This window comes from Dermacentor andersoni, chromosome 8 (genome assembly GCF_023375885.2).
Source record: "Dermacentor andersoni chromosome 8, qqDerAnde1_hic_scaffold, whole genome shotgun sequence".
Taxonomy (NCBI): domain Eukaryota; kingdom Metazoa; phylum Arthropoda; class Arachnida; order Ixodida; family Ixodidae; genus Dermacentor; species Dermacentor andersoni.
The window spans coordinates 27,340,558-27,889,100 of NC_092821.1; the positions used below are offsets into that span (position 1 = coordinate 27,340,558).

Below are 548,543 nucleotides of genomic sequence, written 5' to 3' on the forward strand. Positions count from 1 at the left end.
TTGAAGCAATTTAGTTTCGAAGGATCGCAAGTGGCAGTGGCACGCAGATCCTGCTAACCACGCGGCCGAGGAAACTCCAGACATCGAACGCAAGCGACCACGGCGGACTGCGGACATAGCGTCCCTGACGTCGTTCTATCCGTCACAGCCGAACGTGTGTTTCACTTCATTAAGAAACACAAAGACGTAACGAATAATTGAGAAAGGCTCCAATTAACCGTGGAGATTAACCCACTCATAAATATTGGGGCCGCACGTTTAAACTTCACTGGTTAACCATCTGTACGGAGTGCCTGCGCTGTTATTTAAAACTCTTACAAAATGCTTAAACATCGTATGTTGCAGATGACATAATCCTTCAGCTAGATTCATCAGAGAGGCGGACATTACTTGCACGAGTAATCGACACAATGTAGAACCAATTAACGAAATATTACTAACTAACCAGAATATAATACACCTCTCTACATGGTTTTCATGGATTATGGAAGGCATTCGATTCAGTGGAAATAAAAGGAGTCACGGAGGCATTACGTAATCAACTAATACAGGAAGAATACCTGAATTTCCTGGGAAATATCTACAAAGATTCCGCAGCTATCTTGATCCTCCACCATAAAAGTAGAATGTTCTGTGTCATGAAATGGGTCGGGCAAGAATACACAATCTCAGCAATGCTATTGACTGTATGCTTGGAAAAAGTATTCATGCTATTAAGCTGGGAAGGCTTAGGAGTCAGGATAAACGGCGAAGGTCTCAGCAACGTTTGGTTTGCAGATGTCACTGTCCTGTTAAGCAACGCAAGAGACGAGTAACAACAAACGATTGAGGACCTTAAAAGAGACAGTGTAAGAGTGCGACTGAAGATTAATATGCAGAAGACAAAGATACTGATGAATTGAAGGGAAAGAGAACAAGAGTTCAGAATTGCCAGTCAGCCTATAGAGTCTGTGAAAGAGTACGTTTATCTAGGACACCCACAGGGAACCCTAATCATCAAAAGGAAATTTACAGAAGAAAAGTGGGTTGGAGAGCACACAGAAGACCCTGTCAGCTCCTGACTGGAAGCTTACCATTATCATTGCGAAGAAAGTTGTGCAATCACTGCATTCTAGTGGTGCTAACACATGGGGCACACACCTGGAGGTTGACAAAGAAGTTCGAAAACAAGTAGAACAAAAGGTGATGGAATGAAAAATGCTAGGCGTAACGTTAAGAGACCTGAAGAGCGCGGCGTGGATGAGAGCGGTGTGGATCATCGCTAGTTATACGAGGAATTTCTGTATCCTCTTCATTACTGCTTCGAATGGAGGTATCTTGACTCCTCTGGGTACTGTACAGGTCAGTATATAATTATCTAGCGGCTGTTAATATACTTTCGATATTGCTGATAATATTACCCTGCTTATCTTTCAGTGCATACATCTTGTTTTGTGCCATGCAAGTTTTCTTCTCACTGATTTCAGGATGCGTCAATTTTTTTACGGCTTCTTCAGTCTTTCTCCCTTTATAATTACGAATATCGCTTGTTTTCGCCTTGTTCACCAGTTTCGACAGTTCCGATAAATCTATCTTATCTCTTGAGGTGGACACTTTCATTCTTTGTCGTTTTTTTATTAGGTCCTTTGTTACTTGGCAAATCTGGCCTACTGGTTGCATTGGTGCCTTGCTTCCCACTTCTAGTGCTGCCTCTGAAGCCAGCCTAGTTACGGTTTCATTACCCCTATGTCATCTTCATCTCTCTCTTCTAAGGCAGTTAAGAGGTGGGGGGATCGCCTTGATGAAATCGCATACTCCAATGACGTGTTGGAGCGTGCCTAACTGAGTTTTACAGAAGTTACAATCCTTGTCGTACCTTTCCGGGTACATCTTGTTTTGAAGGTAAGGGTGCGGGAATGATCCTGCCTGGAATGATCCGCCCTGGAAGACCAGCTCGTCCTGATCTCCAGGGGCCAGGCGGCTAGGGAAGCATATGGGTCCCGTGAAGAGGGAACCACTTCCATCGACGGCGTCTAAGAAGATGTCGAGCTCGGCTCAATGAAGTTGTTTCTCTCTCTCTCTCTCTCTCTCTTCTAAGGCTGCAGATTTGTTTGTAAGTACCAGCCTGAATTTGCCTGCTTTTACCCTTACAATCTCTAGGTTGACCTGTTTCTTCTACACCAATTTTACTCTTTCTTTCTTCAAATTGAGGCGAATCCTAGCCTTCACTAACATATTATCATTGCACTTTACCCTACCTATCACTTCTAGATCCTGCACTATGCTGGGATCGGCAGAAAGTATGAAATCAATTTTATTTCTTTTTTTCACCATTATGGTCTTTTCCAGGTCCACTTTCTGCTGCTACGCTTCCTGAAAGAGGTGCTCACTATTCGCAGTGTATTCCTTTCTACGAAGTCTCCCAGCATGTCTCCTCTAGCATAAGCGGAGAGGTTTCATTTTCCAGGGGGGTGGGGGGGAGGCCGAGGGGCTGAGGCCCTACCAGCTTCGGGGCCCGAGCCCCTCGTGCACCGCACCGTGCTGTTATTGCTTGTGATTCCGGTTTCCGATTGTGTTTGGCGCCTTCTATCCAACAGAATTGGTATTTCGTGGTCTTAAGGGCAACTGTGCGTCCGATATGAGACGGCCAAATTCCATTTTGTTTGGAACCTCGGAATGGTAGCAATATAGTGCGCGGCGTTGAGTTTTCTTCTTATAGTTTTCTATTTCGCGAATGGATACCACAGATACGTTGCATAACTCGCGAGTGTATACTGCATATGTGAGTCGTGAATCCCTTTGGCGTAAAGTATCATGTTACTTCAGGTACTCACGATTATTTCCAATTTGAAAATGGTGTCGGCCTCGCACCTGCGCGCCCTTGGCGGCATTTATTGGGCTGCCTGCCAAGTTCGGGGATGTTCGATGTGTACGCATGGAGTGAGGCAAGTGCTCGAGCGTTCTTTCTTTTTTCGATTTGTTCACTGTTTCGATTTGTGTACTTCATGTAACAGTGCATGACTCGCATTTTGTTCCTTGTGCAACAACTTTTCCTACCGTACGTCAGACGGGTGAACCTTTATTTATGAACCTCTGTCAGTGCACTTGGCTGAAGGGAGGAAATACATAAAATTTGCTGCTAGAGTGCATGGGATACGGGTTATTTACACAGCCATTTTAGCCATGCCAGTGCAGAATTGATTCGTGCATGACTAATTGCATATATTGGTCCCTGCGTAGAGGTTTAAATAGATGTGATTACTAGCATTGTCTCTTGAATGGCGGTCAGCAGTTGACAGGTGTAACGAAACGTGATTAAGCCCATAGTAGTTTTAATTATTCATGCTCCCTTGCAATGTGCCAATCAATCGTTCTCATTGAGTCCACTGCTGGCATCAACACAGTGACCCTTAGCGAAAAGGCGGGACAACATGTGAACACACACCGCGGCACCTTCCCTCATCCGCCTTAACGAAAATTCTCAAAATTGTTTAAGGAATGCAAACAATGAGGTTGCTAGCACAGGAAGGCGAGCGAACGTAGTTTACACTGTCATTACATAAGATCTCGCTGTTTTCCCTTTCAGTATTTTCAGTTTTTAGCAGGCTGGTGAACAAGCAATTGACAACTACGGCGATAGAGATTCTTATAGAATTCGCCGAAAGAAAAAAGCTGCGAATAATGAACACCTCCTTCAGGAAGCGTAGCAGCAGAAAGTGGACCTGTAAAAGCTCTAATGGTGAAACAAGAAATGAAATTGATTTCATACTTTCTGCCGATGCCACCATAGTGCAACATATACAAGTTTAGGTAGGGTGAAGTGCAGTGATCATAGCTTAGTGAGGGCTCGAATTCACCTCAATTTGAAGAGAGAAAGAGCAAAAGTGGTCAAGAAGAAACATGCAAACCCAGATGCAGTGAGGTACAAGCAGACCAATTCAGGCTGGTACATGCAAACAAATATGCAGCCATGGAACAGAGAGACGAAGATGACATAGACGTAATGAATGAAACCATAGCTAGGCTAGTTTCAGAGGCAGCAATGGAAGTGGAAGGCAAGGCACCAAGGCAACCAGCAGGCAAGCTCTCCCAAGTAACGCGCTGTGTGTGTCAGATGTGCCTTTCTGTTGTCCTTGTCAAGCTCGCGCTATAACAAAACAAGATATGCTGTACCAACAAGCCCCTATAGCTATCCTTATGACAAAATATGATCTCCCAAGTAACAAAGGACCTAATACAGAAACGACAAAGAACGAAAGTGTCCAACTCAAGAACTAAGATAGAATTCGCGGAACTTTTGAAACTGATCAACACGGCGAAAATAAGGAATATTCGAAACTATAAAGGGAGAAAGACTGAGGAAGCCGTGAAAAATGGACGCAACCTGAGATCAGCGAGAAGAAAACTTGGCATATGAGAAACCAAAATGTATACACTGAAAGACATGCAGGGTAATATCATCAGCAATTTCGAATGTATGGTAAAAGCAGCGGAATAATTCTATGCTGAGCTGTACAGTACCCAAGGAGCCGCGATATCTCCATTCGAAGCAGTAAGGAACAGGTTGCAAAGACTCCTCCTATACCTAGCGATGAGGTGAGAAAGGCCTTGCACGACATGAGCGAGGAAAAATGGTAGGAGACGATAGAATAACAGTCGATTTAATCAAAGATGGAGGAGACAGAATGATTGAAAAACTGACGCCTCTCTATAGGAAGTGTCTATCGACTTCAAGGTTCCTAAAAAATTGGAAGAATGCAAGCATTATATATAGAGAGAAGCTTTATTTAGTCGCTTGCAGAACGACACTATGACTAAATGGCGCCGCGACGCGGGCCCTGACGTCTCCTCAGCGGGTGGCCTCTACTCAACTCTAGCGCGTCTTACTACCGTGGTCGGTCGCCCTGAGGGGCGACCGACCACGGGTACAGATGATTCATTGACACTGGGGTGGATAAGGAACTGTGGTATCCTGTGTTGGATTCCGGTTTCTGTTTTGGGTCGTTTACGCCAGGACGCCACTCAGAGCCGAACGCTGTAAGTTGCCTGGCGTGTTTTCCCCCCGGGGATAAAATTCATTCTTGGTCTGGTCTCCGACTGAAGCAGTCGGATTTTCTTGCGGCGCGGCGTGCCCCGGCCGTTTAGGCCTCATGCCATAGATCCTCCGTCCGGCCGCCCCGTCGAAGCTACAACAGGAACCAGTTTGTAATTGTCTGAACAGCACCGCCTCCGCTCGGCTCAGCCCCGCGTGCGGGGGTGGGAAAGTCCTTCGAGCCAGGCGGTGGAACTTTGTAAGTTCGTTAAACGTCATCATGCGGTCCTTGGCACTGCACCGCGTTGGACGGTCGGTTGCAGCGGCGCGGTTGGTTAGCGATCGCGTCACTGCGTGTGCCGTCTCGTTGTGGTTATCGTGCTTCTCCGACGCATCGTTGCCCGCGTGCGCCGGGAACCACTTGATTTTAACATACCAATTCTCTCGTTGAAGGCCAGCCGAGCACAAAACGCGCCCAGCTTAACCACACACTTTGCCCTTGGCATAATTCCGCACTGCACTTCGCGAATCACACAACACCGTCTGGCACCCGGGGTCGGCAATGGCCACCTCCTCCGCCTGACACGCCTCTCGGACCCGTAAGCTCGCCGCTGCCCTCTTCGCGCCGGAGGACGCCTCGATGACGGTAGCTACCAACGCCTCGCTGTCTTCCTGGTATTCTGCCGCATCCACAAACCTTGCGTGCTCGTCCTTGGCGTGGAAATCGATGAGGGCCTTGGCCGTCGCCGCTCTTCTCTCCTTGTTAAACTCGGGGTTCATATTTCTCGGGATGAGGTCTATCCGAATGCGGGGCCGGGTGCCGTACGGGATAGGAACGTCGCTACTCGCCTTTTTCGCCCCGGGCGTGAACCCAAGTATTGAAGTATGCGCCTGCCGGCTTTGATCATAGAAAGCCACTCCAGCTGGACGGTCCGTTGCATTTCCACTATTTCCTCGAGGGTATTAACGCGACAGCGTTAAGGAGCTCGTGTCGCAGAAAAGCCGCTGTCGTCGGTGTCGGCGTCCGCGGCGTTGGCCGTGAGCGAAAAATCCCGGCAGGCAATTCCTAAATAAAAACAACTTTCAACATGGGCTGCGTGGGAATGGAACCAGGGTCTCCGGAGTGTGAGGTGGAGACGCTACCACTCAGCCACGAGTTCGATGCTTCAAAGCGGTACAAAAGCGCCTCTAGTGAATGCGGTGTTGTCTTAGAAACGTGCCGTAGGAAGTTATACTGCGGTGTATATCGGTAATTATGAGCATGTAACTTACAGAAGTAGCGGTTACACGAGTAGCGAAGTACGTTTCCGCTACATTTCTTCTGCGCTTTCCGCACACGCAGAGCCATCTTGCGGCAAACACAGAAGACCCCCTCCTCTACATGTACGGCGCTGCCCTGACAGATGGCGCGCCACGCGCGCATTGGGGCTGTGCGGAGACCGGTGCGAGGCGCGTCGCGGCCCCGACTCCCTCTCCACTGACAACGCTTCGCCGTGCTCACACACGGGTTGCAGAATCAAGCGTCCTTCCTTTATTTAGATCACTATCTATATATCTCTCTGCCCGTGCCGATCACGACGTTTGGCTGGCGTAGATCGTTTCTCCCTCCGAGACACCGAGTTCTTTGGTTCGTTCCGCTTGCTCAAGCACACGTTTCGTTGACGCGCCGAACGCTGCGTTGCTCGACGCTCACCGCGTGATTGGTGGGTGCAAAATCCGATGCGGGGCGCCTCGTAAGTGATCGCTGTGCCGTAGCCCATTGTCTTACACCCCTTGGCGGGTCGACGGGAACGCTGTCGCGTTTCACTCTTGAAGGCGAAGCTTAAGCGTCCTCCAATTTTTATGTGCCCCCATGCTCAGGAGCTTGTTGGTGTTGTTCGTACACTCGAATAGTCCGAGCGCCGCTTTGTAAGCTCGGCGTATCAGGGCGTTGATCTTATTCTTTTCCCACTGCATCCAGTTGTGGAAGGCTGCAACGTAGGTGGCGTGGCTGATTACGAAGGAGTGCACAAGCCAATCAATCAATCAATCAATATTTTTTTCGGACATAAATATAATGTGCTAGGTATCCACGAGGCGTGGCAAAAGGAAACACGCATGTTTCCGAATCAAGCTTTCCTCCTTCATCCCAGCCTTGCTGTTGGCGACCCGTCTGATGAGACGTATTGCGTTGGTAATCTTGGCTGTAAGGCGGGAAATGGTCTCGCCGTTGCCCCGTCGCTTGTCTATAATCTTGCCGAGTACCCGGATTTTGTCGACCTCTGGCATCACTTGGCCGTTCCTCGTCACGATCTTGATGGCCTCGTAGTCCTTCGGTTCGCTCTTGTTACGTCTGACGTACAGTCGCGGACAGAATATTACGGACCATGAAATCTAAGAAAAAGCTGAATATCTCCGCAACCTCACAACGCAATCTGGTATTTGCATTTTGGACCTCGACTAGAATATGCTAACAATGTTGTCGTGGGCAGTTTTACTGGTTACTGCTACAGGCTGCTCGGGAATTGAACGTTTTCGGAGATCCCGTCGTCCATTTTATTCTGTCCGCGACTGCACTTCGGTGGTAATGTAGTGTCGTAGGGCGACACTAGGTGCCCTTAGTTGCGTAACTAACAAAGCCCATAAAGAGATGGCACCACTGTTGCCCGGATATATATATCAGTGCGCGCATGAATAAAGGGTCTTGCGTCCGGTGTGATATGGGTTAACATCTGTGTCGTTCTTCTGCGGATGGCACTGCTGGCCAACGCTACAATTTGGCGACGAGAATGGGATCCATTTCACTTTCGCCGCCGCCGCTATTCCTCGCCACCCCGGGCACTCCAGCCATTCCATGGCCCCGCTGGATACGCCTCTTCGAGAATTTTCTTCTCGCGTCGGGAGCTGCCGACCTGCCTGCGCCCCGCCGCCGAGCTCTTTTGCTACCCTGCTTGGGGCCGGAAGGACAACGCACTTTCGATGCAATCCCATCGCCAACGGCGCCGAACGAAGCTGCTTCAGCCGCTGATCGAGCGGACGCCGCGCTCTCCGAGCAAGACGCCACAGCGACGAGTTCCCCAGACGCATACGACGTGGCCCGCGAGACGCTGGCTCGACATTTCGCCGACACGTGCAACGTTCGGCTGGAACGCAACCACTTCCGCGAACGCCGTCAGCTACACGGTGAGTCCATCTCTGACTTCGCCCTCGCGCTTCGAGAACTGGCTGCCTCTTGCAATTTCGACGAGCAAGCAAACGAAAACGTGCGAGCAGTTCATCACTGGCGTTGCACTCCGCAGTTACGTTCACGGTTGTTATTGGATGGAGACGCACTGACTTTCGACCGTGCCGTCGAAATTGCGCTACTTCGTGAGTGAGCTCAGCTTGAGTCTGAAGCCTTTGCTAACCCCATTCAGCGCATCATACAACAGCCACGCCAACATGACGCTTTTGGAATGACCAGACAAGATAACCGGTGTTTCAAGCGACAATGACACCAGCGTCCCTAGTCAAGCCCGCGTTCGCCATGCTCTCCCGCCAACTTCAGACACGGCCACCGCCGTTGTTCCGTACAGCGGAATTTCAGATGTCTGCGGTAATTGCGGCACAGCAGGTTGCGAGCCATCTGTGTCATATATCAGTGCTCGCATGAATAAAGGGTCTTGCGTCTGGTGTGGTATGGGTTAACATCTCTGTCGTTCTTCTCCGGATCGCACTGCTGGCCAACACTACAGGTAACACCAGCATTTCTGACTTGCTCGGTGAGCAGATCGAACCGGAGCCATTTAGGTGGTCTTCAATCGCGTCGACGGCTTCTTGCAGCGTACTCTCAATGTGACCATAGCTGCCTCGCGGAACCCACAGCGTGATGTCATCGGTGTATATGGTGTGCCGGACTCCCACTACTCGAGAGAGCCGCTAGGCCACCCCGATCATAACGAGGTTGAATAACAACGGCGAGAAGACCGAGCCCTGGGGAGTCCCGACACTGCCGAGCCTCTTGGAGCCGTAGCTTGCCGGCAGAGAGCTCGGTAGTCCGCCCCGTCAGAAAGTTTTTGATATAATTGTACGTTCTTGCGCCTATGTTGAGTCTGGACACCCGGGCTAGGATCGCAGAGTGCTTCCCTTTGTCGAAGGTGTTCTACAGGTCCAACCCGAGGATGGCATTGTTGTCTTTCGTTAGGGTGTCAGCGTCAATGATATCTTTCTTCAACAGCATCATCACGTCTTGGGTGCCGAGGGAACGCCGAAGCCCGATGATCGTGGTGGGGTAAAGCCCCGACTCCTCCAGGTAGTCCTGCCACCTACACATGAGGACGTGCTCCAACACCTTGCCCACGCAGGACGTGAGCGAGGTGGGCCGGAGGTTGTCCGTGTTCGGTGGCTTGCCTGGTTTGGGGATAAGGATGGTCTTGGCAGTCTTACACTGCTGCGGCAGTGACCCCGCCCTCCAGCACCTGTTGCAATCACCGGTGAGGTTCTCGATGGCCGCATCGCTGAGGTTCTTAAACTCTCTATTCTAGATGTGATCCGGGCCGGCCGGCGACTTGCTGTTTAGTTCGTGCAGGGCCGCTCGCGCCTCCTCGCCGCTGATGTCGCGATCGAGCTTCTCGTTGGCTCGACCGCCGTACTCGGGATGCCTTTTCGTGGGTGTAACGGGGAGGTACTTGCTGTCTATGCGTCTGATTACTTCGGGTTCCCCGTTTTCCTTGATTGCACTGTGAATGATCTTTGCGAGGCGGTCGCGTTGGTGGGCTGTTGTTTTTAGTCTCGTCGAGCAGATGCCGCATCAAGTTCCAGGTCTTGCCGCAATGGATCTGCCCGTCCGCAGCGCTACACATTTCGTTCCACTGTTGCACGCGGAGCACCCGACAATGGACTTCCATGGCGTGATTTAGCTCCACCACCTCCTTCCCTAGGCGCCGATTTAGTCGTTGCTTCTTCCACCTGTTTAGGATAGATTGCTTTGCTTCGATTAAGTGCGCCAGGCGGCTGTCAACCTTGTCGACCTGCTCATCTGTTTCTATGATCTTGGTCACTTCCTTGATCTTGCCCGCGATGTGGGCTGACCATTCTTCTATGTTCTCGATTTCCGACAATAGCAGGCTACGGAAGGCATCCCAATCCGTAAAATTATGCTTTCTGGTGTCCTCCGAGGCCTTGACCTCCTCTGGTATGATGACCCCTATGATGTAGTGGTCGCTGCTGAGCTCAGACCCCATGTTGCGCCACGAGATATTTCCCTTCTCGTCGTTCTTCACGAACGTGAGGCGGCGTGGTGTCCCTGGACACAAAGTTCCCTATCCTCGTAGGATCAGTCGGGTATGTGATGAGGGTGAAGCCCAGGTCTACTGTGTCTTGGAACAGGTCTCACCCCTTGGCCAATTTCTTGTTATATCTCCATGCCGAGTGCGTCGTGTTGAAGTCACCGCAGGCGACGAGCCTGTGATTCCCCGCCACTGTGCTTGCTCTGTGAAGTAGCGTCTTGAATTTTTGCTTCCAATGTGAAGGGCTACTGTAGACGTTAAGCAAAAAGGTGCTGTTCTTTTCTTGCCCGTAACGACCTCGACGAGAGTGTATTCAGTTTTGCTGTTGTGCAACTCGTGCTCAATGAAGGTGAGTCCCTTGCGAACCAATGTGCATATGCGTCTGCCGCCGCTGACCTTCGGAGACTTCGCGTATAACCGATAAAGGCCGATCCACATGACGGACCAAGCCTGCGGGCTGATCTGTCACGTGATGCGACGTCTCGGCCCGCCGCGGTCCGGTCCGGCGCAGAGCACATCCACACGGCGGACCGCCATAGCAGACGGCAGAGCAGACCAACCAGCTACACTCTCGGCCAGAGCGTTATCATTGTTATCATTCCGGCTCGAGTCCCACAAAGCTGGGAACTGCTCAACGAGGGATACAAAATACAAAACCTCCTCGTCACTCCAAGAGGACATGGTGTTTAAAAAATATATCTGCTGCACGCACGTGTAGGCGGAACAGCGGACACGAAACGACTGGTTTGACTGGCTTTTGCTGAGCCAAAAACTAGATTTGATTTGGCTGAAGACGCTGTTGCCGGACAACATTCTTTGGCCACGCCGAAATCGCTGCGGTTTGCGTGGCCAACTGAAGCGGGAAAAGCCTCGGCGATTTGTTGGACCGCGAGGGCCGCGGTCTTGCGCGGGCCAATGGCGATACGCACGAACTGGTGACGTCCTATCACGTGATGCGCGGACCGCGGTCCAAAAGAGCAATTTGGTCCGTCGTGTGGATCGGCCTTAAAGGCCGATCCACACGACGGACCAAGTCTGCGGGCCGATTGGTCACGTGATGCGACGTCACGGCCCGCCGCGGTCTGGTCCGGCGCAGAGCACATCCACATGGCGGACCACCATAGCAGACGGCAGAGCAGACCAACCAGCTACACTCTCGGCCAGAGTGTTATCATTGTTATCAGTCCGGCTCGAGTCCCACAAAGCCGGGAACTGCTCAACGAGGAATGCAAAATAAAAAAAAAACTCCTGGTCACTCCAAGAGGACATGGTGCTTAAGAATATATCTGCTGCACGCACGTGTAGGCGGAACGGCGGACATGAAACGACTGGCTTTTGCTAAGCCGAAAACTAAATTGGATTTGGCTGAAGACACTCTGTTGCCGGACAACGTTTGTTGACTAAGCCGAAATCGCTGCGGTTTGCATGCGGTCCGCCGCCAAAACGGAAGCGGGAAAAGCCTCGGCGATTTGTTGGACCGCGAGGGCCGCGGTCTTGCGCGGGCCAACGGCGGTACGCACGAACTGGTGACGTCCTATCACGTGATGCGAGGACCGCGGTCCAAAAGAGCAATTTGGTCCGTCGTGTGGATCGGCCTTAACCGGGTAGCGATAACGCATCAGTGCGAGTCTCTTGTATCATGGTTATATCGGGCTTGCGGGCTAGTTGTGTTATGTGTGGCTGCAAGACAGCCCTCTTGCTAACGAAGCGGTTACAGTTGCAGTGTCAGGTCACGAGACCCTTCACTGCTGTAGTTGCTGTTGCTGGAGCGGCCATGATTGTTGCTCATTGTACTGCTGCGCTATTTGCCGTGTTGCGTTCGTTAACTGCTGACACGTCCGCTCGATAGCGGCTAACCTGTCGTTAATAATCTTGGTGAAGGTTGTCTTAATTATTCTTCGAGCCCGTCGAGGTGTTCCTCGATTTGGTCAACCTTGTCTTTCAGGTTGTCCACCGGGTGGTTGAGCTTGCGCTCTTTCAGGTTCCCGATCGCTCATCTGTTGGGTGCCGGTCCCTTCTCTGCGGATGTTGGTGGTACAGCACTGCTGATGCTGGGTGTGGGTTCACATGATACCGCTTGCGGCGTTTCGTTATGCGTAAAACAGGTCGTCAAAAGCTTCTTCATTTCCGCGATCTTGTTTGCGATCTTGCTAATAGTGGCCTTGTGCCTACTGAGTTTCGTCTCGAGCTCGTTGCTTTTGTGCCGGAGTGCCTCGTTGGCTTCCTTCAACGTCCTCATCGCCTCGTCTTCCCTCGTCTTGCTGTTGTTGTTGCCGTCGACGTTCTTGGTGGCGCTAATGGTCTTGGTGGTTGCGGTGGTATTGGTGGTGGTGGTGGTGGTGGTGGTGGTACCCCCCTGTGCTTTTTTGGCATCGTGCCTTGCTGCATCGACCGAGCTCACGCGGTCACTTGACTGTGATCGCTTACGGCTAAGGCTACGCTGTCTACGCTCGGTGGCCCTGCGCTTCGAGACGGAACGCGACGCGCGGCGACCAGCTGGGCCGGCAGGTGTTGTGGTTGTTGACATCAGCGATGGAAATTCCTCAGCTCTGAGAGACACTCATTGTTGCTGCTGCGCTTGTTCGGCCATCTTGCGCTCCCATTGCCTCACTGTAACTACGTGTAGGATCTTGTACCTATCCTTGCAAGCCTTGTCACCGGTCAGATGTGGCCCTCCGCACAAATTGCAAGTAGGGGTGCATCTATGGTCTTCCTTGGGGTCAACGGTCCCCAGGCAAAACCAGCCTTCACGTGAGAGTTTGGACAAACGTCGTGGCGGTGGCCCACTTTTCCGCACTGCTTACATGCATCGAATTGTGTTCGATATAGGTGAGAACGGGACCATAGCACACGTAAATCGGCACCTTCAGACCCTTGAAAACCACGATGACTGTGCTCGAGCTACCAATCCTCTTCGCACCAAGTGCCAAGGTATTTCTTGAGTTAACAATGTTCCGGTCGATTCCATTCGAGTCCTCTATTGGGATACCTCTAATAACGCCTTTAACGGTGCCATGTGGCGCGGTTTGATATGTTAAACCGCGCGGCTCCTTGTCACCAATGCAGACCTATTTTATCTCGGCGTAACGTGAAGCACGTATATCTTCGGGGGTACTCACCACCATGATGTTTTGTTGCAAGTTGGGGCAGAAGGTGTCAGCTGCCCCGTCCTCTCTTGATACGTTCACCACCGTCATGATGGCCGATGCCACGGTGGCGGTCTGAGTCCTTGCGATGTTAAGGCCTCCCCGTGGGCGCACTATCACCTTGGTCTCCTCCCTCAGTAGAGCTTCCGGCATCCTTGCTGCCCTCGTCACCGAAGCTTTCACGTTCTTGGCAAAGTTCTTCGTCGTAGGTCTTGACTGGCGAGTGGCAGTCCCCTCGCCAGCCAAGGTCTTTGTACGCAGGCCTACGTGCGACCAGTCTGCACTGTCGTTGAATTCCTCGGAAGAAATTTATGCCCCTTGAACTTCAACACACATTTGTCTAACGCCGGAATTCGCCGGGTCCCGAACAATGGACGTCTCCATCTCGGTCGACATGTTTGTACAGCCGCCGCCCGAAGACTACGGCCTTCCCTCGCTGAGGTTAGGCCTGGCTATGGGCAGTTCCAAGCTGTTCGATTAGGGTTAGCGGAACGGCGCCGGCCTCCAAAGAAATGTGTCGGGAAATTGGCGAACAATTGTACCTTCTGGTAGCCACCGGTGCCAGTTGATGACCTGCACCTTCACGGACACAGTGGTAATAGTTATACCGCGGTAAGATATAATTCGCACTGCAAAATTGGTCATAAAAGCCGGAGCCGATATGAGCACGTCAGCTCATACCATGGCTCATACCTCTACCTCGTAAACGTTATACGAATCCATAAAAAGGGATACGTTAAAGAATTGAAAAATTACAGGCCTGTTAGCTTATTCAAAGTATTATATAAAATATTCACGAAGACAATTTGCAATAGAATAAAAGCAACACTAGACTTTAGTCAACCAAGAGAGCAGAGTGGGTTCACGAAAGGACACTCTACAATAGATCATATCCGTATCATTAATCAGGTAATCGAGAAATCCGCAGAGTGCAATCAGCCTCTCTATATGGTTTTCATAGATTACGATAAGGCATTTGATTCACTAGAGATACCGGCAGTCAGGGAGGCTTTGCCTAATCAACGAGCACACGCCGCTACGTACAAATATTAGAATATGTCTACAGGGATTCAACAGCTACCTTAATTCTACATAGAAAAGTAAGAAGACACCAATAAAGAAAGGGGTCAGACAAGGAGACACAATCTCTCCAATGCTGTTCACTGCGTGCTTGGAAGAACTATTCAGGCTAATAAACTGGGAAGGCTGAAGAGTAAGAATTCACGAGGAATATCTCAGCAACCTTCGGTTTGCAGATGACATTGTTCTGTTCAGCAACACTGGAGACGAGTTACAGCAAATGACTAAGGAGCTTAACAGACAGATTGCAAAAGTAGGACTGAAGATTATTATGCAGAAGACAAAGATAATCATGAATAGCCGCGCAAGGGAAGAAGCGTTCATGATCGCCAGTCAGCCTCTAGTGTCTGTGCAGGAGTACGTTTACCTAGGTCAATTAATCACAGGGAACCCTGATCATGACAAGGAAATTCATAGAAAAATAAAAATGGGTTCGATCGACATATGGCAGACATTGTCAGCTCTGCACTGGAAGCTTACCATTGTCATTTAAAAGGAAGGTGTACCATCAATGCATTTTACCGGTGCTGAAAATAGGGCAGAGACTTGTAGACCGACAAAGAAGCTTGAGAACAAGTTAAGGACCGCGCAAAGAGTGATGGAACGAAAATGCTAGTCATAACGTTAAGAGACAGAAAGAGAGCCGTTTGGATCAGAGAGCAAACGCGTGTTGCCGATATTTTAATTAGCATGAAGAGAAAAAATCAAGCTGGGCCGGTCATGTAATGCGCAGGTCAGATAAGTGCTGCACACTTAGGGTTACAGAATGGGTGCGACGAGAAGGGAAGCGCAGTCGGGGACGGCAGAAGACGAGGTAAAGCGATGAAATTAGGAAATTCGTGGGCGCTAGTTCGAATCGCTTGGCGTAGGACAGGGTTATTGGAGATCGCGGGGAGAGGCCTTCGTCCTGCAGTGGACATCGAATGGGCTGATGATGATGATTCTTAGTTTAAAAGCTTGGTATAAAACACATCTTCAGGAATGGAGCACGAAAGGTTCTTGCTGCTTTGCTCAGAAGCAATTCTGCAGAGGGTGAAAAGCGATGAAATCGTGGTCGTAGGAATATTTCCCGGGCGGACACACTGGGTTCTGTCTGGAAGCAGCCAAATCAAAGCTCGTGAAAAATGCAACGTGCGCAAACTTGTCATAGTAGAAGTGGTCTAAATGGCGTCCTAAACAGGAGAGGGACAGGACTAGCCGAGCGCTTGGCAAAAGGGGTAGACGACTTGCGCGAGCTTTCCCCTCAGGTGCAGATCGTGGTGTGCATGGTGCCGGAGGTGCCTGTACGTGACAGTCACGTACAAAGAGCCGTAGTGGCTGCTAATGAGGCGTATGGAAAATGAGCAGAGAGAAACTTTTCAGGTTATCGGAGTAAACGGGGAAGTGAGAAGGTGTCCACGGTATCCACTTCAATTACAGGCTTGTACGAGAAGTGGGCTGGCGACCTGCTGGTCGCGCTGTTGCTTTTTTAGGGGGCCCACGGGCACTCAGGAGGTCAGAGTAGGTAGTAATGAAGAAGGTCCCCTAAGAGAACCTCAGAATAGCATCGCCGTCAATAACAGAAAAAGGAGGAAAGCAAGAGAGAGAGAGCTCGCCGTGCAATAGGCGACATAAATATTCAGGGCGGCAGAAGAAAGGAAAAGTGGGCAGAGATTGAGGAGCAGTTAAATAGAGAACAAATAGGAGTGTATGCGTTTACAGAAACGCACCTTAGAGACTCAGAAGAGCCGCCAGTTATTGAGAATTATGTTTGGGAAGGGTGCAACAGAACTATGTCGGAAAGAAAGGGAGGGGGAGTCGGGACGCTCATTCATCAGGGAGCCAAATGGATAATAGAGAATTCTAAATGTCAAGAGCATCTTTGGTTATCAGGTACAATGAGTGGGAAAAACCCTTGACTCGGCGTAACGCATTTGTGGACCGGAAATATTTGCACAGAGAAGCATCAAGAGTTAGTGGAATGCATAAGGGCTGATATTACAGGTTTCGGGAATCATGTCGAAATTATCCTATTACGTGATGTGAATGCCCACATACAGGATCTGGATGGCTATGCCGACAACAACGGGAAGTCAATGCTAGATCTTTGTGAGCAACATAACCTTCTTATCTTGAATACAGGGCCTAAGTTTGAAGAGCGGATCACGTGGGAAGTGGGAAACCGGCAATTGACCATTGATTACTGCCTCATGGCGGAATGAATTCAAGATCAGTTGAGAGAAATGCTCATTGACGAGGAAGGGTATAGCAGCATAGGAAGTGATTATAAACGCATCATTTTCGAAATATGATATTTTGTTGGAAAAGAGAGCAAGGAGTGCAAAATGGCCAGTCGAAGTTTGAACGTTGAAGAAATAACAAATATAGTCACAAGAGTCAATGAAGAACTGTGCAAATGGCCAAATAAAGAGCACAAATATAGTGACCTTCTAAGTGTAATAACGACTGAAATACGGAAAGAGAAACAACATGCTCGTTGGAAAGGATAAAAGAAACCGAAAAGCTGGTGGAACGGGGAGATACGAGAAGCGATCGCCGGACGACAGAAAGCATGCCGAAAGCACAGGCAGGCCAAGAAGGCGCAGTTGGCGCAGAATGAAGTAGCCAGTAAATGGGAAATATACCGGGAGAAAAAGTATATGGTTCAAATATTGGTGCAATCAAAGATATCAGGTGAAAGTGAACGTTGATTGTTAGAAATACGTGAGAAAAAGAAGGCCGCACCTAGAATATTTTGCAACCACATAAATTTATTAGGCGGAAAGTCAACAACAATGCAACAATATATCCTAGACGAAGATGATAACAAGCTGGAAGGGGAAGCGGCATTAAGTTACACCCGACAAGTAACAGCCGAATCTTTCCAAGGCAATGACGAGGTTGTACTTGAAGAAAAAACAGCACGAAAGAGCACCAGATGGAAAAGGAGTTGGTGCTGACAAATTTCAACTGAAAGAAAGCCGAAGAGAAAATTCCTAAGCACACAGCCGCAGGGCTGGACGAGGTGCCTGTTAGGCTGATTAATGAACTAGAACCAAAAAGTAAGGAAACTCTGGTGAAAGCAATGGAAAATACATTAAAAGTTAGGCGAATACCACACAGTCGGTGACAAGGTAGAAGGAGTTTAATTTATGAAGGTAAGGGGGGAGAAAGAATTCACTCGTATAGACCGTTGACCATAACATCGGTAATATACAGGTTAGCAATGCAGGCAATCAAATTAGAGCTGCAAGCATGGGCAGAGAATAATGGCATTTTGGGAGAACTTCAGAACGGCTTCAGAATAGGTATATAAACACGCAAGAAAGTGCATGGGGAAACGGCGCGCGGCAGCTCAATCGGTAGAGCATCGCACGCGAAACGCAAGGGTTGTAGGATCGTTCCCCACCTGCGGCAAGTTGTTTTTTCATCCGCTTTCATTTCCATAAATTTACCATTGTTTATATCAGTTATTAAGCACAAGTAATTTCCCCTACGTTGTCCTTGGTGTCAGTGTTTTTTGGCTTCTTATGATATTACTAATAACGATCGGGCCCCTCGGTTAACTTTTTTCTTCTTGTTCAGAATAGGTAGGCCTTTGGATGAAAACTTATTTGTACTTACTCAGTGTATTGAAGTATCAAAAGTAGAAAGCAGACCGCTATATGTGGACTTTTTAGACATTACAGGAGCGTATGATAACGTATACTGCAACGTTTTGTGGGATATTCTGGAAGGGGAAGACTTAGGCGACGATTCTCTAAAGCTTTTGAGAGCGATTTACTTAGAAAATACGCTTTGCTTTGAATGGGAAGCAATGAGGAGCGAGGAGAAAGTTGATATAAACAAGGGACAAAGACGGGGGTGCCCTTTATGCCCACTGCTGTTTATGGTGTACATGGTGAGGATGGAGAGGGTGCTAGAATGATGTAATACCGGGTTTAATCTCATACAAACAGGCGGGTACAGTAGAAGAGCAGCAGCTTCTAGGCTTGTTTTATGCGGACGGTATTGTTTTGCTAGCTAACAAGCAATGTGAATTGCAACCTCTGCATAATATCTGTGGACAGGAAGGCGAGAATTTAGGTTTGAAATAGAGCGTTAGAAATTCAGGTGTTATAGTATTCAATGAAAACAGTGAACGGACAGTGTCAACACAGGGCCAGGAAATACCTCGGGTAAAAGAATATAGATATCTTGGTATATGGATAAACGAACACAATAGATTTATGGAAACATAGAAAAAACAATAGCAGTAAAGGGGAAGAGAAATGCAGCCATGATGAAGCACAGAGCGCTATGGGGATACAATAGGTACGAGGTGCTCCGGGGTATATGGAAAAGTGTAATGGTTCCAGGACTTACTTTTGGAAATGCGGTTGTTTGCTTGAAATCCGGGGTACAACCAGGACTCGATGGGTACCAAAGGTCAGTGGAACGCTTCGCATTGGGGGCTCACGGGAAGACTACAATTGCAGCTGCGCAAAGTGATATGGGGCCCCACAACGTAAAATTATTCCCATATGTTTTTATTCCGAACTGCTGATGTCAAATTTGCGAAACCGTCGACGCAAGCATAGGGTGGCGACCAGCATGGTTGTCTGAACCGACCAATCAAAGACTCTCCTCGTTTATAGGAGGTATTTTGTTTGCTTTGAAAACGAATAACATTGCCTACACTGAGCGGCTTGTCTTATCTAACTGGCTGACAAGAAGCGAGCAGTAGACTCCATTGAAGAGGGATTCGATGGGGCCGAGCCTTTGCACTGAAAATCGGTAACCGGACGAAGAGGGTGGTGCCGGCGTCTGCGATTGGTCCGCTTTTTCTTACTTGGCTTGAGGTGGCTGGTAGAAAATCGCGGTGGCATCAACGGAATGTAAAGAATGCCGCTAAAACGGATGCTCAGCAAAGAAGAGTTGGCAGAGAGAGGTCGTAAACATGCCGAAAGTGCTTGAAAACTTTACATGGCGACGCTAAGAGGTTTATTGTACGCAAATAAACCCATGCTCTCTGACAGGTGCGAGTTGCCAGTGCCTGAGTGATCGGAGGCGGCCATCTTTTATTCCATTCGGAACGGGGCAGGCTGCTGCTATTCAGAAAAAAATTTCGTTTTGTTCGGCGTAATAATGCATCTTTAACGCGTACACGTCACTTTGACTTGTGAGTTTTCGCGGCTTTGTGACATCTCGTGACAGGCATGTGAAGTGGACGCAGCCCGAAAGCTTTTGAACAATAGCTGAGGGTTAATGGCTAAAAGGCGTCGAATCAGAAATAACTGTTTTTTGTTCGGTCCAATGACGCATAATCAGTGTGTGCGCGTCATATTAGATGGGGAGCTATCGCGGATTTCGTGACGTCGCATGACAGAACAGTGAAGTGCGGTGGTTCAAAAAACTTTTTGACCAATCGTAGAGGGCTGATTGCAGAATTGGAATAAAAAGGTTTGGAATAGCTTTACGTTACAGCGCCCATGGGCTGGACAAGTTTTGAAGTGAGCTCACAGTAAAATTGATTATGAAGAACGACTGAGGCATATGGAAGAAAGTGAATGAGCTGGTAGAGTGTTGAGGTATTTGTGCAGAAATAACATTGATTCACAATAGAGGAAAAGAACTAGGAAGGTTACTAGCAAGTATGGGGCCTGTAGGGTGAGCGACACAGCAACAAAGAACGTCAACTGGAAAGTCAGAGAAGCTGAAATAATCTCATAGGTGGCGGCAATGCAAAAAAAGGTGCCATGAGTAACTACTTAAGAGGAATAAACGAAATCAGGAAAGAAACAATTTATGATCGCTCCAAGGGACGCTCATTGCTTTTCGAAGCGAGATCAGGATGCCTTTGCACACGCACCTATAAAGCCAGATATAAGAAGGATGAAGAAGCATGTGCTTGGCTACGCGAAAGCTAGGGAAACGATGGAGCATGTTTTATTAGAATGTGAACATATCAGCCTGGCGGTCGATTTAGGCACTAACGGACTCTTTGAAGCCCTTGGGTTCAGCGAGAGCAGGGGGAGAGTAGACATGTCCGCAATAAAGATTAGTAAGAGGTGATTAGAAAATTGGTGTAAATAGGAAAATGACAAAAAACGGACACGTACAAAAACTAGGTTAACAATAGGGGGTCAGAAAATTTGGTTATGGGAATTCATCGTGCATTCCTTTTCCTTTTCTTTTTTTTTCTTTTTTTACCTAGGTAGCACATTACGCTGTATAATAGCAAGAGCTTGGTGGCGCAACCCACCGCCCTGTTCCACAGGGGTCGCTCATAACATCCATCCATCCATCCATCGGAAACCCATTCAATCCTTTATCATAGAAGCACTACTACGATAGAAATACCATAGGTGTGCCTTGCGTATAAAACATCAAAGACCATATTTGACGTCTGCTATCGACCGCCTGACAGCCAAGATACATTCGTCACTAACTTGCATGATTTTCGCACCACTTCGGCGACTTCAACTACCCCGACATTGGCTAGCTTAACTTGCGTTGCCGAAGCTGCCGCGATTTTATTCGCCTCACAGTTAATTTTTCCTCGCTTCAGCTGGTGGTCACGCCCACTCGAGATTTTAACACATTACATTTATATCTTTTCCTGTGGTTGTCTTTTTTGAAGGCGCCACTTGGTTCTTCAAAACCATCTTGATTACCTCGCCGCCTCGAATTGCGCTCTCGCACGCAGATCTGCTGGCAGCCGTAGCCCCCATCGCGGCAACGCTAGGCCTAGCTGCTATTCGCTATTCGCTATTAAGCTTCTTGCCGTTTTGTGCCATGTTTTTCATTCAAAGAATCCGCCGCTGTCAGCAATGGCACTGACTCCGCCTTTGTGGTTCTTGCGAAGCGATTCGAAGCTCGCAAAGCACGGCGCGTTGTACAATTCCGGTTCCAGAAAGTCAGCTTGGTCTCAGTACATAACTGTTAGACGGTAAAGCATACGCAAAAGTATTGCGGTGAAGCATAACAAGCGTGTGAAGAGGCAATTGTCAGGGGAAGCAGCACGTATTCCTTAATTACAAACGCGTGCACCTGCCATCTCCTGTCACAGTACGAACACTAGTTTGCCTAATAAGTGTACTGGCAGGCCTTGAGAGCTTATTCGGATGTGCCTGTGGTGATTCGAGCCCTCAAGGGCAGTACATTGCACGTATTCATTTTTTTCGAATTGCCCAATTTTTCTAACGTTATCGCGACCCCTAGGGAATGCGATAAATCGGACGCTGACTGTGCAACTGGCCGAGAGGATGCTTCAAGTGGTCTGTGGGGCGAACGCGCGGATGAAGGAGGATGAGAACAGAAACGACCTATGCACTGAGGAATGAGCGGGAAAGGAAGTGTCCCGCCGATTCTTTGAAGGAGTTTTAGCTCAAAAAAAAACAAAGTGTTGTTTGACGCCGAGATGCAGGTGTCTCTAATACAAAGCAAAATAAAATTTTTAAAGCAGTAAAGCGCAGCACTGAGGCGTTGTGCGCTGGGTGTGAGAGTATGTCAGGATAGTTGAGGTTGCGAGCTGTTGAGAGAGAACCTCACTTGTGACAAAGTTCGAGCACCAATGAGCTTCCTATCAGTTCATAGCAATAGCTCATCTTCGAATATATTTGCTGCTGCATGGAGCTCCTTTTTGTTTGTATTTGGGGAATGTTCAAAAATTGGTTTGACTTCTTAATAATTTTTTTTGCTGTGTGTTTTATTAACCCCTCCCTTCTGTTTTCTAATTGAATAAAATAAGCATAAACTATTACTATTCAAACTGTATTAGGTAATTTATTTTATTTTTAACACGCTTACCAGAGAGTGACACCACCAGGTGACATGTTGTCAGCCCGTCTTGACATAAAACCAAAGTTCTGTGTGACTCATGAAATTTTGCAAAGACACTCAAGAAAAATCTGCAGGACTCAGGGAATTCGGAAATGTCAACTTGATAGACACCCAGGGCATTGAATCATACCAACCTTATGGCGGATCAATGCGAGAGGAAATGTAGGTAGAAGATGATATAAGATCATCGCGCAGGTTGGAAGTGTGGCAACAGTTTGTGAAATAAAGCAAGCCGAAAGCACTTACGTCGTAATGAGAGAGAGCAAGAAGCAAAAAGCTGTTGATGTGATGTGCGGCTGTAATTGCGATGAATGAAACGCGCGACCTCGTTTTGGATTAGTTCGAGTGACTGAAAAGTGCTTTTGTGAAAACCATGTGCTTTTGTGAAAAATGAAATATTGTCTCAGTGCTTTACTAAATCTGATTGCAAAATATGTTCAAGAACTTTGCAACGAATGCTGGTGAGGGAAATGGGGTGGTAGTTGAATGAATTTTTGCTACCGGACTTGTGGAGTGGGAGCACCTCCCCGACCTTCCAATCTGCAGGTAGTGATCATCATCATCATCATCATCATCATCATCAGCCTGGTTACGCCCACTGCAGGGCAGAGGCCTCTCCGATACTTCTCCAACTACTCCGGTCATGTACTAATTGTGGCCATGTCGTCCCTGCAAACTTCTTAATCTCATCCGCCCTCCTTTCTGCCGCCCCCTGCTACGCTTCCCTTCCCTTGGAATCCAGTTCGTAACCCTTAATGACCATCGGTTATCTTCCCTCCTGATTACATGTCCTGCCCATTCCCATTTCTTTTTCTTGATTTCAACTAAGATGTCATTAACTCGAGTTTGTTCCCTCACCCAATCTGCTCTTTTCTTATCCCTTAACGTTACACCTATCACTTTTCTTTCCATAGCTCGTTGCGTCGTCCTCAACTTAAGTAGAACCCTTTCCGTAAGCCTCCAGGTTTCTGCCCCGCACGTGAGTACTGTTAAGACACAGCTTTTATACACTTTTCTCTTGAGGGTAATGGCAACCTGCTGTTCATGATCTGAGAATGCCTGCCGAACGCACCCCAGCCCATTCTGCAGGTAGTAATGGGTATCTAAAGTTTGCTGCTCCATGACGATCAAAAACATTATTTATCCCTCTTTAAAGGGAAGGGGGCAACGGAATAGAGGGTGGGGGGAGGAACTACTTGAAGTAGGCCTCCTCTATCCTCTCAGCCCACTCCAGGATGGCCTCCTGAAGATCGGGCCTCGAGCGGCGCAAGGCAGCCTGAAAGATTCTTGAAAACAGAACAGATGAATAAACAACAGTATTTTTCAGAAATTTTGCGTTAACGAAATCAGCAGCAGGACTTGATGACAACTTCAGATCTTTAATTACATTTTCGACCCCAAGAGGTTCAGTGATAAGTGCACAGGTGGATAATTGCAACACTCAAGAGTTGGAAGCACAGGGTCAGTACAAAGGACAATGTTGTAAGAGAACACAGCATTAAGCACATGGAGACATACATCATCGGGTACCGGTGAACCACTGGAATCAATCAGCGTGAACGAATTATCTTTCGAAGGAATAATAACACGCCAGAACTTTTTAGGGTCATTCGCAAAGATTGTGGGCAAAGTATGTACTAGGAATGTTTTTTTGGCAAGTTTTATAGCCTCTGTGTAATTATTGCTCGCCTCCATGTAAGAATCCCATTTTGATGCCAGAGCACTTTTATTCTCTATTCAATACAGTCGCGTTGTTGTTGTTGTTGTTGTTGTTGTTGTTGTTGTAAAGCCTTTTTAACTTGGAGTTGATCCTGGCCTTAAAATTGTAGGATATTACACTTGATGGAATAAACTTGTCGGTGGGCTCATGTATCTTATTTTTGAAAACGATCCAATTCTCATCAGCCATGCGATCATCAATTTGGCTTAGGAAAGGATCAAGAAAAATAGCTAGCTCTATATTAATAGCGTCGAATATTGTCCTATCATAGTGGTAAATTATTTTTTTAACAACTGTTTTAACACAGGAGATATGTTGAACGAAAGACCCAGGCGAACGCTTAAGCCCGGTAAGCATGAAACATTGGTAACTACGTCAGGATGAGACGACGAGATTACGTGAATGAGGTTAGCAGCACTGTCTGAGATCCTAGTAACTTCTAATACTAATTGTGCTTAGAAAAAAAGGAGCAGAGATCAAGAAAGTCGTTACTTTGTGAAAAAAATGGACAACAGGTCGGAGGATCAGTAGTCCAGCATATGTTGGGGATGTTGAAATCCCCGATAATATAATGGGGATCGAAGGATGCCGCCAAGTAAGGGCGTTAAACACATCACGAAGCTCAGCGGTGAAAGTGGATTGGTAGGATTGAGCGCAGTAGCAAAGAACGATCGTAATTTTACGCTAACCGTTATCGACGCACGCGCACACAACTTCCAGGTTACAGTGAATGAGGACTTCGTGACATTGCAGGGACTTTGACATAGCGAGTAGTACGCCACCGCCTTTGCGAGCAGTGCGATCGGAACGGAAGATACGAAATTGAGACAAAACCTTGCGCATGAAGTTGTAGCCACGTTTCCGCTAATGCAATAATACCAGCATCACGGCTATCGATGAGCGAGTCAAGTTCCTCACGTTTACGAAACACACTTCTAGCGTTAGCAATAAGCACGGAGGCTTGCGGTGTTAAAGACCCGCCGTGGTTGCTCAGTGGCTATGGTGTTGGGCTGCTGAGCGCGAGGTCGCGGGATCGAATCCCGGCCACGGCGGCCGCATTTCGATAGGGGCGAAATGCGCAAAACACCCGTGTACTGAGATTTAGGTGCACGTTAAAGAACCCCAAGTGGTCAAAATTTCCGGGACCCTCCACTACGGCGTGCCTCATAATCAGAAAGTGGTTTTGGCACGTAAAACCCCGTAAGTTTCTTGTGGTGTTAAAAATACGCCGTCGCACCTCTCGCATTGCTATGTAGTAGTGTGATGAAGCAGATTGTCAGGTGCACTTGCGTGACCTGAAAAGCTCTTTTAACTCGCTTAACGCTGTCACTTGTTTGATCATGCATGAAACATTGATTACCAATGAAAAGCTTATTAAAGAGTAGTTTAAATGAGGGAGAACTAAGCTGGATTTTACTACATTCGTGAAGCTCGTCTAGCGAGCCTTGTCGCAGGCGATAAGTCCACAGATACTTAAATGTTACTACATTTAAGATGGCTGTGCGACGAAAGAATGCTCTTCTTAATTCTAAAGTTTTATTGTTTCCTTATAACCGGACGACACTTCGTATTTGAAGGAGTCCCAATTCGACACGGCCGTTCAACTGAGTTTGATGGCAAGGCATTTCCCATCGCTGACGAGAGGGCGTCCAGTTTTTTCTGTTCACTTTGTAGTCATGACTCACGGGAATCGGGTATGCCGTGAAAAACCAAGTGATTACGCCTAGATCAAATTCATTTTAAGGTTATTCAAGAAGGCAGAAAATATCAGCTAGCTTTCAATTGCGCTTTCGCTAGTTTTGAGATCCTTCATATCTGATTTCAACTCTGACTCGCCTTTAGTAACCTCGACTGGCGTCTTCTTTATGTCTCTAAGGATTAATAAGACGGTGCTCATCTGATTAGACTGGGATTCGGGAACACTACTCGAGGCAGAGTCGTCTTGAGCGGACTTTTGCACCCTTGGGGTCCCCGGGTTATCACCGCATTGTAACAACAGCGCCACGTCGAGACAATCACACACAGCAGCATATAAGCAAGTGGGTATGGGTTGAGCAAAAGTGAGCAATTATCACTTGTTCGTGCTGCACGACGGCATCCTCTACCGCCACAACATCAACCTTGACGGCCCCGAGTTGCTCCCTGTCCTTCCTAGTCATCTGCGATCTGTCGCTCTCGAACAACTTCACGATGCACCGACGGCGAGACACCTTGGAGTTTTGCGCACATACGACCGCGTATGACGCCGGTTCTTCTGGCCGGGTCTCTACTACTCTGTGCGTCGTTATGTCGCAACTAGCTAACTGTGTCAGCGCCTGAAGAAACCTCCCCTGCCACCTGTCGGACGACTCCATCCAATTGAAGCTCCCTCTGAATCGTTCCTTCGCGTAGGCCTTGACCTACTTCGCCCTTTTCCGACGACGACTAGAGGTATTAAGTGGATCGCCGTCGCTACTGATTACGCGACACGCTACGCGGTAATAAAGGCGTGGCCGACTAGTTGTGCAACAGACGTCGCCGATTTTCTCCTTCATGACGTCATTCTCCACCACGGTGCACCTCGACAGTACTTACAGACCGCGGCCGCTCATTCTTGGCTCGAGTTGTCGACGACGTCCTCCGCTCTTGTGCCACTGAGCCCAAGCGGTCCACCGCCTACCACCCACAAACGAAGGGTCTTACGGAAAGTCTCAACCGAACGATCGCAGAGATGCTGTAGATGTACGTCTCCAACGATCACCGCGACTACGACGCTTGCGTACAACTCGTCCCAACGTGACACCGTAGGATATTCACCTTATCTTTTGTATGGTCAGGACCCCACATTGCCGTTCGACACCGTCCTCCCTTCTGTGCCACGTGTTGTACCTGAGTACGCTTGTGAAGTCATCGATCGCGCTCACATGGCACGTCAAGTCGCCTGATCTCGTTTATTAGCCTCGCAGCATATACAAAAACAGCGTTATGACCGGTGCTATCGCGGTGTTAAAGGGACACTAAAGTGAAACATGATTTCTTCTGCATCAGTAAATTACCGTTCTACACCACCAAAAACACCACTTTTACAACGATAAGAGGTTCGGTAAGCCAGAAAAAGCGCAAGGACGAAATACGGGTGGCGACGCCTACTTAAGTTCCCGCACCTGGGGGCTGTGACGTCTTGAATTTTGATGGCATCTTCTAGGGCCTACTAATTATATATGGCGGTACAGATGGACTACATTGTGTTGTAAAGGAACCAAATATTAAACATGGCAAGTTTCGGGAACCTTTATTCAGCCACCATGGCCCAAATGCCAAAACACGCTTTGGAATCCCTGACGTCACGCTGACGTACCGGCGCTAGGTCTCGGCGCGAAATTCAAATACTCATACTTGCACCTTCATTTTCTCATCTAATAATCAAACTATTTTTTTAAATGACTTCCTGCGGGGTTCTGAAACAATGCTTCATTAGTCTAAACTGATTTATTGTTTCGCATTGGTGTCCCTTTAAGTTCGCGCCTGGTGCTTGGTTGCTCCTTTGGTCGCCATGTGGTCGGGTTGGCCTCTCCCAGAAGCTTCTCTCTCTCGCTACACAGGGCCTTATGAAGTCCTACTTCAAGTTAACGACTTAAAATACGAGATTCCGCCGCTACAGTTTGATGCATCCTCAAGTCTGACGCCTGTTGACGTCGTCCCTGTTTCGCGACTGAAGCCATACTTCGCTCGCAATTCTTCCCCTCCCATGCGCCGAGACGGCGCTTCACCACCCAGGGATCCTGTTACGGAAGGATGAACAAAGGGAGGAAGGACAACATCACGGTGCGCTGGCTGCTGCGTGTTGTTCGCGGCCAGTCATCTTAACTGCTCTGACTCATTTTGTATGTATTATAGGGATATTACTCAAGTTCGCGCGTGCGCACCTGACCCTGCTCTGGATCGCACAGCGCCGGCGGAGCGGCAGTCGCTCGCTAGCACTTTCGCAGCAGCCGTAACAGTCAGAGCTGTGACCCCTAACCCGCGGTTCGCAGTAAGTTGCGACCACGGCGGGTTCAGGCCAGGTGGGACAGGGTGAATCACGACCTAAGGCGTTTATTCACCTTAGAGTACAAGTATACAAACTGACAACAACAGCAACCACACATACAAATACAACACAAAACAAAACCACAGCAGCGGAGCGTTCCGCACGTCAGGGGTGAAATACCGCACAATGTGGGAACCACAAAAGAGGCTGATAAGAGTTCAGCTCACCCAGAATGGATCCGCGCTCGGGCCCTGGGGCGGTCAGTCGCTCACAAAGGCCGAGCGCAACAGGGGGACGGCGTGCGGCGGTCTCAGCAGCTGAATTGAGATGCGGCCAGTCGCAAGCTCCCCAGCCGAAAGACAACGGTCCATCGGGGGAATAGCGCTTCTCCCCGAGCGGCGGAGATGGAGTCTCCCCGAGCGGCGGAGATGGAGTCTCCCCGGTTCCAAGAAAGGGAAAGGAGGGAACACCCCGGGGTGCCTTGGGCTGCGGCGTCGCGGCCAGGTGCGAAGAGCAGCGGGAGCGGCGAAGGTGCCCTCTCCCCGCTACCCTCCGCGAGCGAGCACGTGATTATCGCGTGATAACCGCGTGGCCGATCCGGAGATATTGGGATGCGCGTGCGATCCCCACATCCCCCCTCCTTCATATAACCCTTTAGCCGCTAAGAGGCCGCCGTTACCTGACGCTTTTCTAAGAGGGACATGCTACTCCGACAGCAACACGGTTTGAGTCCCTGTTGGTCAGGGAGCAGCTCTAGCTGCAGACCGCCGTTGTCGCCGTGTAGGTAGTCGCGAGCCAGGCCGGAACGTTGAAGTATGTCACGGAGCACCTTGACAGTAACGGGATGTAGTAGGAGGCAAGAAGGCTGCTGGGTCCGGGTCACCTTGCTCCTCGGCGGCGTGCCGTGTCCGTGGTGGCGAAAGGGCCCCTGGATTTCTCTTGGCTGTTTCGATTATGCTGACGCGATCCCCGAACCAGCCTCGATATGGCGCAGGACAGCTGTCTTTTGATGTTGCCGGAGGTCGTTGCCCTCTGGTATGGTCGAAGGCGTTTCTTTCTGTTCGTCCCGACACAGCTATCTCTCTGTCGTTGCGCACCCTCGCGGGTTTCGGCACGCAAGATCGGCAAAGGCGCGCCTACCCACCCCTGACGATGGCTGGCACCTCGCTGCGCAGCAGGGGCCCACTCTGTCCTTGCGGGGGAAGTCTTTTGCTTGACCTTGAGCCTGGGCGCTTCCGGAAGTCGCTCGCGTGCGCTTCTCACCTCGTTGTTGGCCGCCGCAGGATCCTCTTTTCTCGCCGCCTGCTGCATGAACTGCGTTGCTGAATGCTTACGGCCTGCTCGTTCGTACCCGCAGCGGAGACGGTCTTTTCTTCTTGCGTGAATGTTGTTGCACGGCTCCCGGCGGGCGGTCTGCTGCTGCGACAATTTGGTCGGCCCCTCTCACTTCGTCTTCTAAAGAGAAAGTGCGTGCTCGCTCTGGAAGCCTGCATGCTAGACATCGGAGGAGCATTCCGCCCGATATCGCGCACAATAAAATAGCCTCAGCGAACCGGACAGAGTTAGTTCTGCCGAGATCGCAACTTATAACGCCGCACTGGGCTCGAACGTCGAGCTGTGCCACTCGATGCCGCTGCCTGCGGGCGCGGGAGAGCGTTCTCCTCGGGCCACTCGTTCCCTCTGTCGTAGTAGGCTTTGAGATCACAGACATGCACCGGTCGGCTGATCGGTCTTAACTTCAAGTCCGCCAGCCTGTACACGAGCGAAGAGACAGTCTCTCGCACCCGGTATACGGTCCTGTCCATTTCGGCGCCAGAGAAGCTGAGAATTTCTTACTGGCGTCGCTCAGGACGTGATTCCGTCTCAACACCAAGTCGCCCACTTTGTAGTGAACTTCCCGATGAGAGCGGTTGTACTGCGCTTTCTGCTCGGCACGTGCAGTGCTCAGGTTCCGTCGCGCTTTTCGTAAAGCCTGCGTTACCTTTGCGCGCAGCCCAGTCGCATAATCGGTGCGTCCCGACGAAACAACCAGTTCCGTGCTGCATCGTTCCTGTAGAGTAAGTTCTACCGGACTCAACAGCTCCCTCCCAAGGTTGAGGGTGGCGGGTGTATACCCAGTCGATCGATTCACTGTCGACCTGATCGCAAATCCAATTTCAGGAAGACAAGCGTCCCACTCATTGTGCGTCCCCGCAAATGCAACTAGCATGTGCTTGATGTTGCGGTTCACACGCTCAGTGGGATTCGCCTGGGCATGGTACGTGGTTGTTCTCCTGTGCTTAATGCCGAGAGCTGCACAAGAGTCCACGAAGAGTTTGGCAGTGAAGTAGGACGCATTGTCCGTTATCAACTGCTTAGGATAGCCGAATCGTGTAAACACCGCGATCAGCTTTCCCATGATTACGCGTGCCGTCAGCTTCCGTAGGGGGAACAGTTCCACCCACTTGCTGAAATGGTCTGTGACTACGAGAGGGAATCGGTTCCCGCTCGGTGTCCTGGGGTAAGGTCTCATGACGTCACATGCCGCAATTTGCCACGGCGTTCGGCTTTTGATCGGTGGCATGAGCCCGGGTGGTCGTCCACCACGCGGCTTCACGCGTTGGCACACGTTGCAAGAGCGGGCGTAGCGCATCACATCCCGCTTCATTCTGGGCCAGGTAGCAAAGCGGCATAACTTCAGATAAGTCTTAGGGCCACTTGCATGCCCAGCCAGGCACGTATCGTGAAAGTAGCGTAAAAGTGCTCCTCTCAGCGTGCGTGGAATCACCGCTTTGAAGGACTGATGTGTACCCTTCTCCGCGGGAATGTATCTCAGCAGGACGCCGTCAGAGTCTAGCAGGTAGCAATCGAACGTGCTCACAGCAATACCAGCTGTTTCGGAGCGCCGCGCACCCACAGCAATACCAGCTGCGTCCATGTGCGCCGCGGCCGCGCCGCCGGGCTCCCGGAGCCCCTCAAACACTTTCTTACAAAACGGATCCTCCCGCTGTGCCTCTAACAGCTCCTTTCTGCCGAACACGCTCCCCACTGAACTGACGCAGTCCAAGTGGTTCACGCTTTCGTCCGGAGAAGGGGGTTCGTCCGCCCTTCCTTCGGGACCAGCGCCGTCGAGCATTGTAACAGTTACTCTGCTCTTAGGCTGAGTCACTGAGGAGTCACGATGGGTATTAATGTTACCCCTCCTGACAACCTCGATCGTCGCAGCGGTTAGTCCGCTCTCAAGCTCAGTTTCGGGCGAGGTGAGTTGAGTAGTAATGTTACTCTTCTCACAGTCAACGGGCGCGCGTGAAAGTGCGCCCGCCACAACGTTGTTCTTTCCTCTCCTGTAGCGAACGGTAAAGTCGTATCGCTGCAGGAGAAGTGCCCATCGCGCAAGCCGGCCGCTCGGCTCTCCTAAGCGCCTAAGCCAAGTTAGTGCCATATGATCGGTCTCAATTATGAATGGGACTCCATCAATATAGTAGTCAAACTTTTTAAGAGCGAAAATGATCGCCAGACATTCCTTTTCGGTCACGGAGTAATTTTTCTCTGCGGGAGTCAAAGAGCGGCTGGCAAAAGCTACCGGGCGCAAGCTACCTTCGTGCTGTTGGAGCAAAACCACTCCTAGGCCAAGGTCACTGGCGTCCGTTTGCATGACACATTCTTTGTTCAAGTCTGGTAGCCTTAACTCGGTGGTTTCCACGAGCGCGTTTACGAGGTTGCGCAGTGCCTCCTCTTGCTCGGGACCCCACCTCCACTGCTCACCTTTCCTCAACAGCATAGTCAAGGGGGCTTGTAGTGCAGCGCAGTTTGGGATGAACTGTCGATAGAAGTTCGCCAGCCCCAAAAAGCGTCTCAGTCGGCCTATGTCTGCCGGTGACGGATAGTTCAATAATGCCTGAACCTTGTCATCACACGGCAGAAGACGTCCGTTGTCAAGTTTAAACCCCAGTAGCGTTACTCGGGTTGCTGCGATCTCGGTCTTGGTCGGATTTAGCGTTATCCCCGCAGACCGCAGACGCTCCAACACGTCCCTGAGGTGGCGTAAGTGCCCATCAAAGGTACGCGAGAATACCACTACATCGTCCAGATAAGCAAGAGCATGGTGCCGCCTTGCGCCACCCAAGACACGGTCCATCAGGCGCTGGTAAGTCGCAGGCGCACCGACAAGTCCGAAGGGCATACGGGTAAACTGGAAAAGTCCCCTGTGACAAGTGAAGGCAGTCTTCTCTCGGTTACAGGGATCTACCTCCACCTGAAAGTATCCTCTGCTTGCATCGAGCGTAGTGAAGTACTTCGCTCTGCCAACGTTGGATACGATCGAGGGAATGCTAGGAAGCGGATATGCGTCCTTGCGTGTCACCTCGTTCAGGCGGCGATAGTCAACACAAAGGCGGGGCGTCCCATCCTTTTTAGGAACCAACACCACAGGAAAACCCCATGGTCTGTCCAACCTTTCAAGAACGCCTGTATTGAGCAGTTCGTCCAGAGTGCTGTCTAGTGCTTTCCTCTTAGCCAAACTTACCGGCCGAGGATTACACTTCCACGGAGAGGCGTCACCTGTCTCAATTTCGTGCCTGTGTAGCGTAGTGCAACCAGGCCGCTCTGTGAATACGGCGTCATATTCAGTCAGAAGCGATGAGAGGCGAGCCTTTTCTTCCCCCGACAAACTGCTTGAGTCGTTCAGCAGCGGGTGGTATCGTTCGCCCCTCACTGCGGTACAGTGTGCCACCGCAGCGGGGGTTATGGGCTGTGCGGGAGGGGAGCAGTTCCCCTCCGCGCCTCTTTTCTCAGCGCGGTTGGCCGGACGGCATGTTGACCCGGCCGCAACCGTTCTGAGGGACCTTTTCGGGCAACCGTTGGGTCGGTCTGCGTGCGAAGCATCATCGAACGGCATTGTCTCTTGACGCTTTTGAAAATGGAACGAAAGGTTTCAGGGTGCCACATGCTCGCTCCCTATATCATCCATTGCAGACGTCAATAACAATGCCCGTCTTGGCGAGGAAGTCTCTACCAAGGATTATAGGAACCGACAGGCCGGGAAGGTGAGCGAGGCGTTGTCGCCTCACCCGTTTCTCCCACCGCACCACAAGCCTAGCAGCACAGCTCACATGCGCCGTGCCGCTGGCGAGTCGGAAGGTCACATTACTCTCTCTCAGTCGGATAGCGTTCCGACGGAGATGTTCACACACCTCGTCGCCAAATAGTGAAGCGCTTGCTCCTGTGTCTAACAGCGCAAAAAACCTGCGCCGGGCGACTGTAACCTCTATGAGCGGCACTGGCGTGTCGTTGGGTAGTCCGAAACGACAAGCCAGCGGGGCAAGGAGTTCATGTGTCTCACTTGGCGCCGCTGTAACCGCCGCCGGCCTTGCAGCGTTGCTCACCGGCGGCCCCGCTCGTTTCCCGAAAGCGCGTGCTCCGGTTCGCAGGCTGTCTGCAATCCCGGGCGAAGTGCCCCGGCTGGTTGCACCGATAACTGAGGAGAGCCGGCCTTTGTCGGGCTTGGCGTCCAGTGCCTCGCGCCGTTTGACCGTTGTTCATCGACTGCTCCCTTGCAGGCACGCTCTGCTCTGGCATCCTCGGGCCGGCATGTCGACCACGATTATGCATACCTCGGCCATCGGCAGCGCGTGCTGCACGCATGGCATAAGTGTACGGGTCGAGAGCCCGGTCAGATAAGTCCCAACAGTTTCTCAGTTGTCCGTCACTGAAAGCAACCGCACCATCTCCACCGGAACGAGTGCGAAAAGTGTCCCCGTTCCACGCGTATCGCGGCTCAGGTGCTCTCGACGCTGGGGGTGGAGGTCGGTATGAGCGCGAGGCATGTCCGCCTGTATGCGCTTTGCCTCCGAGGCCAGCTCATCCAAATCCCTGAACTTGCTGCCTCTTAGGTACGCTGCGAAGGTGGGATGAGCTTGTCGCGTGACTCTCTCCACCTTATCGCAGTTCGGAGCAGAAGGGTCAGCGGCACGATAAAGTTCGTCCATGGCCCTTACGTACTCGAGCAAGGATTCGTCCGGATACTGAATACGTAGCTCCAACTCGCGCCGCAGACGACGCTCGTAATCTGCGGGCAGGAATTCCTCGCGTAAGGTCGCTCGGAACTCGGTCAGCGTACTAGACCGGTAGCCAGTAAGCCGGAACCAGCGGGCAGCGTGATCAGTCAACGACACTGGTACGACGCGTTCCAGTATCTCGCCATCGGACAGCCCCGTTGAGCGCTGGTAAGTCAGCACGCGATCGAGGTATTCGTTGACGCTAACTGAATCATGATACCCGCTGTAGGTGGGTAAGTCCACCCTCACTCTCGGTGTAGCAGCGGCGGCAGATGTCAGCAGAGTGTTCTGGACGGCACCTGTCAACAGTGCCTGCTGAGGCTCGCTCTGGCCAGTAATGTCTGGCACAGGAGCGGGACGCGTCGAGCAAGTGTGCCGCTGTGGCTCCGTGTTCTCCGCAAACTCTGGCGAAGGGTTCGGCGTAATGTGCCTCACGCCTTCAAGGGTACGTCCTGCCGGAGAGAGCGCCTCATGTGTAGCGCTACCCTTTTCGAAGCTTATCACATTCCCAGGGCTAATGTTCGCCGCAGGGTATGACTGAGCGGTAGCAGTTACCGCCGCTTCGAATTGTTGCCTGTTGGTAGCAACCTGCGCCAGCGTATACAACGGCTGTAAGTCAGCCCCGTATGCTGCCATGGTTCGTTCGTGTAGTGGCAGTCACTCACACAAAAAGACTCAACCTGTCACACCTCTGGCCCCACGTTAAGCGCCAAATATATGGGGTATTACTCAAGTTCGCGCGTGCGCACCTGACCCTTCTCTGGATCGCACAGCGCTGGCGGAGCGGCAGTCGCTCGCTAGCACTTTCACAGCAGACCTAACAGTCAGAGCTGTAACCCCTAACCCGCGGTTCGCAGTGAGTTGCGACCACGGCGGGTTCAGGCCAGGGGGGACAGGGTGTTTATTCACCTTAGAGTACAAGTATACCAACTGACAACAACAGCAAGCACACATACAAATACAACACAAAACCACAGCGGCGGAGCGTTCCGCACGTCTGGGGTGAAATACCGCACAATGTGGGAACCACAAATGAGGCTGATAAGAGTTCAGCTCACCGAGAGTGGTTCCGCGCTCGGGCCCTGGGGCGGTCAGTCGCTGACAAAGGCCGAGCGCAACAGGGGGACGGCGTGCAGCGGTCTCAGCGGCTGAATTGAGATGCGGCCAGTCGCAAGCTCCTCAGCCGAAAGACAACGGTCCATCGGGGGAATAGCGCTTCTACCCGAGCGGTGGAGAGGGAGTCTCCCCGGTTCCAAGAAAGGGAAAGGAGGGAACAACCCGGGGTGCCTTGGGCTGCGGCGTCGCGGCCAGGCGCGAAGAGCAGCGGGAGCGGCGAAGGTGCCCTCTCCCCGCTACCCTCCGCGAGCGAGCACGTGATTATCGCGTGATAACCGCGTGGCCGCTCCGGAGATATCGGGATGAGCGTGCGATCCCCACAGTATATTGCAAATACACTCTTTCTATACTCCCAACGTAACCGTAACAATATCACTAATAAAAATCGGCTCCCTCGGGTAACCCCTTTCTTCTCGTTTATTACATAACGAGGGTCTCGAATCCGGCATCACTGATGCCTTCGGGTAGCATGTGTGGGTTTATTGTCCGGTTGCCTTCACCTAACGAGATCACGTTCTCGTGCCGCCTGTGGCAGAAAGGATGTTCCACATCCGCAGCAAGGTTTGCGAGTGGTGGCGCTGGCTAACATTCGTTCCAGGATTCTACTGGGAAACAGATACACAAGAATGTAAATGGAGAAACGGCGCCGCGGTAGCTGAATTGGTAGAGCAACGCACGCGTAATGCGAAAGTTGTGGGTAGTTCCTCACCTGCGGCGTTTCTTTTTTCATCCACTTTCATTTCCATTAATTTATTCTTTTATTTCATTTATTAAGCACAAGTAATTTCACCCTATGTTGTCCTTCGTGTCAGTGTTTGTTCGCTTGTTATCGATGAGGGCGGACACTCACTGCCAAAAAGGGACCACTACACATTTTTCATCAACTGCGGCATTTTCTTTTTCTAAGGAAATCGTATGGGTTTCCTATAGTGCTTGACAATATATTTTTTTACATTTCAAAAGCAAAGGGCTCAGGTGAAGCTGCAAGTTTAACTGTGGTTCACTTGTCGTTTGTGATCAACAACTCAATTCCTTAACGCGTACTAGTTTCGCTGAAAAGTAACGACGTCGGAGATTTTTCTAGACACAGCACGAACCCAGAATCCATTTATGCCAGAGGAACTTTCACTAATGTTACATATAAGTTTATGTTGCATTGGCTCCTCGATGCTAGAGCGCCTCAATATACTTTGAAACTGTGTGGTTAATAAAGCGGAACGGGAAAGGTTTACTTATTTATTTTATTCTCCAAAGATGGCGGCAGCAAAAACAGAAAAAAATATTAAAACGCCTAGTTGCACAAGCCCCTTCAATTATGCCACTGTAAATTCTCCCTATTCATGCTTACACAACATCCCCTATGAATAAAGAAAATATTTATGGAGTTGTAGAAACGGGAGAGCCTCGTTCAGAATAGCAGAAAAAAAAGTAAAAGAGAAGAAAGACAGAAGTAACTCGATGCAACAACAAACCAGAAGAGAGCTGAAAGCTATCTGTTCCTTTCTATCGAAAGCCACAGAATTATTGCAACGGTGCTACGCCGGAGCAGCCGCTGTGTCCGTCGGTGACTGCAGCACCGCCGTCGTGCGCACAGTAGTAGCGCTGCTGAGCGGCCCCGAGCTTCCATCCCGAAGCCCGGAACTCGATCAGCTCGAGCAGCGCCTGGCGAACATCCGCTGAGCGACTGCTGTCCATGAACGAGTCCCGGAGACACTTGGCCAGCGCCGCCGACAGCTGGGCATCAGCTCGCTGGACGCTCTTGCCGGCCGTCATGAAGACAGATCGGAGGCACTGGATCTGCGGAAGAAGTTGTTATAAGTGCTGGCGCTTGGCATCCCGTGGCAGCGCCTGAAGTAAGGGGACACCTTTGTCGGCGCCTGCGTTTAATCTTAACCTGCACTCGGGTTAACTGGAATAATGCCAGTGCACAGATTATTTTCCGTTCAAGCTCCACCGAACTGTAGCTGACGCGATCCGTAATAGAATGCGTGTACAAGAGTGGTTATTGTCATCTGGAGTTCGCATGAAGGACGGAAGCAAGGTCTAAGAACACGAGCGGTACGTTAAATGGGACATAAAGAGAGAAAGGCATAGCCCTTATGTCGCATTTTGCGCCATATTTCCGTGGTAAATACTATGTACCAACTAAGCCTAACAAGGCACTTCTACAAATTCATGATCTACCGCGTGAAAGGTTTTTCCAAACAGAGTTTATTCTGAATCATGCAGCGAAATCCTTCAAAGATGCACATCGCCCTAGCCTTAGGTCGCTAGTGCGAGTTTTATGTTTGTCAAGCCGTTAGGATCGTCTGTATCGCTCCTCCGGCAAACGCAATACAGCGAACTTCCACGCCAAGCCGCGGCTTCGTTGACCGAAGCTTGCCGTGAAAGTTCGCTCCATCTAGTCAGGTGTTTAGGGCTATAGGAACAACCTCGCTGCTGGCTTTTGCGTACCTATGCTTTCTCGGGCACTTAATAGGTACTTTCATTAGTACTGAAGCTATACAATGCACCTGAAATGAACGCAGCGCAATTAATGGTCGCTGAATCACATTCCCATGGAGCCTAATCGGGCAACTACTGCTGAACGTGCTTCCTACAGAACTTTCGTCTCTCACCTAGGTATATACGTGGATACTTGCATTCGTGTGCGTGCGTGCATAGTGCGTGCGTGCGTACATGCGTGCATGCGTGCGTGCCTGCGTGCTGTACACAAATGCCGCGGCAGCATTCACGAAAGTCTGATATGATGACGTATATGTGACGTAGATGAAACTCCGTCACTTCGTCTTCGAAAAGCTGGGTTCGACGGTTCAACGGACGGATGTACAGCGCGAGAGTTAAGACGAAGAAAGAGAGCGGCACTAAAATGACAAAATTTTTAAATGTTCTACTGTTTTACGTGCCAAAACTATGCTAAGATTATGAAGCACGCCGTAGTACGAGACTCAAGAATAATTGTGGCCACCTGAGGTTCTTTCACGTGCACTTAAACCTAATTATGATAGAGTTTATATTAAATTCATGCCCCATTGAAGTCAGCGGTACAAGACATGCATGCGCATTGGGGCAAATGTATTGCGTTTTACGGTAACACATAAGTGTCGCGCAAAGCGATAAGCTGCACCTGTACCTAAGTACACGATCACTTTTGCACTTCGCTCCCCCGTCGAAATGCAGCATCACGGCAGGAGTCGAACCTGCAACCTCGATCTCAGCTGCGGAATGCCATAGCCACTGGGCAACCGCGGCGGGTACACAGGTGGAGGGAGGAAGACTGCACAGAGCTAAGAACTTTGAGTTTCGTCTGGTATCTCTTACAGAAGGCCAATTACTACCAACTCTAATATGTAAATCACTAGAAAAACGTCTTCATAAACATCTTCTAAATAACATCACGTTGTGTTACCCGGGCGTACCCTCTCCTCCCGGTTGCCTGCTTGCTTGAGGCCATATACAGTGGCCTGCCGTTTCATTCCAACAATTTTCCTTAATGATATTGCGTTACCGATACTTCATTGTCGGTCAAGCTTCTCAGTAAGTAGCACTTTTTCGGAGCATCGTTCACCGATAAACATGGCATCGTTAATTGGCTGGTTCGATCGAAAAAAAAATTTAGGCCATTGCTTAGCGCTAACTTTCTGACATACATAGAATGCGATAATTGTGAACGCATGGAGATCTGTACGCGTGCGTTACGGGCAGCCTTGCAAACATTCATGAATGTGACGTTTCTGTGCCTCGTCCTGTCTTACAAACTTGCGATTTCGAGTACACCGTGACGCGCTCGCTTACGCTCAACGCACCTCTAGCTCCCTCGTAGATCCTTACAAGGTAGCTCAATTTTTAATGCTCTGATGTAATGCCTAGTCGATGGTCAGATCACAAATATAGGTCTACCAGCACAGCAGCTCAATGCTTGTAACATTAGGCTATAATCACACGCATTCTTGTCTCGCGAAAAAAAAAACGCTCTTTCGAAAGCCTGGCGCATGTGCCAAGTGCCAGTTTCTCGCATTCCTCGCTCGTGAAAGTTAGCGCATTGCGACTACACTGCCTCAGGGATCGACCCATGTTTTTGCTATGACCGATACATATAAAGTAGGTGAGGTCCGCTTATAATGCTATCGCATTAAAAAAAAAGGAAAAAAGTTACCGTCATACGCCCATTTGCCCATTCTAGAATTGAGCTGCTGCTGATGAACGGGCTACCTTTGTCATCTATTGACAATTAAAGCTGCACATGAGTTACACATGCAACGACGCCAAGTGTTTACTGAGGGATGCGGACAACAAAAAGACGTCTTTATTTCTAAATTATAGGAAAAACAAAGTAGTGGCAAACGAGGCATCTGTTCGTAATATCGCTAGCACAAAATGTCAGCTACGATAACGTACTTTTTCGGAAGTTTGCCAGCTCGCTAAACCCTCAAAACCGCAACCATAGGTGTGTTTCTTTTTCAGTCATCTTCAGTAGACGATTGAATGGAAATGTTCGGACTAGCGCTTAATGTTTTCTTTTTTTCTTATCGAAATATCCAATGTCGAGGACAAATCGAGTGGAAGAAAAATAAAATAAACGGACAACGCACGGTCATTGCAACTGCTGACATATCAGGCAAATTATTAAGCTAACAAGGATACGAGACACTTCAAACGTGACTGAATTCACACGCATCACAAAAAAAGATTACAGCGTCAATCAAAATCAAGCAGGAAAACAATAGAGGCGTACAAATATTCATGTCAAGTATTAACCCAAAAGTATCCTATTCGATTTCTTATTGCTTAAAGAAATCGCTTTTCGTAGTTGTCAAATATTCCTTGCTATTCGAAAACAGTAATGGAAAATGCAGATGTCTTGACTATATGCCGGGAGAAGCACCAACGGAAGTACCAACGCTTTCGAATGATTCTTCAGCGGGCCAGATGGCGTTGTTCTGCAGAGGCTCCTGTGACATAACAAGCGCGTGCAGAAGAAAACTTCTGCTCAGTATGTTGTAGTAATTTATTAGGCGTAAGCCTGCCCTTTAGACAACCTCCAAAACGGTTATATATTGGTACGGAGCGGTTCATACATGGATGAACGCGAGGTATGGCAGATCGATGAATACGACCATGACGCCGCTTTCACGTGGGCTGGATCAAACGTCTTCTCGTGCCCAAGCTTTCTCTGTGAATATTCTGTAAATATATCGTTCGCCTACATCTTCACTCCGTCGCACTTTGGTGGAGGTGCCGGCTGCGTCACGCCTCGCAACATAATTGCGCAGCAGCCGTCGTGTTGCGTACCTGTCTCCCATGGCGGAAGACGCGGCACCTACATCAGCGCCCGCCGCTTCAACGGAAATGCTGGCGCAGCACCGGGATCCGGGCGCGTACTGCGCTTCCGGTGAAGTGGACGTTGAAGACTAGCTCACGGAGAAAGAACGCGTGAGTGCTAACAACCGATGGGACCCTACCCTGATGTTATATATTATTATTAAATAGTATTATTATTATCATATTATAATATTAATAATTATTAAGCATTAACTGCTGCTTCAAAGGCACAGCAAAGGTATGGTTCGATAACCACGAAGCTGAGATCGGAACGTCAGACAACTGCTAAGAAAAGCTACGCGACTTGTTTGGGAAGCCTGCTAGCCACAAGATCGCCGCGAAAAAGGTACTCGCATCACGTGCGCAGACGTGTACAGAATCTTACGTATCGTACATTGAAGACGTGTTATCGCTGTGTCTAAAGTGCGATGTCCAAATGCCTGAGGACGAAAAGGTTGGGCATATGTTGAAAGGGATCGCCGACGACTCCTTCAACCTCGTAGTGTGCAAAAATTTCTTTACAGTGGTCGGTATTACAAAAGAGTGCCGGCGCTTTGAGCCAGCTAAAAGCCGGCCCATTGGCCATGCATTTGCCCGTCTTCCCACCACGGCGGCAACGTCTTCTTGCGAAGACCTGACGGGACCACAGCCGCCAGTTCCACCAGGCTAGGGACACGGACTGTACGCCCCGAACTTGAGGCCATGATACCCTGCTCCAGTTCACGCCTGTGACTCGAGCTTGACTACGAAACCATTCGTCCAAGCCATTGCCCGATATGAGCTCGCCAACATGGGCATTCACTCTGTGCCCACCGTGGCCAACGTAACAAAAACTTCACGGCATCCACGCCTATGCTATAAAGAGCAACGATTTGCTACGCGATCTCGTGACCCTGCTGCGTGAAAAACCCCTGAGGATCTCGGCCACTCGCTGGCTCTCGCCGCCTCGCAAGCCGTCTACCTCTTACCGCCGTCCAGACAGCAACTACTTCCCGCCTTCCACCCACTTTTATTTCCCCATCGCCAATGCTCCCACAAGAATAAATAGAAGCTCCCCGTCACCGCGTCGTCACCTGTCACGCTCGCCACCAAGCCGTCGCCCATCGTCTCGCTCACCGCAGAGTCGCTACCCGTCATTCCCCTTTAGCCCTGCACGTGCCTATCAGGAAAACTATGCAGTTAAGCTTCCCGAGGTGACGCTGCATTGACAACACCCACCATAAATCCTCTCCTGATGCTGCCGACGAGACGAAGCTTGTTAAACGTTGATGTTGATGGCGCCAGTATCTCTGCGCTCGTCGACACTGGGTCACATATCTCTGACGAATGCAGATCCTTGTCGTCGCCTTCATAAAGTGCTCACACCTGCTGCCTCACGCATCGTGCCGTTCTTCGAGAGCGCACCGCCCGCGTCTGCATTGCTGGTCATCCCACTTCAGTCCAATTAGCCGTCATTAAGAAGTGTCCCCATGACGTAATCCTCGGCTCAGATTTTTGTCCAGTCGTTCTGTCCTAATTGAGTGTGCGACCGGTGCTCTTCAGCTTGAACTGTCCCATCTTCCCCATATTCCAGCCGACATAACACCAAGCTTATGCTCTCGTCATCACGTTGGCGCGCCAACTCAAGCTGCTACATACGTTTATTTGACGTCTTCACACGACATTCCCAATGGCGACTACGTCTTGTTTCTGATTATCGACGTTCTGTTACCCCGTAATGTCACCCTTGCTCACATCATTTTTTCTATTGCTGACAATGGAGTGGTCGTTTTCATTCTCAACTTCAACCTGTTTACGAAGGTTATCCCGCAAGCATGTCACTGAGATCTTTCCTTTTGTCGGTCTCCCTCTAGGCCAAACGTCAGTCGTGACTCATCGAATCAACAATGGTGACGCTAACCCTATACTTAGCATCCATATCGCGGATCCCATCATGAAGTGAAGTCATCCAGAACGAGGTCGACAAAATGATTACAAAAGATGTAATCAACCTTCGTTTAGCCCGTGGGCCTCCCCTGTCGTTCTCGTGAAAAGGAAGGACGGCAACTGGCATTTCTGGGTTGATTATCGGACTTTTAACAAGGTAACTCATGAAGACATCTACGCTTTGCCTGATATCGACGACGCCCTCGACTGCCTTCATGGAGCCCAATATTTCTCGACAATCGGCCTTCGGTCTGGTTATTGGCAGATTTAAGTCGACGCTATGGACAGCCGAAACGCCGCATTTATTATGCCAGATGACCTGTACCAATTCAAGGTCATGCCGTTCGGACAGTGTAATGCCCCAGCAACTTTCGAACGTATGATGAGCTTTTTGCTGCGAGACATAAGTGGCCCATCTGTCTATGCTGTTTAGATGATGTCACTGCCTACTCGCCTACGTTTCACAGCCACCTCTTCCGTTTATTGGCCGTTCTTGCCGTCTTCCGTCGAGCCAATCTTCAGCGTAACTGGGCCAAGTGCCGTTTCGGGTGAAGCCAAATAACTATGCTCGGTCACTTGTCAGTTCTGCCGGTGTTCAGAAACCGATAAGGTGCGAGTAGGGCAGCAGTTTCCCATGCCATGCTAAGCCAAGGACGCCTGGAGTTTCGTACGATTATGTTCGCACTTTCCTCGCTTTGTCCAGAACTTTGCGGAATTGCCCTCCCCTTCACTGAACTCCTGAAGAAGGAAGTTCTTTCGTGTGGGGACCCGAACAGGCAGCTTCGTCTTTTGCTCTCATCCGTCTACTGACTATGCCACCAATACTTGCCCATTTCGACCCCTCATCGCCTTGGCACCGATGCCAGTGGTCATTGAATTGGCGATGTCCTTGGCTAAAAACAGCACGACAAGGAACGTGTCATCGCCTAAGCCAGTCGCTTTCTTTCATCGTCCGAACGAAACTTTTCCATCACTGAACGCGGATGTCTGGCTTTAGTGTGGGCTGTGGCCAAATTTAGGTCTCACTTGTTTGGCCGAACTTTTCCTGTGATTACAGACCATCATGCCCTCTGCTGGCTTTCGTACAGAACATTGTCGCTACACGACCACGTTCTGTATCTTCGTAATCACAGCTCAGATGGATGGTAATCATAGCTCAGCTTCTGCTTGTTCTACCTCGCATTCTGCGATCCAGCGTTCTTCGCCAGCTTCACGACGTACCATCTGCCAGTCACCTAGGTGTCTCGCGTACATACGCCTGCATCCGGCGCGGTTTTTCTGGCCGGGCATGTACCGTTTTGTGCCCCGCTACGTTGCTGCTTATGAACGCTGCCAACGCTGCAACCGCCCTTCAGCGTTGTCTGCAGGCCAGCTACAACAGATTGATATCCCTGCCGAACCATTCTTCCGCGGCGGATTTGACCTTCTAGGCCCTTTCCCTACGTCCATCTCGAGAAATAAGTGGGCTGCGGTCGCAATAAATTACGACACGCGCTTCGCAATCCCTCGGGCATTGCCGACAAGCTCGTTCCACAGACCTCGCTACGGAATTCTACATCATGGTGCCCCTCGGCAGCTCTTCACCGATCGCAGGAGGTATTTCCTCTCACGAGTGATCGAAGATCTTCTTCTTCTCCGCTGAACATAAACTCACCACCGCTTATGATCCACAGACGAATGGACTTACCGAGAATCTGAACCGAACGCAAACTTTGATGCTAGTATGTATGTTTCACCTGATCACCGTGACTGCGACAGCACATTGCCATTTGTTACCTTCGCGTACAAAACGTGCCGGCATGACGCCGCTGGATATTCCCCGTGTTTTTTATTCTTTGGTCGACATCCTGCATTGCCATTCGAGACTCTCTTTCCGTCGGCTACGCACTAGCTTACTGAATACGCCAGTGACGTCGTTGGTTGAGCTCGTGCAGCTCGTCAACTTGCCGACGGCCGACCCTGTGCTTTCACAGCCCTCCCCAAAGTCCCATTACGACCGCCAACAGAGAGGTGTGCACTTCATGCCTGGCTCTCTGGTCCTCCTATGGTAGCCATGCCGCCGCGTTAGCCTATCGGAGAAGCTCCTCCTACGTTACACCGGGTCCAACAAGGTGCTGCGTGAACTCGGTGGCGTCAATTACAAGATTAGGGCCCTGGGCTCTGCTTCTTCGACTTAGCTACCTTCACGTTCCCCGGCTGAAGCCCTATTGCCCTTCTAGCTCCTCACCTTCGTAGCAAGCGCCAGGACGGCGCTTCCGCTACCGAAGGGTGATGTTACGGAGCGATGGATACATGGATGAACAGGAGTTTTGGCAGAGCGATGGAGACGACGATGAGATCACTTGCACGTGGGCCGGATCAGATATCTTCTCTTACCTTAGTTTTCTTTGTAAATACTTTGTAAATATATCATTCGCCTACTTCTCGCAAGTCGAATGCTGAAGGCACCAGCTGACACTAGAACAAAGCGGCCGAAGCGCCCCAGCAACAACACTTCCTCATCGTCTCTTGTTTGCACATCCAGCTCTGCATCACGACACTACGCCGCGGGGGTTGGAGTGCCGACCCGGCGCAAGTGATTATCGCCCGGCAAAGGGACGCGCGTAAGGCTTTGAACGGGAGACAGAAGCCGCATCGGTTTCTGGCTTTACGGACGACGAGCCTGGCTCTTTGGGAGCAATCTCGTACGTCACAACGGGCAGCTGTCGCAGTATTCGGTAGGCACCTGACTATCGCAACAGAAGTTTTCCTGATGGGACGTTGGGCGCAGGAACACGAGGGAGCCAGGCAAATACTGCACGTGCCAATGGTGCGTATCGTAAAGGGACTCCCGGGATGCCTGTGTATCAGTGAGGCGAGCGCGGGCAATTTGACGGGCCTGTGCTACCATAAAAATTGCATCAGGGGCATAAAGAGTATGTGACTGTGTCACTTGTGGAAGTACAGTGTCCAGGGCCAAAGCGGGATCAGGGGCAAAGCGGGATCAGGGGCAAAGCGGGATCAGGGGCAAAGCGGGGTCACAGACAAACAGTAGATAAAACGGTGAGAAACCTGCAGTGTCATGGCGGGACTTGTATGCGACGGTGAGATATGGCGGAGCGAAGTCCCAGTCCCGGTGGTCTGGAGAAACGTACATGGCTAGCATGTCAGGAAGCGTTCTGTACAGTGGCTCTGCAAGACCGCTAGTTTGTGGTCAGTAGAGCATAGGCGAAGGATATCACCAATGATCTGTGACAAGAAGTAACGTCCGCGACCCTTGAGGAGCTCTCGTGTAGCTCGTGGTGCAGGATGACATTGTGTAGGAGGAAATCCGCGACGTCAGTGGCACAGCTTGCAGGCAGAGCTCCCGTAATGGCGAAGCGCCTGGCGTAATCGGTTGCAACCGCAACCCATTTGTTTCCCTTAGTTGAAAAAGAGAAAGGGCCAAGAGGGTCGAGTCGCAGGCGAAAAAAAACGCTCTATGGGAATATTGATGAGTTGTAAAAGACCAGCTGGAGCCATGGAAGTGGGCTTCCGGCGTTGGCACAGGTCGCAAGCAGCGGCATACCACGCACAGATTGGTAGAGGTCGAGCCAGAAGAAACGGCGCCGGACTCGGTTTAAGGAGCGAATAACACCGAGATGCCTAGTAGTGGGCGCGTCGTGAAGTTGTTGAAGCACGGTGGTTTGAAGGGGCCCTGGTACGGCCAGCAGTAGGTCAGCACCATAAGTTGTTTCTACAGGACTCCGCCGGAAGTACAAAAGAAACGCAGAGAAGGATCACGCGTTGGCGAGCTTAACCGATCTATGATGGTTCACAGAAAGGGATCACGGCGCTGTTCATCGCGAATGCTGAGAAGTCTGAGATGGACATAACGCAGGTGTCAGATTTGAGGTTTGTGGCTTCTGGTGGGTCAACAGGGTGGCAGGTCAAGCAGTAGGCCTCCTGACGTAAAGGGCCGCATTTGTAGACTACAGAGAAAGTGTACTCATGCAAGCGCAATGCACAACAACCAAGACGCCCTGTAGGGTCCATCAACGAGGAGATCCAGCAGAGTGCGTGATGTTCTGCAGTTACGCGGAAATGGCGACAAAATGGGCATGCGCGAAACTTCACTACCGCCTAAACCAGCGCTAGGCACTCTCGCTCCGTGATAGAATAGTTGCGCTCTGCCGTGGACAGAAGACGGCTTGCGTAGGCGATAACGCACTCTTGACCACGCTGACTCTGGGCAAGAACAGCGCCAATGCCGTGACCGCTAGCATCTGTGCGTATTTCAGTAGCTGCTGTAGGATCAAAATGGGCTAAAATTCGGGAGCGCGTCAAGAGTGTGAGGACTGTTGTGAAGGCTTCGTCCTGCCGCTGTCCCCACGAAACCAACGTCATTCCTTAAAAGCTTGGTGAGAGCGCGCGCAATGTCAGCAAAATTTTGGACAAAGCGACGAAAGTACGAGCATAAGCCTATGAAGCTGCGAACGTCCTTAACTGATCATGGCACAGGACAGTCTTGCACGGCTGGAACTTTGGCCGGATCATGTTGAATACGATTGGCGTTTACAAGGTGCCCGAGAACGTTTATTTAGCAACGACCGAAGTGACACTTCGACGAGTTGAGCTTAGGGTTCGCAGCTCAAAACACAGCAAGCACAGTCGCGGGACGCTCGATGTGGGTTTCAAAAGTTGGTGCGAAAATGATTACGTCGTCGGGATAACAGACAGATGGTGCACTTCAAGCCTAGGGCAAGGGTGTCCATCATTTCCTCGAACGTCGCTGGGGCACTGCAAAGCGCAAAGGGCATGACTGTAAATTGAAAAAGTCCATCAGGTGTAATAAAGGCTGTCTTCTCGCGATCCTTCTCATCAACAGCAATCTGAAAGTAGCGCGAGCGGAGATCTAACGATGAAAAATATTTCACCCTACGTAGACAGTCAATTGTATCATCGATAGAAATGGATACACGTCCTTCTTGGTGATCTTGTTCACATGGCGATAATCAACACAATATCCCCAGGTGTTGTGTTGTCTTCTTGACCAGGGCTAGTGGTGAAGCCCACGGGCTAGTGGAAGGCTCGATGATGTTGTTCAGCATCTTCGCGGCTTCGCTTTGAATGATGCTGCGCTTTGCAGCAGACACGCCGTAGAAGGGGCGATGAACGGGACTTGAGTCGCCGGTGTGAATCCGATGAATGACTATGGCTCTTTCGCCGAGCAGGTGGTCATAGAAATCGAAAATATTGCGGTAATTAAACAGAATGAGCCTAAGGTCCTCAGTTTGAGCTGGAGAGAGCTCTGTAGCGATCATTTTATTGACGTCGGGAACATGCGATGATAGGGCTGGCAGAGGCAGAAATAGTGGGGAATAACACGTGCAATAGACATAAAGTAGAGAACGGGAAGCCAAGTAGAATTATCGACAACCGGGCGAATTCGGCAGAACACAGGGACGGATGATGTGCATCAGAAACAAAGTAGCTGTCAGAAGGAAGGTCCAAATGCACGACACCTGTAGGGCAGTCTATTAAGGCAAAATGGGCCGAAAGAAATTCCAGCCCCAAAATCAGGTCATGTGGACAGCGCGTTAACACAATAAAAAGACGGTAGTTGATGGCTGGCAATCGTTACTCCTTCTGTACAAATGCCGAGAATGGGTAGTGTACTGCCGTCGGCAACGCTTACTGTGCATGGTGCGTACAGCAGGCGCGAGGACCTTTCTGAGTCTTTTGCGAAGCGTCGCACTCGTAACAGACATCTGCGCACCGGTGTCGACGAGGCACTTGACTGGGACTCCATTCACCTCAACGTCTAATATACTTCCAAGGGTTGTCAATGTGATGAGTGGTCTTGCATGGTTGGGTCGTTGATGCAGCGTCACCTCCGGGAGCTGCACCTGGGGCACAGACGCGGGGGAAGAAGAGCGACAGGCCTGCGGCGAACGAGACCGACGACTTAGGGGCGATGGTGACCGGCTGGTTCGGCAGGTCGTAGGTACGTTGTCGGTATTCATAGATGAAGGACGCACAGAGAAACTGGGAGCACCTTGATCTGGACGGTCGGACGGGAAGCTCCACTTAGGGGAGCGATCACCAATGACTTAGGCAGTGACGAGCGATATGTCTAACACGCGAGCAATTAAAACAAATCGAACTATCGTCCGGTGTTCTCCAGTGGGCCTGGTAACGACGGCTAGTTGGAGCCGCTGAAAACGGAGAAACAGTAGTTGGGCGGGGCCGGTTCTGACTGACAGCGCCATTTTCTATTCCAGACAGAGGAGGCCCACGTGGCTATTCCTGACACGAAGACGTCGAAGCTGTATTTGGTAGCCTGTTGAACTGCTGCGCAATGCAGCGACTCCTAATCAGTTCAACATTGCGGCATTCTTTGATTATTGCGTCCACCGAGTCATAGTTCTTGCAGACAAGCAGGTTGAATGCGCCATCTGCTATGCCCTTGAGTCTGTGGCCACTCTTGTCGGCCTCGCTTACGTTTTTGTCAACTTTACGACAGAACGTGAGGGCATCTTGAATATGTGCCAGGTAAGTTTCTGTTGACGTTTGAGCACGCGTTGATAGCTCCAGCCAGCTGGCCCCCAAAGGCTTCCCAAAGAGGTCTAGAAGGTTCTGGTTGCAGACGTCCCAACTCGTTATGTCGTGTTCGTTGGTCCCGTACCATGCTAGCGCTGTGTCTCGGAGGTAGAATATCACATTGGCTAGCATAAGCGTTGGGTGGCAGCGGTTATTTTCGCTTACACGCTCATACCAGGAAATCCAGTCTTCGACGTCCGTACTATCGATGCCATTGAAGGTCCCTGGGTCTCGCGACTTGGACACCACGACTGAGGTAGAGTCTGCGGCACCGGAGGTGGGCAGTCAGTCATTGTGGCGCTTTGGTTGTTGATCATCGTGTCAGGGCTCACGCGTCGACCGCTGCGGAGCTACGTGTTGGTGCCGCACGTCCACCAAAATGTTGCGAGGCAGAGACAAGCCCGAATGTTGCTTATGCAAGTCGAATACTGAAGGCACCAGCAGACACTAGAACATGGCAGCCGAGGTGCCCCAGCAACACTTATTCGTCATCGCCTCTGTCTGCACATCCTGTTCTGCATCGCAGCAGTGCGTGCGTGCGTGCGTGCGTGCGCGTATTTGTGTGTGTGAGTGTGCGTGCGTGCGTGTGTGTGTGTGTGTGTGTGTGTGCGTGTGCGTGTGTGTGTGTGTGTGTGTGTGTGTGTGTGTGTGTGTGTGTGTGTGTGTGTGTGTGTGTGTGTGTGTGTGCGCGCGTGCGGGCATGCGTGCGTGTGTGTGTGTGTGTCGGAAGTTTGTGAACCGCACGAGGACGTTGCGATGCAATAGTGGTGAATGAGGAAGGCGAAGATTAAAGGCAGTGCTCGGGCGACCATGTTTGTCTCCGTCCGGAATATCCTGCTCGCGTGACATACGCCGACAGGATAATGACTTAGCAGCCACCTCATCAGCCGCACATCAACATGAAAGTATTCGGCTACGTTCACACTTCGTCTTGGAGCAGGCGGAAGCGGCAAAGAAGTAACAAAATCCGCCCGCCTAGGCGGAAAACAGGCGGGAAAATAGACGGAAAACCAGGCGGAAGACCAGGCGGCGAAAAAATCGGTCTCGGACCAATTTGTTCGCCTCGGCGAAGCGGAAAGCCGTTCCGCTTCACTGGAAGCTGCACTAGCATGTAAACATATGGTCGTAAAATTTAACATTTTTCGTTGTTCATTGTCTATATTTAGGAAACGCAACTAGCTAAAACTATGGGAACTACGTCTTGTTTATCTTCCATGGTAGACGAAAGTTAAAGACGACACGCGCAGTTGCGAGAAATGATGGCTTTTAGAAACGGATGGGTCAATCAATGAACGTATGTCTTGAAATAGTGGGCTGAACAGCGCCACCACGTGCACAAACGTACGCAAACAAGATGGATGTGAGCGAAAGCGGCAGTGGTTTCCGCTGCAGTGGCGAAACAAATGTGAACATCTTGTACATGCGTGGAAAAGATTTTCCGGCCGCTTTGGCTTTTCCGCCCGCTTGCCGTCTCCCAAGTGTGAACGTAGCCTTCCACGCCACGCCGTGAAACCCGGAGGTCCTGAATAAAACTTATAGGTAGTAAATTTCCTCCTCGCCCGGCCTCTCCTTCTCATGGACTTCTCGCAGTTTGGCTGTTGGCTCGGAAGTCCCCCATAGAGTTACACGAAGTGAGACATTCAAAATGGTTGTTGGGTGTTTGCGCATGAATTTTTACCGTATTTAATGCTTGATTATTGTGTGCTTTGCTTGGACCGATGATGGAATGCTATCAAACTGGCAGAAGCAGATGTTGTGTTTTTTCGGCGCGTAACTGCACGCTCGTTTTGTGGCTTTGGGTTGGCTGCCGGCTTCCAGTTAGAAGAAGGCTTTTGAGGCTAGTTTGGTGGACAAATTCCTTTAGTGTCGAGTACCAGCCAAAAAATCAGAATTCTTTGTCTCGCCAATAATGTATACGTAATGTACACGATGTTTGTATAGATAACAGAACGTTGTTAGAGTGTGATGTCGTCCACGGCCATGCATTGTGCTCGTAGTCAAAACACTCGTGGCTTCCACAGATCAACCCGCTTTGCGAGTTATTTCTTTTGCATTGATCAGCTTCTTTATTTGGCTTTCTAAAGACACTTAACCGGCGTGAAGGGGCTGCGACGAAGGTTTCGCCGGTACACGCCAAAGGCGCCGCGCTTGCGAGTGTGCATCACTATGTAGCTGCCGATTCAACGACTGTCAAAAGCGCTTGTCTGTGGTATTTGCTTTCTTTGTGTCCTCGTCTTTTTCGCGCTGTTTCACCTCAGTTCTAAGTATGAACCAACTAGCCCTCATCAAGATCTTGCTAACAACAACTCGGATTCGTTTGCGCTGTTCCAAGTGCGTACATGTATACTTGTATGTATTCAATCGACTGATGCCTGTCCAGCTGGTGCAGCTGCGTAGTTTAGCTATCTTATATCATGATGACCAAACGCAAGGCGCGTGACATATTCGACTGAATAACGCGAGCGTCATGTAGACACGTGCGTGATCAACGGGGAGCATCTCAGTTTTTCTCGTCGTTTCGTCATGACGCTGGCATCATTTAATGCAGTGAAACGGGTCCTGCGCTTTTATGACAAACTGGAGCCGTTGGTTCTCAAGCCCACATATCACAGTTGAATCTGTACTTCATTTGTGAACAATGCGCATGCAAGGGCGAAAGTTACACATAAAAAGGGTTTCCATCAATGAGCGCTTGCCCCCTTTGCGCAGTTCCAAGTAAATATGAGCCAACAAACTCGTGCAGCACTTTATCTTGCCGAGACGACGAAGCGGAGAAAGCCTACTCCCAATAGTCTAAATCACTTGCACTGGTAGTGAAAAGCTTGTCCTCGCAAAATATATTTGCAGCGCCTAAGAAAAACATAGACGGACAAAGCTACGCATTCTCAGGGCTACAACAATAACACGTGTTACGTTTCTAGCACGATATATAAAAGAACACAGCCTGCACGCTCCACAGCTTCATACACCTGTTGACGATAGCGCGATCAGAAAAACAAATCTGAACGAGCACCGAGAATAGCACCAGTGCATAAGCTTCACCATGCCTGAGCTCCGCACCCCGTCAACAAAGAAAGCAGCTCCGTTCGTACACGTTTGCACCGCCAGTACTGTTAAAATCAATCCCTAACAAAAAAAAAGAAAACTGGGTTCTTCAATGACGTGGTTAGCAAGGAAACTTAGCCAAAGCAGGCGAAATCCCTTGCGAAAGATTCGCCGCGGAAACTCGACGGCCAACTGCCATGGTGGCGAGTGCAAAGAGACGCGGAAAAGAAAAAAAATGAGGAAAGTGCACAAAAAATACCAGCTGACGGGGCTCAACCGATTTGGAAAGGGAGACCTTCTCTCCTGCCTCCTCGCATGCTCCTCGCAGCAGCGCCAAGATAAAGGTATGTCGCTACGTTTCCGTTCTATTCAGGGACCTTATGAAACCCGAGCGCACAGCTCCACCACCTGCATCGATGAGCATCATGACCGCATCACCGCAAGCCTTGGAAATACGCAAGTACACCGGATCAGCGGACGATGGACTCGTGCATGACTAGTTTCGCCTCTACGAGGTCCACGCATGCGTTGATCATTGTCGGAAAGGGATGTGGAAAGGGATCGCCATCTTCTACGGTTACGTCGCAGGTGAGGCATTTCCTTTCTACCTAACACACATATTTGATAACGATGAATCGTCGGAGAAAATCACGGAAGAGATGATCAGTCGATTTAAAGCATACGCTGCAGACCCCCTCATTACCCAACAGCTGGAGACATTGCAGGTAGGTCGCAGCAGTCATCCACAGTCTCCACGCAGCGATCATCATCAGTTCTGCCCAAAGCCACGTTATTACCAGACAGTCAACAACTTTCCCATGTAGTGATGCTTCAGAGGACGCAGATACGCACGCCTTGCAAGATGATGACGACCGCGGAACCTTCTTCACCATCTATCGTTTCGAGGGGGACGGACGTGATTACTGAAAGCAGTAATAGCAGAAAAAGAGTTGTGGCAATTCCGTACATTCATTCAGTGTCGCACAGGCTTAAAAAAGTTGCAAGTATATATGATGTCAATGTTGCTTTCACTGCTCCCAATAAGCTAGGCAAGATATGCGCTGCCATACAGAGGAAAAAGGAGCAGGTAAAAGGCAAAAAAGGAACAGATATTTGTCCAGTGTAGCACAATAAATACAACAGGTTTACTGTTTGTCCTATGGGTGGGGTTTTTAAAATTCCCCTTAGCTGTGGCCAGTTCTACGTAGGGCAAACGGGGCGGTGTATCAATCAGAGGCTAATGGAACATAAAAGGACGTTAACTGGTAGATCGCCTTCTAATCTTTCCCTACATTGCCGAGATTGTAACTGCACGCCAGGGTTAGATGAATGTGCGATATTGTACAGGCATAAGAATGAAGATACGCGTCTTATGGTAAAGGCATGGCATATCTGTAATGGTGGAAGTGCGTGCGTGAGTCAGCCTTCGATTACTTTACACAAGGAAAAGATTAAGTGCCTTAACAGTTATCTCTCACGTAGACCGGCACGTGTACCCGACTGACACGTAGTGATACCATTCCTGAGCTTGCGCAGATGAATTTTGTGCCTTCTTTCTTTTTTCGCCTCAGTGCTTGCTTCGGTTGATAGTCGGCGTTCGTGTTGTCCACTTCTCTACTCTTATGTCCTTGTATGCACGCCTCACGTCTTTTTTGCATGATGAATCCTTACCAACGAACTCAGCTTCCTGTCATTCTAACCTTTTTCTGCGTGCCACACCGTCAGAGAAGCCACACGAAAGCACGCAGTGTGACGGTTGTGAGAAATATGCCAAACAGATACTAGGCTTATTCCTGAATCAGTGCTACAGCATCAGCTGTCGCAGCAGGATCAGAAAGATCCAAACCAGTCACTCCAAGATCAACCTCTACTTCCTCGACAACTTCGGCACGGACGACGTCGAAGGGCGTCGCCTAAAACACAGTTGCACCAAGGAAAACGTCAGTGCGCAGGCCAATTAAACCCAAAGCGAATTCAACGAATACGACGTTTTGCAAGAAACAACGCCGCCGAACACACCTTCAGCACCACATATCATGACTGCTCCCACCCCAAGGATTCCTGCAACAACGCTGTCCTAAATGACCAAAAAGACCCAGGAATTTTCCCGCCGTACCGGTCCAACAAAGACTTCACCTCAATGACCCAGTCCACCGAAGGTTCGATCAGGAGACACCGCGTGTCTACAAGTCCCTACGAAACCCGAGTTTCCACAGCTACCATGCGTCCAAACCTTCCTTCCCCGGGGCATGCATATTTCGTCCGGAGTGCAACAGCCAGCCTCGGTCACCAGAGCTCTGCTAGACGTCACCGGACTGCCAGACTGACATCGTTCACGTGAGCACATTAAGACGACGACTGTCTCGACGGGAGGGGGAAGCGTGTGACGAACCGAACAAGGACGGTACGATGCAATAGGGGTGAAGGAGGAAGACGAAGATTAAAGGGACACTAAAGCGAAACAATAAATGAGTTTAGTCTAATGAAGCATTGTTTGAGAACCCTGCAGGCAGTCATTTCAAAAGAATAGTTTGATTATTAGATGAGAAAATGAAGGTTCAAGTATCAGTATTTGAATTTCGCGCCGAAACCTCATTGCCGGTACGTCCGCGTGACGTCAGGGATTCGAAAGTATGTTTTCGCACTTGGGCCGCGTTGGCTGAATGAAGGTTCCCGAAACATGCCATGTTTATTATTCGGTTCCTTTAGAACATAATGTAGTCAATCTGTACCGCTATATATAATTAGTAGGGCCTAGAACATGCCATGAAAATCCATGACGTCACAGCCCCCAGGTGCGGGAACTTAAGTAGGCGTCGCCACCCGTATTTCGTTCTTGCGCTTATTTCTGGCTTACCAAACGTCTTATCGTTGTAAGAGTGGTGTTCTTGGTGTTCTATAACTAATTTACTGATGCAGAAGAAATCATTTTTCACTTTAGTGTCCCTTTAAAGAAAGCACTGTTCGGGCGACCGCGTTTGTCTCCGTCCGCACCCTCCTGTTCGCGTTTATGTTATATATATATATATATATATATATATATATATAATCATTGACTAATTATCTGTAGGTTTTATATGGTCAATAAATAGATATGCGTTGATATATTGACGTAGTACTACAAATAAGTTGAACAGTTTGCGTTCAACTGCTACCGCATATTTTGTTAATTTTGCAACCGTCCCTCTCATGGCGGGGGGGAGGGATGCACAGTCAGCCGCTTATAGCTACTAGCTCCTCAGTTGAGTGGACAATGAACAGCATTGCACGTGTCCAAAAATGATGCAAATGAGCATATTTGCCGACGCGCGCTCCACGCGGCCCGTACGCGTCACGTTGTTTAGAACTGCATGCGGCCTTCAATTCGATAATTGGAGGCTAATTTTCTAGAATATCCTTATTCGTACAAATTCCGAAACTTCGCCATTCGAGCACTCCGATTTATGCAAGCAGGTGACCATTTGATGCTTCAGCGTCACTACAATGCGACAGTGTAACATGGTGCCACCCACAAAACTGACCTCTGCGGTGGCGTCCTGCGCTGGCGAGCGGAGCATGATGTGGCAACATTCGCACAGCAGCGCCGCCAGGGAGAAGATGCGCCCGGAGTTCTCGGCCGACGATTGCGCTCCACTCGCGGCCGCCAGCAGCTCGGCCAGGAAGGCAACGTAGGCCGTCCAGCTGCGGCCGCTGCCTCCGGGATTTGGCGCTGGCGTACGTGCAGTGCACCGCGGCAGCAGCAGCTCGCGCCGCTTGAACCACTCGCTGCACGTCTCGACAAGCGCGTCAAGGAACGCACTGGTGCGCCCCCTCTGCGGTCGCAGGACACAAAACAACACTAAAGATCGGGAGTCTCGCCCGGAACGCGAAGCACTGACTACCGACGCCATCGCAAGCCCTAACGAAAATGAGCGATACGATTGGGGTATCGGCAGCAGTTAAGGTTATTTAGGGCACACAGTGCTATACTTATCGGTGAAATGTGCAGTTGCGCCTTTATTGAGCGTTAGGAGTGCTGCCTCAATCCAACCTGTTCCTTCTGCTGCTGTAATTTATTGTTCTCACTTCTCGTGGTATCGCAGAAATGTAAATGCTCCGTCTTTAAAAAACATGCATTTGGTTTTATACTTCCTAAAGCACTCTCACAACTTTATTATTATTATTATTATTATTATTATTATTATTATTATTATTATTATTATTATTATTATTATTATTATTTGTGCCGATGGTGGCGACGATGATTCCAAATTTTTAGGCTAATTTAAACTCTCGTTGACGTCTATCAAAAATTCCTGTTCCAGCACGGATTTCGTAATTATACGATTGATCTACCCGATCCACCGCCCCAACTCCCCAAGAAGGCATCGACTTTCGTCGACTTCAAGCAAACGTTGCGTGGCCTTCTAACTTTTTAAACAATTTTATTATCCTGGTCCTGTTAGCTTTCCGTAATAATATGTTGCCGCATATTTATCTGTGCCAAACCAAGCTGACAACAAATACGAAAAGTGCGGGCGTCTGAGCAGTTTCAAGTAAAGAAAAAAGACCGAAATTACAATGGACCTTCGGTTTGGAAAACGCAACAGTTCTTTTAATTCAAGCGATCTCTGTCCGCTCCGTGGTGCACTTGGCATGATGCCCTCTGCAATACTACCATACAAACGGCGCAAGCAGCCTGCAGTAGTTCTATTTCTTGCAGCGTGAAACGACGCACGATTTACAGAGAAGCATGAAAGTTACAAGCATCTTTCATCGTCCAGATTTTTGTCCAAATCTCGATACTTTTCACACAGGTATGATTCAACTTGTGGCAACACAGCGAGAGGTGCGAAGGAGCCCCCCTTGGGTCCTGGGGCGAGGGGGGGTTATTATGTGATTATTCACCTAGTGCATATGTCCATGTCTGCTGCTAAAGTGCTCATCGGCTGGGCTGAGGTACCACCGACTACGAAACAAGCGGGCAGAGCCAGTTCTTCCTCACTAGCAAGGGCCCTGTCCATCAACCGCAGCCACAAAGGACACTCTACTATGCGGACACTTGCAGAATACTGGCCTGGAGACAAATATTTGCACTACCATGCGTTGGCACAAGAGGTTTAATTTCTGTAACTACGATTTTGATTTTGCATTTCCTGATTACGAGAACATATTTAACGTACTTCAGAAGAATAGACTTTTGGTCCAGTTGGTGATGCATATTTGAGTGCGCTTAAGCGCGATAGACGGGACAACTTAAAGCGAGACAGACGGGGCAAGCGATACTAACGACTGTGAGAGTTTACTGGGAATCGACACGACAATGTTACCGCATGCGCCCAAAACACGCCGAAACCGGCAACAAATAGGAGCAAGTGCAATAAAGAAGGCGATACGCAAAAAAAGATCATGCAACGCATGCACTATCTCTTCATGAAAGGTGTTATTTGGGGAGAATGGGTACGCTGTACACTGCGCTCAACTATCACAAGCGGCTGAGAAGAAAAAATCAACGGAAGGGAGCGAACCAGCTTAGTTGTAGCTACCCATGAATCACGCTTCTTCTTTTTTTAAGTGTCGCCAAACCTACGCTAATGCGCATATCACATGCAGAATTTGTTATTAACACCGGTTCCAAAAGCTTACATTCTAATTTTGCTTTTTCCCGGCCTACAACTTGCGCCTTCTTCAACCGCGGATAGAAACCGCAACTTTTGCCGTGTAAGGCAAGATCGGCCCTTCTCCGGATTTCCAACACCTTAAGTTCTTTCGCGGCCTGTCGTTCAGGCACTGGCAAGTCTCCCACGTAAACGCGACCACAGCTCAAAGGATTTCTGTGCACGACACAAGTAGCGCATGGGACATACTTATACTCGTGTTCCGTCGTACATCATTTTCCTTACTTGACTTCTCCTGACGCGTCTCTAGAGTTATGCCAAGTTGCATGGCGCAGAAAACACGAGATCCGCCCTACGGTTCCCTGCGACTTCCCTTAAGTTGTGCGAAACCTTGTGCGCATTGGCACAACCTAGAACAAAGACCTCTTCTGCGGGGTACCCACAACGTCTACCGCAGTTTCGTTGCACAGTTGATTAATCAGCGTTTCTGCAACAGCTTAAAGGAGCGGACGCGGGCAACCCGCCTGCTGCAAACGTGCTACTTGGTGATTGAATCTTTTCGGTATCGTATGGGGGGTGTAGAACTTCGAAAGAACTGACCTGAAACATGATTTAGTGATTGCTCTTTTAATCAGTTTCCAATATAAGAGCAGAATGATTTTCTCGGATCTTGGCATGCCAGCTCAGCAGATGTGGTCACTTTCATGACAAAGTATGCGAAGGTCTAATAACTCAATGAAACTAGCCTGCTGCAGCTCAAACACGACGTTCGGCGAGGAATAGCACTGGCTAAAAACTTCTACCACCGACACAGCCACCAATGTTAAGCGTGTCGGTGCTTCCAATTTTAAAATGACGAAGAAATTGTCGGAGTATAAAGATAGCTTTAGTATGCCTAGTACGGTAGCCTCGAACGGATGTTTGAGGTGACGGTCGAAGCTGGCTAGAAAAATTTAACAGAGGACAGGAGCTACGAAATAGCCTATACAGATGCCCTGCTTCTGAATGTACGAGTTTTCTACGAAATAAACTAAGGTAGCGTCAAGATAACATCTCAGCAGATCCAGCAACTGCTCCTTGGAAACGTCGCATTCGTTTTGAAAGGCAACCATGCGGGAACAGTCAGTTCTCTCACAGCTGGAAACAACTCGCCGTGTGGGACAGAGTAAAATAGTTCCTCGATGTCGATGTACATAACGAGGTTTGCTTCTCTGATGTCTTGTGGCAGAGCATCTGTCACATTTTCGTAGCTCCTGACCTCGAAGCGATCCCCTGATGAAAACTTCTTTAAATGCGCGAGCAGGGAACTGCTCAGGACACTCTGCCAGCTCCCCTTCTCGGAGACAATTATGCTCAAGGGGCACATGTCCTTGTTTGTTTTTAGGCAACAATACTTCGGAGGAAAGTACTTTCAGAGCACCCGAATTGACGTCCTTGACTTGCTTGTGCAACACATGCAGGTTCATCAGCGCAGTCGATTTAGCCTTGGCTGACTCCAACTTCGTGACTTCACGATCTTGTGTTTTCTGCACCATGCAAGTTGGCACAACTGTGCGAACGCGTCACGGCCAGTCAAATAAGGAAATACTGTACCAAGTAACATGATCTTCAGTATGTCCCGTGCGCTACTTGTGTCGCGTACAGAATTCCTTTAAGGTGCGGTCGTGTTTACTTGCATGGTACAAACTGGCCAGTGCCTGAACGACAGGCCGCGACGGCGCTTTACGTGTTTGAGATCAGGAGAAGGCTCGATCTTGCTTTACACTGCAAAAGTTGCAGTTGCTACCCGCGGTTGAAGAAGGCGCAAGTTGTAGGACGTGAAGAAAAACTAAATTAGAATTTGAGCTTCTGGAAGCGGTGTTAATAAGTAATACTGTGTCTGATATGCGCATTAGCGTGGTTTTGGCAACACTATGTAAAGAAAGAAGCGCGATTCATGAGTAGCTACCACTAAGCGGGCTCATTCCCTTCTGTTAATTTTTTTTTTATGCCACTTGTGCCAGTTGCACGCAGTTTACAGCGTATACATTCTTCCCACTTGACGCGTTTCATGTAAGCGATAGTGCACGTGCTGTATGAATTTTTGCGTATAGCCTTCTTTTCGCGCTTGCTCCTATTTGTTACCGGTTTCAGCGTGTTTTGGGCGCATGCGGTAATATTGTGCTGCTGCAGCGAAAATTTTCAGTAAACATTCAGCGTTGTTTGTAGAGCTTGTCCCGTCTGTCTCGCCTTAGTTTGTCCCGGCTATCGCGTTTAACCATACTCAAACTCTTTAATGTGTTTGATCTTTTTCGAACGTTCTGCTTCCAGAGAATGTACGACAAAAGATGCGATGGCACTTAAGCACTTAAGATTTGTGAATGCGAAAGAATTATAGTCCAATTGGACGCCGCTGAGCGGTCCACAAGTTAACTCCTCGGAGCAAGCGAGCGCGTTGAGGCGCCTGGCCAACGCCTCCTGGATGACACAAGACAGGTGCACTTCGATCCGTGACGTGATCCCGACTTCCATAAAAGAAACAAAAATATTGCTCAGTGGCTATGGTGTTAGGCTGCTGAGTACGAGGCGCGGGATCGAATCCCGGCCACGGCGGTCGCATTTCAATGGGGGCGAAATGCGAGAACACCCGTGTACTTAGATTTAGGTGCACGTTAAAGAACCGCGGGTGGTCAAAATTTCCGGAGTCCACTACGGCGTGCCTCATAATCAGAAAAGTGGTTTTGGCACGTAAAACCCCATAATTTAATTAATTACTTCCATAAAATCTAATAGAGACGCTCCTGAGTAAGCCGCAGTCATTTTAACGTCACCGCTTTCGTCACGCCGGGCTTTGCAAGGAAATTTTTGGTCCAAGTAACATGACGTCGTAAAGCAGAGTACCCAGGCCTGCTATCTAGGAGGCATTGGCTTGGCCTCGTTATGATTTGGCTTTACGGAGGCGCGCTTAGCACGCAGCCCAGAGCTTGCGCGAACAAGCAACGCGCGGATAACCCAGGCTTCCGAGAGCGAGGGTGACGTGGGGTCACGGTCATGCCCTTTCTTCTCACGCAACACGTGACATGGTATCGCGGCCGCCAGGTGTCCCCTCTCGCCTGCTCTGCTCTATTGAGGCGCTGTCGTGACGTGGCGTTGCAGCCAACAGACGACAGACGCCGTCTTTTTCGCTCGATGGGCCATTTGATGCTTTCGCATCAAAAAATATGTACGCATTTAAAGAGTGATGCGAAACGAAGGTTACCTGACTTCTGCTGTCAAAGCAACGTGTGTGGAAGCTGCGCCAACCTTACGCTGACGCAAGTATTCTCACTAATCAACTCGGTCTTTAATACGATATGTACATAAAAATTTCTCCTCAATATTTATTTATTTATTTGTTTATTTATTTATTAATTATTAATACCTCAAAGGCCCCGGTGTGGGGTATTACATGAGGGATGGGTGATCAGTGAAATGCGGATTTAGTGGCAGCCTCGAAATGATGTGGATTGGAATGGTGCACGGCGTCGGCGAAAATGTCATTCCAGTCCCGGGCAGTCTTCGCAAAGAAAAAAAAAAGGAGAAGAATGAAGGTGCGCAGTGGTTCGGGCACAAGTACACAGATTTTTCGTGACGTAATCGGCAAGACTGGCAATGCGCTGGAATGATGGCTGAAGTACTACGAGCAGAATGATAAAACTTGTGGAAAGACAGTCTAAAAACATCACGCCTTATACCTAGATTGGAAATTCCTGCTTTTCATTTTAGTTGAGAGACACTAGTGTGCTATGAATAATCAGAATAAATAAAACGAGCTGCACGATTCTGAACTGCTTATAGATTGTTAGAAATGGCCGTTTGGTGTGGGTCCCAAACAGAGCATGCGTGTTCTAGTTTAGGTCTGACAAAAGTTACATAAGTTAGTATATTAAGGATGGGGGTACGACGAAACGCAAGTTGCGGCGTGGAAGTAATCAAGCGTGCAACTGGCTTTTTTAGTGATGTTCGCAATATGAGAAGACCACGAAAGGTTACTTCAAAGTGTAAGACGAAGGTACTTGCATGACTCCACAGATGATATTTCAGAGTTGCAGAGAGCGTCCTTCAGAGTATGGTGATGCTTCCGCCGATAAAAAAGGCACTAGTAAAGTCTTCGTAGCGTGCAGTGACATTAGCCACTCGTTGCGCCTAGTGGTAACTTTGGCAAGATCATCTTGCAATGTGCGGTTGTCGGAACAAGTAAGCATTGGGCGATATATGATACAATCGTCAGCAAAAAGGCGAATACTGGAAGAAAGTTTAGCGGGTAAATCATTAACATATATAAGGAACAGAAGCGGTCCAAGGACTGTGCCTTGGGGTACTCCGGAAAGAACGGGCTTTTAGAGGAGGAGTGGTTGTTAGCATACACAAAGTGTCGTCTGTTAGTTAAGAAATTACATGTTCAGCCTAAAACAAGAGCATTAAGATGCAAGCGAGAAAGATTTAGGAGAAGCCGTCGATGCGGAGCTTTGTCAAACGCCTTTTCGAGATGTAAAAAGAGGGCATCAACTGGGATGCTTGGTCAAGGTTAGAGCATACATCATTTATTGGCTATCACAAGATAGACATTTGCGGAAGCCATGTTGGTTAGGGTGGAAGAAATTGACAGACCTTAGGAATGTAGGGATGTGAGAGTAAAGACGCTGCTTGGAGAAATTGGGCGGTAACTACTACATAATGATGACGGACATTTTTTGGGGGGGACTGATAAAACCTTAACCACTTTCCAGTCATGCGGCACCATTTCTGTTGACAAAGACTGCTTAAAATTGACCTAAGATTTCGCTGTTTATATATTTAGTATTTTTGAAGACTTTGGAATTAATACCATCGATACCAGGTGAGGATTACAGCTTCAAGGAATCAATACATTTCCTGATGCCATCAAAACTAAAGGTGATTGCGGGCATGATATGCTAATTTGAGTATGGTTTTCAGGAAGTTCACCAGGAAGTTCACTTTTGGGTTCATTAGTAAACACGGAGGAAAATACGTGATTAAGTACTTCGGCCGTTTCATGATCAGGAATAGGCCTATTTTGCTCGTCACACAGTGCAAGTGGTTGCGAACGTTTTGGATTTACAATATTACAGAAATGTTCAGATTTATTTTGCAGAGTGTTTGGTAAGGCAGTCGAAAAAAAGTTTCCTTTTTTTTTTTACTGGCAAGCGATAGGTAAGTTTTTTCAGCGGTGTAGTATTCATGCCATGCACACTCAGCGTCAGAACGCCTAGCTGCGCGGTAAAGCCTTTTCTTTTTATTGTTGAGTCGGTTTAGTGCCGTGTTGAACCTCGGTGATGAGTTCTTTTGTGTTATAGTGATAGTAGGCATGCAAGTTTTTATCAGGTCATTTACTCTACTTTTGAAAATGAACCAGTTAGTTTCAACGGAACGTTCTGAGAAACCGGTAGAGAACGAGCTGGCAAATTCTGCAAGTTTACTATTCATATCAGTGCAGTTGCCTTTGACGTAAAGCGCAATAATTTTTCTAGATTTAATGAAGGCTGGCATGCCACATTGGGATGAGGTATGTAGAACTGAACGATAGCTAAGGCCGGGTAAATCCGTTAGTGGCGAAACATTATCGGAGTGCGTATGATAAGATCTAGTGTGTTATAAGACTTTTCATTTCGCCGCGTGGGGTTATTGACGATTTGTGTTGGGCCAAACGTGAGACATGTATTAATGAAATCACCTTCAACGGTGTTTTTCGAGGCTGTTTCAGCTATGTTGGACCAATTGATGGTGGGGAAGTTGAAATCGCCGAATAGCGTGATAGGAGGTTGGGGATAAAGCGCTGTTTCCGATTGAAGTAAGTCATGAAAGTCAGCTACGAAAGAGCGGTCTGCATCGGGTGGACGATAGCATGCACCGATAACAACAGCTGGGGGGAAGCGTTACTTATCACAAAGACCTTTTCTAAGACTGTTGTTAGAGTTATTTCAGCCCGCTGAAGATTTCGTTGCTCCGCCGCTCCTTTTATGGCCTCTGTCGCGTTGAAATATAAAAAAAAAATTGGGAAATGTGAAAGAATTTCCGAATTTTTAATGGATGGCTTAAGCCAAGCTTTAGTAACAATGGTGATGTTCGATGGCGTTGTACTGAGTAGGCTTTGTAGGGCCTCAAGTTTGGGAAGAATACTGCGGATAATGGTGTAAAGAAATGAAAGGTAGTCGTTGGGACGGTTATTCCGACTGGTATTGGGACGGCCGAATGCTAGGAACCCGGCGATCGAGCCACCACCTTATCAGAACTATGGTCGCATGCGCAAGATGTACTTCCGATTAGTAATTTGTTGTGGCGCAGTTTGAAGGGTCTCTGTAGTGCTTTGGCAAACTGAACTAGGTGCCTTCTAGCAGTTAGGGTGCTAGGAGAATAGCCTTCCGAGATTCTGTATTAAACTTATTTAAGTTTTTTCAGTGCCCGACAGCACGCGCTCTTTTGCTGCAAAATGGGCGAATTAAACAACTACAGGCCTATTTCTGTTACTATTAAAGCGACCTAATCTGTGGGCTCTTTCTATGTCTAAATGTTCAATGGGGCTGTTCAGTTGTGTACTGCACTGCTGAATCACTACGGTTTCGAGCGCAGCCCACGTTCCGTTTTCAGTGTCTCTCAAGCCAAAGACAAGATTTGATGTTCGCTCCGTATCTTCGGAATCGTCAAGTTTAGCCTCAATTGACACAATCTTATTTGCGCTCTGTTCGGCGAGCATACTGAGCTGGTCGACATCATTTTGTTTCCTCGACAAGCGCTCAGCAGTCTTCTTCTACGTTAGTTATCCGTTTTCTTCTGTCATCAAAAGATTTGTCGCTCTGAGATAATTTTTGCTTGATCGACTTCATCTCATTTAGTAATGATGCTTGGCCAGTAGTGATTTTTGTTAAGTGTTTCCATTATATCATTTGGTGCTTCGATGTCACCGGATAAAATTAGTATTTATCGAAGAACACGAAAACAGTCGCAAAAAATTGCGTAACAGCTTAGGTATGGCAGCACCAGTAATATTGACACGTGTACTTAACTTTATCGGGCGACCACGTTTCGCCGCCTAACAAATGTTATCGCACAGCGCAGGACGCGCCTGCATGTAAAAGAAGTTTCTGGAATGTCGTCGATGTTTCCGTCCACTGTCTTTCACCGCAACTTGTGTAATCTGATTGCATCTATCCGCGACACGAATAGTGTAGAACTTTGTGGAAGACACGCGGGTCCCAGCGGTTAATCTGGAACATTCGACCACCGATCTATAAAAGCCGACGCGCTTGACCCGCTGATCAGATTTTTGACGATCGCCGACCGTCTTCGCCACTATCGTTGTGCTATATGTGTAGCCTCTTTTGTGGGCACAGGTTCGCCCAATAAAAGTTAATTTTGTCGTTCACAGTATTGCTACTGTGTTCTTCAACGTCACCACCACGTGACAATATGGTGCTGCCAAGCATAGCGAGTACGTCGAGGCGTGAATAAGGAACAGCAGTAGTTTACCTGCGTGACAAACAAGCGTCGTAGGTGAGAGTTTCTAGCCATAGCTGTGGTGCTGCCAAACCCATGAAAGGCCGCGCGGGATCCGATGGGTTTTATAAAGAATTAATTCGTGAATCCTCTCGATGAAGCTTGCGCATGTGCCATTAGGAAAGTCGATAGTACTATGCTGCCATGGGGCAGGAAGAAATGGACTACGCCGAACAGGTTTGCGTACTGCTATAATTGTTGATTTCTCCACGCAAGAACGAAAGAGGAACGAAATCGGAGCGAACTGAACCACAACCCGAACCAAACCGGTATTTGTTTCGGTTCGCCACCCTGCTTTGTTGCAGGCGCTCGCTTTCAGAGGCTGTTGAATTTCTCTCAGAATCACGCGCTAATCTGCAGTAACTTCTCTGCCTACATTTTCGAGCAGCAAAAATAAAGGCGTCAATTTTCACGGATTAAAATGCGTATTTGCAGTGCTTGGCTGCCGGTGCTTCTTGCGCCATTATTGGAAGCTGGGGGCACCGAGCTGACGCGTTCTGGCACGCGATGAGAACTTGAGCCTATATGACGCATTGTGACGTCACGAGTCACCCCTCACCCTCCATCGATCAACCAGCGCTCGTCGGTGCTGCGAAATGTGACGGAAGCCATGCGCTCAGAGTATCGCGTTTCACTCGCTTAGCACTGCACCTTGTTGCAATGGGCTCACCCGTTTGCCATCTGTGCGGTTCTTCAAGGAGTAGAAAGCATCAAAACCACAGTTTCGCAATGTCGGGTGAGCTTTATCACGATATATTTTATTCTATTAGTTTGATTGAATGGGATAATAATATATGCGACGTGAAAAATTAAGCTTCCATATTATTTTTGATACCTTAGAAAAATGCATTAGAAAGCGAATATGTGCAGTGCCAAATCAAGGGCCTAATATAGTATGTGTAGTTTCGCCGTTTTTTTAAGCAGTAAAAAAAGCCAGTCTCCGCCATGTCTCACCTTGATGAGCGATGTGCAGAATGCAGCCGCGGACGCCGCGTTGTTGGAGTCTTTGGTGACTCCATCGCAGATGCTGAACACCAGCCACTGCATTTGAAGAGCGTTCAGGCTGTCCGGGTCTACGGGAAAGGATACGTGCCCAAATTATGCGTTCGCGCAAAAACTAAACACTGCAGAAGCAAACACAGCATGCAAAATTAAAAAATTATGCATACATTGCTGAACTGAAAACAAGGAGCCACCGACTACATCACCGGCAGTAACAGCATTCAGTTACCGTATTTTCGCGATTCTAAGCACCCCCCGATTCTAAGCACCCCCCCCCCCCTCTATTTTCGCGAGAAAATTGGGAAAAAAGTTTGTATGGAAATCTAAGCACCCCCCCTATTTGTTAGGAAGAGCGTGTAGCCAAGGCCGTCAAGTGCGCTTGCTCACTATGTCATCGAGCCGGAGCCGTCGGAGTCCCGAGGTGGCACGGCGTTCGCAGCGCGAGTACGCCGTAGAGCCGGACTGTTCGGCGAAAGCTGCAGAAAGCGTCCCCATCAACCATGGCAAAGTGGATTTCGGACGCGTGGAAACGGGTCCAAGTGGACGCTGTGGTCAAATCTTTTAAGAAACGCTCGATCCCAAGCCACTTCGACGGAACGGAAGACGACTTGCTGTGGAATACCGAGAGCGGCGGTTCAAGCGGTGCGACGAACTCGAGTGGCAGTGATAGCGACTGAACATCCTACGCAAGCGGTGGGTTCACTGTCTGCACCAATTTTTCTTTTGAATGTTTGCAAAATAAAATGTTATTTCTCGCACCCATCTCGTCGTGATGCCGCAGCGAAATGAGGGAGGGGGGAGGGTCATTCTAGATTTTTCGAATCTAAACCCCCCACCTCACTTTGGGCATCGCGATCGTGAAAAAAAGGGGGTTCTTAGAATCGAGTAAATACGGTATGTTGTCGCCTCCGGTTCGTATCGAAGGGTACTTTTGACCCATTTGTTATTATACTGAAGCTGTCGATGAGTTGCGCCAAAGAACAATGTCTGTACTATAACACGGACCTTTAACAATACAACTGCATCTAACGTAGCACAGCCAAGGGACATGCGGCGGCCACGTTCCTCGTGCACAATTTAGGTCCTTTGCCGAGCGCTACTTTCCAGAAATTGCATGTGTTTTCGCACTGGCACATCGCCTCTTCCTCCTTGCTGCTATTTCGTTAGCTTGATACTCATTAACGTGTATTACGGCCCAGTGAACATTGTAATACCAGAAAAAACCACTGCGTCTAATGCTCGGATCACAGGCTACAATTTTACGATGCATTTTCGACGCGGACATTATAACCCGCAACGTCGCTATGTTGCCCTTAAAAACAGTTTCGGCCAACGGTTTGCGCTCGCCGAGCGCCGAAGCCTGCCTGTGCCTGACGCCAGAGCCCACCCTGGCCGGGACTTGAGAAGCAAGGCAGACTCCGAGAAGAGGCGACGAGCAGGCATCATCGCGGTGACCACAGACCAAACTGGCTAAAATAAGAATGAGCTGTCTTTAAAAAGCTCTTATACATTTCGAAAGCGCGTTTGCGGCAAGCAAACTATATATCAAATCTGCAGGCAACATTTGAAAAGCCAATGTCTGACCAAGTTGGCGGCACGCCGTAACAGAGCGAATGTCGAGGTCGAAACGTGAATGAAATTCATGTGGCGTTAACGCCGGGTGACGCGGATAGGTCCCCACGCGAAAATTTTGTCTTTTTTTTTTTTGCTTTTCGAACATCTGCGCTTAAGGGGGAATGGGGGGTTTAATGGGTCACATCGGTTTTAGAATTCTCCTGTAAAAATTATTTGCTATCTTATGTCAAATTTACCGTGCTGAATGGGGATGCCCTCTACCTTAACATTAAACAGCTTTTTCGACTCAGAACCTCTAATATTTTCTGTATTTCTCTATGAAGATAGAGATTTAGGCGTAAATGTAATTATTGATAGGATGACAATTTAAATTGGCCAGCACTCAAATAGAATACTCTGTTCGAACGGAACTTTAAAATTTTGGTTTTTACAGGCGTCCTTACGGGAAAATATTCTTTGTTTTTATCGTTACTTATAAAAGCACTCCGAGTTTCCATTTGTTTTCTTTATATTGTCACCCAGCTATGACAACTAAAACAGTTTAGCACCGACAGATTGAGAAAAAACGTCTGCCTTTAGCGATGGCTGGTCCTCGGAGAGCACGCGCGCAACCACGAACTTCGTCGTTCTCGCCTTAAGGGTCCCGTGTGAACACGTGCAAACCTATTTCGCGTCATTGCTTCCCTTTCAAAAGCGACCGGCCCGGTCGCTTCAAGGGCAGCGGGCGCGCACTATGGGCAAGAGTGCCAACATGAAAAGACAAAAAAAAACATACAGGAATGTACACAATGCTGAAGCGGTTTGTGGGGGTTGCTTAGCCCTGGCGTCGTAGTACGGCTTCATCCGTACTACGTGGACGACTTCAGCACGGGGACGGCGTCGGTTCGAGCCAGGATCAGAGGTTTGAGGCACCACCTCGTAGTTCACATCACTGAGGCTGCGTACAACTTCGTAGGGGCCGAAGTAGCGGCGCAACAATTTCTCTGAGAGCCCGCGGTGTCGGATAGGTGTCCACACCCACACGCGGTCGCCTGGTAAGTACTGGACATTCCGTCGGGTCCGGTTGTAACGGTAGGCGTCGGTATTCTGCTGGGTGCGGATGCGATTCCGAGCAAGCTGGCGAGCTTCCTCGGCTTTCTCGACGAAATCTTCAGTGTTGTCATTCCTTGTAGTTCCGTGGTCTACCGGGAGCATGGCGTCTAAGGGGGTTATAACGCGACGTCCGTAAACAAGCTCGAATGGTGTAAACTCGGTGGTCTCCTGCACAGCGGTATTGTAAGCAAACGTGACGTATGGCAAAATTTCATCCCATGTTTTGTGTTCCACATCAATGTACATGGAGAGCATGTCGGCTCATGTTCTGTTTAGGCGCTCTGTTAAGCCGTTAGTTTGGGGATGATAGGCTGTGGTCTTTCGGTGGTCGGTGTGCGTCAGTGTGACGACTTGTTGCAATAACTCCGCTGTAAACGCCGCACCGCGGTCAGTAATGAGTACACCGGGTGCACCGTGGCGAAGCACGATGTTGTGGACGAAGAAGCTGGCGACTTCAGCAGCAGTACCCCGCGGCACAGCTTTCGTCTCCGCATAGCGAGTTAAATAGTGAGTTGCCACGATTATCCACTTATTTTGCAAGGAGGACGTGGGGAACGGCCCGATAAGGTCCATTCCCACTTGCTGGAACGGCGCCGGAGGCGGATCCAAAGGCTGAAGGAGGCCGGCAGGCTTGACGGGTGGAACTTTACGCCTCTGACAGTAACGGCATGTTCGCACATAGCGCTGAACCAACGAAAATAGGTGTGGCCAACAGTATTTCTTGCCGTATGCGCGCTAATGTCCTCGCGAAGCCTAAGTGGCCGGCACAGGGATCGTCGTGACACGCCTCTAAAACTTCCTCGCGCAGTGCCGCCGGAACGACCAGAAGGAACGTTTCCTGGCTGTTCTCGAAATTTTTCTTGTACAGGACATCGTTTCGCAGGCAGTACGACGTCAATCCTCGTGAAAGTGGGCGTGGGACAACAACGTCAGCTCCCTCGAGATATCGGAAGGCTGGAAGCAGCTCAGAGTCTGCACGTTGATAGTCAGCCATGCGCACCACGTCGACGACACCAAGAAACGGCAAATCTAGCTCTAAGTCGGAGGATGTCAAAGGAATAGGAGAACGTGACAAGCAGTCAGCGTCGCTATGCTTATGACCGGATCTGTAGACAACAGTTATGTCGTATTCCTGGAGGCGGAGGCTCCAACGAGCGAGCCGACCTGACGGGTCTCGTAGATTGGCAAGCCAGCAGAGAGAGTGGTGATCGCTGATCGCTCGAAATGGCCGGCCGTATAAGTAGGGTCGGAACTTGCTGATGGCCCACACGACTGCTAAGCATTGTTTTTCGGTCGTTGAATAATTAGCTTCTGCTTTTGTCAGACTACGACTCGCGTACGCAATTACACGTTCTGCGGTATCTTGCCATTGAACCAGAATGGCCCTGAGTCCTGCGTTACTGGCGTCGGTGTGTATTTCAGTTGCCGCGGTGTCATCAAATTGCACCTGCACTGGAGCGGATTGAAGGCATTTACGCAATTCGGTGAAGGCCTGCTCTTGGTCTTCCGTCCACGCAAAGGCCACATCTTGTCGCGTCAGTCTCGTGAGCGGTTCAGCAATCCTTGCGAAGCCTTAAACGAAACGACGGTAGTAAGCGCAGAGGCCCAGGAACCGCTGAACAGACTTTTTGTCTTTAGGACGAGGAAACTCGGCAACGGCAGCGAGTTTTTCTGGGTCTGGTCGTACTCCTTGGGAGCTGACCATGTAGCCTAGAAACTTGAGTTCCTGGAAGCCAAAGTAACATTTTTCAGGCTTGATGGTGAGGTTGGCCTTGCTTATTGCGGTAAGAACACTTCGTAGCCGGGTGAGATGTTCATCGAACGTGCTGGAAAACACAACATAAGTCGTCTAGGTACACTAGACACGTCTGCCACTTTAGTCCAACGAGTACAGTGTCCATCATTCGTTGGAACGTAGCAGGAGCGGAACAGAGACCGAAAGGCAGCACTTTAAATTCGTAAAGCCCATCGGGAGTCACGAAGGCGGTTTTTTCACGGTCACGCTCGTCCACTTCGATTTGCCAGTAGCCTGACTTTAGGTCTAACGAAGTAAAGAACTGAGCATGACGCAGACGGTCTAAAGCGTCATCGATCCGTGGCAGGGGATAAACGTCGCGTTTGGTGACTCGGTTAAGCCGTCTGTAGTCAACGCAGAAGCGGAGTGTGTTGTCTTTCTTTTTTACTAGTACGACAGGCGATGCCCACGGACTTGTCGACGGCTGGATGACGTCATCCTTTAGCATTTCTTGAACTTGACGCTTAATCGCCTCCCGCTCCATAGGTGACACGCGATACGGATGCTGACGAACAGGCCGCGCCGACTCCTCTGTAACTATCCGGTGTTGAGTAGCCGAAGTGCGCTGGACTTTGGATTCCGTGGAAAAACAGCCGGAGAATTCTGTCAGTAGGCCCAGCAGCTGATTCTTCTGGACATCTGCTAAGTCAACATTAATGTGGACGCGGGTATTCAGGCTGGCGTGAGTTGTTGCGTCCGGTAAAGTCACTTGTAACGTGCCGATATCGGAGAAGTCAGCAATTTCGTTCAGGAATGCCACAGCTGTACCTTGAGGGACGTGCTGATACTCATGGCTGAAGTTTGTCAACAAAACTTGCGAGCACTTATGCTGCATTCGAACAAGGCCCCGGGCGATGCAGATGTGTTTTTCAAGCAGCAGCGGGATATTTGCCTCGGCAATACCCTCATGGCCGTCGAATGCGTCGCAGGTGACGAGGGTCAATACGCTGCTCCTTGGCGGCACCGTGATGTTCTCGTCAACAATCCTCAAGGCGTTGACATACGTGTCGTCAGTGCTGCTCCCTGCTAAGGCCTGCGCCGTCGAAAACGTTACCCGCGACTTTTGTAAGTTGATCACAGCTCCATTAGCCTCCAGAAAGTCCCTTCCCAGAATTAGGTCCCTCGAGCAGCTTGGGAGGATAACAAAATCTCCGAGGTACGTAAACCCACGAATGCTCACTCGCGCTGTGCATCTCCCTACCGGGGTTAGCAGATGGCCTCCTGCAGTTCGAATCTGCGACCCTGTCCACTCGGTAGAAACTTTCTTCAGCTTGCAGGCAAGGTCCATGCTCATAACTGAGGTGTCCGCTCCAGTGTCGATTAACGCCGTTATTTCTTCGTCGTCTATGGTGACGGGAATGTTCGACGTTACTACCTCTCGTAGGGTGTTCGCCTCCGTCTGTACGTCTGCGTCGTTCTGTTTTCGTCGTTGTCGTCGTAGTGGAGGATATTGTGTATGGTCGTCGTCAGCGGCCTCACCTCCGGAGGTCGCTGAACTCAGTTTTCGCGACCCGCCGGGCTAGGCGAGCGGCGTCTCAGAGCGCCGCGAGTAAAAGCTTGGCTTGGTGATGGGGACCTGTAACGAGCAGGAGACGACGAACGGGGCTCCTGCCATCGCTGATCAAGATTGCGACGATTTGTGACGAAACTCTCTATTTCCGGCGGCCGCTCACCAGGTCGTGGACGAGGTGCATTCGGCGAGAATCCACGAAGCCCCAGATGACGATAAGGACACATTCTGTAGATGTGCCCGGCTTCGCCACGATGAAAACAAAGGGGTTTGTAGTCTGTGGTGCGCCAGACGTCGCTCTTCCTAGTCCTTGCTTCGGCGATGTGCGGTGGGCTGCGAGGCGGCCTGAGGCTTACGTCCATTTGTTGAGTGGGGTATACCATGCTGCACGCACCTGAGGGTGGCGGACGGCGTACTGCTTCAGCGTAACTCATTTCGGCGTGCGGTACCTGCTGTGGTGCCTCGTACTGTCCAGGAACATAGACGGCCTGTCGGACCTCGGCGCGCACCATTTCCGCAATGGAAAGTTGTCCCACAGGGGCAGTGGTCGTCTGCATCTTCTGCAGTTCCTCCTTGACGACATCCCTGATGAGTTCTCGCAAGGCGCCAACGTCGTTACCGAGGGTAACGGCAGAGAGCTCCCTTGAAATCACGGCGTCGCGGTTGTTTTGCCTGGCCCGCTGTTGAAGGGCCTTTTCCATAGTACTGGCTTCGTCATGGAACTCTGCAAGTGTCGTCGGCGGATTTCGAATTAGGCCAGCAAAAATTTCCTCTTTGACGCCGCGCATGAGATGGCGCACCTTCTTTGTTTCAGTCATCAAAGGGTCCGCACGTCTGAAAAGCCGATTCATGTCTTCTACGTACGCAGTCACTCGCTCATTCGGGCCTTGAATTCTTGCGTCCAACGCTAACTCCGCTCTCTTCTTCCTGTCCGCCCTGGCGAAGGCATTGAGGAACTGCCTACGAAATTCTTCCCATGACGTGAGTGTCGCCTCGTGGTTCTCAAACCATGTTTTCGCGGAATCCTCAAGAGCGAAGTACACGTAACGTAGCTTACGCTCGTGGTTCCAGTCGTTGAGGTTGGCAACCCGGTCAAAATGGTCAAGCCAGTCATCGGCGTCCTCTGAAGCACTTCCGTGGAACAGATTCGGCGTCCGGATGTGATTGACGACAACGTGCGATGCTGCAGGAGTGGCAGGAGGTGGTTGGGTCGTCATTCTAGTTCGTTCAGGTAGCAGACCGTGCTGTGGCTGGAGTCCCTGGAGGCGTCGGCTGGCGCGTACATGCACAGGGGTAAGCTCGGTTGAACTACTCGCCGGGCTTAGGTCTGGGGTATGCTCCGGAGATCTTAACATCGACCGTACCCAGCACGGACACCAGAAATGTCACCCAGCTATGACAACTAAAACCGTTTAGCACCGACAGATTGAGAAAAAACGTCTGCCTTTAGCGATGGCTGGTCCTCGGAGAGCATGCGCGCAACCACGAACTTCGTCGTTCTCGCCTTAAGGGTCCCGTGTCAACACGTGCAAACCTATTTCGCGTCAATATTGCATTAAGGATGTCTTAATATTTTAAGTTCTGCTTCTTGACAATACGTTTAACGATGAGTTATAAACGACTGGCTATAATCTGATGAATAGGTTTCCAGAAAAGATGCATCATAAATCTTAAAAACCGAAAAATGTCATTTTGAGAAAACATAAGGTTTAGTTTCCACGTTAACCACAAGAGCTAGAACGTTCCACCAGAATGAACACAGGTTTTCGCTTTCTTTCCATCAACCCCCCGAGCCTTAGGGATCAGGATTAGTTTCTTTCTGCGCCATTCATTGGCAAGCGTAGAGCTGCAGCCCTCTCTTTGCCAAGTTAGAGAGATATCGCAGAATACAGGTTGTGTGATGCCACGTGCACTCACTCAGAACTTTAGGCTGCATATTGATCACTGTCCCTTGCTTATGTGCTTCCGGCGTTTTTGGGACAGAGCGTAGAGAATTGCGCGCGGGTGAAATGCGATAAACATCAGCAAAGCAGTCCGTGACGGCGACGCAATACACTACAGCAGCCCATTCACTATGAACATTTGCAGTGCCAGGTAAAAAACGCGCCGTAAAGGAAATGTATTTCTCATATGAAGTCGCAATAAATTAAGCTTGAAAAGAAGCTGTTGAACGCGGCTAAGACGACATGAACACAGAAGCAGCGTGTTTTCAAATACATTAATCTGCGGATTTGGCATCATTTTTAGGTGGCTTGGATTGGTCATCCACGCTCGCCGTTATTCTACCATGTTCCTCAGGATTCGCATGCTTTTCTGACACTAAAACGTAAAATTCAACTTTTTTGCTCTGTCTATCCTGCCATCCCCTATTGACACCGTGTCTGTTCTTATTTCTAACATGCTGACACTAGCGCTGTGACACATTTTTTTGTGTTTTTAGTGTTTGCACGGGCTCCTTCACTACTCTTCCCGGTAGAATTATGCTAAGCATCATGTGCTGGGTTTCATGCAATGAGATTTTATGTCTGCACCGCTTTTTATGCAGTTACATCGTGTGAAAGGGGCACGTAATCGTTCAGGCGGCGTGTCGGAAAGACGGCTGCATATGCAGTTGCAGCCTGTCAGGAACCTGCAGGAAGCTTGTTGGGGAGGTATGTCGTCGGGATGACCTGAAGAGACAATGGTCAGGGGCCCACTTCACAAAGCTGTTCTTTCATAAGTGCTCTTTGCCACTACCCGACGGCCTTGGCTAACAACTTAGCAAGCATCCGAATTAGCAGGCACTTGCTCTTGCAAATGATTCTAGCCAAAGAGGTTTATGCGAGTATGGACCCTGATGGTTTATGTATGTACACGTAAGCTTTGCGCTCCAACCTAATCAGCTCAACCTTGGCATCATAGCGTACAGTGCATGACTTTGGCCTGTTTCAACTTTTGGATATTTAACTCCCTTGCTTTTCAATAGCGTTCGAGCCCGCCCCTCCCTGGTCGAGTGCGTTCAGGGTAAGTGTGTTCCCCTTGTGCACCCATGCGTGCGATCATGCCACGTAGTGCCGGGTCACGTGATAGGCGCAGTTAGCGGTACTACGTGTCGAGTGTCGAGTGTGCGCCACTTCTAGGAGGCATACTTGCGCGAGCGACAAATGCTCCGCTTCAACGACTTGCTGTGGAGTCGAAGCTAGGGGTGGCACCGTGGCAAGCGGAGTCGCCCATTTATATAGTTTAGTTATTCGACACCGCCTATGCTGCATACTTCTTGTGGCGTAAGTAAACTGCGTAAAGATGTTCCAAAGCTTTGTTACGCGCTAAATATCAATACAAAAAAATACTTTAGTGGAAAAACTACTGCCGCGTTTCCTCCAAGGAGTGTCATCATCATGGACATTGCAATGTATCAAAATCGGCCGAGAATGGCTTCTCTAAAAAGGCAATCGTGACTGGCTCTCCTGCTAACAGTAGAGGTTCCAGCGGGCGTCGAAAGTCTCGTCGTCTGCTACCACCAGCAGACAGCGCGGCCTCAGGTTCTGCTACAGATGCTTGTAGTGCACGTCAATGGGTGGCGCTGGGAACAGCGTGCGTCTGTTGCTGCACGTAAGCCCCACCCTTCTACAATGCACAAACAGTGTTGTTAGCACTGATTCACCATCATGTCTGTCACAGTGAATGAGAGGGTGGGAAGTGTAGGGGGTTGGGTAACGGCTAGGTCTCACCTCCCCTTCTTCGATAGATTCGCCCAGCACAGCTTTGCACGAAGACAACAGATAAAGGAGCGAGAACAGCCCTTTCCTCTCCTGGATTTACCCGTGCTTAGGAAGGCAGTGAACGCCACCAAATAGACAACTTTCTCATCAGGATGAACGGTTTCCCATAAATCGTGGCCCGCGACTCCCGGTGAAGTTGATCTGCACCCTTACTGATATGTGCAGCCCCTTATTTATTTATTTATTTATTTATTTATTTATTTATTTATTTATTTATTTATTTATTTATACATACTGCAGCCTCAATGAGGCTATTGCAGGAGTGGGATGAACATACAAACATATATAAACAAGCTTGCGTGAATTGTTTCAGTGGTAGTGAACGGATGTTGCACTGTAAGGTATTCCAGACTTCAATTGTTGATGGAAAACAGCTGGTGTTTAAAGAAATCAGTGCGGGCAGAAAAGGTTGAGATATTCAGAGAATGGTGACCCTCGTACATTATTGTTTCGAAAAAGTCAAATAGATATCTAGAGAGGAGAGGCGAGGAGAATTGATTAACATGTGAAGGAATTTTACGCATTCAAGTCTGTGACGCTCCGCAAGAGCAGTGAGACCAAGTAGGGGAAGAGAGTTAGACTGCGAAATTTCCTTGTCATATCTCCTACAAACAAAACGCACCACCTTTTTTTGCACTGATTCTAGTTTCTTGACGTCACAGTGTTTGTATGGATTCCATACAATGCAGCCATATTCGAGGATGGTGCGAATGAGAGTCTTATAAGTAAGAAGTTTAGTTTCTTGAGGAGTGAGACGCAGCGTACGGTGTAAGTAACCTAGTCATTCAAGGGCCTTGTTACCGGTTATATCAATGTGTTTCCATCATGACAAATCGTGTGTTAGTAGGATACCTAAATATTTGAATTCGAAGACCCTAGTTAAAGTAATATTGTTAAAGGCATAGCCAAAGAAGGAATGGGATGAGCGTCACGTAAAGGACATGGAGACAGTTTTGGAAAAGTTGATATTCATTCGCCATGCTTTGGACCAGTTACAGAAGTCAGCAAAATAGTTGTTAAAGACAATATGACCAGTAGGAAATTTAATGGTATGATATAAAACGCAATCATCTGAAGAAAGGCGTATTTTAACTGAGGTGTGTCCGGGGAGATCATTAATATAAAGCAGGAGTGAAAGAGCACTCAGTACTGAGCCTTGGGAAACCCCCTGATGAAACAGGCATCAAGGGTGAGTTAGTATAGTTGAAACATACATATTGCGAACGCTGGGAAAGAAAGTCAGATATCCAGCCAACCAAGGATGCATATTTTTTAAGTATAGCGAACAGCTTGTGCATAAGTTTAGGGTGTGACACAGTGTCGAAGGCCTTTGAAAAGTCTATAAAATAGTATCAATCTGGTCACCTATGTGTAACGAGCAGCTTATGTCGTGAACGAATTCTGTCAGTTGAGTTATAGTGCTAAGGCTGTGGCTTGTTTTCAAAAACATTGTTCGTGACTGCATTCAGCGTTTTGTACCAGTGATATGCAAGAAGTCGGACAATCACAATCCCTGGATTACGCGAGAAACTTTGCAATTGCAGCGCAAGCTCAAGCGATTAAAGAAAAGAATAAAAAAATCAAGCTCAGCCTATTTAGAAGCAAAAATTCATTAAGTTTTAGAGAAATTAAAACAGTGCATTCTGAAAGATAAAGAAAGATACTACAATAAACAACTTCTGGATTTTATAAAAACTGCACCTGAAAAGTTTTGGCGGTCAATTGCACGAGTTTCTCGTTCTACCGATGCATTTATTATAAATGGACAACATGTAAGTGACAATGTCCAGGTTTCAGCAGCATTTAATAACACCTTTAAGAAAGTTTTCACGAAAGATGACGGGCGTCTCTCACCCTTTAGCATGTCCCTTCCTTCCATGCCTGATGTTATAATTTCTGAAGAGGGTGTTTTTAATCTATTATGAAAACTGGATATTAAGAAATCACCTGGACCAGATGATATTTCGAATGCCTTCCTTAAACAGTATGCAGAGTGGTGTTCAAAGTATTTGTGCGTCCTATTCACTCGATCATTGAAAGAAGGTGTTCTACCGTGTGATTGGAAAACTGCTAGAATTAAGCCTTTGCATAAAAGTGGAGAGAAGTCGTGTATTGAAAATTATCGCCCTATTTTATTAACTTCGACAACGTGCAAATTATTGGAACACATCATTCATAAGCATCTAACTAATTTCCTCGACGAGCATAATGTACTGGCAGCTGTTAAACACGGGTTCAGACGAGGGTATTCCACATGCACTCAACTGGTCGAAACAATCCATGATTTTGCGACAGCAATCAACGAAGGAAAACAAACCGATGTTATCTTTATGGACTTTCGAAAAGCTTTCGATAACGTTTCGCACAATAAACTACTTCACAAACTCAGTTTCATTATAAATAACAAACAGATATTAACATGGATACAATCTTACCTATCTGATCGCCGTCAGTTTGTCGAACTGCATAGAACTTGCTCCAATTACGTTCCTGTCGATTCTGGTGTTCCCCAGGGATCCGTCCTCGGCCCCCTACTGTTTTTAATGTTTATTAATGATATTGTTAAAAACCTGTCCGTACGTGTTAAGTTATATGCAGACGACTGCGTACTGTATGAGAAAGTAAGTTCGGCTGATGATCAAATTAGGCTGAATAATGATTTTGCAAGAATAGTTTCTTGGTGTGAGAAGTGGCAAATTTCAATTAACTCTTAAAAAACCGTATTTATGAGAATAACACTTAAAAAGATCCCTCTTCTATATTACTACACTGCTAATAATAATTTTCTTCATGAAGTCACAGAATATAAGTATCTAGGTCTATGGGTCTCTGATAACCTTTCTTGGACCAGGCATGTCGACTATGTTTCAGCAAACGCTCTCCGAAAGCTTTTTTTCTTACGACGCTCGCTTAAGCTATCAAACCCTGGTACACGCCTCCTTGCCTACAACACTATTATTAGACCAATCTTAGAATATGCAGTAATTATCTGGGACCCTTTTACAAAGGTAAACATAAATAAACTTGAAAGAATCCAAAAGAAAACAGTAAGGTTTATATATAACACTTACGGGCGAGCATCAGTCAGTGACCTCCTCAAAAAAAGCGGTTTACCCTCTATTCCTAACAGAAATCGCATATGTCGCTTAAAGTTTTTCTATCAATTAATTAATAATAATCTCAAAGTTGACACCTCCAATATCCTTACCTATTCCTCGGGGTACCAAACTAGAAATTGCCATTCTCTTTCCATAACGCCATTAAATCCGCGAGTTAATTGTTTTAAATATTCCTTTTTTCCAAGGACCGTCACTGTCAGACAGACATCATTACATTCATTTCAAGAGCATTTGAATTGATTGTTGTTACTTGACCTTGTCGCTGTATTCTCTTGTTGAATTTCTATGTGGAATTTTGTTTTCTTTGTGTCTGTAATTCTGTATCTTAACACAATGTTTCCCACCTGCTATGATCTTGTGTACAAGATCGCAGTATTCATTAAAAAAAAAGGCCGCGTCTAAAACCATGCTGGAAAGTGCATAAAATTTTGTTAGTTTCAAGAAATTCCAGAATATATTTAATGATAATGTGTTCGAGTAATTTACATGAGTATGCTGTTAGCGAGAGTGGCCTATCGTTAGATAACTGAACGTTACCCCACTTCAATAAGCGCAGAATCGAAGCAAGTTACCATGAGGGAGGAAGGGTGGCGGTTAAGAGAGATTTTTTAAGGATAATTGTTAGATATCTGCTGCACCAAAGAGAGTATCGAACGAGAAAAACAGTCGGGATACCGCCAGTACCACGCGACTTCTTGGTGTCTAGGTTGAGGATTAAGTTAAGTACACCCTCAGGAGTCAGTGATATATCGTCGTTTGGAGGGTATGGTTCGGAATCAAAAACAGGCGTTAAAGAGTTGCCAGTCGTAAAGACAGAGTGGAAGTAGGTGTTAAAAGAAGAAGCTATTCTCTGCGAATCAGAAGCTGCAACATCGTTCATTTTTAACGTGTCCGAAGATGACCCAGGTGGTAGGATAGCTTTCCAAAATTTTCGGGGATTAGCCATCATTAATTTAGGCAAGGTTACCTTGTAAGGAAATTCTTTTGCAGCAACCATTTTAGAACAGAGTTCCTTTATGCGCTATGGAATTGCATGTGTTTTGTTGAGTCATCAGAACTTTTCGATCGACGTAATCTGGCCACACGACGTGATAAATGCAAAAGGTCCCTAGTCATCCAAGGAATTTCAGTGTTTGCTTTCTTTGTTTTTAAAGGAATAAAAAGGTTGATACACTTAATGACAAGATTTTCGAAGAAACCTGTCGAGGTATTAGTATCGCTAGCGATTACTTAGTTCAAACTCATTAAAAGAATCACATGGGGCATCTGTTATTGCCAAATCATCGGCGCGGTCAAAGTCAGGAAATGTGCCGCAGATATAGCGGGATTTAGGTACGATGCCTGGAACTGAAATTAACACAGCATTATGGTCAGATATTCCATCAATAACATCGCATTCACAACGGGCATTAAAAAGAGATGTAGTAACAAAGACAAGATCAAGGACTGAAGTTTGTTGAGTGAAATCCTGAACGATCTGGTGCAGGCCACAGGACAATGAAATAGCATTATGGTCAGATATTCCATCAATAACATCGCATTCATAACGGGCATTAAAAAGAGATGTAGTAACAAAGACAAGATCAAGGACTGAAGTTTGTTGAGTGAAATCCTGAATGATCTGGTGCAGGCCACAGGACAATGAAATAGCATTATGGTCAGATATTCCATCAATAACATCGCATTCATTTGGCGCTCTTTGGCCACACTTGGCCCTTGCGCCAATAAACACTACATATCATCAACATCGCATTCATAACGGGCATTAAAAAGAGATGTAGTAACAAAGACAAGATCAAGGACTGAAGTTTGTTGAGTGAAATCCTGAACGATCTGGTGCAGGCCACAGGACAATGAAATAGCATTATGGTCAGATATTCCATCATAACATCGCATTCATAACGGGCATTAAAAAGAGATGTAGTAACAAAGACAAGATCAAGGACTGAAGTTTGTTGAGTGAAATCCTGAACGATCTGTTGCAGGCCACAGGACAATGAAATAGCATTATGGTCAGATATTCCATCAATAACATCGCATTCATAACGGGCATTAAAAAGAGATGTAGTAACAAAGACAAGATCAAGGACTGAAGTTTGTTGAGTGAAATCCTGAACAATCTGGTGCAGGCCACAGGACAATGAAATGTGGACCAAGTCCCGCCCGATAGTTACTTCGTGTCCGCTTGCTTTCATGGAAAACCAATGAACACCAGGACCATTAAGATCGCCCATGCAGATAAAGTTGGATGAATAATTATGACTATCCAAAAATTCACATAGATTGTGTAAATGCTCAATATTAGAACCAGTGACGGTAAGCGAAATTTGTAATCAGACATATATTCAAGTTGAGCTTTGCACCACAAAGACTCAGTATCAGGTGGGGCAAGGCATAGAGTTTCCTACAAAAATTACTAGAGGGAACTCTGGCGCTGCAGTCGTTGTCCTACCATGGGAATGATGGGAAGTACATGGATTTGTCTGATCTTCGTGCTTGTGGATCCAGACGTTCTTGTGGCTTTGTATATTACGCTATATAAATCTTATTGTCGTATATTTCAGCGCAATATATACTCTTCGAAGTGCAGAAGATGCTGTGAACGCGTACAATTGCTATGAATTGCAACGATTGAGCTTGTCCAGGTGGCCAAATTGAAACGCGCCAAGCGTCTCAAGGCACTGGCATGCCCGCAATAAATTCATAAGGGCGTTTCATTCGCTTGTCGATACATGCGTCCGTGGCTTAATGGTTTCAATATCAGGCTTACTTGCTAGAGTCCCTGTGTTCGAATCCTGCCGTCGGGCAATTTTAATGATGTTTATTTAATTATTTATTACGCAATACACTGTTGAAAATGACGAGTTTACAAAGTCACAAAGTCGTTTGAAGCCAAAAGGACGAAGTTTAGGCAAATCCATGTACTTCCCATAATTCCCATGCTGGGACAACCACTCCCATTGCAGCTCCCGTAGACACTAGCGCCAGAGTTCCCTCTAGTAATTTTTGTAGGAAACTCTATGGGGCAAGGAGTACAGAAAAGTGAAGGTGAGATTGAAGAAATAGAGCAAATCCGCCTCCTCTCCCAAGTTTTCTGTCACGCCGAACCATTTAGAGTTTGAAAAGGTTACTGATGCCCGGAGGATATTTCGTTTTTTTCTAATGTGGTTCCTCTATCTCACCACACAATAAAAGTTATGTTGTTAAACTAGTTGTTAAACTAGTATTTAATTTGAAGCTCATTTGACCACTGGGTTCATTGGGAGGGGAAAAAGAAAGCTGCTGTGCTAGCTGCTTTGACGCAGGCAGTTATCACCAAAAAGATTTGCACAAAGAATATAAAAACATGAAGATCAATAGTGTATTGGAATACCATCAATAACGTCATAACATCATAACATAAATAGTGTAGTAGGAATACAGCAGTTTATGTCCTGTAAAAAAAACAATAGAACGCAGAAAAAAAATAACGTCTTTATCCCACAGTAGACATTCTTGCACCCTTCAGGCTGCCCTTGTGTCTGAGCTAGCCTCAGGCTATGAAAGCAGCCCCGGAGCGCGGACCTCTAGCTGAAAGGACCAGGAAATGCACGACAGGACTTACAATGGCAGCGAATAATAACTTTGCAATAATAGCACGTGCAATTCTTTAACGGGCACCTCAAGCACGGTACGCGAGCGTTCTTGCATTTCCTCCCCAACTAAAATACAGCTCGGCAGCGAGTCGAACCTGCGACCTCGTGTTTCGCAGCGCTACGCCGTGAGCCACTTGGCCCATTGCGGCGAGTCCTACAACGTCTGTCCTGCCTGAAAATTGCATTGTGGTAGAACCGAATATCAGGAGCAAATTATAGCACTAAAATAGCTTTGGATTCGGTTGCAGTAATTCCTAAGTCGTAATGACATCCATACTTCATAAAGTGTTAAATGGTACACGCCTTCAGAAAAATAGCGAAATTTGAAAAAAAAAATTGAAATGTTGCAATGCCATCAGCTTAAGAATGGGTTTTATTCTCGGGGGTCACAGAGATGATCATTTTTATATACCCTATAGGAGCGCTAACATGGCTGCCTCGAGGAACGCCAGCAGTTACGCGTTGAATAAAGGATTCGTGATCACTCACGCATAGGTGCGAAACCGAGGGAAAGTATTAGAACAACGCGTCTTATATTGCATTCTAGGGACACCGGTCGACCAAAGTCTTCCTTCACCTATATTCTTTGCAACTTCCTGCAGCGTTGACTCAATGGCTATGGCTTAGATATCAGCAGTTCAGTATATAGCTGAGGAACCCAATGTCTTGCGTTAGGCTCCTGACTCCGTAAGCCCTAATCGTATCCAGGCGAATGCAAGAAAAGTCTGTTTCACATGATGCGATTTTCGTCGCACCGGAAGTGCGATTTCCGTCGTTTGCGATGAAAATCGCAGTCGCAGTGCCGACCCCCCGATTTTCGGCTGCAACCAACCGGTTGGTCGCACAGTCGCACCGTCGCACCGATCGCTGCGATTTTCCGTCGAAATTGCGCGGACAGCTGTCAACGGAGCTATTTCGCCGGTTTGTTTTGGAAAATTGCGTCTCGCACGACAAGTGCAATGCGCGGAGACGTGGATCATCGAATTCCGTACGTACGCGAAGGAAGAATAAAAAACTTGTACCGCATATTCGATTCTCCCATTTATGTACGTTTGTTGACACGTTACGCAGCAACTAAAGTACATTTTCACGTTTGCTGCGTACGCCTTTGCGAGTTGTCAGTGCTAGGAGGTGTTCGATCCCCAGCAGACGACGAGGTCGTCACAATTTTCTTTTGTTGAGTATCATGCAAACATCGCGCTTACGGAGCAGCTTGAATTATTTCAAACTCGGCAAGGGCAAATGACAAGACAGCAAAGTACCCGAAGTTTCAACGTTGCGCTGAACGCGGTACCGTTCAGTTGCCTTTTCTTGTCGGTTTTCAAGCGTGAGTTACCCGATGCATCTTGAAAGCTTATCTTACCTCTTATTTAATTTGACAGAGTAAAAGTGTAGGCTATCGTAATGAATTTGCTACGATAGCATTAAATCCGTGGCTTGAATAAAATATTACATGCACGTTAAGTTCTCTTCTCTGGAGATTTTTTTTTCTTGCACAGAAACCAATAAACATTGACTATGTTGCGGACTTTGTATCCTTACTGCATCTTTATTAACACTTGCTTTGAAAGGTAATTAACTCCAGAGCTAGTAGATTAAGTAAATTGCTTGCTATAGTGGCACAGTGACAAAGTACCCTCCTGCACAATCATGTAGAACTCGTGCAACATTGCGAAAAGCAGGCAAACGGCCTGTTCTTGTGGGGATAAAACAGTATAAAACGACACGCTGAAGAAAAGTAAATCAAAACTGTGCAGTGAAGTCAGCCAGTACAAGCAGGTCTTGCACGTTCACAGCTGATCAAGTGTGCAGAAACATTCATGCCGTACATGTTTCTAATAAGTTTCTAATAAGTTTGTGATCACATATATTAGTGTGTAAACCCATATAACGATATCCACTGCGATTACTATCTTTATAAGTAATGAAATGTCATGCTACTTGCAATAACATATATCACCCGAGGATTTTAGAACAAATTTCTGCATTTCAACTATACACAATATGTGGATTATTCAATAAAGGACTGCAAACTGGGCTTTTTTGCAATGACACACGTATTCCATATTTTACTTACATACAGGCAAGAAAAAAAATCTATAGACAAAAATATTGTTCCTCACTTTATTCACCTGCCACTGTGGCTATAGCATTCTGCTGCTAACACAAGGTGAGGGGTTAATTTGCCAGCCATGGAAGTTGCATTTCGATGGGAGTCATGGGTAAAAAAAAAGCTCTTGCACTTAGATTTAGTTCATCACCTTTTATTGAACCCTTAAACTTCAAAATACTATTGCATAGGGGGGCATACTTATGCAAAATCTAACACCAATAGAAAGCAAATGGCAGAATTGTAAAACAACCATCTTTCGTGCTAATTTGAGCGTGTAAATATCCATTGCATCAATATGTATTGTTCAACAGCACTGCACAAATAAGCATGATCAGGTATAGCAAGGACTCGGTCAGGAAGCTGGTTCTACAGGTATATAAATGTCAAGGCATGAAAGCTCACACTACGTCGCACACATAGCACAAAGAAAACCTTTTTCAAGAGTTGTCCCTTCTAGCAGATATGAGTGGGCCATAAGCAGCAGAAACTTTATTGCAGGACATTGTGTAATACCGCTTATGAAAGAATGAAGAGAGTGAAGAGCCTTTTAACAGCAGTACCTCATGCTACTCTAATAAAAGGAACGATGAGCAAAAACATTTCTGGTAGAGCACTTACACAGTAACTTTCTGAAAGACAGAAAATTCCAGGTGAGAGTTGGAGGTACATTTGGCCCACCCACATCAACAACACAGGCATACTACAAGAAACACTACAGCCTATGGTGTATTACAGTCTGTGGGAAAGCTATCTTCTACAGAAATCAAGAATGATGCAACAAGCCCTCGACAAAACTGCAGACTTTCTTGGCCAATCTGGGCTCTCGCTTTCTGATAAGTCAGCTCATATCGACGTCGGAAAAAAAAAGAAAGACTAGAATCAAGCACTACCCTAGATTGCACATTGTGATCCACATAGCTGGACAAATATGCCCGCAAGTCAACATCCACAAATCCTCAGGTAGTGTAAGCCCATGACAGCAGAGCCATCACGTGGGTGAAACAATTATGCAATGCCTGGACGCTACTTCCACACCTGGTGAAAGAATAATCTCGAAATCATGGAGGTGGATGAGTGGATACTATGGAAAATCGCAGATGCTGTGCTTGTGTCCAAGGTATGGTACGGTATGAATTACCACCAGCACACAAAGAAGACAACTCATCGAATACAGGCATCGGGTAGTAATAACAGGTCTTTCCAACTTTACCATGCTTGAAGATCTCTATGAGAAAGAGCAAACAAGCAAGCACCTAGACAGAGTAGAGTTGCAGCCTGCAGCACAAATTCTTTGTCTCAAGAGCAAAGAACCTCGTCCCAAGATACTATGCCAGCTAGCATATGAGATGCAAAGACGACTACCCCTCCCTATAGAAACACAACCTCAGGAGTACCTGAACTTGAAACACAACAGGCCCATACCGTGAAATATGGGGGCCAACAATTAGACCAGGAGACTGTATGCAACTGCCAAACACACAGAGGAGGTTGCTAATCATGAAGGTGCAAGCAAACATAAGGCACATATAGTACACTGATCTGGCAATAGCAGTGTAACAGTAGTATGACACTATATAAAACTAAACCCCATATGAGTGAGTACCATTCCAGGTCATCCTACACCTAGAAAAGCTGAACTGAAAGCAATCAAAGCAGCACTTGTAGTGCAGATTACACCCTGCACAACACCCTGCTTAGATTCACCAGAAACTGTCTGGGCCTGCACATCACACAAAATTGTCAGGAAAATCAGGACACGCGACTTGTGAGCACATGGCCAGAAATTAAATTACAGGATACATAGCCATGCAGATATTCCAAGACACAAGCGGGCTTATAAGCCCGACATAATAACTGAAAACTAGATGAGTTTGTGTGTATTCATTATTAACTGAAGTGCAACAGATAGACAACAGACAAGAACGAAGTGCTCTGTGTGTTCACTTCGTTCTTGTCCATCGTATTTCTGTTGCAATATAGTTAATGAATTCACGAGGCTGCACAGGAGAAGAATGATACCTCTGCCCAAGGGCCCGATTTCACATCCCAATCCACGCGTGTGCGCGCGCGCACACACACACACACACACACACACGCTCACACGCACACACACACAGGCACAAATGTTGCAAGAGTGCATAGCATGAAGCAGTATCAACAGGATGGCACTAGATAAGGATGAGGACTAACTTTCAACTGAGGTACATTTGTAAAAATGTGGCGAGTTATACAAATTACCAGAAGAAAAAAGGATGTTGAGCAAAACGAGAACAAGGTGAAAGCAGGAGCCAACGTTTCGACAAGTGGACTTGTCTTCTTCAAGGTCCACGTGTGGGAACGTTGGCTCCTACTTTCACCTTGTTCTCATGTTGCTCATCGTCTTGAATTTCCATCTCCCACCTTCCCCGAGTTTTCCCCAGAAAAAGAAAGACATCTTTGCATGATAGATAAAAATTGGTGCTTGATGCAGCCAAACAGAAATAAAAATGCTACAGAAAGAAAATACAGAAAAATTCCAAGTGCAGAAAAAAATCATTACAATTGCCAATCCTGCATGCCAGCACCTTTCAAGAAACACTGTTGTTATTCCAATAGACAGACTGACAGCTTGCTTATGCAAGCACATTCTTCCAGTTCCATGCCATTAGGAAAAAAATGAGTTTCCTGGAAGGTAGCCACATGCACACTTGGTGATCACAATGTTTCTTGCCCTGGACTTGTATATATATATATATATATATATATATATATATATATATATATATATATATATATATATATTCTCCCTTTCCTGCTTTTATGTTTGGTTTCATCAAGCACTAGTCTTTATCAGGTATTATTGCTGTACTACTTTATGGTAACCTTTATAAATCACTGCATTTTCACAAGAAATCTTTGAATTAAAAGTTAGCGTACCCTGTTCTTACTGCTTCACACTATACATTCTTGCTACATTGGCCAAATAAAAGATTTTATAAGGTACACAGAAGCATCATAAGGGCTATTAAAGTGACTTGTTGCAGTCTAAAAAAATGAATAGCCTGGCTGCAAATGGCACCAGAGAACACATAGGACAAACAAGAAAACCGAGATGATCTAACTACCAAAAGTTTAATGTACACACCGAGTAAATGCTCGTTGACAAGCAATAGACTGAACATACACAAAAAGGAGAAGCAAAAATTCATGTGCGTTTCCTGACAGGAAATGCAACCATTTCTAACGGAGGCCGTGCTGACAAGATTAACCCAGCATTTTTAGATCTACAGCTTCCGTAATTTCCCTAGGCAGCCGATCTGCACAGAATGCTAGCTTCTTCCTCGACATGTACGCTCAGATGTGGAGAGTGCATTGTAGAGGAAGCTAGCATTCTGTGGAGATCGGCTGCCTAGAGAAATTATGGAATCTGTAGATGCAAAGACACTGGGAGAATCTTGTGTCAGCATGGCCTCTGTTACACTTTCAGAGATGGATGCGTTTCTTGTTGGGATCTGTATGGACACACATCAGATCTTGCTTCTGCTTTTTGTGTAAATTTGATTTATTGCTTGTCGACCAGCATTTACTCGGCATGTTCAATAAACTTTCATTTGTTGATACACTTCATGATTGTCCCGGTCTCTAGCAGAAAGGTGTTCATTCTTTTTACAATGAAGCTGTATATGCCTAGGCAAAACACTCGTGGTCCGATCACAAAAACCCTAGTGTGGCGGTGTGAGCCATTCTTTAAGGGGGTGTGAGCCATTGCATTCGTCTTGCATGATGGACGGAGAAATTTTTTGTTGGGTAGACATAGAAATGCTTATGCATTTCAAACATGCATTTATCTACATATTATTGCAGGGAAGGGACACAGAGGGGGACGGGGTTAACACAAGATCATGATGTCATTATTATCTCGCAGCAAAGGTGTGGTGGGCCATTCACTAGACCGATAGTGACGTCGTTTCTCTCTAGCAGCAGAGCGCGCATGCAGCAGTCTCTCTCCGACTTCCGAATAGGTTCAAAAATGTGTCCCTGTATTTAATTAAATGAAATGTGCAGCACCGGTGTGTCACTTGGTAACTACAGTGCATAACTGAGTCATAAACATTATGATTAACGCATTACAAAACACAAGTGCGTAACATAATTCAGAAAGACTTTGATGGACCCGCTGGATTAACACAATGAACCACTGATTGCACTTTCCATGATGGTGATGTTGCAAAGTGCGATGTGTGGCATTCCAAATAAACAATGTGATAAACACAATGAACCACTGATTGTACTTTCCATGATGGTGATCTTGCAAAGTGCGATGTGCGGCATTCCAAATAAACAATGTGATAAACCCAAGCCAACCATGTGCATAACCTCATTAAGAAACATAGACATAACCAATAATATAGAATGACGTGAATAAACCATTGGAATTAACCCAGTGATAAACACCGGGGCCGCACATTACAGCTTCACTGGTTTACCGTCTGTACAGGGTGCATGGGCAGTAACTTTTTCTGTTATTGTTTGTTAAGTATTGTATAATGTTGTGTCAGTAAAACACGTTGGGCTAGTTGGTGCAATGTATTGGTACTGCTCTTTTTGCTGGTTTCTTTCTTAATGTTGTGCCCTTCTTCCTTTTGTAACAACTTTTTTATTCCCTCTTGCATAACACTCCAACCTTGCAGCCTGCGAGGTATGTAAATAAATAAGTACATAAGCACGTCATTCATTCATCTGCATACACCTCGCACCATTCCTTGCTCAACAAACGTCACTGTGTTTATGTCTCGCAGCGTGCATCTATATTAACTGCCATTTGCGTTTCGGTACGGTTTGTGAACAGTGTAATGCATAAAGATTACATGACATTAAGGTTGTGACCTATGCGGTGCATAAGCAAACCTTGCAAAAGATAACATGCTGGATTGTTGAAAATAAGACAAATTGTATATATCGCAGTTACTTTAAAAGATTTATTTGACCACTTGACAAAAACTTCACTTCGCATAGATTTCAACACGTACACTGAATCTGCAGTTTTTTTTTTTTTTTTGCTTATTAATGTAGTCGTTACTGCATGGCCACATAGTAGATTTGAAAACAAAGTTAAATAAATTTGTTTGTTGCAATATAACAATATGTGTAGATAACTGCGATTGTACACCAGAATTGATACAAACATGCACAGTATAGGATGCAGACAAATGCTCAGGACAAACTCCAAATGTTTGCATCCTGATACTTATGAAAGTGAACGGTTTCATTCCATGGCTGTCAATGAGAGGGAGAGAGAAAACTTAATTGCGTTCGTGGATCAAAAACGCATTGATAAGCTTAGACATATAGTTATTGCTTAACACTTTCGAAATGAATAATTATAGCTTGCTATTGACATTGAAGCAGCCTTTCGACAGCAAGAAAAGGAATCAGTTTTTCCAGCTCTGAACATTGAACTGCAGGAAATGCTAGCAGGCATAAAATTCTGCCAATATAATCTGTTTAGGAATACCAAATTGGAATAAACATTGAGACTTGCATTTGTACTTTCTCTTGCTGAGCAATTTAGTTTGAAATGACTCCCATAAGCATGTTGTAACAATGTGGATATAATACAGGTTAAATGCGTGACTAGCTTAAGAAATCTGGATGATTGCTATAAATTACAGTGAAGAAACTATAATATCTAATAACATTAATAATAAAATATTAATATTTATTTCCACAAAACAGGCTAACCGTGAGGGGCATGCGAGGCTGAGCAGAAAGCTTAAAAATTCTACGGCAAGTGCGCCTGCCGCGGGCCTACGATCCTGCATTATGAATAGCGCGTATTGATATGGTCTTTTTGTTAGAAGTTCCGAGTATACTACCAGCTCGAGACACGGGACAACAAAGTGGACGAGAAGCGTGTCTTTTAGAATGCTATGTTACAACGTACAGGTTTCTACAAAAGTGACGGTAACTGCTCGAAAAATTTGATGCGTCGGCTTCTGCGCCTTTAGAAATATTTAGAGAGGACCCCCATATATATATTCGCAGCGCAAGCACGGCGATGGACGAACCAGGCTAGCGCTAAGGTTGAATTTCACAACACAATTTTCATTCCACGTCGTAATCACACATCGTTTGAGGCTTCGTTCAGTGGCACACGCGGGCGTTCGGGTTGGTGCTTCTTGTTGCGTTTGGCGTAAGAATATGGCTAGGAGCAGGTACCACATATGCGCAATTACGGGCAATATACACGCATAATTTCTCCAGAAGCTGACGCCGAGCACGGGTAGCGCGAGGATCTTGTTGGGCTGACACGACAACTTCGTGGCAGCCCAATTCCGAATACTGCATACGCGGTGAGGGTAGCTATATGAACTTGTCGATAGGTCATCTTGTAGATTGTTGTAGCGCAGGCAGAACGAAACGGTCATAGAAGGTAGATAAGACAACACACAGCGCTGAACCATAGAATAAAGAGCCGCTGAACCACCTGCGAACAGCTGTTTACGTGCGCGATGTCGCACTGAACTACAGAAACCGCCGTCGCGCACTCCAAGACAAATCTTAACTAACGTATTTAAATTAGTACACGTACAAATTATTTGCTTCTAATCAAGAGAAGTTAATAATATTATAGTCTAAACATTTTATTCATTACAATAAAAGAATTATGCAGCGTGTGCTATGAAACCTGGCAGTAAGCAACTCTGGGCGTCGCACCAGTCGCATTGTTGAAATCGCAATCATGTGAAATGAGCCCTCTAAAAATCGCATTGCGACGCGTGCGACAGCACCGATTTTCGTCGTTTCACATTGCAGTCGCAGCATGTGAAACAGCCTAAAGGCACCGCTGCCTTGACTTATCTGCGCGCAATGGAAATTAGCGACACGAGGGAGAAACATGCGGAATAAATAACGTGCAAAGCGAACCATCTGGGCTGTGGCACCAATGAAGCTGATAACACTTTGTGCACAATTATTCTCTAAGAAACTGGGCCTGCAGCTTTGCAGGTCGGCTATTTCACACCACATCGCGCACACAGCCGCTGCCATCTCATTTTAATCTGTTCGGACAAAACGTGCCACGTCACGGCCTGCAACCGCGGAAGGCGTACCTGTCAAAGCTTTCCCGATGATGCTAAGTCTATCACTGGTCGTTGACACAGGATCCCTTTTTTCTTGACTGGAGCGAGAGTTAGGTTGCTCTGCAGCCGTGATATCATTTACTGCTTGCTGTCGTTGCTGCGTAATCGCAGTCTCAGCCGGAACACTCGAAGGCAACGGGGAACGCTGCATGAGAAAAGACCCGAGGTTAGGCGAGTTTCAGGGCTTCGCTAGAACATCCTCATTTGTGTGACAGAGAATTATCCGCAAAGCGCATTACCGGGTCCTTTTACACCGTGCAACGGCCACTCGTCTGCATTCTACGTGTACTGCAAAAAAGCGTGCCAAATAGTGACATTGCGTCGAAAAGAGTCCTTTGTTCAGGCCGAATGAACAAATTGGGCCTGAATAAGGACAAAGTGAGACTTTATGAAGACATTATATGATAAAAATGTAATGCTCCTATTTGGCACGCATTCTTTGCAGTACGCGTACTCCAGCCAATCTTAGAGCAACGCGGTCACCCGGTTGGAAAATAGCGTCGGCCTCTACTGCAATACATGTTGACATACATGTCCACAATGGTCTACTACGTGCGAAAATGAGGCAGCAGCGTTTAATGGATAAATATCTTCATTCTGCGCACTGAAGGCATGCATTTCGGTACTACTACACAGTACAATAGAGCCCCGCTTAGCGAGAGAGAATCTTGGTTCGAGCTAGTTGTTATGTTATACGTCAGAGAATAAGCGGCGCAAAACGCACCAATGACAGGGGGTAGCGCGTTTTTGTAAACTTATTGCATTGAGACATCTACAGCTGGCAGAGTTGATACATATATTGAGCGCGCTTTGAGCTAACCTCATCGGTTTCATCGGTATACGATCATCATGAGCCCAGACCGTCACGGCTGGTGCTATCTGCGGCCTCGCCTAATACAGGCGTTGGGTCTGGTTCCGTCTTTTTAAATGGTGAAGCACTATATATATATATATATATATATATATATATATATATATATATATATATATGCTGCTGCTCTGAACTACAGCAACAATTTAAGTGCCGAATTTTTGCAAAGCTGCTAAGTATTACAATAGTAACGTTTTCCCGTAAGTCGCAAAAGTGATACGACATTTGTTTGATTCACATTTATAACATGTGCACTTTCGAGAACTGAGATGGTGCAGAGATATGGATTTGTAAAATTTCGGCTTGACTTTATTTATATACTAACATTTGCTAGATGTAACAGAATTAGAACTCTAACTGAAAAACCTGTTTCCCAAGTTCGTAGAATTAACATTTCTCGCTTAAGTACAACATTTCATCGAATGAATGAAGCGGTTGCATAATGAGAGCATTTCTGCGTAGCCTTATCCTAGGGCGAGCCCTTTCAGGAATATTGCTTCATGTTTTTTTTTTCACTTATACTTTCACCCCCAATCGCGCTGAATAAACGAAGCTGTCTTGCGTTTGCGCCTTCGTCCAACGTCCATAAGGAATGAGATGTAAGGTACCCAGTAGGAATTGTTCACCTGGACTTCAGGAGTTTCTTCTAAATATATTGACGATGTACAGCCATTGTACGATGTTTGGAAATAAGGTCGCAAATAACAAGATGTGTCGCCAAGCGCTGCGGCAGAGCTGCGGTATAGCACGTGTGATGCTGCGATGCTCATTCGAGCTGGCCAGCCCAAGTCATCTCAAAAAGTAACGGCAGAACCAATCTCACGATGACTTACAACGTTGACGCAATTTTGTTTCGGGCAATGTAACAGCGCACCGCATTGTTCAGTACAAGCTTATTCAGAACTTACAGCTGTCATTCCCAGATTTCCATTGCTTCGGATACGTGCGACGTACACTGTCTGCCGGATTGGCTCACTTTGCTACGCCGCTCGCTCGAGCGGGTCGGCCACGACCGCGACCGCGAGGGCACGACCGCGAGGGCATGACGACGCGCACTGACGACGACAGAATAAGGAAAGACGTCGATGGAATGATGAAGACGGTATGACGACGACGGCATCACGACAGTGGCATGACGATTCTGAAATAATCGTCATGCTATCACGCCGACAGCGTGACGGTGACCGTATGAGAGGACAATGGGACGATGACAAGCATATGATGACGACGCTATGACGACAGTTGGATGGCGATAGCGTGGCGACGTTATGACGAGAATCTCATGACAAAGCTGGAACGATGACCACGGAACGAACACGACGACACCTTGACGAAAGTACGAAACTACGACAACAAATCCCCGAAGAAATGACGACAACGCCTCAACGATGTCGTGACAACGGCGGCATAATCACCGTTCAATGACGATAGCATTATTACGGTGGAATGGCAAAGAAGGAATGACGGCGAGGGAAAGCCGTAGGCGGTATGACGACGATGGCAGGATGATAACTGGATGACGTTTCTGAAGCGATCACAATTGTCTGATGACAGCGTGACGACGACGACTGTGCGAGAACGACGGCTTGACGACGATACAGGACGAGTGGAGGGTGACGAAGCTGACGTGATAACGATGGAACGACCCCGATGGCTTCACGATCGAGAGCACTAACTTACAGTTCGCAATATATACTATATAACTATATATACACTATATAACTTATAGTTCGCAACCTATATTTGCAATAATAAATTCGACTGGCCGCTACCGCACTCCGTGTCGGTTTGTAACGATGCGGAAAACTCTCTGGATCGTAGACACTGAAAGCCCGCCCAAGCTGAACGTTCAGTGGTTCCCAGAACAATCGTAACAGACACGTGACCAGAATTCTGTCAGATCTCGGTCGCCCTCCCGGCCGCCCCAAGATGAGAGCGATGACAGCGCGGCGTTTTGAATGAACCAGGCCCCGAATGTTCTGAGTGGTTGATTTCTCCTAGCCAAATGAAAACTGCAAAGTCAGGGTGCACTAGTGTGCTTGTAAGGGATGAGGCAAATCGCCATTAGTGCCAAAAGCTTTCGAGCTACGAAGCTTCATCCATTCCGCGGTCGAATGACAAGCTGGATTAATCACGCAAGGGCTTTGAAAGTTTTTTGTACGGACAGTGCAGTAGGTTTTAATTGTTGCTTTGACGTCAGTCATTTACGAGTGGGCTTTGAACATCACAGTGTATTACCACAATAGGAATATGTGGGCTTCATTCGGTGCGGTACGTAGCTGAAAGAATCGCTCTCTGCAACTAACTGGTTTTTGCTTTACATCAGCAGACACTTGGCAGATGGACGACAGTGATCGACAAGTGTGATGTGTCAGGATAAATTGTAGTGCAGAAATCGTCTTGCTGTTGACAGAAGGCAATTACTAAAAAAAGTGAACCATATACAGCCCACTCCAATGTTGGCAATCGCATACGGCCAACACAACAACAATAGAACTCCCTGTGCACATTATACTAAGCCAGCTCACCATGAAGCACCCCGTCATGTCCGTTAACGACGCCTTGCTGAATGCAGCATTCCAGGAGGAACTGTTGGAAACGCCTCCTCCTCCGTTAGCTGTCGCCGATGTCATGGGTGCTGGGCAAAATTAAAGTAATAAATAACAAAGTTTAATAAAAGCTGATTCACTGTATGGAAATGGTGATAGCGCGTGAAAAATACCATTGCTAGTTTCTACTAGTGAAGTTTTCTTTCTGCGAAACAAAGATACCCGCTTGACTCAAAATTTGAAAATCTAGAGTGGCATCCTGCCAACAAGAATCCGTCAAAGGAGCCGAGACATCCTTCGTTCATTTTCTTGAGTGTTTGGCACAAGGCTGCGTCACGGAAATGTCTAGCCACGTCGATGTACCATGGGTAGTAATAAAACGAGTGAACTGGACACACAGGGAAACGCTACTTGGAACAGTCTCTTCTTGCGACCCTGTGCTACCTTGTGCACTACTAGCGACAGCGTAATCTAAGCATATCAGCGCGCTGTACCAGAAAAGCGGAAACACTCGACAACCTATCAAATTGAGTCAACTCCGTGCTGGCACTGCAAGGAACTCATTTTCTTTCAATTTTAGCGAGAAAAGTAGCATTCTCACACACATTTGACTAGAGAGCCTGCATGCCACTCACGTATAGCACTTGAATTTAGTATCCGCACATTTCACTAAGTCTTTCTATCTCTACCGCTTTAATAATAACCCTAGCTGACTCTTGCGGTTGAAAATTCTGCCTGTATCAAACAACAGATAACAGCAACAAGCCTTCCAGTGCATCGCAAGTAAAAAGAAAGAAAATCTTGCAGGTGGCTGTCTTGCAGTACACTGTACAACGCCTGAAGGAGAGTAGATATGCGCTCACCCGATGTCATCAGGTCGGATGTACCAACATTCATCCGAGCTTCTGCGGCCCGGACGACTGGAAAAATGTACAATGGCGTGTTGTTAAAAACCAAATGCGAAACAACGCAACTAAGTGTTCATAAAAATAACAAAGATTACTCGCACTATCGGAATTGATACTATGGAAAGTATTTTTCCGGTTTTTGACGATTCTACCCCTCTGCGAGTCTTCGAAGAGTTATCAGATGAGCAAGTGTGTTTGCGTAAGTCAAGCAGTTCTGTTTGAGAGGAGGCTGTCTGCGACGAGAGAAGCAAGACGACCATAATGATGTGTGGCGCGACGGCGTCACGACGGCTCGAGCTGTTTTTTCTTGTTTTTTAAGTCTAGAGCGTTAGATCTCTATGTTGCAAGGTCGCGTTGTGAGGTACGGAAAATATTGACACGTGGACTTGTTTATTTTTTACGGGTAAGCGCTTTTCACCGCCTAACAAATGTTATCGCTCAGCGCGGCACGCGCCCGCATGTATCAGAAGTTTCTCGAATGTTATCGATTGTTCTGTTGTCACCGAAGTTTGTATAATCTGATTTCAACTGCGACGCGAATTGCGTAGAACTGTCTGGAAGACACGCAGGCTCCACCGATTACAATGGGACCTTCGATTACTCCTGTATAAAGCCGACGCGCTTGACCGGCAGATCAGATTTCGACGATCGCCGACAGTGTTCGCCGCGATTGCTGTGCTTTGAGTGTAACTTGCTTTTGCGGGCACAAGTTCGCCTAATAAAAAGTTCGTTTTCTCATTCACAGTTTTTACAGCTGTATCATTCACCATCACTACTACGTGACATCTATTGGAGGTGCCAGTGCGTTCATGTACCGAACGCGCCTCAAAGCCGTGAGCCAAGCCCTAGCCGCGAAGACAACACCAACGTCAACACCAACACCAGGTTGCATGGGCTGCCCCCGGAGCACGGATTTTGCCTGAGGAGACCAGTAAGTGCACGGCCACGACAGCAGCTACAATGGCAGCCCCAGTGTCGCCAACACCAATCGTGCTGCAGCCACCACCGACGTTCTGCGGTTCAACATTCAAGGACCCGAAAAGCTGGCTGGAGACGTATGGGAGGGTCGCTACGTTTTAACAGCTGGAACAGGGACGACAAGCTGCGACATGTCTATTTCGCATTGGAAGACGCCGCCGGGACGCGGTTAGAGAATCGACAAGCCACCTAAACGACGTGGCACCTGTTCCGAAGCGGCTTCCTGCAGACATTCACAAGCGTCGCGCGGAAAGAGCACGCCCAAGCTCTACTACAAACCCGAGTACAGCTGCCCAATGAGACCAATGTGATCTTCACGGAGGAGATGGCCTGTCTTTTCCGGCACGCTGACTCGGAAATGGCGGAGGAGAAAAAAGTCCGTTTCCTGATGCGGGGCGTCAAGCATAAACTTTTCGCCGGACTGATCCGCCACCCGCCCAACACCGTAGCTGAGTTTTATACAGAGGCATCGACGACTGAGTTGGAAATGCGCACTAGGCAATATAACCGCCAAGTGCTCACGCCGCAGTGTGCCATCCAAGCACTCCGTTCCGACAACCTTCAAGAGACCATCAGGGCCATTGTGCACGAACAAACTGCGCAAGATCTTCCCTTCGTCGCAACCCCAGGTGGCCTCGGTGACTGGCATTGTCAAGGGTGAACTACATCGATCTCTTGGAGTTCCTCAGGGGCAGCCCCAATTACCGCAACCCCAGCCATAAGCGATGACGTAGGCCGCCGTTGCCCGCCGACACTGTCCACCTCCGCGTCACGCCGGGGCCCCGCAACGCCGCAATTCCGTCGTCCACCGCCGCCGCTGCCAGCACGCCCGACCGTTGCCCAGCGCAGCGTTCCAAGGAATACCTACGTTTAGCGCACCCCCGACCATCATCCGCTGTGTTATCACTGCGGAAAAGCGAGCCACATCTACCGCCGGTGCACATACAGCGAAATGGGACTGTGAGGATTCGCCGCGAACGCTCCGCGCCTGAAGGAAGTTAAACGCCCTCGCGGTATTGCCGACTAGTCCGCCGCCACGTAGCGGAGCCCTCGACGACCATCAAGTTCGCCGTCACCAGGCCGCTACCTGTCGCCGCAGCGCCGTCCATACACTGGCCCAGCCCGGGGCCGCTCTGCGAGCCCATATACGGAAAACTACAAGCAGCAACCGATGGAGGTGCGGTTGCTGTTCGTCGAACTGACGAATATCCTCCGTTGACGACGAACACGCCGAAGACACTATCTCGGCAACATAACAACGACACGCCGCCATCCCGACGAATCTTGCAAGCAAAGAATGCACCGACCAAATACCAGACGACGCGGCGTGCCAGCCACACGTAAACGTGATGCAGCCGTGATCTGACGCCAAGACCTAACTGCAACGTAAAACAACCACAGACCTCGACGTGCTTCTCGACGGCCACGCAGTCACCGCCTTAGTGAATACAGGAGCCGACTACTCCGTGATGAGTAGACCCATCGCCACCCAGTTGAAGAGAGTCAAGACTGCATGGAAAGGCCCTGAAATGTGAACAACTGGAAAACACCTAACAACGCCAACTGGAATATGCACGGCAAGAATTACCGCTCAGTATCGGACCCTGCCACCTTCGTTATCCTCTAACAGTATTCACGAGACGTCATTCTCGGCATGGACTTCCTGAACCAACATGGCGCAGTCATCGACATGAAGTCAAAGTCGATAACGCTGTTGGAAGATCGAGCAATACAACCGCAGACCTGTCGTAGTCCCCACGCCTTGCTCAAAGATCAAGTGGGTATCACGCCTCGCTCCAGCATTGTTTTTTGCGTCGGCACCAAAACACCTGGAGACCTAGAAAGCGTCATCGAGGGTGATCAATGTCTACTGCTCGATCGTGAAATTTGCGCCGCAATAGGGACCTCTCGATTGCACGTAGGAAAAACGGAAGCGATGGTGACAAACTTCAGCCAGGAGTTCAAGCATATGAACACGGGCACGACGATCTCGTACATCGAGGAAATTGAAGAAACCAGCAATACGTTTGTCCTCTCAGATTCCGCCACATTTACCCCGACGACCATAGTTCCCTAACCAGACTTCGACATAAATCCAAGTCTCCCCGTAAGTAAGCATCAACAGCTGAGTAATCTTTTTCGACGATACAAAGACTGCTTTTCGACGTCATCGAGGATTCGACAAACAGCAGTTGCAAAGCATCGCATACTAACCGAAGAGTGCGCTCGACCACTCCACCAGAGTCCTAACCGAGGTTCGACTCGAGAAGTCGACGAAATGCTGCTCGACGACATCATCCAGCCGTAAAAAAGCCCATGGGAATCTCCTGTGGTCTTGGTGAAGAAAAAGGACGGAACCCTCTGTTTCTCCATAGATTATCGTCGACTGAACAAGATCCCGAAGAAGGACGTATACTCCTTCCAACGGACAGACGACGCATTGGATCGACTCTGTAACTATAAATACTTCTCGTCAATGGATCTCAAGACTGCTTACTGGCCTGAAGTTGATGAGAGGGATCGCGAAAAGACCGCCTTCATGACGCTAGACGACCTCTATAAGTTCAAGGTCATACCATTCGGACTGTGCTCGACGCCTGCAACATTCCAGCGCGTCATGGAGACGGTGTTAGCGGCATTGAAGCGGCAGACCTGTCTTGTTTACTTGGATGACGTCGTGATCTTCGATGAAAATTTCGACGATCACCTTAGGCGGCTTGCGACAGTATTAGAGGCCATCAAGTCATCAGGGCTCTCTCTGAAGCCGGAAAAGGGCCACTTCGCTTAATAAGAGCTGTTGTTCTTGGGCCATCTGGAGTCCGCCCCGACCCGCAGAAGACAGCTGCAATCGCAATGTTCCCGCAGCCTATCGACAAGAAGACAGTGCGCAAATTCCTTGGCATGTGTGCCTACTACAGGCGCTTTGTTAAGGTCTTTTCACGCATCACTGGGCCACTGACACATATAAGAAAACGTGACGTCGAGTTCAAGCGGGAAACCTCGCAGGCCGACAAATTTCAAGAACTCAAAGGGCATGCAGTTGCCGCCGGTACTTGCGCACTTCGACGAGGACGCTGATACCGAAATCCACACTGACGACAGTAGCCTAGGCGTCTTTGCCGTCCTAGTACAGAAGAAAGAGAGACTTGCACAGGTGATAGCTTACGCTAGCCGGTCGCTGTCAAACGTGGAAGGAAATTATTCTATGACCGAGAAAGAATGCCACGCCATCATTTGAGCTACAGCAAAACTCCGTCCTTACTTAAAAGGCAGCTGTTCAAAGTCGTCAGCGACGATCACGCGTTGTGTTGGCTAGCAAGCTTAAATGACCCTTCAGGACGCCTGGCGCGGTGGAGCCTCAGACTCCAAGAATATGACATCACAGGTAATCTACAAGTCCGGACAAAAACACTCTGACGGTGATTGCCTATCACGCGCCCCCATTGACCAACTGCCACAAGATGACGATGGTGACGACGCCTTTCTTGGAAGCCTTCGCTGGACAGTAACGAGTGGACCTGGAGCTAAAAAGCCTCGTCGAGTATTTGGAAGGAAACATCGACGTTGTCTTCAGGGCATTTCAGCGAGGATTGTCTTTGTTCTCGCTTCAAAGCTACCTACTCGTAAAGAAGAACTTCTCAGCAGTCCGCATCAACTGTCTTCTTTTTCCCTCAGCGCTGAATCTCTAAGTACTGCATGCCCTGGATGACGATCCGACCACTGGGCACATCGGATTCTCCCGGACGTTGTCGAGGATACAGGAAAGGTACTGCTGGCAACGTCTGACCACCGACGTTGCCCGTTAACTCATGGCATGCTGAGACTACCAGTGACGCAAGACACCACCGACAACACCAGCGGGCTTACTACAGCCGGTCGAGCCTCCTTGCCGACCATTTCAGTAGACCGGGATGACTTGTTGGGACCCTTTCCGACGTCAACGTCCGGAGTGGATCGTCGTAGCGACGGACTACCTCACCCACTTCGCTGAAACGAAAGCTCTGCCAAAAGGCAGCGCAGCGGAAGTGGCGAAATTCTTCGTCGAGAACATTCTGCTGCGACACGGCGCCCCAGAAGTCCTCATCAATCACCGGCAGAGGAACGGCCTTTACAGCAGAGCTCACCCAAGCCATTATGCAATACAGCCAGACAAGCCCCAAGAGGACAACTGCATACCACCCACAGACAAATGGTCTTACGTAGCGCCTCAGTAACACCCTCGCCGACATACTAGCAATGTACGTCGATGTCGAACACAATACCTGAGATGCCGTCCTGTCACACGTAACCTTCGCTTACAACACAGCGGTGCAAGAAATAACACAGATCACGCCGTTCAAGCTGGTTTACGGCAGGAACCCGATGACGACTCTCGACGCCATGCTGCTGCACGTCACCGACGAAGAAATCTTGACGTCGCCACGCATCTCCAGCGTGCCGACGAAGCCCGACAGCTCGCCCGCCTGTGGATCAAGAGCCAGCAGAGTACCGACAGCCGACACTACACCCTTCGACGACGCTACGTCGACTACCAGCTCGGCAACCGTGTTTGGGTTTGGACCCCAATACGCCTACGAGGGCTCGATGAGAAACTATTACTCCGCTATTTCAGACCCTACAAGATCATCCGGCGGACTGTCGCACTCGACTATGAGGTCGTGCCAGATGGCATTTCACTCACAGCGGCGCCGTTCACGACCTAAAATAGTTCATGTTGCGCGGCTTAAGCCGTTCTACCAGCGCTAACGAACTTTGGGACTTTACATAGCTTAACTTTGGGCAGTTTTTGGACTGTGTTACTTTGGAATTTGCTTCTTTGTTTTGTTGGTTTTGTTTAATAAGTGCCCTTTTTGGTTTTGGGTCTCCTGTTTGGTTTGCAGCATCGGGGCTATGCTTTTCGAGAGGGAGGCATTGACACGTGTACTTGTTTGTCTTTATTAGTTGACCGCTTTTCACCATCTAACAAATGTTATCGCTCAGCGCGGGACACACCCACACGTATAGGAAGTTTTTCGAATGTTTTCGATGGCTCTTTTTGCTGTCTGTTGTCTAAATCTTCGGGATGGTCTTAACTGGAACGCTGAAACATGTTTAGCAAATTTTCGTGGCTATCCTGGAAGTTGTGCTGGTCCTAAGGCATCTCCTAAGCAAAGATTACGTCACTAATGTAACGTCATGTCGCCTTATATAGTTGAGGTTGGGACAGTTTAAAAAAAGTTAGTGCCATTGCACTCTGTGAAGGTGGATAACCAGCGAAGCTGGGTTTGTGGTCCCCTGAATGGCGTACAGCCCATTGCTGTGCGTAAAACGCCGTATCCGCATAAATGGAAGGCGAGGCCCGACTAGTCGCTCCTGCGCAGTGTTCAGCCTCGGAATATGATGAGGCACCTGGGGGCACGAATACCCATGCGTCGTTGCAAAACGCCGCACACACCTTTTACTAACGAATCCCGGCATGTAGAAGAGCCGTACACTTCACCAACTCCGAGGGCACACACGGCCTCACCGCAGCCAAGGCGATCGTGCGTTGGTCGACGTCCCGCAGTGCAGTAATGGTTGTGAGGTCACTCGAAAACCAGAAGCGCTCGCATACAACACAGGCCGCACAAAATTGGTGCCCTACAAACTCCCTCTGAAACCGGGCCGTTGTTCCGTGAAACGTTCCAAGTTTGCGGGAACATGGATGGTTCGCATTTCCTTCCGCGTCGTGGTCCTGGCGGGCAGCACACTTACGGGACTGCCACCACGGGAGAGGAGAGGGAAAGGGAAGGAGATACGCAAGCGCTTAGAGCGCCGACAAAGAGGGGTCGGTGTGAACATAGACATGGCCGATGCGTGTAAGCGTAGTATCTGTTCTTATCAACTTAATATCTGATACGGGCTGTGTTGGGACCTAAGTTATCAAACTTGTTTTTGCATGTTGGTGGACTGCTTAAAGGGCAACTTCGGCGATTTCTCGATGTCCATCGATCTTAATAAAATTCTGAATGCATGTTCTCTTTTGCACTCTGATTATGCCAGACTGTGCCAGACTATACGGCTGCGAGTAATTTAGTTTCCCTGAAAATGCAATTTTAAAGATTGATTGCGTTCCCGTCTCATGACTTTCTACTGGTCACCCTGTGTGTGTGACGTCAGAGACTACACCGCCACTGCCGCTGAAATCGTCGCCTAAATCTCCGATGTCTAGTTCGGAAACTCCGTAAAAGATCCCTGTGGCGTCAGGAGACATCACCAGCATCGCTTCTTCGGCGTTAACGCCAAGTGTACTGCGTGTTTAGCACGCGTTCTGCGTCTTTGCATTATGGTAGTGTAGGATCTGACGTCATTGACTCATAGTGCCGTCGCACGAATCAGCTACCCGTTTCGGTTTCTGTATCCTGTTTATTAGTCATTTAATCTTGTTGGTGAATGTCTAAGCGAATTCAATCAACCTACCGATGACAGGACTGTAAATGCCATTTAAAATGACAATATCCTAATGTGGTTAAAAAAAACGCCGGAGTTGCCCTTTAAAGCCTGCTTCACGTACGCCACGGGTGGCCGAGGATTGACCTATCTTCTGGATCGGCCCACGTATGAGGTGAAATTCTCGATCTACACGGTTCGATAGACGTGCGCAATTTTCTCCAGAACTTAGCCGTATAGTGCTTCGACTTAGACAGAATGTTTTCCGTAGAAGGAAAAAAAAAAACACCTGGTGTATAAAAAGAGAAAGTTCCACATTTCAAACACGCATGACAGCTAATGATGTTATAAAGGTAACGGCCAATGTCAAACATGCGTTGTAAGAGAAGGCCAATCCGGCCCCTCCGCAATTGAAACCGCGCCGCGTTGTAAACTGCGCTTTTATTGACTGTTGCTAGCCGTATGGCTTTCCTGCACGCCTTCCGCCAACGGCGACATCTCAGTTGCTATATGGCATTTGGCGCAAAGTACGAGGCCGTGAAAGCGATTCCCGGCCGAGCCGGCTAAATGTTTGTGGCAGCAACGCGCGATAAAGTTAAAAGAAACAAGATGAAAAGACTTCGTATACTTCAATTTAGGCCCACGTTAAACATCTCCAGGTGGTCAAAATTAATTCGTGGCCACCATCCAGGGCATCTCTCTACGATGTCCCAATGTTGCTTGGATACGTTAAACCCGGTGAATCCATCAACGCAGCATTTCTCGGCTCATACAGCCTCCAGCCCGCTTGTCGACAAGCGTGATCACGAGCAAGCGCACAGACACACATACAGGACGGTCATTCTCAAATCTTATGGAATTCTGAAAAAAAAGCCTGTTGCAGATAAAACAATTCTAGTCCTTGAGCTGGATTATTCAGGAAGGCGGTCATTACCTGCACGAGAAATCGAAACACACATTCCACTAATTAACAAAATCGACTAATTCTCTTTTGAATTATATACTTTACGGGTGAGAGTGCAGTCTACGAATTGTAGCCGGTGAGTTTAGAAGGCGTATCCACTTGGAATAAATTTTCAGAATGACGCCAGTCCGTACATATGCGCCATCAAACTAGCCGTAAGAATTCACTGTTGTTCCATTTACTGTTTTTAACACAACGCTCTTTTATGCATTGAAGCACAAAAGTAACTGGAACGCTTATGTATTTCGTTCCACCACTTTCGGAAATATCTCTAAACTGCTGTCATCCTCTAAATTAATTTCAAGGCAATAGGTCTTGAAAGCTCACCATCTCCAGTTCGTGAATTAAAATACCCTAAATTATATGTGAGTGATGTGTGCCGCGTACGCCAGCGGGAGAGGGCCACCCTGACGCACATCCTGTGGGATCGCACCAAGTTCCCCAATGAGGCTACGACAAGTACAACGATTCCGCCGCGACTCGCGGCTGCGGCGGAATGCTACGACCACGAAAGCCAAACCTGGGCCGTCCAGCAGGTCTCGGCGGCTCTTGAAAGACAAAGGCCGAGCGAAACCGACGGAACGTTGCCCCTCAGGGCGACCGACCGCGGGAGTAACACGCGCTGGAGTTGAGCAGAGACCACCCGCTGAGAAGACGTCAGGGCCCGCGTCACGGCGCCATTCAGTCATGGTGTCGTTCTGCAGGCGACTACATGAAGTTCTCTCTCTCTCTCTCTCTCTCTCTCTCTCTCACGAAGTAATAAAATAAGAAGTTGATTAGTGAATTTTTGTTAATTCGTTCGATATGTCTTTCCATTTCTCGTGCTAGAAATGACCACCTCTTCGAATTACCCAGCTCAAGGACATGAAATATGCTATCTGCCACAGCTTATCTTTAAGAATTCAAACAAAAAACTTTAAAATGACCACCTTGTATATCTACACACAATCAACGAACGATGGCCAGCCCCGTTCAGTGCATAAATCAAGCTAGAAGACGTGGCTGACTGAGCTCACCTTGTGGCCTGTATATCTGTAGGGCTGGTTTAGAAATGCCCACTCGGCGGGCGGACACACTGGTATTGACGCTCTCGAGAGATTCTTCCTCGAGCTGCGAAAAGGGTTGCCGCTAGAAAATGTAGCGGCAGTACGAATGCAAAACAAAAGTATATATATATATATATATATATATATATATATATAACAGCGCGTCAAGTGGACATCAATAAATGAATCGCTTTTTTTCAGCTTGCTGTGAAATTAAAATATGTATCTTTATTTCACCCTCTGTAACTTTTCTTTCTGTCTTTCCTTTTTTTTTCATTCTTTTCTTTTTCCTTTCCCCATTCCCTTTGTTTGGTGCAATTCCGGCGTAATATTCGCAATCATACAGTTACGGTTCGGCCAGCAAGACTTGCTTCTCGTTTCATATTTCAGGTAACATTTTGCTACTGCTAGCATACATTTGTGGCTTACGATAATAAACAAACACTCTGTTCAACAATATGCAAAAAAAGTAATTTAAGAAAGCCGCACTTTCGCCCGAAACGCGAAGCATCGATTGCGATAGCAAATTAGTGGACAGCTATACGAAGTAACGACAGCAGTTTTATCGGCCGTGTACACTTGCTAACATAGGCATACTGACGAGACGTTCATTTGAGGGATCGCCAGTCGTTTGTGCGCCGGCGCGAGTAAGAGCGGGCGCGAGACAGAAAATCTGGGGGATGTTGCTCCTTGAACATATGGCTCTGCCGAGGTACTACGGAGGAAGTTTCTTAGCGCGTGTTGTAGGCGCTTGTCCATAGGTGTGCCGGCATCCCTCCGACGCTGGCTGCAGGCGCGGTGAAGTAGGTGAAGCAGCGGGCTCAGTCAGTCGTGGGGTATCGTAGCTTTCTCGCTCATTACGGCGATGTACCGTGTAAATAACATTACAGATGTTTCTATGGTAGCACTAGCAACCGTAGTAGAGCCCGGCCCGCGTATATTGAAACTCTGGAAGGCAGAGCGCCTTAGCAACCGCGGTTGAAGCGCAAGTGGCTGAAAGGCCGCCGGTGACGATGACTGACCCGGCACCAGCGCCGCAGGCGCGAGTAAGTCGGTCCGACGTGCCGACGTACCTTCATAGGCAAAGTTCTCACTGCAGGGTGTTGCAGAAGTCGCGGGCCGCGGTAATGCTGAACTTAGCGTTACAAGTTGGTGGCTGGACATAATTATATTTATTAAAAAGTATTTTTTACTAATTGTAACAACGTGTCATTATTTCGCTTTATTGGCGGCGCCTTGAGGACACCAAAGCGGCAACGGGGGCCCCAAAGCTAGAACCCGGACTGGTCCGTGGGTCGCCAATTTTTTATCCGAAAACCCCTTGGCACGCTTCGGCCTCAGCGGCCCCAATCCACGGCTGCCAGCTTTGATCCCCCCGCTACCCCTTGGGTGCCCTGGAGATCCTGCGCCGCCTGCTTTACTATACGTTTGCTGTTACATATGTGCCCTCCTGGAGCAGTACTTGTGAAAAATCCAATCTATCGTCGCGACGAAAAAAGTGAGCCGCGACTTATACAACACCAGTCATAATCTTGCCTCTTCAGACACAGTGATCACAAAATGGGGCGCCCGTGCCCACTGCCTCACCGCGCGGGCAGCCAGCGGCAGAGCGTAAAGAAACTCTACCGCACTCCGCAATGCAGGCATGTCTAGGGGACAAACGCATACAACACGCGCTAAGAAACCTCCTCCGTAGTGCCTAGGCAGAGTCTTATAATAAAGGAGCAAAAGCCCCTAGATTTTCTCTCTCGCGCCCCCTCTTACTCGCGCCTGCGCACAAACGACTGGCCATCGCTCAAGTGAACGTGTCGTGGCATACTGTACTCGCGAACAACTTTCTGTGTGAAGGGAAAGCTACGGGCGCGTGGCTGCTGCACATTGTTACCGCGCCAAGTAGTTCTGCGGCGTTTGACACTGCTTTTGATTGCTCGAAACAGAAGCTGAACCGACGCAGCTTCCACGTGCGCCGGTTTCGCGTTTCCCCAGACGCGGAAGCGAAAAGCCACAAAATAATTCAGTATACTCTGTGGTGTCTTCTGCGTTATTTAACTGTTGCAAATAAGGTGTTTACGTTTTCTCTTCCTCAGCCTAAACTAACGTGAAATAAAACGCGCGACTCTTTTCAGAAGCGCCCTCACTTGTATGCGCTTTGCCTCCGTAGCTTTCGATTCGTAGGCACAGAATGCTGTCCGCGAGTGTAATTAACAAGCATGATGTCACCCGCGCAGAAACCAACATGAACATGTCTCACTCGATGACCGCAAAAACTCGCTGTCAAAACGCTGCAGCGAGGCAACGCGGCAGCATCAGCAAGCGAATTGACCTGCGTGCAGCCGCTCGCACCAACGCCTTGAAAACGTAGCGTAGCGCGGTCTCTGTGCCCTTCGCCTTTCAAGATACAGCCGCCCAGAGGAGAACGCGCCCACCCTCCCTGCCCTTTCCCGGCGCCCGACGGAAGGCGGCGCGCTTCCTTTTCGCTTTCCGCCGTTGCGTACGCGACAGCGATCGCCGGACGCGTTCCCACGCTTTCACTCGCACATGTACAGTAACACTGCGCCCATATAGCGTACGGCACGCGGTGACGATTTTGTCACCCGCGCACTGTATACGGAACTTCACTGCGACGCCGACAGTAGAAATGCGCCTGGAGTGTACATTTAATTCGTATTGCAATAAAAAAAGCGAGCGATGAGGTTTTGCATCGTAAAAGTGCTGTTTCTTGGTCGAGTTGGAGTTGCAAATTGGTATGGGCTGCGCTTTCGACCGCACCTTACTGTGTCCTAGTCTTCGAAAGTGAAATCCATACCAGTCTGAATCATAACGCCGCCATTTTATCACGACAACTTTGGACACAAAGGAGATGAATGCGGAGCAGCTGAGCAAGGGACGCTTCCTCACAGAACTAAGCTGGCAGGTGACGAAGTAAGGCTTCACCGTGAGGCACTTGATGTGTCGATGGCCACACTCCAACTGCGTTTCAGGCGTTACTCGAAGAAAAACACACACGCGCATAAGAAAGTGATAAACATGTAGTCCAGGAAATGCAACATTACCTTTGAGAACACATGCTTTGTTGTGCGTCTTTTGTTTCTAAATTATGCCGTTGATAGACACTCGGGCAACAGCCATTGTAGAAGTTATCGGGGTAACAGCGGACGTTTGCCATGTATTTATTTATTTATTTATTTATTTATTTATTTATTTATTTATTTATTTATTTATTTCAACGCCTTCAATGTCATGTGGGGCGCTAGACAGAGGACTTGGATTCGGTACAAAACGTAATGATCGCGGTTTTCAGTGATAATGTTGCTGGCAAAGGAGGCGGGGAGGCGTTTCCACGTGGACGCTGTCTTTGGCATGAACGAGTTAGCGTGCACGTTTTTACACCAAATAGGGACGTTGACTTTGAAGTTGTCATCAGTATGGGCACAAACGTAATGACCACCAGTATTCTGTGCGCTCTTAAGGTGACCATTGGTATAGTACACCTTGAATCATTATATGGCACATGAAGCGAAAAATCCGGCGTTGGCATGACCGAACGATGGTCCAAAAAGTCTACGAACCCTAGACCTAGTCGAACCCACGACCTTCGGTGTGAATGAAGGTGAAGTCAATCAAGGCACTGCTAATTAAACTAGATTTAATGCACTCGAACCCACAGCCTATGGTGGGAGTGGAACCCACAATTAACCTTTGGTGTTCATTAAGGTTAAGGTAATTAAGGCGCAGTTACGTAAGATATAGGGAATGAATGCACTCAAACCCACGACCTTTGGTGTTAATTAGGGTGAAATTAATTAAGGCGCAGTTACTTAAAATATAGGGAATTAATGCACTCGAACCCATGACCTTTGGTGGGAGTCGAACCCACGACCTTTGGTGTTAAGGTGAATTTAATTAAGGCGCAGTTACTTAAGACATAGGGAATTAATGCACTCAAACCAACGACCTTTGGTGGGAGTCGAACCCATGACCTTCGGTTTTAATAAAAATGCACTTAAGACGACTGAAACAGCATAGGAATCACGCGCTGGTCGCAATGCTTTCGCATTCATAGAGTTAGTTAACGTAGTTTCGTAGAGTTAACTTAGTGCCCTTACAATTTCTTCTTACTTAAAGGTCAGAAAGGTCGAGGTGCGTTTTCATTGCAGTTACCCTAGTGGCACGAGAGTAATTACAAAGAATGAGTACGTAATTAGAAAGGAATTCAGCACTAGCACGTTGGCATGGCGTGATGGATGTTCTTCAACCAATACGACTAACCGAATATAAGCGTGTTTGTGAGCATGTCTGTGAATAGAAGCGGCTTAAGTCTAAAGCGTGGCAAAAAAAGTTCACCAAATATTACAATACTCCTTAATGAGAAATTTCAGCGCAGCTCTATGCGAGTTTTCATTTCGCGATATGTTGACTGGCGCGGACATTCTGTCAACGGAGCGAAGAGGGGCGCGACTGCCTCGCTACCGGGAGATCGCGAGAGGCAGCGCGTGGGTGACGCGTGGGCGCGATTCGCAGCAGCTACCGCAGATAGACCTCCGCTCATGCAGCGCTTCCTTTCCGCATATGGTATCGGTAGACGCACTCGCCGCATACCATTGCTGAACAAACGACGGCGCACTATTCAGGCGCCATCTCGTAGCGGTCATCGCCGCAGAGCCCGTCCTGCGGATCACTGCGCTTTTATTCTCACGCTTTCGCCATACCCTCTTCCACCGCTTTCCTCCTCGCGCTCTCTTCACTGTTGCAGTCTTTCATCCCCCGTTGCGCTCCGCGTTCGCTCTTTCATCCGTCGCTGTGCTGGTTCGCTCGGTTACGCTGACGCCCACGTTCATCGCAGGGACGGGCGCTAAGAGCTGCGCTCTATAGGTTCATCGACAAATACAATAATCCCTAATGCGAATTTTGAGCGCTGCTGCTTAAGAGTTTTGAATTCGCGACATATTGCGGCAAACAATTTTAGTCTGAACAATAGAGTCCTCTTGGAGGCGGCGCTGAGCCTCTGCTCTGGAAGCTCGTTTAGCAGCTGCGGCAGACGCAGCATTCCCACTGGTTTCGTCGTTCATTCTTCAGAAAGAACTTACTGACACTATTTTGCATTAGGACTGTATTGTCACTTGGTAGCGACAACAAAGAACGACACAGCGTCGGAAATGTGAGTTGGAAATTTAACTCTTTGTTGGGCGAACTTGTGGCAAAACAACACTCAAGAACAACAATAGCACCGAGCAGAGTGGGCAATTGTCGAAAATCCCATCTACGGCTCAAGCGCGACAGCTTTTATACATGGCTCGTTGAAGGTTTCAGTGTAATTGCTGGAGTCCGCATGGCTTCCAGAAAGTATCACACAATTCGCGTCACTCATACAATCATAATACAAATACAATGGCGCCATCTCGCAGTCTTGTGCTGCACTCTGCTTTCCTCATCACCCTATCGCCATACTCTCCTCCTCCGCTTTCAATGTAGCCTCCTCCGCCGCTTTCCTCCTCGCGCTCTTTTCGCTAACGGCGCCTTTCAACCACCGTGGTACTCCGCGTTCGCTCGGTTGCGAGGCACGCCAACGCTCAACGCAGTAAGGGCGCTCAATCTCGCAAGCTGGTTGCAGCACTGCCGAAGATACGAGGCGTACACAGGCAATATCCTTGCGCAGCGGTATAGAGTTCCGGGTGCAACTGGCTGATTATTGACTACACTTGGGAGTTTTCTTATTGCTCGCTACATTATACGATACAGCGATACGTGGCAAATTAGGCCCTTTGCGCATGCACGTCATATACCGAGAATAACTGTAGCAGTTACCGCCGGTAACCGTAATGGCCACCCTAACCATGGCAACATGACAGCGCCCATAGAGCGCCGACCACCCACTTCGATCCGAGTTCGCGCTTGTTACCGGCTCTCCGCTCTGTCAGCAAGAAACAAACGGCAAAATCAGCCTCACCTCAAGCTGACGGCAAAATATATGCTTTGTTGTAATTATTGAGATCGGCTGTTTGTTTTCATGCTGCTAGGAATACAGACACGGCACCGAGCTGTAAAATTGGTTTGATTTCTAGTTAGCAGATGGCGCCACGACATTAGAATTGGTGATCCGTTGACGATGCGGAGCGGTATAGAAGCCTACATATTCACTGAATCATTACCTTGCTACCTCGCTCTAGCATGGCACGTGATGACGGCAGCGAGCAAACACGAAGTAGACGCCGAGCAGACGCTGTGACGCAAGCGAGCATTTGCAAGGGCATTCGCCCGTACAACTTTTTAAGGGGGCTGCAAGGAAAGCGTGCAGATCAAGCCAAGTCCTCCGGTCGCAAGCATGCAAACGCAGCTTGTAGTTAGGGCGTCAAGGCATTTTTTGCTTCAATCCATCAACCATTGAGAATGTAACAGGATGGCATGCAAGCAGACTCCGCGAAGACGACGCGGCGCGGATGAGCGAATCTCGAGGGGCACTCGGCCATCCTACTGGCTAAGAATTCGTGTGGCTTGCACAGTGCTGCAACCAGCTTGTGAGATGGCCATGTCTACATAGCGGAAAAGACGAAGACAGAAAATAGGGCCCAACACAGTGCCTCTATTGTGTGCTATCTTCTGTACTCGTTTTCTTGCGCTGTGCAGACATGTCGATTTGAATCAACTCGCCCAAGCTTCGACATTATCAAGTTGTGAGATGGAGTATAAGAGCTGCACTCTCATAAAGAAAAAATCCGCCTCCATTCCACCCTGTGAAAGTGGATGTACAGCGAAGGTACAGACGACATGTTGCGTCTGTGACCGCGTTCGCACCCTTTGCGTTGGTGCTTCGACGCTGCACTGGTCACTGTGCATGTTCGCGGCGGCTCTTTTTTGCACGTGTTGCAATATGCGCTTTCCCAGCGGTCCACCAGGCGTTGCGCCGTTGACAATATTGTAGCTTATATATCACAGTCGTGTACATGCGTCTGCAGCTGGCGGACCTGATCGACTGACCTGAAGCTAATTAAGCCATCAGTGAAGAAAACTACTTCTGTGGTTCAGTTTTGCCCATACGGATTTGAAATAAACCATTCCACATTTCGTACAGCGCACACACAGAAAGCAAGACGCGACGACATGCAGCAGTATCGACATCGGTGCGTTGCCGTTTTTGACGGAAAGCTGCCCGCCGCACTCACCGGCACTTCCCTAAATTAAATGCGACTACGAAGAAGGATGAATTTTCACTTATTGTCATGCCGACTCATTACTTAGCTTCCGAGGTGCACTGCTTGCCTCGTATCCCAAATGGGCAGCGAGCGTATAGGCCCCTTCGATACAGCAGCGTAAACAACCGCCTCGTTCAGCTGCCAATCGGCGTTTTTTGCGAGAAATCTACGCCTTCTCTAAATGAACTATCACAAGCGCAAAGTCTTCATCTATGTCCACTTTACGGAACATATTGTGTGCGTGAAGAAAATACGGTGAATGATAAGTAGGCAGCATAACGCTCCCGTACTAGTCTCCCGCTCGCTGTTTTCGAAGGTGTGCGGTCGCTCATATCAGCGCGATTCAGAGAGATGCAACAGTGCTTACACGCACAAAATCTTCCTGTTCTAATATGTTCTAACGTTATTTGATGTCAACGATGCGCGGCTATAGCGTTATACCTCAAGCGAACGACGAGTGGTCGCTGCACCTGCCGATCGACGCAAACAAATGCACCGTTGGGTGCTTTGGACAGTCAGCGGCGTTTTTGCGAAATACAAACGCGGAAAGTCTTGCTCGACATCTTACAGTGAGCGTGCGAAGCGCTTCCCTCAGAAGAGGTATACACCTAATGTAGCAAGCAGGACGTAAAACATCAGTGGTTTGGGCTACCCTTGGTCTTCATGTTGCAGCATCATGTGTAGCACATGGGCGCTGACTCTCACGAAGGCGGGTTGAATGCGAACGGTGATTCGTGGCTATCAAATTCGTGAGAATAATGCCAGTCAATATTTGACACATCCGAAGAGCTGTCTGTCACAACTCAGCCGAGCGCCTGCTCTTCGCTGCCAGCGGGTGAGACCGGCATGCCTTGCGCGCCTTCCCCGGTGTATACACCCTTGACGTCACACGAAGAGGTTCGATCGGCTGCTTAGTCAGGTTTCGCTTACGTTTTTGCTCTTTTTTGCTCATTTAAAATTATTTTCTGAAACAATTCTATCAGACGTGTGACCGGGGGTTTCTCGGGAACCTAAATATTCTATTACCTTGACATGGTCAAAAATCGCCGGCGTTGCACTTTAAAAAGATAAGAGGGAGCATATCCCACAGCGATTGAAGCCAAACCTGTCGGCCCAACATGTGATCACACGTCAAAGCGCGCGGTTGGTTTTCGTGTTCCCGCTCTGCAGGCAGAGCTACGGCAGGGCAGCCGAACAAACTCTCACCTAATAAAAACTACTGGCATAGCTACTGGGAACCAAACGCCTCAGCAAATCTCGATTCTCGCTCCGTGATCTAGATGCAAGTGGTCACGTGTTGGGCCACCAATGCGGTTCGCTTGCCATGGCCGGCTGCGTGACGCAATGCTCCCTCTTATATTTTTCATTCCTCCATTATTGTAGCGTCCGCGACCGCGTTCGCACCGTCGCCGTTTGTATCTTCGACGCCGCGGTGCATGCTTGCGGCGTCCATACGCTTGCGCCAAACCCGCGTTCACAAAATGAATCGTCTCTGTGACTTTCTGAACAGTGTTTGCTGTGATGTCGATTACGGTTGTTGCACACGCTACGCAGCAGATGCAACGAGCGCTGGAGCGCCCGCGCATCAGACGCACGTTGGTCGCGCCTGCGCGCACGTGAGCGGAACTGCGCCGCATTTTAGTAGGTCTTCTAGTAGAGCGCAAGTGCGTCATTGAACTGTCAATTTGTCAAAGTAAAATGTGGCACAAAATTTGTAAAGTACCACTTACACGCAACCTGCACACATGACGGCATCGGATTGTAATTCGATATACGAGAAAACATAATTCTGTTACGCTGAAACTCAAAAGCCTTCCACCTGCCGTTTCTTTTTGTCTGAGTGAAACTTGGGACGCGGACACAAAAAGCCCAACTAGAGGCTAACAGCTTAGCTGTAAAAGAGCAGCAACTGCGAAAACACAACTGCGACGTTATAAGCGAATGTGCGTTTGTCACGCACTGCATATAGGCCAAGCTGGCACGCTGTGAGTGGAAACATAACTAGAGGATTCGGGCCTCGGCCTGACCTTTTGCATCTGGGAGTCTCGTTGTGCTTCGCTGTGCTGTAGCCAATAGCACCCAGCGTCGAGTTGCGGAAGCGCGTTCGAGGGTGGTCCGCAGCCCCGTGACACCGGGGTCGTCGCTGCTGGTTTTTGCTGCTGCGGCACAGTGCAGGACGATCCCAGGATGGGCGCCTGGGCGTTGAGCTGGACTCTGCCTCTTCCTCGACCCGAGCTCTCCTTGACGACTTCGAAGGGCTGTGCTGCATCGCCGCCACCGAAAATGTTCATGGCTGCAGGGAACACGCGTTCGTTCTGCGTCGCCCTTGGAGAGAGTGCTGCTGTTGCTGATGATGATCACAGACGAGGGCGCGTGCCGGCTACACGGTCTTGGACAAGAATCGGGCGGTAGGAGGAAAAAGAGAAATGTAACTAATGAAGTCGTTAACCTAAATGTGACCATAAACTAACAATCTCGGGAATGAGTCAACTTAAGCAGTCTTGGAAAAAGAAAGCAACCATGAAATGGGGCATCTCTGTTTTCTGCGCCCCGCGAGTGTTGTCAGGGGTGGTGCCGTTATTCGGACAGTAATTACGCTCGAGGCGTAAGGACGTCGTCGTTGCCGCCGCCGTTGTCGTGCGTTCCCGCGTGACGGCAAACGCGGGGCACTCGCGCGGAGGTTTAGAGGGCCTCCAAGGAGGCTGCGCACGTGTTCCGCTGCAACAACAACGAGGCGAAGTGGGTGCACCGTCCACGCTACGCTCAAGTGGCGAGCTGTCGGTGCCGAGGCAGCGTTCTGCCTTCCGCTGCCGGCACAAGCGACGTCAGCTCGCCACTGCACTGGCCTCGAGCGCGACCGATGGCGACGATGTAAGCAGGGAGTATCGGCGCACTCGTCTGCTACGCTCCGGCCGAATCGCTGCATTTCCATTTGTTTGCCGCCGCCCTCACTCCGTGCTCGCGTAGCATGGCGCTCTCTGGTTACTGTCTATAGTCTTTATTTATAAACATTTATACTTTTAGACCAACAAACGTTATATAATTTATGCGCCTTCTATGAAACCGCAGCCGTCACGGTCACGTACGTGATCTCGTGACTAAGTTCAATACAGCGGCCTAATGGAGTGGCGCGGCTTTGCAGCCTAAGCGTGATCATAAGGCCTCATAGCGAAACAGCGGGTCGACTAAACCGCAATATAGTTGATCGCAAATTTTACGTTCAGCTCATAATCTCTCTCATTTCGTGCAACATGCTTGAAGTTATCGTTGACATAAACATCTCATGCTTTTACTGACAAACAGTTACTTTCGAACACTAGTTGCGCTATGTTGTATCTTGTTTATAGCAGCACTAGGGGCGGCGCATTGGAAGAAAGCGTGCATGTAGCCACCAGCCATCCCAACTGGACCATGCTTTGCACATGCCGGATGTTATCTCCAAGGTATAGCGCGGGCTTTGTATACGCGCTCATCCGCGCGCACAGCCATGCGCAGGTACTGCCAGGCAGTGCGTAGCCAGAAATTTCGTTCGAGGGGGGGGGGGGGGGGCTCATGTTGCAGCTCGGCCTCCTCCTTAAGAGGAAGCTTTAGCTCCGGTGCTCCTATCTAAATACATGTAAAAATGTAATTCGTTTTTCTCAGCAACCACTGCACCAAATTTGATGAAGTTTGTTGCATATAAAAGAAAAACTTAAAATATAGTAACTGTTGGTTTCGAATGTTTTAGTTAAGTCGTCAATTTTTTATTAACAATTGGCAAAAATCAAACATTTTCAGAAAACGAAACTATCAAGTTTACAACTCCGTAACTCAACAAGGAAAAATGATATTGCAAATCAGTGAATCTCACCTAATACTACATCTAAGGCGAACAAAATTGATATGTTACACATGAATATAAAAAAATTTAGTAATATGTAAATGCCGCTTTTGCAGAACCCTTGTGAACAACGTAATAAGTTCACGTAAGATGTAAAATGACATTTCGAATTTGTCAGCTTTGAATGATCTAATGGATGCCGTTTACAGAACCGCGATATCTTTTCTTGATGCAAAGCTATTAATTTGTAAACGTCGTGCTTCTATGTATTTCAGACTGTCGAATGTTCTAAAATCTTTTTAACAAAATTTTTTAACAAACTGCTGAAACCGCAGTGCGTTCGTACTTGCTCAATTGCTGCATCTACCTCGACGACCGTAATTCCCGAATTAGAATTCATAAGTAAGCCCATAAGTAAGCAGCAACAGCTCAGAAGTCTTCTCCGACTATAAGAAGACTCCTTTTCCGTGTCATCGAGGGTTCGACAAACACAGTTGCAAAGCATCGCATAATAACCGAAGAGTGCGCTAGATCACTCTTCCAGAGCCCTTACTTGTGGTCTTGGTGAAGAACGGAACTTGGACGGAACCCTACGTTTCTGCGTCGATTATCGTCGACTGAACAAGATCACTAAGAAGGACGCATACCCCCTATTACGCATACACGACGGATTGCATCGGCTCTCCAACGCTAAATGATTCGCGTCGATGGATCTCAAGACTGGCTACAGGCAAATGGAAGTCGACGAGAGTAATCGCAAGAAAGAGCGTATTCATCCCGCCGGACGGCCTCTATGAGTTCAAGGTCATACCATTCGGACTGTGCTCTGCGCCTGCAACGTTCCAGCGCGTAATGGACACTGTGTTAGCAGGGTTGAAATGACAGACCTGTCCCGTCTACTTAGACGATGTCGTCGTTTTCGCCGGGAATATTTACGATCACCTTAGGCGGCTTGGGGCATTACTACAGGCCATGAAGTCATCAGGACTTACTACGAAACCAGAAAAGTGCCGCTTCGCTTACGACGAGCTTCTGTTGTTGGTCAACATCATCGTCCGCCCTGATCCCAGAAGACATCTGCCAGCATTAACTTTCCACAGCCCACCGACAGTGTGCAGATTCCTTCACTTGTGTGCTTATTACATACGCTTCATCAAGAATTTGTCGCGCGTCGCCGAGCCATTAACCTTTCTCACACATCACAATCACTCACTTCCTTACGATCGAGTGTCGATTTCAAGTGGCAAGCGCAACAAGAAAAAGCCTTCCAAAAGCTTAAAACCCTGTCCGTCGTTGTCGAAAGCGGAAGCCAATTATTGTACGACAGAAAAAGAATGCCTTGTTAACGTTTCGGCTACCACGAAATTCCACCCATGCATATATACGGCCGGCACTTCAATGTCGTAAGCGACCACAATGCCTTATGTTGACTGGAAATTTAAAGGAGCCTTCAGGACGCTTCGCATGATGGAGTCGAATACTGCAGGAATTTGACATCCCCGTCGTAAACAAGTTCGGGCGGAAGCACTCTGATGCCGACTGCCTATAACGCGCGCCACATTGACCCGCCGCCGAAAGACGACGAGGATGACGACACCTTCCTAGAACGTTTACTTTTAAGCTCACACGCCCAAATTGTTAACTCCCTTGTTTCATTATTATTTTTAGGCACTTAATTAAACCGCCCGATTCTTGGCCAATCCCCCACTGTGGGTATGTGCCACGACCACATAGGACAACAACAACAACAACAACAATGAGCGCAGAAGACTTAGCTGAGACACGGTGCTAAAAAGCCTCGCCGAGTAGTTGGAATAAAACTTAAACTGACTGACTGAAACTGACTGAAACTGAAACTGACTCTGCCGACATGCCTCGCGCTGACATTATAGTGAGAGCACCCCCCCCCCCCCCCCGCAAAATAATTGTAGCGCTAAAAGAAGAGAAAGAGAAATGAGAAGGTTTGGAGTAGCACGCAAACAATAAGAAAAAAATAACGCAACGACAATAGTTGGAAAGTTCACATACAGATTGTCATCAAGTAAAAAAAAAATCGAAGTTGGCGTCCAGTTATTTCTTCTACATTTGCACTTATATTCGTTTTCGCGGGTTTCCAATTGTACTCCTGTAGATCACGACGTGTATATGCATCTGTGAAAGGTCGTCGGTACGCGTGTAGAGTTTGCCTAGCCGAGTTCACGGCCGTCTGCGCACGTGCGATTCCGGAACTACGAGGCCATAACCATTTTTAAATCGTTCTATATTGAGTTACGCGTCGCGATCAGGAAAGCACATCTATCGGGGAGAAATCAAATAAGTGCTTAGCCACGTAGGGCCCTCTGGGATGCACTTGTCGGCGATAGGGTAGCCTCGCCGCCTACAGGATTATCTGACAGCTATGTGGAATGCTGGGTTGCCATAGTAGGAAGTTCGAATCATTGTATAAGTTCTTTTTTTTTATTTGACGATGGTGAGCTTGAAATTCACCTCTTCCAGTGCACTACATCTGCAGTCTTGGAGTGACGCCTGACACTGGCAAAAGATGCCGAGAGCGAGTGGGGCTATACTAATCCAGGTACAACCAAATTAGGAAGGTCCAATAAGCTTCAACAAAGACGATCCCTCACCAGAACAAGAATTGGCCTCCCTGGTGCAATATTCGGCCACTACCTCCCTAATGATTCCTTCAATAAACCCATGGCCCTCAATCCCCAGCAGCTGCAGAGCATCTGACCAAGTCGGCGGTCAGACCTATAACGCAGCAGAGGTTGCTAAAAGAATATCTGGGTCCGGACAGGCCGCCAATGGAAACTGACCCTGTCAACCTTTAATTGCCGAACTCTGTCGAGTGAGGCTAGTTTAGCAGGACTCTTTGAGGAACTATCAGACATAGTCTGGGATATCATCGGCCTTAGTGAGATTATCAGGTCAGGTCAGTTTATTTCCTTAAAGGCCCCTTTATCAGGGGTGTTACATAAGGGGTGGGGTACATCTTGTAACAAAAATTCCAACATGATAACAAACGAAACATTTGAAAAGTGGTAGATACTTTGTATAAACAAGTGCATACTCGTGTCAAATTGTCAATTAGAATAAAAAAGCAACAGTTAATTTGGCCGAAGAGAAGAAACAGTGGCAGTGGACAATTCATTTCAGTAACTAGTAGAACATTTGAAAAAAGGTAGATACATTGCACACAATCAAAAACGTGCGGTAGATGATGAATTTGTACAAAAAAGTAATTAATTTGACAAAATAGAAGCAACCTCAGCAATGAACACATGGTGATTATTTGTATATACAACATGGTGGGGAAGGGCATTTCAATCAGTTGCTGTTCGCGAAAAAAAAAAGAAGCAGAGAAGGTAGTTGTGTGTGAGCGTGGTTTTAAAACTTGGAGTGGATGACGAGCGCGTTGCGATATTCTTGCGGGTGGAATGATGTATGGCACACGATTAAGGGAACTGTAGAAAAAGTTATGAAAGAGACCAATGCTGGCTATCTTACGGCGGTGCGAGAGAGACTCTAACTCTGATTTCTCTTTTAAAGATGATATGCTTACGTCATATGAGTAGGATGAATGAATGTATCTTACCGCACGATTTTGGAAGCGCTCAAGTGCGTTAACGAGATATTTTTGATATGGGTTCCAGATTGGTGACGCATATTCGACTTTAGGCCTGTGGGCTATCCGTGGGCATATCCGTGGGCTTGGCGACTTTGCCACTGCGCAGGCCACTAATCCTTTCGTCTTCGTAATGCAGGTTGGTGAACGTTTCAGCCTCTTTGCCAAAAAGTCTAACAACTACTTCTTAGTACAGCTGCCAAGCCCACAGTGCCGTAACGCTGTTCTTGCTGATTGTTTTCATGTCGTTTTTTCGCTGTTACTCCTACTTCCCGGTGGTATAGAAACTAACCCCGGTCCGGATACTGCAGCTATCCTCGCAGAGCTAAAGAAGATATCTACTGGCCAGTCCAAGCTTATTTCTGAAGTTCGAGATCTAAAATCTCAGTTATTAGCGACAGACAGAAATGTATCTGACCTAGGCAAACGTATGACCGAACTTGAGAGCCATTACGAAAGCCTTGTAACACTTAAAACAGACACAGAAGTTCTCCGCGCCGACGCAACTAAAGCTACTCGCTTAATTTCAAAACTAGAGGCACGTTTTGATGATGCGGAAAACCGAACGCGACGGAACAACTTGGTATTCTACGGACTCCCTGAAACTACACCTGAATCGTACGCACAATCAGAACAACTTATCATTAAACATTGCCGCGAGCATTTAGATATACACATCGACACAAAAGAGATAGAGCGCGCCCATCGTCTCGGACGTCATTCGAACGACAAACCCCGTCCAATAATAACAAAATTCACATTTTTCAAAACAAAAGAAACTGTCCTGTCGAGCGCCCGGAAACTAAAAGGTACCAATTATAGTATCGGCGAAGATTTTTCTCGTGCAGTTCGAATTGCTCGCAGCCAGCTCGTTGCATTTGCCAGAAAGCAATCTGCCCCATTTAATCTGCGCTACAAAACCCTGCACATCGGACCGAAGCGCTACGTGTTTGATAGCGTATCTGAAACTGTAAGAGAAGTGTTATAGCAATCGCCCGCCCGGAAAAATGTGATTACCCGCCCCCAAACCATGCCAAGAAATAATATTTCATTGTCTGTCATATTCACAAATATTCGCAGTTTCCTACCTAAGCGTGAACTCGTGTCTAACATCATGATTTCTTCAAACAGCAGCATACTTATACTAACCGAAACGTGGCTTACCCCTGATGTCACTGATACAGAAGTACTTGCCGACTTGGCAGGTTTCCAAGTTTTCAGAAATGACCGCAGATGCACTCGAGGGGGCGGTGTCTTGATTGCTGTGGGCCCTAATTTATCGTGCACACCATTAGACATCGTGTCTGATTTAGAAATGTTATGGTTAATTTTTCGCTCATCGGCGCAATCCGTTTTGCTTGGTGTTTGCTACAGGGCTCCGCATACTTCACCTAACTTTGCAAGTGAGCTGAACAATATTCTGATTGATCTCGGTACTGCACATCCAAATTCACATATATTGCTATTCGGTGATTTCAATTATCCCGGTGTCGACTGGCAGAAACTAGCTCCCTCAGGTGCGAACCACAGAAAATTAAAGGATTTTATAGAAGTATGTCTGAATGCCAATCTCACTCAGTTGGTAAGGGAACCAACGCGTGTTGCTGGCGTCAGTGCTAATATCTTGGATCTTATACTAACTACGAATCCAGAGAGCTTATCACATTAACTTACCTGCAAGAAATTAGTGATCACAAAGTTATCCACGCCGAGTTTTCGTTCTGCCTTGAACGGCGCGAAAAACGTAAGAATACAATCCTTCTCTTTGAAAAAGGTAACTATGACGCAATTAACAACGAGCTTAGAAATTTTTTCCCTTTATTTGAAGCCCAATTTTACAGCATGCCTCTCCAGAAGAGCTGGGAGGTATTCAAATACAAAATACAGGACTTGGCCAACAAATTCATTCCTAAAATTACTTTCCGTGAAAATCGCCAAAAGCCATGGTACACTAAGACACTTAAAACATTAGAAGGCAGAAAAAAAGCGCTTCTTTCGTGCTGCTAAGATAAGAGCCTCGTCTAATGCGTGGCAGCGGTACTATACTGCCGAGAATGCCTACCTGATTGCTGTGAGAAATGCTAAGTTCAAATTTTTCAACAGCGATTTGACAAAATTGTTAAATGATAACGCGCGAAAATTTTGGAAGTTCATCAACCCTATCGAATCGCGCGCTATCACTCTGACCAACGACTTGGGAGAAACCGTCGGAGACCTCGAATGCGCTAACACCTTCAACATTGCTTTTAGCACAGTTTTCACAAAAGAACCCAGTACACCTCTGCTTTCGACACCAGCTAAAACTTTGTCTACTATGCCTGCTATCACAATAACTCATGATGGAATTTTATCATTGTTAGATAACATTAAGCTTTCTTCATAGACAGGCGTCGACGAAATCAATTCCAAGCTGTTAAAGAACACCAGACATACCATTACTGCGTATCTGTGTATTTTGTTTTCTCATTCACTATCTGTAGGTCACTTGCCAAATGATTGGAAAGTGGGGAAGGTTGTTCCTGTCTACAAATCTGGTAAAAAAGATTCCCCACTAAATTACCGCCCCATATCATTAACAAGCGTCCCGTGCAAAATCACGGAGCATGTCATTTATTCTAATATCATGGCATTTCTCGATAAAAATAACTTTTTTCATCCATCTCAGCATGGCTTCCGAAAGGGCTTCTCACGCGAGACTCAACTGGCCATTTTCATTCATGACTTGCATGTTAACCTCGACACCAACATGATAACTGATGCCATTTTCTTAGATTACGCAAAAGCGTTTGATAAAGTGCCGCATCAACGATTACTTTTGAAACTAAACCAGTTAAACCTGGACCGCAACGTTCTGATTTGGATCAAAGAATTCTTGTCTAACCGGTCCCAACACGTCCTTGTTAATAATCATACCTCTGACCCTATTCCTGTAACATCCGGTGTACCCCAAGGCTCTGTTCTCGGTCCTCTCCTATTTCTAATATATATTAACGACTTGCCTCAACACTTATCTTGCCAAATCCGAATGTTCGCTGACGACTGTGTAATTTACCGATCAGTTTCTAATCATTGCGACGCAGCAAAACTTCAGCATGATCTAGACCGTGTCCAGGAATGGTGCGACCGCTGGCTAATGACCCTTAATCGGACTAAATGTAAACTTCTTTCCATTACTCGCCAAAAGCACCCCGTTACATTCCCGTACATAATTGATAACGAACCTATACAAGCAATAACATCATTTAAATACTTAGGCGTTACTTTGTCCAATGATCTCTCAAGGCATGCACATACTACAAACATCATATCATCGGCAAATAGAACTCTCGGTTTTCTGAAACGTCACCTTCGTAACGCCCCCCAACACGTTAAATTACTAGCCTATAAGTCACTTATCCGTTAAAAACTAGAGTATGTGTAATGCATATGGTCCCCACATCAAGCATGCGTCGTAGATGACCTTGAAGCGGTACAAAATCGTGCCGCCAGATTCATTCACTCATCTTATTGTCACGAAATCAGTGTTACCGCCCTCAAAGCGGAATCTGGGCTGCAAGCTTTATCCCTCCGCCGACGCATAGCAACACTTTGCCTATTCTATAAGCTTTACCATTCATCACTTAACAGTGCCCCTTACATAACACCACCCGCATACATATCTCCTCGCACTGGTCACCAACTGCAAGTTTCCCGTACACGTACGAGAACTGTTAATTTTTCAGCATCTTTTTTTCCTCGTGCAGCCAAAGACTGCAACGGCCTTTCTCGCAATATCATCGTTCTCACCTGTCCATCATCTTTTTCTACCAATGTGACTGAGTACCTGTTGTCACAAATTTGAGTGTTATATTTTTTATGTACACCCACCCCTTATGTAATACCCCCTAGTGGGGTCTTTAAGGTAAATAAATGAAATGAAATGAAATGAGATAAGTGATTTGTACGCCACAAGTCTGACATGCTGAGGCGCATGACGCAAGTGGCGCCTCATAAAGCCGAGTGTTTTGTTCGCCGATGCTGTTGATATGCGTGCCCCAGTTAAGATCACAGGAAATTATGACGCCTAGGTACTTGAATGATTTTACTGCTTCAATCCGATTGTTGGCTATTGTGTAAGAAGGCAAGAAGGGTGTACGACTACGAGTAAATGACATATGTTTACATTTTTTGGGATTAAGAGTCATTAGCCAATGGGCACACCAAGACTGTACATGGCTGAGATTTTGTTGCAAATTGTCTCCATCAGTGTCATTGTTAATGGTATGATAAAGCACGCAGTCATCAGCGAACATCCGAATTTTGCAACTTACATGAAGGGGTAAGTCATTGATCCATGTCCAAATTCAAGAAAGAAAGTTTATGTAATAAGTGGCGGTGAGGGACTTTGTCAAAAGCTTTTGCATAGTCGAGGAAGATAGCATCAGTTTATTTATTACAGTCAAGATTCGCATGAAGGTCGTGAAGGAAAAGGGCTAGTTGGGTCTCGCAAGAAAAGCCCTTACGAAATCCATGCTGAGCAGGATGAAAAAAATTGTTGGCGTCTAAATGGTCCGTGATGAGTGAGTAAATGATGTGCTCCATTATGTTACATGGAAGACTTGTTAAGGAGATGGGGCGATAATTTAGTGGGTTATTCCTGTTGCCTCCCTTGTAGATAGGAATGACCTTTTCTACTTTCCACTCATAAGGGATGTAACCTGCTAAAAGTGACTGAGAAGATAAGAGACACAAAAATGCAGCTGAGATATGCTTAGTATTTTTTAACAGTTTCGAGTTAATACCATCGACACCGGTGGATGAAGATAGTTTGAGGTTATCAATTACTTTGGAGATACCATCTACGGAGAACGCGATGGCCGGCATTACAGATACTATGTTACTAGACATTAATGGTAGGGGAGAGCTAGTATCTTTAGTAAAAACTGAGGCGAAGGCATCGTTGAACGAAATGGCGCAGTCGGTATCAGTCATGATATCTCCAGAAGCGTCAGCGAGAGTTATGGCGCGAGTTTCAGGGGGGTTTATTACTTCCCAGAATCTCTTGGGGTTGTCTCTGAGTATTTTCGGTAGATCGATGTTAAAAAAGGTATGCTTGGCGCTGCGAACAGCAGATAAGTACATTTTTTCGGCAGAATAATACTTTTCCCATGTGTTAGCATTTGTACTTTGCTTGGCAGATCGAAAAATTATTTTTTTCTTATTTTCTAGTCGTTTTGCATGGTTAGTGAACCATGGGTTCCGACGGTTTGGACTGAAGGTAATTTTCGGTATATGTTTGTCAGCTAATTCAGTAATTTTAGTTTTAAACAGCGTCCAATTTGTACGAGTGGTTCGCTCGTAAAATCTAGATTGAAAGTGTGGTAGAAAGGGAGTCAGTTCGTCATTAATGGCTTCGAAGTTTCCTTTATCGTATAGGCTGATAGTTTTGCGATATGTTGCACGTGGTGGTGCGGAAAAGAAAAAAGGTAGCGGGAAGAACTTTGTGGTCGCTGATAGCAGGAAGGAAGGTTAATTATGATAACTGGAGAGGCGTATACATTGATGAATAACGGCCATGTCCTCTGCTATAGAGGTCTGCCAGATAAGAAGCAATACGGGATAGGATTCCTAATCCATAAGGATATAGCGGACAGCATTGACGAATTCTACAGCATTATAGAGAGGGTAGATGTAGTAATAATAAAACTTGATAAGAGGTATCGATTAAAGGTAATACAACAAGCCTGCGCTCCAACATCCAGTCAAGATGGTGAAGAAGTAGATCAGATTTATGAAGATGTTGAATTAGCGATGAGAAAAGCGCAAACTCAGTGTACTGTAGTAATGGGCGACATCAATGCAAAAGTGGGGGGCAAAGCAGGCTGGTGAACCAGCAATAGGCAACTAAGGTGTGGATTCTAGGAACGCTGGAGGAGAGATCCCGGTAGAATTCGCAGAAAGGAATAATCTTCGAATAATGAACACTATTTTCAGGAAGCGTAGCGACAGAAAGTGGACCTGGAAACGCCATAATGGTGAAACAGGAAATGAAATTGACTTCATACTTTCTGCTGATCCCTGCATAGTGCAGGATGTAGAAGTAATAGGTAAGGTAAACTGCAGTGATCATAGGTTAGTGAGGGCTAGGATTCACTTCAATTTGAGTAGAGAAAGAGTAAAATTTGTCGAGAAGAAACAGGTCAACTTGGAGGCTGTAAGGGTAAAAGCAGACAAATTCAGGCTGGTACTTGCAAACAAATATGCAGCCTTAGAACAGAGAAATGAAGATGAGATAGAGATAATGAATGAAACCGTAACTAGGCTGGCTTCAGAGGCAGAAATTGAAGTGGGAGGCAAGGCACTAAGGCAACTAGTAGGCAAGCTCTCCCAAGTAAAAAAGGACCTAATAAAGAAGCGACAAAGAATGAAAGTGTCCAACTCAAGAGATAATATAGAATTCGCGGAACTGTCAAAACTGATCAACAAGGCGAAAATAAGTGATATTCGAAACTATAACGTGAGTAAGACTGAAGAAGCCGTAAAATAAGGGCGCAGCCTCAAATCAGTGAGAAACTTGGCATAGGATAAACCAAGATGTACGCAGTAAAATATAAGCTGGGTAATATCATCAGTAATTTCGAAGATATAGTAAAAGAAGCTGAAGAATTCTGTACTGACCGGTACAGTACGCAGAGGAGCCAGGATACCTCCATTAGAAACAGTAATGAACAGGATACAGACACTTCTCCTATAACTAGCGATGAGGTCAGAAGGGCCTGGAAAGATATAAAATGAGGCAGAGCAGCAAGAGAAGACGGAGTAACAGTCGATGTAATCAAAGATGGAGGAGACATAATGCTTGGAAAACTGGCGGCACTTTATACGAAGTGTCTATCGACTGCAAGGGTCCCAGAAAACTGGAAGGCTGCAAACATTATACTAATCCACAAAAAGGGAGACGTTCAAGAATTGAAAAGTTATAGGCCTATTAGCTTACTAGCTTAATAGTATTATTATTAGCTTAATAGTATTATATTGTTACGCATGAAGAAAACGAAGACCAGTGAACGTGCTGGCGGTCCCGCGTGGGGGAAGGAAGAAGAGGACGACGCTCAGTTGATCAACCAGCGGGCCGCTCTTGCGCTCACCTTCGCTACCTAAAGTAAACGGTCCCCTTCATCCGTAAGGGTTATAACGGTCTCCTTCGCGCGTAACAATATTAAATATTTACCAAAATAATCTCCAATAGAATAAGGGCAACAATGAACTTTAGTCAACCAAGGGAACAGGCTGGCTTCAGGAAGGGATACTCTACGATGGATCCCAAACATGTCATTAATCAGGTTATCGAGAAATCCGCAGTGTACCATAAGCCTCTCTATATGGCTTTGATAGATTACGAAAAGGCATTTGATTCAGTAGAGGTACCAGCCGTCATAGAAACATCACGTAATCAAGGAGTACAGAATGCTTACGTAAATACCTAGGAAAATATCTACAGAAGTTCCACAGCTACCTGAATTCTACACAAAAAAGCAGGAAGATACGTATAAAGAAATGGGTCAGACAGGGAAACTCAATCTCTCCAATGCTATTCACAGCGTGCTTGGAAGAAGTATTCAAGCTATTAACTGGGAAGGCTTAGGAGTAAGGATCGACGGCGAATATCTCAGCAACCTTCGGTTTGCCGATGACATTGTTCTACTCAGCAACAATGCAGACGAGTTACAACAAATGATTGAGGACCTTAACAGTGAGAGTTTAATAAGAGTGGGGTTGAAGATTAATGTGCAGAAGAACAAGGGTAATGATGAATAGCCGGGCAAAGGAACAAGAGTTCTGGATCGGCACCCATTGGACCACGAATAACCTCTGGACATCCCGATTAAATCCGAACGTCCAAGTCCCGGTCAGTACGCCCAGTGGATAACATGCGGACATTAATTCCGGGATGTCCTATTTAAGACATCCTTCAGACATCCACACGATTGAACTTCTGCGATCTAAACAAAATCCCAAAACTTTAATCCTATGAATGTCCGAAGGATGTTTTCAACGGGATGTCCCATACCGGCCATATGTGGGACCAACACACCCAGTCCAACACGTACTACGTGATCATATCGCGGAATATTAAATCTCTACCACAGCTGCCTTCGGCGCACGCTCTTCCGAAAAGACGTGTCAGCCAGCAATGTGAAGTCGCGGCACTCATAATCAAACTTCCAATGCAGACGATAAATGGAGAAGTTAAAATGAACGACCGAAACTGCACAAGCATATTGGGAGAAAACGTCACAAAGAGACAGGCAGAACGCTGGAACAGCTGCGCATTACCACCTACCGCAAGACGTAACCGAATCAATCGTGTCCTATGCTCCTACTCTCTTCGAGCATGTCGAGAGAGAAGAGTACGGCAACCTCTGCAATGCCTGCAACTCCTGCCGTTGTACAGAGCTGTGACTGCCTTTGCCCATTCGAACCACCACTGTCTGTTGCATGCACACGCACACTTTGCGCTTACTTGCGCGTAGTCGGTCATATGACTTAACGACGCCGTCTTATTGGATCTCTTAGCCCTTCTGTGTAAGCTCGGAATGCCTGAAGGCCTGAAGGTTGCTGGGTTGATGTAAAACCCCTTAAACTTCGTAAAGTACTGCCACGCTTTGAAGAATGCCGCCTCCTCCTCGCGCGCTCTGGCCGAGGCCAACGCCGCGTCGTTATTGGCCTAATAGCATCACGTGGGCCCTCGCGCCGTGCATCAGCGCCATTTTTGCTCTAGAAGTGTCTACGGAGTGGCGAGGAGCGCATGTTGGCGCCGTTGCTACGCTCGAGCAGTGTAGGCGACGCCACGGTCGAGGAGGGAGCGTGAAAGGGAGGAGAAACGAGGAGGAGTGAAGGCAGAGGAGGAGAGTGTCACTATTTTACGAAGTTTAAGGGGTTTTAGATTGATGTGCTCCGCGCTCTCACACGCTCATTTCGCGCGCTTTCTCTGAACGTGGTGGTTTTATCGTGCCATGTGCTCATGAGTTTCAGGGTGAGCGTTGGTCAGCTCCATGTGAACGTTTTTGTCATGCGCTTTGGAGCTCCATTTCTGCGGCGCCTGTACATCTTACGCCTATCAAGAGGTAAGTGACAGTTCATGAAGTCAATGTTTTTCTATTAGCAGCCCTGCAAGTGTCGTGTCTGCGCATAATCGAATGACGCGCATTGTAGTACATCCCCATCTTTTGCCGCGACGGTAACATCAATCGGCGATTGACCGTGCTTTATGTTGCGTTCGGTCACATCGTACTACTTTTCTGCATACTTCCGAGCTTACTCTGTCCTATATTTCTGCGCAGCGCTGATGTCCGCAAAAAAAAATTCTGAATTCGAAACTTTAGAACCGTTAACTGCCATGTAGCCCACAGGATGAGTCCGCGAGAGTTATCGTTGCCTTTACTGAACAGTGGCGAATAATAAGAAAATGAATATTAATTATAATAGCTTCCCGACACACACTGTCCAGAATAGCCTTGCTTCAGCTTCGTTTGCGTTTTCTTTGCGTAACTGCGATTGCGAGAGCAATCAATCGTACAACTGCGTAAGTTGAAATAGGTGAAATTTTGTACGCGTTTCTATCGCGGTCGGGGCACTTGCTGCACTTTATGTCCGGCAACGCTGCTGAATTTTTATACGCCTGTCTTTAGGGCTGCTATATTCTTACTAACAGTGCGTGCGCATTTCTTGGAATAACTAAACTTTAGGGCGACTTGTTAGACTTCAAGACAAGTTTACTCCTCGGCTCCCTGTGACGAACGAAACGTTTGCGCCTATTTAATTGCCCGTTCGCACGTGGTCGTATTTTTTAGTACGTAACATGAAACTTTTTCTCACTTGACTGATTCTTTCGCGTGCTCGTACTGATAACCGTGTCGCTTAAACTTCGCTACGTGTGCTGTTGGCGTTTTGTTTGCGTAACAGCGATTGCCAAAGTAATCGTAAAACTGCGTACGTTCGGAATAATAGAACTTTGTTGGCGTTTGTATCGCGATTTGAGAATTTGCTACCCGTGATAACCGGTCGCATTGCTGAATTTAACAGCTCGTGTATTTACGGCTGGTATTGTTTGTGGCAAACAGTGTCGTGCACGCTGTCGTAATAACGAGACATCTGGGCGACTCGTTAGGTTTCTGCTTATTTACACGAGAACGGATGCATGCTAGTATGGTGTTAAGGTCAAATTCACGTCTCAGCTCTGTAACGACGAAACGTGCGCGCTGATGAGCTCGTTCGCACGTGGTAGCAATTTTTTTATTATAAGAGTTTGTGAGGGTTGACTCCATCACACGCTCGTAGTGAGTAACCGTGTCGCTTAAGCTTCGTCTGCCATTGCTGTTTTGTTTGCTTAACGATCGCGATAGCAATCGTAAAAACTGCGTAAGGATGGATTAACATAATTTACTTATTTCAATACTCTTAATGTCACGCAGGGCGTTACAAAGAGGGGTGGGATTCTATACAATATGTGGAAATCGGGGTTTTGAAGTATGATGGGACAGCTTGTCGCTGACCTTAGAAGAAGGAATAACCGTGCACGCTTGTACGTGAACTTGGGACATGGAATACAGATGTAGGCATCTGTATCACAATCGGAGCACTTGCTGCGCGTGATGGCTAATTGGGCGGCCGTACTGCTGAACTTTACCGCGCTTGTCTTTACGGCTGGTATACCAGCCGTAAAGACAAGCGTGGTAAAGTTCAGCAGTCCGGCCGGCCACTTAACCATTACGTACAGCATACATATATGTGCCAAACAGTGACATGCACATTTTTTCGAAATAACGAAACTTTTGGACGACTTGTTAGGCTGCTGCCTATTTGCATGTGGTCGGATGCATGCTATTATGAGGGTAATAAGAGCAAGCTTAGGCCGCAACTACCTGTAACGATCGACATATTTACGCTACTTATACTATAGCTCGTTCGCACGTGGTTGTATTGTTTCGTTTTAATAATGGGGAACGTTTGTTGATCTTCGCTGACTGCTAAATTTGCGTCACGCGCCCACCCTCTCTGTTTAACCGTGTCGCCAATTGAGCTTCGTCTGCCGTTTGAGTTTTCTTTGCGTAACCGCGACAGCGAGAGCGATCGTAAAATGGCATGCGGTTAAAATAACATTTGTGAGCATTTGTACCGCGATCGCAGCACTTGTTGCACGTGATGGTTGGCCTGCCACGCTGCTGAATTTTCCCACGCGTTTCGGTCATACACGTCATTCCCTACACGTTCGTTTCTGGGAATAACGAAATTTTGGGCGACATCTTGTGAACTGCTGCTTATTTACACGTTCTCAGGTGCATGCTTGTATGTTGGTGAGGTCAAGCTTACGTCTCAGATGTCTGTAACGATCGAATCGTTTACGCCTATTAGACTATCGCTCCGAATTCGCACGTTGTCGTATTATTTAGTAATGGAGTCCCGGCCACGGCGCCCGCATTTTGATGAGGGCGATACGCGAAAACACCCGTGTACACCCGTGTATTTCCAAATTTCCGGAGTCCTCCACTACGGCGTGCCTCATAATCACAAAGGGGTTTTGGCACGTAAAAACCCCATAATTTAAATTGAGTGTTGATTAAATTTCTGTCGGGTGCGCGTTTTATCGCGTTTTGGTGGACCTAACAAAAGTTTATTCACTCACTCACTGAGTCTGTCAGGTAACCTACCGTGTCGCCCAAGTTTTGCCTACCGTTTGAGTTTTCTTTGCATAATCGCGTTTGCAAGAGCAATACAACCGCGGAAGTTCCAAATAATGGAACTATATTGTACGAAACTATGCTATGCTGACGTAGTGACTAGGAGAATTCCTTTTATCTTTGTACAGAGTTGAAATCATTACTTCTTTTCTGATAACTGTTCGCTCAACGAGTTTGTTTTAAGCCACAAAGAAGCAAAGTTGCTGTCAGTACCTGCAGATTGCTGTTAAATGTGCAGGTTGTTAAGATAGCAATTTTTGTAAACATTTCTAACACGTTTTTTATTGCATACTTTACAGTCATGCTGTGTTCCTGCCATCAACCTGGTGTCACTTTGGGTCGGCATCATTCTTTGTCGAGGATCAGCACAGAAACAAGCCTTAGATTTAAGTGCATTTTAAGAACCCCAGGTGGTCCAAATTATTCCGGAGTCCCCCAATATGGCGTGCTTCATAATCAGATCGTGGTTTTGGCACATAAAACCCAATAATTTATTTTTTTAGTAATGGCAAACGTTTGTCTCTTTTAACTGTTAATTACCCGCCGCGGTAGCTCAGTGGCTATTGTGTTGTCTATTGTGGCTATTGTGCTGAGCACGAGGTCGCGGGATCGAAACCCGGCCACGGCGGTCATATTTCGATGTGGGCGAAATGCTAAAACACCCGTGTACTTAGATTTAGGTGCGGGTTAAAGAACCCCAGGTGGTCGAAATTTCCGGAGTCCTCCACTACGGCGTGCCTCATAATCACAAAGGGGTTTTGGCACGTAAAAACCCCATAATTTAAATTGAGTGTTGATTAAATTTCTGTCGGGTGCGCGTTTTATCGCGTTTTGGTGGACCTAACAAAAGTTTATTCACTCACTCACTGAGTCTGTCAGGTAACCTACCGTGTCGCCCAAGTTTTGCCTACCGTTTGAGTTTTCTTTGCATAATCGCGTTTGCAAGAGCAATACAACCGCGGAAGTTCCAAATAATGGAACTATATTGTAGGCATTTGTATTTCAATGGCAGCACACCTCGCACGCAGGGCGGTTGACCAACCGTGCTGCTTCAGTTTTCTCGCATTTGCTGTCATTTGGGCCAGCGTATGTGCGGACATGTGTGCGCGACGCGCTGGACAAGATTACGAGACTGTTGCATCCCCATATTGTCATTGTATATTTACTGGAGTTATGTAGTCGACAATCGCCTAATTTCTGTATTATTATTGCGATAGAAATTGTACGGACACTCCTGATGAAATTCCGTTGACGCGGACGTGCGCCGCGGTGGGTAGTGGCTTCGTGGGCGCTGTTCCTGCGCAGCTTAGCGTCGAAGTTCGCGTAAATTTGGCTCTGGAAAGGCGTTGTGGCTGGAAGCAGCAAGAAGCGATCGCGTGTCGCTGCTGCCCCGCTTCACGCCAGCGTTCATACAGCGTGTTTGCCGTCAGGCAGATGTGTTCATGTTTGGCTTTGCACACGACACTTTTTGTTAATTTAACAAGGAAGCGAAGGTTTACTGTAATTTAAAGTGGCGATAAGACGTACAGCTGTTTAAATATAGCCGTTTGGTAATTTGCTTTTCGGACGAAACTATGCTATGCTGACGTAGTGACTAGGAGAATTCCTTTTATCTTTGTACAGAGTTGAAATCATTACTTCTTTTCTGATAACTGTTCGCTCAACGAGTTTGTTTTAAGCCACAAAGAAGCAAAGTTGCTGTCAGTACCTGCAGATTGCTGTTAAATGTGCAGGTTGTTAAGATAGCAATTTTTGTAAACATTTCTAACACGTTTTTTATTGCATACTTTACAGTCATGCTGTGTTCCTGCCATCAACCTGGTGTCACTTTGGGTCGGCATCATTCTTTGTCGAGGATCAGCACAGAAACAAGCCCACGGAAATCTGCTTTCTTAGTACCTCTGATCTCAATACTGTATTTTCGTGTCTGCGCCTGCAGGAACCGATCCTTCAGGATGACTAGTAAACTGTGTAGCGTACCCGTGATCTCTTCTCTTCTGCATCTGGAACTATGGACGAACACTCCTCACCCAGCGGCTTCACCCAGCGTGTGGCGACTTCCTTATGGGCTGATGTACCTGTGAACTCTGGCTTAATTTTTGTCTCTGTGACTGTTCAAGCAAGTCCACAGGAATGCCCCACTAAATTTCTTAGTACACGTGAGCTGCAATGTAGTCGTCTTCGACCGCTGAGTCAGCCTGCAGTGAGCCTTAGTGAAATGTTTAGTCGCCAAGATACCTGTGATCTTTTCAGAAGTATTTGTAACTGCTGCCATTGAAGAACAGTCATGCTCTGTCTCTGGTAACTTCCATCGAAGCTGTCTGATACCCGTGAATTTTTGGGATGAAATTGTGTTTATGTGTGGCCGCTGAAGCAAGCCCACATGAATCCTCTATTAGCTTTTCATATGGGTGAACTCATATAATGCATTTTTCTGTCTATGACTGCTGAAGCGAGCATGCTGTAAGCTTTTAGTTATTTGTGTAGTCGCCAAGGTACCTGTGACAGCTCACCAATATTTGGCTGTGACCACGGAAAGGTCGCATTCAGTTTCTGTTTACTTGCTTAGAGGCCTTCAAGCCTAAGACCACTTATGGTGAATTTGTGTTTGTGACCACTCAAGTGCAGCAAGTGTCTTGTAACCCTAGTACCTGTGAAATCAGTTTGGTATTGTGTTGTAGCAAGTGTCTCGTAACTGCTTTTGTATCTGTGAACTCTCCAGTAATGTCCGTGTTTGCGACTGCTTAAGTGATCCTTTAATTTTTTTTTTAATGCCCAGTGTGTCTATAAAATATTTAGTACCTTTACTGTGTGCAACCACTGACGGAGGCCTGCAGAAAGTGGAGTAGCTTCCGTCATGGCTAAGACACCTCTGAACTTTCCAGCAAATATTGCATTTATGTGCCCGCGACCGTTGAAGTGAGCCAGCACACAGTAGCCCTCCAACCAACTTCCTTTGTACCCCCCCCCCCCCCCCCCCACACACACACACTTTTGCATAGGGCTTTTAAGCTTCTTTTACTGGCCGAGGTGCATCTGCGAATTATTAGCTAAACTGAAATGGTCTTGTCACCACACACGAAAGTGTCAATGTTTGCTCTGGTGACCTTTGCCAGAACTTGTTATGGATGCACAGCGCATTTGCTCTACATTCTATGAACAGTTGCACCCTTTGGGTTGTAAATTTGCCACAGAACAATAATCGTCATCTGTCTTGCTTGCATTTCTTTTCTTGAAAACCCTGCGCTCGTTACTTTCCGTCGAGAATGCTCTGCCATGCTGATAATGAGCATGCCGTTCGTGACATGGAAGTACCGGGCTTGCAGCGTTAAAGGAAATGCGGGCAAGACAGATGATTATTGTTCTGTTGCAAATATGCACCCCAAAGATGCAATTGTTTTTAGAGTGTAAATGGATGATCATACAGCCGCTGTTTGTCTGTATATGACCACTGAAATAGTCTCGAGTAATTTTGTTAGTGCCTAATGTAGTTGTGACATCTTAATTTAGCATAACTCGTGTCCGTGTATGTAACTACTGAATATGGCCTAGGGAAAGGCTCTGGCAGCTTAAAGTGGCTAACATATCTAAACATTTCAGGAAATTTTGCATTGATGTGCCTGCGACCACGGAAGTTAGCCCACAGCAAGCCTCATGATAAGTTCCATAGTGGCCCCACTGCGAATTCTTAAATTTTCTTGCTACCCAAAGTGCATTTGTAAAGAGTTAGATTAATGTGCACTTTTACTAACCATGGTGCGGTATAAATAACTCCTAATAGCTGAGCTTGTATGATGAAATCATTGAGTTTTATTTGTTTGCATTGATGGGTTTTACTGAAAACAGTTGAGTGCATTCTACAGTTCAACGAGTGATCTTCCTGCAAGTGTTTTATTGAAATAAATGCTGTATTTTTAATGAGATTGTCAAATGATTCAGCAGCCTGCAGAACTTAGTTCTGTAGCTTCTTCCCTGTTAGCACAAAAAAGTACAGATTGCATGTCTATATGTTTTGAATTAATGCATTTTTATCAAGTTGTATGTAATGTATTTGCTTAGCGTAGCAGGGAACCATGCGCACAATGCTTAGTTGCTCTGCAGCCTTCATTTAACGTGCTTTGAGATGCGGTGGGCTGCATTCCTGGCTTGTCTCCTGGTACTTCAGCTTTTGCATGAGAAAAATATTTGGTCGCGTTATTGGACCCCTGGGATGGGTCTTCAAGAGCCATGCAGTGCCTTTTCATCATTCCCCACAAGCCATCACAAAACCAGGCCTAGCTTTGTTAATGGTATGTAAATTGCAGCAGGCTTGCTGCGCTGTAGGGCCCATTCCGAGGAACGTCCCGATTATGGTAATTTATAATCAATATGGACACCCTGTGGATATCCTAAATCCCCAACCAAATGTCCCACAAACGTCCTTTGGACTATTGGTAAAATGTTCCAGAAGCGTCCTACATCCTGACAAAAATGTCCTTAGGATGTACTTGGGGTTATGCAATAAGAATAATCCGTATTTAAACATCTCTTGGACGTCCGAATATCCCATTAAGACATTCGGGGGACGTTTCTATGAACGTCAATCCTAGGGATGTCCGAATGTTCCGTTTTCGATCTCTGCTGGGCATCTGTAGGACGCTGGTGCTCCAATGGGATTATCTTCAAAGGTCCTACGGACGTCCGAATATTTGATTTTGATGTACGATAGACGTTCGTTGGATGTGCAATTCTCTTTAGTCGGACGATCCTATGGACATCCGTAGTACATCATCGGGACTTCTAGGAATGTCCGACGGACAGCAAAATATCCTTTGTAGGACGTCCTTTGCACATTCACTGGAGATGTGTGGTCCAATGGGCAGTGAGCCTCTAGAGTGTGACGGAGTACGCTTACTTAGGTCAATTATTCTCAGGGAACCCTGATCATGAGAACGAAATTCATAGAAGAATAAAAATGGATTGGATCGTATCCCAACCCGTCTCGAGTGACTCAGGACCGTGTGGCAGTCTGCGATGGCTACCCTCCTAGGCTTGTTCCGCTCCGGCGCTTCTTACGCTCGCTGCCGTCCTCGTGGCGCCGGTTGACGCCTCTATGACGACCGCTGCGAAGGCGTTCCGTTGGTATTCGGCCGCGTCCACTTACCGCGCGTGTTCGTCGTTGGCATGCTGGTCGATGAGAGCCTTGGCCCTCGCCGCTCTTCTTCCCTTGTTGAACTCAGGATTCATGTTCTTCCGTATCGGGTCGATTCTGATGCTTTTTAAGAGATGGGTATTGGCACGTGTACTTATTTATCCTTTTTCGGGGGCTGCATTTCACCCGCTAACGATTTAAAATTGTCGTCTTGACAGCTGTAGTTATCCGTAACACCCCGCAAGCGCTTGCCTTTCTACCAACGTGCAAGTCAAGAGGGAAGCTAGATAGAATGGGAGAGGATGGGGGAGAGGAGGCAGAGAATGGGTAAAACCGACGCAGTGGCGGAACGAGTGAACAACCTTGCCGCTCTTCGTTCGCACTCCCCATACAAATACAAGAAGGGGAAATAGGAAAGATGTGACGTGAGAAGGCAAGGAAACGCTGGACAAACTTAAGTTCAAGGTACGGTACGATGCGTTTCTGCTATTGCAGAAAAATAGAACCATGCAAATATGTCCAGCGCACAACTTGCACTGGGCGTGCAGAAGTAGAGCCGCATTAATTAAAGCGCACCGCAGGGTCCAGGAGGCACAAGGGAAGCGGTCGCATGTCCAATCAACACTTCTTCTGTGCCCGCCGCGATAGCTTTGCGGCAAAGACACTGCTCAAGGTCGCGCATTTGACCGAGACAACCGCATTTCGACGGTTGCGAAGTGAAAGACGCTCGCGCAATTTGATTTAGGAACACGTTAAAGGACACCAAGGCGCCAAAATTAATGCGGAGTGCGCCACTACGGCCTGCCTCATAATTCGATTGTGGTTTTAGCACGTACAGCCCCATAATCCAATGCAAGTTTAATGCTTCTGCTACGATGCGATGTGCCATGTGAGGCAGTGACAATGTTCAGCTCTCTCAGAGCTCATGAAATATGAAGCACAACAACACCTCAAGCAAACACCTCTCCCTTTGTGTTTTGTGTACTACGCAGACAAACAGCAGTGGTGCACGGATGGTAACGTTTAACATCAACTCGCCGCTCTCGTATTGAACTAAACGTTAAAGAAATTAAACCTTCGCCGTCAACATCACTGCTAATTATCGCCAATCAAAGCAAACAGCACAGAAAGCTTCGCTTACATATACAGTCCCACAGTGCATGGGAACTGCATATTTTCTTTTCCTTTTATTCAGCGGCCATGGCAATACAGAACCTGTGAGCCAAGTCCTCCTCAATGAGGCCTAAACCACGGTGGCCTAGACACAGCCTCTCTAAAACTATAAACAACTCGTTTTCAAGTCAGTTTCTTTTACGTCCCTTGATATGCTTGTAGTAATGTCACTTTCAACACGAAGGACGTTGCTGTCATGATCATCTAGCTCTAGAAAGGCCATCAAATCAATAAAATCTTCATAGCTTGGTAATCAAGTGTAGGACATTAGATGTTGATCATTTTTCGTTTCTTTCTTTATGCTAAAACTGGACGTTCTCTCTCTCCTCATCGAGCTCACTGACAAGATTGTCTTTCTCTATTCTTAGATCTCTGGCAGCCTTTCTTGCTGTTTTCAGGTCTTCAGTGAGTTTAACTCATTGGCTTTGCAGCTTTCGTATTTCTTTGTTTTTCTGCCCTACTGTTGCTTGAAGACGTTGTAAATTTTATTTACAGCAGTATGTTCTGCTGCAGATTGTGCTGTATCCCCTTCATACAACCTATGACTACTACCTTCAACTGTAAGCTTCACAGCAGTGCTGCTACAGGTTGGCACGTCATCAGGACCACATACATCAGCTGGTTCTGCTGTCAGCTCTGCCTGAACAGCTTGCTTCAAAGATATCGTGTTGAGTGGTGACGTACGCTGCTTGGGCGTCTTACAAGTTTTACACACTTTACGGAATCTGAACGCAGATAGGACTGGAGTGCCTCGCAGAACATTTGACCACTTGCCACGCCAGGGGTGAAGTCACATGGTTGGAAATGTCTCGAGCGCACTTTTGTGAATTTGGTTACTTGGAAATTGGAACCTCGGTTCCTCTTAGTTGCGAGAATCCATTTCTCGTAGAGCACGCTGTTCTTCGGAAAGCGGTGAAATGATACCTTTGAAAGGCATAAACACTGGAGTAAAGATTTCACATTCTGTAGACAGCCCTAGTATAACAAAAACAACCATTAGACATCTTGTTTAAGGGAAGCTAGTGTAGAAAACAAACCAGTGCGAAAACATAACTGCGAGTCGGCCTAGTTGTAACAGATCCATTATTTAAAAACATTTTCTGCGCACACAAACAGGGACAAATAAGAGGAGCAACACAAGCACGAGCGCGAAAAGTGCGAAAAAGACAAAGAAAATTGCTTTTAAGAAGTGTTGAATAGCAGAAGACCGCCCATTGATAATATGCCACTTGGAGCTCGCACACAGTACCAAAAATTTGCATCAAAATGCAAACTGTGCAGAAAAAAATTATGAAGATCCCACGCGCCGTGGAAATCGATGTAAGCGAAGCTTTCTGTGGTGTAACGCGAGCTCTCGCCATTGAGGGCAGTCAAGAGCTCTCGACGTTTCACTTAGTCTGCTCTCGTTCTTCTGCATTTGGGAAGAAATAGCACTGCTGCTCAAGCTGCAGAGAAGTTATTTTTCAGTCTGACATCGCTGTAGACGGTGCCATCTCCGATCTATTCTGCCATGCAAGTACGCTGTCAATTTGCCGTAATAAAAAGGCTGACCACTAAATAATACGTTCTGTGCGATGATCCGCGCGAGTATGAACCAGCTAGTCATACCAGCGATCTTGAGCGGTCCAAGTGTTTCTGCTATCGGCAGGAAAAGAAAATTGGTCACGGAAGTGGACGCAAAGCATTATTCCTTAAAACCAGACACATGGCCATTGAGTTACGCAGTTGGCTACGCTAAGCTTCGTTGGTGATGCTTTCGGCTCTCGTCATTTGATCAATTCGGTGTTAAGTTGAGCGGCCGTACCATTTAGATTCGCTGTCATAGTTCGTTTGCTTAATGTGCCTGTTGTACGCTCTTACAGTCTCTTCAGCCGCTATGATTTTCGCGGAATGACCTTGCCGAGCTTAACGACAATAATAATTGTGAAATATAAGTATGCCTTTTCGATCTTTTAGCACACGCTAACTGAGGAGGAGCAGATGTGTTTTCTGTGAAACGTGTTTGTTCAGCCTGTGCTTGCATCTCGAAAGAATCTAATCTGCCAGTACTAGAAAAACTACCTTGAGCAGATATACATAATATGAGTACTATCCTTTCGGAGACACATTGACATCGTTTTGTGATACAGTCCCCTGTTTTTGTTTTTGCAGGTCTGTGCGCTGCAAGAAGGAGTTCTATAGAGATTTAGACAGTACCAGTGGCACCAACGACGATAATGGAAGAGAAAATAGTCTAGAGGAATTCGAAATCCCACAGGTAACACCGGAAGAAGTAAAGAAAGCCTTGGGAGCTATGCAAAGGGGGGAGGCAGCTGGGGAGGATCAGGTAACAGCAGATTTGTTGAAGGATGGTGGGCAGATTCTTCTAGAGAAACTGGCCACCCTGTATGCGCAATGTCTCATGACCTCGAGCGTACCGGAATCTTGGAAGAACGCTAACATAATCATAATCCATAAGAAAGGGGGCGCCACAGACTTGAAAAATTATAGACCGATCAGCTTGCTGTCAGTTGCCTACAAACTATTTACTAAGGTAATCGCAAATATAATCGTGAACACCTTAGACTTCTGTCAAGCAAAGGGGCCAGGCAGGATTACTTAAAGGCTACTCAACAATAGACCATATTCATACTATCAATCAGGTGATAGAGAAATGTGCGGAATATAACCAACCCTTATATATAGCTTTCATTGATTACGAGAAAGCATTTGATTCTGTCGAAACCTCGGCAGTCATGGAGCATTACGGAATCAGGGTGTAGACGAGCCGTATGTAAAAATACTGAAATACATCTATAGCGGCTCCACAGCAACCGTAGTCCTCCATAAAAAAAAGCTACAAAATCCCAATAAAGAAAAGCGTCAGGCAGGGAGATACGATCTCTCCGATGCTATTCACAGCGTGTTTACAGGAGGTATTCAGAGACCTGGATTGGGAAGAATTGGGGATAAGAGTTAATTGACAATACCTTAGTAACTTGCGATTCACTGATGATATTGCCTTGCTTAGTAACTCAGGGGACCAACTGCAATGCATGCTCACTGACCTGGAGAGGCAAAGCCGAAGGGTGGGTCCAAAAATTAATCTGCAGAAAACTAAAGTAATGTTTAACAGTCTCGGAAGGGAACAGCAGTTTACAATAGGTAGTGAGGCACTGGAAGTGGTAAGGGAATACATATACTTAGGACAGGTAGTGACTGGGGATCCGGATCATGAGACTGAAATAATCAGAAGAATAAGAATGGGCTGGGGTGCGTTTGGCAGGCATTCTCAGATCATGAGCAGCAGGTTGCCATTATCCCTCAAGAGAAAAGTCTATAACAGCTGTGTCTTACCAGTACTCACTTACGGGGCGGAAACCTGGAGGCTTACGAAAAGGGTTCTACTTAAATTGAGGACGACGCAACGAGCTATGGAAAGCTATTGGTATAACGTTAAGGGATAAGAAAAGAGCAGATTGGGTGAGGGAACAAACGCGTGTTAATGATATCTTAGTTGAAATCAAGAAAAAGAAATGGGCATGGGCAGGACACGTAATGAGGAGGGAAGATAACCGATGGTCGTTAAGAGTTACGGAGTGGATTCGAAGGGAAGGAAAGCGTAGCAGAGGGCGGCAGGAAGTTAGGTGGGCGGATGAGATTAAGAAGTTTTCAAGGACATCATGGCCACAATTAGTACATGACCGGGGTAGTTGGAGAAGTATGGGAGAGGCCTTTGCCCTGCAGTGGGCGTAACCAGGCTGATGATGATGATGATGATTATGTGCGCTGCACCTCCATGATAGCTTTATTCTAAAGAAGTCTGTCTATGATGACTAAAGGACTGGAAAGGTTATCGACATCACTTTGTCGGTACCACGACTGGGCCCTATTGCTGTGCCTTCAATATTCAAGGACTGCCCATCATACTTGTCCACACCACAGTGGTCAAAAACAAGAGAGGAGCCACAAGATCGACTGCAGCGACTGGAGTCCTCCCACCTTGCAAAGGCATTGGCGGATTCATTGTTGTCATATAGGGCGGAAGTTAGCAGGTATCAATTCCAGACATTAACAGAGCTGAAGTCATGTCTGCAGGGACCCTCGTTGCCAGAGAAGTGGTTAGTAATACATACTTCGTCCAGTGTAATGCTCCAGTTGCCAACCGGAAGCACCATGCCAAGCATTGAAGCTTCTGTTGTGATCAGTGACAGTATGGACATAACTGTATGCCATCAAAAGATCAAACTTACCAAAGTAAATTACTATCCGGTCCCCAGCAAAGTTCAGGATATTAGATGCATCCAAGAAATTATAGAGAATTTGTCTAATTTTGAAACACAATCTATTATTCCTGAGGATGTGGTAAAAGCTATCGACACCCTCCTCCAGGTTTTGAAACAGCAGCTACCAGTGGAAACTCGAAGTGTCCTTAAAGCGCTGAAAGAACAGCTGAAAGTAGTCCCAATGAAAATGCCCAGATATTCACCACATTTGATGGTTATTCCTAGTTTTCTCTTTACAATATCGCCCCACGCTTACAAATTCCTGCGACACGCAGGTGTTATTACACTTCCTCACCCTGCAACCATCAGAAAGCTTCGTGCATCAGGGGACGTACTGCCACCGTAAACATAGGCGATATTGAAAGCAAAACCATAGAGCTCGGCACTAGAGGTACACCACAGGGAGCAGTACTTTCTCCTTTCCTCTTTAATACCACCATGAGTGGCTTATCCCGACAGCTCAAAGAGATTCCTCATATCAGGCACGCCATCTACGCCGAAGATGTAACGATCTGGACGTGCACTGGGTCGGATGGAGAAATTTCAGAATCACTGCAGGCAGCGGCTGACGCAGTGCAGAAACATGCTCGCAACAATGGCCTCAGCTGTTCGCCGAAAAAATCGGAACTGCTTATAGCCCGGAACAAAAATCCCGCAAATCCGGCTGCCAATATTCCCGCACACATTCAGGTGCAGGTAGCTGGACAACCGGTCCCACCCGTTCCTAAAATCAGAGTATTGTATTGGGTTTTATGGCGCATAAGCAACTCAGGCTATCATGCGCCAATAAAATCAGAGTGTTAGGATTGTGGATCCAGCAAAAGACGCACAACCAAGAAGCCGTAGCACGACTCCAAACTACAGCTGGGCAATTACAGAACCTTCTCAGGAGGGTCTCCAACCGACGGCACGGAGTTAAGGAGAAAGACGCCTGCAGACTAATCCAGGCTTTTTTTTTCTGAGCCCAGTGGCGTATGTCTGCCCTTATTTGCATCTCAGGAAGAGGGACTTGGAACGGATTAACGGCCTAATCCGAACGTCATTCAAGCAGGCTCTTGGGCTACCAAAATGGACTAATACGGAGGCACTCTTGAGTCTAGGGGTGCATAATAACGTTGAGGAAATCATAGAGGCGCACAAATGGGCTCAAACAGTTCGATTATCCGGCACAGACGCGGTACAGTGGATCCTCGACATCTTAGGGTATCGCCCAGCCTTAGACATCCCGCAACGACAGCGGATACCTAACACTATCCGGCCCAAGATCATTATCCCCCCGCTTCGAAAAACATGAGCACTGAAAACAGTGGTAGAAGCAAAGCTAGGGCGGCGGCACTCTGGCAATGCTACAAAAACGAACCCACCATATACGTGGATGCTGCTCGCACCAGTGATGGTCGACACACCATAGCCGTCACTACTGGCGACGGACACACCATCAGCTGTGCGACGGTAAACACATCTTCCATTGTGGAGGCGGAAGAGGCCGCCATCGCCATGGGCACCTCCATTCCGGGAACCAAGATTATTATATCCGACTCGAAAACAGCGATTCGTAACTACACCTCAGGTTTCATTTCCCCTCGAGCATTCAGAATCATCAACAAAAACCTCAATCAATTGAAGTTCGTGTGGGTACCCGATCATGCGGGCAACCCTGGCAATGAGGCTGCCCACCTAGCCGCCCGAGCATCTAGTAACCGGGTGGTGGGCTTGCCTGACGGGGTTGACCGACATGAAGGTATCCACACCTTTAACGAAATGACCGTTTATTACCGCGAATCCAGGCGAATATATCCATCCCCGCACAAGACACTGAAAAGAATACAGGCCACTAACCTCAGGAGAGTACAGACTAGATCTGTACTTACCGTGTTTACTCGATTCTAAGAACCCCCTTTTTTTCACGATCGCGATGCCCAAAGTGAGGGGGGGTGCTTAGATTCGAAAAATCTAGAATGACCCTCCCCCCTCCCTCATTTCGCTGCGACATCACGACGAGATGGGTGCGAGAAATACCATTTTATTTTGCAAACATTCAAAAGAAAAATCGGTGCAGACAGTGAACCCACCGCTTGTGTAGGATGCTCAGTCGCTATCACTGCCACTCGAGTTCGTCGCACAGCTTGAACCACTGCTCTCGGTATCCCACAGCAGGTCGTCTTCCGTTCCGTCGAAGTTGTTTGTGATCGAGCACTTCTTAAATGATTTGACCACAACGTCCACTTGGACCCTCTTCCACGCGTCCGAAATCCACTTTGCGATGGTTGATGGGGACACTTTTTGCAGCTTTCCCGTCGGCGTCTTCTTCCGGTCAGGGTTTCGCACCCACTCTTCGTATACTCCTGTCGCAGATTCGCTTTGAAGGGCTTGTTGACTGAAACGTCGAGGGGTTACAGCACTGATTTCATGCCACCCGGAATCACAACCAAGTCGCTATTGATGTTCCGAAGCTTTGTCTTTACATCCGGAGTCAGATGGCCGCGAAACGCGTCCAACAGAAGCATCGACCGCGTGCCTGCAGGTCCGCCGAGCAATGATTCCAGAGTGAGCAAGCGCGTTTGGCGGCCTTGGCTACGCGCTCTTCCTAACAAATAGGAGGGTGCTTCGATTCGCATGCAAACTTTTTTCCTAATTTTTTTGCGAAAATATAGGGGGGTGCTTAGAATCGGGGGGTGCTTAGAATCGCGAAAATACGGTAGTCCAAAAAGGCTAGCTGCAATCACTGGTGGTGAATGTCCACCAAACTGCAAACATTGTAACTGCCCCCTGGCGGACCAAGATCACATATTGTGGCGATGCCAAAAGAACTCTCCCCCGAGAGAACTCTTTAGGCAAGCTCCTTCACACGAAGTGTGGGAGATGAAGACGAAAACTTCCAATCCGCAAGACCAGATACGGTGGCGGAATGGGCTGGTAGCGTCGCGGCGAAGCAGACGCCACGTTAGCCCATGCGAACAAAACTCCACTCAAATATGACAATAAATGTTTTCTCTCTCTCTCTCTATCTCTCTCTCTCTCTGCATCATGTGAGCTGTCACCGCAAGGAGAGAAGGATGAAAATTTTTTTGTCTTAGATGAAGAAGTGTGTGAAGTGTCACCAGCCTCATGAGCGCATACTGGCTTTGATGCTTGATGAAATCCACTTGAAACCATTCTTCGATTACAAGGGTGGCCATGTTTGTGGAGCTGCCTTGAACTAGTCTAACACTGCCACGACGGCCCATGTTATTATGGTAGAAAGTTTGGCTTCTTCATTTAAAGAGGTCGCTCACATTCTTCCTGTTAAAACCATTAACGCTACTATCTTGCATAACTACACCCTAAAAGTCGTGAGAGGAAAGACGACGAAGTGTCTTCTTGGCAGAACACTTGTTTCTGTGCTCTGTGAATTTTTGGTGAAATCTTCGCCTTTCGGGGTGCCTCGCCTCCCCGTCTTGCGACCATGGACGCGGAGCATGCCAGAGGCCCGCCTGGCCAGAAGTCATCACGGCCGTGTTAAGAACGGCCTGTTGAGGTGCAAGTTTTGCCAGCCAGGTCCGAGAGCGGCGTCGACTTTTCCTGGAAAGCCGCCGTCACCCTCTAGCCAAACGGTGTCACTAAGTCTACTGCTTGCGGATGACAATACGCCGCGTCCTCGACTCTCCGTCGCGGGATTGCCGAGATGAGGTCGACGAACCAGGCTTTGTGACTGAACACGCCATCGCCGACCCGGTCTGCCGTGAGCAAGGGAGTTCCCGAGGGAACGTATTTGGAGGCCCCGTCCCACGCACCGTTCCCGACGTAAGCCCCGAGTTCTGCGAAGACCGTTTGACCTCGGTGGGGTCCGTGAAACCGGTGCGGAAGTGTGTGTGTGTGTGTGTGTGTGTGTGTGTGTGTGTGTGTGTGTGTGTGTGTGTGTGTGTGTGTGTGTGTGTGTGTGTGTGTGTGTGTGTGTGTGTGTGTGTGTGTGTGTGTGTGTGTGTGTGTGTGTGTGTGTGTGTGTGTGTGTGTGTGCCCTCCCGCTCAAAGGCGGCTCGTCTACGATGACTGGTCGAACGGTTCTCTCACCTAGGGATCGAGGGAGCACAGAGTGTTTATAAACCACTGTTGTGCGGCTGCTCAGTGTACTTTCTCTCGTAGTCATGTTAGACTGATGAACTGCAACGTCCTTATGTACATACTGTAAATAAACCCATATTCCTCGTTCTCGATGAGAAGCAATATCCTTCCCTTCAACAACGTCGTCGGCGTGGATAAGTTGGACGACGGCATGGGCCAGCTACCATCTAATTCATGCCCGACTCCAATCTTGACAACGGGTTACGAGCGGTGGGATTGACCTCCCAATCCTTACAACTGCCTGGCAACGGTGAGATGGACTTTCCGACGTGGTGCTGTGTCTGCGGTGAGTGCTTGGTTCTTGCTTTGACTCTCTAGGCTTCATTTTGTGGTTGTTCTGTTTAGAACAGTAGGGAAGCTACATTGTTGATTGTTAGCTAGGTTGTGTTTTCCTAGGTAGGTTTAGTGAGCAGGACCAAGGCAGTAAAGCAGCAATTATGGAGTTAAGGACATTGCTGAGAGACGAATTGTTGATTGTTGGTGAGGAACTGGGCCTAGATGTACGCAAGGAAATTCTAAAATCGTAATTATTGCAGCTAATTTCCGAACAGGCAGGGAGGAACAAATTGAAATGGGGTTGGAACTTCTGAAAAAAAGATCAAAACGGGACAGAGAGAGAGAAGATCGCGAGTTAAGAAAAATGCAACTTGAACTTAAAAGCAAACGTTTGGAGCTGTCTCAAGGAAGTGAAGGGGCTCTGGGACGATCAAGTGAAGCAGAATCATACCGCATAGACAGGCTATTAAAGCCATTTGAGGTCGGGACCGACATAGGCTTGTTCCTAAGCAAGTTTGAAAGGACTTGCGAGCAGATAAACTTCGGTCCGAGTACATGGCCACAGCGGTAGCTGTCTATGTTGCCGTGTGAGGCGGCGGAAGTAATCGCCAGACTCAGTGCACAGGATGCATATGATTATGCGGAAGTTAAGGCTAGCCTCCTGAAAAAATACCGCCTTTCAGCCGAAGCTTTTTGGCAAAGGTTTAGGAGCACAGGCAAGAAAGATAGCGAGGGGTATCCGGAGTTTGCATACAGCTTAAAGGCAAACCTAGTCGAGTGGCTGAAAAGCGCGGAAGCGTACGAGAGCAGAGACCAGATCATTGAATGCATGTGTCTGGAGCAGTTTTACAAAAGCATCCCACCATCTGTGAAGCTATGGGTGCAAGACAGAGGAAATGTAAACACTGTGGAAAGGGCGGCTGAATTAGCTGAAGAGTACGTAACGCGTAGAAAGCTGAACGCCGAGGATGGTAATTGGGACGGTCTAAATGTACCGCGGAAACCATTTCCGTTCAAAAGGGGTTCGCAGACCAGAAGACCGGAGCCTGTAGACGTGAAGGGAAAGCCCGCAGAAAAGAGTGAGGGGAAACCTAACGGGGAAACCATATAAAAAGAGCACAAAAGAAAATTCGAATCTTTTAGACCGATCCGCTGCTATAAGTGCCACAAACTGGGACATATCGCTGTGAACTGCGGAAAGCCTAGCGTAGTTTTTTCCTACGTAGATGAAAAAGACGAGAATATGGAACTTTTAAGTCCATATCTTCACGACCTGCAAGTTAATGGGAAACCATGCCGAGTGCTAAGAGACAGTGCCGCACCGATGGACATTGTCCATCCGTCTTACGTGATGGTAGATGACTTCACTGGAGAAGTAGCGTGCATCAAACAGGTTGTAGAAGAACACAGCGTGTGTCTGCCCATGGCCAAAGTCAAAATCTATGGACCATTCGGGGAGCTAGTGACCGAGGCTGCAGTTTCCAAATTTTTGTCACTGCAGTACCCTTACATTTTTTCGAATCGTTTGAATCGGTCACTGCGTGAAAAAGAGCTTAAACTGGGAGAGGACGTAGTACAGGCATTGACGCGAGGCCAAGCTCGTAAAATCGCGTCGCTTTCGGCTGAGAATGCGCAAGCTACTCCAGCAGAAGCAGCAAACGCGATAACTTCAATAACCGAATCCGAGCTAGGCTCGAGGGATGAAAAAATGGTCGAGAAAAGCCCGCCAGCAGACCAGCTCAATGAGAGCGGATTGCTAGAGTGTCAAAATTCACCCCTGCAGAAAGAGCCCGCTGATGCACTCGCAAGCGAGACAGGGTCGTTACTAAACTGGCCTCAAAGAACTTTGACCAGCTTTTACGTGTAGACAGAGAGTCACTGGCAGCCGAGCGAAAGAATGATGACAGCTTAGATAAATTGCACCACACAGCTAAAGAAGGCATTGCTAGGCGTAACGTGGCGATACATGAGAGAGGAGGATTGTTGTATCGGCACTACAGAGATCGAAAGGGTAGGATTTGTAATCAGTTAGTCGTGCCTACTAAGTATAGGGAGGACCTTTTGAGTCTCTGTCATGGAAATGGGTGCACCGGCCACCTAGGCATAAGCAAATCAAAGGAAAGGTTGCTTATGGAATGCTACTGACCTGGCTATTTCAAAGACGTAGAAAACTTTGTAAGATCATGCGACGCCTGCCAGCGCTCGGGTAAACCAGGAGAAACACGGAGAGCTCCACTAAAGGTAGTGCCCTTAATAACAGAACCTTTCAGACGACTTTTGATAGACACGGTAGGACCTCTACCAAAAACAAAATTGGGTTACAGGTACATGTTTACCATGCTGTGTCCGGCTACAAAATTTCCAGAAGCAATCCCTCTAAAAGAGCTCAGCTCCACCGAAGTAGTAGACGCGCTTTTGACACTATTTGCACGAGTTGGGTTTCCAGCCGAAATTCAGGCGGATCAAGGGTCAGTGTTCACCAGCGCACTGACTTCCACGTTCTTGCAAAAGTCCGGGGTAAAGTTGATACACAGTTCCGTCTATCACCCTCAGTCAAACAGTGTAGAGGGGTGGCATTCAGTGCTTAAGCGAGTTTTCTGGCGCTCTGTTACGAGCACAAGGAGGACTGGGAGAATTGACTGCCAGCAACTTTGTTTGCTTTGCGAACGGTTCCACATGAGGCTACAGGGTTCTCGCCAGCAAAACTAGTGTATGGGAGGACACTCCGTTCTCAACTGAGAATGTTAAGAGAGATATGGGAGAAAAGAGGAGAGAGTCCAACAGTGGTTGAATACGTGCTAAATCTGCTGAAACGGCTAAGCACAACCCAAGAACCAGTCGAAAAGAACATGGGAGTAGCTCAAAAGAACGCCAAATGCTATTACGACAAGAATGCGAGGCTTCGTACGTTTAACCCCGGAGACCAGGTGATGATCCTCAAACCTTCAAAAAAGAACAAGCTTGAAGTTCACTGGGACGGGCCCGTTAAAGTGGTGCACAAACTTTCAGATACTAACTATGCTCTGAAAATGCCCGGTCGCAGGAAGGAGGTGAGGATATATTACTGCAATTTGATGAAGCCGTATGTAGAGCGGAGCGGAGTCGTTAACTATACCATCAAAGAGCAGGATGGCACTAGTACCATGTTTAAGGAGTATAAGGCGACCTCCAATTCTGAAATCGGCCTAGAAGAAGAAGTAAAACATTCGGTAAGCTCGCACGCTCTTAGACCCGAGCAGCTAAACGAGCTAAAAGGAGTGTTAGGGTAATATCTCGACAGATTCAGCGATCGGCCAGGTAGAACAGAACTAATAACGCATGAAATAGAGCAGACATCAACCGAACCCGTAAGCTGAAAGCCTTACAGGGTGTCTCCAAAACAGAGAGAAATTATGGAGGAAGAAATACAGCGCATGCTAGAGTTGGGAGTTATTGAGCCCGCTGAGAGTGACTACACGTCACCGCTAATACTGGTAGAAACCCATAACAAGGACCCTCGTCCATGTGTTGACTACAGGAAGTTAAATGTCATCACTAGGGATCAGCTGTACTCGATACGCAACATTGAGGAACGAATTGAAAGAGTTAGCGCTGCTAAATACATTTCAACTATAGATCTCGTGCAGGGGTACTGGCAAGTTCCCCTTTCAGAAAGTGCCAGCCGCTATGCCGCATTCATCTCACCTGTAGGCCCTTTTCGCCCTCTCGCACTCAGCTTCGGCTGAAGAACGCGGCGTTTAGCTTCTCTAAGTTAATGGATATTGTCCTAAATGACTTGCAGGAGTTCGCCTTGCCGTATCTTGATGATGTAGCAATTTTTTCGTACAGCTGGGAACAACACGTATCGCACGTCAAACAGGCGCTCTCACGGTTGAGGGAAGCCGGCTTAACGATGAAAGCGAAAAAGTGTAGATTTGGTTGTTCACAGGCTACTTATCTGGGCCATGTTGTCGGCCAGGGCATGAGACGGCCGGCCGAGCTGAAAATAGCTACGATTGGAGAATTTTCTCAGCCGCGCACGAAAACAGACCTTCGTTCATTTTTGGGACTTGTGGGGTACTATCAACGGTACATTCCGAATTACTCGCAAAATGCAAGTCCATTAACAGACGCCCTCCGAAAGGGAGCACCGAGTAACGTACACTGGGATAAGGACAAAGAGAACGCTTTCCAAAGTTTGAAAACGCTATTGGTTTCTCGTCCTGTGCTTCGCGCGCCACACTACACAAAGGAATTCATAGTTCAATGCGACGCAAGCGACAGAGGTATGGGCGTGGTACTTAGTCAGGTCGGCGACGATAACGAGGAGCATCCTATACTCTATGCCAGCCGTAAACAAACTGTAAGAGAGGAAGCATACAGCGCTTCAGAGAAGGAATGCGCTTGTTTAGTTTGGGTCGCCCAGAAGTTGTCGCGTTACCTGTAAGGAGCGAAGTTCATCTTCGAGACCGACCACTGTCCTCTGACGTGGCTCAATCAAATGTCACACAAAAATGGCCGCTTGCTCCGATAGAGTCTCACTCTCCAAGAGTACAACTTCTCTGTTAGATATAAGAAGGGAAAGTTGCATAGCAATGCGGATGGTTTTAACAGGTTAATTTGAATTCTGCGTTTAAGGGTCCCGCCTAAATTTTAAGGTTACTATTGTTAATTTTGTTAAGCCAAGAAGATCCCCTCTCATTTAGCAGGGTTCCCTCCATGATTGCTGAATTTGTCAGCACAATATTGCTTCAAAAATTGGCATAGCGAAATGCAGCATTTTTTTGTTTCTGCACTTATGTTTCTTTTTTTTCTTTTTTTTGAGGCCTAGCGGGTCTAATGTGAGATCCAAGGTACGTCATCTCGGCGCAGAGCCGTGTTGTGGGATTCGTTTTGCAGTTGCCTGTCCTTGTTGGATGTTTTGGGGCGGTGACATCATTACACAAGTGGTCGCTGCGAGCCAAGGCATCACCCTTGGCCACCAGCCGTTCTCTTCCTGCCCAGCGGTTGTCAGCGCTGGACAGTCGAGATTTTTCGGGCCATGGAGGCGCTGTTAAGAAAGGCCAGCTGCGGTGCAAGTTTTGCCAGCCAGGTCCGAGAGCGGCGTCGACTTTTCCTGGAAAGCCACCGCCACCCTCCAGCCAAACGGTGTCACTAAGTCTACTGCTTGCGGAGGACAATACGCCGCGTCCTCGACTCTCCGTCGCGGGATTGCCGAGAAGAATTCGACGAACTAGGCTTTGTGACTGAACATGCCACCGCCGATCCGGTCTGCCGTGAGCAAGGGAGTTCCCGAGGGAACGTATTTGGAGGCCCCGTCCCACGCACCGTTCCCGACGTAAGCCCCGAGTTCTGCGAAGACCGTTTGACCTCGGTGGGGTCCGTGAAACCGGTGCGGAAGTGTGTGTGTGTGTGTGTGTGTGTGTGTGTGTGTGTGTGTGTGTGTGTGTGTGTGTGTGTGTGTGTGTGTGTGTGTGTGTGCCCTCCCGCTCAAAGGCGGCTCGTCTACGATGACTGGTCGAACGGTTCTCTCACCTAGGGATCGAGGGAGCACAGAGTGTTTATAAACCACTGTTGTGCGGCTGCTCAGTGTACTTTCTCTCGTAGTCATGTTAGACTGATGAACTGCAACGTCCTTATGTACATACTGTAAATAAACCCATATTCCTCGTTCTCGATGAGAAGCAATATCCTTCCCTTCAACAACGTCGTCGGCGTGGATAAGTTGGACGACGGCATGGGCCAGCTACCATCTAATTCATGCCCGACTCCAATCTTGACAACGGGTTACGAGCGGTGGGATTGACCTCCCAATCCTTACAACTGCCTGGCAACGGTGAGATGGACTTTCCGACGTGGTGCTGTGTCTGCGGTGAGTGCTTGGTTCTTGCTTTGACTCTCTAGGCTTCATTTTGTGGTTGTTCTGTTTAGAACAGTAGGGAAGCTACATTGTTGATTGTTAGCTATGTTGTGTTTTCCTAGGTAGGTTTAGTGAGCAGGACCAAGGCAGTAAAGCAGCAATTATGGAGTTAAGGACATTGCTGAGAGACGAATTGTTGATTGTTGGTGAGGAACTGGGCCTAGATGTACGCAAGGAAATTCTAAAATCGTAATTATTGCAGCTAATTTCCGAACAGGCAGGGAGGAACAAATTGAAATGGGGTTGGAACTTCTGAAAAAAAGATCAAAACGGGACAGAGAGAGAGAAGATCGCGAGTTAAGAAAAATGCAACTTGAACTTAAAAGCAAACGTTTGGAGCTGTCTCAAGGAAGTGAAGGGGCTCTGGGACGATCAAGTGAAGCAGAATCATACCGCATAGACAGGCTATTAAAGCCATTTGAGGTCGGGACCGACATAGGCTTGTTCCTAAGCAAGTTTGAAAGGACTTGCGAGCAGATAAACTTCGGTCCGAGTACATGGCCACAGCGGTAGCTGTCTATGTTGCCGTGTGAGGCGGCGGAAGTAATCGCCAGACTCAGTGCACAGGATGCATATGATTATGCGGAAGTTAAGGCTAGCCTCCTGAAAAAATACCGCCTTTCAGCCGAAGCTTTTTGGCAAAGGTTTAGGAGCACAGGCAAGAAAGATAGCGAGGGGTATCCGGAGGCGGCTCGTCTACGATGACTGGTCGAACGGTTCTCTCACCTAGGGATCGAGGGAGCACAGAGTGTTTATAAACCACTGTTGTGCGGCTGCTCAGTGTACTTTCTCTCGTAGTCATGTTAGACTGATGAACTGCAACGTCCTTATGTACATACTGTAAATAAACCCATATTCCTCGTTCTCGATGAGAAGCAATATCCTTCCCTTCAACAACGTCATCGGCGTGGATAAGTTGGACGACGGCATGGGTCAGCTACCATCTAATTCATGCCCGACTCCTATTTGACAACGGGTGGGATTGACCTCTCAATCCTTACAGCCGTCAACCGCAAGGAAGCGAGTTGGCTCCCCCAGTGACACCGAAGACACCGAGCTGTACTCTATGTCGGAAGACGACTCATCTGACGACGGCTTCATACCCGTCCGGAGTAAGAGGGCGAAGAGGAAGTGCGCCAAGACAGCCCCGTCAACTCCTGCGAGTACAACGACTATGAAGTCAAGGCCTGCGCGCTGCGCACACGTCATCATCTTTATCCTGGAAGAACCGTCAAGCAACCTACGGTTGCTGAACAGGCAAGCCCTATCCATTTTTCTGGAATGTGCGGTGCCGGATCAAATTAAAGACATCAGAATAAATCCACGCAAGAATATACTCGCCATAGACGTGTACAACGCGAATGCGCTTAGAAAACTTCAAGAAATCACGGAGCTACGCGGAATCAAAATGCGCACCTTCATCCCGATCAACGACACATCCATAGCCGGTGTAATTTACGACATTGACATTACCATTCCCAATGATGATTTACCTAGCCTCATCAAGCCGGCAAACGAGGGCACGATCATTACGCAAGTGCGCCGCCTTGGGAATACGCGCTGCGTAAAAGTAATTTTCAAGGGGGATTGTATATACCATCTCACGTTAAGGTCGGACATTTTCGACATCCGGTTCGACCATTCATCCAGAAGCCGCTTCAGTGCCATCAGTGCTTCAGGCTAGGACACGTCAAGGGCGTGTGTCCCAACTCGCTACTGTGTTCCCGTTGCGCTGAACCTCATGCAGAAGAGATCTGCTGTGCGACAGTTCTGAAGTGCGCCAACTGTAGCGGCCCTCACGCAGCCTCGTCGAAAGACTGTCCCCGCATCAAGATGGAGCGCGCGGTTCTGAAGCAAATGGCCAGAGACAATTCGGCCCACAGGGAGGCAGCCGAAGTAGTCCGGCCCCGGCGTCGACGTCGGCACCATCGTACGTCTTCAAAGAAGGCGCATGCACGAAGCGATAGTACTCCACTACGGTACTACTCCACTACGGTACTACTTAGTCGCGCCACGAAAGGGCCCACCACTTCCACGACGGAATCACATAAGACTCTTTCTTTAGACGAATTGCCTACGCTACCGAACCGCTCCCTTGCTAAGGATCCTCAGAAGGTCGCGGCCCCACCGGAGCCTTCTCCGGCTATGGATAATTCACCTAAAAGAGATCGTCAAGTCGTCTCGGTGCTACGTTCCCTCATGGAGGCCATCCGAACGATCTTAGTGGACATAGGGACACCGTCTGCTCGAAGCGCACTTAAAGTGCTGGACGCTTTAAGCCCAGTGCTTGAATCCCTCAACTAGAAACATGGCTACCCATACTCCATCCTTCCGAAAAGAAGTCAAGGCAGCGTCCGTCATCCAGTGGAACGCCAGAGGGCTAAAATCACGAATTTCAGATTTTCGTCAGTTTGTGTAGACCAATGTGTTTCCACTCATCGTCATTTGTGAGCCCAACTTGTCGAAACCAACCAGACTGTCAGGGTACGAATTTATCATGTCATCAACAAATGGCGCATGCAGCAAAATCATCGTTTTTGTTCGTCGTGAACTTACTTATGTTTTGCAACCAATTGCGCCCCACGACGATAACCAATATATATGCATCACAGTTAAAAAGAACAAACTCTTCTTTACTCTCATAGGCGTATATATATCGCCCTCCAGCAATTTCTATACTAAAAGATTAGCTAATATCTTGAGTGTTTGTCCCGCCCCATGGGTAATCATACGTGATTTCAATGCGCACCATCCAGCATGGGAAAGTACAAGGACAAATGCAAGAGGACGAAGATTAGCAAGCATCGCCGACAACTATGGCCTTACTCTCCTGAACGATGGTAGCCCCACCTTTCTTCGAGGCATGACATACGGCAGCTGCCTCGACCTTGCTTTCGTCTCCAACTCTCTCGCCAGATGTGTGAAGTGGTTTCCAGGTATTGAGACACATGGGAGTGATCACATTCCCACCTGTCTGAACATCAAAGGCTTGTCGTCTAGATCTAGCCCACGGAATACCATTCGGACGATTCAATGGGCCAACATTAAATCTGATATGGAAGATGCCTGTCGCGAGTGCCTACCCTCTGGGTTAGAGCAAACAATTAAAAATACGATGCAAAGCGCCACTCGCATGCTGACGATCTCTTCCATGCGAAATGACTTCGACATAGAATTAGAGCGACGTCGAGCACTTCGTCGCCGGGCGGAACGTCGATATCGGCGTACAAAATCAATCCATGACCTTAGGGCAGCCAGGAGGATGCAAAAGAAGATTCAGCGTCGAGTGGATAGGTTAGCGTCGGAACGCTGGGCAACGTTTTGCCAGGCACTCGACCCCCACAAGCCACTGTCTCACATTTGGAAAATGGTGCAAGGTCTGCGTTGCTTTCCGGAACAGCGTTTTCCATTCAAGGCGCTCGCGCTTTTCCAAGGGCGGCAAGACATCGATGTCGCCGAAGACTTTTGTGCGCGGATGGCAGACCAAGCGACTCGTCCAGATCCTCCAGCCCGAGATGACGTCCCCCATTCCCGTGATTGCCGCATGGACCTTCCTTTTACAATGGAGGAGCTCGAGGCGGCACTAGCTCTCTGCAGGCGCTCATCATCTCCGGGTCCAGATGGTATATCATACCGAGCCTTGTGCTATCTCGGAGAACCCGCACGGATAGCATTGTTGAATCTTTACAACACCTCATGGCAGGAGGGAAATGTTCCTGACGAATGGAAAGTAAGCCACCTGGTGCCACTCTTAAAGCAGGGCAAATCCCCGCTAGAGCTCACCTCTTACCGCCCAATAGCGCTGACCAGCTGTGTAGGAAAGATAATGGAACGGATGATCCTTGGCCGCCTGGAATGGTACCTTGAACACTACAAGATTTATCCGAATTCCATGGCTGGTTTCCGACGTGACCGTTCTTCCATCGACAATGTAGTTGATCTCGTTTCATATGTCCACCACGAAAGGTCCCGTAAGCGTTTATCTGCAGCTTTATTCTTAGATGTGAAAGGGGCATACGATAACGTATTACATTAGGCCATTCTCGACGCTCTTGTGACGGTTGGCCTAGGTGGTCAAGTCTTTTTGTGGATTGCAAGTTACCTATCAAGATCATTCTATGTGTTAACTGACGATGACCCAACTACGCGACACTATACCAGCAGGGGCGTTCCTCAAGGCGGTGCTCTCAGCCCGACGCTATTCAACCTCGCTCTTATTAGACTTGCTGAATACTTGCCAACTACCACCAAACGTTCAATATACGCAGACGACATCTGTGTCTGGACTTCGGCAGTCACACGTCCTCAGATACGTGCGCGGCTTCAAAGAGCGGCTACTTTGACAGCGAGCTACTTGTGTAAACAAGGTCTCAGCATATCACCAGAAAAATGCGCACTAGTGGCATTTACCCGCAAACCAATGACGCCTTATGTCATCTCAATCAATGGGCGGACCATTTCCTATGTCAGAACCCACAGATTTCTTGGCGTAATTATCGACCGAGACCTCCGTTGGAGCCCGCACGTAGCCTACATGAAACGGCGCCTGACAGCAACCTCCCACTTGTTTAAATACTTGACAGGAAAAACGTGGGGTATGTCAGTAGACGCAATGCTGAAAATCTACGGAGCTCTCTGTCGGTTTTTTAAGATATAGTCTACCTGTACTGAACAACACCTGCCAGACAAATATTCGTGTTCTGCAGGCAGCACAAGCTTGCCTTGGTTTGCCCAGATGCACGTCAACAGAGGCAAGTATTGCGATTGCTCGGGACCATCCAATGCAAACTCACATTACGGTGGAAGCCCTGAGAACGCACATCAGACATTTTTCGCACGTGCCCCCTATCACCACCTTGCAACACTACCTTCAGACAGGCACCAAGCATCATTCTCTAAAGCTATCGTCAAGTACAACGACAAACTTCCCTCGGGCTTCACCGCTGCATCTATACTATTGATACCCCCTTGGTGTCTTGTCATCCCCACAGCCCATCTCAGCGTACCAGGAATCGAGAAGTCAGCTGTCGTCGCCTGTGCTGAAACAACTGTCTCTGCTTCTTCTGCACGAGAGGGACGCGGACAGCGTACAAATTTATACCGATGGTTCCACAAACATCCAGTGTTCGTCCGGTGCTGTGGTCGTCCCAGCAGGAGCTATTACCATCAGCTTTAGGACTTAACACCCAACGACATCGACATCTGCGGAACTAGCTGCTCTTCGCGCTGCACTTTGTTTCGTCAATGGGGAGCCACATCGACAATGGTCAATCTTCAGTGACTCAAAGGCAGCCCTACAATCTGTGCTATCAGCTCTGCATCGCGGACCATTTGAACAGATCGTGTTCGATATTAGATGCCTACTCCATACATCACATGAGAAAGGACATCACGTGACGTTTTAGTGGCTGCCAAGTCACTGCGGCGTCATAGGAAATGAAGACGCAGATAAAGCCGCTCGGGCAGCTCTTGAAGACACACAGGAAAAGGCCACACCACATTCACGGTCCGACGCAGCCAGCAGACTCCGAGTGCTTGCACGGGAGATCACGCTCTCTCTATGGTGCACACCCAGCAGCCAGACCAACCGGAACAATCGTCAATACGACCCGCCCTCTTTGATGCATCTCTATATGCCAACTGGACTCTGCCGAAGTGAGGCCACCCTGCTTTATCGCTTATGGCTAGGGGTGGCCTTCACGAAATCTTACTCATTTCGCATTGGAATGGCCGACAACGCTCTCTGCAATACCTGTCTTTGCGAGGAGACGGCTGGAACACATTCTGTGCGACTGTCCTGAATATGATGTTCAGAGACAGTCCCTGGCGTCCGTTCTAGCGCACCTTGACAATAGACCATTGTCAGTTGCAACTATTTTCACATATCGCCGACAGAAGACATCGCAGCTGAAGGCGACGAAGGGATTACTTCGGTTTATGAAGGAGACGGGTTTGGACAAGCGGCTGTGACAGTGATGTCACGTACCGCGCAAGAGTGACAGACTGTAACTAGCGATGTGTGTGCCATGTTATGTGCTCTCTCTATCTCTTCTCCCCATCTTTCATCCCCCCGTCCCGCTCCCATGTGTAGGGTAGCAAACCGGTTAAGCTAAACTGGTTAACCTCCCTGCCTTTCCTGCTCCACTTTTTCCTTCCTTCCTAAAAGTCGTGACTGGTTTGGAGTCGCACAGGTACAAAGTAGTATGCACTGTTACTGACAACAATGCTATTAATATAAAGACAATGTCAAGCTTTTGCAGTCCTCCAAAGCTGCAGTTTGTGTATCCACATCCCTGCGACCCGGCGGAACCCCTGCTTTACATTGTTGACCCAGTCCACATCGTGAAATGTGTGCGTAATAATTGGACAAACCAAAAAAAATCATGCCACCAATTTCTATTACACGAAGTTTGAGATGGCTAGTTATACAATTGACAGTGGTCATATCATGTGGGCATCGTTTGAAGCACTGCGCAGACTACACGAACTGGAAGAAAGGTGTTTGCTAAAGTATGGCCACCAGTCAACTTCAAAAGCTTTGTATCGTTCAAAGTTAGAGCGGCAAAATGTGAAGATTGCACTACAAGTATTCGATCAATTTACTGCAGAAGGGCTTCTGACTCATGCCAATGACATTGACAGAGCAGCAGAAACTGCGAACGTTATCAACATTATCATTCGCTGGTGGTCAGTGGCAAATGTCAAAACACCTTCAAAGGGCTTCCAAAAACGTGACCCTTTTCAAGAGCCAGTGAAAGCAATGGAAAATGAAAAAATCCAATTTCTTGAGAAGTTTGCGGACTGGCTAGACATATGGATGGCACTATGTTTTGACAATGGCGTTTTCACTCGTGAAACGGTTAGTGCCTTGCGTCTTACGTCCTGTGGGCTTATGGAATTCTCTCGCTACTGCTTCAAGAACTTAAGATGCGCTACATGCTTCTGGGAAAAATTCAGACTGATCCACTCGAGGCGAAGCTCGCTCAATACAGACAACTTGCAGGCGACCAGTACCATGTTTCTATACGACAAGTGTACGAGTGTGAGGCAAAACTTCGTTTGCGAAATTCGCTGCCAGTTCTACCAACTGAAGAACTCAGGCTTCCTCAACCGAGCACGCGACAAAAGCAGAACTTTGATAAAGCCTTCAGCATTGAAGTCACAGATTCTGACCTGGATGTTATGCCTTCAAAAATCCCAGTGATCCCATATGTACCTGGGTATTGTGCTTATGCTGCTTGTAAGGCACTGAAATGTGAAGAATGTAAAAGAAACCGTGTAGTGGCTAGGAAAGTAGAGGAATACCGTGAAGAAAATAGCCGCATCGACGCCCCTAATAGGGGTGGTCTTTGTTTTCCAGCACCAGTTGTTGTAAACGCTGTGATGTATGCGCATGCAGTAATATAACACGTTCTATCTAAGGGACACTGCCTTCAGTACTTGAAGTTAGAAGACCAGCGAACTGCCCTGCTTTGCTTAACAACGGAGGTCTTACCAGAATTTGAAGACTTTGACACATGCCTGAACGGCCATAGACCTGAACAAGTCATGGACCTATTGCTGCATTCAGCAGCAAACATCCTTCTAAATAACAAGTGCACAAGGAAAAACGACCTTCTGTCAGCGTCATCTCATAATGCAGAATCAAAAAAAAGGAAGCTAACTGTCCTGTCCAAAAGTTACGTTATTTCCATGGCTTTCTGCTCTTTTCTGCGCTTTTGCCTGCGTAATTTGCTGTGATTCTTGTGTTTTTTGCATAATTTTATAATTGCAGTTTAATACATCGCCAGTCAGTGTGTTGCTTGTATTTCACTGTGCATGTGCATGTTTGTATGTGGAGTGTGTATTGCTTTGAATTGCTTTCGCAGTGCCATATTTTCCAAAGGAACCAAATTCCCAATTCTAGTCGCTTGTACTTATTTTCAACAAATATGTTTTGTGCTTAATCTATATATTGCTCGATGTTTTGTGTATTTTTCTACTGCGAACCATGATTGCTTTATTACTTGACGAATCACGTGCACACAGAGGATGGCTCGCATTGCCGACAGCTGTGCGTTGCTTCATTACCTTGAAGATGTTTGTTGCGGTGACCTGTTCTTCCTCTATATGTGACATGCTCCAAATCTTAAGTTTGTTCATGAGTAGAGTTTCTTTATGTCTTGATATTTTAAGGGTACGTTTGTTCTACAAGTCTGTGGTTGCTACCTGGCAGTCCAATTTTGTTACCTAGATGCTTTATTAGTTTTTTTTCACGGTCGGTATTTTAATATTGTGTTCTTATTTATTTATCGTGCATTTGAATGACCTTGACCAATAAACCGAGATTTGTGTTCTGGTTGACGACTTTGCTTCATCTTTTGCTTCATTTTGGAATTTTCGGCACATAATCAACAGTCCCGTAGGAGCAACAATCTTGGAAAGCTGCAGTGGGTACTATTATGCATTTTGCATGAAGGCGATGAGCTGCTGGGGCTGCCCCCATCTTCACGAATTCACGCGGCGCGCGCCGATGAAGCAGAAGGCGGTCAAGCAACTGCACTTCAGAAGTCGCCCCGCGTTTTGTATCGCAGTTATTCACTCACCTAGAGTACTTCGTCGACCGTACTACTTTAAAAGTGCACTGCAGCTGACCAGGCCCCTAGCTCTTTCACAACAGGTTCTGCCTTTCTTTATAAATGAGCGCATGCGTATCTATATTTTTCAAGCTTGTATAGCGGTCACACTGGCACTGAATACAGGGGTCGATAGAGAGGAAATAAACCAACCTAAAAAAACGACACCAAGCGCGGCGGTGGAAGTGAGCGATGCAGCCATCCGCCTACCGGATGTGACGGCACTCGAATAGCGCACAGGCCTGAAGTTTCTAGAAGATGTTGGTTCTACCCATTCTCTGCCTCCTCTTCCCCTTCTCTCTTCCATTCTATCTAACTTCCCTCTGGACTTGCACGTTGGTAGAAAGGTAAGCGCTTGGCGAGGGGTCACGGATAATTACAGCTGTCAAGAGGCTAATCTGGCGACGACCCGAGAGCTCCAGAGGGCACTGTGCACATTAGACGCCTTCCAGTCCAAATGAGTTCCTCATGTCTCTTTTCTTCTCTGCGACGCTCCTTCCATGTATACACACGCTCTGAACCCCCCTCCCCCCCCCGCGGTGTGACGAACACCGCGGGGGGGGAGGACTTTCCTACCTTGTTGAGCTAACCAGCCATAAACTAAGCCATTACACGATGTAAAGTCTCCGCCAACAGTACTTAAGAGAGTGCGCCTGCAGCTGCCGCGGCGGCATAGTGGATAAGGCATTCTGCTAACGAGCTCGAGATCGCGTGTTCGATGGACATGCAATGCAACAACAAGGAGCACGCTAAAGACTCCATGGTGATAAAAATTAACCTTATATTCTTGCTTTGGAAGGTTAAAAGCAATCGATCACGGAAGCAGCGATTAGTCTCTCTAGTGCAGAACTTCGTGGGAGGGTAGCCGCATGTTAGTTTTAGATAAAATCGCAATTAGATCGAGCTAACTTAGGTTCACTAATCTGGTAAGAAATCGTATTTCACGGGATTAGACTAACGAAAAACGCCACGCAGTCGCACCCACCGCACTGTCGCTGTGTAAGAAAGCGCACATTTAAGCGGTAAAGCCGACAAGTGAGCGCCAACGCGTTTTAAATTATTTATTTTAAATATTTATTAAAGTTACAGTGGGATTTCGCCTTCGCGTCACTAAGCACTAAAAGCTTTAACCTCCCCGGAGAGCCTTTGCTAAGTTTAATGGCTCTCCGATTCTGTCCGAACGTCGACGAAAGATTCGATACATACCTTGTTTCCTTAGCTGTCAGTCACTCAACTTTGATGGCAAAGGGGGACACAGCAGTTTTGCGGCACCTTAACCAGTAAAATTATGTAAAAGAAATACGACACGGGTTTCCCTACGGCATTCGCGACGCACGTAGGCACACATGCTCCGTACGTGCGCATCGGTCGTCCGGCGTCGTCTGCTCCGCCTGACTAGGTGGCGTTGCGCGTTTCGCATACTGTTGAAAAGAGTAGAAAAATGTTGAAGAGACAGACGAATACCAGACAGTTGGCGACCAAGCAGAATGAATTTAATTTATAAAGCCAAGGGGGAGAAAGACAGAATTCACTCGAATAGACCGTTGACCATTACATCTGTAATATACAGGTTAGCAATGCAGGCAATCAAATTAAAGCTGAAAGCATGGGCAGAGAATCATTGCATTTTGGTAGAACTTCAGAATGGCTTAAGAATAGATAGGCGTCTGGACGAGAAATTGTTTGTCATTACTCAGCGTATTGAAATATCCAGAGTAGAAAGGAGACCGCTATACGTGGCCTTTTTAGACATTAACGTATGACAACGTAGACCGAAACATTTTGAGGGATATTCTGGAAGATGAAGGCTTAGGTGACCATTGTCTACATTTTTTGACAGAGATTTACCTAGAAAATACCGTTTGCGTTGAATGGGAAGGGATGAGGAGCGAAGAGAAAGTTGACATCAGCAAGGGACAGAGGCAGGGGTGCCGTTTATCCCCAGTGGTGTTTATGATGTACATGATGAGGATGAAGAGGGCGCTAGAAGGAAGTAATATCGGGTTTAATCTCTCATACAAACAGGCGGGTACAGTAGTAGAGCAGCAACTTCCAGATTTGTTTTATGCGGACGACATTGTGTTGCTAGCTAAGAAGCAAAGTGATTGCAACGTCGGGATAATATCTGTGGACAGGAAAGCGATAAATTAGGTCTGAAAACTAGCGTTAAAAAAATCAAGTGTTATGGTATTCAATGAAAACAGTGAACAAACAGTGTCAATACAGGGCCAGGAAATACCACGGGTAAAAGAATATAAATACCTTGGTATAAATGAAGGCAACAGATATATGGAAACAACAAAAAACAATCACAGTAATGGGGAAGAGAAATGCGGCCATAATGAAACACAGAGCGCTATGGGGATACATAGGTACGAGGTGCTCCGGGGTATTTCGAAAGTTGTAATGGTTTCAGGACTTACTTTTGGAAATGCGATTGTTTGCTTGAAATCAGGGGTACAATCAGGACTCGATGGCAACCAGTGGTCAGTGGAACGCCTCGCATTGGGCGCTTATGGGAACACTACAAATGAATCTGTGCCGGGTGATAAGGGTTGGACAAGTTTTGAAGTGGGAAAGCTCACAGTAAAATTGATAATGAAGAACGACTGAGGAATATGGCTAAGAAAGTGAATGGGCTGGGAGAGTGTTGAGGTATCTGTACAGGAAAAACATTGATTCACAGTGGAGGAAAAGAACTAGGAAGCTTACCAGCAAGTATGCGGCCTGTAGGGTGAGCAACACACCAACAAAGAAGGTCAAGCGGAAAGTCAGAGAGGCTGAAATAATCTCATGGGTGGCGGCAATGGAAAAGAAACCTGCCATGAGTAACTACTTAGGAGGAAAAAACGAAATCGGGAAAGAAACAATTTATGCTAACTCGAAGGGAAGCCCTTTGCTTTTCGAAGCGAGATCTGGATGGCTTAGAACACGCACTTATAAGGCGAGATACAACAAGGAAGAAGAAACATGTGCGTGCTGCGGTAAGCTAAAGAAACGATGGAGCATGTATTATTAGAATGTGAAGATATCTTCCCAGCGTTCGATTTAGGTACCACTGGCCTCCTTGAAGCCCTTGGGTTCAGCGAGAGCAGGGGGAAAGTAAACATGTCCGTAATAAAGATTAGTAAGAGGCGTTCGGAAGATTGGTGGAAGAAAAGTAGGGGAATAACAAACAACGGAGGCGTACAAAAACAACATTCACATTAGGGGTTCAGAAAATTTGGTTTTGTGAATTTCCCCCCCCATCGTGTTTTTTTTTTTTCCTTTCTTTTTTTTTAACATAGGCAGGACATTAGGCAGTATAATAACAAGAGTTTGGTGGCGCAACCCACCACCCCGTTACAAGACGACGCTCATAGCACCCATCCATCCATCCATCCTCCATATAGATAGGGACTGAGGGAACTCACTGCCTGCAGCTCCTCCACTCACTAGCAGTTGTGTGTCGACGGAGCTAAGGTCGGGGATCAGCAAGCGGAAGGGTGATCGTGTTCTGGTTCATCTTAGCGCACGCACAGCTGCTGGGGCAGACAGTATATGCCAGCACGTTCAATGAAAAGCCTGGAGCCTGATGCACGGGAATGACTTGTCGCTCAGCTGACTCGCATCCTCGGCGGCGCGCAGATCCCAGTGGACTGCGGCAGGGTCGCATGACGTTTATCCCCAAGCAAGGAGGCAAGACAGAGCTTCTGGAAAGCTACCGGCCGATAACGGTCACAAGAGTTCTCTACCACTTGCTCGTCCGAGTACGAAAGCAGTGGATCGGTGCCTGGGCAAAGGCTAAGCACGTGCTAACAGAATTACAGAACGGTTTTCGCTCGGGTCGCCGACTGGAAGATATCTTTATCGATCCTACTCAGTACGTGGAAATTGCTAGGCGCGAGGGATGCATATGGTCTCCGCTTAGCTGCTTCCTTGATGTCGAGAACGCATACGACAACGTACCACATGCACCTCTGTTTGCCTTGCCACTTTGGGCAGGCCGGAAGCGTTGTTGTCAATAGTCCGGCGTTTGTATACGGGGAACAGTGTCACGGCGCAGTTTGGAGCCGCTGAGGAGTCCGAACCTGTCGCAGTGGTCAGGGGTCTTCGTCACGGTAGCCCGCTGTCGCCACTGCTGTACATCATTTATGTCCCCAGCATTGAGAGAAAGCTTATGAAGTCGGGCCGCGGCTTCCGCCTCAGGTACTCCACCACGAGGATAGACGAGAACAATGCGCAGTACCCGTGTGAGGAACTGCGCAATAATTTCGGCTGCCTGGGGTTCTTTGACGTGCACCCAAATCTAGGTACACGAACGTTTCTACAGTTCGTACCCATAGGAATGACGTCACCCCAGCCGAGATCGAACCTGCGATATCGAGCTCAGCGGAGCAATAGTATCGCCACTATGAGCTACCACAGCGAATAGGAGTAGTCCGGTAACAGAAAACTTTTGATTAGCTTTGTGTGACAAACATAAGGCAAGTGTCTTCTGTTGCTGGATTTAGTTCGGTAATGACAAGGCATGCTACAAACCTAGCTAGAACACAAATATAACCAATTATTGTATATAACGAAGTAAATACAAATTGGTTATCGCCGATATTGTTACGAAGCAAACAAGGGTGACGCCAGTCAGAAGACGATTTGACGTGTAGAGGTGGAATCGGCCTCGATAGCCATCTTGTTTATGCATATCTGTCTCTCTTGTAAATATTGTAGATACAACTTTATATGTGGCTTTTGCAACCTAACAAATTGGTGGAGATGCTGGGTACCCATGAGAAACAACAACGGAGCTCCACAGTATAGTCAACACCTCGGACTGAAAAACATGACGGACGAAACAGGACCTGACATGGCGCGGCCCACATCAACACCTACAACCCCGACGGTTGTGCTGGTTCAGCCGCAGGATCAGCCACACAAGGACGCCGACTGCCTCTCCAGTCGTCGTGTCTACCGCCTTGAATATGATGCGCATGACACCGACTCTTGCGTCCTGGCCGTTTCTGATCTGCACGACATCCGCATTGAACAACGGCGTGATGACTGCTTACGTGTTCTCATCGATCGTCTCACTTCTGGACATTTGGGGGTCACGCTGCGCATGTTCGTGCTCTGCGATGACATTCTCTAACGTCGCAGCGTACACCCTGAAGGACCAGAATTTTTACTCGTTATACCACGCCATCTCCGGAGACCAGTTCTTCAACAGTTGCATGACGCCCCTACTGCAGGCCACCTCGGCGTTTCGCGTACTTACGACCGCGTACGGCGCCGCTTCTACTGTCCAGGGCTGTACGGCTCTGTGCAGTATCACTACGTTGCAGCCTGTGCGCTCTCCCAGGAAGCAAAAGTCGGCTACAAGCGTTCCAGACTCGGCTTGACCCAGCTTGGCCCGGCTTGTGCCAAGTTAAGCTCCATTAAACGTCTTCTGTACAGCTTATAGTAAATGTCTTCCAGACTTTTGCTGTAAGATAGGATGGAGAGGAAAAACTCTAGTACGTTTTTAAAGTCGATCTCAAAGTCTTACAACAGAATTTACGCGCATTTTTTTCACCTCCGGCTTGCAACGATTCGTTCGACAACACCATCAGTGCAATGATTACATCGGTATGTTGTCGCCATATAAAAGCGCTCCGCAAAATACAATAATAAACCAATGTACTGCAAAGCTTATGCACGAGACGATTTCGCAATGACCGCTGTCGGTGACAACGCGCGCTTCAATATCTGCCAATTTAAATTTACCGCGTCATCCGAAACTAACGCCAGGCAAAAGTTCGTGTGTTTTTGATAAAATACAATAGAATCTGTCAATAAAAATGTGTAAGGTTATTATTTAATTTGTTGAAGTTTTAAAAGAAAATATTCTAATGAAGTTTCATAAGCTAATACAATGTGGCGGGGGGCAACAATAGGTGCGCTACTGTGGCTTGGCCGCTTTTAACGCTGGCACTCCCGTGCTCCCGTGCGCTCCCATGCAATCCACCATGCACCGCGCTTTTATGCGAAGCATATTACGAGAGCTCAACCCAGCTCCTCAGGCGCGGCGGTGTCGCCTTCAATACCACGTGACACCGTGACGTCACGACAGAGGAGAAACGGGGCTCCAACTCGCGCCGTCGCTCGCGGCGTCGCGGCGGTATGTAAGCAGCTGCGCTTGCCTCTGCTAGACACTCACGAGGTGAGATGCCTCCTGGAGACAGAGCTGCTCATTGGAATGAGAAGCGAAGGTTGCGGCGTGCTACAGAGAGAGAGAGAGAAGAAACTTTATTATAAAGTGAAAGGATTTATGTGGTTGGGGCCCTCAGTCCAGGGCCCCAATGGCTGTCGCTACCGCTCGTGCTCGTCGTATCAGGGCCAGCCAGACCTGAGGCTCGGAGCGACGGAGGATCGCCTCCCACTGCGCATATGTTGGTTGGGGGGATTGTAGAAGAGGGATATCCTTAGGGGGTTTTTGGCACTCAATCGTGACGTGGAACGTCGTCGGTGGTGCACCGCACCCTGGGCAGGTGGTGGGACATAAGGTTGGGGAGAGCTTGTTGAGAAGGAGGAGGTTCGGATATGAGTTGGTTTGAAGCCGTCTCAGGGATACGGCTTCATTCCGGGAGAAAGATTTGGGAGGAGGGTGATATTGCAAGCGCTCTAATCTGTAAAAGTCTAGAGTGTCCCGGTATGTGTTGGGCAAATTCTGGGAGGCTCTATATGGGTTGCTCGCCTCACTGCCAGGTGCCCGGCAGGTTAGCTCTCGGGCAGCCGCATGAGCGCGGTCATTGCCCGACGGTGAGGCATGAGCAGGTGTCCAAATCAGCCTGATGCGTGGTACTGAGGGATCTGGAACGGCGGGGAGCATACGTGTGCTGGTGAGAGCGCGACTGGCTTCCTGAGGTATATGACCCCTGAGGTAGGCTCGACATGCGTCTTGTGAGTCTGTAATGATGATGTGGTCGTGTTTTGGTGATCTTTTCATGTGACCGACGATGTGGTTGAAGGCGAGTGCTATGGCCAACGTCTCCCCTGTGAGCGTAGCCTCGGTTTGGACGCTACACGAGGTGACGATATTACCCTGATCGTCCGCCACCACCGACACTTGTCTTTCTTTGTTTCTGGTCGCAAGAGTATAGTGGGCAGCGTCGGTATAATAGACGGTGCCCTCCGGCTGGGCGTTGAGCAGTTTCCGAAGGTATCTAACACGTGCATCCCGGCGACCATTATGATGCTCTGGGTGCATATTGCGCGGTATTGGCGCTATGGTAAGTAAGGTTCGGATGTTTGATGGGACTGGGACATGCTCTCGCGTAGAGGGTGAATGCTGTGGGTAGCCCAGCCGTGAGAGCAAATGCCTGCCTGTAGGGGTCAGTCTCAATCGCTCGAGTTGTGCCATCCTGTGTGCTTCGATGTGTTCCTCGATGGTATTGTGTACCCCGAGAGCAAGTAGTCGTTCCGTGGAAGCATATACAGGAATTCCGAGTGCTTGTTTAACGGCTCTTCTAATAATTGTGTTTATACGGTTGGTCTGAGAGAGCGTGAGGTTGTGGTATGGGAGGTGATAGGTTAGCCGGCTGATAATGCATGCCTTGACCAACCGCAGCATATCGGCTTCCTTGAGTCCTGAGCGGCGGTTACTAACAGGTCTCATAATACCGATGATTTGCTCGCACTGTCGACCAAGGAGATCTACCGTGAAGTGAGCTTTGGCATTGGATTGTAGGTGATAACCAAGGATTCGGACCCTTTGTGCAGTGGGAATTGGTATGCCTTGTATTTTCACTTCAATCACTGGAATTGGCGTTTCATAGCTGCATCGGGGTCGGATTAGTAATAGTTCTGATTTATTTGGCGCACATTCGAGGTCTCCAGTCGCGAGGTACGCCTGCACTATATCCACCGCCGTCTGTAGGCGGTCCTGAATGTCTCCATCCGAGCCGGTGCACGTCCAGAGAGTCAAATCGTCAGCATATATCGCGTGGTATAGCCCCTCAACCTTCTCCAGTAGCTGGGGTAGTCTCGCCATAGCTATGTTGAATAGCGTCGGCGAGAGCACCGACCCCTGAGGTGTCCCCGCTCCGGTAACTTTAATGTCTGTTGACCGATATGGGCCCATTCCCACTGTGGCTACACGGTCCTTGAGAAAGGCTCGCACGTAATTGTACATACGGGAGCCACAGTGGGAGTGGGCCAGGTTCTCAAGGATGAGACCATGGGAAACGTTATCGAAAGCTCCTTTGACATCAAGCGCCAAAAGAGCTCTCGTCTGAGCCCTGATGGGGGTGTCAACGAGATCCTCTTTTATTTGAAGAAGAACATCGTGAGCGGACAAATGGGGGCGAAATCCAAACTGTGTGTGGGAGAAGAAATTTTGCATCTCCAAGAAAGGTTGAAGCCGTTTTAGGATTACATACTCAAGCAGCTTCCCGATGCACGATGTGAGGGAAATCGGCCGTAAATTTTGGATCGACAGGGGTTTTCCGGGCTTGAGCATGAAAGTGATCTCGGCACGTCGCCATTCTAGAGGAAGAGTGCCGGCGTGCCAGTGCTGATTGTACATAGCACAGAGCGTTTCCAGGTCCTCAACCGGGAGATTTCGCAGTAGAGTATAACGTATCCCGTCCTCTCCGGGTGCGGTGTTCCTATGAATGTCTGCGAGTGCGGCTTTGATTTCTTGGACAGTTATGTCAGTGCCTAGCGGGTCACTTTCTTCTCTGTACGGATAGTCCGGATAGCTTGGCTTAGAGCCACGGGAGAGATACCTTTGTTCAAGGTCCTTCAGGAGCTGGTCTGCGTCTCCTCCGTACTGGTGGAGGAAAATTTGAAGCTGCCGGTTGTTATGGGATTTCGTGTTTCTGGGATCTATTAGCGACCGAAGGATTGCCCAGGTTCTCGCGGTGCCCAGCGTACCACTTAGCTTACCACAAAACGTTTGCCAGTTAGCACCGGTTAGCTGGTCTGCGTATTCCTGGGCTGCTCTCGTAATTTGGGATATTCTGTAGCGCAATTTTCGATTGAACTTTTGCCGCTTCCATCGCTTCGTGAGACCTCGGCGCGCGTCCCACAAATGTAGGAGATGCGGGTCAACCTCGGGGGTCTCTGTCGTCGTGGTAATGCGGCTAGTCGTTTTGTTTAGATCATTGCGTAAATCACTGAGCCAACTGTCATAATTTTTGGGGCTTTCATCTCCTGTGGCTCGATCCTTACGAATTTCGCGAAGTTTGGTACAATTTGTAATGCAAATTTTCTTTTCAGGGCGTTTGTAACTTGTGTGATTGATGCGGATGATGAGAATGTGGTGATCGCTACCCAACGTCTCGCCAGTGTTCAGCCACTCGCCCTGGACCCCCCTCGTGAAAGTGAGATCCGGGCAAGTGTCTCTCTCGACGCTATTTCCCTGGCGACTAGGCTGGGTATGATCTGTTATGAGGGTGAATCGGTGATTATGTGTGAGGTCCCAAAGCCGGGTGCCCTTTGGTGTGTTACTGCGATAGCCCCAGGCCACGTGTGCGGCATTGAAGTCACCGCACACTACGGACACCGGGCCCAACTTGATGAGTTCCAAGAGTAGATACTGAAAATTGTCGCACCGAGCCCGAGGTGCACTGTATACATTTAAGATGTACAGGCTATTTTGTCTCGTGTCCGCGGGGACAACCTCAATGATTTGATAAGGGATATCTGACGTGAGAGTAGTATGGGTATAGGTGAGTTTCTTGGACACAAGCGCGCACACTTTCGCCTCGTCTGAGCCCCTAACGGCCTCGTAGCCACTGATAGTTGCAAGGGTGGCGCCCGGCTCTTGGAGAAGTATGATGTCCGACGGTTCTGACGATGCGGCAATGTACTGTTGTAGCGAGCCCCGTTTAGATCGGTACCCCCTGCAATTCCACTGCCACATCGTCAGTCCAGCCGTTCTATTTTGCATTTGCATTGCAGGAGCCATCATTCTGTATCTGGGCTGGGCGAACGTACGGGTGAGCGCGCTCGCTTGTCGCTAGTGACGGCGCTGAGGTTGGTGTAGCGCGTGCGACTAGTAAGGATGAGGAGGATGATGATTTAGGGGGAAGGGGTTGTGCCGTGAGCTCTCTCACGCTCTGCTTGAGTTCGTTAGTAATTTCCTGTAGCATTGGTTTCAGCACGGTGGTTTGGAAGTCTACAAAGGCGGCTCGGATCATTTCCTTAACCTCCGTGAGAATGCTTTCTCGCATCTCCTGTATAGCTCGGTGCAATTCTCGTCGAAGCTCCTGCTGGAGGTCGCGGCACAATGCAGTTGTGGACTGGGGAGGGATTTTCGCGCGGGGCGCCTAGGATTGGGATTGGGTTTGTGGTAGGGACTGAGGTTCGGATGAGTGTGAGGGAGATTTGCGCAGTGAAGGTGGCGGGCCCTCCGCCCAACTTACCCCTTTAGGTCCGGCTGGCCCTTCGGGCGCTGCTAATGGTAGCTGTTGCGGTAGTGGTGGCGGCTTCTTCTTGGCCGGTGGTGGTGCCACTGGTGGTGGTGACGACGGTGGTGGTGACGACGGTGGTGATGAAGATGGTGGCGGTACCCGCTCGCGGTTCTTAGAACACTCGCAGGGGCCTCGGCTCCGAGATCGTGACCGGGATCGGGACCGAGATCGGGAACGGGACCGCGATCGGCTTCGTCGCTCTCTAGATTGGGCCGGAGGACGATGCTGTTGCCGTTTTTGTTTCTCGAGTTCCTGACGCACTCGTTGCTTGTTAGGTGGCTTTCGTGCCCGGCCCGGACAGCTGGGATCGGTTGTCGGATGATCCCCTTTGCACGTCAGACACCGGGGCTGGCACTGGTGAGGTTCGGTGGTGGATGGGTTTTCAGTCCCACATGTGGTGCAGCGCTTGATGCTTGGCGTGGGGCAGACGTCCGCACGGTGGCCCACTGTGAGGCATACGCTGCACACCTGGGCCCTCGGGGTGTGTATGTAGCATCGGTACTACTCGGCCCCATAATACCTAACGTAGCGCGGTACCTTGAGGCCAGCAAATGTTATGATGGCCGTGGTTGTTCGCCCCATCATGCGAGCATGGAGGATTTCCACCCCAGGTGCCAACAGGTGGTCTAAAAGTTCGGTTGATGTAGTCCCTGTGTCGGGACCCGTGATGACTCCTTTGCAGGAATTATCGGGGGAGGCAATGTATGTTGAGATGGGGTAGCGGTGCGGGCCAAGTGCAAGCGTTGTCATCTTGTTAAGGCTGGTCGCTATTCTTTCACTGGGCGTACTGATGAGGGCGATGTTTTGGGCACGTTGAACACGTAGGTGAAGTTCGTCGACCTCTTGTTCCTTGAGGCGCGCCTCGATGCCGACGGCGCGAGTCAGAGTGTGGCGAGGCCACTCACCGAATGTGAGACCGTTTCTCGGGCGCAGGATGACTTTAAAATCGTCAATGGGCAGAGGTGGGGGCCTCTGGGGTCGTCGTGGTACAGTTTGGTTCGAATGCTGCGTCTCTTAGCGGCGGGCTGCTGGGTCAGACTTAGCGTCGGCGCGGCGTCTCCGCCGGCCGCGAGCAGTGAGCCATGATCCATCCGCCGGGTCTTCTGGATATCCTTCTGTTGCTGGATCGTCGCCGTTGGTAGTTTCCACATCCATTATCGTGGTCAACGGGTTTTCGTGGTGTTGGACAAGGTCGGTTGTCCCTGGACGCCGATCCTGACCACGCTGAGGCTTAGCTCGAGCACTACGCCTCAGAGACGCCGCGAGCGTCCCTCGTGCTACAGAGACTGATTTTCTAGGTGGCTCTGGCTCAACTCTTGCAAGATGGGCTGGGTGGGAATCGAACCAGGGTCTCCGGAGTGTGAGACGGAGACGCTACCACTGAGCCACGAGTATTTTTTTTTTCTTTATTGCCGACTTCGACGTTCTAAATCATGGTTTACAAAGAATAAAACGTGTGAGCCACACTTTGGTCAACATGGTACTAAAATCTTTTCAACATCGCTAATTCATCAAATACAGAGATCCATTGCGGTGGATCAGGCTGCGTTTTGAAACCATCTCTCACACACACGACACTCTCAATGAAATTTTCCCGAGTCGGTCGAGCAGCAATGTCTCCGTTTTGGAATTGCAGTCTAGTCTTCCACATTGCATGGAGGCTCAGGACCATAATAAGGTCATACGGGACATCCTCGGTGTTATCAAACGGTAAGAAGCGTATTCCATATGGGTCTAGGGGTAAGTGTTTTTTCAATGTTCTCTGCAGAACATCCCAGTGAAAGATGGCGTCCCAGCAGTCTAGGAATGCATGTTCCATTGTTTCCGGTTTTTTGCATAATAAGCAGTCAGTTGTCCAGGGGATGAATATACCCTTTTCATGAAGCCAGGTCTTAACGGGAAGTGTGTTTGTGTGTAAGTTGAAGAAGAAAGTTTTAGCTGACGGCCGTATTGGCATTTTTTTCATTCTCTTTAGGACATCTTGTCCTGGGCCTCCACGGTGTGGAAGACGGTACAAAGGTGCAGGGAACATCGTGTCCACGAGATCTCTGTATAGTTTTTTCTTTGTAACGGTTGACAAGTATTGCTGTGAAAAACGTACATTCAACATCCTATATGACCATACCACTTCACGCAGGTAACCAGTCACAGCTCCTGGCATTACTGAGCCACGAGTACGATGCTTCGAAGCGGTACAAAAGCGCCTCTAGTGAATGCGGTGTTGCCTTAGAAACGAGCTGTTTCTAAGGCTCAGCCGTGCGTCGCTTGCTCAGGCGCACATTTCGTTGCCGCGCCGAACGCTGCGTTGCTCGACGCTCACCGCGTCCAATGCGGGGCGCGTAGTCGCTGCGCCGTAGCCCATTGGCTTACACCCCTTGGCGGGTCGACGGGAACGCTGTCGCGTTCCACTCTTGAAGGCGAAGCAGAGTAACGCATGAGTTGTTTCTTCGTCTAGCCGAACCAAATATAGCCAAACAACAGCAGTTCACCAGGCTAAACAGTGGTTCAACAACTAAAATAAAGGCTAGTATGCTTTGCATCCTGGACTTAACCTTAGCTAAGCCACAGCCATTTTTTTTAACGTGTTCAACGGATTTGTTCCGTGCGCGCATCGCCTGCTCTGTATCTTTCTGCGTTGAAGGCACAGCTTCATTTGGCTAAGTGATCGAACTTATTATCTCGTTTGAAAGCTCTGTTGCACGATTTTAGCACCATGACCAACTTGGTTTATTGTTTCACATCAATTAATGCATGTCGGTTGTCGTTTCGAATTTCCTTGCGGCATGTTCAATGTCGCGGACACAATAAATTGGTCTAGTTGAGATTACATTCTGATTGGTGTAGGATCACTGGATGCCGTTAGTATCGATTATCCGTGTTAAAATTGTTACATCGGGAACTGGTTCTCACCGAGTCCCCGCGTAGTTTCCTCATGGTCTAAGATTGCCTACTGTTTAAGCTGGTGCTGTAATTATCTAAACACAAGCTATATCGTTTATTGACATGTATTATTCGTTGACAGTCTGAAAACTGCATCACGATGCGAATAATATATCTGCGTCCATCCGACTAGTTGCGTCGACACGTAAGCGCGTACGTTGACGGTGTCCACTGCGTTCATTTTTTTTATCGTCACTTTGATCTTCACATTACAGAAAACTTCGCAAAACTTGTTTGGTCCTGTAGCCTGGCTGGTTAGTAGCAGGACCAATTGTTCGACGTACCTACATAATTCGGCAAGCGGTTACGACAGTGGCAAAAGGGAAACAAAACTAAATATAGATATCAGGAAGCGCAAACGGAGAACAAAAGGCAACGTGGCGCACCACAACAAAGTGTGACTTCGTGCGAACGCCGTTGTTGCCCGTTGTATAAAATAAGATTTGATGCAATTTTTTTTTTAGCGCGCATGGCCTTGGAACAGCAAAAGTTGGACACCTTGCCCAATACAACCGTCCCTCAGGATCAGTGCTCCCTGGTGCACAGAGGCAAGCGTTTCAGGGAAGAACACGAACCACAGTGATATAGGCTTGAGCCAGGCTGCACCAATGATGAGACTAGTTCCCAAGAGCTTGAAACACCAGGATCGAACATGCACAGCTATATAGGAGCTAGTTACGCATGCTCAAGGTGTGTCGTGCAGCATGTTATTAGCTACCGTCTAAGCTGTCAAAATGTTCATGACTCCTGTCCGTCTCTTGTAAGTGCTTTCGGACATTTGCGTACTAATGAAAGACTTGCGAAGACTGTAAGACATCAAGAGAAAAGGCTCCTAGCAGCTATCAGTGTCCCTAACAAAACTGACAGAATGGCAATGACCGATTACAAGATGCCCTTGGAGAACTAGGAAAATGACATTAGAATGCAGGTTGAACTCCGATCCTGCTTTTCGAGGCCACCTTGTAAGCAAAAGCTTTATGAATTTACAATATGAGCACGTATTTATAACTTGTGCTTTGTGTAACCAAGAAATTACACCTGGCACAAGTTGTAAAAATGTTGTATGGATGTTAAAGTGACTTCATTATTTTTTTAACGATAAGAAAGGGAACCGAGGGCCCTGATTTAATTATTGTAAGAAGTCAACCAACAGACACCAAGGAAACATAGGGGAAATTTCTTGCACTTGGTGATGTCGAACTAAACCCAGGCCCTAACGGAAACGATGCTCCGCCGTCTTTGGAAACAATTTACCAAGCCATATCTCGTATTGAATCTGCCCAGAGCACCGTACTTGCCGAGCTTGCCTTGATCCGGTCCGCACAAACGAACATTGAAGACTCGGTGCATCGTCTTTCAGCGCGCGTCGAAATACTCGAAAAAACTATCGAAACACACCCAGAAAAAGCAGCTGCGTCCGTAACAAATACCGACTTGGTCCAGCTTGCTTCGGACGTTAAAGCACTGACAAACAAGTGCGACGACGCTGAAAACCGCTTGCGACGCACAAACATATTGTTCCTCGGACTTCAGGACGAACTCGGCGAAAGCTGGGATCAGTCTGAGGCCCACATTACTTCCTTCTGTTCCGAACACCTAGGTATTTCAATTGGTAGCCAAGATGTCGAACGTGCACACCGCCTAGGTCGTTTCCAGTTAGGTAAAAACCGCCCAATAATAGTTAAGCTTGCACACTTCAAAGATAAATCAAGAATTCTTGTTGCAAGACAGAAACTTAAAGAAACCCCATTCTCAGTTCGTGAGGATTACTCGGCTAAAGTTCGGCTAGCCCGGAAAAAGCTTTTTTCTTATGGCCAACAAACTAACGCTTCATTTAAGATCCGCTTTGATAAGTTGGTTATCGGCAGAAAACTTTTCACTTACAACGCCGAAACAGATGCCGTTGTAGAACTTCATTCATAGCGGTTAACGTGGGTGCCGTGCGACACTTCCCTGCCGCAGGTCCAGCTGTCAGAATGCCTGCGCACAGCTAAAACTAACAAAATCTCTGTCCTACTGACAAATATAAGAAGCTACCTGCCAAAAAAAACAGTTGAGGCCGTCCTCGAAGACCATAGAACTGACATCGCTTTATTTACTGAATCTTGGCTAACACCTGATATTACCAATTCAGAATTGCTCCACAGCAACCGGTCCTTTCATATCTACAGGCGAGATCGAGTAGATCGCCGGGGAGGCGGCATTCTTGCTCTTGTGAATTCAACTTATTCATCCACTTTACTCGAGATAAGCAGCCACAGCGAAATAATGTGTCTGAAAATTTGCCTTCCCTCTTGTACCAATATACTAATTGTATGTTATCGAGCACCTGACACGGATAATTCTTTTATTACGGACCTTCACTCTGTAGTTCAAGACTTGCAATCCCGATTTCCTCATGCCAATCTAATACTTTGCGGTGATTTTAACTACCCGGACATCGACTGGGAGGCTCTTACTGCGTCATCTCGCCAATCTAAAGATTTCCTTGAAATGGTCCTCACTTCAAACCTTTCCCAAGCAGTAAACAAGCCAACACGAGGCTCAAATATTATTGACCTCATTCTTGTTTCCAGTCCTGAGCTAATCCAATCCTTTTCATGTTGCAGTGGGCTGAGTGACCACAATCTCTTGTTCTTTAACCTGATGATTGACGTCTCCCCCCGTCAACCGTCCATCAAATACATCCGTGATTACAGTAAGGCTGACTTCGCGAGCATAAACTCCGACCTCGAACACTTTTTCACCACCTTTCAAGCGTCCATGGCTACCAGATCCGTGAACGAAAATTGGTGTCTTTTTAAGCACAAAATCTTATCGCTCATGGACGCCTACGTCCCACTCATCTGCATTCGCGGAGATTCCACAAAGCCATGGTATTCTAACTCGCTGCGTAAGCTATCACGAAAAAAGAAGCGCCTCTTCCGTAATGCCAATAACTCCGGATCACCTGTAAAATGGGAAAAATACTTCGGCATCCTTCGCGAATACACTAGATTATTGCGGTCATCCAAAAGAAAATTCTATAGTCACGATCTTCTAGAAATATTGCGTGTTAACCCCAAGAAATTTTGGAATTTGCTACAGCCCAACAAAAACAACTCCTACAACATATCTTTAAAAAGACAAGACGGCACAGACGTTCCGCTTTGCGAGCGATCAGACGCGATGAATTCCCACTTCACCTCAGTTTTCACCCACGAGCCAGCGGATAAGAGTACTATTTTACCGAGCCTAAATTTTATTCCAATGCCACCCGTAACCATCACATCTGAGGGAATTTCAAAGCTCATTGATAACCTCAAGCCGTCCACTTCACCCGGACCTGATAACATTCCTGCTAAAATACTTAAAGGCACGAAACATTTCACAAGCCAAATCCTGCAACTCATCTTCACCCAGTCCCTCAATACCAGTCAAATTCCGGATGACTAGAAATCAAGCAAGGTTGTGCCAATTTTTAAGAGCGGCGACCGTGCTGACCCCTCTAATTATCGTCCCATTTCACTAACATGCATCTCATGTAAGCTCTTCGAACATATACTCTACTCCCATATTGCTAATCACCTCGATCACAATTCTTTCTTCTTCCCCAAGCAGCATGGTTTCAGGGCAGGTTTCTCGTGCGAAACCCAACTTTTCGAATTTACAACCGATCTTCACCTTAATTTAGATTCTTCATTCCAAACAGACGTCATCTACTTAGATTTTTCAAAAGCATTTGACCGCGTTCCCCACCAACGTCTATTTTGTAAACTTGCATGCTTATCACTCGACCCTCTTATCTTATCCTGGATTCGCTGCTTTTTAACTAACCGCTCACAGTTCACAGTCGTCGCCAGCCATGCGTCTATAACTACTGACGTTATCTCTGGAGTTCCCCAGGGGTCCGTCCTTGCTCCGCTTCTCTTCCTAATTTTCATCAACGACCTGCCATCTGGGATTTCGTCATCCATCCGTCTTTTTGCGGACGATTGCGTCATTTATCGCCGCATCTCCGATAATACCGACCAGGAATCATTGCAAGACGACCTAAACAAAATCCAGAAATGGTGTTCTGACTGGCTTATGCAGCTTAATATTTCAAAATGTAAATGCATGCACATTTCACGTAAACTTTCCACTACCCTTTTCCCGTACTCGCTGAACTCCACGGCGCTATCAGTAACAAACTCATACAGGTACCTAGGAGTCGAAATATCTAACAAGCTAACTTGGGTGGACCATATCACGAAACTCTGTGCTAACACTTCCAGAACACTTGGTTTCATCCAAAGATCTCTGGCTATGTCCCCTCCATCCATCAGGCAACTAGCATACGAAACATACGTCCGCTCTAAAATGGAGTATGCCTCAGCCATATGGAACCCTCACCAGGTTTACTTGATTCAGTCGCTCGAAGCCATTCAGAACCGGGCAGCCCGCTTCATAACTTCCCAGTACTCACCTTGGCACAGCGTTACTGACATGAAATTGACTCTCGGACTCGAACCCCTAGCACTCCGCCGAAAACTGGCAATGCTCTGTCTTTTTCATAAATTATACTTTAACTTTCCTGCACTGCGCGAGAACTTATTACATGCTCCGATACGCTCATCTCACCGTTTGTTTAACTCCCTTAGCATACAGCGTTTGCATGGTTCTTCCAACGCCTTTAACAAATCCTTCCTCCCCATCGCCATAAAAGAATGGAACAATCTTCCCGAAGCCGTGGTTTTAGAGTCAAATCCCTCCAAATTTAGACAGTTACTATCAGACCATTTCAACCCAAAATAGCCACTTTTCCTCCCGTTTCCTCTCCCAGCAATCCGTCTTGCTTGTGTCATCGCCTATTTTTCCTTTTCTTCTTTTTTGCCACTTATGTTTAGCATGTTTCACATTTACGCGTACACTTTTCTTTTAATTTATTGCTACTCAGTTTGAGATATTTTCATTGTTCTGTTTATACCTGATGTTTTCTACAGTTTATTATTTATTTTTTCTGTTGCCTTTGTTTGCATTTTTTTTCTTTTGAGCTGATGTATGGCACTTTCACATCGCTGTTTCCCCCCCCCCTTATGTAATGTCCCCGAAGGGACCCTTAAGGGAATAATACATGATGATGATGATGATGATGATGAAAGAAAGAAATGATAAATTAATGGAAATGAATGAAAAAACAACTGGCTGTAGGTGGGGGACGATCCCATGTCTTCACATCACGCATGCGATGCTTTTACCAACCGAGCTAGTGCAGCGCCGTTTACCTATCTGTTTCCGGGCTATTCATATTTTACTACTAGAACTAACCCGGGGAGTGTTCGCCAGTGCTACTACTCGCAAGCCGTGGTGGAAGATGTAGAATATCCTTTCTGCCGCAGCTGTCAAGAGTACGTGATCTTTTTGGGTGAAGGCAACTGGTCAACGAATCCACACATGCTACCTGAAGGCAATATTTGACATTTCGTGGCTTCATCTTTTTTAGTTGTTCATAGCATAAAAGAATTATACATCATCTTGCAGTTTGTGTGTGTAAATGGTGCTACAATACCAATTTCTCGGGAATGCATAATCATCCAGTGTCATTTTCTGTTCTGCCTTACCTTTTCTGGGGCTTTCATTCTTGCCTTAATCCAGCCATTGAATAGCCACATTGTGTATGTTAGTGTTTTTAGCTTTGAAATCCTTTTGCTGGTTTTTGTTTTCTGTTTTTTTAAGGCATGACGGCTCTCACCCTTCAGATGCTTAACTGCGGGCATTGTACCCAGTATTTTCAGACAGCTTGGGTGCAAACTTGAGCACTCAAGGCCGGTGGCAGGAAATGAGCCTCAGACCTGCATGTCTACAGTGTCATTGAAGGTAACTTTAGAGGGCTGCTGTTTGACTCGGCATAAGTGCAGTGATTCTTAGTCCCAAAATTCATGGTGTTCGGAATGAAACAAATATTTACGGACACATCTTAAAGAGAAAATTGTCATGCACCCAGTGTAGCTACAGTTGGGTGGATGGCAATTTTTATATAAAACCCCCTCCCCCTTGTAGTTCCATAGAACTGAGTTTCCACAAATTTAATTCGTTAATTGCAGAACTGTTCGTATGTGACAATGCTTCGGATATCAGCCAAAACTGTACTCTGTGTTACCTGCATTGTTTCAATAGATGGTTCGGTACTACAGAAGCTATTCGAAGCTATTAACTTTACTGACATCAACTGTCACGTGTGGTCTTCAAATACCTATTGATAATGGCCAGCTAATGTCCAAGAATCATCTATGCTGTTGCGACATCATGCTTTACTGTGGTCATACGGAAACTTGTATACATTATGATATATTCTACTTTAGACATAGTAAATTTTGCGAGCACCAAGTAGGGTAAAACATCAGTTATTGCAGTTGTAATTGATGTTCAGGGCCGCTGGCCAACAAGATGCAAAGTAAAAGAAAGCTATAATAACTTCCAAGCAGCAAAAGAACATGGAGATGCTTTGTATGAACATGAATAGACATTTTAAATTAGAGTGAATTATACCAGTCTTTTGGCATTATGCTACGCCTTCACTTTTATATTTCTGGTCCGAGGCCACCCACCTTTGGGTTCAAGAAGCCTGGTCTAACAATAAAGTTTATTTCTCTCTCCCTTAATTATGATGCTTGTTCTTGTTGTATTTGTTTTTATGCGATCGTTCAGTCTTGTGAGGACAGCCACTGAAAAGCGAGGCTTGAAACAAGAAACTGTGCATTCCGAGTGTTAATTGAGGTCCTAAAATATTGCAATTTCATAATTAGCATGTAATCCTTGAAAATGGTGTGTGCATTACAGAAGCTTGGGATTATAACTATACACTGGACAGCTGTCAATGGGGCACAGTATCTTTTTGGATAGTGTCATCGCTATTTTTTATATGCATAATTATTTCTTAATCATGTTTATGTTAAGCATTCAACTCTTATTTGTTGGTTTTACTCTAAATGAGTGCTTTTTTTTTACTGGTGCAGATTCTTCAAAAGCCACTCGGCCTGCCACCAGCTGGCATGCCTTTCTTCATCCTCCTTGCTCCTGTGCCTTAGTCTTAGGATGCTGCGGGGTCAGTTTTTCTAGACATATGCCATTCATAATTACATATGTATATATATATATATATATATATATATATATGTACAGATAGATAGATAGATAGATAGATAGATAGATAGATAGATAGATAGATAGATAGATAGATAGATAGATAGATAGATAGATAGATAGATAGATAGATAGATAGATAGATAGATAGATAGATATTCTAGTCAGTCAATACAAAGCATGGCGTGTCGTTAATTGCCTGTACATAAATTTAATCACAAGTAATGCAATGATTTTTTTGCTGTCAAGTAGTTTTGGTGTTATTTTAACTTTATAAAAGGTCCCACTACAGTGTTTACACTATGGGACCTTTTTCTGTACTAAATATCAATATTTTTGTATCTGCACGAAGTATGAAATAAACTTTAAAGGCAAGCAGATGTACCTAACTTGCAAGAACAAAAATTTTTATTTTGCCGATTTTCTTGCCTCCTAAACAATGTTATAAAATGCTGGTTATCAAAAAGACATTTCACAGTATTTTTACAAGATGTCTTTTCAGTGTGCCTCATTCAACACCCTTGTGTACTGCATGTATTTTCTTGTGTTGGCCAAATTTCTAATGTTCTGTGCACTTGCAAAGTGTTATGCTGTTGCGCGACCATTCATTAATGAAGAACTTAATTTCGGTGCAAAAGTGACTTGGCTGCCCTATGTACACGTTTGTGTCATAAACAGGCTTTCAATGTTATACCTTCACAGATTCCGAACTGCGGAATCTATGCAGGTGCTTTCAAAATGTATGCCTTTGCAAAAGCATGCATTTAGCCCATAATACTGAATGTTTTTTCGGATTAGTAGATCTTCACGTTTTAATTTTGAAGTTAAAACCATTCGTATTCAATACATGTACATTTACTACAAATCCTGAATCATGACACTGGTTCCAAGAATACCATACCAGTACCAGTGATCTGCATTAGTGCAAGATTAACATATGCATTAGTTAACCTTTTTTTACGGTGCAGATAGCATACCGGGTGTTTCAGCGAACACTTTCAAACTTTTTTTTTTTATTTCCTGTGGCAGATAGCTCAATTCTAGTCAATGAGGTAGTCTACTCAAACAGGCAGACATTACCTGCAGAAAAAGAATTGAAATGCATAATTTACCAAGTAACAATTCACTAAGTAAGTTTCTAACTAATTACTTTATGGCACATCTTGCAAGGTACAAATTCTAGCCGGGGAGTTTACAAAGCGGATCCACTTCGGACGAATTCTCAGGATGACATCATTTTCGTGATATTATTTCCCAAACTTCGCAGAGAAACGCATAGATGTTCCAATTGCTTGTAAGTTTCAATGCATAAAAAGACGTTTTGTTAAGAAATTAAGTGGAACGACAGTGCAATTTTACCGCATATTTGACGGCGTATATCTCAGAGATGGTATCATCCAGACAATTATATTCAAGTGGATATGTCTTGCAGTCTCGCCCATTGATATTTCTAAATTACAATACGTGCCATAGAGCAATTAGCTTAAAACTTAATTAGTGAATATTTGTTAACTCGTCGAGTATGCATTTCAATTTCTCCGAGTAATGCCCGCCTCTTCAAATAGACCGGCTCATTGAGTAGAATTGTGCTATCTGCCTCAGGAAATTTTAAAAAGTTTGAAATTGTTAGCTGAAACACCCGGTATTTTCTCGGGCAAGCAAAATAAGCCTTCATACTTGAGTTCCACACTTAGTCTAATGAACAGCTTGCCAAGACTTCCCCAAGACGAATACGGAGGGAGCGTTAATTAGCTTGGCTTCAGGAGTGCTTGGCCGCTATTTTGTAGCGATGCCTTATTCTATGCCATTTTTATCATCCACCACACACGGCCGCCTGATCCCGTTGATAATCTGGGCAGACCGTCACTCTGACCACTGGCCAAGCGCGAAAAGCCTGAAAAAGCACAGAATCGGAAAAGGCATCGATACAAAATACCGGCCCTTGTGAAGTTCTAGGGCCATTGCTCAGCTTATACAAGCCGGATTGCAGACATTTTGACTTGAACAAGCCCAAATATAGATTTTTTTCTAGACAGGCTTGTGCTACCTGGGCTGCCAGTGTCACAAAAAGAACCTGCTGTGCTGCCGCTGGACGCCTTTGCCCTATCGATGTGCCCTCAGAACCATTCTTTTGCGTCGGTTTCGATCTTCTCGGCCCTTCTCCGATGTCGAAATCTGGCAATGAATGGGTCGTTGTCGCGACTGATTACGCGACCCGGTACGCGATCATGCGAGCTTTGCGCACAAGCTGTACCACCCTCTGTCATTCTCCATCACGGCGCAGTCCGGCAGCTCCTCATAGATCGCAGCCGCACCTTCTTGTCCCGAGTAGCTGAAGACCTACTTCATTCCTGTTCAGCCGAGCACAATTCCTTCCACCGCCTGCCACCGGCAGACAAACAGACTGACGGAGCGGCTCGTTGACAGAAATGCTGTCCATGTACGTTTCTGACGACCATAGTCACTGGGACAGCACGTTGCCCTTCGTGACCTTCACCTATAATTAGTCCCGTCACGAGACCACTGGCTTTTGACGCTTTTAGCTTCTGTTGAACCACCACCCCTCTTTGCCCTTTGGCACACTGCTTCCTTCCTCAACCAACACTCCCACTGAATATGCTCAAGACGTCTTCGCCCGGCTCACACGGCACGCCGGATTGCCAACTGCCGGCTCAGTGATCGCGTCTCAGGCCGTACAGAAGATCTGGTACGACAGCCGACATCGGAACGTTCGACTTCTTGGCTCCGTTGTCTTCTTATGGACATCATGCCACTACATCGATTTGTCTCAAAAGCTGCTGCCGCGCTACACAGGGACCTACACGATATTGCGTCACCTTGGCGATATGAACTGTAGGATCACTCTGCTGGACTTGCGTGTCCCCACGGACGTTGTGCATGTGTCCCAGCTGAAGCCTTACCTTGTCACGAGTTCACTTCCCTTATGGTTAGCGCCGAGACGGCACCTTTGCAGGCAGGGGTTATGTTACAACACAACCAAGATTGGTGCCAGTCAGAAGAAAATTTTACATGTAGAGGCGGAATCGGTCTCGACAGCCATCTTGTTTATGCATCGTCGCTCTTGCAGATATTTTAAACACATCTTCATATGTGACTTTTGCAACGTAACAATATCATCATGTAACAAACTATGTTTATACCGAATAGAGACTTAACGAAGGTACTTTCGTGGGGAATGCTCGCTATTTCGATCGTTAAAAAAATGCCTAACCCCTCCACCATGCTAAGGGACTGGAAGCAACTTGACTATTTTTGATACAGTGATTCTCTCGACTTCCTAACCAGCTATGTGTATGCGGACAAAGGTATTACAACCATTATTGCGATTCTTGGAAGGTTTGGATTTTAAAAAACTCGTAGTAAATTCAAGGGCTACTGCACTAACTTATGAAGTGTGTGGGTTCATTAGCAGAACTGGCCCTGCCATGTGAAGCTAAACCTATGCTTATACTCGAACATCACATGTGCAAGCATGAGGAAAAATCTTTCTCTGAGTCAAGTTTTCTGGCTCCATATAAGGTACACATGAAAGAAATGTTGTCCATGTCTTCTCAATTATTACTGGTATGGTCAGCAATTCACATGCATGCAAAGCAAGGAAAGACAAGCAGTGAGCATTATCTCTTCCTTCACATGTTTCTTCACTACCATTGATTCAGTAATTAAAGGCAACACACTTGTATTTAATACTACTAAGTTTATTTCTTAATTACTGTTCAAGTATACAAAAGAGATGAAAGAAAAGAACAGTATAGTAGTGTAAATAGTATTCTACAAATGACTGCTTGAGAGTATTGGCACCGTAGTTACTTCTCTTTCCATGCTTTTATGGCAAGGTATATGATACACATTTATTTATTATTGCTGTAGATTTCATTGCTTGCGAGGTTAGTTTTTTGGTGCGCTGGTTAGTAGCTGCGCGTTGAACGTACATATCTTTTTATACATTGCGCCAGAAACATAAAACCAGCTCGCAAAACAATATAGCAGTCAATTCTCTATTAGTCTTTGGCATCGCGCCAGAAAAGTGAAATAAATAGTTGTGTCACTGTAGACAAAGCCTCACTCTCGGCTACTACTATAATCTGCAAAGCTTTATGTTATGATTAGCCTACAAAATGACTAGTAGTCTGTTCAACGAGCCACTAGCGGTCTACGACATCAAAGCAGCCCGACAGGTTGTCAACAGGAACAAAGGGTGCACTAACAAGTGCTTGCTGTCATCAAAGTGCACAAGCTTACATTTCCTCGCTATATTTCATAAGTGTCATTCATGGCTACTGGTTTGAGAGAACTACACCCTTGAACCCTGCTTGTCCAAGAGTGCCAAATACTGTTCAAACCTGCAACTATGTCTACCATGTGGTAAAATGCAATGAAAATATTTTTTGCCGTGCTAAGTTCCATTGGGCACATACGGACTAATGACATACATATTATACGATCACTCCATCCAACCAGGCTTTGGAATACATCAAGTGTGCACGAAGCAAGTGGTCACAGAAATAGCAAGAACAAGTCAAAATCAAATTCAAAACCATGCAATCAATATTAGACAGCACACTGTAAATGGTAGAATGGCAGTTACTTCACTAGCCCAACTTATTAATATGTAGCCTGGCTGCTTGAGACGCAGGTCGTCAGTGGCTCTGTTCTGTTAATGAGCTTTCTATTCATTCAAAAGCAAAGTATACAAGTGAAATAATTTTTGTTCTCTCAATTTTTTTTCTTTTCAACAAAAATGAACAAAGCAGTGACTGCTTATCACAGACAGCGCCAAAACTAGACAAAAAAAAATGAGAAAATTGCAGGAGAATCAACAAGAAAACACTAAATAAACGCTGCATGCACGCTTCTTTGCATAAATACATAAAACACTCGCATAAACACAGACGGCATTTGCTCTGTGGAAAGAGATGACATTGCAACCATTCGCTATCAAGAATGGCATCTGCGCTGTCGATAACGAAATGCTCCAAAATAGTACAAGCAGTACATTGCCTTTCGCAGTGCTCTTACAATGCGATACAAGCCTCAGCAATCACTGCCATCAATAAGTGAGCCCAGGATCACCCATGAAACAAAAGCACCGCAAACACACAGCACCCATAAGCAGTCTAAAAAAACAAAAAGAAGAATCTTAAGCAAGTACAATTTTTCCACCTCTCCTTCACTTGCTGCAAGAGTCATCATCTCCGGAAGGTCCACGGGTGTCCCTAGAATTTGTCTAGGTAAAATGCAGTGCGACATCTGCACTGTCACCACGGCTGCTCTGGAACCTTACGAAATCTAACAAAAGCCTTCCTATTTCTCAGAAGAGACACTCGAACGTGACGTGCAAGCAAATTGGTTAAAAAGAACTGTTTCGATGTCATTCAAAGCTTTGATCTTTGGTGCATAATCTGAAGTCGCAAAGCTGAGACACATACCAATTTCATTCCTGAATGCACCTAATTAAAGAATGGCCGGTGTTTGTGCTAGGGAGCTCTACACAGATTGAATGCATGAATTGCGGAGTAGGCTACTTATTATCGCAAATGCCACTTGAAGAAATAACAGTCAAATGGCTTATAACGAACTGTAGCAGTGTTCTTTAGCAGTAGATGTCACCCGAAGTTCTTCCGTGATGCTGCACTACAACGCTTGTACCCATTTAAGAATGTGACTGACAACGAACAAAAAGTGGACAGCATTGAAAATACCATTCTGAAAATGTGCATATTGAAGATGGGCATTACACAACAACACTAGTGGCAATGTAAGATGACGAATAAAGCACTTCAAAGAGCAGCCTCAACCTTGAATACTACCTAGCATAAACCAATAGTTAGGGTAGGCAGTATTGAGAAGCTTGAAAACGTTTGCAACCTCGTCACTCACTTTTTGGTTTGCATAGTTGTGCACAGTCGAGCTTGGAATGCAGTCTACAGCAATTTTTGAGCCATCAAAAAGGCACACAACCTATTCCGTTCAACAAATGAAACGAGTTGAATTGCATTTTTTTTTAACCTTTCCACAGCCTCACTTGCTTTGTTGTCCATACAAAGGACACTGTTAAAGCAACTCCTTGCACATTCATGTGCAAGAGACTGACATTTCTTTCTTTAATTCAAGTAACTTTCACGTTCACCTTGCCAATAGTAGATACGCTCAATCTTACGCATTAATCTATCCAATATAAACAAATGAAATTTCTTTTACCCCATGTTCTGCTGTGCCAGGAGGTTGTGTGCCCCCTGGGGCTCAAAGACTACCCAGACGTACAAATGAGCAAACCTTGGCATGTTCGACCTCTCATGACCCCAAACTTTTGCACATGCAGCTTTGCACCAGCTGCAGTGGGGATGGAGGCAAGCATGTATTTTTTTTTCTTCGATGCACGTAGTACCGACGCACGTGTCTGTCGTGCACGCTTTTGCCGTCACTGCTGCCATCTTTCTGTGATTTGTATCGACACAGAGTTGCCACAGAGTACAACAGACTAAATTCTTGGCGCCAGCTGCTCAAGCATATATTTGAGGCCTGTTCAAAGCTAAAGCAAGAATAAGGTGCTAAGCTTGATGTTACACGCAAAAAAAGAAAATAAAGCAGTAAATGCGAAGCCTCAGGAACTTCCAAAACAGATGACCAGTAAAGTTCAAGGCCCCTTTATGAAAACAATTGCTTCTTTCCCGCACATGCGCAGGTTTTAAACAAGCACGCAGATGTTTAAGAACTGCCATAAACTGCAAAAATGACCGAAACGTACAGTGACCCCTCTAACGCAGTACACCTTTCAGCTAACATGACTGCCGTGGGCAGTGAAAACTCAGTTTGTTGCCCTCTGAAGCAGCTGTTGTGCCTACTCATTAGAATTAACTACTCACACGCAGAACAGCAGTTGTTCTCAAGTGGGTCTATCATTCCAACATTGACTTTATCTAGTAAACTTGCACTAGTTATACTACTACAAAACATTATTCTGTGAAAACATTCACCCTAGTCAAGGTGCTTTGGTCACAAAGAAAGAAAGAACCTTCCAGTGCTGTCAGGTCCTTCAAGGTACTTCTGTACAAACGCTTTCATGCTTGCACCTTGTCTTTGGTTAGTTAGCTTTGTAATGATTGCTTTTCACAGCAAGCAACTTCTCTGAATATAAGTGATACAGACACAAGTCATACCTTTGGAATTTAAGGTGATAATAACAGAAAGAACTCAATGAAATGTCTAGCCATGCAGAGATAGAAAAATGTGCAAAAAGCTTTTTTCACACTCTGATGTGTTGATATATGTATGAAAGCACCTTCTTGTGTTCTCTAGGCTACTGAGAGAGAAAACTGGTAGCTACCTAATACAGTAACATTATCTACGTACTGGACAGTGCTTCTTAAAGAAACGTACCTCAGAGCTATTACTTCAGTATTTAGTATCCCTTGAAGTGGTATCCCTTCTGATAAGTCTCAGTATTTGGACAGAACCTGTTTCTTCTACCTCTGCTATGCTGATGGCGCTACAAATTTCTAATAAAAATCTACAAGGGTATGTTTTCCACAAAAACCCTGGCACGAGAAGATGTAAGAAATCTAGTCATGGCCGCCAACCTGTCCACATGTACATAGATCATAGGAGGGTTTGTCTGGACATGGCAGCAACTCTAAATTTTATTTCTCCCTAGCAATTCCTGTTGTATCCATGTCATCACTTCAGGCTGTTCACGACGGCTATTTTCACCTGGTGCACTAGCACAATGGACACAAAGTGAACAATACATGATCTTGCAAAACATGAATAGCTTTTCAGGTTCTCTTAGTTCATCATTGGCTCTACAAGATAAAATAAAAGAAGAAGCTATCTGTGAAATATTGAAATCTTCCTATGTGAAACAAAGTCACAGATGAAGCTAAGAGATTGGTGCGTGTTGGAAGACTCCATCGATTTAGCAATTGTGCTCAGGTATGGGTGTCTACAAGGTGCAATAATGCAACAAAAGAGATACAGAAGGCGATCTAAATATGTGAAAATATGCCCCGTAAATAAGTTTCGGCGATACCACACTACCCCTGGTATAGAGCAACAAGATTATCAAGCACAAACAGGCTAAAACAACATATTCTTTATGCGCAAAACCACAGAACATTCGGGATAATGCAATAGCGCTTCACACTTCATGGAGGATAGGAATTTTTAAAAAAAAGACATGGAAGAGACGGGTCCAGAGCACCTATCTGCGTCCTGGTTATTTCTCGGGAGAAAACAGCACAGAGTTCATGTGTCATGCAGTAGCTGACGTGTTCACTTCCACCTGCCCAGCAGTATTCTGATCTCGGGTGTGGTGCCAGCTTACCTCGGTGGCAGGCCGGCACACTTGTGCGCTTCACAAATGGTACAACAGGTGAAAGACCGCACAGCGGAATTTCATTACACAGAGCCACACCCCGAGCACCACTTACAAAAGACACCTTTCAAGAAAAGCAAGTACGTGAAACACTCACCAAGCATCACAAATCGAAGCGGAGTGCTCGACCTGCGAGTGAGGGTGGCCTCGACAACTCTCACTTTCGTGACGCTTAAAATGTTGATGGCACTCGACCCACCGCGAAGCGAAAAAGAGAGAGTGTCACAAGAGCCAGCTCACGCAATAATGCTCCGTCCAAACACGACCATCACATGCAGTGCTTAACGTAGGCAGAAATATTTCACATTTCAACTGTCCACTTGAGCACTTCTCCCTGCACACGTATTCAAGGAATGCATCACAATACTTACAGAGAGCGATGGGGACTTTTCAAGGATTGAAAGTGCATACTGAGTGACTACTTCGAGAACGGCTGTTCAATTCTGCGTGGCAGCAACAAGCTCTGCCCGCGCGACCAGGTATGGTGACAAATACAAAACTGCAGACTGAGCAGTGGTTTGAGAGCGCTGTGAGTCAGCAAAGATGGTGAAAAGTTCGATGCTGTAGAGAAGCCTGGCTATTCATGTCCACTGCATTAGCATTCCATTCCTGCCAGAGAAACAATGCAGGAAAACTGACTACTTCAATGTCAAGCAGGAACATGGGATGTGAAGGGTGACGTCTAACCACGACGAGTAGTATTACAATGGCACTTCTTTGTCATCTTTTCATCCATGAAAGGGCAAGCCAAGTAGTCGGGAAAGACAAATGTGTGGTTCAATGGTGAAATAGTGTTGACACGCACATTAAAACTATCGTGCACAAAAATACACAAGAACAGCCAGGAAATTTTTAAGTCTCCATGGACAACCAGACTTCACAGCCACAACAACCATGGTGCGAGAATTTGGCCTCAGCACGCCGCTAGCAGATCAGTATTGGGGCAATGAAAAAGAAAAGTAAAACACAAAGAGAAGCAACACTGAATGTTACGCCATAAACTCAAGAAGGAGACAAGTTAAGCTAACCACAGAAGCCACCCAATAAAATAAACTTCCTTTGTGACAACAAAAACCATTATATGAACTTTGAAACACCAATAACAGAAACGTAAAAATTCAACTGTAGTGCTCTTATCTGTTTTTGATAGTAAGAACACAAGAAAAATGGGGGAACATTGTGCACCTGGCACCCAGAACCGATGCAAAGTGGTCGCCACCAGAAGGACATTGTACGCAGCTAACAAGAAAAAGCAACAAAACTAGAATCAACGGCTGCCAACGTGATTCGGATTAATAAACCCATCAAAAAAAAAGCAAGAAAAAATGTTGGTGTACACTGCAAGACAGCTTTAAGTGTTTTACTCACCTTTGTCACCTTGGGCGTGAAGGAGCACACAAGGATGGTCACACGGAAAGGCCCCGATAGTACCACAACCTGCTTACGAGATTGATAAATCCTGCTAACCCAGCATGCAGCATGCCACCAAAATGCCATGGTGAAATGTCATCAACCGTTAGAGGTGTGGAAACAGTCAGTACTCAAAAAGAGTTTAGCTTTGATGAACTGACCCCCACCCCCAAGCTGTAAGGAAGTCTGTACGTACTCATGTAGTGCTACTGTTTCATATTGACGTCGTCTTTCTCAACTCTTTCGTGCCTTCTCCATTTTCTCTCCCTTTTCTGACTGCCATACAGGAGAACACCAAATAGTGTGGGACACTGCTCGCACCCTTCTTGGCAATGCTCACAAACGGCAGTGACAAGGAGATTCAAGGACAAAGCAAGTAGGAGACTCGTCAAAGATGCTACAATCAAGCATGTGGGGAATAGACTTCCTGGTGTTTCACAGAGCCAAGTTGTGGTATGTCAAAGTCTCTCTCTCTCTCCAGCAACCAAGAAGTAAAGCGGGCGAGTCGTCGTCGTGGTCGGGGCTGTGGTAGCATCGTCGGCCACTCACTTGCGGTGCTCGAGGCTCGTGTAGGGGAAGTAGTACAGCTGCTGTGCCAGGTTGAGCTGCCATCCGGAGGCGTGCAGCTCGAGCAGTTCGAGCAGGGTCTTGCGCGCCTGAGCCGAGAGGCCCGGCTGGACAAATGCCTCCCGCAGTCGCCCAACCAGGGTTGCCATACGCTGGGGGGCATCACGCTCCACTGCCCGGCCCGCGATCGTCAGCACTGACCGCAGACACTCCATCTGTGAACAAGACGAAAGGACGTGTGATCGGTGCAAGTGGCAGTTGTAAGAGGCACGAGTTACAACTCGCAAAAATACCAAGAGAATATTTTACAGGCACAATAGGGCACTCCCACTGGTTCTGTTGAAAACATATTGGATTGATGTGTGTTTTATTTGGATTCTACTGGTACCAATACCATCCTATAGGTGGACTCCAACCTCTATTTGTTGCCTACTGGACCAATAGAACTCGTATTGGTACTAAAAGGGTCTGATATATTACATCTATTTGTCGCCTATTGGACCAACAGGCCTGTATTGACACCAATAGGGTCCGACAAGTGAGAGCTATTTGACCAATAGGTTTGGCTTGGTACCAATATGGCTCATTAAGCAGGAGCTATTTGTTGCCTATATATCTGTTTCCTGTTGGACTGATAGGGAAAGAAAACATAAATGATGCGGCTGGAAATAAACCTAAAAGTGCAATTTGACAAATCACTTCATTGCACAATTCAAAAAAGCAGTGGTGGTGGTTATACAGAACACATGCACCAACAACTACCAGTTTCATGTGACGTTAACTTGATTTGCCGGCAGTCCCCTACACTTCGTTGTTCTGGTGAAGCCCACAGACTTGCAGTATAGTGTTGATAGCGTTCCAATAATACAATTCCACTGTGCTAAATCATCGTAACTGGCGTGCAAGTGCCGCTGAGCAGACAGGGCTACTAAACTCCGAGCTCCCGCCAGCCTTCCATCATGACAGGTGGCCCACAATCCACAAGTGCTGGCAGTGGACACTTCAGCTCCTGTCTTTCAAAGTTCTTCCCATTATGTGTTTTAGCTGTGATGTTTGCTAGAATTTGTGCCGTTGATTTGGAGCTGTTGTCAGCAGTCCATAATTAAATTAAATTATGGAGTTTTACCTGCCAAAACCACTTTCTGATTATGAGGCACGCCGTAGTGGGGGACTCCGGAAATTTCGACCACCTGGGGTTCTTTAACGTGCACCTAAATCTAAGTACGCCGGTGTTTTCGCATTTTGCCCCTATCGAAATGCGGCCGCCGTGGCCGGGATTCGATCCCGCGACCTCGTGATCAGCAGCCTAACACCATAGCCCCTGAGCAACCATGGCGGGTAGCAGTCCATAATCACACGGGGGCACAGTTCTGTCACCTGCATGGCGAATATGTGAGGTATGTGGCCATACTGAACTCCACAATATGACTGTGACGACACTGCCTATGAAATGCATGCATGTTGACCGACTGCATGATCAACCTTGGATGTGCTTGCTGCCTCATCTATACTAAGAAAGTTTGCCGAGAGTGCCGATATACTGCCTGTTGTGATAGGAGACATGTTGATGCGACTTGACGTGACATTTTGTACGAAGCTAGAAGGGGTAAGCTGGCATAAGCAGCAACAAATCAGCATTATATTTTAGGTGTGCTACTGATAATTTTAGCGGTTCATAGTAGATGTGAGCTTTTTATTTCTTTTTTGCTCTCTGTGGACTCATTCAAAGCTCTTTCGAACCTGCGTCAGTGCTTTCCAAACAGAGTTTTGCCACTTTCCAGTGTAATTCTGAACTTAGCATCATTTTTATAATTGGTTAAGTGATTTTCTGTGGTTTTTGTTTAGCATGCATAGTGTGAATAAAGTACTCTAAGCTTTAACATGGTGTAAAAATGTTTCTGTCACACTATTATGCGTGGTGCATGGTCACCACTGCCAATGAATCCTACTGGACCAAAAAGTCTATAAGACCAATAGGCCGATTGAACCAATACACCTATAGGACGAATACACTTAAAGAACCAATACACCTATTGGCATCAATAATCTCAGGCTATTGATATTGTATTGGAAGTTTTAGTTTTTCTACTGGGAATTTTCTGTTGGTATCAGTAAAATTACTGTGAGTGACAAGATGATACACAAATTTGAGAGGAGATTAAACAAACAGCTCTAAACTGGTAGGTAAAATTTTTTACACAACACATAAGCTGGAACAACGACGACTGTCGACGGCAATGTGTTTGGGGGGGGGGGGAATGGTGCACAAAATCTGTCCAAAACACTTTTTTTTTCAAAAGTAAGACTACTAAATACTAGATCACTTGTGGTTGCACCACAAGTGATTGAAAAATTGAGCCCCTAATGCATAACCGCTCGTGAAAGTGGGCATGGCTTCTGAAAATATTGTTTATGTTGCAATTTTCACTATAAAGTAATTCAACAGTAATGCAAACAACGAAGGAAGGACATGGCAAGAGCCAGAAATGGTTTCGCAAAGAAATATAATGATGATGATGATACCCAGGTGTATACTAGGATGGTCGAACAGCGAAAACTTAACACCAGATTTCTTAAAACGCTGTTTTGACTTGCATAAGATATATTTTCCCTGCAATGAATGACCATTCTTTGAAATTTCGATCAATAATTGCTCAGTGGTCATTGCAGAGACTGAACTAAAAACAATTTTTCAATAAATACCTTATTTTTTATTTACAGCTGTCTCTATCCAAAAGCCGCCTAGTTAGAATGTTAAACCTAAAAAAAATTATTTCAGGAATGCAATTATGTCATTTATTTCTTTTAGTTCAGTAAAAACCGTGTTGTAAGAAAGACGTGAGAGCACTTTCGTCACTCCAGAAGGAATCATGTTTTTAAATGGTCCTTCACCAAATAACAAATGTGTTTCATTTATGTTTTTATAATATCCATACTACTCAACTTTCTTGCTTGAATTTTTATATGGAAGAAGTAGAAACACATTTAAATAGCTGTACAAAATTTGAATTTATTGTAGAAGTGGAATTTGAGATATTCCCCAAAAATGTTAAAAGCTGTCTGTCTTGGTACCATCCCCCTTGCACATGGAATCAATGGCCCGGACAATTAGCATGGATAAATCACTTAGCAGAGACAAAGTGCTTGTCCCATCTGCCTCGCTTAACTTTGTCCTGCCTTTCACGCTTCATTCTACTAAAAGTATCAATATAGCGACAATGTATTGCCACCATCAAAACGAGTTATGTATGAGGCACGTATTGCAGCAGGACTCCTCTTTCGTGCTTCCCTAACAACATTCAGTGCCATCTAGTGGCACCATCGCAAAGCCTTCGCGTGGCTTCCGGAATGCATGGCGTGCCTGTGCATGCGAACTCTGAGAAACTCGCCACAAGACTGGTGGGCTCCTTTCTTGCACTTCTTTCCGGACACGCTGCCCCGTATAGCGGTGCTATTGCGAAGTCCACGCACGGCCTCTGACACGAGAAGTGTGGTGGGCTGATGCATGTGAATACTGAGAATTATTCCCTTGCTTTCCGCACACCCAGTACTCAGCGACCCAAGTTGGCGAAATGTTGGTTGCAGAGCAGCGAACACCCAGTGCACTCATGCATGGTGCAGCTCACAAAAGCGATGACGTGAAAGAACCACTGGACAGCAGCACATACCCAGTGCATTCGTGCCGCAGCCTGCTAAACCTGTCCTCGAAGAAGCTGTGGGACGTGGGTTCACTTCTGCCCAGCACCAGAGAAATTTAAGGGATCTTTTTTGTCCTAGTAGAGCAGCACATTTCCAGGGGCACATACCTAGTTACCCGAGTCGGCATCAAAGAGGTTCACTGAAGACTAGCATAGACTGAGTGGCACATATTTTATTTAGTTATTTATTTATTTATTTATTTATTTATTTATTTATTTATTTATTCATATGGCAGCCTCAATGAGGGGATTGCAAGAGTGGGATGAAAGACAAAGATACAACATTTACGCTCCAATGACGCTAATGATTGCATCATTTTCAGAGGAATTAACAATGCTAACGACATTGAATTACTTAAGCAGGACTATGCCAATTGAGGGAACTGGTGCAATGAATGGTTAATGAAGCTAAATATTAACAAATGCAAAGTCATACGTGTGTCTACAAAAACATCTAACATACCGTCGTACTACATTGACAACATGTCGTTGGAATCAGTTTCTTCATATAAATATCTTGGTATTTACATCACTTCTAACCTCAGCTGGTCTCTATATACTGAGAACATAATTAAACATGCTAATCGCATGCTTGGCTACCTAAGTCGCAACTTTTTCAGTGTACCTATTATTTGAATAATCAATGCTCATTAAGGGCTATGGACTGGATTCCAAGGGAAGGGAAGCATGGCAGGGGGCGGCAGAAAGTTAGGTGGGCGGATGAGATTAAGAACTTTGCAGGGACAACATGGCTACAATTAGCACATGACCGGCGTAGTCGGAGAAGTATGGGAGAGGCCTTTACCCTGCAGTGGGCATAACCAGGCTGATGATGATGAGGACTAATTTGAAACATTTGTTATATAAATTTTTCATCATCATCATCAGCCTGGCTACGCCCACTGCAGGGGAAAGGCCTCTCCCATTCTTCAACTACACAGGTCATGCGCTAATTGTGGCCATGCTGTCCCTGCAAACTTCTTAATCTCATCTGCCCACCTAACTTTCTGCCGCCCCCTGCTACACTTCCAGTCCAAAAAAAAAAACACAAAATCCAGTCCGTAACCCTTAATGACAATCGGTTATCTTCCATCCTCATCACATGTCCTGCCCATGCCCATTTCTTTTTCTTGATTTCAACTAAGATGTCATTAACTCGCGTTTGTTCCCTCACTGAATTTGCTCTCTTTTTATCGACTTAATGTTACATGTGCACCCATCACTCTTTCCGTAGCTCGTTGCATCGTCCTCAATTTAAGTACAACCCTTTTCGTAAGCCTACAGGTTTCTGCCCCGTAGGTGAGTACTGGTAAGACACAGCTGTTATACGCTTTTCTTTTGAGGGATAATGGCAACCTGCTGTTCATGATCTCAGAATGCCTGCCAAACGCACCCCAGCCCATTCTTATTCTTCTGATTATTTCAGTCTCATGATCCGGATCCGCGGTCACTACCTGCCCCAAGTAGATGTATACCCTTACCACTTCCAGTGCCTCGCTACCTATCGTAAACTGCTGTTCTCTTCTGAGACTGTTAAACATTCTGCACATTTCTCTATCACCTGATTGATAGTGTGAATATGGTCTATTGTTGAGTAGCCTTTACGGAATACTGCCTGGTCCTTTCGTTGACAGAAGTCTAAGGTGTTCCAGATTCTATTTGCGATTACCTTAATAAATAACTTGTTGCATTGTGGGGTGTTGCTTTGATGAAAACAAATGGCTACCTGTACTTTGTTTTCATCAATGCAACACCCCACAGTTAAGTGAAATCTGCTGAGCATTTATTTTGTCCTAAAGAAACCAAAGATCTCGTTACTGTAGCACTTAAGGGCATGTGTTCTCCCACCACAACTGCTGTAGGGTCACTAAACATTTGCTAACATCTATTGCTAACATCTATTGCTAACATCTATTGCTAACATCTATTGCTAACATCTATTGCTAACATCATATGCTACCCCACAGCTGGTGTAGGGTCTCTAAACATTTGCTCAAGCAAGGCACACAGCTGCATGATACAGTCAGTGTGCAACTTTTTGCATCTCAGGGGCTATGTAAGAAGATCAGCTTACCTCAGCTGGGTTGCCAAGCGAGGGAGGCCGCAGGATGATGTGGCAGCAATCACAGAGCAGCATGACCAGGCACAGTGTGCGGCTCGCCGTGGGTGCCCCACGGCCACCGGCCGAGCCACTGGCACAGCTCCCGCTTCGACCTCTCAGACCCAGCAGCAATTCGGCCAAGAAGCAGACGTAGGCTGTCCAGCGGCGCGGCACTGTCGTGGTAGCATCCAGCGGACGCAGCAGCTGGTCCCGCTCATTGAACCACTCACGGCAGGCGCTTAGCAGGCTCTCCAGGAACGTCTCGCCTCTCTCCTTCTGCAGTGTAGGAACAGTCACCATAAGTATTGTGCATAGAGCCTGAGCAGAAAGTACTGGAATATCACAACTACCAGAGAAACCCCAGTATAACCACCAGCTCCTATAACTAGATGCCTGCAACATGAGCCAAAAACCCGCTGCCCTTCCCTTTTCATTTTCCTCCTTTCCACTTGGTAGGGCCACTAGCGCTCCTTGCTCGCAACACACTGGCCGCTGCGCCACCGCACCGACAGTAAAGCTCGAGCAGACGACGACCGCACATTGCCATCTATGTGTATGCATACAAAATTCATGCTATTTCCTCCATATGTATTTCTTAGTAAAGTGCCATTGCAGCATACCACAATGCTCGCACCGTCAGACAAACAGACCTGGCCGTGTGTTTACACAACAGCAGTTTGCGTGACCAGTGGCTAAAGCAATTTCGAGGAAGGATTAAGTGCCATCAAGTTACCCTCTGTAGTGCATAGTCAGCACTTCCACATTGGGGACTTAAGGAAAGATTTACGGAGCAGCTGCTGAAGCCAGTTGTCATCGCCAGTGTTCTGACAGTTTTCGGTCAAGTCAGGCCTCACTAGACCACAGCTTCCTGTGTTAGCCATTAGCATGGAAGCTACTGATAAGCTGCGCTGACAGGAGTCACATGACTCCAGTGGTTCGGTAACGACCATTACCCCACAGTTCCGACTCGTAAATTCGGCAAGGCGCCTCTAATGAGAAAGAAAGCAGCATCCCAGAAATATAGTTAGAGGAGGCTCTGGTATAACAAACGGATACAACAAATTATCACCTATAACAAACTACATATAACATGTTTCTTGCCAGTGTCAGCATGTAACAATATATATATTCTTCTCAAGAATATTACATATAACTAAGGTAAATGCATGTTGGATGCTAGTTTTTGATAATGGAGTCCACTATATGCAATGTGTGTTCAAGAAGAAACCGAACTTTTGCTGTAAAACCTTTAGTGCTTATGGTACAACATTTCAAGTGCTGTCCCCTTCAAAGCAGTCCCCTCTACTGGCAATGCACTCTTCCCATCTTTTCTTCCATTTTTGGAAAGCCTCCTGGAATGCACTTTCTGGAATGGTACACAAGTCTCTTCTCGCATTGTCCTGGACCTCCTCTACAGTTTAGAAACGACGTCCTTTCAAGGTAGTTTTCAGCTTAGGGGATATGAAAATGTCTGCCGGGGCTAGGTCCAGAGAATATGGTGGGTGGGACACAACAGGAGTGTAATTTTTCGCTAAGTAGCCGCAGACAAGGAGCGATGCGTGAGCTGGGGCATTGTCATGATGCAACATCCAAGCCTGCTTTTCCCACAATTCAGGCTTCTTACTGCGTACAGAATCTCTCAAACGTGCTAGGATTCCCTGGTAAACTTCTTTGTTTACCGTCTGACTATGCAGCACAAATTCCTGATGGACAATGCCTTCACAGTCAAAAAACACAACCAACATCACATTCATTTTTGACCGACTCATGCATGCTTTTTTTGGACGAGGAGAACCTTTGGCCACCCACTGCGATGACTGCACTTTCGTTTCAACATCATAGCCATAAACCCATGTCTCAATGCCTGTTATATTCTTAAAGTTTTCATCGTCATTGGCAGCAGCGAGCAGTTCCTGGCTGATTTAAACGCAGGTCTGCTTCTGTTAGTCAGTCAACAAACGCGGCACGAATTTTTCACTGACACGACGCATCCCAAGTTTGTCACTCGAAATTTCATATGATTCTATGCTGATACCCACTTCATCAGCAACTTCTCAAACAGTCCAAATGACGATTTCCACGAATCACAGTTCGAACTCTCTCGACGTGGTCATCACCTCTGGATGTGGAAGGTCGTCCAGGCTTGGGATCATCACCGACCGACATTCTTCCGTGTTCAAACCGCTTGAACCAATCATAGCACTGCGTGCGACTCATACAGTCCTCCCCGTATGCTTGGCTAAGCAATTAAAATGTCTCTGAAAGTTCTTCCCAAGTTTGTAGCAGAACTTCACACACACACGCTGTTGTTCCAATTCCTTCATTGTCACTTTGGCACCAATACAAAGAACAGCTTGTTCATGTGCTCACTTCAGTGGCTGTAGCGCGGCAACTAACAGTCAGAGCGAAATGCAGCAAATGGCAGTTTGTTGTCTAAACCTGCCGCTACATGTGCTCAGTAGCCACAGCGCGCTCCCTCTGCCAGTTGGCGCGCTACTTCAAAAGTTCGGTTTCTTTTTGAACACACCTCGTAGGGTGAGCAAGGTGAAATACAAACTTGGCATCTAACATTTGTTTGAGCAGTGACTGCAGTAGAGGTGCCGCCTGAATCTCTTGTAACGAGAGAAGAGCAATTGATAGCTCAATGCAAATTATGAGCATTGTTTCATAGGGCTCAACCTTGCAGGCGCGTGCCTGCACACTGACATATACCATTGCACAGCGATGCAACATCCCATGTTCAGCGAAGGACTGCACCAGAAGGCAGAAGTCGGGCTCCTCCAATTACTGTTAGCCTCTCTGGATGCTTTGTGGAATGGCTGCTGCTAAGCATGAGGTCACAGGCTCAATTTTCAGCTGCGGTGGCTGCATTTCGATGGGGGTGGCACGCAATACAGCTGATGCACTTAGATGGAGCAAGCAAAGCAGAAAATGTTTCAGCCAACCTGGCTGCATTGGGGATGAGTGGAAGTCTCACATCTTGTTCACAAAGGAGCACAGGAACTGGCAGTGCAAGAAGCAATGTTACCACAGTTAGCCACCTCTTGGTCCCTTACTCAGACAAGCGAATGCAGTGGCATTCACACTTGTGTGGCCATTGGTGAGACCATGCATAGAGCTGGCATGTGCAATGCTGGCAGCACGCATATCCCCAAAACTATTGCTTTGATGCTGCATCCGGCAATGCTGGCACAGCAAGCTCGATTGTACAGCGTGCCCATGTGGCAGAGGCAAAGTGGATGTGTGGTCGTTATATTGAAGTTTTACTTAAAAGAAAAATACTGATAAGACCGGGGAGGCCTGTTTAACGTCTGCCATCCAGAAACACTAAGGAACGTCTTAGTGATAGTTGCAGGCATTAATCACTGGATATCTTCACTGCACTTCAGTACACTTCTGTGTGCCTGCATCACTGAAGAAGCTGAATATGATAAACATGCAAACAAAGTCGTACCCATGTATTCATAAATGGGCTCTGGTACTATAGTGTAGTGTAGTGTGTGTAGTAGTGTAGTGTACTGTTGTGGAGCCTTTGCATCCACGTTCAAGTAATCACCGCCCCTTCCAGTCCGTGAAGATGGTCGAACAGCAAAGCTGTGTTAATTACACCAAGTGTTACACCATGCAAGTTAAACTTCGCGAGCAGTCTATATTGTAAATATTTTGTTTCGCCATTCTTTCACCTCGTTTTCACTTTTGCATGCTTCGCATGGTGAGCATACTTTAGGAGTGCTTTATTTTGCAGTTCTCCCAGTGCTTTTTTTTTTTTTTTTTTGTCGAGCGCTGCAATCATTTTGGCAATTGGTTGGAGTGGTTTAACAATTGACGTGGCTTCCAACACTTTTTGCAGGCGCAAGAAGTGCCGGCAGCCACGTGCTCCGAGTATAGCAGTCCGCCGTTGTCGCTTGCGTTCGATGTGTCGAGTTTGCTCGGTGGTGTGGTTAGCAGCGTCTGCCCAGAACTGCTGCTTGCGATTCTTCAGAAATAATTTGCTTCAAAGTTAAATCTGTCCATTACATAAGACAATGAATGGCTTACACCCTTAAGCCCTTAAGCTATGGCTCCTCCTACCCCCTTAAATGCTGGAATGACAAGCTGCAACAGAGCCAGCTGTGGAAGGCGACGATGACGAACATGGGGGCAGTGGCACGAGCACGTACTTGTGGTAGCGCCGAGGAGTGCCAATGAGCCAGCTGTGGAAAAAGATGACATTCAAGCCATTGTTGATAATAGTTTTAGCAAAGTCCGACAACGACGGCACAGGGTCAGCATAAACTGCTTCACTGTAAAAAAAGTAATATCATCGCCTCTCCTATTTTCTTTCATTCCTGCATAATGATAGCGCATGTTGAACAACCCTAGCAGGTCAGGCTCTATCCAGAGCACTCCACTACAGTGTCCATCAATGCACATTCTTCATTGGGATGCTAAATCCCACAACTCAATCAAGGATACTTAGTAAAGTATTCCTAATGGTCCTCCAATCAAGAGCGCACTTTGACTAGAGGTTCTGAAGGGTGGTACTGCACTTCAAATGTAATTTAATGCCCCTTGGTAATACCCGAGCAAAAATGTCACACACTCAGCACCTGCTACAAGCCTTTACAGCGACGACGTGTTCCTCAATCAAATGATTATCTGATCAATTATTGCAAATTATTGTTAAAGCACAGTAAGCTTCAGTTGAGGAGTGGCAATCGCCTGCACTCGCTGTAGTCGAGGAAATGCTTCAAATCATGGTTTGTTTGTCAACCAAGATAGAAAGTCAGTGTCAGTTTGAACCTTTGGATGAAACTGTGGGCAACTTATTCTGTTTTTCAACTTTTTCTGCTTACTTTTTTTTCTTTTACTTCTGTATGTTCATATTAGAAATGGGTCACTCAGGAGCAAGCCAGATCTTATGAGCCGCTCTTTTTAAAGAACAAATGAGTTGTGGTTCAGTAAAAGGGAGTGGTGGTTCTTTTGGAGAGAGGAAGCCAGTTCGCTCTCATTCAATGAGCCGCTCGTTTAGTGAGCCCTGCCGAACCGTGTCGTCAGAGCCGGGTCTTCTGCTCTATGCCACTTCCGTGCCTTCTATTAGTGGTGCAAGAAAGCAACTGCCCTCCCACACTACCTCCAAAGAATCGCAACCACCCCTTCACAGTCGGCTGTCTTTCGAGCCACTTTTTTTAAATAACGAGTGAGCCATGGTTCAGAAAAAGTGAGCAGCAGTTATTTTGGAGAGAGGAAGCTGGTACTCGTTCAGTGAGCCGTGCTGAACCATTCTGTCAGAGCCGGGTCTTTTGCTTGGTTTCGTTTTCTTGCCAACGAGTGGCGGCCAGTGTGGGCAGACTCCCGCTACTCGTACTCGCTCGTTGTGTGCGCAGCAGTCCCTTTGGTTTTGTGCGCATCCTACAGTGTGGCACCCGATGCAACCGAAGGGAGAAGAAGCCTTAATTAGCAAAGGATGGTGCTGTTCATTGCCTGCTGCTGTTCAGACGTTGTCTCACTCCTCTCACCGATCACGCATTGTGCGCTGGTGCAAGAACACTTCAAAGACAAATTCTTCCATGTCTTTAAAGACAACAGATGAATGTACAGTTTACGTCCTGGTCTTTATTCGTGCTAATTAGTGCAGTGATGAAAATGTCGCCCATGTCATCCACTTCTGTGCATTATCTGAGCCTGTATCATTAGCCTGTCAATAAAACGAGGCCAATGATGTGTTGTGCGGTAATGAGACTTCCTTTTTGTTTTGTTTTCCTGCAGCATGATGGCATGATTGCCAGTATCGCATGTGCACTCAAGAAAAAAAACGAAAGGTACATGCGGCAGGGTGTGGGGGGAGAATGAGCCAGCATGAAAAGAAAAGCGACCAAGACAGGGCAGAGGCACCGCATGGCATAACACAGGTTACAGGTTACAGATTTAAGTGAACCAGTGAGACGTTCAAATGAACCAGTTCACTCCAGTGAGTTGAGCCGTTCCGAGCCACTCACTGAAGGGAGCCGTTTTGCCCATCTCTAGTTCATAAACTCTGGGTCCACCTGACTAAAAATTCTGTTATAAGAGAACACCCATGTCATGCACTTTAGTTGTCTCTGGTCTTAGCAATGAGTTTTGCTTGTAACCATAAAACTTGCATGCTGGCACCAGACTCCAGGTAGTGTAGAGCAGAGAAGTCATGTGATCAGTTACCGCAATAATGGAGAGGCACAGCTGAGCCGATGGCTCAGCATTCTGGATGCCCTCAGTGGCCCTCTGGCAGATTGCCCGCACCAGTTCCATCAGCTGGTGGGAGCTCAATGTGTTCGGGTCTGGGAAGAGAACAGGGGCATGTCATCAGGAACACGCTGAGCATGCGATAGGTGCACAGACAGCTGGCAAAATGTTACACAAGGTGGAGTTGTGCAGACACAGTATAGCATATGCAGTTCAGAGATAACCTGAGAAAAGCATGGGAAGCAGTAGAAGCAGCAGATTAGATCCAGTGATAAGCCCACTGAAAAACTGCGAAGACAGGATTGGTTCAGTCGGCACAGAACACCAGAAACTGAAGATCTTTTGGAGAGGCCTTCGTCATGCAGGTTATGTAAGTTGTCTCATTACGATGATGATGATGATCACAATAATGATAAGCAATGGGTGCACTAATCTGTTAGAATCAACAAAGGGTGAACAAAGAATGGCTCAGTCCGCAGCCAACTTTTGAACAAGGGCACTTGTCTTGGTCATGTTTATGAAGTCCCCTCATTAAAATATTCGCTCCAGGCTGAGGCATCCCTCTCTTGACAATTTTCATCCAGTCTTTATTTTTCCGTAACATTTCTTCCCCTATTCTGCCAACTTTCACATGGAAATTAGGAAAGCAATAAATTGTAAAATCTCACTAACACTTAGACAAACTCATGCACCCAGCTAACAATATGCTGAGCTTGTATTTATTACAAGAACTCAAAATGCATGAGTGTGTTTATTATTGTGCTCAAAATTCCAATGCGCAATACTGAAATGCATGTGCCATGAACACTTTTACACATTTGACATTTTTTTTTACAACAAATTATTACACAAGATATTTGGCAACTAGCAACAAAAAATTAATGAAAGTTACCAAGTTATCATTGATGACAACATTCTTTGCATAATTCTAGAAAGAAAAGGAAGAGCTTCTCATTAGTCAACGTTAGTGTTGCCATTTCATATTTATTTTTGCTTGACTAAGCAACAAAAATTACTATTCAGCAACTGGCGACTTTTTTTAGCATCATGACAGAACAATTGGTCACATTTTAGCAAATATCAAGTTACGAAAGCTATTTAGCAAATGCCTTTGTAGAATGCACTTCATTGTAAAAGCTACAAGCAGGTGGCTGAAATTGACCATACAGTGCATTGGCTCAGTCACCATGATGAAGCAATGCTGTTCTCAACTCTCACTCACCCTATTACCTCTTCTGAAGTTTACTCCTGCTAGCGCGAATTAACAGAGGCCACATGCTGCAATTGATTGCACCAAGCCAAACAATGTTTACATTGTACTCATACAATTTATGTTTCTTTTTTTATTTGTTATAAAACCTATTACATAACAGGCTTTAACACTGCGAGTGCTGCACTTTCACTAAATACATTCAATTGGTGGCCGTTCACATATGTAACCGCAAATTACATTACCAAAACTTATTGCAATAAGTTTTGCGATAAGAATTCGAACACTGCAGGGAAATAATAGGAGAGTTGAACTGTCGAATCGTGTACATGTCAGAACAGCTGAGCTTGTTCATGTCAACTTAAATGCACTGCTTCTGTTTCCCACAGCTTTCAGACAAATCAATACAGCACAGAGCTTTCAGGTGGAACAATGGACAGCAATGCAGTAAATTACCTGTGCAAACATCATGTAGGTGGTCGTTATCAGTCTGAACAACGTGAGCAAGCATTGGTCACAGAATTCTTTCCTCCTTTCATGAGCGATAAAAACTAGATTTGCAGGCATAACATCGACAGAGTGCCTATTCATGCTGGTAAAATCAGGTTACTTGTGTTTCTTTGAACAGTGCTGGGTTTGTAACATTACAATTTGGATGTAAATGCAGAATTTCAGCTGTCACCATCTATTATTTTCTAAATATATTCCATTATAGGAACCTTCTACGCCTTGCCAGTATTTCTGCTGTTCATTCTACGTCTGCACAGATGCTCGATGAATGTAAAATGTTTCAGTAGATGCATTACGTCATGTTAATTCTTTTGTTACCACACCTAATCAAATCGATCACTGGTGATTAATGCTTTAGATTGCCGATTTCCACATGTTGCAGCTGTTTCTTAACCACTTAAGGCCATCCAGTAGTTAGTACAGGCCCTGAACTTTCAGAATCAGTTTAAATTTTCGCACTCCAGCAATGTTGTGATTTTGATGGACCTTTTTACGAACTTATGTGTGTGTCGTAGCGAAAAGAGGCATGGCTGTCACTTTCTGCTGCGCTCGAGAAAAAATCATGCCGCTCAGGATTACGCCGCATTAGCATCAAAATTTTGTAATCAAATGACCCCCAGCAAGTCAAGAAGCATATCGCCGGCTTTGCCGTCCGACAGTGCTGCACAGCGATAATTAACCGAAAATAGCGCCAGCCGTTCACTAGCGAGCTTACGTTTGGAGTCCGAGTCGTTTTATTCTGGCAAAGCGTATTCCTGAAAGTCTGTCGCATGTCCAACATGTGGACCTGCATTTTCGAACCAGTTTCAAAGAGTTTCGGTTTCAGTTCTCTCGTAAAATCCAGGCAAGGGGTGCTGCAGGTGTCCAGTGTGTAAGCTCGCATTGCCACTGCGTAAACTCACTCCCATGGCATCACCCTGCGTGGCTGCGTCACGAGAAAAGCGTTGTGCTCGAAACAATGCTGCACCCACACTTCAATTTAATATGAGGACAAGAGTTATGATTCTGAAGATTCTGAAGCCGATTCAAGCTCTGAAGGCAACGATGTTCTGAGTCAGCATGGGACAGCTGCAGCTGTTCACCGGCGAGTTTCCTTTATGGCCTTGAGCGGTCTCCTTCCTTGTGTGCGCTTATCTGCTGATCTTTTTGCACGACCTGAGAGCTCTACTGATTATCTTCAGGGTGCATACTTCGCTTGGTTATGACCTGCTGCCATCGGCAACAAAGAAACTTCCGTACACGCCACCTGTAGCACATCTCGGCCCAGCATTATGTATCAGCGCAAGACAGTTTAGAACGGCAGGAGATTTCTTTCTACTCTTCTCTTCAGAGGTGATAAGGACAATCTGAAAAAATTCTAACTGTTATTCTTGGATGCATAATCTTGTCGGATGCATAATCTTGTAGTTGCCCAGCTACGCTGGGAGCGATCAGTCCCAGAAGAGGTGCATGACTCTACATGAACTGGTTAAGTATGTTCCTTGGACTTCTCATCGGACCAGCTTCAGAAAATACCGAAAAGATGGAACTGCAATATGTGTTACAGGGCCCGCAAAGATGAACAAAAACCAAACAGGGGTTTTGTGGGAAAAGTGTGGAGTGCACCTACGCTTCACAAAATTCAGGAACTGCTCCACCGCATGGCATGAGCGATGAACTGGTCTTAGTTTCTTCTTTTGCATCCGAAGAACAGCAGTGTACTGAACATTTACTTTTTCAGACGCTATTCCTGGGTTATTTACCCTTGAAATTTATATTCTGAATTTCTTTTGATATTAATGTGTTCGTACATATCATGTCTTTTATTGTTGTTTTTATCAACTGGCAGCCAAAATGGTGCTTTCTAGAATTTTTATGTTTTACCTAATCAATTTTTTAGTTTGGCAAAGTATGTTTTCGGAAAGAGCATTTCATTACGTACAATATGCTATGCTGCAATGTGTGCTGGAATATCGTTTGTAGTGGTAAATAATTTTTTTCAGAGACCTCTAAAGAAACTACCATTTTCTTGTGGTAACGAAAGAGTTAATGGCTGAATTCAGCTTCCATTTTCCAAAATGCCTGTGTTCTTTAATATTCACTCGACAACTTTGGTGACATTGCCGCGAAACTTAGCAATTATTAATGACTGTCTCATTCTAAAGACACTCAAATTTGGCAATACTAGTCAACATTAACAAATTTTGTTAAAAAAGATCCTAATATTTTTTCCCATTAACACTTGAATGTTTTTATATGTGACATACTTTTATCCTGAATGTAAAAAACTTCTGCAACAGCTAGAGTGCCTTTAATGTAAGTCATCTTCAGACCTATGATGTTGCCAAGCCTTCATCAAGATATCAGAGATAACAGGTCTAAAACCGAGATATTAGCCAGAAAAGTTCACGTGTGAGAAAAAAAAGCAATAAACAATAGCTCTCTGGTTGGAAAAATACAGGCGAGGTGAAGCACATGTGTTTACACTTAGACGCAGGTTAAAGACGCTCAGGTAGTCAAAATTAATCCAGCACCCTTCATTATGGCATGCTCAAAACTAGGGCTCTTCCTTTTTGGGCTTTATCTTGTTTCCAAATGCAGACATTAAATGGACATTAAAAATAGAGGCTGATGATAAGACATTTCCCTTGAACAATCACAAGAAAACAAAAGAAATTTCGGGAACTGTTGTATGGGCATTGGTCATCAGACAAGGGGCTGAAATGTGACCATGAGGTAGTGCTGCCAACCTCTGAAGACAGATTTCCCCTAAGTTCGATAAAAAATTCCCTAGATTTCTCAAGAAGCCATTGTCCAGTTTGTCATATGGCTTCTGACGAGAAATTATTTTACTATGCAAATAGACTGCAAAAATTTCGTGCTAAAATTTATTGCTTGGATCTATTTCAAATATATAAATAAAATGTTACTGCACTCAACCCAAATCATCATCATCATCAGCCTGGCTACGCCCACTGCAGGGCAAAAGCCCCTCCCATACTTCTCCAACTACCCCGGTCATCTGCTAATTGTGGCCATGTTGTCCCTGCAGACTTCTTAATCTCATCCACCCACCTAACTTTCTGCCGCCCCCTGCTACTTTTCCATTCTCTTGGAATCCAGTCCGTAACCCTTAATGACCACCGGTTATCTTCCCTCCTGATTACATGGCCTGCCCATGCCCATTTCTTTTCCTTGATTTCAACTAAGGTGTCATTTACTCGCGTTTGTTCTCTCACCCAATCTGCTCTTTCCTTATCCCTAAACGTTATGCCCATCATTCTTCTTTCCATAGCTCGTTGCGTCATCCTCAATTTAAGTAGAAGCCTTTTCGTACACCTCCAGGTTTCTGCCCCGTAGGTGAGTACTGGTAAGGCACAGCTGTTATACACTTTTCTTTTGAGGAATAATGGCAACCTGCGGTTCATGATCTGAGCATGCCTGCCAAACGCACCCCAGCCCATTCTTATTCTTCCGATTATTTCAGTCTCATGATCTGGATCTGCGGTCACTACCTGTCCTAGGTAGATGTATTCCCTTACCACTTCCAGTGCCTCGCTACCTATTGTAAACTGCTGTTCCCTTCCGAGACTGTTAAGCATTACTTTAGTTTTCTGCAGATTAATTTTTAGACCCACTCTTTTGCTTTGCCTCTCCAGGTAAGTGAGCACGCATTGCAATTGGTCCCCTGAGTTACTAAGCAAGGCAATATCATCAGCGAATTGCAAGTTATTAAGGTATTCTTCATTAACTCTTATCCCCAATTTTTCCTAATCCAGGTCTCTGAATACCTCCTGTAAACACGCTGTGAATAGCATTGGAGAGATAGTATCTCCCTGCCTGAAGCCTTTCTTTATTGGGATTGTGTTGCTTTCTTTGTGGAGGACTACGGCGGCTGTTGAGCCGCTAGAGATATCTTTCAGTATTGTTACATACAGCTCGTCTACACCCTGATTCCGTAATGCCTCTATGACTGCTGAGTTTTCGAGTGAATCAAACGCTTTCTTGTAATCAACGAAAGCTATATAGAAGGGTTGGTTATGTTCCGCACATTTCTCTACCACCTGATTGATAGTGTGAATATGGTCTATTGTTGAGTAGCCTTTACGAAATCCTGCCTGGTGTTTTGGTTGACAGAAGTCTAATGTGTTCCTGACTCTATTTGCGATTACCTTAGTAAATACTTTGTAGGCAACGCACAGTATGCTGATCTGTCTATGATTTTTCAAATCTTAGTGGTTAGATTATGTTGGCGTTCTTCCAAGATTCCGGTACACTCGAGGTCATGAGGCATTGCATATACAAGATGGCCAGTTCCCAGATCAACCCAAATATGATGTCACAGTTTTAAGCTAACACAGCTGCACTTGCAGCCATATTCACAGAAGCATATGTCAGCAGATTTATACTTTGCTATACATGCAAAACAAGATTTACGCTGAACCTCTTTGCAATAATAGTATGGAACATTAGCACCGCACCTCTATAACAGAGTGAACCAGTATCAGGACAGTGTGCTACTTCACAGCACCAATGCAAAAGATGTGCAGTAATTTTTTCTTGCATGCCACGTAACTGGAGCAGCACAACTGCACGTAGATGTCATTTGCAGTGAAGCATGCAGATAAGCAGACTAATGTATCCTTTGCTCCATGTCAGAACTAGCCCAAACACACCACCATTGCGACTTCTGTCAAGGTTGTTTGGCCTATGGACTGTTCCTGGCAAATTTTAGTATACAGGTGCATCAGCACCTTTGTCTGGTGTTGAAGAATAAATTTGTTTTGCCAGCCACAGATCAATATTTCCTTCAATGTGCACAGAAATTGACAGCCCAGCAGCAACAGGAGCAGTGCTTCGTTAATGAGCCCAGCACATTTCCACCCTGTCATTTGCTCGGCAAGATGCTTTCTCTGCACTGCTGTACAATCAAAAGTCATACTTCGCATGGTAATGCAGAGATAATTTAAGGTTAGTGAAATCAAAATATGACCTTCACGGTAGCGGTTCCACTTATTGATCGGTCGTCGTGTCGCCACAGCAGTGGTTGCGTTTTAGCACAAAATTTCCCTACATTTCAACAACATTCCCTATATCCCTAAACAAGACCTGTAATCTCCAAACTTAGACAAACTTCCCCGAGGTTAGCAGCACTGCCAGGGGGTGAGGCTCTTGCCATCACCAAAGCTACGTGGGTGAATGGCGCGAACAACGCACAGGTCGACATCACACAGAGACAAGCGCTCGCCCCTGCCTAATGTTGTACATATTACTATACTTTAGGCCATGCAAGCTTGCAACAAATAATGGAATGCCAACTAGCCTGATCTTCCATGCCAACCTTGTTTAGCTGCCCTTTGGTGGAAGCTTATCTGCAGAGCATGGCTGCTTATGAAGCCACCTGACTGCACTCGGCCGACAGAAATGCGAGCGGTGTGTGAAAAGCGAATGTGGGACTCACCGTGCAGCGCCTTCTTGACAAGGCCCTGGTACTCGGCGGGAAAGGAGGCGTTCGCGGGCACCGGCTCATCGTGCGAGAAGCTCTTGGAGCGCCGCAGCGAGCTCTTGCCAACCACCGGCGGGTCCTTTGTCGACGACGGCAGTGAGGAAAGCACCACGGGCGGAACCTGCGTACGCCACAGCAAGACTGATTAGGTTGTGCACCACAGTGAAGGGTCCATATTACGTTACTATAGGCATTGCCAGTATTGCAACACCATTTCTGAAGAACGCTTTACGGCAAGACAAATTTGGACTACGGCTAAGCATACAAAAGCGCCTCCACCATATGGGAAAAGGGCTTCCATTATAACAAAGGTGTTTTAATAAGATTCACCGCAACACAGAAGTGTACTGAGGTGAAGCGTTTTGGACAATAGGCAGAGTTGATTAGAGTAAAATGAAAAGTGCAATTACCTACAGCTATTCAGTGTGCCAACGCAAGAACGTGCACACTGGGTGCTGGCAGGCTTCATGGTACAATAAGTCATTACATCTATAACGAGGCTTACAGTTGTCACTGTAAAACATGCGGTTCCGCATGGCACGCAAAACAATCTGAATAATTATGCCGGCGACAGCAAAAGGAATTAGTGTAGGTGGCTTTTCCCCAAATAACCTCTAACTGTGGAGAAGCTAGCTTTCAAAAACACTTACAGAGTTGCTTTTGCATGCACGCACACCGAGACAGATTTAGGGGCATCTGGCAAGTCACATATACGCATCTTTCATATAAAATGACGTAGTGGCCATGCCCATACATGCTGCCCACTAGCTGCTCCCAATGGGTGAGTTTCTAAACTCTGTATCACGTGCTTTGTAGTGCTGACGTGTGCAGCATGTATGCTAAGAGGGGCTCTTGAGGCAGAATAACATTATCTGCCACAGGGGTAGCTTCTTTTTTTATCTGTTAGTAAGAAAATAAAGACCACGAAATCCAGCAATACCTATTCCCATAACACGTAAGAAAGCTTGAAACTTGCAGCAAGTATGCAGACAATGTGAGCATTTTATTCACCCGACGGTACTTGCCAACTCCCTTAGGTACAGGAAGCTCTCGCAAAGAAAGTCCTCTGGGCGGTCACATTCAAGGTGCTGAATCGCCAACCATCGATTCTTTTCAGTTTTCTACGACTGTTCCATTTCTTGTCAGGCGAAAGCTGCACATCGGATCCTGCAGGGTGCTGCATCACACCCACCCTCGCCATACCCTTCACTTCTCCACACGTTCTACGTTCCGCCAAGTTGTCCAGGGTGTGTCATTGGTCTCTTCTTCGACTCCTGCGCATCATTCTGCAAATCCTATGGGAGGCTCCACTCCTGTATCGGTGCGTGTTTAAAGTGATGATCCTCAACAAACGGCACAAGTGATGACTGTTGTGAAGAGACAGATGAGAGGGCATGTTCATCCAATTTTGAGCACGTAACTTTTGTTCGCAGTAAAAACAAGGTGCTATACGAATTGATTCAGAATGGCATCACCCTTGGCCAGCGGCAACCTTTAATGCGAGGCATTCTCGTCACATGCAGACCGGTTTTTCCTGCCGGGTACCAAAGGGTTTTCGTGGACCGACCCAAAGGCAGTACATGCAGTCTAACACAGCATCTCAAACAGTGACCTATGATTGCATTTGGAGCACACAGCTGTTATAAACTCCCAGATAGCGCTCAATGTGGCCTTCAGACCCGGCAGAGCATCCATGTGCAATCACTTATTGCTTGACATATCTGCTCTCAGATTCTAAGCATATTGCAGTTGGGTTCTTTCACAAGTGTGTGTTCACGTCAGCAATGATGCACATTGGATCTAATTGCTCCGCCCTAACCGCTCAGTCCACCACTGAAGTCACCAGTGACGTCACCGGTAAAAACACAGTCGAAACCGCAATGAGCTGAACCAATGGAGATTGAGTAACTGTGTCAAGTTTATAGAGGTATCATATTGTACATACTCTAACAACATAAAATTGCGTACAACTATCATCTGGAACAATGCAATGTCATTTAGGTAAACATTTAATCTTAGCAGCATGCGGAGCATGTTTAGCTTCACAAAGTTACCACAGTTCACGAGTGCCCTTCCACTACAAAACGACAATGTTTTGCATTACGTAGTGCCAAATTTTTTCTGGTACAGTGTTTGCCTCATTCTAGTGCCGTTGTTTCTTCTCCTCCCAGCCAGACGTGTTTCAGTCGTGGTATTCTACGGCCACACGTGCAAGGGCACCCACCTGGAAGTGCACCGCCCTGGGCGCAGCAGGTTGCTGCTGAGAGGGCGCTCCGATGCCATTGGTGCCATTCATGAGCGCCGCCTGGTGGTGGTGGTGATGTTGGTGATGGTGGTGGTGGTGGCTACTGTTGCTTGGAGGAGGAGCCACGTCTTCGCTCGACTGAGGCAGGTCTGCACATCACGTGCCCAACGATTGCTCTGGTTTTGCGCAATAGTGCATCGTGCAAGAGCCTCACATTACAATTCGCATTAACATGACCAAGAGCATATTACTCCTTTTCTTTCGCTTTTGCACATTTTCACTTGGTTTTGCAGAAATTCACGCTTCCATGTAGCCTTTCGACTTCTGACATCTGCCATAAGGACATTTCCAGCCATCGTTTTCTTGTTTTTCATGTGTTACATGAAGTTCCAAACTTTGGAAATCATAAAACGTCAGCAAGTGTCAAAGTTTACACAATTTACTATAATAGTTCTTTCTACAAACCAGTTCTGGTACGAGGAGGTTGATGCATCATGAGATCATGATATTGGCTCACCTAATTTGTTCTTACAATCGCTGTGCGTGTTACACGCAAGCGTAAGCCGAAGAAAGTCGCGCAGAACATTTTTTTCTCTCTCTTTTATGACCGACATCATCGTACAGATCGAGCCTTGTTAACCAAGTCAATAAATTTTGTTCTGTGCGACCATTTGGGGAACAGCGCTAGGAATGTTTTCTATGTCGGCGAAATCAACACCAGAACTTTCTCTTATCCTCTTTAATATCTTCCTTTCCTTTCGGGCCCACCCATGTGGGCTGTCCGAACCATTTCGGTCAATCAGAGCGTTAATGGCAGATTTGGAATAAAAACAGACGAATAGTTTTACCTCGTCCCAGCTTCATTTCCATTTTTACAAGCAAACAACCGACTTTTCTTATATCTGTCAACATCTGGCTCTTATGTCAAGGTCTTATGCAAAACCCACTACTATTCTAACTATTCGCTTCAAAATTATTCAATACTAATTACTAGATGCTTCGACTTCGCTTTGAACCAAAAAACTTATATTCGTACAAGCCTAGTAAATTGTACACCTGACGGTAGCACGAAGCTACAAAAAAAATGCGTATCGGTTTCACACAAATAGTGCTTCACACTTCAAAAATTCAGCCTGGTTTGGGAATATAACACAGGACCAGTGCCTTTCTGGAGGAGTCGCTCTGCTGTCTGAGCTCGTCAGAACCGCTAGAAGATGTCAAAAGGCCCGGGACAAAGACGATATTTTCTTGAATTGGGAAGTTTTCTCTCGGAGAAGCTCGTATGACTTCATGTGTTGCTCGTGCAGCTCTCGAGTGAATGACAGTTTCATTTCCTTTTTATGTTAAGCTTTTTTTTTTGCGTGGCCATCCTTTCTGGAAAATGAGTTTGTCAAGCCCAATACAATTGCGCAATGTTTCACTTCAATTCAATTTCTTAGCAAAACATTTCAATATAACACATCATATATGCGGGCAGTGGTCCCAAAGGAAAAACTGTTCGCAAAATACTAAAGTTAGCACAGATTTCTCTTTGTCTCAGAACTAGTTGCTGAACTATTACGTATCTGCTCGGGCACAAATAGCTTTGTTAAGCAGATTACAGGAGGAATCAGCCAGCTGCAACTTTTTTTTTTAATGCATAAAATTTCTACGCCTACCCAACGAGGAAACCCATCTGACGTGCCTCCGTGCATCCATCACGTAAGATGATCGCTTTCAAGAGAGGGCCCGAAGCAACGAGCGAATTGATCTTTGTGCTGCCTTTTGCTTGAATGCAAACTAAGCGGCAAAAACAGAGCCCACATGAAGCTATCAGCATTCGGCGCACGGTCGCCATCGCAGATCACTTTCAAGACTGAGCCAGCGCAGCTGCGCCATACACAGCTGCTGCCGGAGTACGGTTGATCACGATTGATAATGGTTCGCATCGAGAGGAGGCAGCGTCATCAACCATGTCTACGTACGAGATCTACCATATGTGACGCTGTTCAATAACGTCACATACTACAGCACGGATCGGGCAGTGCTCATCTTCCACGAAGCAGCGGCATCCCCCAAATGCGCCATCATATAACACAATTAAGTGAACATTGCTACTACTTGCCTCTTCATCTCACGCTGGTCTCAGTCATCATTTCGGCGTTGCCACTGCGCTTCTCCGTTTGACGATTATGTTGCGGTGTTTCTCGCAATTATGCCACACAGAGCAGCATACGACGACGAAACAGCAGATGATTAGTAGCAAGTGGTTACGCATCATTTAGATAACTCCCACAGCAAATTCTGCATGTATTTTTTTCCCCTACCGTTTTTAATACCACAGACTTACAAAACGCTTTAACTAAAGAGCTCAAATAAGTTTTCCGCTATTGTGATATTGCAATAGGTGAACTAAGTTCCGACATTTTATGCATGCAGAATTAAAGTGCATAATCCATTTTATTCCTCATCATCTCTAATTTTTAGTCCAATTTCGCTTCTCCAACACCGAGTAGCAGGTGAGAGCTCATTCAGGCCAGCCTATCAGCCTTTCCTATTATAATAAGTCTCTCTCTCTCCGTCTAGTGTGAAAATTACATGAACGGCAATTTGTTCATTTCATAACCAAAACACGTTTTTCATGGCGCCATTTTTTTCTCGTGCTAAGCCATAGTGCTTCATGCAGCACGTGACCTAAGCGCATATAATGTTAGTTGCTGGAGAAATGCAGTGCATGCACCCATTGAAGCATTAACATGCAGCGACCACTCCATGAAAACAAGATGGAATAAAGTGGCTGTTCTTATGTTAGCCCTAACACTTTTATCCAACATATGCTATTTTGTTTGCAGACGGATCATGTTTATGTGCAGAATTCATGCAACACACCTGCCTACTAAAAAAAAAGGAAAAAAAGAAGAATGTTGCAAAATCCAGCGCTTTCTCAACCATAGCTTGGGCAACTGTTTATTTGTACTTTATTGCTGTTTATGTTTTCAACTGAATTTATTTTTTGTTGAAATCTCCCACCAACTTATTATGAACACCTCCAATGCAACATATGGTTGTCCACACTTCAGCCTTCGAGCTATTGGTGGCAGAGCAATGAAAGCAATGATACGGCAGCAGTGGCGTAGCGTAGCAACAGGGAGGTGGGGGGTGGGGGGGGGGGGTTGCAAGGAGCCAGTAGGGGCGGGGGGTCGTCTGAAGACACCCGGAAATTGTTGATATCCTCGCCTTCCTCGAGTACACCCGGGGGGGGGGGGGGGGGGACAGAAGACCTATGGGCCCTAGGTGCCAGACGACCTAGCTACGCCACTGTATGGTAGCTGAAGGTACTGGGACAAATACTGCGTTTCCGGGACGTCCTTAGAAATTCTAAGGTTTTACGTGCCAAAACCATGAATTGATTATTGATACACGCCGTAGTGGAGGACTAGGAAATAATTTTGACCACCTGGGGTTCTTTAACCTCTTTACTACAGAAAGACAAGGTCTTCCAAGCCAACTTCACATGGGTAGATGTACCTGGGATCTGGGTATCTTAATGTAACCACGTCAACAAAAAAACGGCCCTTTGGCACCTCCAGAGCATCGTAGCGAGTCGCAAGATGTATCAAAATGCAGATCTCAACGAGACAAGCAATAATTAGTCGCAGGTTAGGTAAAATTAATGGTATGGGCGAAATTATAGCACCAATATAGTCGAAAATAAACATTGCACTATACCCCTGTAAAGGGTGAATCGCCATAGACAGATATGTTGCGGAAAAGCCGCTGTACAAAACACTTTTGGAAAATCAAGCCCGTTCATTTAGACAAGCGGGGCTTGCACGAGGCATTTGTGCTTGGAAGGCGGCTTATGCGGTGCCCTCAAGCAGCAGAAATTGGTCGTTGAGTAGGTAAAATTAATGGTATGCACATAACTAGCGCCAATATAGAGAGAAATCAGCCATGCTGCACCATAGCCGGCTATCTCCAGGATTGGCCCACCTGGCCTCTTGGTCGAAAATGAACGTTCCTCCAAGTGCCGACACTAAAGAGTCCACGGTCGACGTAATATGCGACACAAATGAGATTTGAAATGAGTCGAAATGAAACATGAGAAAGACAGAGAATAGAGTTATAATCGACACTAAATCATGAAATCGTTTGAACCACCAAGTACGTCAGCCTTGTCTTCTTTAACGTCGACATTTTTAACAGCCTAAGGCGACATATGGTGCGTTCCTCAAGAAATAGGGTATAAGCAATGATTCAAGCTGATAAACATGCACGATTTGAATGTCTCGAAACTTTCGCAAGACGTACTTGGCTTCACAAGAAGTGTCTGCAAATGTGGAAAAACGGTGAAAGCCAATTTTTTTAACAGCGACTTCAGTGAGATATGGCATCTTACTTTGGTAGCGAAGTCCACTGTGGTCCGGCTGAGGAAGACGCGCCATTTTAATGTCTCACAACTTTTCATTCAGGAGTACTTGGCTTTAGAATAAGATGTCCAGTACATTGGTAGTGATAGGTTAATAATGTACACCTAAATCTAAGTGCACGACCATTTTGGCCCTTTGCCCGCATAGATATGCAGCCACCGCTGCTGCGATCGAACCCACAACAGAAGGAGCATGTGTATGCTCCTCGAGCTCACCAGCAGTGCTACGCCAATAGCCACTAAGCTGTTGCTCCCCGTACCGCATGTGGCTTCCACTGGTCGCAAGCACTGTCTCTCAAGCTGACCAGCAACGCAGAGATCTATTTCTTTGCATCGCGGCGGTATAGACAAAAGTGTGAACAACTGTACAGTTGCTAATACAGCTATCTAGTGCGCGGGATCTGTGCGCTTGTTTGCGCCATTTGCTAGAGATGCCACTGTTTCGTGAGCGAATTTTTTTCTTTATGCGCCCACTGTCGAATGGGAATGAGTCACAATAATTTGCGCTGGTTGCCTCAAAATAAGGACGGCCGAAGCGGCGACCGATTGGTCACACTTTAAGATTGACTTGACTACGTGGCAAAAGATTCCTCGAAGTTTTTTTTTTTTTTCTATGATGGGCACCCCGACAATGCTGGTGTTACCCAAAGTGACGAATAGCAAAAAAGGACGAACAGCGGTGAACTGCCAGATTATCGGCGGATGCTGAAAAGCAGCAGACGCCACCTGTTTCAAACTAATGTATTTTCTCCGCTAGACAGCGAATCGATACAGCAGCGTGTACACACGGCACTCGAGACAGATAATGCGTGAACTGTGAAGGGTTGTTCATTTACTGAGAAAAAATACACGAGGAGAATTCAGTGCAATTATAAGAACAATAGGTTTTTACTTCGTGAGAAAAGAAAAAAAAGGAAATTGACCAGCATGAAAATTTTCAACCTAAATCCATAACTTCGGCTGCTGCACAAGTGCTTAAATACCGATAAAGTATTTGGCCTAAGAGTACAACCTTGTACTGTCATCTCAGGCGCACATTTAAACCAGGTAAAATGGTGGAACGAAATGACCACCATTGTTTTTCAGTCGTGTGCGAACTCATCTACCTGGAGAGCAACAGCACTGAGCAAAATATTGCCCACATTTTACTGCTTCCTCTATTGGGATTATCGGCTGGTTTTGTGTATTGAATTGTAACGATGTGCATGGAAAATTCTGATCTTCGTACTCCCCAGGCCAGCACACTGCATCATGCGTATAGCTTTGGCATTCGCCTGTTATATTAAATCTGAAATCCCATAACCCTGTACTTACTCTATCTCTTCCCCGGTATAAAGCAAACGATGCTTCATGCATAATTTGATTACCTTCCTGGCAGACTGGTTATTCCACAGTGAATCTTTGTACGACATAAGCACACAAACAGCACAATGCCGTGTTATGCGTCTATGCTGTATGTAGCCAACTAGCTAACACTAATCCATATTCCTCGATGACTGCTACTGGTCTCGAAAATGAAACTCAATGGGAACCCAGTTTGGACATTGTAAGTAGAACTCCCACGAATGAAGTGATAGCCCTATATTACAGAGAGGTTTTGTCGAAACAAGAAACCACGCAGACATTCTTGTGACCTGAGCAATGTGAGCATGTGCAGTGAACTAGTGTAGTTGCGCAACGAAAAAAGGAATACATCAGCTCTGAAACAGATGAAAGAAGTGAGCACTAAATACCGTTGAGCTGCGCGCAAGAAATGGAGATGCAGAAGTTATGACGAATCGGTGTTCCATATCCAGAGGCGAGCATTTCACCACGAATATATCTTGCAGCAAAGTGCAGCACAAATTAGCATAGTCAGCCACGACATCGGCTCCGAGATTTCTAGTGCAGAGCAACCCACCACAACGAAGATCACGGAGGCCAACGGTTCCGTGGCTATGCGCCCTACAGTGCTTGCCAAATATTACATGCGATAATGTTCCTGTGTATGCTCCTGGAGCATATACAGCAAAATTATGATTAGAGCGAGCATAAAGGCGCTCAAGTCGCCGTTCACCATCTTCTCAGGGCTCAGAAATTAAAGGATCAGGAACTATTGATGATGCGGAACAAGAAGAAGGAAGTATTCTCTGTCAACTATTTGCACAGGTGCGCAGCTATTTGTTTTCGTTGCCCAAAGTACAGTAGCTCACCGCAGTGGTCACGTGAGTGCGTTGTTAGTTGCAAAAGAGAAAAAGAGTAAAGAGGCATAACTTCTCACCAGAAACCCTCACACCTGAGGTTCCACAGCCATAAGGTACGGAAGGCATCCAGATAGGACAGAAGACGGCCAAGAGGTGGCGGATTGTCAGAGATAAAAGAAAAAGAGAGGGTAATATTTTGAGGACACCACTTCCCAGAGCCAACGTTATTTCATACACCGAGCATACATTCTACATACATACCCCTCTTTGACCCCGTCCCCAAATGGTACACCGTAGATTAAATTGGACACTCCTGCCAAATATTGTATTGCTGGATTCTCTAAATAAATCGCTCACACTATTACTGCCATAATGACTTGGCGTTTGCCTACTTTTGAGCTGTGTGCAATATCTGCCAGAGTTGCACGCCAGGTAACAACCACACACCAGCGCTTACAGGAGCAATGCGAGTGTGTGACGCCACTTCGCAGTGTTCAAACTATCGTATCTGACTTTTCAGTGTCGAGTGTAATATTGAACTGAGAAAAGGATCACCCGCTACGATGTCGATCGTCTTTTTCTGCCTTCATTTCGAATAAACAAATAAACAATTTGGCGACTCACCGGGAGGCCGGTAAATCTCGATGGTCGGCTTGGTCGATTTGTTGGGCAGGCCGACTCGGCGCGCCAGTTTGGCAGTCTCAGTTCGCTTCATCGCGTCCTCCTTAAGCTGCCCACGATTAAGAGCAAAATACATACAGGACATTAACAGACAGGACACATGACAACGCAAGTGTCGGCTAAATGTGCGCCCCTTAAAGCACGCGCGTTTTCAAACACGCAATGGTGCTCTGTTGCGGATACACAGCTTCTGGTTTACAATACACGGCAATAGAGAATTAAGAACAAAACACACCTGCCGTGATGCATGCAGTCATGCAGTCACGAATCAAGTACGCCGGCACACCAGCAGATCAAAGAGTAACACATCTGAAAATGGAAAAAGTTGAGCGTCCACCAGAATGAAATTCCATGCCACAACATGCGCGAGAAGTTGATTATCACACAAACAAATTCTCAAACGCAACTGCTGTCTCTCGCCTACAAGAGTGTGAAGATTATGCCGGCATCAAACGTTCATGATATATGTACGAGTTGCTGCTCGTTCACGTTATGCGACCATGTTGCTACAACTTCACTAGATCATGCACAAAAACAGTAGTAAATTTCAGAATACGCATTTAGCGAAAGAATTTATTCAGTTCTCAGGTTGTAATGGAGGTGAGCAATGTCGCGGTCTTGCGGAGAAGTATCCAGTGGAAGTCCAATGCAAGGGCGAACGCAGCGGCTTCGACATTTTTTGTCGCGGATGTGTATTCCGAAAACATTTATGCGTGAATGTATACATTGGCCTCCATTAGACTCGTTAATCAAGTATTTAACACTTCAAGTGATAATCTTCACTCAACCAATGTGCCAGACACACCGAATGTAATGCCACACACCATGCCATTCGAACTTCATGGCATGGACAGGGCAAAAGCACGGTGCAGCAATCCATATCATTGGCACAAAAAAAGGTAACTTTAATCCTGTCGGAAAGATGCGACATAAGCAGACTGCCGACTGTGCAACATGGCTAAAGACATTAATTAGACATTTGCCACGAGGCAACCTCCACCCATGCATCAGCGCCTACCAAGAATTGAATGCAGCATTGACACCGACCACTGACGGGTCCACAAAAGGCAACCCTCCCCCCACCACCACCACTACCTGATAGCCTGAACTAATGATGAAAAGGGGCCAACATCAAACGATACCGAAGAAACGGCACCGACCTTGGATTACCAAGGTGCTATCCGGCCACATATTTCATACCATCGGAGGGGGGGAAGATGCTTCGGAGGTGGGGTGCAGCGGAGCATTGCGATAGCATGGGTCGTGGTATCGCAACTGATGGGACGATTGTGATTGGCTGCGATACAGTCATCAGATTCCCTAGTCGAGTCGCCTAGGGAAGACGACATTATTAAAAGCAGGGACTTTTCGTGCAGAGGCGCCGACGTGTCCTGATGTGAACTCCGATGTTTAACTTGCTCCTAAATGGAGCGAATTTCCCTAACTGGAGCCGTGCAACTAATGTAAAATAAACCCTTTTTTCCTTCATTCCTACAACTGGACGTATTCGTCGATGGGCTTGGTGGATTCCTTGCCCTCACGCCACCTCGAGCCGCAACAGTGCCGTGTCTTTCGATTCACGTTGGTGGCACTTTTACGCCTCAGACGCCCTAGCTGTTTGAGTCACACTGTGACGATCGGCACTGAACGGATGCCTGCAAAGGCTGAGAATGAGAAAACAGCCACAGCTGGGGGTCTTCCAACTCCTAATGTCCCATATATGTTCCCGCAATGTTTCAAGAGTATGCATTAACGACCACTCCAAAATTATGAAAGCAAACTCAGGCGCCAATTGGCAAAGTAAATGACTAGTCGCGCGTACGATTTCACAGTATTGCGAAAAGCTGTGATGTAATCGCAGTTTGGCAACTTTCACAAGAGTTTCTAAGAATAAAATACGACAGCTTTATTATTTTTTTAAAAGAACTACACAACATTCGTGCAGCTGCTTTAGGACAAGGCTGCGGACACCAGGTAGTGAAACAATGCATTTGTGGCCGAGCTGCAGGTGGCCTTGCAATCCTCTACTCGTAACACTCTCTGGACGCGCAACCCTAAGCATTCTCCAACACTCACGAGTAACAAAACTGCGCGAGAGTCAGAAACACTTACTTTCCATAAAGTGGAAAGTTGGGCTAGTTGGTGAGTGATCATCATACCTTACTGGTGAAGCAGCGCACTGACATGGACACAGTGAAGACAAACAGGAAAAGACGACACTCGCTGCACTTGCGACTATTTTATTTCAGAACACATCCTTCATATTTATATACCTGCGCACCCTCAGGCATCAAAGAAAATCAAGGCAAGATTAAAGGCATTCTTTTTAAAATCATTTGCCCGCGCATACTCGGGCGTCAAAAATATGGCACCTATCTATCATGGTGTGCAACCCTATCATAATTTGTTGCAACCCTAACAACCATTTCTATTTAAAAAAATTTTTCTTCTTTTTAGTGTACTCCCAAAAAGGCAACCTCACCATTGCTTAGATGTACAGATGGCTGACTGATACAACCCTCTCCCCTCTTGTGAATATGAAAGGCTTCGATTATTTCCCTGGTTAGCTGATCCTGGTTTCCCCAACCAAATTACGATAGGATTGCACACCATGATAGATAGGTGCCATATTTTTGACGCCCGAGTATGCGTGGGCAAATGATTTTTAAAAAATGCCTTTAATCTTGCCTTGATTTTCTTTGACGCCTGAGGGTGCGCAGGTATATAAACATGAAGGATGTGTTCGGAAATAAAATAGTTGCGAGTGCAGCGAGTGTCGTCTTTTCCTGTTTGTCTTCACTGTGTCCATGTCAGTGCGCTGCTTCACCAGCAAGGTATGATGACTTACTTTCCATTAGATGCATACCGTGGTTTAGTACTGTGTTACCTGCACTTCTCCAAGCAACCAATATGAAAACTCTCAACCCGAGCTGTCAAATACAGTAATGGGTGAAGAGCCTGACAGAACAATGAATAACACCCCCAGTGAAGTCTCACAACAGCATTAGCTTGTTATGCAGTGAGTGACGACATAGTATATCCATACAAAGAACGTGAGCAGTTTACTATAGTTGAAGTCATTATTTATCGGCAAATAAATGCTGTAGGGCCCACAGTACCTGCAGGAGGTTGCATCGCTTTCTCCATCTGTTAAACTGCGTGAAAGACGTCTAACAAGTTTTGGTTATAAATGAGCAAACTAATTATAAGCACCGAAACTTTATCACGAAGAGCAGGAGGGCATAGCCATTACCCACATTCGGGACTAATTACTTTTGTTTACACCTTTACCTATATCAGCGACCGGGATGCAGAGAGATTTTCCTGGAGAAAAGGTGCGCTCGCTACTTTCCTGTCGAGAATGCTGTGTCACGCTGATAACGCACAAGCTGTACGTGACCTGGAAGCACCGAGCTTGGAGCGTTAAAGAAAGAAAATGCGGAAAAGACAGATGATTATTATTGTGGGACAAGATAAGCCCCAAAAGGTGTACATTTTCTTTAAGAGTACTGTTTCTTTAGCTCAAATCTGCGCATACACTCTTAAAGTTTGCACCCTTTGGGGCGTATCATGTCCCACAACAATAATCATCTGCCTTGCTCACATTTGCTTTGTTTAACGCTGCAAGCCTGGTACTTCCAGGTCACAAACAGCATGCATGTTATCAGCATGGCACAGCATTCTCGACAGGAAAGTAGCAAGCATCGAGTTTTCAAGAAAGGAAACGCTAGCGAGGCAGGTGACAATTATTGTTGCAGAACAAAAAAAGGCTTTAAACTGCTTTCAGAGGCTACATTTCCAGGTAAACAACTTGTTTTAGTGCATCACTGTTCTACATACAGTAACAGATGTTCATGAATACGCCACTAGTGAGGTGGCTGGTGTGGTCGCTTGAATGCAGAGAATGCGCGACACCAGGATAAACCACTGGTTCACTCGAGCCAAAGTTTCGCACAGGGCACCACTGTTGTCATCTGCCAACACCACACAAAAAACGCTGTGGGGACGGTTGGTGTTGTATACCATACAGATAGCCAAATATGCCAGGCTGCTATGTGAGCATGTGCTATGCGACTATTTGTCGCCGCCCTGTTTTGAAGAGAATGCCAACAAAAGTCGCCATAATCATCTGCAAAACCAACATTTGTTGAGTGGCATTGCAGTAGACGATGCGTAGTTTGCATTAATTGTTGACGAAGCAGGCAAGTATGATGCACATGAACGTGGCATTAAACTGAACCTAACTCGAAACATGAAATTTCGGCAGGAGGGCGAGCCAGTGGTTTCGCTGGAATATTCCCCTGCATGCCTCACGCTCCTTTTCATGGAGCACTCGGCATATTCCTCGCTAACACTAACTTTCCTGCCTACGCAGAAGCAGCATGGTAATCTAGAATTCAACAAAAGCTCTTCTGATCAGGCAGAATCTTACGAAAAAGTGAAAAATTGTTATTTGACGTTTACACAGAACATACTGAATGAATAATTTTGACTCGGTCCTCGACGTTTTGCTTTCTGCAAGCAGCAGCACATATAGACCGTTTTCTCAGCGAGGAGGAACGCAGCCTCGAACCAGCGCCCCACGCCACTCCTCCTGGCACTGGTATGTGCGGATTCTATTTTCTCCCAGCAACAGCTAGGAAAGGTAGCAGTTTAATAGTGAATTAGTGCGATTCTAATGCATTGTGCCTGGAATTTCTGCGATATCAGATGACTCAAGCGCGACATCTTGCCACTCATCGTCAACAGCACATTCACCGTACGGTGTCTAGTGTGATGCCACATATACCAGGATGGCGCCGGACAAAAGACGGCACTGTGATCGCAAAATGGCGGTGCCGTCAACAGTCTATACACGTGTCAATGCCGAGAGACCTGGTAGTGCCGCTGGATCTGGTTCTCCTCGATCTTCCTGAGGAAGCCGTGCTCCATGTTGAGGCCCGGCGAGGGCACCACCGCTGCCGCCGCGTCGTGGCGCTGCTCGGTGCCCAGCATGTCTCGTGGTGCTGATGCTCGATTTCTTGGCCCCGCCGCCGGTCACCGGGCGCCGCCGCAGGAAGCGCTGCTGCTGCTGCTGCTACAACCGGGGGCCGGGAACCAAGTCGTCGTGTCTGCGTTAAAAAGCTCGCACTGTTCATTTGTTCATTTATTCATTGCTGATGAACGTTTGCGTTTGATGAACCTAACCTACCTACCTACCTACCTAACCTACCTACCTACCTTACCTACCTACCTACCTACCTTACCTACCTACCTACCTTACCTACCTAACTACCTTACCTACCTACCTACCTACCTACCTTACCTACCTACCTACCTACCTTACCTACCTACCTACCTTACCTACCTACCTACCTACCTACCTTACCTACCTACCTACCTTACCTACCTACCTACCTTACCTACCTACCTTACCTACCTACCTACCTACCTTACCTACCTTACCTACCTACCTACCTTACCTACCTACCTACCTTACCTACCTACCTACCTACCTACCTACCTACGTCTTGGAACTCTCATGGTCGTTTCGTTAACTTGGTATGTACCAAAATTGGCATAACGTGACAAGAGTGCATGACAAATATACATGATAGGTCATGACACGAATGTCATGTAGATTGTGAAGCAGCCGTCTACGTCATTGGTATGTACCAGAAATGGCATAGTATGAACAAGAGTGTATTATGAACACAAATGATCGGTCGTGACATGACATGTAGGTCATGAAATAGCCGGTTTGGTGCTCTCATGGCCATTTCGTTAACTTGGTAGGCTCTCCCCACACTTTTTCACATAAGATCAATTCCCACAGGGCATGGGATCCGCCGGCTTTCCTTTATAACCCACAGTGCCTCATCGGCATTACAGTGTGGGCAGTGGGGACAGTACCTCAACAGGTACGATATACAGAGACAGTTTGCACGTAGAATATTAAAACAAAGCACATGAAGAACACAAACATTATGCAAAAGAAACCGTGCAGCTAACAGCACGAAAACAACGACAACAACTCGACATCGGTATAACCACAGCCGACACAAGGTTACATAGCAGGGCCACAAAAACCAGGGACCCGAAAGAAGGTTAGAAACATTCAAGTGTGAAGGATTGAAGAGCGATTCATGTTCACACGCAAAATATACTATAGCAAGGGAGCCACAAAGAAACGAAATTAGCGCAGCGGAAACACTACAAAGGAAAGGGAGCACCACATGACAATCTTGAGGCCTAGTAATAAAAAAAAAAGAAATCGGGTGGGATCCATCAGGTACGCAGCCTCAGTGGGGCACGTGAAACGTCTTGTGCATCCAGCAGAAGGTGTAGGGCACCGAGATATGGAAATGACAATCAAATATGCAAGTTACATTTATATAAGCAATAGATAATCTTACATGGCTATCTTATGCTCGAGCTAGTGAGGGTCTTACGGTCTAATTTTGCAATCGTGCTCGCTCCCTATTCGTAGTGGGAGCGTTTGTCTTGCAGATGGTGTTTAGGCACATGGGTAAAGAAATTTACCTACTGAAAAAAAAAAAGGTTGAGGCACTGGTGCAAAGTATATCTTCCTCCCAAGATGCCAATCACAAACCAGTCTTCGCCCACTCTTCGAGCGCCGACGCATGACACCGTGGCATCTTCCAGCCTGTGAGGACAATCACAGTGTCCTGGTACCTATAGATATTGCGGTCTAACAAAAAAAAAATGTTTGCTGCACTGCACTAATAAAATACTAAGTATTGACAAGCATAATCAAGCTCAAGGTAGAAAACAAGTCACTTAGAGAAAAAAAAAAGAAAGAAAGGACAACAACAATTAACACATACACGAAATGGTCACAATAGAAGCTGCATTTCAAAACACGTTAGACTTGCGGTCTGTTCTGAAAGTTTCCCAAGCATTATTATTATTAAATCTGTGTAGGAGAGTGAGGCATCATGGGTGATGGCCACTACTCATTCTCGCTTAGGTAAACAATATATTAAGATAGGCTGGTTCAGACAAATTAAACGAGCAAATATAAACAAGACAATATTAAATCAAAGTATGTTCATACAAAGTTTCAAGTGGCAAATTTCACCTCTGTACATATACAATTTGTCCCACAAGTAATGACAGGTCTAAAGAATGAAATAAAGATAACATTGTATGGCCAACACTTCAATTTTGCATCTTTAAAGTAAGCATAGAATACAATAAATAGCCTACAAAGTAACACCACAACCTGTAAAAAAAGAAAAGAAAGAAAACATGATTTTAGGCACATGCAGAAAACAAAATAAGATTGTATGAAAATAAAAGTACTTATAACAACCGTTCTGCGGTATGATAGGGGTATTTGATAGAGAGTACTGATAGGGAAACAGTACAAACTGCTTGTACCGTACCTAACTTCAATTTAGAAAGGTATTAATTGTGCAACATCATCGAATCGTGTGGCTCGTTTTCTACGCAAACAAGTATTCCCACTCATTGCTGGGTCATTTCATGCCAACTGTCCCAACCGTGGCGCTCGGGAAAAATAATTTTTCTCAAGAAATTACGAAAAAAATTACACATATATAAGCATTCCTTGCACAGCATTTTCCTAAAATATTTCAACTGGGAAAAAAGTTTTGGCCCCGTGAGCGCCATTTGAATTTCACGAAATAATGGAAAGCCAGGTGTGAAAAACAAATTCGCCAAAAATCAACCGTATTGCGCATAATTTCAAAATTTGGGGTTTTGCATTGCCTGAACATTGAAAACAGTTTCACAAAATAACTACTTTTTTTGGCACCGAGGTGAAAGTGCACAAATTCTAGTGCTTTTGTGAAGCTTTTCACAAAAACCGGTCAGGAAAGGAAACCTGGAATAAATTTTATAGAACTATCCCTAAAATTTACTTTCTAAAATTTTATTTTCACCTGTATGCTGCTCACAAGCTCCAAAATAAAAGCCTGAATTCGGCAGAAAGGTTATGTTGGCCTATGTTCAGATGTTAGTAGGTGGTCAATGAAAAAATAAGCAGAAAAGCGGATATCACTGAGAAGAATAACAAGCGATTTGTGGTCCGCTCTTGCCACTTCACGCATAGGCTGTCGCGTATGTATAATTCCAGTAGCACGGAAGTGCGCAATGTCAATCTACCTTAAGTAGGCATACCTTCAGCATTTAAATTCTTAGGAACTCCTGAGCGATCACGGCTTTTATTCCTCTCCGCACAAACCGTGATCTGCACCACCCTGGTTTGCACTTGCCACCAACATGGTATCAGGTGAAGTGGAAGCGCGAGCCAAAGAAATGCAATGGTGGGACTCAAATTCAAAATTTTTCTCTCAATGAAAACGCAACTTAGTTTGATTAAAATTTCCGTGGCGAAAGCTGTTATTCTTCTCAATGATATCCGTTTGTCTGCTTACTTTTTCGTGGACCACCTTAGTGTGTTACTAGAGAGGTTTCAAATAGGGGCCCCAATATTTTGGGGCCCCAAAGAGCTTTGCGGGTGTTAGCGTTGGTAGCGTTGGAGCACGCAGGAGTGAAGAGTTTTTAGAATAGGGCTTTCCGTTTGCGGATAGCGTCTTGCGCTGACAGCGCCACTATGGCGTCTAAGAAAAACGATTAAAAATAATTAAATAACATATACCATTTTATGATATAAATAGTAATCTTGACTTGCGTGTATTCGCGTTTAATTACAATTTAGAGGTTATTCTTCAAGCAGCAAACAATTAGTTGTGCTTAGTTTTGAGCAATAAAACCAACTTTACGTGCCTTCACCAGCCAAGCTTAGCCGTGTTAGGCCTACGAGCCATAAAATTCACACTCGAATTCGGAATCAGTGGCGTCTAATGAATCAACCTTCATAACACACGCTAGTTGAGAGAAAGCGATAACTGCAGTCACTTCTCCTAGCTTGCGAACTTCACGCGTTACCGCGAACCGAACCCAGTTTGGTGCTAGGTTAGAGCCGTCGCTTTGATGGGTGCCGCCATGTTTGTTGAAAGCTTTTGAGAACGCTATTTGAGCTATAGTGCCTAGAATATATAATTTGAGCTCCCGCTATATCGGTGAAATAGCGTTCCCAACGCGAAATCCAAACGCAGTTTGCGTCTCGCGCATGCGCAGTGGCTTCGACGCTATTTCTTTGGGGCCCCTATTCTAAAACTCTCTACTAACGTTTATAGACATAGGCCAAAATAGCGCTTTTTTTTACTAATTCACGCTTTTATTTTGGAGCCTGTGAGCAGCACATTGGCGAAAATAATAACTTAGAGGCTAGAACCTTTTAGGGAGTGTTCTTTAAAAGTATTTCCAGATTTTCTCTCCTGACCGTTCTTTGTGAAAAATTTCTCAAAAACGCTAGAATTTGCATGTTTTCACCTCGGTGCTAAGGAGTGAAGAATATGAAATTACCTTTTAAAGTGTTTTATAATGAAATAGCAATGTTCAGACAACACAAAACCCCAAATTTTAAAATAATGCGCCAAACGGTTGATTTTCGTCGAATGTTTTCACGCCTGGTTTTCCATCATTTAGTGAAATTCAAATGGCGCTCACGTGGCCAAAGATGTTTTTCCCGTTCAGAACATTTTGGGAAAATACTGTCCAAGTAATGCTTACATACGTGTATTTTTTTTTTTATTTATATATATATAGAAAGCGCCACGGTTAGGGACAGTTGGCATGAAATGACCCTGCTTGCATGGATGACAGACAGCACGGGCGTTTGGCAGCGCCCAGTTTTAGCTTGCCGTCTGCCGTCCGCTCCGATCAGACCAGCGTGTAGTCGCCGCCGTCTGGTACGCGCCCGCACGCGTGCGCGGTGCGGGCCGAACGCTCGCACCAGCGGCGGAAGGCTGCCCGCCTCCCTCCACCCTCTCCTGCTCGCGGGAGCGTGACGGTGCGTGCTAGGTTTTGTGTCCAAGGGCTAAAAGGAGACGCGAAAATTGTTGACAAACGTAGAAGGGCGACCAGGCGGAGCATACAAGGCAGCGCTACGTAGCCCCGGCAGCGAAACGTGGGACGCGCACGGCGTGCGCGACCCGCTTCCGGTGGCGGCGCCCGTGCGGGCCACGCTACGCGGCACGCCGTAAACAAAGGTCGCCGCCAAAGGTCACCAACGGTGTGGCGTCCCATCAAAGAAGAGCTAAAGTAAAATTAAGTGCAAGACCTTGCAATTAAGCGTGACAGTCTTATCGAGAATGCGTGCACACGAAGAAAGCACTGCAGCCGGAATCCCGCCGAAACACGTCACAATTAACATATGCGACTACCGGAACTTCTGTTCCAGGTCTCGGTTACCAGGCTCACGTTGGAGCCGCACCACGAGGACTAACGTGCTTTCAGGTCGCGCAAAACGCGCTTTGTTTTACGAGCAAGGTGAACAAATCAGCGTTCGCTCGCGCTCTCCAGTTTTTTAGGCTCATCGGGGTGCGAACAGTGACAGTGGGACACGCCCCGCCACGCGATACAAAATACAAGATATCGTGGCACCGAAGGTTATCACGAAGCGACAGCAAAAACGGGAAGCGAGGAAGCCGTAGAGCAGCGTCATGCAGAGACGGAAGAAACAAAGAATGCACGAGCGCTGCACGAAGGGCGTGACCCCGAAGACGGAGAATTCCTCACGGTCGAGTACGCCCACAGACGGCGGCGGCGCGAGCACGCCTACGCGAAACACGCGGCCGACACGGAGCCGCCGCGTCATGGGTGGGGGCGGGGAGAAGGCCATCGATGGACCGCTGCCACCAAGTAGTACGTGCGCCTTGGGCGAAGGGACGGCGAGTTGGACGACGTGGTACCGCGTGCAAAGGTCCACTGGGTTGGGGGGGGGGGGGGATTACGGATCGGAAGACCCTTCGATTACGGGTCGACTACTGGTCGGAAAACCCTTCAACTGCCCCGTCTGGGCGGGCCTCACCAGGTCGGGGCTCTATCCGACGCCCTGTATACATGTTTTTAATGGTTACCCACATATCGCCCGAGTGCATTACAGCAGAGAGACAACACAACAACAGTCAGTTTATACAGAGTGCACCCAACCGAAATGGTGCGATACACACATAAAACAAATCTTATGCCTAGCATGTACACATATAGAATGCATAGCACAATAGAAAAAGAACGAGGAATACAAATATTTGTTTCAGACATCGCCACAGCCCTGTACTAGTACAGCTAGTAGTTTTCATGTTGCGCAGAGTTAACCATAGCCATATCTCGTGAGTATATAAAGAATACCACGTGAGCAGTGTGATCAATATTGCAATTTACGAATTGTAGCCGGCGAGTTTCTGATGTGCGGGACGAAATACATTGTCGTTCCGGTTGCACGTGTGCTCCAATGCATAAAGAAAAGCGTTTTGTTAAAAAAGTGAGTGGAACAACAGACTGCAGTGCATTTTTACGGCGCGTTTGATGGCCCATATCTCGAAACTAGTGTCATTCTGGAAATTCATTGCAAGTGGATAGGAGTTGCAAAGTCACCGCCTACAATTCATAAATTTCAATATGTGCCGTATAAGGTAATTAGCAAGCTAATTGGTGATTTCTTGTTAATTAGTTGAAAATGTGTTTCGATTTCTCGTGGCAGTGTCCGCCCCTCTCTCGATTATCAAGGTCAAGGCCTATAGAACTAAGCTATCTGCGACGGGTGACCTGCAAACTTTCGTAAAACTTAAAAATGGTCACGCCGCATAGCTATCACCAATCTTGCAAAATGCATTCGATTCAGCAGAGCTACCAGCAGTCGCCAAGTCACTGCGAATTCAAGGAACGCAGGAAGCACGTATAAATAAACCACAAACTTTCAAGTTGGCCCCGCAGATCACCACTGACACTTTTCCGGTGCCCTTCACAGGTAAACGCGTTCGCACAGTCAATTCTTTACGGATACCGGGAGAACATGCGTATAACACTTCTATAACGCTTTCAAGCGATCCTATTCGTAATTTTCTACGAAGGCCGTATTTTAGCACACACGTTAAACGTTGAGAGTGCCGTTTCTCGGGCGAGTTGAAATTGCGATGCCTTCCTCTGGCCGTGTTTGTGGGGCGCAACCCATACCAGTACGCTAAACGGTGCGCGCACACCACCTGCACAACATACCGCCGACCACCTGCAAATCTCAACTCGTACAGCATTTAGTTTTCCGAGGACACCCGGAAAACAAGCGCATAACGCTAGCGAGCGCGTCGCACTTAGTGCCTGGTTTTATTAAAAATTCAAAAGGAATCCGACGATTACGGTATACTCCCTAATGCGAAATTTCAGCGCAGCCCGATACGCATTCTACTTGGGCGATACACCGAGGCAAAGTGTCAGAGAGAGACATCACCGACTGGCAGTGCCGTCAGCGCCTTCGCAGAGGGAGGGGCAGCACGGGAACGCGATATAGCTAAGCAACGTGTTATATATAGGCACGGGGCGGCGTGACAAGCGACACCGGTGTCCACGGGGCTATTGCACGAGGCGTAAGGAAGGAAGCATGGTGTACTCTTGCCGTCCCGTCCGTTAGCGCAGGCCTTTCCAAGATAACCACCAAGTCGCCCAATTGATGACCTTGTTGAAGTACTCTTGGCCCCCTCTGTCGACTCCGTTACTCTTCCGCCCTCTCTACGATCCTTTCTGACGTCTACACACTGCGCATTGCGGCAAATGCTACGACGGCCACAAAGACGTGACTCAGTGACGATGACTTCCGACCATGAAGAGCAGCTTTAGCGCTCTTCAGGCTGAGCCGGGCCAAGGCGGCCGAACTATAGTGCCGCATCGATTGAGAAATACCGCTAACCGAAAATTCGAGGTAACGTGCTGGGCCGAAACAGCGGGGGCCGTAGCGAAGGGAGTGACTGCACGAAGAATTCGCTTGCCGAGGCTGGCGGCATGACGTAGTGCCTCCCTCTCACTTCATTTCCTTCGTCCGTGCTTCTTCCGACAGCCTCCCTCGCAATAACCATGTTGTAGATTTAATGTACGACAACTGAAGGCCGAAATACACGTACGCTTGCTGGCGCAGCTATACGCGTCGAACCGCGGAGCGAGCGCAGGTACCATCTACAGACAGTGCTCTGGCTGCCTCAAACATGTGAAACGACGCCTATCGAGGCGAAAATAGTGAGTTAAATGCGTCTTGTAGGTTGAAACCTCCTTCAAGGAGCTCGCGCCGTGCGTATAAAGTTTGGCCTTTATACGGTCAGGCCGTTTCCGCGCTATATTACGTGGCGCGGAATACTATTAGTTTAGCGGGAAATCATATTGGTTTCTTTACCGCGTCTGCGCCACAATTAAAGGGACACTAAAGCGAAACGATAAATCAGTTTAGACTAATAAAGCATTATTTGAGAATCCTGCAGGTAGTCATTTCAAAATAATAGTTTGATTATTAGATGAGAAGATGAAGGTGGAAGTATCAGTATTTGGCGCCGAAACCCCGACGCCGGTACGTCAGTGCGACGTCAGGGATTCCAAAGAATGTTTTCGCATTTGGGCCGCGTTGTCTGAGTAAAGGTTCCCGAAACTTGCTATGTTTCATATTTGGTTTCTTTAGAACACAATGTAGTCAATCTGTACCGGTATATAAGTAAGTAGGCCCTAGAAGATGCCATCAAAATCCATGATGTCACGGCGAACAGGTGCGGGGGCTTCAAGGAGGCGTCGCCACCAGTCTTTCGGTCTTGCGCTTTTTCTGGCTCACCAATTGCGTCTTATTGTGGTAAGAGTTGTGTTTTGGGAGTCGTAGAAAGGTAATTTACTGATTCAGGAGAGATCATTTTTCTCTTCAGTGTCCCTTTAAGTACGGCAGTGAAATTGCCGTGACGCTCGCTTCGTGTCGCAGTCAACGTCGTGAGCTGCGACTTGATGAAAACTATGCGATGCACGGAGTGGAACTCGAGAGGAAATTCGGCGGCTTCGGAACGAACGAATAACTTGGGAATGAATTCGGTGAGCTTATGTGCTTCCGCTGTCGTCAACACGTGACACTCTGAAAGGAGTGTCGCTATTCAACCGGCGTTCTGGGCGGCTGCGACGTGAGACTTTGCGTACGTAAGAGCAAACCATGGACAATAAATATTTGACAATAGAAGGGCGCATTCTCGAGGCAGTGACTCGGCTGAAATGGCCGCCACGCGGAGTGGCCTTCCGTTCTGACGGCGCCCATCAATCTGCGCTTATCGAGGCGCGCACATTTCGGCCGGAAAACCTTGCAGGCTTCTTCCATTCCAGCGAGCGCATGCGGCGTCTGCCGAAGCGGCGCCGTGCGCGCGCACCCTTTGAAAAGCTCGGAGATTTCTTAAGCCGTCTCCAAGTGCTTTTCAAGGCGCGCGCAGATCACATATCGCTGTCTCAAAAGGGCCTCTTCCGAATGTATATCGTTCCTGTGTCTCCATTTGACGACCGCGTTTCCGAGTAGTGGCTGTACACATTCTGGAGCACAACAGTTATAGGCAAACGGTCAATACTTTCTGTGAGCCCGCAGAAACAACGCACTGTTTCTCGACCGTCCTCTATTCAGCTCCGAGTTCGTGCGAGGGCCGGCGCTTCAGTACACGACACCAGAGGCTCGCTTCTAGATTTAACGTGGCAGCGTTAAGGGCCCCGTGTCGCAGAAACTGCGGTGTCAGCGTACAGGCGGCGTTGCCCGTGAGGGAAAACTTCCGCGTATATTGAGGTACACGTATATGCCACGCCTTGCTATATGACACGCGGTTTAGATTACCACACGATTGTATCGTTAGAATTGCCCGTGCCTTGTCTTACATTCTCGACAAAGTTACCACTGTTATGATTGGGGGTTCAATCCCATCGCTCGTGATCCGTTGTCAAAATTGGAGTCGGGCATGAATTAGAAGGTAACTGGCCCATGCCGTCGTCCACGCTGAGGACGTTGATGAAGGGAAGGACTGCTTCTCATCGAGAACGAGGAATATGGGTTTATTTACAGTATTTACATGCAGTTCATCAGTCTAGCATGACTGCGAGAGAAAGTACGTCAGTCTAACACGACTGCTTGAGAGAGTGTCTCAGTCTAACATGACTGCTTAAGAAAGTGTATCGAGCATCCGCACAACAGCCGTTTATAAACACTCGGTCCTCCCCCGATTCCAAGGTGGCGGAAACGTTCGTCCAGTCATCGTAAAGACGCCGCCTCTCCGCGGGACGGTTTACACACACACCCACACAGGTTCTCGGTCCGAAACCGACATCACACGAATTTCGTAGAACTCGGAGCTGACCCTCGCAGCGCGTCCGGGTAGCCATCGTCCTGCGTCTTGGTCGGCGCGTGGGAAGGCGCCTCCGACGATGTTCCCGCGGCAACTCCCCCACCCGTGGCAGATCAGGTCCGCGTTGGTGGGCTCGGTAACAATAGTTGGCCCGCCGAACTCATTCAGTCACAATGGCGATTTAGTGACGCCGTGGCTAGAGGTTTGCGGCGGCGCTCCAGGAAAAGATGACGCCCGCGGTCGCAACTGGTTGGCAAAACTTGCACTGCAGCTGGCCGTTGTTAACACCACTCGGAGTTTTCAGCATGACAGTCCGCGAGTGAATGTCACGAAACAAAGCACCGACAGCGTATGCCCTTTATGTTAAATCTTCTCAGGCTTGAATATTAAAAGTGCGGAACAATAACGGTAAAGTAAAAACAATGCAATTCTTTTGGTGCGGCTGTGCACTAGTTCCGGGATCGGCGCACGCAAGAGGCCTCGATTCTACCGGAAAGCTCGCGTTCGTGCATAGGGTTCGTCGTCAGGGTTTTCCGGTAAACGTTACGGTTAGATAAGCTGCAGTTACCGGGAAGCGCGAGAAGCAGTCGGGGATCTTTGAGCGCTGCCGCGTTTCACTCTTAAAGGCGAAGCTTAAGCGTCCTCCACATTTTCTTTTTTTTTTTTTTTCAATCAGTATGAGTTTAAACGTATATGTCAGGCACGCAATGCAGTGCACACTGACTAAACACGCACTTTGGTGCGCTTCGAATCTGCAATGACAGGCCAAACAAACATTTTGTAAGTCGGGTTTAGCTTTTCAAATCCACGGCCCTACACTGTATGCTGGAGGGCTGATTCGACCACCTGGTGTCCCTCATGGTGCCCACAATTAATGCACGGCATACACGAGCGTGTATTTTTTTTGCCTTCATCGAAGTGCGGCCGCTAGTCGAACCTGCGACCTCGTGCTCAGCAGTACAACGCCACAGCCGCCGAGTCATCGCAGCGGGTGATGACGCTTGACTTGCCACATGTTTTTTTTTCTTTCTTTTTCACATTTACTTGCCATTAGGATTTATTTTGCCACGTCGAAGGTCCTTCACTGACTTTAGTAATTTGTTCGAGGCCGACAACACTTGGAGCAGACAACGAGCGCCAAAGAATGCTCTCCAGCAGCACAGCGAACGCCGCCAAGCGATCGCTCTCACAAGCGGCAGCGGCTGGGCGCGCAAAGCGTCCCCGCACACTCTGCGGGCTCGTGCTGTCGAAACGGGCCGAGCGCACGAACCGTGCAGCTGCCGCCACGCGGCTTCCGGAAGCCCGGACCTTCTCGCAGCAACGAGACTGTGCCGCTGGCCGTTAAAAGATAAAAAAAAAAAAAAAAGAAAGGCGAGGATGTGGTCAAGGTGGGTGCTCACCCCCACACGTCGTCGCCGCTGCAGTAAAGCCCCCCTTCGATGCACTCCTTTTCTCTTTTCGCAGCAGCCACGCGAGAGGCCTCGCGTCTCAGTTCGCACCGGCGGCCACCAAACAGTCTCTTCCTCGAGGCTAGGTTGGCGACAAGTAAAGGAATAGAAATTCCTCCTGTAAAGTAAACTTTGCCTCGAGGTCGGCTGCGATTTCCCGATATAGGTTGTTACACTTTTGGAACTCGTGGAACCAGAATTTTGATGTAGCGTAACTTTTTTTTACAGAAATTGCCAAATTTTGATACGTTTCCATGCAATAGAAGCGAGCCGAGTTTGCAGATCAGTAACTCTAAAGAGAATTTCTAGCTGAAAACTCTTGGTCTATTAGTTTAGAGATTACGTGCAATTCTGAAAATATTTCCGAGGGTTTTGTATATGTCATGCTGAAAAATCAGCGATATTGTCTGCTTCAGACATCTTCACAGACGCAGTTTATACAATTCCAATATTATTTATCGCCGAGTTGCCAAGGTCAACGCAACGATGCATTAGTCATTCTTAATTTCGCAATTTCCAAGAATTTCTAGAAATCCTTATGGTATTGAATTAAATTCTGGGATGTTACGAGCCAAAACCACAATATGATTGAGGCACGCCGTACTAGGGGAATTCGCATTAATTTTGACCACCTGGGGTTCCTTGACGTGCACCCAATGCGCGGTTCATGGGTTCCTTTTTCTTTTTTTTTTTGCATTACGCCCCCTTTGAAATGCGCTTTGAAAAGTAATCTGAGTATCTCCAAGCGACGGCAAACAACGTTACCTTGGTTCTGTCCAGCTACGTGGCATTTGCATATGTTAATTGTTTGGCTCAAGTTGCGCAGGACACCCTGCACATTAAGCTCTGTGACCACTGACTACATATTTATTTATATATTTATTTATTTACTTATTTATTTAGGACCTTACAGGCCCAAAGGGCATGGAGTTTTACAATGGTTATTTCGTTATTACAATGCAAGCACAAGCAAACTATAGTAAGGAACAGAGTTACTAAGCAAATGAAAAAGAAGCAACAAACCACAATGAGTTTGCGAAATAAGCACTAAAAGTGTGTTTGAGTGCAAGTGAAGACGAAAATGCACCACATCACAAAATAAATTATTAACTTCACGACTAATTTATGATACAGCGCTATTACAAAAATTCACCTCAAGCTTGTGACGAAATGTATTCAGGTTATCAGAGCTGGTACGACCGGTAGAGAGAGAGAGAGAGAGAAAACATTTATTTATCAGGAGTTTGGGCGACTTCCTCGCAGGGTGGAGCCCTTAGTTCAGGGCCCCATTGGCTCGCGCCACTCCGCGTGCCCGCCGGATCAGCCATCGCTGCTCTTGCGGGTCTGAGCTGGCCAGCGCAGTCTCCCAGGAGGAAGGGGAAGGTGAAGGAATAGGGGAGTAGCCCGGAGGGTGTGGGCACTCCCAGGTGCAGTGATATACTGTGGGCTTTGCTCCACAATAGGGACAGTATGAGGTATATTGTGTGGGGTGGAAGAGGTGAAGATAAAAGAGGCAGGGAAATGAATTAGTTTGAAGCTGTCGCCACGCGACGGCATCCTCTCGATTAAGGGAATTATGTGGGGGAGGGAAGTGTCTCCTGTTATCTCTGTAATATTGTAGAGTTTCAGTGTAGTTCAGTGGTTCTGTCGGTGCGTCGTCTGGGTTGGCCAGCTCTTCCAATGGCGCCCGGTTAGCGAGCTCTCGGGCTACCGCATTAGCGCGTTCATTACCATGGAGAGAGGCGTGTCCAGGTGTCCAGGCGATACGCACCCTGTGTAACGCTGTGGGGTGTAATGATGTAAGGATGCGGTGTGTGTAGGGTGTCACCCTCCCTTGTGCCAAAGTCCTGCAGGCGGTCTGAGAATCAGTGACCACTGTGATAGGTCCATCCGGCGCCGGCATGGTTGAAGCGTGTACGATGGCTAGGGCAATAGCAGCCTCTTCCGCCGTGCCACTCTCCACAGTGTTGAGCGTTGCCGAAGCTCTCAGAATGTCTGCACTATCTAGTACGACTAGGCATAGGGCACGTTTCTGTGGGTAGCGGGCCACGTCGGTGTACAGGACTGGAGTGTTTGATTTGTCATCGCCAAATAGGCGAGCGAGGGCTTGTGCTCTTGCCTTTCGTCGACCTTTATGACGGTCAGGGTGCATATTCCGGGGAATTGGGGCCACGTGAATTTTGTTGCGAATGCTAAGCGGAAGAAGTGTGCGGTTTTCCTGTTGTGGTTGTCTTGGTATTTGGTATCCTAGCCGGGATAGAATGTGGCACCCTTGCATTGTTCGTTGCAGACGTTGCAGTTGGCTGTTAAAATGACCTTCAACTAGTTCGCGGATGGTGTTGTGCACCCCCAGTCGTAGTAAGAGCTGCGTAGACGCATGTTGGGGTAGTCCCAGCGCTGCCTTTAGTGCCGTACGGAGGAGGGTGTCCATCTGGTGCATCTCAGTCTGAGTCAGATTATGATAGGGCAGGTGGTAGGTTAATCGGCTAATTATGAGGGCTTGCACGATTCGGAGTACGTCTTTTTCTTTCAGTCCTTGTCGGCGGTTTGTAATGCGCTTTATCATGTGCGTTATTTGGGTAAGTTGTTGGCGGAGCATGTGTAGGGTATGTGTGGCCTTCCCGTTGTGTTGTATGTGAAGTCCTAGTACACGTAGTCTGTCTACCCTTGGAATAACGTTGCCATCGAGATGCAATGTGATGGCTGGTGGAAAATCGGCCTTGTTCCGTTTTTTGAATACAAGCAGGAGCTCCGACTTCTCAGCTGCGCATGTGAGTCCTCCGGCTGTTGCGTACTCTCGAACTATATTTACGGCTTCCTGTAGTGCGTCTTGCATGGCGCCGTCTGATCCTGTGGTCACCCAGATTGTAATATCATCGGCGTACAGGGCGTGCTGCACGTTCGGAAGTTTGTCGAGGAGCGGTGGTAGCTTTGCCATCGCCACGTTGAACAGGGTGGGTGAGAGAACCGAACCCTGGGGAGTCCCTCTGCCGGAAAGTTTTATGATATCCGACCGAATATCACCTAGGCCGATGGTGGCTGTTCGGTCGGATAAAAAGGCTCGGACATAATCATAGATCCGCTTTCCGCATCGGGAGAATGCAAGGTTGTTTAGAATGAGGTCATGTGAGACGTTATCGAACGCTCCTTTGAGGTCCAACGCCAGAATGGCTCTTGTTTGAGCTTTACTTGGACCATCCACAACATCCTCCTTAAGTTGTAGGAGTATGTCCTGCGCAGACAGGCCTGGTCGATAGCCGAATAAGGTATTGGGAAAGAATCCGTTCACCTCGAGGTGAGGCTGGAGGCGATTTAGAACTACGTGCTCGAAGAGTTTGCCAATACACGAAGTCAAGGAAATGGGTCTGAGATTTTGGAGGGACAGCGGTTTCCCGGGTTTCGGAATTAAGGTGATATCGGCGTGTCGCCATTCCTGTGGAAGCGTTCCGTTTTGCCAATTGTCGTTGTAGTATGCAGTGAGTTGCCGTATGGCCTGGTCGTCGAGGTTGCGTAGCAGTGCATAGTGAATGCCGTCTGCTCCGGGCGCCGTGTTTCGTCTTATGCCGTGTAGGGCTGCCCTCACTTCTGCCTCTGTAATATCGCCGTCCAATTGGGTGTCTTCCTCGTGTGGATAGTCTTTGTACTCCGGACGGTGGCCTGTAGCAATGTATCTTTGTTGCAGAGTTTGGAGGAGCGCGTCATCATTCATTTGTGCTTTGTGGATGATAGTGCGGACTGTGTTCGATGTATGCGTTTTTGTGTGCGTTGGGTCGAGTAGTGCTCTGAGGAGGGACCACGTTTTGGAACTACTTAGTGTGCCATTAAGGCGGTCGCAGAGGTTGTGCCAATTGCTATTAGTGAGGCTGGTGGCGTATTCTTCAGCTTCTGCTGTGATCCGGGCGATTCTTTGTTTCAGCCTACGGTTGTGCCTCTGCCTCTTCCATCGTTTGGTCAGGCCTCTTCGAGCATCCCAGAGATGGAGCAGATGTCTGTTCACATCCGGCGTCTCCGTTGTTGCAGTAATTTGCTTAGTGGCTGCTTTAAAATCTGCTTGTAGCTGTTGTGTCCACTCGCGTAGAGATGGCGGGTCGTTTTGTTCAGATTTGGTTCTGTTGCGCCGGAAAGTGTCCCAGTTTGTTATTTTAATTAAACGTTCTGGGGTGCGTATAGCCACCAGTTGGACGTCTGTGGCTAGAATGCTGTGGTCACTGCCCAGATTCTCCATTAGGTTGTTCCAGGAGCATTGAGTCAACCCCTTCACCATTGTTAGGTCAGGGCAGGTATCCCTGCTTACACTGTTACCCGTTCTGGTTGGTTTGTCAGGTTCTGTCAGCAGAGTGAATTGATGAAGGTTCATGGCGTGGGCTAGACGGCGACCTTTCGGAGTTTCTGTTTGGTACCCCCAGGCTGGGTGGGACGCATTGAAATCTCCCAGAATAATCAATTTCTTGGCTTGTTTACTGGCGGCCGAAAAAAGTTGTCCGAAGTCGTCTCGTCGCGATTTGGGTGCGCTGTAGATATTAAGTAAAAACAAGCTGGTTTCATATAGATTCCTAGGTACAATTTCTAAGAGCACATGCGGAATGTGGGAGCTGTCGAGCGTGTGCTCGATCACTGTGATTTGTTTGGACACAAGGGTGGCAGCTAGTGGTTGTTTGGTGGTGTCATGCTTGTCGGTGTATGCATTGTATCCACTGAGTGTGGGAGTGCAATGTACTTCTTGAAGTGCTATAACGTCTGGTAGGTGAGGACGTGTGGCTAAGAACTGTGTGAGGGAACCCTTCTTCCTTCGGTACCCTCTACAATTCCATTGCCACACCCGGAAGGTGGTGGTAGTGTGCCTCTTAGGTTTGCTGGCCATGATTGGTTGATACCGCCTCGCCGGTGAGGGCAGGTGTTGTACGAGCCGGACGGGTATAAGGGTGTGACCTTCTTGGTTCTCTAGTGGCGTTAGTGTCATGTGGAAGTGAGTCGTTTTGATGGCTGAAAGTTGAGCTAAAAGTTGCACTGATGAATTGTTTCATGTCAGTCATGGCTTGTTGTATGACCTGTTGTAGCATGTGCTTGACATCAGCCATGATCTCTTCCTTCATTTTTTGCATCTCCGCTCTTAAAATAGTCGCCATTTCCTCTATCATTTCGCACGCTTCTTGTTTGGTGCAGGAATTGTGAGGGAGTTTCTCAGGGGCGAGTGTGTGTGTCTGGGTGAGTGAAAGCGTTTCTGTGGGAGACATTTTGTTTTGTTTGTTTGTTTGCTGTGCGGACGGAGGTGAAGGAAGGGATGAGGAAAGAGGGGGAAACTGCGCTGACCAACTCACCGCTGTCGTCTTCCTGGTGTGATGGTCGGGCGTTTTCGTCCACGCGGCCTGAGGTTCCTTCGATGGCTGTTTCTGCTGCGTCAGGCTGCGGCTCCCAGATCGGCTTCGACCACGTGGTTGCTTCTGGTCCTTGGACGGCCTGCGGACCCTGGACCTACTGCGACTTTGGGATTGGCTGTGACCCCTGGATCGGTAGCGAGGACGACCACGTGTTGCATCAGTAGTCGCAGGTGCCGCACCGTTGAATGTCGTTACCTTGCTGGACTTGTCGTGCTGAAGTTGTTGCTCCGCCATTTTCTGCTGCTCTCGGAACACGTGGCTCTTGTTAAAGGGCTTGCGTTGCCTTACAGGACATCGAGAGTCAGTGGCGGGGTGCTCACCACCACAATGAAAACATTTCAGCGTGCAATCATGTCCTTCGGAGGGGTTGGAAGTTCCGCACGCAGCACACCGGGGTTTATCCGGGGTTGGGCAAACATCTGCTCGATGACCCGTGGAGAGGCACACGCTGCACAGCTGCTGTCGGGGTTTATGAATGTAGCACCGGTATTCTGCTCCGTAATAGTAGATATACCGGGGAACCCGAATGCCAGAGAACGTGATGATGGCCGTGGCTGAATTTCCCATCATTCTTGCATGCAGGACCTGAGCCATCGGTGATCGGATATTTGTCATCAGCGTTGTCGGGGTTGTGTGCTTTTCTATACCGGAGATGACTCCTTTGCAGGAAGCATCCGGAGCAGCCACATAGGCCTGAACCTCGTACTGCTTGTTTTCCAGGCATATAGACTTGATCAGCTGCAGTTTTGCCGCTAGTTCTTCGTCCGGTGTGCTGACCACTGCGACGTTCTGCTCTCGGCGTATGCGGATGGTTAGCTGGTGGAGCGTGCTCTCGTTTAATTGAGCCGCTGTGCCTATAGCTCTGGCTATAGAGTGCTGCGGCCACTCACCGAGATTCAGTCCATCTCTCGGTCGGAAGACCACTTTCAAGTCGTCAATCGGTAGCGGGGGCAGCTGCGAGCTCTTATTGCGCAATGTCAGATGTAGGTGGTCCTGCTGTGCGGGTTCGGTGTTGGGTGGCACGCTCGACGTGGCTTGGACCTGTTTCTTGCGCTTTCGGGCCACGAGAAACCAAGTCCCGTCTTCGTTGTCTTCAATAGGTTCTTGATCCATAGCGGCGGCTGGTGTGGTTTTATCCAATGCTGCAGCAGGCAGGGGGTCTCGGGCAGCCATCGTCACGGTAGCAGTGCAGTGGGCATGTGCGGCACGCGATGCTGTCGTGCCGTAATCGCGGCGCCTACGTTAGGCCTAGCGCGGCGGCCTGCTCGCCTCGAAATGTCCAAGGGCCGAGGTCTCACCGGATCTGGCAGGTCTTGGTCTCAAAAGATTTCACCCGTTAAGATCCGTCGACTGGTGGTGGTAAGCACGTTGTAGAAACGAAAGATCAGCTGTGAGGTGTTCCAAGAGCCGGAGCTCATACGGAGTTCGTCCTTCACACGCGGTCTTCTTCTTCTTCCGTACGACCGGTAAGATCATCCCACATGCGGATGGCTTGCGGACGGCTTGGCCCGCGTAACGTGAAACGGGGGCGTTCAAGATGTAACGAGGCTATTTTATTGATGTAGACGTACTAGTGAAACAGGCATGGGAGAGACATTCGATGGCAAATGGTTGAAGGGAGTGAGTGAGTTTAAGCTGAATCACACTTGAATGATGGTCAAAGTTCCTTGAAATCTAACGGGAGGCACAGTTCTGAACTGCTTCAAGAATGTTAATTTGATAATGAGCGGAACGGGACCAAATGTAGATGAGGCATGTTCAAGTTGTGCGCGGACGAAATTTAGGATAATTTGCAAACATCAGAGGGACAATGACGGAGGTTGCGATGTGAATGCCCCAATGTTATTGAGGCTTTCGTGCAGGCAGCAGTGATGTGATCATACCAGGAGAGGCCTGGTGTAAGGTAAACGACAAGATATTTATAAGATGATGTCCGGGACAGCTTGTCTCCTTGTACGTGGTAGGAAAAATTAGAAATGTCACGCTTACGCCCAAAAGAAATAATTTTGCATTTGTTTGTATTTAGAGCCATGAGCCAGGTGTGACACCAGTTTGAGATAATGTTAAGATCATTCGAAGGATCAGGTGGCCGTCGGGACAGTTTATTGGTCTGTATAACATGCAGTCATCGGCAAAGGTTCTAATACTTGATATATTATTCGGCAGGTCATTTATATAGATCAAGACAAGAAGCGGGCCTAGAACGCTGCCCTGTGGAAAGCCAGAAGAGACTATGAAGAGTGAGAGAAGGAATTATTAGCCGTCGTGAACTGCTTGCGAAGGGAAGGCCACGATAAAGTGAGGGAATCTAATCGAAGGGCAGGTAGTGTAGAAACGAGGCGGCAATAGGCGACACGATCGAAAGCTTTGGCAAAATCAAGAAAGTTGGAATCGGTATGTAGGCCATCGTTCATGTTGCAATGAAGGTCAGTGGTGAATTCCAGTAGCTGTGTTTCGCATGACATGCCCTTCCTGAATCCGTGCTGGTTTCGAAAGAAGAATTTATTAGTCTCCGGGTGATTGTAGCCGTGGGAGGCGATTATATGCTCAATAAGTTTACAGCAGATGCATGTGAGTGATATCAGACGGTAGTTTCCAGGTGAATTCTTGTTTCCAGATTTAAAAATGGGTATTATTTTAGCAATTTTTCAGTCATCTGGCTGTCCAGATGACAATGACTGTCGAAAGCTGTGGTACAATATGGTGCAGGATATGTAAAGGGTGCTATTTAGCCTCTTGTAGTTAATATCATCGATACCGGCTGATGAAGATGCCTTAAGCAGCTTAGACATGCGATACCATTCACTGTGATTTCAACGGGCTGCATGTACTGGTAGTTGTATTCAGAGACAGATGGCCCAACGGAATTATCTTCCCGAGTGAATACAGATGAGAAAAACGTATCAAATGTAGAAGAACACTTGTAATCTGAGAGAGGAAAGTTGTTTTCATCCAGTAATAACTGGTTAGTACATCGATGAGAGGACATGAAGCGCGAATTTTTGGGGGGATTATTTAGCAAAAGGGAAAGCAAAGCGCTGTGGAAATATTTATCTTTGGCATTGCATATTGCCGAACAGCGACTGGTCAAGCACTGTTCGAATTGCTCCAAAGCAGAAGGTGTACTAGATTGCTTCGCATTGCAATAGAAACGTTTTTTTTTTTTCCTGTTTCTATGTTTACGAAGAGATTTGGTGAAAAGGGTTTGATTTATCGTTAAAAATTGTGATAATTTGGATACATTGCTTATAAGCGAGGACATTTTGTGTCTGAAAAGCGCGCAGTTTTTCATTTGCAGACGGATTGTAGAAAGACGGTTGTAAAATTATACTGAAAAATGTTTCGAGCTCTACGTTCATTTTGTTATAGTGGGCTTTGTTGTAGTCCCGGATTTTCTTTTTTGATATACCGATGAATGGTAGAGGCAAGTCCAATGTAATTTCAATTAAATTATGGTCACTAAAGCCTTTTTGGCATGACACTTTCTTAAATGTATCCGAAGCGTTCGTCAGTAACAGGTCTAACGTGTTCACCCCACGGGTCGCCTGATCAATGACTTGAAACACAGGTTAGTCTAAGGCTAAGTTGATGAATTCTGTTGAAAGGGAACATGGTTACGATAAATTGGTCCAAGCAATTAGTGTAACATTAAAGTCTCTGAAGAGATTACATCAGTGGGACAAATATCTTTGGCGTTAGCGATACTATTACGAAGTCCACGTACAAAGGTATTGCAAGAATCAGGAGGACGGTAAGAAGCCTCGCGATGTTCCTACCTTATGATTCACTAAATTTTTTTCATCGTTGTTCTTTTCATAATTGTGACTGAACTGTTATGAATCTGCCATTCGTTCTTGACACGCTGTTATTACCCTACACTAATGCCCCTAGTGGTGCTGTACGTGTTGAAAGAAGTAAATAAATAAACTGGAGGCACACATTCTACATCGAAGCCAGTGCTAACAATTCACGTCCCTGTTTGCACGTGCGGTCATCGTCGGCTTCGCGTTAACTGAATGCAAAACTTGAACGCACCGATTTCCAACCTACAAAGAGCAGCCCGCTGCTCTCAGCCACGCTACAGGCGGACCAACTGGACAAGCGGGGCCACTCACGGAGCGTGGCCCGCCAACGCGAGCCACCATGAAGGCGCCGCTCCGTTACTTGAGGGGACACCGGACTGTCTGATGTCGACAGTCCGGTGGGACGTTGACACCGAGTATGGCTTTGTGGCGCCTTCGCAGATGGTGCAACGGCGCGTACACAGAGGGAGTTCCGGGTTGTAAGTTTTTATGTTGTTATTTCTATCTCGTCTTTCGCACCCCTTTCTCTCTTCCCCGGTATAGGGTAGCCAACCGGAGACGTCCTCTAGCTAACTGTCCCGCGATTTTTTTTTAATCTGTCCCTTTCTCTACGCGCCATCCAGTCCAACAAGGAGCGAAATAGCCTGCACCGAGTCTACCTTGTGAAAACGAAAAATGAGTGAAGATACGTACGTGCATAATTGAAAGAAAAAAAAATGAAACCACGGCTTCGAGGAATCAACTAAATGCACGACAAAGTACGTGCGCCGAAACATAGCTCTGCTCGCGCACATCGTAGTCATGAAATCGCTCAGCTTGAAACTGCTTGCACGAACACCGGGTACGGAACACCCTCGCCACATCGGGACGCCGCGTAATCGAACGCCGCCTCGGTGGTCTAGGGGCGGAGTGGCCGGATACGTACACTGCTTCGAACCTGTCAAATTAAACCCCGTCTGAGCACACCAGTCCAGCCCGAAGTGCGGTTGCAGACCAGTGACACTAACCGAGCACGCGCCGATATCAGAAAATGCGCCGTTCCGTGCAGTTTGCATCCAGAGAGCAGCCAACAGAAGTAATCCCACATCTCAGCCCAGCTTACTAGTTGTTCGATTATCGTACACACAGGCTCGCCGTGTTGCACTTCAGTGTGCCGTGTATGCGTGGCGCTGCTTCGCGTCTAAACCCCACAATCAGTTTCGTTTTCTTATTTGCTTGTTTACTTCGCGCCCTTGGTGAATTGGAAACTTATTTGCAATTCAGTTGTACATCAACAGAACGCTGGCAGATATCGCCAACTCGACAGAGATATCCAGACGTACTCACGAGGTGTAGGTTGAACAGATGAGGCGAATGTCATCGAGAAACATCACCATACAGCTTGTAAAAAAGAGCTCGTCTGCTGCAGCTGCCTAACCACGACGTGTACATAAAACATGATCACTGCACGGTTGAATTCACGTTCCGAGGGAGCAAACTCAAGTGCCTAGGAACATTTCCCTAAGAAAATCGAGGCAGCCATCGACCAGGGTGAAAAAAGCAGAATGAGAAAGGCTCGATCGCAGCATTCATGATAAATAATATTGACTGTGTCGCTGGCACCCCGTGAATTCGAGAAGCGCAAAATTATCGAAAGCTATGTTGCAAAACGGGAATAACTCAGTCCTTTCCCTTTTTTTCTTTTTGCACTTAAACAGAATGCACGTTCTTTTCTTTTTTTATGTGGGAAGAGGCGAATCAAATAGAAAAAAAAATTACGAACAAGTCTTAATACAGTGGGAATTGTCTCTTACCTCCAGAGAGAGAGAGAGAGCAAAAAGTGGGCAGCGTATGAGACCTACTACGCGCGCTTTTTGAGCGCGCAACAAAAGAGTCGCGAGAGAGAGTGTCGACCCAACGCCCACCCGCTCGAAAGCCCTGCTGATCGTCCATTGGCGGCTCGCGCTCTTCGAGAAACAGCCGAAAACGCAACTTGTCTCTTTGTGCTTTGCGTTGTAAGCTGCCAGCTCTCTCTCTCTCTCCCCGCCTCGTTGCGCAGCACCGCGGCCCGTTTCGCCGTCCACGTAAGATTTCTCGCTTCGCGCCTCGCGGACTTTGGCCGCACGACGGGCGTTGCTCGCAAGGACGGAAGCGCACGCTGCGGTGTTGCGAAAAAAAATATAGAACAAAAGAAAGCGTAACCGTACATCAGTGCATCTCAAAAATTGGTTCTATTCTTCGTTTTATGCTAGAACACTACAGTGCACCGATAATTTCAACGTTGTCCTGTAACATCAGCTGTCTTTTTTTTTTCGTTTTTTTGCTGCCCTCAACTTACGCAACTCTCTGAGTGCGAATTCGTTCCCAGTTCCCGTCGATTTTGCCAAACTTGACGCAGTTTCTACATCTCACGCTGTCCTTAATTCGAAGCTATACTGAGTTGTTGGGTGCGCATTACACGTTTCACACGCTTCGCAGATTGCTCTCCGTATAGAGCAGCCTGGAAAGCATTGCAGGAAAGAGCACACTTTCCCCGTCCGGATTTCAGAGATTGCCGCCAAAGGTCCGCTCGAGAAACATAAAGAATTAGGAAAGTGCGCCATCGTCGCGCGTGCGTATTTCCTTCCACGTTGGCTTTTTTCGTTACCGCGTTTGACAGTCCCATTTGAAAAAAGCCCTTTACCATAGGCGGATGTACTCGAAGAAAAAAAAAAAGACTACACGAACCACAAGGCCTGCACAAGAGCGAAGACACACACACAGAGAGAGAGAGAGAGAGAGAGAGAGAGAGAGAAGAGCAGAACAGAAAAGTAACGTACAAAAGGACCGACACATAAGGGGACCTGGAAACTACGCTATACATCAATTTTTCATTTGTTTTCAGGAACCACCTAAAGCGCCGCGAACCTGTTATTGAACAAAACTTGGTTCGACCAACGCACACCGTCTGCAACGTACTGGTGATGCCAGTACGCTACAAAGAAGACGGCGCCTATCTTCTTGCAGAGCCCCTTCGTGTGCTCCGGGCGGAAAATGAAAACACGAAGGTATACAGGCATCGCGGAACGCCTCTGGCGAAATCACAGACGCACAGGACATACTATATATACGAGAACGAGGCTTGTACACTGAATTCACAAGCATCTCGCTTTTTCTTGCATGGTGAGCAACGCGGCGTCCAGCCCTCTTTTTTTTTCATCGCACAAAGCGTGCACCAGATTGCCTGCTTGCGGAACTACAGAGCTTCGTACGAAGAACTACTCGAGGGGCCCACACACGGGAGCTGAGAGCACGGCAGTTCAGCCACACACGTATGATTAGAGCACGCGCGCCGCCGTATATCCTGCAGTGGCAGAGATAGCTCGAAGTCGTGGGTTCGATCCCGGCCACCGTGGCCACATTTCCACGGAGGCGGGTAATCTAAGTACACGGTCGAGTACTTACATTAATTTACAAGTTAACGAACGCCGGGTGGTCAAAACTAATCCCGGGTTTCCCCACTACGGACTGTCAATGATATCGTGGTTCTGGCACGTATAAAACCCCGTGTTCTGTGCGCATCGCGAATGCACGGCCAGACTTTTCCTTCAAGAGGGAAGCGAGCCTTCGTTACTTTTATTGCTTTCTCTTTCACTGACCCCCCGCGGACTCCTAGCTGTGCGCGAAAGGGACCGCTCCCTCCGTTCGGTTGCTGGAAGTGCCCCAGTGACGACGCTTCGGGGTGTCGGGTGTTGTTTCCCGGGCCTGGGGGCGGCGACGGGGATGGAAACCGCGGTTGGAAAAGCGCGGGACGGGCAGACTCGCCCCACCAGCCCTAGAGACCGGACCACTTTTTTACGGGGCTAAAACTGAACGTTTGTGTATTTTTGACTTGCTTTTTTGACCTTCTCCGTGCAATTAAAGTTTGTTTTAAATGTTCAACTGCGTTCGACCCGTTATCTAGCTGGACAGCGGACGCTTTGATCCCGTCAAGTGCGATCCGCGAGGCCAGCATACCCCGAGAGAGAAAAAAAGAATATCAGGATGGAAAGTACAGGTTCGCTTAAACTCCTTGCTTTGAACGGCGTTGCGCCTTTGTTGCAAACTGATCGTTTTCCACAAAACAACGTGTTATGAATACAACAGTTCGCAATATTTATTCAAGCGTGCAAACGTTTATTGCCTTTGCCCAGCTTATAAAACTGCGACTGCTTGAAAATATAGAAAAAGAACGCGTAATAAATGACGCCACCAGAACTTATACAAAGCAACAGACACAAAGCTTATGCAAATCAGTGCACTCCCCTTCCTTCCCATGCTAGGCGCACAAAAGCACGCACCGCAGTAGCCTGTGGGAAACGATATGTGTGGAACCACACACACAGTCTTCCCTAGCGTATCTCGCTTTCGATGCTGACAATATATATCAAAACACATCGGTTCTGATTACCTTCACTCAACTAAAGTCTAGAGATTACCCAGGATTTTATCGAAGTACATTAACACTACCCGCGTCCAACGTCAGTACAAGATGACGTCTAAGGGGCATTCACCGAACGTGGCATAACACGCCGCGTTTGTGCCGCTGTACGGTCACCTCACTTGCCCAGAGATGCGATGCGATTCGTCTTTGAACCTTGTCAAATATGCGCAAAGCGAAAGCAGAATATAGAAAACAGTACGCACTGCCGACCTGCTCAAGAAAGAACGGTGGCCGTATTCGAGGTCAGCGTCCTGTTGCCTTCTTGCCTGGGCAGTTTTTAGGACCTGTCAAGAAGTGGAAACGACGCATAACCGAAGGAGACCTCTGAGGGAGCAATTTAGCGACGACGCAAGGAGGTCGAGCGGCCATAATGCGACTGCGGGCACACGTCATCGCAACACCGCTGCAGTTGTATACGCGCGAAATGCCCAACAATAAAAGACCACAGCCACGTCCGACACGATCTGCCGGCCGTCCCAAAATGGGGCGGACCGCCAAAGGGTCAGCGGCTAAAATAAGGCCGTCCTTCGCGCAGAAGACGCTCCTTCTCGACATTGGCGAAGCAGACGACGTGTAGCAGCAGACGGCCCTCGTCTGCTTCTCGCTTCCCGTCGGAAAACAAAAACAAAAAGAGGCGCAAAGAAAGAAAATGGGTCAGACGCGACGCTGCAAGAGTGCCCCGAATCCCACTGCAAGACTCAAGCTACAAAGGCTTCAAAGCGAGATTTTCTTGCTGCCTCTCGCTTCGTCAAAGCAGGTTTACCACTGCCGGGTGCTCGTGGCTAACGAAGCCGGTCAGCGCACAATGCAGGCGACGCTCACGAGTCACGAAAAATGCGAAAGAAGGAACCGAGAGGTCCAGGCCTGAGAAGGGCTGCAAGTAAATGGGCGTCTCTGAGGCTGCAGTCTGGTTGTCTGTGAGAAAAAGAAATGGTGGCACGGTGAAGCCAGCATCCGGTAAGACGCGAAAAAATCGCGGACGCACCATTGGTCAGCGCCTTCATGAACGCGCCCACCTGTTCGCTGCGAGCAAACAGGGCATCCACGCGTTCTTCGGGTACACTTGATGTGGTGAAGAAACAGACGCTTCAGAACAGGACAAGGCGAGACGATACAACACACGAGTGATGCCTATAGCAACCGTAATGTTTAATCGTAGTGATAGGACATATACACGATATACGCGGCCAGGGGGTGCCTGGGGGGCCCGGGCTCCCCCCCCCCGAAATTGAGACGCATACCCCCCCCCCCTCTCCGCCCCCGCCCCCCACCCCCACCACTTCTCACACGCCAAATCAACGATGAGACTTGACAGCTATTCGGTGGTCAACATTTTGTTGCCTTTTTCAGTGCTTTTGGATGGCGGTAGTTATCGGCGTCTCCTGGGATGTGAAGGCCAGTTTCCTCATCAATTCGGTGCCCGCGCGATTAACTCGACATGCATTCAGTTGTCACCATCTATTCAACGGTCACGCGCATCGTTGTTGCTTCGTTAGTTCAACCTTCTTCGTCTAGTCTGATCCAGGGACCAGGAAAGGGATTCAGTTCGTCGTCAGCTGGTCTGTATGAGCGTGGAACGAGTTGCGGCCAGAGAAAATGCCAATTGCGTTTAACTTTTCTTTTTGTTTCATTATTTGCTCGAGTGACGGCTCGCCGCGACGCTCACAGATCCTCGGAAACATATACCCGTGATACGGGTTAGATAAGGTGGAAAATAAAAGAATGCGAGACAGCATCCATCATCAAACCCTGCAATAACCCTTAAACTCATAGGCAATATGACTGTCGCCCGTTAATTCATCTGGTGTTTCCCTAATTGTACAGCACTTTTCGTGCTGTACATTTGGCAAATGGAAACAAGAGTCTCAAGGAGCTGAGAAATTAAGCGATCTACTAAGGGAGAGGGCCGAGACAACAGCCAAACAGGCAGGAAAAGCGAAAATTAACAAATTTAGCCATTGTTTATGAAAATATTTATGGATCAACACCTGTTTATTTAAAAAGGAAACAGAGAAAACGCCGCCGGAAATGGAGGACAATTTCGTGTGTTCTGAATGACGCTTCTACAGTTACCATTAGAGCCGCCCAACGTAGCCACTTCTCTGCTGTGCTTATGTAGGTGTTTTTCTAACCTTTCGCGGTGAGCGCATTACGTCTAGAATCGCAGCTTCCTGCGCTCTACGCGGTTGTACGCGACTGGCGGCCACGCATCGTTACGTAACTTCCCAAATAACAATACGAGTTGGTTGGGGCACTTGTTAGAGCAGTAAACGAGGGATCCAAAAGAACTGAGCGTTCCGCAAATGTATATTTCTGTATAATTCTTCCAGAGCTAATTCAAAAAACGCTACTATAGTCGCATACAACTGAAGTCTGCAATGAAGCCCCGCCCACACCCTCATAACCGCCAGCCGCTATTCCTCCGCGAGGCTGCAAATAAATCGTACTTGAAACTTTTTCTGTTACCCAAATAAGGCGGTAACTACAAAAATAAAATTATTAGCGCGTAATTTTATACCTTTTCCCTCGCCTATTATAGTGGAATGGCGAATTCCTCATTCTTTATTGAACTGAAATAACATGCTTGCTTCGCTACAACTATTTGCTGTGAAGTTTCACTTCAGTTGGCAGTGAAGTTTCATGAGTAACACGGGCGCAGCAGTGAAATGAACAGCAGCGCAGACTTTTGAAGACTCCATACATTTCGTCCATGTCTGTTGCACATCTGCCGATGAAAAGACTCTTTACGAGCAGCAGACGCTCCTGAGGTATCAAGTACGACGCCATTTTGAAAAGACCGCATGACGACGATTTTGTTGGCTTCTGTGATTGGCTGGCGGAGTAACCTAACTCAGCGCGGTCCGTTTGCCTTTGTTGCCAACTGCTGCTTTTTCAGTTCTATTTTACTAACGTAATCTTTATTTTACTTTTGCTTCTTTATTTGTTCTTGGTGCTGCTTTCCTGCGCGAGTCCATTTAACATAGTTCTTTGTTTGTCAAGTAAAGGAGAGGTGAATCGCACAGGCGTACGTGTAAAATACACCTTATTTCCGTTCTTTTGTGGGTTTATGCGTTTTTATGGCGAATGGTGGGCGTTATTCACATTTGTACTAGTAAAGGTAATCCCCCCTCATTTGCATAGAAAAGTTACCTTGGGTCCACTGTCGCCGTCACGGACCAATGGGATCAAGAAACTCCTGGAAACGGTGTGTTACGGCGTTCCCTCACGGACTCCGATAACCGCCGCGGTCGTTTGACAGACGGCCCAGCTAACTGCATCCCAGAAACAGAGGCGCGCCAGCTTGAGTGAAGCGTGGCAAACCCCGTCTTCTGTGTCTTTCTGTGTGTTCAGTGAACAAAGGTGCGGGAGCGATTGTGTGAACCCTGAACGTGGGTCCTTGGACGACTCTGGACGCTCCGACTGGACGAAGGTGGGGCGGCATATTTCTCTGGCCTAGGGACCTAGGGAGGACATAGCTCCCCGAGAGACCTTTTTCGGCTCCTCGGTCTGCTTCAATTCACTCGTGCTGTAGACTGATGAGACGTACCGTTCTCCACTCTTCATGTAGATATTGTAAATAAACACAGTACCCCTCGTTCTCGATTAGAACATGCTCCTCCCTTCGACAACGTCCTTAGCGTGGATGAGCCGGACGACGGCATGGGCCAGCTGCGTCTTTTCACATCTGAGACCCCAACTCCTACAATGGTCGGCGCGACGACGTGGGGAACATTTGATATGAATTACAGCGCGTCAAGTACTCAGTTATATGCGTCACACCGACGTCATAATTCAGGTAATCAAGGAGGCTCCAGAACACACGCAAACATTCTCTTATTCTCTTAATATACATATATTACCAAGATACATTCGATCCCGCCTAGGTATAAGTACTATCGGCTGATTAAATTATCTCGTTCCGTTTGTCGCGTATTACTTCTGAGTTTGTGTACGGCTAATGAACAGACAGAGAAAGCTCGAAGAATGACCTTGCGCGTGAATACTGCGCTCTTAATTACCTGTGATGAAGGTTTTTTTATTTAACTCGTTGAAAATTTGTGCAGGTGGCGCTAGTCTAGATGTGGAAGTCATTCTCAAGGCAGCGAATGTGTACTTCGCAGTCACGAGCATGTATTAAGATCATCAAGGAGCTGCCAAAAGAAAAAAGGAACAGTGACGATTTAGCGATAAATTCCAAAGAAAGGCGTTAGCATTACGTCGCCCCTCTTTCAAATCCCGCAGGTATATATAGTAAACCAGCAAACAAGGACACCAAGGACAGCATAGTGGGAATTACTTGTACTTATTAATTGAAGTAAAGAAATGAGCACCGTCCGCGTCATCCGAAGACGTGGCTTCGTATCCGACCTGCGGCCAGTTGTTCCTTTATTCACTTTCATTTCCATTGCTTTATCATTTATTTAATTCATTTAATAAGTACAAGTAATTTCCCTTATGCTGTCACTGGTGTATTTGTTGTTCTTCTTATGACATGACTAATAAAGATAGGGCCCTTCGGTTTCGTTTCTTCTTCTCTCTCTCTCTCTCTCACACACACACACACACAGAGAGAGAGAGAGAGAGATACATACTATATATATATATATATATATATACAGTACTTTGAGACTCCTAATGGGAACGCATCAACAAAAGCTTCTCGGTTTCTGGCAGCCAGCTAAATATTCTGCACGCTGAGAGATGGTAGCTCCAAAGAACCGCCTAGAAATCTTTTTTTTGCGGGAAACCCTGTGCACAAGCCGACCCTCAAAGTGCGACGGCTCCCAAATGTCCCTGAAGAGCGCCGTTCTCGGGACAAGAGGCGGTGCTTGTGCACACGACCCGTGCCGCAGCGGCGCGACGCTATTGATCCCGCCAAGGGCGCGCTCTCTGCAGCCGAACCGTGCAAGGATCGCGGACGCAGCGGGAAAGGAGGGTGCGGCGGGAGGCGCGGCCTTGCGGACGCTTGCCGAGCCCTCCTCGCTCGTAGGGCTCACTCTCTCCCGAAATCCGTGCAGCACGGGCGAAGCTGCGGATCGCCTCAGCCAGCGAGCAACGAAGAGGTGGGGATTCCATGTATCAAAACACCATGTTTTCACGCATGGTGGAACAGTGCGCTGCGAAGCAGGACCAAGGACGAAGACGCAATGAAATGGGAGCCTTCGCGAAACGCCAAGCTAAATGTATCGACCAATGCTGCGGCAAGTCTTTAACGTATGACGGACGAGATGAACAATACTGTCAAAATTCACTCATCTTCCGTCCAAAGAAGCAGCGCCGTTCCTGGTACATCGCTTATAGAGAACATTAGAGTTCTTAAAAGCGTGGCCTCCGCGATCGGGCGGCGCGCGCGCCATCCGATCTCAGAGGCTATGTAAATGAGATCCTGTCTTACCGCGTGCGAGCGGGGAAATAGTTTTGGCACGGCGTTCTTCGGAGGAAAAAAAATGATTTCCGTCCAAGTATTTTGCTTGTGTGTCAGGGTTGTCAGTAGGTAAGAGTTCACGAGTCCTCTTCCCCGTGTCCGCTCTTGATTAGCTTGCGCGATCAGCAGCTTCGACTGCACTGCACGGATTTGGCGAGACCGAGTGCCGAAGAGTTCCTCCGGGCTTCCCTACGCCATCCGCTCTGCTGAACTCTCGCGACAAACTGTACACGACCGGCAGCACGGGATCCAAGCATGCACGCGAGAAAGAGGAGAAAAACTGGACAGAACGTAAAAGCATGGCTTCCCTTCTCTATCCACCACCACGTTTAATCTTTGCGCACAGTTGAAAAAGGGGTGGAAAGGGACCACTTTCTTCGGCTCTTTCTTGCCGACTCATATGGCTACAACAAAGGCGTCTGCAGTAAGTCGAAGGAAATGAAGAAGTAGAAAAAAAGAATCGGGAGAGAACCCAAAGGAGAGACAAGGGCCTAAGACCAAAGCACTTTCAGTGGTTCCTCCACATGGATCCCAGGCGAGCTTCCTTCGACTACTCGCTTCCTCCCGACGTGAAAGCGACGACTGTTAATCAAAGAAAATGCCGAGAACGGCGAGGATAGTGGCGAGCGAAGACAAAGCAGCTCCGCTCGTCCACATACAGAATAGAAAGAAGGCCGGACTTCTTTCGCTTCCCCCAACTCCTTTGGCCGGACCAGATGAATGAGATAGCAGTGAATCAACGGAAAGAGCAGATAACGAAGCAGAAACGCTAAAACTAAGAAAAAAACAGTCCGCCCTACGTAATTAATCCTACGGTGCTGAAAAAGAAGAAATTGGGTGGGGGAAGGGGGGGGGGGGTAGGAAATAATCCTCCCAGGACGCGCGGCTGCTCGACCCCAGATGTTACGCGCATTTCCAGAGCTCGGAAAATGCGATGATAATTCGCGTATGTAGCGCTTGTATAGACCTCGTAAGGTGGCATTTCACGATCTCTCTCTCTCTCTCTCTCTTATTTATATATATATATATATATATATATATATATATATATATATATACACACACACACACACACACACCTATTACTTTGCAAATAGGAATCGCGGTTTGCTACAATATACGACAACAGAGCCAAACAGAAAGGCTGCACTTTTCCTTTTGGGTGTGGTCAGTTTTGTTTCTGTGTAGCAGACTCCGCAGATTGCGCTCGATAGGGGCAAAAAGGAGATGACCGGAGGGAGAGGGGGGGCGACGTACTGCGAGGAAAGTGCTGGCACAGAGCCAGAGCCTTTGTTCAGCGCCCAACCGCGACCACTCGTCGAATTCGAGGTGCGGAATTCGGTCGACGAAAACGGCACTAAGAAACGTACGCCCGGTGCCAGAGTACAATACGCACTGATGGAAAGATTTCAGTAAAACGCAGAGAAACAAAAAAAAAATATATACGCGCTGCGGCAAAGTAAGAACACGGCGAATCCCATAAGACCTTGTAAAATGTTTGCGACAATGGCTGTGAACACCAGAAGACCGTTTGCTACATTGTGTATGTTAGAATGTGAACAAGCTGACAGTCTGTACTTTTGTGTCTGTTCTAAATTGCAAGACACTTTAATTGCATGCGTTTGGTGGCGAAATGCCTTATACCTCAATGGTCTCAATTTATCCCTATGCTCGTTCGCCCCTTGCAGGGTAGCCAACCAGAACTATATCTGGTTAACACCTCCCTGTCTTTCTATGCATCCCCCTCTCTCTCTCTTTCAACTATGACGATTCATTCACTGACTCATTCAGTGAACGAATGAACATTGTGGAGGCGGAATGCAAAAGAATAATCTGAGCATCTCCAAGCGACACCAAACATCACCATCTTGGCTCTGTCTTGCAGTTACGTGGCATTTGCATATTTTAAAAATTTAGTCCACGATAGGAAACCCTGTATACTCAAGACGCACGACAGCACCCGAGTCGTCCGTTCCTCCTGTTTTAGACCCGTGATTGCGCCGTGTACCGTATAGATTAGTACCAACAATCTCGCCTAACAACCATTTTCGTCATCTATAATCCGTAATGAATAATCAGTCAACCAGACCTCGTGCCGGGAACGTGCGAGGACGCAAATAAAAGGACATTGCAAAAAAGAAAGTGCACACCCGTCTTATCGCTCGCAACACCCCCAAAGGGTCCCTGGCCGGGTCTGGCCATGCCGGGCCGACAAGCGCAGCGCAAACAATGCGCGCTCACAATCGTGCCTGCCGAGTACTGTTCACCCCTGCACGCGCGGCAGCGGAAATGTCAAAGCGAACGCCGTTTGCACTCCTCCTCGCGGGCGCCCCGCTCCCAGCCGGAGAGCCGACGCTCAAGTGCTCCTGCGTATGCATGGCACTGCTCTGACGTCGCTCATAGTGTCACGTGAGCGAGAATTATGTGAAGGTACGGAGGAAGGACACATATAGGATGCAGCATTACGTAACGCAGCCAGCCTTGGCGAGCGAACGCTCCTGAAGCCACAGTTGTGGCCCAACACGCGTACTCTTGCGTCGATTAAATTAATTAAATTATGGGGTTTTACGTGCCAAAGCCCCTTTCTGATTATGAGGCACGCCGTAGTGGAGGACTCCGGAAATTTCGACCACATGGGGTTCTTTAACGTGCACCTAAATCTAAGTACACGGGTGTTTTCACATTTCGCCCCCACCGAAATGCGGCCGCCGTGGCCGGGTTTCGACCCCGCGACCTCGTGTTCAGCAGCCCAACACCATAGTCACTGTGCAACCACTACTCCTGCGTCGAGATGACGGAGCAAGAATCGAGACTCGCCAAGACGGTTGGTTCCCAATAGCCGTTCCCAGCAGTTTTAGCTCCGCGTCGCACAAAATCCGGCGTCGGCATGCCACGTCGACGTCCGGCGTCCAGCGCCGAACGTCGTTTCGGCAAAAACGAATTTCGAACCACACATACCGAGGCCCTCCATGTGGTGCAAGGACGGACGGACGGAAAAAAACTTTAATGGAAAAAGGATCTGCGAGGTTGCCAGCCCGGGCTCAGGCCACCCGGGCATTGTGTGCGGTGAGGCATAGCCTTTCCACCGCTGCCCGGGCCCGCTGGATAGCCCATAATTGGTCGTTTAGTTCTGAGCTAGTCAGAGCGCTTAGCCATCGCTCCTCGAGAAGGTCCGGTTCTATGTTGTCCTCTACGTATACTGAACTGATCTGTGTGCACTTCCACAAGATGTGTGCCATGTCTGCGTGTTCGTGTTTGCAGAGCTTGCAGCTAGCGTCTGGATATTGTGTTGAATTTATTCTGTTTAAGTGTACTGGGTTTCGGAATGTTCTGGTTTGCAATCTTCTCCAATCTGTTTCTTGAGACCTGTCGAGTTGTTTGTGGGGTTGTGGGTATGCTTCTCTTTGTTTCGTGTAGTGTGTCAGTATGTCGTGGTACGTGACCAGTCTGTCCCTGTCGTCTTTTATCGCTTCTTCGTCGTCGTCGCCTCCTCCGTCTTCTCCATCGCCTCCGCCGCAGTCCTTCCCCCTTCCCCGGGGGTTGCGGGGTGTTGGGCCGTCACTGGCCGTGCCGCGGTGGGTTAGTTTTCGCGCGACTCGGTGGGCCTTCTCGTTGAGGTTGGGAGGGGCACTCATGGTAACTTCTCCCATATGTGCCGGGATCCATTTGAGGTATTTGGGTGTAATTGTGCCGTTCCTAAAGTCTTGTGCTCTGTGGTTCAGGATTTTGGCCGCCTCGGTGGAGACCCAGCCCTTTGTGAAATTCCTAATAGCCGTCTTGGAGTCGCTGATTATTGTTCTGTATTGTTGCCGACCGCTGATTATAGCCAAGTTACTGAGTTAAATCTTTGAAGCTAAAATACACAGAAAAATCGTAAAGTACGACTTGCACACAACCTACAGACATGATAGCATGGGATTGTAATTTGAATATACTAGAAAATATAATTCTGTTATGCCAAAACTCAAACCCGTTTTCCAGCGTTTCTATCATTCATACACCGGCCACGGCGTCTGCGATTTGCACGTGCCGGCGCGCGAATATCTGGAAGGCCACGGAGCGGCGCGTCCGGTTCCTTGCAACACCTCCAGATGGCGCTCGCCTCCGCCGCATCGCGGCACACGCAAGAGGCCGCGTTTCTACCAGAGAGCCCGCCTTCCTGCATAGGGTTCGCCGCCAGCGTTTCACGGGAAATATTACGGTTACATACGCTGCAGTTACCGGGAAGCGTGAGAAGCAGTCGGGGATCTTTGAATGATATCGGGTTCCAGATCTAAAGGCGAAGTTCGAGCGACAACACCAACCGCGCACTTTGACGTGCGATCACGGGTTGGGCCGACAGGTTTGCCTTCAATCGCGTTGCGGCATGCTGCTTCCTATCTTTTTTCTTCCTCCATGATTCAAGGCAACAGCAGTTATTTGTTTACTCTGTTGCTTAAATAGACAAATTAAAGTTTACAGAAATAATAAACCCTGCAAACCGAACGTCTAAATGTTTTTGTTTTACTTCGCACCGCAGCAAGAGATCCATTTCCGTTTCGTCTTCTACCCACGTCGTGCAGTCGCGCGCGCAGACACCGAAACTACGTCATCTTATACCGTGTTCCAGCGCGGAATCATGTTCTGCGATGCGCTTGTGTCTGCCCCTGTTTTCGCGCAGCACCGACCTGTGCCGCTAGTCAGGTGTTCTCTCGCGCAGCGCGCAAAATCGTGCGCTGCGCGAAACGAGACAATGGCAGCAGCTCGCGCGCGAGACCGTCAGCGGAAGTGCTCTGCGCAGCGCACACACACAAAAAAAATGCGTCACGCGACCCTCCAGCTCCCGTATGGCAGAACGCAGGGAAGGAATTTACCTTTGGGAACATAGACGGCGCAGTTTCAGGAGGCGAGCTTCACCGCCAACATGGACGCTCTCTGCACTCGACTGTACGTCACAGACTGCGACAGACTGTCATCACATATACTGCAAGGAAGCTTGGCTGAAGCCCACAACCGAATCACCGCGACGCCTTTAGTGAGAAGGGAGCGTGCGCATCTGGGCAACAGGCGTGGACAAATATTTCAAGGAAGCGATGAAAAGACTGCCATCGAATGGCCTCATTAAAATTGCGAACGACAAGCTACTGAAAGAAAGTCGAATGCAAGCTAAGTTGCAGCGTGCAGCAATGTTCGTTTCCTCACACAGAAGGCGCACCCTCAATTCACGCAATAGGTAGAGTTCGGCTGGCAAGCTGCGCGTCGAGCTCGTTTAGCAGTCTGCAATCTCCGTTGGTAATCCTGCGCCCGTAAGTAGAGTTTCTCTGTGGAAGCTAGTCCGGGGAAGAGTGCCGGCAAGCACAGCCGGCGAGCCACGCATACGCTCATATCACACAGATGAACTGCGCAGTTAAGCCCGGTTAATAATCTCCGCCGGCAAACTATAAGGCGCCGAAATGTTCGCCGGTAAGCTGCTTTTTCAAACGTATCTTCCATAGTTCGGCCAGCTACCCTAAGGTCAATAGCTACGCTATGAACCTTAGCAGTCTTTTCTAGCAGTCCCTTTAATTCCTGTCGGCGATTTCTTCCTCTCCGGGTAAGATTTTCCGCAAAACTGTCCCGGCAAGTTCTTTCACCGACCTGCCGTACGCATAATGCAAGTTTATTCTGCCAAACTTCTGCTGCAAGCTCTGGTGCACGGCGTTGCGGGTAATGAGCACCCGCAATACAGGTGCGTCCGATGCAAGCCTCCAACATAAACCGTTCTTCTGAGAAAAATGGCTCAAGAGCACCCTGGTTTTACGTGCGCAGTAAAACGCGTATCCAAACATCAACTATTCCATATCGAATCTGGAATGTTGTGGTACAGAAAAAAATATCGCAGTTTAGCCACACGGCCGAAGCAATGAATGCGATAGCCGCATGTTCGAGTGTTGCTATATAAGTGTAGGACTCCTGTAACTGAATTGAAGCAAACGGGAGCTAAGTGAAAACGCGCTGTTGTGCTAGGGGTTCTATGTTTGAATCCTGCCACAAGAAAAATTCACGTACGTTTATTATTTAAAGACAACGTCTCTCTTAGCGACTTTAACACCACTTTTCCGCATCGGGTGTGTTTAAAGCCTCTGTCCTGTGCCGATCCCAGGGGTAGTAGTGCACCGCCGCGGTAATAAAATTACACCATTTTCATGTCCGAGCTCTTATCGTTTCGCACTTTTGATATGCAAGTCTGGCAAGATTGAATGAAGATAGAAGGCATGCGCTGTCGATGTTTTGCTTCACGACATTTGTCTGTGGGCTGCCACCCTCAAAATTCTGAGGAATCATTTTGTCCAGCATACGAGACCCGATACGAACTAGTTCAGCGATAGAATGGGAATTGGCAATATAACCCTCATATACCGAATGTCATATAGCATGACATGACATATACATATATCTAAATATATATGGAATATATATTTAAATATATATAGCGTCACGGTGACGCTGACGGCAAAAAGTCACTAGGCGTGTTCGTGTAATTGCTATCGCAACTACGCGCCGCACCTGTGTGGTGCACGAAACGAGACCTGTACCGTCGGTCAACGCCCAGTGAAACGCTAGCGAACGTCGTTGGCTTGACGTTTACTACCCGTGCACCGCTGAGACCAGTGCATACGCAAAGCAGCTCGGCAGGAATGCTAGTGTACTGTACGTGTAGCATATGGCCTGCGCACAATTAACGCTCGTGCCAACAGCGGGAAGCAAAACGATATCCAGGCTCCACCCCGTACGCTCCGTGTCATGCATCGGGCGCAACGCGGTGGAAGCTACGCAAGAAGTGCGGCCACCAAAACGTATCACTCCGCGCGTTCTTCGATGCGCGTCAGCGGCGTTTACTCGCCCGTGCACGTGACGCTGCCGCGACGGGCTGCAAATAAAAAACCAAAAGCAAATTAATCTTTTAAAAACGTGGTTAGTAGTTCTATAGTTACATGATTTGTTTGTTTCTAAGAGTAAATTATTTTCCTTTTTCTTCTGAACTGAGCTTATATACAAGGAACAATTTCACAAAATTCGGTCAAAAGACACCGAACTATTTCCAACTTGGAACGCAGCCACACCAAAAAGCATCTCTAGCCTCCACAGCGTTGCACCTGATGTATGAAACGGAGTAAAGGCGATTTGAACGTCGATGGTGCGTTCACTTCGCTTCGTCGCTTTTTGCAATTAAGCGAACTCGGTCGATGCGGAACGCACGACAACGGCACGAAGGCGCGTTGGGTGTCCTTGCTCAATGAATTCTGGGGGCGTTGAACTAGCACGTCCGCCAACTGCTTTGATGGCCCCGCACCATCTTTCAGCGTCGTCTGCTAATGCGTTCGCAGAAGTCAAAACGAAGGAAAACACAAACCGGCAACCTTGCAGTCCTCGCGCAGTGCCGCGAGATGCTGCTAAACCGGCGTGTTGCACTGAAGAGAAACACCACATCGCTTTACGCTGATAAAATATTTCCAAACTATCGCGCGGTGTCTTTAGAAGAACAGAAAAGAAACGCCATCGAAGTTCCATTAAGGGGAAGCTTTAGGTCGGGTGCTCCCATATAAATACACGTAAAAGGAGAATTCGTTTTTCTCGGCAACCACTGCACCAAATTCGACGACGTTTAGCATTTAGAAGAAAAACTTAAAATCTACTGACGGCTGGTTTAATTTAGATCGTCAATTTTCGATTAATAATTTGCAAAAATCTAACATTGTCAGAAAACGAAACGATCGAGTTTACAACTAACTCAGTAACGAAAAATGATATCACAATTCTGTGATTTGCACCTCATATTACATCTACAGCGGAGAAAATAGATACCTTACACGTGAACTTAAAGAATTCAGTTACACGGAAATACAGCTTTCGCAGAACCCTTGTACGCAACGCAACAAATTCACGTGAGATACAAATCGACATATCGAATTTGCCCGCTTCGAATTATCTAATGGATGCCGTTCACAGAACCGCGATATCTGTTCTTGATGCAGAGCTATAAAATTGTAAACTTCGTGCTCAGTTTTTTCAAACTTTCGAATTTTTTAAACTCTAACAAAATTCAGGCCCAAATTCCAAAATCAGCTTCCAACATTCACTAGAATTTAACTTGCTCTCTCAAATGCAGCAAGTTTCATTAAAATCGGTCCAGGGGCTATCTAAGAGAAACGTTTCTGCGTTTTACATGTATTTGAAGAGGCCGCGTTAGAGTTGAGTCCGAGCTAAAGCTTCCTCTTTAGGTAGCGCCGAAACTTCTGCGCAAATGCGTCAGTGAAACGTGACAAACATTAAATGCGTGGTGTGTGTGTGCGTGTGATCAGTAAAGCCTCCTGAAACCTGATAGGTCCTGTCTTTAGTTCTTTTGGAATAGATTGCAGTACACAAGCACATAGCCAGGGGGGCCGGGGGGGGGGCGCCCCCGGCCCCTCCCCCGGCTATGTGACCCGCCTCGAAATTAATCGGCATAGCCCCCCCCCCCCCCCCCCCCCGCCTACCCGCCGACGCCACCAATACTGAGAAACATTCCTAAAGCGCCGCCAAATGAATGTTCAGACTTGACAGCTATTCTTCGCTCAACATTTTGTTGCTTTTTTCACTCCTTATGGATGGCGGTAGCCATCCGCCTCTCCTGGGGTGTGAAGGCCAGTTTCCTGATCGATTCGGTGCCCGCGCGATTAACTCGAGATCCGTTCAGTTGTCACCATCTGTTGAACGGTCACGCGCATCGCTGTTGCTTCGTTAGTTCAATCTTCTTTGTTTAGACTGATCCGGGGACCAGGAAAGGGATTTGGTTCGTAGTCGCTTGGTCTGTATGCTCGAGGAACGAGTTGCGGCTGGACAAAACGCCAGTCGCGTTTAACCTTTTCTTTTGCTTCATTATTTCCTCGAGTGACGGCTCGCCGCGACGTTGGCAGGTCCTCGGAACCATGTAGCCGCGATATGGGCTAGATAAGGTGGACAATAAAATCAGGCGAGACAGCGTCCATCGTCAGACCCTGCAATTACTGTTAAACCCATAAGCAATATGACTGTCACCCGTTACCACGTTTGGTTTTTCCCTAATTGTACAGCACTTTTCGTGTCAAATTGGCAAATGGAAACAAGAGTCGCAAGGAGTTGAGAAATTACGATCTACTAAGAGAGAGAGCAGAGGCAACAGCCAGACAGGAATGAAAACCGAAAATTAACAAATTTAACCTTCGTTTGCGAAAATATTTATGGATCAACTTCTTTTCATTTAAAAAGGAAGTAGAGGAAACACGGTCGACAAGTGGAGAACAATTCCGCGTGCTTTGAATGACGCTTGTACAGTTATCAGTCGAGCCGCCTGGCGTAGCCACTCCTTTGCTGTGCTTATGTGGGTGTGTTTCTAACCTTCCGCGGTGGGCGCAGTAAGTCTAGAACCGCAGCGCGACCTGCGCTCTACGCGGTTGTATGGGACTGGCGGCCAAGCATCCTTATGCAATCTCCCAAATAACAATACGAGTCGGTATTGGCGCTTAACTTATAGTAGAGCAGTGAAGGAGGGATCCAAAAGGACTGATTGTTCCGCACATATATGTTTCTCTATAATTCTTCCAGAGCTAATTCAATACACGCTACTAGAAATCTTTATTTCACATTTTCGGTACAGCTAAAATTATTTTGCTCTTTAGTGTCCTTTTAACGACGATTCTACGGACCCAGCTTTTGCGCAGCTACTCGTTGGAGGGAATTGGAGTTTGTTCATCGATTGGTGCCTCGCGAAAATCGCCAAATTTCCGCAAGAAAGTTCTCGCCGTTCTTTCACATCTCTTATTAACGGTCGCTCTGTGTGTTTTGCTTCATCCTTCCTCGTACGCGCCAGATTAGACGTTCTCGCACAGACCGACGCTGCGAGGTCATTAAGGCACAGAGCGAGTGCGTACCCGTTACTTAATTAGATGAGGAGATGGCCCCCAAGCGTAGCCCACGGTGGCAAATGGCAGAAACATCGCGACCCCCCCCCCCCCCCCCCCGATTCTCGATCGCCTAAAAGGCGCGTAGGCTCGCGGCGCGAGAAGAAATCGGGCGGTGGGGAAAGAAAGGAAGAAGGTGGCGCACCGTCACCAACGCCGTACCATCTGGGCGTTAACCGAATCTGCAGCTCGCCGCCGGCATGCCTCGCTGCTTCCGGTTTCCTTTCCCTCTCCCCCATCCGCCGCGGGGCCATTTGCTGCTCTTCGCAGACGGCGCCGCTAACTGGCAAATGAGCGCGAGAACAGCCACCCAAACGCGCGACCCCCTACGGCCAGAAATGTCGGCCCCCGGCGCACATCGGCTTCTCGACCACGACCGTCCGACGAGGCGCCGCTCGTGCCTCGTGACGACGCTGGGAATCACTTCCGCGTCGCTCTTGCTCCACCGTGGGTGCCGAGGAGGAGAAGGAGACTTCTCCCACTTCTTGAAGCGAAAAGCTTCACTACGCTTGACTACGCTAGTCAACACCGCGCGAGCCGGCGTGTGTCGGAATTGGCTCCGTAAGCGTGTTCGGAGTCGGCGCAGGGGGTGTCAGGATGGGGGCTCAATCCCATCGCTCGTAATCAGTTGTCAAGATTGGAGTCGGGCATGAATTAGAAGGTAGCTGGCCCATGCCGTCGTCCAACTTATCCACGCTGAGGACGTTGTTGAAGGGAGGGACTGCTTCTCATCGAGAACGAGGAATATGGGTTTATTTACAGTATCTACATGCAGTTCATCAGTCTAGCATGACTGAGAGAGAAAGTACGTCAGTCTAGCATGAATGCGAGAGAAAGTACGTCAGTCCAACATGACTGCTTGAGAAAGTGTCTCGAGCATCCGCACAACAGCGGTTTATAAACACTCGGTCCCCCCTCGATTCCAAGGTGACGGAAACGTGCGTCCAGTCATCGAAAACAAGCCGCCTCTCCGCGGGACGGCTTACATACACACACGCACACACACACACACACACACGTTCACGGTCCGGAACCGACGTCACACGGACTTCGTAGAACTCGGATCTGACCCCCGCAGCGCGGCCGGTAGCCCATTGTCTTACGTCTCGAAAGGCGCGTGGGAAGCGGCATCAGTAGACGTTCCCGCGGGCACTCCCCCGCTCGCGGCCGACCAGGTGGGCGGTGTCGGGCTCAGTAACAATAGTTGGTCCGCCGACCGCATTTAGTCACAATGGCGACGAGGCTAGAGCGTAACGGTGGCGTTCCAAGCAAAGGTTGCCGCCGCTGTCGCAACTGGCTGGCAAAACTTGCACCTGAGCAGGCCGTTCTTAACAGTGACCACTGCCGCGCGCTATGCGTCATCGTTTGACGTTCGCCGCAAGCGCGTGTTTATCGCGGAGACCGACTATGTAACCGCTTGCCAGAGAATAGGCGTGCGCATTCAACATGAAAGGAGAAGAGAGTGATACTACCGATACAGAGAACTGTGTTTATGGCTGTACAGAAATCGCTAGACAATGTGCCCAACAATGATGAATAAAGAAGTTTAATAATCCTGCATAACTTATGGTACATATCATTGATAAGCAATTTGCATAACTACACAAGGCACACGTATAGCATAACCATAAGCTAACCAAAGCATATCCATAAGTGAAACCGTAAGCATATCCACAGGCTAAATCATAAAGCATAACCATAAGCTAAACCGTAAGCATAACCATAGGCTAAACCATAAAGCATAACTATAAGCTAAATCATAAGCATCACCGAACCTTTTCGCTTCGAGATATCCAGGCTTAACCTTAGCTGAGCCCCAGCCAATTTTTTTGTGTGTCTTCTTTCTCTGTTAGTTGTCGTCGATCGCAAGATGATCTTCCGCACACGAATTAGGCAACATGTCGCGAATGACTAGAGGGATACATATAGACGTCCACACACCGAATAAAGAAAAAAAAAACCACGTCGTCTCTAGGTAGGAAGCCGGGCACGGGGAGTGACTATACAGTATCTCGCCAGTTTCTTCTATGCTCATAGCGCGCGTATGCTGTCGTGCCACGCACAGGTACTCCCGCCGCAAACTTGCCGATCACGCACACTTTGGAGGGACGCTTCCGAAGTCACTTCCGAATGGATACCACGCAAAACTGTATTTGAATCTTTGCGCGAACGCGCTCCGCCGTTATTAAAGATGAGCGGAGGATCGTTCCTCGTTGGAACGAGCGACACCTTGCCACGACACCACTCGCAGGGCGTGAAAAGTGAATCGAACATGTCCGCGTACACGACCCAGCCGTGACAACCAGTGCCTTCTATTTCGCTGCACGTCAGATTGCACCAAGACGATTTTACGCCGACAAAAGTACGCGCACCGTGGTCGAGCGCCTCGCAAGCCCAGAAAGCGATACGAGTCGACATCGGTGAGCGACCTGTGGTTTCGACGGGCACTTACGGACGAAGCGACACCCTCGGTGCTTTTGCTCCCGCGTTTCTCCTCCGATTTCCTTACCACCGTTTCCCGTGCGTAGGGTAGCAAGCTGGAAGTAGGTACGTTCCACCTCCCTGAAGTTTCCTCAATGGCGACGCTTCTATGGATTTCACGCCGAAATTGCGCCGCTGTTGACGTCAGTGCGACGTCACGTGGATTCGCAGCCCGTACGCTTGCTTCGTTCTGCGCGCTGGAAAGTTGACAGCCACACACTCGGCTTGCTTTCGTACGTATAATCTAATCTTCCTCGTGCTGTTGACAAGTGTTCCCTAGCCCCAAACAGAGGCTCTCGATATTCCGCGTCGTATAGACGGCTTGCCGAGTCACCGCGCCAGTTCGCAATGGCCTAAAAAAAATGTATGGGGTTCTACAAGCCAAAACCACTTTCTGATTATCAGCCACGCCGTAGTGGGGGACTCCGGAAATTTCCACCACCAGAGGTTCTTTAACGTGCACCTAAATCTAAGTACACGGGTGTTTTCGCATTTCGTCCCATCGAAATGCGACCGCCGTGGCCGGGTTTCGATCCCACGACTTCGTGCTCAGCAGCTCTGCAATGGCCTACGCTTGCGAATTATAGACTGTGCGGAACCGTACTGCAAGAAATAACCGAAAACACATTTTCGTTACAGAACATTTTTGGGAACAGGAAACTACGCACTTTTTAATTTGTGAAATGACATTTCGTTTTCTCTTTACACTGACAAACTTTTTTAAAAGATACTTGGTCCCCGTAGGGTGAAGTAAAAATTTTGTAACGCATATTGCCAGCGAAGCGACTTTTGTTGGCTTCTTTGACATTTGCGACTTCAATTAGCCTTTGCGTACAGCCTCACCAGTTACGTAAGTGCAGGCGAACGGATGTCAAATTCACGTTGCGCCTGCAAAACGTTGCGAATAAGGCTTTAAAATATTGAGCTCATTCAGTAAACGGAGGCGCTGGTGGCTCTCTCTCCAAGGAAAGCTTCGAGAACAACCGGCACGGCTTCGCATTGGCGGTTAACATCTTTGCGTAAGCTGCAAGAGAGCTCAGAAATTCGATCCCGATCGAGCTGAATCGCGATCGAAAGTGCCCCGTGTGTGGCCGGGGTTTTACGGCGCCTGTGCCTGGTTCTCTCAGTATACACACAGCATCCGCCCACACGTGTCGGCAATCTCGAACCATCGGGCGGACAGCACCTGCTCTGGCGCGCTTTCCGAGTACGGAGCCAGCTCGTGAACGCAAAAAAGGACGCACAAGCGCGAGAAATGCGGATTTCTGACGTCACGTGCGGTCGTCCACTAAGAAGGCGTCCACGTGTCCCAATGTGACTCTGAAAACAACGCTTTGTGTGAGCGGTGCTTCGAACAAATGAATGTCAACACTCCAAGAAACTCGTACGTGCGGCTGCATCCATTAAGGTGCACGAATTGAAGTCGCCACCTCTGCATTTTGACACGGTGTCATAGGGGCCCAAACGACTCACGTGCCAAGACTGCGTTGGTTCGGGGTTAGAACGTGCAAATATAAAGGCTCGGGCAAGGCGTTTTTTTTTTTCTTTCTAATGTCTACAAATTTCTTCGGAGTATCAAATGGTGTGCGAGTAATTTTGGATGTTGTTACTTCGAATGAAAGTATTTCTAACTGCAACTCGAGTGTTTTTTTTTATTCGCGGTCAAACAAATTCAGGCTAGTAGATAGTCATTCAACCACACTTGACGTAGTACGCCTGGTTTCAATAAGCGAAGGAAGAAACTGTTCCCCACTATAGGGAACAATCACACGTTTCCTTGCCTTGGCGGCTGGACCGAGTGAGTTTGACACGCTTGGTGTGCCCACTCGGGAAAAGTGAATTTTTCTTGGGACCATGTTTCACTTTTATTTCATCGTTCATCATTAGTACAGAAGGAGGTCCCGGAGTTACAAAAGCTGTCAGGGAGAGCTATTAATAATTTAACAATATAATAATTAATACATTATGACGATATAGCAGTGACAGGCATTAAAATGCACAAAGTTAATGAAACAAATAATAAAATACAATAAAGGTACTTACGATCATCATCATCATCATCATCCTGTTAAGCCCACTGCAGGGCAAAGGCCTCTCCCATACTTCTCCAACTACTCCGGTCATGTACAAATTGTGGCCATGTCGTCCCTGCAAACTTCTTAATCTCATCCGCCCACCTAACTTTCTGCCGCCCTCTGCTACGCTTCCCTTCCCTTGGATGGATGGATGGATGAAAAACTTAATCTGAATTTTTCATCAAACAGGTATTCGAGTGCAAAAATTCAAGTGCAAGCTCTACAGTTTGGCGTGCCAGGCTTGCGCCGTGGTCGTACGAAGAGCATGCTCAGACTCGCTGCTGCCCGACGCGGCCAGCCGCAAACGGAGCGGACTTGCGAGATCTTTCGAAGCGCGCGCGCAGCTCCCGGGGGTGGCCATTTTCGCTTTGTGCTTTGACGATCGCCAACGCGGAGGAAGTTTTCCTTCCTCGACGATCGCCGAAGTTGGGAGCATAGTGGACTAGATACCCTGCTCCAGTGCACTATAGTTGGGAGCGCGTTCGAAAATTAAAACGCGGTGGGGGGAAAAAGCCAACCGCTTAGAAAATAAAAACACGGTCCTCCTCCTCGACGTGCTACGGCGCAGTGTCCGCGAGCGGCGCGGAGAGTCTCGAAACCGGCGCTTCAAGCCACAGTTGGCGGGCTAGCGCTGCTCAACGGGCGTGGTACGGAAAGAGTTAATCGATATGAGGTTTCCAATTAATCCATTCAAAGAAAATCCCTAGTCAGAAGTGCAAGGCAAGGCACGACTGGAAGTGACGCGTATGCGCTGAAAACTGCTCGTAACACTGCCAACTGTAAACGCACACCGCTGCACCTCCGCCGCAATGTTTTAATTAAAAATTCTGACGCATGCTCAGTGAACCAAGTGGCATGTCCCGCCTGCGCGGGATGTTGATGCGTGCCCTCGTTTCGACGCATGTATTCCAGTCGCGTTTGTTATTTACATATTTTCACGCAGCAAGCAAGTGACATATTACTAGTTTCGCCTTCGCGTGACCAGGCGGCCGGGCCGAACTCCAAGCGAACCCGTCTCTCTCTCTCTCTCTCTCTCCACCTTACCGCGCACGGGCCGCCAAAACAGCGGGGCTAACCGAAGCCTCTTTAACGAAATATTGGCCTCCGGGCTCGCGTTCACCTCCACTTCCTACTGCGTTGGCAACGGCCGCGGCAATGTTTTTTTTTTTTTTTTTAAGCATCTCGCGAGAGCGGAAAGAAGAAAAATTCGCTGACGTTCACGACGTCCCTTCCGTCCTCACCTCGTCTGCCCGAGCTTCGCTTTTACGGCGGAGCACGAACCCCCTTCGGGGCGGCTTCCCGAAACGCGGGGCGGCCGTCGGGAGAAAGCTGCAGCACGGGAGAGGACGTCTTCATCTTCTGAGAAGATGAAGACGACGGAGACCTCGTAACCGCGAAGATGAAGACGACGGAGACCTCGTAACCGCGAAACTCTTGAAAGACTCAAAAGTTTTCACTCACTCACTCTGCGCCACACGGACCGCTGTTCTCCCAAGAAAAACGTGAGGGGCAGCGCGAAAAGAAAACTGCCTCGCCTCGAAGGAGGGTCGTGAAAAGCTTCCCGCTGCTGCGCGAACTCACGGCCGCCGCCGCTGCTGCAACCGAGGCAGGGGAAGCTGCCGCGTGGGCCGGCAGCCCGGCCCGCTGTTCGCGGCGGCACTGCGTAACCGGCACAGCGGACAACCCCTGACCGCGACAGAAAACGTGCGTTGGGGGAGGGGACCGAGTCGCTTCGCCGCAAGCGCGAGACGTGCCCGCAGTCTAGCTACTCCGCTGTTCCGGCTTATGTGCCCCGCTTCTTCGAATCGGCCCGTCTGTGGCTATCGCCCGTTTCGAGACGACAACCAGCGCACGCTCAGCCCAGATGGACGCGTTGCACCGGCCCCCTATGCCTCCGCGCGCCGGAAGGTACCGTTCTAGAGAGACGCCAATTCTCGAGAGGTCTCAGCTGTGAATTCGGGGAAACGATTTCTGCAAGCGCGCGGTTACGAGTCCTGCAAGCGCGCGTCGCCAACGTGTCATAGCTCTGCGGTGAAAAGCAACGCGGGGCGCCAGCGGCGGTTTCATTCCAAGCGCCGCAGCCACGCAGGACAGGATACGGCAGAGCTCGTACGCACGTCATAGGACACGGGGCGGCCGAGATCAACTCCGCAGCCCAAACCGGTACCGCAAGTTGTCACAACCAAACTTTCGCTCTGGGACTTTAAACTGCACTTAACAAATACCAATTACTAAAATCAATTACGTTTCGCCCCAACGTCCTTATCTTCTGCCAATGAACACGCTACTTAGATATTTGTTGCCCTTTCCCTCCGACGGGAGTTTTGTCGGACACACGCACATCACTGGGCACAAACAGGGGAACTGGGATCGTACACTGACTCCGTCTCCGGGGCGGTCGTGCCAATTTGGCCTGCTGACAGGTGTGAACAATCGTAGCCTTGCAGGGACCTCACCTCCGGCGTGGACGTACAACACCCCATTTGACGAGGCCGTCGGCTCGTTTCCCATAACTTCTTTATCCGTGACCGGAGTTTTGTCGCTGAGTAAACGTCCGACCATAACAGCCTTGACGGGCTCTTCGTGACGGTCTGGAGAGACGACGTTGCTGTCTTCAAGCGAGCTGCCTTGAAGTGAATGATGAGGTGTGACAAGTGCATGTCGCTGGGGTGGCATCCCCCACTCTGAAGGACCGCCGGACACAACAGTAGTAACAAGGAATCCGGCGTCTCGGTGAATTAAGGAGGAGACTCGTCCTTATGGAATGGCCGCTGCGTACACCACCAAACAGGATTAGCGATCGTCACGTTCGAATATCTTTTTCCTCGGTACTTGTTTTCCGCTACCCGCAATGGACGACAGATCCTCCTGTAAGGTCGCTCTGATTGTTCGTGTTCTTAAGTGTCACGAATCGGCCACGTGCTGTGTGTATAGAGAGGGGGTTCACTCACCCCCCCCCCCCCCCCCCCCCATGTCAGCGGGGCAACCGTTTCTGTATTATGTGGGGTCACGGACCGCGCGGTGTTGGGTGACGCGTCGCGGCGGGCGCTAGCAGGGCGAGTGCCGATTCCGGGAGGTCGGTATTGTGCGCAGGGCGTTGGCAGTCCGCCGACGGTCACACAAGTCCACACAGACCGGCCTTGAAAGGGACCGCTTTACACGGTATCGTGGGCCTGGCGCCCGAGTGCCTGACTAATTGGAGGCGCCGGCGAGGTTAAGAAGGGCTTAGCAAACTTGACCCCGTGCCGCATATACGGAGAAGGAATCTATTCTTCTACGCGTCCGGAACGCAATCGCCAGCCGTGTTGTTGGGTGCGACTGCCTGTGTGGTGTCGAAGATCAGCTTACAGTGCACGCTGTAGGGGTGCGGTGTACACGCGAAGAGTGCATTCGGACGGCGGTGTCTTGTAAACACGCACTCGGAGAACTTTGTCTTGTAGACAATAAGTTTGAAGGACAAGTAGGGCCATCCGTCTCCCACACGGCCAAACTTTGAGTACAGCGGCACTACGTGGTGTCGATGCCCCTGCTTCCGAGACATTTGCGGCCTAGACGCCGTTGGGATTGGAGGCGGTCTAGCGATAACTTGTTCGGGCCTGGCGTGTTTTGCTGAGCCCGTCACTAACTACGTAGAAACGAGAGGGCAACGGAGTTTTGGGGAAGAAGGAAAAGAGCTTTGTTTTCCAATATGTTTATTTTTAAGAGTAAGCCCATCCCTCTGGGTTGTGGCTTAACAAACGGTTGACTCTGATTGGCAACTGAACCTGTGGGACGGGCCAACGGCCCTACCGCCTTTTTTTTTCTTTGTATATTTGGGCTATAAAAATCGGGACGACATGCTGTCCCTCAGACTTGGCTGAAATCAGGATTGCTGATAGATCAGTGAGCCTCCGTACTATGTACGTTAAAACGAGTCTGGGCTCTAACAGTCAATGAGACAGTCGAAGAGTGAGACTTTGTTTCTCAATTGTTCAAGTTTGTAATGTATTTGTTTTACCTGCCATGTATATAGAAAAGTTTGCCTATAAATATTTCTTGTACATCTGACCTCATCGCTTCCTGCCTGCGTTTGATCAACAACTGCCGATCATCGTCCGAGAAGCTTCAAGTTCCAACGGTGAAGCGAGGACAGAGAACGAACGAAACCTTACTCCTCCCAAACCGCTTTCAAAGAACACGTATCCCTTTATTTACAGTAAACGACGAACACTCATTCTTCCTCGTGCACAAGCTATGTAACTCAAGTGCACTACATATACTACCACTTCAGACTACAGTTTCGTTCCCATCGTTTCTACGCAACACGCAGCTGCCCCAATTAAGCTCACTCACATCTCGCAAACCATCGGTGGCAAGGACGAAGGCAGACCTGGTCACATATAGTAACCGCTGCCATACAACAGAACAAATGTTCACGTAAGCAATGCTCGGTGTTCACTTGAACGCAACTGCGACACTGCCGCCAAGTGGCGCTGGCCCTTCGCGTCCAGCATCGAAGGCGCTCAGCGCAAGCGCAGTCTTATCGCCGCCATCGCCCCGCGATATTCACTAGGACCGTCTGCACGCGCCGCCGGTTTCAATGCGTGCCATGCCGTGGCTACGCTATTCAAGTTGCAACAGCGCTCGCCTGGAACGGTACAGGCGGCCACAGAATTCTGCGGGACACAGGTACCATGTCAAGTGTTAATTTCTCTTCTGCTAAGGCGTGACACTTTTAAGCTGATTGATCAAGGCGTAAGTTGAATTAACTATTACAGAATGAAACTTTGAATCCAGGGCGTCGCCGGAATTGAGCCTGCTTGCAAAAGCCCGTCAACCCGCAAACATTTGCGGCCGATTGCGGCAAGACAAACGCGTTACGGTGTCGCCTTATTCGCGCCACTTGAAACTCGACGATTAATTGCCAGGCCTTCCGAGCCCGCACGCTAGCCAAAGTCGCCCTTGCGAGTTGGCGGCCGTCCGCCCATCTATGCGTTCACTCCACTCGCTCCCCCCCGCCCTCCCGCTCGCATTGCCGCACTGTGTAGCAAAAGATGTCAGTGGAAAGGAGCCATCGCGGGTAGCGGCCCAGAAATAGCCCCAGGTCGGAGAACCAACGGAGCTGCGGAAGAAGCAGCTGACGAGAAACTGCTCGACGCCGGACGCAAACTGCGAGCGCGGCTTCGCCCGCTTTTGCGTTAGTCTCAAGGAAGGCGAGACTGGACAAATAAACAAGAAACACGCTCCGAGGAGCCGTGACGTCAACTGTTTTCGGCGGTCCTTCGCTTGCACAGGACCGTTTACGCAACGCCACGGTCGCCAGAAGACGCTTCGGCGCGGCCACTTCCGAAGGCCCACTGCGCCAGTCGCACGTGGTCTTCGCCCCCGGCTGGCGTGGTCGTGCCGGAAGCGGCACGAGATCTACGCGTTCTCGTGCGACAGCATGTACGTTAAGGTACACACTGTCTTCAATCCAGAAGACAGAAGCGCAGAACATCCGTCCCAAATGTAAAGTCGGATGCATCAGAAACAACTGTGCGGAAGCGGTCTTCGGGGAAAAAGAAAAGACTAATTTGATCTAGACCGTCGCAGACCGTCGTTTGATCACGTCGTCACCGACGACGTAAAAAACCTGCGAAGATAGCTTGCGAACCGCAGGTTGTCGTGACAACCCGGGATGCTGCACCAGAATGCCAAGCCACAAAACGACGTTATAACGTGACTTGTTTGTCCATCGGTTTTGTCACGCAGGAAGTTAGAGAAACCGGTCTATACGAGTTCAAGGCTGTTCTGTTGTTTCCTGAATTGAGTATCGGTACAACCCGTGCCAACTTCCAAGATGTCGGTACACAACCATTCATCCAGGTATACGTGGTTAAAGAACGACAAGAGATCATTGTTCCAATCCTCAGGAAGGTTAGAAATAATCTGGTTGGTGATTGGGCCACAAGGGCGACGCAATCAGTGTGCGTGCAGCTCCCTCGACGTGAATCCATCACAGATGACGTAGCAGGCGGAAAAATGAAGCTAGCGCAGCGACGCACGCGATACCCAACATCAATGTCGCATGGCGTGCCAGACTTGACCACGGTATGTGAAAGTGTCGCCATTGAAGCAGCCTTGCGAAAACTGAATTCCTATATCAGCCTCCGACTGTACCTCTCTTTTTAGGCGGCGAGGCTGCGCTGCAGCTATTACAGTGCTACAGAGTTTCTCCTAGCTCGACAAGCGCATTCGGCGTGCACTACATGCTCTTGAAGAATTCGAGGAAGTCCCGCTGACAGTGCGGCGCGCCAAGCGCTGCAATTCAAGCCCACCAAGAGGGCTCCACAGGACGCAAAAGGAGACACGAAGACTGCACTTCTGTCCGTTGTGGCCTCCTGCGCATCAACCTTGTGTTATTAAAGAATCTAGTAGAACTGATGCCGCTCTCCTTTATCATCCGCACTGGGTCAGCGCCAACTTCAGCTTGGCGGTGCAAGGCAGGAATTGGCCCATCATCGTCGTGTGTGCATTGCCTAGCTCTTGGCGACACTGAACAGTATATTTTTACGCGTATAAAACTATTTACGAGACGTATTTACATATAAGGTACGGACACACTGGCGGCAAGACACGCGCGGCACGCCGCCGGCGGCAAGAACGCCGCGCGGCAGAGAGGCCACATCGGTCGTGCGCGCGGCGGCCGCCGCGGAGTCATGTGACAGTGCTGATCTCGCCTTGTCTCGAACTGCGCGAGCATAGGCGCGATATCGCGGTTGTCGCGCGCTTTTTCCTTGCTCAGTTAGCAGATACCGCGCTGATCGCGTTGATTCCTGCAATGGCAGATGCAGACGACGATGTTCTGACGACGATGAGCGTTTTGGTCATTGTGTGTTCTCTGCTGTTGCGATGGCGGCGCGCGCAAAAGGCGCGCAGACGAAGCACTAGCGCTGTTTGTCGCGGTTGGCTCGGAGCGCTCGGTCGTCGATCGTGGTTCCGCCGCCGCCGCTGGAAGTTAACTTCGGCAGTAGCCAAGAGGTGGCGCTTAGGAGAAAGCCCGGACGTCTCTCATTGGTTCGCGGCACGCGGCAAGCCGCCGAAAATGGCTCCTCGACCCATCCTCTGCGCGGCAGACCAAACCGGTTCCGCGGCAGGTTGTGCGGCACGCGGCGCGCCGCCGGCGGCGTGCCGCGCGCGTTTTGACGCCAGTGTGAACGTCCGCGGAGACGGCAGAGAGCCCAGCCAGGCTGAGTCGATTCTTCGTCGTCTTCGGCGCCGTGGTCTTCCTTCGCCTCCCCGCAACACGACCGCCGGCGGTTCCGGTGCGTCGAAAGGAAACCATCACGAGCGCGATAGGATTTTAGCCGGGCAACGCGAGTCAGCTGAGGTTATGCAAGATGTTATGGTAAAGCTGACGGGGACTGGCTCACAGGCGACATTTGCCACTTCACGTGGGACGCGATGAGGGCCCTTGTGGGAGAAACAAGTTCTTTCCGAGAGCCCCACTCGACGACAAGGGGACCGAAGTGGCACAGGGGAACCTGGTGAAAAGTGCACGTCATGGTGCCGCTGATTCTAAACGCGCTTTTGATTTTCTTAGGCCGCCAGCCGACGAGTGCGGGCGGTCAGCGTGGGCAATGGCGTGGCGAGCTGCTGGAGGAACTAGCGAAGGGAAGTGAAGCGTCCAAGGTCAGTGCAGGGTCGCGACCGAACAACAGGTGAAACGGCCAATAACCGGCACTTTCGTGACGTGAATAATTGCAAACGATCGTGGCGAAGGGTAGCGAGATGTTCCAGTCACGGTTGTCTGGCGAAACGTAACTGTTTCACGAGCTTAAAGAACGCAGTAAAAAAGTCGCAGTTTCGCCCGAAAGATGAAGCGTCGATTGCGATGGAAAATTAGTGGACAGCTATAAGAAGTAAGGATAACAGTTTTATCGGCTATATAAACTTCTAAACATGGGCATACTAGCTAAATCAACAAGCATGGTGTCGCGGGCGCACAAGCCAACGTGAACACATCTCACTCGACGACCGCGAAACATCGCTGTCAAAACGCTGCAGTGAAGAAACGCGGCAGCAGTAGCGAGCGGATTGACTTTCGTGCAGCCGCTAGCATCAACTACACAGCGAAGACACAGCGCAGCCCGGACTGTGTACCTGCCGCAGGTGGCTTTCAAGATACAGCGCGCGCCCCAGCCCGGAGTAGAACGATCCCCCCTTCCCCTCCCCTCGAAGCCTTGCGCGCGACGGAAGGCGAGCCGCTTCGTCCCCGATTTCCGCCGTTGCGAGCGCGAGACAGCCGCGATCCCCGGCTCACAGTCCCACGCTTTCACTCGCACATACAGCGTATATACGGCACCGGGCGACGATTTTATCGCCCTTGGACTTTATACGGAACTTCACGGCGACGTCAACGCCGACGGCAAAATGCGCCAGGAGTCTCCATATAATCGCTATCGCAATAAAGACAAACCACGTGCCTGCTGAAATGAAATAAAAATGCACCACAGGAACATACGGGTTTCCACATTTCTGCAGCTACTGCTTTCCCGCAAAGCATACGCATCGCTATGGCTAGTATTGACGCCAACAAATATTCATACTAATTTTTCTTTTTTGCGTGATATGACAAAAAAGTTGGGAACTAGAAACCAAGCATTTATTTTGCACCTCAGGGTGTTCTCTTTTTTTTTTTTACTCACAGTAGTTATACTAAAATAACGAATTATTACTCTCATTCGCGTTCCTGCTGATTTGCTTCTCTGAAGTTTGACCTAATTCTCAAAAACTGTCTGAGCAGTCATTACTGCTACACATCCGCTCAAAACGCAAGTAATCAGAGTATAATTGTATGTGTCGCAGTATACGTTGCGACCACTAAGTCTGAAAATGAAATATTAAAATATGAGATCACAGATAATTGGCACATTTGTAGCCGTAACAAAAGTGTTAAAAAAAGGAAAGGACTAAAATACTGTGTGCCTGAGCTCGTTGGATGCACAGAGAAAATGTTTTGAGCATAAAATACTGAAAGGGAGAAGAATAAATAAAAACACGGCAACCAAGAGTAGACAGCAAACAAACCACGCTGCTTGTAAGGGAACACGGCAGTTAGAAGAACGGCGACGGCAACGAATGCCATTCGACGCAGGGAAGCACAGCAGCAGACGCTTCGTCGCACGCGCCATCAAAAAAGGGGAAGGAAACAAGGGAAACGGAATGGAAGTGCTGCTACGCTGCCCCGTCTCCAGCGTCAGTGCGAGACGCGCACTGCCCGTTGTTTGTCGTGTGTGTTATACCGGGTGGCATCGCAACAGAGGCCAGTGCACCTTCACCACGAAAAGCCAAAGACTTCCCAGTCGGCAGCTCCAATGTCATGGGACGAGTTGACAAAGCTCAACGTTCACGTCTTTTCATTAAGAACCGTGGGCCGACAGCATTCGCTATCACCATCGGTCGAGGACAGGAGTGAGGCTTAGGCCGAAGCAGTTGGTGCTCCACTCGAAGTTCCTTCCGCATCATCAGCCATCTTCCTCCCTTTACATCGGTCACTGAATGAGGAATGGGACTCGAGTGCGGCACACCTTTCCCCCCTGCACAAGGTTTGCAACCGATCTGCGAAGTCATACACCATTGGCTCAACGGCGAGGTCGACGGCCCTCGCTGGCGAGCACTGCTGATCCGAAGCGTCCCGTCTCGACAGGTGGATTCGACGCGACACGGCCGCCGCCGCTGTGCGGCGACAGCAGCTGGGGGACGACGCGCGAACAGCGCCGACGCATTGCCCCCTCCCTTTCTGCTCCTCCTCGGCAATGCGCGCTCGCTTGCGAGGCATCTTGGGCTCTTGTGGGGGCCCTGAAGCTATGGGCCTTGTAAATGAGTCAACAAACAGATAACGCAGTAATCACGCGGTGCACGAATCACGCGTTCGGCATAAGTGCACGCGTATATATATAAGCACCGTGCGCTGGTTTAACTGTTTCGTGTGCGCTCAGAATCCGCGCGGCAAACCAGCCCGTCTGCCATCGGAAGGGACCACCAGCACAACTCTTGCGGGCGCAGCGAAACGACCGCGCACGTAGCTTGCGGCCGAGTTTCGACCGCGTGAAGACCAGCGCTCGATCTCCTCCACGGCATGGACCAGATGGACGAGCGTCCACGCACAGTAAAGCAAAGCACGGACATTGCTGTGCGACGTCAACTGTATGCGTCTCAACGGGGCGGGGCATTGACACTGTATGACTGCACAGGGCGCTTCGGCGAATTGGCGTTCCAGTTGCTCAACAAAACGTCGTTTATGCATCCAAGCACAAAATAAACTGGAACGCCAATGCATTTCTCCGCAAAGTTCGGGAATTAGTATTTCAAAACTGGTGTCGTCCTGACAACTCGTTCCAAGTGGATACGCCTTGCGAACTCCCCGGCTAGTATTTGTAAATTACCATACGACGCGTATGGTAATTTAATAAGGTAACCAGTTGAAAACAAGACTTCTCAATTTTTGTTCACTAGTCGATCACGCATTTCAATTTTTTGTGCAAGTAGCCTCCGCCTCTTCGAGTAGGCCAGCTTACGAACCAGAATTGTGCTGTCTGCCACAGGCTACCTTTAAAGAAATTTGAAAGCGTTCGCTGTCGTTCCTTCGCAGACGTGACAGCGGCCACACGGACAGTATTATATTGTTTGTTCGTGCCTTCTTTTCCTGACGCTTTGCGTATCCCCTTTGTCCTTTCCACAGTACAGGGTAGCCAACCGGAGATGTCCTTTCGTTAAACTACCCGTCTTTCCTCAGTTTTTATCACTTTCTCTCTCTTTCCCTGTCGTAGTCAAAGAGGGCCGTAAAAAAGCTACCATGACAACTGCTCTTAAGCACCTTTAGTTCAAAGGCAACGTAGTTGCTCCTAGTATCCAGGCAGCTTAGCGTTCTATAGGCCCAAACCTCGGCGTCGGGAAAAGTATTTAGCGAGCCGGGCTTACGGGTAGCGGCAGCCTCTCGGGCACCTTCGCAGCCAACCTTTCGTCTGCGGAAATGAGCGTACCACTCTTTAATCAGCCGCTAACGTCTTCACTTTCCGTCTGGCACTCTGGCCGCACAGCAGACGGCGCCGCAGACAAGCACCACTGCACGCGTGGTAACACTGCCTCCGTCGCGAGGCCCTATTAAGGCCTAACTGCCCGCTCGTCTGCCCTCCTCCTTTGCCCCCCCCCTGTCGCTCGAGGTTCCAGACGCGCTGCGAAACGTGCGCACGAGCTGAAGGCTTTCCGAATGGTCGTGACACCGACAACTTGCAGACATCAAATTAAAAATGAGGGAGGGACAACACTGCACGCAACAAAACGGAAAAAGGATGAGCTGCTTTAGGCGAACTGGTTGACCGTCGTAGTACTGCCAACATAAAGCAATATTCAGAAAAAGAAAGAACATGTGTACAGAAATGCATGGCAGTCAACGAGCAATTCAATGTAATTAGCAGATTACATCCCCGGCCACGGTGGCCGCATTTCGATGGGCATTGTGCAGTGCGCATGCGCGTCAAGTAACCCCAGGTGTTCAAAATTGATCCGGAGTCCCCCAGTACGGCGTGCCTGTGGTTTTAGCACGTTAAACCATGACTTTTTTTTTCGTTATTTGTGTCAAACAAAATATCGCCGACCTCTACTTCAGAAATGTTCAGTAAATAATTACCATGAGAGAGAAAGCAGACCGTAACGATACTTATTTCAGACAATCGCAAAGTTGATGAACTTAGATGTATACAGCGTGTCCCAGATAACTTTAGCCAGAGTTTAAAAATATGCCGATGCACTCCAAGACGACGCGACCAAATGCATGTTGCTCACTATTGCATGTAGTAAGTCACTACTTTTTTGTATTCTGCTTAATTGCATAATTATTCAAGAATAACAAACTTCTGAAGCAACGAAGTTGAGCAAAATAATCCAATCAGAAAGTTGTAGAGCGCTTTGCAAAACGTACGATTAGGCCGTTTCCAACTTTCTATTAAGTATTGGTGTTTTTCAGCTTACTGAGGATGCCCTCGAAATGCGAAAAATACCACGTGACATGCCCGCTCGCGCGTCGCGATTGCAGTGCTCCCCAACGTTGCTCGTAAAAACGAACATCGAGCGTCTAGCAGGGCGTAAAAGGCGACAGGGCAGTGACGAAGGCGTTGGCTGTGCGATTTGCGCCACCGGTGTTCTTCCCTCGCGGCGGTGCATGACAGCGACAAGCAGACTCAGCCGCGGCAACACACCCGGCTAAGCGCTTGGTTCGTTTGTGCTCGGAACGCTTTGGAGCATGCAGTGCAATCACCCCGCGCACGTCACCTGCGTTTTTTTTTTTTTTTCGCGGGCATCCAAAGTAAGCTGAAAAACGCCAATTCCTAACATATAAAAAGTTAGAAACTGTTTAACCGAACGTATTGCTAAGCGCTCTACAACTTCTTAACTGACAATATTTTGCCTAACTTCGTTGCTTCCGAAGTTCGTTAATTAATCTTGACTAATTATGATCACCTTCCCGCACTGACAGCCACCATCAAAGATTACCAGCTTTTCAAGATCGCCTTAGCTAATATTGTATAAGTAGACACACTTGTTACCTTTTGTTGCAATACTCCTATTCCTTGTATCACATTTCCTATTTTTTCTTGTTTTGTATGCCTGTAACCACTCCCCTCTCCAATGCCAATGGCCCTGAGTGTACATGAAATAAATAAATAAATAAATAAATAAATAAATAAATAAATAAATAAGCAGAAAACAAAAAATAGCGCGACTTACTCCATACGACAGTCAGCGACAAGCACTCGGTCGTGTAGTCTTAGAGTGCATAGGCATGGTTTAAAACTGACTAAGGTTGGTTGAGACACCCTGTCGAAGCGCAAGAGTCTACTTATTTTTTATAAAATGGAGCCTAAGAGGGGAGGGGGAATAGAAACGGCGTGTCCAGTATTACTCTGACGCGTTAGAGTCGGTGATTATGCATGCACGCGCTGACGAAACTCGGGTCCAATCTCGCGCCGAGAAGGCTGCGCGCGAGAGCCCATCCTGCACGCACAGCGCACGTCCCGTGCCGACGCTACGTGCTTCGGCTACGACTTCGTCTCGAGCATCGTCTCTTCTGCACGGCCAGCCTCATTCGCTTAAAAGGGAAGCTGAAGAGTCTGTCGAATTCAATAAGACGCTCATATACGGATGCGGGAACCTTATAAACCATGAAGGTAAAATTTTGGTGGGGATTTTTCACTTAGGAGCGACGCAATCGTCGGTTAAAATTGCGCTGTAGCTCCGCCCCCCGTCGAGCGCCGCGCGCTGACGCTGACGATGTGAGCGGAGACCGGAAACCGCGGCTTAGTGACGTCAACACTGGTGTTCCGCTCCTTCGCAGCCTCCGCGACCGTGCCTGACCGGGCTTATTTCTGCGTGCGTGCCGACCTAATCTGCTTCGCTCGACCCTACATTCCTTTGTTTGTGTGTATATAGGAGTGGTAGTTGACGTGCGCAGCATCAATTGAACTTGTAGGCCGATCATGCGGGCGTTCTGTGCAGCCTACGCTTGCACGAACACCAGCGGCCGCGACGATGTTCCGATGTTCCATTAGTTCCTGCAAGACAAGAAGCTTTCAGCTAAGTGGGAGGCTGCTGTGAAGCGAAACAACTTCAAGTGCTCAAGAAAAACAGTGTTGTGGTAGCTAACCTTCCGAGCGAAACAAAGCGACGGACAAGGCTTGCCGATTGCGCGAGAGCTTGTCCGGCGCGTGTAAGACGAGGCGAAGGCCTCAGCTTCGGAGTCGAGCAAAGTGCAGATTCGATGACAAGCTCTGCGGGATCGGGCTAACGAACCTATAGGCACTGAAGCCCATAAAACCAAACTTGGTGACCGAAGAAGGGCGCAGCGAAGTTGTGGACTATACATATACTAGAAGGGCACTCCCGACCTGTAGACTAAAGCTACAATGAAGAAAGGGACCATAATCAGCATGCGAAATGTTGGGTTCACTTAGCCATCAGAAATATATCAACACAGTGGAGCATGCGCATTAGTACAGCTTCTTTAACAATAGGGAATATCAACATATTACTAAATTTCATTTCCAGAACTTTCAGCCTGTCATAACCTTGTACTTGAGAACAAATATTTCGTTTTCTTTTTTTAGGCATTCGCGTATTCTCGTTTTTCCTTTCGTTCCCGTAGCTGTTGTGCACGCGTTCGGCAGTTTTGTGTTTAGAACACAGCACTAACGAGAAACGCCATTTGCGCTTTCATATGCAGAACCTTTGTGTTTTCTGAACTGCTCACGAGCATTTATCTTGCGCATTTGTGCCGTGCCTGGGCTCTTGAAATTTATTTAGGCAACTATATTATTTGATCTTCTTGCTTCGAACTTTTGCATTGCCTGGGGCGCACCTGCTAAATAGCAGAACGCGAGTAGCCGCCGCCATCCACAAGTGCCGAAATTCCCTTCAGCACGGGCAATTAAAAAAAATAATAAACTCAATGCTATTTCACTTTGTGAAAAAGGATGACCAGCGAAGCTGTGTATGTGGGCTCCTTAATGGCGAACTGCACCTCCGGCGAGGCTAGGCCTTTACTGCACTATCTTCGGGATCGACCCACGTGTGGGGAGTTTCTTGCTTACCACGCCAACGACACGAAAATTTCCTTGGACGGTAGAGGCATGTAGAGCTTGGCTGTAAAAACGATTGGAGACGAAAACGGCAATCGGCGAGCTTTCAACTGCTTGCTGTGCCGGTTACTACGTGGACGCCGGCGGGGCGCTTTTCACCGGTCAATGTCGGCCACGATCCCAGATTCAGGAGCATATATCGCGCTCCGAGCCAGAATCAGTTTTCGATGTGGCCACCTCATATGTTACGTGTGTGGAAGGGAGGGGGTGGTCGATGGCGATTACGAACGCTGCCAGAATGAAGAAGCTTTAGGAATATTTAATGAAATGAGAGGATTGGGTGGATTAGCTAGGTGGTGTTGCGAAATGCGGTGAAATCAATGAAATGAAGGCAGGTGAGATGATGGCAATTTTACAAGTGCGAACACAGGCCTATATAGCTGCGTCGCGAAGGAAAGGAAACATCGTATAAAAGCAGCTGTATGGGGCAGCCCGAGTTAAGTCGCGCACGAATCCCCGCAAGACGTATCTGTATTCCTGAAAACATGTAGCTGGTTTTACATCTAATAGTTAGGGGACCGGCAAGAACGTCAAATCTATTCAGCGGTCGCCGGTTGAACCACACGCTTCCCACACAATGTCTTTGAGCAGCACTTGTGGCTGGGCGGATTGATTGAGATCTAAGGAATACATTGTTGCGCTAACAGGGAATAAAGGCTTGGGAAGAAAAGTAGGAAACGATAGGTCGAGAGCTGAACTTGAACTGTTTTATTCTTACAGCAGAGCTTGCACTGAACCAACAAATGCGCATGCGTACACCAGTGCCGTCTATAGAGCGATTACAGTGACCTTTTTAGCAGCTGCCTCTCGTTGTCAATAAGAAAAACAGACGTATCACTAACGCAGCTCGTGCGTCTCTCCCTTATGTGGTATGCCTCCAAAAGTTACCTTGCTAACCAATCACCACTCCTGCCGATTATCTTAATTTCACACAGCAGTGGCACTCATCAGCAGGCCAAGCAAACCATGCAATGAGCAGGTAAGTGCGCATTACCGTTGTTCGCGATAGACAACTAATGCTCCCGTGCCCGATCGTTGACACGTCCCCCCTTTCGGCCCACGTAGTACTTGCCACATTTCAGTGGTACCTCGTATATAACGCCCGTCGCACATTTCACGTACGGTCTGGCGTGGTTTTTCTCGCGTGCAGACTTTTTGTCAACGCCGCTAATGCGCGGACACAGTCCAGCCAACTCGCGGGGCGCCGAGAGAACAACAGGCACGGAAAACCTATTTGAGACTTTATTCGAGTTGTGGGAAAGTTTGTGGACGTATGGCAGCACTGCGGGTTTGCATCCTTTTTTTTTTTTTTTTTGGTCAGGGCACGCGCTTTGCTTCCGCTCGAGAGCAATGCTTATGGCACCGCCCCTACGACCGAGCTCGGGTAGCCGGCTGTGTGTAGCCTCGCCAATTCGTTTGCTAGCCTGCATCGCGCGAGGGCAAGGCTTTGCGAGAGTAGACTCGGGGGCCACGTAGCTCTTTTAACTAACTTCGAATAATCGTACGGCAGCAATTCCTTCTGTGCACGTGGGCTATGCCACCAACAGGCGAGGTTTTTGTCCAAAACTAAAGACATCTAAAAACTGAAGAGTACCACGGGAAGGAATTTCATGTGTAAATAGCGTGCCATTCTCATGTAGCCTAAAATCACCTCCTGGTTAATGCACTGGTCAGCGGTAAAGAGATTAAAAGATATAAAGATATGCAAATGCCACCAAGCTGGACAGAACCAAGGTAATGGTTGCCGTCGCTTCTTGCATTCCGCCTAATTACATAATCAGCCTGTAGCAGGTATGTGACGCCCCCTCGGGCATAATCTTGGTTCGCCCGCCAAGCTCGGTGGCCTGCTAAAGCTCGGCAGGCAACATTGGTCAGCGCACCACAATAAACACCGACGAGCACGGCTGCTCGCCGGTCAGTCATCGTTCAGCACCACCACGCTGCGGAGCGTCCGTCTATCGGAGGGTGCCTCGAGCCCTCCCTTGTTCACGACCCGGGGTGGATCGTGACACAGCCTTAATTAATAAACTCATCAATTATTATAGTTAGACGAAAAGTGTCATTGAGAAAATTGTAGAGCAACGTGAAAAACTCCCGATGCAGCGTTCTGTAGCTTAGCACGTGCTACGCAAGAGTGTTTCCCAGCGTGAAAGGAGCCCACGAGTACAAGCAAAATTACTGCACGCCTAGCCACTCGAGGCACTTGTATACGCACCTCTACTACATATATCCCACTCATTCTGCTACCACGGCGCAATTGCTACCACGGCATTCCCCCTATACTGCGAATGCCGAAGACGCTAGTAGCTTCTGCGTTCAGTTATCCTTGATAAAACAAGAGTCCACACGACTAGCACGGTGCTGCCGAATAGTTGAAGGTCGCAGAAATAAAACGCGAACTCGCGCACTCGGTCTGGACTCCGTAGCACCCTCGTCGAAACTGTCGCGTCTTTGTCATGAACCGTGCTTACTTTGTGTATGTACTCGTGTGTATGTTGACTGTACCGCGTTCCCTGCGATGTAAACGGAACTGCCAGAGCTCCCTAAATGGCTCGGCTCAACGCAGATTGTCGCTGATACAGGAATGGAAGCGGCCAAGGAAGCTTTGGAGCAACTCTGGGAGCAGCAAATTTTGCTCTTTGGAGCAGGTTTGGAGCATGAATTGTCGGTTTCAGAGCAGTAAATATGTGCCTTGGAGCAACTTAGTAAAGATCAATATGAATGAAATAAAGGCATACGAAGAAAATGAGTTCCTTATTTGACTGAAGAACACCATTATGCTGATCAGTTCTGCGGAAGCATGCAAGGCGAGCAAAATTCATCACAGGGAATAATTGTCATGCACATGAGTGTGACATGAAGCTACAAGGAAACACGTACAGGTTTCTCAGAAACCACCATAAAATTGCATACAGGATGTGCCAACTAGATCTAGTCTAGAAAATAATAACCGAGAGCTTTCCGTTCATAGGCTTATGATAGTCGAGTGTCGTTTTTTTTTTTTTTCATTATGAACAAGGAACTAATGCTTAATTTTACTGAACTAACATTTATTACCTTACTTATTCAATGAGGTGCCGATGCAAAGCTTGTGGAATACGTCGAGAAATGAGCGATAACAATGTATATAGCGACCTGGGTCACGTGTGGTCCTTTTTTCCAATAAAAATAAAAAGCCTGAATATTTTTTCGAAGTCCACGAGACAACGAACGCGTCCGCGCATCAGTAATACATATAACTAACGGTTCAGAGAGCGAACGGCTACAGGAATTCGCGTGTGTACCGAACGCGCGCCAAGAACTGCCGAGAAAAAATGGCTGTGGCTTAGCTAAGGTTAAGCCCAGGATGCGAAGCATACTAGCCTTTATTTTAGTTGTTGAACCACTGTTTAGCCTGGTGAACTGCTGTTGCTTGGCTATATTTGGTTCGGCTAGTAGAAGAAACAACTCATGCGTTACTCTGCTTCGCCTTCAAGAGTGGAACGCGACAGCGTTCCCGTCGACCCGCCAAGGGGTGTAAGACAATGGGCTACGGCGCAGCGACTACGCGCCCCGCATTGGACGCGGTGAGCGTCGAGCAAAGCAGCGTTCGGCGCGGCAACGAAATGTGCGCCTGAGCAAGCGACGCACGCCTGAGCTAGAAACAGCTCGTTTCTAAGGCAACACCGCATTCACTAGAGGCGCTTTTGTACCGCTTTGAAGCATCGTACTCGTGGCTCAGTGGTAGCGTCTCCGTCTCACACTCCGGAGACCCCTGGTTCGATTCCCACCCAGCCCATCTTGCAAGAGTTGAGCCAAAGCCACCTAGAAACAAGCGCAGCTGCTTATATACCGCCGCGACGCCGCGAGCGACGGCGCGAGTTGGAGCAACACCCTCTGAATATTATATTGAGAGGGTGTTGGTTGGAGCCCCGTTTCTCCTCTGTCATGACAATACGGTGTCACGTGGTATTGAAGGCGACACTGCCGCGCCTGAGGAGCTGGGTTGAGCTCTAGTAATATGCTTCGCATAAAAAGTGGGGCCGCTCGTTGCCCCTGTTTGACGAGGTTTGCGTAAAGATGGACGCAATCTTTGGTGCGCAGAAGGGCGGTCACAGCGGTTTTTTTTTTCGTTCCTTTTTATTTCCCGCGCTTTCTTTCTCTTTAAAAAAGTGTCTTCACGACTCCCAGGTTGTTTTAAATGCCGACATAGTTCATTTGTCAACGTCATCCATAACCTTTTCATTGGTATCTCACCGGTTAGGTAACCTTATAAATTCAGCTAAATGAACGCATTCGTGCCAACGAACGAGAAGTATTCCCAGTGACCACCACGAACGACACCCGTACGCGCCACTCGTGTAGTGCCCTCTGGCAATTTTTTATTCTCGGCGACCTTCAGTCGAGATAGCAGAATACTCCAGAATAGATGTAAAGTGTCGTATACATTGCACGTTTGCCAGTATCTCTTGCCAACAAAAAGCAGCAAGATATTTTTGAAAACAACAATGGGATAAAAAAATGCCCACTGGCTTTCCTATATGCGTCGTCGACCCATATATGGAATAAGCTCGATTATTGGGGCTCATTCGCGGTTCCGCCACAGGCGCCATAAAGCCAGCGTAAAACGGCAATTCCGTGCGCCGAACGATGGTGCGTTAAAATTTTTGGACTCGATCTGCGCAAGTCGCGTCTTGAACGTCGTCACCGCGAACGCGATTTCAGACGTCTGCGCCTTTCGCCGGACGTTTAATGACGACCACAATTTGGTCGCTGCAAGGTGGACTAAACATGAAACATCACGTCCTTTGCTTGCGTGCTGCCACGGCAACAGCCTGATTTTGTGTGGCCGGGCAGAATATAGTGTAGACTCAGCGCAAATTCGAGCGACGATTGCGGTTGCCATGCATTGGATATTTGTCGCCAACGGAGGAGGATGAAAAGGAAGGAAGGAAAGGTATGGAGGTCAACCAGACGCACGTCCGGTTTGCTACCCTGAACAGGGGAAGGGGAGAAAAGAAAGGAGGGAGGAAGGCACTATCGGTGTGAGTACATGCGGATGTCCTTAACTTCACGCCTGTAATCGGTCACTGAGGCCAGTCGCTTTCACGAAACGTAGCAGTACCCGCGTCGCTTTGTAAGCCTGTGACGCATGGGGCCATGGTCCGAGAATGTTAGTCTCTGAAAATGGTAAGCTGACGGCGGACGTAGCGCGCACGCGAAATAGATTTATAACGTCACACGCACGGCGCTAGCAACAGACGCAGATGCGCCAATGAGGGAGCAATGCTGACACGTACACAACGAGTCTGACGAGCTACACGCTGAGCAGACTGTGCGACCTTGTTCGTTCTTTCCTTCCCGGTGAAATGAGCGCCAGTTCAAATCACATTTAGCTGGTTTGCATACACGCAAACGCTTTTACAAAGCATTCGTAATGCACTGTCGGTGTTTGTTGGCTTCTTATGACATGACTAATACAAATCGGGCCCCTCGGTTAACCCTAATGCACTGTGTAGCACAAATCGTTTTTGATTTTCTTGTGGCCTAGTTACAATTATGCACAACCACACTCCAAAGACGCCGACGCCGAAACGGAGACTCGGACCGCAGGGCTAAGCGCTAGCCAACGCATGTCTGAGGGCTGTCTGGTTGCCACTGAACAAGCACATCCCGCTAAATTTGGCAGCTTCATTCGAAATTAGTGCTTTGGCGCAGGTTGGCTCAGCTCGATGGTTTGGCCAATGCCTCCTTTACTAGATGCCAGCCGCGTTGCTCGCTTTCCCATTGCGGCGGCGGTTCCCTTAGTTGAAGTTAGTTCAGCATAAATTCCGTGAGGCGGCGCTCGTTGCCATTTCAACTTCCGGCGGATGTGGCAGCGGCGGCTGAATGCTCCGCCGGCGCCTTATAGACCGTTTCATCGGGCGAGGAGGATACGGCGCGCGGAGAGCCTTTCCTCCTCTCTGGCTTGGGCGATCCGGCGCGGCGCTGCTTGAAAGTATTGCTGTCGCGTGCTGCGGAACGATTTCGAGATGTTTTAGATCTTACTTTGTGAAATTTACGCCATGTTCGTTCATATAAGGTCGTCAGGGAAGCCTTTCGGTGCATCGGTAACTACTGTAGGCAGAAATATGTCTTGTGGGCGCAAAAATGTGACGCGCATAATCAGCCGCGGTATACGCGCATATCAGTCGCGGTGCGTGTATGCGTTGTTTACTATATTGCTTATATCGATTTTAATTCAACAAAGAAAACCGGCGTATCTGTACTAGCAGCATTAAATGGTAAATCAGCTCACTGTCTGATCGATTGGCGTAGGGAGTAAAACATAAAACATAAGAGCGCATGCTCGTGCACGGCCAACCTAAGGCAACCACGAAACGTCTAAGCGGCAGGCGCTATCAAATATTTGTGATACACTGGCATCGTTCTCACGCATTTCAAGTGTAGTATGCTTGAAATTACCATATGTCTACGCTAGCCTTGCTGCATGAGGCCCGTGGCGCTGTTCAACACAGCGATCCCTGCGGTTGGTGAGCCAGCACGATACATATATAAGCTGTGTGCTTCGGCATTGCCTTTTTGGCCTGTATACAGCCATAATATATGATAGGGTTCGCATAAAAAGAATGCGATGGCTATTTTTGAGCGCAAAATTTCCGTAATACGTGTGAGTACGTCGTAGAGAACTGAACGAACACAACCGAAAAAAAAAAATCGGTTAGCATCCTCTTTCTCTAAAAAGCAAGAGAAAACGGGCTAACGTCTCACAACGTTTATAAATATATAACCGCTGATACCGTATGCTTGGACCATGCGCTATATAGAACAAAGATATCTGTAATCCAGCACCTACTACTGCTTAGGACGCTCGCGCAGTTCGTAAACGGTCGCTTTGCTGGACAAGCTTAATTCAGACTGTATAAGGTATGCTGCTATTACTAGCCAAAACTATTTTATTCATGGGTGGAAACCTCATCCATCCAACCAAGTAGTCACGCAATGTAACCTGCAGCGAATAGTTTGAATGCTGTCAAAGTATAATAGCACAGCTCCTATCGTAGCAGAACGGTACCCACGCTGTTACGATCGTCGCGTATGTTTCATGGCTCCTAAACCGCAGCTTAGAAATAGAGGATAATACTGTAATAAGGTCACATTACTGATTGGAACATTCGGAAATACACAATTGATCTCCGAGGCTGATTGTAGGCTCAAGTATGCGCGCACACATCGCGCTGCGTGTTCCGTTCACCTCAACGCCAGCAGCAATTCCGGCCATGACGCCTTAAACCACTTCAGCAAGTCTCACAGAACCGTTTACCGTGTAGAAGACGCGCGTCATACTAAATAGACCGCACGACCGCGAAAACAAACGCCAGAACCTGCCGCCGAGCGTATACCTCCCATGCAAAAGACCGCTTTCACCCAAGCCAGTATGGCACTGCTCATAGGCGGCGCCACTGCGTTCACAATATGGCGGCGCCTACGAAAAAACGGTCTATATGCGCGGGCGTCTGTTAGCGAGCGTTATCGCGGGCCTCCGAGATGGCAAAAGACGCCATGGTAATCTCAGAGGCCGCAGCACGTGATCTAGGTTGCAGACGTCCGCCACAAGCGGCGCTCGTTGCCTTTGCGCGGAGGAGAGAAAAGGGAGAGGGCCAGGAACCGAGTTTACGGACAACGCGGCTGGCATCTAGTAAAGGAGGCATTGGTTTGGCGCAAGATGACGCAATCAGCGATGCACTTCTGGTCTGGCGCAAGTTTCAAGGCGCCATCGGCCCACGTGGATCGACAGCTGTGAGCTCACCTAATGAAAAAAGTTATCCGGTCTCTGGAGGCGAGCGCAAGATTGCGGCAGTTCAGTGTCGGACCACTGCAGAAAACGCTTGCGCCAGCAGCGGAACAGCTGCAACGCTCCCTCGGAAACGACGTCCGTGGCGAAAAAAAAAAAATGTGGGGGGCTTGCTTCAGAAAAGAACGAAAGCGAAACGAGAGTGGGCAGCGACGGCGTCTGGCGAAAGAACTCCCGGGAACTATTTGTAACCGAACGTAAGAAAACAAAGCCAAAGAGCCAACGTGCGAGACAGGAAGGCCTAGGTGAAAAGAAAAAAGGTAACAGAAAAGCAGCCGAACGCAGAAAAAGAGAGAACGGAGAGAGCTCGACGCGCCACCGCCGCTGCTGTAACCAGTCGGTAAAGCGCGCCGGAGCGACCAGCTTGACGCCGACCGAAATCGCGAGCGACCCCCGCGCAGCGAGCGAAGGGCGGAAACGGCTGGCATTCCAGCAGCGCCGAGGCAAGCTCGAGCGAAAAATCACCCCCGGGCCGCCATGTTTCTCGGCGGGCACCCCGGGCACCCCTCGTGAGACACGCTGAAAGAAGGAAGACGTGGGTGACACGCCGGAGGAGGAGAGCAAAAACAAGTGGACGCGGAAGGCACTTGTCAGAGGACGCGTGCGGCGTCGCTCTGTCGCGGCAGCACCAGGCCCCGCACACCCTCAAGTTCCAGCCATAGTAGGAAACTGTGGTTCCAGCGACCGCCACCGAGGGCGAACAATCAACCGCGGCACGTTCCAGCATGAAGCGCGCAAGTGGAGATACTGTAATTTGTACGCATACTTTAATTCGTAATTTTTTGCTAGGGCGCTCAGCGCGGCTGAATATTTGATAATATATATAATGATATATTATCTTGATATAATATATGATATTGATATATAATGATATATTTAACATTTGATAATGATATGATAACTCAAAGGATATGATATGATAACTCTGATACTATGATATGATATGATATGAACTATGATATGATAACTAATGATATGATAACTCACTTTTCGAAGCGAGATCGGGATGCCTTAGAGCACGCACCCATAAAGCGAGATATAAGAGGGAAGAAGAAGCATGTGCTTGGCTGCGGTAAAGCTAGGGAAACTATGGTGCATGTTTTATTGGAATGTGAAGACATTTACCCAGCGGTCGGTTTAGGCACCACTGGCCTCCTTGAAGCCCTTGGGTTCAGTGAGAGCAGTGGAAAAGTAAACATGTCCGCAATAGGCAGTAGTAAGCGGCGATTGGAGGAAGTAGGGAAACGCCAAAAACGGAGACGTACAAAAGCACATTTCGCAATAGGGGATCAGAAAATTTGGTTGTGGGAGTTCATAGTGTGTTTTTTTTTTCTTTTTTTATTGTTTAACCTAGGTAGGACATTAGGCAGTATAACAGCAAGAGCTTGGTGGCGCAACCGACCGCCCCGTTCCAAAGGGGACGCTCATAACATCCATCCATCCATCCATCTATTTGGTTTATAAATGTACATATAATAACCGAGAAACATAGTTAACATGTCATTGTTTTACGAATAAGCGAACCGTTGTTTTATTGGTCTTATTAAGATCTAAGCTTTATTACTTGAATGAAGGTTCAGGAGATTTCACTGAAGTGTGATAAGCAGCAGCCCACTGGTATCGATTGCAGTTCGTGTCGGTTATCGATTCGAATTGTACGGTGGTAATATTTTCGAACGGTGTGGTCGTTTCCTTTGAGCAGCATCACGCACGTTCGTTTCAATTAGATGACAATGATATATCAGCGCGTTTATGCGTCGAACATTCTGTAGCCGCCACCAAGCGGACGTGTTTTAATGACGGTGAATTTCATCAGCTGCGGCGTTTCAGTGGCATAACGGCTCCACGGCTTCCATCGTTAGCGATCTGCCGCGTCTGGCCGCATAATGACGTGTTGCTTGAAACAAAAAAAAAAAAAAAATGTGCCAGCTAGCGTGAGAATCCATCGCTGGAACTTAGCACAGTCTGTTTGGAGGCTACACAGGAAAGCCGATTAACCTTGCAGCCTCTGGACGTGTGCATCGGTGCGTAAAAAGCACAGCTTCACGTGCTCAACGTTGAATTTCTTTGCGTGCAAGGCGGAGAAAGCAGATTCCTGCAGCGATTTCTTAGAAGTGGAAAGTAATATTAATTGTAAACACTGCTCTTTAAAGGCATTTCAAACGGAGCTCTGGTTATTTTGCCACTTTCCTAAATTTCCTAACACGGAGTACAGCGCAAATAATAAACAGTATTGCCTGTTTCTGCACAAAGGGTAAACTGCGATAAATTTACTGCACATTAGTGGCAAATATACTTCCGGTGATACATTAAGAGGAAGCTTTAGCTCGGGCCCAACTCCGACGCGGCCTATTCAAATGCATGTAAAACGCAAAAACGTTTTTATGAGATAACCCCTGGACCGATTTTGATGAAATTTGTTGCATTTGAAAGAGAAAGTCAAATTCTAGTGACTGTTGGAAGCGGAATTTCGATTTAGGGCTTGAATTTTCTTAAATCGATTTTCAAATATTTGACCGTTTGAAAAAAATGGAAGCACGAAGTTTACAAATTCATAGCTCTGCATCAAGAACTGATATCGCGGTTCTGTAAACGGCACCCATTAGATCATTCAAAGCGGACAAATTCAATATGTCTTTTTACATCTTACGTGAATTTGTTACGTCGCTTACAACGGTATTGCAAAAGTTGTATTTCCCTATGATTAAATATTTTTTATATTCATGTGTAACACATCAATTTTGTCCGCTTTAGATGTGCTATTAGATGCAATTCACAGAATTGTATTATCATGTTTAGTGGTTGAGTTACAGAGTTGTAAACTTGATAGTTTCGTTTTTTGAAAATTTTCGATTTTTGGCAATTTTTAATAAAAAATTCACGACCTAACTCAAAAATTCGAAACCAACAGTCACTAGATTTTAAGTTTGTCTTTTAAATGCAACAAACCTCGTCAAATTTGGTGCAGTGGTTGCCGAGAAAAACGAATTCTCCTTTTACATGTATTTAGATAGGAGCACTCGAGCTAACGCTTCCTCTTAAGATTAATAGCACTTGAGACAATGAAATGACTGTGTTTAGTGCCTAGTATGTTGTAGAAAAAAATTGACATCTTGTTGAGGCTTCACTGCGCACAGCCCACACAACGATACCGTTGAAAGGAACGCACACGCGAGACCGTGTTGTGTTTGTGCGCCTTTCTGTCATGGAGCGCTTTGTGCACAGTTCTTACTTATACATGGATCACAAACTCACTCACATTTACACCACAGCAATTGAGGCTCTTTTCTTTCGATTCCAGCCTCCAAGACGCTGCTGACGTTTGCTGATCCCTTTGTCTCTGGACATACTAGACAGCAGTGAATGTGTCACCACTGGTAGTTACATTAAGGAGCCAAAGTCATCACAAGGTATGCTTCTGAACACTTCAACTAGAACCATAATTTGTTGATTTATTTGACTAACTTTCGCTTCACAATTTTTTGCTTGCATGTTTGTCATGGCTTCATCATTTCTCTTTTCAGGAAGACGGACAACAGAGATTATTGCATAACTTAAGTTTTTAGCGCACGAAAAGGGACGAGAGACAGAAATGCGAGGCGGACACAGCGCACTTCTGTCTCTCGTCCGTTTTCGTGCACTAAAAACATAAGCGTTATGGAATACCGACATGCGCAAATTTACGCTCTTTCAAGAGATTATTGGTTTGCAAGCTGCCCACGCCGAGCCATAAGAAGCTCAACGGTCAGCATAATGACAACAGGTCCTCTTGAACTATGTGCCTCACAGTGAAACGTCTGCAAGTTTACCAGATAGAGGGGTGTGAGCCGCATCAGGAAAGCAGCCGTCTACAGTTTTGTGTCGTACCAACCTGGAATGCTAAAATTTTACATACAGGCTTACTTGAATTTAAAGGCATTTTATGACAACTGAAGAAGTAACATGTTTAGTGCCAACTTGTTCCTTTTCAATTCGTTATAGCCATGACGACCAGAACAGAAACAATTAGCGAACTTGCTAATGCACGAACTCGGTCATCTGCTCTCTGCAAATCAACTTGACGGGCATTCCCACCAGGTGTCGCATGCTCACTCACAACAATTTGTTACATGAAAATGCAAATAATTTTAAAACGATCAAATGCACCCAATGCAATTTTGAGGCAATGCTACTTCATGTTGACTGAATCTGGCAGTAACTGCTCATTTTATTTATATTTTATATTAAAGAGGTGAGTGGTTATAAAGTAGTAGAGTAACGCAAACAAAAAAGTGCAGTGAGTTCTGGTAATATAAGTATCCTGATTATACAATGTTGGCTACAGCTTTACAAAACGTTTCTTATCGGTGATGGCTACGATACTTGAGTGAAGATATAGTTACATTCCTGGATATTTACGGGAAATGAAAAATTGAAAGACTGTAACATGAATCAATTCGTACCTTACTGTGATGGTCGACGCGGTTTGAAATGTACCGACACCGCAGTATGAAGTCAACGTGAAGTGTCATGTGATGGAAAAATTTTGCGAAATACCGAAAGACAGGCGAGGTTACGGCGGCTAGCTACTGGAATAAGCGCTAGGTTAGTTTTCATTTAGGTGACAGTAAATTTTTGCCGGGCACTGTCTATGTTTCTTTTTTAATCTGGCTGAAATCGTCAAAAGCAGACAATATACGTATAGTATGAAACACATCAAGCATCACTGTACGTAACTACAAGTACGAGGGTAGCCCGGCATAAATATTGTCTGAAGCTTCGCTCTCCCTAATTTAACGACACGCCGAACACGATGAGAAAACTTCGTTGGCTTTCAGCTTCCAATTACATTAAATAGATGTCAATCTATGTTTCTGCATATTGTGAACTTGGTGACTAACAGCAGTAAGTCCAGCTGACCTGTACGAAAATTGCGAGCAAGTACTGCTTCATTCACCATTGATAATAAACAATGTAAGCTTCCTTAGTAAGATCTTGATGAGGGCTAGTTGGTTCATACTTCCTTGTGTCCTTGTCTTTTTCGCGCTGTGAAACCTCAGTTCTAAGCTTCCTTGTCTGACTTTTTTTTCCAGTTGCGGCCTCTCGGTCACCTGGCGACATCATAATGATATCTGTAGTCATCGGTGGCGTAGCCAGAAATTTCGTCCGGGGGGGGGGGGGGGGGGGGGGTCTCACATTGCAGCTCGGCGTCCTCCTTATAGAATTTGTAGAAGGATCAAATACATGAATAATAACTGCATTGCCATTGCCAAAGATGCTGCAAACGAATTCTTGAACGCTACGCACTGTCAAGACAAGTAAAATATGTATTTCTTCAAAAAATATACTCATATGTCCCAAAAATTGTGCCCGAAATAACTGATATCATTGCTTCCATGATTTTTGTCTACATAATAAGTAAAAAAAAAAGTCACACGAATTTTAGAACTATATCAGTTCGAAACCAGCAAAGCAGTGCATGCCGCTCATACGAAAAATGTAAAGGCTCTGAAATGAATAAGTTGAGAACAAATATGTTAATGAAACCGTCATTCAAGAGCCTTGTTTACATTTTTGTACATGTGCAACGGCCAGTCAAAAATCTCAATCACGCTGTCGTTTGTTGCAACGTATTACGCAGGAGCAGCTGCCACCGGTCGTGTATCGCGAGTAATTGCACCGAAAATATAGTCGCAACAGAGAGCACGCATAAAAAGCAGGAGTTCTGCAAAATGTACGAGGGCTAGTCAAACATAAATGAGCCAATGCGAATGTGTGACAAACGGGGTACTTTATGTAAAAGTAGTCTCCGTGAGGATTTAGACATTTGTCCCACTGACTTACGAGTCACATGATTTCGGTCTCATAAAACTCCTTGGTTTACCGGATTGGGTTACCATTGCGATACCGGATCAGATGAGTCAAGGCAGTGCCGAACTTCTCCGTCTTCTGGCTTTGGTTGAAAATCTTGGGCATCCACTGCGCACACAAGAGCCGATAACCGAGATGTTCATGAATTACGGTGTGACCTTAACCGTGACTGATGTTCACACGCTCTGCGAATTCATCGATGCTTATCCTTCGTTCTTGTCTAATCAGTTCATCAACCTTTGAAATTACGTTAGGGGTGATTGCACGGTGGCTGTGGCCCGGTCTTGAATAGTCTTTGCAGCTTTCACGTCCTTCTTTGAACCGTTTGCTCCAACGCTTCACGGTGGCCAATGAAATGCAACGTTTAACGTACACAGCAACCATACGGTGACTAATTTCTTTTTGGAACCCCCTTCAGCGTCCATTATGTCACGCAACCATCTTCAATCTCGTGTATGAGAGCATTAAAGGACAGTTATCCTTACACCTGCGCGTCACTCTTCTAAATGAGAGATGCCTGTGTGCTATGCGCAAGCCTCGTAGATAATGAACCGAACCATTATTGCTTGGGGTGGGTTGGCTCACTTTCGTTTGACTCCCCCTCGTACATTAGAAATGTGACGTTAAAATGGAATATAAAAATGCGAAAATACAGCTTGATAAGGGGCAAAAAAAGTGTCACTGGAAACAAAGTTCACTGCACGTATACACAAAACCTCGCGACAAGATATTTAAGTATACGTATAAGTCTCCAATAAATCTACATATCTAAGAAAAAGTCACTGTATATAATGCGTCAAACAAGGCAAATAAGTATGTTGGGCAATCACAGATTCACAGAATCCTAAGGCCCGCCCCACCCCACCCCCTCCCTCCACTCCCCCCGATGTATTGCGGGCGGCGGAAGGCGGCGCGCTTCCTCTCCGCTTTTCTCCCTTGCGCGCAGAAGACTGAGCCACCATCGTCGACTCGTACATGCCACCCCCCCCCCCCCCCACTCTACGCTTTCACTCGCACATGCAGCATGCCGCGTGCGTTCACGATGTTATCTCCCTTGGACTTCGTAGGGAACAAGAGGGCGACGGCAGGAATGCGCCTGGAGTGCCCATATAATTGCTATCGCAATAATATAAGAGTATCCGGCAACTGAAGCGTCTCGTGGCCCTTTACTCTCCGCAAAAGAAGTAACGAAATCGAACTTTCACCATGCGGCAATTCACTACGCCGCAAGTTTTTTTTTTCCTTTGTGGGACGGGAGCACCGAAATGAAAAAAAATAAGGACAAAGGAAAGTACGTTGGCCACAATCGTATGCCTACTTTAGGCACCTTATGCGGCTACCGAAGGAATATCGAAGAAAACGTGAGACGCTTGGTCCGCATAGAACCATACGCATACTGGCAAGTATCCTACACCGGCGAGTTAAGACTTTCCGGAGAAGTTGCGCTCAAGCGAACGTGTTGCAATCCGTCGAGACCCCACAGTGATGGCGGCGAGCGATCATTGTTTCTTTTTCTCGTATGCTAGCCGGAAAGCGTCCAAAACTCTGCCAGGCGAGAATCCACTCGGCCAGAGAAAAACGAACGCGCACCAAAGTGCGCCGTGCGGGCAACACGACAAAAACGCATGCGCTCTGGCTGGCTCTGGCAACCAGCGGGTAGCGAGAATTATAGAAAACTGAAGAGGCTCAGTGTGTCCTCGCGAATAAAATTCGAAGTAGAAAAATAAATACGAACGTAGCTACCTTTGCTGGCTTTAGTGTCTTGACATGGATGCGTTGGCGCAGGAGAAAAATGTTGATATTCTCTTCCGTGACATAGCGGCACAAATGAACCATCACAAAGCTTCGTCTCATCGGACCTCGCTGCGTGCTTTGGCAACTTGTCCTATAGTGTGTTGATTTGGCTTGCCTCGTTGTATGGTGCGATGTACGACTTAAGAAAAGTTAATGTACCTTTGGCGTCAAATGTTTTTAGCAATATTAAACCCACAAAGTTCCGGAATTGAACATCTAAAGCATAACTTTGGAAGTGTCAATGCATATTTCGCATCAAAAGTTCATGAGAACTTCATACCCATAAAGTTTCGGAATATAAATCCATGCGCTCCGTAGATTATGCCGCCTCCGCGAGATAGCGCAACGAGCCCGCTCGGCATCAAAACGCCCTTGGAAACTTTGTGCTCGGATGAGGTTCCTCGCGTTATGCGACTCCCAGTGCATGGGCGCTGCCGCGAAATCCAACCCGAGTTTGCAATGTTCGCGCCGAAATAACTTTTCGAGCGTAAAAAATACATTCTAGCGAAAATCCAGAATCCGGCGCCGGGGGTTCTTTTGGTTGGCAGCGCATGACTGCTGTTACGTTTCGCCTACAACGCGCGGTAATGCCGGCGCGGATGCAACGGACGCCGGGGCGTCGTTCAAAGCGGCGGACATTTTGGCCCGTTCGACGCCGCCGCAACGCCTCCCCGCCAAGCGTGTCCAGGCGTGTTTCAGTGCCACGTGTCTTCGTGTGTGCGTGTGTGTGTGTGTGCCCACGCTTGTCAAAGCGCGGCAGCCGGGGAGCGGAGCTCCCCAAGTGAGGAGCCAGGAGGTCTGTCCGTCGGCGGGTTGGCGATGCGTCACTACACTCGTCTCAACATGTCTCTCGGCTCGACCGTGCTCCGCCGTCGCGTGGGCTCATGCTCCGCCGTCGCGTGGGCTCATGCTCCGCCGTCGCGTGGGCTCATCCCGTGACCTTCCTTCTGGCCCGCGACGCCGAGAGTATAAGAGCAGCTGCCCCCGGACGCCAGGAGAGAGGCTCCGATTTCTTCTGTTGAGTTACGTGCTATCCCGTCTCTCCACTTCGGTCGACCTGACCGGCCGCTCTTTTGCTATGTTAGAATAAACAAGTTGTTCTGTTACCAGTCTACTCTTACTTTGCCGGGACCTTCGGATGCTTCCAGTGCCCCAGGCCGCCAGGCCAACGCTACCCTTGGGGCTTGCGACCCATTTGCAATAACGGGCGTCAGCACCGAGTCCCCAACACTGCACGAAATAATTTCAGGGGCGGGGAGGGGGCCGAAGCCCCATAAGCACCCCCCCCCCTGGCTACGCCCCGGGTAGTCATGTTAGAGTACCGCACATGCGATCACCGCCCGGAAAGCGGTAAGAAAACGCCCAAACCGACGAGCGAGCAGCGCGACGAGCCCTGTGTAAGCTTTTTGAAAAATGATTAATCGTAGACTCATACATTTCCTTCAACTCAACACTATCCTTATCAGTGTGGCTTCAGAGAAGGGCGGTCCACGACTGATCATCTTGTGCGCATTGAAGGATATATTCGTGATGCATTAATATTCGTGATGCATTAATTTGTACGTAAACAGTTTCTTTATCGATATTCCTCGACATTGAGAAGGCCTATGATACAACGTGGAGTTACGGCATCTTGCGAGACTTCTCGGAAATAGGCATTCGTGGAGATATGCTAAACGTAATAGAAAGCTATTTGTCGAACCGTATCTCCCGCGTGAAAGTCGGCAACGTATTGCCGCGACCTTTTACGCAAGAAACTGGCGTACCCCAGAGAGGCGTGCTTAGCTGCACGCTCTTTAACGTGAAGATGAACAGGCTTCGTGCTTCCTTACCACCAGCCATTTTTTATTCCGTCTACGTGGACGACATTCAAATCGGCTTGAAATCCTGTAACCTCGCAGTATGCGAGAGACAGATACAGCAGGGCTTGAACAAGGTGTCCAAATAGGCAGACGAAAACGGATTCAAAATCAATCCCCACAAAGTTTCTTGTGTACATTTTACAAGAAATAGAGGCCTGGTTCCAGATTCTAGTGTAGAACTGTGTGGACAACAAATACCTGTCAACAAAGAGCATAAATTTCTAGGTATAATACTCGACTCCAGGCTTACTTTCATTGCACACATTATATATGTTAAAGAAAAATGCATAAAAACAATGTACCTATCGCAAATTCTGTTCCACACAACGTGGGGTAGAGACAGGAAGTGTTTGATGAATCTTTATAAGAGCCTAATTCGACCACGATTGGACTATGGTGGTGCTGTACACAACTCTGCCGCTCCGAGCGCGCTGAAGGTGCTAGATCCTGTCCACCATCGAGGTATCCGAGTGGTCACAGGCACTTTCAGGACAAGCCCTATTGAAAGCTTATACGCAGAATCAAATGAATGGTCACTCCATCTGCAGAGAACTTACATCAGCCTCACATATTTCCTGAAGATATACTCCAATCATGAACATCCATGTTTTAATACCGTTAACGATATGACGTGTGCTACACTTTTCCGTAATCGTGCCTCTGTAAGACAGCCTTTCTTGCTGCGTGTGAGGGAGCTTAGCGTTGAAACGCATGTCCCACTGCTCGAGCATCGCTTAACGCATCCAACCAAGCATACCGCCTGCCTCCTTGGTAGTGGCAGGTGGTAGAATGTGACATATCCTTTCTAGAAGTTACAAGGCACGCTCCAGAGGTCAAAATCCGAATGCATTTCCTAGAGCTTCAATAGAATCACTCGTGCATAGAGTTCTACACAGACGCTTCCAAGTCACATGCCGGGGTGCCCTATGCAGCCCCTCGGTCCATACTTCTCGGAATCCGATGTCCTGCATCCGGAAACAAGCATCTTTACGGCCGAGGCCTACGCGCTATTGTGGCTGTAAAGCATGAAATCAAAACTCCAAAAAGCAGTTATATATACAGACTTCCTAAATGTCGTGAAGACCTTGACGTCAATCTGTAAGCATAAACATCACGTACTTATTCAGCCCTATTCCGAGCTGTGTAAAGCTTATCTAGCTAACCATCATATCATTATATGCTGGGTACCTGGCCATAGGGGAATCGAGGGTAACGTTCTGGCGGATCAGATGGCCATGTCAATTGCATCACATGCTGTTAATACTACAGCTGCTGTCCCTGTCACAGATCTGAAGCCTTTCCTGCGAAAGAAACTGCGAAACCACTGGCAACGCATGTCGGACGCAGAAACAAATAAACTGCACGTCATAAAGCCACAATTAGGTTTTTGGCCCTCCGCAACAAAATCACGGCGAACAGATGTCCTAATCTGTCGACTCAGAATAGGACACACATTTGGGACCCATAACTTTCTACGTTCTTGAAATGAACCTCCAACTTGTGGTAGATGCGGGGACAGGCTGAACGCCGTCCACGTCCTACTGGAGTGTCGGGAAGCCGAAACTGAGAGAATGAAACATTTTCCTCTGGCATACCGCTATTGTATCCCACTTCAACCGGCTATGTTTCTTGGCAAAGAACCGCTTAACGCCAAAGCAGTTCTCGGTTTCTTGAATGATGTTGTCCTACATCTTATTAGGACCATAAATTCGTAGCGCTGCCTTTCTTGAGAGGATGCCGCTGTGATATAGTTGTTTCGTATAGCACATGCCTCCAGGCCCTTGTGTCTCAAGGGCTCTGGTGAGGTCGTAGCAGTGTGGCCAATCTTTGCATCTGACAAGTTTTGTATATCGTATAATTTTTCGCACTGTACTTTAAGGCTCATAGTACATGTCATTAGTCATCACCATAATCTTATTACACGTAGATTTTGCGCACTTCACAACGGCTGTTTTTTAGGCCCCTTTACAGCCACGTCACATCAACTTCATCGAATTCATCACTCCACTGCGACGTCATTAACACTGGCACGGCGCTCTTTGGCCATACCTGGCCCTTGTGCCAATAAAAACCACATATTCATTCATTCATTCATTCAGCCGCTACCTCAGCGGCCATATTGATCACTACGTAATGATGGTGATATTCGTTTAGATTTTATGAGCGTATCCTCTCGGTCGGATACTTTAGTCCACAACGCGCCACTGCTACTCTTATTTCCGTTGCACTGTGGAAGGTATACAGTTTCCCTTCTCTAAATTTATATAGGTGTTCTGTGGCAGTATACGCCGCCGGTCACGAGCTAGCAAGTACCGCGGCTCGCCAGCTGCTTACTCCGTCAACGGAAAGGAACGGACGCAGCGATACAGATATCTCCGCTGTACAGACGGCTGATATAGTTTTGCGTTTATGTCGTCACTGTAGTTGCAGTTCTCGTTTAAGAATTCACCACCGCGGGGCGAAAATCTACTGCAAAAAACGAGGGCGTGTACCCAGTTGAATTGCCAGATGACCACGGACATATCTGAAAGCACACGCACGAATACCAGGCAAAATCCACGAAGTATGCCCAGACCATAACGACGGTACCTGAACGATCGGAGCGAGCGCCAGAGTTCCCCTGAATAATTTGTGCAAGCAAATATGGAAGGTATATATGTAGTGAACAAGTCATGCACATTAAGAGGAGCCGTAATTTACACTTTAAAAAATAAGATTTGGGGTCTTACCTGCCAAGCCCACGATTTACGAGGCACGTCGAAGTTGGGGACTCATCAATTTTGACCACCTGGGGGTTTCTGTAACGAGCACCTAAATCTAAGGAATCTAAATATACGACTTTTTTTTTTGCATTCTACCTACATGCAAATGCGGCCGCCGCGGCTACGGCGGAAGTCGCCGAAAGGCTATCGCGGCGAGTAAAACTGACACATCCATCTATGTGGATTTGCCAACAACGAGTAACGTGTGTTATCACCTTTAGACGTTGGCTCAACGATTGAAGCAAAGTGCCACCATCGCATCGACGGTGCCGAAATTGAGAGCCTTCGCTGTGCCACTCGCTCTCAGCGGAGCAATGACCAGCGGGAAGGAAAGAGCGAACGCAAAAGAGAATTACGCAACAGCGTTAAGCTTTCGGGGCCGAGCTCCACCACTGGAAAAGCTGGCGCCACCATCGGCATGAAGTGGCATGAGGGATCACGTGGTTACAGCGGCCGCGTAGGCTGCTTTGGAAGCGCCGAAGCGAACTGAAAACGAAAGTCCCAGCTGCACTACGGTTGTGATTAAGTGGTGAGGCTTTGCCGCCTTGGGTGTCTGCTTGACAACACTTGAAATCACTATATAATAAGTGGTGGCTGCGTTTGGAGGCGTGCAGCATGGTAGGCTACTGTTCGGTGCCGCAGTGCCGGACGTACGCAACGGAGCCCGGTGTGAGCCTTATTCGAACGTAGCCACAAGGCAAAGAGCTGCGTGAAGCTGGGCTCGCGAAACTTAGAACCGGCAGACAGCCATCGGCTACAACTCGGGTATGTAGCAAGCACACACGTGTGGAATTCTGCTGCGGCGCCGGGACTGCGCGATGTTCGGTGAGTAGCAGAAAACGCGCACTGAGACGCTCGCCCGCGCCCGCTGCCCGGCTACTGTCATGACGGTTTGGTCTATGAACTTGTTGATGCTAGACACTGGCGAGTTCACTGGAACGGAAAGGGAGTGGTAAGAAGCACATTAAATAAAGGCGTAGCATATGGTCATGTTTGTGCTATGAATTAACGCACTGGATTACGAAAAAGAAGCAGAGGGAAATCGCACGCTGAGAAGAACGATAAACGTACAGTGCGAGGCAGCGTGAGAAATAATATTGAAAAGTCCGAGAATTTAGAAGAAAAAAAAATATTTAATCGTCGCGACGGCACATCACAGTCGCTGTAGGCGTGGAAATCTCTTGTTAAAACGAAATTGCCTTTGAACACCTCTGATATCGTCCACGCAACAATGGTTGCTTGTGGACTGTCAAATGCTCATATGCTTCGGCCTAAGCTCACAGCACGGTGCGAAAACGCTCTCAGTGAAAGCGAAACATTGTGCGCGGACATGCATGCAGACGCGCTGTCGGTCGCTGCGAACCCGTGCGATCGCTGCATGCATTGATGCTTCATTCTGTGATGCGCCATTTGGTTATGCAGACCGCCCACTATAAGTACATATTTCACATAGTTTGCGATCAGCGACTGCCGACCTTTCAGACAAGAAGCCGGTTCGGGAGACTCCATCGCGGCGACCGCGCGCAGTGGCGTTCACGGTACGTATTCGGTAAAGAGATAGCGTCTGTAAACGATTCTGTGCTTTCATTTTGCCCTAGATTATTACATCGACAGTAAGAAACTTCCCTCGTTTTGAGAGTACTTAAAGAAATCTCAAGGAGGGTTGCCGCATGGTGTTTTTATTGAGCAACGTAAGCCAAACCTATGAGGAGCGCGCCGCGTGATCCCTCATACTACGCAAGGGAGGCGCGCTTCCGACAGACGGCGACTCCGTAACTCCTCGCCGCCAATACATAGTGTAGCGTGCGACCGAGCAAAGAGCGTAGCGGAGGCTGAAACCCCATCGCGGGGCGCGGGCCCGCTCACGCTGTGGTTGGACAACGCGAGGAGCTGGAATGCGTCGACGAGACGGTAAATCTAACGAGACTGCAGCGCGCGGCGCATCGTTGGCGCAGATTAGCCGCCGTCCGGCCTAATTGGAGCGCGCCCGCCGAAATGCTATCAGTGGCCGGCCACTCGCAGTCCGTGCGCGTAGCTCTCTGCGCAGGCCGCATACCAGGCGCGCACAAACAGTGGCAGCCCGCGAGACGTCTCCCCGCATGCCAGCTCGACACGCTGTACGAGTCAGCTCACAGGCGACGTTAGTTATACCGCGTAACAAGCGGTCGCGCTTCCCCTTGGAGTAGGCCTACTTAAAGGCATCAGGCAGTTTAATTATCCGTTCATATAACGAAGATAGAAACTGCCAGACACGTCGCGCTAATGCGTGAAAGAGACGCTGGCAATGGCGGAAGGCGTCGTGCATCCTCGCGACACGGATGGATGGACGGATGTTATGAGCGTCCCCTTTGGAACGGGGCGATGGGTTGCGCCACCAAGCTCTTGCTATTATACTGCCTAATGCCCCTATTGCCCCTAATGTCCATACTGCCCCTATTGCGAACTGTGCTTTTGTACGTCTCAGTTTTTTGTCGTTTCCCTACTTTTGTTCCACCAATCCTCCAATCGCCTCTTACTAATGCCTATTGCGGTATTGCGGACATGTTTACCACTGCTTTCCCTGAACCCAAGTGCTTCAAGGAGGCCAGTGTTGCCTAAATCGACCGCTAGGTACACGTCTTCACATTCTAATAAAACATGCTCCAGAGTTTCCCTAGCTTTACCGCAGCAAGCACATGCTTCTTCCGTCTTATATCTCGCTTTATAGGTGCGTGTTCTAAGGCATCCCGATCTCGCTTCGAAAAGTAATGAGCTTCCCTTTGAGTTATCATAAATGCTTTCTTTCCTGACTTCCTTTTTCCTCTTAAGCAGTTACTCATGGCATGTTTCTTTTTCATTGCCACCACCCATGATATTATTTCAGCCTCTCTGACTTTCTGCTTGACGTTCCTTGTTGCTGTGTTGCCCACCGTACAGGCCGCATACTTGCTGGTAAGCTTCCTAGTTATTTTCCTCAACTCTGAATCAATGTTTTTCCTATACAGATACCTGAACGCTCTCCCAGCCCACTTACTTCCATATTCCTCAGCCGTTCTTCATCGTCAATTTTACTGCGAGCACCTGTCCTTCGCCTGGCGCCCTCTGTTGTCGCTGGACGCAACTAGCCCGCCACGTTTGGAGCGTGGGAACAAGCTGCAGTGCAGCCGAATGCGCGTGCACTATTAATTACAGTACATACAGAACATGCCCTTAGCTTTCGTCAGCGTGTTTACGTCTCCTATTAAACACTGAGAAATGAAAATAAAACAATGGATGAATTTGCCCGCTTGCATGGGCTAAATGACAACAGTGCAGGGTGAAGTTCAAGTGAGAACCACTCTTGAGCACTGCATATGTAAAATTCGCTCTGTTGTACGTGGCTGGGGTTGCTAGGCAGGCACGCACCTGGAGTGGCACGTGTCTACCCCCCCCCCCCCCCCTCTGAAGTTAAACAACATACCCTCCTTCCCCGCCCATGCCACGACTCCTCACAGACATTCCTAAAGCGCCGCCAAATCAATCTTGAGACTTGACAGCTATTCGGCGGTCGACATTCTTGCTGCCTTTTCCCCTCATTTTGGGTGGCGGTAGTTATCGGGGTCTCCTGGGCTGTGAAGGCCACTCTTCTCATCGATTCGGTGGCCGCGCGACTAACTCGAGATGTGGTCACGCTTATTGCTGTTGCTTCGTCAGTTCAACCTTCTTTGTTTACATTTATCCAGGGATAAGTGTAATCCAGGGATCGGCTCGTGATCAGCTGGTCTGTATGCTCGAGAAACGAGTTGCTTACCGGAGAAAACGCCAGTTGCGTTTAACTTTTCCTTCTTTATTTCCTCGAGTGACGGCTCGCCGCGACGCTGGCAGATCCTCGGAACCATATGCAACCGATATGCGTTAGATAAGGTGGAAAATAATGCGAAAGAGCGCCCATCACCAAGCCCTGCAATAGGCCATATAACCAATATGACACACCTGTTACCTCGTCTGCTTTCTCCCAAATTGTACAGCACTATTCGTGCAAAACTGGCAACTGGATACAAGAGTAGCAACGAGTTGAGAAATTAAGCAATTCACTTATGGAGAGAGCCAAGGTAACAGCCAAACCGGAAGGAAAAGCGAATATTAACAAATGTAACCGTTGTCTAAAGATATGTATGGGTCAATATCTTTAATAAAGGAGCTACATAAAACGCCGCCGGAAATGGAGAACAATATTGTGTCTTGAGTGACTACAGTTATCTGTCGAGCCGCCTGACGTAGCCACTTCTCTGCTGTGCTTATGTGGGTGTTTTTCCAAACTTCCGCGGTGGGTGCACTAAGTCTAGAACCGCAGCGTCCTGCGCTCTACGCGGTTGTATGGGACTGGCGGCCACGCATGCTTACGCAATTTCTCAAATAACAATACGAGTCGACCGGTTTTGGCGCTTTACTTGGTAGAGCAGTGGAGGAGGGATCCAGAAGGACCCCCCCCCCCCCTTGTGATTGTTCCGCACATGTATATTTCTCTATAATTCTTCCAGAACTCTACATTAATTGGAGTGACTGACAGTGCAGCATGCGAGGTCTGTGGCACCGAAGAAAACATCGACCACCTGCTGTGCCACTGTCAAAGATATGCCCCAGAGAGACAAGAACTTGCCAAAGCTTTCCAAAAACTGGACAATCGGCCGCTTTCTGTGCAGGTGCTGCTAGAACACCGCCCCCATCGCCCGTCGGCCCATAAAGCGGTGAAGGCGCTTTTGTGTTTCTTAAGGACGACGGGTTTGTGTGACCATCTGTGACTACGCGATTTCTGTAAGACCACACACGTCAACGAACTCGCCGCAATTTTCTTCTTTCCTTCCCTCCTCTCTCTCCCCGTGATCTTTGTTTTCCCCTTTACCATTCCCCCGGTGTAGGGTAGCCAACCGGACGTTATTCTGGTTAACCTCCCTGCCTTCTACTTTTCTTTCCTCCTCCCTCCTCCTCCTCCAGAACTGATTAAAAAAAACGGTACTAGAAACCTTAATTTTACACTTTCGCTTGTTCATTCGTTTGTGGCAGTGTTCTTCCTGCGCGAGTCTATTTGATGTGGTTCCTTGTGCGTGAAGTAAAGGCGAGGTGTATCTCACAGGCCTGTGAGATGCACAGGCCTGTGAGATGCACAGGCCTGTGAGATGCACAGGCCTGTGAGATGCACAGGCCTGTGAGGTGTATGCACAGCCAGGTGAGGTGCATCTCACCTTTGAGATGAGCCTTATTTCATTTTTCTTTTGCGGGTTTACGCGTCTTAATGGAGAACGGTAGGCATTACTCACATTTGCACTAGTAAAGGTACCCCCTCATTTGCATAGAGAAGTTACTTTGGGTTGCCCCCTACCCCTGAAAAAAATTTCTGGGTACGTGCCTGTTGCTAGACCATGTGAGGCGGTACATTGCAATGGAGCTGCTTGGCGCACTGATTCACTCGGATCTTCCCAGTGTATTATCCTTGAAAAGAATGGCTATGTGAAAGTGTTTCGATATGTGCGAGGTCAGACTAACGAACCGGCGCCACTGTTCGAACGCCGTATGCCACTAGGCAAACATTGCTTTGACACTCGCCGCTAGTAATTAAGCAACGTTTTTCGGCGAGATTGATTAAAATCGTGCCATACAAAGTTACTTTGTGAGACTAAATTCAGACTAAGTTAACCTAGTATTGTACCGAAGCGCTTTTGTAAATCTTGTACCATGCGACGCTTAACAGTGTAGGCTAGAATGCTTTTATCCTCTTGCGGTTTCTTTTTTTTTTTTTTTTTTTTTTTTGCAGAGCTCTCTCTCTGTCATACGCAGAAAAGTTCTCACTGCGCGCCTCGCTGCAATGTTCCTGGCGACCAAACCACACGAAAGGCGTAACGCTATCAAGTTGCGCGATTTCAGGTATGCAGACTGCATCGAGTTGCGTAATTTAAACAAAAAAAAGTTATCTTTCAATGAACGAGGACGTCGTAACCGCGATTAAACGAACGGCGTTCTCACACGAGGCCTTTTCCGAGCTCACTTCGCGACAGGTAGACGCGGTCGCGGCTCTATGGCGAAACGACGCGCGCGCACGCATTCCGAACACGCGTCCGCTGTTTCCGGCCGGAGACGACGATGTCGCACTGCCGGCATTCCTCGTGCGATTCTCGCGAGCGAAATCCGCCGACGGGGAGAAACGGCCCCAGCCGGCGCGACGAGCCCGGTCGCGCCCATAGCGTGACGGACGGCCGCGTGCGATCGCACGCGCCGAGGGCAGGCGCACTCGCAGCGAGGCATAACGAGCCGCCGACCGTCTGCACGAGCCGATGCCGCGTGATCGGAGGAAGCGCTTTCGCAACGGCACTGCTGGATGTTGCGGCCGAGAGTGGATGGGGCTGGCCGCACAGCATTGGAAGCCACATGCGGGCGCAGCACAGACAGCGCCCTGCCGGAATCTCGGCGACGACAGTCACCACACGTGTGCTTCGAGTCGGAGCGCGCAACGAGACACGGGAGTTGGAACGCGGGGATGAGAACAAGAAAGGGCCGTCAAATTAGACGCGGCCCGCGAAGACCGGCGGCGGAGTGTACAGCCAGGGAGATAGAATTGGCAATTAGGAATTGCAAAAACATTGTAACGTTTATTTCTAGCTCTCTAGAAGTCTCCGCAAAACGCTTTAGTATATAGCGCTCGCTATACAGTAATTTCATTATGCGGTGAACACTTTATAATCGGCGTCATAGTCTCGCGACGTCCACCGATTTGTCAATCTTCCCTCTCGGAACTACTGACGCGTCCCCTGTCGCAGGAAATCCGGCGTCGGACGCCGCCTCGGCAAAAAGAACTTCGAACCAAATTTCGAACCCCGCATACCCAACCACTTCTCTACCAACGAAGCTGCTCGTACCTCGTCTTTCGTTCTTGACAAAGTTATTCCTCGGAATTATGAGAACGGCAGCCAACAAACAAATGTAACGAAAAATAAAGAAAAAAAGACACCGACAGCGCATGTCCTTTATTTTAGCTATTCTCAGACTGAAATATTGATAGACCTACGCAAGAGGCCGCGTTTTTACCAGAAAGCTCCCCTCTGTGCATAGCGTTCACAGCCAGCGTTTGTTGTTAAACGTTACGGTTATGCAAGCTGCACTTGCCGAGAAGCACGAAAAGCAGTAAGGAGTCTTTGAACGCTATCGGGTTCCACTCGTAAAGGCGAAGCTTAAGCGTGCTCCAAATTTTTTTTCATTCACTCGGAGCAAAAAGGTCGGGAACTAGGGGAATACAATGGGGACGACTTTGTCTTTAAATTCGTGCACGGAAACCTCAGCGCATCGGAGCGTCAGCGTGACGTCAGAGACGTCTTAACTTATCGTGTTTGGATTTCGTTGTCTCCGACAAAGCTCCTGAAAACTGCCAGGCCGAGCCTTCATTGGAATGTAATTTAATCCCTCTTGACCATACGCCGTCTGAGAGAGCGCGTATTTCAGGGCGGCGTCACGCGCTCTCCTTCGAGGATAAAAGCTCCGCCAAGTGTACGCGAAGTACTGATGCTGTTTGGCGTGCCTTTGCCAATGCGCTAAAACCCGTAAACAAAGAATCGACGCGATATCTGACAGAGAAATACGTGCACCGACGAAGTAAAACTTATTAAAAGACGCTTCGACAAGGGCACGATATTGACTGGATCGAGTCGAGTCTAATCGGCCAGGACACAGTCACACCTGTACCTGGAGTCCTTCGAGATACAATCAACAGGACACGCGCTCAGTCGAAACGAAGTCTTACGCGCGGTTCTTGTGCCACACGTGAAAACCTATTTAAGCGGGCACGGGAACCTCTTTCGCCCCACTGTGAACGAGGCCCTCGCCGGGAATCCGAAACGTCTTTGAGTAAGTCTTACTTGGTCGTCGCTCTTTGTCGCGTCTCATCCCGACCAGACGGTGCTCCGTCTCGATTATACGACACCATATATCTGTCCAAGTGTGTACCGGGCGCATTTGCGCCGCTTTCAGACGAGCCACAAATCCGGAACTCCGCAGAGACGTCGACACTGGGACCGAGATTCATTCTCGAAGAAAGGTCGGACGGACCCGGCAAGTGTGTCGCCGCGCGTGTTCAGCGGGAGTCGCCCGGTACGTCACGATTCTGGGTCGGGTCCCCCCCTCCCGCACGAGTGGAACGCCGAACGGGTTGCGTCGCCGCACGTTCTCCGGCGTTGCTCTCGCGAACATCGCGACGGGCAGCCGTGGTCTCCTTCCAACCTTTGCCTTTCCTATGCTGCTCCGAGGTGATTGCACGACAATGTTCCCCTCGCCACCTCTGTCTCCCGCTTCGACGTGGCCAGGACGACTATCACGCGCACCCTCCGCGCGCATCACCCTGACTCACGTGTTGCGGCGGGGACACCCCCTCGCCTCCTCCCGCGCGCCGGCCTCTCCCGCTGGGACCGCTCCTTTCTTCTCCGTCTCCGCGTCGGCTGCTACAGCACCGCCGCCCGATCGCACAGACTGCGCGGAACTGGCAGCCCCGCATGTGCGGAATGCGGCGAGGATGAGACTCTCGCACATCACCTGCTGCGATGCCCATCGTTCGATGCTGAGCGCACCGCGCTTTGTACATCCTATCGTCGAGTGGGTCTACCCTGTAACACGGAGACAGAACTCCTATTTCCCGCAGCCCACGCCTCCATCGCCAAGAGAGCGTTTGCTGCCCTTCTCGACTTTTTTGTCGACACACAACTGAGAGCGCGGCTATAAGCCCCGCATTGCTTCTTCTTCTTTTTCAACCCTCTTGTCTTTTTTTTTTCCGCCCTCTTTCATTCTCTCTAATCTTTTTTCTCCCCACTTCCCCTACCCTGTGCAGTGCTGTTGAGGTGTCCTCCTTTGAGAGACAGTTACGGCACTGCACTTCTCTCTTCCCTTCACCTAATAATCACTACACACACACACACACACACACGACAATGTTCTCTGACAGTGGGCTTCTATTCGTGGACACTCCAATTCCGTCACGCTTGCGCCTTGAGCCAATCGTATACGGGCGCCCTGTGAGCCAGTCACGGGATGACCAATCTGACAGCAGGGCGTGTCTGAACACAGAACCCCGTTTCCTCGTGCATGCATACGACGCCCGTATATCTTGTTCCGCTTCGTAGCATTGGCGGTGGTTCGTTTGAAAAGGTGCTTCGAACGGAGGGGACGAGGCGAAGCAGTTTTTCCAAAACGTTCCATTTTGCGCTCCTCTGCAACCGCGCGCCTTCGCGCCGTCTTCAACGAGAGGATCTCGGTGCAATTAGAAATGAGCAATGGATAACGAAGCGGAATGTTGCAATATACAGGGCACAGAAGCGCTTCTTCAAGTTCGCCGGTCCCTGCAACCACTGGCGACTGGCATAACGAGCACCACTTACGTGCGCGCGCTTCCGAGTTTATTCTCGACTGCGCACCAACCGAATGGTTGACTCGGCTGCCTGCACGAGAGTAAAAAGCGGTTTCTCACATTTGTAGGCGCATGCGCGCACCGTTGGGGAAGCCGAGTGTTTGGGTCCAAATAATTTCTTCGAAACATTTTTGCCGCAACGAGGGCACGCAAAAAGAGGACGCAATGACGACGACACGAAAAAGTAAGTTCGTCGTCAACGTTTCCTTTTTTTTTTTTGCGCGTTCTCATTGCCGCAAGCACGTCTCGACGAATGCCAACTAGGACAACGAGTGGTTCTAATTTATTTAGTCACGGACCCCACGCCGCGCACTGGCCAGACGTTAGAGGGAGCACCCCTCGCCGAAGTGGCTACTTTTCCTGCTCCATCGCTGACTGACCGAGCCAAATGAAGACGAACCGTTATTTCGCACGTCGCATGCTTGCCGGGTGCATTCGTTGTGGAAGAGGCGATCGACAGAGAACGCAGGCTGATTTATCTCCGTTTTATTACCGAAGACGTGGTAAAAGGCCCGAAACATTCGTGAAGTCGTGCGATTATACCCGTGTAGTCTTGTCTTTCCGGGTGTGTCTCTCAGTATTGCCTGTCTAATTAGTCTCCGTTTACGTTTGGTCGACTAGCCACCGAACTTGCTTTTCGGGCCTATTCCTTAAAATCTCTGGTCTTACTTGCCAAAACCACCAACTAATAATGGGGCACGCAGTAGTGGGGTGCCTGGGAATAATTTCGACGACCTGGGGTTACGCGACGTGCGTCCGCACTGCATGGTACAAGAGCGCTTTGCATTTCGTCCCCGAGATTTTCGGGTGTGTCGTAGAGAAGACACCTTCGAAGGCATCGCTGCCCTGCCGAAAAAATTCATAAGCTTCACGTCCAATACTACCACGTGAACATATGGAGCCCCACATTAAAAATCGCATGTTCCAATATACCATATTGAGACACGCCTCGCGATATACGGGGAGATGCTGGTTTTTATATGGGATCCTCAATATATTCACATGGGATATTATTGATATGGAACGTATTGGTTTTTTTTTTTAATGATAGGGTGATATCCAATGACGGACACGCGCGCAAGGGACGACGAACCAGAGAAATAAAACGCAGGTTATAAACCGAATGTTGCACCACGACTACTAACCACAGGCAGACAGTTTCCAAATTATATATATAACGCATTCGGCGCGAGAACGTATACAAGTAATATTTCAGCATATATAGTGACGTCTAACTAACCCAAGAAAATAAAGTGAGCCGGTACGATGGCTAGGCCATCGGAACACTATAGCAAGAAGCCGCGCACCTGGCACTATATTAAACACTGTCCCTTCGTAACAGCCAATCAGAGCCCATGGGCTGACGTAGTGCCGTACTGCGGTCCTCATTCCGATGGCGTACGAGCGGCGCGTGCCTCGCGCAGAGCACTGCCGACGTGGGCGAGGGCGAGAAGGGCGCCCGCATCGTGTCGCGGCTGCAGACCGCCAGGGTGACGCCCCGTTCTCCAGCGCGCCCGTATTTCTTGCGCAAGGCGGCGTCGTTGACAGCCGCCGAACCTTCCGCTAAACGCCAGTCGGGAAACGAAGCGAGTTTCTCGCCTACCAAAGCAATATCAGTAGCACTCTACACTCTAGTGATACGCGGTATATGTACATTATACCTTGCTGGTGAAGCAGCGCACTGACACGGACACAGTGAAGACAAACAGGAAAAGACGACACTCGCTGCGACACCCTTTTTCTGTTTGTCTTCACTGTGTCCGTGTCAGTGCGCTGCTTCACCAGCAAGGTATAATGATCACTCACCAACTAGCAGCGAGTGTCGTCTTTTCCTGTTTGTCTTCACTGTGTCCGTGTCAGTGCGCTGCTTCACCAGCAAGGTATAATGATCACTCACCAACTAGCCCAACTTTCCACTTTACGGTATATGTAAGACAGCCGGCGGCCGAGGCGCGGTCAGTGTAAGCGGGCTCGGCGACCGGAAACTCGCAACAGCGTAAAACTCGGTAAAGCGCAAGCGACACGCACACTCCGCCGCTTTTGTAACGGGTGACGTGCGTGACGGCTTGCTCAGACATCGCGAAGAAGGGCGCAGTGAAAAGGTGAAGGAAAGAGAATGCGGAACAAAGAACATCACGAAGAACCAGCGCCGGTTGCGCTAACCGAGAATGCGTACGTCATAACTTTGGGAGCTGGTTATTTGCGGATAACCAGCTTTGCGGATAACCAGGGTTCCATGCGACGGAGCCATACTACAGTACTAGACGAACCAGTGTTCTATAAGTGAGGGGTCGTGTGCTAAGTGGGGCTGAACGTAATGTGCGTTGCAAGTAGCCTAACCTTCTAAGCGCACGGTTGCACTCGAGTTCGATGTGATGCGACCAAGATAAACACTGAGTGAATAGAAGACCTAGCTACTTATACTGTGAAACATCTCCTAGGGGAAAGCCATTATACGAATAGGTAAACGGAGAAGGGAAAGAACGTTTGGTAAGTGACAGATACACTTTTCCGGAAGTTCATTTGCATCTGCCAAGTCTCGCACCATGATTGAAATGATGCCAATGAATCATTAAGGATAATGGATCACAAAGATATTTAATCGTACGATACAAAACAAAATCATCTGCGTACATGCGGATTTTATCAGGAATATTACTTAATAGATCATTTATGAAAATCAAAAATAGAAGCGGACCTAATATCGAACCTTGAGGCATGCCAGACGTTACATTGCAAGTTGAGGATTGAGAAGACCTAAACTGTACGTACTGAGACCTATTGGATAAAAGAGAAGAAATCCAGTTACCTATGCTTGAATAACAGCGAGCTTTTTCAACAATTTGGAGTGTGACACAGTGTCGAATGGTTTTGAAAAATCGATAAATATTGCATCAATTTGATCATCTGCATAAGGGCCTGGATGATATGAGTGAATGCACTGAGCTGGGTTGTGGTGCTAAATCCATGTCAAAAACCTTGATGAGCATCAAATAAACGATTATTAGACTAGAAATTCAGTGTAAATTATGTGTTCAAGTACTTTCGAAGAATGAGACGTAATTGAAATGGGTCTGTAGTTTAGTAAGGACTACTTATTCCCTAATTTGAATAGTGCAAGAATTTTAGCCGTTTTCCAGGCAAAAGGGACAGCAGAGGTCGAGAGAGCTTTCTGAAAAATAACTGTTAAATATTGACTAATCCGTAAAGAGTTTGCAAAGAGGAACGCACAATATTGTCGGGACTACCTTTCTTTTTCAGATCCAGTTTTAAAATCATATTCAGCACAGCCTGGTTCGAAACAACATTAATGGAACTACGCGTGGGCTCTATGAGGTGAGGAACAACGGAGTCATCAAGTGTAAAAAAAGAGATTTATGTGCAATCACAGAAGTGTCACTCGTAACTGTGTCGTTTATTTCAAAAGATTCTTTTGGCAGAACAGAGCTCCGAAATTTGCGTGGATTATTTCTAAGCAAACCTGGAAGTGTTACAAAAAATCACGAGCAGCATTGCAGTTCTGCTTCCAAGTTCCTCCCCTTAAGAGCACTGAATTGTGCAGTATAAAGAACACAGTCACCAGTACGTTTAGTACGCCGAAAACGTCCAAGTCATCGCGACAGGTGTGAAATTTCGCGTGTGGCCCAAGACAGCTCTGAATTCGTCTTTTTTTTTTTTTTTTTTAGCGTTACAAAACGTGTGATGCAAAATGTAACGATATCCCTAAAAAGTGTAGCTAAAGTATCGACGTCGTCAAAAAGACTAATATTCGGGCTCGACCCGCGAAACCGGCTTGACACGAAAGGTGGCGGTTCTAAGAAATCTGAACGCTTTGCAAGCACCGCCACCGTTACGCAGAAGGTGGCCGGTTGGGCTGATTGGTTGACGTTCATAAATGAGCGATCTGGAAGCGAAACAGCGCCAGTGGAGACGTTTCGCCGAAGTTACAACGCGATATATGGGAACCGCAGAAGACCACGGCCTCACGAGTGGACAGACCAGACGAGGGTGGAACGCTGCCTAGCGAAGCTCGACGGCTTATATTTGAATTGTGAAAGATACAAGAGTGCGGGAAATAACGGCAGGTCGCTTATTCTTATACGCTTTTAGGGGTAGGCAAGATGCAAAAACGGTCGCGTTTAGATTTGGGTGCACCGCTAAAGAACCTGCCAAAATTAATCGGGACTCCTCCCCTTACACACCGTAAGGGGAATACTCCCGATTAATTTGTGTGCTTCGTGATCAGGTTTTGCCACGTATACCCAACTCCCTGCAATTTCATTAAACAATCTAAAGTGTCCGAACAGTTTCCAAGGCGGGCAACTCCCAACATTTTTGGACAACCCTTCTGTCGAGCGGTGTGGTCCCCAGCGCTCTCCGGAAATCTGTGGTATAGTGGTGCACTGTAACGTACTGTACTGCAGGTGCAAGGCCCACGCTTCGCAGCAAAAGGCGTGATAGTGTCCCCTCTCACCATGACGTCACCTTTGCGCCGTCACAATATTCCCGTTTTCCAGATAACACACCGTTTGTCTATAAAATGCAGTCGTAGAATTAAAATATAACGCTGAACATCCGGCAAGAAAAATCAGTTTTCGCATCGACTATTTTCGCATTGAAGCTTTCAAGCTGCGACGCTCTGCCGAGCTGTCGTCCGGCTTCCCGCGCACCAAAAGTGCTTCCGTGTCCGAAGGTCGTCCGCGCATGCGCGCCACTGTGCCCTCGCCGCGCCCGGTCGCGTGCAGGATGCGGCTTCACGTATTCTGCACGCCGCAACTGTCGGCAGATGCTTACGGCGACTCGATCCTAAGAGAAACCACGTGGCGGCGACCTCGCCGTCTCCGTAAGGCATAGGAGCAAGCTGTGCCTGCCGGACAGTCGCAGCAGCAAATGTGGGCGTCTTTTCGGTGCCGGGCAAGCCGGGCCCGTGTGCGATCCGCGACCTTTCAGCGTGCGAGCCAACCGAATCCCCACGCCACCACCGCGTAGCAAGGCAGCGTGAGCGTGTTATCAAAAACCAGCCTCCAGACGGGAAACAGTGCCACTGTGACAACGGCACAAGGCGCCAGAGCGCTTTTAATGCTCTGGCATTAGGAGTGTCGAAGTGGAAAATGAAGTACGGGGAGCCGGCCACGTGGCAGATGTAGACAGCGGATCTAAGAGCGCGTAAGTCTGCGTGCGAGCGAGCGACTTTAGATTCGAAGTATAATAGGTCCGGTACAGTACAGAATGTACGAAGCTTAAAAAAGAAGAGTACACATACCAAGTAGGCACGTTTACCTGCCTAAGTTGAGGCCGTGGCACAGCCTTCGTCGGAGTAAAGAATACGAACTACGTCAGAGTACTCTGACAAAGTAAACGTAAGCAAGCAAACGCATTTTTGTAAGTGTCCTACTTCTTTCTAAACTATATGAAACTGACGTTTGTCTGATCCCCGCCTGCCGCTCCTCGAAGACGTGTGTCGAGTGAGCTCCCAGACTCGGCAACGTGGTCAGCGCGGTTTCAATGCGGGACCCGAAATTGGTGCGAGGTAATGCTAGCGCACTTCTCTCGCATTTACTGCTGCATCACCACCGAACTCATGTTGCCTCCTCTCGCTCAAGAATTGCTTTCTGAAAGGACAATATTTTCAAACCCGTTCTTTCTCCTCGATGTAAGCAGTTGCCGATGTCGTTTTCACGCATTTCGTCTCTCTACCGATAAAGTATTATTTCAAAATTATTCTCGTTTAAGCTTGGCGGCAATAAGCCGATTGCCGGAAGAAGAAATTAAAACTCAACTTCCTTTTATCTCAAATTAGGTTCCAGCGGCGGTAAGTCAATGAGACGTCACGCATGCGTACAAAGTGATTTCCCAGGTTTGGGACATTGCAGCACAATAAGACTTCCCGAAGCTTGCTGACGTCAGTCGTTTCCTCCTCTGGATTAGAATGCAGGCAATTTTGACCGTTGAATGAATCAGTTAATGCTGCACTTATTGTTCTAAAGCTGGCTATGTCTTCCAAGTGGCCAAAATCTTGATGCAAACGCAGTCGTTACCCGTGACATCATCGCCCCGGCGACTTGAAGGCGGCGTCGGCCGTTCTCTGGTTTTATGCCAAGCCTGCCCTCTAGGTATGAAAGGCGACTTCATAGGAAGGGCAATTCACTTTGTATCTGGCTCAACTTGCGTATTTCTCTTACGTGCCCACAGTTTTTTCGCTCAACATTCACGAACCTTTCGCATACTTGCAGACATCGACACTCACTACGAATTACAGCTGCAGCCAGTTACTACGAATGCAGAAAAAAAAAAGCATCGCAAAAAGCAGGGGACTGAGGCACGATAAGAACCAACGTCACAAGCGCCGACTGTCAACCGCCCTATATCGAATAAAACGCGCAAGGCTCACGCGCCAGTGAAACTCGTATCTGAGAACAGTTCACGTGCCGCAGACCGTTTGTGATAGCGTTTTGACAACATCTGTTAAGGCTTGTAGCGCAGCTCAGAACGAGCAAAAAGCGAAGGTGGAATAAAAGGGAAAGGAGAACAGAGTGAGCGTTCTCCGTTCCTTTTCATTACCCCTTAGCACCTGCCCTTTTTGCTCGTTCTGAGCTGCGCTACAAGCCTACAAAAAGTCATGACGTACCAACTCGCCCAAACTGCCACGCTGTCGTAACAACGATTTGTTCGCGGGACGACACACGTGCTTATATTCAGACGGTCGCATGGCTCTCACTGGCGCACGAACAGGCGTGCATCAAACGCGGGCTAGTCGATCCTTTAAATGCATACTGCATAGAGAAAATCTGTGTTCCGGTTCGCTTCAAGAGTTCCACATCAACTTTAACTTGGGTATGTTCCTCGTCCATGCTGCCGGTGTGCATTAATGTCCCTATAGCACGGTTTATATGCCATTGCGTTTCCTCAATAAATTCAGTTGATAGTCAGCGCTGGTGCCGTTGGGTCTCTGCTAGTGTAAGCGTCCCAATTCCCGCTCTGCTTTATTTACTTATTCTTTATCCACCGCGAGATCTGCACGCTAGCACAGCGCCCGCCGGCAGTCACGGAACCCGCACTGCACTGAAAGCGCGCGCGCGCACTCCAAATGCGCCCTGGTGTTGCACCGTTGGCGTGACGGCCCGCCTCGTCGGTACAACGACCGGCGAGAGGTGCAATCAGCCACGACGGGGAGGACGACGACGCGCCGATTATCTCGCCGACGGCCTCCGCCCGTTTCCAGAAATAGACGCAAACAACTTTCGAGCTCGCTGCGCGCGCTCTTCGCTTTTCAGCCCGCGAACCAAGAACAGCGCGGCCGCTGTGCAAAACAGAGGGCGACCAGAGAGAACGCCTGGCCTCCGAGATCGCACCGGCGCCGTTGCGACCGCGGAGCTACGGAAGACCCCGCAGCGGTCAGCGGGGCGCCGACGGTCGAGCTGTCACTGCCGTCTGCTGCAGCGTGGCCTCCGTGATCGGGCGGCGTGCGCTGGGCGCAACCAAAACTCGGAGGCCATGGCTGCAGAAACTTTCGTAAGAAATACCACACTGGAGAAAACTCTGAAGGGCATCTGGTTCGCTGCAATGTCGCATCGCAAGGTAAAAACAACACACTCACACACACACACAAAAAGACCGCGTCGTAACGGGACAAGCACGTTCGAAGCCACCAAGAGTATACGCTATATTCCCCCACCCCCCTGCCCCCACACAGCCCGTGAATAGGCCCGCTGACTTTGCTCGAGAGGAACCTACCGACTCCCATTATTTGCTCGAGGTAATAGATGGTCGTGCGCTTCCTTGGAAGGGGGAAGAGGTGCAACCCGAACTGCCCGATCGGCCGTTGACAGATGGTACACGCATCGTTTGCGGCGAGTGGGTCGCTCTGCCGACGATGCCTCTTTCGACCGCCGCCGCGTCCCCTTCGAAAACGAGAACGCGCGCAGGCAACTAGGCGCCTGCCTTTCACGCCAGGAAACAAAATTATGCAGATCCAATCTACCCTCTCCTTAACCCGAAAAGCGACGCTTTCGCGAAGCGGTAAAATAAGTGCTACGCAACTGGTTATATATTCTACGCAGCGTTTGCCACCATAGTGTGACTGCCTGGCTGCCGGTGAAGACTCCTTACCGCTCATCACCATGCCTGTACACGACTCTCTCCACGTATGTCTTTCGTGTTAGACATGGTTGTTTGTGTCGTAACATCTAGGCCGACGGGCAGCAGAAAAAGGAAACTGAATAAAGCGTCCCGAATTCACTAGTGAGAACACCACAACACCACAAAGGCGCCAACTAGACGTTCGCCACGTGTCAAACCACCACCCTCCTGTCCAGACGGTCAACGCAACGCACCCACTGTCGAAGGGTCCCACGAAAGGCGCCCACCCCACCACTACCTAGAAGCCTGAGCAAAGCATGAAAAACAGGGTCCCGATGTGAACTGAGACGTTTAGCATGCTCCTGCATGGGATGGGCTTCCGTACTGGCACCGTGTAACTAAGCTAAATAAACCCATTTTCCTTAATTTTCTACGAGCTGACGTAGTCGTCGATGGGCTTGGTGGATTCCGTGCCCAGAACGTCACCCTATACCCGCAACAATGCGTTCTTTGATTTACTGAAAAACCGCACTAAGCTGTCGCTACGCACTAAGACAGCTACAAAAGGGCTCTAATCTTCCGGGATTCGCGATTTTTTAATTTATTTTTTGAAGTCTCAGCATTCCTCAGTACACTATGGTAATTGCAATAGGGGCGGTGGAATTGTTGTGATCTTTCATTTTTTTTCCACGGTTTTTCTTTATTTTTAAATGTTTTACGATCGCTTAGGTGTTCCTGGTTCTGTGACCGATATATTTTACCCGTTTTATTTACTGCACTCGAGAAACAGCAGTAGTATGACTATTATCGCGCCCTGCGGATATAGTGTACATTTATCTCTTATACACTTTGAGTAGAAGGAGTAAGCGTGACTGTATTGAACAGTTTGGAGTTGTCATTCCGGGTACGTTATGCCCGTATGCTTGCAACCAACACGTGCATGGTCTGTGTGTGCTTCGCGACTGCAACGCATCAGCGACGCCACCTGTGCATTAATGTGGACGGTGAATTGCTCCTCGGAAACATCGAGCAGATTGCAGAATGAGCGAATCGGTAGAATTTCGTGCGAATAAGCAGCCTCAAGGCGAGCGTTGCCTGCGAAACGCCGGCAAGCACAACGAACGTTGAAAAGAGCAGACCCCAGCGATTCCTGCACTCGCCGCGGCGGCATCTGCTCTCGCGACTCTCCCCAGCTTTGGGCGAAACCCTTGCACAAGCGTGCGCAGATTTGCCCAACCCTCTCCGACGGCCACAACGCGGTGACAACGGCACTACGATGCACTCGCGGGACTGACGCATGCAGCAAACGCCCCGTTTTTTTTTTTTTTTACCTCGTTCACTGCTGTCATTGAGAGAGAAAATACAAAGCAGATAAAATTCACGAGGCAGAACCGGCGCAGGCGGAATAGCAGGCGACTAAAATGAGTTTGCACGTCGCGTTTCTTCTCCATGCTCTCATCATCGGACAGTGCGGTTCAATGCACACTCTTTTTTTTTCGCAAATTTCGGTTTCCTGCTCCCCATGATGGCTATACCCTCAAGGCGATCGACACTGGGAGAAAAAAAAAAGTTGAAAAACTTTATCGTCTGGAGGCCTCGCAATTTGGGGATGTATCTACCGCGAACGAGAAACGATCGGGCAGATAAAAGGACGGTTCGGCGACACGCGCGGGATCCGCGGTGCTCGCTTACAACGATGGCCTATCGCCCGAGAGAACCACACAAACCGCGATCGTGCACAGCGGGGCCATCCGAACTTCCCTCGTTTCATTCCCGAACCTGGAGATGGGCGCACAGCGACCCGGAACGACCGGGTTAGACCGACGCAGCTGTGGCACTATATACCGACTGCAACCGCCATTAATTCAATACCTCTTGTAGGAAGGTCGTGCCTCTCTCTCCTTTCTTTCTTCCGAATACACACACTGAAAACGAAGACGGCACTTTCTTTTGACAGCGGTACTTGCTTAAAAAAAATGTGCCGGGCTTGATGTGCAAACATAAGCGCCGCTGCACCAGCGGCCTATTTATTTCTCCCTTGCACAATAGGTTAACAGTAAGGTCACATTTTTTAATTTTTTTTGTGCGAAAACAGACTGCCTTAGATTTGTTAACATTAATATTCAACACATTTGTGTCGCACCATGCTTCCAGTTTTTTTCAGAAATGTATTCGCCTGTACTGCCAAGCTGATAAAGCTATCGCCTTCAAAGAGTATAGTAGTATCGTCCCCATATATTATGAAACGGGCATTACGATCGATTATGACCAGGTCATTAATATAGATATAGTAAAGCAATGGTCCGAGGATACTGCCTTGTGGCACACCACAATTCACAGCTTGCACAGTTGACTTAAATTTGTCCACTGAAAGGAACTGTTTTCGGGAAGATAGGTATGATTTAACTGGTTGCAAAGCATGACTTCTTATTCCATACAGCTCAAGCTTTTTTAATAGTATGCCATGATCTATTCTCTCAAATGCTTTTGTGAAGTCAAGAAAAATCCCTAAGACAATGTTCTCGTTTTCGAAGTTTCCTAAGATGAATTCATTTTGGTGCAGAGGTGCAAGCTCTGTAGACCGATTACTCCTGAATCCATACTGAGTCAGTAATTATTATCATTATTCACCTGGCAGTTCACAGTCACGTTACAGAAACACCGCAACGAAACCGGTCGTGAAAAACCGCCACAGAATCTTTAGAGAGCAGCCGTACGAAGGTACTACAGTGCGCTTCAAAAGCTTACGGACCGCTCGGTTTGAAAGAAACCTGAATATTTTCGCCAGCCTGAGGAAGCATCCGGGTATTTCCGGCCTGTATACTAAACACGCGCGAACGGCGTAATAGGGTGTCGTACGGTTTTACTCGCTACGCTCGGAAACCGCTAGGACATCCAACGTTTTCTGCGATCCCCACGTTTGGCAAGCTTTCCACGCCAGCCCGTCGAGCACTCGACGACGAGGCACCGTCGTCTGCATCGTCGTCTGCATCGCACGCAGACGACAAGCACCGCTTGTCGACGCAGCGCTGCGGCTTGCACGGCACTCGGCACCGCACTCGAGAGCGGGACACACTTCGAAGGAGCGTGCGCGAATGTTCGGTCTTTGTGTCAAACAGTCACTACGCGTAAGTGCGAATATATTTCCAACACCTTTCGTAGACTGCAAAGCGTCAACTGCGCCCAAATAAAGATGAAATTGAAGCAAATGAACGATGAATTTTCGCCCTCACTGGAACAGTATAGACATAAAACATCAGAACTTGCGCAATGGAACAGGCCACGTCACCTAAGCCACCATATTTACAGGCTGTACGGCAATTATTCGCGCTCTGGAGTGCATGCTAACTACTTGTGTGCTCCTAACGGTGCATTTGTGCGTTTAATAATGAGCAACTCTTCATAACCTGCTAAGTAATGACCTAAACTTGCCAACTTTAATGAATACTAGGATGTGAACGACGTTTTATATAACTTGTGATGACGGCTGTTTATTATTCGAAAACTATTCGATTCGCTTCTTGGGTTATTCGATTCGGTCTCATGCGCACACACCTATACGGGGAGGCTTCGCAGTCATTCTTGTCGTCGCTGCAGCCTTGCAATTTCCAAGAACAAGAACTGCTGTAGGGGAACTCGGGCGCTGCGATGTTACAGCCACATCATGAAAGCAGACAATGAAGTCAGAGATAAAGCAAAGGGCAAATCACTTTAATTGAAATGTGGAGATAACAACGAAGAAGAAGGTCGAGGAATATCGCAAGTGGGAGATATCCACGCACATCTGCCGCATTACGCACGCTGTGCTTTGTCTGGAATTGTCTAACCTGTGCAGGCACCGTGAGCGCATTTGTGCACGCAGAATAGTGCACGAGAACCAACTGGTGAGGATGGTAATATTTAAAGCGCGTCGCATTATTATAAAGTTCCAGCTCTAACTCAATAAAAACTACCTCGCAATTATGAAAAGTACACTTATTAAAACATCTAAATCGGACTGCACTGGTGTATTATGAACCGCCCTGAATTATAACATTCAGTTGTGAGCGGGACTTTCGCGAAACCCTCGTGAACGTTGCAGTAACATCGCGTAGGCTGTAAAATCATGGAACAAGTTTATCCGTTTTAGGCTAACAGACGCAGTTCAAAGAACCGCGATATCGGTATTTATTTCAGTGTGGCTCACTCGTAATCTTCGTGTTTCAATCTTATTTTTAGCTTATTAGGGAAGTTGGTTTTAAAAAATCTAAGCCTCAGTCAAAATCATCATTAGACGACTCTCTCAAATGCAGCCAATTTCATGCAAATCGCACCGGCGGTCGCATCGTAAAAGTATTTCTGCGTTTTACGCGTACTTCAGCAGGAAAATCGGAGGTGGCCCCTCGGTAAATAGTCCTCTAAACGAGTAAATGTAATAGGGACACGATCGGAGCACCATTTCTATAAGGTACATTAATGTACGTTTAGAAATTCAAACAAGTAGAAGAGTTAACAGCAAGTTGGCGACAAACGATTGTCAGTGCTAGAAAAAGGACCGTCGGTGAAGTCAAGTATTGTCACAGGGGCTTCTCTTTGACAGGGAACTTTCAAGAAAAACGTTGGATTCAGCCTGAAACGTCTCCCGCATCGTACGACCACCGATGCGCTCAGAAAGTATTACACAAAGAGTCGTTTACAACCTCGTTCGGGGCTGTTTAGGAGGCGTGTACAACCTTATTAGCTTGCCTTTTGCCCGCAAGACAATGCATGTGAAACTTATTCCAGACAGTGCATTCCAGTGTGCCTATCAGGTACGCAGGAGCTAACCACGCAGGAAGGACTCTCCGGCGGGCAAGTGCGCTATAGACTCATGTTACCTCTCTCTCCTTCACTCCCCATTCCACTCCCCACGTGTAGGGCAGCAAACTGGCCTCAGTCTGGTTAACCTCCCCTCCTTTCCTTCTTCCTCTCGCTCTCTCTCTCTCTCTCTCTCCGGCGTGACGTCAAAATCTGCGTACGCACGTCACTAGCTCGAACAAAATCCCTTTAATGGCGAACAGATTCATAGGCTAGAAACATGGCCGGGATAAATTACCGTGCAGGATTCGCCGGACCTACAACGTTTCGAAGGTAAACATTCGGCGCACATCTGCCCGTTTGGGTTCAACCGCATTAATGAGCGAACACCCGGAGGAGCCAGTCGAGCTCCGACACGATCGGTTTTCTTTTTATATATAAATTTTGTTTGGAGCTTCCTTTGCTCTTCAACTGAAGCGGTCGCACGTGCCTACAATGGCTGCACCGTATTCTTTTCTTTCGGCTTTTAATACAAAGCTGTTCCACGTTTGAGCACAATGGCTCTGGCATTCGTGACCGAAAGGAGCGAGCATTTATCGCGCGAATATGCGAGCGTGAAACTTGTAAGGCAGCCGAAACGCTCTCTACACATTGTGCGTTCTCTCGCCGCCCTGCTGAAGGCGCACGGGGCCTAATAACAAGTGCCGGAAAAGATTCTGCGCGCTGCCCGCTAGTACATAAGGCTGCATCGAACTCTGGGCAACCAAGACGAGGACAAAGTGAAGATTACGATGGAAAGCAGACGCGCACGGAGCGAACAGAAGACAAAAAAATTACAGCAGCATCTCAGCTCGCTTTCAAAACAGCCGCGGTCCGTGGTCTGACACGCACTGTACTTCTGCTTGGCACCCAAAAAGGGGCCCTTCAAAAAGTGTCCGCTCGCAAGCCATCGTCCCCTGGCGAGTGTACGACACTGCATTGTACGCGCGCACAGCGTTCGATAAATTCGTTTTTTTTCCCGACAATAGGGCATTTTCAGCAGACGTCACAAGAATAAGGTAGCGTTCCGACTTTTTTTTTCTCTCTCGCTTTATTTTTGTTATTGATATGATGTAATAGCAGAGTTTCACGTCTTTAGGTGGCACTGGTTAATCCTTGTCGCTTGGCAAAGAAAAATGCCGTCCCAAAATTAGCAACAAGATGCAGCACAAAAGAATCACAAAGCCAGTCCAGAGAACACAAACAAGTTCTGTTTCGCAGACGAGTGCACGTAGAGACCGTAAGTATAGCCATACATAACATACTAGGTAAACTTCTGACAAACTTACCAGGCACAGACTTACATCAAACACGGATCTTTCAGCGCACAATAAAATTTAATACAGATTCAAAGCAATTACCTTTGCTTAAAAAAAACTTTTAAAGCGACAAGCTTTCTCTGAAGCAGCGCCGTCAGCCATGGCACAGATTTTTTTTTTTTTTTTTTAAAGGTGGATGGTTGTCGATCTAATACTATCAGATCTGCCCTCAAATTTCCTCTTGTAGTTTCATGCCTAGGGCACTCGAGGAGGAGGCGCTGCACATCCGCACGAGCGCTGTGGACTAAGGACATTTAATCCTGCACAAAAAGTACACTGTAAAACTATTCACACCCTTAAAAGTGAAAGGGGTGTAAATATGTCTACAACTCGCACCCTTAGGGTGTCCGTTACATAAATAACACCCTAACGGTGTGATTTATAGACACATTTACGCCCTTTTTCACTTAAGGGTATAAATTATTTTACGGTGTACCGCGTATATGCTGTACCAAGTCGCAGGCCCGATGCAGTAATACCTCAAGTTTTCGGTTACCTCTAAGCTTTGGCGGAAATGGCAGTTTTAAACACGCGTCTATAACAAATAATTCGGAAACCTTAGAGCGTTGATCAAGCCAGGCATTTTTGGCGAGACGACCCTGCAACTGTCTCTGAAGCAAGGGGACTAGACTGCGTGAAAGAAGAGGGCTTAACTCGCAGCTGCATCCGCTGCAGTGTTTCCAGGTATATGGCAGCGACCTGGCATCCGCCGAAACGCTGTAACGCGATTAGTCGCGCTTGCTTCTGTGAGCTGTTTCACCGTTTCGTACAAGAAGTGTGAATTAATTCAACGAGTTTTTCTCCATGCTTTTGCCTTACTTTCTTCGTGTGGCCTGTCTTTCATGCTATACAGCACGTGTTAAATACGACGAGGAAACGAGAACAAGGTAAAAGCGAGAGCCAACGTGTCGACAAGTGGACTTGTCTTTAGCGTCTTGAATTTCCATCTGCCGTCTTGCCCGCGTTTTCCCTGTACACGTTAAAGAGACACTTGTACAGTGAAATCATTAAATCAGTTTCGAGTGATATACCATTCTATATAAATTCCACTTTCGTTAATTCTGCGGAAGACGGTCGTTTACTACAACAAAAAATGAAGGCCAAACTTTCTAATTTTGCCAGCGCCGGCATACGTCAGTGTGAAGCCACGGATCGATATAAAAAAAAAAATTCTCGCATTTGAGCCATTTGGCTCACTGCTAAGTTTGGTCTCCGGCTCTTCTGGGACACAATGTAGTCCATCTTTACTTATGAAAAAGAAAAGAAAACTATGCCGTAGAAGAGGCCGTCAAAATCTATGACGTCACACGGTGAGCTGGTGCGGGAACTTGAAGCCGGCATCGCCAGCAGTCTTTCCTTTTTGCACATTTTCTCGGTGGGGCGGCTTTACGTGGTACCGTACAAGCGCAAGTTGGTGATTGAGCTCAACTTCTCTACTTTGTTCGTTTGAAGACATTCCTGTGAGCACAAGCAGATATGTCTCGTTACGTAGTTACCGCCACGACCAGGACGTAAACAGAACTTTCAGCAATCGATTGCGCGCACTTCTGCACCAATGCGTGCACGCGCGTCTACGCGAAAGACAGACTATGGCACGACGGTTGGCAGACGCTAGAACTTGAAGCGCGCGGCTGCCCTTAACAATGCGCGGGTGACGGACGCGAAGCACCTGGCATCCGACAATGGAAATTAGCGAGATGCCGCGAATTCCTTCACGCCGGGACGCGTGTCGTATCCGTAATAAGCGAGCCGATCCGAGTCGCTCGCGGGAGCGCGTATGGAATTGCGTCGCTGCGCCTGAGTTCGAAAGCTGGGGGCTTGACATCTCATCCCGGACCGCTTGTGGCTGTACGAGATGAGAACAGTCGGGCTACGTAACTGACGGGCTAAATATAGTTGGACATGTCGACACACGCAAAGTTTCGAAAATTTCGCGGACTCTCGGGCTTGGAAAAAGTAGCGCGTATTGAGGAACTGAAAGCTGCATGGGAAATTCTTCCGGATGGTCTACAAATTTCTCATTGACCCGTGGTATATATACAACGTGCAGTTCGTTATGCGAGGGAGTTATTTTGCATTCGTGAGTGTTGGTCAGTGAGTTTTATTGCATTTAATAGCTCCGTTTATTCGGATCCGTTATACTGTGGTTATATTGCAGTAAGGTATCGATACAAGGCCTTATTCACAAGGCAGAAGCAAAACTCGGATATAGCTCGACTTGAGGTTTCCGAAGCCATCTGAAGCAGTCAAATTCACGGAAACCGGCAAGGAGGGAACAAATAAACAAAAAAACATCGATTTAAATTGTGAAGTTTAACGTCCCGAAACTGCGCAGTGGATTTTTACGCACGCCGTGGTTGAGGGATTAATTTCGGCCAGCCGGTGTTCTTTAACGAGCACCTACGAATTTAAGTACGCGGGCGTTTTTCGCACTTGGCCCGCGTCGAAAGGCGGTCGTCGCGACGGGAGACGAATGCGCGGCCGACGGTCAGAGGCAAACGACGGGCTCGATGCTTACACTGTGTATGCGCATGCAGTTGGTCTGTAAGGGTTCGTGCAGAACAAGCATTTCAATGATGCCGAAGGCTAAATTCAAGGTGGGAAAGAAAAAAAAACCGTGCTCATACAGTCATAAACAGTGAAATCTTCTTGGCCGCAATTACTTGCAGATAAGTGGGATACATGCTCTTCAGGCTACGCTTAAAGCAGATTTTCCCATTGTAATGACGTCAATGCACTGTGGTCGGTACCGTCCGACTTCAATCAAAGATACGTTAATGCCAGACGGCCCAAGCTTACTTTCCGTCAGGCAAATGCCTAGGGCTCGAAAACCGAGCCGTGACGGCTGTGAATCAACCAGGAAAAGAACAAAATGGTGACACGGCTTGGTCGCTCGATCTGACTGTGACGTCGACGGCCATTTAAAGAGGCCCGTCACTGCGCGCTGCGGACACGCCACACTGCAATCGTTCAGCGGCTCTCGCAGAAGAAAACGTCCAGGATTGTTGGACAGTGTACGCGGCACAGCTCCTGCGCGGAGTTTGTTATAATACACTGAACTTTCAAAAGTCGCCCCAGTGCCACAGTTTTCGATCAAGCAATTCGAGGAGCACGCATACTTTCGAGCGAATTTAGGGGCACTTGAATCCCAAATTCAAGGGTTTTCACGGATTTCGAGGGCGTGTACGAATCCCGACTGTGCTGCAGCAACGTCACGTGTCATCTAACAGAGTGATGAATTGGGCTACTTGGTGTGCGTCCATTGTTTTTGCGCTATCTGCAACGCGCACTGGTTAACGGAGACGAGAGGAACACCGACCGGTGAGAAAAACAAAATGACGAGAAGAAACGACTTTTATTGTGCCACTCACTGCTTTCCTTTCTGGTGGGAGACAAAGAAAAGGCACGGGCGTTAGCCGTTGCGCCTGGTCTGCTACCCTATACTGGGAGAGGGGGCAATAAAAGTGAAGGAGAAAGGAAGTGGATAACACGTGACGCCTGCACACTCATAACTGCCTTCACCGCGCATCCAAAGACGCTCATTGAGCCCAGCATCGCCTTTGAACAGTACAGCAGGGCTCTGGTGTCTACCCGTGCGTATGAGGGTCAAGTCCGCGGTGCAGGGTGGTCCTCTCCTCGCCCGCTATAGTGCCCGCTATTACCACGCGTTGAGGAGGAGCTGGATACAGACCCGCTCTTCTGATTGACTCTCTCCCTTCAATAAGACGTCTGTCGGATCGAACTGATTTTGCGGGAAATGTTAACGGAGCGGCTTCAATTGCGGCGCTTGTTTCAGTTTCGTCGCGTCGTGAACGTATAACCGTGTAACGAAGAATTAACGGTCTGGCGAGTTTTTCGGGCTTCGCATGTGCCCCAATAAAACGGGAAGGCGAACGGGCGATATGTTTATCCTCCAAATGTCAAGTGAGTTAGTATAAAGCTTTTCGAGCACCTACCCGTGCGCTATCAAGCATGAGCGTCCGTGCGTGCGTGAAAGAAGGAATGTACAGGAGAGCGGCAAGGCAGCAGGCACAGTGTTACGGCGTGCGCGAAGATGCGCGTCCAGGCGCAGGAGCCAGTTGGCCAACTCGCGCCGCCATTCCAAATGACCATTCAACCTTTTCGCGCATGAGGCACACCAAGAAACGGTCCCACAAGGCGTCACGGTAGGACGCGCGGATCAATCGCCCAGACTTTCGACGATCTTATCCAGGTCGACAAAGAAACGCACACGGGACCATGCGGAACCGTGTTGCTGGCGCCTTTTTTCGGTGAATGCAGCGTCTGTATAAAACTGACGCCCGCGAGCTGTTTAGAAACTGGGCTAGAGGACGTACGACGCCATACAGAAGGGAATGACGTCATACAGGAAGTACTGTTTCCTACTGCCGAGCGCAATCCAACGCTCGTCACAGAGGTTCCTCTAGGACAGCAAACCGACGCTTAAGCAGGGTGCGCCACAAATCTTCTCGGTGTGTGTCACTCTCCAATGAGCCTCTCGCAACCTTGGGTTTCTGAATATGTGTCACTGAGTGTTGCGGCAAGCAGGCGAACAATTGTCAGCATATACGCGGCACCGGCGCGCTAGGCTTTTCGTCTCGGAGACCACGCGCGGACTTCTCGGTGGTTCCACTAGATGGCGCAGCGTGTCCAAAAAGAAGTGCAAATGAGTAGCCCGGTTGCCGCATGACGCGTTTCTCGGCGTTCGCACCATGCAGGAATGAAAAAAAAAACAACCTAGGAGGGAGCATCACGTGATTCTGCTAACCTCGGCACCTCCTCTGAAGCCGCTTCTCCCACTCGCCGGGGCCTGGCGCCTTTCGGGTAGGAATAGGCCCACATTGTTGCCGGACCATCCGCGTTTGTTTTGTACGTGGTAACGATTAGCGGCCTAGTGGCGCCCGCCGTCAATGGTACGGAGGCGCGTAGGGAGTACAACGCGTGGGTTTCTGCTACCGCGGGCGTCGTTCCTCGCTTCAAATACGTTGCCTTGAAACGTGGAGAAAGACTGCGGAGCCAGACCCGCGGCGACATAATTTTAGAAGCATCACCTGCGCTTACCACCCCAGTTAGTCGGCGCTCCCACCTCGAAACCCGTCCAGAGTATATGCCTGCCCGAGCGTGCTTTATTGTTTCGTCAAATCGGCTGTTGTGTACCTGAAACTCAGGTGCGCATTTTCTTGCTAATTTTTTACCTGCCTTGCACCTATATGGAATAAGACAAGATCTTTCGCAGGAAAGTTATTTGTCGCGTGTTTGCTTAGTAAAATGTTCTGTCGTGCATGTTTCGTTTTGAAAGAAATAACTAGCAATACGCTGCACTCTAAACGCCGAAATCGCATTTTCTTGAGATTTACGCGCACTATTTTGTAAGATTGTGTGGTGCGACGACCTTACGCTGTTGAGGCGTGCCTATTGAGTTTTCGCCTTTCTGCTGAGAGGTAGAAGGCATTGAGGAGAACGACAACGTCGACTGCCATAACAGTGGGCCGGCACGGCGTCAAATATGGCCGCGGACGCTCGCTTGAGCGCCTGCACATATAAGCAGGGGCGAAATACATCATATTGTTCCCCAGAAGATGCTCCCAAACGCGACGAATCGCCGTCGGAAGGGCGGCTTGGTTGCCACCACACGTTTGCAGGGCGAAAAGTTTCCTCGTTTCCCTGAAACCGGCCCGAAACGCGACCAGTCGTCCGTTAGGTGCTCGTGGCGGGTTGCTGGGCACAATGCCGACGCCTTGGTTCGTCGCTGCATTGGCGCCTGTCCGCTGCTTGCTTAAGCGGCGAGCCGCGTGGTGGTTCGGTGCTTCACCTGACTGACGTTACGCAGACTAGACTGATTCATACACTTGAATTCCTTCACTAATCCGTGGCGTGCGTTTGCCACGCCGACCATGCGCGCATATCCCAAAACCCGCGCAGCAGACGCAGCCAAAGCGAGCCGACTAAAGCTACCACTTGAGGGCCTATTTCCCATCATCCCACTCCTCTTAATTTTTTTTTATGACTAGGCTTCAAAGTTTTCACGTGATGCTCCCTCATAGTATTTTCCTTCCTCTGTGATTCGCAAGCGCCTGCGCGCCATACATTTTTCGAAGCCACGTGCAGGCTTCGCTGCGGCAACGCTAGATGGCGCTGTTGTGATCGGCCGTTTAGAGTTACTGTATATGCTACCAAAGGTAGCAGAGTTGCGCGTCTGTTTTATCACGCCGCTAGCGCCTCTATTGGAAGAACGTCATCACGTGGTAGGCAAGCAACCGTGCATTGCGGGGAAGCAGATGCATGGGCCAATTTTTGTATTTCCCGACGCCGCCGCTGCAGCGAACTGGATTCACACAAGGTATCGCCTATCAAATTCAAAGCGAATCCGTCCGATTTTGGCGTTCGCTGTTCGCGTGCGGGTTAGCTGCGGAGCAACAACACAACGTGCGCAGCGCATCTAACAGTTGTTTCATCGCAGTGTCCTCGCAGTCCCGTCGGGATGATATAATGACCGGGTGCTCTGCTCCCGACTGCACGAATCGCTCTGAAAGCGGAAAAGCTTTTTATTCGATCCCATTCAATCCCACGCACCACTGCTTGGGTTGTTGCCAAAGCCAGCTCGCATTTTCATGATAATGAACTGCTTGGGTTGTTGTTTCTGAACATAAAAGAGGTTACACTACCAAGTAAAGATATTTCATCTACTACTGCTTATGTGAAGCAGGATGCACGAGGAATTAATGTCGTTATTTACCATACGGTAAGGGCCTAACTGTGTTTTGCATTAATACCCGTAATGTAGCTATGTCAATCCTGTGAGTGAAAAACTTTCACTAGACTCCCACAGAAGGTTACTTTTGGAATCCCTGCAGTGAAAAGGCACATAATAAAGTGGCACTTGCAGGTGTGGCTAATATCCAGTGCCTGCTAGTAGGTGGGTACGCTTCTACAGCAAATTTAACGGGGTACCAGAGTCGAAATACTAATGGTTGGTCATTGATTCACCAGTAATATCTTTCAAACTTTCAAACTTTCAAACTTTATTTCGCATTTTCCTTTGCACAGAAAAAGAAAATGCAAGGGCAGGAACAAAAAGCTGCACAATCGCAGCTTGACGAGGTTCCTGTCCCCTGTCTTTGACAAACAGTTGCAGAATATTCACAAAGAAAATCAGTTACATATGTGCAAAAACAATTTCATATTATACAGATATGATATTCACAGCAGAACATTTATGACATCTGTATACATATATTCGCATGCGCATCTACACCAACCCAGCATCTATACATATTTGCGTCTGTACATGTAGGCATACATCTGTATACAGAAAAAAGTGGAGGAAAAAAAAATCATGCACAAATGACAAGGAACACCTGTACAGAAACGCTTTAAAATACCAAAAAGTCAACTCAATGTAACGGCAATGTTCAGCGGAACAAAAAAAATAAAAAAAATAAAAAAATGCGGAACGATGGAAAAGCGAGGTGTGGAACCATGCTAAAAAATAAAATGAATAAAAAAAGAAAAATATATAAAGAAAAATGGCAAATGTTATTTATAAAATTTGACCATTATTAATTAAATTAAATTTCAGTGCCTTTCTCGTAATAGCATTTAGTTCGGTATGGGAAGCCTGTATCACATTTAATATTCTCGGCACCTGGTACTGCAATCGCCTGAAACCATAATTTGTTCTTGTGAAAGGTAACGCCCACTGGCTCTGTTTTCGGAAATCATATAACGGTTCCCTTGGTTTGACTAAGTTGCACAAGTTTGTGAAAACGTTGTTGTTACAGCGAAAGTATTTTTTAATTTTTAAGACTAGGTTATAATCATAGAAATATTCAATGGGGAGCACATTAAGAGCACGAAATATCTCGAATGTATGTGCATCAAACGGTGCGTTAACAACATGTCGGACAGTTTTCTTTTGTAATGTTTTTAAGCTTCGTATGTTTGCTTGCGATGTCGTACCCCACACTAAATTGCAATAGCTAACATGTGAAAGGAAGAGACTGTTGTATAACATTAGTTTTACCTTAGAGGGCAGTATGTGTCGTAATCGACAGATTATTCCACATGCTCTCGCCAAAGTGGACATAATACGCTCAACGTGTGCATCCCAAACTAAATGTTTGTGAAAAATTACACCTAACGTTTTGACAGTATCAACTATTTCTATCCTTTCTGTGCCGAGGTAAAGAACAGTATTGCAGTTTACTTGTTTTTGTGGTGGCGTAAACAACACAGCCTTAGTTTTATTTGCATTAATTGCTAATGAGTTTAGATTGCTCCACTTTTGCAATAAGTTTAAAGTTTTATTTGCCATATTTGTAAGTTGCACAATATCGAGTGACCTGAAAAAAAGGCTAGTATCATCCGCATAGACTAAGAACTGTGCATGTTGACTAATATTCGTTATGTCATTAATATAAATGTTAAATAAAATCGGTCCAAGTACACTTCCTTGTGGAACGCCTTGTGTTAATTCCCTTGCTGAAGAAAGTTTTGATCCTATTGCGACGCACTGCCTTCTGTGCTCAAGATATGATTTCAAAAGTTTAAGGGGAGTACCGCGAAAGCCATAATGGTTTAATTTTGAAGATAGAGTATTATAGTTAACCGAATCGAAAGCCTTGGAAAAGTCAACGAATACACCTAGAGTTAACATTTTGTTCTCAAAGTTGTTTAAAATTATTTCCTTTTGCGTCAGCAAGGCAAGCTCTGTAGACATTCCCTGCCGGAAACCGAACTGCGTATCTGTTAGAATGCTATGTTTATCACAAAATGATCTAATTCTTGCGCAAATGATCTTTTCGAGACCCTTCGAAATTACAGGAAGTATAGATATTGGTCTATAATTTGTTAGCTCGTTTTTGTTTCCGGATTTAAATATAACAATCACTTTGGCATGTTGCATTTTCTCAGGGAAGACGCCGTTTAATAAGGAAATGTTAAAAATGTGAGTAAGCACATGTAACAAAAGATCGAGCACAAATTTAATGGGTTTAATCTGCAATCCATCTATATCGCGCGATGTGCTGTTTTTTAAGGACATAAAGGTCGCGTATACTTCTTCTGGTGTAGTAGGTTCAAAAAAAGCTGTGTAAGCATTGGGACTACCCAGAAAGGAAGTTGCATTTATGTTATGCGTGCTTGGGGTTAAAGACGTAAAGTGTTCGTTAAATTTGTTAGCTAATTCTTCAGCACTAATGGCTTTGTTATCAATTGTCAGCTCAATTTCCTGCTTATTATGCGATTCCGGCAGTAGAAGTTTATTTACTTCACGCCAAACGACATCACTTCTAGTTCCCGCTCTATTAAAAACGTTTTCAAAATGCCTGTTCTTGGCATTTCTCAAGAATTTATTTAAGCTGTTTCTGTATTTTTTAAAGGAAGTGAAGTCCGCAGGATCCCGTGTCTTAAGAAACTTTGCATACAAAGAATTTTTTTCTCGGATCATTCTGAGGCATTCATCAGTAAGCCACGGTTTCCTAATCTTTCTCGATTTTTTAAGTTTTTTGTACGGGAAAGAAACTTCGTAAACTTTTAAAAGTGTATGGATAAATATATTATACGCTTCATTTGCGTCTGTGCAGTCAAGTACAGAGCTGAAATTAATTTTTTTCATTTCCGTTCTAAAAGTTTCTAGAGTTTTCTTATTAATTGCTTGAATCTGAAGTGGCTCAGAACGATGATACTTCCAAAATGCGCGATTAACCTTATATATCATGTACACAGGCGAGTGATCTCCTATGTTTCCTTCAATTACACCAGACTGTACATAGCCTTCCGAGCCATTTGTGATGAACAAATCAAGCAAGCTTTCGGAATTGGTACAAATTCGTGTGGGTGCCATAATTACGTTTCTGCAGCAAAAAGAATCAAGAATAATCTGCAATCTTCGAGACTTCGGCGTATTTACTAGAAGATTAATATTAAAATCCCCGCCAATGACAAGTTGCAGGTGATTTGTGCTGATGTAGCACAACAATCTTTCAAGAAACACAAAAAAATTGTCAATGTCGCCGCTAGGGGGACGATACACAACAGTGAAAACACACTTGTGTGATTCTAGACTTAACACTTCGTAATCTGTTGTCGATGCAGAGTAAGCTGGAAGCACGCTACATGATATTTGATCAGATACTAGCTGTAATACGCCCCCGCCACACCTATCAGAACGGTTCAAATAAAAGGTTTGGAAACCAGGCATTCGAAACACTTCTTCCTCTGATCTGTACCATGTTTCCGTTATCATTACATTGTCAAATTGAAACGGGAAGTCACCGAGAAGCGCGATCAACTCGTCATGCTTGTGCCTAGCTGATTGTGCGTTACAGTGAAGAAATGAAAGGCAATCGCGCGAATTCGGCTTTATGACGTCTCTTGGTAAAACTGTTCCCATGGTGCAAATAAGATATGAAACAGATCAATGAAATCTATGTAGGCGCGTCTACTCGCACATCTTTTGCACATCTGCCTCGCTACCAATTCGAATAACATTAGATGTTTCCGTTTTCCGAGCTAAAATTTTACCGCCCTTCACCCAAACAAATCGCCAGTTCAGTTCCCGTTTCTTAGCGGTGGCCATGCCCAGAAGCTTCTTTAGCTGCGGACAAAGATGCTCGTTTACATATATTGCTTGCCGCTTGTCAAATCCTAGGTCACAGGAATTAATTCTAGCCTTCCGTGCTTTCTCAAGCACTTTTTCACACTTTGCACGGCGGTTGAACACAACCACAATGCTCTGCTCCATGTCCGCCCTTCGTGACGCGACTCGATGACAAATGTCAATGTCTTCCTTCTTAATTGGTTCACCCACTGCGTCGCCTACTTTGCCTAGCACATTCAGTAGATTTTCAGCTTTCTCATACGGAATTCCCTTAATTTCGATGTTCTTGTTCCGAGAGTATTGGTCTTGAGCAGTGACCTTGAGCGATGTTTCATGCAATTGTTTTCTGAGTCCCTCGACTTCCTGCGTGAGTGCTAGTTGCGATGTTTTGAGAGCTACATTTTCCGCTTTCACTTTTGCGCAATCCTGCTTGAGTGTTTCGAACTCTTTGTTGATAAACTCAAGACTATTTTTGAGCTCCCTTATGTCCTTGCGCAGTTCCCGCGCTAGATTTGACACTTCGGTTGACATCATGAAAAGCAAAGACAACAGTGGTTTGGCAACAGAGGCAGCAACCTAACAAACAAATAAGTTTCACTATATGGTAAAAGTCTCAAACCTGGGAAATCAAACAGGGAAATGTGAGACGTCCTTCCTTCGCGCTGCCTCTGTTGCCAAATGTCGCTTCTTCGATGCGAGCGTGCTTTTATCCCAGGCTCCGGTGACGACAAGGTCCACGTGATCCAGCAGGTTCAGCAGGATCAGCTGATACCGGACGGTCTGGCCGCACCCACTTGAGCTGTGGCCACGCTGCGCTTGTCTAGTATTCTTATGTGTCGGTTTGCACTCGATAAACCTGGGAAATCAAACAGGGAAATGTGAGACGTCCTTCCTTCGCGCTGCCTCTGTTGCCAAATGTCGCTTCTTCGATGCGAGCGTGCTTTTATCCCAGGCTCCGGTGACGACAAGGTCCACGTGATCCAGCAGGTTCAGCAGGATCAGCTGATACCGGACGGTCTGGCCGCACCCACTTGAGCTGTGGCCACGCTGCGCTTGTCTAGTATTCTTATGTGTCGGTTTGCACTCGATAAACCTGGGAAATCAAACAGGGAAATGTGAGACGTCCTTCCTTCGCGCTGCCTCTGTTGCCAAATGTCGCTTCTTCGATGCGAGCGTGCTTTTATCCCAGGCTCCGGTGACGACAAGGTCCACGTGATCCAGCAGGTTCAGCAGGATCAGCTGATACCGGACGGTCTGGCCGCACCCACTTGAGCTGTGGCCACGCTGCGCTTGTCTAGTATTCTTATGTGTCGGTTTGCACTCGATAAACCTGGGAAATCAAACAGGGAAATGTGAGACGTCCTTCCTTCGCGCTGCCTCTGTTGCCAAATCAAGACTGCCTACACGTTCAGAGCTTTGGCACATAAGCAGGTATGCCTATTGCAAAACCCAGTACCCAGTGTCCAGTGAATAGAGTTGTAGGAAACTCTATAGTCCAGTGCAGCGCCGCATTATGGGCCCAATGCCGCGCGCTGGATGCTGGAGCGCTGGGCAGGCGCGGCGAACTGGGAGGCGCTGGGTACTGGTGCGAAAAACAGCTCTAGCGCGTTAAGTACGCGGTGCCTGGACACCGTATATATATTTCTTGAGAACAGAAAGCGTTTTGGTGTAATAAAAAAGAAAAAAAACGTAAATATAAATGCTCGGAAGTGCCACAACACCGATTTTCACTTGCGATTGGCATTTTAACTTCGAAAAAAGTCCTAAATGAACCGCCGACCCGCGACGCTGTATGGGCTGTTACTACCGCTTTGGATAGCCGTTTCTTGTTCTTCACGCAAAAGATATGCAATGTTTCCTTAGTTCAGTGATGCCTTTCAGTTGACACGTCTGTCTATTCATAGATCTTCGTCACAGAAGCGCAGGCTAGGGCTGAGACTTCGGCGACAGCACACATATACCTGTGTTTATGACGCGTCACATCGGCGCTCATCGCTACTTGTGCTGGCACTGTAAACATGAAAAAAAGGTTTATTTAAGGACACTGATGCGAAAGCTGAAATATGGTGATTTATCCTTGTTAGACTTCTTGATTTCTGAGCCTAGACGCGCCGAGAACGTGCAGACGGACTCGGCGGATACGCTAGGCCTAAGCTTCGGTGGGGGCCGATCTCGGCGCCTTTTTCTTGACGATCTTTTCAGTCAGCTGTTTCGATGCACTTTGTTTGCGATTAGGCGGAAAATCAGTCCACAAGCGATGCAAAAGCGTGCACGGTCGATCGACGTGTCGCCTGCAAAAACAAAGTGCGGCTTCGCCCCATAGATTTGGTTGCTTCCCAGGCAAGATGGCGGACCTACGCGCAACTCTGCTACCTTTGGTAGCATATACAGTAACTCTACGGCCGTTCACCCCGCGATAACCTCCGGTCACGGTTAACGCGATTATGGCGAACGCGCCGATGGCCTCGTCAAAATGGTTCTCAAAACGGACGATTTATGGCCAACACGGGAGTACCTCGGTCAAGAGATGTTTGGCCAATTAGCAAGGATACGAGCATCACTTGTGAGCCGCACGAATTGGCAAGTCCACGCCGGAGACGCGGTCAGTGTACGATCGGAGTCAGCGATCGGAGTCGCCCTTCCTCTGTGTCCAATGATGTGCGCACGTTTCCGACAAAGCTTCCTTCGGAGGGAAACGGCAACAGACCTCCGGATTGGCGGGACCTGATGTCATTGGTCTCCTGGCGCCGGATTGGCGGAAGCGACTGAAAAGTGACCACGCAGGGCACAAAAGGAGCAACGGACGGCGGGAGTCAGCGGCTGCTACAACTTCATGAACTTTTTGCGTATTACTTTGAATTTTCTTGTAAGTATAAACGTGTTTGTCAAACGTCCTGAATATCGGGCCCAGCTGTCACGTCTCCTCCACGAGCAAAGTGAATTCCACGTCTTCGAACCCCCCGTCGCAACAGCGCCGAGTGTCCTTAGGGAAGCGCTCAACAGGAATCCAGCTGCAGTACACGCCCCTATGTCAAACTCGTTTCGATGGCGGCAATAATTAAGTTGAGTCGCTATATTGATTCAATGCTAAACGCGTCGACAGACATCCCGAGACGCGTTCCGCCGATTTTTTTCCCTTTTCGTCTATTTACATATTAAGTTACTAATCAACTTCATTAAATATTATATTCAAAGCAAGAGTGGCAACGAGGAAACTCTAGACAATCAAAGGTTTCCGATCTAGCTTTATATTGTTCAATACACGCTGCAGAAATTTTTTTGCAAGCCTGGAAGAAAGCCTGCGACATACGAAAAATAGTCCGACTTCCTCCAAGCGACGGCAAACGTTGCCTTGGTTCTGTCCAGCTACGCGGCACTTGCACATTTCTAAATTTTGCGAAAAGTTGCGTTAGAAAACCTGTATGCGGTGAATGCAAGCAACCATTTGAGACTTTAATCACAAGCTCGGGCGGACTGAACGCGTGCGACCTTTGTGCTACGCCATTAATTTTTTTTTTTAATTAGATGTTTCTATAGTTATACTGCGCACTTCGTTGTTCCGCAGATACAACATTTAGCAAGTTACCAGGCTGCAACAGTGGTTTGTGAAACTTGAATAAACAAACAAAAAAAAACAGCCCATCCTTTATGTGGAACCTAGCTCATCTTGCAGATAATATAGCTGTGTATACTCTGAGAATAATGAACCTTAAGAAGTGCGAACATAGAAAACAAAACGTGGCCAACAACCATTAGAAAACAAGTTACACACACTACTTAATAAGTTGGACAAAAACAGGTTTTAATTGGAGAGCGTGCGACTTTCGAAGAATCATTTCACACACCCTTAATCTCGTTCAGCTTTTTCTCCCGCCATTTGATTGATCTGACATTATAGATTTTGCGAGTAGTCTTTTTTCGTTGCGTCGAGTACATGAAGTCTTCCTTCAGAACTGTCGCGATCTACTCAGTTATGTAAGTCAGCGTTGCTAATATGTTTTCGCTCTCTACTGTTTATGTACATGGCATCATGTAGCTGCTATTTATGGCGGCTTGTGCTTTTATTTTGTCAAGCTGACAAACCATCATTTGCTTATGATCAAATTTATATTTATTATTATTCTCAGCTTACACGTGCCGAAACTACGATCTGACTATGAGGCACGCTGCAGTGAGCGGCTGCCGATTAATTTTCACTCCCTGGGGGTTCTTTAACGCGCACCTAAGCACACACAAGCGCTTTTGCATTGCTCCCTCATCGAAATATGGCGTACCAGGTGGCGGGTTCGATCCAGGGCATTATAAGCTGCCACGGCGCGTTCAGAGCCGCACAGTGCATTCGCGAAAACGTTCACATCTTTATCTTCCCTGCGCAAACAAAGATTTCACGGAAGCTTGGAACAAGCGGCGCAATGCGATAAGTACGCGACGAATCAGAAAAGGCACAGAAGAGCAGTAGCGTGATGCCTAAGTGCACGTACTCGCACGAAAAAAACAAAAAACTATCAAATGCACTGCTATAGCTCCGAAGCTTTATCGCGCGCTATACTAGAATGTTACGGCCAGTGTTGGCGGTTTTCGCCGCCGGTACTCGAGCGGATCTATACGCGTGCGACAACACCACAAATGTGAGTCGCTCCGCACATCTGCTAGCATCCGCATCAGATCGACGAATGAAAGGTTTCGCTTCAGAAAGCTAACGCGGCTGTGCAATGACAACAGTAGAAGACCAAACAACGCTCACGAGTATAGTTCATTCTACGCCCTGCCAGGAAAGTTAGGTATTGGATATCGGTGATAATTCGGTTTACCTCCAAAATTCCAAGCACATGTCCCGCTCGCGCATAAAATGCGACAGCGAAAAGTTGAAGCCTCGTTTAGGCGACTGTTGCCCCTTTACATTAATTCTAGAAATTCGTGCCCGAAACACCCTTCGTATATTACGGTCGTTAGGCGACGTTTCAAGCAGAAACTGTACGAGTATGCCTAGTCTCAAGAAATCACCGGCCACGCGCTTTGTCGTCTCAGCGGGAAAAAAAATAAAAAGAAAGAGCTCGCCCCTGCAGAACCTTGCTTTCTTTTTTTGCTTGCATGGTGACGTCTGCTGCCTCTCGGCGTTCCCAAAAGGGAGCGGGACGTCTCAAAAAAAGCCACGAGCTCCAACCCCTCCGCCATTGCCAAAAAGCAGCAGCAGAGTCCTCCTGCACGCCCCTCTTCCTCCTCCGGACGTCACCGCAGCGCTGTGATGCTGCAGCGCGCCACGGCGAGTCCGTTAAGTGCGCGCACACACTCACAACGCGAACGTCACCAGCGTAGCAGAACACACAGCCGTATCCTCGTAGTGCAGACGACCGCAGCAGACGACGAGACTGGAGTGGCAGACGGCGTACGCTAGACGCAGACGACGAGGAGAGAGGCACCGCTCAGTCGAGCAGCAGATGACTCCTCCCCGAATACTCGCACGCACCAGACGCGCGCGACGATGCGTCCGAGCAGCAAAGGACTCACCGATTTCAGAAGGTCGTCGTTATTTGGGTGCCTCCGCACCGCAGGCTTGCGCGCCGTGCGTCGTCTTCTTCCCGGCGTCGCGCGAGGCTGCTGGGTCCCCTTGCTGTTGCAAGCGACGCCGCGGGGCGGTTTCGTTTTTCTTTTCGGGCTTGGTTGGGGACGGCCGCCGCCGCAGGTGAGGAGTGGTGCGCGTTGAGATGCGGTTGACTAGCTTCGTGGTCGTCGGCTGGGCGCAGCGGCCGCCATATCCCTTCGCACTGGCACTGCCACCCTTCCGCCTGCGACCGAGCGCGCCGCGTTCGGAAACTGCCGCCGCGCCGATGCCGCTGCTGGCGGAGAGCGATGGCGGCTCTCTCCGCCTCCTCTTCCCGTTACACCCTCTCTTTCCCTTTCCCTCGGTCTCTATTCACGCTCCCCCGCGCCGACGTTTCTTTGCGCAGTTGTTCGCATTTTCGTTTGCTTTTGCGCAACGCGAATAAGCCTTGACGCGCGCTGGGCGCGCATCCTCTCGGCACGCCGAAGCAGCAGAAACCAAAAAAGCTCCCATTTGCAACTGCACGTTGCGTGGCGTCCTCCCATAACGGTTGTCGCTGCTTTGACTTAGAGGCAACTACCATTAGAGACGCCAGGAGTCGCTACTTCAACATCCAATTTACGACTTAATTCAATGTGTTACTTTATGCTCACGGAAGAATCATCCGCAGAAAGACCTACGATAGAGGCGTTCCCATCACTGACGGGTCCCACGAAGGCAGGGGAGGGGCGCTCTGTACCCTATTCCTTTCCCAAGATATTACTACTACCACTTTTCGCTCACCTGTACATACTCTCAGCAAACATCCAAAATGAGGTGAGCACCCGACCACCTCTGTTATCTCTTCTGATTAGCACTGACCGACGGATGACCTCAGTCGTCCAAGTCCAAATTTACAAGGCATGCGATATATGATTAACATCGTATTCTAAAGGAGCCGGAGGCTCAAACTAATTGGTTTTGAGAGCCGTTTCTAAACAAAGGGTGATCTAGCGATGCAAGAATGGTGTGAAATTTACGATACCACACAAATGCTGTTCAAGCACACACTACAAAGAGCTTATGTGCAGACTGAGTTGTGGAACAATACTTCGCAAGACTAACTTCGTGCTGCTACCTTCTGGTCATTTGCAGGCTGGCACTTTGCATAAGCCAAGCCTCCTCAATAAATGCGTCCTTTCAAGCCTATGTCGGCCTGTTAATATCGGCGTAGCACGACACATTAAGATGAAAGTAGCAAGGCCCGATATGGTTTCAGAATGTTGCATTCACCACGTTTTGATAGCTTTGCACACCACGGCACCCTCTCAAAAGGGGCTTTTTCGACCGGACTCAGCCCAGGTTACATGGAGCGAACTTTCATGGCGATTTTCACCCGGCACTAATAGACGCGGCGGGACGACGCCGATGGTTCGCTGTCATCAGCGAAAAACAGAGGACGTCGCCGCGCGGCTACAGTGTACTGTAGCGCGGCCGCGCGCTTGCCGCGTGTCTGTCAGTGTTGTCAGACTCTAGGAATATGTGTTTTCGGATAAGAAAAAAAAAACCGTAAATAGCCTTTTTATTGTATTATTTGTTAATTGTCAATGACTTAACTTGGCAAAAGGTTTCATAGAGGCGCTTATATGCGATTTCCGCACATTTCATTGAGCAGTAAGCGTTTTAGCGGGCTGGCTTTGCGCCGTCTGGCTACGTTGAGCGATGGCACCTAAAATCCACAGAGTTTGAAACTCTGTGCTAAAACCCCTTAACACGGAGGAAGGAATGCCCCTTAAACATAGATTTAGTATCCCTTAAACTTCGTAAAGTAGTGCCACGCTTTGAAGAATGCCGCCTCCTCCTCGCGCGCTCTTGCCGAGGCCGACGCCGCGTCGCTATTGGCCTAATAGCATCACGTGGGCCCTCGCGCCGTGCATCAGCGCCATTTTTGCTCGAGAAGCGTCTACGGAGTGGCGAGGAGCGCATGTTGGCGCCGTTGCTACGCTCGAGCAGTGTAGGCGGCGCCACGGTTGAGGAGGGAGCGTGAAAGAGAGGAGAAACGAGGAGTGAAGGCGGAGGAGGAGAGTGTCGGTACAATCATAGACTTTCCTACAAAAAATTTTGTAGGAAACTCTATGGGTACAGTAACCGCGGAGCTCATGGCGGAGCTAGAGCTAGCTAGAGTGTACTAGATTGGGAGAGTGGGTCCAACGAGGGCTCCGCGCTGAGGCATTCTTTATTGAGCTAGAGTGTACTTACTAGATTGGGAGAGTGGGTCCAACGAGGGCTCCGCGTTGAGGCATTTTTTTTATTGAAAATCCAGATGGCGCCACCGGCGCGGCAGAGGCGCCGGTCGTGCCGAACAGAAGCACGGCCGCGGTCGAACGCAGCTTTGCAGTTGCGTTCGAGGATGACCGAGCACTAGCCGGAGCCACGCAGTCAGATGGATCGCGTTTGCAGTTTGCATTCCTTTTTAAACCTTATGTGCGTGTTTCACTGTGTCAAGCGATAACGAAATGCAGAGTTCATCTTCCGAAGAAATGTGAATCATGTGCAGTAATGGGATGAGGTACAGGAATAAATGAACTGTGCGGCACAATTAGGGGTCAAATGAAATTGCGTAAACCTTTGTTTTCTTCCTTTCTCAAGGCGATATATTGAAGGCTAACAAAATTTCCCCGATGCCCTAATAACGGCAGCAATTTGACATTTAGGGAGCATGTGGGTCACATTATTCGTTACGTGCAGCACATTTCTTTTGTAGGTTGTGTGCTTTGAAATTATTTATGGAATAGCCGTTTTCTTCCCTATTTTTATGCGTCATACGCCTGAGATGTAGTTGGTTTTCCAGATCCTCCGGGTGAATAAGGCAAAACACATTGTTTATATTTGCTTGGATTAGGAAGCATGTTATCGGTTGTCTATGTCTTCGAGCTCGCGCAGGTTTCCATTGTCACATGCCTCCAATCTGAATGACGGTTCAACTGAGAACGGGAGCGTTCCCTTTCATGACCGGCCTTCATCTGTTGCATATGAGGCCGTTCTCTTTCGCGTGAACTGCTCGGGTGTAGACTGCTCGTAGAGATACTCCCGAAAATACGGCAAAAGATTGTGGGTACCGCATCAGGCCGAAGTGCAGGCTTTCCACGCCGTGTAGATACTTCCTGGCCTTCGATGATATGCACATAATGCCTCAGTATGTACTTTGCATCAGCGCAGCTCACAAATGGAGTCGGCGACTTCCAAAGGGCCGATCGGTGCGGTGAAGATTGAGCTCCCGCACGCGTCGACTTTCTTCATCTTTAGGGACTCCGAAGAGCGAGAGCTTGGCCTGACCTTTCAATCTGCTGTATACGGTTTTGCAACCCACGATACAACAGCAGTTCTTTCGCCGAGGTGTGCTTATCCTCCCATTCTTCGAACACTATGAGTCGTCGAGTTACGAGACAAACCATAGACATATGCGAGCGTTGTAGGAGTTGAGGAGGACTTCAGGATGAAAAATTGGGAGCTTTATTTACATTATTTACAGTGAGTCAATTAACAGTCTTAAAGTCATTACGGGCCGGCAGCAACTCGGACGCTGCGGCCCGTGGCAAGAAGCTCGAAAGAGATGAATCAAGGAATGCTCCTGGTCTGAGCCTTTTTAAGCCCTTTGGTGTCTCGAAGACACGTCACATTCGGCCAATGGGAAAGCCCGCTCAGGTGACGCCATTTTCGGCCAATCGGCGAGCCCGCTCGGGTGTCGTCATCTTCGGCCAATGGTAGGCGCCCGTGCGATGGTGTCACACCCGGCGGAGAGGGTCGCTGCTTGCTTCTCTCTGCGGTCTTGCCTTGCTGACTTGCAATGCGCCGTCACAATAGGCGGATGGGGGCGACGCTGCCAGGTTGTCACGGCGCATCACAGCCGTCTTGCTTCGGGACCCACTTTACCTGCAACAGTGCCAGGCCCTCGCTTCACTTTCGGGAAGAGTCAAGCAGTGAATAGCTCCACCTGCGGCACGCGAAGTGGGGGCCGCGTTTGCACGTGCCGCGCCTCAGGAATGTGGTATCCGTGCTTGTGCGCTCCTTAATTAGCTGTGGTGCGATTTGATGTGGTCTGGTGAACTCGAAGTAGGCTCGGGAAACGGTCCCGTATCTGACAGCGTGTGGAAGGCGCTTTGGTGCGTATAAGTTGTGTTGCGTTTGAGTGGAGTTATTAGCAAAAAATAAAAGTCTGCGCGCGTAAGCATCGTTTGACCGAAGCGAGGAACCTCAATTCATGACAAAGCAGTAATTTTATTGTATTATTTTTTTTCACACATACCAGGTACAAAAATTGACGAAACAAACACAAGCATGGCGGCGCGTCGAGCAGACGACAGCCCGGCGCAGCCACCATAACATCACCATAACCGCTGGTAGACGTGTTCCGCCGGGCCGCCGGATTGGCCGGAATGACAGGAGCTAGGAACTTTAAGGCGACTGCAGCTCCACCGCAAATTTCAACGTTTTTTGATCACTCTCGCCGCTTGCCGTGGCCTCCGTTGGACCCACTCCCCCATTCTAGTACTCTAGCGGAGCGCAGGCGTTGCAGAATGTTCTGTGGTTTTCCAACAGCGTGTCGAACAGTTTACTTTGTGTAAAAACACATTGCGGTTATTCATGTTTACTTCAGTTTCAGTTGCTGCTTTAAAGCCTCCTCCAACAACAAGCGTTTAGTAATGCAGCCGGAGTGGATAGAATTATCGTTATTTGGCGTCAAATGGCCCTATCGGCGGCTCTCGTTCTCGATGCCCTAGGCATTCCGTGTGCCGCCTGGGCCCACACAGATGCAAACAGCCAGAATACCAGGCATGGTCGGCGTCTGTCGTCGCTCTTTTCCCTCAAGGCACTCGAGCAGAAGGGACTTACGGTTGTAGTAGAGCAGAGGCGACTTCTGACCGAAGCACAAAACCAAAGTTAAAGAACCCCAGGTGGTCAAAATTTCCGGAGTCCTCCACTACGGCGTGCCTCATAATCAGAAAGTGGTTTTGGCACGTAAAACCCCATAATTAAATTTTTTTTTTAAACCAAACTTCACAAGCACGCGTACAGCGAAAAAGAAACGAAAGAATGAGCTTCGGGCTCCGCGAACGAGAAACCGTTTCATCCCCTATACCCGAACCCATATGGGCGACACCACACACACAAAAAAGACAATAAGAAAAGCAGTACAATGCACACGCTATTTTGCGCCGTGCAACCTTCGATCGGGTTGGTAAGAAAACTGCACCGCACTTATCATTATCTGTTTCGTGAGTACCTCACTGAAGTTTGTAGACAAAAACCAAGTTTACACAAATTCCGGCTGCAATGATCAACGGCGTCCCTTTCATGTGCAGATAGCCCGAAAGTGCGCGGCCAAAGCAGCCCAAACGCCCGCATTCCGTCGCTTCAGCGCGTCCGCGCGACGGACGATCCGATGGAAAAGCAAAAATACGCAAAAACCAACTAGCTGCCGGAGTCGGAGGGAGATGGGCGCGAGAGGCGCTCCTTCCACTTCCGACGTACAGAATCAAGCGTCTTTCTTTAAATCACTATCTCTCTCGATTTTCGCCTGGCTGCGTTTTTTCCCAATCGGACAGAGTAGCGCTTTTAGAATTGCTAGTAGGTAGAGCGGGCGCGAGAGAGAAAATCTGGGGGCTTTTGCTCCTTGAACATACGACTCAGCCTAGGCACTACGGAGGAGGTTTCATAGAGCGCGTTGTATCCGTTTGTCCCCTAGGCATGCCGGCATTGCGGAGTGCGGTCGAGTTGGTTTATACGCCTCGTGCACCGCCTATCATAGTTTCTCACTACATTATCTAGAGGGAAATCTGGCGCTGCTGCGCTGTGGTATGCATGGGAATGCCGGTATATTGTGGATTCGGATTGGCATCGTTCTCGTAGAGACAGGACACCTTGAAGACGCGCTTGGCAAGTACACCTCAAGTACCGTTCCGTCTGTCACAATGATTCATTTTCTACTAGAACAGCACATGAAAAGCTGTTTTAGCTTTATTATTACGCGAAAATATGTTTTGTTTAACTATGAGAACTTGTTATTGTGTGTACGACTACATGTTACGTAAGAAGTATCAGCGGGCCGCTAAAGTTGGAGGACAGACGACAAGGTTCGCGCTCGCTTTGAAACAGTTGGTCGTCTGTTCTTGCTTTTCTTCGCTTGGTCATTCATCGTGGGTGAGTAAAGATGTAATATGCGTGAATGGAAACATTTTATGAAGATTTTACGTTGAGAACGCGTTATTTGCGTAGCCATATCCACGTTTTAGACGAAGCCTCTTACAATACCAGCCAACACGAGCCTCGCAGACACATATACCGTCATTCCCATGACGGCACGGTACCCCCTTAAGAAACTCCCATAGACGGTGGCGCCAGATTACCCTCTAGGTGTTATGGTGAGAAACTCTATGCCGCCTATAGAGGCGCCACTGATAGCCACCTAGCGGGCGCTTCCAACAGTACGCGCGGGAGCAGTAGCAGACAACCCTTTGCAGCAAGGATGGTTGAAGTTCGCGGCTGCGATTTCTCCTTTGTTCGGGCTCCACACTGCTTCTGCGGTGACAGCTGTAGGGAAGACGCTGACCTCTGTGGGAGCGGGTATGAACACGATGTTATCGGTGTTTGAGGCAACATGGTCCGCGTACATACGTGCCAGGTGCGTCCCGCAGACAAACGCCATGAACCCCATTTACATGAAGTGGCGCTCATGTTAACTAACCGATAAATTTTGTTGAGTAATGCGATGTCTCGATGTTTTTTTTTTAAAATTCTACCCTTGCCGTAACGCTGCTTCTGTGCCTCAATAATAAGCACCCGTCGTTAGTGCAGACTTATATCAAACAAACCCGCACGGTGCGATGTCTGCATATGCCGTTATGATTTTTCTGCCGATGAATACATGTGACATCGCCGAATAAGTGCAGTCAACGTCGGCTCAAGAAGAGTAATTGCGAATCTATTGATGGAAACGTGTACGCTAGTCAACGAAGTCACCAAACGCACGGGTTATTAAAAGCGCGGGTTAGCGCTGTACCGCCGATGCAATTCTGCTGCATACGCCGATGAACTGCCAGTCCCACTGCAGTTTTTGCAATTGCAAATTCCCTAAAGGAGCTGCTTGGAAACGTACAAAGCTAAACTCCGACTAACTTTTCAGTACTTTATTTTCAATATTACTAGAGAGAGGTGCCACATGATATATTTAAAGGCAGAGCAGTGCTACTCAAAGTAGAGTGCTGGCGGCAAGGCCGGGTTTAGTCCTCTGCGGTGTAAGCATACTAAGAAGGAAGTCAGTTGAGTACAAAATTCACATGCAAGAAGGTTCAACGTTGTGAAACAAGCAAATGACTCGGCGTGTTAAGTCTGCTCAGACAGCATCGAGGTGTGATGACTTCCCAATTAAACGTGACGCGAACTTTTCAGCGAAAACTGCAACAAAAATACCATATGCAGCAACTATTAGCAATTCTCGCCCTGAACTACCTATTTTCTAGACACATTTCCCAAAAAACCACAATATCTACAATGACCTCGGGCGAAAAGAATAAAGCTGTTAAAGAAGCACTTGCTTGGTATCATTCCGATAAGACACAACGTGATTTAAACCCTTTACAATAGAGGCAGGGTGAAAACCTCGCAGCTCAAAAGAATCAACAAGAGTTACGCATGAAACAACTAGCACCAGGTAAACATGTGCGAAGCCACTCACAAAATAGATGCAAAAACAAAGTGCGCGACAGCTGGTGCGAAGATTCACCGGGCCACATAAAGCCAACAATTTAAGTTCTTGCAGACTTCAGTAGCTTTAACACACAACACAATGCGCTCGTGCAGTCGTGCTTCCTAGCTAGCGCAACGCGGTAAAGAAGCGGAAAACAATATAAGCGGCAAACGACATTCCGAACTTTAGCGAAATGCCTTTAAACCGCATGCTGCACTGCAGACGAACTTCGTCGCTTACGCTTCTAACTATGATGGAGTGGAAAAAGAAACACCGACGCGACAAAGGAAAGGATGAGAACACGAAATTTCCCGTCGAAGCGACGATCCATTGCTCCGTTGCTCCCGCTGATGAGGCTTTGCGGGGAATGATTAGAACCGTATCGCCGGCACGTTTTCACCGGTATTTGAGCCCCCCGCCCTGCAACAATTCTTCTTGGACATTACTTGAAGCTTTGGCCACCCCACACATGCGAAGGGTGTTGCCTATTTTGCTCCGAAAACGTGAATAAGACAGAGAAGCCCTATCAACGCCACAACAAACTACGGCGCGCGGCTGGCTCCTCTCCCGTGTGTTCTGCGCAAGGCCGCTACCAGTGGCGCGTCCATCGGCGCGCACTCCGCCGCTGTCTGCCCGCGCGGTGAGGCAGTGGACGCGAACGCCGCCTGGTGATCGCTGTGTCTGATGGGACAATGTTCCGACTGGTGTTGTATAAGTCGCGGGTCGCTTTTTTCGTCGCGAAGATAGATCGGATTTTTTACAAGCACTGCTCCAGGAGGGCACATGTAACCGGCAAACGGAGGCCTCAGGAGTGCACCTGAGATAAGTTATATTAAAGCAGGCGGCGGCGACCGGGTAGCCGGCGGGAGATTTTCGGACGCCGAGGGGCGAGCGTTCGTCGCCTGGATACCGGTTTTCCGCTCCGTGTATCCCGCGCTTCATTCATGCAACGCGATGGCCGCTGGCACGATGCCGCCGCTAAACTCCTGCAGAAACACATGCAGACAGCCTATGTAGTGTAGGCCTACTTCTGACGCCTTACAAGGAATAACAGCATGCCAAGATTGACGAAGGAAATGACAAACAAACGGCATTAACTGCATTTCTTTCTCATTTTCGTTTTCCTGGTATCTCTTCTATGTTAAACGAAGTAGGCCAGTGCACACCTTGCCAACTTTCGCCTTCTCCACGGATGCACCATTTCAATCACCATTTGCACCCAATCTGATCACAAGCTTTCGTGGAAACCAATATCCCGCTACATATATTATTTTGTTTTTTTCTTCTGTCACTAAAATGCAGCATCTGTGACCAGAGGTGGTCGTACACGCTGAGCTGGTCCTTCACAAAGTGGCGCTTGAAGTACCGGTTCTCTCCCACGTACCGGTAAGGCAAGGTAGTAAGGGGAGCACAGTGCCGTAAGTAGCCACCTCTTAAAGCATGCTAAACATTTTTGGATAGCAACTGGAGTCGGGTCTTCATAAAATTTAACTCCATCACTCCTCGCACAAACCTTAACTTCTTCTCGAGATTCTTTGTTAACCTCCACGTTCCTGCTCCATAGATTAGTACCTGTAAAATGCAGTGGTTGTACACTTTTCTTTTCAAGGATAGCGGTAAGCCACCGTTCATGATTTGGTAATGCCTGCCGCATGCACTTCACCCCATTTTTATACTGCAAGTTTCCTTCTCATGATCAAGGTCCCCTGTGAGTAAATGGCCTAGATAAAGACAGTCTTGCACAGATTCTAGAGGCTAACTACCAATCCTGAATTTTCATTCTCGTGCCAAGACTTACTTTTGTTTTTTGCATATTCAACACTGCTAGTACACCTTGTTGGTTAACTTACCTGAAGGCAAATTACAAGAGAGCTAAGGTGGTGATCAAGGTGCAGCGGTGGGCCTACAGGCAACACAGTTGCACTGCAACCACTCTTGGTCGCTTCCAAGTCTCCATTTTCCAGTCTTGTTATGTTTTAACAAGTTTTTTTCTTCTATGAGTACGACACTGACACAATGGTGTTCAATCAGGTGTTGACTGTATGTGCACTGAATGAAGAACTACAAACTTTAAACCCATGTGAACAAGTTTTGCCCAAGATAACTTTATTACAACATTTCAAGACATGGCCAAACATGGCAGTTTCGTTTTCTCAAATGGCAAGTCCACCTTCGCTGCAATGCCTAAAATGCAAAAGAAAGGGTAGAAACAAAGATTTACTTACAATGAACACATTAAGCAATTAATAACTATATACAGCTTCCAGAATGAAAACAAGAAAAAAAGCTTTCTCGCAAATGGGCGTTACATGGGGCATTCTGGCTACTCATTCCACCAAATCAATCCACTTATGCTACATTGAAATGCACAGTTGCATAAAACGTAAATGAAAAATATGGGATGTTGAATGGCAGGCATGGCGGCACCCAAACTGAAGTGGCATTGCATTGAGGCCACAGCTCAAACATAGCAGTTGTTTCGGCTCGAAGTTGAATTTAGAGAACGTTTCTTGTCAATATCCTAGCCAATGCGCAAAGGTCACTACGAAAGCTGGAAACACTTCTCTACGCTCGCATTCAAATCCTAAAGTGGTGCATCTTACATGAAAGAAAAATGTACGTATGCGTCAGGTAATTTGAAGCAACGTTAAGTCTAGTACTTTTATGCCACAACATATAACGCATTCATGACATGGAAGGTGTCATAGATCTGAACCTATTTACCACCAAATGAGCAAAGTGACATGTTTCTGCAGCCACAGTGTAGCACTTGCACTCACAACCAAAACATAGTATGCTGCATGCTAGAAGCACAATGGTGCACAATACGTCATTTGACTTAACCGTAACATCTGCAAGTTGTAGCAATATAGGAAGCAGAAAGTGTTACAGGTCATAAACAACTGTATTGCAAAGTGCACAGAGTGACACTTGTAGACTGCATCCCTCTGTAGCATTGTGTCCTGAAGTATGAAATGGATTATATAGTTGCTTGCAAAGTTTGCGCCATAGTGACAGCATGTCAGGTGATTCTAGCAACAGAAGCACCTTGACAGGCTTGGCATCACTCAAACAGGGAGCACCATTTTTGTATGAAACAACGTCATGGTGTGAAAAAAAATCACAGTCGAACCCATCTCACGATGACTGTCGACATTAATGTGATTGGCATTCAAGCACACAACGCAGTGAAAAACTGCATTGCTAGACACCTATACTTACTATCTTAGCAGGGCAAGTAGGCTAAGCAAAGCGGAAAGCTGGGCGAGTCGGTTCACATTCATGGTGGAAAAAGTGCAATATTAACACAGTAGGCCAAGAATGCTAATCACATCAATACACTCACGTGCCATAGCACCACCACAGACCACAGGTCTACACCGCAACGAACGTTTCACTAAACACGGCCTCCCAACTGCGGTCAGTTTTGTCCTGCTGACACCATCGAATTGCAGTTCAGCATGTCCGACTTTGAGTGAACTATGGCATGATTGCATAGGTGCCTTGTTCTGGCTTTAAACCATTTTTATCACTGCCAGCTAGAAGAGTGCAGTCAGCCAGGCAATTTCCTTTCTTGTTTCACGAGTGAAAATGATGTTTAGGGGACTAGACTGCAGACAGCAGCAGCACACTAGGTTAAGAATGCTAATTGCATTAAAAGCTCTGGAGTCTTTGAAAAACTGTGATGGGACATGTGGAACAATACTGGAGTAATGAGCAAATGAGACGCAACTTGGTCGGAAATCTTTTTCAGAAAAAAAGATGCATCGACAGCAGTCTTGCCAGCTACTTATAGTACAACTGAAGAAATGGCAATACAGGGGCAGAAGCGGTCAAGGAAGTTTTGGAGCAGCTCTGGGAGCATCAAATTTGGCACATTGGAGCAGGTTTGGAGCTTGAATTGTCTGTTTTGGAGCAGCTTGGTAAAGGTCAATACGAGTGAAATACAGGCATATGAAGTGAAGTGTTCCTTATTTTACTTTGCAGAACACTATTGGATCACGGCAGATCAGTTCTACGGAAGCCTGCAAGGCGAGTAAAATTGATGACAGAAAAATTGCCATCCACTCGACTGTAGCACGACGCTACAAAGGGAACCCATACAGGTTTCTCAGAAACCACTATTAAATTACATACATGGATGTGCCAACTAACTGTTGCCAAGAAAAAAAACCAGGGATTTCTGTGAACAGCGCCCACTCTATGTTGGCAGGCTTGCGTTACTGCTAGTTGAATTTTTCTTTTTTTTTTTAATTGCGAACAAGCAAGTAATACTTAATGTAGTGAATTTATTACCTTATTCAATGTAAGGTAGAAGAAGAGAAAAGGTTGGGAGAGAAGAAGAGGACAAAGTGAAAATAAACAAGGATGGCTACCTTGTCAAACTGACTTATCTCAGTTTTATTTCAAATTTGTCCTAGTTGGCAGGATAGGAACCTCTGTTATACACCTCATCCCCTTCGTGTTACCGAGGGCCATGTGCCTAGATGTCACCCAAACCTGCTCGGACGGCGACAGGCGTGCGAGCATGGCCAGCTTTTTCCACGGAGGACGGTTTGCTGTAATGGGTGAGCAGTGATCCCTTGTTCAGAACGCTCACAAAGACGACCTTTTGCTATTGGTGGTATAATGTAACCATGCATGATCACGAATGAACAAGGCCAAATATCTAAGAATGCGCAAGACATTTTTCATCGTATAATGGAACTCGAGCAGAGAAACAGTGAACGCCAGCAACAAATACTAGCCTGGCCGAGTTTCTATGAGTACGCGTGCGACCAAAATAGTTGGCAACAAGACCTTGACAAGGTTATGAATATGTGCTTATACCTACGAGGCATAGTGAAAACCTGGCATGACTTGAGAACCGCAGAAAGAGCACACCGGCCGTGGGCTCAGTGGAGAGACAGTTTTTTTTGTGTTTCTCCGAGAACAAGCTCTAGAGCTGGGCAGCGCTATAGCTTTCAAATAAAGTTCCGGCCCTCTGGTAGAATATATTTTTTTGAGAAGAGGAGGCTGCTTCATGCTGCTGACTCCACGTTATCGGACTCGCCGCTTGTACCTCTGAATGTTATTGGGACTGCCTAAGAGCATGCAGCATGATGTCCAACTAAGAACGCCGCATACTGTTGATGACTTGCTTAAAAATATGAAAGATTTATGCACTCTACAACCTCAAGAGAGTGTTTCTAACGGCTACAGTACTTCATCCAACGAAGATGACAGACTGCAGTGTAGAAATATGACCAAGTTGACATTGGGAGGTCACCCTCTCTCCTGTCAAGAGACCATCTTCCTCGCTGACCGTGCCACGCTTGTGTACATTTCTGTGCAAGCAAATGGAAGGGACATCAAGGCTTCAGTAGATAGCGGAGCTTTGATAACAGTTGTAAAGAAGAGAGAAATTCCAAACCTAAGCATTGTGGAACCTTGTCCTGTGATGGTGTATGGTTAGGACGGCAGGAAACAGACGTACAATGAGTGGGCGGAAGTGTTGATCACATGCGAAGGAAAAAGCACCTTAACTAAGGCTCTCATACTCGATGGAGTAAAATATCAGTTGCTCTTGTCTCACCCAGTCATGCAACAGCTACAACTTAACTTCTACTGAAGTGGAGAAGTCACTATTCAGAATGACCGCCAAATGGTTTCACTCGCTGAACTTCAACGGAAGCCCACTACAGCAGCGGATGTTATCAAGCTGTATCCAGAGCTAATGTGCATCGAGGGCTATCCAAAGGCCACATCAAAGTACCGTTTGAACTTCGTGACAAGACTAGTGAAACGCAAAGCTTACAATATGTCGCGAGAGACGAAACATTGGTTGAAGGAAGAAATATAGAAGATGCTTGATGCCGGTGTAATCTGCCTATCAACCACTGCCTTTGCTTCTCCGATCACCACTGCTCCTAAGGAGATGGCATCTTTTGTCTCTGTACCGATTACAGGCAGGTCAACAAACAGACTGACTTATTTCCATTCCCAATGCCACTTGTCGACGAAATCATCAACGGAACTGGGGGCTGTAGGATCTTTTCTTGCTTCAACTTGTGTAAATACTGGCAGGTGCCACTGTCGGAGGATACTAAAAAGTTTTCCGCCTTGGTGACACCGTTCGACATACACGAATATAACAGACTACCTTCTGGTTGGAAGAACGCACCCGCACGGTTCCAGATGATGATGAACAATGTCCTAAAGCCATATATCTAAATTTTGTGCAATGTTTACATTGATGACATCATTGTGTATTTGAAGTATGAGCAGGAGCACACTGAATACCTGGCGAAAGTCTTACAAGCACTCAGCAATGCAGATCTGAAGATAAATGAAAAGAAGAGTGATTTCTTTCAGCCGAAGGTCATTTTTTATGGGAGAGTGCTTGACGGTGCTACCAAAAGTACCAAAAATGAGTCTGTACATAGGATTTCCACACTTACGAAGCCACATGACCTTCATTCGCTGCGAGTTTTTCTTGGACTAGCAGGCCACTTCAGGGCTTTCATTAAGGATTTTGCAAAGATGACAAAGTGCCTGACTTATCTTACAAAAATGGATGTTTCTTTTATTTGGTCAGATGATTGTGATGTAGTTTATCAAGAACTAGTGCGCCGCATCTCATTTGACCCAGTATTAACTCTACCCGACTTCAGCCTGCCGTTCGAGATGAACACAGATGCATCACACTAAGGCACAGGGGCAGTACTGTATCAGAGGGACTGCAGTTCTCCACTACATCGACAACTTCCGAGCCGTTGGGTGCTATTCCTGCACGTTTAACTCTTCTCAGCTCAACTACTCTGTGACGAAGAAAGAAGCCCTTGCCGTCCTCGTGGCACTGCAACACTTTAGATCGCACATAGATGGGAGAAAATTCAAACTCTATAAGGATCATCAGGCTCTGACCTATCTCCTCAATCAGTCGGAGCCAAGAGGAAAGCTGGTGCACTGGATAAACGAACGGCAGCGGGTTGACGGATGCAGATGCGTTATCTAGACTGGCGATCAAAGTTTTGCATGAAGTGCTAAACATGACGAAGCTATGTGACTGTCTACAGTTTGCCAATGGAAGGTTCGTGATGCCGGAGGCCCTCATTCCAAAAGCGGTCCACATGTACCATGACACTCCCGACTCTGGCTGTCATGATGGTTTCTGGTGAACCTATAATAAGCTTCCACAGAGGTTCACATGGAAGAACATGAAGAGGGATGTAGGCAACTATGTTCGGCCATGCCACTTGTGCAGGTCAATGAGGCAGTGCATGTGGATTTTGCCAAGTTGAAAAAAAAAAAGAAGAGCAAAGGTGTGCGGCAAACAGTCATTTCTAGTGACAATCGACCAACGCACAAGAATGGTAGCTGCATCGCCCGGTAAAGAAGATACATATAGTGTTATTGCCCTCCTTGACCGAGCGATGTTTTCGAAGCTAAAGGTCGTAGTCTCTGACAATGGACATGCACTCATGAGCAACGAGTTTCAGCTGTGGGCAGACAGTCGCGGGGTTGTGCTACAGCGCTGCTTTCCATATCACCTCCAAGCCAATGGACTGGCGGAGCGAGTTATCCGCAACATAAAGCAGTTTATGTCAACGTACCCAAATTTTCGAGGAGGATGGAAGTGCTGCCTAGAAGCAGCCGTTGCACGCCGTAACCGGACACATACCACAAGTCTTGGCTGTAGCCCACATTTCACTGTGTATGGTGAAGCACCGAAACTGCCCGTCGACTAGGAGCTTGGAATTTCACACAAACTGCAGCTAACGAAATGACCAAAGACCGTCCAAAAGCACAACAGGTATCGCGAAGCGATGAAACGCCAGTTCGACAACAGACATCATGGACATATACCTGATATCAAGTTAAACAACTTCGTTCTTTTCCGAAAGGGGCTACCAGGAATTCACGGTCCATTCCAGGTCATGAAAACGTGTGTGCAGCAAGGTGAAATCAAGACTATTGGTTATATGAACAGTGGAGAATTAGCAGTTGCAGCTGTTAGCAACGTCCTTCCCTATCACCCCAGGAGGGGGTGAAACTTTGAAGAGGGGGAGTGTAAGGTAGAAGAAGAGAAAAGGTTGGCAGAAAGGAGAAAAAGAGGATGAAGTGAAAATAAGCAAGGATAGCTACCTTGTCATACCACTTATCTCAGTTTTATTACATTCAATAAGGTACCGAATGCGGATAATCAGCACGTCTACAGCTGTGATTGCCACTGAACCAGCACCATCCTGATAAATTTGGAAACGTCATTTGAAATTAGTGTTTTGGCGCAGACTGGCGCAGAACTTCTATCCCTGCACTATAATCTGGCTTTCTCTATGTGTAGAAGGCAGTAAGAAAAAAAAAGTAGAAATAAATTTTTTTGTGTGACAAAATGTCCTGGTCTGTAGAAAACTGCTGAAACTTCTAAAGCTCTTGCCCAAATAAAAGGCAGGACACTGTGCACAACCTTTTGTAGTTGAGAACATAGGCACAATGATTGCTGGTTTGCAATGACATTTACCTTTATGTAAAAGAAAAAATGATAAATCCCTTGACAAGTACACTGCAGATATGCTGGGAATGACAGGTGCAAAGACAAAAATGCATTGACTCACACACCATAAAAATATTTTAAAAATTAACACGTTGCTGATGCATAAACATAATCGTCACAAGAAAGTGCACTTTCTTCCACAACAGTATGAGTGTATTCATTTTGAAAACCCCACAGAAGTGCCACATTACTGGAAGAAATGCAAAACGGTGCAAATAGTTCTTGTAAACATGGCATTTCATATCTGTTACACGCCTGAAAACAGGTACCCTAAATGCTGAGGTACAACCAACTTCTGTTACAGGATATGGTTCACAGTGATGAAAGCAGCACTTGGTCTTTCGGAAGAGAAAAGATTGCAGTTCGGAGCAGAAAAATGTGCTCTTTGGAGCAGGGAAACAGTGCTTTGGAGCAGTGACTTACTGCTCTGGTGTAAAGAGCAAGCTCTGCATGCAGTTAACAGAACAAAAAGCTACATGGGTTAATACTTTCTGAAAAATTGCATTCATTATATATTATACTAGGATGCAACTTCTTTCTTCAGCTTGCTATTCTATTTTGTTATTGTTATACAGAGATGAAGGTAAAAGCAGATTTAACCTGAATTCAGTTAATTATACACTTCAATAAAGAGTTCATTCCTCGCAAGCTGTCATTGGCGTCATCATCCCTTTCATCTGCTATAAATTTAATCTGTTAAAGCATTTCATTGGCTAAACTCATGTCCACAAGTAAATAAGTACTGCTGCCCAATTCAAGGACGCTATATTTGTTGTTCTCACAGGCATAGATAATAGATGCAACAGTGTCTGTTGTGTAGCTCGTACCAGTGGTGTAGCCAGAAATTTCGCTCGGGGGGGGGGTAATGTTGCATCTTGGCCTCCTCGTTATGGAATTTGTCGAGGGATCAAATACATGAATAATAACCGCACTGCCATTGCCAAAGATGCTGCAAACGAATTTGAACGCTACGCACTATGAAGACAAGTAAAATATGTATTTTTTCATCAAATAATATGTATGTATGTATGTATGTATGTATGTATGTATATGTATGTATGTATGTATGTATGTATATGTATGTATGTTTTTCATCAAAGATACTTGTATGTCCCAAAAATTGTACCCGAGATAACTGATATCAAGCTTTTATGTTTTTTGTCTATTTAATAAGTAAAGAAAATATCACACCAATTTTATAACTATATCAGTTCGAAACCAGCAAAGCAGTGCATGCCGCTTATGTGAAATATGTAAGGACCCTGAAATGAACACGTTGAGGACAAATATTTTAATGAAACTTTGTCATTCAAGAGCCTTGTTTACATTTTTGTGTGAATGCAATGGCTAGGTGAAAATCTCAATGACGCTGCTCTTTGTTCTAATGTATTGTGCAGGAGCATCAGTTACCAGTCGCGTATTGTGAGTAATTGCACTGAAGTTACAGTCGCAACAGAAAGCACACATAAAAAGTAGGAGTTCTGCAAAGTATGCAAGAGTGAGTCAAATGAAAGTGAGTCAACGCAAATATATGACAAACGGCGTACTTTATTTAAAGGTAGTGTCTGGGACCATTTAGACATTTGTCCCGCTGAGTAACGAGTCTAGTGATTCCCGTATCATAGAACTGCTTGAGTTGCTGCTTCAAAAAGTCTGTAACTCTCTCTTTCACGTCATCGTCCAACATGAACCTGGTTCCCTTGAGCTGTTTTTTCAATTGCCCCAAAATGTGGAAGTCGCAAGGCGACAGGTCTGGGCTGTATGGCAGATGTTGCAGCATTTCCCACTTGAACTTGGCATTGTTGCGGAGAAACATGGCCCCATTTGTTAAATTTCCACGTTGTTTGTTCTTGATTGCGATACGCAGCCAATCCGGCGTTTAACAATATTGGAAACGAATGATAGTCTCTCCAGGTTTAGCAAATTCTATCAGTAATGGCTCCTGACGATAGAAAAAAAAGTCAGCAATACCTTACCGGTGGAAACAACCTTCGCATTCTTTGGAGTGGTGAACTCAAATGTTTTTGCTGTAAGCTTTGCTGTCGTGTTTCAGGCTCGTAGTAGTGGTACCATGATTCGTCCCCAGTCACAATTGCAGACAAGAAGTCGTCACGCTCATTGTGATACCAGATCAGACGAGTCAAGGCAGCGCCGAACCTCTCCGTCTTCTGGCGGTGGTTCAAAATATTAGGCATCCATTGCGCACACAAGAGCCGAGAACCGAAATGTTCATGAATTATGGTGTGAACCGAACCGTGGCTGATGCTCGCACGCTCTGCTAGTTTATCGATGCTTATCCTCCGCTCTTGTCTGGTCAGCTCATCAACCTTTGCAATTGTGTTCGGGGTGATTGCACAGTGGCTTGGATCACATTTGCAGCTTTCACGTCGTTCTTTGAACCATTTGCTCCAATGCTTCACAGTCACCAACGAAATGCAATGCTCAACGTACATGGCAGCCATACGGTGACTAATGTCTTTTTGGGAAACACCTTCAGCTGTCAAAAACCTCACAACACCATGCTGTTCAACTTTTGGAATGTCCATTAGGTCACACAACGATGTTTGACCCAGTGTATGAGAGCATTAAAGAACATTTATCCTCGCACCTGTGAGTTATTTTTGTAAATGGGAGATGCTTGTGTGCTACGCGCATGCCTCGCAGATAATGAACAGAACCATTATCGCGCAGGGCAGGTTGGCTCACATTCATTTGACTGTACCTCGTTTATTAGAAATGCGGAGATACAATGAATATTACAAATGCAAAGATACACTTGATAAAGGGCAAAAAAGTGTCCCCGGAAACGAAGTTCACTGCACGTATACACAAAACCTCTCAACAAAACATTCAAATATAGGTAAAAGTCTCCAATAATTCTACGCATCTAAGAAAAAGTCACGGTGTATAATGCGTCAAATAAGGCAAAGAAATATGTTGCGCAACCAAAGATTCACAGATCACAGAATCCGAAGGGTCGCCCCCAACACAGTAACTGAATGCCTTTCATATATGGCAGGTATCTGGTGAATCCGTTCCACAGAATCCTGCAGAACTAATCTGCCATATTCAGCGTCCCTGTGCTTTAAGTTATCGATAAATTCGCCCTCGCTCTGTGATCTGCTAGCCTACTGGTTAGCTCAGATGTTAGAGAAACTGCCTCGGAATGGAGTTGGTCCCTGGTTCGAATCGCAGACCAGGATGAATTTTCCCTCGACTGTGAGGCATTATCTCTAAAAAAATCCTGATGGATTGCCTTTGTAGCTTTGTGCTACGTTAAGCTGGATGACAATTTTTCGCCTTTGAAGGTGGGAGTCGACTTCTAGGCTAGGGATTCCGAGCAAAAAAACCTCTTCTGATACAGTCGACGACCGATAATTCGGACTCCACAGGGAACGCAAATAAGTCTGAACTATCGAATGTCTGGAAAAAAAAAAGCACGGACGTATCCAAGAAAGATCACTTTATTCACATTTTAAGGCCCTTGTACAAGGAATAAGAGGTCCATGTGTTGCTGCGTGCACTTCCACTTACGACCAAATCCACCTGTATTTCTGCAAGTTCTGAGCTTCGTTCTACGTCGATGAAAGGACTGCAAGGGCTTGAGCACATGTGGAAGGCTCCGGAGCACACGGCACATCATCATCAGAGTCGCTGTTTGATGGTGGGAGAACTTGCTCTATTATTTCGTCATCATTCATTTCGGCACACAATGAAACTGCGCTGTCGACATTTGCAAAGTCTTCAAATCCAACGGCAGCAGGAGTCAGCACACTGCAGCCTAGCAGGTCATCAATGATGTCCGCATCGGAGCTCGTTGTGCGGCAGTTCAGCCTCTTCAGTTGTGGAGTTGGGCTAATTTCGCCTGCAAGGGCACCGTTGGTGCCATTTGACACGGCCAATCTATAACTTCATGAGAAAGACTTCTTGGAGCCAGCAGAGTGGTGCCAAACTAAACTAAACAAACAAGCACAGCATGCCACAGCACTGTCCACAATGAAAACTCAACAGAATGGCGATAGCGGGCCATGCCTGGGGGTGCCAGAAGAGGATGCGATGATCTCGCGATGTTGATGCAACCTCACAACTCTGGCAAAACCTCCAAGATCGGCATTTGCAGTTAAATATCAGAGGCGTACAGCAACGAGCAAGGCTAGGCCTCAGAGATTACAGTCTAGTGTGTAATCTCCGAGGCCATACTTGATGTCTCGTCGAGATTACCAGAGGAGATAATGGTGGCAGAGTCAGCGTATGCTACAGCCACGGACGGAGTCCGGTAATCGAACGCAGAGCTGACGGCTGTACGAAATATTGATCGTCCTTACGCATTACGTCTATGGGGCCATTGGCGGTGCTGCGAAGCTGTCCGAATTACCGAGCATGTCTGGATTATCGGCGTGCGATTTATCAGTCGGCGACTGCATTCGAATACATCCAGTAATGAGACAGAATTGTGACATGTACAAATGCAGAGTGTTTACTAAAGGTACTGACGTACTATCTTTCATTGTTCTACAATATATGCATACACACCCAGTGGCACACGTGCAGTGACCCAAGTTGTGTACACACTGGAAACGCAGCAGCCAGCCACAAGTTGTCTATTCGGCCACATACCTAGTGTTCCAAGCTAGCAGGCAGCTGGGGTCACTGGGTACGTGAGAGGTTAGTTCCCAAAGAAGGCCAATCGGGTCAAGAAATGTCTGCACCACTCACCAGAGTGGCAGGGAAATGGCTCAGGCCTTCTTGTCACCCTCGCCACCACCACCAGCAGCCGTCCCTTCCTCCTCATCTTCGTCGTCGTCATCATCCTCGCCCTCGTTCTCAGTCTCGAAGGTGTTGTCCGGGATGTCATACAGACGGATCACGGGCTGCAAAACACACAAGTGGATCAATGCCTTCTGTCACAGAATGCCAGTACAGTTCATGTTCATACAATTGACCTTTCTTTCAATCGAACTCTGCATCCAATATTGCCAAATAATGCCCATGCTTCTGCAGTTCTTGCGAGATGGGTTCCAGCAGAACCCACCTCGCAAGACCTGCAAGACGGTGATGGGATTAGCATGCAAGCGATGCAGCTACACACCGCATTGCTGAGAACCCCTTCGTTTAGAATCTGTAGGTCATTCTGGGAATTCCATTGCTTTGGGTCTGTTCTCACAGCTCGGCAGCTGATAAGGCCTTATTAGGTGGCACGTGCCAACTGCAGAGGCGGCTGCTCTGAAGCCAGTTGTACAACAGTTGTGACGATCTTACAGCATCGCAGCGTGCAGCTGTGGTAGTCTGTATTGGGTGACTTTGCGCATGCACTATTCTTCCGCCAGCAATACCGACATTTTAGGGGCCAGATAGCAGACAGCAGCAGCACGCCAAAGTGAGGGAAGTAAGGTAAGGATACTAATTGCACTAATAAAAGATCCTGAAGTCAAGCCACTCTTACAATGTCCAGTGGTAATCAATCAAAGGACACGCTACTAAAAAATAATGAAGTCGTAGATTGGTCGAGTACTCTTCTAAATTTGATATGCGTCCTTTTAGCAGAAACAGGCAGATTCTTAAAGGAAGAAACCGGGGCCGAACTTTGCACTTTTCTTGAATTTTGTGCATAAGCCACCAAATCCCTGATGTTGCCACGGCACCTTGGATCTCGCTGTAGTACAGTTAAACGTCAATACAACGAAGTTAGTAAAATTGGCACTTCACTTTGTTATAATAAAATCTTGTTATTTTGAAATTTGGCTGTTTAGCTAGTAAGTACAATCGCCTATGAATTTTTCTTACATGAAAGGCACTGTATAATTTTTTTATTTATTGCAAAATCGCAAGAAAAAAACGAATTTCAATAAGAAAGAAATCATTTTGTTGAATTTCCGAGTCTGCAAACAAAAATGCGGTTTTATGTTGTGTCGATATCTTCACATTATCTTCACTTCACTTCTGATATCTTCACTTTTATTGAACACCCCTGCCATGGCTCATAGTGTTGCCCACAGTGAGACGACACTATCATGAAGAGCACAGGCAGAGGGCAGCGAAGGCTTTGTCTATCTCTGGCTTCCAAGAGCCTCCGAAACGCAAGACTGCGCGACCTTCAGCACTGAACACACGGGAGGACAGTGCACATGAAGCCACAGCCATCTCAGCTTTGCTCCCACCGCAGATTGCCTCTAGGATAAGGCGTGCGAACTGCGTATGAGCTCAGAGGAGATGCATGCTCGCAAACGAGAGAAAGAAGCTCTCGTTTGCAACTGCAAGCACTTGCATGCAATGTCACAGCTCTCTCCTATCGGCTCGAGGCTGCCATTAACAGCACATGAAATAGTGAGCAGCAATGCAGAACACACCACACAACATTTCACCGATGCCTGTGAAATGCCGAGTGTGCAAAATTGCCACCGTAAATGTGCTGTGCAGCGAGACAGAATACTGTAAATGAAGTTTTAGGTATTTATTCTCTCCTTTTCTCTATTTCTCTTAAAACCCGGACGGAATAGGATGTGACCTTAGATGCAAAGGTCAGGTGTACCTGTGCTGTTTATGTTGGCATCAAGAGATGGTGCCACCAGCACATGTGTACACCGCTTTTTCCTTGTCGTTAACAGAGTTTAATTGAATTGCATGTGCCCTATACACAAATTCAATCATTGAGCTGAATTAATCGAAAAGGTGGACATTACTAATACTGGAAATCAAAATGCACAATTAACTAATTTGCAATATTTCACTAATTAACTTTCGAACTACTAATTGTTTTAATGCATACTTTGAACATGTGCATTGAAGCCAATGATTTCACAAGGCACATCCGCTTAACACAAATTTTAAAACTAGCACTGTTCTTCTGCTTACTTCAACAAAACAGCTTTAAACGTACTGAAGACCAAAAATTAATGGAATGCCAGTGCATTTTGACGCAAACGTTGGGGAACACACATCGAGACGGGTCATTCTCAGAATTCGTTCCAAGTGGACATGACTTTTGAGGTCCCCAGCTACAATTAGTAAATTGCAATGTGTGCAGTAAGCGGTGTTCTGCACGCACTTCCGCTCATCTGCAAACAAGCCCGCCTGTATTTCTGCCAGTTTTGCGCTGTCGCTGTACACCGATGCAAGGACTGCAAAGGCTCGAGTCAGATCCCCATGTGAAGGCTCCGGAGCACCTGGCACACCTTCATCTTCGGCATCACAATCCGAGTCATACTCGTTGTTTGACGGTGGGAGAACTTGCTCAATCATTTCATCATTGTTCAGTTCGGCACATGACACAACTGCGCTGTAGATGTCTGCAAAGTCTTCAAATGTAACAGCGGCAGGAATTGGCACACCGTAGCCTAGCAGGTCATCAATGAAGTCCGCATTTCAGCTCGTTGTGGTAGGCGGCAGTTGCTCTTCAGTTACGGAGCCGGGCTCATTCAGACTGTGAGGGCAATGTTAGTGCCATTGATGCGGCCTGTCAGTAAGTTCATTCGAGAGACTTCTGTCGGGAATGCAAACTAAATAAACAAGCACAGAATGGCGGAACGCTGCTCGAAAGACAAACTCGAAAAACAGAACGGCAAGAGCAGGCCATGCGTGGGGTTGCCAGAACACTATGTGATGATCACGATGCTGATGCAACGTATAATTCAGGCAAAGCCTCCAAGATTGGCACTTGCAGTGAAGTCTCTGAGGCGTAGTGCTCTGACCAAGGCAAGGGCTCAGAGATTACCATCTAGCACGTAATCTCTGAGGCCATACTTGATGTCTCATGTCTCTGAGGCGCTATTGCTTGATGTCTCATCGATGTCGCCAGAGGAGATAATGGTGGCAGAGTCGGCGTATGCTAAAGCCACGGACAGTGTCCGGATAATAGAATGTAGAGCTGGCGGCTGTTCAAAATATTGGTGGTCTTTACGCATTAAGTCTATGGGGCCACTAGCGGTGTTGCAAAGCTGTCCGAATTACTGAGCATATCCGGATTATCGGTGTCCAACCTATCGGTCGGCACTGTAATGACATTTGAGATGTGTCACATACATCTTAAAACACTTCCAACTGGAATTGTGCTGCAAGTGTGATTAACATGTACAAGATGCTTTAGTAACATGAGTGGCAATGTATATGGTTGGGCAATGTTACTCAGTCTGAGTATGTCACTGTATTCTTTCTTTGTTTTTGCTTTCTGTCACGGTGGAGTTGGGGGCAGTTTTTCAGACATTTTTATGGCTGTGTCAGTGCGATTTGGAAGTCTCCAGGCTAGACAAATCAGGAGGGTTGGCAGCGTGCCAAGGCCACCCTGACCACATCAGTGTCCCTACAGAAGCTAGTCCACATGCTGTCCTACCTTGTTTGGGTCCTTCAGGATGAGGTACTTGCCCTCGGGCAGGCGCATGCAGCAGTCGATGATGCATCGCAGGATGCCCCATGCGTTGTCCATGTTCAGGTTGATCTGGTCGGCAAACTCCTTGGGCTTGAACTGCTGCGTGCCCAGGATGGCGTGCTTGGACGAATCACGCACGTGCACCCGCGACACATACCTGCACGGGGAGACAGGGCACACATACAGTCAGCAGGATTGTATGCAACAAATCGCTAGTGCAGTCAAACCTGACTATATCGAACCCGTTTACATTTAATTATTCTATATATTGAATAATTTCTGGACATGGTATAGTTACAATGAATATATATAGCAAAAATTATGCTTACATAGAACAAAATAGCAGCGACTCCCAATATATTGAACGTCAAGCGCCGGAAAAGCGCCCCCAGAAGTTGGCTTTCCCTCACAGTGGCGGGAAAACCCGGCGGCGCGGCTCTATCCAACCGCTCTCCCTAACGTGACCATGCTGCATCGGGCAAGCTGTTGACACCCCCTGCAAGAAATGATCCTGGCCGGCCCGCAGCGCTTGCTCAGACAGCCAATGAGAGGCTCTTGTGCCCTCGTCGTGCAAGATGGCGAAAGTGCGAGTTGTCTCGCTGCTTTTCTGGTTCATTGTGTGTGCGCCTAGAGGGACTTTTCCTGCAGTGTTGCCGTGATGAAGCGGCAGAATTTGCCTGTCGTAGTGAAGCTCGAAATCGTAAATCGAGTAACGCGGTGAGAAGTCGGATGTCCCTGCTGCGTGCAAGATTCCAAGGAGCACTCTCAGCACAATCTTGAAGAATAAGTGGCCAAACTCGTAACCCGGTGCCCGTGGCACCCGACGCGTGGTTAATCCGAAATTGCTTCAGCTGTGCGGGCTTCCGCGTGCTCAGTGACGAGTGTAAATTTGGATGAATGCGACGAAGCTGTTGCTGGTGTTGCCGTGATTTGGAGCCAGAATTTCCGGAAGCTGTTGACGAATCAATGGTGGACGAGTTTGTGAGTGCAGGTGATGGTGTCGCGACCACAGGAGAGCCTGAAAACGGAGACTAGATTGCTGACATCGTACCGAGCACAAGTGAAAGTGTGCACAATGAGGAGAGCAACAACGGTCCTTGGCCCACATCCTCCGAAGTGATTGGTGCGCTCGCACTAGTCCGGTGCTGCTGCGCGAATGCGGAAGGTTGTGGCCTCAGCTGCTCCGACTCCTTAGACGATGTGGAGCAGTGCGTGCGTCGCAGGCAGCGAAATTGCCCAAGCAGAAGAAAATGCAGGACTATTTCATGCGAAACTAAGCTAGTTTCATCAATGAGGTGATTTTATAAATGGTATGTCCTTTTATGAGATCCAATTATTTAGCAGGCTTATATCGAATTATGCCCTATATTGAACTGATAGGGTTTTTTTTTGCAAGTTCGATATAGCCAGGTTTGACTTTAATTACTAGTAATCACTCACATTTATTGGTCATTTTGTAGTTTAACAACTACTTTGCTCACTCGGTAACTCTCCCTGCAATTCTATTACATTCGTTCAGTAACCAATTACATGTATTCCATTACATTTTCCTGAAACAAGCTATAACAGGCGATGCAGCTTTAAGTACATATATTTGGTGGGAATTACAGTGTGCAAAGAACTGGAAAACGTGGACCATAGTTATCGTACTTACTCGATTCTAACACGCCCTCGAATGTAACGCGCACCCGTTCTCAATGACCAAAAAGAAAACAATACTGCCCACCTCATGCTTTCATAGAGAAATACTATTTTCTCTCATTTGGAAAAAACAGATTTATTCACAATACACTAAAGTTGCGATGAATAAAAACACAAATGGAAGCGGTGCACCTTGCCACCAAGACTTTCACTGCACCGGTACGAGTCACGTGAGGCAATAGGTATCACTCGTTGCTATCACACAACTCCTTATCGCTATCAACAGGCCAAAGCATTTCATCCTCAGTGCCATCCATGGCATTCGAAATCTCGCACTTTTTAAAGGCCTTGTTGACCATGGCAGACGGAATCGTGCACCATGCATCTTTCACTTATCCAGCAAAGTCCTGCAGTGAGGCACGCTTCATATTATTGGCGGGCGTGAATTTGTGGCAGCCACTGACAAGCCATTCGGTGTAGAGCGCTGAATTCTATCTCTCACTGGCTTGTTCAAGCAAACATCGAGCGGCTGGAGCTGCGATGTCATGCCGCCAGGTATCACGACAAGGTCGGTGTTGCATGCAGCCAGCTTGTCCTTGATGCGCCGGTCAAGGTGGCACCTAAACGCCTCGAGCACAAGCGTCCCATGCAGACCCAAACTGCTGCCGGGTCTCTTCTGCCAAACGTTATCAATCCGGTCAGTGACCATCCAACGTGGTCATCCAACCTTTCTCATTTGCGCGCACAATCACGCAACTTGGAAACACGATTCCTTTCGGAAGGGTCTTCCGCCTGAACACAAGATACGGGGGCAGCAAAAGAGTGCACCCTGGCCGTCCACAAATCCGTGCAGCTTGCAAATGCAATGCTAGCTTTCCCACAGAGCTTAATTGCCCAGTGGCTAAGCGCGCTTTACAAGGAGGCAAAATTTCACCAGCAGCACGAAGTTTCACAAAATTTCGCCCAGGATTACACGCATATTCTCAGATTAGATAGAAGCAGCCAGAAATATATTCAAGTTGTTTCAAATATTCGTATCCTACCACATATTCAAAAAGTTGGAATATACATAGTTTTCAAATGGAACACAGATATTAAAAATGTAGCTTTCGGTAATATTCCAAATTTTCAAATATTCGTACACCCCTATGGATGACAAATACTATACAGTCTCTGACCAATCTTCTGGACCTCACGGGGACTGAAAAATAGACTAAAAAATCAAACAGTCTGAAAAATTTGTTCAGCCAAAGAAATTATATGTCTTACGCATACAGTGGCTTAAAAAAATCTCTAATATTGTCCTGCCTCCTACTACGGCTGGATGAGATCAGATTTGCTTGAATTTGTGCAAGAGTGATGTCTCCTTACACAGCCGACAAGAGCGACACTGTGTTGGTGATCTTCACCAACGGGGACCACCACGGAGATAAAAAAATGAGCCACGTTTCACAACACCACTTGGCGCTCATGAAGGCACGGGCGGTGCCAAGCACACAAATGCGAAGGCACACAAACGTACACCTTTGAGATACGACACCTTTGAGACACACTTGCTCTGTGAACAAACCATGTGTGGAATGGAGACCGAAACTAAAAAGGAGAAAAGAAAAAAAGGATCGCATAACTAGTATGACGATAGTGCTGACTGAGAAAAAGAAGGGGCGTCTTGTCAGCCAAGGAAGAGTGGGCATAGCCTCCGAGACTGGAGGATGGTGCATGCTCTCCACTGATAGCATGCACCTCCCATACTTGGACGCTATAGAGCAGGCCACTGGAAGCCATGCCTGGCCAAGCCAGCAAAAAAAATGCAAGATATGGCAGCGTGGCTCGGAAAGAGTGATTTGGACCAGAGATGCATTAGCTCTATGGGAGCCCTGACAGTGCATTTATGAAATCCGGAATATCAATGGAGTCTGAATTTTTTGAGTCCCAAAGATCTGTCGGCGACTGTGCTCCTATGGCCCGATAGCCACGGCCACTTAAGATGGCTGACACCAGGGACCTATGGATGATTTTTCAGTTTTTCACTGGCCCTATCGGGAGCACCTTTCCCTAGCTCCAGCAATAATGAAGCGCTGAACTTCATAGAGATCCCAGACAGACCCAAGCACCGCGGCATTGAGTAACCACAGTCTCGTACGCAAGGTATTCATACGTTATAACAGAGAAACTTCTTTCTAGCATACACATCAGGGGAGCCTTTAAGTGTGGCTGCAGATGCCTTCACAAGAAAACAAAGGAAAATTGCCACAGCAAAATCTGAAAAGCAACTGTAAACAACATGTGAAAAGCTGTGGAGTACGTATTGGAAAGAGCCAGACCAGCTCATTCTATATAGTACTGTATTTGTGCAATGTTAATAAAAGTAGAGAGGAAAGCAATGTTGAAGTAATCAATCACTTTTTACAAATTGTTCAATCCCATTCGTGGAGCAGTAATTAGTAACTGTAATCAATCACATTCTTAAAAGAGTAATTGTAATTAGTTGGTTTTTTTCTGTAACGTGCACAAGCATGACAGTCAGCTAGCCGTCATGCAAATACAGTGCCATTATAATAAAGTTGAACCTCGATATAACGAAGCCTGTAAAATTGGCATTTTGCTTTATTTTATTAAAATTCGACCTTTTATGCAAATAAGTACAGTTGGCGATTGATTTTCCTTATAGTAAGCAGCCGCAAAATTTTCCGAATTATCGGACAATCGGAAAAGCAAACTTGAACACAAAAAAAATCATTTTGTTGAATTTGAGAGTTGGTACAAAACACAGGGTTTCATGCCTTGTAGACAATATCTTCACATCCGCGATACAAAGTTATGAAAAACGCCGGACATGGGGAACAAATGCATAGTCTGCCTCTCTGAAACTCATCATTACCATATTTACTTGATGGTAACGCAAGTTGTTCTATTTTTTTTTTTCAATTGTCATTGCTTGAACTTGACCCTTGCATTACATTAAAATAATGGCAATATTTACGATCTTAAAACAAATATTCTGCACACCGCGGTTTTTAACGTTACGGTGGCAACCTGCACCTTTACGTCTCAATTCAATCCACAGGCAAGTAAACCAAAGTCAAAACTTCTTCCTTCTTATGTGCATGTTGTGTCCTGTTGGAATCAACACCGTTTTCACTGCGTTTTGCAACTGGTGTCACGGTGCCACATTACCCTGCGGCCATTTTGTGCTTCGACTACGTTTATTCACAACATTATGATGAAGCAGAGTGTTCCATATAGCGACTGCTTCGAGAGACGAGCAAGTTTGACGGCCGAGGAACGGGGAAACTCCGACGTGGCTCGGTGGCTCGACGTCAATGAGTCGACGATTCTCGGATGGTTACACCATCCATGGTGGCATCATCCATGGTGGCATCATCAATGGGAGGCCCTTTGTAAATAAATGTGGGGTCGATCAAAAGGGCCTCGTAGTGGCCTGGTACTGTCCCCGAACGAAATGGTTGTGCGGTCCTATGGAAGTACTTAATCTCAAACGAGCTTGACGGCACGGATGACTCGATTCTCGGATGATCACTTTCGGAAATGGTTTTACTTTCACGAGACTCGGCTCGTTTTGGCACCGAACCCCTCGAAGTATATGACTGACAATGCTCTTGGCACTGATATGATCATGCAAAATTTTGTGGAAGTGAAACTATCCCCCAAAGTGATCGCCCAAGAATACCGCCCAAGGAATTGCTGCATCTCCTTCTCAGACGACTATGATAAGTGAACTCGTTTTCGAATTGATTCCTCGAATAAATGTGCCATTTGTATTTCCATTCATCTCGTGTTACATTTGACTTCTTTTTTTTTGCAGACTGAAAGGTCGGCCCTCGCATTAGAATCGTCGTGGTGTTACATTCAAGTAAATACAGTACGCAGCCTCCAGTACTTAACGCTCTAGAAGACAGCGTGATGCTGTGCCCTCTCCACACGCACACATTTTACACATATGGCAGATTACCTCTAAAACAGGACATGCAGGCTGCATATCCCAATGTGACGTACTTGCCAATTCATAAGCTACGCTTTTGGATTGGCAAGGTGATCCCGTTAAGGGGGGACAGTGTTATTGAAATAATATCCTCTCCTTCATCAATATTAATGAAACTTTCTAGTCTTAGTAAGATTTTTGTGCTGATTTATGTAATATGTAATTAGTTTTGTTGTAGGTCAATTAGTTTCTATGATAATTAACATTTCACTTCCACTGTTTAAGGCCACAATGGAAAATAAATGGCACAATAAAAAATTATTTGTAAGGCATGTTTAGATAGCATAAAAACTAAGGAATGAAAGATAGAAAGCACATTTTTTACCTGACCCTTAATATAGATATCTTACAGCCCATTGAATACAAGCCCACAAAACATGGCAACCATGTGGCAGAAGTTGTAGCAAAATAATCCATTTACAAAGTGAAAGCAAAGGAAATTTGCTTGCTAAACTGCATTAAGTATACATTAGGCTCTGTTCTGCAAAAAAAGAAATTGTCAGTTCTATCTGGTCTTGGTGTTGAGATATTGAGGCCTGAATATGGCATGGAGACCAAAATTTGTGTTTTCAGAAAAGTACAAAATACAAACAGCATTGAATATGGGGAGTCATGGCATCCAGTACAACTATTTTTGATACTTGCTCTAGACACATGAAACTTTCAGGACACGTCCAATCTTGTGGGCTGCTTATAACTATGCAACCAGATTTTTTCTGAGGTCAATAACAAAATTCAATTCTTGTGTTAAAAACTCGGGATGTGATTTGCAAAAAAATGTAATGCAACAACATAGCTAAAATGAAGCAGGTATGTTCCTGGATGTTCAAATACTGCAAGTTGCCATTTGAATATTTGTAACTGTACTTTAGCCAAGGTTGCCAAATTCTAAAGTTGCAGCTTTAGGAATGTGAATCTTTGTTTGTGATATCTACAGCATTGCAACATATTTAAGTGTCCTAAGACACTTTGTCACAGTTTTTGTGCACTCTTAGACTGACCTGCATTCAGGGAAATAAATAGTGACGAGAATTGATTGAGTAGAAGGAACACAGTGCTGATCCCAAAATTTGAGACATTTTTTTAAAAACGCTATACTTGAGAAAAAAATAAACTAGAAGAAACTGGTAAAATATAAATTTGAAGCTTCAGAACTGGGAAATAAGAATTATAATTAAAAATGCAAAATTCTTCCGCTGATGTAGACATTAGGTGCCAATATAGGCTCGTAACAGAATCTGGAATGCACCAACATGAACCCCGCATACGTGCAAGAGGCACGGGAATAGGCATCAGCGCATCGTCTGCAGTCTCCAAAGTAAACCTACACGCGGGGACAGAGGGAAATGATTAGCTTCGCTGCTGATTGCCGATGCAGTGTGACATTGCGTGACGCAGTGACTTATCTCAGGCACGATCTTGTCGGCTCGTCTGAGCCTTGGGATAACCGCTTCCCCTTTCTTGCCGTAGGAAGTAGAAATGGCTTGCGCTTCGCTTTTCGTGGACGTGTGTTCTGTTTCAAACTTTCTTTTTTTTTACAGAAGGCCGATTTGCTCCTTACGTTCCTAATACGATGAACAAAGAAACGGCATATCAGCAGTTTCGAAGCGACCCACTGCTAGGCCTGGTTGCCGTAGCAACAGCCAATCGGAAGGCACCTCTCAGCGTGCCGTCGCGCTGAGCCAATAGGAGGGCCGCGTGCATTGCGAGCTTCATCACACCGGCCCCTGGTTGTTTTACGTTTGCACTTTTTCTATGCAGCCATCGTCAGTGAGGATGCAGGGAACTGAAAGGCAGAACTTCGAGCTTTCGAACAATACTGAGATGCCGGCGCTCAGCAGCAGGAAAGACGAGAAATATCTCTGTGAACTCTGGTGCTTCTGCGCAATTTTGCGGTTGTTTCTCGCTGTCCACGCTGACGAAATAATCTTTTTCTGACACTTAGGGTGCGTTTTTGGGCAAATAGTTTTGATACGGTGTAGATTAGGCATTACAGATGCCGAAACAAGTAGTTCCCAAAAAATCTATTTTTTTCGCGATTTTCAGTTTTTAAGACCCTCAAGGGGGCGAAGCGGGTCTTTGAGACTGAAAATAGCAAAAAAACATGAATTCTTTGAATATGTTATTTTTGGATTCTGCCGCCGCTGATGCATACCCTAGCCAATTTTCATGCGTCGTAGATCAGCATGTTATGCCACATCAGAGAGCTGAACTTTCCCCGATGGAAACGAAAAAAAAAAAGGGATTTCTCAGCGCTGTACTGCCGCCGTTCCATGTCAGATACTGCAGCCATTTTGGTCTCACTCGAAAGAGCCGTGCTTTTTCCTCAATTTCCAGCTGCGCTTGTTTCCATCCGATCAGAATTCACATAGAAAATCCGTGCCAACAAAAGGTTCCACCGCATGAGCCTATTTGCGGAGTGAGCGCACGTGACTGAATTACGCCTTCCGATTCGTGGAGCCTCCCGCATCATCTCCTATGTACACTAAACCGGCAACTTGATGTCGCCATGTTGTTCATCGTTTGAGACATCCTTTTCTGTCGGATTACGCTTCGAAGATCGCAACTCCACGCAAGTTCGGCAAAAAACTGAAGAAGCCATTTTCGAATGTCCAACACAAAGACTGCGCACTGCGGCGGCGTATGGGCACTGTGCCAAGCTAGCTAGACGAAGCGCCCCGCAGCCTCCGAGAGCGAATTAGGCCTGGGCTTTCGGCGCCGTTTTGTAACTTTGATCATTGCGAAGCCATACCAAGAATTCTGCAGCAAATTCAAATTCGGGAAGAAGTTGGGAGGGGGGAGGGAATTGGCAGAAAGCGTGATCATGGCTTGGGTTCATCACAAGTGATCCCAGCGCAGGACGAAGTGGCGGTAGAACGGGATTTGTCGGTCGAAATGCCCGTTTCTGCACCTGTTCTGGCGGCCGCCTCGGACGATGTCGGTGATCGACAATGTGGTGCAAGGATCGACACAACGTTCTTGACAAGCACCAATCATGCACAACAGCCGAAACCGTCTGAAGATAGGATCTGCAGCTTAACACCACCTTCTGCAAGCGAGCGAAAAATGCGGGTGCTCGCAAAGCGTGCGAGGACTCTGACCCACAGTGTTTTGTTCTTAGCCATTTTCTCAGTTTCATTTTTTTTTTAACCTTACAATCTTTTGAGAAGCTTTTCTCAGCTTTGATGCACTCAATTTTGATAATTTTTGTTTTGCTGAAAAGCTGAATGTTTAGTGAGTGCAAATGAGTGTCAAATGTTACTTTGGGAAATTATAAATTTTTAGAAAGGGTGAAATAAGATAAGTATTTCTTCTCAGTCATTCAAAAGAGAAGTTTGAAACATCAGAACTTTTATTCCAGGAAAGCTAGAACCATAAAATTACTCTTGTTGCACTCTTCGATATGTGTGGAATCCAATGACATTTAATTCACCAGGATCAGTGCAGCCAGTTTATTAAATATGTGATCAAATGACATTTTCATGAATAACTAATTTAAATGTTAGTGGCATGGTGCACATGAATACTGAATTCCCAATTGATATGAGCAGATGAAAATACATAATCACTGAAGTTTTCATCATGCTAACTTAAATAATAAAGTACTTTATGTCTAAAGACCTCTTACCTCTTTTAAGAGCTCAAGGAATCTGTCATTCCATAAAAAGATATTTGAAACGCCCCCTGGGGGGTGCACGATGCTCACCCGAACTTGATCTGGTCCGAGCCAGCCAGCAGCGCCTGCACCGTCCACTTGGCCAGCTTGCAAGAGTTGTTCTTGAGTTCGTTGGCGAGCACAGCACCGCGCTGGGTGTCCAGCTTCTGGCGCCAGTCGATGCCACCCGAGAAGCGGGGGTCCCACTCGTTCAGCGCCTTGATGCTCACAAACTGGAGCTCCCCGTTGGGTCCCACCATGGCCCCGTCGTGCTCGCAGCGCACAATGAGGCCCACATTGTCACCCAGGTCAAACTTGCGATACCTGCACGTACACACGGGGAGTGAGGCATTACGGTCTGTGGCCCACTTGTAGATCATGCCTGTATGTCAGCTACTCCTCCCCAGTACAGGCGCACCCTGACACAATGAAGAGGGACAATCATGGATTCATGCGCAGGTGTCCCGGAGAGACATTTCCATCAGCGAGCGGGCACACAAAATGGCGGAACCGTTCTCGACAACTTCATAATGATTAGTCAAAGCATTCAATGGCAGAGCTCAACACTCTGGATTGCTGATCAAAGGAGTTCACTTTGCAAGGTAATTATAGTCTTGGGTAGTTTGGAGGAGAAGAGCACGGCAGCAATGTACACAAAATTGCACCCTTTGGGTCGTATCTTGCCGCACGACAATAATCGTCACCTGTCTTGTCCGCATTCTTTAACGCTGCAAGCCTGGTACTTCTAAGTCACAAACGGCATGCGCCTTATCAGCATGACAGAGCATGCTCGACAGGAAAGTAGCGAGCGTAGCGTTTTCAAGAAAGGAAACGCAAGCGAGTTAATGACGATTATTGTTGCGTGGCAAGATACAACCCAAAGGGTACAAAAAAAGAAACAACCCATTTGTTTAACCCTTTCAGGGTGAATGAAGTAAACATACAGCCCAGCAAACAAGTCCAAAATAGTCAATGCCATACATTTACGGCACTGCCTGTACGCTTAAAAGGTGCACCAATTTCCAAACTTTTTCTTGCCTGGCATCTGCTGCCATTATGCGGGAATACAGGTAATTTTTTTCTCACACTTCTTTCTCTTGGTTTTCATTGCGTGGTTTGTTTGCTCCAGCGTGTCTACTATTGCTCGTGCATTAGCACGCGGCGGTTAGTTTGGGTTTCGTTTTGCGGGCGGTTTCGGCTTCTTACGCTCGCAAAACAGATGGCTATCGCTAAAAGGGTGACCGCCTGTTACTCACTTGTTTATTGCTCACAGGGGTGTGCATATGAAGGATGCTGTCATGCGTGCGTTTCCTCTTCTGGAGACTCGCGAAAACTAATCGCCTCTTGTTGGCGATAAGATGAAGGATAAGCGGAACTTTGTCATACGTTTTGCTTTTCCGACGGGCAAACAACCACACAGTTTTCCTGAGTGCGCTCACCTTTGCAGTTCGATTAAGCTATACAGTCAAACCCGGCTATATCGAACTCGCAAAAAAACGCCTATCAGTTCGATATAGAGCATAATTCGATATAAGCCTGCTAAATAATTGGATGTCATAAAAGCACATACCATTTATAAAATCACTTTATTGACGAAACTAGCTTAGTTTCGCATAAATTAGTCCTGCATTTTCTTCTGCTTGGGCAATTTCGCTGCCTGCGACGCACGCACTTCCCCACGTTGTCTAAGGAGTCGGAGCAGCTGAGGCCGCAACCTTCCGCATTCGCGCAGAAGCACCGGACTAATGCGAGTGCACCAATCACTTCGGAGGATGTGGGCAAAGGACCGTAGTTGCTTTCCTCAACGTGCCTACTTTTATTTGTGCTCGGTACGATGTCGGCGATGTAGTCTTCGTTTCCGAGCTCTACCGTGGTCGCGACACCATCATCTGCACTCACAAACTCGTCCACCGTTGATTCGAATGTCCCGGAAATTTTGACAGCTCGCTCCAAACTTCGGCAACACCGGCAACGGCTTCGTCGCATTCATCAGAATTTACAGTCATCACCGAGCACGCGGAAACCGGCACGTATGAAGGTCTCGTACACGGCCGTGCGTACGCGTCGGGCGCCATGGGCACCGGGTTGCGAGTCTGGCCACTTTAGCCCTAATCGTGCCGAGAGTGCTCCTCGGAATCTTGCACGCTGCGGGTACATCGCGTTCGACGCGATTTATGATTTCGATCTTCACGACGAAAGGCGAATTCTGCGGCTTCATCACGGCAACACTGCGGGAGAAGGCCCACAAGGCGCAAACACGATAAACCAGAGAAGCAGCCAGACAACTCGCACTTTCGCCATCTTGCACGAAGAGCGCACAAGAGCCTCTGATTGGCTGTCTGAGCAAGCACTGTAGGCGGGCCAGGATCATTTTTTGCTGGGGAGTGTCGATAGATAGCGATCTAAAGAAAGGAAGGACGCTTGATTCTGCAACCCGTGAGGGAGCACGGCGAAGCGTCGTCAGGGGAGAGGGAGTGGGAAGTGAAAGATGATAGAGAAAGAGGGAGGATAAGACTCCACTATGCGCGACAGGGGGAGTGTCGACGGCTCGCCTGAACAGCCCGAGGCAGCGCGGTCACGGTAGGGAGAGCGGTTGGATCGGTTGGATGGAGCCGCGCCGCCGGGTTTCCCCGCTACCGCGAGGGAAAGCCAACTTCTGGGGGCACTTTTTCGCCGCTTGACGTTCGATATATCGGGAGTCACTGCAATTTTTGTTCGATGTAAGCGTAATTTTTGCTATATATACTCATTGTAACTATACCGTGACCAGAAATTGTTCGATATATAGAATAATTCGATGTAAACGGGTTCGATATAGTCGGGTTCGACTGTACATGTAAATATTAGTGTAAGAGGAGGAACATTTCAGACTTGCGAAATATTCTTCCGTGTGCATTTTCCTAAGCCTTTGAACTTGTGTATAACAATGCATCTGTTGTTTAATCCTTATAAGTTCATTTCCTATCTTTATTGTTGTTATTCATGAATAAACAGCACATACATACCAGCGCGAAATATCTTTTTCTCACTTTACGGTCACCCTAGAAAAATTACAGTAATTTTTTTTTTCAAAATAACTCCCTCTGAAGAATTTAAATCTGCAACAACAAAAGATTGACCCTGAAAGTGAAAGGGTTAAAGCGTAGAAGTTTAGAGTGTAGAGGCTTGTGGCAGGATCACTGTGCCAAAATGGTCAGTCCAAATAAGTGCTGTCCGAAGCATGCAGTCGGCAAAAGCACAGGATACATTTTGATTTCTGTTACTAAGAGGAAGCTATCACTGAGGCATGGATTTCGATGGAACATGAAAAGGTAAACCTAAAATTTTGCTTCTATAGTCAAATATCATTATGATGAATATGGATATAATGAATTATGGATAAAGGAAGTAAATATAACAGTTAATTGGCCATGTTTTACTTCAGTGGGGTATTCTGCTGCTATAATGACATCGAAAATGTGGTATCCAACTGAACATTGGTTACAGCAAAGTAAATTTTTGTTAGCAGGTGCCTCAAAACATACCTATATGTTGGTAACAAAGATGTTAAATAGTGTCGCCAGCAAATTGCTCAGCTGGCCTATTATTCAGACTCCCCTGCAGCACCACACGTGCCCCTAGCACTGGAATAACAATAACCGAAATGTAAGACACAGCACAGCAATTCATTGTGGCAAATATGGAGGTCACGAACAAAGTTGCCATCATGACGACTGGCACGAAACTGCAACTGTGGCTACCAGCTTCTGACGGAATGACGCTGGTTAGGCCTAGCAGCCTAAGCAGTGCTGCCGGCACTCTAGAGTGGCTGGTGACAAGACACTGCGGAAAGATCATCATCAACATGTTTGCATTCGTAAACCTTATCGGCAATCTAGCACAAGATCAGACTAGACTGACAGCTGTTGTAGCGGAGCACGAATTCATGTGTGGTCCCCTCTGGGCCCAAAATGTCTGCAGCATGAAAAATGAAATGACGCATAGGCGAAGTGCGTACAGCCGAACCCACTTGTAACGATACCGGTTTTAACAGTATGTCGGTTATAACAGTGTGCTGCACTGTCAACTTTTGTATGTCTTCTATGAGGAAATAACCCGCTTACTTCAATGTCCTCATGCCGCATTATCGGTTATAACGATGAAGTCTGGCTGCTGGGTGTCCGTGCCAAAAGGTGATGGAATGCGAAATCCTTGAAAAGAAAAAAGAAAAAGTGAAATGCAAGCCGCTGCACGATCACCTGCCACTCCAACTGCTGCCGTGAGCTTCTCTCCATGACAGATGCAAGCCAGCCTCACGTGCATCTCTCCCATCGCCCTTCCACCCCTCCAAACACAAATGGGCAGTGCCCACAACTCTGCGCCGCGCCACCCTCCATAACACTAATGGATCATGCCAACTGCGCTGACAATGCTGCAGGGGCTGTTCCCAGATTGCTCACACGGCCCTCACAGTTGGTTCTTCATTCCATGGCCCTCATTCTGCGCAAATTTGCTAATGGATTAAGCCACTCGTGCTTGTCTATGTTCGTTGCGTCGAAGACGTTCCTGGCCATGTTCTTCCTCAGTCTCGTTTGGCTTGCCCCCGAAACGGAAGAGGGCGGATCCTGGATACCCGTGGATTGCCGGCAATGCATGATGTTGGTGGTGAAAAGAAAGCACACTACTATAGCTTTGGAAATGAAGTGCTGCTAACCGATGAGGTGATCGCCGCGAACATGCTTGTATCGAATAGTGACAGTGACGGCTATAGGTCAGGGCAGGCTGCCTCAACACTGTCCCAGTGGAAGGTTTTGTAGACAATTCAGTCCCTCAATGGCTTGTTATCACGAGGACCTTCCGCTTCACTACGTGGAGCACCTGGATGCCTTGGAGAAGGATGTCGGCTAGCTTCGTGTAAAGCAAGCAAGGCTGTCGAAGATGCAATTTTCTCATGCAAGCCAGTGGAAAGTACGTGGTGAGATGCTTGTGGCAATCACGCCCCAGCGTTTCTTCTGGATTTCTCGAGCTGAGATGCTGTTGCAGCAACCTTCCCGCATTTTTTTAAAAGGCGCCTTTTGGGACCACCAAAGTGATGCCTCGGCAGAGGTCCTATGTCACTTGCTGCCCGTGAGTTTATCAGCTGGAGTTTATGCCTCCAGCCATCCGTCGAAACGCCCAGCTCGTCTGTGGTTACTGGAATACCAGACACGTTCGGCGCTCCGCCAGAATGCTCGCAATGCATGCTGCTTCAATAGCTCTCACTTGGGGTCGTCTGCCAAGCAGCTGGCAAAGATTTTGAAGAGGCTTCGTGCGCTCGCTCCTAGAGAACTGGAAGTCAATGACACAACGTGCCATCATGACGCAGAGCCATGAAGGCGGAGCTTAGCCTCGATCACGCGGCGAACGAGTTGAGAAGAAAATGTATGACTATGGAGGAGGGCAACTTGTAATCGTCTATAGCTCTCTTAACCCTTTGAAGGTTTTTGCCGTACATGTACGGCGGCGGTTTTCTGTCCCGCAAGGTCTTTGCCGTACGGGTACGGTTCCGACCCTCCGTTTGAAATTTCGCGCCATAATGACGATGAGCGCTCATTGGGAGGTGCTGCCACCTCTTAGCACTTACAAGATGCGTTTGAAATTGGTGCTACCTTCTTGGGGAGATAAACAGAGCTGATTGCTAGCTTCAGCGCGTCGCTCAGACTGCGGCAACGCCCCTTTGGCGGTTTCGGTTTCGCCGCGTGATCGCAACGGAGGCGTGCGAAACGTCATTTTTTTCTTTGTCGGCACTCTCTTGCAGGGCGGTGGAAGTTGATTTCTATCTTGATTGGCGCTGCTCTTAGCTTGCTTATAGCGGCGTTCGCGAGGTATTCCCGCTCTCAGTGGCAACGCGCTTTCGCGGTTTCGGTTCCGGCGCGTGATCGCAACGGAGGCGCGCGAAACGTTGTTTTTCTCTTTGTCGGCACGCTCTCGCAGGGGCGGTGGAAGCTGATTTCTATCTTGATTGGCACTTCTCTTAGCTTGGTTATCAGCACTTGCTTATCAGCGCGAGGGAGGGAGCCGAGAGGGAGCCACGCGAAAAAAATTCCCTGTATTCCCACTTAGTGGCAGCACATAAGAGAAAAGAAAAAGTTAGGAAATTTGTGCACTTCTTAAACATACAGACGGCGCCATAAATATACGGCATCGACCATTTTGGGCTTCGTTCGCGGCGCCGTATATTTACGCCATTGACCCTCAAAGGGTTAAGCGGGTACGGCTTAATTTGGTTTTACTGTATTTGGTACTTGCACACCCGTAGTATTTATTCTTTCTCTCCAGCCTCATATCGGCAGGCCAAGATACCAACGGGCCATCGAAATCCTCAGGATACCTTTTTCTGGTCCTTGGAAGGCTCGTATTTGTTTCGTGCAGCCCTGATAGTCATTTCATTTTCCGCCAACATCTGTGTGTATGCTTATAACAAATATTGTAAATAAGAAAGGTGCTTTCGTTGCTCGCACGACCTTATTATAACAAGGTTCTACTGAAATTTGTGAGGAGGGCTTTTGCAAAATCCCTGTAAACATTGTAGCTGGTTTGAAAATGCTGTAAACTTGTATATCAAATTTGTCCGCTTCAGATGATATAGTAGATTCAGTTTACAGCACTGCAATATCTGAATTCAGTACTGTGTTATAGATTGTTAGCGCTATGCTTTAGTTTTATTGAAGGTTTCTGATTTTTGACAATTTCTTGTAAAAAAAAAGTTGTTTCCCCCGAAAGGAGCCGCAGCGATAGCAAAATATTAGACAACTACATGAAGCAAGGTTCGTAGTTTTATCAGCCGTACAAATTGCAGTAAACATCTGCCAACAAATTACATTAGCAAGAATTGTGTCATGCACTCATGGGCAAACATGAATACCGTATTTACTCGCACGATGAACGCACATTTTTTCCCGAAAGATATGCGCAAAGTTGGGGGGTGCATTTATTACGCGAGATAAAATTTTGAGCGATTTTTTTTCCACAACCGCCTCTAAAAAAGTCACTGTTGCCATTATGTAAACCATCGATTGCAATCGCAAATGTGTATATAGCTACATGAAGTAAAGATAGTAGTTTTATCGGCCATAAAAAGTTGCAAACGTTTGCTTCAATGCAAACTGAGCGGCAAGAATGCCGCATGCATAAAGGTATGAGCCGCCATCGACTCAGCCTCCAACGCAGATCGCTTTGAAGGTGGGGTTCGCCGGAGTTGCTGCCGAAGTAAAACGCGGCGCCCCTTTCCCCCTACACTCACCCCGGCGCGATACGCACGACAAGAGACGGCACGTTTCTTTCCATTTTTCCTCCATTGTACGCGGGAGATTCAGCCACGATCATCTGCACCCCTCGGGCACGGTTGTGTAATATGCAGTCGCTGTAATAGTACAATGCCGCCCGCCCCCCTACTACCCTGCCCCGGGGGCTTTTTGCACGACGAATGACAGCACCCGAGATGGGGCCGCGATCATCGGCTTCCCTCGTACGCTTACAATCGCACTCGCCGGACACCATATTAGACGCCGAATCATACCGTGTGTCTTATACTTCACAGCAGCAAGTTCAGGTGCAATGATTATGTAAGTAAAAGAAAAAACACTTCTTGATTGGAAAAGTGGGGGCTACGTTAATTACGCAAGCACGTTCACTATGCGAGTAAACACAGTAGATTTCAGTTGGTGACCACGAACACTCAGTGTCACAGCATGAAGTATGGCAGAAGTAGCAAGCAAAGTCTCCTTTCTGCTGCCTCTCGCTTCAATGCTAAGTAGGTGTGTGATAACACAGTGTGCACGAAGCCATTCTTGTTTCGCATGAGCTTTGTACCCACCGCCAATACCTCCAAGATAGGGTGCACACCGACAGCGGAAATTAGCCTGTCATGTCCACATAGTTGCTATCGCAATAAAACTTGAGGCCCCAAATCAAAATTCTGCTTCCTAAAGGTGACAGAACTCACCCCCCCCCCCCCCCCCTCCCCCAGCCCTTCTCTCTTAAACGCTAAAAACTTCATTCAAATCCATTTGAAGCAGTTGTCTAATGTGGGTATTTTGCATGAATTTCCACTGGGATATTGGAGTTGGCTCCAAGATAAAGTGTCCTCTTAACCTTGATTGTCATTTTCATGCTTTGTGATACAAAAGCAAGGTCGGGGTAGCAAGCTACATTCAGGAAACAGTGTGCCCTACATAAAACACAACTCTGCACTTTGCATCTGCATTGTAGCGACAGTGCTACAGCGTTGGAGCCCCACATCACAGGCAGAGATTGCACGAGGCCAACTCACCTGTAGGCGACCGAGGCAACCTCTCCTTCCTCATCATCCTGGATGAACGGATTGACATTCTCAAAACCGTGCTTGTCCTCGCCCTGAAAGAAAGGAGACCAAGTAATGCACCGCTTTAGGCCCCAGCAACACACCATTAGAGGCAAAGGACAGCTGGGTACAGCTACAAACTGGCCCCACAGCACTTTGTCCATGTCTTATGCGCACCAACACGGGTGTGAAAACACAGCAAAACCATGTTTATTTTGATTTCATGGGATTGGCAAAAAAAGCGCCCGTATAACTGAATGTCAAATGGACCTAAAGGACAGTCAAGAAATGCTTGCCACATCAACATGTCTTTACTTACTGAAGAAATACTCGCAACCCTTGTGTAATGTCAGGTTTTTGGGAGGATATCGTGCACGCAAGGGCAATCTTGGTGCGAATATTAGACAGACCCGTTTCCAGACGAAATGCTATCTTTTCTCACTATACACTCATAATATTGAATAAGCTATATTTACAGCACCTATGCAGGAGCACTCAGAATAAAATGTCACTAAAGCTGGCAAGAATCAACAAGCAGGGCGCGATCACAGCTAGAGAGTTGCTCTGCACGTTTCACTACTTCACCCATTAACGACGCGTTAAGTCAGAGTCACAGTGATTGAAACGCTGGTTCACTGAAAAAAATTTTCGTCAGCCCAGATGTCGGGGTCGTTGCCGAGGATGCGACCATGGATGAACTGCAGGGTTTCTTGTCGACACTGGCCTCAACATGACGCTTGGTGGTCACGACCAGCACGGTCGATGAACGGGTCCCAGCTGCATTCTCCGGGAGACGTCAGTAGGGCCGGGTGCTGGATCGGCACTTAGGAATGGCTGGAGTACGGGTTGTAGCCATGCTCTTCGGGAAGTGTCGGTCGGGTCGAGGCACAGGAGCAGCGCTCAGCGGGGCCCAGGCTGCGTGGCAGGCTCGGGTCCTGACCGGCCAGTCGGCTCCATCCACCGGGCTCAACTCGACTGTGGGCCATCGTCCGTGGACATCCCCGGAACAGTCCGGTCCCTTGGGATAGTAGGGCTGCCTCCTGGCTCTGCCTAGGCACGCTTTTCTTTTTGCCGCTCTACGAAACGGCACCCCTGCCTTGTCGCCAATCTCCCGAGCCCACGCAGCACACGCTCTCCCGCCTCGTGCTTCCTTCTTCCTTCCCCTCTTCAGCTTTCCACCACCTGTCTGCTAGCCTCTTTTTCCGAGCTGTTACTTGTTTCTCCCAGGGATTGTGTTGCAGTTGTCGACGCAACGTCTCAACACAAGTCCGACGTTGCATGCATCATACCCCACCTTGTTTCTATGTTACACAAGATTGGCACGGAAGCTGCAATGCTAGTCACCTCTTGACTTATAAGCAGCCACACCAGTGCAAGGCATACATCTACATCCTAGTACAGACGCTTTTCACTCCAGTGTCTTGAACATGTTGTTACTGATTAGCTAGTCAGCAACTAGTTGTCCATCGCGATAAGCCAGGGGGTTTGGCACCAGTGCCTGGGCTACGGTAGAATTCCTTTTCATGTTCAACGGCTTTTGCAGTGTTTACAACACTGCATCCCTTCAACCAAATCAAAGCAAAACTTCTGCAGGTGTATACTGTATTTACTCGAATCTAGGCCAGCCCCGATTCTAAGCCGACCCCCGAATGTCCGAAGCCAGAAAAAATAAAAAAAAATTACCTCGAATGTAGGCCCAACAAGGAAGTGAGGACTGCGTTCACAAAATGAAAAACAGCATTTATTCAATATGAACATGCCGAGCTCACTCTACGTTATTGCCGATAGCCAGACCACACGAACGCTTGAGGACGTGCGCATGCTCACGTCGGCATGCTCACGTCGGCACGCCCACGCATGCGCAGACAGTGCAGCACGGCTTGCACGCATTGCAATCACGGTGAACAGCCCCTCTCTCTTATCGTGTGCTTATTTTCCTTGTTGCTGTCATCTCCTCGTTGCGGCACACGCAAAAAGCGTCCTCCATTACCGCTCCAACGACGGAAGTTTTTGTTATCGATGTCGAAGATCAGCCCAGCTTGAACGTTTGGCGATGTCTCTGTGGCTAGCACAACTTGTCGTTTGAAAGCGGCACTGTAGTGGCATCGCCCGTTTGATGCCATTACGGTAACGCCACACTATGGGCCACGCTCCACGCCGATACGACACAGGTCAAAATAGCGACATCGCTTGCGTGCTTCAGTTGGCTATTGGCACAGCTAATAGCGGCTGCGATACTGACTTTCTTAGATGGCGCTAGCTATGCACCATAGTTATCACTTTTAATTACAAACTGGCACGTTTTATAAAAATCCTCACATCTAAGCCAACCCTAGAGTTTGGTACTATATGATTATATGAAAAAAAAACTATCGGCCTAGATTCGACTAAATACGGCACGTGGTCACTATCATCACAATCACGAATGGTGACCATGCAGTCTGAAGGCAGGCAGCCAATGTGATGCATTAGCCACTAAACACAAGAATAAAAAGACTCAAAGCATCCCTGCAGTTTACTTATTTACAGTAAAACCTTGATAATAACGAAGTTGAATGGAGGGGTCATAATTACTTTGTTATAAGCATTAGTTCGTTATAGCCACTATCCATTTCTATCCACAATTAGCAAGCAAGAGAGGATGTACTCACCACCAAATCTCACAACAGCCCACCACGCCAAAAAGAAAACGGCCGTCGCAAGGAAAAAAACAAGCAAGAAAAAGACGGCAAGGAATTGCTACTTTACTCCCGCCAAACGGCTCATCACTGATCGATCAACAGCACACCAGCTGGCGGCTCACTTCGCAGAAAAAAAATCCTTAGCAGTGTATTTTTCTGGCAGCTGTCCAACGTTTGTCTCCACCCACACCACTGCAGCTTCGTGGTCGACAGACTGCGCTTCCCCGCTGACAGCCCTGCCGACGATGTCGTGGTGCTCCTCGAAGCGCTGCAGCCAGCCGACACTCGCCACGTAATTGTCGTGCCCCACGAGGCACGCGAAGTCCCTCGCTTTGCGCTGCAACAGTGCCCCACTCACAGGAGTGCCGCTCGCTCTTGCATCCAAAAACCATTCTCTACAGCTTCTCTACGGCTACAGCTTCTCTACAACTTCGAAAGTGGGGGCTCGCAGCTTCTTTCTGTTGTTGCCTTTTATGCCACATGCGACAGCACTGGTGACAGCTTCTTTGCTGCTCAAAATCGTCGACAGCATGCTCAACGCTATGCCGAAATATTCGGCCACTTTTTTCTTCTTCATGCCGGACTCGACGGCTTTCAGCGTAGCCACCTTCTGGTCGATTGATATCCATTTGTCGTTGTCCATCTCCTTTCTGGCAGTTGGAACTTGCATGAACGAACCGATAGAAACACTGATATCGTTGATGCACACGGAGGCAACAACAAACAACAACAAAGCCACAGTTGGCGCCGCCCCACGCACACAGTAAGAGCGGGCGGGTCCACTAGTTCCACAGGAAAGGGGAGGCCGGGAGATGCGAATGTCGCGTGCTATAAGACATTGACCTGATGGGTACCAAAATGGTCAGTAAATGCTCGTTGTGGAAAAAGAAAATTGCCGACGATTACGTTACTCTCTATTGCTTAATTTGAGCGCAGCTCTTCAGCTGTTTTGGCTTTTCTATATACTGAGGCAAATAATTTGAGCAAGGCACGTATGTATAGTTACAACTTTTCATTCTTCACTTCAAGAAACACTCCCTTCCCAGTTCTTGATTGTCATGAAGGTAGCTTTGTGGTCGGAGGAATAGATGGATATATGCTAGACTTTCTGCACCAATGCCTGGTTCGGTGTAGCACACCTCTGGATTCTGACGGTGATGGCGTTGGGCCTCTACTCGGGCAGCTTGTGTAGCAGCAGAGGCAGACAAAGGACTTCCACCGGTTGTCTCGCTCATGGCTCAGAAAAAACTGGCTGAGAATAAACTACTTATATAGGCAGGCGGATTATATTATAATATAAACAGTCTGTGAGCCTCCGACAATCCGTCGGGTGCGGAACATTTTGCACCAGCCGCCGTAAACAGAGCGTAGCTTGGCGCAGCTGCCTCAATTATCGGGAGGTCGCGGGAGGCAGCCCGTAGGCACATATCGTATTTACACGATTGTAAGTCGACCCCCCCAATATCGCGTGACAGGAAAAAAAAAGAAAAAAAGAGAGCATACCCGAGGGCGCATTCGATAACGAAAATTTATTAGTAGCTGACATGGTCACTGGACTACTCGTCTTCACTAGTGCTGCCATCGTCATCGTTGCTACGGTCCCACAGCACGTCGTTGGCCCGCGAATTTTCACATTTGGCAAACTACCGCACCACGACATCTTGTGGAACAGCAGCCCACGCCGAATGCACCCAACCATACGCAGCCGTCAGGGAGGCTCTTTTGACAGGTCCGGGTGGCGTAATTTCGTGGTCTTCTGCCGCCAGCCACTCGTACTCACGGCAGAGCAGGTCCTTAAAAGGCGAAGATCCGGGCTTGTTTCATGATCATGTCGCATTTCACTGGCAGGGACCGATCGCGCATTTCAGCGACGTACGCCGCAAGCTTAGCCTACAGCTTTCTCAAAGCGCCCAGACTTCGGCATGTGGGAAATTCCTCACTTGCCGTCACAGGTGAAAATTTCTCACTTCGCTGCAGTCGCCACTCTTGCACCACCCGTTCAGAAACATCGAACTTGCGGCCCGCTGCGCAGTGATTTGTTTCTGCGGCGTAAAGGATGGCAGCCCTCTTGAACGCTGCTGTGAACGAGCGCTGAACGATTAGTGGGCCTGGAGCACTCATGACGACTGAGGAAGCATAGAAGTAGCACGCAGCCGGCTGTCAAGTGGAACGCGTCAAACCAATGCCTTTTGTCAAACTATAGAGAAAGCTAAGTGCAACAGGCAAAGAGAAACTCACGAGTGGTGTCTGCAACACCGATGCTCCCCGCAAGCACCGCCGTTCTGAGGGTGCCGCCGTGAATGGAACAGCGACGCTTCCATCAACTATCGACACCCTCTCATGAATGTTGTGTGCACTCTAAAACTCTCAAAAATGTTGAAAAACCCTACCGAAAAGCGAACAAACACGTGAGATATCGAAAAGCTACGGGTGGGGCCATAGAGCAAACAAAATTGTATAGCTCCCGTTGGCCTCGCTTTTTTGGCGGTGCCATGTTTTGGTTTCGATTGCAAGTCAGATTTTCAGATTTTCAAATCTAAAAAAGTGGTCGACTTACAGTTGTGTAAATACGGTAGAAACGTTGCACGGCGAAGAGATGGCAGCGACTGAATGCCGCTTACGCTGCTAGCAAGTAAACCGAAGGTGGCTTTGCGTTTTGGCTTGGGAAGCATGCACCGTGATCCGCTGATACCAAACCGGCACTTCGGCTCCGCCACAGAGGAGAGGGGGGGGGGGGAAGAGTACACGCAGTGGCGAACAGCGGCGGCTTGGCCAGCAGCACATCATTGAGATCAGCCACCACCGAGCTGGAGCTCTGATTGCCGCCGCACATGGGTGGCATAGGAGGAGGAACGAAGAGAGCAAGGCTCGCACCGTGCGCGAGAGATGGCGCCAGAGCACGTGCAGCTAGAGCAGTGCCCTGGCGCTGGCTACGGAGCTGGTTATGGCGAGGCACGACAGCGCCGCGAAACGCAGGAACGGGTGCCAGAGAGCTGCGCTCTAAAAAAAGAAGGTTTGTTATACCCATTGCGAAGAAATTTTAGCTTCGTTAAAACGAGGTTTTCAATACATGGGTACCTATTGGAATTTCAAGGGGAATCACGATTGCTTTGTTATATAAGTTGGTTCGTTATATCCCGAACCTTATTCTCGAATGATATTACAGAGAGGAGTTGTGGCCGTCACTGACAACTATGGCAATTCGTACTCTGCCGAATTGTTTCGGGTGGATGCTAGTACTGCTCTTGCATCACACATCTGCAGCCCTCCGCTCTTTGCACGCTTCGGGGGTTGTCTGAATTAACCGGTGTGCGGCCGAATGCATCTGCAGTTGCAAGCATCTGGTGCCATCAGAGGAACAACAAAGATAAACACCAAATGTAAATGATTTCGATGGCACCTGCTCGCGCCCAGCAACGATGGACTACACTACTTTTCGAAGAGCAAAACTAAACTTGGAGACTTTGAAGAAATCCACAATAGCCCAAAAAAGAAAAATACATTGAAATTCATGATGGCTCACTGATGTACAGGATTTTAAAACGAAACTGTCGTACACAGAGATCTGGCCATTATACTGTTCAGTAATCAACCTCTTGTGTGAAATTTAAAGAAAATAAGAGTTTCGAAAGACTATCAGTCTGAAGACAAATTGATTTAGTGTATTTAATTTAGTGCCCCTTTAAGCCACAGCGATCACACACAGAAGTAGACCGACTCACCATTTTGAGCACTTGCTGTGAGAAGTTGTGGTTGATGAAGGTGGCCTCAAGAGCCAGATTGCGCGGAGAGTTGATGCTGTTGCCCTCCTCATGCGGAGGTTCCGACGCAGTCTCGTTCACAGTCAGCAGGTCTGCACATGTACGGAGTGAGGAAGTGGGTGTTTCAAGGTGAGCCTCCCAATACCATTACAGGCACAATAAGAAACACGTAGTGAAGCATGAACTTGGGTGCGGTTATTGACTCAAAAGTAAACACAATCAATGTACAGTGACATCTTTGAAAAGTGAATACAGTCGAACCCGACTATATCGAACCCGTTTACATCGAATTATTCTATATATCGAACAATTTCTGGTCACGGTATAGTTACAATGAGCATATATAGCAAAAATTACGCTTACATCGAACAAATATTGCGGTGACTCCCGATATATCGAACGTCAAGCGGCGGAAAAGTGCCCCCAGAAGTTGGCTTTCCCTCGCGGTAGCGGGGAAACCCGGCGGCGCGGCTCCATCCAACCGCTCTCCCTACCGTGACCGCGCTGCCTCGGGCTGTTCGGGCGAGCCGTCGACACTCCCCGTGTCGCGCATAGTGGAGTGCATTAGGCCACATCCTCCCTCTTTTTCTATCATCTTTCACTTGCCACCCCCTCTCCCCTGACGACGCTTCGCCGTGCTCCCACACGGGTTGCAGAATCAAGCGTCCTTCCTTTCTTTAGATCACTATCTAGCGACACTCCCCAGCAAAAGATGATCCTGGCCCGCCTACAGCGCTTGCTCAGACAGCCAATCAGAAGCTCTTGTGCTCTCCGTGCAAGATGGGGAAAGTGCGAGTTGTTTGGCTGCTTCTCTGGTTTATCGTGTTTGCGCCTTGTGGGCCTTCTCCCGCAGTGTTGCCGTGATGAAGCGGCAGAATTCGCCTTTCGTCGTGAAGCTCGAAATCATAAATCGCATCGAACGCGATGAGAAGTTGGATGTCCCCGCAGCGTGCAAGATTCCGAGGTGCACTCTCGGCACGATTAGGGCTAAAGTGGCCAGACTCGCAACCCGGTGCCCATGGCGCCCGACGCATACGCACGGCCGTGTACGAGGGGTTCTTCATACGTGCGGTTTCCGCGTGCTCGGTGAGGACTGTAAATTCTGATGAATGCGACGAAGCCGTTGCCGGTGTAGCCGAAGTTTGGAGCGAGCTGTCAAAATTTCCGGGACATTCGAATCAACGGTGGACGAGTTCCTGAGTGCAGATGATGGTGTCGCGACCACGGTAGAGCCCGGAAACGAAGACTACATCGCCGACATCGTACCGAGCACAAATGACAGTAGGCACATTGAGGAAAGCAGCTACGGTCCTTTGCCCATATCCTCCGAAGTGATTGGTGCACTCGCATTAGTCCGGCGCTTCTGCGCGAATGCGGAAGGTTGCGGCCTCAGCTGCGCCGACTCCTTAGACAACGTGGGGAAGTGCGTGCGTCGCAGGCAGCGAAATTGCGCAAGCAGAGGAAAATGCAGGACTAATTTATGCCAAACTAAGCTAGTTTCGTTAATAAAGTGATTTTATAAATGGTATGTGCTTTTATGACATCCAATTATTTAGCAGGCTTATATCGAATTATGCTCTATATCGAACTGATAGGCGTTTTTTTGCGAGTTCGATATAGCCGGGTTTGACTGTAATACAGTGAAACCTCGTTATAACGAACAGTTAAAAAGTCGGAAATTAGTTCGCTATATCCATAATTCGTAATATAAAATTTCGTAAAAAATACATGCAAGAGGAGCAAAATTCAATCAGAGAAGGCACAGCAACTCGAACGATGCTTACTTGGGTCACGTTCATTTATTTACGCAGAAAGAACTGCGTTATCGCGGCCTGCTTCTTGGTGTCGATCGCATTCCGTATCACGCCCTGTTCCACAGTTTGCACACACTCAACAAGGGCAAACCCACTGCCCTCAATAGCGCTGCAGTGGCGGCGCAGTAAATCCAATGCAGCAAGTGCTTCTTGTGAAGTCGGAATGTTCTCATCGTCTACAGGGTCAGCCTGAGCTTCGTCTGCGGGATGTTCAGAGACTTCCGCAGCGATTTCGGCGTCCGTCAGTACAGCCGTGGTCGCTGAGATGTCGTCGCCACCTATGAAGTCTTCTACAGTCATTGTTGCGGGCATCTGTTGCGGGCACAAACGTGGCATCTGTGGCGCTGTCAGCGCCTGCAAGGTAGTCCTGAACGTTTGCTGCGCCGCACAACACACTTGTAGTGCAACGAAGCCTGCCGCGTGCTATTAAAGTGAGGTAGGGCTTGGCGTCGTAAAGTTCGTTATATCCGTTTTATGCCAAACCGTGTTCGCTATAGGAAGTTAAAAATACATGTGTTTGAGAAAAATATTTCGGGAGAGTTCGATATATTCAATAATTCGTTATATGCGGGTTCGTTATATCGAGGTTTGACTGTATTCACATTCTACCAGTACTAAGATATGAGGCAGAAACTTCCAGGTTAACAAAGAAGCTTCAGTAAAAATAAAGAACTGCGTAACAAGCGATGGAACAAAGTACAGTAGACCCTCATTTGAACAAAGTGAACGAGACAGTGAAAAAATTCGACATAATCGATCATTTGAAAAAAGGGACTACTCCGTAAAAGGTAGAGTTAAAATAGCATAACCGTGCGGAAGTCTAATATGGGTGTCAGGCCAAGCATTTCTGATCGCAATCGAGCCAGATAGGGATAAAATTTCTCAGTCGCAATTGCCTCCTTTGCACAAGCCGCGAGAGGGAGCCAGTAGGGTCCTGGGCAAGCCTGGCAACAACAAACTGGAAAGGTGAGCGATGAGGGAAGGCACGTGCGGCGAGAAGAAGAGGCCAGGAGAGGAGAAATTGGGGGGACTTGGGCGCCAAAGGCACTGAGCACCACTGCTCTATGCAAGGCGCACCTGCCTCTCGATGATCAAAAGGACCTACCATATGGCACGTCTGCGCACAATCGTAAAAATCGCTCCACAGTGCCTTCACGTTTAACCGCCTTGTGAGGTGTGCAAGAAAGGCCACCGCCGTACTCACCAAACTCAGAGTCATCACGCTTGTCAAAGAACAGCTTGTCATTCACCCGCTGCAAGGGGGAAAAGAAAGCAGGGATACTTGTGAGGGTGAGAGCTCACAAAATTACGTCGGCACTGCAAGCTGAACATACTATGACCAAAGAAGAGAAATATTAGGCAACATTTACTTTTATCTTTTAACTTTCACTATACAATCGAGGCCAAGAGATATTACGCATGGAAATAAAGAGGGGCCAATCGCACACTACCAAAAAATCCATTCAGAAGAAATAAAACTAGTGGTGTCTACTCAATGCAAGATGAATGACATAGTGGACCAAAAAGCTATCTAACCATACAAAATGGTAAACAGTGTCAGTCAACGTGGTCACAAATCTGCCATGACGTTTACACTGTTACTGTTGGCGCAGGAAGGCAATCGTCAGAGTAAGACTCTGACAATGAATCGGCTTTATGTATCACAATGCCAATCTTGTGACCTTGGTACCAAGGGCATGACATGCAATGTATAGGAACAACTAATTAATCATGTACATATAGGAAAGTATGCAGCACAGTCTTGGAGAGGCAAAGCTCTCACAAAAATATAGTTTTAGGTATTAAGTTATTTTATTTTCAAGGTTTACACATTAGAGGGCAACAGCACATTACAAAGCATTGGAAGCATACAAAGCATTACATTGGAATAAAGAACTTGGAAGAACAATAATAAATATAAAACAGTCACATTTGTACAAAAATAAGGCAGAGCTGGAACAGAACTAAAAGAAACAAGCGTAGAAGCCTAAAAAAATTTTTTAATGATCAGAACAAATTAAGTGAAACTACACACACACTCACACACACTAACACACACAAAATAAAAACGGCACCAAATCACTTCATGTGTGTTGCAAATGTGAAAGCATTAATGTCCAATTGAATGCCACAGAGCAATCCTTTGAGTGTTGCGCTGCGGCTAATATTTGGGTTGAATTAAAGGAAAATATTCCGTCAAGCTAGAGTAATAAATTAGTACTCGAGAATCTTTAAGGCATCAATATTATTGTGGAAAGAGCCTTATAATCAAGAAATTAACGTAAATGCAGGACACCATTAGAGACTCACCCGAGACATTCAAGTACTCGCCCGATGACGAAGGCACTCCTCATTTAAATTCTCTCACTAGTACTTAACCACTTGTTATAAAAACATCATTGTATTGCATTATAAAATGAAAGAAAATGCTACTTGTCCAGTTCTATTTCAGTTTTAGAAAAAAAGAACTCACTGACATTACCCTTCAGAACGACACTGGCGGTCAAAAGGTTTCGCATTCGCTCGACTCTGCGCCACCTGCGGTTTCACGTTTCAGCAGTTTCGTTACCGCGTAGTGCTGCACTGGTTTCAATGGCTCGCAAAACTCGCACAAACTGCAAGTAGCAGTGAATTCCACTTCCATGTGATCTCGCGGGATGCCCGAACGGTCCACGCCACTTGACCAAAGCAGCTGCAAGAACAAATCCACCGCTTTGTCTTGGCTCGGTTTCTCCGTGGTTGCAAGTTTGTGTCTGGCGCCGTTTTACTCACTGATGGCAGCAAAGGGCGGTGATGGCATATGTAACGCCACTGCCCCCCGGTTGGGTGGCTGGAGATTTAAATTGCGATAAAGGTATTCAGACCGTTCAGATGCAATTTTTTTTAACTAAGCGTTTTCTCGGCACGAAACAAGTGTTGCGAGGTTTCTACATTAGTATTTAAACAGTCTACGTTGACTTAGTATTTGCCTTCTGTGTCCCTTTAATCCTCCTTCCACCCGCCATGAATTGGGAGAGTTGACAATGGTGGAGTTCACTGCCTGCCGCTTCGCTCGTTTTGCTGTGTTCTACTGCTCCCTTGCTTCGTCTGCAGTGTACTGGTGTGGACGGCCACGTTTCGCGACTGCCAAGGTTGCGTTACCGATGATGCAGGCACTTCGGGCTCTATAGCGGTACGTGCTGCCCGAGCCAGCAAGTGTTAGCCAAGGTCACAAGCGCTCGGGACGGTGGCGTCGCAGCCAATGGGAAAGTTAGATGCCGTTCCTTTGCTGCTACAGACATTGCCGGCTGTTTCACTCAATGAGCCATTTGACACTTTCGCATCAAAACACAAACAATGTTACAGTTATTGTTGGCAGGACAATGTTACCCCCTAAGGGCACAACATTTTAAGAGCTTACCGCACCTGTACAACGATGTCCCAGGAGTAGACCGATCGGCCAGCACACATGAGGCAGGCGATGATGGCGTCTGTGGCAAACACTTTGTACGATTGCCCTTCTGTCTTGGCTAGCTGCAATTGTGGGAATGAACAGGAAAATCAACAATGTAAGTCCACGAACACTGTGTAACTAATTCTATTGCAACAACTTTCAGTTTTGAGGCAGAGCTTAGGCGAAAAAGTAGTAGTTTCACCTAAAAGATCATGCACCGATTGCGATAGCAAATTATTAGACAGCTATACAAAGTAGGTATGGTAGTTTTGTCATCTGTATGAGCTTGTAAACATTCGCTTATTAACTAAATTAACAAGCATGCTGTCAGCACGCACAGGCAAACTTGAACACATGACACTCAGTGAGCGCGGACACTTGCTGTCTATTGCTTCCACGCAAACTGAGCAGCGAGAACACAGCATGCACACAGGTATGAGCCGTTGGTGCACCTAGACTGTGCGCCCAACAAAGATCGCTGTCAAGATACGGCTCGCACGGGCGTGCAATATGCAGTTGCTGTCAGAGTACAATGTCACCCTCCTCTCTGCCCGGTGCCTCACATGCGACGGAAGACGACGTGCTTCCTCCCCCACTTTCCTCCCTTGCATGCAGGAGATTTAGTCGTGATCGTCGGCTCCCCTCACATGCTTTCCCTTGCACGTAGAGCACAAGGTGTGCAGCGATGGTGTTATGCCCTTGGACTTTATACGGGACATCGTGGCGACAACGGCAAATATGCACATACAGTGTCCCTATTGATTGCTATCGCAATAAAATGTATTATTCTCGGAATACATCCACATTTCTCCACATTCTCTACACCCCTCTCTCATAATTTTGTAAGTGGTCACAGTAGTGTATAGTACACAGTGCAGTTCACTTATAGTGATACCACATATAACAATATATTCAATATAGCGATGAGTCGACTTAAGAATATCAACTTATGCATTAGTGCTACGAGGAAAAAAACCCATGCACAGTCAAATCTCAATATGACGAATCACACGGGACCACTGACAATAGTTCATTATTCTGAAAGGTTGTTATAGTGAGAGCCCTAAAATTAAGGGTTGTGCCCATCAACCCATCAGTTCAGAAGCTGTCACTGTCTAAGCTATCCACAAAACACCACTGTTGGCTTTCGACTTGCACCGTTGTTGTTTACCATAGATTCCGCCACCATGCACCACCGAAACACTGTATAGTAAGCATGATGCATGCAAAGCAGACGCTGATGCGGAGGTAGCTACTGACACAAAGGAAGCTTCATGTCACCTGCAAAGTGCAAGGCTTTTTGTTGTTTCTTTGCTTGTCATATTCCTTGCCGGGGTCACTGCAACTGTCTCACTCGAGGCGGACAACTGAACTATGTCAAAGCGCAAGCGCGCGTAAATGACACCGTCAAGAAAGTGCAAAGTGCGACTGTGTGGCATCCCCACGAGTATGGAGGTTACATTTCTCTACACACGTAGCTAGTGTGGCTGCAGAAAGAAGCGCAAAAGAAAGCAGAGTGCACAGAAAGAAGGAAGAGACACGCCTCCGTTGCTAGGCGACACTTGCCTGGGTCGAGCATTAACTCGCAAAACCGGATGCGTTGTTGCCTCTGCAATGGATAAAAAACATTCTCGCACGTATTTTTATTAAGCGCCGTCTCAAGGTTTTCCAAACTCGTGTGCTGAGGCATCCGTTTTCTGCACCTTGTCGTCTGCTAGCCTACTGTTCCGGCTGCTGTGAAGGATACACGGAAATCTAACAATTCGCAGATATCTCAAGATTAGTTTGTAGTATTGAGGCATTGTTAACATGGCACGAAAACTGAATAACAATTGCTATACTGAAAAGTTTGGTATTCTGAAGTTCACAGTGCTGAAATATTTTTACGTTGAAAATATAGGAAGTCAGCAGGGGATTTCTGCAAATGCGGTGTTCGTAATAACAAGGTTTCACTGTATAACAAAATTTTGTTCACTGCATATCAGATATAACGATCAAAATTTTGCCTTCTGGATGGTGTTTTCCATGCAGAATAATTGTGATATTTGCGTTGCTAAGTTCGCCTTAGACAAATGATGCTGTGACAGGGCGACAAGCTTTCCTATGCGAGTTCGTATCTGCTGCCATTACTGCGCAGCGCGTCCCACCCATGTGCGGATTGCGAAAGCCATGGAGAGCATCGCAAGTTGGCACAGCGCGTCCCAAGCTGGACCCAGCCACTTGGTGTCCACATGGAAATGCTCCGCACAGCCAGCGGACAGCCCAGTTAGTAGGAAGATGGCGCTGAGAAAGCACAAAGCTGTGTCGCTTGAGACGAAGCTGCAAATTTCGCAAAACTCAAAGAACAAGCTTGCGCAGGAGCGCCACGATCATGACGGCTGCAAGTAGGGGCCGCGCCGATCAACAGAAAAGGTGGGCTTTGTGCGCCAGGGTGAAACCGCCCATGATAGTAAAACCGACACGGTGGAAGCCGCCAACATTACCGAGCCCCGAGACCATGTCGCTACTGACGATGAAACAGGTGGTGCTTCGACGGAGGAGTATCTGAGTGCTGCCTTGTTCTGCGAAGAGGTATCCGACGGAGCGATCATTATCGCGAAAGATGGCTGCATTGTGCAACGAAGGCGATGACAGTGGCGGTAGTAATGAGAAGATTGACAATGGCCTGTCTTTGACACCGACCCCAATCGAGTTGCTCATTTATTTCATGCAAGCTAAATTATTGGTGCCAGTGCTCACACAGCAGCTGGACGTGATGCACACCGCGGTTGTGAACCTAAAACTTCCGCGAATGTAAGTGCAGATTTCTGAGTATTTCAGTGTGCCTTACACTTGACACACTGTTCAGGGGTACAACTGAATGTTTTATCCTTCCCTGCCTGCTTTCCCTTCAGTGCATCCTGTTTGTTGACCTGTTGTCATCCCCCAGCAAATGCGGGATGAAGAAACAATTTTTTCTTTACACAGAAAATTTTGCTCGTGTAATGATTGCACACCTGAATTTGCGCCAATTGTTTGTTACAGAAAAGTGAGATCATTATGCAAGTAAATACGGTGTGTGTGTGTGTGTGTGTGTGTGTGTGTGTGTGTGTGTGTGTGTGTATTGTCACGGGGATGAGAGTAGCCAAAAGGGATAAGAAATTGTATTTACAAAATATATACAGAGACGGCTGCAGGCTAGATGGCAGGACAACACGAGCGCTACTCTGATCGCAGTATTCTTCCACGCTCGGCAGGATGCATGCTTCAGTGCGCGGGAATAGCGCGTAACAATATGACAGTCCAGATGTAGTGATGATCGGTTATATTGATCGGATTTTCCATTCTTTTTGATATTGTTGTAAGTGGACTGCACTGTACTGTGCATATAATAAATAGCACATATATTCATTTCACAGCAGGATGCACATATCTGGAGGTCCACATATGTACAACATGTTCGTAATATCAAGCTGATAATGACACTTGATCTCAAAGCAATGCTTTGGCTTACAGAACAGGGTGTTAAGAACGGCCAGCTGCAGTGCAATTTTGCCAGTCATTTACGCCAGCGGTAGCAACCTCATCTTGGAATGCCACTGCCAGCCTCTAGCCACGGCGTGACTAAGTCGACTTTGTGTCGGGAACAATACGCGCATCCTCCACTCTCCGTCGCTTCAGCTAGGATGCATTTGACAAAGCAGGCTTTGTGCTGAAACCGCCACCGTTACGATCTAGCCTCGTCGCCGTTGTGACTGAAGGAGTTCGACGAAGCAGGCTTTGTGCGCAACACGACAACGCGGACCTGATCTGCTACGGGTGGGGGAGTTGCCGCGGGAACGTCGTCGTGGGCTCCTTCCCACGCGCCGACCACGACGCAAGACAATGTGCTACCCGGGCGCGCTACCCGGGACGGCTCCGAGTTCTACGAAATTCGTGTGGTGTCGGTTTCGGACCGTGAACACGTGTGCGTGTGCATGTAAACCGTCCCGCGGAGAGGCGGCTAGTTTACGATGACTAAACGAACATTTGCATCACCTTGTATTGCGGGAGGACCGAGTGTTTAAAAACTGCTGTTGTGCGGATGCTCGACACACTTTTCTTAAGCAGTCATGTTGGACTGAGACACTCTCTCAAGCAGTCGTTTTAGACTGACGTACTTTCTCTTGCAGTCATGCTAGACTGATGAACTGCATGTAAATACTGTAATAAACCCATATTCCTCGTTCTCGATGAGAAGCAGTCCTTCCCTTCATCAACGTCCTCAGCGTGGATAAGTTGGACGACGGCATGGGCCAGCTACCTTCGAAATCTTGACAACGCATCACAAGCGATGGGATTGAGCCCCCAATCCTGACAAGGGTGACAGGTTGATTTTAAACCACCTGAACTATATTATTCCGCAGCTAAGTCAAAATACTGTAATAGCCCATGTATTTAACATGTATTTCAACTTTTATATGCTTGCAACAGAAATCCGAATAAACACACAGGCTTGAAGAACAGTGACGTGCGTGAAGTCAAGTTTGGGTCCGCAGGTAATCAGCCAGCAACTACAATAAAACATCATTAATGTGAATTTCATGGGACCTAAAAAGAAAATGTCCTAATTAACAGAATGTCAAATTATCGAGGGTACTTAAGAAAACAATAAACAAATGCTTGCTTCACCAACGTGCTACTATTTGCTGAATGAATGAGCAAGTCCTGTTTCTATTTTGCACAAAACCAGTTCGGAAGCAGCAATTCTCGTCATCTCGTGACTGGTTAGCACTCGCAGCGGCGAAGGTCTCGTGACTTCCCCCTTCGCCGTGCAGCCACGGCACGCGTTTTCATCTGAGACAAGCTTTTCACTACCGTGAGCACATCCAGATAATTTTTTCACCAGCGAGGTGGTTACCAACAGATTGTCTGTCTGTGTGTAGCCGGTGCTCTTCATCCTCGACAGCTGTGCACCCGAGTTTGAACAAAACTGCTGTTTGCCGCAAACGCTGCGGATGAAACTGTGGTTGCCATCGGTGCGATCATGAGCAGCAACCTTACGGTTGTGATGGCACATGACCAATGCATGCACCAAGTCAAAACAAAACTGCTGCTTGCCACAACTGCAGAGACAAAACCATGGTCGCAATCAATGCGCTTATGGATGGCGACTACGCAGTTGCGAAGGCACGCGGCTGTAAACACAAGAATAAAGACTTTAAAGACACAAACAGGGACGAAGCGTTCAGGCGCTGCTGTCATTTATGCATGATTTCAGCTTACGACTATGGCGATGGCAACTCCACCACTTCGTTTTGGTTGGATGTTAGCGCTGTTCTTGCTCTTTTGCATCACACACTTACGGCACTCCGCACTTGCCGAGCTCCGAGAGGAGTCGGAATGAACCTATGTGCGGTTAAATACGTCCAAATTAACGAGAGTTTGTTTGCACTAAATATTGCACATGGGTCTCAGGACCAGAGGACGAGTCCGAATTGTCCACTTTCCAAATTAACGAGGTTTTACTCTACCATGAGTGCTTACTAATTCTGTATTGTGGGCCTAAAGCCAACAAAGCTCCAGACTGATTTTGTGCAGCACAAACCAAACTACCGGCCATGGCAACCTGTGGTACATATCGAGCTGTATGGTGGGTGAACATAAAGCGCACCTGTGGCCCCAGATATCACGAAAGTTCAAGAGAACTTTTAGTGAAAGTCTGCAAACTAATTTTCCACTGTGCCGATGCTCTAGAAGACAAAGTCAATTTTACCATCGCAACGTTTTTTTTTTTCAATGTTCCCGAGTATTCCGACATTTTCACAGCATCGCTAGAGCCTGAAAAATGCTGGCAACTGTAAATGTGTTAATAGTCGCCTGCTAGTGGTTGCACTAATTTGCACAGCAGTCCGAGTGCAGTTCAAGGCTCCAGCGAGTAGCCACATGCTGGCCCTGTGTAAGGCTCACCCCTGTAAAGAAATCCTAAAAACAAAGTGTCCATCTTAAATGACTAAATACGGTATGGGTTAACGGTATGGAACACAAATACACCTGGTTCTCGTCACTCCCACCACGATATATGTGCCCCCCGGTGGCTGGGGAAGGAAAGAGGGAAGAGGAGCCGCTCGCATGGACCGACCTGTCGGATGATGGGGTCGTCGGTGGTGGTGACCTTGTGGAAGATGCGGTTGATGCGCTGCAGGGGCCGCTCGTTCTTGCAGGTGACCAGGTTGTAGGCCTTGTCGTAGAACTCGACCGCGCCGCACCGGTACACGTCGTGCCCCTCGCCCACGGCGGGCAGGGAGAGCTTGAAGAGCCGGGGGAAGTCCATCTCCTCCAGCACCTTCCAGCTGGGGCGCACGGCCACCGAGGCCTCACGGTGCTTGACAGGCACCTGGCCACCCTTGTTGTCAAACTTCTGGCGCATCTGCTTCTGCCACTTGCGCACCTGCTGCATACGCTCCCTGCACAGAAGATTGGACAAGACCAGCGCAGAGGGTCACCATTGTCTGTGAAGATGAGTTAGTACTAGAAATTCGGAGATCATGTTTTTAATTTTAATAGTGATCATGTTTTTCATTTTCCACAATATGTTTGTTTCATTTTACACAGTGTAATATCATCATCATCATATTTTATGTCCACTACAGGACGAAGGCCCCTCCCTGCGATCTCAGATTACCCCTGTCCTGCGCCATCTGATTATAACTAGTGCCCGCAATTTCCTAATTTCATTGTCCCACCTATTCTTCTGCCGTCCTCGACTGCACTTCCCTTCTCTTGGCACCCGTTCTGTAATCCCAATGGTCCACCGGTTATCTTATGGCGTTTTTCACTAGTCGATTTGGAGTGACCGCCGAAATCCTCGAGCGAACGCTCGGGTTTCACAAATTCGAATTGGCCAGCGGAATGCAAAAATGCTCCGCAGGGGATCACACAGGAAGTCTGCGTACACGTCACACAAACCGGTTCCGAAAACTATGCCTGACTTCCGCTCTGTATGCTTCCATGGCAACCAAAGTCGTCGTCCCCCGTGTGCATTTGACCACGGCAGTCGCAGAGTCTGCCATTTCGATGTCGCACCCACTAGGATTGTGCATGGACAATGTACAAAGAAGGCTTCGTACAGCAGGTGCTAAACGCGAGCTCTATATAGCAGCACCGAACGCAGCCATTTTGCGAAGCAACACGATGTTGTGCATACCGACTTCGCTTGAAGATGGAAGTGACGCAAGCTATTTCCGCCCGAATCCGCGCCTCAGTGGTAGAGCAAGTGAGAGCGATCCAGCGCAATTTGATCCGAAATGACCAGCAGAAAGCGTGAACCCGCTCCAGATTGACCAGTGAAATTCGAATTTGTTGCCACGGAGCTAGAAATCGTGCTCCGAATCGACCAGTAAAGAATGTCATAAGCTACGCATTACATGGGGTGCCCAGCTCCATTTTTTTTCTCTTAATGTTGATTAGAATGTCAGCTATTCTCGTTTGCACTCTGATCCACACCAATCTCTTCCCGTCTCTCAACATTACACCTAGCATTCCCCGTTCCACAGCTCTTTGCGCGGTCCTTAACTTGTTCTCAAGCTTCTTTGTCAGTCTCCAAGTTTATGCCCCATATGTTAGCACCGGTAGAATGCACTGGCTGTACATCTTTTTTTTTTCTTAATGATAATGGTAAGCTTCCAGTCAGGATCTGACAATGCCTGCCATATGCTCTCCAACCCATTTTTATTCTTCTGTGAATTTACTTCTCATGATCAGGGTCTCCTGTGAGTCATTGACCTAGGTAAACATACTCCTTCACAGACTCTTGAGGCTGACTGGCAATCCTGAACTTTTGTTCCCTTGCCAGGCTATTCATCATTATCTTTGTCTTCTGCATATTAATCTTCAACCCCACTCTTACACTCTCTCAATCATTCGTTGTAACTCGTCTCCAGCATTGTTGAACAGGACTATGTCACCTGCAAAGTGAAGATAGCTGAGATATTTGCCGTTGATCGTCACTCTTAAGCCTTCCCAGTTTAATAGCTTGAATAGTTCTTCGAAGCATGGAGTGAATAGCATTGGAGAGATTGTGTCTCCTTGTCTCACCACTTATAGATTGTAATATATTGATTAAAAATCTTTTTAACTCTATATTCAATCTATCAATCAAATCATCTTAAACAGAGAAAAAAGGTAACCGGAATAAAGCCTCACAAACTGCAGCTTGACACAGTCTGACCCCACCCCCCCAAGTTCAATTCGGCAGTGAGCTGCACTGGCACATGTATGAGGTGGCCTGCCATATGCAAGCACTGCATAAAGGAAAAAAAGTGAGAAAAAAGGAACTAACATAATACATTCAGCCACAAAACAAAGGTTTAGCTAACGAAAACTGCAAAGCCTCAGTTATGAAATGATGCAATGGTAATAAACTCAGGTGCAGACCAAAAAACAAGAGGAAAAGGAAAAGCGTGTTCAAAAGATTGAAAACTGAGAAAAGATAGGCGTGACAGTAAATGCATTTCTTAGCCTTGCACATAAGGCAAGGGGTGCCTTCAAGGCCAAGGATTCTTGGAAAAAACTTCACCTTATACATGTATTCAAATAAAAATGGTATACCGGGAGGGACAATAGGTATTGCAGAGAGGCATTAGAGAGAGGCATTACCAATACGCTTTACTGAATTTGCTTCGTTATACTCTATGATTCATTATATCTGATATGTCCACATTTGCTATATTGAGGTTCAAGCGTGTCATTGTGCACTTGCTGTTGGCACTCCCAATGCACACAGAAGACTGTTCTTAGCCATTGAAGAGAAAGATGTTGCAGGAACCCCTACAGATGATTGTCAAAGTAAGCGAATAGCTTACGCAGAGTGGAGAAGTTAAATTGACACACTGGCAATACCTTTCAAGTCCACTGCTGACGTCGATAAATGTCTGATGATAGCAGCACAAATTATATTTGGGAAGTTTCGGTACAGTGGAACCTTGTTCATATACACGTTTCCGGGGTGGGAAAATGTTAGGAAATGCGTACCGTATTAACATGAGCTTCTTTACATGATTTTCGTTGGTGGAACTACACCCTTGCATTACATTTGAATAATGGCAGAATTTGCAAATTATAAAACAAATATCCTAAATTCAGCAGTTTTTAGCGTTACGTTGGCAGCCTGTACCTTTACATCTCAATCCAGTCCATACACTCTAAAAACAGCTGCACCATTTGGGGTGTATATTTGCCACCCAACAATAACCATCACCTGTCTTGCGTGCAGTTCATTTCTTGAAAACGCTGCGTTCGTTACTTTCCTGTCGAGAATGCTCTGCCATGCTGATAACCTGCATGCCGTTAGTAACTGGAAAGTACCGGGCTCACAGTGTTAAAGAAAGGAAATGTGGGCAAGACAGATGACAACTATTGTACGGCAAATATACACCCCAAAGGGTGCAACTGTTTTTAAAGTGTAGAGAACTCGACTGAAGTCAAAACTTGTTTTTCTCCTTGGAATCGACGCCATTTTCACTGTACTGGTGACTGGTGTTACAGTTATGATGCTGCATAAACCTGTGGTCTTTCACACTGTGACTCCGATTATTCGATATGATGCCCGCTTCGAGAGACAAGCAATTTTGATGGCCGAGAAGGAGGGAAACTCCGCCATTGCTCGGTGGCTTGACGTCGTTGATTCACAGATGGCCGGACCAGCAGAAGGCCAATTCACAGCCGCTTGGAAGAATTCTGGACCTCATAGGGGCCTGGTTCCGCCCCTGAATGAAATGGTCGTGCGGCCTCTTTCGATGTACCCAGTGGCATAGCCAGGGAACGGGAGGGAGGGCTACCGAGCTTCAGCCTCCCCTCTCCCCGAAATTTTTCTGGCTGGCACCCTGCTCCTTTTTATGCCTGGCGCGTCGCCTACAAACAAAGGTGCATATCCTTCGAACGCCCGCGCCAGACAAGCACAGGATAGGACATGCCTTCAGGTAAACCAAGGGCCTGCTCAAGGTAGTACTCTCAAGTCTTGTTACTACGAACATCACATTAAGGAAGTTTTCAGATTTATGAATATCTTTAAATACCTGTAAGAATGCCTATACAGTTGAACCCACTTACAGTTAAAGCTTGTTAATTCGAAATTTTCGATAATGAGAAGTAGCAGCCGCGGTCCATCCAGCAATGTATTGAAAGCAATATGTAACACATCCCACTAATTCACACTGAAATACACACTGCCACCGATAATTCGAACTCCGCGTCACTGTGGATAGTGAGAGTCCTAGCATAGAGAAAGGATTTCAACAAGAGGGGGCACTAGGCGAAAAGTGGCGACAGGAAATACATCATGCTACTATTAACGCTGACCGTTTGCTGCCGCGAGCTTCGAAAAAAAAAAAAAAAAAAGAGAGAATGTGAAATGAAGTTAAGACATTATTTCATTTTATTTATTGTTTCCTGGCAAAACTAAAAATATTTGCATATAAATTGAATTACACTTTGCGGCTCACTTTTCTTCCGTTGCCTAGCGACAGGCGAACAATGCGCCAGGCGCATGCGTCATTCGTCCGACACACCACTGAAGCGAGCGAGACCGGCTGCACATCTGAGCGTTGGCCTGTTTGGCGACCCAGCTGGCTGTTTTTCTACTCTTGGATTTAACTTGGTTTGTTGGGCTCCCTGCAAATTCTTGCGTTCCTTCTGCACTTCGACATGGCACCACTGCACTATTGGACTACGGCAAGGTGAGAAATTTTGTTCGACAGTCTGCAACGCATTTCAAGCAATTGGGCTTACGGAGACTTGTGACACAGCGTAAAACAGCTCGGCCGTCGTGGTGCCCTTAAGTTGAATTAATGACTCGTACTGGGAGATGCTTGCAGTGCTTTCTATGAGCCCCAACATTATTTTAACTTACTTTGGTAGCTTTTGGGGACACTGGTCTCGCACAGGGCCCTGTGATGCAATTTTGCGTGTATTGAATCTTGCTGGGACAAGTTTTGGCACTTTCTCTAATCCCCAACATTACTGTAACTTATTTCGTTACTTTTTGCGGTACTTTCCAAGCGTAGTGGCCACGCCTGGCATTGTGACGCGGCTAGCGAAAAGCAGCTCGGCTATCTGGCCAGATCTTTCGCCTGTACTGAATCTTACTGGGACAAGCTCGTGACACTTTCTCTGACCCCCAACATGATTATAATTAATTTCGTTGCATTTTGGGATAACTTGAAGGCACACTCACCACGCCTGTCGTGACGCAGCGACAAGCAGCTCGGCCATGGTGACAAAGTTAGTTTGGCGCATGCTGAATCTTACTGCAAATAGTTTGTAACAATTTTTATGGCCCCGCAACAACTTAAACATTCTTTCGGTGCTCACGCTTGTCGAAAACGCGACGAGCAATTGCAAAGAGCAATAACACGGGAGAGCGTTGCATGCACAGGCAGAACACGCAAAAGATAATGCCAAGGAACTCAAATACCAAGAACTTGTAACTTGAAAATTCTGTCTTCTGAACGACTGAACACGGGCTTTGCACCCACACATTTGTCTTGAGTGCGAGTAGCGAAAATTCTGCGAGCATCCAGCATGGTCTGGTTGAGGGATTGGGTTGTCGTCACCTCTGTGCATTCGTAGCGTACTATCAGGTCGATTGTAGCCAAGTTTTTTTGAAAACATGCAGTAGTCCGTGTATTCATGCTCTTAAAATGGAGGAAATAAGTCCCGGGAAGAGAGGAATGCTTGGAAATAGGATGTTTTCGTGGTATGTACGGTATTGTTTGAAATGAGTTGGGTATTTTCTATGCCATGTATGTAAAAGTGAACTGCTTTTGTTTGTAATGCCGCCCATTCACCACTTTTGCACGTTTCGCCTCTACATGCATTATTCGTATGTGTTAATACCAAAATGACACATGCTTGTAATTTACTCTTTTTCAGCTGATGTCATCCGGTGGAGGTTCGAATGGGAACTACTGCTGCTTACCTGGTGCCACAACAAAAAGCCCACAACGACCATTTATATAGAATAAAATAAACATTTCCTCATTTCACAAGGCGCCTTTTTCCTCATTTCACAAGGCGTCTTGCGTCTTTAGGAAATTGCACGTGGCACATATTCAATGGAGGCTTGTAAAGATCGTTCACAATCATTTTTACTTAATAATAAAACGATTTCGCATGAAGACTGTGCGCGGCTGAGCTGTAGAAGAGATTAAAAAAAAGCATCGATCAGCGCAGCCGGCATAACGCATTCCATTTAGCATTCAAAACGCGCACATGAAACCGAAACTGGAAGTGTGGCTCAGGTGTTAATGCCGGTGGCTTGGTATGCTGCAGTCAATTCGGCCACTGGGCTCTATGGGAATGTCCACTCTTGTCGAATCCTTTCTCTATGGTGCTAGTGCGCCGCAGCGCGTTAGCAACATTGGTGCCGCCGCGCTGCTTTGCTTTTTCCATCTGCGGCCCTTTCTTTAGGCCTGACTGGAGAGCGGCGCATTTGCGCCTGGCCAGGCATGGCCAACACCTCTGTTGCAGGTCGCTTCTCTCACGCGAGGTTCCGTATAAAGCTCAAGGGCTATAGAATTGTCGCCGTGCGCCGCATGCTGTATGTGCCAGCGAAAGCATGCGAGGGTGAGCCAGCGAACGTGGCTCAATCTCGCATGCGCGAGCGAGGAAGACGGGGCAGATGCTCACCCTCTCCTGTCGCGCACGGGGGTGAGGCAGAGGGAGGGGTGGGGGGGGGGGGATGTTTTTCTCCGGCGGCTGCTGCTTAAGGCGCGGCCATGCTGGCACCATATCTTGAAAGCAATCTGCGACGTGGCCAAAGTGCGCGCCTGTGTGGGCCTCATTTCCAAAGTGATCTGTGATGTTTGCAGACTGCGCATAGTGCCAGTAGCTTCGTATGCAATGTGCTTTCTATGTTTCGTTCGCGTTGAAGCGAAAGCTGTACAAAGGTCAATTTGCTCGTTGCTAATGCTGCAATTCCTTACTCCAGCATTTTTCAGCGAGTTTCCGCGGTCATCGAGCGAGATATGTTCATGTTTACCTGTGCGCGTGTGACAGTGTGCTTGTTAATTTAGTTAGTAAGCAAATGTTTACAAATTTATACGGCCAATAAAACTACTATCCTTATTTCGTATAGCTATCTACTAATTTGCTATCTCAATTGATGCTTCACTTTTCGGGTGCAACTGCGACATTTTTTCCTGCGATGTTTATTAGGGTCCTGAGAAGTTTATTGTAACGAAATTATACTGTAGTAGTATTATTATGCCCCAAGCATGCGAAACTTAACAGAGAATAATGCCCCCCCCCCCCACCCCCCCCAAAAAGAAAATCCTGGCTACGTGCCTGGAAATACTTAATCTCAAACAAGCTTGAAGATGACGTGATCTCGTGTGATGACTTACGGAGATAGTTTCGCTTTCGTGAGACTTAGCTCGTCCTGGCACCAAACCCCTTGACATATACGGCCGATAGTCCTCTTGGCACTGATAATGAGCCTGGCTAAGTGCTAAAAAACAACTGTTTGGGACGCTTTCGGTGTCACGCAAAATATAGCGGAAGTGAAGCTAGCTCCGAAATGGATCGCCCAAGAATACCCCCCAAGACGACGATAAGGGAAGAGAACTTATTTCCATACTGTGATTTCTTGAATAAAGGTACCATTTCTTCCATTCATCTCACGTTACATTCACGGTTTCATTTTTCTTGTTTATTTTGTGCGAATGCAAAGTGGACCCTCGCGTTAAAATTGTGGTCATGTTACATATGAGTAAATAAGGTACTACCCGGGAAAACGTAAGATCCAAGGTCACTGAAAAATTCGGCAGAGTCAATTGTAATTGACATCTACGTAATGTGAACTGTTGCATGAGTCCCTGTAGCACAAGGCACCAATGTCTGCCGACCTGCTGAGGCACTAGCGGCCAGAGACGCGCAATGTCGCTCTTGTGGCTTTGGCAAGCTTGCGTTCGCATTATTTTAATTCGGCCAGAGTCAGCAGCTCCTTTGGGTGGAGCATTCCGGCAGGAAGTTCTTGCGTGCCCACTCAGCGAGAATCTTTGCGGCCCAAGACGCAAAGGCACGTCTAGCTAGTGAGGCAAGAGTGGCCCATGACACCTACTGTCTTAAGACGGTGATGGGAAATAGAGCTGGTGGGCAATATCAGAATACAATGCCACCAGAGTGAAACATGATGGTCACTTCGTGCCGCCGCAGGCACATAGGGTTATCGCCTATTAAAAGCATGCAGTACGCTTCCTATGCCACATGCACTGTGAAAGATTTAAAACAGAATTGAATTCTGGTGTTTTAGGTGCCAAAACCATGATATGATTATGAGACATGCCGCTTTAGATGGTTCTGGATTAATTTCGACCTCCTGGGGTCCTTTACCGTGCACCCAATGCATGGTGCGCGAGCATTCTTGCATTTCGGCTCCATAAAAATGCAGGTCGCCAGAATTTCTTCCCACAATCTCGGGCCTAGCAATGCAACACCAAAGCCACTACGCCACCATGGCGGCTATGTGAACAGATAGGCGAAAATGCTTATTGCAGTGGCAACACAGCTGTCGAGGGTGACACGTGACAATCCGCGAGGAGATTCACTGGTACCATAACAGGAAACCGGGGGCGTGGCAGCATTTTCACGCGATGCAGGTGGGGAAGTACTGCAGGGAAGCTGCCACTGCGGACGCCTACTGCTCTCGGTCACGCGTGCGTTGCGCCTTTTTTTTTTGTTCACATGGGCTCTAGTTGCTAGAAGACATATCACATGATCGCAATTTGGTGACATATTGAAAGTTGGTATCAGAAGATAATGTTTTTTGGAACGGTATTAATAGATAAAAAAGAAATTTAACTGTATTGGTAATTTTTTTTCCTTACCAACCACGATTGTTGGCACCCGAAAATCATGTGAAACCGGATATCAACAAGGTTTTACTGTTGATGGCATGACACCATGACGATGGCTGCACACTTATGCTTCCTATCCCACTCACTTACTCCGAGGCCAGGTACTCGATTGACCATACGCTTTAAGATTGTGCAGATCACGCACACTGTGGGAGTCGGTCTAAGCGAGGCTTTGGTACTTTGGTGAGCTGGCAAGATGAAATGGCACACGTCAACAAGAGATGCGTACCAGACTTCGGCGATGGATATACCCTGCAACCATCAGCCCAGGTGGCAGAACAACGCGACAACAAGCCGTAATTGCCATCACCAATCGGAGCATCTAAATCATCAAACGTCAAAAAACTCTCGTGTAAACGCACATGCATCTTAAAGATCTAGCTGGAATTTTACGATGAACATGCCTTGCCGCTTGGTTGCACAAGAGCATGCGCCTTTTGCTCTGGCGAAGAAAGTCCATCCAAGAAAACGGGTGAAAGAGCCAAACACGGCTTTACGCTTTAAGAATGTTCTCAAACTAACAAAGCTAAACAAAGTGTGACCATGGACCTTACATAAACAAATGAAAACAAATGTGACATTATCAAATGAGTACCTGACAAGCTGTGAACTTGTAACATTCGTAAAATTACCACAGACACGACATGGGCAGGGGGCAATAGCATGCATGTTTTAAATGTGTGCCCAGTGTTTACCTTTCATAGGTCACATACACAATTTATTAATGATGATTTATCTTCGGATACAGCGCACAAGCAGCGCCAAACTTGGAAGTGCAGAGACTGACGAGTAAAACATTGTTTTTTATATCCCAGCAACTATTTCAGCAACTTTGTTGTTGCTAATTCCGAAGGCTCCAGGAAGCTGTCAGAATAAACTTGCTTGAAGCAAGTATGCCTGTGGTGTCCTTCCACCATTAGAAGACTTCCAAGTGTATGGTTGTGCTCACTAGCCACACTTTTTCACAAACAGAATTTTTCGCAAAACATGATGCAACATTAGTAAAATCATAGAATGGGCACAGATTCGTTAACATTGTGGAAAACTTGGCGGCAGGTATGCAAATGAGTACCTGCAGCAGTGGATCAGTGGCTATAGAGTTTTCCTGCTGAACATAAGGACATCGGTTCAATCCTCAGCCATGGTGGCCACATTTTAATGGTAGCGGCATAAACAAATACTCATGTTGTTGGATTGCGATGCACACACACATATATATACATAAAACCCAGCTGGATGAACACTCGTTCGGCGTTTCTGAAAGCCAATGTGTTGCTTTGGTCCGTTAAACGTCAATTTCTTTCCAGACAACAGGAAACCTGCCATTATGGTTGACTTACTAATCACAAACTGTGCTGGCAATGCGGACACATGACATTATGAACAGGCTAACCAACCACCGTTCGGTCTGCATTGCCTACATGCGACAACGCCAGGACAGAGACCAAAGGGGAGAGGCTCACCGTTCACGACCTTTGGCCGACTTGGAGAGCACCTGGAGCTGCTGCTGTTGCACCAGCTTCTGCCGCTCACGGCTCCGCATGTTGCGTTGCTGAAAAACCACCAGATGGTCAAGCGACAACCTCAAGGCGGATGACAACAACACAGAAGTTGTACCACCGGAAATACATCTGCTACAGGTTGATGCTGGCATAGCTTCCAGTTCTGCTTTTCCTTTTTATTTCTATGCTTCCTCAGTGGCTTCCATGGCTTCATTGTCTGTTGGATTCAAACGGTTGGGAAGATCGAGCCCCTCAGTTCCTCTTCTTCCCATTCTTGCCACATGCATTTATTTATTTACAGCACCCTCTATTTATAGTACCCTCTATAGTACCCCCTATTTATAGTGTGTTACAGAAGGGGGATGGTAAATATGGGAAGGTTGTTAAGCTAGAGCGCTTAAGAGCCAACCTGCCAGCTTTAAAATTCGATAAAATGCAACAGTTGAAAGCCAATGAATACAAAAATTTGGTGAAAGATACTAAAAACTGTCTAATTACTCAAGGAGCTGACTGTATTATTAAAGGTTTGTAGGCTTCGTTCCACAGGGACATTGTAAACAGGCACTCTACCCAAGAATGATTTGTACCACAGACAAACAGACGCTTAGGAAGTTTGTTCATGTAATGGACACTGATATTTCAGCTGCCATAATGCATTTGTTCTATAAGTCGATGTTAGTGTAACACAGGTAGTGTCTGCACAGCCAATCAGTCTGACAAATTAAGCTATGAATGATCGAGCAGCAACTGTGGTTGCATTCTTTCAAAAATAGTCTTGCTCTAAACTAGGACGCAAATGAAAAATCGCCAGATGGCTGGTGTCAGCACAAGTCTAAATAAACTAAAGACTGACACAATATACCTCCTTCATGTTGTGTTTGTATCGTCTGTTTTCAGCTGATAATAAATGCAGACACTGAAAATATTACTCAGACAGTTTGCATCCAAAATGACACTTCAGAAATAAATCCCAAGCCTACAGTTTGTATTCACAAATTTTTTTCCTACTTAAATAATTTAATGTAAATAATTAAAAATTCCCCTTTCTTTTTTTTTCTTTTCACATTTCAAAAGTTTGCTTGTGTGCAGGACAACACTCGTGCGTAATGGACATTGGGAGAAGCATTGCCCACGAACTCGAGGCTCAGGTGGCCAATTCAAATTCTTTACTACCTTACGCTCACATAAAATACCACTACTAATTTCAGAGTTCCTGGTGAGGCAGGAAACAACATGAATAACCAAGAATGAAATTTCTTTCTATGGAATAATGCATTTCCATCATTAGTGTAGGGCATGCATCAAGTAGGTGTCAATGCTACAACACTTGCTTACACAAAGATCAAGTGGGGGAATAAAGATTGAAGCCCGTGGTACTTTACATTTCATGACATGCAAGTCTGATGTGCTCCCACATCTTACAAAATGGAATTTGCTGCATTGCTGGCTAGGTTTAGAGTCAAGCTGACTTAAGACTCTACAGTGCAAGAACTTCTTCCACAGTGTTCATGCGAGATTCCAATATCCCACATATTGTGCTAATTTCTATTGCTGGGCCTCAGCTAATTTTTTAAAGGAGCACTGCAACACTTCTTAAGTACGGCTTGCAATCTGTAGACAGTGCAGCTGCGAACACGTGAGCCTAATATTATTCCTCTAAATGTAGCTGGGAGCCCACAATCTCACATACAACACAAACAAACATATAAAAGATAGCTTTCTCTTTCCTTCCGTGCGTTTGATGTGATAAGCCCGGCCAACAGTCGACAGATGCAATTGAGTGGGTGATTCTTCATGATCGCGAGTTTACTGCGGCATATGAAGACTCTTGTAACCCTCTAGCAATTGGGGAAATGGGATGGTTGTCAATGTGTCTGGCCCATCCTTGTCCTCTCGAGTGGACAGTGCGAATCCACGAATCGCTCAGAGGAAATGCTGCTCACCTGGTTCATACGGAAGCGGCCACGTTGGTGCATTGGCTTGTGCATGCGTGTGGTGTCCACCAGCTGGAAGGTGCTCTCGTCTTCGTCATGGTAGTATGCGTACTGAGTGCCCGACCCAAATTGCGATGAGTACTTGTCTGCAATGATGGAGGGTAAGGTCACAGAAGAAGGAGGCAAGCGGACGTGCGGGGAAATTCACAAAGGTTTGCAAGGCACTCGGCTAATGTGGCCAGACCCCAAGATGGGACAGGAGGAATATGTACAGAGCAAATGTACGGGCTATGTACGGGCTAAAAGACTCAGTGAGCAGCAGGTTCACTGCTATGACATTGAATTTTAGTGACTAGCTTAGAGAAACACTAAATAGAAACAACTGATCAGTTCAGACTCGTAAAGCATTCTTAGACAAAACTGTATTTTCCTTTATCTCATTGCAAGGATTTACTACTAGAAGAGAAAATAAAGGCTAAAAGTCCCATTTCCTTAATTTCGCATTGTGATGCCAGCACTGTATGTCAGTGCGACATGATGGATTTTGATGGGTTTATTTTTTCTACCTTCACTCTCACTCTCTTTAGAATACCATATAGTATATCTATAGAGAAATTAAAGAAATTAAATAGGGGCAAGCAGACATTGTCAAAATTCATGTTGTCACAGCAAGCTGTTGCGCAAGCTTTGTTAGCCAGCAAATTAGTGGGATCGCGTTGACGATTCGCACACCAGGCGGCTGCGGTGCAATGACCCGACCGCACTCCACGACGCTCATGCTCGCTTCACAAAACTGCGGAAACCTCGGCCCGCAGAGGTAATATCCGCACTTCACAGCGATCGCGTGTCGGACGGTAAAGATGTTCACAGAGACGGTGCGTCACTTCAGCGATGCACGGAATGTGTCGCACGTCACAACACATCATTCAGACAGAGGAGAAGACTCACTGGCCGCTCTCCTGTCCTGATACGTGGTTCCCGTCCAGTCAGCCACCTGCGCAAACGTACGCGAGGCCCGTCAAACACGGAGCACATGCGACGACGCATCGCGATCGGCGACCGCAAGAGGCCGGCTGTAAACGTGTGGCGAGCATGCCGGCGGCACTTCGCTAAGCCTCACCTTGCCGAGACGGTCGCTCTTGGCGAACGGCTGGTACGGCATGTCCTGGTATTTCTGAGGTATGGCGCAGGGACCCCATCCATTGGGGTTGTCCTGTATCGGCGGCAGCACGAAGCGAGCCGTCATTGTGGACGAGGAGTTTCTGTTGCACCCGGTGTCGGCTACCATATGCGTCAAGCCGTATGCCAAGGAAAGCGGACCGCTAAGCGGAAGCTGTGGGCTGTAGCCGTTGCGGACGACCGGAAGTCGGGGTTGCCTTCAGGTTGCGGATAAATGCGACAAATGACGCGAGAACCAGAACCGAAACTGAATTTTTTTTTTCGCCGTCTTGTGTAGAGTTTCTCACTATATTACCTAGAGGGAAATCTGGCGCTGCGGTATGCGCGGGAATGCCCATAGAGTTCCATATACAGTAATTACTACAGGCATAGAGTTTCTCACTACATTACCTAGAGGGAAATCTGGCGCTGCTGCGCTGTGGTATGCATGGGAATGCTGGTATATTGTGGATTCGGATTGGCATCGTTCTCGTAAAGACAGGACACCTTGAAGACGCGCTTGCCGGCCACGCGCTTGGCAAGTACCGTTCCGTCTGTTACAATGATTCATTTTCTACTAAAACAGCACATGAAAAGCTGTTTTAGCTTTATTATTACGCGAAAACATGTTTTGTTTAACTATGAAAACTTGTTATTGTGTGTACGACTACATGTTACGTAAAAAGTATCAGCGGGCCGCTAAAGTTGGAGGACAGACGAGAAGGTTCGCGCTCGCTTTGAAACAGTTGGTCGTCTGTTCTTGCTTTTCTTCGCTTGGTCATGCATCGTGGGTGAGTAAAGATTTAATATGCGTGAATGGAAACATTTTATGAAGATTTTACTTTGAAAACGCGCTATTTGCGTAGCCATATCCACGTTTTAGACGAAGCCTCTTACAACACCAGCCAACACGAGCCTCGCAGACACATATACCGTCATTCCCATGACGGCACGGTGCCCCCTTAAGAAACTCCCATAGACGGTGGCGCCAGATTACCCTCTAGGTGTTATAGTGAGAAACTCTATGACTACAGGGAACTCTGGCATTGCAGTCGTAGTACTAGGGTGGCTAGAAGGGGAGGTGTGAATACCGGCGGCGCTTTCCTTCGGGCGCGCGTGACCCCCTTGCGCACCGATGCCACCAGGGGGAACGTGGCGCTGCTGCTCGCGGCGTGGTGTTCTGTGGTATTACCAGGCCCCGCAACACTCTCAAGTTCAACAAATGGCCACAGAGGGCGAAAAATCAATCGAGGCGCGTTTCAGCATAAGCGCGCAAGTGGAGCTACTGTAATTTGGTCGAATAGTTTAATTTGTGCTTTCTCTGCTAGGGGCGCTGAACATGCTGAATTTTTTAATTTACACAAACCATTGACATGAACAATCGAGGTGTCTAAGGATGCTTTTTTACCTCAGGCAAATAGGCAGTTGATTTTCTTTTAATTTGATTGTTGAAGCTGCTTTTTAGTCATAGCGTCAAGGTTTTTGTGCTCGATTAACCACCGACAGCCGACAGCCTATTGGTATCGATGTGTTTCCTGGCCGTTGGCGTTCGAATACTACGGCGGTAAAACATTTCCGAAGGCATGCTGGTTTCGTCTGCGAGTCATTACATAGACTTGCTGTAAGAAGGTCTACTCTTGGCAAAGAATAGTGCCTCATTTTGTTTAGGCGTTGACTATCATAATGAATGCGGCGGAGGTTGAGGGAGTACGCTTGAAGGTACGTTTTTATGCCGTTGATCTCCATAACACCGTAAGTACGCAAACCGATGTCGCAGAACACCCGATGCATCATTGTGTGTTCTCCGTCATCGCTTGTTTGCTGTATGCCTACTAATTCTTCATTTCTTCAAGTGTTGTATCCTCCTTTTGTCCTTGTTCTCTTGTGCTTCACTTACAGTATGTCGTTCCGTCAGCTGTAATGCGCATTTGCAAAACCAATACGTTTGATAAGACGCAGTGGTTATCATAATTTCACTACACGTGTATTAAGCTGGCACATGTGGTTCAGATACAGATACCTGTATGCGAACTTGCACGACGTTGATGCGGAGATTAGGATAATTATGACACCCGTAAGGAAGAGGCAGCTGACGGCCGTATAAGCTGTTGCGTTCTTTCCGCCAAACTACCCGGCCTGGTAGTGCTGTAAAGATGCTGTATAAAAGTCCCACGCGGTGACAGGGAAATTAATGTACTTAGCAGCCGACCGTACGTTTTGTAGCTTAGGCCTTCTTTCTTGTGCGTTTGTGCTACCCTTATTAATGAGCCATCTCTTGACTATGTTCTTGACTATGTAACCGCGTTTGTGTGGATGCGTAGACGTGTGCTTTTTGTTGTACTTGTAAAATGCAAATAAAATATTTTCAGGCTTACTCAATCTTTGGTGTCGTGTGCGTTTATTCCAGTCGAGGCCATCGTGCCACCTGGAAACCGCATTCTGTCAGTAGCCCTACACGAAATGCAACAGCTGGAGCGCGGCGGCACAACTCGCCGTAACGGCGGCGTAATAAACGAAAAACCGCTCGGAATGCCCTTAAAAGTCAGTTCAGAGTGTGCCTTAACTCGATATGACTCAGCGCTACATGTATTCTGCTGCGCCTCGATCGTGCTCCCGCCAGTTTGGTTGCTGTGTGGCAAGCGTAGCGCCTACATAAATATGTAGGCGCTACGTTTGCTACACAGCAACTAAACTGGCGGGAGCACGATCGAGGCGCAGCAGCCAGAAACCCAGTAAAGCCACAGAACACCTGGTAAAGCGTGTGCAAACCTGGTGAAGCGTGTGCAAAACCCCGTTTCCGTTTCCTGTTGTACAGCGCCACCCGTGGTCACATACTTTAGTTCACGACGCCACCGCTACGCTTATTTCCGTAGCACTGTAGAAGGTACAGTTTCCCTTCTCTAAGTTTGTATAGGTGTTCTGTGGTATTACGGCGTGTATAGTGCACTATAACGGCGTAGTACTCCCGCGCTGGCCTGCGCCCTCCGCTGTCAGTTGGTCTGTCAGTTTGGTCTCGTCAGTTTGTTCTGTGGTCTCGTCGCCTGTTTTGGAGTGTTCCTCCCGACATTCCGTCATTCGAGGGCGAGATGCTGTGGACCACCAAAGTTATGTTGAGCACCGCAGCGACGCACGGCTAGTTTACTACATTGCAGGTTATGTGGTGAGAAGGCGTGTTTTGCCCACACATTGTGAAGACAACGAAGCACCATAAAGGCAATATCCCCAGAGAGCTTCCACCAGAGGCATCCAAAGAGTGGGATCTTGAGGGCCTTTTATATCCCTCAGAATCGTTCTATAAGCTGGACAATGCCCTTGAAAACAAACTCACTCGTTTATTCAGTGTAACACTCGCCGTGGTTGCTCAGTGGCTATGGTGTTGGGCTGCTGAGCACGAGGTCGTGGGATCGAATCCTGGCCACGGCGGCCGCATTTCGATGGGGCCGAAATGTGAAAACACCCGTGTAGTTATATCTAGGTGCACGTTAAAGAACCCCAGGTGGTCATAATTTCCGGAGCCCTCCACTACGGCGTGTCTCATAATCAGAAAGTGGTTTTGGCACGTAGAACCCCATAATTTTTAATTCAGTGTAACACGCTAGCATGCCAAAGCTGTGGCCGAGATTTTGCAGTCAATTGGTTAATGTCAAAAGATTGGTTGCCTAGACCATTCTGCTACCCTGACAGCCTCAGTTATACGTTTTTATTGCCTCACAAGGATTCACTTTTTGCTTAAAAGTTTCAATCAGCAGAGCAGTGAGAAGAAACGGAAAACACTGAAACCTTGTGTGTTGTAAATATTTTTGCTTACTTGTAAATAAACGATTTCATGACCAGATCTGTTGCTTCACTGTCTGCAATCATAGTAAATTCCTTATATGAGCGTCAAAATGACATGCTACGTACAGGTCTGCAAGCGCAGACAAAAAGTGGTTTGTAAATACGTCCAGACTTTATCAATGTCTGCAGTTTACAGGTCTTACGGCACGCATAGGGTGATTGAATGCTGATCTCGAGGACGGCGGTCGCATTTTCAGGGAGGCGATATGCAAGGCGCCCGTGTGCCGTATGACGTCAGTGCGCGTTAAAGAACCCGAAGTGGTCGAAATTATTTCGAAGCCCCCACTAGCTCCTAACACCCAAAGCCAGCTCACGAAATGCGCACAGACAAAACGCGTTTGAATCTCGATACAGTGCGAACTGGGCCCGTAAAATCTCGCAGGAGTAATGATTTGGGCTGACATAACATTGTTTTCATGATAAAGATTCATTCGTTGACGCTCGCAGAAAGCGCGGGATACCCGAAACGGGCTCATTTTCACTTCGGTGGTAGAGATGCAGCCGACGCGAGGCTGGCGAGGCGCTCATTTCGGCTGCGTGCTTACCCCGCCTTGGTGAACAGCGCCGCCCCGCGGCATCGGTGCGCTGTGGGGTCACGTTTGCGCCGCCGGTATTCACACCTCCCCTTCTAGCCACCCTACGTAGTACCACTGTAGCCTCTTGATAATTTGAAACAGTTTTGAAAGTAGCGACACTCTCCTCCTCGCGGCGCTTTTCTCCTCGATTCTCCTCGCCCGCCGGCTCCGCACGGCACGCTTTTTCTCCTTGGTTCCCACGGACCATGCCACGGACCACAGCGTTCTATGGAGGCGTGTAATTTTGGGCCAGTTGCGCGCCCCAGTGGTGTTGAAAATATTGGGATATGCTGATAACAGCATCGATAATGCTGAAGGCAACGTTTATGAGGAGGTTGGTATTTTCTTAAAGCCGTTAGAAAATGAGCTTTGAGGCGAGTTCTATACTCCAGACAATTTTTTCTGCCACATGATGAGATGCTCTACTTAGTGCGTCTGATCTAGTATTGCTTGTGGCTTATTAAGCGAAAGCCTTAAATCTGTTTCAAGGTCGCGTTGTGCGAATATCACATGACCGAAAGAAGGCTGGAAGTGAACCAAAGCATGTGCAGCCGTGTAAAGAGATGATTACTAATTAGCAAAGTTACGTAATGATTGATTATTGATTGGATTAAGATGAATTCAGGTAGTCTATGAAGGTGGATTAGTAAATGAAGGGGGATTGAAGAAGGATTCGGGTGGATTAAACAGGATTAAGGTCATTAAGGATGATTAGGGTGGTTTTAATCTCCAATCGGTTTTAATACTCCATCAAGCCTAATTCACCTGAATCCACCTTAATGCTCCCTTATCCACCTTAATCCTCTTTCATACATCTTAATCCTTCTTCATTCATATTATCCTTCCTTGCTTCAAAACCCACCCCTTATGTATAATGCAATAATGTATGTAATGATAAGTAATGTAATAACAAAGAACCAATATAATATTCTTTCTTTGCTTCCTTCCCCCCCACTGTAATGCCTACGGGAGCTGTGGGTATTGTGATAAATAAATAAAATAAAACTGAACTGAATTAAAGTAAATAAAGGAGGATTATAAGGTCGATTAAGGAGGATTAGGGTGGTTTAAAGTCGATAAAGGTGGATTAAAGCGCATTAAGGAGGATTATCATGGATTAGAGTGCATTAAAGTGAGCAAGAGGATTAAGGTCCATAAGGAAGGATTAGGGTGGATTAAGGTTGATAAAGGTGGATTATGGTGAACTAAGGTACGTTAAGTTGGATTAAGGTGGCTGAAGGATTAGCATGGATTAAGGTTTATTACAGTAGGGTTTACAACCTTAATCCTCCTTCATCCACCCTAATCCTTGTTCATACACCTTAATCCCCCTTAATACACCCTAATCGACTCTAATCGGTTTTAATACTTCTTGAACAAGCCTAATTCACCTTAATGCTCCCTAATTTACATTAATCCTCTTTCATACACCTTAATCCTTATTCATGCAGCTTATTACACCTTAATCCTGCTTAATATACCCTAATGCACCTTAATCTACCCTGAGCCATCCCAATCGGTCTTAGTCCTCGTTTATGAAGCCTAATCAACTTTAATCCTCCTTTATCCACCTTAATCCTCCCTAACCTTTGTTCATGCACCCTAATCTACCCCAATTGGTCTTAATACTCCTTCATCCACCCTACTCTGCCTTAATCCTCTTTCATACACCTTAATCCTTATGTCAGTGCTCCTTTACATGTAAGCACAAGGGACATGTGCTTAAGGGCATAATCTAAATCTTGTGTAAGTGTTTGTTGGTGAATATCAAATGGCCCTATATCTAAGGCCATTAGATAGGGTGTTACTACAAGAAGCTACAAGATTTTTTTTGTGCACTCTTCCTATAGAAACAATATAGGGCAACAACAAAGTAGTTGAGCCTAGTGAAGAATTCACTCAAGACCCTTGCCAATTTGGCAGGTTTACTATTACTAAAGGATATGAAGGCCAAGCATGTTGAAATTCATGCCCAAATCTCACCAGCATTGCATCACTTATTTCAAATAATTTTTACTTTGTCATTTTGCCAGAGTAAAGGTTGTCGAAACCTGCTAGGCTGAGTGTTTGGTTCCATTTGAATGCAGCATAATCCATCTTTAGTAAATTAAACCCATCCTTACTGATATGCAGTTAAGCAGATCAAAGCAGATGCTGTCAAAATGCATGTGACAGAGTGTTTGGAGTGGGCATCCTTGGGTGATATTTACCAGAAGGCAGTTGCGAGCTTATTGCACATAGCAGCTACAGCATATGAAAACCAGCACTTTATTAATTTTTTTACATACCACAGACCTTTAGCAGGGCTTCAGCTAGTGCTGGTCGTAATCTACTATAATTTCAGCTATATGGCCGTCGTCATCACATTTTTTTTTATGGTCTTACAATTCATTCCCACTGTACAATCAAAATCTCTGGCAAGAACAGAAACAGTATGACTGGAAACTGCAGAATTTTCCATCTGCGGAGGTGGCTGGCTGATTGCCGTACGAGATGCTTTGTGAGCTGGCATTGATGCCTAAATCTCGAACTGCTCTGCAAGCGTACAAAATGGGTTTTCAGATGCACTCTTACCACAGAAGAGAGACTAGAATGTCTGTTACCTGTGAAATATGGCACATACCTACGACGAGAGAGTGGTTAGGATTATCCATGAATACAACATCAGATTGCTTTATATTGCGACTAGCTTGATAGTACATAATATTAATACTGATATGTGACAAAAATAGACAAGGTAACTAAAGAACTACCAGGTCTACTTATGATTGAGCCCCAAGGGGAAAGATCGAAACATTTGTGTTAACCAAGGAAAAATCTGACATCCACCCCTTTGTAACAATTGCTACAAAGGAAACCCATACGGGTTTCCTGAAAGGAAAGCCTTGCAGTTGAAGAAAAATTTGTCCGGTCCGGGACTCGAACCCGGGAACACCGCCTTTCCGGGGCAGCCGCTCTACCATCTGAGCTAACCAGGAGGCTAGCAGATATCAGGGCAAAGTCGAATTTGTCAACAACTTGAAGCAAAGGAAAGAGATTCATGTAATAGTTCTGCGGGACTATTGCGTCAAATAATAATAATAATACGAGGGTTGGCCCAGAAATAAGGTTCCCATCAATTTTACAAATAGACAACATTGTTTATTCTCATAGAAATTTACATCACTAAGAAGATGAAACTTTGCTCTATTTTTCTACATAATCGCCATCTTTTTCTATGCATTTTTGTAGACGGTGCTCCAATTTCTGTATCCCGATGTCGTAGAACTCCGTCGCCAACCCGTTGAGGAAGCATTTCACCTCTTCTTTAACTTCGTCGCTCCGGAGGCATTGGCCACTCAAGTGTGCCTTTAACTTGGGTAACAAGTGATAATCCCTAGGTGCGAGGTCTGGACTGTACGGTGGGTGGGGCATAACAGTCCACCCAAAGTTTGTCAAAAGTTCCTGGGTTTGACGGTAGCCGCGAGGTCGGGCATTGTCATGATGCAGCATTACACCGGCTGCCAGTCGTCCTCGCCGGTGGTTCTGGATAGCTCACCTGGGTTCTCTTAGTGTTGCACAATAACTGTCTGAGTTGACTGTTGTCCCACATTCTATGAAATCGATCAGCAGTATCCCCTTACGATCCCAAAAAACACTGGCCATGACTTTGCCAGCAGAAGGAATCTGTTTGAACTTCTTTGCGACTGGTGACTCTGGGTGGCGCCACTGTTTAGATTTTTGTTTTGTTTCAGGAGTGAAATGAAACCCCACGTTTCGTCTCCCGTAACAATACAGTCCAACAATCCTTCCTTATCTTCTTGACTTTTTTGAAGAAACTGGCGAGCACAGTCAAGGTGTTTCTCCTTGTGGTCTGATGTCAATAGCAGGAGTACCCATCGAGCACAACACTTGTGATACCCCAATTTTTCTGTCAAAGCTCTTTCCACTGTACCGTAAGAACTCCCAGGAATCTGAGCAACAAGTTCACGGATGGTGATCCTCTTGTTTTGATGCACTTCGCATTGGACCATCTCGATAGCCGCTTCTGAAACCGACGGTCGGCCACTTCGTTCTCTACCGTGGACTTCCTTCCGACTGGCACTAAATTCCCTGCACCACTTTCAGACATGTTGAATGGACATACATTTGTCGCCACACACCTCTGTCAATTGACGATGAATATCCATGGATGGAGTCCCTTTCAGTTTCAGTTTCAGTTTATTGATGTGTTTGAAATGTTTACAGAAAAAGTAACTCTAGGAGGTCCCATAGTCAAAGACTGGGGAGGGACCTTCAAAAACGAATTACGGAACAAATCTCGCACTTGACGGGATCAACAATGAGAACCTCCATTTCAGACGGCTGCTGAGCCAAGCATGAGTGGTGCAGCGAAGTGCGACCGGGGGAATCAAGAGTGGGGAAATAGCCACGCACAGCAGTGGCGCTGGATTTTGCCTCGCAGCTTCCCGTGTGGCTGGAGCTCTTTGGGAACCTTATTTCTGGATGAACTCTCGTAGTTCCCAGACCAGGACGAATTTTTCTTCAACTGCAAGGCTTTTCTTTCAAGGAAGCCGTATGGGTTTCCTTTGTAGCTTAGAACGACAGAAAGGTTTCCTTTGTAGCAATTGCTACGAATGGGTGGATGTCTGGTTTTTCCCTTAATTACCACTTTCCACCTTGCGAGCTTCCGCAGAGCTATTACTTAAAATTTGTGTTAATTGCAAGAAAAAATGTGTTTAAGATGTCATCCTCCCAGCAGCAACAATATGATTATGCACAAACTAGCATTACTCTTCAGGCACACTCCAGGCTGCTCACACCATTATCTACAAGATTCGAAGGCCAACATGCAAAAGGGGGTAGCTGTGAAATTCTTTTTCGGCTGAATACCTTCAGCAGAAAAGGAGAAAGTTTTTCTATGAGTTTTTCTAGCACTCATGTTCTTATTTCCGTTGCAATACAAACCTACACTTGCTCATTTGAAGGTGCAAGTGCTGAATTGAATATTGTAGAATACTAAATGGCATCGTGTACCGTTATGAGGAACATCGAACAGACATTCCAAGGAAGTGCGAAATATTTGTAATCCAGTACGGCAAGGAGGGATTCATTGTTGATGTCGACAGAATTTGGCCAGTCAGAAGGCTAAGGCGCTAAATAAATAAAAAAAAATCCTACAAGTCCACTATTCAATGTTTTTGCCAAACTATCCAAAACATCAATGTGTGCAAGCCCACAGTGACCAGGAAAAGAAATAAACAACTTTCTTGAAGATGGAATGAAAAAGAAATGTTGTGACAATTCAGAAATGAATCCTTTGTACTTTCTCAAGTGACATACGGATAGAGACAGTCGTCGAGCACAATTACATGTGACACATACTTCTGGATCTTGACTTGAACTCATGGCAGCACTGCAGGAGCAAGTACCACATTCATACTAAAAGAAACCCTTGAAGGGGTTCTTTTCCACTGCTTGCTCATTTATGTGCTGATAATGAACCGTAACTTTGCGTCGATACAAACCACCCATTAAAATTGATCATGCACTAAGCAAGAGCAGTCAGGAAATAGTGCACTATACAAAACATAGTTGTGAACCCGTATGGTGGCTCCATAGATGTGGTGTTCTGCTAAGCAAGAGGTCGTGGAGATCAAAGAGTTCCTATGGGTAGCCTACAACATGAAAATAAAGTAGAGCCTCGTTTACCAGCTGCGACATGCACAAGCTAGAAGTGCTTCTAGCGTCAATTTTATGTAAACAATGTGCTATATTTGCACATGTGGACCTGCTTGGAAAGCCGCTGTGAAAAATGTGCATGAACACAGTCCAACACACTTGCACCAGACAAACAGGCATAGTCAAATAACCGAAGGTTGATGTACTTGCTCAAAAGTGCCGAGAACAAACCTTGAACTTGTAAAGATCCAACGCGAGTTTATCCGCTCAGGTTGATACGAGGGATCCCCTGCATAATCGCTGATCGAGAAGTTCCCTGGTTTTATCTTGCACGCACATGCACACCTCGGAAAATGCTGAAAAAATTAATTTCTGCTACCTCGCCTTTAGCTTGTCTTCTCTTGCTCTGGAATGGTTGCAGCAACACACGACAGCGCATGAGACCATTTATTTGATGTACACTTGCGATAGTATGCGCATTGTTCTCCTCACTATGAAGTGCACCAACATGGCGTGCTGCCCGGTTGCTGCCGTTCGTGCATACACGCTATTGAAAGCACACAGAATGAGCTACAAGTTGTATGGTTTTAACTGTCCTTTTTTCTTTCACCCACTTAGGTGCATCTGTACAGCCAATGGATACTATGCCCACCAGGCTGGCGTTTATGACCAGTGCTTTTAATGAAACAGCACAACGGAATACAGTCAACCACGTGAGGCGCCTCTGACAGCATGTGCAGTGGGCTGCGACGGATTGAATGATTTCATCAACATTTTCGCTGGGTGCAAACCTGTGAATCTCTTTATCATGCATGTGTGGAAAAGAAACCCAAAACCCACGCACATACTTGCTTGAAATAGTCAGGCATGTCCCATTTGTTGGTGTGCCCACATGCAGGCATTTGCTAATGCGATCCCCTCTATCTCCTCTGATAACATTCTGACAAATCCACTGCAGCCACCCTTTGGAAAAATAGCACATGGCAATTATTTCGAGGTAATAAGTTCTCTCATACAGGATAAATAAAGGATAAATTAGCAGTACTCTTGGGCAATAATTTCCACTTTGCAATGGTGGCGAGCCTAAATCCCGCTAGGTGTAACACCAGTTTGGTATTGGCAAACAACCTTCTGGCCGTTGACTTCATGCGTGATATCTTTCGTGCAATGTCAGTGTTCATAATAAAAGCATTCGACTGCTGCAAACTGTTTTTTTTTTCTGGACGTGCACATGGATACAATTCTGATATAAAGAACATGCCGAGCTGTATTACAGCACAGATGTTTACTCTGGACGACTCAAGCTCATCAGTTCAAAGTGCCACTTTGAAAATTCTAAGGAATCAAACTATTGCTGCCCTTCTGTTTTCAGTACAATCTGAAATACACAAAAATGCACTTCAGCCACCAAATGCAACTGACAAGATTGAGAACATTCACGACTTATGTCAGCACTGCAGATAACTTTGTGTTGCCAAGTACCTGAATGTCGGAATCTGCAAATAATGAAATGTACCTTGTACAGGGCATTTCATGCAACAAAAAAGGCATTGCATGCATATTTGGCGAACAGCATATTGTTCAGGCTTCACAGAATAGCTTATTGCACAGCACTTAGTTAATATAGTTCATTATGCAATGCTTTCTTAAATATTTGTTTCAGGGTCTAAGTTGTACTCTATAGGTGAAGCTCAAGCGTTTCTCAATTTATATCTGTACCTTTTAGCAACGGCGTATTCATTATACAAATTCATTTGTGTTGTGTACTTCCTACATGGGCTTTAATATAGTAGATCTGGTGGGCTTCCAACATGTTATGCTTCATGTATAATTCCCATCTACTTCCCCCGTTATACTTGTCAAATAGTCGCGCAGTACCCGCTTAGTGCATTTGTGCTTTTTTTTTGCAGGTGCAGAAGAAAACTAGGTGTACTTATATGAAAAAGGAGCTTAGAGGACTGGCATTAGTTGAAGTATTCCCAATGACTGACGTCACATGGCAAACCAATCAAATCGCTCGCCCGAATGACATAGCGCCATAAGCGGGGAGCAACGCCACTATAATGCAGACATTTAAAACCCAATATTATTAAATTGTACAATTCTCGCACAGTACTTCAATCTGACTCTTGATGATCACAAGCACCTACCCTGCACACTTGCTGCTTCTCTACACAACTGTAAAAATCGTTTCAGTGTTCCATTAGGGCTCATTATCTTTTTTGTTTTGTTTTTTCAGTGGGGCGAGGGAGGGGCAGATAGGTCTTTTTTATTATTATTGTGCGATTTGCTTCCAAACATGTTTAAAACACACGGACTTCTCTGAAATATAACATCGCACAGAAATAAATATGACTGTTTATTCGTTATTCATTACCACACGCTTCGCCCCTTAAGAATTTCGTAGAAGATCCGAGATTGCTTTGGAGAAGATAGTCCTTCCACCAAAGCTGGGCCAACTACTGCAGACTACCAGCTGTATGGTAAATCTCAAAGCACGGCACTGCGCACAGGGCTCTCTGACACCACCTACACCAGGTCCTCGTTTCCTTGCGTATCCTCTTCCCGTTGCTGTCCCTTTCCAGGTTGCACACGAAACAGCGGCGAGTCGGATGTTGTTTTTTTCTCGGTACGTGGGATGTACGACGGGAAGTGGCGCTCGGTGAGCCGCTTCACAATTGGGCGATGGCCAGGCAGCGCCTTGAACACTGCACGGAAGAAGTCACCTTTCTTTGAAACCGCGAGAAAAAGATCTCATGAAAGACCACTGTGATAACGGAGGAAGAAAAATTTACTATTAGAGGGAGCTCTGGGGAAATAGGCCCTTCAAGGTTGTCGGGCCTTTCAAAGCATGTAAGGAATGCGAAGGCACAGTCACAAAGAAGAGACGCACGTCACAGGCGCGTGCAAAATCGCCTGTGATGTGTGTCTGCTTTGTGATAGTGCCTTAGCACTACAATATGTCATTAAGTGAATGCCAACTAGCAAAACAGCAAGTCCTCCTGCAAAATATTTCAAAGCATCACTTGGTTCACGGTAGCTCTTGGTGATGCTCTCGTCACAATCGGCCCTAGCCAATTTTTACTCTCCTCCATAGTCTCCGTGCGCTGAGCTGGTAGAAATTTTCGGTTGCCTGTCAAGTGATGATGACCTGTTTCCCATAAGCCTTTCCTTTATTTCATATGACTAAGTTTCAATATCGCCACATGAAGTTAGCTCCTATAGTATTTCTCTTTCCTCCATCCATTTGACCTTGGCACACAAGAATCGCTAGCTGCCATAGAGTGCAAAAAATAGCAAAACGCAGACGACAGAACACCCACTGCCATCTATGCTATGGAACAAAAAGTACTTTGACGGCCTCTTTTCGCCACGAGACATTCAGAAATTGTCAAAACACACACGACGAGGTGAGCTCGTCTTAAGCCAAAAAGTGGCAAGCGCTCGTGACGAGCTGAGGTCATCTACATCGTATAATTCCCTACAAAAATTACAAGAGGAAACTCTGCTGTTGTAATTGTCCAGCTAGCATGGGAACGATGGTTATTGTTCAGGTTTGTCTAATCTTTGCACTTGAAACCTTCTAATGCTAGTATTTACTAGGCCTTATATTTCTGAATTTCCAAGCACTTATACTTTTCCGAACACAGCAAAGCAAATCGTTGCGAATTGCTGAGTCAAGACGCAGTATTTTGTTGAAAATGATCACTTTGCTAAGTCACAAAGCCGTATGAAATCAGAAGAACGAAGTCTAGGCAAATCCATGTACTGCCCATCATCACTACCTTGCCAGAGAAGACACTTGTGACCTCTAGCAATGTTTATGGTGCAACTCTATGGCGCAGATCAATACTTTTGCATGATAAACCAACTGTTATTCGCTAGCTTTGCTCCTCGTCACGTCATTCCCGACAGACGTATTAGAATTTGCAGGTAATCAACTTCGCAAGATGGCCATGCCTGTGTAGATGTGCGGTGCTAAACAATAAAGAAAACAGCAAGTTCTTTTCGGTTCACGTACAGCAGGCCACTTGCAAAAATTTGTAGGTCTTAATGGCCACAGTATTCGGCAGAATGCTAATGTGGTACCGACATGACATTTTCAACTTCTGTTTTTTTTTACCCCGCATTAAATGAAGCTCCTACACCTCGAAACACTCGAGGAAATGCTGAGAAGCCCCTTAGTGCCTTAAATAATTTACAATAGACTTGACACAAACAAAGTGAGATTAGCAGGAAGTGGGTGTGCCGTGACGTTATGATGCAGACGACAAGGGTAGTGATGTGTACTTCTTCACACACCTCAACTAAAAGGCAGGTTAAGCGCAGAGAAACACAAGGACAAATAGGAAGGCCTGCGGTGGGCACCCAGGCACTTCAGACAGCGCCTGTGCCTACATCGTGTGCCTCCTTTTTTTTTTTCTTCAAGTCAATGTGCCCTCTGCAAGAAGGTTGCAAGACGATTTGCACCTATCGTGTGGCTTCACCGCTCAACGGTGAAGCCACACAAAGGCGAGATTCCAATCGACTGGAGAACGGCAGCAGTGAAACCTATCTTCGAAAATGGTAATAAGCAGCACGTCTTGAACTATCGTCCTATTTCTTTGATTTCAACATCATGCAAACTTCTGGAGCACATAATACATAAACATCTTACTGAGTTCCTTTCAAAGAATAAAATATTATCAGCCATCAGCATGGCTTCAGAAAGGGTTTCTCTACATGCACACAATTAGTAACTACTGTACACGATTTCGCTAAGGCAATAAATTCAGGTAAGCAGGTCGATGCAATCTTCATGGACTTTGCGAAAGCCTTTGACAAGGCTTCCCACAAAAAGGTACTCCACAAACTTGATGTTACTCTGGGTAATGCCAAAATTGCTACTTGGCTTTTTGCATATCCTTCAAACCGATATCAATATGTTTCATTCAAAAACCATGCCTCTCGGAGGCTTCCGTTGAGTCTGGTGTTCCACAGGGTTCGGTGTTTGGACCACTGTTGTTTTTAGTTTTTATTAATGATAACGTTAAGAGGAAGCTTTAGCTCAGGCCCAACTCCGACGCGGCCTATTCGAATACATGTAAAAACGCAAAAACGTTTTTCTGAGATAACCCCTGGACCGATTTTAATGAAATTTGTTGCTTTTGAGAGAGAAAGTTAAATTCTAGTGACTGTTGGAAGCGGAATTTTGATTTAGGGTTTGAATTTTGTTAAAGAGATTTACAAAATTCCAGAAGTTTGAAAAAAATAGAAGCAAGAAGTTTACAAACTAATAGCTCTGCATCAAGAGCAGATATCGCGGTTCTGTAAACGGCATCCATTAGATCATTCAAAGCGGACAAATTTCATATGTCATTTTACATCTTACGTGAGTTTGTTACGTTGTTTACGAGGGTTCTGCAAAAGTTGTAATTACATATTAATAAATTTTTTGAGATTCATGTATAAGATGTGAACTTTGTCCGCTTTAGATGTGCTATTAGGTACAATTCACAGAATTGCGATATCACCTATTCTTGCTGAGTTACAGAGTTGTAAACTTGATAGTTTCATTTTCTGAAAATTTGCGATTTTCGCCAATTTTTAATAAAGAATTCACGACCTAAATCGAAAATGCGAAACCAACAGTCATTAGATTTTAAGTTTTTCTTTTAAGTGCAACAAACCCCGTCAAATTTGGTGCTGTGGTTGCCGAGAAAAACGAATTCTCTTTTTACATGTATTAAGATAGGAGCACCCGAGCTAAAGCTACCTCTTAATGACATTCCCGTGAAAATTAGATTATATGCGGATGATTGTGTAATGTATTCAGAAATAGATAGCGTCAGTGACCAACTACGACTAAATGAAGCCTTTGAAAAAGTTGTAAAATGGTGTAGTGACTGGCAAATGGCTATCAATTTTGGCAAAACTGTATTTATGAAAATTTCGCGCAAACTTAGAAATCTGCACTTCCAGTACTCGGTGTGTAATGTCTTGCTATCTGAGGTTGAGCACATTAAGTACCTTGGTATTTGGATTTCTAAAGACCTTAGATGGAACAAACATATCAACACTGTATGCAATTCCACCAATCAAATGCTTTTCTTTCTCAGGAGGGCCTTGAGACTGACAACACCTGAAGTTAGCCTTCTTGTATTTAACACAATTGTGCTGCTGCTTTTGGATTACGAATCCATAATACAGTATCCTTTCACCAAAAAAGATATTTAATAAAGTAGAAGGTATTCAAAACAGGCCGTTCGTTATATGTATAACAGCTTTGGGCACACGTCGATGACAGCCTTGCTAAGCAGAGCCAATCTGCCAACTCTAACCCAAAGGAATCGTTTTCTCAGATTAAAATTTTTGTTTCAGCTCATTAAGGGATACTACAGCGTAGATATTTCTGAGATTATTTCCTTTTCAACAGGTTATGCTACAAGGCAACGGCATGCACTAACAATTACCCCCTTCACAAGCCGCAAGAATTGCTTCAGATACTCATTTTTTCCTAAGGTCGTAACTGAATGGAATCAGCTGTCCAACGATGTGGTGTTGCAGCCATTCCTGAATTTGTTTATGTCCCATATTGTGTAATTTCCTTATTTTTCGCTCTGTTAGATTTGCACTTGCAGTGGATGCATTGATTCAGTTGTACTCGAAGCGTATCTTTTATTGCATGATATCTGTATTGTCTTTTTACTAGTACATGTAATTTTTCTTTTGTTTGCTCTGCTAATCATGTCATAATGATGTATCCCCATCCTGCAAAAGTCCCGTAACGGGATTGCAGTATTTGTAAAAAAATAAAATAAAATAAGCCCTGACCAAGACACTGCTTCAACACAGCAGGAATGTTACGAATAAGTGCTGTAATTGCATATGGTGTTAGAAGGAAGTAGTCTGTCGGTGCTCTTGGTTAAAGTTTTTTGAAACTCTGTCAATATCTCGAAATATAATTTTCTAAAAATTGTACCTATAGTTACGCTGGTGCATTACCACGAAGTTCCAGAGAACGCTGAAGCGGCAGTGTCCAAAATTCCTGGACATGAATATGTCGAATGTTAAATATGAATTTTAAATGCCAATTGTTTTTTTCAGCCCAAAACCCGATCGGCTGTGCGTGTGCGACATCACAGATTTGGATATCTCGTAATTGGGCTGTTTTTGCTCATTAGAACTCATCGTTACTCTCCAAAGTTCTGTATTTGTACCCTTAACAATATGATATAGTGCATCTCTACAAGAGTTTCTTTATTTATTCAAAATACCCCTAAAGGCCCTCTCGCAGGAGCGTATTACATATTGGGGAGGGGCAGTAACGCATACATAACGCAGTTGTAATGCAGTTGTACATGTTACAGAATAAAGTAAGTCATTACAATTACTTCATTCAAAATGTAATTGACTGCGGTGACTCGTCCATGAAAGTAATTTATCAACTACTTCGTTACTTTCTTTCGATTTTTTATTAAAATTGCACAGATAGGCAACATGCAGACTGAGCTGGCCTGGCAGTTTCAGTGCATCCTCTACAGCCCTTCACACATTGCTCATCTTCACTAACAATTGCACTTTAAATATTTTTTGGCCGTCTTCTTGTCTTTGTTGTGAAGACATCAGCAGCGACACCGAAAACTCGCGTGATGTGTGCGCTGAAGGCTATGGTGGTTGTCGGAAGATTCTTACATCTTGCGCACAATATTGTCATTACTCAGCATCTAGGTCCTTTATGAAGTGAAGCGTTTTATTGTTGCCATGACTCAAAAAAAAGAAGGCTCCCATTTGGGCCAATGAAAAGTTGAAAAAATCTCCATATGCAATTTCCTAGCGCTAACATCCTATAAGTGTCATTCACTATCGAGACATATAGCACCGGTTGAATTCATCGGCCAATATCGTGTGGAGTCCCGTGAAGATGGTGAAACAAATACTGAGTTTGCCTCTCTGTATCCGAGAGGATACTGCGTGGCATGACCACGCACCTCCAATTTAGTTCCCGCCAAATTAAAGCGAGCAAACCTGTACCGTCTGTTGCAGCTTGCCTCGTCAATAATTAAAATATCTGGTTACATGTAATTGTTTACTGACAAAAGTGTGGCAAAATTCACGCATTTCTGGTGTGAGAAGCACTCAGACATGATGCCCTATCAATGGGTGCCATATCTTCCGTTTGTGGTCCGCCTTAGGTGTTTGTGCTGTAAGTTTAATATTCACGACGTGGCAGGGAGTCGGTGAGTGAATGTTAAGGCAATGTTGCCACCGATCTTTTATTCCGATAGCAATTATATGGACACACCAAACACATTTCCGCCATCGGCGTCACCGTGAGGTTCCGTATAATGTCCAAGGGCGATAACACCATCGTCGTTTGCCCTACGCTGTATGTGAGAGTGAAGACGTGCGAGGGGAGCTGACGATCGCGGCTCAATCTCGTCCACGCGAAATGTATGAAATTGGGCAGGAAGTGCGATGTCTCCCGTCATGCGCGAGGCACCGAACGTTGCGAGGCAACAGGAGAGGAGGCGAGAGTGGGAGGGGGGGCAAGGACCTACTCAGGCTGCAACTGCACAAGTGGTTGCTGCACGCGCTTGCCCGGCCTTATCTTGAGAGCGATCTGCGTTCGGGGCAGAGTCTAGGTGCGTCGACGGCTCGTAGCTTTGTGCGTGCTGTGTGTTCTTGGCACTCACTTTTTGTTGAAACGATACACAGCAGGAATGTCATTTCGCTCACTGCTGCTGCCGCATTTGCTCACGCCAGCGTTTTGACAGTGAATTTCCATGGTGATCGAGTCAGATGTGTTCATGTCTGCTTGTGCGCGCGTGCACCATGCTTGTTAATTTAGTTAGTGTCACTGAGTTTAAAAGTTTATAAAGCTGACAAAACTACTATGCTTACTTTGTGCAACTGTCCACTAATTTTCTATCGCAATCGATGCTTCGCCTTTCGGGCGAAACTGCGGCTTTTTTGTCATTGCGGGCTCTTACCAATCCTCGTTCCACAGTCGCAGTGGCTTTTCTTGGTATTGTGTCGGGGTAACATATGTAGTAATGCAGCTGAAACTATTTTTCTCTTTGGTGCCTATGGCTCCGTCACTGCTTGGACGCGCTTGGTTTGTTGCTGCCGGTTTCGGTATGTGCTGCTCACTGACATGTGAAACGAGAAGCTTTACTATACACAAAATTGTACGTGCACTAAGTATGCGCACAACTTAGTTCATACACGAAGCACGCCATGGAAGAATGCTCACTGCATTTGTTCGCAGAGGCAACAAACAAGCTTCAGTAAACATTTCTTTATTTTAGCACAACAATCTAGAAGTCACGCATCGTAAAGTACTTCAGAAGAAAAGCTTTAGCTTGATGCCAACTCCGAAATCTCTATTTAAATAAACGCGTAATGCAGAAACGCATGAATTAGACAACCTTTCAAATGATTCTAATGACATTTGTTAGATTTAAAAGAAAGTTGAATTCTATACAGACTACAGGAAGCAAATAAGATCTTCAGGAATTCTATTTTCTTTTGACAAGATAGCCGAAAATCGGTAAGCTTCAAACAAAGAGAACTACAATGTTTACAAATCCATAACTCTGCACCAAAAGATGATATAACCATTCTATTGAAATACAACTGCACATGCACGCATAAGCGCTACACGTGCACAACATGTGACGGTACAACCACATACGCAAACGCTAAACAAGCATAAAGTGTCAGAATTCCACCATGCAAACTGCACACAAAGTAGCAGCCATGTCTCTACTTAACTAGAAAGTAACGCAGGAAAAGGTGGACATGCCAGTGTCATTGTGGCCAGACGATCACAATCGTCCTCTAGGCGCATGCCTACTTGACTTTGTACGAAACTTACATGAGATTTTTAATGAAATTGCAGCGGGAATTCAGGAGGGGTGAAATTTTCTCAAATACCATAACTGGAAGGTAATTAAAAATAAAGATTTAAGAAATTCAAGGAGTTTCAAGGATCTGCAAAAATTCTAGGACTTGCAAGGCATTGATAACAATCTTTCCAAATTCAAGGGTTTTCAAGGGTTTCAAGGAGCCGCACGAACCCCGACTTGCCCGCTTTGTTAAAAAAAAAATTAGATCATGAGGTTTTACGTGGCAAAACCACTTTCTGATTATGAGGCACGCCGTAGTGGAGGACTCAGGAAATTTCGACCACCTGGGGTTCTTTAACGTGCACCTAAATCTAAGTACACGGGTGTTTTCGCATTTTGCCCCCATCGAAATGCGGCCGCCGTGGCCGGGATTCGATCCCGCGACCTCGTGCTCAGCAGCCCAACACCATAGCCACTGAGCAACCACGGCGGGTTGCCCGCTTTGTCATAGCCTAACTGTACAATAATAGTTTCAATAGTTTCAGTACGATAAACTTGATGCACGCCATCCTTGCACCAAATATGGCTTCTCTTCAAGCATTCCTGTGCAAACTGTATGACCTCAATCACATTCTACTCTCCCTGGTATGCAGTTGCATGGCTTGGGCCAGTTCAGTTACCTTACTATGACAGTCCCGGATTGCCTGAGGCGTCGATTTCATCCAATCAGCGTTGTGCATGAAGCATATCTAGCAGTTGTGAGCAACCCAGGATGACTAGCCGAAGAGGCCCACTGGCCATATGGCAGGTATACATTTTCAGCTTCTGAATTTGCTTTAAGCACTTGCAAGGCACGAAAGAATGGCCTTCAAGATCTGGTGTTTGGGGCTGTTGCTTCGAGGGCACCAACAGGGAGAGTTTGGCCACTACCTATACCAATTACCACCACAAAAAGTAGCCAAAAAGTAGCCAAGTTGCCAATCACAATTTTTCGTTGCTAGAAGCCAATTTGGTGAGAAGTTGCCAAACCTAGCAGCCCTGACTTCTGTTGGCTACTGGCACTGCTAGTAGCGGTTGAGATACTGACTTTTCTAGATGGCGCTAACTATGCACCACATTTATCAATTTCAATTAAAAACTAGCACATTAAAAAAAAAATCTTCATATCTAAGCCACCCTAGAGTTGGGCATATAGTTAATTGAAAAAAACAATCATCTTAGATTTGAATAAATATGGTAATTCCTCGTGGCAAGACGTTGCCGGTTACTGCCTGTTTTTTTTTCTGTTCAGCTGAGAACCAACATTGCCGCTGGTCACATCCCTTCCATCACTTGACGCCATCACCAGGGCATCCAAAGCATGTGAAATTACCCACATTCGCCTGCACGTCCACTTTCCGCATGGATGTCTGGTACTACTGTGATGCCTGACCCGGCACGTCGGGTCACTCCGTAAACAATACTCCATCATAAATGTTAGTCGAACCAACTTCTGCACAGATGGTGTAGCCCGTCTACAGATGTCCTGCATTCATGAATTATCTTCGGCATTGTCTCGGGAAAGGGTTTGTGGAAAGCATGACGCAGCTTTAGTCAGGCATGGCCACGGCTGTGCACCAGCATTCAGACAAGTATATATAGCACTTAAAAGGTTAACTTTACAATTGGCGCAGTTTGAGAAGAAATTGAAGACATTTTGTGGCTTTAGTTCTGATTTTTCAGAAATAATTGCTCAAGTGATACCACCATGCAAACCTCAAGGACATGCCTATAAAGTAGTAATGTGCACAGTTAGGTCTAACTATGAGATTGACTGTGGGTTCGTCATCCCAAGCAATTTCTACCAAGGCACTTCATTGTGCTCGGTAAAGGAGAGTTCTTATGTTTAGTTCCAATCGCATTTCACTTGCCACAGACAAGAATTGCAGGCTTGTGAACTTGTCCTTAGGAGTAGAATGTCATAGCTACTTCAGCGGGTCGTACCAAGGTAGGCATACTTGACCACTTGCCACAAGCTTACTAGGTATACACATGCAAGCAAAAGTCAGAGAAGTAAGGTAAGCCACATGCACACGCCTGCTGTGCCAGTCACTGCCTACCTGAGGAGGAGCTTAACAGATCCACAGTCTCAGTAGTCTGCGCGCTCCTCGACTCGCTCTGTGCTTTGAAGGAGCAGCCCACAGACTTGGCAGCCTCAGGCAGGCTGCACTGCACAGCGTGGCATGCTGCTTTGGCAACCACGCTGAGCTCACCTACGCTCATTGCATTTGTGAGGGCTGCAGTAAATAATTGGAACAACTGCAGTGTTGTTACACCACCACGAATAAGTAAAATTACAATTAAAATTAGAATTTGTAAATTCTACAGAAAATACGAGAGATGGCAGGTGTTATACTGAGTCACTGAACCTTTCTGCCATTCATTCATCGCATATGCAGAGACGTCTTCCAATAATGTCATCCTAGCCGCATTGTTGGAGAAACAGTGCTCCGAGAAGCTGCATCTGTGATGTCACATGCAAGCTACCTGCAAGCTTTTGGTAGACACTTGCGCTAACTACACTAAGGCATCTTCCACTGAGAGTTGTGTCACCACTCCACCTCATCATATTCTTTCTGAACACCAATTAAGCTTCAAGCACATTTGCCTGCTGTGCACAATAGAAGTTAAGCAGAAACAAACGAGGCAAACACTTCAGCAAACAAACAAGTAGTATTAGTAGTAGTAGTATTGAAGCACACAAAAGTGCGCACTTACCTGTTGTCGGTCAGGTGCCTTCAGATGAACCTTGAAGTGTTTCTTAAGGTTCCAAGGTACCAATGCCATCCTGCAAAACAAGAAACGCTTATGGACTACAAGTTCACCAGGTAAAACATTATAAAACTGACATTAAAATGTTGTCTAGCAGAGAAGTGCAATATTTACTTGCATAATGAATGCATTTTAAAAAGAAGGAAGCAAAGTTAGAAGGGTGCATTTTATATGTGGGATGAATTTCATGGGAACTTCTTCAGAAGAGCAAGAATTAAAAGTAAGATGGTAATGACCAAAAAAGATGCATTCAATAAAATAGCTTTGAAGTGAATATACACATCAATTATTTGAAAAGAGTGACAGCTGGTAAAATAACCAGACCTGTCATCTGTGAGAACTGAGAACCTCCTTGTTGCAAAGTGGCAATCGTTGGCAAAGTGACTTGCCTCTTTTCAAACACAGTCTGCTTCATCGCACGAGCCATGTAGTCCACCCATTCCTAGCTTTAAAATTCACAATCTCATGATTTCTCGCCGTGGCTTGCGCATACGGCCTCATCATTTCATTCGAAAACGACACAGCTATCCTTCTTTGCATTCCTGACATATTTGAGGACTTTTTACGCAGGAGGAAATTTTTCGGTCTTTAGCTCCTTGAAGCATTTTATGCATCCAATTCATAGTGTGCAGCTTGTGCTGCTTCCACCTATAAGACACACAGGCTTCAACAGTGAAATGCCTTCCAGCAGCACAGTTTCCTTACTTCACTGCCTACTCTATGACGTCTGACTTAAAAGTGGTTGTATAACTGGAATAATGACCCACTGGCCACATTAAAACAGAAGGTTGGGAGTGTGTTTATTATGGAAGTGTGTCCATTGTGCGAGCAAATACAGTATCACAAATCATTTCCTTCCACCAGCAGAGCTGGCAACAGACTAAGAAAGCAACTGTTTCTCAAATGAAATTTTTTCTGCATATTGCTCGCACATGGCACACAAGCAGAGTAACAATGATCCCAAAACGGAGCTCCAGAAACACTTTCGTCAAGACCTCAGAGTTCCGTACAAGTTTATTGAGGGTCGAGTACGAGACATGTGCAGTCTTTAAACAATGTCTTCCATTAAAATAAATGAATTTGTGACGCAGTCATTCAATCAACATAGAGATTATGGCAAATATTGGATTCAGATCTGGCATATTTCTTTATCTTTGACCTGTGTACTGTGCAGTGGATTTGGATTCTATTCTTGAGCAGTGTGTGCTTAAGTTTTCACTCCTCAATTCATTTTTTGGTTAGCTCCACAGTATAGCACTAATGTCACAAAGTTACACATAATTACGCATGCACTCCAATTTTGTGCACTATTTCATGCACATACTGCAGCAATTATTGCATCTGCAAAAATTGTGATTCTGTTGATCAGGTAAACTCGATTTATGAGTGAAAACTGTGCAGCTGTCACTGCCATGCTAGCTGAAGTGCTGCTGCACAAACCTGCACAGCTGCCTATGATGGATTCCATTGTGGCAAACCTCTGTATTAATAGTTACCAACTGAGGGTTTTAATGTGCAGCATGCGAGCGTTTTTACATTTAACATCGATATGAATGTGGCCATCATCAGAGCTAGGAATTGAATGCGCAACATTTTTCACCAGGCCTAATGAGTTACCACAGCAAGTGAGACAAAATTTCCAAAGTACCTTACACTTTATAGTGCTTTCAGCTGCAAAAACCCAGTAAACGATGGTGTAGTGATTGCTTAGTACTGCGAGCGCTTTTCTGTCTCTTGTTTGCAATCTAGTTATCCTACTAACATCTGTCACATTAAATAAATAAAAAAATATATAATGCACTGCATGTAAGAGTGGCACCACTATTAGGAAGGCCTCAAAAACATCAAGATCCTTTCCACTTTGAAAGTGCCTGCCGAATGACATCATTGCAAGGCCCAAGAGATGAAACACAAGAATTGCCAGCAGCAAGATAGATGAAGGCACATTTTGTGAAAGCCGACAGGCAGCAACATAATCCTGGCCACATGGTGTATGGGACTCAGAGCTGTTTCTTATGACGTGTCAAGCACATCAGAAGCAAAAGTCCAGTGAGACATGGATTCTCTCTAGCATTGCCATGCACCTGTGTCACCCGCTATCAGGTCCTGATGGAATCAATGACAATTGCAGTGGAACAAGAGCGTGCATATACTGTATGTAGCTATCATGTGATTGCCTCGGCCAAAGAGATGCCACAGTAACTCTCAACAACTTTCTTGCGTGCAGTAAATCTAGAAGCATGTACAGCTTTAATTACAAGATCGCCTGGTTTGTTCCTTTCTGCAGAACAAGCCATGGCTGCAACATTATCTGAAGTTCGATAATTGGGCTGTCAAATGACTCAATATTCTGCAGCATAAATACAGTGTGTTATGAAAAGAGATCTGAAATTGTATCTCCTAAATTCTTTTTGAACGATGAGTTTCAGTATGTTTTTGTCAATAACAATGTTACCTTTGTGTTTGGCAATGTGTTGTGTTTTGTCATTCTTATAATGCATGCAAACGTGTTTGTGCCAGCATCTGTCTAGGCACTTCGACTTCGCCAAGCTGTAGCATGATAAAACTCTTCATCCTGGTTCCATAATATGTTTTGTATGGATGGAATGCAGAAATAAAGATCATTAAATGAAACAAAACAGGAGATTTGGCGCATCTGTTTCTTGCTAAGCACTTTGAAATAATGCAAGCAGTTAGACTATCCCGCAACAGCTGACATGACCAATGCAAAACGAAACGTGTATGTGGACATCATCAGCCATTTGCAGCAGCACCTAGTCCACAATAGTGACAAAGCAGCATTCCAATCTTCCGAGCACTGCCTACGGCACAAGCCATGTGCAAACATATGAGGTGCGGGTTGCTGTGATGAGCTGCCATGATAGAGACAATTCAAGATGTTGCATGAGAGAAAAGGACCACACAACAAGCATTGGAACAGGAAAATACAGGCACAACGCCTACAGATAGGAAGACGCCTACAGATAGGAAGACAGAGGTATTTATCAGGGACCAAGCTGGTGTAACTGATATTGCAGTTGAGTTTGAGAGGAAGAAAAGTTGGGCAGGTCATGTGGTGCCCAGTGTAGATAACGGGTGGTCTGTTGGGAGTACCAGCATGGGTATTAAATGAAAGGAAACACAGCTGAGGACTATAAAGGTATAGGAAGTGTGATGACATGGCAAAATTCGCAGACTTTAAATAAATAGTCGGCCACGCATGAGGAAGTAAAAACCATTGAGAAAGAGCTACTTACTGCGAATGAGATAAAATTATGGCAGATCCAACATAACATTGAAGCTTAAAGTTAAAGCTTTCGTTGAGCTGATAAAGTTTATTGAAACATGTGCTTGTGCCTTTTCTTGAGGTCATGCAAGACCACATGTAGTGTGCATTAACGTCTAATGCATTTATTTGCCAACTCAAAAGCAGCAAACGAGGTACATTACTAGCATTCAATAGAGATTGATGTGTGCAGCATACCATAAATTTCTGCACTTCTTCTCCGAGGGATGCTTCATGAACCAAAGCCTTATGTTTGGACATGGAAGTCAAGTCAGATCTGGACGAAAACCTGTCACACACTGCAAACACTTCTGGAATCATTTTGAACTAAATGCCTTGCGAAGCAGTGGTTAGCAGATAACGAAGATTGTCTTTATGTTGCTTGACACAGTTGCTTGGATTGTGTTCCTGACATGGAGCTCTTGATGCTGCCCTTCTGGCAATGCTCAGAATTTCTCTTGCTTCACCTCATGATTCCATCATGAACTGCTGCTTTTCATCGACTGCTGCCTTTTTGTGGTGATATGCCTTGTGCCTAGGCTCGAGCACCGTTTCTTGTTGTCACTGATCCATTGTTGCCAGTTTTGGTGATATGATGTGCACCTAGCTTCAAGCATTGCTTCTCGTTGTTCTGGAGCCATCGTTGATATTCTGCGATGCAGAACTTTGGGTTTTGTTTCAAGCATCTGGTGCCGCTTGATGCCTTGTCTTGCTGCATAATGAAGCCTCGCCTACTCTGCAAGATGCTTCTTTTGGGCTTTTACGTCTTCCTCTGTTAGGCTGCGCTTGGCCCGGTTTCCATGAGCGTGATCTACCCGTTTTATTGCAAGTGGTTTTACATGGAAAGAAACAAGACATATCCCAGTGACATATAAACTCAATGCACCAATGGTCAAACGCTATCTCTGGTCACCACACCTCTCCAACTACACAGCCTATCACATCTTCCACACACCAGGAAGCGCCTTCTCTGTAAGCGAAGGATGCAAGTGGTCGTGGAATAGGCAGGGAAATATTGGCTTCAAAATAGGCTAGCGATGATTAAGCTACCTGACAAAGCATGCAAAGGTATGCGCGTCTGTACGCCGCCTTGTGCATCAATGCTGCGTTTTTCTTTTCTTACAGCGGAGCTGTCTTGGGCTAGTTTTCAATGTTTTGTGATTTGTGTGGGCAAGAACAATGGTGGTGTTTATAGAGCTAAAATAGCTTAAGCATAAAATAAAATCGTATCAGCATATGTGTCCCAGCTGCATTTGCAGCCAGATGTCAAAACCGGTGATGGACGATGGGTTTTGTTTTTTATTGTTCCCTATGTGCTTGCATATTCTCCAGTGACAACAGCATCCTCTGCATCCAGGCCCCAGGTGTCAAAGCAGGTGGTGGATGGCAGCATCGTTGTCAGCGCGCGTGTGTAGTCTCTCTCTTTGGAGAAGCTGCATCCTCGCCACATGTTTTTTTCTCAGAGAGCCCTGGTAGGTGGCACGTTTATGCCATCGTGTCTCAAAAACAATAGCAAAAGGAAAATCCGAAGAGCCAATGTATGTATCGAGGGCATTCACGTCATGGCTCTAAAGGTGAACAATGTAGTTTATCTCAGTTCCATTTCCCCCTTACAATGAGCAGGTCACGTGTCAGCCGGACTATGGAGTAAGAGCATGCGTAAGAATAGCAATGGTGAGAACAGAAGAGGGAATGTGCGTGGCGACAGCGGATGGCACAGAATGCCAACGAAGCTCGTGCGGCAAACACCAAGCGTATGCAGGTCGCCAGACAAGACGACGCATATCGCGAGGCAGAGAATGCTGCCCAGCGACTTCAGCGCAAATGTGTCAACATCGATCAGTCCAAGGGTGTGAACGCCAGGTTCCGAGTCTTCCTGGACCGTAACTTCGATGCCAGTTGCAACGTGCGTGACCGACCGTGGTTTGACAACAACCTTACTATGATCGCCAGTGTGACGGACGACGAGAAGCAGCAATGTGCGTTGAATGTATTAACATGGTGTTTCCCCGCGTTAAGAATGTGCCTACTTGTGTCATAGTGTCTTGTTTAATTTTATTTATATCATGAGAAGCCAACAAACAAAGACACCAAGGACAACATAGGGGAAACTACTTGTACTTACTAATTGAATTCAAGAAATGATACATTAATGGCAACGAAAGCGTATGAAAAAACAACTTGCCGCAGGTGGGGTACGATCCCACGTCTTCGGATTACGCGTGCGATGCTCGCATCGCTGTATGTGACTAACCTTCCGTAGTTTTTTCGGCATCCGGCAACAGAAACGGACTTGATTTCTAACGAACCCATACACAATGGGCTTCATTGTTTGTGTGTGATCACGTACGCGTGCAGTGCGGCGGCGCAGATGTCAAAATGCGGAACAGATTATAACGCTCGCCGTGAAAAATAGCGTGACGTCAAGGCTATCGCAGTACATAAGCAGGGGAGGTATCGGCGCTAAACACAGCTGCATTATCGATGGGGCGGACACGTATAGTTCGTACACTCGAAGAACAACATGCGTACGAGGAGCGCCGGAGGGAACAGCAACGCGAATGTAAACGGCGCCGGCGCGAAACGACCACCGACGAAGAACGTGCCCGCGATGCTGAACGAAAACGACAATCGCGAGCCCGGGCACCTGCGAACGAGCAACAACGCCAAGCTCGCAACGCAATACGGCGGCAGAGGTACCGGATGGACCGAGTGAACGACTTCAAAGGTGCGGATGCCAAGTCCCGAAGAGACTTGCTGGATAAAAAATGGCGACCATTCCACTCTGTGAATATGGAATGGCAGCGAAGGCACTTTGCTCTTCGTTTGATAGCTTAATTTTGAGTGTCCTCAGCTTTCGCTGCCATTCCATCTTCACAGAGTAGAATGGTTGTCATCTTTTTTTAAAGCCTCGGCTCGCAGGCGCGTATTTGCATTACATCCGAGTCTGTCAACTGCAGACACAGTGAGCGCGTAACATACGAGAACCAGCGTTACCGCGGCAATTTCGATCTCTGTCTTCATGGCAGTTGCAGAGCGGCGCTGCAAGACTGTCGGATTTCAGCCACGCTGTCACTACCACTGGGTGGCTGCCCACAGGTTGCAAAGCGTCGAGGTTGAAATGCCGAGAGCACGCGAGTGCAGCTTCTCGCCGTCAGCAACGCCGGGTGGTCATAGCACAACACATGCCATAGAATAAAGAACTAGGGTGGTTTTCTCCGCACTGTGGCAGGCCGTGGAGTCACTGGCATAGAGAAAGAAATACACTGGCAGGTAACACCATAGGTAACACTACAAATAAGCTTCTAAGCATAAAAACCGCTTGCTTCTTGGCCAATCCCCCATAGTGGTTATGCGCCTCTGTCTGGGACACAAGACAAGACAAAAGCTACATCCATGGTAATCGCCGGAAGTATCCATAAATGCGGACAGCAGCACAAATGTCTGTTTATTTTACCGGTGGTTGCTAATAATACTACACAGTAATAATACGCACATTGTTTAGTAAAGGAAGCGTTGCATAAGGCATTTGCTCAGGAGAACCCCCGTAGACACTAGCGCCACATTTCCCTCTAGGGTATTTATTTAGAAACTCTATGAATGTGAGAGCGCGCGGAACAGGAGAGGGGCACGAAGCAGACGCCCTTCGCTTTCGTACTTGTGTCGCGGGCGCGGTATCATGGATCGAGCCTCAGTGAGGAGAAATAGAAGTTCGAAGGAGTTCTGCAGCGTCCCGCAGTGCACGTCGGCGAGGTGGAAAGATGAAGCACTGTCGTTTCACAGATTTCCGTCTTTTTCGAACGACCGGCGAAGAAGGTCGATGTGGATTACAAATCTACGTATCGCCAAAGAAGTAACTCCAACGATGACTGTGTGCTCTCGCCACTTCACAAGGGACAACTTCTTTTACCCTGGTGGGTACGCCGCAGCGCCGATTAGGCATTTCTTGTGCTGTTCGAAGAACGTCGGCAGATGTTACTAATAACACGGCTGTGATGTGTGAACAGCTATAAGCCGTTGTGAATTCACAACGGTGTCATTATTTTAGTTGCCACCTGCAGGGCGTCAGTGTGGCGGCCTGAATATTGTAGCACAAAAAAAGAAGAGCAACTGAAGAAAGTCCGAGGAGTGTCCCGGAAAAGCTGTGGCAAATGCGTACACCCGGGGAACTTAAACAATGCCTCAACATCCGTACGTGTTTAGATAACACGGGACACTTTCGTCGCGATCGAGTCCGATCAGGATCGAATTTCTCGACCGTGAGTGGCTGCCTTACAGTTTGCGAAAAGGTGCAAATCGAGATCGAGTAATTGGATCCCGATTATAGGCTCGTCGTGATAGTGCGCGCGCCCCGTATATATACGTGGGACACCGCGGTATAATGCGTACGGTGCGTCGTCACGGTGCATTTTCAATCGAGCTCGACCGCTGTCCAATTTCTCAATCTCCATTGGCTCATTCGCGCAAGCTGCGAAAGAGAGCCAATCAGCATCTGTGAATTCGATCCCGAACGGGCTCGATATCGCGAACGAAAAGGCACCATGCGACACCTAGCTGTATAATGCCAGTAATTAAACTTCAGTTTCTTGTAAATTAATTCTGCACATATTCTATATGTAACCTGTGTGAACTTAAGTTCTGTCAATACGTTGGAATGAGATTATTGTGAAAGCCAATATGTGAAAGCGAGAAGAAAAACGCTGCCGTTTCTTACCATATGCCATTAAAACATATACAGAGGAAGTGCGGTTTAATTACTAACAAGATGCATTTATTTCTTAGGTATTAAGTGCTTGAGAAGACGACTCAAGCAAACAGCTGTTCCCACTGAGAACCTCCCAAAATTGGCAACACACGATGGGAGCAAAGCAATTCGATTAAAGAAGCTGTCCTTGGCTGGACACCATGCTGATCAGGTATACCTACAATATCTGGCATATAGTTGTGAGGTACACATTTTCCTGCATTTTCTTCTTTTTTTTTTGCAGAAACAGTGTGCAAAAATGGATGCAGGCAGAGAGAATAACGCTTGCACATCCAAACAAATAATGTTGCATGCATAGCAAGGTGTTTGTTGAGCTTGTTGGTTCATGATATGAAATAAGAAGTGCTAACAAAAAATGCAGACAAGACAGGGAACAGCCTAAGCGCTGGCCAATTACTGATGTGTTTCAGGAAAAGGTGAAAAGAGTGTACATGGTCTGCACATGCGGCAAAAATGAATACCACCAAGGGTGCTATAGAACAGAAAATAATGAAAAAATAAACGACAAAATTCAGATGGCTGTTTGTCACTAAGGGCCTTCTCTAGCTGTTTGCCCTTTCCAGCAACCTGTTTCCACCCTTTCTAAAGTTGACAGATGTGTCGCATTGCAATCGCCACCTCTCTGCTTCATGAAGAAAGCCTCCAAAAGCTTATGTGCCTTAGTGTACCTGCTTCTATGCAAAATCTTTATACTAGCAGTTTTCCTAGTGCACGGGCAGATGCGCGTATCCCTTGTTAGTTTAGTGACGTGATGCATTCTCGGGCCCAGTGATTCACGCACCACCAGTCTGCCCAATGTACATTCTGCAAGACAGAGGTATTTTGTAAACTACCCCGATAACACACTCCACAAACAGCCTTTTCCTCAGCGTTGCACTCTTTTCTTTCTTGGAATGTATGCGCAGAACTAAACAAGGTAGCTTGCAACGTGTAGATAATGTGTACGACAGGCACATTGGGCCTATTGACCACATTATGTGACACCGCTTAAGAATGTGCGACACCTAACTTCGTAAATGCAACATACCACTTCTGGGCTGTCTCTGCATGCTGTTTCTTGCTTACCTTTGCGATGGGGCCGTTTTTTCAGTCTCTAATGTGGCATTCTAGAAATCCACCACCAATGCACGCACTAGATGCCCAGCTTCATGGATATATTGCAGCTGATCGCTGAAACTGGATTGGGTGCAATGGCCACATAATTTTTGTAGGGCTGATTCTAAGTAGAAGGATGCAGTCACTTGCTTTCTTGGAGTAAGATGAACTGAAAGGTAGTATTTCCTTACTCACACAAAGTCCATACGTCAGACACATGTGGCTTGGTGATAGTGCGAGGTTAATGTTTAAGAACATCAAGCAGTCGTCCTCTAACAACTTATGTGTAAAAGTCCGCAAGCACTTAAAAAAGCACTCAGACGCTCAAGGAGTTATTGTGCTACTCCCAGTCTTCTCCATCTTTATTTAGCACTTTTTATTCTATTCTAGATGCACGTAAACTTGCACTATGCCTTGTTTCAGTGTGTTATTTCTGTACTTCTATTAACAGTGGAGTTATCACTTCATCTGCATTGTACTGTGCATAGGCTGGGCACATATACACTAGTCAAGCTTTGTTTCATCGTCTGTTGCCTGCCATAGCTTGAAAATATGCACACAGTGCACTTCTTCCTTGATGTTGGTAACACTTGCAGGACACAGTTGCTGCATTTTAATGAAAAGCACTTGATTCAGTACAGATACCAGCAGTCATGGAGGCATTGTATAATCAAGGGGTATAGGAGGCATAAGTGAATATCTTGAAAAATATCTACAAAGACACCACACCTACCTTGTTTCTCTACGATAGAAGTAGAAAATTACCTATTAAGAAAGGGGTCAGGTAAGGAGACAATCTCTCCAATGATATTCTCTACATACTTACATACTTACCGCCGATGCCCGGTATGGGCATCGGCGGTAGACGTGACCCGCTTCTCCGCAGTGGTAGCAGAGCGGGTGGTGGTCAGGAGCGCGCCAAATGTCCGTCTTCCTCGCGCAGGGGCGCTGGGCGACGGAATCGTGGCGTTAAAGAGCCCTGGCGCGGTCGTGCAGGGGGGCCTTGACGGCGGGCGACGGCGGCGTAGGTCATCGCTTCCGGCGAGGGCTGCGGTGATGCTGGCTGCACCTCAGGAATATCGCTCAGGCTCATCTTTGACGATTTCGGCGATTGAGGCTACTGGAGGCTGCGACCTGGGGTACAACTTCTGCAGCTCTTCCCGCACTACCGCTCTGATAGTTTCGCGCAGATCGTCGGTGACCAGTGATTGAATTCCTGTGTAGTTGGTAATGTTCGTGCGGCGGTTGAATTGCCGGTTCCGCATTTCAAGTGTCTTCTCGATGCTGGTGGCTTCGCGAAGGAACTCTACTACGGCCTTCGGTGGGCTTTGTATCATTGCGCCGAAAAGTTCTTCCTTCACACCACGCATGAGAAGGCGGACTTTCTTCTCCTCGGGCATATCTGGGTCGGCGTGGCGGAACAGACGGTTCATTTCTTCCGTGAAGATGGCAACGTTCTCGTTTGGTAGCTGCACTCGGGCGTCCAGCATGGCTTCGGCCTTTTCCTTGCGCACGACGCTCGTAAAGGTGCGCAGAAAGCCGCTACGGAAGAGGTCCCATGTTGTCAAGGTCGACTCCCGGTTCTCAAACCACGTTCTGGCGGCGTCTTCTAAGGCGAAGTAGACATGCCACAGCTTGTCGTCGGAGTCCCACTTGTTAAAAGTCGCGATTCGTTCGTATACGTTCCCAGCCAGGATTCCGGGTCTTCAGTCGCTGCTCCATGGAAGGTCGGTGGGTCCCGAGGTTGTTGTAGGATAACGGGGGACGCTGGGGCAGCCATTGGGATTGCTTATGACCACGATCTTCTTTGTCGACTCAGGTAGAAGTCCGTGCTCTAGGGCAGTCTTTGCAGTCTGCGGCTAGCACGCTGGTCTTGGGCGATGTTGGTTTTGCCCTCGCTCTTCGGGCTTGGATCGCGGCTTTGCGGTGGCGTTCGGTACATGAACGCACTATCACCTCCACCAGATGTCACGTGGTAGTGACGGTTAAAAAGACAGCAAAACTGATTAACGAAACGAGCGTTTTATTGGGCGAACTTCTGCCCTCAAAAACAGGCTACACTCGAAGAACAACGGTAGGGGCGAACACACTCGGCGATCGTCGAAAATCTTATCAGCGGGTCAAGCGCGTCGGCTTTTATACAGCAGTCGTCGAATGTTCCAGACTAATCGTTCGGACTCGCGTGCCTTCCACAAAGTTCTACACCATTCGCGTCAGGCGATGAAATCAGATAACACAAGGTTCGGCGACAACAGACAGCGGATAGAAACATCGATAACTTTCCAGAAACTTCGGATACATGCAGGCGCGCCCCGCGCTGTGCGATAACATTTGTTAAGCGGCGAAACGTGGTCGCCCGATAAAGTACACGTGTCAGTATAATATTGAATTTTTGCATTTCTTCACAGACACGCTCGGCAGTAACACGAGGATTAAATAACACTGCAGTTTAGGTTCTACCAGCACCACTTTCTTCTTTAACTTCTCAAAATTAGGCGGTTCATGACGTGTTTATCTTAAGTGGTGGTTTGAAGTACAACTAATTGAAACTTACAGCTGCTTGCAGAATACGAAAAGGAATGTGTCAATGTTTATTCCTTTTTCCGTGCTGCACGTTCAACTCACTTGAGCAATTTAATGGTACTGGTTGCTTGAGGAATATACATGACTAATCTGTTTAGCGAACTGACACAGGCTGCTCAACCCAATTTTTTTTAGTGAAATATGCCTTTTGGACCATATGCATGCAGCCAAAAAGAAGCCGAAGCGTCAATCCTTAGTAGTATGGGACATATTGAAGATGTCATAATTCCGTGGTGGAGGGTCAGAAATCAAGTGAAATATGTAATGCTTGGGGTGTCTTTCTTATGATGGTTTGTGAAGTTCTCTTTTATGTACCGGCGAAGCAAATAGTCCTCCATTTGTATAACTAAACAAAGCTGGATCGAGACATGGTGAGGCAGAAGGTGCTTCAATTTTCCCTTTCGAGGCAGCCTAAGCTGGCCTGTAGTATCTCGAGTATACTTTCATCATCATCATCATCAGCCTGGTTATGCCCACTGCAGGGCAAAGGCCTCTCCCATACTTCTCCAACTACCCCGGTCATGTACTAATTGTGGCCATGTTGTCCCTGCAAACTTCTTAATCTCATCCGCCCACCTAACTTTCTGCCGCCCTCTGCTACGCTTTCCTTCCCTTGGAATCCATTCCGTAACTCTTAATGACCATCGGTTATCTTCCCTCCTCATTACGTGTCCTGCCCATGCCCATTTCTTTTTCTTGATTTCAACTAAGATATCATTAACTCGCGTTTGTGCCCTCACCCAATCTGCTCTTTTCTTATCCCTTAACGTTATACCAATCATTCTTCTTTCCATAGCTCGTTGCGTCGTCCTCAATTTAAGTAGAACCCTTTTCGTAAGCCTCCAGGTTTCTGCCCCGTACGTGAGTACTGGTAAGACACAGCTGTTGTAAACTTTTCTCTTGAGGGATAATGGCAACCTGCTGTTCATGATCTGAGAATGCCTGCCAAACGCACCCCAGCCCATTCTTATTCTTCTGATTATTTCAGTCTCATGATCCGGATCCGCAGTCACTACCTGTCCTAATTATATGTATTCCCTTACCACTTCCAGTGCCTCACTACCTATTGTAAACTGCTGTTCCCTTCCGAGACTGTTAAACATTACTTTAGTTTTCTGCAGATTAATTTTTAGACCCACCCTTCGGCTTTGCCTCTCCAGGTCAGTGAGCATGCATTGAAGTTGGTCCCCTGAGTTACTAAGCAAGGCAATATCATCAGCGAATCTCAAGTTACTAAGGTATTCTCCATTAACTCTTATCCCCAATTCTTCCCAATCCAGGTCTCTGAATACCTCCTGTAAACACGCTGTGAATAGCATCGGAGAGATCGTATCTCCCTGCCTGACGCCTTTCTTTATTGGGATTTTGTTGCTTTCTTTATGGAGGACTGCGGTGGCTCTGGAGCCGCTATAGATATCTTTCAGTATTTTTACATATGGCTCGTCTACACCCTGATTACGCAATGCCTCCATGACTGCTGAGGTTTCGACTGAATCAAACGCTTTCTCGTAATCAATGAAAGCTATATATAAAGGTTGGTTATATTCCGCACATTTTTCTATCACCTGATTGATAGTGTGAATATCGTCTATTGTTGAGTAGCCTTTACGGAATCCTGTCTGGTCCTTTGGTTGACGGAAGTCTAAGGTGTTCCTGATTCTATTTGCAATTACCTTAGTAAATACTTTGTAGGCAACGGACAGTAAACTGATCGGTCTATAATTTTTCAAGTCTTTATCATCCCCTTTCTTATGGATTAGGATTATGTTAGCGTTTTTCCAAGATCCCGGTACCCTCGAAGTCATGAGGCATTGCGTATACAGGGTGGCCAGTTTCTCTAGAACAATCTGCCCACCATCCTTCAACCAGTGAAATATGGTGAAATATACTTTAGGCATTGCAATTGACGCTGTAAAAAATTGCTTCATGGTTTCAATTCAGAGTTGTAATGAACTGATGGGTTTTGGAACAATGCGTGCCTCGCCACAACGACAGTCGGTTGCTAGTTGCGTGAGGGGTGCCATATGGTTGATAAAGGCTACTGAGGGCCACCATGAAACATTTCATTGTTTACAATTGAGTGGCTCTCGATTTTAACCACAAAACATTTTTTCAGGTGATTGCCACTATGGTATTTGTGAATTAACTATTTAAATCCTCTACAGGACATGCCGTCGTGTTAGCAGGCATGTGTAATGCATTTTGTGGATGTCTGTTTCAGAGAGCAATGAAACTACTAGCAGCAAACTTTTTCATACGAAACGCAAGCCTAACTCTTTCTTTTACGCATTAATAATGTGGCCACTTTTAACTAGCACTACTCACCAGAATAATAAGAATGATGATGACAGCTTCACTGGGCAGTGTCTTTCTAACACGGATAACAAAACACCAATTAGTACCCTGATATTTATTCCATGTAAAACGCAATGTCTTTCATAGCTAAGTACTAAGGGAATGTTAAATGTTTAGCAAAGCACCATACACAACTTTGCATGTTGAATTTGCAGACATTCCTTTTATGCAAAATTTATGGACAGACACGGCACAAATATGCATTGCGAAACCAATAGGCCCCTTCAACGCTACATAGCTTGAGATATCTAAGCTGCAAGTTTTCTTGACTCCCGCGCTTTAGAAGGAACTGTGGTTCAGGCATGGCAGCAGAAAGAAGCCGACATATCCTTCAGTAAGTACAGCTTGAGCCACCCATACCCCACGCATACAGGAAAGGAACGAGCGCGCAACAGTCGAGCGAGCCGGAGCGAGCGGCGTCCTGGCCGTGATGGCCAGGACGCCGCTCCCTCTCGCGAGAGGGCGCTACTCCAAATTCTGACCGCTAATGGGTGCGATAACGAAACAGTTAAGCTACTGCAGTGGCCATAATGCGATCACCATTTTTTGGGCATTTGTGTGCCTATGCAAGATTATCCCTGCGGGTGTTAGCCTGCGCCACTCTCAGTTGTGTGTGTTACTTGCTTTCACCCAACGTGTTTGGATTCTTTACAATTTGCAAGCTCCCCCGAGCCGCGCACGAGAAGGTGTCTCACTTCCGTTTCTACTCACCATGCGGCGCTGCTGTTGCTGTCGGCCTAAAGCCCCTTTGTCGGCCCGAAGCACTTGTGCTCGGCAGCTGTTGCGAGAGCCTTCTCCGCCAGCCTTTTCTGAGCTGTTATGTCGAAACGTCAGTCTCATGGTTAAAGCAGTTAAATAACTATTGGCCTGAGTGGTAAGAGTAAGATAAAGAGCAGCGTAATGCAAGGTCAAGAAGAACTGATCGTTTAATTTCTTTGCGCTTTGTTTATCGCGCGCACTTCCGACGTTTAGCCCAAACATTTTAGTGTTTGTTAGAGTAATGCTTATTTGAGGGAATGCACAAAACAATAAGGAAAAGCTATAATTAGCTATGTTCCGTTCCGCTTCTAGACCACAGTCACAAAATTCCGCGCTCTGTTATCGACAGAGCGCGGAATTACAGAACGCTCTGTTACCGACAGAGCGCAGACTAGAGCAGGGTTTTGCATGTTGTTTTAGAATGGTAATTTCAGTCAACACAAACAAGCATTAAACGAAGACAAACTTAGTCGAAAGCATGGAGGAAATAGCTACAGAAGAAGAGATTTTTTATTTGCAAAGGCTGCCTTTTCTCTGTTTTCCAGCTGGCGATTTATGTCTCACATAAATATTTATGTGAGTCACAATGATGAAATGCCACACCTGGCATGTAAAAGTGGCCATGTGCTCTGCACATCCAAGTCGAGCAAGGTTTAGCAATTCCAGCTCGTCTAGCAGATCCCAAACGATATCCCCCAAGAAGGGACCTTCTGTTAAGGAAATAGAAACTGCTTTGTTTTTAGTATTTGTAAACTGTTGCATGTTTTTGGTGGGATGCTTTAGGCACCCTTGCTTGAAGCCCTTGTATAACGTAAGGTACGAGTCACTGCCAACAACTGGCACCGGAGAGCTGATATCTTCCATACAGGAAGGGGAAGTTGTGCTCGTATAGAATTCGTACACCACATATTTTTTTATTGAAATCAATATTAGGAGAGGTTGGCGCCTTTATGGCAGCATCGACTACTCCTTGTCATTTAGGAAAGGAAACAAATATGCGCAAAAAGGGAGAATAATGACACAATATGTGGTACTCAGTAGAACACCAGATGAATAAAAACTATACAGTTTAACAGAACATGAATCGCAAAGTTTTGTGTATGAGTTCAGTACACATGTGCATATATAAAGACAGATATTTTGAATAGCCAAACACACAACACAGGCAATTACACTGCAAGCACAGAACACAATCACACACTGCATAGAAATCACGATCACCACATAAATCAATATTTAACCTAGAACAACACCCGTATCACTCATTTAGCTTATTAGGATGAACTGAAACTTAATATTTCCCCGAAATGTTGGTGTCCTTGAAAAACTTCTTCAAAGCAAGAAGTGATCTTTTCTGAAGGCCCACAGTTCGCCATGGACCAAGTATCTTTTTTAGAGTGAATGGTCTTCTGTCTAAAAGCAACAAATTTGCTTGCAGTACCCTTCGTTATGGATCATACTTAGTGCACTCGAGGAGGAGATGATACACATCTTCGTCTGGATGACCACAAGAACACTGCGGACTAGAGGCACGTTTTATCCTGTATAAGAAGTGACTCGTAAATGCAGTTCCAAGCTGCAGGCGATGCACCAATGTTTCGAATTTTCTGTTTTCTCTTAGATTTTCTAGAATTGATAGGTTTATACATGGGTCTGTAAAGTATAACTCCGAGTCTTAGATTGCCGATCAGACCAGGTAGTTTTGCTGAGACGACAGGAAATCTGTCTCAGGAGCAGACGGACTTCACTACGCAAAAGGGAAAGATTGATTGTTTCTGCGTTATTGTGCGCCCAATTCGCAGCTGCGTCCGCTGCAGTATTACCAAGAATATTGCGATGCCCGGGTATCTACTGAAATCCAATTACGTGATTCCTTGTGCTTGCTTTTGTATGTTCTTTGAGCATCTCATACAACAATAATTTTTCTTATTGCTTTGTAGTAATGTGAGAGCGGCTTGCGAATTGCTAAAGATAACCCATTCTTGCGAATTCCTTTCTGATGTTATGAAACGCAAAGCACACATGATTGCAAACTGTTCTGCCACGGTCGAAGATGTCTCTTGGGATAATCTAAATGTTTCCTCTAGCGCCAAATGTGGAATGACGCATGCTGAAGTCGAGGAACGTTTATGACACGAGCCGTCTGTATATACATGGACGTACTGGGGATATAATGAGTAAATTTGGAAGCACACCGTTGGAAGCGAGTTCGCCTGCATGAACTAATTGAGTCCAGAATGCTCGAGTTAACTTCTGAAGCCGACTCGCCCAAAGACAGTCACAGTGACCACATTTATTCCAAGGGAGAAGTGTACGATAGCATCTCATACTACTTTTCAGGCTGTGCACCGCATAGCCCACCACAGCTGTGCACCACATGATCGAGTCCAGAATGACTCGATCAGCTCATGCAGGCGAGCTTGCTGCCAACGGTGTGCTTCTCTCGATTACTTCAGTGTGTCTTGAACACCCACAAGCACAGCACTCTGTGCACCCTCCACACTTCCACGCAGACCTCTCTTTAGAGGCGTGAAGAGACTAAGCAGTCGGAATATATGAGTAAAGTTCACACTTGAAAAAATACAGCTCGCTACTTCGATCAGGTGGCGGCGACAATGGGAAGGGACCGCGCCGGTAGGGCAAACAGCGTGACGAGCGCCCCCGCACGGCAGGAACCGGAAGAGCGCCACTCCGTGCGCCATAGCTTTCAAACTGAAAGGACTCCGAAAAAGTTATCACCCAACTGGCAACCCCCGTGCTTTCTCTGGCTTCATTACTTATTTGTCACAGAGTTGCAACTAATAAAGAATAAAGCCACTCAGTTCCCCTAATTATTGTTCTTCAAGATGTGTCTGTGCCAGAGAATATTGAATCATCTAATAGTAGCCTACTTATCTGGCTTGGAATAGTGTTCCAGCCATGTCTTGTTCTACAGAAAGAAACAAACCATGTGTTCTTGTAGTTAAAGCTATACATGTTTCTTGGTGTTCTGCCTGCAAAAAAGCTGTTGAGAGTCACTGTGGCATCTGTTTTGCTCAGGCAGTCACATGTCAGCTTTCTATATGAACACTCTTGTTTCACTGCAAATGTCATTGATTCCGCATGAAGCTGACAGAGGGCAATAGTGGCGTATGGCAATGCTAGAAAGAATCCATGTGTCACTGGACTTTTATTTCTGCTCTGCTTGACATGTCGTAAGAAACAGCTCTAACACCTATTTACTGTGCGGCGAGAATTGTGTTGCTGCCTGCCAGCTTTCACAAAATACGCCTCCATCTATTTTGCTTCTTGCGATTGTACTGTTTGTTCTCTTGGGCTTTTCAGTGATAACACCTGTTGGACACTTTTGAGGTGGGAAGGATCTTGTTGTTTTTGAGGTCTTCATAAAAGCAGTGCCACACCTTTTAGAACACAACACTTTTTTTTGTCTCTTTTTTTTCTGAACTAGATTACATTCAGGACAATGCAAAGCACACACAGCGATATCTAAAGGCCACACGACAGTTTACTGGGTTTCTCCAATAGGAAGCACTGGAGTGTAAAGTGCTTTGGGAACTTCATTATGAACACCCAATGCAGTATAAGTCAGTAGTCATGTCATGCTGGGCATAATGTCGTGGGTTTAATTCCTGGCTCTGATGATGACTGTATTGTAGTGGATGCAGAACGCAAAAACATTCACGTGCTGCACATTAAACCAGCTACAAGCATCAGCTTGGTGTTGTTGAAGGCTTAATTTCTGTTGAAACTGTCTGTATACGTATATTATGTAACAAAAAGAAAGTGCCATGGCATATGTACAGTAGTGAAAAAATGTGCTCTGTTATAATTCCTGTACAATAATCACTAGAAACGTAGTGCGCATTGTGAAGCATTGCTAAGTTGCAGGGTTTCGAGCATTTTCCTTGTAAAAGAAGTTTCACTACTGAAGTAATCGTAATTTCTACTGATGGAAGCATCGCCACATTAGCATTTGCAACACAAGTTTGGAGCAGTTGGGAAATTCTTTGCAATCTTATGGCATTGGCGGAAAGTTGCCGAGCTGCGCAAAAATTTGCACGTGAACTGGTCCATAAAAACTGAACACACGGTGCAGGAAAATGCAGTTCACAGTTCAGTGCACAGATTTACCAATGTGCCAGTTCTAAATCCGATATTTCCTGCCATACCTACATTGGCTGAATGACTGCGTCACCAATTTATTAAAAGGCTTATTTGCAGACTTCATGCACAGCGTTGCACACACTGTGCATGACCCTAAGTAAGTTTGTAGACTCTGAGGTCTCAATGAAAGTTCACGTGAAGGTGAATTTGGAAATCTTTGTTAGTCTGCATGTTTGCCGCAAGTGAACTGCAACACAGCTGTTTTGAGAAGCAGTTGCTTACTTTGTCTATTGCTGGCTATGCTGGTGTAGAAGGAAATTATTTTGACAGTGAAGTTCCTGAAGACTTCATTGCGTGTTGTACTTTAACATCCTATCCCTCAAATTTGTAATCAGTGAATGTTTTGCAGGTTAGTACTGTTCCCTGGGGATCATCAGAAACACTTCCAGGCTCATCTGAACGCAGCTTTCGAGGCACAGGTAAGTTTGCAGTTTTGTAGGCTTTTATTAACATTTGTCTGCTTGCTATGGTATAGTTGTTGTTTATCTATGTATAACTCATGCAGTGCACAGAAAGCAAGTGTGCTTGAAGGTTTTAGTACTGACAATGAATCGGTTAATTTACAGTGGTGTCAAATTTTAGCACATGACGTCCCAGGAAAATTTACACATTTGCTGACCAAATGATTAAACAATCAATGGACAGCAGAAAGCATGTGCTTCAGTGATTCAAGGTCCCCGTTTGCTACAAGATTACGGGGTATAAGACGAAAAGCATCAATATCAGCATGCAATATCACCAGTTGTCCACAAACGAGGCGGTTTCTGAAGTTGGACAGCTTCTGGATGTAGCTCGCTTGGCAGCTTAGGGCAGCACACCGTTTCTCAGATTTGGCTTCATACTCTTTCGTGAAGCATTGGTGCTCGTCTTCTTCACTGTACAATGAATTAACAGCAGAAAGCACATGCTTCAGTGATTCAGTACACTGTTCATGTGCGAAGCATGAAAATCGAATAAATAAATGACTGCTGCATCATCTCCGTTCTTGTCTTGTCCTTTACATTAATTTTATGTTATGAAGCCATAGGAACAAGCTTAAGTTGAGTCTCTATTGCAGTTGACGGATTCTACATCGAGCACTATGCCTCTTAGAGGTTTTCTTAACCCTTCCTCATGTCCTGCTCTTCTCATCTGTGCCACTTGCGATTTCCATCTGCTTAGATTCATTGGTAATGGCTCCTGAATCCCAAGGGCGGACCACATTGCTGGCCCTTTTTTTCTGTCTTGTGGTCATTTTCAGCACCTCTGCTTAATTGTGTATTTTGAGGCTTAGAGTCAAACAGAACTTATTATGAACTTTCTCCTACTAGCTTGTTCCCAGCCAGCACTGCCTGGATGCTATTTACTTCCCTGGGAACTTCCTTCGGGAGTGGTACACCACGTCCCATGTGTCCAAAGTTTGTATGGTGGAAGGTTCTTGTCACTTTAACTAAGAAGTCGTCCATAGTGATTCCAAAGCAACCTGTGAAAAAGATCAGGGGTGCTGTCATCTCTAAATGTGAAGAAGTCCTTGGATGCTCACCATATGCTGTGGCTGTGTCCAGGGGCGTAGCCAGGGGGGGGGGGGCTTATGGGGCTTCAGCCCCCCCCCCCGAAATTGTTTTGTGCTGTCATGCACCGCCTGCCAAAACAGCCCCTGTCGCCGGAAATCATTCCGGATTTTGTCTAGATTGTCTTTCTAAAGGACTTTTTGGCGTGATCATTGGGAACTCTGGCTGGATTTCGTGACAACGTCCTTGCACTGGGAGTCACATAACGCCAGGAGCCCCATCCAAGCACAAAGTTTCAAGGGCGTTTCGATGGCGAGTGGACTCGTCACGGCATCTCGTGGATGCCACGGAATCTGAGGAGCGCATGGATTTTAATTTCAAAACTTTATGTGTATACACTTCCCATAAACTTCTGATTCAAAAGGTGAATTGACATTTCGAAAGTCGCGTTTTACATTTTGAATTCCGGAACTTTGTGGCTTCAATGCTCTTATAAACATATGACTCAAAAGGTGCCCTGACATTTCTAAAATCGTACATCGGACCATATAACGAGACAAGCCAAATCAACATACTATCAGACAAGTTGACAAAGCACGCAGCGAGGTCCGATGAGACGAAGCATTGTGGTGGTTCATTTGTGCTGTCATGTCACAGAAAAGAATATCAACATTTTTTTTTCACCTGCGTCAAAGCATCCATGTGAAGGCACTAAAGCCAGCAAAGGTAACTACGCTCTTATTTATTTTTCTACTTTGACTTTTATTCACGAGGACACATTGAGCCTCTTTATTTCTCTTGTTCTCACTACCCGCAGGCTGCCAGAGCCAGCCAAAGCGCTTGCATTTTTCTTGTGTTGCCACGACCACAGCGCGGCGCACTTCGGTGCGCGTTGTTCTTTTTTATGGCCGAGTGGATTTTCACCTGGCAGAGTTTTGGACGCTTTCCGGCTAGCAGAAGAGAAAAAAAAAACAATGGTTGCTTGCTGGCATCAATATGGGGACTCGATGGATTGCAATGCGTTCGCTTGAGCGCAATCTCTTTGGAACGTCTTGTCTCGCCGGTGTAGGACACCGAGCTTTATGCATATAGTTCTCTGTGGATCAAGCGTCTCATGTTTTCTTCAATATTCCATCGGTAGGCCCAAAGTAGGCATTTGACTGTGGTCAACATGCTTTCCTTCACATTTATTTTTTTCATTTCGGTGCCACCGCCCAGCAAAAGAAAAAGTAAAGACATTGTTGCGGCGCAGCGAATTGTCGTATGGTTAAAGTTCGATTTTATTACTGCTTCTTTTAAAAAAAGTAATGGGCCACGCGACATTTCAGTTACTGGGTACTCGTATTAGATTATTGCGATAGCAAATACATGGGCACTCCAGGCGCATTCCTGCTGTCGCCGTCTCCCTCATTTCCGTATAAAGTCCAAGGGCGATAACATCGTGAACGCACGCGGCATGCTGCATGTGCGAGTGAAAGCGTAGGGGGAGGGGTGGCATGGGTGAGCCGACGATGGTGGCTCAGTCTTCTGTGCGCAGGGGAGAAAAGCGGGGAGGAAGCACGCTGCCTTATGTCGAGTGCGATTATCAGGAAGAGTGGACGGAGGGGGGGGGCTTAGGATTCTGTGATCTTTGAATCTGTGATTTCGCAACATGTTTACTTGCTTTGTTTGACACAGTATGTATAGTGACTTTTTCTTAGATACCTAGATCTATAGGAGACCTATACGTATATTCATTTTTTTTTGTTGCGAGGTTTTCTGTATACGTGCAGTGAACTTTGTTTCCGGTGACACTATTTTGCCCTTTATCAAGCTGTATCTTCCATTTATATAATCCATTGTATATTTGCATTTCTAATGCACGAAGGCGAGTCAAATGAAAGTGAGCCAACCCACCCTGCGCAATAATGGTTCGGTTGATTATCTACGAGGCATGCGCGTAGCACACAGGCATCTCTCACTTACAAAATTGACACGCAGGTGTGAGGAAAAATGTTGAGTGCTCTCATACACTGGGTTGAACATGGTTACGTGACATAATAGACGCTCCAAAAGTTGAACGGCGTGGTTTCGTGAGGTTTTTGACAGCTGAAGATGTTTCCCAAGAAGAATTTAGTAGCCGCATGGCTGCCTTTTACGTTGAACATTGCATTTCACTGGCCACTGTAAAGTGTTGGAGCAAACGGTTCAAAGAAAGACGTGAAAGCTGCAATGACGATTCAAGACGAGGCCACAGCCTCTGTGCAAGCACCCCCTACGTAATTGCAAAGGTTGACGAGCTGATTAGACAAGAACGGAGGATAAGCATAGAAAAACTGGCAGATTGTGTGAACATCAGTAATGGTTTGGTTCACACCATAATTCATGAACATCTCGTTCATTGGCTCTTGTGTGCGCAATGGATGCCCAACGTTTTGAACCACCACCAGAAGACGGAGAGGTTCGGTGCTGCCTTGACTCATCTCATCCGGTATCACAATGAGTGTGACTTCTTGTCGGCACTTGTGACCGGGGACGAATCATGGTGCCACTACTACGAGCCTGAAACAGCTTACAGTGGAAACATTTGAATTCACCACCCCAAAAGAAAGAAAAAGCCATCATTTCTGCTGGAAAGGTGTTTTTGAGTTCTTTTCAATCGTCAGGGGCCATTACTGATTGAATTTGCTACACCTGGAGAGACTATCAGTCGTTCGGGTTGAAACGCCGGATCGGCTGCATGTCACAATGATGAACAAACGACGTTGAAAATTGACGAATGGTATCATCTTGCTCCACGACAATGCCCGTCCCCACGTCGCTAATGTGGTTAACACAAAACTGGCAAAGTTCAAGTCTGAAACGCTGCAACATCCGGCATACAGCCCAGACTTGTCGCCTTGGGACTTCTACATTTTGGGGCAGTCGAAAACACAGCTCAAGGGAACCTGAATTCGTGTCGGACGATGACGTAAAAGAGTCAGTTGCAGACTTTTTGAAGCAGCAACCCAAGGAGTCCTATAAGACGGGAATTACGCGACTCGTTAATCAGTGGCACAAACGTCTAAATGCTCGTGGAGGCTACTTTTAAATAAAGTACCCCGTTTGTCATATATTTGCATTGGCTCACTTTCATTTGCCTCGCCCTCGTATATGTTGCAGAACTTCTGCTTTTTATATATTCTCTCTGTTGAGACTACAATTTCGGTGCAATTACAATACACAACCGGTGATAGCGTCTCCTGCGCAATACATTGGAACAAAGGAAAGCGTCATTGAGATTTTTCCCTGGCCATTGCATATGTACAAAAATGTAATCAAAGTTCTTGAATGACAAAGTTTCATCAAAATATTTGTCCTTAACTAGTTCATTTCATGGCCTTCACGTTTTTATATCAGCAACATGCACTGCTTTGCTGGTTTCGAACTGATATATTTCATAAGTTTGTGTGATAATTTCTTTACTTATAAAATGGACAAAGACATGGAAGCATTGATATCAGTTATTTCGGGCTCAATTTTTGGGACATAAAAGTATATTTTTTTTACAAAAGGAATACATATTTTACTTGTCTTGACAGTGCATAGCGTTCAAGAATTTGTTTGCAGCATCTTTAGCAATGGTAATGCAGTTATTCATGTATTTGGTCCCTCGACAAATTCAATAAGGAGGAGGCCGAGCTGGCCTAGGCCAGCCTGTAGACAGATAATTATGGATGATGAGTTCCAGAGGCCCCTTTTGCAGCTTCTTTACGAAGAAGGCCTGCACACATTCATTTAAAAGCCAACTGCAACGAAATGTCACTTGGGCTAAATTGACTATAAATGCCGAGCGTACATTCTCAAAGTAATCTTGGCAAAGCTACAGGGCTGATAATTGCCTAACTTTGTTATTAGCAGATATCAAATAGCGCCTATACAGAATACATGTGCACGTGGCGGCAAAGCAGTAGCAATGCGGATATGGCGGATATTGAAGAACCCTACGCAACTCTTGATCTCTCAGTTGCGCCTAGGCAGCCAGGTGCATCACTCACTCATCATTTGCTAGTTGGTGGCATCTCTCTCGACGTGCATAATGTTAGCTGTTGCAAGAATGCCAATGCATTGCATGGCCGTCGGGTGCTCGAATACATACTAGAACATGAGCGATGGCTGTGTAGTACACAACGCTGAGTAGAGGAAGGCTGAACACATCTTTCCTGTCCCTGCTTTTAGAGCGCAAGCGTGCACCGTGGTGCAGCAGGCAAGTGTGACACGGATGAGCCAATGCGCACAAAGCATGTAAACTGCAGTTGAATAAGCTGCACAAGCTACATTTCAACAGCACATAAGAAGCCAACAAGCACTGACACCAAGGACAACATAGGGGAAATTACTTGTGCTTAATAAATGAAATAAAGAAACGATAATTTAATGGAAATGGAAGTGGATCAAAACAACTTGCTGCAGGTGGGGACCGAACCCACAACCTTCGAATTTCGCGCACGATGCTCTACCAATTGAGCTACCGCAGCGCCGTTTCACCATCCACTTTCTTGGGTATTTATGTTTCCTAGTAGAACCCTGCGAGTGTTAGCCAGCGCCACCACTCACAGACCTTGGCGGCGGACGTGGAACGGACTTTCTGCCGTAGGCGTCACGTTCTCGTGACGCTTGCGGCAGAAAGGACGTTCCACGTCCGCCACTCAATTGGTAGAGTATCGCACGCGAAATACGAAGGTTGTGCGTTCGGTCCCCACCTGCGGCAAGTTGTTTTTTTCATCCACTTTCATAATAAAAAACTAATAAAAAATCGGGCCCCTCCGTTAATACCCTTCCTTCTCGTTTATTTCAACAGCACAGTCACTTACCCATAAATATCTGCTTGGCAAATGCTTTCTTGGGTTGACTATAAGTACTATATGCCGCGATGGCACATGAAAAATAAAGGTAACATTCGAAGGTAACGTGTGTATTCAAGGGTAATATTATCGAGCGATCATTTCCGGTATTCCATGATCTTAAAAATATTTCATGCGTCTGTACATCAGGTGCATTGAAGTAGGCGAACGAAAGCCTTTGTGACACAGCGCCAGAAACGAGCAGGAACGGCATGCTGCATTTGTCACGAAGGAGAATGCAACGCGGCAATCATGGTGTAGATGCGGCGGCAAGTCATGCAGGAATGCAATGCCACCAGAGCGAAGTGGGCAAAGTTTTATCACAGCCGCAGTCTAATCTATCTGGCCATGAGTTTACGCACACTTAGTACTGAGCGCCCTCTAGCCCAGCTGTGCCAAGCCTCAGCTACTTACCATCCTTTACTACAGATGCTGGTAGTTGTCTGATCGGTCGACGAGCACGGCGCATCCAGCGTGCCAGGCAGCGGCCGGTGAAGTCAGATACACCTTGCCGGAGACGCTAAGATCACTAAAATTTTACCCTGTGCTTTAAACATGAGCTGCAGCAGTGTGGCAGTCAGTTGTTGCTGCAGCGCTAGCAGACAAGTGCGTGGCGAGCAAGCGCTTCTTTGTTTGTCAAAGGTGCAAACGCAACGCGTTCGCTTCACTGAACCCAAACTGTATAAAGGCCAGCATGCTGATGGTCAGCCAAGATAGTGCGCATGCACCCTGTTCCAGCTGATCCGGGGTGCGATAGGGCATGTTAATTCTTGCACCAGCCACACTACTGTAGAGCATCCATTCTTCGCCGATATAGTGTAACTGCGTCACGTGTGGATCGCGTCCGCATTAAGCTGGACTATACAGCACCTTTAGCCTGGCCACCCCATTGCGCTCTTCGAGCGTAGGCAGAACGCATCGAGGTCCTGCTTTTGAACGTACACAACCAGGTACAGAAAACCGGCTGTGCTGTAGTCGGATAATACTTCACATTAAAAGAACATCGCAGGTGCTCAACAGCGTTGTCATAGCGCATGAAGCAGCTAACAAAGTATACTAACTCTTTGGCTAGCAGACGTGCTGGATTTGTTTGCTGATGGACCAGAACGGAATACAAGTAACAAAAGCCATAACCTCCTCACAAGGAGGCCTTGGGAAGGCAAACAGCACAGGCGCTTGTTCTCCACATTCTTCACTGTACGTAATTTCTGCCGGGCGATAATGGCGGTGTTTTTTATTTTTTGCGGTTTCAGTATGAAAAACATCACTTTTTGGGAACTCTTTGTGATGCATTGACCTGTATATTGAGCGTAAGATTTTGCACAGAGGCTACTTCATATTTAAATTACCTGAAACGGGGAGTTTTATGCGGTCGAAAATTTCGTTGCAGCTGGCCTTTAAGTGTAATATGCTGTATTGCAGCCTGTGCAGTAAAAATAACCCTTTAGTAGGTGCCTAAAGTATTGCATAGCTCCTAGAAAAGACAACTTCATTTGTGGATGATAGACGATGCCCTTTCTTTGGATCTTGCAAGTGCAGAAGCTGTCTTAAAGTGAAGGTTTCTTTGCCTCTTCTCCCCAATTTCCGGGTTACTGTGTATATGCTTCTGGGTACGTGCCTGAACAGACAACTTGTGCCATTAAGTATGTGAAGCTTGGCAGCTACCTGTGTGTAGACGAACATTCTTGGATAATCTTCCAGAATGGGTATGTGTCACTGGGTAGGGCCCAAACGGAGAAACAGAAGAAGTGGTAAGAAGTGTAGAAGTTGTAAACGGGGAAACCCAATAGGTCAGCTACAGAGACGTGATAAACATGGCATCAAAAGCAGGCAGATGTGAAGAAAGAAGTGAAGTGAGCAGAATGGCACCAGAGCGTGTATTGAGTGAGGAGCATTGAGCAACATAGACGCAAAGAAGGCGGAGAGGCATATTAGGGAATGTGAAAGAAAGGTTTGCTTATCACTGGCTCACACATATGCATGGGATCCTATGACTTTTTATCTTTTAAAGCTGTGCAAATGTGGTGGTCTCCATATGTCACACACTGCAGAAAGTTTTTGAAGAACCCTTTATGATGGAATATGAGGCTCAGGACAGACATAAGGAAATGCAATAGAAAAACCATATTAAATACAACCTATAGCAGCACCCTAACATGCCAAAACTTACAACAAACTACCAGCCAAGAGTTTTCAAAGCAACTCGTACAATGAACAGGAGCAAGAGGGTCATAATGTATTTAAAAGGAGTTCATCGAAACCATAGTGTTGACCAGGTGCCACTGACTCTGACGTCATGTAGAATGGCTGGCATTGTGGCAAGGAATCTGCAATCACTAGTTCTAATATATATGCCCTGGCCCAAAACTGGAGACAACCTCAGGTCGACACAGCTAGACCAGTTGGACGTGCCTGCTTAGCCCATGGAACGTAGCTGCAAGAGCTGGGTGGCAGCCTCCACCAGAGTGTCTTCTACTGAACCATTGGCTGGCACGAACTCTAGGCCGACTGTTGCCCAAGCTGTCCCAGATTGTAGCTGGGCTTATCCCTTATGCTATGTGCCTTTCTACCCTTTCGGCTGTTATAGCATGATGTTGCATATCACTGCCCAGCAAGTGCACGCATTCCTTTTGTACGGATCACGTGATCCCTTGTCTGTATAAGTGCACTGTCAAATAAATGGTCATCCTTTTGCTTGTTGGAATGCTGCCTGTCCGCTTTATTGCACTGGCGACGAAGATGGGATGTGCCCGCTTCCACTAGTCCAGTACGGAAGCAGTATCATAGACGATCGGCGGTCGACAGCCACGGAAAGGAAAAGCGGCGGCAGCGATGGCCCGGAACGGATGAAATTGTCGGTAACGAGTTAACGCACGGTAACGGTAACGAGTTACCGGTAACGGTAACCACAGCAACGAGTTAACGCAGTCATCGGGAGAGCGAACCGATAAATATACAGTCACTTCACTGGAAGTGGCGCGACTAGGGGAGCTAGACGAGTACGACGAGAATGATCAGAATATTGAATCTTATTGAGAACGCTTTGAGACATTCGTCACAGCAAACGATATCAAAGAGTAAAAGAAGCTGGCCGTATCCTTGAGCATGATAGGACCACGAACATACGAGGTGCTCAAAAGTTTGGTAGTACCTGCCGTTCCTGGGAACAAATCCTTTGAAGAGGTGACAGGGCTATTGAAGAAGCATTATAACCCAAGCTGTTTGGTCATCGCCGAAGGTTGCGAATTTAACAGGCAAGCACAAGAAGGACAAGAAAGCATTGAGGACTTCATAGTGTCCTCAAAGAATTTAGCAATGAAGTGCGATTTCGGTCTCTTTTTGCAAAACGCACTGCGAGACAGATTAGTGGCAGGCATAAGATGCGAAGAAACGCAGCTCGCCTTGTTTGCTGAAGAAAAGTTAACCTTTGAAAAGCCGTGCAAGATAGCCTTGGACCGGGAGCAAGGCGCAACAAACAGCGTTACTGCATGCAGAAGGCAAGGAAGCGGTGCTGAATGCCATGGCGATAAAAGGACAAGGAACTGAAAAGAAATGGAAGCTTCGGAAGTTCAAGGACGTCAAGTGAGTCTACAAAAGATGTGGCAAGGCACATGCCGCTAGTGTTTGCTGGTATAAGAATGTCCAGTGTCACAGCTGTTCACAAATTGGCCATTTACAGAAGATGTGCCCCAGTAAGCACAGAGAACTAAAGACTGCGAACGTGGTGGACTGCTCTGATAGTGACTCTGAATTAGAGGTGTACCATGTTATTAATACAATCCGTTCTGCATACGAAGGACATGTAAACATAAAAGGGGAATACATCTGCATGCAGGTGTACACGGGAGCTGCTGTAACCCTAATTCCTGAGAGCGCATTCCTGAGAGGCTGAGAGGCTGAGCGCAATTCCTGAGAGGCTGAGCGCATTTCCTCGTGTCAAGTGCGAGTCATTGCGAGTCACCCTAAGAACATACACTGGAGGACCCGTTCCAGTGAAGGGGCAACGCAACGTTTTCGTTATGACCGGAAACCAGTCTTTGCGACTGCCAGTTATCATTGTCAAAGATCACGGCAAACAGCTCCCAGTGCTGATGGGGCGAAATTGGCTCGAGACACTAGGAGTTGACTGGGAAAGTGTGTTGTCTGTAAATGCAAGCGACGCTAGCAAAGTGGAAGCAGTGAAACAAAAGTTTCCAGGGGTGCTTTCTAAGCAACCCGGAGTAGTAAAGAACTATCAAGCAAGGATAGTTCTAAATCAGAACTGTGCGCCAGTCTTTGGCAAGGCCAGAAACGTTCCATATGTGCTACGAGATAACAGAAAAGGAGCTGGGAAAGCTGCAAAAACGTGGAGTTATACGCCGTGTGAAAGCGATTGGGCAACGCCAGGGATTGTGATTCAGAAGAAAGATGGCTCGTTGAGATTGTGCGGGGACTACAAAGTGACAATTAATCCCGTGCTAAAGACTTATCACTACCCATTGTCTCAACCGGGACACTTGTACTCTGCAATAGCGGGTGGCAAGATGTTTTGTGTGTAGGATCTTTCGGCCACGTATCAGCAGATTCCGCTTACTACCGAGTCTTGACCACTGCTAACCATCAATACACACATGGGACTTTGTGACAACGCTTACCGTTCGGTGTAGCCAGCACGCCAGCCATTCTTCAGTCATTCATGGATGAGGTCCTCAAGGGAATACCGCACGTGGGATGTTACATAGATGGCGTCATTGTGTCGGGAAAAAAACTTTGCTGACTGCCAAAAGACGTTGGACCTTGTCCTGCTGCGGCTTAATAATTACAACGTGACTCTGAAAGAAGAAAAGTGTCATTTTTTTCAGAACACTGTGACTTATCTAGGTCACACTGTGTGCGCTAATGGTATCTATCCCATGGAAGAAAAGATAAAGGCGGTCACGGAAGCGCCAGAGCCCACTTGGCAAATGGAGCTAACGGCTTATCTAGGCATGTTACATTTTTATGCGAAGTTTTTAAGCAACATTGCCGGCGTGTCAGAACCATTGTATCGTATGCTGCGCAAGGGCGAAAAGTGGTTATGGACATGGGAGTGTAGCGAAGCTTTTGCTGGTACGAAGCAGTTGCTTGTCAAGAGTACTGTGCTCACTTTTTACGACCTATAGCGAAACCAATTGCTCTGTCGTGTGATGGTTTGTCGTATGGGTTGGGTGCTGTTTTTTTTTTCATGAGGCTGCAGAGGGACAAGAGAGGCCAGTGGTGTTTGCGTCTAGAAGACTTACATCAGCCGAGAAGAACTATGCTCAGGGTCAGCGGGAAGCATTAGCACTGATGTTAGGGTTAAAAAAAAATTTACCGACGATTACGTTACTTCCTAATGCGAAATTTGAGCGCAGCAAATAAGCTGTTTCACCTTTTCGATAGATTGAGGCAAAGAAATCGAGCAACACATGTATGCGCTATCACAGAATTTTTTTTTTATTTTTCACACGTATTCCTTTAACAAAGACTCCACTAACAGTTCTTGACAGTCATGAAGGAAGCTTTGTGCTTCTGCTTCAGCCTCGCTTACTGCTGGTTGCTCTCGACGGCGGCGATGAGCCTCCGCTTCGGCGGCGCGAACGGCAGGGTCTTCTCGGCGGCGGCGCTTAGCCTCTGCTTCGGCGACGCGTACTCCTGGATCATCTCGACGGCGGCGACGGTAAGCTTCTGCTTCGGCGGCACGCACCTCTGGATTCTGACGGCGACGGCGCTGGGCCTCTGCTCTGGCAGCTCGTTTAGCAGCAGCAGCAGCAGCAGCAGACGGAGGACTTCCATCGGTCGTCTCGCTCATGGCTCAGAAAGAACTGGCAGATAATTTCGCAGTGGCGAACGGCAGCGGCAATTTCGGCTCGGGCGGTGCACATATACAGATCCGCCGCCACCGATCTGGCTCTCTGATTGCCACCGCACAGGGCGAACGGCAGCGGCAATTTCGGCTCGGGCGGTGCACATATACAGACCCGCCGCCACCGATCTGGCTCTCTGATTGCCACCGCACAGGGGTTGCATTGGAGGAGGAGCGAAGAAAGGAATTAAGTTCGAGCCGGCGCTTTGACAACCGGAGACTCGCAGGAAGAGGGGGGAGGGGGGCGGCGTGTACACCCAGCGGCAAACGATGGGGGCAGAAGCGCGCGCAACAAGCGGACAACACGATAAAGGGAGGAGGGAAGAGATAGCAGCGACTGACTGATGCCGCTGACGCCGATAGTGAGTCAACCCCAGCTGCGGAGTTGGTTTCAGGGATAACGCCGCCGATGCCGACACAAACAATATGATACCCTCGCTTCCGCAGCGCTAAGAACCAGGTCTAGCCGTGGGAAGGTGGTCACGTATTCGTCGACGTGCCGGGGCCTACGTGAAATAACCGGCGCGTCGGCAACTGAAGAGCACCCTATCCGCCACACAAGAACAGGGGGGGGGGACCCTTTCCTCCTCTTTCTGCATGGCGGCGACGGTGTTCTATGCAGTCACGTTATCTTGACTCTCTAGCGGCGTCAGCGGCATCCAGCGGTATCAGTCGGTCGCTGCTAGCGCTGGGAGGATGAAAGGGGGGCGGAGCTGGTTACGAGGCCGACGACAACGCCGACGACGACGCGAAACCCAGGAACGGACGCCAAAGAGCTGCGCTCTAAAATTCACCGCTACTTGTATGGAAGAAAGTTACTGCTCGGAATATTAGGCCAAGACAAACCTGTGCCTACACTTGCTGCAGCTCGAATGCAAAGAGGGGCAATTCCGTTGGCAGCGTACAGGTATAAACTAAGATATTGGAAAGGAAGAACCGTTGAAGTGGCTGATGCTCTGTCCAGGCTACCACGGCCTATTGTAGCGGCCGGCGAGCCTCCCGAGTGTCTCTTGCTTTTTGACAGCATGCCACTAAAGTCTGATGACGTGGCTAAAGCTACCAGATGTGATCTCTCCTTGTCTCGCGTGATGCACTTCATTCTAAATGGCTGGCCTTCGCGGAGCTTCGAAAAGCTGAGACCATTTTATTCACGTCGCAATGAGCTATCAGTAGAGCAAGAATGCATAACATGGGGATCAAGGGTGATCATACCTGATAAGCTTCGGCTAATGGTCTTGCATCAGTTGCATGAAGACCACCCTGGAGCTAGCCGCATGAAAGTGCTAACAAGAAGCTTTGTGTGGTGGCCAGGTCTCGACCTTTCGATTGAGAGCTATGTTTGACAGTGTCGGGTGTGTCAGGCCGTTCAGAACGTGGCTTCACCGGTTCCCTTGCAGCCATGGAATTATCCCACAAAACCCTGGCAACGCGTGCACGTCGACTATGCTGTAAAAGGCTGCCAGGCGTTGTTAGTCTTCGTCGGCGTGTTCAAGAAATGGATCGATGTCTTGCCTGTGTCATCCGCTACTGCTAACAAAACCAATGAAAAGTTACATTGTGTGTTTTCCCCTTACGGTATACCAGAGGTACTGGTGAGTGATGATGGACCGCAATTCATTACTGAAGGGTTCTCAAGGTTCTTAAGTGTGAACGGTGTAAGGCACGTTAAGGCGCCGCCGTATCATGCGGCTTCTAATGGAGCGGCCGAGCGTTTAGCGCAGACAACCAAACAACCCCTGTTGAAGCAGGTCTTACATGACGAACTTAGCTACAAGAAGCATTCCGTCCTGGAGTGTTTGGACAGCTATCTTATGAGTTATCGAAATACTCCACGCAGTACCACTGGCCAGGCCCCGGCAGAATTGTTTTTGAAAAGACAGACACAGGTGAAGCTCTCTTTGCTAAAACCAGATTTTACGCGCTCCATGCGGGCGCAGCAATAGCGCATGAAAGAACAGTGATGCTTCGCGTGGGGTTCCTCGACGTTTTGCTGTGGGAGACGCTGTGTGGGTAAAAACTGTTCGAGAGATGGTGTGATGCAGGTTGTTAGTCCCGTTACCCATCTGGTGAAAGTATTGCAGGTGGTGCGATTTACTAATGTGGACCACATCAGAGCCCGCTACGCAAGCTCGGGTTCCTCAAACTTCCCGCCAGTACAAACTTCTCCTACAGCCTCGGAAGACACAGCTCATCCGTCTGTTCCGATGTCTAGTGGGCCAGTCGCCATGCCACCTCTCGCGGTTCCAGGCGCAACAGAGTGTGCAAATCATCAGCTTCTGGTACCTGAATCGCCCACACCTGGAACAGCTGCCCCCCGGCTCGTCGAACCAGCCAGACCCTGCATTTACAGCCGAGCTGCAAATTCTTCATCGTAGTGCACGTGTGCGACATCCCCCGAACAGATGCCAACTCAGTGACTTTCGGAATTGATCTAAGGGGGAAGAAGTGTTATAGCGTGACGTCGCATGTCAGTGCGCGCATTCCTTTTGTATCGGATCATGTGATCCCTTGTCTATATAAGTGCACTGTCAAATAAACGGTCACCCTCTTGCTTGTTGGAATGCTGCCTGTCCACTTTATTGCATTGGCCATGTAGCTCCTCGAGCGTTTCTTGTTGTTTCTGCCATTTTAATCACAGTTATTTCCTTTCTTTGTCACCATTATTCTTTTCTATGTTGGTTCCCTTGATCCGTGACGGTAAATGAGCTTAAGTTCAGGCGCTGTTTGCACTCTAGACTGTATTAGAGAACCTCGTTCATGTGTTTTTGATAAAAACATAAGAGAATGTGCTAACTGGGAAAATGTATAATCTTAAGTCACTAAAAGGTTTGGCATAGTGAACTGTAGCTTGCATCTACGTAGAGTGAAGTGTTGTACAAATCATTGTAGCACGAGATGCTGACGTGGTCTGAGCACGAGCAGCTCGAGCGATGCGAAATGCATGCTGCTGTTTCCCTGTTGCATAGTGTTTTAAGACAGTGGTGGAAAATCAAAGCGAAATCGAGCTGGTGGGCGACACCAAAATACAATGGTGCCAGAGTGAAACATGATGCTCACTTTGTACCTCTGCAGCAGGGAACGGCAGCCCATTTGGATTATTGCTGATAAAATTGTGCACTTACAAAGTAAGGTTGCTGGCGATAACTGCGAATGCGGGGCGTGACGAACTGTAAGGAAATTTGCTGGTACCAGAATAGGAAACGGAGTGCGCACCTGCATTTTGATGTAACACAGACAGGCATGTAGTGCAAGAAAGCTGCTGAAGCGGGCAGCTATTATACTTGATTGTAGGTGCCACACACCTTATCTTGTTTACGTGGCATCTAGCGGCTCGAAAACGTATCCTACGATCATAGTTTGGTGATGTACTGTACATTGGTGCCGAAAGATCGTGTTTTCTAGGAACGTATAAACTGGTAAAAAAGAAGCATAACTGTATTGTATCATTTTTTTGTCTTTTTGGCGCCGGGAAATGATAAGCAGCAGATTCAGATCATCGATACTGTATTTTGACTCCGTGCCCATTGCTGTGGGTTATAATAACAACGTATTTTCTTTTCATTTCTGCCCAGACTCTGGAGATGCAACTACGATTGACAGTGAGCAGCACGTCGCCTTTGCGAAGGAGCAGCATTCCGTGGCCTTCTTCTGTGCACAGTGCAAGACCGTGATAACTCCGAATTCCATGTTGTGCTTCGTTGGAGTAGGGTGCACATGCGCAGAAGTCAGCGTGAGAAAAGCCTGTACAGGCACACAGACAACTGCATCCAATGCAGCCCTGCGTGTGGACAAGAAAGGTGATTGCAGTCTTCTAAGCCTGGAAGCCTTTAGAGATGTAGCTCTTTCCTAAAGCTGCATTTTGCTTGAATAACTACCCGCAATCACATACGTAACGATTTTATGTTTGCATGCACTGGCTCTTATATAGGTGTCACAGCTAACTTTAGCAGTGCTGTTAAAGAACACTGGTGAAATATGTGATTATGAAATAGACAGTACTTGATCATCAGTCCCATTTCGTTGCCAAGATAATTTTTGTGCTGATTACGCTGCTAATAAGAGAAGATCGATTTTAGTATTTTCTAATTCAATGTGTGCTTTTGGATGGCAAAACCCTTGCTGCACTTTAAAACAGCTCATTGTGCTCTGACCTGCATAATAATTTTTTATGTGTTTACTTTAAGCCTGGTAAATCCAAGAAGTGCTACATTATCTTGAGCTTTCAAAAGTGATTTCAAGGAGCTAATTTTGCTCATTACCTGAATTGGCAACCTCCTGGTCATTGCGATAAGCTGCAATTGTCACATGGAGCACTTCACTCACGATCGGTGGAAGCGAACACTGACAGCTTGCCACTTCAAGTGGTTGCCAATTTGGGCAATCAGTGGAGTTAGTGGCTCCTTCAAGCCACTTTTGGAACCATCGGCGTCACGGCTTGCGGTCGCATAACTATGCGGCACATTTTCTATCTTGTTCACTATAAGCACAGAAAAAAATAATCATGCAGAGCATAGCGAGATGAAAACTTCTGAATGGGCGTTTTAGGATGAAATAACAGTATACCCTTAGAAGCCACACCCTGGATAAAAAAAGAAGCTAATTTAATTAATCTTCTTTAATTGGCCAGATAATTAGCACGTATATATTATCTTGGTGGTGGATGAGGACCTGACTGAACATCGTAGATCCCATAATCATATATTGTACCATTCTTTTTTAACTGCTAACATTAGCTGGGACATCCTGTGCAAGATATCCTGTATAGGTCAACCTTTGTATACGGGCTGATTTCAAATAAGATTGTACAAAGCACGGCTGGTCGACCTTTTCAACAAGATTATATGTCATTGCTTATGACAGGGTTAGAGAAATCCGCACATATTTTCACCAAGAAAAGAAATGTTCAATTGTAAAAGAAAATTATGAATAAGAGCAGGTGCAGTGCACTGTTAGTGCACGCTGGCTGCTGTAGCCAGGTTTGATTGACTATGCCTTCAGTAATACCCCTACGACCCTGGCAGGACCGGCATAATTGAGTCCAGCAGGTCGAAATAAATGTGGGGCAGAAAAGAATCTGTGGTATCTTACTTTGAGCAACTGATACATCAAAGCCAGTGAAGCTGTACGATCCAGTTCTTACAGCCTTCATCGAATGTACCGGGGCAGGGATCTTCATTGATGATTGCGATGATTCTTCGATGGAATCGTCACCAATGTCCTGGCCATGTGGCTACTATGTAGATCCCATGCAGGCTTCATTGCTGGACCATGCCATCAGCTTTCACTGCTGCAGCACCCGTTCAAACTCCTAGCTGACCTACAACGTGGAGCCAATAAAACGAGGTGTGAAAAAAAAAATCAACTGCAGATTACTGGCTAAAAAGACATACAAGGAAGTTATCTGTTCGAGCGAGGTACACGCAAGGTATAACTTTTATTTTGCAGTCATTGATAATTGCATTTCAAAGTAAATTTCAGGCTCTGACTCAGGTTGCGTTGCTGGCTATTCTTTGATTAAAGTTTGTTATAGAGCATGCCACCTAGTTGCTGGCCTTCACCATAACATAAAAACAGCTACGGGATTCCGCTCAACAGCTTCGTTTTGAAATGCCAAAATACACCCCTGATTTGTTTGGCAGTGTTTGGCTGTTTTTAACATGCCGCACAAATTGAACGTGCACTCACTTTTTGTAGCTTGCCTCTGATTCTGGCAATCAGAAAAAGATGAAATCACCAAATTTTACTTTGACAGAATAGACATTTATTTACACTTAATGTCTGTAGTCATCACTCTCGCGCAGTATTTTATCCTTGTCTATGGATCGCAACCTGGAATCCTCTCTACGGTTCACTGCATGTTAGTTATTCTGCATTTATCAAAAGACTCCTTAACAATCGCAAACAGGTCCGTGTCCCCACGCCTAAATGACTCCTGTTGCCCATGAAATTCTGTGGAATGTGAAAAACATGAAAAAACATAAGATGCGAATTATTGCTAGCTTAGCACATAAAATATGCAACTTATCTTTTGAATTGCCTTTGATAATAAAAGACTGAAGGCAGCTCATCGCCATCATGCTGCCCGAGAACTTGTTCTGCCTCCATCTTGGGGTGGCAATGGCAATGACACTGGCTATGCTGGTTCTGACCAGAGGCTGTTGTAAATGTGGCAAATGTAGTTTCGGTTTCATATCTGATTTACCATGCAGGTAATTATCAGACCAATTTTCTTGGAGAAAAAAATAACACTACGGAAGAAATTGGTGAATACTGTAATAATTCATTGTGATCTCCTGAAGGCAGGTTGCAAATGGATGTTTTTGGCAGAGGCAGCTTATGCCAGGCGCATTCACTGTCCTGTACACAACGCAAAGAAAAACTCTGCTGCTCTTGGTGCCATTATTGGAGTTGGGTGTGGGCATGCTCACCAGTCAGATTCAAATTATATGGCAAAGGCCAATTTGTCAATGACAAAGACCATTCTACTCGTAGAAATGTATGAGTGCTGCTCTGCCTGTTGCTCATTCCTTACTTTCTCTTCTTTTCGCCGTGCACTTATGGTGATTTCTCAGTGTTAGTGTTTAGCCGTGGGGGTGCCGACAAAGAGTAGTGGTGACTAGAACAGTTCTGTGTCAAGTGCACACCGATTCATTTCACAGGTATGGCGTTGGTGAATGACAGAGGGTGTGAGTGGAACTCGGTGGGAACGGGAGTGAGTGCCTGCTGGTTTGAGTGGACATAAGTATCAACAAGAACTAGTGTCGGTTACAATTAGTATGAACAACTGTCACCGACCGAGAGTTTGTTTGGACCTTGGTATGAACATCAGTGACTGTCACCTGATGTGGGTGGAGCGGTAAGCGTGAAGAAAGCCGCAATGAACATGAGTGAGCACGAGTAGGAAAGTGGGTGCTGACAAGTGTAACTGTGGATGGATGTGAGTTAGTACATAGCCTGCAAAAATATTGGTGAGTGATTATGAGTGAGCATCCAGTTTTTCTGCTGAACTATAGTGATGGACAGGCCAGATGCTCTAACAGCCGTCGCTTCGCCATTTGCTAGAAAATTGTAGGCTGGTGTGCATGCATGTGTGTGTGTGTGTGCTTTCTCTTGATAATGGTACACGGTCATGAACAACAAATTGCACTGTCTGCAGACCGTCATACTGGCTACAACATCATTGACGACTGCAAAAGTGGGCAGGCCTCAAAAGTCGCAGGAGAGAGCACGTAATCTCTTGCACGAGACTGAGGGCTCCCTGCTGGGTGCTGCAGAATACTGTTCAACTCGCACGTTCAGGGTACCATTGTTTTTTCTGCAGGCCTGGTTAATGTGACGAGCTTGGGTGAGCGGAGCAGAGCCACAAGAGTGACGTCGCGCCTTGCTTCTCACAAGATTGGTCAGGCCACGGCTGCTCTGCAGTTCGACTTGCCTGTGGCTCACAAATCTGTTCAGTGCATCCCCAGAGTCAAGAGCAAGTCAACACAGTTCTCTGCTACTGGTACGAGGACGTCGAGAACTCTGCAGACAAGAAGAGCTGTGAATCGGCCAAGTTCTGGCTCAGGTAACTGGCACAGCAAGGGTGCCCATGGCCGTCAACTTAGCCGTTTGTGTTTCTTTTAATCCTTTCTGTATGGAGGATGAGCTGAGCTTTTCAAGTGTCTACTCGAAAAATGATGATTTCGAAGCCCAACTCTTCCAGCACTGTTTTATTTTTCATGCAGCTCTCAAGACAATTTCAGCCCGTCCGTTGCTCAGTGCGTGCTGCAAGTAACACCAGATGTCACTAGGAGTCCTTTGAAAAGTAAAGTTGTGAACAGACTTCTTTTGTTTTGTTGTGTCATCATACTTCTATTCCAAGATTGAATGAGTGAACCTGTGATTACTGAATACTTCAAGCCATGTTAAAAAGAAAAGAAAGCATGGCGATTCAGAGAGCTCAGCTTCGTTGAGTGAGAGTGATTCAGAACTGGGGCTTCAGACGACAGTGATGAGTCATGGATAGAATATGTCAGTTCTGTTGACCCACCTTTGTGCGGTGAAACCCACCTTTGTTACGGTTTTTTCTAATAAACTTTGCCTCTGTGACTTTTGTGAAATTTGTGTTCGCTGGGTCTTAATTTAAATCATCAACTGGTGGCTGGTTGATGTTCAGCTCTTCGATGAGTAAACTAGGATGATCCTGGAGATGGTGTATAGACAAAACCGGGCTGATGCCAGAGGCTGCAATCAAAGATCGCAACTTGGTGGGCCTATGCTTACACCAGTCCAGAGTAGGTGTCCTTGTAAGGATATTACAGCAATATCTTTGTTTCTGACTTTTGTGCTTTGATGAGTTATTTTGTATCTAATGCTCTGATTTTGTATAAATGCTCTGACGTGACTAATAATTAGGACTATATTTGCATGTGAATGGCACGATAATATGTAACACAAATAATGCAAATACTATAACGCAAGTGGGGACTTTCTGTCTCAGAAAAAGAAAACTATGTAATGATTATAATGCCAAGTGGTGCCGCAAAGGAACAGGAAGCAACACATTAGAGCGGGTGCCCGCAGGATGCTTTATTTGATTTTATTATAAGTGATTACTCACGAGATACTATCCATCAGGAATGTGCTGGGAATTGATTATATGATTTTTGCTGCTGAAACTTTAAAATCTCGAATTAACAAAATTTGAAATTTAACGAAGTTTTTGCTGCAAGTACAACTTCGTTATATTCAGGTTCGACTGTACTTACTGATGCAGTTTGCTAAATAGGCTGCAGTAAGTGAAAATCTCTGTTTCAAATTTCAATGAGAATTACATATTTCCGGAAGAAGCTGCTTATCGTCTGTTCACGCAGATGATAAGCGCGTGAGCAGACTATCTGCTCACGGGTGGCTGCAGCTGACCACGGTCGCTTGCATAGGAATCAAACTTTGGCTACATCGTTTATTGTTGGCGTAGCTGCCAGGTCTCACTAATTTCAATTAGTTCTGAACATTTAACTAGCCTCGAACTACGCGAAACTTAAGGTCAGACCACGCATATGCTTGCCAGCGTGCATTAATTCCTGGCCGCTTCTGGCTAGACGCCTTGACTGACATCGCTCGTATTGATCTATCGACAGTGCTTCTACATGCAATATTTAGATGTGGCTACTATCCGTACGCACACGACAAACTGCCTTAAAATATGTGCGTACGGATAGTAGCCACATCTAAATATTGCATGTAGAAGCACTGTCGATAGATCAATACGAGCGATGTCAGTCAAGGCGTCTAGCCAGAAGCGGCCAGGAATTAATGCACGCTGGCAAGCATATGCGTGGTCTGACCTTAAGTTTCGCGTAGTTCGAGGCTAGTTAAATGTTCAGAACTAATTGAAATTAGTGAGACCTGGCAGCTACGCCAACAATAAGCAATGTAGCCAAAGTTTAATTCCTATGCAAGCGACCGTGGTCAGCTGCAGCCACCCGTGAGCAGATAGTCTGCTCACGCGCTTATCATCTGCGTGAACAGGCGATAAGCAGCTTCTACCGGAAATATGTAATTCTCATTGAAATTTGAAACAGAGATTTTCACTTACTGCAGCCTATTTAGCAAACTGCATCAGTAAGTACAGTCGAACCTGAATATAACGAAGTTGTACTTGCAGCAAAAACTTCGTATCATGGCCACGCACGCTTATATCGCCTTCCGTTTCTCTACCACGGGTGCGCTTTAAAACCACGGCGCTGCAGTTTTTGCTTTCCTTTCCTTCCTTCTTCTCCGCCCTTAAACTGGCTCTCTTTCTTAACTACTACACGCAGAGACAAAGCAACAGCGCGCGCATGCGATCCCATAGATGAGATGAATATATATATATATATATATATATATATATATATATATATATATATATATATATATATATATATATATATATATCAGGGGGGAGGGCTTATGGGGCTTCAGCCCCCCCCGAAATTTTTTCGTGCTGTCCATTCACCGCCGACCGACCAAAGCAAGCCCCGGCGCCGGAAATCATTCTGGATTTTGTCTAGGACGTCTTTTTCACGCTCAAAAAGCCATTTCACCGCGAAAATTGCCAGCTCGGGCTGGATTTCGCGGCAACGCCCATGCACCGGGAGTCACATAACGCTAGCAGCCCCATCCGAGTACAAAATTTCAAGGACCTTTTGATGGCGAACGGGCTGGCGCGGCATCTCGTGGAGGCCGCGGAATCTACACTCTATCATGGAATCTACGGAGCACGTGGATGTCAATTCCGAAACTTTATGGGTATAAAGTTCTCATAAACTTTTGATGTGAAAGGTGCATTGATATTTCAAAACATGTGCTTTAGATTTTCAATTGCGGAACTTTGTAAGTTTAATGTTCCCATAAATATTTGACGCCAAAGGCGCATTAACTTTTCCAATGTAACACATCGGGCCATACAACTAGACAAGCCAAATCAACACACTATCCGACAAGTTGTACAAAGCCCGCAGCGAGGCCCGATGGGACGAAGCGTTGTGGTGGTTCATTCCTGCCGTCATGTCACATAAAAAAATATCAACATATTTTTCACCTGCGCCAAAGCATCCAGTGAAGACACTAAAGCCAGCCAAGGTAACTACGTTCTTATTTATTTTTTCTACTTTGACTTTTAATCGCGAGGACACATTGATCCCCTTCAATTTTTTTGTTCTCGCTCCCCTGCCCGCGGGCTGCGAGAGCCAGCCAGAGCGCATGCATTTTTCTCGTGTTGCCCCGACCACCGCGTGGCGCACTTCGGTGCACATTCGGTTTTCTCTGGCCGAGTGCATTTTCGTCTGGCAGTTTTAGACGCTTTCTGGCTAGCAGACGAGTAAAAGAAACAATGGTCGCTCGCCGCCATCACTGTGGGGACGACGGATTGCACCGCGTTCGCTTGAGCGCAACCTCTCCAGAATGTCTTGCCTCGCCGGTGTAGGATACCGAGCAGTATGCGCATGGTTCTTGGTGGACCAAGCGTCTTGTGTTTTCTTCGATATTCCTTTAATAGCCACATTAGTTGCCCAAAGTAGGCATTGGATTGTGACCAACATACTTTCCTTTGCGTTTTTTTTTTCATTATGGTGCCCCCGCCCCACAAGAGGAAAAAAAAAACGTTGAGGCGCAGCGAATTGTCGCGTGGTGAAAGTTCTATTTTGTTACTTATTTTGCGGAAAGTAATGGGCCATGGGACGCTTCAGCTGCGGATACTCTTATTATATTATTGCAATAGCAATTATATGGAGACTCTAGGCGCATTCCTGCCGTCGCCGTTGCCCTCATGTTCCGCATAAATTCTAAGGGCGATAACATCGTGACCGTGCACCGCATGCTGTATGTGCGAGTGAAAGCATGTGGGGGGTGAGGGGGAATGGGTGAGCCGACGATGGTGGCTCAGTCTTGCGTGCGCAAGGGAGAAAAGTGAGGAGCAAGCGCGCCGCCTTCGGTCGCGCAGAATACATCGGGGGGAGTGGATGGAATGGGGGCGGGATCTAGGATTCTGTGAATCTGTGATTGCGTAACATGTTTATTTGCCTTGTTTGACCCATTATATAGCGTGACTCTTTCTTAGATACGTAGATTTATTGGAGACTTAAACGTATGTTTTGTGTATACGTGCAGTGAACTATGTTTCCGGTGGCACTTTTTTGCCCGTTATCAAGCTGTGTCTTCGCATTTGTATATTCCATTGTATCTTCGCATTTCTAATGTACGAGGGCAATCAAATGAAAGTGAGCCTACCCACCCCGCGCAATTATGGTTCTATTCATTATCTGCAAGGCCTGCCCGTAGCGCACAGGCATCTGTGATTTACAAAAGTGACACGCAGGTTTGAGGATAAATGTTCTTTAACGCTCTCATACACTGGGATGAACATGGTTGCGTGACGTAATGGACGCTCCAGAAGTGGAGCAGCGTAGTGCCGTGAGGTTTTTGACAGCTGAAGGTGTTTCCCCAAAAGAAATTAAGTCACCGTATGGCTGCCGTGTACGTCGAACATTGCATTTCATTGGCCACTGTGAAGCGTTAGAATAAACCGTTCAAAGAAGGACGTGAAAGTTGCAAAGACGATCCCAGACCGGGCCAAAGCCATCGTGCAATCACACCTAACAAAATTGCAAAGGTTGATGAGCTGATGACACAAGAACGGAGGATAAGCATCGATGAACTGCCAGAGCGTGTGAACATCGCTCACGGTTCGGTTCACCGTCACCGTTCACGCCGTAATTCATGAACATTTCGGCTATCGGCTCTTGTATGCGCAATGGATGCCCAAGATTTTGGACCACCGCCAGAATACGGAGATGTTCGGCGCTGCTTTCACTCATCTGATCCGGTATGACAATAAGGGTGACGATTTCTTGTCTGCAAGTGTGGTCGGAGACGAACCATCATGCCACTACTACGAGCCTGAATCACGACAGCAAATCTTATAACGGAAACATTTGAATTCACCACCCCAAAAGTAAGCAAAGGCCGTCATTTCCGCCGGACAGGTATTGTCGACTTTTATTTTTCGATTGTCAGGGGCCATTACTCATAGAATTTGCTAAATCTTGAGAGACTATCAATTGTTTCCGATATTGCTAAACGCCGGATCGGCTACGTGTCGCAATCAAGAACAAACTACGTGACAAATTGACGAATGGGGTCATCTTGTTTCACGACAATGCCCGTCCCTACGTCGCTGATGTGGTTAATACAAAACTGGCCAAGTTCAAGCGGGGAACGCTGCAACGTCCGCCAGACAGCTCAGACCTGTTGCCTTGCGACTTCCCCATTTTTGGGCAACCGAAAAAACAGCTCAAGGCAACCAGATTTGTCTCGGACGATGACGTGAATGTCAGTTGCAGACGTTTTGAAGCAGCAACCGAAGCAACTCTATGAGACGAGAATTACGCGACTCGTTTGTCAATGGGACAAATGTCTGAATGCAAATGAAGGCTACTTTTAAACAAAGTACCCCATTTTTCATATATTTGCACTGGCTCACTTTCATTTGACTCACCCTCGTATATTCTGCAAAACTCCTGCTTTTTATACGTGCTCTCTGTTGCGACTATAATTTCGGTGCAATTACTCACGATACACGACCGGTGACAGCTGCTCCTGCGTAATACATTGGATCAAATAACAGCGTCATTGAGATTTTTCACTGGCCGTTGCATATGTACAAGAATGTAAACAAGGATCTTGAATGACAAAGTTTCATTAACATATTTGTCCTCAACTTGTTCATTTCATGGCCTTTACATTTTTCATATCAGCGGCATGGAATGCTTTGGTGGTTTCGAACTGATGTAGTTCTAAAGTTCGTGTGATATTTTCTTTACTTATTAAATAGACGAAAAACATGGAAGCATTGACACCAGTTATGTTGGGCACAATTTTTGGCACATATGAGTGTAATATTTTATGAAAAGAATACATATTTTACTTGTAAAATCAGTGCGTAGCGTTCAAGAATTCGTTTGCAGCATCTTTGGCAATGATAATGCAGTTATTCATCATGTGTTCGATCCATAGGCAAATTGTTTAAGAGGAAGCTTTAGCTCGGGCCGAACTCCGACGTGGCCTATTGAGATACATGTAAAACGTAAAAACGCTTTTCTGAGATAACTCCTGAATTGCTTTTAATGAAATTTGTCGCATTTCAGAGAGTAAGTTAAATTCTAGTGTCTGTTGGAAGCGGAATTTCGATTTAGGGCCTGAACTTTGTTTATTTAAAATATTTTGAAAAATTGCGGGACTTCGGAAAAAATAGAAACACGAAGTTTACAAATTAATAGTTCTGCATCAGGAACAGATATCCCGCTTCTGTAAACAGCAGCCATTGCACCATTCAAAGCGGACAAATTCGATATGTCTATTTGTATCTTACGGGAATTGGTTATGTTATGTACAAGGGTTCTGCAAAAGCCGTATTTCCACAAGACTTCATTTTTTAGACTCATGTGTAACATATCAACTTTTTCCGCTGTAGATGTCCTGTTATGTGCAAATCCCAGAATTGTGATATCAATTTTCATTGCTGATATACAGAGTTGTAAACTGCATTGTCTCGTTTCCTGAAAATTTTCGATTTTGCCACTTTTCAATAAAATATTGACTACCTAAATCGAAAATTCGAAACAAACAGTCACTAGAATTTAAGTTTTTCTTTTAAATGCAACAAACCTCATCAAATTTGGTGCAGTGGTTGCCGAGAAAACCCAATTCTCCTTCTACATGTATTTAGATAAGAGCATCCGACCTAATGAAAAAACCTCTTAGGAGGAGGCCGAGCTGCAACGTTAGCCCCCCCCCCCCCCCCGAACAAAATTTCTGGCTACGCCACTGATATATATATATATATATATATATATATATATATATATATATATATATATATATATATAGAAAACTATCAGTCATAGCTCTCGTAGTATAGCCCTCTGGGCCGTTTCCTTTTTTTCTTTCGAAAGTAGTCCTATTAGGGTTATTATAATTACACGAAGGTATTTCGCCCTCGTCAGCAGCAGTCCTTGAGATAGTTATTCTGGCGGCTAGCTTCCCACGCTATGCGTGCCGCCATCGCACCTGGTTAAGCTTCTCCTAGACGCTAGAGTTATACTATGTCCGCGCAACCTTGAGCGATCGGAAAGCGCGTTTTCCCCTCTTGGCCGGCGGGGACGGGAGGCTTTGTTCCGGCCGCAAAGCCCTCCACGTCTCAGTAAGGTGCCTGGTGGTGGTCTCGTACGGACGATGCCCTCTCGATGAGCGCAAATTTCCCCTCATCTTTTAAGAGGTTCAATACTTACAAGCATTTGTCTCGCAAACCATATTTATTTCAAGGAAATTTTCCACGTCTCAATAATTTCTCTCGTCGTATTCGAGTGCTGATTGCCGTGTTATAGTTTGTTAACGAAGCTTCCCCTCAATACTAGATATTTTAAGGCAGTTTGTCGGGTGCGTACCATGGCCACGTACGCTTATATCGCCTTCCGTTCCTCTACCACGGGTGCGCTTTAAAACCACGGCGCTGCAATTTTGCTTCAGAGACTTTCCTTTCCTTCCTTCTTCGCCTCCCTTAAACTGGCTCTCTCAAGGCTCTCTCAACTACTACACGCAGAGACAAAGCAACAGCGCGCGCATTAGATCCCATAGATGAGATGAATATTTACAATTATTATTAGGGTTATAATTATATTCGAGTGCAGATCGCCGTGCTATCGTTTGTTAACGAAGCTTTCCCTCAAGTCTAAATATTTTAAGGCAGTTTTCCTAGTCTCCAAAGCCGCTCGAGTTCGCTCTTCTCCTCGGGCAGCCATTTTTCCAAAAAGTATGCCTTCCAACCACTCGGAAAACTGCCTAATGGAAAACTGCCAAAAACCGACTATCGCGGACAACATGAGTCCCTTTCCACGTAAGTGTGAGGCTCGGAGCAGGAGCTGTGGCGCTTGAAAATGGCCTGGGGCCTGACGAACCAACCGACTGAGCTATCTTTCCGGGCAACATCGTAAGGTCACGAGTTCAAATCACCTGTTATGTTCCTTCCCCCCCCCCTTTTCTTTCTTTCTTTTTAATGTCTTTTCCTTTATTTTATCACTGTACGGGAACCCTCCTAAAATAAAAAAAGAAAGATATATATCTTCAATTATGTATGGCCTCACATGTGCAGGTCATAAATACCAGGTTCTCTAGCCGAGTGCCATCCGTGCGGTATAACCGAGCTCAGATTGGTCCACCTTGACTGATCAAATAGGGCACCTCTGTATAATAAATGAGGCGTGCAACTCCTGCGGGACCTGCCGTGGTTACTCAGTGGCTATGGTGTTAGAATGCTGAGCACGAGGTCGCGGGATCGGATCCCGGCCACGGCGGCCGCATTTCGATGGGGGCGAAATGCGAAAACACCCGTGTACTTAGATTTAGGTGCACGTTAAAGAACCCCAGGTGGTCGAAATTTCCGAGTCCTCCACTACGGCGTGCCTCATAATCAGAAAGTGGTTTTGTCACGTAAAATCCCACAATTTAATATTTAAATTTAACTCCTGCGGGGACGGTAGAGTATCCGCCTCCCGTGCAAGAGGACCGTGATTCAAATCCCGGGCCGCACAATTCTCCACCGGAAAATACCAGAAAAAGAAAAAGAACAACCGTGTGTTGAGAAAATTGCACAAACAGGCCTGGAGTGCGGCCTGATCCCGGTGACCAGAACCGGTAACGCACTCTCTCACCAGAGCAGGATTGGCCACCCTGGTGCAGTACTTGGCCACAACCTCCTATATAAACACAACAATCAAACCCCGGCAGCTGCGAAGCAACTGACCACGGCGGCGGTCAGACCTGCGACGCTGCAGAGGGTGCTAAGAATCCCTGGCTCCGGACAGGCCGCCATTGGAATATGAACCTGGCAACGTTTAACGCTAGAACGTTATCTAGTGAGGCGAGTCTAGCAGTGCTATTGGAGGAATTAGAGGGCAGTAAATGGGATATAATAGGGCTCAGTGAAGTTAGGAGGCCAAAAGAAGCATATACAGTGCTAAAAAGCGGGCACGTCCTGTGCTACCGGGGCTTAGCAGAGAGACGAGAACTAGGAGTCGGATTCCTGATTAATAAGAACATAGCTGGTAACATACAGGAATTCTATAGCATTAACGAGAGGGTGGCATGTCTTGTTGTGAAACTTAATAAGAGGTACAAAATGAAGGTTGTACAGGTCTACGCCCCTACATCTAGTCATGATGACCAGGAAGTCGAAAGCTTCTATGAAGGCGTGGAATCGGCGATGGGTAAAGTCAAAACAAAATACAGTATACTGATGGGCGATTTCAATGCCAGGGTAGGCAAGAAGCAGGCCGGAGACAAGTCAGTGGGGGAATATGGCATAGGCTCTAGGAATAGCAGAGGAGAGTTATTAGTAGAGTTTGCAGAACAGAATAATATGCGGATAATGAATACCTTTTTCCGCAAGCGGGTTAGCCGAAAGTGGACGTGGAGGAGCCCGAATGGTGAGACTAGAAATGAAATCGACTTTATAGTCTGCGCGAACCCTGGCATCATACAAGATGTAGACGTGCTCGGCAAGGTGCGCTGCAGTGACCATAGGATGGTAAGAACTCGAATTAGCCTTGACTTGAGGAGGGAACGGAAGAAACTGGTACATAAGAAACCAATCAATGAGTTAGCGGTAAGAGGGAAACTAGAGGAATTCCGGATCAAGCTACAGAACAGGTATTCGGCTTTAACCCAGGAAGAGGACCATAGTGTTGAAGCAATGAAAGACAATCTTATGGGCATCATTAAGGAGTGCGCAATAGAAGTCGGGTATAACGCCGTTAAACAGGAAACCAGTAAGCTATCGCAGGAGACGAAAGATCTGATCAAGAAACGCCAATATATGAAAGCCTCTAACCCTACAGCTAGAATAGAACTGGCAGAACTTTCTAAGTTAATCAACAGGCGTAAGACAGCGGACATAAGGAACTATAATATGGATAGAATTGAACGGGCTCTCAGGAACGGAGGAAGCCTAAAAGCAGTAAAGAAGAAACTAGGAATAGGCAAGAAATCAGATCTGTGCGTTAAGAGACAAAGCCGGCAATATCGTCACTAATATGGATGAGATCATTCAAGTGGCTGAAGAGTTTTATAGAGATTTATACAGTACCAGTAACACCCACGACGATAAGGTGAGAGAGAATAGTCTAGAGGAGCTTGAAATCCCACCAGTAACACCGGAAGAGGTAAAGAAGGCCTTGGGAGCTATGCAAAGGGGGAAGGCAGCTGGGGAGGATCAGGTAACAGCAGATTTGTTGAAGGATGGTGGGAACACTGTCCTAGAAAGGTTGGCCGCCCTATATACACAATGCCTCATGACCTCGAACGTACCGGAATCTTGGAAGAACGCTAACATAATCCTAATCCATAAGAAAGGGGACGCCAAAGATTTGAAAAATTATAGACCGATCAGCTTACTGTCCGTTGCCTACAAAGTATTTACTAAGGTAATCGCAAATAGAATCAGGAATACCTTAGACTTCTGTCAACCAAAGGACCAGGCAGGATTCCGTAAAGGCTACTCAACAATAGACCATATTCACACTATCAATCAGGTGATAGAGAAATGTGCGGAATATAACCAACCCTTATATATAGCCTTCATTGATTACGAAAAAGCATTTGATTCAGTCGAAACCTCAGCAGTCATGAAGGCACTACGGAATCAGGGTGTAGATGAGCCATATGTAAAGATACTGGAAGCTATCTATAGCGGTTCCACAGCCACCGTACTCCTCCACAAAGAAAGCAACAAAATCCCAATAAAGAAAGGCGTCAGACAGGGAGATACGATATCTCCAATGCTATTCACAGCATGTTTACAGGAGGTATTCAGAGACCTGGAGTGGGAGGAATTGGGGATAAAAGTTGATTGAGAATACCTTAGCAACTTACGATTCGCTGATGCTATTGCCTTGCTTAGTAACTCAGGAGACCAATTGCAATGCATTCTCACTGACCTGGAGAGGCAAAGCAGAAGGGTGGGTCTGAAAATTAATCTACAGAAAACTAAAGTAATGTTTAACAGTCTCGGAAGAGAACAGCAGTTTACGATAGGTAGCGAGGCACTGGAAGTGGTAAGGGAATACATCTACTTAGGGCAGGTAGTGACCACAGATCCGGATCATGAGACTGAAATAACCAGAAGAATAAGAATGGGCTGGGGTGAGTTTGGCAGGCATTCTCAAATCATGAACAGCAGGTTGCCACTATCCCTCAAGAGGAAAGTGTATAACAGTTGTGTCTTACCAGTACTCACCTACGGGGCAGAAACCTGGAGGCTTACGAAAAGGGTTCTGCTGAAATTGAGGACGACGCAACGAGCCATGGAAAGAAGAATGATGGGTGTAACGTTAAGGGATAAGAAAAGAGCAGATTGGGTGAGGGAACAAACGCGGGTAAATGACATCTTAGTTGAAATCAAGAAAAAGAAATGGGCATGGGCCGGACATGTAATGAGGAGGGAAGATAACCGATGGTCATTAAGGGTTACGGACTGGATTCCAAAAGAAGGGAAGCGTAGTAGGGGGCGGCAGAAAGTTAGGTGGGCGGATGACATTAAGACGTTTGCAGGGACAACATGGCCACAATTAGTACATGACCGGGGTAGTTGGAGAAGTATGGGAGAGGCCTTTGCCCTGCAGTGGGCGTAACTAGGATGATGATGATGATGATGATGACTATCCGTTGGTCAAGCTGGTCCAGGACAAAGCCAGCCACATCACGTAGCACAGCCAGACTGGAGCACATGAGCGCGAGTGCACACTCCAGCCCTGTCGTGTGCACAGCAAATTCTGCACATACACACTACAGATGCATATTGGCGGCGAGGAGTTACGGAGTCGCCATCTATCGGAAGCGCCTCGCTGGCGTAGTATGAGGGATCACGCGGCGGGCTTGTCATAGGTTTTGCTGTCAGCGCTCACTGAAAACACCACGCACGAGCTCTCCCGGGCGTTTCTGTAAGTACTTTCGAAACGAGAGAGGTTTTTTACTGTCTAAATAATAATCTTGGGCAAACTGAAAGCACAGAATCGTTTACAGAAGCTATCTCTCTACCGAATACGTACAGTGAATGCCACTGCGCGCGGTCGCCGCGATGGAGTCTCCCTAACCGGCTTCTTGCGTGAACGGTAGGTAAACGCTGAGACCAAACTATGTGAAATGTGTTCTTATAGTGTCTGTATAACTAAATGGAGCGTAATATAATGAAGCCTCAATGCAGTGATCGCACAGATTCGCAGCGACAGACTACGCATCTGCATGCTTGTCCGCGCACTGTTTCGTTTTCGCCGCGTGCGCATTTTCGCACCGTGCCATGAGTTTTAGGCCGCAGAATATGGGCATTTGACAGTATACAAGCAACCATTGTTGCGTGGGCGCGTTCAGAGTGGTTCAAAAATAATTTCATCGTAGAGACTTCGACACCTACGGGCACTGTGATGTGCCGTCGCGACGGCTCAATCTTTCTTTCTTCTAAATTCTTGGATGTTTCAATATTATTTCTCGAGTTGCGTCGCACTGTATGTTTGTCGGTGTTCTCAGCGTGCGGTGTCCAGCTGGTTCTCTTTTGTAATTCACTGCATTAATTCATAACACAAACATGACCATATGCCATGCTTTTCTTTAATGTGCTTCTTACCGCAAAAGACGACGAAAGGAGCGAGCGGACGCATCTCACCTGGGTTCCGTGTTTTTTCTTTGAACTGCCGGGTTTTTGAGTCGCACCTTAATGAAAGTGCATCGAAAGTGAAAGTGCATGAAGTTGTGTGGACCACCGGGAACCCAAATTCCGAGGTAGGGGACCGCTTTTTTCGAATTTAGAGGACTTTTGTGTGCCGAGAGGAGCGTCCACCGCTGGGCCTAACGTAGACTTCGGCCTTGGCCGGGGGAGCGGTAGGCCCAGCCCGAGCCTCGGTGAAGCCGCCAGCGGAACATCGAACCATCGGTGATTACGCAAGTGAGCATTGACCTAAGATGATTACCGCTATGCGTGTAGAGGTGGACGGCATCGAAATATCGCCGGACCAGTGCACAAGATCGCAAGGCTGGAAAACTGCCGGTGAGAGAGTCAGGCACAAAGGCATGGGCAAGATAGGCCTAAATCCCGTACTTCAAACGAGCCAAGATGGCGCCAAGGCCACGGCTGATGTCGACAGCCGGAGCAACAACCTCGGCGGTGGCGCCACTGGCAGCAATACAGGTCACTCAAGGGCGAAACGCATAAACAAGGGCAAATTGTTGAAAGGCGCGCGCATGCCAAACTTGCCGCCGGCGACATAAAAATCGTGTTACGACCGCGAGGCGGGCTAAACGTGAGTGAATTGATTCGTGTTGAACTAAGTCGTGCGATTGCGGTGGCGGCACAGATTCCCGCCAATGAAGCAAGTGAAGACGTCGTGTGCCCCAACCTACAACAAAATATCGTATAGTGGTGAGCACCTCCAAGAGAGAGCACGCCGACCGATACGCTGCAGTAGGAAGGATCGACATACGCGGCACGGCGCACGAAATAAGTACCTACGAAACGGCCCCCCACGGCACGGTAAAGGGCGTCATAAGGGGCATACCGCTCGAGGATGTTGTGCACAAGCATAACCCAACGGCCCTACAGGTAAACCGAATTGGTAAGACCCGATCAGTCGTCATTGCTTTCGAAGGGCACAAAGTACCCAATTACGTGAGATACGGTAATCTTCTCACGGAGTGCACATTGCACAGAAAACAAATCGACGTATGCTATGCGTGCGGAAGAGTGGGCCACAGAATGGACGTGTGCCCGGATCCTTCGAACACAATCTGCCGAGGGTGCGGAATCTCCAACCCCGCCGAAGACCACAGATGTGTCCCGAAGTGTGGCCTGTGCGGAGGCAAACACCTGACCGCGGACAGGGCCTGCAAAGCCCGCTTCAAGACGCCCTACGTCGTCCGCCGGCGACGCTGGGAACAGCGCCTTGAAGAGGAAGAAGACGGCGGGAGAAGAAACCGAGACAAGCGAGGTCCTGCAGGCGGACCCCGCCGTAGCGCCTCCAAACAACGGGGCCGGTCACACACGCCAGGCCGCAGCACCAACAACAGTGGCGGCGGAAACGGCCGCCGGAGTCGCTCCTGCTCGAAGACACCATCCGGTGGCAGCAACGGCGGCGGCAACCGCCGCTCGCGCTCCCGGACCAGTTCGAGATCCAGGGCCAGTTCAAGGTCCCGGAACGAGTCAATCGGACGCCGAGGGATCGCCGAGAAAAAGGTGGGCTGGACCAACAGGTCTCCCGTCGCTCGAACCAGCGACACCGAGTTCCCACCGCTCAGCCCCTCTCAACCCCTTAACTCGCAAGCGAATCCGCAAAAGGACAATAGCGAAGTGTTAGAACTTAAGAGGATCATAGAGCGCCAAAACGCTCAGATTCAGGAGCAGAACGCCCAAATACGGGCGCTTATGAACAAGATCGAAGCGTTGGCGAATAACGGCAGTTCGGCAAATGCTAGCCCCCAAAACAACATCACGGCGGCAAACAACGCCGCAGGCTTGCGCAGGTTGCCGCGGAGGGACCCCCCTTTGCCCCGCCTAGGGCGGGTGGCGGGAGAGGCTGGGGTTACGCAACGTGCATCAAGTAGTCAAGAGGCGATGGACGCCGAAATGAGCCCCGCGAGCGGAGAGGAAGCGACGACCGCAGAGACCGCGACCACGGCAACGACACAGATCTCGCGAGAAGGAGAGCTGACGGCCATTTTGGCCGCAATTTCCCAAATTAATGAAAGGCTAAGGAAAATGGACGCCCGACTCGAGGCTGTCGAGAGTCAGCCTCAGATGCGATCGGTGAAGCACAAGCGCCTAGCGCCAAAAGTAGCCTCAACAACGGTGAGGAACCGCTTCACGTCCCTGAAAAAGGAGCGGTCCGAAAAAATCAAAGGCGCGATCGCGAAAAGGCGCAATCGACTCGAGACGTCCGGAAAGGATGATGCAGAAGCCAAGTAAGAAGCACAAGAAGAAAACCAGGGGGGGATACCACCGTAATTTACCAATGGAACTGCCGCGGGATTCGCAACAAAGAAGCGGAACTATTATTACACATTGACGGGCAAGAAAACAAGCCCGATGTAATTGCTTTACAAGAAACAAACGGGAAACCAAGACTCCCGGGGTACGTCACTTACACGGACCCCACGGAGAGAGGAACGGCGGTGCTCGTCCGCAGCAACGTGGCGGCAACTCAACATGTCACGGCGCAGGGTGGGTGCGAGCACACGCTGGTCGAAATTCCTGCGGGAGAAATTGGCAGCTCGGGGAATTTATTTGTAATGAGCGCGTACTGCCGGCCGTCACAACGGCAGTACGAATTTGACCGCATCGTGAGCCAGGCGAAAGGGTTGGCGGAGACCAGACCGCTCCTGATCCTCGGCGACTTTAACGCCCCTCACACAACGTGGGGCTATAAGTTTCAGTCCAAGAGAGGAAAAGCATTGGCCAAAGCAAGGGAGGATCACGAGATGGCCCTCCTGAACGAGCCGGACGTAACCACCAGAAGAGGCAACAGTGCCGCGAGGGACACCACGCCAGACCTGTCGTGGTTATCGCTAGACGCCTCCTGGAGAAGCGAAGTGGACCTGGGGTCTGACCACAGCGTGATCGGCATCATGATCCGAGGCTCCCGATATCGGGCTGTGCTGGGTACGGCGCGGATCACGGATTGGGACAAGATGAGAAAGTTTACCCAAGAACAAGAAGAGGGGTCCGAGGAAGAATCGGGACAAGCTGAAACACAAAGGACCTACACCGAATGGGTGAGGGACCAGAAGAAGGCCCTCGATAAATTTACCCAAGAAATCGCAACGACGTCGCAGACACCGTACGTGGACACCAGACTGACCCACATGTGGGCGGCCCGATACTCGTTAACGCGGCGGTGGAAACGTCAGAGACACAACAGAAAGCTGGCCAAGCGCATAGCAGTCTTGAACAAACAGATCGCCGAGCACGCGGCCAAACTATGTAAGGAAAATTGGCTGAAGACCTGCGACGGCCTGCAGGGCAAGCTCTCGACGTGGAAGACGTCTCTTGAGGCATCTGATCGACCCGCTGAGCAGCAAAACTGCGACCAATCGCAACCTCACCAAAGTATTGAACAGGTACAAGGGAGACGGCCGCAGGCTCCTGGAAGACCTGAAGGCCAAGTACTTAAAGACAGAGAAGGGCCAGTACCCGGTGCCCGAGAGGTACGAAGGTCCCGACAACGAAGAACTGGACCGGCCGTTTACCATGACGGAACTGTGGACAGCGATAGATGACAGTAACAAGAGAAGTGCACCCGGCAGGGACGCCATAACTTACAAATTACTCGGTAACATGAGCGGTACAGCGGCCAGCGGCCTCCTAGAGCACATTAACGAAGCCTGGGAGAGCTCGCAGTTGCCGAAGGAATGGAAGGACGCCGAGGTCCGCTTCATTCCAAAGCCCGGCAAGGCCCTCACGATAGACAACATGCGGCCCATCTCTCTCACATCCTGCGTGGGGAAGGTGATGGAGCGCATGGTCCTTCGCCGGCTGCAGAAGCACCTCGAAGAAACGGATCAGATGCCAGAGACGATGTACGGCTTCAGGCAACATCTCAGCACCCAAGACGCGATGATCCAACTTCACGAACTGGTCGTCAAGCCGGCAACGAGGCACGCGCCGCGCGGGATACTCGCTCTCGACCTGAAGGGAGCGTTTGACAACGTGTCCCACGCGAGCGTGTTGCAAAATCTAAACAAAACCCGGTGTGGCCGAAAGACATTTGGCTACATAAAAGATTTTCTGTCAAACCGAACGGCGACCATCAGGATAGGGGAGGAGAAGTCGGACCCTGTCGAACTCGGCGATAGGGGCACCCCTCAGGGATCGGTCTTGTCGCCCCTGCTCTTCAATCTGGCCCTGCTGCTCCTGCCCGATCTACTCAAGCAAATTGAAGGCGTGGACCACGCGTTCTACGCCGACGATATTACGGTGTGGACGGCCCGAGCCGGATCCGATGCCTGGATGGAGGAAGTCTTGCAGCGGGCGGCAACGACCGTGCACGAGTACCCAAAGTCGTGCGGACTGAGCTGCGCTCCCCAGAAATCAGAGCTGCTCATGATCCAACCGGGAAAATCCAAGAAGGAGCTGCCGCCGAACATGATTATCACCATCGCCGGAACTACCATCAAGCCAACACAGCAAATTAGGATTGTCGGCCTACTACTTCAGAGCGACGGGAAGGCACAGGCCGCCATCACAAAGATCAAGACTTCAACCGAACAGATACTTGGTACGATTCGGAGGGTATCTAATAGAAACCGAGGCCTTAAAGAGGACGATGCCATGCGCCTGGTACGCGCGTTCGTCGTGTCGCGGGTTACCTACTCCGCACCGTATCTCCAGTTGACGAAGGCGAATAGGGACACCCTAAACACGATGCTTCGTAAGGCAACGAAACAAGCACTGGGCATGCCCATTTACTCGTCCACTCAAAAACTGCTAGACATGGGCGCCCACAACACGGTGGAGGAGCTCATCGAAGCCCACCTCTCTAATCAGAGAATCCGGCTCAGTCACACGGAACACGGACGAGCCGTCCTACGCAAAATAGGATGGAAGATCGAGCCAGTACCCATAAGACGGCCCTTACGGAAGACTGGAAAACAATCATTCAGACAAAACCCCTTCCCCGGAACATGACGCCGGGCAAGGACGACGAGAGGCGCACCGCGCGAGCTAAAGCCCTAGCCCGGAAGCTGGAAGAGAACCCCAGGGTCCTCTACGCGGACGCCTCGCTCCGAAAACACAGTGACCGTGCAGCGGTGGTGGTTACATCAAAAGACAGGCTGATCGTCAGCGCGTCCCTGAAGACAACAGACCCCGCAGTTGCCGAAGAAGCGGCCGTGGCCCTCGCACTCGCACAGCCGAGCGTGGACACCGTAGTAACCGACTCAAAGGCAGCCTACAGAAGCTTCCGCAGGGGGGTAATCTCCTCCGCGGCCCGAACCATTCTAGCCAAGCACAAGCCTCCGGGAAGAGCCATAGAGCTCGTGTGGGTCCCGGCTCACTCGCAGGTAGCAGGCAACACCATCGCCGACTACCATGCCCGAGAAATGTCAATCCGGGCCGAGCACGAGCCGGAAGAGCTACCGCACCCGGTTACCAGCTTTCGGGACATTACCCGGATGTACCGAGAGGAAAGGTGCAGACTGCCAGAACCGCACCCCAAACTCACCAGGCAACAACAGACGATCCTGCGTCGAGCGCAGGCGGGATCGCTTGCGCATCCCGTACTCATGAACCGCATGTACCCTGCGGAATACGATATCCTCTGTCCTTTTTGCAGAAGAGAAAAGGGCACCCTGCCGCACGTCTTGGCAGAGTGCACAGAACTTAAGACCCCCCCTCCTCCCCTTCCCACCAACAGCCCCAATCCCCAACCCCTTGAGCGATGGGAGACCTTGTTATCCAGCCCCGCCCTACCGATTCAGCTCGCACTGACGGACAGGGGCCAGGAGCTGCTGGAAACATATGGGTCCCGTAACTAGGGAACCACCCCGTCTGGTGCCTGCGTGCACCACCGATTTATTTCGGGCCCAGCAAATGTTGCTTCATCATCATCATTACCGCTCCCTTTCCACTCCAGTGAACTTGCCAGTATCTATAGCATCGACAAGTTCATAGACCAAACCGTCATGACATTAGTCGGGCAGCGAACTCGGGCGAGCGTCTCAGTGCGCGTTTTCTGAACTTTGCAGACCCGGCGCCGTAGCAAAAATGTTCCTCGCGTCTGTGCTTGCTGCATAACCAAGTTGTAGCCGATGACTGTTTGCCGGTGTTATGTTTCGCGAGCCAAGCTTCACGCAGCTTCTTGTCCTGCGGCTACGTGTGAATAAGGCTGACACCGGGCTCCGTTGCGTACGTCCGGCACCATGTTGCGCGCCTTCAAAGGCAGCCACTACCTATTGCAGTGTTTTCAAGCGTTGTAAAGGAGACACTCGAAGCGGGAAAATCTCGCCACTAAATGAGGACTGCAGCGTACGAGGGAATTTAAACTGTCGTTTTCAGCTCGCTTCGGCGCTCCCGAAGCAGCCGACGCGGCCGCTATGTCCACGTTATCCCTAATAGCACGTCACGCCGACGGTGGCGCCAGCTTTTCCAGTGGTGGAGCTCGAGGCCAATAACAGCATCTGCTACATAGCATAGATAACCCGGCCATGACAAGCCCGCTCGCTGAAGTAGCCGCTGATTGGTGTCTGTGGGCAAGATCGCTCCAAGCACATGGCGAGCCGGCCCGAGCACCAACATCTGACTGGAACAAGTCATCTGCTGTTAAGTTGCACATCTTCGAGGTGTGTCACCATCGTGGTCGAAGTTTGTAGCGGTAGGAATGCTTTCAACGCGAGTCTGGAATGTGGCATCCATCGCTTAGCAGATGTGCGAACATAAAGATGTTTCATTCAGCCCTCAGTAATTGTGTGGAGAAGTGTGCTACTTGACACTCGCTGTGAGTAAACAGCATACACTATCTAGTAACTATCTTGTACACTGCAGCACAGCAAGGGGATGAGACTCGAACTGAGCCATAAGTTGAGGATAGTCTGTGAGTTTGGCTAAATTTGGCGTGCAGTAGGCACCAAAATTGGAACGAACGTCTAAAATTAAATTTGAATTGCACAATTGCGCACCGGCGTTCAATAAGCAGAGCGTTGTGGGCACCGCCCTGCTCTGCCATAGCCTTTGCAGCGCAAGGCATTGAAGAGCGGGAGCGCTGCAAAGGGGATCGAGGACGATCTTTGATTGCCAATAATAATGCTTTCTGCTGAATGCACTGAAGTACTTTTTGCTGCATAGTACTTGTAAAATAGTCTCATTTCTCGTTTAACTTCAGATGCGTTTCTTGACTTGTTATTGTTCTTGAGGGCCCTTTAAGGAGTGCACTTGAATTGCCAGTAGCAAAGTTCGTCTACTAGTCATGAACATGTCTCACTGCATTGCCGCTGTCAGCGGGGTGGTAGCCATTGTCGTTAAGTGAGACCAATGACTGCGTAAATTGAGATCGCGGCCATAGTGGATGTCGCAAATGATTTTCCGTTTGGCCCCTCCAGAGTAGTGGGCTGGAAATTGCCAGTTCTGCAAGCAGCAATGAAGGTGGACAAATAGCGTGTCGGCTGTTGCAGAATGAAATGAGTAAATCCAGCAGCTTTTTCCTGGTGTTTGCTTATTCCCACCACTGTTGCAAAGATGACACACTGCTGTTGGGGGCCTGTGTGGTTTGCTGTCTGGTTTGTCGTCTTGACTGCTGGTTTGCCGTCGGTTCAATTGTTACACCTGCTTTTATTATGCCCCGTCATCGTGGTGCGTTCAGACTGCTGTACTGCTGGTGTACATGTGAAAGGGAGGAGTCAAACAGTAAACGTATAGCAAGATTTCACATGCCATCCAGCGTACAAAGGCTGCCCATAGCTGCATACGACAGTTTCAAAACAAATTGAATGGCTGTGCAAGTGACAACTTAATTGCGACTTTGTTATGATGAAGCATCTGCATAGATTTTTAAATGACCAGAGGTTGACTTGTTGCCTTTTCCTGTAGGAGACAGTGACGCTGTACTCTTGCAGACACAGTGCACATTGCCCAAGATGGGTCGCGAAGGTTCATGATGCAGCACGCAGGTTGGTGGACAGTGACAATCATAAATTGACGTCTTTACAGGTACGAGAGGAACTGTTGCATGGCGACAATCACGGCGAGGCATTCCTGTTCGGTCACTGTGTAGTTACAGTCAGGCTTGTTTAATGTTCAACTTGTATTGTCACCAGAGCATTGTGCCACAACAGCACCAGGCCTACCTACACGACTCGCATCTGCAGGTCTCCTCGATTTGGCTACACTTTCTGCACTAGTTCAGGGGGTGCTGCACTCTAGCACTCGATTTGCCAGTGCAGCTAGCGCCACCTGCACTTCGGCACTCGATTTGACGTCGTGCTGCACGAGTTCATGTACACTTCGGCACTAGACTCCGCGTGAGTTCTTTTCTCGTGCACGTAGTGCAAGGCGCTTGATGGCAGACGACGCGTACGGCTCCGTGGCCATGCGGGTATTGGTAGACGGCATAGAAACGGCAGCGTTTCCCGTGACAGAGAATGGCTGTCACGTGCAGTACGACGGAGCATTTCTGGATGAGACAGAAGGTGAGTGCTGTTATTTCAACACGTTGGCGATCGCAACGTTTGTGATGATTCGCTACAACTTTTCTTTTTGATTAGACGGCCTTCACATCACCATTGGACATGAGGCAGCGCCAGTCTCACCTCCGCTTGCGGCAGCGGCTGGCTTTGATGTCGCCAGTCAGGCCATGCCTTCGATAGCCACACCATCTATGGCCACACTGCCGCCGACAGCCACACCGCCGCCGACAGCCACGCCGCCGCCACTGTCAGCAGACAGTGAACGCGAGGTGTGGAACGCCAACAAATCAAAGTTTCTTATCACAAAATATAAGGAATTCAAGGAGGTAATTGGCAAGAAGGGCGGCTTCAGGTAAGTCGCCTCCATTGCTACCAACATGTAAAATGGCAACTAGAGAAGCGCTACTAATTTTGTGCACGCTTCGGTAATTGATGTGTATGCACGATAAAACATAACATAACGCAGCTGCAGCGGCGCTTGTTATTAGTAACGCAGCACGGACGCCAGTTTTCTTCAGGATGTGTACGGAGCATCCTGTTAAGGGCGCTTTTTGGGTTCGGCTGCTGCCAAGTGCACTAGAGGCCGGGATTTTCCCACAGGTCACAGTCGTTTGTATTAATTTTTACGAGCTTACCGCTACCACGACATTAAGTTTACGCGAAACCACATCGGTCCGTCGTTTGAAACGTTGTACCATATATGATTCAGAAAAGTGTGGAAACCGCGCTTGGTCATGCTTTCTGAATAATGCCGAAGTTCGAACTAATTTCCAGGTACTAATACATGAATTTTTTCCACGGGACCAAAAAGGCCATGTGGGAGAAACTGGCCCATGAGATTAATCAGGAGTTCCGATGTCATATGACGCCTCTGCAAGTGGAAAACAAATGGAAATCAATGGAACGAGCGTATAAGAAAACAAAAATAAAGAATAGTTCATCCGGCCATTCCCGTGCAGCCTGCGAGTACGAAAGGTATGGGCAGCAGACGTTTTTACATCATTGTTTTACTCATGTCCCGACCCAGCATAATTTTTTCGAATGCGGTTTCTTAACAGAGAGCTTTCCGAAGTGTTGGAGCGGGAGCACCACATCATCCCTGTCGCATTGCTCGCCCCGGGGAGGATTGTTGCGTAAGCTTGCATTCAGCATCATCTTTATCTTATCCTCAAAACAATTTGAAAACGTCACCTGATCATACATGCAAATTTTGCTGACAGCATATTTTAATTCCACTTTATGTGCATTCACACATAACTCTTAGCCAGCTTTAAACTTGCATATTGTGTGCGTGCGTATTTTTTACTTAAGACACTGCTCCCATTAGTATGGCATGCAAGGACATTTTATTATTTGTACAGAATTGTTAGCAGACCCTAAACTTGCTGTGTGCATCCACGTTTTTGTGGTAAAACACTACTTCCATTAGTACGGCATACACGGACCATTTATTATCATAGGATGAGGTCACTAATGTGACCTCGTCTGTTTCTCCATGTGCAATTGAATCCTCTTTGCAATGAAGATGTATTCAGCTGTAAGAATACTTGCACTTTACCCACTGCTTCTGCTTACAGCATTGGTGTGAGTTGAAGGTACCCAGAACATGTACAAAACAATTTGACACTTGTTGACATTAATGAAACTTTATTCATGGAAGTAACAGGAATGGCGAAAACATCCTGCCGGAAAATGGGCCTGCTGATGACCCAGCCGAGGAGGCACCAGCCGAGGAGCTACAAGCACCCCGCAGAAGTGAAGTTGAACCCGGGAGGGGTCGTGGTGGTGGCCGCCACAGGGGCTCGTCGATTGGCAGCCTGATCAGTGTGTTGCAGGAAGCCATCGCTGCGAAACAGAAGCAGCACGACGAAAAAATGAAACTACTTGAACGTCTTGTACGCGCTGCCGAGGGCAATAAATAAGTACGCCTACACCGGCAGTTTGTTTTCACGTTATTCCCATGTGCACTTCAGCATTGATGTTGGGCAATGTGTCGCCTTCGGCTTTCACATTGCGATGTGGATGTGTCGCATTCGCTTGGCTCATTATCATTGCCAACATCGTCGTGAGGGGGCAGGTCTGCAAGTTCTGCAATGAAATCTCTTTCAGAATTGCACATGTTGTGAAGTACACATGCTCCCATAACAATGAGACAACACTGCATAATTGTCTTGGCATCAACAAGATACAGCCTTCTGAAGCGTTGCTTCAAAAGGCCAAAGCAGTTCTCAATGGCCACCCTTTGCTGACTGTGAAACTTGATGAATTTTTTTTCCATGTTGGAAAGCTGGAGCCGTTGTCTTTGTACGGCATCATAAGCCAAGGCAGCAAGGGGTATGCTGAATCTCCAAGTATATAAAAGTCGCCGCACTTGGCTGCAGCCTCTTCAAAGAAGGTGCTTTCTCTCAACACCCGGGCGTCATGCGCAGAACCAGGGAAGCCAATAAAGACATCCAAAAATCTGTTTTGGTCGTTGCAAACTGCTTGGAGGATTATAGACGCCCACTTCTTCCTGTTTATGTATGATGCAGTGGAGTCGTCCGGCTTCAGAATCTCGATGTGGCTGCCATCAATGCATCCCACGGTGTTGCGGGGGCCTTTCCCGCCGCTTTTTGTCAGGAAGGCCATTTTGCTGCGGGCCATGTCGGCAGCGCTAGGCCAGCATATCACTTCAGCGCTGATCGCCTGCAGAAAATTGAGCACTCTCTGCATGCACAGCACAACTGATGATTCAGAAACGTCGAATCTATCTGCCACCGAGTACATGCTTATTTGTGCACCAAGGTAAAAGTTATGAGGCAAGTCTTTTCTGCTGTGATCTGCGGACGGCCGGAGGCACTTTTCGGGTAGAATGGCGACAACCTGAACCACGTGCACAGACTGTCAAAAGTCTCACGCGACAGCCTAAACAGTATTTTGAATTCAAAGTCCAAGTATTCAGTTGTCACCTTCTCAAAGTACCTGTTGATTCGGTGACGGTCGACCCGTGCCACTTTGCACAACGCAACGGAAAGAGCTGCGTCGAATTCCCCGTCACTGTCGGAGTCAACGAGTTCCATAGCCGTTGCCAACAAAGACGCCATTTCGAACAAATGCACAGCGTATCCGTGTTCTTACAACTAGTAATAATTGCGCACACGTTTGAACGCACACGCTCGCGGCACACACCAACAAAAGAGAAGCCACAGCCGCCCAGCCGCAGCAGACGAAGGCCTGTACGTTTCTGCACTTTTGTCCTCGATTTCATCGCTGCACCGAAAGCGCTAGTGTCGCGCTACACTCACACTTCAAGAACTGGCACGGCACTTTTCTGAACTAGTGTAAAAAGTGCAGCCAAATCGAGGATGCCTTGTGTGGAGCTGTGTTGGTGCAGAAGGATAAGTGTTGAAGTATTGGCTGCGACATCAGGAGGAACTTGAGCTGTGTAGAAAGCGACAAGAGAACTCGGATGTCTACTTGAATGGGGTACTTTTCTGCAAGAGGCATGTCGTGGGACAAGTGTAATCAAATTTAGGAATTAATCTCCAGAAGTACAAGCAGAGGTCCAAACTACAATGTTCTTTCACAGTCTAAGATAGTTCAAACACTTCAGAAGCCGTTGTCTTCTCATAGTTAGGCCTGATGCGATCTATGTGCACAAGATGTCCCAACACTAAGGTTTTGGTGCTGGACGAAATGGAACTTCTGGGGTTGTGGAACAAATCTTCTGGGTGCAGCTCAGAACTGTGCCAAGATGTGTGGAACAGGTGGGTCACGCTCGCAGCAGATTATGCCAGGCACTATGAGACCTTGCGCACTCTCCCAACAAGTTGTGCTAGTGACATTGGACTTCATCGCACGACATTGACCTTCATCATGGCATTTCTAAACAACTTATGGACAGGGGCCTGCAGTTCCCTTCCTAAATGGTTGCCAACATTCTTGGATCGTGCACAATCTGGCGCAACCTCACCATAGCTTACCATACCTAGACAAATGAACTGACAATGCCTGAATCACAAACTTAGACATGCTGTTGATGTAAGTCTCTTTCGAACATCGCATTTCTTCTGTGAGATCATCATTCATGATGTTTGTTTACGATTCGTCACAGTGCGATATTACCAGTTTCTCACCATTTTATTTGTTGTTCGACCGTGCTTGTATCTCACCCATGAACACCCTTGCTTTCAGCTACGCCTGCCACAAGTTGCTGTGCACAGAATGCCACTACCTGACCCAATCAGACTGCCATCCCATGAGCGACTAATTACATCACGTATACATCAAAATATACATGTAGATGACTTTTTTATGACAGGCAATGCTAGATCAACCATTTTCTGCCAGCTTTCCTTGTCTTCCTCCGAACTCCAGCACGTTGCATCAGCCCCGGGAAAACTACCGTTGTCTTACGCTGGCCTTTACCATGTCCTTCACCAAGTCACCAACATCACCCACGGAATCACACCAAACGTACGCATGTATACTCTTTGTTCACACTGCAATTTCTTCCTTGGCCATAGTGTGTTTGTGACATTTAAAATGTGTTTGACCAACATGTGGAGGTTACTCACACTCTGAATTACTAAAGAAGCCAGGAAGAGTTCTCGTTAGAAGTAACATGAAAAGTGTGGGCACTAACAGGGAAAATGCGACCTTATAAATTATCTAGAAGCAGTCCAAAATCGCTCTACAAGGTTTATACATTCTTCTCATTCATACGACGTCTGTGTTTCAGCTCTGAAAACTAAATCTGCCTTATCGATCGCCTCTCAGTTTTCCGTCGCACAGTCCCCCTATTACTGTACCACAGGTTCTATCACTCGTCACTCAATCGTGGACCTTGCATCATGCCAGCATCATACATTTCTCACCGCACCAATCACAACCTTCAAGTTTTTCGTTCACATGCCTGAACTGTTACTTTTCCAGCACCCGCCGTGGTTGCTCAGTGGCTATGGTGTTGGGCTGCTGAGCACGAGGTCGCGGGATCGAATCCCGGCCACGGCGGCCGCATTTTGACGGGGGCTAAATGCGAAAACACCCGTGTACTCAGATTTAGGTGCACGTTAAAGAACCCCAGGTGGTCGAAATTTGCGGAGTCCTCCACTACGGCGTGCCTCATAATCAGAAAGTAGTTTTGGCACGTAAAACCCCATAATTTAATTTTTTTTACTTTTCCAGCTTCCTTCTTTCCACGTGCAGCTAAAGATTGGAAGGACCCCCCAAAACGTATTGTTTACAACATATCGTATGCATCGTCATTCGCTTGCAAATGCTTGAAGAGAGAACTGAAGACCTAGAAAATCTGAGCAGACGAGCAAACCTATTAGTACTATATGGCCTCCCGGTAACAGAGGGAGAAAGGAGTGAAAGCCTAGAAGCGGTTGTGAACGACAGCATAATTAGGAACACTCTTGGTCTGGAACCCGTTGGTATTGAGCACATCCACCATTTAGGTAGATATTCAAGAAATAAAACCAGATCAGTCATATTCTGGGTTCTCGACACTAGACAGAATGCTCAGATATTACGAAAAGGCTACAAGCTCAAAGGCTCCAACTTGTCTATTGGAGAGGATTTCAGCTGCAAAATGCAGGAGACTAGAAAGGAACTCTGGGATTCTGCAAAACCCAATTGAGAAAAACACGAAAAGGTTTCTATCATATTATAAGCTCTACATTAATGATCGCATATTTGTTTGCGATCACGAAACAAAAATGAGAGGGTGTCACTACAAAAAAAAACAAAGAAATCGTTCATCAGCCCGTAGTCAAACAAACGTGAGACTCTAACAAAGAAATTTCAGACCCTAGCAGTGCTTAATATAAATGCGAGAAGCATAGTAAACAAAGTGGAACTCCTGGAAGGACTGTTACTGGGACACAATCCCGATGTAGTGGCCATCACTGAAACCTGGCTATTCCCAGATATCTTCAGTCACGAGATATCTCCACCGGGTTACTCTGTTATTCGTAAAGATAGACTGTCTCGTGGTGGCAGTGTGGCCCTGCTTCTTAAGAATGATATTCCATTCATTCCACTCCCTGAAGTCTCCAATGCGGAAGCTGTATTTTGTAAAATATTGTACAATGACACCGGTATATTTGCTGGTTGAGCCTATCGAAGCACTACTAGTGGATCCGAAGGTGTGCTTGCATGCAGGATTATATGCAGTTCCACGTTCGTACCAGCAGAGTGATCCTCATGGGGGACTTCAATTTACCAGACTTGAACTGGAGTGCCATGCACTACACTTCAGCCACACCCGTAGCACTTACGGATATAATGATAAATTTCAACCTTTACCAGGTAGTTGACCAGCCAACTCGCTCACAAGGCTCTACGAATAGCATACTTGATCTCATACTCATAAGTGACCATTTCCCACTTCATGCAATTGGTATGGCAATAGTTGTTGGTATATCGGATCACGACATAGCTAAATGTAAGCTCTCGCTAGGAGGCAACATAAAGAAGCTGAACCTGAACCTGCTGTGCTTGATTTTCGTAGAGCAGCCCATGAGCGTATTCTCACTCAACTGGCACACGACTGACGTTTTTCTCCAAGCAGCTTCAGAAACGAGTTGTGACGTCAACACTTTGTGGCATCAATTTAAGTCAATCATGCTACACTGCACAACGAACTTCATCGCAATGAAACGTTGCAAACGAAACGAAAGAAAAACCCATGGATATCGCGTGAGGTCCTGCAAGCGAAGCGTAAAGTAAAAAGACTTTGACATACTATTTAAAGAAAAGAGCCAAATCAATCTATGAAAGACAAACTGGCCTCCGCTCTCACTTACTTCAGAGGAAAGTTAAAAAGTGCAAAGAATCACTTTCTCAGCACAACAGTCCCCAACTTCATTACCAACAATCCACACAGGTTTTGGAAATACTTTCGCCCGTGTTCAGGTGTGTCACCTGAATGGTTTCTAGAAGATAAAATGGCTCGGGCGAACACATTCAACAACTTTTTCTTTTCAATTTTCACTTTAGGTAATGGCTTACTTCCCCCCTATCATGTCTGCCTAAAACCATCGCTTCATTAAACATTACTAATGCCGGAGTTCTTAATCTATTGCTTAATCTCGACATCAAGAAACCTAATGGGCCAGATAATATTGTCACGTGGTAGTAACAGTGAAGAAAGCAAAACGGTGAATGGCGAAACTAGCGTTTTATTGGGCGAACTTGTGCCTACAAAAGCGAGTTACACTCAAAGGACAGCAATCGCGGCGAACACGATCGGCAGTTGTTGAAATCTGATCAGCCGGTCAAGCGCGTCAGCTTTTACACATCAGTTGTCAAATGTTCTAGAGTAATCACTGGGACCTGCGCGTTGTCTACAAAGTTCTGCGTCATTCGCGTCGCGTATACATGCAATCAGATTACACAAGGTTCGGTGACACGGATGGAGCCACCAATAACATTTCAGAAACTTCCGATACATGCAGGCGCGTCCTGCGCTGTGCAATAAGGTTAGGCAGTGAAACGTGGACGCCCGATAAAGATAAACAAGTACACGGGTCAATACCCTCCTTTTAAAAAGCATCTAACCGATCCTGCAAACAAACGAAAGTAATAAACAAAAACACCCGTAGCAAAGAAACAACAAAATATGGAAGTTCGTCAGCGTGCGTAAAAGGGCTTAAGATGCACCACGTGAACCGCTTAAGATCGTGTGCGGCGCGCCACTGTGATTGCGGAATGCCGTCTGGCACGACCTCATAGTCCAGTTCGCCAATAGGTCTGATGATCTTGTAGGGTCCGAAATAGCGTCGCAACAGTTTCTCACCGAGTCTTCATTGGCGTATCGGGGTCCAAAGACAAACACGGTCGCCGGGCTGGTACTCAACGTAGCGCCGTCGGAGGTTGTAGTGTCGGCTGTCGGTACGCTGCTGGATATGGATCCGTAGGTGGGCGAGCTGTCGGGCTTCTTCGGCGCGCTGGAGATAGGTGGCGACGTCAAGATTATCTTCGTCGGTGACGTGCGGCAGCATAGCGTCGAGGGTCGTCGTCGAGTTCCTGCCGTAAACCAGCTTGAACGGCGTGATCCGTGTTGTTTCTTGCACCGCAATGTTCTAAGCGAAGGTTACGTACGGCAGGACAGCATCCCAGGTCTTGTGTTCCACGTCGATGTACATTGGTAGCATGTCGGCGAGGGTCCTATTCAGGCGCTCCGTAAGACTATTCGTCTGTGGGTGGTAGGCAGTTGTCCTCCTGTGCCTTGTCTGACTGTACTGCAGAATGGCTTGGATGAGCTCCGCTGTAAAGGCCGTTCCTCTGTCGGTGATGAGGACTTCTGGGGCGCCATGTAGCAGCAGGATGTTCTCGACAAAGAATTTCACCACTTCGGCTGCGCTACCTTTCGGCAGACCTTTCATTTCAGCGAAGCGGGTGAGGTAGTCTGTTGCCACGACGATCCACTTATTTCCAGTTGACTTCGGAAAGGGCCGTAACAAGTCCATCCCGATCTGCTGAAATGGTCGGCAAGGAGGCTCGATCGGCTGTAGTAATCCCGCAGGCCTTGTCGGTGGGGTCTTGCGTCGCTGACAGTCTCGGCATGTTCTGACATAACGGGCGACGTCGGCGGTCAGGCGCTGCCAATAATACCTTTCCGGTATCCTCGATAGTGTCCGGGAAAATCCGAGGTGCCCAGCGGTTGGATCGTCATACAGGGCGTGCAGTAAAACAATAAGGTAGTTCGCGCAGACTGGTGAGAAGTTCTTCTTTACTAGTAGGTTGTTTTAAAGCGAGAACGAAGACAATCCCCTGGGGACAATGCCCTGGGGACAATGTCAGCGCGGCCTTCCAAATACTCGACGAGGCTTTTTAGCTCCGGGTCTGCTCATTGCTGTTCAGTGAAGTCTTCTACGCTTATTATTCCAAGGAAGGTGCCGTCATCCTCATCATCTTGGGGCGGCGGGTCAATGGGGAGCGTGGTAGGCAATTGGCATCAGAGTGTTTTCGTCTGGACTTGTAGGTTACAGTGATGTCGTATTCTTATAGTCTGAGGTTCCAGCGCGCCAGCCGTCCCGAAGGATACCTTAAATTCCCTAGCCAACACAACGCGTGATGGTCGCTGACGACTTTGAATGGCCTGCCATATAGGTAAGGGAGAAATTTCGCTGTAGCCCAAACGATGGCGAGGCATTCCTTTTTGGCGATAGAATAATTGCCTTCCACTTTTGAAAGCGACCGGCTAGCGTAAGCTATCACCCCGTTCAAGTCCGTTTTTCCTCTGGACTAGAACGGCACCGAGGCCTAGGCTACTGGCGTCAGTATGAATTTCTGTATCGGCGTACTTGTCGAAGTAAGTACCGGTGGCGACTGCATGCATTGTTTGAGTTCTTCAAATGCGTCGGCCTGCGGCGTTTCCCATTTGAACTCGTCATCACATCTAGTTAGATGTGACAACGGCTCATTGATGCGTGAAAAGTTCTTGATAAGCGCTGTAGTAGGCACACATGCCAAGGAATCTACGCACTGCCTTCTTGTCGATGGGCTGCTGGAACTTTGCGGTGGCGGCTGTCTTCTGTGGGTCGGGGCGGACTCCAGATTTGCTGATGACGTGGCCCAGGAACAGAAGCTCATAGTAAGCGAAGTGGCACTTTTCCGGCTTCAGAGTGAACCCTGATAACTTGATCGCCTCTAGTACTGTCGCAAGTCGACTAAAGGCTCGTTTATAGTCCGACGTTATCGGCGCGCGGGCGAGCTTCGCTCGCGGTCAGTCACGCTACGTCGGTTGCGTTACGCCAGCCGAGATGCCATCCCCTCTATACTTCAACGCGCGCGCCGTAGGCTGCTATCTTCGAAGCATGCGCAGAAGGTTTGCCAAGTCGCGCGCCATCCGCAAAAGCCGTCAGCGGAGTTGTGTTGGCGCCTTTTTCTTCGCGCGCAATGCATTGTGGGTCGACGCGGTTGGCGGCGCCGGCGCGCGAATGGAGCAGGAGCCAAATATGCGCCGAGCTCGTCGGGGCGCGCTGGCAGCCGCCGGTTACGTCGGCGCTGCAGTGCGTCGGACTACAGAAGGACTTGTTTTCGCCAACGTAACGTAGCGTGCGCAAGCGCGCGCGCGCGCGCGCGTTACGTCGGACTATAAACGGCCCTTAAGGTAATCGTCAAAATTTCCGGCGAAGACGACGTCATCCAAGTAAATGAGACAGGTCTGCCACAGCAGCCCTGCTAACACCGTGTCCATGGCGTGTTGGAACGTTGTAGGCGCCGAGCACAGTCCGAATGGCATGACTTTGAACTCGTAGAGGCCGTCTGGCGTGATGAAGGCGGTCTTTTCGCGATCTATCTCGTCGACTTCTATTTGCCAGTAGCCAGACTTGAGGTCCATAAACATTTGCCTGTTCTCTAGCAATGCGTAACTGGTGAGGCAGGTCATCAATTATAACACCAGGCTTCAACTTCAAAGACACACAGCGCTTTGACGAACCGTTGTCCATGACTCCCTGAACGCGCCAGCGTTCCTTAGCGACTTCCGTCATCGTTCCGTAGCGTGCAAAGGCTGTTCGCACATCTTCGTCCTGCACATTGTACAAAATCCAGTGGATCTTCATCCTCACGTCCTGGTTGTCGGGATCAATAACAATACACCGTCGTTCTTTCACAGTGAATTCACGGGCTGAGAGCAGCTTATTCATTCCTTCAACACTCTTGAACGTGATAGCCCACATGTGGTTCACTTGGTACGCCCCCAAGGCGACAACCTCGGGGAGCAGTGCCAAACAACTAGTGCGTCGCGAAAATCCTCGACCTTGTAGGGCCTTGCTCTGACGTCGGCGTGCAAGAACAGCGTATTTCAAACAATTCGACCTGTTGGTAGCCACGGGGAAATAACTTACATTATGGGGTTTTACGTGCCAAAACCACTTTCTGATTATGATCACGCCGTAGTGGGGGACTCCGGAAATTTCGACCACCTGGGGTTCTTTAACGTGCACCTAAATCTAAGTGCACGGGTGTTTTCGCATTTCGCCCCCATCGATATGCGGCCGCCGTGGCCGGGATTCGATCCCGCGACCTCGTGCTCAGCAGCCTAACACCATAGCCACTGAGCAACCACGGCGGGTACGGGGAAATAACTTCGCAATCCTGGTCACTCGATCCAGCAAACCTCTTCCCACGGCTAAGCAGGGCCGCTGATACCGCTCCGTTAGAGCGCATGATGCGCACGTCCGTCACGCTCGGTGGCTGGAAGTGGAATCCTACCCACCACAGCCGGCGCGCAAAGGTTCAGTTCGGCAGCCAAACATAGGCGCTCTCTAGCTGTCAGGGCTCAGCGTACGAAACCTGGTAGGCTGTCACTAATAAGACTTCTCTCTTTTGTAAGAATTGCCCTATGTTTGGTGTCTTACTGATCCCCGGCAGCTTCCTGTTCACTAAAACATCCAGCACTGTTTGCGTCAGGTATAGAATGAGCGTACATTCGTAAAGGTAGGATAGACACGATCACTGGGGACAGAGCTATAGAGTACAGCAAACAAACAGACAAAAAAGGAAACGAAAAGAAACAAGCTTTCGTCTGTGGGAATCGTACTCGCGACACGCGTATTTCCCCCCCTTATGAAAATGACTGTTGAAAAGTTGTTGGCATATTGTTGACGAATGGTTGACTCAATAGCCTTTCAACAATACCTCAACAATTATTGAAACCACATGCAATAATTCAACAGTAAAGTTGTTGGGCAGTTCACAACAAAAAAGTCGTTGACTAAATTCTGTTGGTATATTGTTGAATAGTATTGAGTATTATTGAGCCATTGTTGAGCCGTTTTCAACAATAAAGTCATTGACTAAATTCTCTTGATATATTGTTGAATAGTATTGAGTATTATTGAGCCATTGTTGAATAGTTTCCAACAATAAAGTCGTTGACTAAGTTCTGTTGATATATTGTTGAATAGTATTGAGTATTATTGAGCCAATATTGAGTAGTTTTCAACAATAAAGTCGTTGACTAAATTCTCTTGACATATTGTTGAATAGTATTGACTATTGAACCATTGTTGAGTAGTTTCCAACAATAAAGTCGTTGACTAAATGCTGTTAACTTATTGTTGAATAAAATTGAGTCACGAGCAATATTGAGTTTCGAAGTACATGTGAAAAACACACGCACATATGTATGTGTGCGTCTTTTGCACATATATGTTGCTTTACTGATCACTTGATCACCATTGCATATATACAGGGTGTTGTTTCACGTTACTTGAACCATAGACGTATATACACGTGTTTCAGCTAACTTTACTCAGAGTTTAAAAATATGCCGATGCACCATAAGACGATGCGACCAAATGCATGTTGCTCACTCTTGTACGTGTCACGCTATTCTTGTATTTTTCCTAAGTAGTTAATTAGTCAAGAAAATTAGCCATTCTGAAGGAACAAAGTTAGGCGAAAAATTCTAATTAGAAAGCTCTAGAGCACTTTGCAAAACGTCCTATTAGGCAATTTCTCACTTTCTATCTATTAAGTGTTAGTGTTTTTCAGCTTACTGCGAATGCCCGTGAAATAGAAAAAATATCACCTGACATATCCGCTTGCGCGCCGTGCTTGCAGCGCTCCCAAACGAGCATACCATCGAGCAGGGTGTGTTGCCGCTTAAAAGGCGACAGGGCAGTGACGAAAGCGTTGGCTGTGGTATTGACGCCAGCGACGTGCTTCCCTCGCTGCGGTTCATGATGGCGATAAGCAGACGGGTGTTCACACCGGTTAAATGGTATGTTTTCGTTTGTGCGCAGAAGGCTTAGGAGCAGTGCAATCACGACTCGCAGGCGGGCATATGTCACGTGGTGCTTTTTCTATTTCGCGAGCATCCGCAGTAAGCTGAAAAACAATAATACTTAACAGATAGAAAGACCGAAACTGTTTATTCGGACGTGTTGCCAACAGCTCTGCAACTTTCTAATTGGAATTTCTTTCCTAACTTCCTTGCTTCAGAAGTTGGTTAATTATGCTTGACTAGTTAGCTAATTAAGCAAAAATACACAAATAGCGCGACACGCTACATACCAAAGGGAGCAACATGCATTTAGTCGCGTCGTCACCCGCCGTGGTTGCTCAGTGGCTATGGTGTTAGGCTGCTGAGCAAGAGGTCGCGGGATCGAATCCCGGCCACGGGGGCCGCATTTCGATGGGGGCGAAATGCGAAAACACCCGTGTACTTAGATTTAGGTGCACGTTAAAGAACCCCAGGTGGTCAAAATTTCCGGAGTCCCCCACTACGGCGTGCCTCATAATCAGAAAGTGGTTTTGGCACGTAAAACCCCATATATTAGTATTATTATTAGTCGCGTCGTCATAGAGTTTACACTCGGCCTGAAGTTAGCAGAAACACCCTGCATATATATATATATATATATATATATATATATATATATATATATATGCAGTTTCAGAAGACAAACGTCCCTACAAGCAGTGACAAACAACCCATGATTGGACGCATCCTGCATTTCCATCGGCGTCCATTATAAGGGGCCAGTGCCCTGGCTGTGTGTTAGGAAACGGCATTGCATGCCTCCATGTTAAATATGGTCAAGGTTGCGGAGAACGTTAACAAAATTCAAGTCTGGGGTTTGACGTGCCAAAACCACGCTTTGATTATGAGCCGCACCGTAGTAAGAAACGCCATATTTATTTTTGCCATCTGGGGTCCTTTAACCTGCACCGAACGCACAGTACACGGTCGTTTTTGCGTTTCACCCCAATCGAAATGCAGCCGCCGCGGCCGGCATTAGATCCCAAGCACTCGGGTTAGTAGAGCAACAGCTCAGCCACTATGCCACCACGGTGGGTGCGGCGGAGAAAGGAGTGAACATCGTTTTTACAGAGTGCGTTTCGCTTACCCGTTAGCGCGCAATACAGAACGAAACGAAAAGCTTGGCCGATATGTACGCATGGTGCTCATATTTCACATGGAGGCCAAATTCTTTTCTGTGACCTAGACGGGGTGCTGGCGAATGTGTTCGGAATCTGCTCGGCCACCAAGCATAATCTGCGCTGCTATACGTTCTCGGTGACAAATCGCACAGCGCAGGAGCACACGCACAAATGTTTAAAGAATGGGACGACAGACCGCCCGCAGTTTGCCATGACGTCGAAATAAGAAGCACAAACAGCGACGTTTCTGTAGTTTTCTGGTCAATAGTTCAGTTCGCATGGTTGCGGCACGCATTACTTTTTTTTTTTTAAATCCAAATGGCGAAAACTGTGCGCGCACAAATTAGCGCGGCGTTTGTGACGTTTGAATTTGGCGCCTTTTCTCGCGCATGCCATTAGCTCCGGCCGGTGCACTGCGTTACTGCGCTAAAGAAAGTAGTTCATCAAAGAAGCGAACCAAAAAACTTTTATACACTTGCAAATCGCAACAATTGTTCAGTAATAACATCAAATTACATAATTTGTTATCCAATGGTACAATTTATGATAATATAAGCGTGTATTTGTATGAGTGTACATGTATGATTGTGCGTTTGCGCTGTTGATGCTTGGCGCATTCCGGCGAGTTCGTACACGCCGTTAGCTTGAGAGTTTCCTGCGTTTTCTGTGTTCTTTGTGTGCTTCGCTGTGACGTCTTTGGAATATTCCTGCGTGTTGCTCGCTTTTTATGGACTTGTTGCCTCGAAGATCGCCATGATCGCCTCCGACTCAGCGACATCAAGGGTGAGTGAGTGTTTCGAATTCCCCTTGTTCGTCAATTGCGACGCGGTGAACGGAAGCGGGGAAATGATTTCAGCGCTTGTGCGTGTCTTCCGCGCGCCTCTTTTCTAGTTTTCATTCCTAGTACTATCCTTCCGTTGCGAGAATGGGTTGTACAGCACTATATTTGTGGCAGATAACGTGGAGTTTTGTCCTGGTTTAACTTTACACTCCGCTTGTGGTGACGTAAGGCAGCTATGTGGTGCCAGTTAAAACAGGGCATGTTGTACGCCATGATTTCTGATACGGTGTTCGAGCACCGATTGAGTTAGCCTTATTAATGAGCGCAAAACAATGCGACGGGAAACCATCCGATCTGTACTGTAATCGAAGATATTTCGTTTGCGCCACGCTAGTACAAGGCGTGTGAGCGAGCTTTCAGCAAAAGGGGGGGGGGGGGGTGCGGTGGGATTGGCGAATGTGTATTCTGTTGCGCTGTTCCCTTGAGGATCGAGTGACTCCGCGGTGCTTCAAGGCCACTATCTGACACGCCGTGCGGCCGATGTTCGCGCGATCGGAAAACACAGAGGAGGCTGTCGCGCAATAATAATAAAGAATTTCAAGGGTGTACATGCCATACGTGAGATACAATAGGGGTGATGCCACAGAGTGCTGCGAAATCATCGAGTTATACGCCTTGCCAACCGGGTGCGTTTTGTTTTCCCCCAGGTCGCGCGCATTCAACTTTATTTTTTCATCTCCGTTCGTCGCCATCGAGTGCTTCGCCCAAACGGCTTCGCGTAGGCGCTCTTTGCATTCACGGAAAGGCAGATTTCATGGCACTCCAGGTCCTACAACATTAAAAATAATGTAATTTCGTGAAATTGCAGCTTTTCGCACTTCAGTAACTGATTTAACAATAGTTTTAAAATCAGTAAAGGAACGAGATGCCTGGCATATCTGCGTTGTCGTCCCACTGTGTTTCGAGGCGGCATGTATACGTTATCGGCAACATAAACATCAATAATTAGCATTGTTTCTTGTGACCATAGAAGTAGCTAGTTATGTCGAAAAGCAATTTTTGCTTTGAATCAGAGCACTATAGAGTGAACAGATTGAAAGGGGAGCGCATCGTTGTGAACTAAATCACGACGCTTTGCACAAGCTTGGAATAATGCTTTGTCGAAAGAGCAGTTCTGTGAAATTCTTTCTTTGAGAGTAAGCAAAACTTCAGTAGCATCAGGTAGACGGGGAGTAAAAGAATGTAACACTGGTTTTATATGAAGGAGCTGCCTTTAATATGTGGCCATAACAGTTAAGTAGATGCGTGGAAATAATGTTTAAAGTAACCAGAGGAATGTGAAATAAATTTTTTGACAAGCTCACACTGGCATTGGCAAGAGCGGCCACACTTTAGTGTATTCAATGACTAGTCATTTGTATCCGTCCATTTATGTCAGCCTAATGGTCCATGTAGCTCTTTTGATTGTCGCTTTTGCTGCATCGTGGCTTCACGTTTTAATAGTGACATCTTTTTTCAGATTCAAAATGAGCTGGGAGAGGCCCCAGCTGGAACGGTAAAAGTGAATTCTTTGGCCATCCATTCTGTAGCGTCACGATGATCAAATACAGTGATACCGTGAAAATGTATTGCAGGAAGCAGAAAAAACAACAACATTGCTGATGCAACTGCAACGCATTTGCTCCAGTGATCAATTGGTGCAGAGTGCCTTCATTAGGAGACATGGTGCCTTTAAGCACTCAGCTTAAAGACTTTGCAACTGCACCGGGACTGGGAGTGAATTTCATTGTCACTTGTGAACATTTTAAACGCGGAATGTGCCTTTTTTAGTGTATATGCCTGATATGAGAGGGGCGTTCAGAAACTTAGTGTGGACATTAGTGGTCTGCATGAGTGCACATCTTTCTAGTTTTACCAGAACGAAGGTATTATGACCTATGTCATACAGCAGTGCACAGCTAGAGGTATCAAACCAGAACAGCAGCACCCTTTGAGAAAGTTGGCTGAAGAACGAGCAGCGATCGGGGCTTTCTGCATTTCAAGGGCCAAATTCCAAAAAGATTGATGCCGAGCTGGACGGTGTGAAGTGCCGGTCACCACATGCTGTAGCCAGCATGGCATTTTTAATCTCCTTGGCATTATGTCTCGTTAAGATACAGAAATTGCATCACTGCTCATAAAGAAATTGGAAATTGGGAGGTTGAGGGGAAGTGGAAGGGCTCCCCTCTGGAGCAGCCAGTGCATGCCCTTTGCTATACTGATAATCCTACCTTAATGAGAACCAGTGATGCATGTTAACCTATTACGCAGCCAAGTGCATTCCTTGTTTTGTATTAAGGGGACACTAATGACACCTTAAATGAATTTAAAATAAAGCATCGTCTTAAAGAACTACTTCTGTAACTTTCTTGGTAGTTGTTTGATTATTAGAGAAAATAAAGCTCAAAGTTCAATTTTCTGAGTATCGCCCCAAAATCTTTGTGCTGACACCTCATTGTCACATCATGGATTCCAAGTATTTTTTCAAACTGTATTGGTTCTGTAAAAGTTCCTGACGCTTTTTATTTTGGGTTTTTGGAATACGATGAAGAACATCTTTATTTGTAAAAAAAATTGCTACACCTCAACAGACATTATCAAAATCCATGACGTCACAGCAAGTGGGTGTGGTAACTTCAAGGCAGCACTGCCACCAATCTTTCCTCTTGCTGCTTTTACAGTTTACTCAGCCTCTTGTCACGGTATGAGTGAATCTCTTGAATTGTAGGAAGGTCATGTACAGATGCATCTAAAATAATTTTTCTCTTTAGTGCTTTCATGCCGTAGTTGCTTAGGGGTGTTGGCACAGCTCCGCTAAGCACGAGGTCACAGGATCAAACAGCCGCATTTTGATGGAGGTGAAATACAAAACTGCCCAGGTACCTTGCAGCCTGATTTGGTAAAAATTAGTCCAGAGTTCCCCACTAAGGCGTGCCTAAACATCAGATTGTCGTTTTGGCACTTAAAACGCCAGAATTTAATTAATTTAATTTTGCTTTAGTGCTCCTTTAAGCTGTAGAATTCATGATCTTTGCAAAAACTCATGCTCAAAGTATTCTCCATAAAGATTAAATAAACAGTAGATATATGTGTCTATTTATATTTTGAATTGTGGTGATACGTGATGGCTATTAGAACGGTGGTACAACGAGACAGACAGAATTGTAATACAATGTATGACGGCACGATGAGGCACATCGAGGAAATGACTGAGTTTCCCTGGAGGTCCCTGACATGGACATCAACTGACTGTCTACAAACTTCTGAGTTCACTCCGTGATCTTGTGCAGCCTGTGCTTTGCGAGTCGATTAATTTAATTGAGGTGGTGGTTGGCACATACTGTCCTTGCAGCTTATGTACATTTCATACAGTGGAGTGGAATCTCACATATTACTTCTGCAGCACAGCAAGCTAACGTGACGTGTAGTGGTAATCTTAGTAATGATCGACAATCATCTCCCTCTTTGAGCTCCTAATGCTGCTTGCCAACACAAGCAGCAGCAGTTGCCCAAGATAGCGGGAAGGAGATTCATTGAAAAGTGGCATATGCCCAGGGTCGCATACCCAGTCACCCAAGCTGTTCCAACGGTTGATTTTGAACTCTTCCCTTAACATAGCAGCCCAATCTCCACATTAGACCATGGACTACCTATTGACACAAATGGATGGGAAAATAGAGACAAACACCTGAAAATATGAAGTATCCTAAGAATGGTAATCACAATAAATAGTACTAGATGTGCATTAGCGCAAGCTCTTGGGCCAGTTGGTGCGTGATGAAATTGAAAAAGGGGGGTACGAGCAAAACAAAGGACGTGCACACACGTAAAAGGCGTTAGACAGGGACGGACGCTGGTCCGTCCGTGTCTAATGCCGTTTCCTTGTGTGCGTGTCATTTGTGTTTCGCTGGTACTCCCCTTTTTCAAGTACTAGATGTTTGGATACTTTGGTTTATTATTCTTGTTTGTGCTGGATTGTTTTTCTGAAACATGTGGCGTCCAGACAGCATAAGAAGCTTGTAAGAAGTCAGGTTTAGCAATCTAGATTTGCAACAGGTACTTTTGTAATTTATTTGCAGTAGGGCTGTTGTGTGAATGTACTTGAAAGGCTTAAAACTGTTTTGCTAACATTTACTTAAACATGCAGGTTCACATAGGTTGAAGGAGTGCACATTGAGAAGGTTATCCTGGCACAGTTTACCATGGTCTGCCATGGTGGACCAGGAAAGTTTGCAAGGGCGTTGCTTCACCATGTGTTCACAGAGGAGGAGCTCATGGGCCATTTGGGCTTTGGAAATAACACCAAGGGGCAAAAAAGGCTCTTGACCCCACCAGGGTCAGTGCTGTTATAGGCAAGTACCATATATCCTTTCTGGTTGCATTTTTACATTCACATTTTTTTCTAAAATTATGAACTTGCCATTGGCATAACAAACGACTTTCAAGTAGCCCGTGTGTGCAGTTGTATGCGACAATAGCCTACTATTTGGAATGACTGTTCGTACGATCTTAAGTGCGTAATGCCGCCATACTCAAATGCTTCTAAAATTTAAAAGCTGCCTTCACTGCTGAAAGTTTTTAGTGGCTCCACCACATAAAATGAGCTGCATTTGCGCATTAGCAGTGTTACTTGGCTGTCATTGCAAGGAATAGTTGTCTGTGAAGCACGCTCCAAATCTATTGGCATGGAGGACATGTTTAGTTAGCCTGAAAATGTTATTCTAATACGCGAATTGCGGAGAAGGTATGCTCAAGTGTGGTTACTGCTCAGCTCGAGCAGGAGCATGTTCACCAAATTGCAGAAGTCAAAACAGCTCTCCAGGTTCTGAGATGTGAAACAGTAGTTTCACCAATTTTAACAGACCACATCGAATTAAGGTTGCTCCTATATTGAAGGAGGTCCATGTGATGCCAGACAGCAGCCTTTTAGCAGAGGGAACCTGAGTGGTGTGGCAATTTTCTTTTGGTTGTTTCAATCAAAGACACAACAGGGACAGAGTTGCAAGCATTGCTGTCAACAGTACTACGTTTAGTGGGCGCTTACTCATTCTAAGCACTTAACCTATGACTCGTATTTATTAATGCACACTTTATCACTTTGTATTCTAAGATATGAAAAAAATATTTATGTGTATTCTAAGATATGAAAAAAATATTTATGTGGCTTTTCCCCATATACTTCAATGAATTGAGAATAGGCTCTTGGGGCCTAATGTATAAAGCTTCTTCCAGACCATCGGACATGTCCACTACTCCCATTCTGAAATTGTTAGAATTGATTCCTGCTTCCTTACTTCACCTACCTGTTAACAGGGTTATTATGAACCATTGCCAAGTAGATTATGGGCTTCAATTAATCAAAAAGATGAATGGGCTTTTCTGTCGCTCTTGTTTAGCCTGTTGAGGATCACATTTTGGGGAGAAATATGCCTCTCTAATTTAGGAGTTATATATTTTTTGTGGTGTGCAAATGCTCAAAACTTTCGGATTGAATAGTGTCCTATTCAATTTAGTCTTTGAATGGTCACTATTTGTAAATGCGAGTATTCTAATATTTCGAAACACCAATAAAACATGAAATTTGAGCCCAAGTACGGTAAATTTTCACCTCCAATAACATAGTGTAGACATAAAACGTAACAACTTGTAATAGCAGACCACGCTACGTTACTTCAGTAGCTGTACTTTAGAGGCTGTACAGCAATCATTTATGCTTACTGAAGAGTCCTGTGCATGTGAAGAAACTTTCTGCTGCTCCATTTGTGCTTTTAATAAACAGCTTTTCATAACATAACAATGACAGAAACTTGCTAACTTTAATAATACTAGGATGTGAGCCTCATCTTACATTAATTGTGATATCAGCTGTTCATTATTCAGAAACTATCCATTATTTGATTTGCTTCTAGCATTATTCGGTTCAGCCTCAAAAATCACTTTTCGCGCACCCTTAATATTTTTATTGCAGATTTAAGTTCTTCAGAGTGACATTCCGAGAAAATAAACTGGTAAATAATATTTTTAAATAACAATAAAGTGGCAATACCATTTCAGTATTTGCAGTTTTACATGTTTTATTTTTTTTATGCAGGATAAAGCAGCATAATTTTTTTGTGTAATGAAACTTACAAAAAAACTTGTGGCAACACTCCGAAATTACTGCAATGACAGACACCAAGGAGCTAGGTGAAAAATCAGTTTTGGAGAAACCCAAGGAGCGACAGCACTATAAGAATATTTTCTAGAAGTCTCAAGGTTGCAGCACCTCCAGTGGGATGCTAGGCAACACTTTGTTCTGAAAAGGCAAATTTTTTTAAGAACGTTGCATCACAGCCACAGATGTACGGCAGTGAACCCTAAAAGGGTTAAAGAAGTCAGTCCTATCGCATATGGCTCTTAAAAGACGCCACTTCTTCGTCTCTGTCACATTCTGCATGTGTCATGCTAAGCAGCTTGGTGCACTACACGGAATCCTCATTAGAACAGTAATTCAGTCGTCGAGGCAGAAAACATACTTCACTGTAAGCAGTGTCTTCTTTAATGTAGAAAGTCTTAAGTCATTGTAAGGCGAGAAGTACATTCCGATTGCATGTGAACTCAGGAAACCTAACATCAAATGAAGCTACACTCAGTTGTAGTGACATGACAGTATTGTATTTGGAGCATGGAGAAGCACAGTGAAGTGCAGCAAATTTTAATTATGAAAGTTACAAGAAATAATTTTAGTTGTCAGTTCAGGTTTATTTATGAACGACATGAATTTGTTTCACCATTTCGTTTCTCAGCAAGCAAAGCTCACATCTTTGACATTGAGGATATTCATAAAGTTATTTTGCTACAGTGTTTTGTTCCTCTTTGCCCTTTCCTGCATTTGACACTTAGTGGAGTACTGTGCCGCACTGAATAAATTTAAATGGTCATGCTGTAAAGCTGTACCCGTGGAAAGTTGGACTAAAGCAACACAAATACATAAATCAATTTCGTTATAACGAGGGCAGATTGCATGCCATTCTTTTGCATGTGGAAGTTGCTTTTTAAAACTTGTTCTGGCTTCTTGTTTTTGCAGGCTTCACGTGTCGCAAATTGCCTGGTACCAACATGCCCTATGTAAAGAACTGTGGCCTCGCTTCTCGCATGGGACCAATAACCTCTCAAGAGCCCAAGTTGGACAGCTCAAACCAAAACACAAGTGTTGTGCTTTTGTAACTCTCGACATTCTTATGTTCTGTGTTAGTCTCCTGAAGGGCCCAATTTGGATTTCTCAAATGAGCTTACAAATGTTGTGCCTTTCTATGCCTTCACGTTTTTATGTTAATTTTATTTATGTTAATTATGCTAGTCTCCTGAGAAGTCCACATTGGATTGCTCAATCCAGAATACAAGTGCTGTGCTTTGTTATAGTTCACTACATTTTTATGTTAGTTTTTGATATGGTTCTAGTAAGGAAAGTGTTTCCTTATTAATATATTCTTTAAGTATCTTAAGCCATTTCATGCCAAATCACCCAATTTTGTCAAGAACTGTTCCATTATGGCAAACCATTTCAAGTTTGCTTGATTTTGAGTAGGTACAATCAGAAAATTTGCTTTCGTACATACACTTGAGTCATTCCAGGGCAACCAACCAACGTATTTTTGACCATCACAGATATAGTTGAAGCTCCAAACTCTTGCTCCCCATTTATTTTCCTTCGCAAAATTTTTTTTGAAATTTGACAAAAATTTATTGTTCTTGCCCAGCTAAGCTAGAAGGCACTGATACACGTTTCTTCTGAAAGGGAAATTGTATGATCCAAATATTCAGATGGTGTTCATGTCAAGAGACTGATGTGGTGTGAGTGCCAAAATTTGCAAAGTTTGAATTTTCTTCTAACGTAGGGAAATACAGAAGGCACAAAATAAATATAAAATCAGACTGGTTGACTTGGGATAGCTGCAAAATATTTCAAGCCTTGGAGGTTCAGTTGATCAGCTAAAAAACTGTAAAGTTCAAATTTTTCGCAAAAAGCTTCGTGTTGAAGGTAAAAAAATTAGCTTTGGTGGTTGGCACAAAAGTATATGTCGCCCATCGTTACACAGCCCTACATGTCTGCTATACATGTGACAAGTAACAAAAAGGTATTATTGTTTAAGTGCGATAAATTATTTTTTTAATGTTGATTTGTGGATCACACATACAGCATAAATATAGCATAAATATATGAAGCCATGTCATCTAGTAAGGAAATATTGTTAATATAATTAGCCACAAGAACTATTCAACAAACTGACTGCCTTTTTTATCATTGCGAAGGCAGGTGATGTCTAGCGCTGCAGCTGCAGTCTCAATTCGTATTTTTTTTAACATGAACGCAAGAAGTGGTTGCCAATGGTGTCTGACCACATCAGACTAAACATGGCACATGTGACTTTTATAGATGAGCATGTTCCGGCTCTAAAACAGTGGTAGCAAACAACACCACAAGAATTTGTTCGTACTCATGTAGGTTTTCAGTCCTAATTATGAAGGTGTTTTCTACTTGCATCGTCATTGGGCTTCAGGGAGCAGGGCACAAAGTGTCCTGCTCCCTCTATGTTGCATTGCACTGCGACATGCCCTTTAAAATGCTTTGTATAAACAATATCAGCGCTCTTTCTGGATTTACTGTCTACATAATAGCTATTTCTTTTTGTAAACTGCACGAACCATATCTTTTAGCACTGCAGGATTCCCTCACGTATTTAATACGTACGAGGTCTGTTAGAAAAGTATTTGACCTTTTTTGCGAACACCTGATGAATATGTAAGAAGTGCGTTTTCATCAGCCGCCCTTGAACCTTTGTGCGCATGCACGAATTTCTTCCTGCCTGCCAATAGCGTGAGTTGCTGGGACGCAGCATTTGAATGAGGTAGTACACAGTGCTCTCGTCGGTTTTTTATTGCAAGGAAAATGGCGGAGTGACTGGAGCAGTGCTACTGCATCAAATTTTGCCAGAAACTGGGCGACAGCCAAGTGGAAACCATTCCGAAGATTCAGACTGCTTTTGGTGACTATGCTATGAGCAGCACACAGATTAAGGAGTGGTACAACCAGTTTAAAGACGGCCACGCATCGGTGGAGAGCGAGCCACGCTCCAGTCGGCCATCAACATGCCGAAATGACCAGGTCATTGCCGAAGTGAACCCCGTGGTGATGCGGGACTGTCGTGTGACTATCCAAGAAATTGTGGAAGAGGTGGGCATCAGCACATTTTATCCACATTCCATTATCACTGAAGATTTGGCCATGAAGAGAGTTGCACCGAAATTCGTTCCCAAAGTGCTCATGGTGGAGCTAAAGCAACTTCGTGTTGAAGTCTCACAGACATGCTGGATTCCACAAACAGTGACCCCAACTTCATGAACACCAATCACTGGTGACAAGTCTTGGGGGTATGTTTACGACCCGGAAACCAAATCCCAGTCATTACAGTGGAAGCATTCCACGTCACCAACCAAAGACCGCTAAGTGCGCATCAACGTTAAAGTGTTGCTGACTGCTTTCTTTGACTCCCGCAGTGTGGTACACCACGGGTACGCACCACAGGGTCAAACAATCACTAAAGACTACTACAGGGATGTCCTCCATGGCCTATGTGATGCTGTGTGGCGCAAGATACCGAAGTTGTCAACAGGAAATTGGCGCATCCATGACGACAATGCTTTTCTCGCACTTGATTCAGACTTTTTTGGCGAATAACCAGACTCCTGTAGTTCGACAGGCTCCTTACTTTCCTGATGTGGCCGCCTGCGACTTCTGGCTGTTTCCCAAAATCAAGAGGCCATTGAAAGAAGCGCGATTCCAGACAAGAGAATACATTATGGCTGCAACGACAGCTGAGCTAAACTCCGTTCGGAAAGAGGACTTCTCGGAATGCTTCTAACAATGGCAGCACTGCTGGGAGAAGTGACTGGAGTCCCAAGGAGACTACTTTGAGGGTGATTAGGTTTCCAACGCTCCAGTTATGCCAGTTTTTTTTTCTTCAGCCAAAGGTCAGATACTTTTTTAACAGACCTCGTATTGATAGTTTATGTGCAATGGCTGTATGGTTTACCTGGCCCACACCAAACACAAGCCTCGTTGCGTTAGAGCATGTGGCCCTTGGCAATAAAATGCGGACCCTAACACCGCTTCTCTGTCATCTGTGTGGAGACAAAGCCAGCTTTGTCGTGTGCATTCCCAGCCGGCAAGCTGTGCGCACATCCGAGAAAAGTCGGTGCTGACAAAATTTCAAAAAAGAATTTCTCGTATTTAAAAATAATGCCTTCTTTAACTTCACACATGCATAGCAGACATGTAGAGCTATCCAATAATGTATCACATATTTTTTGGCCAACTACGAAAGCTGTTTTTTCCTTCAACTTGAAGCTTCTTGCAAAAGATTAGAATTTGTTTTTTTTTACAGGCGATCAACTGAACCTTCAAAGCTGCACATATTTTTTTGCTATACTATGTCACTTGGGCTACCATTCTGTATTTAAGTTCTGTCCTGTGAATTTTTCGTTACGAAAAAAAATCGAACGGATTGCAATTTGACTCATTTTTGCCGGTGCCAAAAGCAATTGAAGTATTCAAATATTTGAAAAATTGGCTATTTTGGCAGTTGGATAACTTCACCGTATTTCCACACACACCATTTGAAGGCCTCGATCAATACAATGTGCATTTGAAAAAGAATGTTGATTGATGTCCTCTAGCTCAGCTGAGCAGGAAAACTAAACTGTCACCAAAATGCTACAAGATATCTGGCAAAAATTAATAAAAGTGGGTAACGAGTTTTGAACTCTAGTAAACACATGGCAATGTTTCAGCTATATGTGTGGTGTCAAAAAAACACTGGTCGACTCGGCATGGAATCGCACACCTGCAAGTGCATCTGTGCCATTGTCAGCGTTCAGTAAAAACTGCATTTTACATAGCTTTGTAAACATGGTTTATTGCTATCTAAAATACATGAGTAAAAATTAATAGGTATAAGTCGGCTTAAATTTAAAATGCAAAAAAAAAAAATCTCCGGTAATGGCAATGATGTGCCTTTCATGTTTGCATGAAACCATATCTTTTTCTGAATTCTTTCGTTATTTTTTTGTGACAGTGAATAAAATTGAACTCACAAAAGGAGTAACTTTGTTTTATTCCAGCACATCACTAATAGTTTTTTTTTCATATAAAAATCTGAAGTAGTTAATATGAATAAGTCGCTTGATATGGAATGACCTGCGCAGGAACGTTATCATGGCAGAAAACGCAAATGTATCATGCATCAGCAATGCAGCATAATAAACTGCTCCCATAAGCATCACTTATTGTGATTGCCATATTTCAGAAGTATGTAAGGTTTACTGAAATTGGCACACATCATTCAACCAACAAATAAGGATTGTACAGTGGTCCTTTTTCAGCTTTACAGATTTTTTTTAAGTTGTCTGTGCCAGGTAGCATAATTTTTGTTCTTGAGCTGGATTATTCAGAGGTGGACATTACTAGCACAAGAAATGGAAACATTAAACTGATTCTCATAAATTTATTATTCACTTAAACATCACGGCACATATTTCAGTTTGCAAATTGTAGCCAGTGAGGTTGAAAGACATATTCACTTGAAATTAATTTCCAGGATGACACCGGTTGCGAGATTTTTTCATAAATGTGAGAGAAATACATGGGCATTCCGGTTACTTTTGTGCTTCAATGCATAACAGTGCGTTTTGTTAACAAAAAAGCGCTACAGCAGTGCATTTCTACAGCCAGTTTGATGGCATGTGTCTCGTTACTGGTGTCATTCTGGAAGTTTGTTCTTAGTGCATACACCTTGTAAAATTACCGTCTACAATTCGTAAAAACTTTATTAGGAACTGAGTTTTTCTTAATCAGCTGACTATGGTGTCTTGATTTCTCATGCAAGTAATGTTTGGCACTCTGTATCTAGAATTATGTGAGCTGCAACAGTCCGTGTTTAATAAATTCCATGAAACTTAAAGATAACCACCCTGCATATCAGGTCTCAGTTGAGTGCTGTGGGCTCAAGCAAATCGTGCCATGGTTATAGTACCACTGGCTACCTAATAGAGAAAGCAAGTACATTTTTGGAGTGTTCTTATTGACAGTCATGTCAGTCTGCTTCTACATTTATTTATTTAGGTATTTATTTTTTAATTTATTTCTTTTGGGAAATGTGTTTTACTTGAGCGCCACACATACTACACCTTCAGTATTCAATTTTGTTATGGTGTCAAGCAGCAGGAAGTTTGTACTGTGGAATAGTTTTTAAGAAGTTTCTGATGTTCTCAAACTACAAATCGTTGTACATTTACACAGATGTTTGGTTACAAATAAACAGTTCACCTAGAAAAATGGTTTTTGTCTGCATCAGTTCAGCACTCTTGGTTTTGTGGAGGACCATTCACTCTGACAATTGAAAAAAGTGGCATAACAGTACTGCTAGCAGTTTTGCAATATGTTTTATTACAGGCAATCTAGGAGCATGTTTTGAGCCCAGGGTGACAGAGGCCTGCGATACAAAACGGCTGTATTTAAATTTTATCCCTATCCTCTCACAGCAAACATACCAACGTGACATCAAAGGTAATTATATGCAACATAGCTCAGCAGTATTTTAAGGTAAGTGCAGGTTTAAATTGCTAAATACCCAGTGGGGCATAAAGGGATTTCAACATAATTTGTGTTGATGTTCAACAGATCTGCAACAATTCTTCCATGGGCTTTCAATATTGACGAACAACACATTTCAACAATACGTCAATGGGCTTTCAATTTTGAGACTGAACACATCTTCAACAATGCTTCAATGGGCTTTCAACAATGACAAACAACACATTTCAACAATACCTCAATGGGCTTTCAATTCTGAGCTTCAACAATGCTTCAATGGGCTTTCAACATTGACAAACAACACATTCCAACAATACGTCAATTGGTTTTCAACATTGACAAACAACACATCTTCAACAATGCTTCAATGGGCTTTCAGCATTGAAGTACACCATAGTTTCAACGATATGCCAATGATCTTTCAAATTGAGAGGCCACAATGATGTTTCGAGTGAATGTCGCGGGCCAATTATCAACACTTGTCAACAATTTCCTCAATGATGTTTCAACAATTCCTCGATGATCTTTCAAGGTCATTTGTTGACGTTGAACAATGATACGTCAATAACCTTTCAACAATTTTTTATGTAAGGGCCTGCACTGACGTTTTCGCGCCAGTAGAGGTCGGGTGTTCTGCCACATGCCGTGGACCTTTATTTTTTCTTTATTTCCGGATTTCATCAAATATACGTCACAATAGAATTCGTATCTCTGAATTCAACATAACTGCACACATGTCGATACATACTAAAAACGGGACTTTCAGCCCGTCCCGTGTAGCTTGGTTAGTAAGGTTTAAGCTTCAATAACTTTTCAGTTATGGGCGACCATTGAGGTTGCTCGTTAAGGGCCTCTAACACATCTCTAACATATGAAATACTTTCAGCAAAATATATTTTGGCTGGCTTGGGATCAACGAGCTCGTGTCTGAAATCTATTCTTGTTTTCCATACACTGTGCATTGTAACCAACATCACGACATCATATAGCACGTCCTCTGTTTGCGCAAATGGCAAGAACCGAATTCCGAATGGCGTTAGCGGAAAATCCATTTTAAGCGTCCTCTGCATGTAGGACGTCCCACAAGAAAATTGAATCGGAGCAATCTAAGAAAATATGTTCCATTGTTTCTGGCTTGTTACATATCATACAATTTACACCCCAAGGCAGATAGATACCTTTTTCTTTTAACCATGGTTTGACGGGGATTGTGCCACTGTGCAGTAAGCAGCAAAAAGTTTTAGTTGACGCTCTAATTGGCATTTTAAACACGTTTCAGTACATCCCGTTCGGGTCCTAATGCATACTCTGCACGATATAAAGGTACAGGACATAACACATCAACTAAATTCTTATACAATTGGTTTTTGCTTGCTGATGACAAATAATCTATCGAAAAATGCACTTCAAGAAAACGAGCAGCATAAACAACTTCTTTCAAGAATCCTTTTACCGCTGCATGCGCTGCACAAGATGAGGAGTGCATCACGCACGCGCACTTGCATGACCATTCCCCCGGGAAACATATGCCGAGTCTGAAAAAATTATCGCTGATCATTGCTTAGAACACCTGGAAATAGCCTTGAATCTCAAAGTAATAGAGCGCGCCCGCCGGCTTGGCCGTCATACCCCAAACCATCTACGCCCTATCATTGTCAAATTAATATCATCCAAGACAAAAGAAACTATGTTATCTAAAGGGCCCAAATTTAAAGGAACGAAATTCAGTGCAGGCGAAGATTATACCCGCCGCGTCCAAAATATTCGAAAGCACATGGTTGCATTTGCAAAAGAAACAATAAATTCTCGCTCCGCTATAAGACGCTTCATATCGGGCCCAAGCGCTACTTCTTCGACGAAACGACAAACACAGTGAAGGAAATTGCGTAGCAGATAACTTTTCGGCGCCGATCCCCACAATGCCCTCTATCAGCTTGTCATCCTAGAACCAACACCCGAACCACCCTTTGCCTTTCCGTCATTTTCACAAATATACGCAGCTTCCTTCCCAAACGAGACCTTGTATCTAACCTTGTATCGTCGTCCGGAAGCAGCATACTTGTACTAACAGAAACATGGCTCAACGAAAACATCAGTGATTCTGAAGTTCTGCATGATTTGCCAAATCTTCGCCTCTTTCGCGGTGGGCGGTGTTTTAGTCGCCGTTAATCGAGAACTACCATTCTCGCTTGTCAACATCACATCTCACCTTGAAATTATGTGATTCATTTGCCGCACTGCGCCAATAACAACACTAATTGGTGTCTGCTATCGACCGCCACATAATAGCCCTGACTTCCCCCGTGAGTTTAACAGTGTTTTGCTACAATTAACGACTAGGTATCCAAGCGCACGAATTATTCTTGTCGGTGACTTTAACTACCCTTCTATAAACTGGCACCAACCTCACGTTACCGTTTCTCAAGAGCCTCGAGAATTTGTCGACGTATGTCTCAATTTTAATCTTTCACAGCTAATAACTGAGCAAACACGCATCACAGAGACTTCACAAAACATTCTTGATCTCATTCTAACTAGTCATCCTGAGACCATAGCTTCTATACTTACCCGAGGGAAATCAGTGACCATAAAGTTATTCACGCCTCATTTAAGATTACTCCCGTTCAAAGGAAAGTGTCCAAAAAACAATAGAGCTTTACGATAAGGCCGACTACGTAGCAATAAATAATGAATTAAACTCCCTCTTATCCGCTTTTGAACTTCACGTCCATCAGCATACAGTCGACGAAAACTGGTCAATCTTCAAACGCAAAATTAGTGATCTAACGAGCAGATATATTCCAAAGTGCACTATCAACTCTGATTCCCGAAATCCTTGGTTCAACAAAACGCTCAGAAGTCTTAAAAATAAAAAGCAGCGGCTGTACCGTGCAGCTAAACTTAGACCCAGCTCTTCTGCATGGGAAAAATACTACAGCGCCGAAGATGCGTACTTGGCAGCAGTGAAAAGCGCGAAACGTTTCTTTCTTCACAACGACTTACCCAAAATGATAACAGCTAACCCGAGAAAATTTGGGAACGTGATAAACCCCCAGCAATCGCACGACATCACCCTTACTAACGATAACGGCGACTCTGTTAGTGATGCTCAGTGTGCAGATATATTTAATACTGCCTTTTCATCAGTATTCACGAAAGAACCTGAAGATACATTCCTTTCAATACCCTCCATTACTGAACTAGCAATGCCAGCCATAATTTTTCATCCAAATGGCATTTCGTGCGCAATCGACAAATTGAAAATTTCATCATCAGCCGGAACCGACGAAATTAACACGAAGTTTCTCAAAAACACTAAGGACATTTCATCCAAGTTTTCATGCTTGTTTTCTCAGTCACTCGCCACAGGTATCATCCCAGAAGACTGGAAGATGGGGAAGGTCGTTCCTGTTTTCAAATCAGGTAACAGAGACTCTCCACTCAACTATCGCCCCATTTCCCTGACTAGCATCCCTTGTAAACTAATGGAACACGTCATCTATTCCCAAATAATGCAGCATCTAGACTCCATAAATTTTTTCACTCCATCCCAACATGGATTTAGAAAAGGCTTATCATGTGAGACACAGCTTGCCATCTTTCTTAACGATCTTCATTCCAACCTTGATGCTAACTTACAAACTGACGCCATCTTTTTAGACTTTGCCAAAGCATTCGATAAGGTACCTCATCAACGTCTACTCTTAAAACTTTCCAGACTAAACTTGCATCGAGAAATTATTGCATGGTTGAAAGAATTCCTCACACATCACAGTCCGTTACTATTAACAACTACTCCTCTAACCGTCTACCAGTCACATCGGGCATTCCTCAGGGAACTGTCCTTGGCCCCCTCCTATTCTGAATTTATATTAATGATCTACCACAAAATTTATCATGTCATGTCCGTTTGTTCGCCGACGATTGCGTTATTTATGGCCCAATTAATAATACCGCTGATCAAGAATCCCTTCTGGGCAATCTTAACCGCATTCAATCATGGTGCAATCACTGGCTGATGATAGTTAATCCCAATAAGTGTAAGCTCATGTCTTTTCATCGTCGTCACAACCCGCATTTATTATAAGATTTCCGATTCTCCTGTCGAACTTGTCCCGTCCTATACTTACCTCGGCATCACTATCAGCAATCACTTATCATGGCGCGAGCACGTAACAAAGCTAATATCATCCGCGAATAAAAAACTAGGCTTTCTTAAACGTCATCTTCACGACGCCCCTCAAAATGTAAAGCTACTTGCTTATAAATCATTAATCAGGTCAAAACTTGAGTATGCATCCGCCATCTGGAATCCACAGCAAGCTTACCTCATTGACTCATTAGAAGCTGTGCAAAACAGAGCCACCCGTTTCATTCACCGCTCATACTCATCCTATATTGGTGTTTCATCTCTGAAGCTACAGTCCCAATTATGCACTCTTTCCCTCCGTCGCCGTATTTCTAGCCTGTGCTTATTTCACAAATTTTATTATTCCCAGCTCAAACAGCAGCCATACATCTGCGCACGCCATCACGCATGTCTCGCCGAATTGGTCATCCGCTGAAAGTTTCACGCCAACGTGCCCGTACGACTACATTTTCCAAGTAATTTTTCCTCCGAACAGCAAGCGACTGGAACGACCTTCCCCATGAAATTGCAGCCATCACCTGTCCATCAACCTTGCTAGAAAAAGTTACATCCCACCTGTCATCATGAAAAAAATGTTTTACTTTCTCATGTTAACCCCACCCCTTATGTAAAACCCCCTGCAGGGGGTCTTTAAGGAAATAAAAATGAAATGAAATGAAAGCCATCACTTTGATCATGCAAGAAAAAATATCGCGAAACAACTTGCTTAAGGAACAAGCGCGAAAGGCCAAGCTCACCTTTTTTGACAGAATGAAACAGATTTATTCTGCCGGTCCTCTGCCAAGTGGATCTCAAGATAAAGATAGCAAAAATTCTATGGATCTTTTGCGCACACGTTCGTGACATGCATAGCACCTGTAGCATATAAAAAACTTTCGCCACGAGAAACATATTGCAAACTGTTGCGCGTGGAAATATCGACAGGTCGCATGTGCCCCACTATGTTGTCTGTCTCCTAACGTGTTCTGCTTGATCAGTCCACTGTTCGGTATTTTCCTGATAACACCCTAAAGGTACGACAAAATACTTGGACGGAGAAGTGGTAAAGTTGATCCCCTCAAGCTATTCTGGTCTAGAATCCCACTCCCCATCCCAAAACCCTAGACACTTTTTCCAACGAATGGCACTTCCAGGGATCTACAGAAGGCTCTTGCGTCACTGACTGCCTCTTGTATGTTCTCTTTATTTTCACAAAAAATCGCGATGTCGTCTGCATAGGCCAAAACTTTTATGCGATAAAAACTGGTAATCCGTTATTTTTTCATTGCTCAACACTCTTAAACAAAAGGGCTCTAAGTAAATTGCAAACAACAAGGCTGAGGCGGGACATCCTTGAAGGACACTAGAACGCATGGCTATATCTTCGCTGAGTTTCCTGTTAATTACGAGTTTAGCCTGGCAATTACTGTATGCCATTTTCACACCGTCTCTCATTACCGCTTCTACATTGACGTAATCCAACACTGCAAAAAAGTATGTTATGACACACCCTGTCAAATGCTTTTTCCATATCTCACTGAATCATGGCTATGTATTGTTAAGAACGGCCAGCTGCAGTGCAAGTTTTGCCGCCCAGTTGCGACTGTGGCGGCAATTTTTCGGGAGCGTCGCCGCACACCTCTAGCCACGGTGTGACTAAGTCGACTGTGTGTGAACAACAATACGTGCGTCCTCGACTCTCCGTCGCTGGAGCCGAGTTTGACGAAGTCGCCATTGTAACTAAACGGACTCGGCGGACCAACTATTGCTACTGAGCCGCGGGAACGTCTACTGACACCCCTTCCCACGCGCCGACCAAGACGCCAGACAATGGGCGGCCGGCGGGCGCGCTGCAGTTCGGGGAACAAATGCCCCTACGGTGCCTCGTTCTCCCCTACGGTGCCTGGTCAACTCGCCTACGGTGCTTGGACGGCCGTTTCCGTCACCTGGGTATTGGGAGAGGACCGAGTGTTTAAAAACCGCTGTTGTGTGGCTGCTCAGGACACACTCACTCAAGCAGTCATGTTAGATTGATGTACTTTCTCAAACAGTCATGTTAGACTGATATAAATACTGTAAATAAACCCATATTCCTCGTTCTCGATGATAAGCAGTCCTTCCCTTCATCAACGTCCTCAGCGTGGATAAGTTGGACGACAGCATGGGCCAGCTACCTTCTAATTCATGCCCGACTCCAATCTTGACAACGGATCACGAGCGATGGGATTGAACCCCCAATCATAACAGTATACGGTCATATGACGCATCACAACACTCTAAAAATGCCCTTGCCGTATGAATATTGTTAAAGATACTTCTTCCTCTTATTCCACACGTTTGGTGTGCACCAACAATATCGGTAATGGCTGTTTGAAGTCTCTTTGCAATAACCTTTTAAACCACATTTGTGAGACGTATGGGCCTATAATTTTCTACCGACTCCAATCTTTCAGGGTCTTCAGTTTTCAGTATAAGTATAATATGGCTTTTTCTTAAAGACATGGTCGTCATATTCTAACACATTATATTATAACGTCATATTCCTCCGTTATAATACGGTGATGCATTTCTGAAATTTCTGCTTTGAAAAACTTATAAAAGGCAGCCCCGATGCCATCTGGTCCAGGTGACTTGCCGTTGCTGAGGACCTCAATCGCTTTCTGAACTTCTATTGCTATTGGCCTTTCAAGACCGATTTTAACGTCCTCATCCAGTATGGGCATAAGTGACAGAAAATCTTGTACAAAAGGATCTTGCACTTATGCTTCGCTGCCCAACAAGCTCCGATACCGTTCAAGGAAAGCCATTCTGGTCCTACGAAACCATGCCACGATACCATATTTCTTTTATCTCCTCTTTGGTAGCATACCTCTTTTCTTCAGCTAGCGCGCGTTTGGTGGGTGTTTCTCCCACCAAGAACCGTTCCGCACGTGCCCTTACCACGGCGCCCTTATATCTTTCCTCAGCAATGCATTTCCTATGTCTTCTCACTTCTTTAATTTCTTTTCTAAACAATCTGGGTATCGTGCTACCTGCATTTAAAAGATAGTCAAGTGTGACCTGTAGCTCGTTTTCTTTTTGTTTTTCTTTGTATCGTAGGATGCTTGACCTCTCAATTGCGCACATTTTTACTTCAGTTTTAAAATTCTCCCAAACCGCGGTAAAGCTTGTGGTATTATTAATCAGAGCTTCTTTGCAGTTTTGGCTTACCAGTTTAAGAAACGCTGTGTCTTTCAAAAGGTTTTCATCTAATTCCCACACGTCCCAATTGAACGCACTTTTTTTCTTTTGTTACCTATTTGGAACATTACAAGACTATGGTCACTAAAGCTAACGTGTTTCACTATGTAGTTGCTACAAAAAGCCAAGATACTTTAAATGTACACGCGATCTAATCTAGCAAGGCTTCGAAGCTGAAAGTGTGTGAACTGCGCAAGATTTCCGCGAAGAACGTCACCAACGTCCACAAGGTCACAGTCCTCTGTTAAACCACGAAGCTGTAGTGCACTTCTGTCACGAACTGGATTATTACTAACCATGTCTTCAGGCATGCAAACGCAGTTGAAGTCACCAAGTAACCCGACCATTCTGTCATACTATAAGAAATTAGCTACGTAAACAAGAAAGTATTTTCTGTCACAACATGTATTAGGTGCGCATACAAAATATTTCGCCATTTCTGACCATGCAGAGAAAAATCACGAAGTGCTAATCTGCCATTTTGTGAAGTTGTGACACTTTCTTCAATAATACCAATAGACCGTTTTAAAAATATGGCACATCCTCCCGACTTTCCAATGACATGGCATACACAGGCATTAAAATTTGCTTTATGATTATCAACCGTTCGGTCAGCCTGCTCCTCGCTCTCAATTATGACTCTTGTAAAGCTAAGATGTCGATATCATTTTCAATTAACAGTCGCTTTAACTGTACTTGTCGCTTTCTTGCCGTTAACCCTCTTACATTTAGCGTACCTACCCGAAGCACTGACGTTGATTTAGAAAACATCGAATGCGAGCGGTCAAGCCGACCGCAGTGTTCATGATTCCGGGACCCAGACTCACAGTCTCTCGCCGCTCTACAAGAAGTGGTCCCACTGTGTGATGCGAAGCCGAAGCGTGTTCCTTGGCGGCACACATTGTCGACACACAGCGCTGCTCGTCCGACCCCAGTTCAACCGCAAAGTGCTATTCCAGTCAGCAACCCCGCTAACGCGGGGGCACTGTCGGTGCCGTCCTTCTGTCTGGCGGCACGTTGGGTTTCACTTTAGCGAACTTCTTCTGGTGACTGCCGTCTTCAGGAGTGGTTCACCGGTGCAGTCTTCGCCTCGCTTGCCGACGTCTTGATTCCGTTCACGCGGCCTCTTTGAGACAGCAGAAGTGCCGCTTTTGCCTCAATCTTTGTCGACGTCTTCCTTGCTAGGCTCGAACTCATGAGTTTCCATGGCGGTCGCAAGAACGCTTGTGTTATCAGAGACTTTATCATCTTCTGCTGTTTCTTGTAGCTCATTGGCTTTGCTTGTCCTCGCTGTCGTCCTTTCCTTCAGCGTTTTTAAAGGAGGGTTGCGTTAATGGCTTGCCGCCAGAGCTTGATGCATCCCCATCCCCGCTGGTGGTTGCCTCCACATCGACCTGGTCCATGAGGTGTCACGGTGTCATTTCTACCGGATCCTGCTACGTTGGCGTAGCTGCGCACACACTGGGTCTCGTCGTGGCCATAACGACGACAGAGCCCGCAGCATGGAACTCGGCACTCGCGCCGTATGTGACCCGTGCCGTGGCACCGGAGGCAGAGCGGTGGTCTCCAGGCACGTACCCAGGGAGGGGGGGCAGGGCCCTCCCCCGAAGTTAAGCGGCATCCCCCCCCGCCCCCTATCCGCCCACGCCCCCACCCTCACACACAGTCCTAAAGCGCCGACAAATCAATCTACTCGGCTGTCAACATTTTGCTGCCTTTTACAGCGAACGCAGTCAATGACTAACTTCCGTAGTTTTTTTTCGGCGTCCGTTAACAGAAAAAATCACCATTTGGGCCGATCCTGGTGATAGTGAAGAAAGGGACCAAGATCAATGGCACATACCCCTGTGGACTCGGGAACCTATAACGCGCCCTTCGGAATCTTCGGGATGGGCCCACGTATGGGGAGCGCGCTTGCTTCACCTCCGCCGCGGGTGGGCCCGGTAATGCAATATCTGCGGCATCGGCCTACGTATGGGGTGTTGTTAATGTCTGCTTCACTTCCACCGCGGGTCGGCCTGGCATTGCACTACCTTCGGGATGGATCCACGTATGGCGAGCGCTTAACGCCTGCTTCACCTCTGGCGCGGGTGGGCCCGGTAATGCAATATCTGCGGCATCGGCCTACGTATGGGGTGTTGTTAATGTCTGCTTCACTTCCACCGCGGGTCGGCCTGGCATTGCACTACCTTCGGGATGGATCCACGTATGGCGAGCGCTTAACGCCTGCTTCACCTCCGCCGCGGGTGGGCCCGGTAATGCAATATCTGCGGCATCGGCCTACGTATGGGGTGTTGTTAATGTCTGCTTCACTTCCACCGCGGGTCGGCCTGGCATTGCACTACCTTCGGGATGGATCCACGTATGGCGAGCGCTTAACGCCTGCTTCACCTCCGCCGCGGGTGGGCCCGGTAATGCAATATCTGCGGCATCGGCCTACGTATGGGGTGTTGTTAATGTCTGCTTCACTTCCACCGCGGGTCGGCCTGGCATTGCACTACCTTCGGGATGGATCCACGTATGGCGAGCGCTTAACGCCTGCTTCACCTCTGGCGCGGGTGGGCCCGGTATTGCAATATCTTCGTGATCGGCCTACGTATGGGGAGTTCTTAATGCCTGCTTCACCTCCTCCGGGGGTCGGCCCGGTGTTTCACTATCTTCGGGAGCGTCCCACGTATGGGGAGCGCTTAACGCCTGCTTCACCTTTGCCACGGGTCGGCCCGATATTGCACTATCTTCAGGCCGACCCGCAGCGGATGTGAAACGCTTTGCTTTTCGTTTGAGAGCTTTGACTGTCAGCTTTCGCTGCCATTCCATCTTCACAGAGTTGTCAATAGTTGTCAATATTGAAGCGAAAAGCTTCACGGCGCTAGTCAACACCGCGCTTCGCGCGAGCCGGCGTATGTGGGCATTGGCTCCGTAAGCGTGTTCGGAGTCGGCGCAGGTGGCCACTGCCGCGCGCTGTGCGTCATCGTTTGACGTTCGCCGCAAGCGCGTGTGCGTGTCTATCGCGGAGACCGACTATGTAACCGCTTGCCAGAGAATAGGCGTGCGCATTCAACATGGAAGGAGCAGAGAGTGATACTACCGATACGGAGAGCTCTGTTTATGGCTGTACAGAAATCGCAAGACAATGTGCCCAACAATGATGAATAAAAAAGTTTAATAATTTTGCACAACTTTTTATATATATCATTGATAAGCAATTTGCATAACTACACAAGGCACACGTATAGCATAACCACAAGCTAACCAAAGCATATCCATAAGTGAAACCGTAAGCATAACCATAGGTTAAATCATAAAGCATAACCATAAGCTAAACCGTAAGCATAACCATAGGCTAAATCATAAAGCATAACCATAAGCTAAACCATAAGTATTACCGAACCTTTTCGCTTCGAGATATCGAGGCTTAACCTTAGCTAAGCCCCAGCCAATTTTTTTTTCACTCCTTCTGGATGGCGGCAGTTATCGGCATCTTCTGGGGTGTGAAGGCCAGTTTTCCCACCGATTCGGTGCCCGCGCGATTAACTCAAGATCAATTTAGTTGTCACCATCTATTGCAGCAGGCAGGGCGTAGTTTATTGTTTTAATTATAGCATTTTACTTATAATGCCCAACGCAATTTTTATTTCACCATCTATTCAACGATCACGCACAACGCTGTTGCTTCGTTAGTTCAACCTTCTTTGTTTAGACTGATCCAGGGGCCAGGAAAGGGAAAGGGATTCATAGTAAGCTGGTCTGTATGCTTGTGGAACGAGTTGTGGACGGAGAAAACGACAATTGCGTTTAACTTTTCCGTTTGCTTCATTATTTCCTCGAGTGACGGCTCGCCGCGACGCTGGCAGATCCTCGGAACCATATATCCGCGATATGCGTTAGATAAGGTGGAAAATAATATATTGCGAAACAGCGTCCAACTTCAGACATTGCAGTAACCGTTCAAACCATAAGCAATATGACTGTCACCCATTACCTCGTCTGATTTTTCCCTAATTGTACAGCACTTTTCGAGCAAAATTGGCAACTGGAAGCAAGAGTCGCAAGGAGATAAGAAATTAAGCGATCTACTAAGGGAGAAAGCCAAGGTGACAGCCAAACAGGGAGGAAAAGCGAAAACTGTTTGTAAAAATATTCATCATTCAACATCTTTTTATTTAGAAAGGAAGTAGAGAAAACGCCGCCGGATATGGAGAATAATACCGTGTGTTTTTAATGACACTTCCGCAGTTATCAATCGAGCCACCTGACGCAGCCACGTCCGTGTTGTGCTAATGGGGGTGTTTTTCTAACCTTCCGCGGTGGGCGCAGTACGTCTAGAACGGCAGCGTCCTGCTCTCTACGCGGTTTTCGGAGCGTAGAGAGCGTCCTGCTCTCTACTCGTGACCACGCATCGTTACGTAACTTCCCAAATAACAACACGAGTCGGTTTTGGCCCTTGGTAGAGCAGTAAACGAGGGATCCAAAAGAGCTGTGATTGTTGCAAAAATATTAATTTCTCTGTAATTCTTCCAGAGCTAATTAAAAAAAAACGCTACTAGAAATCTTTATTTTACACTTTCGCTTGTTAACTTCTTCTTGGCAAGGTTCTTCCTGCCCATCTTTCATGCGCGAGTCCATTTGATGTGGTTTGCTGTTTGCCAAGTAAAGAAGAGGTGTATCTCACAGGCGTACCTGTGAGATACGCGTTCTTTCAATTCTCTTTTGCGGGTTTAATGGTATTTATGGCGAATTATTCACATTTGTACTAGTAAATGTACCCTCCCACTCATTTGCACAGAAAAGTTACCTTGGGTTGCCCCCCTCCCCCCCCCCCCAAAAAAAAAGTCCTGCGTATGTGCCTGGTGGTCTCCCTGGTACGTGCACTATAGTGCGTAGTCTTCTCCGATGCGGAGCTGGTGTGGCAGGTCTTCCACGCTGTAGCCAGCCTTCAGGCGCAGGGACACTAGACGCGTGTGAGAACCCTTGTCATTACAGCCTGCTACACGCCACTTCTCCCTCGATATATCGCTAATAGTGCCGTAGGGTGCCAGGGCCAATACAGGTTCATCCTGATTTCTTGGTAGCAAGGGTCTATCACAACACACCGGTGCTCCTTAACACTGAAGGCTGGGGTTGACAAAATCTTCTGCTTGGCTTTTCCGTCTTTGAATGTTATCGCCCACACGTGATTCATTAGATAGGCCTCTAGGGCCAAAACTTCCGGCATGAGCTGCAGACGGTCTAAAGCATCTCGGAAATGTTCCACACGGCATGACCTTGCCTTTACATCAGCGTGCAAAAAAACAGTAGTCGTAACGGTCGTACCTGAAGGCAACTGCGGTAAAATGATCTGGTGTTCCTGCGATGTCGTAACGTTCAACCTGATGCCGCGACCCAGCTGCGCCGCTGTAAAAGTCTCTATTAGAGACTTTTAGCGTGTCCGGTATTCGGGCAAGCGCGGGCGGTTTTCCGGTTTAGCGGGGACGTCAACGTGAGCGGCCAGATTGGTGGCACCAGCTGGTGGCGCAAAGCTCAACCACACAAACACAGAGCTAATTACTATATTCTGCTTAGCTGCTGGCGTAAATTTTCGACAGTGGCGTAATCGTGTTCACAAATACGCCGCTGCCAAAAATTTGCACGAGTGGCGAAGCAGGATATGGTGAGTTACTGCAGTTTTAGCTATGCGTTTGTCTGGTTGAGCTCTACAACACCAGGCGGCTTCACCGCTCACGTTTACCGGAATAGCGTACAAGCTAAAAGTCTCTATTCTGCGTCCGCACCGTACGGTAGCCGGAAGTAGAATCCACTTGCCGTGGACTATAGCTTCTCAGATGGGTGGCTGTGCACGGCGGACGCGGTGATCTCGTTGTCACGCCGCTCGTGTCGTCACCGCGATTCGCATCTAGCCGCAGCGGGCGGGCGGACAGGGCCCTGAGTCCACCCGTCACAGCCGGCGCGCAAACGTTGCGGCTCAGTTCGGCAGCCGAACATAGGCGCTCTCTAGATATCAGGTCTCAGCGTACGAAACCTGGCAGGCTGTCACTAATAAGACTTATCTCTTTTGTAAGAATTGCCCTGTGTTTCGGCGTCTTAATGATCCCCTGCAGCTTCCTGTTCACTAAATAATTACGTGAACCTTAGAAAACGCTGTCAAGCTCTATGACGTCACATGTAGCTGGTGCGGGAACTTCAAGGGTGCGTCGCCATCCTTTTTTTGTCATTGCGCTTTTTCTGTCTTACTAAGCGTGTTAGCGTGATAAGAGTGATGTTTTTGATATCGTAGAAGGGTAATTTACCGATACATAAGAAATGATTTTTCTATTTAGTGTCCTTTATGACGTATTTAATCCTACTTGTCCCTGTTCTCACAAGCACCTTCAGCAGCTTCCGAAAGTCTAGTGCGTTTCATAGCGCTTGGATGGTACCATGGGTAACGCCCGTACACAGATTGAGTCCTGGAAGTGCATTTACTAGCTACCAGCCAATATCTATCCTCTGCGCTGCGTCAAAAGCGTCGGAATCTCTATATCATTCCCTGTTTTCACTTACGGCTAAGAATATTTTAATAGATGAACAGCATGGTTGTGTACCAAGGCTCCACAACAACAGATTTGGTCACATTTATGACCCATCTTACCAGTGTGGTACATAGCAGGGGCCTTTTAGACGCTCTTTGACCTAATTAATGCATTTGATGTAGCTTGCCATTAGCTCGACATTGGAAAGCGCACGCAAATGGACATACCTGCTTTCATCACTGCCTTGGCGTCAGATTAGCTAAGCAATAGATCTTGTTTCATTGACATTAATGGACAGAGTTCTTTTAACTATGACGTCACTAGCGGAGTTACTCAAGTATCTGTTCTTGACCCTCCTCTCTTTCTGATGTTCATGAGTGACATTTCGTCAACCATTCAACATTCATCAATCCTTCTCATGCTTACGACTCAAAGCTATCGAAAACTGCCAAAGTGGTCACTACTACAATGACCTCTGCTATCTGGCTGTTGGGGCTTGTTGGTACAGCATATCGGTGATATGGTGTACCAAAATGATTGATTGAATAATCGATTACCTGTTTCTTGATTTTTCGAAGGCATTCGACCGTGTCGCACATTGTCGCCTAATATCAAAACTCTCCGCACTCCAATTGCACTGTACTACCTTGTCATGGCTCCGAAATTTTCTGTCTAATCGTCAGCAGTTTACTATTGCAAATAACTGCTCTTCCTCCGTAAGAGACATTTCTTCTGGTGTACCACATGGTAGAGTCCTCGGTCCCTTGCTTTATCTAATCTTTATTAACGACCTACCCCAACATTTGTTAGCCACCATAAGAATATTTGCCGGCGACTGCATAATTTACCGCCCAATTAAAAATTCAGATAATCATCTCGTTCTTCAGCAAGACCTTCAAAAAAATTATTAGCTGGTGCAATAAATGGCTAATGACTTTAAATACCTCAAAATGCAAAGTAATGACGTTTACTCGGAAATCGGCAATATAACTATCTAGGAGTTCTATCCACATCGAATCTTTCTTGGACAGAGCATATCACGTCCATTTCAGCTAACACCTACCAATCGTTGGGGTACTTGCGACGCAACTTAACAAATGTTCCTTCATATGTTCGCAAGCTAGCTTACCTAACCCTCGTTCGTCCCAAGCTCGAGTATGCATCTCTCATTTGGTCCCCTCACCAGAAATACCTCATTGAAACGCTAGAACGGATCCAGAACAGAGCAAGCCGCTTCATCATAAACGATTACAGCTACCAGTCTAGTGCAGGACGAATAAAACTTAAGCTTTCATCACAATCCTTGAGCACTCGCCGAGACCACACCCTTTTAACCCTGTTCCACAAATCCCTTCACTCCACTCGAACACCCGCATGCTTGAAACGACCCTACTCCATGTCATATAGGCTTCATAATCCTTCCAGCTATTCCCGCCTTTTTCCAAATGCATTTCATTACTCTGCTCTTTCTCGTGCTATCAGAATATGGAATTCGCTCCCGGAGAGCATTGCATGCCGGTCAAACAACGATTAATTTCGTGATGCCTTGACCGAATACATGACTACAGAAATGTGAAGTTTTACGTTTGTCGCACAATGCTTTCTTGTACTTGCACTATCTTTTACAGCTTATTGTCGCATTATTACCTTTATGTCGCTATGTTTACCATTCCGTTAGAATGTCGCGTTAGTAAGTTTTCTCTCTTTCATTTTTCTAATTATTAATACTGCTTAACACTCTGGTATTGTTAATTACACGACTTCACTGAAAACAATTTGTGTGATTTACTCCTTGTTATCATATAGTTTTCTTTTTTTCCCTATTGAATCGTGAACTAAATAATTCGTTTTCACCTCCGTTGCACTTGCGGTTGTAGTTTGTAAAGTGGTACGATTTATAGATGTCATATATTCCATGTATTTTCTATGCACTGCCCCCCTTACTCAATGCCTCACTTTGAAGCTGTAAGGTATATAAAAAAATAAAAAATATAAATTGCAGCGCAGATACAAACAAGGGCAAAAGATACACGAAGAGACGAGAGACGAGCACTACTCGCCTGTCGTCTCGCTTATTCTGTCCTTGTGTATATCAGCCCTGCAATTCAACTCTAAAAAGAAAACGTTCGCTCTCTAACTGGCGCAGAAACAATAAGCTACACTTAAATGCTTCCATAACTAAACGGTATTCAGTTATATGCGGAAAACACAGTATGTGCAATTTTCATACACCCTTCGGGATGATGCACTGCACGGTGTCAGGATTGGGGGCTCAATCCCATCGCTCGAGATCCGTTGCCAAGATTGGAGTCCAGCATGAATTCGAAGGTAGCTGGCCCATGCCGTCGTCCAACTTAAACACGCTGAGGACGTTGATGAAGGGAAGAACTGCTTCTCATCGAGAACGAGGAAAATGGGTTTATTTACAGAAATTAAATCAGTCTAACATGACTGCTTAAGAAAAAAGAGTGTCAGTCCAACATGACTGCTCAAGAGAAAGTGTGTCAGTCCAACCTGACTGCACGAGAGAAGTGTGTCGAGCCTCCGCCCAACAGCCGTTTTTAAACGCTCGGTCCTTCGGCGATACAAGGCAGCGAATGTTCGTTTCGTCATCGCAAAACTAGCCGCCTCCCGCGAGCGAAGGACTGGAGCCGACGACAGAGGGGCGCCGTCCCGCAGTATCGTTTACGCCCACACACACGCAAACACACAGGTGCGAAGGACTGGAGCCGCCGTGAGAGGGGAGTCGTTCCGGGAAGCTCGGAGACATTCTGGGTAGCTCGTTGTCCCGCTGCGGCTTGCTCATGCGTAGCAAAATCAGGTTCGCGCCCGGGACCTCGGGTACAATAGTTCGTCCGTCGAACCCGTTTCGTCACAACGGCGATGGGGCTGGTGGATGGAGGCGGTTTTCAGCACAAAGCCCGCTTCTTCGAACGCAGTCTAGTGGCAGCGACGGAGAGTGGGGGATGCGCGCCTTGTCCCCCAGTCGTAATTGGGTGGCAATTTTTCCTTGCAGCTCGCCATTCTTAACAACGGCCTCGATGTAATGAAAGATATCGGTGAGTACCTCTACGAAACGCTAAACTTTTGAGGCTAAATAGGCGGAACAACGTGGCCTTCGAGCTCCTGGAATTGCTTTTCGTATGTCGCAGGACTTCCTCTCTCCTGTTGCTGGTCAGAAATTGTATTCTACTGTGTACCTTCCACAACTAAACTACACGCCTCTGTAGTTTGGGGCGGAACGTGCAAATCTAATTCTGACCTAATTGAACATGTCCAGGATAAATTGATATCTATTTTCAAGCACCGCCTCTCTAGTTCTTGCGACCACAGTTCAGCCCGCTCAAAGATACCAAACTCACACTTTTAAAATCAAATAGCATTTAGCTACACCTTTCGTTCAACTATAAGGTGGTCCATGGCATTATATTTACCGCAAGTTTCTTGATCACGAACAATTTTTCGTGCCCCAAAAGTACACGCCTAGGGCGCGTGGACGGACACGCCTATAGTGGCGTTCTTGCTAAATGCACTCGGGAAAGCAGGCAATAGCGTCCGCCGTAGTTTTGTGTTCAGTAATGCGGCAGTCTGGGCACGTTGGTATTCCCTTTTTGAACACTAGTTCAAGCGCACGGAAAACACGGACGAAAAAAAGGCTTGCCTGTGCGCCTATGTGTTGAGCCTATGTGTGTGTGTTAATACTGCTTAACAGCAGCAGTATTAACAGCAGCAGCAGCAGTGTGTGTGTGTGTGTGTGTGTGTGTGTGTGTGTGTGTGTGTGTGTGTGTGTGTGTGTGTGTGTGTGTGTGTGTGTGTGTGTGTGTGTGTGTGTGTGTGTGCGTGCGTGCGTGTGTTTGTGAAGTTTTCGGCGTCGTTACTCGCGCTTCTCTGTTTGCATCTCGTTTTCGGAGCGAGAAAAAGCAGCATCCGTCACATGTGTGTAGTAGATAAAATTTCTAAGCATATCGAAGAACAATCGTTGCGCGGTGGGGTGGTCGGATATCTGTAAAGGCTTCCCAGCAACACGGTTCTAATCATTCCCCTCCAAGCTCATGAGTGGGAGCAACAGCAGCACTGTATCGCCGTCCTTCAGCGGGAAATTTCTTATCACATTTTCTTTTGTCAACTCGGTGTTTGTTGCATTCGATCACGTTTAGACGGGTTAGCGACAAATTTGTTCGCGGCTTACCCACATTTCACACCGAAGCTGTATACCTCTACCGTCCAAGGAAATTTTCGTGTCGTTGTTGGCGTGGTAAGCAAAAAACTTCCCATACGTGGGCCGATCTCAGAGACAGTGCAATGCCGGGCCGAGCCGCGGTGGAGGTGAAACAGGCGTTAAGCGTTCCCCATACGTGGACCGATACCGAAGATAGTCAAATGCCGGGCCTACCCGCGGCGGAGGTGCAGTTCGCCATTAAGGGGTCCACATTCACAGCTTCGCTGGTCATCCTTCTCCTCAGAGTGAAACGGCACTGAGATTTTTTTTGTTGGGTTTGTCCGCAGTGCAGCATGCGGATTAAATACATTTCACTTACATTCTGAATGCCGCTTGCTGCCTCTACCATTCGCAGCTTCTTTACCGTGTTACTCTTGCTAGGATGCATGAGTGCATCGCGTTTTATGTTAACACTGCTGAGCCTTGTAAGGACTGGTTTTGTACGTTTTATGCGCCTCTTTGGAGAATACCTTACTAACTTCCGATTCGCTGATGATATTGCCTTGCTTAGTAACTCAGGGGACCAATTGCAATGCATGCTCACTGACCTGGACAGACAAAGTAGAAGGGTGGGTCTAAAAATAATCTGCAGAAAATTTAATTAATGTTTAGCAGTCTCGGAAGGGAACAGCAGTTTACGATAGGTAGCGAGGCACTGGAAGTGGTAAGGGAATACATCTACTTAGGGCAGGTAGTGACCGCGGATCCGGATGATGAGACGGAAATAATCAGAAGAATAAGAATGGGCTGGGGTGCGTTTGGCAGGCATTCTCAGATCATGAACAGCAGGTTGCCATTATCCCTCAAGAAAAAAGTGTATAATAGCTGTGTCTTACCAGTACACACCTACGGGGCAGAAACCTGAAGGCTTACGAAAAGGGTTCTATTTAAATTGAGGACGACGCAACAAGCTATGGAAAGAAGAATGATGGGTGTAATGTTAAGGAATAAGAAAAGATCAGATTGGGTGAGGGAACAAACACGATGTAATTGCATCTTAGTTGAAATCAAGGAAAAGAAATGGGCATCGGCAGGACATGTAATGAGGAGGGAAGATAACCGATGGCCATTAAGGGTTACGGAGTGGATTCCAAGGGAAGGAAAGCGTAGCAGGGGACGGCAGAAAGTTAGGTGGGCGGATGAGATGAAGAAGTTTGCAGGGACAACATGGCCACAATTAGCACATGACCGGGGTAGTTGGAGAAGTATGGGAGAGGCCTTTGCCCTGCAGTGGGCGTAGCCAGGCTGATGATGATGATGATGCGCCTCTTTAAATCGTCGCACGAGCTGTCACGTGCTTCATGCCTTTTGGATCTATTTTATGCGTGGCTTCGCGCGCGTTAACTGCTAGTAGGT

General features: G+C 47.0%; 4 protein-coding genes and 3 long non-coding RNA genes across 18 annotated transcripts; 4 read left to right on the plus strand and 3 right to left on the minus strand.

Annotated features, from left to right (window-relative positions):
• Positions 1-36,388: 36,388 nt before the first annotated feature.
• LOC126526290 (uncharacterized) lies at positions 36,389-115,461 on the minus strand. 3 transcript variants are annotated; one of them, XM_055068111.2, is made up of 8 exons: positions 114,815-115,459; positions 105,568-105,679; positions 96,157-96,213; positions 95,273-95,382; positions 91,844-92,018; positions 66,105-66,223; positions 55,542-55,832; positions 36,389-36,963 (listed from the first exon to the last, which is right to left on the minus strand). In XM_055068111.2, the coding sequence occupies exons 1-8, from the start codon at positions 115,076-115,078 to the stop codon at positions 36,688-36,690; spliced, it is 1,404 nt and encodes a 467-aa protein (XP_054924086.1). In that variant the 5' UTR covers positions 115,079-115,459; the 3' UTR covers positions 36,389-36,687. The 3 variants fall into 3 exon arrangements, with proteins under 3 accessions (XP_054924086.1, XP_054924087.1, XP_050030153.2); XM_055068112.2 differs by having other exon boundaries at positions 105,568-105,661; positions 114,815-115,454; XM_050174196.3 differs by lacking the exon at positions 96,157-96,213 and having other exon boundaries at positions 114,815-115,461.
• Positions 115,462-185,584: 70,123 nt separating this feature from the next.
• Positions 185,585-346,005, minus strand: LOC126526287 (MIF4G domain-containing protein-like). 3 transcript variants are annotated; one of them, XM_050174193.3, is made up of 9 exons: positions 345,653-346,005; positions 225,856-226,091; positions 220,924-221,029; positions 220,377-220,391; positions 213,688-213,857; positions 211,419-211,584; positions 204,235-204,353; positions 198,031-198,333; positions 185,585-192,473 (listed from the first exon to the last, which is right to left on the minus strand). In XM_050174193.3, exons 2-9 carry the CDS (start codon positions 225,973-225,975, stop codon positions 192,237-192,239), a joined length of 1,236 nt encoding a protein of 411 aa, XP_050030150.1. In that variant the 5' UTR covers positions 225,976-226,091; positions 345,653-346,005; the 3' UTR covers positions 185,585-192,236. The 3 variants fall into 3 exon arrangements, with proteins under 3 accessions (XP_050030150.1, XP_054924088.1, XP_050030151.1); XM_055068113.2 differs by lacking the exon at positions 345,653-346,005 and adding an exon at positions 221,216-221,289 and having other exon boundaries at positions 225,856-225,888; XM_050174194.3 differs by lacking the exon at positions 220,377-220,391.
• Positions 346,006-346,213: 208 nt separating this feature from the next.
• Positions 346,214-358,324, plus strand: LOC129383533 (uncharacterized). Its single transcript, XR_008611414.1, has 3 exons — positions 346,214-346,502; positions 354,715-354,830; positions 357,400-358,324. It is a non-coding gene; the product is annotated as an uncharacterized lncRNA (long non-coding RNA).
• On the minus strand, positions 355,494-419,261 carry eIF3d1 (eukaryotic translation initiation factor 3 subunit d1). The gene is made up of 13 exons (XM_050174191.3): positions 419,048-419,261; positions 418,876-418,921; positions 417,937-418,073; positions 415,955-416,043; positions 405,719-406,043; positions 399,591-399,698; positions 397,390-397,438; positions 394,333-394,463; positions 387,900-387,982; positions 379,661-379,933; positions 370,275-370,467; positions 366,665-366,819; positions 355,494-355,596 (listed from the first exon to the last, which is right to left on the minus strand). Exons 1-12 carry the CDS (start codon positions 419,213-419,215, stop codon positions 366,685-366,687), a joined length of 1,737 nt encoding a protein of 578 aa, XP_050030148.1. The 5' UTR covers positions 419,216-419,261; the 3' UTR covers positions 355,494-355,596; positions 366,665-366,684.
• Positions 419,262-446,517: 27,256 nt separating this feature from the next.
• LOC126526292 (uncharacterized) lies at positions 446,518-480,845 on the plus strand. Of its 7 annotated transcripts, none has more exons than XR_011895955.1 (6): positions 446,518-447,813; positions 448,869-448,999; positions 449,868-450,001; positions 461,156-461,225; positions 476,594-476,818; positions 480,343-480,845. XR_011895955.1 is itself a non-coding variant. In XM_050174201.2 (6 exons), the coding sequence occupies exons 1-6, from the start codon at positions 446,797-446,799 to the stop codon at positions 480,793-480,795; spliced, it is 1,023 nt and encodes a 340-aa protein (XP_050030158.2). In that variant the 5' UTR covers positions 446,518-446,796; the 3' UTR covers positions 480,796-480,845. The 7 variants fall into 7 exon arrangements, 5 of the variants coding, with proteins under 5 accessions (XP_050030158.2, XP_054924090.1, XP_054924089.1 ...); XM_050174201.2 differs by lacking the exon at positions 448,869-448,999 and having other exon boundaries at positions 446,518-447,064; positions 449,868-450,034; positions 480,343-480,585; positions 480,746-480,845; XM_055068115.1 differs by lacking the exon at positions 448,869-448,999 and having other exon boundaries at positions 449,868-450,034.
• A 21,383-nt stretch (positions 480,846-502,228) lies between these two features.
• Positions 502,229-503,688, plus strand: LOC140220003 (uncharacterized). Of its 2 annotated transcripts, XR_011896247.1 has the most exons (3): positions 502,229-502,730; positions 502,814-502,888; positions 503,416-503,688. It is a non-coding gene; the product is annotated as an uncharacterized lncRNA (long non-coding RNA). The 2 variants fall into 2 exon arrangements; XR_011896246.1 differs by having other exon boundaries at positions 502,229-502,888.
• Positions 503,689-516,326: 12,638 nt separating this feature from the next.
• On the plus strand, positions 516,327-528,832 carry LOC129383534 (uncharacterized). Its single transcript, XR_008611416.2, has 4 exons — positions 516,327-516,422; positions 517,940-517,975; positions 520,607-520,811; positions 523,526-528,832. It is a non-coding gene; the product is annotated as an uncharacterized lncRNA (long non-coding RNA).
• Positions 528,833-548,543: the final 19,711 nt, after the last annotated feature.

Bases quoted from the DNA above. Each gene is read 5' to 3' on its own strand.
- eIF3d1 (XM_050174191.3), bottom strand. From the start codon at position 419,215: ATGGTAGCCGACACCGGGTGCAACAGAAACTCCTCGTCCACAATGACG. The intron at 397,439-399,590 runs GTGCGGTAAGCT...TCCCCCTTGCAG, and splicing joins CCTGGGACATCGTTGTACAG to CGGGTGAATGACAAGCTGTT. The intron at 370,468-379,660 runs GTGAGCATCGTG...CTCCCCGTGCAG, and splicing joins TCGGACCAGATCAAGTTCGG to GTATGTGTCGCGGGTGCACG.
- LOC126526287 (XM_050174193.3), bottom strand. From the start codon at position 225,975: ATGCTGGGCACCGAGCAGCGCCACGACGCGGCGGCAGCGGTGGTGCCC. The intron at 198,334-204,234 runs GTAACTGATCAC...CCTACACTGCAG, and splicing joins TGTGCCTCTCCATTATTGCG to AAGGAGAGAGGCGAGACGTT. The intron at 192,474-198,030 runs GTAAGCTGATCT...TCTTGTTCACAG, and splicing joins CGCTTGGCAACCCAGCTGAG to ATGGAGTGTCTGCGGTCAGT.
- LOC126526290 (XM_055068111.2), bottom strand. From the start codon at position 115,078: ATGAACATTTTCGGTGGCGGCGATGCAGCACAGCCCTTCGAAGTCGTC. The intron at 105,680-114,814 runs GTCAGGCCGAGG...TACATTTTCTAG, and splicing joins GAGACTCCCAGATGCAAAAG to CGGCAACCCTTTTCGCAGCT. The intron at 66,224-91,843 runs GTACGCCTTCCG...CCTTTCCCGTAG, and splicing joins CATCGGGAAAGCTTTGACAG to ACCCGGACAGCCTGAACGCT.
- LOC126526292 (XM_055068114.1), top strand. From the start codon at position 446,797: ATGGCACAGAATGCCAACGAAGCTCGTGCGGCAAACACCAAGCGTATG. The intron at 461,226-476,593 runs GTAAGTTTGCAG...ATTTCTGCCCAG, and splicing joins ACGCAGCTTTCGAGGCACAG to ACTCTGGAGATGCAACTACG. The intron at 476,819-480,342 runs GTGATTGCAGTC...TTTTTTCTGCAG, and splicing joins CCTGCGTGTGGACAAGAAAG to GCCTGGTTAATGTGACGAGC.